This window comes from Podarcis raffonei, chromosome 16 (assembly GCF_027172205.1).
Source record: "Podarcis raffonei isolate rPodRaf1 chromosome 16, rPodRaf1.pri, whole genome shotgun sequence".
NCBI classification, from domain to species: Eukaryota; Metazoa; Chordata; class Lepidosauria; order Squamata; family Lacertidae; genus Podarcis; species Podarcis raffonei.
In genome coordinates this window covers 14822249-15390105 of record NC_070617.1, presented here as the reverse complement: position 1 = coordinate 15390105, position 567857 = coordinate 14822249, and the positions used below count along the sequence as shown (strand labels likewise).

General features: G+C 49.3%; 5 protein-coding genes, 1 long non-coding RNA gene and 1 other non-coding gene across 43 annotated transcripts; 1 reads left to right on the top strand and 6 right to left on the bottom strand.

Moving 5' to 3' along the window:
- Positions 1-9277: 9277 nt before the first annotated feature.
- Positions 9278-14155, bottom strand: LOC128403819 (uncharacterized). Its single transcript, XR_008328009.1, has 2 exons — positions 13746-14155; positions 9278-12546 (listed from the first exon to the last, which is right to left on the bottom strand). It is a non-coding gene; the product is annotated as an uncharacterized LOC128403819 (long non-coding RNA).
- An 11653-nt stretch (positions 14156-25808) lies between these two features.
- On the bottom strand, positions 25809-48024 carry FRMD8 (FERM domain containing 8). Of its 2 annotated transcripts, none has more exons than XM_053368911.1 (11): positions 47704-48024; positions 40746-40827; positions 38982-39149; positions 37175-37276; positions 36602-36660; positions 35671-35837; positions 33007-33231; positions 32293-32416; positions 31087-31230; positions 29740-29944; positions 25809-27662 (listed from the first exon to the last, which is right to left on the bottom strand). In XM_053368911.1, exons 1-11 carry the CDS (start codon positions 47815-47817, stop codon positions 27544-27546), a joined length of 1509 nt encoding a protein of 502 aa, XP_053224886.1. In that variant the 5' UTR covers positions 47818-48024; the 3' UTR covers positions 25809-27543. The 2 variants fall into 2 exon arrangements, with proteins under 2 accessions (XP_053224886.1, XP_053224887.1); XM_053368912.1 differs by lacking the exon at positions 47704-48024 and adding an exon at positions 41661-41750.
- On the top strand, positions 41879-54888 carry SLC25A45 (solute carrier family 25 member 45). 2 transcript variants are annotated; one of them, XM_053368914.1, is made up of 7 exons: positions 41881-41936; positions 44541-44634; positions 45960-46003; positions 46798-46869; positions 49304-49489; positions 52233-52500; positions 53948-54888. In XM_053368914.1, the coding sequence occupies exons 2-7, from the start codon at positions 44598-44600 to the stop codon at positions 54214-54216; spliced, it is 876 nt and encodes a 291-aa protein (XP_053224889.1). In that variant the 5' UTR covers positions 41881-41936; positions 44541-44597; the 3' UTR covers positions 54217-54888. The 2 variants fall into 2 exon arrangements, with proteins under 2 accessions (XP_053224890.1, XP_053224889.1); XM_053368915.1 differs by lacking the exon at positions 45960-46003 and having other exon boundaries at positions 41879-41936.
- A 41108-nt stretch (positions 54889-95996) lies between these two features.
- NRXN2 (neurexin 2) lies at positions 95997-437739 on the bottom strand. Of its 35 annotated transcripts, none has more exons than XM_053369667.1 (23): positions 437373-437739; positions 385322-386513; positions 367904-367921; positions 330915-330944; positions 316318-316386; positions 288315-288616; positions 284678-284722; positions 264402-264563; positions 262481-262919; positions 260878-261261; positions 259385-259588; positions 254254-254280; positions 249260-249379; positions 248164-248548; positions 246516-246706; positions 245664-245837; positions 242915-243034; positions 175395-175576; positions 145521-145692; positions 135289-135378; positions 126006-126328; positions 118064-118142; positions 95997-97559 (listed from the first exon to the last, which is right to left on the bottom strand). In XM_053369667.1, exons 2-23 carry the CDS (start codon positions 386031-386033, stop codon positions 97255-97257), a joined length of 4533 nt encoding a protein of 1510 aa, XP_053225642.1. In that variant the 5' UTR covers positions 386034-386513; positions 437373-437739; the 3' UTR covers positions 95997-97254. The 35 variants fall into 35 exon arrangements, with proteins under 35 accessions (XP_053225642.1, XP_053225643.1, XP_053225644.1 ...); XM_053369668.1 differs by having other exon boundaries at positions 248164-248545; XM_053369669.1 differs by having other exon boundaries at positions 248164-248545; positions 284699-284722.
- Positions 437740-482995: 45256 nt separating this feature from the next.
- Positions 482996-524652, bottom strand: RASGRP2 (RAS guanyl releasing protein 2). The gene is made up of 17 exons (XM_053368865.1): positions 524401-524652; positions 517143-517298; positions 515201-515303; positions 513961-514023; positions 513148-513279; positions 512507-512657; positions 511248-511421; positions 509113-509229; positions 507958-508239; positions 505768-505845; positions 498709-498831; positions 497212-497327; positions 491804-491945; positions 490893-490929; positions 490019-490180; positions 484489-484589; positions 482996-483283 (listed from the first exon to the last, which is right to left on the bottom strand). Exons 2-16 carry the CDS (start codon positions 517213-517215, stop codon positions 484531-484533), a joined length of 1812 nt encoding a protein of 603 aa, XP_053224840.1. The 5' UTR covers positions 517216-517298; positions 524401-524652; the 3' UTR covers positions 482996-483283; positions 484489-484530.
- A 12318-nt stretch (positions 524653-536970) lies between these two features.
- PYGM (glycogen phosphorylase, muscle associated) lies at positions 536971-565518 on the bottom strand. The gene is made up of 19 exons (XM_053368851.1): positions 565156-565518; positions 558031-558132; positions 557791-557869; positions 556583-556818; positions 555543-555654; positions 554239-554321; positions 552610-552753; positions 551728-551820; positions 550239-550385; positions 549031-549194; positions 548741-548855; positions 547471-547572; positions 544156-544303; positions 542892-542950; positions 542328-542469; positions 541485-541692; positions 540510-540644; positions 538417-538483; positions 536971-537660 (listed from the first exon to the last, which is right to left on the bottom strand). The coding sequence occupies exons 1-19, from the start codon at positions 565396-565398 to the stop codon at positions 537508-537510; spliced, it is 2532 nt and encodes an 843-aa protein (XP_053224826.1). The 5' UTR covers positions 565399-565518; the 3' UTR covers positions 536971-537507.
- Positions 538920-538993, bottom strand: TRNAN-AUU (transfer RNA asparagine (anticodon AUU)). The gene has a single exon. It is a non-coding gene; the product is annotated as a tRNA-Asn (tRNA).
- Positions 565519-567857: the final 2339 nt, after the last annotated feature.

Sequence of the window (567857 nt, the reverse complement as noted above, 5' to 3'; positions counted from 1 at the left end):
CTCCCTTGGCCTATAAAGCGAGATGAGTGCCGCAACCCCAGAGTCGGTCACGACTGGACCCAATGGTCAGGGGTCCCTTTACCTTTCACCCAAAATAGTGCTTTTAAACTTTTGGAGCTGTTTCCACTGTTTCCACTGTTTTTTCCAACGCGTTGCCATACATGTGGATTCCCCCCCCCCCGACTTTTAAGTGATTTCCGCCCGGACACTGTTTCCAACGGCCGATTGCCGGCTGTGTCCGGGAAATTCCAGACTTACGGCAACCCTAGACTTGACTTGCCTGCAGAATACAGTAGGGTGTTTCTGGCAGATGGCATAAATCCCTGTTTAAAAAGAACACTACACTAAAATGTGGACTAGAATAAATAGCACTGTATGCACTTAACCTGAGACTAAAGCCCACTTAACTCAGTGTTAACCACTTGTTTTTAGGTCGTATATATAGGATGGCACTGTTAAAATCCTTCAAAAGGCTGGCAAAGAGGCTTTAGTGCTGCCTTCTAAATGGGCCTTGAAGCTCCATTTGTTTTGAGTTTGTTTTACTTAACTACAGTGTAATAAAGCTTCCTCCAGCTTGATGCCCTTCAGATCTTTTGGACTACAGCTTGCATCAACATAGCATTCTGGTTGGGGCAGGTGAAAATTGTAGTCCAGATATCTGAGGTGCACCAGGTTGGGAAAGACCGGAATATTCATTCACAAGCTTCACCCAAAAAATCCTAGTTTCTTAAGGGTGCTGGGAATTGTAGCTCTGTGAGCAGCAAACAAAAGCTCCTAGGGCACTTTGAAGGAAGTTGTGTGCTTTAAATATGCAGTGTGCACACAGCCGCTGTGGTAAGTTCCACCGACTGAGTTCAGTGGGGCTTACCCCCTGGTAACTGAGTAATGGGATCACACTGTATTTTTTTTATTTATGATATTTAATATATGCTGTTCAATAATGCAAGTTCTGTTACCATTTTACAATAACGGTTTAAAAAACAAACATTTGCATTGTTCTGCATTATTGAGAGCATAAACATGAAATCTAAAAACAATCAAGAATAAAATGAGCAACAGGATATAACAGCAAGACCCATGGCAACACCAAAACAGTTTCCAGAGCTGCAAGACTCCCCCAAAATCCAAATACAGTGGTACCTCGGTTCTTGAACGTAATATCTGTTCCGGAAGACTTCGAGTTCCGAAATGTTTGAAAACCGAGGTGCAAAGGGTTGTCAGCAAATTCAAATGAGAAAATGGAAAAACACACAGCGGAAGCCATTCGACTTTTGAGGCGCATTCGAAAATGGAAGCATTTACTTCCAGGTTTTCAGTGTTCGGGTTCCAAAACATTCATTGACGGAGACGTTCAGAAACCAAGGCACCGCTGTATTTTATGTAAATCTGGGGGAGAGGGAGCAAAAAATTCTGCAACAGAGGCACCAGCAGGGCCTTCTCTGGAGATCTGTGTTTAACTTCTTAACCTACCTCACAGGGTTGTTGGGATTAAATGAGGGGGAGAACCATATAAGCCACTTAGAGCTCCATAGAGAAAGTGGGATATAAATTCAATAAAATAATCACAATCATAATGTTAAGATTGGAGCCCTTGAAGCTACTCAAGTAAATAAATAAGAAAGACTGACCCCTCTGGACAGCATGGGGGGGCAGGAATTGGGGCATGAAGGAAGGACAGGCCAGCACGCAAGTGGGCAGACAGGTAGCTGGCTGTTCATGCAAGTGTTCCCAGCATAATCTTGCTTATTCGCATGTGCTATCTGGGATGCTGCTGACTTGCCTGCGCTGTCCTACTGAGTGTTGTAGCTGTGGGGACTGGCCCAAATATGGTCAGTGGGTGGGTTGGTTGGCTGGTTGCCAGCAGGACTGCAGATACTGACTCCTTGCTCAGATGCTAAGCATGCATGCAGACAGCTGGTGCCCAATAACCCAAGCAGGATCCCAGAATGTTGGAAGCACTTGATGCCAGTTAATTGGTTTGGTTTTATTACTCACTTGCTTCATGGGGTCCGAATGACTTATTTTTCAAAAAACCAAAAAGTTAGGCACCAGGTGAAAATGTTTCTCTTCCACCAGGCCTTGGGCTGATCAACATTCTATGGCCTTCTAAATATGGCTTTGAGAACAGGGTTATTGGTTTGTTTTGCTTTCATTTTTGTTTTAGTATGCATTTTGTGTTTTCATGTTATATTTTTATGTTGTGAACCACCCAGTGATCTTCAGATGAATGGCAGTTAACAAAGAAAAAAGAAAAAAATCAAAAGAAAAAAATGTATTACTATAAAAACCACACACAAAAACCCACAGAATGTGCTTGCACTGCCTGAATATTTTTCAGATGCCCTAAATGTTTCCCACCTCAGAAAAAGACATTTATTGAACTGAGCCAATACACACATTTAGGACATTATAAATTCTATTTTTGTAGGTTACGACTAAAATGTTGTGATGTTCTTTGGTGGTTATATGGTTATGTTGACCTAAGCATTAATAAAAACATTTAAAATATAAAAGATTTATGGGATAGATTTAACTTGGTTTAGGACTACTCACAAGCAATAGATAGGGCATGGTTGGCAAACAGCCTATAAAAGGTGTGGGTAGGGGCCAACAGTTGCCCCACCCTCCTCACATCTCACATCTGGTGGGCCTAAATCAGTGCTTCCCAATCTTTTCCCTCACAGACTGCTTGAAAATTGCTGGGGGTCTTGGCCAACCATGTAAATATTTGCATGCCTGTTGCAGTTATGGTGTGCCAGATCTGCATGGTTTTAAACTATTTCCATTGTCTCTATTTCTTCTAAATCTTATTTTATTGCATTACTGTTCAAATGTCATAGAAGCCAAACTCTTACTACAACAAAATGAAATAAAAGCTATTTTAAAATTAATGCATTTACTGCGATGGATGTGCTCTCCCCCCCCCCCATCTTCAATCTCACAACTTCAAACATGCCACAGAGCACCTGAATGAGCTAGAGTTCAGGAACCCATGGCCTAAAAGGGTTTATGCTACTTAGCCTCCTTCCCATTTTCTGTACCTATTAAGAGTTGGTTATGGTTTGATCTCAAGACTTTTTGATCTGGCTGTTGGACTCTTCCCAGCAAAGGAAGGTAGGGAGGTTTGGGATGGTGATGTGGGAAGAACAATTAGCATTTTTGTTGGCAACGTGTGAATACTCTATCCCACTCCAAAACATGAAATCTAAACAGTACAATTTCTAGAGGGAACCATGCTGGGCCAAGGCTCTTCTAAATTATGGGGATATGGAGCTGGAACTATTCAGAGTCCCAAACAGAACATAGGACTGAACAGAGCACATGAATCAATTAAAAGGAAAATTTGTTGTATAACACTAGGTGATGCATTTCATCACAAAAATGACAAGACGATTTTAAGAATTTATTCCAATTTTATTTCAAAGCGGTAACACACATTATGTCACAGGCACGTACACACAAGGCACATAAGATTTCAAATGTGTGGTGAAAACTAAAGGACAGCCTGAAGCAGATACTTGGACACCAACCCCCAATTTTCATCTGGCCCACTGTAACCAAAGCAACCAAAGACACTAAATTTTCCTCCCACACCAAACAATGCAAAGACATTAACAGGTCTGCATAGCACAGTTGGTTAGAGCATAGTACTAATAATGATAAGGTTGAAAGTTTGATCCCTGTATGGGACAGCTGCATATTCCTGCATGGGGGGTGCGAGTTGGACTAGATGATCCTTAGGGTTGCTTCCAACTCTAGCATTCATTTTGTCTGCTGTAAGGCCACTCATCTTATTTGTCATTTGCAGCTGGAACACCCATGCTGGCCTGTTAGGATAAATGAGTTAGCAGTTACTCTGGAAGCCTATGTTCATGGCTATTCCTCAATAACCTTATGCCACCTTATCCTCTCTGCAAGCTAAACATCCCAAACTCCCATAAGGTTTGGTTTCAAGATCATCTTGGTCACCCTCCTCTGCACATGTTCCAGCTTGCCAATATTGATCTTAAACTGTGGTATCCAGAACTGGACACAAGACTCCAGGTAGGGTCTGACTAAGGTAGAATAGAATCCCTTGATCTAGACACTAGGTTTGTTGATGCAGTCAAGAACTGCATTAGCTTTTTGTTGCTACATCACACTGTTGACTCATGTTAAGCACATGGTCTATTAAGACACAGATCCTTTTCATGTGTACTCCCTGTCAAGCCAGTTGTATCCCATACTGTATTCCAGCCTAATTATAGAACCCTAAAATTTTGTAATTACTGAAATTATTTCAGTTGAAATTGTTTATGTTAAGTTTTGGTCCTGTTGCTCAATCTGTTATGAATAAGGATTCAATTTTCTCTTATCTTCTGAGATATTAGCTACCCCTACTTTGGTGTCATCTTCAAATTTGATAGGCATCCCCTATATTGCTTCATCCAAGTCATTTATAAAGATGTTGAACATCAGCCCACAAAAGAACCCTGCAGCACCCTACTTGTCATTTTCTTCCAGGATAAGGAACCATTTGGTGAGCACACTTTGGGTATGCTCAGTCAACCCAGCTACAAAACCACCTAACAGTAACATTTTCTAGCCCACGTTACCAGTTTCTCCGCAAGAATATTGTGGGGGACTGGTAAACTATTATTCAGGCACTGTTAGAATCAGTGTTTTTTTCTGGGGGTACTTAAGGGTATACTGTACTGGCACCTCCTTTTTCTAGAGAAGTACTGTTTAAAACTGTGGCATATAACAACTTCATGGCGAGTACAGACACTTTTTCTTAAAGAAAAGCACAGGTTAGAACTGCATACCAATCTCTGCATAATTTCCCATTTGAGGAAAGTTTGCTGTTACCTCTACAGAAAAATTGCCACTCCCAGTAGCATCTGGAATTCAGATAGACCAGATGCATGTGGAATCTTCTTAAACAGAATCAGTCTTCATCTTACCAGTGGATGGAAAGTTAGGTTGAGAACGGTCCACATGATACAGCCTACCAAGACATTAGGGAAGCAGCTTCACAGCAAAAGCCAAGCTGCATCAGTTGTTAGGTTTCAAATCCTAGTTATCACTGATCAAACCTCAGTAAAATCATACAACATTTAGGCTTTAGAGGATGGAATGCAATTAAGGCAGTGAAGGAAAAGAAAGAGATGAAACATATAGGAGTTGGAAATCTATCAGTAAAATCACACTCTATAATCTTTGCTAAATTCACAAAAGCACAGAAAGGACAGCAAGAGTTGAAAAATATAGGAGTTGCATTGGAAGCAAGCAAGGACACCGCAGGGACTTGAACCCCATCCTGGAAACCAGGAGTGCCGACCACCAGTGTCTTTTGCTTTTTTTTTTTTGTAATGCAGCAAGGTGAAAAGCAAAACCTGAGAAAACACAAGATTGTTCTCTCAGGAAAAGAAAAACCTTAAGAGAGATTTGGAGATTTGAAGGAATCTGCTTCATAAAGCTTCCACTTCTGACTACTCCCTGATTGCGACCTGAAAGAGTCTTAGCACAAGAGTTGCAACACCCTCCCCAATGCCACTCTGTGGATCACAACTGGAAATCTGCTGCCTAGCCAAGCACATGGTACCCACCCATTATGTCTCACGATCACAACACGTACAAGCGCTGGTTACTGCTTTTATCATACAGCATTTAGATGTTTACTTGTTCAGAGTCTGTGCCTGTCATATCATCAGTATTTTGCTCTCGGATAACGTCAAGGGTTTCAGTAGTTACCTTCCTTCAACTGCGATGTTAGCTTTGGAGTGAGAGGTTACTGGCCAAACAAGCCGATTGCTAGCTCTGGTTTTGAAATTGGTATTTTAAGGGATTACCTTGAGAACAGAAGTACTGGAGAGGATCCAAGCTTTAGTATGGAGTCAACGCTTTGTGTTGGCTGAGTTATGTGCGCAATAGCTGTTCCTGGAAGATTCTTAGCAGAAAAGCGGGTTGCGGCATAATCCCACCCCCCACAAAACCTCTTAAAGCACTTGTCAAGTCAATGACTTAAAAAACTCCAAGATGGCCATGATTCAGTGTTAGCACCACCATGGCCACAGACACCTTATAGTCTGGTGGCAATTCTGCCAGCCCATTGCAGAGTTATCACAAAGGGCCCCATCCTGCCAATGACACTGGGCAAGCCAGTCTTCTCAGGAGGTTCTTCAATTCTTTGCCATTAGTTCTGCCTCCACTCCAACTATGCATTACAAGCTGTCTGGAGAGGCTTTGGAGCATGAAGCTCCTCTTTCAGTGGGGATCCCTTTCGGCTGTTAAAGCTTATCGGGTCTCAACCCACCATTGCCTCAAGCATGCATCCGTTAAGGATGGAATTTACATACAGTATTTACTCCCATTGTGATTGGTGTTTCAGCATGAAGCTGAACCTACAGAGGCAGAACGGGAAGATGCATTAAAAACTTCCCAGTCTCTTAACATTCTGGCTTCATGATTCCTGCTGTGAAAAGAGAGAAAATGTGGTTCACCTGTTCTTTTGTCCATTGAAGTGTGAATTCTTGTGTCTGGCAGTTCCTTCTACTGGTCTGTGAAAAGCAATCTAGAGACACTGGTTTGTCACCAGCCCCCTCCCACTCATCCCATACAAAAGTGCTTTGACCACAACTGTTTCTTACTGCCATGACTTCTGTGGCTCCTCGAGGAGAGCTGGCTTTATTGGGGTGTTGTGTGCTGTTGCTCAAAACTGTGAGGAAACTGAAAAAGGAGAGACCCACACAAAAGCATTGCACAGAAAATACGACCACTAACTGGTGGAATGTGATGTTCGCTTCTTGATGGTTTGTTGGGTTGGAAGGGTTTTATTTCTGGTGTCTGTGAGATGTGAAGATGCATCTGGAAGAGACTTAAAGGCTTCAGTACCCTCGCCCCCTCCCCCAGCAGCCAAAGAAGAACAAAACAGCAGGTTACCTAAAGCAGCACAGTCAAAATGCACGTGTCTCTCAGTCATACAACGAGCGTTTACACGGCAGGGTTTTTACTGGACATCGGATTCAAGAGCTCCTTTCAAACCACAGGCATTTTGTCACTCAGCGATTTATTTCTCCTTCAACAATCACTACTCCACACAAGGGAAAGGAGGCAGATTCATATTCTCTACGCAAGCAGATCAAGCACACTGCCATCATTTATTACTTGCCAACTGAACAGATCTGCTTCAGACACGCTTCTCTCTGTGAAGTCTGCAAAAAAGAAGAGCTGGGACAATGTGAGCCCCTCCCGCCACCCCCAAGGTGATCAAGTCAGAACAGCTGTTAAGTGTACAAGAGCGTCAGTCAACTCACTGCAAAGGCCTTCACATGCGCACAGAGAATGTGGCAACAGGAGAGAGTCATCATCCTGAGCAGCTTCACAAATGGTGCGTTAGGGTCTAGGCATTATGAGATGAAGCCTCTGAAACAAGACACTGAAACAGTTGCCCCCATATCACCCCCCTCAGCCCAGCCCTGCATGTTGTTAACTGGAAAGAGATGAGAGCGCTAGCACTACAGGAGATGGATGGCAAGCATATCAAAGGGGCATGCAAGTTTCTACATAGGCAATGCTAGGCAAGACCAACAAGTGTTAATCTTTGGTTTAAAGTACACAGACGTACACACTTGTACTAATTCTGTCCTCCTCCTGTGTCTGGATTTTTGCCTGGTAAAATTGCCAAGGCTCAAGTTCTGGGAAGAACACAGCTTCTTCAGCTGCAAGATGTGAACTTAGGCATTTACTTACCCCAAACCGCTAAGTGTTTTTCCCCACTGGTCTAGTTTTAAGCATTTTAGAACTCCTCCCTTGGTCAGATCATATTCCTTAGTTACAAGACCTCTGTATGCCAAGTGCCTGGATCTACCATCTGCCTCAGTGGAATGGGGAAAGGAGGAAAAATAGGCTGCAAAGATTTCCTGCCTGATTTACAGAACCAGTCTTCCGTTCAATTTCTGTGCTTGTCCAATAAAGACGGGGGTGTTCACGGAGAAAGAGTCTGAAAGAACAACAAGAATGCCCCCCTACCCCCACCAAACAACCCGAGAGCGATTCACAAACAACAGCAACATCAACAGCAGCATGGTTTATTTAAGAACAAAGACGAGAACTTCCTATTCTTGGAGTACTTTGGTCATTTTACTGCAAGTGTATTAATGTGCCACCTCTAGGAGGTCTTGCACAAGTGCTTTGAATGCTACCATTACTTTGCTCTCTGCTGCATGCTTCTGCGATTGGACTGGCATTGAATACACCCTCTAAAGGGCAGGGATGCGCCACCTATAGCGGTCTGCTCCTATCAAGTGGGCAAGGCGAGGCCCAGACACCCAGCAAATAACAGAAAGCATGATCATCAGATTAGTAGAGCTGTAGCTCCCCCTTTGAGGGCAACTGGGGGCCATAGGCAACCCAGCAAGAAGCGTGGTTAGCAAGCAGCCAGTAGGGCTGATCCAAATGACTCCGGCACCTACCACAACTTGGAAAGATTAAGCCACCCACCTTTCTGACATGCAATTCTGGCAGAATAGGTAAAACTTATCTGTAACAGATGCCTGCTCGCTTATACAGCTCCCCGATGGAACGAAGCACATTTCCTCTCCTTAGGAGTGCTGAGCACCTGTCTGAGGTAAAGAAGGACAACAGCACAAGGCGCCTCCTCTCCTCTCCAACACACGTTTGATCCAACACTAGCGTGGCTTTGCATTATTCTCTCTTCGTTTCCATTTAGATTTAGGAATATTTCAACATCGCATTATTCTCTCTTCCAATTCCATTAAGATTTAGCAATATTGCGTATCAAATAATGGGTATCACACTTTGGTAGAAAGCTTATTTGCCGCTCCCCTGAAGATTCTTTTTCAATTTTGCTCCCACACTGAAGAAATGGGATCTCTCTCACTGCTTTAATGCCAACTCCTCCTCCTCCTCCTCATTGCATTGATTTTGGGAATTTCACAGAATATCATCATGGCATTTCACACTCAATCCACACACTTCAAATCTGCCTGCTTCATTGCTTATGACCTTGTGGGTTTTCCCCCCTTGGTTGGCACTGGACTTTCACTTGTTTAACATCTGGGACTTTTTCCATCAATCAAAGGAGTAATAGCATAGGATGGTTCTGCCTTTACTTATCCTCCACCAAGAAGCTGCTCCCTCTGCTTATGAGGCCTTGTATTTCTCAGGCTCCTTGAGGCTAGTATTCTGAAGACGGATCTGAAAAAGGGCTAGACAAGAAATGTTTCCCTACCAAGCCCCCCCACCGCCCGTAGAAGACAAGACACATATCGAACTATGAGCATTAGACAATCTTTTTTTCCGTTTTAATGGTAGGACTTAATCATTAATCTGCTTACATGAGCTGTTTAAGTCTTGTCATTGTTAACGTTGAATTGTTTTCAGTATGTTACAGGATTCATTACGCAAGAATGTTCATCAATGCAAATAATTCCTAGACTTGGAACTCATACACAAGACAAAGCAATCAAAAGCAGAATCTTACTTGGAAAAATTATACAAGCTACCATCAGAAGGAATCCCACACCAGGATCATTAAGCTCCTCCTTTCTCCCTGAAGCCTCTACAGTGGCATTAAGACATATTAAGCACCTGCAAAAAATGCCAAAAGAAAACCACAAACCACTAAAGGCATGAAGAGTTCAACCCCACCCCTGCCAACTCTTAGCTAAGCAGGTCTCCCCCGCAAAGACCCTCCAGATCTGCAAGTTGTTTTCTGCTCCTGCCCTTTAGAGGGAATGCAAGAGAAGCAGCTCTGTTCATTTTGGACCCAAGGGATTCACAGAGACCTTTCCATGAGTATTGGCCATTACTTGGAAGGAAAGTCTTTTCTGAATATTTCAAGTAGTACTTGCCAGTCTAGAAGCTTAATAATCTTATTTTTTTTCCAGGCCTAACGTTACGATTATCCTGGGAAAAGAATCCGAGAACAAGTTATCATCCCCCGTGCCCTCCCTAAAACCCGCCCCGCCCCCGTCCAACCAGACAGCCCCTTCCACATGATACACTGACGCTGGAGAATTCTCTGCTTTTTAGCCCCCTAAGGAAAACTTAGCTTTCAAGTTCCCAGCTCTTCCGAAAGGAGTGGCTGAACGACCAGGGCTCCAGCACAAACGCCAACTTTAAGCACTGTCCTTTCTTCCTAGGCAAAGAGAGCTCCAGCCTCTGGGGTGGTGACCTTGCCACAATACTGCAGGACTACCGTTCTAAACCAAGCCACCTGGGGACGCTACAGTACCTGCAAAGAGGCTAGAATGAAGCGGGTGTTTATCCCTCTCCCCAGTGCATTCCCCACTCCCCCCATCAAGGCTAGCATGATTGATTGTCAAGGAGGTTGTATACTTAGCACTTTCCAAAGAGAAAACATGCAATTTGACCCCGGCAGGATCCTCGACTGGACATTGCTCTAAGCAAAAGCTCCTCTCCAGTGGCTGCTGCTCCTTCCCAGGTGCCAAGAGGCGGCCACCTCTTTTTCTAAGCGCTGCCATCAGCAGGATGTTCCTCCTCAAAAAGGCTCCTGTTTTTCCCCACACTGGAATCATTCTCAACAGGCTTCCTTCCTTTTTTTGCTTTAAGTTAATTATCAAGACTGGAACATTGGGAATCCTCTAGATCTACATTCACAAACACACCTGAAGGGACAAAAACTAAACAAGATTTGGGTGCCTACCCTCCTCCCTCGACGGGAGGCCCGCAACAGGAGTCCAACAGGCTGGTTTCTCTCACCCCTTTTTCTGTGGGTGTTTTTGCTGCTGCTACCTGCAGTGTTCTGTCTGTCCACCAGGTTCTCGACTCGCTCATTCTGGGGAGGGTTGCAGATGCTAGCTAACCATTCTCGGGGCTGGATGGAAAAAACGCTAACCTCAGGAACCGGTGGGACGGAAACGAAGCACGTGCAGACTGCCTGTTAGCTTCTCAGCAATAGCTTCTCGGCAACAGACAACGGGCGCAATTATGCCTGCAAAGAGAGAAACCTACAACACCAACACCCCTGCTCCCCGCACCCCACAAAACAGCCCTTGACAAGGAAAACTAAGATTACAGAGCCTTCCCATTAGGTTACCAACTACCGAGAAGTTCACCGTCTTCACCGCATATTTGCTCCTTCATTCTTGATCTAAAGCTAAGTAAGGCTCTTCCCTCAGGAGTTTTCTTGCTTTTTTTCTCAATGCTTTCAGTATCTTTTCTAGCTTCACCAATTTGCACTGGCTGCTGGAACGACTCTTCCTAACTTCAGAATTAGGTGTCAGATGCCAACCCATTTTAAGGCTGGTGTATCAGATGCTTATTTTAGTCCTTGACACCTTATATTTTAAGGAAATCCTTCCCACTGCATCCCTTTGAAAAAGAACATCTTTCACAAAGTCCTTGAGGAGAAGCCGCCACAAAATGGCTGCAAACAATTACAAATCTCTGTCCTTTTCATCTCCTCCTTCCTCTTTGCTATCCTTTTCAGACACAGTTGTTACAGATTTTGCTCCTTTTCCTTCCCTCCCTTTTCTCTCTTCCTGGATCCTCTTCTAAGTTGCCTTCTACCCTTCTATCTTCTATGGCTCCTTCCTCTCTTCCAAGTCTTCCCAGTCTTGGTTTTTCTACCTTCAGCAACAAAAGCCTAACCCTTTCTTCAGATGGAAAGGCCTCTCTCTAGTTGCCTTTTAAAACAAAAGCCTGCCATCTTCTCTTCATTTTGCACTCTGCTTGAAGCAGACTTCAGAGCCATCTACTTTTACATTCAAAACTAGTCCTCAATTAGTTTGAAATGTAAATATAGCTCCCCCCTCTATCTTCTTTTATTTCTATCTTCAAATATTTTCTTTTTCTTGATTTTCTTTAAAATCTTCATCTTTATATTTTTCTTAGTTTTCAGTTAAGTTTTGTTTACCTGCCTTTTCTTTTGGGACTTTTAGAAGCCCATAATCTGCCAACAATTAACCGTTTCCCCTGTTTTTTAAAGGTTTAGTTCTTCTTCAGTCTTCTATTTTCCATTCTCTTTTTCATTAAATTATTGCCTGTCCTAATGATTTTTAGGATCAGATGCCTTATTAACTCCAATCTTTTTAATAAAAAATATAAACTATAGTTAATATTTTAGTAGCTTAAAATTCTCATTTTACTATGAAAAATATTAGTTATAGTTTAAAAAGCAACTCATCTATGTTATTATTTTCCTTTTTAAACCCATTTTCTCTTCTCCTCCCAATCACCAGAATAAGTCCTATCTGCCTGGCGCTCCCTACACCTCTGACAAGAGAGGGGCGGAGACCTCTATTTATAGCCAGGTACAGTCTCACTCACTTGTGTTGGCTGCTCCTTCCGCTGGCCAACAGTCATAATAAGCACAAAACATAGTTCCTGGCACCATTAAACAGAATGGATATAATGTGCTCGTTTTAAATGTGTGTTCTCTGCAAAGCTGTGGTGTTAAATTAGCATTTCCTTGCAAAATTAATACTTTCCAGAAATAATTAATTACACTTCTTACTGCTCCTTTCTTCATCCTTTTGTTAAGGTGGCCTTCCTGTCAGTGCCAGCTCAACCCAGGTGATTCTGTAAATTAAGAAACTAGGGTTGCCCAAGTTGGCCTGTTCCCATGTACGTACAGTAATTGTATACTGGAGAAGCAGTCCCATTGCCTTTCTGCATTCATCCCTAACCTAGCTACAAAATGTCAAACTGACTTCCTCTCTGCAACAAGTTTGCAAGACTATATTAACCTTTTTGAATTAGTTTTCACAACCTAGCTTTGCTGGGTTTTCTCTATCTAGCCTTTGTTTCCTTTGTTTCAAGAGCACAAGCCAGGCTGCATGGCCACATCCATGTTTCGAGACCCAAAACAACCCTGTGGAGCTGGGCCAAGATGCAATATCGGTTTTGTGGAGTGGTGATTTGAACCCAGGTCTCCCTGAGTCTTAGACTGGTGCTCACAACCACTGCATCACTAAAGTGCCTAACACAAAGATGTAATGAGATGTTATAAATATATATAATAAATGAGTATTAAGATACAGGAAAGGCAGGATGCCCACATATATAGGCCTCCACCACCAGAGAATTTTCCATGGTATGCACAACATATGGAGGGCAGACTTTAAAACTCTCCTCCTCCTCTTGGCATTTGACGCCTCATGAATCCTAAGTGTGTTTACTTGGCTGTAGGTACAGTTGCCTTCTATGGGGCAGAGGCCCATGGCAAATAAGGTCAACAGAAGAGACTGTTGGATTGGGCTAAGGGCCGATCTGAGCATAAATGTACATAAAATGGAGAGGCTTTGTTGTGCAGTGGTTAGAGTGTCAGGGAGACCTGGTTCAAATCTGCATTTGGCCATGAGGAAGTCCATAATGTCAAGTTTTAATCTACCTCACAGGGTTGCTGTGAGGAAAATGGAGAGGGGGAGAAGCATTTTTTCTCTTTTTAATGTAAAATTAAAAGTCAGTGTGGTGTGGTGTGGTTAAAGAGTGTCATCGGCTAAGTCCTGGGAGACCAGAGTTCATATACAGCTTTGGCCATGAAGCTGTGTGTGTGTGATCCTTGGCGCCAGTCACTCTCAGCCTCACCTACCTCACAGGGTTGTTGTGAGGATAAAATAGGCTTGGAGGTGAGATTATAAAAGTCAAAACAAAGACATAAAAAGGGAAGAACCGCATACACCTTGCTTTGCTCCTAATAAACGTGCTTAATGCGTGTGGCCACACCAACAGGTTTTATCTCTCAGCTCCTGTTACAGATTTATAGAATGATTTTAAACCTCAGTTCACTAAGAGGAGGGTGTAAAAGGTGGGCTGAGGGCATCAAACCAGGGAAGAGTCGACATGGTTGTTTCGGCTCCATATTGCTGTAATGAGGATTCAGTATCAGTGTCGACGAGGAGCAAGAAAACAAACGAAAAATAACGACGAGCAACGTTATCACGCCCTCAAAATGGCCGCCGTGTTGACATTCAGCTTCGCTGAGGCGAATTCAGAGGAGTGGGGGCGGGGCCGGGACACACGCAGCGCGGAGGGATACCAAACGTGAGGCAACGAGGCGGTGGAAAAACACCGTCCGGCTGTGTCGCAGCAACCTCCGCTCTTACTGTCGATGGGAGGGGGAGTTTCGCAGGCCGGCTCCATCTGGTTCAAACCGGTTTCAGGCGGTCTACGTGACGTCTGCTGTGTGCCGCAGTGACTCACTGCGCGTGTGCGAAGCTGAGGCGCCCTTCTCCCCCCTCCCCCCCCGTCTTTTTCCTTTTTTTGGTTTTCCAAACTTGCAGAAGTGACACTGAGATTGGGGGATTTGTTTGTTAAAGAGATTATCATTCAATCAGGAACACTAGTTAGTGGGGTGCATTTCTTATTCGTTTATATCCCACTTCCTCAGCTTTATCCTTTCTCTGCCTAAACTACCTCAGGGTAGTTTTGAACCTGACATCTCCTTCTGGTCCTACAAAATCCCACATCAACGGGAAAATATTCCATCACCCATCCTGTGCAATATACACATTGACTACCTCAATGAGAAGAACAGAGGCAATGTGAAATAGTGGTTAGAGCATTGGGCTAGGCTGGGTTCAAAATCTGCACTCAGCTATGAAACTCTGTAGGTGACCAGTCACCTTTCCATCTACAACAACCATGAAAGGTAGTTTTAAGTAAAAAGCAGATGATGGGGATACCACACCTAGCTGGCATATTGAACTCCTTAGACAAAAGGTAGTAACCACATTAATATCCAGGTACATGCAATATGCAGTCACCAAAACAAGTTTTAAGATCAACACCCAAACACATAAGGAAGAGGGCAGAACTAGCAATATAAGGCACTGTTGTTGATTCAAAGGGAATCTAGACACACACACACCCCAACTGTCCTGGAAAGTAGCATTGGAAGGCTGAGGTGAATTTTGCTGCGGTGTTTCATAAAGCTGAGTGGAGATTGAATCTGGGCCTCTCCTGTTTCAACACACTAACCATTGCCCCATACTGCCTCTCGAGTAAGAAGGATCAAATAAAACATATGAGAGCTGCCTTCCACCAGGTCAAGGTATGGCCCATCTAGCTCAGTGCTCCTCTTGACTGGTATCAGTTCTCCAGGGTTTTAGACAGAGCTGATCCTTTTAACTGGAAAGGGGCAGGGATTGAGCCTGGAGCCCTCTGCCTGCAAAGTGGGCTCTGAGGCCTAACTCTGAGGCTTTTTGTATAAAATACTCAATTTTTTTTTACTTGCCTTCATGGAAGGGTTTTCCATTTTTACTGTAAGCTTGTTGGATCATTTTCACTGCATTGCAGCAGCAAATGAAACAAAAGGGCTGTGTCATCTGCCACCTTAGTAGTTTTTTTTAATCTTTAGGCTGGAAGTTCTCTGCTAGGTTTAAAAATCAAAACAACTAATATGGTGTGTTCTGGTGTGTTTTTTTAACAACTTCTATTATTTTATAAGGAAGGAAAATACAGTTGTGCCTTCTGATACCAAACGCACGGTTCAGTGCCTGTCAGTTTGGAAACAAAAGAGGCCGACACAAAAATGGGCAATGGTTTCTGCATACTCAGCGGAGTTCCTTAATAATTCAGGAGAGTAGTGGTTTGTAATTTTTAATAAAAAGAAAATGAGTGTGTGTGAGGGGGTACTCTCAACATGACCCAAAGACTCGTGAACTTGGGCCCAGCCTTTGCTTCTGGTAAGGACAGAAAATATTGAAACACTTGGATGTGCCTCAACTTGTCTTCACAAAGGGACCCTCTCCAGCCCCCTGTTGTCCTTCCTGATTAGAAACTTGTGCCTTATGCCAGTTTCATACCCCAATTGAACTATAACAATAACACATCTCAAAAGTAACATGTGGGATCTTTAGCTTGAGTCTTTTGAATGCAGTGGTACCTCGGGTTACATATGCTTCAGGTTACATACGCTTCAGGTTACAGACTCCGCTAACCCAGAAATAGTACCTTGGGTTAAGAACTTTGCTTCAGGATGAGAACAGAAATTGTGCTCTGGTGGCGTGGCAGCAGCGGGAGGCCCCATTAGCTAAAGTGGTGCTTCAGGTTAAGAACAGTTTCAGGTTAAGAACGGACCTCCGGAACGAATTAAGTACTTAACCTGAGGTACCACTGTACAGAGTTGGAGAGACCTGGATTCACGTTGCAACTCTTCCTAAGACCCGGGATTTCTAGCCTAGGAACAATTGCCTTTTGCTATGGATACTTCTGTAACTGAGTAAACTTTACACAATTACCTATGATATCAATTGGAGCAAGTATATTAAAAAGGAACAATTATACTGTATTAAAAAGGAACAATATTTTGCTGAATCAAATGTTTGGAAATGATACTAAGCAAATCAAATAAAAATATGTTAATAAACCTAACCTTAGTTAAGTAACCTTTTATTTATTTATTTCATGGATTTATGAAATTCCTGCCTGAAACCTGGAGAGCCTTTGCCAGTCAGGGTAGACAGTACTGCTTTAGATCGACCAGTGGTCTGACTCAGGGCAAGGCAACTTTATTTGTTTCTATGTTTCCAAAATGGTGGCAACTGCAAATGTCTGTAGCGACATTTTTTGTGGAGGGCGGGGAGCATTGTTTCAGGCTGCTCTAACTGAAAACCAAAACCTGACAAGAGTGTTGTTGTTGTTTCTGTTCTCTGAGCCAGAATGGGGGTGTTGGCTTTGCAAGGCCCAAGCTGAATGGCTGCCTGCCTTCAACAGAGCAGTTGCATCAAGTTATGCAACCTTATTTGGAGCTTCTCTTGGCCCCATCCTGCTTCTTCCTTATTGCAGTCAGCACAAAGCTCCCTTTGGAAGGGCAGGGAGAATGACACCGCCTCCCCCCTCCACCACTTTCTTCCTCCAGAGCTCAGTGGAATTTTCCCAGAGCAGAGCTGGGAGGGGGGCGGATGCCACTCTTTTGTTCTCTTTTCGTGTGTTTTTTCCTGACTCACTCCTCTTTGGATTGGATCAGACCCTGTGCATGTTGCCATGCCAACCAGCTGCTGCCAGGATTGGCCAGCACTCTGTTGCAAGGCCAATAAATGTACTTTCCTCCCCTCATTTTATTCTTGGTGATGGTGTGTCATGGTGCTGGCTGCCAGGGGGATCTGCGCATAGCAGGAAGTTATGCAACTTCTTGCCTTTTTTCGCTTCTAGAAAGGCCTCTTCATGCAGAGTTTCCCGGTGGGGAGCTGAGCTCGTCTCTTTCACCAAAGGAGCTTTGTGACGCCTTTATGGTGGCACATGGGTAGTCTGCGAAAGCTGATGCCGCAAGCAGTTTGCTCGTCCTGAATATGGCACATGCTAGCTTTTATAAACATACATGGGTATTGCCTCAATCCAGGGATGCCACATGTTTGCAAATGGGAGGGGAAATGTTGTGGGCACACACACCACAAACACACACATGCTTGCAGCACAACCACACAAACATGCACTCATTGTCCTGTCCGCTGACCAACAATAAGACTTAAAAAAAAAGGTTTTCTCTTATCACAGCTTTGACACCGCTGCAATCATATTTGCATAGCTTTGACACCCTTTCATTGCAATCATATTGCAGCACTGGAGCTCCACCCCACCTCCACAAAAATTGCCACCTGCACTGAAAGTAAGTCTGGCCATCTTTCAAGGCTAATTTCATCAAGGCTCCAGGACCCTTTGAGTATCAGATAAGACCTTTGTAATTCCATGTGTATCCATGAGCTGCAGAATAGTCCTCTGTCTTCTGGCTGTATGTGTTGCAAAGGGACTGGAGGCATATTCAAAATTATTTGTGGCATGGCAAACCACCATCCTGGTTGGGGGCAATGACAGCCTTGGAAAAGAGAGAAAACCAGCAGCAAGAACCCACTCTCTAGCACCTAAACTTAATCTCCCACTAACAAATGCAAAAAAAAATAATAAAAAATTAGAAGAGATTGATAGCAAACGGGCCGAGGAGAAATAACCAAGGACAACATAAAGGAAGAAAAATAAAATAAAAGCGTTTTCTACCATGCAGACTATGGATGCAGGGCTCAAAATGCAGGCATACTTTTCAGTAATGCTGCCTGCACAGGCTGTTTGCAAAGGGACTAAGGAGGGTGACATCTAGTGGTTGGATTGCATTGCTGTTTCAAGAAGGCAAGCAGCCCAAGGCTGAGGGACTCTGCTTGTCAACAGGCGTGATAAAGAGGTCAATGCAAGAGGAGGAGGAACAGGACACTTCTCAATCTCATGCCAAAGGAGGAAGAGGAAGGCACTTCCAGCAGCGAAGTGCCTGAAAGATGAGTCACTGTGCCTAAAATGGTTCCTCCTCTTCCTCAGGAGGTAAACTTGCTCTTGCGGCAGTGAGTCAGATGCCTGCCCAGGGACAGGAAGAGAGCCTGTTTTGTTAGATGACACAGGCAATCCAAGTTTACCAACAGATCTTTACTTTGAGGAGGAAGAATATTCATATTTTCAATCTTGCAGATAGCCATGTTTAAGGCAGTGGTGGCCAGCCTTTTGGGGATTCAAGGCCACACTCCCTTTGGAGAAAGAGGTAGAGGGTGCTGATGGGTGGGGCGCAAAGCAAAAAGCGAGTGAGAAACCCCTTTTCTCTCCCACCCCTTCATTCATCACCCCTTCATTCATCACCCTTTCATATTATCTCTCTCATGCAGACATGCCCATTCACACAAACACCCATCCTCTCTCCCCTTCAGCTACTATTGATTTATTTCCTCTTTCCCTCTCTGGGCCAAATGAAAGAAGGCAGCTGGCCAAATGGGGTGTTCCAGGCTGTGGTTGAAGGGGTATTTTTGTTCAGTTCATTACATGTATAATCCCACCTTCCCTCCATAAAGCTGAAGGTGGCATACATAGCGCTCACCCCTCACAAAAACCTTGTGAGGTAGGTTAGACTCAGAGACTATGCTTGAGCCAAAGTCACCCAAGGAATTTCATGGCTGAGGAGGGATTTGAACCCTAGTTGCAGGGGTCCTAATCCAGCACTCTTAACCGCTACACCACACTGACCACCTCCAGAGTAGCTGTGAGCCCTGTAATCTCAGCATCAATTTATGCAACAATTATTATCACTATTAATTCCACCTTAATCCCGATCTTGCTCCCAGGGAGTTCAAGGCAGTGTACATGAGGCAGTGTTCTATGAGCAGAGCTACAATTCCCAGAGTTCCCTGGGGAGGAGGATTGAATGTTAAAATGCTCTGGGAATTGTAGATCTGTGAGCGAATTAGGGGCCTCCTAACAACTCTCAGCAAAGGACGCGGGTGGCGCTGTGGGTTAAACCACAGAGCCTAGGGCTTGCTGATCAGAAGGTCGGCGGTTCGAATCCCCGTGACGGGGTGAGCTCCCTGCTCCTGCCAACCTAGCAGTTCGAAAGCACATCAAAGTGCAAGTAGATAAATAGGTACCGCTCCAGCGGGAAGGTAAACAGCATTTCCGTGTGCCGCTCTGGTTCGCCAGAAGCGGCTTAGTCATGCTGGCCACATGACCCGGAAGCTGTACGCCGGCTCCCTCGGCCAATAAAGTGAGATGAGCGCCGCAACCCCAGAGTCGGCCACGACTGGACCTAATGGTCAGGGGTCCCTTTACCTTTTAACAACTCTCAGCACCCTGAACAAACTGCACTACCTAGGATTATTTGGGTGGGGGGAGGCATGCTTTTTAAAAAGTGGTATGACACTGCTTTAAACATATAGTGTGGACTAGCTTGGCCCACCAAGCCCTACCCTGTTGGCACACCCCACAGTGGGGATATTTTCATCCCAATTTCTGGATCACAAATTGCATTTGTATATATGCTTATAGAATAGTGGCTTTTGCTGTTAAGTTTTATGGAAAGTGATTCATACAAGAAATTAAAAGAAGAGAAAAAACTCAGAGTAAGTATTGGGAGCAAGAGCCACTGCTGAGTTTTTCTTCCATTAAAATAAAACTAAATGGCCATAAAACTAAATGTGTCTATCTTCATATAAATTTGCCAATGCTTATTTGAGCCATGGGCCTGCGCTTGGAGGAAATGCCTCCTGGGGCGGGTATGGGGGAGAGGAACAGCTTGGGATCTGACATCTGCTTCCTCTCCCCATAAGCCAGGAGGTCACATGTGGAGAGGTGAGGCTGTAGGCCATCATTAGCAGAGAGGCAGAGTGTCCAAATGAGGCACTTCCCACTGAGACATCCTTGTGAGAGTGTCGTCAGGGAGGTAATGGAGGGCTGTCTGCTCTTGTCATCTTGATGATTCAGCACAGCAGTGTCTGCAGGAAGACAGAAGCAGAGCATCATCCCTCCCCACGCAAAGACTATTTGCTGCAGCCAAGTGAGCTAATAGCAGCCAACGACACCAACCTCAGAAGACAAGCAGGAAGAAAACCAAGTTGTGAGGAGATGCAAAGTTTACAAAATAAAACACAATGCAACTTGCGATTTGGCTCTTTCCTCTTGTGTGCTTGTTTTTGCTAGCTATCTAGCTAGACAGGAATATAACCAAAACAAAACATGTATGTATGTAACAAATGAACATCAGTGTATTTAACAGACAAAAGCAGGTGTTTGCATTTTGCCAATTCAAGCATTTCAGTGTCTTTAATGAGATGTAGAGTTTGAGGGTATTTTTAGAAAAGCAAATCTCTGTATAAGTTCCAATGCGTTTGGGTGGCTTTCTCATCCATTCTTCACAGCACATAAAGGAAATGAATAGACGCCAAAAACATATAAAAAGATGGTGGATTATTGTTTCTGGCCACTTTTACTTGGCAGGTTAGTTTTTCAGCTAAGCCACTGACTGCACTTCAACATACCAGGAGCTGATTGACAATCTTCTGGCTATTCACCAGTGCCTGGAATTTTCCATTCGTGTTGCCACTGACAATAACAAAACCAATTATTTATGACATATCTGGCTATTCACTCCTCAATAATGCTAATGAAAGGGATTACTCAATTGTCATATTACATATTTTTCCTATTTCCTTGAAAGGTGTACTTGTTTCTTAAAGGTATGAAAACATTGGCTCATGGAGGAAGAAAAGGGGCAGGCAGTTTTCCAACCAAAGGGGCTAAACTCTTTGCACCACCAACTCCTCCATGCAAACTGGCAACCTCCTCTTACAAACTTGAGCAGAGGAGACCAGTGCCAGGAGCATGCACAGTGTACCTGCCTCACCTGTGAAGAACCTCTGTATTTGATAAGGTGCTATTTAATAAGGTGTTCTCTGGCCAGTGAAACATGTTTGTGAGTGTGGGCAGCTGCCGACTGAGTCCCTAATTCCTAGAATGGCAGGAATCGAAACCAAGAGGGATGTTCCTACATTCTTCCCTTTCACCCACTTTCTCTTCCCCCTGAAGGGCTCCTGTGCTTTTAATAGGAGGAAGTTGTACGGGTGCAGCCTTCAACATTCCTTAATCCCCATGCTAGGAAAAGCTTCACCTGCTGACTTTATGGCTGTCACACAGCTGTCAAGAGCAATGATAGATGATGACGTGGTAAATGAGAAATAGTTTCTGCAATGCTAAGAGCTCCCATTGCAGATCAACAGTGTCTGAAACTCAAGTCTGATAGTAATTTGTAGAAGGGCCCAGTAAGATGTGGAAGGGAATATTTCGGTATTTTTTCCACACAAATGGTGTGTATTGTACACCCGGAACCTTCGTAAGGGCAGAGCTATTACACAATTGGCACAATTCTCTTCCACAGCATTTGGGTGAAGTCAGACATAGCATGAAACAATTTGCTATTTTAATAGCGTGCAAGTAGCTTCTGGCCCAGTCATTTTATTATTATCAGAAGCAGATTTATTGCAAGACCTTTGAAGGTTGACCTTTCAGACACAAGTAGTACTTTTGCCAAGGGGAAAGGCCGTGGCTCAGTGGGAGAGCATTGGCTTTGCATGCAGAAGGCCTCAAGTTCAATCCCTGGCATCTACAGGTGGGACTGGAAGAGAACCCTGTCTGAAATCCTGGAGAGCTGCTGCCAGTCAGTGTAGGTAATACTTAGCTAGATGAACCAATGGTCTGACTAACTTCCTGTGTTCGTATTGGTGAAAACCACAGCACTGTCCACTCACTCCCAATCCATGGCTTATGCGAAATGATTCTGCCAACTCTTCTTTTCTCACCCGCCTCCTGGGCCATTTCCTTCTCTATAGCTCAATGAATCTCAGACACCCAAATAGAACAAGAAGATTCTGAGACATACAGGGATGTCACAAGTGCATTTATGATTCATGAAGCCATGGGCTAAATATACCCCACACAGTTTATTTATGTCTTGAAAGCATTTATTAGCCAGCTGTCAGCAAAAGATTTCAAGGTGGTGTACAAAACAAAGGTGTTAACAAAATAACTTGCAGCATAAAAATAGAACGTGAAACTAACAAGCAAGAATATGGTGAATTAAAGAGTCAGGCTATAAACATGTCTGGGCAGATAGGAAGGTGCTTCTTTGGGGTGAGGCAAAGCTGGGGTGCCACCACAGGAAATGCCTATTCATTAAGCATACATCTGCTAAAGAGGGTATTTGGAGAAGGGACTCTACAGAACATCTAAAAAGACACAGGCAAGCTGATATTGGGAATAGGGCCCCCCTCAGGTATTTGGGTCCCAAGCCTTTCAAAGTAAGCACCAGCATTTTAAGTTGTTTTCGGAAAGCTATCCAAGCCTGCTGGAGTCGTTAAATATAACAGCAACCCATTTGAGACCAGAGCTCTGTTTTTTCAATTGGGAGATTCTCACTTGCCACTGCAGCAACTGCCCTCGATTTATTGACAGTGATCTATGGGGTTACATCTTAGCAGTCTGAAAAATATATTTTATGCTTGATGACACAGTGCTATATGAGATCCCCACACTGCTTTAAGAAGTAGCTCCCATAACCATCCGGATTATAACCAACATTCAAATATACCTTGACCACCACTATGTTTGATTCGCTTTAAAAAGTCCCCTAAAATCAGGAATGAAAAAACCTTATTCAGTCAATGTTACACTTTTAATTTTATCGTAGAAATAAATAAAGGTTGAGAAAAATGTTCTTTTTAAAAAGAAGACAGAATATTTATATACAGTATAAATAACAAGATTAGAGAACAAGTAGATTTTTGCTGTGGTAAAGATTTTCACTTGGAATGGTTAATGCCATAAAATATACTCTATGGTGCAGGTGCCACTATTTATTGGCTGATCAGGACAGTGTACTAGGCTCCTCCCTTTCGTCCTCACAACAATCCTGTGAGGTAGGTGGGGGGGGCAGAGAGAGAGAGACTGGTTCAGCATCACCGAAAGAGCTGCAATTGTTGGGGTGTGGGTTTGAGCTCATAGCAACCCTGTGAGGTAGGCTAGGCTGAGAGTGTTTGGGCCAAAGCTCTCATAAGAATGTAAGCACATGAGAAAAGCCTGCTGGACCAGACCAATGGCCCACCTAGTCCAACATTCTCTTTTCACAGTGGCCAACCAGATGCCTCTTCTGGGAAACCCGCAAGCAGAATTCCTTTGCAAGATCCCTCCCCCCTCCTGCAGTTTCCAGCGGCTGGTATTCAGAAGCATCACCGCCACCAACCGTGGAGGCAGAGCTGCAGGGCTGATTGGAGATTTGAGCCTGTTCCTCCCTCTAAAATCGCTGCATCGCTCATTTCTCCAGAATGTGTCCTGTACACGGTGCGGCCTTTACGAGAATTCTTTTTTTTTAAAAAAGATATTTATTAAAGTTTTCAATTTTTTATGCAAACAAAAAACAAACAAAAAAATTAAAAAGACATATAGTTCATAATACATAGTTTTCAATACCATATTTCTCTGACCTCCTCATACCTCTCCTTCTTGTATTCCATTTCAAATTATTTGTTCAGCAAATCCTTAACTTAAAGCATTACCATTACAGCTAGAAACCACTCAATTTCAATCCAGCATCATTCGACATTCCTTAATTTTACAATATTTCTGTAAGTAGTCCTTAAATTTTTTCCAATCTTCTTCTGCTGACTCTTCTCCCTGGTCACGGATTCTGCCAGTCATTTCTGCCAATCCCATACAGTCAATCAGTTTCATCTGCCATTCTTCCAGAGTGAGTAATGAATTCTTGCCAAACATAATGCAGTTGTCATTTGTCCATCACCTCTCTCCTGCTAACCAACACACACATACAGACACACCCTTGCCTCTGTGCAAGGTCAACATCTAAGCTCTGCATTGCAAACACAGCGGGGTGTGGTGAGGGGGCTGAGCAAAGGCCAGCCTGAGATTTTCCATCGCCTCTTCCCAAGCAGCAGACCAGCAGGGCAAACAACACCCAAAACCAGTAATGAACTCATGTGCTGACTAGGAATTCTTTCAAAGGTGCTGAAGTGTATCTAATAATAATGAAAACAGATTTCTTAGACGGGGTGAACTAATCAGAGCTCTTTCCCCCTAATTTTATACTCCCCCATCATTTTATACCTAGAATCATAGTTGACACTCCAGGGGTCATCTAGTCCAACTCCCTGCAATGCAGGAATCTCAACTAACACATCCATGACAGGTGGCTATCCAACCTACTTGCAATCTGTTGTATTTGGAAAAACCAATAAAATACGTTTAACGTACAGTGGTACCTCAGGTTAAGTACTTAATTCATTCCGGAGGTCCGTTCTTAACCTGAAACTGTTCTTAACCTGAAGCACCACTTTAGCTAATGGGGCCTCCCGCTGCTGCCGCGCCACTGCAGCACAATTTCTGTTCTCATCCTGAAGTAAAGTTCTTAACCCGAGGTACTATTTCTGGCTTAGCGGAGTCTGTAACCTGAAGCGTCTGTAACAATAGGTACCACTGTAATAATAATTGTAGTTGATAATAATAATGCTGTTGCTGAGGATATTAGTGGTTAGGATGCCAGACTAGGAGCTGGGAGAGACTAAGGTTCAAATCCTCACTCAGCTATGAAGCTCACTTGGGCCAGTCTAACCTACATCACAGGGCTACGGTTGCAGGAACTAAATGAGGAGCGAGAGCAATGTGTGCCACTTTGAGTTCCTTGGGAGAGGAATGTGGGAGACAACTGTAAGCGTAAGAAACTGTGGTGGAGCAGAAGAGGGGAAAGTCTTCGTTCGAATCCCTTCACCCTCATCAGGGATGCCTGTGCTCAAATGCACACACACAAGACAGACACTTGCACCTCGCCCCCTGTTCAGTTGCCCTCCACTTCCTCTGGCCTCAGTATTAGGAAAATGGTTACGAAAAGGAAATACAAGGAGCTTCCTAGGTTTAAAGTAGGCCTGGCACTAAATGCTTAAATATAAACCTTTGCTCGAATGCCAGGAAGACGTGAGCCCCATGTAGGGCAAGAAAGGAGAAGGCAAGAAAAATGTGGGAACCCTGAGAATAGCCTGGGCTGGAGAGTTATTTTAGAGGGCGTACAACTTCTAGGAAGAACATGGAGGATAGGAATGTGCAGCTGTTGGGAATGCGGAGCAGTGGCGGCCCCTGGCGGGGCTGGAACATGAGCAGTAAATTATACAAATGGCATTCCTGGCCAAGCGTTTGGGAGCATGCTGAGCACGCCCAGTAGGAGCAACTGAAGCCTCGCTTCTGCCTTCTCTTGGAGTAGTTTTCCTCCCCTCCCTACCCCACCATGTGGACAAGGGAGAAGCAGATTATTTAGGGGATGAGAGGCTTGCAGAATCATGCAAAGTTTGTTGTCACATGTGGATGCTTGAAACGCATAGAGAGAAAAAGGCCAGAGCATCTTTTATTGTGATATGTTTGATGCAAGCACTGCAACACTGCAGTTTTAGCAGGAACAGAGCATGCTCAGCCTATCCCCTGATACTTTGGACATGCTCAGAATAATAAAAAGTGATGTTTTAAAACAATGCAGCGCATACTCAGATCCACCATCTTTATTGCAACAAACAAATGATCCTTTATACAAAGTTAGTGAGTTAACACACACTGAAAATAAAGATTAGTGTAAAACACGTTGCATAGTATTTCTTTGGAAGTTAAAAAAAGGCACTCTCCCCAAACTTTGTTTGCAAGATGAGGTTTCTCCTACCGTGCTTTCTGTGGCTAGGTCAATGCCCAGGTCCCTACGAGCAAGTTACAAAGAGCAGCGGTGGCCTTAGAGGCACAGCATGGGGAGAGATGCTGGCAGAGGGGGGAACAATCACAGGACAGGACAGGACACAGCTGCAAAGACATCCCTCATGGATGCTCTGCAGGCTTAGGGAGAAGGAAAATGGTGAGAACATCTGTGCAACACCAGCTCCCATCAGCACTGACCACTGGCTCAACATCTGCAGGGCCACAAGTTTCCCAGTCCCTGAACTGGCAAAGCTAGGGCTTTTCTAGATGTAATGACATCTACCCTCTGCCCACCACACAAAAAGTTCTTTGGGTTCAAAGTTGCTTGCAGCAGTTCAACATAGTTTTTTTCTCCCAAGTGCAGAAGTGAATGTACAACCTCAAACGGGGTACGTATATTTAAAGTTAATAGATGCACTAAACACCACTCATTTCTCGCCCAATTCTGGGAGGCTTCCAGACGTGTCGATGGGGTATGTGTACACACATCACGATCCAGCTGTGCCCTAGCTGCAAATGCAATTGTGCCTTTCTAAACACCCAAATATAAAATGGAAAGATGGCACATTTCTCCCCTAGAGTTCACATCTCTCAGGGCACACCTTTGTTTTGAATACCCCCAGCCTGCTAAGGTAAAATGCTTAATAACATTCCCTGTTACAATTCTGGAGTGAAATTAAATTTTCTGCAAAAGGCAAAAAGAAATAAAATGTGTGGAGCCCTTCTGTTGCATAAATCCTTCCTTGCTGCAGTACCAACATGTGGCTATGTTCAGGCTACTTCAAGGGAATTGGAACCTAATTTTTTTTTTGGGGGGGGAGGGCATTTACGATGAATGCAGAAGTTGTTCAGATGTGCAGACAAAAAACCCCTTCAGAATGCCAACATTGGGGGCTGTAGCTGGGTGTGGGGAGGTGCAGCTAGGACAGAGCTCACCCACCAGAGCTGCATCTCAGGCAGACAAACTGTTCTGCAAATAAACATGCTCTGACTTGCATCTGAAATGGTGTCTCCCAGCTCTGCTTCCTTCAAATGTTTTCCCCCTATAGCTCCCCAGTCGCCAGGCTCTCTGTAAGGAACAGGAGAAATGAAGTGGGGCTTGAAGTAAATGAATGAAGCCAGTATCTGGTCTGCAAAAAGAGAGTTTCTGAAGATGCAACTGCTGGAATAAGAGGCAAATCAAGGCAAGCAAACATCTAATGCAAGATTAGAGCTCAGCTTTCCCGCTGACAGTGGCCCCCAATGTTCTTCCTCCTTGCCCTGAACCTCATATGCTCAGCAGAACCAAATTTGGAGAGAAAGCAGTGCAGGATGCAGGACTCAGCCATCAAAGGGCAAACAGCTGCCAGGATCCCCTGCTGCACACTGAGAACAAACTCAGAAATTGGGAGAAAAGTTACTTGAGATGTATTGGTGTGTGTGTGTGATTTTGGAGGGGGGAGGGTTTGGCTCCAATCCCAGAAGGTGGTTAGAATGCCGACAGCTCAGCTGCCCCCCAAGTCGATTGGTCCCTATAATGCCACCCGCTGAAGGCAGTCAGCCCTGCTCCAGGTTCTCTGCCCCCCGGACAGCCGAGTAGGAGGTGGGGGCGTTGGACAACTGGCGGCCAAAGAACGAGGTAGTCCGGCGGGGTTTCACCCTCTTGATTTCTTTCCCTGGGGAGAGAAGCAGAAACTGCTCAACAACGGCAAGGCAGTCCAGTCCAGGTCCAGCAGTGCAGAGATAACAATGGTTCCTACCCCAAGAGGAGCCTTGCCGGGGGGGCGGGGGGTCTTTAAAAATATATATGTCCCTCTAGTCCAGCATTGCGTTTTCCTCAAGCAGAGCAGTGAGGCGACAACCCTCTTCAGTGTTCCTTATCCCAAGGACTCAGCAATCTGAGATAGACTGTCCCTAGGCTTGGAGGCTCCGTTTCTCTGGTACGGCCAACAGTCATCAAATCAGGGGTTTACTCTGACAATTGAATAGATCAGGGGTGGGGAACTGGTACACCTAGCCCAGCACCCTGACCATGGGAAGCCCAAGAAGCAGGACATGAGTCCAACAGGCCCCCCCTCTCCTGCTCTTTGCAATTCCAAGCCACTGGCACCTAGGGGCGGCAGCAGTGGCAGGGAGGGCTCAGGTCCTGGAGGCTGTCTACAGCTCCATAAATTGGCCTCATCCCTGTTTAAAGCCATCCGAGTTGGTGGGCTGTCGCTGCTTCTTGTGGGAGTGAGTTCCATAGTTTAACAATGAACTTTGGTTTTTATTTTATTTATTTCCATGCCATATTGTGTTACGGACTATGAACTTTGTGTAGAAGTGCTGGGTCCCTTGGTACAGGCAGTCTCCTACCCCTCCCTTACTTTTCACAGTACTAATAGAATGAGAAAGAAGAAGAAAAACCCGCTCTAGTCACCTCTTCCATATCGTGCATGGTTTTAAACACGTCTTATCATGTTCCAACCTGACTTTTTTCCTAAGCTAAAGAGCCCCAAGCGCTGTCCACCTGAGCCCCTGTGGTCTTGTCTTGTCAAACTAGGACCAGAGTCTTGTCAAACTAGGACCAGAGCTCAAATCCCCACCTGGGCATGCAGCTTACAGGGTGACCTTGAAGGCCAGTCCCTGCCTCTCTGTTTAGCCTACCTTACTGGGTTGTGGTGGGGATTAGATGAGAAGGGGAGAACCCTCTGTGCCACCTTGAGCTTCTTGAAGACTAAGGTGGGATATAAATGCAACAAAATAAAATTGCAACAGCAGCTGCTCCAGCTGTTCAATCAATTTTGTCACCCCTTTCCCCCTCAGTTCTTTGTGATGAGGCAACCGGAACTCCACACAGAGCTCCAAAAGGGTCACAACAGAGGCTTGTCTGTAAGCATTGTGATACAGTGGTAGCTCAGGTTAAGTACTTAATTCGTTCCGGAGGTCCATTCTTAACCTGAAACTGTTCTTAACCTGAAGCACCACTTTAGCTAATGGGGCCTCCTGCTGCCGCTGTGCCGCCGCTGCATGATTTCTGTTCTCATCCTGAAGCAAAGTTCTTAACCCAAGATACTATTTCTGGGTTAGCGGAGTCTGTAACCTGAAGCGTATGTAACCTGAAGCATATGTAACCTGAGGTACCACTGTATTTGCCAGTTTTGTTTTTCCGATCCTTTTCATATTGCTGTTGTTGGGCTCCAACTTCCAGCACCCCCAGTCAGTGGGGCAATCGGTGAGGGATGCTGGAAGCTGTGGTTCTGCAACATCTGCCCCCTGAGATATGTTTGTGAGACGCCTGGGGAGGGGGCTTTTGGGGGCAGTCAAAAGACGGCATCAAAATAACATGGTACAGTTGTACCTTGGAAGTCGAATGGAATCCATTCCAGAAGTCTATTCGACTTCCAAAACCAAACTATGGCTCCTGCAGCCAATCAGAAGTCGCGGAAGCCCCGTCGGACATTCGGGTTCCAAAAGAACGTTCGCAAACAGGAACAATCACTTCCAGGTTTGTGGCGTTCGAGAGCCAAATTGTCTGAGTTCCAGGGCGTTCGACAACCAAGGTATGTCTGTACCTGGAAGGCCACAGGCTCTCTCTGCAGCTGTTTCCCAGAGTGGTCAACCGCAATCTACCTCTGGGAAGCCAAAAGACCTCACAAAAAATAACTTAACATCCCCCCACCCCTGGCATAGGCTGCATTGCCTCCCACCCTATCAACCACACAAACTTCCGCAACTGGCACCCACCCCAGCTCCCCGCTTTTGCCAACTTACCATCCTCAACATAGTCTATGGTCGAAAGATGCTGGATGCGGCTGCAGAGTACGCTGTTCTGCCGCTGGAGCTTGGGGTGCCGCCTGTCAGTTGGGGGGCTCTGGGACGCAGAGGAGGAGGATGCGGCGCTGGGGTCCAGGGTTCCCCCCTCGGCAGCCGTGTTCAGCTCAATGCAATACTCTATCAGGCCGCTCATAAGTTCAGCCTGGAGGGAAGGAAGGAGCATCTAACTGCAGCGGTTAAGAGTGCTGGGCTAGGGCCTGGGAGACCTGAGTTCAAATTCCCACTTGGTCATTATTGTTAGCATTGAATTATATAGTGCCATCAATGTGCATGGCTCTGCGCACAATTAAAACAAGAAGTCCTACCCGCAAAGCTCACATGAAGCTCACTGGATGACTTTGGGCCAGTCACTATTTGAAGTTCGTAATATTACATACCGGTAATTATTTCTATTCCCTCTTGGCTTGATCTTCCTCGCAGGGTTGCTGTGAGGAGGACAAGCTGGGGGCTATGCCACCTTGAACTCCTTGCAGGAAAGGCAGAATAAAAAGTAAAAAATGTAAAGGGACCCCTGACCATTAGGTCCAGTCGTGGCCGACTCTGGGGTTGCAGCGCTCATCTCGCTTTATTGGCTGAGGGAGCCGGCGTACAGCTTCCAGGTCATGTGGTCAGCATGACTAAGCTGCTTCTGGTGAACCAGAGCAGCGCACGGAAAAACCATTTACCTTCCCGCTGGAGCGGTACCTGTTTATCTACTTGCACTTTGACGTGCTTTCGAACTGCTAGGTGGGCAGAAGCAGGGACTGAACAACGGGAGCTCACGGGGATTCGAACCGCCGACCTTCTGATCGGTAAGTCCTAGGCTCTGTGGTTTAACCCACAGCACCACCCAATACATTTAAAAACACAGCTGCTTTTCTTATGACAGTCTTGGGGCACCTTATATTCTTACAAGCTGGGCCTCAAGACGAGGCATCTTTTAGGCCGGAAGAGATGGGCTGAGTTCTCCATGCAAAGTGAGAATTGTTTCTGTGTCCAGACATTTTGTGGAAGATCATTGCCGAACAGCCAGCATGTCATTTATTTTGTTTCGTTGTGTTAAATGCTAAGAAGATTAAAAAAAGTGCTGCTCTTCCAAATAAGGGTTTGGTGCTTGCCAGTTATTTATGCATGCATGAGCACAGCAATGCTTCTGAATACCAGCTGCTGGGAAGCACAGGAGGGGAGAGGGCTCTTGTGTTCGAATCACGCTTGCAGGTTTCCCAGAAGAGGCATCTGATTGGCCACTGTGAGAAGAGGATGTGAGCCTGGACCTGGACCTGCAGGCCCTTCTTAGGTTCTTACCTGCTTGGAGTAGACCTTCAGGAGTTTGTTGACCGGCGTGCCCTCGTTCTCCCCATCAAACTCCAGCCAAAGGATGTGCTCTTCCTCGTTGGGGAAAGTGTGGTCCCAGGACAGCTCCTGGAAGGCCAGGCCAAGCAAGATGTGCTGCCGGGAAACAGGGGGTGGGTGTACAGAAAAGACGGTTAGTGTGCAAGGGGTGCAAGAATGTGTGTGTGTGTGTGTGTCTCCCTGTGGAACACCCTCCCTTCAGATGTCAAGTAGATAAAGAATTACACAACTTTTAGAAGACATCTGAAGGCAGCCCTGTATTGGGAGTTTTTTTAATGCTTGATGTTTTCATTATCTTTTTAGACATGCTATAAGGCACCCAGAGTGCTTGGGGAAACCCATCCAGATAGGTGGGGTATAAATAATAAAAATAGTATTAATTAGCATTATTATTGGCTCATAAGCACATGCTGCCCCAAGACTGGGCACCTGGACTCTTTCAGAACTGGAAAAAGACCCCCCAACATACCACTTATTGAAAAGGTATTTCTTTAAACTGAAAGTATCTAAAGTATTTTATTTTCTTATACAAATATTGAGGCACCTCACATCTGCTCAGTGATACCAGCACATGCAAACTTCTGGCTCCTTTAAGATTTTGCAGAATCTTTTATTTCAATGGCAATGGAATTCAGAGGATGGAGAATACTTAAAAAACCCCAAAACAACCCCAAGTCTTCTGTTTTTTGTAAAGGAACTTTTGTATGAGTTAATACTATATGATTCCTTTGGGAAGAAGTGCTGGACCTTTGTGCTTTTGACCTTCCAGGCTGTGATGCTTCATGGTTTAGATCTCCAAATTTTTGCTTTATTTCTTTTCATTTGCCCTCCCCCTTTTTTTGTTAATAAATAAATAAGAAAAGAAAGGGAAGGGAAGGGCCCCAAGGCACCACTTCTTCCTCTGCCGCCAAGTCTCTCACCCCTTCTCCATATTGCAAATTCTGCAAAACAGCCCAGGCCACGAGGCAGGAAGGGACTCTGGGGCTTAGCCCACAAAGTCAGCCCAGGTCCTGAGAGAAAGAGGCCCCAGTGAGAGGAGGGCTGGCTCACCCCTAGAATCACAGAATTGTAAAGTTCACAGAATCATAGAGCTGGAAGAGACCCCCTCAAGGGTCATCTAGCCTAACCTACTGCAATGCAGGAATCTTTTGAGTTTACCTTCTCCTTGCTGTCGATGATGGAGACACCCTCCAGGCTGATGGCAACTACCACGGACTTGCGCCCTCCCCGATGCAGCAGGCCCTGGGCGGGCTTGTCAATTTCCCCATAGAAAAAGGCACACCTGGAAGGGAGGGGAAGAAACACAAGGAGAGAATTGCAAGTGGGGAATCTCAAGCGCAGACAGGAGGGCGTATGTGATAAGGTCCTGCTTGCTCAAGAACTTCCCACTGGGACATCTGGGTTACCCACTATGGGAACGGGATGCTAGACTAGACGGGCCTCCCTTGACGTGATCCAGCAGCCAGGCTCTTCTTACGCCCTCGTGGAACCTCCAGGTCCAAAAGCAGTCTATCTGGATTCATTGGTTCTTAGGGGTACAGCGATACCTCGGGATAAGAACTTAATTCGTTCTGGCTGCGCGATTTCTGTTCTCAACCTGAAGCAAAGTTCTTAACCTGAGGTACTATTTCTGGGTTAGCAGAGTCTGTAACCTGAAGCTTCTATAACCTGAAGAGTCTGTAACCTGAGGTACCACTGTATTTGGATGCTGTTCAGCAGGCAGAGAGCGCGCAGACAGCCCATGAACATTGCAGCCAGCAAGGCCAGGGCACCCTGACAGAAACCACCCTGTGGTTTGCCATGCTGGCCATCCAGGTTGCCCATTCTGCATCCCCACTCCCGTTCCCACAACCACCAAGCCACCAGACTCACCCATAATGAGGCAGTTCGTGGCACTTCTGCAGGTAGGAGTAGTAAAGCTTGCGCAGGGCAGCCCGGTCCTCGCAGGCCTCCTCCTCTTCAGGCAACTCCCGGAAAGCTCGCAGCAGGCCCTGTTCGTCCGCAGGCGAGTGGGCACTGCCTCGCTTCCACAGGGCTGAGAGGAGTCTGTGGCCTCTTCGGCAAAGGTGGGAAGGCAGGAAAGAGTCCAGCCTCTCTCTGAGGGGGGAGGAAAAAGCTCATTCAGCACAGGGTAAGGTACAGCTCCCTCTGCCCCCCACAGCTCTGTGGGGTGCAGGTTACAGCCCTACAGGGTTTTCCTCATGAGGGGCCACTCTAAACCAGTGGTTCTATAAACTATTCCCAGTGCCCCCCCACATAATAATTAATTAATTCTGACTGGCTCGCCCAAGCCACTCTAGGCTGATTCCAACACATATAAAAGCATAACAAAACACCAAGCATTAAAACCCCTTTTTAATACAGGGCTGCCTATAAGCATTGTTCACAATAGCAGTTTGCATGACCCACTAAGGAAGTTGTAGTCCACGGGGAATGGAGGGCACTTTACCAGCTAACCCTGTTCTAGGCTGCCAGGTCAACAAGGATGGTCCACATAGCTTCGCTATGAAATTACAAACGAGCAGCTACTTCAAAAGGTGCTGGAGAAAGTCACATTTTCTTCAGACACACATGCTAAGATTTTTGGTCATGTTAGGCGACAGACAAAAAGAGGTTCCTGCCTCCCAAAGGATTTGTGTTTGAATCAGCCAACGGGGGACGCAATTCATTAGGCAATGAAAATGTCCCTTAAATGATGGGCCGGAGGCAAAAATTCTTGAGACACGTTTCTTTTGAATTAACAGCCTGTTCTGATCAAGAAATCACCGGCTTCTTAATTAGATTTTTACCCTTTTGGGACCTACAGAACAGCGTGAAAAAAACGAAAGGATCAGAGCAAGCCAGCAGAGGGGACTTCTAAGCAGACAACAGATCTTTTTAGACAAGTATAATTAGGGATTTTAATTAAAAATGGATTAAATTTTTAATTATGATTATTTTGTTCTCAATTGCACCTTGCGTAATGAAGATTATATAGTGGAATAGTTTCACCTGGAAGTTGCCAAGGCCACTAGGGCTAGCTCACTAAAGCTGACGACCGACCTCTTCTTCTCAGAAAAGTGTGACTGCATACACAACATACATTTAAACCACATGACTCCCCCCAAAGAATCCTGGGAATTGTAGTTTGTCAAGCATGCTGAGAACTGAAGCTCTGAGGGGGGCAAACTACAGTTCCCATTCTTCTCCTCTTTTGGGGGGGAGGGGGGAATGTGCATAAATGTGCTTTCAACATATGGTGTGCATGCAGTCTTTTGCGTGCTATTGGATCCTTAACTGGCCCCCTTTCACCTACTCCCAGCCCCCCAGCTTGATCTCCCTCCACTTGGGGACAGGGCGTGAGCTGTCTTCCTTCAACTTGCATTTGGTTCCATCTAACTCTAGGATTCCATTCTGTGGTTGGAAAGTCTCCCCACACCTTTCCTCTTCCCTCCACACAATTGATGATTGCCACTTTTCCCTGAAGGAATGGGTTTCCCAAACCCAAAACTGACTGTGAAGACAGTTTGAAACTGCACCAAAATCCCTATTTTTCCTTAGCTAAAATCCATTAACTTGAGCTCTGAGTCAATGTATAAACAGAAACCCGGCCGTGCTCAGAGCCCTCTCCTTTATCAGCTTGTGACGGCAGGGATGACCCTGACTGCACCAGTAGAACAGAAAAGACACATTTGTACCTTATCTTATGTGCTGACCACAAAAGACGCACAGACCTAAGTCCGGAACAAGGCCAAAGTGTGTTCTCGGAGATGACAACCTGTTCCTCCCCGATAAGAGTGGGAAGAGGAAGATCCTTTTATGGTCAGAAGTACAGGAAGGAATTCCCTTTTATGCTTAAGAATACCAGAGCAAGAACATATGTGATGTCAACCTGCGTACATAGGCTGACGTGGTTGGATTTATATGGGAAGGAGGGAGAGGGTGCCTGGAGGAAATATATACTGCATGAAACTTGTCATTTCTTTGGACTTGTTGTGGACTTGATCACACAAGTGCCTTCTGCTATCTGGAGAGCAGAATGAACTCTTTCTTTGAATCCACCTCGGTGTCATTTGACTTCCTTCCTCCTGTCCAGGAGCAACGCAGACCCAATCAGTGAACTCCAGTAAGGCTACACTGCCTTTTCTCGCCAAACCATTTTTTTTGATTCTCCAAATTCTACCAGATCAGCCACAAATTAAGACAAATTTAATACTTTCCCCCCAAAATTGTTTTCCAATTCTTGATGTGCCCAAAGTTTCCTCTAGTTGCTGCTATGTTTTTTCTAGTTGTTCACATTCCATTCCTTACAAGTAACCTTCTATTACAATAGTTTTTTGTTGTTGTTTTAAAACTTATTATCCTTAACCATCAGCTATCCACTTGCCAATTCATGCACATACAACATTTTAGCATTTGCAAATATTACCACTTGCTTTTATATCTGGGCCATTTTTGATGCCTCAAGAGCTTTCAGAGCCCTTCTTATTTGCCTTCCCCAGCCCCACCTTGCACAGGCACCCCACAGATCTCAGCCCCACAGCTGTGTCCACTTACTTCAAGAAACAGGCTGTGTGCTGCTCCGGATCGTAGCGCCCCAAGTTCACCCGGCAAACCAAGGCTCCCAGCACCTCGCAGTCCGCCAGGTCACAAGGGTACCGCCCTTCCAGGATGTTGTACTTGGCTTCTTCGTACAAGAGCCGCAGGACATCTTCATCCTGGATCTTGGGACGAGGAGATGAGAAATGAGGATGGGCACACAGGCAGCAAGCAGATTCAAAAGCCAAACAGGGGAAGAGGCAGAGAATGTAAGAAGAGGCTGCTGGATCAGGCCCATCTGGTCCAACATCCTGTTCTCACAGTGGCCAAGCAAATGCCTCAAAGGGGAAATCCTCAAGAGGACTCGAGAACACTGAGCAACACTCCCCCCTCCTGGGGTTTCTAGCAACTGGTATTCAGTGTTGAGGATTCCATTCCACCTTTTTGCTGCAGACATGGGATTGTTGCGTGTCGCGTGTCTGTTTACATTCCAGCACAGACTGCTGACGTAAGCGGAACTTCCGCTCTGTGTAGCTGTTTGTTCTCTCTCTCCAAGAAGACGGCAAGGAAAGACAACATGTTTCTTTGTCCTGATTTATGTTTAATAAATGCATAGCTTAGTATGTATCTACAGCCTCAAGCCTCTTCTGTTGCGCAGTATACACTGCTGAGCAAAGTGTGCTCAAGTCTGCAAGCTGATGTATGTCGGAGCAGAGGTCGATGAATCTTCGCAGTGGCAAGGCTGAGAGGGAGACGTTCCAGCTGGGGCCGAGCCAGCTGGCCTTTCAACCCCTAGATGCTAACATTCAGAAGCATTGCTGCTTCCAATTGTAGAGGCCATAACAGAGTCAACAGACCTCTCCTTCATGAATCTGTTGTACTGTGCAATGGCACTACCTAGAGAGTAAAGAAAACTATGCAATTAGAGGATACCATTGGGAGAACTCACCTGGGCCTCCTTCCTCTTTGGGAAAAAGATGTTCCTTCGGAATTGCAGTGATGGCTCATCTGATGAGGAGAAAGAGAACCTAAGAACTGTCCTGCGGGATGAGGCCAGTGGCAACAGCAGCAACTCTCCCCCTCCCACGGTTTCCAGAAACCTGGGATTCAAAAGCACTGCTGCCTCCAGCTGTAGAAGGCAGAGCATAATCCTGCCCTCCACAAATTTGTCTAATAAAAAGAAGCAGGGGACCAGTTGCAGCTCAAGAACTTGGCTATATGGGGCATGTCAAAAGCAAAACAGCCTCTCCTGCAGGCACCGATGCACAACCAGCAGCCCCAGAAAGCTGTGAGTCGCGAGAACCCTGCAGGCAGCCTCAGAAGGGACCCCATCCCACATCCCCAACAGCTCCATAACTACTGTGCAGATTGGTGCCGGCTTGCGCACTAGGCATCCCTCCCCCTCTAGAAAGGGAGGCTGCAACCAGCAGGCCCCCAAACTCTCTGCCCAGTTGTAGCAGAAGGCGAGGAGGAGGCCAGCAGCTTGGGGGGCTGGAGGAGGGAACTTTGCTCACATCCACACCTTCGAAGATCTCATCCTTGGAGCAGCTGGTGAAGCGGAAGAGGAGGTCCTGCCACTGGCGGCAGACCTTGTAGGGCTGGTGTTTGGGCTTCAGCTGCAGTTCTGCCAAGATGAGAGAGAGAGAGAAAGATGGCAGAGAGTGAGGGCTCTCAGCAGGCTCCTGACTTCTCCAGCCAAATGGAAGGTTAAAGGCTAAAGCATTAATTTCCAAAGCCCTGAACAACTTCGGTTCAGGGTGCCTCAGAGACAGCTTGGAGCCATCAATCTCAGCTCACTGAGATCATTTGCAAGCACAGCACTGGATCGCTCCCAGAGCTGGCAAAGCTCACTCGATAACAAGAGGAAACACAAGTGTCATCAGCCCATTCCACATTCCATTACCCACATTTGGATAAAGTGTTTCATGCGCTTCCTATTTTGTCTCAGTGTGTTGGGCCCAATTCTATGGAACTCCCTGCCACTAGAAATCAAGTCAGGCACAATCCCTGCTAAGTTTAAGACACCTGGCTAAAACAACTGAACATTCCAGCAAGCCTTTTGCACCGTATATGCTGCTCAGATGTTTTCATCTCTGTTGCTTAAGCTGAGTTCTAAATTTTGTATATTGTGTGTTTTTATTTTGTAAACTATTCTGAGGCACCAATGCAGTTAGCTGTGACTCCTACACTGCAGGGAACTGCAGAAACTCAGCTATATAATTTAATCACCAAATGGTTACACCAATGGAATGTTTAGACGCCATTTCCACCTTGGTGGAGCTTATGATGATGATGGATGATTTTCTTTTCATTTCTATACCGCTTTATATTTTAAACAATGAATCTGAAAGCAGTTGCAACACATTAAAACATCAAATAAAACAATCCAAAATAAAACAAATGCAAGCTCCAAGGAAAATATTTTAGATCCTTCTCTAAGTGACATTTGCTTTCCCAGTTGCCAGCCTGGCATCTACAGAGATCCATTTGCTCGCAATTGGACCCGCACCTGTTGCAAGAATGCGCCTGGTGCCTGGCTAATTTCTAACACTGGGGGTTGGACTGGATGACCCTTTGGGGTCCCTTCCAACTCTGCAATTCTATGATTCTAGGAAGAGGAGAGCTATATTTTTTAGAAAAATAATCAAACATGAGAAGAGCCCTTCTGCAGCTAGATCAGGCCGAAGGGGGCCCATCTAGCCCAGCGTCCTGTTCTCACAGTGGACAACCAGATGCCCCGATAGGGAGCCCCAAAGCAGGACCTGGAATTTTATTTGTATGGTGCTCATTACGCTAGCAACACATTTTACACAGCAATGCATTTGAAACAAGGGAAAGGGTGTGCGGGTTTTTGGAGGGAAGTTCCAAAGAAAAATATGCATCAAGGGTTGCCACATCGCTGACGTTAGGTCAGCAAGTTTATCACCTAAGTCTAGATGTGGGCTTAGGCGGAGAGAATGCTAGATTGCTCAAAGCAACCTCAAGGGCTCCTGCCACAAGCAACTTTCAAACCTGGGACTTGCTTGACTCACACCTTAGTCATCGACTCAGGTTGCTTGCATGAGCTCTCAAAAGCAGATTTGCAGCTTACATCCCACAATCAGTTTGTGAAGTGCCAGGAATCAGCACATCACCCATGGGAAAGGCACTCTGCACATGCTCAGGTGCACTTCTGGGGTTAAGGAACATGAGATGGGTGCGAGAGGAAGGCACTTTGCACATGCTCAGGCACCCCTCACCGCTAGCTGGCATAACAACAGATTCTCCAGGGGTGCTAGGAGCAGCGACAGAGTTAAGGGCTCATTTAGAAAGGAGCCGCGGAGCCTTACCAAGAAATGGGGAGACCAGCCACAGAGAAAATAGCTCCAGGGCCCCCTCAGGCAACCTCAGGCTTTCCAAGACAATCCGATGGAGCTCGTGGGCCGTGATTGAGGGCAGGTTGTCCACCGTTAGCCGGACCACTGTGTCATCGATCAGGTACACCAGGACGTCCAGATCTGGGACAAGAGAAGGAGGAGGATTGGGACACCAGCACATTTCTTGCAACTGAGCAGAGGTCACAGGAGATCCAGATTCCTGCTAAACTCCCACCCCGTTTTGCGTGAAAATGACGCAGGGGCCCCCAAAACCAACAATCTCCTTCACTTTTCAGATGAAGGAACCAGACGCAGTCAGGTCTCAAAGTATTCTGTGCTGGCATCTAAACCAGACTGCTTTACCACACTTGGTCGCTTTTTTTTTTTAAATAAAATGTTTATTAAAAGATTTTTTTAAATTATACAAAAGAAAAAACAGAAAAAAAGACAAAACAGAAAAATAAGAAGAAAAAATACATCCATCCTTCTCAAATTTTTAACTTTCACTTGGTCGCTTTGATTTGTCACATAATACCTGCTCTGTATTTGTTAAGAGATATTTTAGTGTGGCAGCACCTGAACTTTGGAACTCCCTGCCGAATTACATCATTGTATTCTTTTCGGCACCTGCTGAGAACATTTTAAGTAAATGAGGAGAGCCTGCTGGATCAGGCCAAAGGGGGCCCATCTAGTACAGCATCCGCTTCTTACAGCGGCGAACCAGGTGCCCCAATGGGAAACCGGCAAGCAGGACTTGAGTGCAAGAGCCCCCCTCCCCAGCAACTGCTTTTCAGAAGCATTACTGTCTCCATTTTAATTTTTTTTAGGCAAACCTACCCAGGTATGTAGTAGCTTGACATGTAATGTTTTTAGCTTATTGCCAATTTTAATTATTATTTGAGTGTTTCAAATAGCTGTCTTTTAAAATGTCAGGTAATGCCAAATAAGAATAAAAAAACAATATTGGCAAGTACTTGCCAATCATTTTTAATGATTTCTGTGCAATTTACACACATTTTAACTACCAAGCAAAACTAAATTATATTACTTTAACCAAAATATCTTTTGAATTCCCAAGTCAAAGTGTTGGTGCTGACCTTTAAAGCCCTAAACGGCTTTGGTCCAGTATACCTGAAGGAGTGTCTCCACCCCCATCATTCTGCCCAGACACTGAGGTCCAGTGCTGTGAGCCTTCTGGTGGTTCCCTCGCTGCAAGAAGCCAAGTTGCAGGGAACCATGCAGAGGGCCTTCTTGGTAGTGGCACCTGCCCTGTGGAACGCCTTCCCACCAGATGTCAAAGAGAGAAACAACTACCAGACTTTTAGAAGACATCTGAAGGCAGCCCTGTTTAGGGAAGCTTTTAATGTTTAATAGGTTATTGTATTTTAATCTGTTGGAAGCCGCCCAGAGTGGCTGGGGAGACCCAGCCAGATGGGCGGGGTATAAATAATAAATTATTATTATTATAAGTCATGTTACAACTTTTTAGGTCCCCTCATTTTTGGAATTTGAAAGCTGAAGAATTTGACATGCCCTACTCCCTACCACCCACGGAATGTGGCCTGTCAGGCAAAAGGCAGGACCTTGAAGATCTTGAGGGCTTATCCCATAACCACAAACCCCAACCCTGCTCAGGCCTGTTCCCTTCCAGTACCAGTATGAGGGTCGAGAACCCCCCTGAGGTGCCCACCCCCCCTTTCCAGGCCCTTTCTTCTGCCTCTCCCTCTTCTCACTCACTTCGGGGTCCTGCGGAAGAGATGCTGCTCCTCTGGGAGTGGTCCTCCGTGCTTTGGGGTATGCCGAGCCGGTCCCCCTCCATCTGCAGAGACAAAGCAGGTGCACATCTGAAATGTGAGGAATTGGGTGCGGGTTCAAATCCCAGCTGCAGGATATACTTGAAGAGAGGAAGTTGACTCGTAGTGGGTTGAAGGTGCCTTAGACTGTGTGTGGTAAACCACCCAGCAAGTTTGCAGTTGCTATGCTACACTGACTGGCTTCCAGGGTTTCAGGCTGGGGACATTTCCAGCTCCACCCACTCACCTGTGCCTTATACTGGTCCATTTAGCTCAATGCTGTTTGCACTGACAGGCAGCAGTGGTTCTTCAGCATTTCAGGCTGGAATTAGCGCAGTTAAAAAGACACCGCCTCTCCCCGACTTTGGATGCAGCACAGGTTTTGATGTCCTGCGGCCTCTCAGGATGGTCCTGCTACCTGTGCAGGGGGGGGGGGATCAGAAGGGTGCATGCCCCGCCCCCGTTTTTTCTAGTGCTACTGCTAAACACTTTCCCTCCTCCCCGTCCCCAGCCGCAATCGGAAGGAAGGGCTTTGCACCCACCTCCGCTCCCTTCCCCTTTGTTTCTCCATCCCGACCAACTTTCTTCCGTCTCCAGCAAGTGAGATTGCACTCCTCTCGGGGCAGAGCCCTAGGAAATTCCTCGCCCTGCTCCGCTGGACCCAGAGGGCGGAGGGGCGTGGCTAGGCGCTGCGCTACCCAGGTGAGCCGGGGAGGGGGTGCTGGAGCCTTGCCCAGGTGGGTGGGGGTCAAGTGAGATGGGGAGGGGGCGCACTCAGAGCAGAGGGGGGAGAGAAAGTCCCTAGGAAGCGGCAGCCGGGGCGGGGGAAGCGCGCTGCCTACCTGGCCGCCAGTCTCACCTGTGTCCTCCTTTTCCTTCCTGCTTTCGTTGCAAGGAGGAAAGTTCTGCAGTTCTAACAGGGGACCCACCCCCGTTGCGTCTGCCGTCACTCCTTCCGAGCTCGCCTATTGGCTGCTCCTGCCAGCCCAGGAATTTCACCGGGCGGGGAGGAGGAGAGGGAAACTGCGCACGCGCAAGAGCGCGCGGCGGGGTTTCCCCACCCCCAATTGTGGGGACGTCACGGCGGGAGGCTGGCGCGGGTGATTTGTGACGCGCTTGTAATCGGGAGATTACGGTAGGTAACTGGGGAACGGGCAGCCGCTTGAGCGCCGCGTGGAGAGAAGAGCTTTCCAAGACGGGGCTCCGGCTGCAGCAGCATTTGCCCTCTCTTTAAGAGTCTCTGCCCATCGAGCTCAACGGATTTTTTTCGTTCCTTGGCTTCCACACACCCCGCCCGTTTATCATTGAACGTGTGAAGCGAGGAACACTTCCGATTTTGCGCGTGTGTGTATCTCCTGCTTCAGATATTCCATAAGGCTCTTCCCTAGAATGGAGCACGTGGGCAAGCAGGATTCGAACACAATCCCCTCCTGTGATTTCCAGCAGAGCATAGCCACTCCATGAATTTGACCAGTCCTCTTTTAAAGCCATCTAAGTTGGTGGCCATCACTGCCTCATGCGGCAGCGAGTTCCACACTTCAACTATGTGCTACATAAATAAGTCATTTCTTTTATCTATCCTGATCCTTCCAACATTCAGCTTCGTTGCATTCTCACGAATTCCAGTGTTATGAGAGACGAGGCAAAACTGTACAGTATCCACTTTCCGCAGCCCATGCATGATATTATAAACTTCTAGCTCTTTACTCGCCTTGTCTCTGAACTAAAAATGCCCAAACGCTGCATCCTTTCTTCATGGGGGTTATTCCATCTCCTTTATCACTTTGGTTTCCCTTTCCTGGGCCTTTTTCAACTCCACAATATCCTTTTGGAGGTGAGGTGACCAGGACTGGACGCAGGATTCAAAATTTGGGTCACACCAGAGATTTGTATAATCACATCTTTATGTCTGCAGTTTTGTTTTCCGTTCCTATCCTCATGATTGGATTGAACTGACCTTCAAAACACACTGAGTGCACAGTTAATTTTTATTTTTCCTTTTAAAAAAAAGTATTTCAATTCAACTTCTCTTGGCTACCGGCAAAACTTTCAGACGTTTTTACTGCCTGTAAAATTAACACAGCGTAGCCTTTTCTCAAAAGCTCAATTTACTGAATGTAAGTCAAGCGCGCTAGATCAGATCTCTCGTCGATCTCGGGGCAAAGGTGTGTTCCTCGTTATGATAGTGCTTGGAAGATTGGAAGCATCCAGCGAAAAGAGTGGCAGACTTAGCGAGTCAGATCCGATTCTGGTCTAAAGGTTAACAGCAGTGAATATTTAATCCTGGCAAGGAAGAGAAGCCACAAGGAGACAAGGGATTCTTTCTTTGCTGGGGTGGGGGGCGGGTTTTCAGCCTCTGCAAGGGGGATCTGGCCTTTGGAGCTGAGAGCAGCAACTGCGGGGGCGGGGCGGGGCGGGGGGGAGACAGGACCCCAGCGCCCAGGTGAGTCAAAGGACAGAAGGTGTAGACGGAAAAGAATAAGGATTCCTGGAGAATGCAGGAGGGGGGGGGCTCTTGTACTCACGTCCTGCTTGCAGGTTTCCCCACAGGCATTTATTTGGCCACTGTGAGAACAGGATTGCTGGGTCATTGGCCCTGATCCAGCAGGCTCTTCTTGTGTCCTAGAGGTAAGAGCTAGTGAGAAACCTATTGCGTAACATGCAAGAGTTAATAAGGCAACTGGTTTATTTATCAGGATTCTTACTCTTCAGTTTTTATCCTATCCTTCCTCCATAGAGATTCCCCTCCCCAAAAATGATTTAAAAAATAACAGTGCAACAACCCTGTAAGGTAGTTAGGCTACAAGACAGCAGTTTCCAGCAACTGGTATCGGGAAGTACAGTGGTACCTCAGGTTAAGTACCACTTAATTTGTTCCGGAGGTCCGTTCTTAACCTGAAACTGTTCTTAACCTGAAGCACCACTTTAGCTAATGGAGCCTCCTGCTGCTGCCGCGCCGCCGGAGCACAATTTCTGTTCTCATCCTGAATCAAAGTTCTTAATCCGAGGTACTATTTCTGGGTTAGTGGAGTCTGTAACCTGAAGCATCTGTAACCTGAAGTGTATGTAACCCGAGGTACCACTGTATTTCTGTCTCCAACTGCAGAGGCAGAGCATAGCCATGGTGGCCAGGAGCCCTCTCCTCTTCCATGAATTTGTCCCATCCTCTTTGGAAGTGGCCGTCTTGTGGGAGTGAGTTCCACAGATTAACTATGCTCTGTGTGAAGGAAGGCTCTATTTTATCTGTCCCCGAACCTCCCAACATTCATTGGATGCCCACAAGTTTCAGTGTTATGAGAAAGGGAGAAAACCTTTTCTCTGCCCCCTTTTCTACATGCTGTGAATCATTTTACAAACTTACAAAGCCATCTCCTGCTTGCCTTTTCCCCAAACAAGAGAGTCCCAAATGCTGCAGCATTATCTCGTAGTAGAATGGCTCCATCCCCTTGATGGTTTGGGCTGCCTTTTTCTGATCTCTCCCCGCCCCCCCAGCTCTACGATATCCTTCTTGGGGTGGGGTGACCGAAAGAGTGTGAAGAGGTTGTCCTCCCCACTTCTGTTGCTGTTGTGGGGCTGTTGCAGGAGCCATGCCTCTGGGTCCCAGCACAGCACCCTGGTTAGTTCAGCCCAGATTGCATGGTTAATGGTCCATCTCAAGTGGGTGGGAGAACATGTGTCCCTGTGGTGTGCATTTGGTTAAAGATTAAGGCAACTCAACCAGTTCATTCCCTTTGACCAGATTTTGGACCCCACCCCATCCCTCTGCGATGCACCCAGACTTCCAGAAGCTTTTCCGATGTCCGGTGCAGAATTTGCTGCAGGATGGATTTCTGGTAAGATCTGAACTCCTTCTTCCCTTTACACACACACACACACACACACACACACACACACACGTGGGGGGCTTTGTTGTAGGGACACATCCCTATTCCAGCATGGAAGACCCTATGATCCAGCAGGGCAGGGTCTGTGTGTGTAGAAGAATAGAATCATAGAGTTAATAGGGTTGGAAGGGGTCCTATGGGTCATCTAGTCTAATCCGCTGCAATGCCGGAATATGCGGGTGGCCCATATGGGGATCAAACCCGTGTCCTTGGCGTTATCAGCGCCACGCTTTAACAGACGGAGCTGTTGCAGAAGCGGCTGGAATGTCAGACGAAGGACCCAGGAGAGGCAGCATTGATCCAACCCCACAACGCTCCCAGGCTGGCCTTGATCCAGTCCCCCTCTCAGCCTGAGACGCCTCACAGGTCTAGGAGGATAAAAGGAGGGGAACCCCCCCCCCATATACACATGTTGCCCTAAACTCACTTAGAAAAAGAGTGGGGTAAAAATGCAATGACTTAAGTGAAAGAAATCCTGCCAACCTAGCAGTTCGAAAGCACGTCAAAGTGCAAGTAGATAAATAGGTAGAAATAGAAATAACCCTTTCTTTTCTCTTTCCCCGATTCTTCCAACATTCAGTTTCATGAGATGCCCATGAGTTTTAGCATTATGAGGGAGAAATATTTCTCCTCTATCTGCTTTCTCCATGCCAGGTGTAATTTTATAAACTGCGGGTGGCGCTGTGGGTTAAACCACAGAGCCTAGGACTTGCTGATCAGAAGGTCGGTGGTTCGAATCCCCGCGACCGAAAGCACATCAAAGTACAAGTAGATAAATAGGTACCGCTCCAGCGGGAAGGTAAACAGCGTTTCCGTGCGCTACTCTGGTTCGCCAGAAGCGGCTTAGTCATGCTGGCCACATGACCTGGAAGCTGTACACCGGCTCCTTCGGCCAATAAAGCGAGATGAGCGCCGCAACCCCAGAGTCGGTCACAACTGGACCTAATGGTCAGGGGTCCCTTTACCTTTAAGTGAAAGAAAATAGGATTGGGTTGGAGGAGGACAAGAGAAGTTGTCTTTTGCTGCTCCAGCTTCTCACAACTTAGTCCTTGTTTCCTCACAAGAACCCTTTGGAGCAGGCCATTTTTCATTTCTGGTTTACAGACAAGGGAAATGAAACCGAGAGTGACTTAGCTTTCCACGGCTGCTTAGAGACGTTTTTTCAGAAGCAACACGTCAACCCTGCCCCTCTCTCTCCCCAAGCCAGCCTAGCGCCTCTTCGCCCTAACACAGACCCCACTAATTCCCCCTTTCTAATTTTTATTTTGCTACAGGGGCAGCAGGGCTGGTTCTGGGGCACCCAATCGACACGGTGAAGGTGATTTCTTTGGGGGGAGGGGGCTGGAAATGCTTCAGGCAGGGGTGGGGTGGGAGGACTTCCAGCCCTGGGGGAGGCCTGAAGGAGATGGGTCTCAGATGGGAGGGAGGGAGATGGATGCCAGAAGTGTTGGGGAGGTGCATGCCCAAAGAGGTCAGCTGCTTTTGAGGCTCTGTGCTAGCTGCAACTGTTGCATAGCATGCAATGAGCACTGAATCCATACGGGGCTCTGGACAGAGCAGCATGCTGGGTTGCGGCAGCGAACCTCATCCCCAACAAAGTTCTTTTCTCCCCAGTGGGATTGGTGGCCAGTGGAGTTTTGTGGGGAAGCAGAAACTGGCGTGTTCACTGGGGTTTTGGGACCCTGGCTTAGTCGTCGAGCCCATGAGTCGCATGGACAAGGTCCCAAACTCAGCCTCTCCAGTTACGAGTGGATGGGAAAGAGCCTTCCAGGGCTGCCTTATACTGAGCCAGACCATTGGTTCCTCTAGTTCAGGGCTACTTTTAAAATGGGGCTGCTTTTTAAAATTGCATTTTAACCTGTATTTTAAATTGGTCCCCCCCCATTATTTTTTTACTGTAATTTTACTGATGCTAGCCGCCCTGGCTGGGGAGGGTGAGGTATAAATAAAATTTTTTATTATTATTATTATTATTATTATTATTATTATTATTATTATTATTGCCTGCACTGACTGGCAGCAGTGGCTGCCCAGGGTTTCAGGTAGCAGACATTCCCAGAGACTCTGGGGCTGTAATTTGGCCCTGAGTCGGGGGCTTTTCTTCCGTTCCAGGTGCGGTTGCAGACACAGGCCAGATACCAGAACGTTTTGGACTGTGTGGTCAGGACGTACCGTGAGGAAACGGTGAGCCTCTTTCTGTTGTGTGTGCAGTACAGACTTCACCTCTGAGCTTTCACCTCCTTTTAAAACCCAGCCTAATCTTAAACCGCTAGATTTAGACCAAGGTCTTTTGTAACAGCATAATTTTAGAATGCAAATTTAACCCAAAAAAATCACTTATTACGAAGAAGGAAATATGATCTGCCCAGTTCTGTGGAACTCTCTGCCACTAGAGATTTAGCAGGCGCCTTCCGTGCCAACTTTTAAATGTGTGCTGAAAACATTTCTATTTCTCCGGGCCTATCCAGGCAATTAAGAACACATTATTCTACAATGATTATTTGATGTATCTTTTTAACTTTTTAATGCTTTTTTCTTGCATGGTTTTATGTTTGTATTGCTGTAAACTGCTTTGATATATTTTTATGACACAGAGGCATATGACTATTTTTATAGACAAGTACATATAACTATTTTGCTTTTTAATATTAATATTCAATATTTTCCCCAAATGCCCAATTTGGGAATAATCTCCGCCCCCCCCCCACCAGAAATAAATTCCTAAGCTGGTGTGTTTCTTTGCAGTTCTAGTGCTGCCTCTTGACTCTACAGCCACATTCCTGATCCTTGCCTATCTAATTTCTTGGGAGAGTTGACATCATCACAGGGGCCTGCCCCACAGATCGCTTGGGAGGGGTGACTTTGCCAGAAGAGAGGGTGGGAGGCAAGGCATCACCGGAAGAGAAAGACAAGAGAGGACACAGGCTTTTACAAAATTTGCAGCTGCTAATTGATATGTATAGATGCAGATTGAGAAATAATTGCTATAATTTTGAATACAAGTGCAGCATATCTCACCATAATGGAGGGGAATCTGCTGCCACCAGGAGACCTCCGTGCCTGGAAACTTTGCCCTTGAAACTGATTTGGACTGGACGACCTTTGCATTAGAAGAAAAGGAAAGTAGGGCATATGTGATTGTACTCAGCTAAATTCCAATACTAGCAGACCCATGGAAATCACTGCACCTGTGTTAGTGATGCCCATTCATTTAAGTAGGTCTAGTCTTGTGTGCGACTAACATTAGGTGCAACCTCTAGGTACCTCAAACATTGCTACTCCCCATGAGTTGCAGGCAAGGGCAGAGGAAGGGGTGTGTGGTGGGTGCGGGCTGCCCCAGGTGTCACCACTGAGGGTGGTGAGAAAATGCTGGGCAGGACTCACCACAGAGCCTGCAGCGCCCCCGAGCCATGCATCTCTCCCAGGAGACACGCGGTGGCTTGGGCGCGTGCAGGCTCCGCATTGCCCAAACGGTCTGCCTGCTGCCTCACCCCCAGCTGTAGGGCAGCTGAGTGGGAGGAGGAAGGCAGACTCCAAAGGCCCTGTGGGTTCGTCCCGCTCCTGGGTGTGCCACCCCAGGTCCCCGAGCGGCTTCCTCCGCTGCTGGTTGCAGGCTTCCTTTAGGGTGTTCATACCCTACAAAATGTCCCTGATGAAAATGGGGATGTTCTACCATACCCTCCAATGCTTCTCCTATGAAAAATGGGGCATCCGACTCCTAAGGAGAAGCGGGACATTCTGGTATGAAATCAGAAACCACAAGGGCTTCTGTAAATCCGGGACTGTCACTGGAAAATAGGGACACCTGGAGGGTCTGGATGTTGGAGATTTGGAGGAGAACCTGACAGTGTGTCCTGACTCACTTTGACCAAAGGCTCAAGCTGGGACTGACTGCTGACCTCCTCCTCCTCCAGTGAGAGCCCCTCCAACCAGGGCTAGTTGGATCCCAGTTGCCATAAGCTACTCAGCCCTTGCTGATAAATTCACCCAAAAGAGGAGAGGTTTGATTGGGGAGTGGGGAGTCAGAAGGAACCACTGTGCAGGGCTTTTTACCCTCTGCTCTCTGGGGACGCAGGTGGCGCTGTGGGTTAAACCACAGAGCCTAGGACTTGCCGATCAGAAGGTCGGCAGTTCGAATCCCCACGACTGGGTGAGCTGCCGTTGCTTGGTCCCTGCTCCTGCCAACCTAGCAGTTCGAAAGCACGCCAAAGTACAAGTAGATAAATAAGTACCGCTCCAGCGGGAAGGTAAACAGCATTTCTGTGTGCTGCTCTGGTTCGCCAGAAGCAGCTTAGTCATGCTGGCCACATGACCCGGAAGCTGTACGCCGGCTCCCTCGGCCAATAAAGCGAGATGAGCGCCGCAACCTCAGAGTTGGTCACAACTGGACCTAATGGTCCCTTTACCTTTTTTTACTCTGGCTAAATCCCCAGTTTATTTATCTGTAGCCCACCTTTTTCTCTCCAAGGTGGCATACATGGTCGTCGTCCCCCTGCAGCCAGCCTCCGGGGCCACCCCCAGCTCATAGAAGCATAGGGCTGTGGGGTTGGAAGGGACCCTAAGCATCATCTAGACCAGCCCCCCTTGCAGGGCTCACCTGCCTGCTTCTCCCTTGCAGATCCTTGGCTTCTTCAAAGGCATGAGCTTCCCGCTGCTCAGCGTGGCCATGGTGAACTCTGTTGCGTTTGGGGCCTACAGCAACTTCCTGCTCTACCTGTGCGGCACCCACCACCGCGATCGCAGTGCCAACCCCCCCAGCTACACCCATGTCTATGCGGCTGGATGCTTCTCAGGACTGGTGCAGGTAAGGAGCAGGTAGCCCCACCTGACTTGAGCGTATGAGCGTGTCTGTGATTCTGCTCAGTTTGCATGGTTTCGGGATCTGCATGACTTCATGCCCAAGTCCCAATCAAGGGAAGTCATAGCGCTGCTCTGTTCTGCCTTGGTCGGACCCCACCTGGAGCCCTGTGTCCAGTTCTGGGCACCACAGTTTTAACAAGGATATTGGCAAGCTGGAAGGTGTGCAGCAAAAATGATCCAGGGTCTGCAAACCAAGCCTCAGGAGGAACGGTGGAGGGAGTTGAAGATCTTTAGCCTGGAGAAGAGGAGATTGAGAGGAGATATTATTTCCATCTTGAAGTATCATGCAGAAGTTGGGTTCAAATTGCAAGAAAGGAGAACCTGACGAAACATCAGGGAGAACTTTCAGATAGCGAGAGCCGTTCGAGAGTGGAACGGACTCCATCAGAAGGTGTTATAGATGCAAATTGAGAAATAATTGCTATAATTTTGAATACAAGTGCAACATACCTGTCAGGGAACTGCCATCGGAACTAGAGGAGGAGGCGAGGCTCCACAGCGATGCTGGAGAGGGGCCAAGCAGGGAGAGAGGCAGGTCTCCGGTTGGGGAAGAAAATCAGCGCAACACCAGGGATAGAGGGGGGCCAATGGGGGAAGCAGAGAGCAGGCTCCGGGACTCTTCACTGGACACCAGCGGGGAGAGCACAGGTCCTCCGCTACCCACGCCCTCCCTGCGCAGAAGACTTCCGCGCAGGGAGAGTAGGAGGAGACTGGGCGTCAAACAACTTTTATGTTGGAAAAGGTTTAAGAAACGCCCACTGACGGATTCTGCCAGCGACTGAACAGCCACGGAGTGGATGGCTGTCCAGCAACAAATGGTTTAACCAGCCAACCTAGCCCAGAGCGGCGGTAACTTACGCACAAGCAACCCCTAAAGCCATTACAGCACCTCACCGTAATGGAGGGGAATCTGCTGCCACCAGGAGACCTCCGTGCCTGGAAACTTTGCTCTTGAAACTGATTTGGACTGGACAACCTTTGCATTAGAAGGAAAGTAGGGCATATCAGCTAAATTCTACTACTAGTAGACCCATGGAAATCACTGGACCTGTGTTAGTGATGCCCATTCATTTAAGTGTGTCTACTCTTGAGTGTGACTAACATTAGGACTCTCCTTTATTGGAGGCTTTTAAACAGAGGTTGGGTGGCCTTCTGTTAGCTATTCTTTAGCTGGGATTCCTGCACTGCAGGGGGCTGGACTAAATGCCCCCTTAGGGTTCCAGCTCTACAGGCCTATGATTCTAAAACACCCTCCTTCCATGTTTTTCCCTGTTCAGCTCTTGAAACAGCCGCACAATTTCCCCATTATGATGCTGTTCAGTTGGTTATGAGCTGTATCAATTGCTCAAGCCATTTCCTTCTCTAGAGGTTGCCCCTCCTCTCTTAAGAATTAATCTTTTTTTCTTTATTTCATTCTAATTTTACACATTTTATTTGATGCATGTATCAAGCCATATGAAAGCTGAAGCATATGGTCCACATAAAAGCCACCTTTCTGTAAGATAAAATACGTTGTGCGATAGGCAGAATATTAACCTCCTTGTGGGAATTTACTCTTCAAATTGGTCATAACCCAAGACAAAGAGTTCTTTCTTAAAACGACTACTGGGCTCCATGTCTAACTGACATGCTCAGGTGCATTTAAAGTTTTAGAGAAGGCCATAAATATAAGAGATAAAATAGCACCCCATAATTTCCCCAGACATTCTTGTTCACTGAGGTATCTGCTTACAGGTCCAGTGACAAGTATAAACTGGATCCATCTGGCAATCTGGGGCTACAAAACCATATCGGAGACTAAATCTGGAACAGAATTAAAAAGACAAGGGTTCTTAGGGTTTGGAGAACCGTTTCCCAAAATGCTTGAGCTCTGAATCACATCTGCTACCAACCCTCTTCCATTTTTGGCACAGGATCAGCAGTTACTATTTCTGACTTCATAGATCTTATCTAATTTCAGAGGTGTTAAAGAGGCCACTGCAGTGCTGTTTTTATACAATTCTCTTTAAGCACTTCCAAATCCAAAAGAGAAAGGACAAACTTAAGGAGAAACTTATCTTTGTAGATCCTCGATAATATTTTGCACCTTGTGGTGTCACACAACAATGTGTACTAAGATTATTATTTTTTACACACTCACATACCATTTTGTCAGTTGGTTAATTTTGCTTCCTTTTCTCATTATACATATTTAATAGGAATCAAAGAACTTTAACAACACATTCATATAACAATAGGATCTTAGAATGGTAGAGTTGGAAGGGACTCCAAGGGCCATCTAGTCCAACCCCCTGCAACGCAAGAATCTCAACGTGTTGTCCCCCATCCAATTTGAAGCCATACTGGACCCTGCTTAGCTTTGCAAACGTACTAGCAGTTGTATTCCTGCACCATGATAATGAGCCTTTCATAGTTTCCCGTGGGATGTGTGGATGGGGGTGGAAGTGTGTGCCTTGGACCAGCCTTGGACTAAATTTTGTGGAAAGTGGCCCCCCCTTCCTGTTCCACTGCAGCCCATTTCCTTTCTCCCCCCTGTTCATTCATTCATAATTTTATTTGTATGCCACCTTTCCGTAGCTCAAGCCATGCCCAGATGTAAAAAATACAAATAATTGCAAACATAACAAAAGTAGTGATAGTCAGTAAATAAACTGTTCTCTCCCCCTCCATTCCCTGTGTTGACGCAGGCTATGGTCCTGGCCCCCGTGGATCTCGTCAAAGTCCGGCTGCAGAACCAGACCCACCCGTACGGACGCAGAGACCGGCCAGGGGGCCCCCAGCCACAGTATAGGGGTCCAGTGCACTGCGCTGCCAGCTTACTGCGGGAGGAAGGCCCCCGTGGCCTGTTCCGTGGGGTTACGGCGCTGGTGCTTCGCGACACCCCCAACATGGGCATGTACTTCCTGATTTACGCAATGTTCTGCAGGGCGTTGACTGCAGAAGCACAGGAGCCAGGTGAGATACAAAGAGCGCTGGGGGGACCCGGTGGGTGGGCCACCTCTGCACATCCCCTAAGGCTCTCAGGGAACCTGTTCCTCTGGAATATCGGAGAAAGCTGGAGCCGGAGGGGAACAAGGAGTGTTTGTGAGTGTGTTTTAGTCTGGCGAAAAGGCAAGTAAAAGGCGCCATGACTGTTGGGATGTGTCCAAGGGAACGGGGGCAATTCGCAGGCCCCCAGCTGGCTCTAGCCCACCGGCCGGCAGCCGGGTGAACTCCGGTCCTTTGGAACAGCATCAAACAGCGACTCACAGCTTCAGAAGCCTTCAAAAACTTGAGCATGCCTTAACTAGCAGAGTGAATAACATCCAACAGAAGTGGCGGACAGAGGCATATGTAAAGCATATTTACAAGCAGTTTATTCAGCATAGTTCAGGACAAAGAAAACATGTCTGCTCTCTTTCATGTCCAAGAGCAGGAAGCTTAAGGCAAAAGCTATACACAAACGGAAGTTCCCAGCAAACTGTGCTGGAACGTAAACAGACATGTGACATACAACAATCATGTCTGTTCCTTTTAAGGTGGAATGGAACACCAATATCCTAACAATGATAGAAAATTATAAAATTATGTATGGCATGGAGAAAGCTGGGAGAGAAAACTTTTCCTCCCTCTCTCATAACAACCAGGAACATCCAGCAAAGCTGAATGTTGGACAGTTCAGGACAGAATGAAAGGGACAACGTCTTCACGCAGTGCATAGTTGAACTACGGAACTCCCTGCCACAGGAGGCAGTGATGGCTACCAACTTGGGTGGCTTCATAGGAGGATTAGAAAGAAATCGTGGAGGAAGGGGAGGCTATTGATGGCTACTAGCCGGGATGGCTCTGCTCTGCCGCCACAGTCGGAGGCAGAAATGCTTCTGAATACCAGTTGCTGGAAGCCTCAGGGAGGGAGGGAGAGGGCTCTTGTGCCCAGGTCCTGTTTGGGGCATTCCCTTTGGGGCATCTGGCTGGCCGCTTTGAGAACAGGACACTGGACTAGATGGACCCAACATCCAGGCTTTTCTTATGTTCTTATGGAACCTCCAGGTCCAGAGGCAGTCTATATCTAGATTCCTAGATTCTCAGGGGTATTTGGCCCACTGTGGACTAGAGGGGCTAGCAGGTTTGTCTTATGTGTGTTAGGACTGTTATCTCAGTTCAGCTCCAGGGCTCCCACAAACTGCTGAGCTCTCCAAATCCCTTAATTGCAAGTCCGCATCTTGACTGCCTGGCTACATGCAGTGGATCTCGGGATTTTCATACAAAACAAAATAGTTCCTTCCAGCCTGACATCTGCTGCCCTCCCTGTTTTAGGGGGCATTATCCATCCCTCCTTCTTGCTCCTCCACAAGAGAGGCCCCCCAACCCATGCTGTGCTCTTTGCCTGCCTTCCTGCCTCCCCCCACCCCACCCCTTGCAGGCTCTGCCACGGTTCTGCTTGCCGGTGGCTGCGCCGGGACGGTTTCCTGGGCTTTGGCGACCCCGATGGATGTGGTGAAGGCTCGTTTGCAAATGGACGGGGTGAAGCGAGTGGCGTATCGAGGCATCCTGGACTGCATCCTCACCAGTGCCCGGCAGGAGGGCCCGCGGGTGTTCCTAAAAGGGCTGGCCCTGAACAGCCTCCGCGCTTTCCCAGTCAACGCCATCACCTTCCTGAGCTACGAGACTCTCCTGAAGGTTCTCTGCTGAACCCCAGTTGCATCCTCAGGAGGGGCTGGCATTGCCGCCCTTCCTCATCTTATTCAGGGCTTTCGCACCAGCATCTTGCAGCCCAGAGACTCAGGGCAGAGGTGGCGCCTAGCAGGCTGGGTGGGTCCTGGTCCCAAAGAAAGCTCAGAGACATTGACCACCTCTGGGCAAACCATATAGCAATTTAGACTCTTGGGCACATCTGGCACATTTGAGCAAGTGCTGTGGGCACCGCTGCCTCTGCTCACTGCTATTCCCCCTCCTCTGGAAAAACAGAAAGAGAGGAAGTGGGTGCACTCGGAGTCAGAGAATGGTAGAGTTGGAAGGGACCGCCAAGGGGCATCTAGTCCACACACACACCCCCCGCAATGCACGAATCGCAGCTAAAGAAGGCCATCCAACCTCTGTTTAAAAACCTCCAGGGAAGGAGAGTCCACCACCTTCTGAGGGAGTCTGCCCCGTTTTTGGACAGCTCTTCCAGTCAGAAAGTTCTTCCCAGTGTTTAGATGGAATCTCCCTTCTTGTCGTTTTGAATCCATTGGTTCGGACCCCACCCTCTGGAGCGGCATAAAACAGTCTTGCCCCATCTTCCATGGGACAGCCCTTTAGATAGTTGGAGATGGTTCTCATACCATCTCCTAGTCTCCTCCTGGCTTCACATCCTCAACTCCCTCAACGGTTCCTCATAAGGATCCTGTAGCACCACTCTTGAACCTTGAAAAGCACATAGAGCTGAAAGGGGAAGTGGGAAGGAGAGCCACTCTTCCCCACTTCCTCCTTCAACTCTATGTACTTTTCAGGGAGAAAAACACATGAGGGTGGGGGCTCAGTCTCAACCTTGCCAACCCACTGCCCCCTCAAATCTGTCGCACTAGGTTATTAATGGGCGGTCTACCTGCCTGGATTTTTTTTTAAAGATCGCAGCAATCATGTAGCCAGCAGCCTTATCCAGTATGGTGTAGGTTCAGACTAGGACTTGGGAGACGAGGGTTCAAATCCCCACTCGGCTACTAAGCTCACTGGGTGCTGACCTTGGGCCAGTCACTGCCTCTCGGCCTAACCTACCTCACAGGGTGGTTGTTGTTGTTGAGGAAGAGGAGAACCATGTATGCCACCTTGAGCTCCTTGGAGAAACCGGAAGGATATAATTGCAATGAAATAAACAAATAAAATATCCCAGAGTGGCCCGTTCTGCCTTGCTAAAACATAGGAATTCCTTCATCACCGGAAAAGAGGACACAGCTTTGCCATAACATTTGGATAGATGTGAATGAATGAATGAACGAACAAACAAAAACAAACAAACAAATAACCACTCTAAATTCAGATGGAAAGACAACCCATCTCACCAATAGTGGGCAACAAGACTAGGTGGCCAGGTAGCCTGGGGTTGCCTCTGTTTGGTCTGTTTATATTGACTGGCAGTGGCTCTGTAGGATTTTGGACAGCATTTCATAGGAAACAACAGGATGGGTCAGGGTTTGGGCTGACGCCACGCGTGCCTCACTTCCTAAACCTGGATGTGGAGTGGGAAGGGGTGTGTGGATGCAGCTAGTGATTATTTGCCACTGCCGGCTTCCTACTGAAACCGGGAGAAAGCTCAGTGGGAGCGGAAGGACTGAGGGCAAAGGTCCAATGCCATAAATTCGAACACAATGCACCTCCTCAAATCGTTCTTAAATCCCACCAGGCACCTTGTTGCTGCATCACCAGAGGTATTTGAAAGCTTAGGAAATGCTGAGCAGAGCAAAAAGCCTGTGGAAAAGAAGCCAATTTTCTTTACAGGAAAAAAAAAAAGTTTTTAGGCTACATTCAGATGGGCAGCTATAGCTACAAAATCATTTCTCTTCTGCTGTCAGCCACAAGTTGAATTGCAATTGATTTCCCACACTATTGGGGTCTACTCCATACTCTTTCTTGGGGTACATCCTTGTCATGTTTCTTCCATCCTTACCGGTGGACATGATAAGGAAGCGTGTTGGCTCAGAGGTAGTGGTTAAGAGCGGTAGACTTGTAATCTTGTGAACTGGGTTCGATTCCCTGCTCCTCCACATGCAGCTGCTGGGTGACCTTGGGCTAGTCACACTTCTCTGAAGTCTCTCAGCCCCTCTCACCTCACAGAGTGTTTGTTGTGGGGGAGGAAGGGAAAGGAGAATGTTAGCCGCTTTGAGACTCCTTCGGGTAGTGATAAAGCGGGATATCAAATCCAAACTCTTCTTCTTCTTTGCATGCAGAAGGCCCCAGGTTCAAACCCTGCTGGCATCTTCAGATAGGGCTGAGAGAGACCCTGTCTGAAATCCCAGAAAGCAGCTGCAAGTCAGTGCAGACAGTACTGAGCTAGATGGACCAAGAGCCTGACTCTGGCTCAGGCAGCTTAGCAGCTGTGGGCTAAGAAGGAGACAATCCAGTTTACCTGAGCAGCAGCCTTTAAAAACAAAAAACCTTTTTAGAAAATTCAATTATTTAATTAGCAGTAATGCACTTGTTTTAAGTTTGATTGCTCAATTACCACTCCTGAAATGATGTGGGGAGAGGGGGAAAGTGTGAACATTTGCTTTTGTACTGAAAGTGTAGATCAGAAGCATTTAATGAGGCAGTGAAAATCCACAGTGTTAAAATGGCGGTGACTGGAATGGCAGCAGGGCTGTGTTTTTGCAAAATGACTTTTAAGTAGTGTTACAGTGCTATAACACTCATTTAGGAATTATTTTGCTACTTGAAAACAACAACACATCTCTGAAAATTTTTTCTTAGTACAAATTAAAAGATTGTGGTTTTTTTATGGGCATGATAAAATTGGCCCGCACCAACAAGGTGTGCTGACGCGCCCACCCCATCCCCCAGAAACAGTATTTCTGTCTTGTTAAGATTCAACCTCGAACTGTTAGCCAGCCATCCTCCAACCACCTCCAGAAATTCACACAGACATTCACTGCCTTCACTGGTTCCGATTTAAATGAGAGGTAGAGCTGGGTATCGTCTGCAAACTGGTGAGCACCTGTGTTAACAGGTGTATCCAGAAGTCTCTTTGCTAACCTTGTAGGATCAGCTGCCATCTCCACAACACTGATCTTTTTTTTAAAAAAAATTTATATTTATTGAGGTTTTGACAATAAACTCAACAATAACAATAACAACAAAAACCACTACACACTACACAAATACAAAAAAGAAAAAATACGAAACAAGAAAGAAAGATGAATAATCAAACACGTAAAAGGAAAAAAAAACAGCACATAAAATTAAACTTTCCAAAATGTCCTTTCATTAACTTGTTCCTTTGACTTCCTCTCGCCACAACACTGATCAATGAGTTTGAAAGACTCTGGTTCTCAGAAATGACATGCTTAGCAACTGCTTTCCGCTTTCCTTTGGTCAAATTTTCAGGTGTGTGGTTTCTAAAACATGCTTAGGTCAGTTGTAGTTTTAGCTATGTATTGGATACAACTTTTTGGATATAGCTTGCATGGTGAAATGCTGTAGCAGGAGGCTTGCTGACAGCAAACTTGGTTTTTAAGGGTAATTAAAGGTTTTCGTAACATAGATGGACATATGACAAGCTGCTTTTAATGTTCAGAATGTTATTAAAATGTGACACCAGAGGGCTCTGCAAAGCAGCCAGCAACCAGCAGTAGGAAGACAGCCGTTTTGACAGAAAAAAAAAGGGGTAAGAAGTGCTTAAAAAAAATATACAAGTACTGTATGTCCTGTGATGTTTTAGAACGATATATCTAATATTGTTCTAATAGAGGGGTCAGCAAACTTACCACGCCTCGGGCTGGTGTCTCCAGCGCCGATCGTGCGGCGGGTGGAGGAGTGCATGCCCATACGCCTGCGCATACGCTATTTCCGGCACACTTCTGGGTCGGAGGAGCACCGGAAATAGCTTGTGCGCATGTACATAGGCCTCCTCCGACCCGGATGTGCACTGGAAATAACGCGCATGCGTAAATAACACTTGCGCATGCGCACAAGCTATTTCTGGTGCTCCTCCGACCCGGAAGTGGGCAGCCGCGCAGTGCCGGTAAGAGCGGGTGGCAGCAGCGGGTGGCGGGGGTTGCCACGGTTCGGATAAATGAGTCCCTCGGGCCTTATCCGGCCCGCGGTCCTTAGTTTGGGGATCCCTGTTCTAATAGCATTAAACAGCTCAGTGTAGATCCAGCCATGGAGTTTCTTGCTAAAGGTAACAATGGGTCGCTTTCTTCGACTGCCTGGTGAAAGTTAGGAGATGCTGGGTGGAAGTCTACCACAAATGAAACACGCCTGTCCTTTGTTTAACGATGCCTTGATGACGGAGGTTTTATCTAGGTAGGGTGGAAGCCCAGTGGATGTTGCAATCGATGCGATGCGCTGGATGTCCTCTGTGAGGTGTTCTTTAAGTGCAGAGATTTTTCTTTGGCATTTTTCTTTGTTGTTCCAAGTATGATTGATTCTGAGAGCCAAGCTGTAGGATGCTCGTATTTAAGGTCCCAATTACAGACTCCGAGGTAATCCCCTGCACAGGCTGAAATCTTGAGAGATGGGCTGCTCAGAAATCCCAGGGTGCCTTCGGTGTGCGGCAATCAGTGAAAGCAGACAAGACTCACATCAATTCAGCTGCTGGAAGCAAAACACCCCAGTTGCGCTCAGGTGAGGAGTGCATGGAAACAGGGGTGCAATTATAGGGGACACCTGCTGGAACAGGTGCGCACGTGACAAACTGCCCCCCACTCCAAATGTGCTTCCACATCAAGGGGGACTGTTAATGGATACAGCGGGTTATTTTTACTTCATGGTCTTACTGTAGTCAGAGGAAATGCACACTAAATGTAAACCAAGTACATATGGGTCGCCTCACCGTGAATGTTGTAGGCTTGGAAAAGGTTCAGAAATGATCAAGGGAGATGGAGCAATTCTCTTACATGGTTGCAGCGTTTGGAACTTCATCATGTAGAGAAAAGGTAAGTAAACAATGAGTTAATAGAAGTTTTATAACATTATGCATGTCAGGGAAAGGTTTTTCTTGTAATGCTAGAACTCATGAGCATTCAATGAAGCTGAATGCTGGAAGATTCAGGACAGGTATGTGCTTCTTCACACAGTGCATAGTTAGCCTCTGGAACTCACCCCCACAGGAAGCGGCAATGGCCACCAACTCAGATTGCTTCAAAAGAGGATTGGACAAATTCATGGCTACTACTAGGCATGATGGCTCTGTTCTTCCTCTACAGTGGGAGGCAGCAATGCTTCTGAACAACCAGTTTCTGGAACCTGCAGAATGAGAGAGGGATCTTGGGCTTGAATCCTGCTATCCAGCCAATGCCAAAGTTTTGTACTATTTCACGCCACAGGTGTCTCTTGCATTAGTTCTGGTGTTTGAGCAAGAGTTTGCTCAGTTATGATTTTAATCTCCTGTGTCAGGTGTTTGTTTTTTTAAAAAACTTTTGAAAGTTGGGAACCCTGTGACATCATTCAGTTTGGCCTTATGGTATCGCTGTGCCGCACGTCTTGGGTCTTAGGCACAAGAATGCAGGGGCACAAATGCCTTCACACTGTGGGCATGAAGATTCAAAAAAAGGTTCTGCTTTCATTTCCACTACTGGAGGGTTGCTGCTGATTCCCTCGGGCACTGTTCAGTACTGAAGGAAAGCTTCCCTGTAAGACAGCAAGGGGTGTGTGTGTGTGTGTGTGTGTGTGTTTGTTTGGGGTGCCTTTCATTTCCTCAGCTCTTACACACAGGCGTTTGCCAATCTCTCAAGATTTCTGCGAGGAGGGTGTCTGGGTGAGAAATTAGTTTTTCTGTTTACACAGGCCCTTGGCGGTGCCCTGGAAAGCACAACAGACAGACGTTCAAAATGAAATGAGAAAGCATCTCTGTGCTAAACACGTTTTTGTTTTTTAAAATGTCCTTAAACCAGATTAACCTTTACTCCTATTGATGCGGTTCCAAGGCCAGACTTTGAAAAGAAGGAAATAATTTCACCCTCGCCTCTCTGCCTATGCCTACCTGCTCACAACAGAGAAGGATTACCAGAGCCCAGGAGATCCAGTTTTGAAACCCACCCACCCCCACTACACAAACCTCCCAACAAATTTCTTCTTTGCTAGGAGGCACCAATCATTTGGAGGACAAAAGAAAAACACCCAGGAACCACCCAAAGACCTCCCTGGTGTGCAATTTGCCTTTAGTCTGCCTCTCACCTAGTTTCTCAGGCTGGGAGCAAACTTACACTGCAATTCTCTACTCAGCAGTAAACTCACTGGTACTTGTAGGAGGTGGACCAGTTAACACTTTGGGTTCTTTCCTACTCTACAATCCTATGATTTTAAGTGTGCATAAGATTGCCGCCTTAGAATGGTATATTTTTTTTAAGGCTGCAGGTGGCTGCTCTTGTGAAGTGTACCATTGCTATTACTGTATTGGCCTGAACATAAGCCTCACTCCCCCCCCCCCCCAATTCTGACCATGAAAAGTTTAAAGTGCAGCTTATATTTGTGACTTTACGGTATGCAGCCAGGAGCGTGGAACAACCAGCGCCATGAGCGCGGCAGAGTGGCACTTGTGGCTCCCCCTCGCCCAGTATGCAGCCAGGAGCATGGAACAACCAGCGCCACTTCCGGGTTAGCGCCAGCGCTTAATGGCGGATTTCTCCCGGAGCTCCGGGAGAGATCTGCTTCGCGGGTTCGGGTCCCGTAGCTCACGGCGGAGCGAGGACCCTCAAAAATCACAGGCGCGTAGCCTGTGAACTGGAGACTCGGCGGGCACCTTTGCGCCCCCCCCCGACGTTGTGAAATAGCCTTTTTAAAGGCTACGGATCAGCGGAGGGTGTGTGGAGCGGTGCTGAGAGTCGCTTTCACCCAGCCTGCGAAGCGAAGCCGCGTCGCCATTAGCGGAGAGCGCTGACTTCTTCCGGAGAATTCGGATTAAAAAAGAGCAACTTTCCGTGAGTAGGACTGAGCTTATATTAAAATTGGACGCTAAAATTAAAGAAATTGGGCACCGAGACGGACAAGCACTAAAAAGGAAGTCTGCTTTCCGTTCTGCAGCAAGATTAAAGCGAAAGGCATTTAAGCTGTAACTTTTGACAGGAGAGTTTGCGAGCTAAGAAATCCAACACCAAGTAAAGAACTCCCTCCCCAGAAGGCAGGAGGGGGGGGGGGAAGAAGACTTTAAAGGGATTTCCTGCCTGTTTTACAAGAAACTGAACTGTTTACCGCTGCTCCTCTACCTGGGGGTCGGACTGCCGGAGGAAAGGAACCGGCTAAGGACGGTCGCTACAAAAAGGTTAGAAAGTAACTGTAATATTGACTTTGGCTACTCTCAACTTGAAACATTCTATTTTGCTACATAGTAAGTTATCTGCAGGATACTATTGATTTGGATCTTTTACAAAGAAAGGGACTAGGAGGGCTTTTGCCTTTTGGAAGGTGTGGGAACAACTTGAAGTTTAAGAACTGACTTTACGCCCTCTAGAGGATTTGTGAACAGTTTCAGCAACAAGTGGAATTTAAAACCTGAGAACTTTTTTCTTCTGACAGCTTAAGAGTGTGGGAATGACCTTGAGTGAAAGACTTTGTTATGACAGATGGTAAACAGAAAGAAGACTCACAAGAAACAACTTTGAGATCTGGTAGACAATACAAAGTCGATCTTTCTATGCAAAGAAGGGCCTCTGTATCAGGGGCCTCGGGAACTGCAGCTGTCACAAAGGCAAAAGTGAAAACAATGTCTTCTGAAGAAGCGTTTGCAAAGGCATTGGGGAAAATAAATGACTCTTTAGAGGAACTAAAGAAGCAAGGTGCTGAAACAAATAAGAAAATTGAAGAAATCTCTGGGAAAATTGATTTAAATACTAAAAGTATAACTGACCTCGGGAACAAAGTGAACTCCAATGCAGAAGCAATTGGGAAATTACTGGAAGATTCATCCACAACACGAAAGATAGCTGAGGAAGCTAAGGAAATTGCTACTGCTGCTGAGGAAAAATTTCCACCGGTGTACAGGAAACTAGATGAGTATGAACTGGCACTTTCTATGCAAGATATGCAACGCAAGGAGAAGAACTTAAGGATCAGACTTGTGCCGGAAAAGGAAGGAGATAACTTGGTGGATTACCTGACAAAAGAGTTTTCTGACTTTTGGAAGCAGGAGCTGAAAGAAGAAGAGTTCAAGATAGAGAGTGCATTTAGGCTGGGAATAAGGCAGAGGAAGAATAGACCCAGAGATTGCCTGATAACTTTAAGATCCAAGGAAGAGAGAGATAAAATATTGAACCTGCACTACCAAACAACCCTTCGAATTGAAGATTTCTATATTGAGATCTTTAAAGACATTCCCAAAAGTATTTTGGATGCAAGAGGTCCTTACAAGGATTTGGTGACACTGCTGAAAAGGAACTACATACTATTCAGGTGGGAGTTTCCCCAAGGCCTGTCTTTTAAATACAAGGGGAAGAAAAGAAGAATAAAAACAGTGAGTGATAAAGACAAGTTCCTGGGAGAACACGAAGAAGACCTACAGAAAGAGACCTATCCAGGAGAAGGACACCCTTCAAGTAAGGGATCACTAGATACGGACACAGAACCACCGACAAAAGACGAACAACAACTGGGAGCTGTAGGAGGAAGCAAGTAACCCCATCATGGCTTTGCAACTTCTAACCTGGAATTGTAACGGTCTAAACAATCCCCGAAAAAGGAAAAATATATTTCATGCTCTAAAGAAAGACCAATTGGACTTGATTTGCCTACAAGAGACTCATGTGACAAGAGCACACAGAAAATTATTAATAAATAAGAGACTGGGACAAGAATTTATATCTTCAGACAGAGTAAAAAAGAGAGGAGTGGTGATCTACGCAAAGGAAAATCTGCAACCGAAACAAATCTTTAAAGATGACCAAGGAAGATATTTGGCAATTGAAATTCAATTCCAAGGAGAAAAATTTTTGATAGTGGGAATATATGCACCAAATGAAGGGAAAGCAGAATTTTTTAAGAAGTTGCATGAGACTTTAATGGACTATATGGATTATAAATTAATCATGATGGGGGACATGAATGGAGTAGTTTCAACAAATATGGATAAAGCACAAAGACAGGTAGTTACAAAAGATGGAAGACTACCAAAAACCTTTTTTGAAATGACTGACAATATGGACTTGATTGACATCTGGAGAACAAAACACCCATTAGAGAGAGAGGGAACCTTCTTTTCTGAAGCCAAAATGACATGGACTCGGATTGACCAAATTTGGGTGACTAGCAGTATGGCGTCGAACATAAAGAAAGTGGAAATCTGCCCAAAAACTCTCTCCGACCATAACGCAGTAAAGATGGTGATGAAGCAAACAACAACTGGTTCCTTCAGATGGAGAATGAATGACACCTTATTTAGAGACGAGGAGATCTGTAAAAAGGCCCAAAAAACTCTGAAAGATTACTTCGAAATCAATTTAAGGACTAAAGTAGAAAAAAGAATAGTATGGGACGCAAGTAAAGCCGTGATGAGAGGGTTTTTGATACAACAAAATACATTAAAGAAAAGAAAGCAAAACGAGAGGAAAGAGAAAATTTTGGAAAAGATAAAAGAAGGGGAAAGGAAATTAAGACTGAAGCCAAAATCGCAAGAGATTTTAAGAGAAATTAAACTGTACCAAACACAATATATGGAACTGATGAATCAAGAAATAGAATGGAAAATTAAACAAATGAGACAAAAGACTTTTGAATCTGCAGATAAATGTGGCAAGTTATTGGCTTGGCAAATAAAGAAGAGACAAAAACTCAACACGGTAACAAACTTAGAAGTGGAGGGAAAGAACATATGCAACCCAGTGGAAATTAGGAACTGTTTTCAGAGCTACTTTAGACAACTGTATACACAAGGGCCGCAGAAAGAAACAGATATACAACAATTCCTCGAGAAAAATGGGCTGAAAAAGATTTCGCAGGAAAGTAAGACAATTTTGAACCAGGAGATATCAGCACAGGAAATAGAAGATGCCATTCAAAACACGACGTTGGGCAAATCACCTGGACCGGATGGATTGACTTCCAAATATTACAAAGTTTTGAAGGAAGGGCTCATACAACCTTTGAAGGAAGTCTGCAATGAGATCATTGAGGGGAGAAGGGCACCAGACACGTGGAGGGAGGCCTACATTACACTTATACCAAAGACAGAGACTGAAAAGACCCAACTTAAGAACTACCGACCCATCTCGTTACTAAATGTGGATTACAAAATCTTTGCTGATGTTTTAGCAAAGAGACTGAAAAGAGTTTTGATGGAGGAGATTCATGGGGACCAAGCGGGCTTTCTCCCGAAAAGGCATTTGTCGGATAATGTAAGGAATATAATTGACATTTTGGAGAAGCTGGAAGTGAATATAAACACTAAGGCTGTTTTGATATTTGTGGACGCCGAGAAAGCCTTTGACAATATATCTTGGAGTTTCATGTTGAAGAACCTCCGGGGGATGGGGGTAGGCCAAGGGTTTGAAAATGGTATAGGTGCAATATACTCTGAACAGAAAGCAAAATTAATTGTAAATAATGTGGTAACAGAAGAGTTCAAGATTGAAAAAGGGACACGTCAGGGGTGCCCTATCTCCCCATTACTTTTTATATCGGTCCTGGAGGTTTTGCTTAATATGATTAGGAAGGACCAGTTGGTCAAAGGGGTTCAGGTCGGAGCTAAACAATACAAATTGAGAGCATTTGCAGATGACCTAGTACTTACTTTACAAGAGCCAGAAGCTAGTACGAAAAGAGTTTTGGAATTAATTCAAGAGTTTGGTCAAATGGCAGGATTTAAATTGAATAAGTTAAAGACTAAGGTATTGGAGAAAAATCTAACACAGATTGAAAAAGAAAGGTTTCAGAATGAGACGGGGTTGACTGTGGTTAAAAAAGTGAAATACCTGGGTGTGAATATGACAGCTAAGAATGTGAATTTATTTAAAGACAATTATGAAAAAACTTGGACAGAAGTGAAAAAAGATCTGGAGATTTGGTCAAACTTGAAGCTTTCCTTGTTAGGTCGAATTGCAGTTATAAAAATGAATGTATTGCCAAGAATGTTGTTTTTGTTCCAAGCATTACAAATAATGGATAAAATGGATTGTTTCAAGAAGTGGCAGAAAGATATATCTAAATTTGTCTGGCAGGGCAAGAAGCCCAGAATAAAATTTAAGATATTAACGGATTCAAAGGAAAGAGGGGGGTTTGCCCTGCCAGACTTTAAATTGTACTATGAAGCGGCAGCTTTCTGCTGGCTAAAAGATTGGCTGCTTCTTGAAAACACAGACATTTTGGATTTGGAAGGTTTTAACAATATTTTTGGGTGGCATGCATATCTGTGGTATGACAAGGTTAAAGCGCACAAAAGTTTTAAAAACCATATTGTCAGAAAAGCACTATTAAATGTCTGGGTTAGATATAAAGATTTGCTGGAAAATAAAACTCCAAGGTGGCTGTCGCCAATGGAAGCTAAGGCAGTTAAAAAGTTAAATATGGAGTCGAAATGGCCAAGATATTGGGAAATTCTGGAAAAGGAAGGGGACAAACTGAGATTGCAGAGTTTTGAGAAATTAAAAGGGAAGGTGAGAGATTGGTTGCACTATCATCAAATAAACGAAGTGTTTAAATTGGACAGTAAAATTGGCTTCCAGGTGGAAAAATCAAAATTAGAGACTGAACTGTTAGAATCCAGTACTAAGAATTTGTCAAAAATGTATAATTTGCTGCTGAAATGGAATACACAAGATGAAACAGTTAAATCAACTATGATTAAATGGGCTCAGGACATTGGTCATAATATTTTGTTCGCTGACTGGGAAAAGTTGTGGACCACCGGGATGAAATTCACGGCATGTAATGCCTTAAGAGAAAATATAATGAAAATGATTTATAGGTGGTACATAACCCCAGTCAAGCTTGCAAAGATCTACCACTTGCCTGACAATAAATGTTGGAAATGTAAGGAAAAGGAAGGTACATTTTTTCACCTCTGGTGGACGTGCCCGAAGATTAAGGCATTCTGGGAAATGATTTATAATGAACTGAAAAAGGTATTTAAATATACCTTCACTAAGAAACCAGAGGCCTTTCTCTTGGGCATTGTCGGCCAAGGGGTGTTAAAGACAGATATAACTTTTTTTATGTATGCTACAACAGCAGCTAGAATACTCATTGCAAAGTACTGGAAGACACAGGATCTACCCACACTGGAAGAATGGCAGATGAAGGTGATGGACTACATGGGCTTGGCAGAAATGACGAGCAGAATCCGAAACCAGGGAAAAGAAGCGGCGGAAGAAGAATGGAAAAAGTTTAAGGACTATTTAAAGAAATACTACAAAATTAATGACAGTTAGAATGATGTTGGACTAAAGTAAATGGTTACTATTAGTAATGGTTAAGACAAGGAGAATAAGGATGATTAGCTTAAATTTATAGCAAAATAAGGGAAGATTTGCTGAACAATTGATTAGAATTTGGAATACAGAAACGGGAGGCATGAGGAAGTCGAAGAAGAAAGGTTTAAGAAATTAGGACATGAAATGGTACTTGTTTCTTGTTTTGTTTTTGTCTTCTGTTTGTTTATGTATGTTTTGTTTGTATGAATATAAAAATTGTTTAATAAAAATATTATATATAAAAAAAGGAACAACCAGCGCCATGAGCGCGGCAGAGTGGCACTTGTGGCTCCCCCTCGCCCAGTATGCAGCCAGGAGCAGCGAGGAATGGAGCGGCTTATATTTCGGTATTTCCCCCTCCTCCCCCTCCTCCAATTTTAAAGGTGCAGCTTATATTCAGGGCAATACAGTATTACCCCAGCACTGCGCAGAGTACTGCCCAGCATTAATTTCACAAAAAGTATATACTGTAGACAGAACTTCAGGGTAGTTCACAAAAAATAAAACAGATATAAAAATTGTCAATAAAAGCCAGATTTTAAAAGAGGTGGGGAACAAACCCAATAATTAAAATGTACAATAAAGTAAAACTACATGTTGACTCCTAGATGTAGTGTTTTAAGCAGATATCAAAATGAGTACAGTGAAGACACCTGTCTGATGTCCATAGGCAGGGAGTTCCAAAGTGTAGGCGCTGCCACACTAAAATATTGTTTTCTTGAAGGTGTTGAATGAATGTTATGTGGTCAAGTGGGCACATATGGAGTAAGGTCATGCCACAAGTAAACTGATCCCAAGCTGTTCGGGGCTTTGTATATTAATACTGTAGTAACATTTTGAACTTTGCCCAGTAACAGATCAGCAACTGGGGCAGCCGTGCTGACACTAAAGGTCACCTAGTTCAAGCCCCCAACAATGTGGGAAAACCACCCCTGTCAGCCCAACCTTGGCTTATAAATCTCTCATGGAAGAGGTCCCACTCATTCCATGGTTCAAACTGCTCAGACCACCAGGAAGTGCTTACTATATGTTTCACCCCAATCCCTTTTTTCATAATTTAGACCCCTTGGTAGCATCTGGAGCAGCAGGAAACAAATTTGCCCCATGATCTCTCTGTAACAGCTGTGCAAATCTTTTTCGGATCAGAACATTTTGGAGAGAATCCCACAGTTTAGCTGTATGCTGTGTGAACAAGGCCTTGTTTTATTTCAAATCCAATATTTGATCAATGTCTCTTTGACTGAGGGAGAAAACACCCCCTTTTCTACTTACTCCGTACCAGGCAGAACCACCTCTTGCCTTTACTCTAAACTATGAAGCAAGGAACTGAAGAAGAGCCCTGCTGGATCCGTCCAAGTCCTGCCTCCTGTTTTTGCAGTGGCCACCCAGAAGCTGATGAGAAGTCCACAAGCAGAACCTGAGAGTGCTCTCTCCCCAATTAAAAATCCCAGCAAAAGGCATTCAAAAGCATCCTTTCTCCAATGCTGCAGACAGAGCACAGCCACCCTGACCAGCAGCCAGTGATAGCTTTTTCCTCCACGAATTTGTCTAAACCAAGGGTCAGCAACCTTTTCCAGCTGTGGGCCAGTCCACCGTCCCTCAGACCATGTGGGGGGCCAGACTATATTTTTTGGGGGAAAAGTGAACGAATTCCTATGCCCCACAAATAACCCAGAGATGCATTTTAAATAAAAGGACACATTCTACTCATATAAAAACATGCTGATTCCCAGACCGTCCAGGGCGGTAGCTCAGTGTCTGCTTTTGCATGCAGAAGGTCCCAGGTTCAATGGCATTTCCAGGTAGGTCTGGGGATCTCCTGAAGAGCTGCTGCCAGCCCATAATACAATAGTGAGCCAGGTGGACTCTTAGTATAAGGCAGCTTCCTGCATCAACACTGAGGTTCATTGGGCAGCTTGTCCGGATGTGCTTCTTGCAGCTCTGACGACTCTGTGGACCCCAAACTACTTGCTGGACATGTCTTGCTTTGAATGGAATAGGCAAAACGCTTTGGGATTTAGTGGCTCCAATGAAGCATACTGTAGGGTGTTGTGCCTGCATCACCAGAGGCGCTTCTTCCCCATCAGATGGCGCTAGAGGACTGCTGCTGGAACTGTTTATGGGCTAAACCCCAGCCTTGCAGGGGCTGCTGGGAGTTGTAGTCCAACAACCTCTGAGGGGAACCAGGTCGGCGAAGCCTGCTCTAGGGTCTCTGCCTTTCCCCACATCTGCCACCAGGAGGTGCTTTCAGGTGCAAAGCAGGTGCTCTGCTGCTGAGCACTGGCCCCTCCCTCCTCCCCAGTGGTGTTAGAAGCTGCCTTAGTTCAGGCCAGTCTCATTGTTCTCACTAAGCTCAGTACTGTCTACTCTGACTGGCAGCACCTCTCCAGGGTCTCAGGCAGTCGACTCCTTATCCATCACCTGCTCCCTGTTCTAGAGATGCTGCCTGGGAGTGAATTGTGGCATGCTGAATTTTTCAACTTTCAAATTCCAAAAAGGAGGGCTGCTAAAAAGCTGTAACATGACTTGGGAATTCAAAATATATTTTGATTAAATTGATATACAGTGGTACCTCTAATTACGAACTTAATTCGTTCCAGAAATCCGTTCTGTAATTCAGTTTTGCTTGGTAGGTAAGATGTTGGTGAAAACTGCATGGAAATAATGAAATATGATGGCCAAGTACTTGCTGTTATGTTGTAGATTATATATTATTTTTCATTTTTATTATTTAGCATTGACCAACATTGTCAGAAGTTAAAATTAAAATTCTTTGGTTTTCCGAAAGCAGTTTTATGTGCTTATTCATCAAACATAGACTTACCAAGCTAAACGTTGTCCAATCACAAAAATAATGGCAGGTTTGAATTCCTCACATCCGAAAGCATATTTTAAAGACTCCTCACTGAAGAAATTCCCAAAAATTAAGTTTCACCCCCTAAACTGACATGCAAAGTGAGTGCTTGACCCCTCAGCCACCACAAGCCTGTGTCCTCATCCCCACATTATTCCCACTTCTGGCAAATGCAGAAGACTCACCTCTTTATCCTGGATGCTGACACACTGAGGTGTATATATTTTTTAGGACTCACCTTATTTTTGTAAGTTGCTTGAAACTGTTTTTTATATTGTGTTTTAATATTGATGTTGTGCTTTAACTATAAGGACCTTGGGCTGAAGGGTGGATAATAAATTGTAATCATCATCATCACCATCTTGGGAGGGACTTCTAAGCCAGCTCCCCACCCCCTAAGGCTCCCAGGCTTCCACATGAGGGGGGCGGTGGGAATTCTACGCTTTTACAAAGAAACAAGACCTGCCTGTGAAATATTATTTCATTTCCATTTTACCCAGCCCTTCATTTCAAGGTGGGTCTAAAAGGCTTCAGGCAGTGGTGCGGTGAGGGAATCAGAGTTACAGAGTTGGAAGGGGCCCAAGGGTCATCTAGTTCAACCCCCTGAAGTTCTGGCTCTCGACTTAATGGTCTTACTCTCTGTGTGCAGGGTGGGTGGAGCTCTTTAGAGAGTGACCTGTGTATTGCTTCAGTGACCTTAAAACGTGGTGAACCCAGCCCTGTGCTGCCCTTGCTGCCGTTTGGGGAGGCTTCCTGCTCATTCTTCCCCAACCTTTGCCTGAAAGTCCTGCCTTGATGGTACCTCTGGCTTCAGAGGCTCCCCTCTTCGAAGTCCAGAATTTGCTGGTAAGAATTGGCAGGTAAGGCAATAATCTTAGACTTTTTGTCCAATTCAAGGCTTCACCCCACAACTGCTTTTGACATGCCCTCCAACATTTCTCTGATGAAAATAGGGACATCCTAAACAACAACAACAACAACAACAACAACAACAACAACAACAACAACAATTTTACTATTTATACCCCACCAATCTGAATGGGGTGCCCCAGCCACTCTGGGCAGCTTCCAACGTATATAAAAACATAATAAAACATATACAAGGCTGCCTTCAGATGGCTCAGTGGTCGGATAACTCCACACCCTCTAGCATTTGTCTGATAAAAATAGGGGCATCCTATTTTTCTGGGATCAAATGAGAAACCAGGACGGCTTCTGTAAATCCAGGACTGTCCGTGGAAAATAGGGGCGCTTGGAGGATCTGTTCTGAGAGGCTAAGCCGCTGCCTGACAGTCCTTCAACCCACAAGGCAAGATTATGCAGCGGGTTCAGAGTGCCCTTTATGGAGAGCCCAGGAAGTTCTTCTGAGCTGAAATCTCCCCTATTCAAGGAGAGATGGGGGCTGGTGGGCTTTGCAAGATGAGGGCCGTCTTGGGAGACCAGGAGAGAAAGATGCAGTCAAAGCCTCAGTGGCTCCAGGATCCAAGTCAGGGCCTCAACTACTTCCATTTCCGTTCTGACTGAAGGTAAAAATGCATCAAAGTCCCGTCAAGAGAGAAAGTGGGTCAAATGCTGGAGTGCTGCAGTGAGAGAGAAGCCGTTCAGTTCAGTTGAATTCCCCACAACTCTCTCTTGGCTGCGCAAGAAGGAAAACCCGAGAGGCAGCCCCCTCGCCTCACTAACACCCTTCCGGTGGAACCATGGAATTGGGGAGTTGCAAGGGACCCCGATATGTGTTTTGACGCTGCTTTAATTTGATCGCTTTTCAACTATAAAATTTTAATGTGTTTTTTAGCTGTTTTATCTTCTATTGTGTTTTAATTTTTCTGAGCCACCTCGAGCCCCGGTTCTGTGGGTGGGAATAAATAAACAATACATAAATAAAAATGCCTCGTCTGGCTGCAGTCGGGCTCTCCTGGTGGGCTTCTTGTCTAGTCCAGCTCAAGGCATTTTGCCGCCTGAGGTGGAGCAGCAAATGCCCCCAGTCTAGAAGGTCCCAGGCTCAATCTCCGGCAGCATCTCCAGGCTGGCCTGGGAAAGGCCTCTTGTCTGAAATCCCAGAGAGCTGCTGCCAGTCAGTGTAGACAATACTGAGCTAGAAGGAGCAATGGCTTGACTTGGTATAAGGCAGCCCCATGTGTCCTTAAGCAAGAGGATGGGTCCCAGGGTGGGTCCAATTGTTTTGCACCTGCGGCAGAAAATCCCTCAGCTTGCCCTCACTAACAACCTGTTGTCCATTAAAGATGTGCAGAACCAGCTGCTAAGGCGGTTTCCCCACTTGGTCCAATGGTAGGGCTGGCTCTGATCGATTGGCAGTGCCTCCGCAGTGGAGAGAAGGGTCATTTCCCGCCGCCTGCAACTATCCAACCTTTTAAAGTGGTGATGCCCTCTAGGATGGCGTCCTGCCTCAGAGCTGGTCCCCCTCCCTTTGAGACACAGGTTGTTTGGCAGTGAGCCAAAGCAGAGCTCCCACAAACTGTTGCCACACTCAAAAATCAGCCACTGCTGCAGCTGCTCGTCTGAATAGATCTTGAAGTAGCGAAGCAAGTGTATGCTTTTTGCCCAGCTGCCACGACAGGCACAGGCTGGCAGCTCCAGAGAAAGGCCTTGGATGGGCATGGCTGTGGCATCTCCATGGCGGTGGATTACGAACAGCCCCTCTGCCATGCCTGCCTTCCTCCCCCCACCCCAACTTCATGACGGAGGCTGCCGAGTGCCTGTCAGCCATTTAATTATAAACCTCCCCTCGGATCTGTTGCATGAGGGTGTTGTTTAAACACTGTTGACAGCTTGGCAGATCTTTTACTTCTGAAGCTCAAGAGGGGGAAGGGAGGGAGTGGGGAAGCAGGCATCAAAGGGGAATCTCGAAAATGCCTTGAGACACATTATTGCTCCCCCAGCCAAGAGGATCCCTCTGCAATGGAAACAGAAGAAGATCAAATGGTTCCCTTCCTTCAGATTCAAGCCCCATTCCTGCTGAAGGGGAAACTGAGGCACAAGGAAGAAGAAGATGGCGTTTGAGGCGGGGGGGGGGCACACCTGACACAGCATGTCACCAGTTAATTTGCTACCAGGTCTCTGAACTCTTCTTTGCAAACAAGCCCCCCAACTCCCACAGATGCCTCTCCCCCCCTTGAAGAATCACATTCAATCACTACATGGCAAGAGAAGCAAACAGACATCGCTGCCTGGAGAATTGTTATTTGCAAAGGGGTGGGGTGGGGCGCACTCAAACGGTCTGACAGCTCACGAAAACTGAGCCTCCAGAAGACACGGCCTACTTGAAAAGCTTCCTGCTCAGTCCTGAGGTCTAGTAACTTACTTGGCTTGGTTCTCAGTGAAAGCTGAGGGCCTTTGGAGTCTGCAAAAGGAGAGGGTAAAAAAAGCCACCCTGGAGACAGCCTACTTCCTCAGCCATCATCCAGCTGTTTTGGACCGCAACTCCCAACGGCCCTGGCCAGCTGTAGTCCAAAACATCTGGAGAGCACTGGGTTGGGGGGAGAGTGGGGACCATGGGGTTGGACTAGATTACACTCAGGGTCACTTCCAACTCTATAGTTCTATGATTCCAGACCCTCCAAGTATCCCTATTTTCCAGGGACATCCCTGATTTAGAGAAGCCATCCCGATTTCTCATTTGATCCTGAAATGTCCCACTTTTCCTTAGACATGGCGTTATCTGACCCTCAAGCTGTCTGAAGGTGGTTCATAGGGAAGTTTAAACAAAAAAGTTTAATGGTTTATTACGTTTTTTATATATGTTTTTTAAAATATATTTTTTATTCATTTTCAAATACAAATTTAAACAACCAAATCTCATTTCATCACAAATTTTCCTTTTTTTTGACTTCCCTCAGTTTCTCTGCCAATCTTCCGTTTAATTTATATTTTATATATATATATGTTGGAAGCTGCCTAGAGTGAGTGGGGCAACCCAGTAAGATGTGTGGGGTATAAATAAATAAAATAATAAAAATAATAAAAATAGAATGGGATGTCCCTATTTTCATCAGAGAAATGTTGGAGGGTATGTGATTCTATGATTCTTTCCCGGGACAGTTGGGCTTTTGGTCTGACTCATCCAGGGGCTCCCATCTGTAGCACAAAAATGTCGTTTCCCTCAGTCCAGAATTATTCCTGCTCTTCCTCAACAGGCTACTTTCCATCTGGTTTGATTACAGAACCTGCCACCCACAAGGGTGATCTTGTGTGATTTCATGCCAAGATCATGCCCTGAAAAAACTGCTTCTCCCCTTGAAAAAAGAGCTTTTTCAGGGACACAATCTTGCTCAGTGCCACAAAACACACATCTTTGGGCGCTGTGCGAACACAGCTCTGAAAAAGTGCATTTTTTGGGCCCCATGATCTTGTACAGGTTATGTGACTTGCGTAGGAGCACAGTGGGAAGTTGCTTATCCCGGTTTGGGGGCACAAGATGTTGGAGGGCATGAGATGGGCCACTGGCTTGTTCTTAGTCCAATCCAGCTCTCCAACCATGATGCCACGTTGGCACTCTGCTGGGCACCGAGTCTTTCTGTGGGCACCCATTCTTGCGAGCTGCATGCTAACCGGTCCTACCTTCCTTTGTCTCTCGCCACCACGCCTCAGACCCCGCTCAGCATTGATCCTCAGCCAGACGCCTCACGAGTGCTGGCGCCCGGCCTTGGCCCCTGCTGCTCAATCGCAGAATGGCACCTCCTCGCGCTCCAAGCGGCTTCATCCCAGAGCCGTCCCCTCTGCCAAGGAGCAGCCGCCAAGACCAGGGAGCTGCATTTCACACTCTTTATTAGGCCAAGTGCTTGTTCAGCCGCATCATTCCACAGGCCTGGTGCAGACGAAGGCATGGACGCCATTTGCCACTCATCCCAGTGCACCAGGGGCCTTGCGGAGCCTTGGCCGTGGGGCTGAGCCCCGTCCTTTGCCAAGCTCAGGGTCATGTCAGCCAGTGGGAGAGTGGGGGTCTTGGGGCTCAAGCCCAAGGGTTCATGTGTTGGGCTATGACCTGGGAGAGCAGGGTTTGAATTGCCACTCAGCCATGAGGCTGGGCCAGTCACTGCCTCTCAGCCTAGCCTACCTCGCAGGGTTCTTGTTGTGGCAATTAAATGAGGAGGGGGAGAACCATGTATGCCACCTGGAGGGTCCTTGGAGAAAAAGGTGGGCTTTAAATGTAAGGCGCTGTGGGTTAAACCACAGAGCCTAGGATTTACTGATCAGAAGGTCGGTGGTTCGAATCCCCATGACGGGGTGAGCTCCCATTGCTTGGTCCCTGCTCCTGCCAACCTAGCAGTTCGAAAGCACATCAAAGTGCAAGTAGATAAATAGGTACCGTTCCGGCGGGAAGGTAAACGGCCTTTCTGTGTGCTGCTCTGGCTCGCCAGAAGCGGCTTCGTCATGATGGCCACATGACCTGGAAACTGTATGCCGGCTCCCTCGGCCAATAAAGCAAGATTAGCGCCGCAACCCCAGAGTCGGTCACGACTGGACCTAATGGTCAGGGGTACCTTTACCTTTATTATCTGGCTGAAGGCTGATGGGTGGGTGGGTGACAGATGGCAGACCCCAGCTCCAGCTATGTCCCAGCCCTGCCCTCTCTGGTAGACAGTGGCAGCTCTAACTCTTGTCTCTTCCTCCAGGGCTAAGGCTGGCACCCAACCTTCATGGGCCGTTGCCAGGGCCCCACTGCCCCAGCAAGCTGCCTCTGGGCCCACCTGTGAAGGGATGTATTTTTTTTCTGGCCCATGGCGCTTGGCCACTGCTTCATTTCCCACAATGCCTCAGGGTGATGCTGCATCACGAAGTTTTAAATGGCGAGGGAACCTGACTGCTCAGGTCACAAAATTATCCCTGCAGTGAATGAGGGAAACCACGAAGGGGCACTTTGCCCTGGCAACCCTTCCTGCCCCAGGGAAAAAATATCATTTCATTTGATAAAATTTATATACCACTTGATTGTAGACCTCGAAGAGGTTTGCAAAAAGAAAATGAAATCGGCAGCTCCTTCACTTGCCCCCCACACCGCATAGAGCCCTGCGCCTTCTCAATGTTTTAATCTTCACAACAACTCTGTGAGGCAGGTCACCATGAGCTTCATGCCCTAGTGGGGATTAGAACTCAGGTCTTCCCTAGGCCAGCACAGACTCCTATCCCAGTGTGGTGTAGCGGTTAAGAGCGGTGGACTCGTAATCTGGGGAACCGGGTTCACATCTCCGCTCCTCCACATGCAGCTGCTGGGTGACCTTGGGCTAGTCACACTTCTCTGAAGTCTCTCAGCCCCACTCACCTCACAGAGTGTTTGTTATGGGGGAGGAAGGGAAAGGAGAATGTTAGCCGCTTTGAGACTCCTTCAGGTAGTGATAAAGCGGGATATCAAATCCAAACTCTTCTTCTTCTTCCCCACAGAGGTGTGTCTGGCACCTTCACTATACAGCAAATGCTGAAGCTGTCCTTTTTTACCCCGGCCTTTGACCCCTGAGATGTATGTTTTCAGGACCCACTTCATTCCTGGGGCTGCAGTTGGTTTAAACTGTGTTTAATTCGGAATTTCATATAGTTGTAAGCTGCCTTGGGACCTCCTGGTGAAGGGAAGGCAATAAATTTAACAATAATAAATAATGCTCCAACCACTTCACCATACTGCCTCACATTGGTTGGTGGTGCCACAGTCTAGCATCCATTCAGCTTCATGCTGGAGACAGATCTGAACACCCCCTCACTATGAGTTGATTTGCATGCTAATGGCTTCCTGGGTGTCTGCTTTTAATTCCCCCCTCACCTCAGAGTATTTTTGGGTGGGCTGATGACTGCATTTTCAAGGACCAATTCCCCCCCCCCCCAGCCAGTCTGATAGATTTCTCTAAATGCTGCTGTTTGGTCTCAGATTACCCTCCCCAGCGCTGCCCCCCCCTTGCTGCAGTTTCCCCCGTCTCCATGAATACCTAATGCTGGTGGAATTCTATGCAAAGCACCAGAATAAATAGAAAATTAATTTACATAATAAATCCTGCTCCCTTTTTTTTTATTTTATTCTCTTCTTTTGGCCTACTCCTGACTGAGAGCCGCCCCCCCCAGAAGACGGATGCATGTTTATTTTGTTTGGGGAGGAGGCAAATGGGGATGCTTTTTATTTTTGTTTTGCTGAGACATGCAGAAGATCCCCCCACCCCAAAAAAAATTGCACTGCAGAAAGGAAGCACACATACCATGGCAATGTGCAGAAGGGAAGCAGCCCAGACAACTGGGTTAAAATTGGCTTCCTGAGATCACAGCTGGGGCTGCACAGACATCTCTTACCTGAGGGCAGAAGGGAGGGGGCAGGAGAAGAGAGAGGGAAGAGGCCAAGCCTGGCTGTGAGGACTCCCCCTGCCCCCCCCACCCCAGAAGGATGCCCACCTGACCCTTTTAGGTCTCATGGGAGCCTGCCTTTTTTATCTGGATATTTTCCTCTGCGTGTCTGTAAAAGCAGCTCTCTCTGTGTGTGATTTTCAGCAGAAAAAATACTACAGAATCATAGAAGTGTAGCATTGGAACAGACCCCCAAGGGTCATCTAGGCCAACCCCCCTGCACTGCAAGAATCACAACTAAAGGGTCCCTGACAGATGGCCGTCCAACCTCTGTTTAAGGAGAGTCCTCCACCTTCCCTAAGGGGAAGGATTAAAAAGCCAGTCTTTCTCTTCAAACTGCAGCTACCGTGGCTACATTTTCAAACCTAAGCACCTCGGAAGCTGCCTTATGCTGAGTGAGACTCTTGGTCTCAGCATAAGGCAGTGAAGACAACTCAGTGTTGTCTACACTGACTGGCAGCAGCTCTCTGGGATGGTTCAAGTCAGAGTTTGGGGATTGAATCTGGGACTTTCTGGACACTGTAGCCCTCCTGTTAAAAACAAGAACGGTTCTCTCTGAAAAAGGATCCTGGAACACGTTAATCCTCACCCCGGCCTCAGAATTTGCATTTAGTGTGCTTCTGAGTCGCAGGTGTGCTTTTGAGCATGTGAAGAGTGTTCCCCCTCCTACCTTTAAGTAATCTAATCTCCCCACTCAGAAAGCGAGGTTTCATTGCAGGCTTGAGTGGCACTGCCATTTCCGCATAGAAGGCACCCAGGAGATTTGCCAACCCCCCCCCCCAGTGCCAGGGGAGAGTGTGAGGAAGAAGGAACCCAGGAGTCTGGGCTCCCTCTCCTCCCCCTCCGAGGTCTCAGCCAAGCTGGAGGCAGAATCCCTGGAAATCAGGCAGGATTTACAACTGGCCCCATCAGATGTCAGGAAGATGATGGCATGTTGACAGCTTCCGTCACCATCTTGCCTGATTGACAGCAGATGGCAGCTTCTCAGTCAGCTGTATTTACACATGGAGGTCGCTTTGTGCAACCCGAACATCTGGGCTCCCGACTGCCCCAGCCTCCACTGCTTTGCAGGTCATTAAGGCGCAGAGATGTTTGAGGCCTGTGTTTTCGCAAGGCGCCCCGGTTGCCCCCTCCCTGATGCAACGGGGACAGCTGCTGGTCCCCAATGGCTGATCTGGGGGGTCCTGAACAAACCTCCACCTTGCGGGGTACGTGTGTGTGCCTTCCCTTCATTTGAGGTTTCCAAGGAAAGGCAGGATGTCCGTCACATGTCAGGGATGCTCTTAAACAGCAGCATGTCTGTGTGGGGTAGATTTATTATTAAGTATTATTATTAAACCCCCTTTTCCCTTCCACCTCTGAGCTCCTATGATTTTACTCCTGTGCAGCAGCTCCAAAGGGTCAGGGAGAAATGCAACCCCCCCCTTAACAGCTACTTCCCGGCCCCCCGCCAGACTGCTGGGTGCTTTGCCACCTTCCCTCATTCTGCGCACATCTAAATTAATTAATGTTTGCAAATGAGCAGAGGCTGTTTTGTCTCTTTTCAAGGGGGGTGGGGAAAAGCATACCAAGGCCCTGTTAACCCAGCTGGGCAAATGGATTCCAGCTTTTAAGGAAAGAGTTGAGAGGCAGAAGGGAGGGCTGCTATCCTACAGGGCCAAACCCCGTTTCTCCCCCATTTCAGAGGAGTGACATTTTATTAATGTGCCTTGCTGCAGATGGAAGCGCAGCATTTAGCACCCCCTGCTGGCAGTGCAAGGAAATAATAATAATAATAATAATAATAATAATAATAATAATAATATCATACCACATTCATTGTATTTCTACCCCACCTTTCCCTCCAAGGAGCTCCAGGTGGCATACATGGTTCTCTTTCTCCCCATTTAATCCCCACAACAACCCTGTGAGGTAGGACAGGCTCAAGGTCACCCAGTGAGTTTCATGGCCAAGTGAGGGATTTGAACTCTAGTCTCCCAGGGCCTAGGCTGGCACTCTAACCAAACTACACTACCACTGGCTTTCACAATGTGCCTTAAAACTTGAGCAGTCTCGCTCTTGGTGATGTGTAATTGCCCCCCCAGGCCAGGGGGATTGTTTTTTTGGCCTCATTAATTGCATGGAACAGACCATGAGGTTTGCTTGCAATGGAAATGGGTGGAGGTCAATCACACCTTTCTGCCCCAATTTTAAAGGCCCCCTCAATGGCCTAGCAAACTCCTACCCCCTTATGGTCTCTTTGTAATAAAAAGGCTTTTGAGCCCAGCACAACCCTTCTCCAGTGACACAGAGACAGAGGGACCCTCAGACCACCAATTCGTCCAGCTCAGTTGTCACACTCTTATGTTTCGGACAACACCTTCCTTAGAGACGCTGAACCTGTGAATGCAAAGCAGTTGCTCTGCCTAGGAACTACAGTCCCTTCTCTTATTCGCAAGAGGTGCTCTTTGCACATGGTCAGAGGCCCTCCATTGCCATGCCACATCTATGGCTGAAAAAGGCGATGTGGGCCCTGGGGTTGAGTAACTGACTTTCCCCTGCACACTCCTTTCCTCTTCTGATATTTCTTCCCACCACCACCAACTTGCCCATCTCTCTCTGTAAGCACAAGCCGCCAGGCCCAGAAACCTCTCCTGGGGAAATTAGAATTCCAGGCTGCCGGAGCCCTTGTTAATTCTGGTGTCGCACTTGGATCCAGACAGCTGGTTCCAGGAGAGCTTATTCTTCAGCCAGCCCTGAATTGCCTGCGTGCCGTTATCTGAAGCGCCTTCTGGGGCTTCTGCACGCACCGGCGTCATTGCTCTCTTCCCGCGGGAGCCCCCAAGGGCTGCAAAAAAACACAAAAAACAAAAAAAAAAACTTGGGGGAGGAACCTGGAGCGGAAGGAGCCCAATGCCCCACCCAAAAGAACTTGCCTGGGGTGGACTCCTCTGTTCTGGTGCAGCCAGGCAGGAGACATGCCCCACTGCTGTGGGTCAGCTCCATTTTAAATCTGCCCAGGTGAGAAGGAAGAGGCCATTTTGCATGGAAAGGCAGCAGTGCAGTGGCAGAGCACAGGATTTGCACTCAGAAGGCGTAAGGATCTGTCTCTGGTCCGGGAAAGATCCTACAACTGTTCTCTATTGAGAACTGTTAAGACTGGGATAACATTTAGGGGGAGGGCTCAGCTCAGCAGTAGAGTCCAGGCCAACAGTCCTGAGTTCAATCCCCAACAACATCTCCACACAGGACTGAAAGAGGCTCAGGCGCTGTTTCCAACTTTGTTGGCTCTCCCATACCCTCCAACAGTTCTCCAGTGAAAATAGGAATGTCCTACTCCTTAATGATAATTTTACTATTTATACCCCACACATCTTACTGGGTAGCCCCAGCCACTCTGGGTAGCTCCCAACATATATGAAAACATAATAAAACATTAAAAAACCTTCCCTATACAGGATTGCCTTCTGACGGCTTGGGGGAGGTGTCGAATAACTCCATACCATCCAACATTTCTCCAATGAAAATAGAAGAGTTTGGATTTGATATCCCGCTTTATCACTATCCTAAGGAGTCTCAAAGCGGCTAACAATCTCCTTTCCCTTCCTCCCCCACAACAAACACTCTGTGAGGTGAGTGGGGCTGAGAGACTTCAGAGAAGTGTGACTGGCCCAAGGTCACCCAGCAGCTGCATGTGGAGGAGCGGAGGCGCGAACCCGGTTCACCAGATTACGAGTTCACCGCTCTTATCCACTACACCACACTGGCTTCCTTAGCGACATCCTAAGGAAAAGCAGGACATTCCAGGATCAAATCAGAAACTGGGATGGCTTCTCTAAATCAGGGATGTCCCTGGAAAATAGGGACACTTGGAGGGTCTGCTCTCACCATTGCAGCACCCCCATTTAGGGCTAGGAAAGAGCCCTGACTGAGAGGCTGCTGGTCAGCAAAGCCAATAATGATCCAGATGGATCAAGAGGTCTGATCTGATAGCCAATGCTGGATTACCAAACAGGCAGAATAGGCACTGTCCTATGGGCCCCATGCCTTTGAGGGACCCTGTGACCATGGATCAAAATAATATTGATTTGATCTTGAAAGAAAATTACATAAACGCATTAGGAGATAATTTGAGAGGACCTCCTTCCAAGATTTTGACTGCCTAGGGGCCTCCACAGGGTTTAATCCGGCACTGCTGATAGCTTCCAGGACCCCACCTCATTCTGAGCTTGAGAAGCCCCCTGCTAGAAGATCAGGTGCAGCAGCAGGAGTTCAACTGCATGAGAGTGTTTCTGTCTCCTGCCCATACCAGCTGGAAGCCCCAGGTGAACAGCAGGGCCAGGAAGACACCCCCATCCCCGACCTCCAGTGCAGTTCTGCCAGAGGCTGGCACCCAGGGGTCACCAGCTTCTGGGCTCCCCTTGGTCTAGTGAGACCTCCACCTCGTGGCTGGGAAAGGGCCTCCAGACAGAGGCCTTTGCGTTCCTTTGCTGGAGCTGACTTGGGTGTGGGGGGGGGGTGCAGAGGCCTGGGCGATAGAGGCACCACCACCAGGTGCATAATCACTTCATTACATTGTCAGATGTTTGCAGCTACTCACGTCTTTCTTCTTAGGGAAAAAATTAATGCATTTCAAAACAATCAAATTACTCCCATTAGGAAATTAAAAAGCGGGGAGTGGGGGAGAGGAAGGCAGGAGTGTTTTAAAGGTAAAGGAAGAGAACGTAATCAAACGAGGCTCAGCAAAGACGGAGCTTAGAGAAGTTTTCCCTCCACAAGTGAGCGGCTTCCAAGCTGCCTTTATCCTCTGCGCCTCTTTGATGTGGGAATTAATGACCATTGTTTCTGCGGTGTGCGGATGTATGCTTGCTCTCTCTCTCTCTCTCTCTTTCTCTGTGTGCACACTGCTGCCTGAGCATTGCATCCTGTTAACTGGAAATGTTTTAACCCTTTTTGGTGGAAAAAAATATTCAGGGTGGGAGACCCAGTCTTTTTGGAGTGTTCCATCCTGCAAAGGTGCCAAAACCAAGAAGCACTTCAGAGCTAAGCCCTGGGATTGTTTCCACCGTCAGATGTCGGCTCCTGGATTTATGGTGCAATTGCAGTACCTCTGAGCATCATCATCATGGCCAAGGCCACCCAGCGAGTCCCACAGCTGGCTGGGGAATTGAGCCATCTCAGCCTCACAACTCCTGGCACTTAGTCTGTTTCTATGGCACTCCAAAAACCAAGGATGAAGAGTGGCTCATAAATGTTTATTGAATAAATAAAATGAACCATTAAGTCGAATCCACCCTGAGGTTTGGGGCCCCCTCCCCATGGACCCATTTCTTAAGGCAACATAGTTTTCCATTGGCAAGGTCTTTTCTTGGAGGGTCTCCTTGTGGCCTCGTTCCACTGGTGGGTCCTTCGTTGACACCGGAAACATAACTGTGGCGTAAGCTGCCTTGCTGGTGCCTCTTCTTACCCATCCAGTAAGCATCGCTCCAGCAATGCAGCCTTGAGCCTTGCTTTTTTGCTTGCAGAAGAGTCCTGTGTTAGTCAAAAGCTTGCTTCCCTCCTTTCAAGTGACCAGACACCAAAGAAAAACAAGGCTGAATGCCAGCAAGTGCTGTTTCCCCCACCCCTGGCAGGACAAGTTGCAGTGCCTGCTTTTCTGCAACATCTGGGCAGATGGAGGCCGCTTGTGTCTTGTTCTGTGGGGTCAGCACAGCTCCTGCAAGGGCCTGGCAGTCTTGGGCACAACCTGTTGCTGTTACTGTATTTCTACACAGAAGCACAACTGCACCTGGTGATCCAGATGAGCTGCCCAGCCGTTGCTCTTTCAGGAGGAGCCATTAGCTCTCCGCAATGTTGGGAATATCGAGCGTCTCCTGCGTCTTCCTCCTGGCAGATGCTCTACACAACATCAGGTGTGTTGTAGCTGCTGGGGAGGGGAACCATTTGAAGCTCAAGACAGCTGCACACAGCCCCCCTCGCTCTGGTGGTGTGTGGGTCCAGAGGGAAACAACAGGAGCATTTTCTGTGAGGACGGGGCCAGAGGCAGCGAGCACTCCCGCATGCTCTCCTCTGGCATAATACTGGAGCTTCTTCCAGAGGGAGGCTCTGAGCACTAAGACATCCTGGTTCTCCCACTGGAAGCTCCAAGCAGAATTGTGGATGCCTTTCCAGGCTGCAAGGGGAGGGGGGTGGGGGTGGAGTGGCTTTTCCTGTATGATCATCCTGCTCTCTTCCATCCACACCAGTGCAAGATGAAAGGAAGTGTTTTAACTAGTGGGAGAAATCACGTTGCTGAAATGGGGATGTTGGAAAGGCTTCCCCACCAATCGAAATTTTTAAAATGGCATTATAGCATTGTAGCACTGCACACTCTTTCGTTTAAGCAGCAGCATTTTTTTAAAAAAAGCATAGCCAGAAAAGTGTTTTATCATTAATTAAAAGATTATTTTTTAAAAAATAATAATAATAAAGGCATCCAAAAAATGTTCCCCACTATAACGTTAAAGTGATTCTGCGCTGAGGCTGCGATAGGTTTAGTTGCTGGATAGTAGAGATGGGTGAGGAAGTCAATTCAGTTGAAGCTGAATTGATCAAATCTGCACTTTCCGAAGCTATATGAGAACCAGAGAAAGAGTCAACCTTTGACATTTACACTTAACCAAATTCTGCAATGAAGTTTCTCCAAGTAATTGTTACAAAAATGCCTGTACCAGGTAAACAGTGTGCATTCAAATGAATATATTGGTGAAAATAGCATACAAAAAACCATTGATGGACTCTCTTTCATTGGAGGTTTCTGAACAGAGGTTGGATGGCCACCTGTCAGGGATTCTGTAGCTGTGATTCCTGCATTGCAGGGGGTTGGACTAGATGACCCTTGGAGGTCCCTTCCAACTCTACACTTGTCTGATTCTATGATTGTAGTAGGAGAAAGTGCTTGCAAACCTGTGTCTATTACTCACTGTATTAATTAGGATAAATTTGCTCTAAAACGCTAAAGAATTTAAAAAAGAAATTCCTCAAATGGCTACAGAAATGTGGAGAACTGAATTTAAGACTGGAAAACTGAAACTGAGGGAAGCAAAATTGCCAGGTCTTCCCACCCTGACTCGCTAGTTCACTGCTCACCTCAAAGGCTCCCCCGCTTTTGAAAGGACACAGAACAGTCATGCAAAGGCCTTCAGCCCCTGTGGAAAACCCATATTTCTGAAAGAAAAAAGCAGACAGACTTTCTGCAGTAAGAATAAAAGATGTTCTAGACACCTTGGGGAAACAATGGAAGGTTACAGGTGGATGACAAAGCTGCAAGGGCACCCTCCCCCCGGGGTGAAATAAGAGTGAATGAGGTCTGGTGGTTCCACCCTGAATGTCTTTTGTGAAGACAAGGCAGAGGAAACGAAGTTAAACATGGAGCAAAATGAAAGGAAATTAAGCACAGTGCCAAAGTGCAAGGCTGCTCCCTTACTGCGGTCCAATTGGCCTCAAGGCCAAAGTTTGGAATCAACTGTCTCCCATGACAATCAGCGGGCTCATTTGTCTGTCCCTTGTGCTGTGTATTTTAATGGGTGCAGGGGTCTTTGGGAGGTACCCCTCCCCAGCTAGTGCAGCTCCCTCCTTGCCCATCACTCTCCCGCTTTGTCTTCAGCAATGGCTTATGCTCTGCCTTCCAAGTTAGAGGCAGCAATGCTGGAAACCACAGGAGGGGAGAGGGCTGCTCTTGTGCTCAAATCCTGCTGTCCTGCTTGAATATTGCTTCAGCAGGGGCCATTGCCTTCATCCCGCAGGCTCTTCTGATCATCCTTTGAATCACACCCCCCTCCCCGATTTCAGAAAGCGGCAGGGATTATGAGGTCTGATGCCATCTAAAGATGGCCTTCAGCATCAGTGGCCACAGGTGGGCCTGAGAATGGCAGTCCAACCATCGACCCTTTCCTACATCCCCTTGCCTTGCTGAGGGAACCTTGCAGAGAAGTCCACGGAGGGGGGCAACCTGTAGGGTAAACCTAGATCAGGCATCCCCTAGCTGCGGCCCTCCAGATGTTTTGGACTACAACTCCCATGATCCCTAGCTAACAGGACCAGTGGTCAGGGATGATGGGAATTGTAGTCCAAAACATCTGGAGGGCCGAAGATTGGGGATGTCTGACCTAGATGTTCTGGCACGTGAGGATGGGGTGATTGGCAGCTGGAGGGAGGGCGAAGCGTCTCTTTGACTCGCTCTTGTTCAACACAACAACCCCCAAACTGCCCCCCCTCTATCTTCCTTTACAGATGCCCGTCCTATTTTAAGGCACCCTCTCTTTGAAAACGAAACGCAGGTAAGGCAGCAAGTGAGCAGCACCTGACAGCCAGCTGACTGAGCAGATGCACAGAGCCCACCTTAGAGTGAGATGTCTTGCATTGCTATTTATAGCCCCGCAGTTATTTATACATTTGCATCTATGCATATAAATGAGCAGATATACATTTTTCAATTGCAGCTCTGTGCTCCCTTTGTCCTCCTTTTTCTGGGGCAGGGGAGGGAGGAGGGAGCCTTCCTGAATAAGCCCCCTACCGCCCCAGCTCTGACACTGGAAGGGAGCTGGCTAGTGGGGAGGGTGGGGCAACAGAGGGGGAGCTTCCCTCCCATTCTTCATTTCCAGATAAAAAGGGGCCTTCCCACTGCTCGCCTTTCTAGCCTAACTCACAGGCCTGTGTGGAATGGGGACCATGACATGGTGCTAGCTGAAGAATACACTTCCATCAGCAAATCACAAAGCCCCTGGTTTGAATCTTGCCTCTACCATGAACTCACAAGATGGCCTTTAGGCAAGGCACTAGCCTCTCGGCCTCAGTCACCCCATTATTGGGGGATAATATTCCTGACCTTTAGTGATGTATGGAAGTGAGAGCTGGACCATAAAGAAGGCTGATCGCTGAAGAATTGATGCTTTTGAATTATGGTGCTGGGGGAGACTCTTGAGAGTCCCATGGCCTGCAAGAAGATCAAACCTATCCATTCTTACGGAAATCAGCCCTGAGTGCTCACTGGAAGGACAGATCCTGAAGCTGAGGCTCCAGTACTTTGGCCACCTCATGAGAAGAGAAGACTCCCTGGAAAAGACCCTGATGCTGGGAAAGATGGAGGGCACAAGGAGAAGGGGATGACAGAGGACGAGATGGTTGGACAGTGTTCTCGAAGCTACAAACATGAGTCTGACCAAACTGCGGGAGGCAGTGGAAGACAGGAGTGCCTGGCGTGCTCTGGTCCATGGGGTCCCGAAGAGTCAGACACGACTAAACGACTAAACAACAATTCCTGACTTTACCCTCAGAGCTGTTTATTATTACTATTTATTACATTTGTACTCCACCCTTCTTCCTCCAAAGAGCTCATGGCAGTATTCATAGTTCTCCTCTCTGCATTATCCTCACAACATCCCTGAGAGGGAGGTGAGGCTGAGAGTGAGAGTCAAGGTCACCCAGTGAGAGCTTCTCTGCCAACAGGGTCCTGATCCAAATTGCTACACTTTTCCTTTTTGTAAAAAAAAACCAAAAACCCACCCACACAGTTGCTAATAGTTCATTTGATCTCCAGGCCACCTTTGGCCAGTAGGGACCCTGTCACTCAAACATCCCTCTCCCTCTTATTCTGCAGCTGCCCTTTAAAATGAAGGACTGGGCCATCCATCAGTTTCTCCTTGTGGATGCTGCCTGTCTGAACAATAGCGAGCGGGCTGGGCTGGGGTCTACTCTAGCTTCCAGCATCCTCTGGGATCTCGACTTTGCCTAGGGAAGAAGAGGTTGGGGGGGGGCTCCTTGGATGCAGGAGGTGCTCATCTGCCCCCCCCCAGTTGCCATCTGGATGGAAGCCGTTCTGATCAGAAACCTGGAAAGGACTGAGGCTGACATCAGATATTTGCGGTTCAAAATAATTCAGGCTGAAAGGCTCAGGAGGAGCTGCTCCAGTTTGATTTAATCAGAAGGACAGCAGGAAGGAGCACAGCCGCAGCAGAGGCCTCTGGCTCCAAGCATCTCTCTCTTTCTCTCTTCTTCCATTTTGATCCCACCCTTCCTCTCGTAGATGCATGCAGGGTTCTCCCCATACCTATTTTATCCTCGCAATAACCCCGCAAAGACACCGGTGCCCTCTGTGTCTGCGTATGGCGAACTGGGCTAGAAAAATCCAAGGCACCTCTTTGTACAATTCAGGGCCAATGCCAGATTTGAGGTGGCCAAGTGCCCTGGGGGCAGTGCCCTCTGGTGCCCCCTCCTCCCTCAGAGGGTTTCCTCCCTCCTCTGTCACAATTGAGGGCCTGGGGCATGTATGCTAATTGCTGCCACCTGGGGCAACTGCCAGTTTGCCACATGGAAGTGCCATCCCCAAATGCAACCCCATAGCCATTTACCCCTCTGCACTCTATAGGACAGGGGTCAGCAAACTTTTTCAGCAGGGGGCCAGTCCACTGTCCCTCAGACCTTGTGGGGGGCCAGACTATATTTTGGAGGAAAAAAATGAATGAATTCCTATGCCCCACAAAAACCCAGAGATGCATTTTAAATAAAAGCACACATTCTACTCATGTAAAAACACCAGGCAGGCCCCCAAAATAACCCAGAGATGCATTTTAAATAAAAGGGCACATTCTACTCATGTAAAAATATGCTGATTCCCAGACTGTCCGCGGGCTGGATTTAGAAGGCGACTGGGCCATATCTGGCCCCTGGGCCTTACCGTAGTTTGCCTACCTCCTATAGGACTTCCTTCTAAGGATGGGCAGATCTGTCAGTCTTGGCCAATGTTAATCTATTATTTTTCTAATCTGAAATTCAGTTATCCACATTTCCACGTCAGTTTGCGATTAAAAAAAAAAAGAAGTAATCGTGAACATTCACCAGAATTTTAGTGTGAATTTATCCCAATATACTTTTTTTTGACTGCAATTCTGCCAAATAATACACATTATTATTATTTTGCAAAGCATATGTTCCCTAAAATATTTTCCTTGATATAATGCATTTTTGTATGATATTTTCACTAATGTATGCATTTCTTTGCAGGCTTTACACACCCTTTTGTGCAAGACTTGGCTGAAGAACTGCATGGCAATTCAGAGAAGAGCACATTTTGAGGGAGGGCTGCTGCGCTTCACTTTACATATGGCTTCAGAAAGTGCAGATTGGGTAGATTCAACTTTCAGTGCCGACTGAATCAAATTCTTCCCCCTTCCTTCAGTTACTTCTGAGTACACACCTGCATCAGGTTGCCATGTGAGGCAGTATTTTCCAGGAAGCCTTCCATGAAGGAGGGGTAGGAATGCGGAGCCTGGCAGGGCATTGATGGGCGCTGCCACCCAGTTGACCTCCTCTTTCCACCCACGATCCTCTCCTTGTCTTTTCCCCGACAGGAAACAGGAAATAGATAATGGCTAGAACAACACAATCTCAACAGGTGCTGATGGCCTTCAGGGTTCGCTTCCATTTTCTTAAAGAGGCATAGTGATGACTGGTGGATTGAGCTTTAATACCAACACATCTCCTTCAGCAGACTCTCATATCAGTTCCATATTCTCATCAATGTTTTATGTCTTTTAATTTTTTTTAACCAATGCTTTTAATAACCTCTTTGTGCAACAGAGCTAAAAAAGAAAAGGAAGTAATTAAGGACAAATGTAAACATTGAAAAAACAAACCCAACTGTGGTCTTTCCTGGTGGGTGCCATTTTAGCAACTGCCTTTGTTTCCCCTGATCTTTCATAAAAAACACTTTTAATATCATGGAGGTAATTGTGAAAGAGGGACGCGGGTGGCGCTGTAGTCTAAACCACTGAGCTTTGGGCTTGCTGATCAAAAGGTCAGCGGTTCGAATCCCTGCAACGGGGTGAGCTCCCATTGCTCAGTCCCAGCTCCTGCCAACCTAGCAGTTCAAAAGCATGCCAAAAAAAAGTGCAAGTAGATTAATAGTAGATTTACGGGAAGGTAAATGGTGTTTCCATGTGCTGCTCTGGTGTTTTAGTCATGCTGGCCACATGACCTGGAAAAACTGTCTGAGGAGCAGACAAACGCCGGCTCCCTCGGCCTGTAAAGCGAGATGAGCGCTGCAACCCCAAAGTCGTTCGTGACTGGACTTAACTGTCAGGGGTTCCTTTACGTTTTAATTGTGCAAGAGCGCTTAGATTGGATGTCTGCTTTAGTGCAAACTTAAAAGTATTTAGGCTTCAGTCCTAAGGTGCGGGAGTTCCAAAGGCTGCCTCATCCAAAGCCTTATTGGGCTCCATCGTTTTTTTGACGGCGTAGATATTGGAGCATTGTGGGAGCCACACAGATACACCAAGCGCCTCATTCCAAGTGTGTAAAGCCCATTGGAATTCTACACATGGCTTTCAGCAGGAGAGCAATGACATCTGGATAATGCTATGCATTTAGAAAGACTCGTTAGACCCATAAATCTCGAGAGAGAGATGGGTGTGGTGCCCCAAAGATGCTCGTCCGGCTCTTCTGGAGTGAAGAGCTTGCGTGGAAACCCCCTGGCATTTATTCTGCCCCTTCAGTAGTCAAATACAACCAAGTTCTGGAAAAGATGGGGACACTGCATGCAAACAACACCTTCAAAACAATGTTTTTCTCCAGTTAAATATTTACCATTGTATAGGGATAGTTACACAGCACGAACAGGAGTCTGTGTGACGTCTGTCTGGTGGTGGAACCATTTTGGAAAGTCAGTGCTTGACGCAGAGGTAGGAAATAGGCATACACCCAATTATTTTAATGGTTCGTCTCATGGGAAACTCTGATAAACTTCAATCTGAGGGGAAGTCCAGAGCCCTCTCATGCAACACCGTCCCCAGCCGTACAAAAGAAAGACTAGAACAAAGTATACGAAGTATAGAATCAACTGTATTCCCCTTTGTGCTAAATGTACATGGGTTGGACTTTTTCGTTTGTTTGTTCATAATCATCTTTTATCAGTAACACTTTACAATAACATTGAAGAATACAGGAATTTTACAGGGTAAATATGCAGAATCACAGTTTATCCCCCCCAACCCCACCCCAGAAAAACCAAACAAACAGGAAAGGTAATTTTTCCCCCTTTGTCGTTTAAAAAAAGTCATCAATTACAAAATAAATCAAGTCAAATTAAAACTGATTTCCACCCCAAATGGAATGCCATTAAAAAAATGGGGAAAAAATGTCAGGAATTTCATTGCCAAAAGGAACTGATCTCCCCCACCCCACCCCAAATTCTTTTTATTATCACCATTATTAGTATTTTTTATTTATTTAAAAAAGAGGGTTTTGAATCTGAGGGTGTTTTTGCCTATGGAGTTTCTGACCTTCTGCATGTTCCCCTCCCCAGATAAAAATAAAATATTAATAATGTACAAATAAATTTACATTTGGTAATAATGCTCATTACACTCTCGTAGAAGTGGGCAGGTGGGCCCCGCCTGAGAAACAGCTGAGGATTGTGGGGAGGGAAAAAATTAAAAATAAAACAAAAACAAATGGCTGATTCTCCCCCCCCCGACACACAGAACACCCCTCCCCCGCCAATCCCCAGATGGGTTCAGTTGGCTTTGGATTGGGGGTGGGGTCCAGAGATGGCCAGCTAGAATAACCACAAAAGGAACACAACTCCCCTCCCAATCAGTCGGAAGCAATTCAAATGGACAAACGGAGGCCAGTGTCTCCCCAACAACCTGCAGGAGCCCAAAGGTATCTTAGGATCAAGGAGTGGCAAACACCGCTCAAGAACTATGAGTGGGCACATGTCCGTGTGTGGCTGGGGAGCCCCCAGTTTCTGACTGAGCAGGCAAGCGCTGAACCAAGAGAGCAGCTGGGGAGGGGGCCGTTTTGCTTTGCTTTGCTGGCCCTACAGAGCAAATAGGTTGCCCTATTATCTGGACCCACTAAAAAGACCGGATGCAGGCTTTTTTTTTTTTGCGTTACACAGAAATCTTCCTCAGATTCTGGACATACAGGTGGCAGCTTCACCGACTCCGGAAATGAAGACAGAGGGTTGCATGCAATGCACCCACACACAGTGGCAGATTTATGGTCCACAGGACCCTTTTGGAGGGCCCTACATTTTGCCTAAATCAATGTGCCTGTGTCTGAAAATAAGACAGAGCTACATGCATAAGAGCGAGCTTGCAAACAATGAAATAAACATTAAAGAATCAACAAGGCTGGTCACAGGAAGCTGGGTGTGGAGCTTTGTTACTGTAGTGTAGCCTTTAAGGAAACAGTTCTGAGCATGCTCTGAGCAGAAAGAGCTCTGAGCTCTGGGACAACCAGGCTGGACTGCTATCAGGACAAGAGGGATGAAGGGGGAACTACACAAGCAGGTCTCAGAGCCAGTAGCGCCACTGATACACATTTAATATCAATTTGTTTTTCTGCCTAGAGACAGATGGGTGGGACTTATTTGCCACAGTGCTACTTCTGGACTGAGATTGTCTGAGTGGTGCAGAGAACTGTTTGGCCAGAGAACAAATGATGATATTTGGGTGAAATATTTTTCTGAAAAATGCTTGATATTTTGTGTGGTCAGGCTAAGACCTGGTTGTCCTAATGGACCAGCCAACACTGACATTAATAGGGAGTAGAAACAGCACAACAAACTAAAAAACTAGAGTCACTGATGTCACATTTCAAAGGTTTCCCCTCAGTTAACAATATCTACTGATAACTTGGGGAGTCCCCTCAGCCTTGTGGGGCCATAATTCTGCACATACCTATAAATCTGCCACTGGTTATACCTTTGTCATATTCAAGAGCAAACCCATGGAAATTAATGGACATGACTAACAGAGGTCCATGAATTTAAGCTGGTTGACTCTTGGACTTTAGTTGGATACAGCCCATAAAGAGGGGAGAACTCCAGGTTTTGTCCCAGGACGCTGTGTTCCCCACCCTCACACGAGGAAGAGTTCTGTATAGTTCAAAAATTTCCATCCTGGGTTATTTGACAAAATTAGAAGTTGCTTTGCATGTGGCACACTCTCTGTATTCATGGAAACATCCAGCCAAGAAGCCCCGAGTCACCCCTGGAAGCTTTGCAAAGTCCTCCAATTTTTTAAGGGAACCACCCAGTGCTACCATCTCCCTCTTCAAGCCTCTCCCACCATTCTCTCTTCCACACCCTCTCAGCTTCACTGCCGGAAAGGTGCCTCTAGAACCTGCATCTTTTAAGCTGGACACATGTATGGCGTTCGTGGTCCCTGGCCCAACAGTTGGGGGTTGTGACTCACCAGCTGAATGTTGAATGGCCATCTGTCAGGGATCCTTTAGCTGCAATTCCTGCATTGCAGGGGGGTTGGACTAGACGACCCTTGGGAACCCTTCCAACTCTACAATTCTACGGCCAATAGCCTCTCCCCAAATTATCCCTCACTTTCCTTAAACACTCTTCATACTGTCTGCAAAGGGGAGACCTCAGGGCTCTTGCCCTAACACGCTTGCCGGCTTGAGGATGTCCTCTGCCACCCCACATTCAGAACCTGACCAGATCTGACTCCCAGTGTTGGCAATGGGGTCACTCTCTCTTCTATGGCACTGGAGGGCAGCAGGCTACCTTAGCGAGTGCAGGCCAGGCCTCATGGCTCACAGGCACCTCCACCCTCTGGCACAGAACAAGGTTTCTGCTGCCCCCTTGATACAGCCCAGCAGAAAACTCTGTATGGGGAAGTGGGAAAGGTCCGTCCACTATAAGACTGGGTTCAATTTGGCTAATAAGCTACATTCAAGGACAGGATTACTGAACAATTTTTATAGCACCAAGAGACCGCCAGGCACTGGACACCCACTCTCTCACGAACACACACACACACACACACACACACACACACACACACCCCAAGGAGAGGATCTGCTACCTCAAGAAGTTGTCCCCCCCCCCCAGCAAGGGCAGGAGCTGAGAGGTGAAGGGCTGTTGCTCCAGCCTGTGGAAGATCACTAGCCCAGGGCCAGCCCAAGTTGCCCCCTCCCCACGTCACCTACAGAGGTCAACTGGACCGGCAGCTGAATTTTCCTTCAACACTGGCAATGGGGCAATGCCCTCTATGACACCAGGGTAGTTTTAGGGGTGCCAAACTAGTTGTGTGAGGCGCACAGAGTTCTGACCTCTGATGGGATGGGGTGTTGCCCCCTGCCAGCATCAGTTGCCTGAGGCAGTTGCTCCACTCCTGGTGTCCACAGCCGCAGTACCCTGACCTGGGTGGCGCGGGGTGCCTGGCATTGCTGATTGTCCCAAAGGGAAAGGCCTTTGCTTGATGCCAGTTGTAAGAGGCTGAGGGACCCTTTCCTGCATTAACTAGCCCAGCCAACACTCATAAAGCAGCAGCTCTTGTGGTGCCTTTCCTTTGCAGGTTAAGGGGCCCGCATTTAATGATGCCTGTAAACTCACTGAAAGCAAGTTATGTCATAACTAGGCCTCAAATAAATGTGGAAGGGGTGGGAAATCCCCAGAGTTGAATTTGCTTGCAACGCTTTTAATTAACAGCCTCTGCATTTATTTCCTCAGCTCCGACCACAGGTGACATGGCATTTAGGGTTTTTAAAGCATCACTGGGAAGAGCAAACTTTTTAACCCACTTGCATTAAAATCCATTGGCAAGATGGAAAAATTTGAAAAGCATCCTACTGAGCTGGACTTGGAGAAGTGAAATTTCAAAATATTTTAAAACGTTAAGATTAATCCGGATCTAAAATGCTGCCAAATTGTTTGAGATTAATGCAGGTTCTCCTTTCGAATCTCAGCATCTCTTTTTATACACACCAGAGGTTAAAGCACAACTATTCCCAGTTGCTTACAGTACAAGCCTGCGCATGCCTACTCAGAATTAAGTTCCATTGAGTTCAATGGACTTACTCCCAGTTAAGTGAGTATAGTATTTATTGCAGCTGTAACAAAGCCTCCTGGATACCTCACAGGGCAGCTCTCCTTGCCCCTCAATGGGTCATGCAGCAGGGAGAGCTGCCTCCAAGCTCCCCCCCCCCCGACCTCCTGCTGTTTTGCAGTGGTGCAAAACTGCATTGCAAAATGGCAAAGATCTGCATTGGTGGAAAATCCTCCCTTCCATCCATCCCAGGCCCCAATTAAGTTCTGCAAACTCATGCCTAACAGTTGTTTAAAGGCTGTTAAAGCCTCACCCCCAAATACTTTTCACTGAACTGGGCTGTCACCTAAGCCCGGATGGTGACAAAACAATTGTATGAAGGGAGGGGGCAAACCAATCCATTTCAGTGCTTCTCGCTTCCTCATTTTTCCATTTGCGATTTCCCCCTAAGTCCTCACAAAAACCCACCATTTCAGTGAGGATTTCCCCTACCTTTTCATCCGCAATTTTTCCTAGTAAACATTTTGAGAAGCAATTCCCCCCTTATGTGTTTTTGTGTGCTATTTCCACCAATATATCCATTTTTTTCACACATCGCCTGGCTAGAGAACTCAATTGCAAAGTTCGGAGAAGTGAGAATTTCGAAGGAGGGCTGCCGTCCATTGGTTCAAATTGTTTCAGAAAAGTGCAAACTGAGGAAGGGCTCGCCTTTAAATGCAAACTCTGTAGAATTTCTCCCCTATCCCAAATTTCAGGGGGCCGGCTGTGGCAGCAGGAGTGGCAGGCCAGGAAGAGGGGTGAGGAGCAAGGTGATGGTTCTGCTCTGATCAGGCTGCATTGGGGGCCCTGGGTCCAGTTCTGGGTCTGTTTTAAGGAGGGCACTGACCAACTGGAGGGTGGCCAGGACCACAAGTGGCCTGGAAACCTGAGCCCTGTGAGATAACAGATGGACATAACTGATCCCTTCCACAGACCCTTCTCTGACTTACATTATTCCAGATTCAATTTTGGGAGCAGTTTGAGCTTGGAGCTCCTTTATCAGGGACAAAGAGTCTCAGTTGCTATGTAAGGCAGCAGGGAGGCAAATGTCACAGTAAGTCCTGGCTCTTCCTGCAAAGGTAAATCAGTGAAGATTCATGCAAAACTTGTTACAAACTTTTAATGTTTTGGGCTGGGGGAGGGACTGCCCTTTTTGGTGTTGAAAGAAAGGCTTGTGAGAAGAGGATGTATTTGAAAGAGGCAATGCTTCCTGCAGTTGGGGCAGCAACAAGGCCACTTGTCTGTTTCCATGCCCTGGGCCGCAGCAGAGAGCCCAGTCTATGAGCTGAGCCACAGACAAGGAGGCGCAGAGTCAACTCAAGTCTAGTTTTGCCCTCCTCTCCCTCTTCCCTGCTAAGTCCCTGCAAGGGCAACACTGAGACTTAAGAGGAGGAAGCAGCCGACAGCCAGGACCACCCCACACAGACTGGTTGCTGTAATGAAGAAGGCAGGTGGGGCGGCTGCCCCACTCACCCTAATGGACCTTGCCCTGGGCCATCCTCATGGGAAAGCAGATGGGTGGTGAGGACACTGTTGAGGTGTCCCCTCCACTCCCCTGGAGCTGACCTGGCTTGCCTCTCTGCCCCTTAAACGCCCTCAATGGTCACCCCAAACTCTCCCTCTCAAAGGGCCACTCGGCACCCAACGCACCCAGAGGAAAGACCAAAGGGCTATTCTTGCCAACTTGGAATAAGCCATCACCCCTCATCTATACCCTCAAAACTCACCTGGGGAGGAAAGGTCCATCCCCTCAACGCCCCTAGGATCTGAATGGTGGAGCTCCCCAGCCCTGACCTTGGGCAAATGTAGGAACTGGCCATTTGCTGCCATCGCAGACCCTTCCATCTGACTCCTGGAGCCAAGAGCCTTTTCCTGACCCTTCCTTCAAATGGCCGCCTTTAAACTCTCCATATATTATGTATACTTTTTATATCTTATATATCTCTATATATATCTTTATATATCTTTATATCTTTGTGTATTTATAGATAGACAGATAGATCGAACTCTGCACAGAGTTATCTATGGCTTCCTCTTGACTTGTCTCCCTCCTTTTTTTTTTTTGGAAGAACCGGGAAGGCAGCCGGAGGTCGGGGAGGGAAGAGACACTGGAGCCCCAGCTGCGCCCATGCGCTCTGCACGCACTCACCACTTGCACCACACACGGACACGTCCTCGCCCTCCTCCCACTGGCCATTGCGCCCTTTGGAGAAACTGCCAGGGTCTGTTTGCGGCTTTGATGCAAAGGGATGTCCTTGCTGCTGTTGCTGCTGCATCTGGCTCCACACACACTTTTTTTCTCGACACCCGGCCCCGACAAACGACATAAAACTAAAAGTCAGCCCAAGTTTCACATGCTTGTAACACAGTTTAAAGAAAGACCACAATATAGTAGCACCTTGATCCAAGGGAGAGTGAAAAGGGGCGGGGAAGGGATGGAAGGTATTGAAGGTTGGTTCATTTGGACCCCTGCAAAACAAAACCCCCGGGAGATACTTGATCCACCCCCCCTCCACACGCAAACACACACACACACACAATGCAGCTGCACCCCAAAGCTGCGCTCCACTGCATTGATTTATGGGTGTCAAACACCACCTCAATTTTACTCCCTCTTTTTATTACAAGACAGGCTAGGTGTTGGCTGTTGGGGAAGGAGGGAGTCCTCAGCCCAACAGCGCAAGCAAAATCCACGTCACCTGCTTCTTTTATTATAATTAGTAGTTTTTCTTTTTAAAAATCTTTTTGTTTTATTCCACACATTTCCAAGACTCTGACACATTAACGAAGAGAGAGAGAGAGAGAGAAATGATAGAAAGGACAGACCCCTTTGCTTGAGATAATTCCGAGAGAGAGGAGGAGGTGGAGTAGGGGTTGTTTTTGGCTGCTGTGGGTCCTCTCTGCCCCCTAGTTCAGTTATAGGGTTCTGTAGAGTTGTGAGCTCCAGCTAGGCATCTCTGTTTCAGAGCGTGGTGCTGGGGTGGGGTGGGGTGAGGAAAGACGGGTGGACCCCAGTTTTTTGTTTTCCACACCAAAAGCCCCTCAACAAAGAGAGGGGCAAAGACTCTCTTGCAGACAGATCACAAAGCAGCATTCTGGCTCCAACCTCACCTGGGAAGCTTGAAATCCCCCCCCCCTTTTAATTCTCCTCCTTCCCAGCGTCCCTCTCTTCAGGCCAACGCTGCCTCCCTTCACCTCGGCCACTGTGGCTTCCCTTCCCCCTCCGTTTGCCTAAGGGGAAAAAACAGCAACCCTGCAGGGTTGGATGGCCAGGGTGGAAAAGGAGGTGGGGAGGGAGGGAGACCCTGCAACCTTCTTGCTGTGGTTCCTTTGTGTGTTTTGTGTTTTCGTTTTTTTTGCGAGGAGGGAAGGGCTTAAAGTAAACGAGGGATGAGCTAACCCAAGAGGAGCGGGTGGAGGTGGCCACTGGAGGGCGCCATCAGCTGGCCTCTCGGATGCGGAAGAAGGGGAAGGATGCGCTTGGGTGGTCTCCTCTCCAGAAAGTTTGGGTGCGTGTAGGTCTGGGTGGCTCCACTGCGTGCGCCGGCTGGTGTCGGTCTCTCTGGCGCACGCAGGGGCTGGGGGGGCTGGGAGGGGGGGCTCAGACATAATATTCCTTGTCTTTGTTCTTCTTGCTCTTGCTGGGCGTTTTGGCAGCAGCGGCTGGCTTCTCCTTGACCACCGTGCCGTTGCTCTGGGCCGAGTTACTGATGTAGTTCCGGCTTTGGTCCACCTGGTAGGAGCCTTCGTCCCGGTTGCGGTATTTGTACATGGCGTAGAGGAGGATGAGGATGCAGAGGGCCGCGGCCGCCACGATCCCGACCACCATGCCGGTGGTGCTGCTGGACTCCCGGATGACCTCCACGGCACCGGGGGGCCCCCTCTCCCCGGGGCCGGTGGGGTTAGCTGTGGGCAGATTGTGGAAATTGGGGGAAGAGGTTATACCTGGGTACTTAAGCCTGTTTAGCTTGTCGGGCTCAAAGGAGGTGGAGAGTGGGGGGTACTGTTTTGGCTGGGGGTTGAGGGGCTCCCGGTTGTTCATTTTGCCGGCGGGAATGTTACGGACCAGATTGGGAGAGGTTGTGGAGGTCAGGAGGTCGGGGACGGAGGGCGAAGCCGGCAGTCCTGTCCTAAGGTTGGGGCGGTATCCTTGGGCCTTTTTGGAAGCTCCTTCCGGCCGGCCTATTAGGGTCCTATCCGTGACCAGGGGGAAGGTGGTATAAAAATCTTCGTCGTCAGTAGGGGGCAGGCTGGAGTCGAAAACCTCGCCCGAGGCATAGCCGGAGGCCTCGATCCCTTCTTCGCAGTCGCTGTCGTCTTGGTCGGCCAGACAGGGGGGCCTTGGATGGGATGGCGGGGAAAGGGTGTCTTTGGTGGTCTCGACTACGGTTAGGAAGGGGCCAAAGGTGGGAGGCGGGGGGATGAATGGAGACCGGGTGGCAATTGGAGGGGTGTCTAGGGAGTCTTCTGTTATTATGGGCAATACTAATTCACCTCCTAGAACAGAGAGAAAAGGGGGAGAGACAGAAGAGGGGAGAGCGGGTTAGTGACCTCGCAGGCGCCCTGCCCCCTTGACACAAGACAACTCAAGCCACGAGAGTTATAGCTAGCCAAACCCCTCCGTCTCCATCCCTGGCCACTAAACTGTCCTCTTTCTTTCCTCCTCTCTCTCTCCTTTGCAACACATTAGTCTAGAGAAATCATAATCAAAGGAAGAAGGAAAAAAAAAGAATTAAAAAAGTCATTTAATGCGCAAAAAATTAAACAGATAAAACAGCAGAATTAAGAGCAATAAAACCCTCGGCTGTCTGGCTGGCTTCCCATCCTCTCCTGCTAAAACACTAATATTGCCTTTTCTTGCCTCTTCCTCTTTTCCCTTTCTGTTTGTTTTTAAAAATAAGAGAGCAAACCACGGAATTCAGTCAACTTACATCAACAAATAGGCCGTGTGATATTAGCATGAAGAAAAAAAATTACAAAAAAGAAAACTAGGTAAGAATGTTTTTTGGAGAAAAAACAACTTTTTTTTTCTTTTCTTTTCTTTAAACATCTTTCTCTGCATCTTGCTTTTTTTTTATAATGTCTCTTTCTCGCTAGATTCATTTCTGTTCTTTTCTTTCCATGACTGCATCATTTCAAATCTTCCCTTCCCCACCCACATCCCCATCCCGAAACAGTAGCCCCTTTGCCCCTTTCTTGGGGTGTCCCAATTGCCCCCTTCCCCACCAGCAGTACTCAGAACCAATGGTCCATTCTGAATTCACCAGGGAGCCTGAAACTCTAGCTCATCGGCTCTTTCCAAATTGGGAGTGCAGAGAGGGTACCTATTTAGTCATAAATCAAAATGGCTTGTGGTATCATGCAGAAGGGAGTTTTCTGCCACTGGGATTGGGTAAGAGACAAATCTCTGAATAGGCATCCTTCAAAGCCCCAGGAATCCTGTCTGCCTGCCCCCCCCATCACTGTTTTTACCCTGCTCCCCTCTCAGAACTGATCCCCAACCCCCCTCTCCCAGGCCTGACTTGAATGCGGGCACCACCTGTCTGGAATGCTTGGGAGACAAAAGCACCTCTGATCATGTGGAAAATATGTCAGCTGGGGAGCAGGGAGAAAGGGTGACAAAAAGAAGTGTCAAGTTCCACCCTATCTGAACACCCAGGACCCTGATGCATGGGGAGACGATTTCTCAGGTGAGCTGGGGGAAAGAGAAGAGTCCAGGGTCGGGGAGCATGGTCCCTGCACAAGTACCGAGTGCCCTAGGCAGGGAAAGGTTGGCAGCATGGATGGAGGGTGTGCAGAAGGAGCTTCTTCAAAGATGCAGGTAAAAAACACAAAAAACACCCCCACACCCCTGAACGGAATTGTGGGAGATACATGTAGTGTCAACTGTGTGTGTGTGTGTGTGTGTGTGTGTGTGTGTGTGAGAGAGAGAGAGAGAGAGAGAGAGAGAGAGAGAGAGAGAGGAGAAACTCAGGCAGACATGACCAAGTGTATAGCAGGTAGAGATTTGGTCCCCCCACCCCTTTCCATCTGCACACAGGAACACTGCCTTATGCTTGCATTGGGGTGGTTATATGCAATTCTGCTTTCAATACTGCTCATGTCTGAGAAGGTTTTGGAGCAGGCTCACTGCTTTGTTTCCAGGGCCCCTCCAGGATGGGCTGTGTTTGTGTGTGTGTTCTGCAACATCAACACAATAATAGTACATTAGCAGTGGATTCATACAGGACCATCCACATACTGTTCTGCTTTATTAGTTGTTCTGTGATGTTTCCCCAGTGCTTTGGCTTTATTGCGGTCTGGAGGGGGAACCCTGGTGCTAAAGCTGAACAGCAGCAGCAAAACCCAGAGCATTTTGTGGTATGACTAGTTGCAGGATTTCAGCAGGACAGTTCAAGATGTGCATCCATTGCAAACAAAGCAGGATGATCCGAAATGTTTGCATTTTGGGTAGGTACAAAGTGCGGAAACGGTTGTGAGAATATGCTGTGAGACGGTTGTGAGAATATCCCAGCGGATTTTATGTGTTTTTGGGAGAAGGAGCTTGTGACTCTGAATCCCAGGTTTGGTCACGACTAACTTTTAATTCCTCATCTGCAAAATGGGTCTATTAAGGAGTTCCTTCACATGGTTGCTGGAAGAAGACCAAGGTATGGCAGGCCAGAGGTCAACATGAAAGTGTTGAACAGCAGATTGGTTTCAGGAAACCCCTTTTCCCCCCGTGTGGGTGTGCTATCATGATTTTTCAATGCAATATTTTTCTCTCCGCCCCTCCCAACCTCAAATTACTCATATGGAATTCCAATTACGCGGCCATCCTTTGCATACTTAGCTGAGATTGAGCCCCACCAAACTCAGTGGGGCTTACACGTGAGTAAATGTGCATGAGATTGCACTAACTTAAGGCAGCTTTTCAATACAAAAATGAAATACCCCGCCCTGCTTTGGTAAGGAGGGACCTGCTTGGGCTTGGAAGGGGAGAGCAGGGAAACTTGGGAGCTCTTATGGCAAGCAAGTGAGCTATTAATTCTATCCTCTTCCTCCTCCTGGCCTATGGTGGTGCCCCCCTGCGTAGGAGAAATGGGAAACGGAGGAGGTGAGCTGGGGATGCCAGGCAGGTGGGGGGCAGTGGCAATCTGTAGGAAGGGGAGGGTTGCCAAGGACCCCAGAGAGTGAGAGGGGGCAGAGGCTGAGCGAGGAAGAAAGGCAGGCTAAGCTGGGTGGCTGCGTTAATAGCTGCTGGCGATGGAGAAGCATGTCGGGAAGGGCAGGGATGTGCTCCTGGGAGATAAACCTGGCTATCTAAATGCTAATTCCACCAGGAGACAGCAGAGCTGCTCTGGCTGAGGATGGAGGGATGTTCCCAGCCTACCAAAAGGATGCTGTTGCACTACAGGCTGATGAGGGCAACATGGGCTGGGGAGAAAGAGAGAGAAAAAGGGGCTCCACGCAGTTCTCTGTGCTCACTCACTGGAGGTTTCTCCAGGCAGGAGGCGCCCGAGACCCTAAAGGGCACCTGGTTCAAAGCATGGAGGACTCATCCCATCGTGCCGCCTATTGTAGGATCTGTGCTGCCAATGCAAGCACCCCCACCATTCTGCACCCCTAACAATCCAGGCTGACAGAGGGAGTAGAACTGGAATGAACAAACGAATGGCAGGTATGCAAAATAAAGCAAAGGAAAATACACGGGAGCCCCATTGGGAGGGAGGGGCCAGATGAAAGGCATCTCTGGCCCCACAGCTCCTTCCCTTTGCCCTGCTCCAGTGTGAGCCAGAGGCACCTGAGCTGCTCCCTGTCAACAGTATAGCACAATTTCTTGGTGTGATTCTAGATGGAGATGAATAATAAAATTATACAAGTGTAGAGTTGGAAGGGAGGACCCTGAGGATCATCTAGTCCAACCCCCTGCAATGCAGGAATATGCAGCTGTCCCATACAGGGATCAAACCTGCAACCTTGGTGTTATCAGCAACACGCTCTACCAACTGAGCTATCCAAGCTGACACCTTCAACAGAGAAAATGAAGGCCGATGGCTGGCTATGATGGTCCGCAGAGGGCATCTTATGGAGGATCTGTTCTGGGTTGAGAGTGGTGAGGTGGGCTGTGCCCAGTATGGCACATGGCTTCCTTGCTGATGCCACCCCTCACACAGGACCTTCTGCCTGAGAAGGCTGGCCTGGGGCCAACACAGCTGTCTTTTTAGCCCTTTCAGAGGCCTTTTCAGTTGCTTCTTCTTTTAATAGCACTTCTAATCTTGAAATAAAATTGGTTTTATGCGCTTTTAATGTCTCATTATGAACTGTGCATTTTGTACCCAACTGGGGTAAGCTGTCCTGTAAAATCTTTTATTTGAAGGGTGGGCATAGACACTGTAGTGTAGCCTCGTCTCTGAGTAGGAGCGGTCCTGTTTAGTGTGCCTGCCTGCCCATTCCATTCCCTTCTCCCCATTTTTAAATTTCCAACCAAGTGCCATAAATTCTGTGGCTACTAATCTAAGCTCAGTCCTTTCTCAGTTGCTCATTGGGTCTTTCCCAGTTTTTATTTATTTTATTTGCACTTTGGCAAATCTCAGGCCTCCCCCGAGAACGCTGATACGCCTCTCTTTTTTCTGGGTGGCCCCAGTTTGGCTCCAATCCTATTGGCACTCACCCACCTAAGTTTGTTACTGGAAGAAGGGATAAATATGCAGAGATGAAGGGATGCCAGGCTGTACATACACCTATTTCTGAGCTCATACCACCTTTTTCTGGTTACTGGCCTTCCAGAAGGCTAAAGAAACATCTCTAATTCCACTGACACAGGAGTGTTGGGTACAAAGTAGACATTATGTTAATTGTGCGTCTACTATTAATGTGCACATTAAAAATAACAATAGCCACCATGGTGAAGGAGGATGGGAGGTGGTGGTCTAACCTGCCCTTTTAAAATAAGCCCACAAAAGTTACTAGCCTGCATTCCCCCTAGTAGGCCAGATTTCCATGCTGGCCATAAGAGGAGAGAAAGCCCCATTACAGAAATAGAGATGACTAGATTATTCTATGCACTCGCCTGCGTGGAATTTCTAGTCACCTCTGGCAACCAAGTGAGTTGTTAACTACAGAGCTGACCGACAATCCCAGAGCACAGGGAAGAGGGTTGAAGCCTTTCCACATGCTATGCGACAGCCGCAAAGGCCTCTTGCAGAGATGCCTCCTCCTTGGGCATAGTTGGGAGAGTCAGGCCATGCACTGTTGCTTTTTGGGGATGCTTGGGTGGAAGGATACCTGCAAGGGGCAGAGAAGAAGTTGTTTGACTTCATGCCCTGCTCTTGAGCTTCCAAAAATGGGCTGCTGCACAGATGAGCTCTTGCAAGCTTCCAGACCTCCATGGTTGGGCACAGAGACAAGATGGTTGGTTTCAAGAGGCCTTTATTCTAACCTAGAACACTTTGCGGGCTCTGCAGTGATTTTCTGGAAAGCTCAGCAGCCCAAGCTCAGGGAGAGGAGTAAATGGGCAATTTTCAAGACGTAGCAATACAAAGGGGGAAGGGTGCTGTGCCCCTCACAAAATGGGGACTTCCCATTTTGTGAGGGGCTTTTGGTCTGATCCAGCTGCAGACAGAAGCTTCTGATCTTATCTAGTGGGCAACTGAGCTAAGCTCAGTCTTGCCCACCCTGACTGTCAGGACCTCACCAGGGCTTCAGACATGACCCTTTCCCACCTGGTAGAAGCCAGGGATTGAACCTGGGGCTGTTTGCATTTAAAGTAGACACTCAGCCCCTAAGCTGTGATCATTCCACCCAAAACAAAGTAGAAATTCAGTCTGTGGTTTTGAATAAAGGGCTGATTCAAACAGGAATGTAGGAGTTAAGCCCTGAGGTGGTCAGAACTGATTGGGACAGGAAGACGACCTTTGGGTTCCCTCTCAGCATCCAACAGCTATGATTTTTAAAAGTGTTGGAGGCGTGGGTGGCAGAGGCGGCAGCGATAGTGGTGGCATCCTGCTGATGGAGGTGCTCCTGACCCAGGGAGGCCCACCTGGCACTGGTATCAATGCCCCTTTTGACCTTGCTGTTTCAAAATATATGCGGAAGAGAGGAAGCTGCCTGTGATTACTTCCTCCCAGGAAGCAGTTCTCTAGGGCTTCGGGCAGGAGCCTGCACAAGTCCTACCTGAAGAAGCTGCTAGGATTGAAGCTGGGACTTCTGCATGCCAAGCAGGGGCTCTTCCCCTGAGCTGTAGCCCTTCCCCAAGTCATCTCGTTTTATTGTGTTTTGAAATGTTACAAGCCATCCAAGGAGTTTTATGGAACAGGATACAGAGACAGAGCCTTGTTGGCTGAGGAGCATTCTCCCAAGGGACTTCTGCCTGCTCCCATTGTGGTTTAGGTTTAGAAAGGCAGCGAGGACCTTGGCAAGTTTTTGTGGAGCCTTAAAACTTCATCTGTTTGTAGGTTTTTGTTGACTTTTAGATAGCCAAGTTGCCAAGTGGTTCTCTCTGATATTGCTGGTATCATTTGGCTGCGGTAGCTGCTGCTTATGAATAATATTTTATCTTGCTTGAAAGCTGCATTAGATATTTTAAAGAAAGATGGGGCATAAATCTCAACAAACCAACAAGCATTTACAGAGCAGCAGAGAGAATCCCTCTTTTTGCTACCAAATGATTAAAATGGGTCACCAGGGACAAAAGGACTCATGGGCCCAACTGCGCATTTCAGGAAGGCTTTTCTGCCCTGGCACTTGGAGCTCTGAGAGGGCTGCCTGCTTAGCATAAGAACAGAAGAAGAGCCCTGCAGTAGCAGCATGATCAGGATCATGCCAAAGGGGCCTGTCTAGTCCAGTATCCTGTTCTCACAATGGCCACCCAGTTGCTTGCAGGAAATCTGCAAGCAGGACCTGAGTGCGGCATGTGGTCTTCTCTCTGAGATGGTACCCCCATAGTCAACTGTGGCAGTATTTGGACTTGGCCACCAAAAGTGCTAAAAAGCTGTGGTGTGTGTGTATGGGGGGGGGGGCTGCTGGATTTCACACATAGAGTACTCAACTAGGCAGTCCTAAAGCAGTGGCCTTGTCACTTCAGAAGGCTGCAGGGCTTCACCCAGGCCCTGAGTGGCATTGGCACGAGGGGATGGCCTAGCTGGGAAAAAGAAATGTGCCTCTCTGTGGAAAAGTGGGACATGTGGAATAGCACCAGCCTCCCCAATCCCGCAGAAGAGGAGGAAGTGGGAGTGGTCTCTGTCCTCCCTTTCCCCTCCGTTCTACCACTGCATCCTCCTCCTCCATTAATTAAAACCCCATCCAAATATGCTTTTTAATGAGTGGATTCTATCTTGCTTTGCCGACTCCTTGGGTGGGACCCCCCTCTCCCCAAGCCTTTAGAAACAGTTGGCACCCGCTCACAAAGGAGCCTGTCTCTGCTTTTGATCATCCAGAAGGGAGGGGAGGAGGGATCAACAAGGCTCCCATCAAAGAGGAGCCGTTTTTGGGGGGTGGGGAGACAGGAGGCTGCAGCGGCTGCTCAGCAATTCCCCAGGGAGGGATGGGGGGGGGAGAGGAGGCTGTGGGTGGGTGGGTGGAGGGGGGGAGCAGCCTAAAAATGATTATGCTCCTTTGGCTCAGGGGAGAGGAAAATGCAGCAGGATGGGTGCCTTCGTGTTGGCAGAAGCCATGCTTGTGCCAGAGATGGGTTGGCCTGGCCCCTTCTGTGGCTCAGACATGCCTGGGAGTTCCACCGTTCCCCACCCACGCTACTCCTGTAAGCTGAGCAAAGGCACTCTGTATGTGTGCAGAGGCACTCTGGACTTCAACATGGCTTTTGGGGCTTAGAGGCTTGAGGTTAAGGGTCATGGCCAAGTGACTCCCCAGAGGTGAGTGGAGGTCACCCTGCCCAGGTAAGGAGAGCAGGTGCGGGACAAGTGAGACAACCTTTTTCACTTGAGTCTTTTTTCCTGACTGACTGACTGATTAATTACCTACCCTTTAACCAGACAGCATTTCTTTGTGTCTTGCTAAAATCTCAATATACCTGCTAAGGGTGCTGAACAAAGTGTAAGATAATTTATAGTTCAGTAAAGGAAGGTGGCTGCCGCTGCTTGTTGCTCAAAATGAAAGCAAACCCGCCTTGAAAATGGTCTTCATATCTCATTGCAGTGATACATGAAATGGACAAAATGGCCTCAGGAAATTAAATTAAAACTGTCCAGGACTCCAATCTCATGTCTGCCTCCATGGGCCCAAATCTGTCCCTCCACCAGCCCCAGCTGACAAGATGGCTTAGAGGCTATCATGTGCAGGATACTGGCATGAAGTTCACCACCCACAGATGGTCTGGGGGTGGACAGGCAGCCACCCCAGGAGATAAGCAAGCACCAGGGAGGCCATTCTGCACCCAGGAGTGCAAGCTCCTTGAGGGCTGCCCTTCATGGGGGCCTAAGCCCAGAGGGAGAACATGAAGGCAGGTGGGGGGGTCATGAGGATGCAGGGCTGGGCTGAACTGGGGCCTGCTGCTCTCCCAGGGCTACTCGGAGGGCCTGTAGGTCTGTGGAAGAGGTTCAACTTTGCAAGGGAAGATCCCAGGCTCAGTCTCTGACTTCTCCAGGCACTGCTGAAAAAGACTCTGGTTTCAATGGTTTCACTGGTATCCCTAGGAAGTCTCTTTCCCAGGAGTCATAAAAACCTGAACCCTAACCATAACCCTGCCCTCTACAGGAGGCAGTGAGTGGCCTTGCTAGTTTTTATGTTTCCCTAAACTGTGCAAATGTGACTTATCTGAGGAAGTTAATGTCTGGTATAGAGAGCTGAGCTGTTTGCCAAATGGACTGCTTCCAATGAAACTGTCAGTTTAGGAGGGGAGGGGGGGAAGGCCCTGCTAATCAATGGCCCCGCTGAGTTATTTTGAATTAAGCTTTTGCTGGTTAATCAACTGACTTTAAGATATGTGACCTAATTATAATGGGTGGTGAACTGATTCCTGGGTAGGCAGGAACATCTGTCCATTCATCTTCAGAAAATTTTGGGTCTGGTGTGTGTGGGGGAAACCACCCACAGAACTGGCAAGCTTAGGAGTGTGTTTTATTCTCAGAAGCATTCATGCCATATTCCTGTTGCTGAGGCTACTCTGAAGCCAACTGTCCTCTCCTCAAGGCTCCAGTGCCATCTTGGGTGGAGGAGTTCCCACTGGGAAGACGGGAGAGCCCTAGTGCCCAGTATCCCTTAAGCAAGGGCAGGCCTGTATTCTGCATCACGAGATGCCCTTGGAGCGAGTGACTCTGGCTACCTCCCTTTTGTGCTACAAAGCCTGTTCCCCAGGCTTCCCTTTTAGGTGGGCCAGTCTGTGCTGGGCACATCCTCTGTCTGGCACATCAATGGTCAGAAGCAGGGAGAAATCTGGACAAAACTGGCCGAGGCAAGCATGGCTAGATCAGCGCTGAGCTCAAGACTACCAGAGAACCAAAGGGAGCAGCCACGACAGAAGTAAAGCGATTAATTTTGAGTGGGTCTTTGGCTGTGGAAGGTTATCAAGTAGTCGCATATGGGAAGGGGCTGCCTCCCATTGCATGTGACCCATGGGCTGCCCACATGAACTCTAGAGCTGGTGAGCAAGTTGGGTCAACAGGGGTGCTACACTGGGGCTAGGGGTAGCCAGATAAGGCGCCCACAAGTGGGGACAGGGTTGCCCTGTGGGTTAGACCCCAACAGCAAGTGTAGCAGGTGTTGCTTGCAGGTGCTCATGCTCATTTGAGCAAAAGGCGCATGCCACCACTGGTGAAACAAGGCAGCAAAAAAGCTCTGAGTGACACAGGCAGCTGCCCTCCCCCTGAGCCACTGTCTGTTCCTTAAAGCTAACCAGGACAGCGCTGGCTCTGGGATTTTTGTCGTGTGTGTGTGTGTGTGTGTGTGTTTTTGGGGAAAGATACCACAATGCTGCTCTCCAGAGGAACCAGCCCTAAACAGAGCTTTTAAGATTGCAAAATGGGCCAGGGAAGGAACTGAGGGGTCAAGAAGACTTGGAACCCATAACCTCTGAAGTGAAGGCAGAGTTCAGTTCCTAGCGGGAGAGTTCAGGAGCAGAAAAATCTCAGCTTTCATTTTTAATTGTGGGGGAACGACATTGCAAGTGCCCAACCCTTATGTCTTCAGAGCTATTCTATAAATCAATGTGGCCAAATGCAGGAGGGAATAAACAGCTTCAGTGCTCCCCCCCTCCCAATTTCCCCCCCCTCTTCCTGAAAGCCACAACAATTCCCTCCTCTCCTCTCCTTTCCTCTCTCTTTCGTCCTCCATCTAATCACCAGAATGCTTAAATTATTTGAAAACCTTGAAAGGGAGCTAAATTGATGAAATGGTGCAGAAGTCCCTTTTGTTCCTCACAGCCACAGAGCAGCTTGGCCATTTCAACATCCTCCGGTGATGAATTCTGCAGGTTGTCTGGGGAGGAAAATCTTTCTTTTGCTTGGGCCACTCCAGTGACCCTCTCAACAACAGGTCAAGGCTCTGTTGCTCAGTGGCATAAGGCAACTCCTTCTGCCCCAATTTAAATCAACCCTATGTTCAGAACCGGAAATGAGGACTGGAAACTTGTTTTGGTTTTACAGGAAGGGCCAGAGTTCAGTGGGAGGGCAGCTGCTTGCCTAGCTTAATGTCTGGCATTTCCAGGTAGGGCAGAGAGAATTCCCTGTCTGAAACCCTGATGAGCCACTGCTGATCAGTGCAGGTGATACTAGCAAAATGGAACAGCGGTCTGACGCTGTATAAGGCAGCTTCTTTTGCCCCTATTTAAAGGCTTCCAGGATCCACATCTGGGATTTCCAGGTACGGCTGAGAAAGAGCTGTATGAGGCCTTGGAAAGAGACTGTCAGCTGGCTTGGCAATGCTGACATGGATGGATTTCAGTGTCAGCCAGCCTCCTCCCAGCCTGAGGTCCTTCAGATGAGCATGTGGTCTTCAGCATACAAGGCATGCGGTTCTCCTTAATTGCTCAGGGCTGTTTCGACGGACTAATTCCAGGTTTGAATGCTTGGAAATAATCTCTCTCTCTCTCTCTGGTTTCATAAGCCTCTCTTGCAGGCAGGCATAGCCCAAAGTTCTCCAGGCAGGCTCAAGGAAAAAGGCCCTGCAGAGGCGGAGGCGGCTGAGCTGCTGCAGAGGCCGGCGTGGAGCAGCAGCGCTGAGCTGTGGATGTGATGCAGGCAGGCAGGCTGCAGGCAGAGGGGGCTCTCGCAACAGAGAGTGAGACAGACCAACGCACACACATTGCACACAGCCCAGATGAGCCCCTGGTGGGGTGGGCAGGCAACGCTGTGCCCCAGAGGCGGGAGAGAGGGCTATTGATGGCTACTAGCCAGGATGGCTCTGCTCTGCTGCCAAAGTTGGAGGCAGCGATGCTTCTGAATACTAGTTGCTGGAAGCCACAGGAGAGAGGACTTTTGTGCTCAAGCCCTGCCTCTGATTTGCCCTGTGAGAACAGGATGCTGGACTAGAAGGGCAACTGGCCTGATCCAGCAGGCTCTTCTGATGTTCTTATGTTATATGAGAGATATTATCAGGGGTTTTGGCCTCTGTGCCCAGCCTGGATCACAGATCTGGGCTTCTTCACCTGCTGTGTCTCCACCCTCTCCTTTTTTTGGTGTTTGTGTGGAGTTTACAAAGGCGGCTTGGCAAGCAAATGAGAGGAAGCCCCACTGGGATGGCCATGGGACTCCCCTCTGCAGGAAGGCCAGCACCACCAGCTCCCTCCCTCCAGAGTCGTTCCAAGAGAGGGAGAAATGGGCAGCAGGTCCTTTCCATCAGTTCAGCCAATAAATCACCAACTTCTGGGTCCTTGGATGCTGCCTCTTCCAGAACACTGTAAATAAGAACTAGTGCCTGAGTTTGCTTTCTTCTCTCCTGCTCCTCTTCCATCCCCATCCCCATTCCTTTTCCTTTTGTGTTGTGTCTTCTTAGTCTGAGGGCATGGACTGCCTTACAGTCGTGACTATCCTGGGAGCCTTTCCTTTTCTGGTTGAAGAGGACAGAAATGCTTCAAATAAACCAAAGAAAGCATCTCCTTGCCTGGTGGGTGGCGTGAGGGGTGCCTCTGCAGGTGGCCTTTGGTAGGTCTCCCCACTTAAAGAAAGTTTACAGCTCATGATGGGTGTTTGGAAGGTCTGCTCCATTTGGGGTAGGAAGTGGGGTGGAAAACAATGCCTCCCTCCAATATATTCTGAGGGGATGGGATGCCTGGGATCCTTGCAAGCTGAGAGGCATCCTGGTAAGGTCAAGGAAGGGGAGGCAGATGCCTGCCAGGGCAGTGGAATTGCCCCTTTGAGGGCAGCCCTTCTGGGTGAAATGAGAGTTGGCATGAATTGTGTCAATGCAATTGATGTGCACCTTTTAAAAAAAATGTAAATAACAGTTGCCAGCAAGGGGGGCAGTAAGAGACGGATGATAGTTTAACCCTTTGCTTCCTGCCATAGTCCTGATGGAAACTGACCTCCAGAAGCTTCTCTTTGCCTCTTCCATTGGGGTCACCAAACAGCACCTTCAGTGGTGTGGTTTTTGTCGGGACCATGGCTAGTTGCCCAATTAACACCACTTCTATAGTTTGGTCCTGCATAGTGTTGCAAGACGTTGGGATGTGTGTCAATTCTGATCAGGGATGCTTCTGTCGCTCTAGTTTCATTCAGTGGATAAGAGACATTCTTCACATGCTTAAAGGCAGTTTTCCATAATGCCAAGTTAGGAAGGTTCCATAGAAGAAATATAGTTGGAGCAACAATGCAATCTGTTGCACAGGATCAAGCCATTCTGGAACCTGGTGGCCCCCAGCTTCCATCCTCCTTGGCCAGGGTGATGCCAGCTGGGCTGATGGGAGTTGTAGTCCAAAAGGTCTAGAGGGCATCAGGCTGCAGAAGGCCAATCTACTCTAACTGGCAGACACTCTCTGGGGTTTCGGGGAGAGAATAACTTTTCCCATTGGTGCCAAGGATTGGAACTGTGAGAGGCAAAGCTCGTACTCCATTAGGCAAATCCATGGAGGAAGATGCTGGCCACAATGGCTATGCTCTGCCTCTATAGATGGAGGCAGCAATGCTCCTGAATACAAGTTTAGAAGCCTCAGGAGGAGAGTGCACTCTTGTGCTTGAATCCTGCTTGTGGGTTTCCCACTGCAGCATCTGGTTAGCCACTGCAAGAACAGGATGCGGGACTAGATAGGCCATTGGTCTGATCCTGCGGGCTCTTCTTATATTCTCCACCACTGAGCTCTCCTATTCCTCTGAAAAGCCAAGTGTGCTCCCAGCCCTCCTGCTTCTGTGCTAAGGGATGATTTAAACACAGATAAGCATCGGGAAGGGCCTTACACAGAAGCAAGCTCAGCATCACCTATGCTAACTGGCAGTGGCTCCCTGGTGTTCCAGAAGCCCAGACATGCCACTGGGGATCAAACTTGTGTCCTTCTGCATGCAGAGCAGGTCCTCTGCCCCAGGCGCGAGCCAGCAACAGACACCAAGGGAGAGATATTCAGGCTTGAGATGCGTTGAAATGCTTCTAGATGTTTCTGTCTTGGCTGTTTAAAGAGGCAGATCCAGATAGCAGCCCCCCCCAAACATTTCAGCACTAAACTGGAAATATTGGTGACCAGAGCTGCAGAACTAAAAGAGGAGCTGAGTCGTGTGCACACACTGCATTCATTTCTCTGGGCTGCACAAACTGGCTCTTTTGAGGCGCTTGGATCTGCAGGGGGTCCAGCACATTTGCTGTGTGGCTGGCACAGCCTGTGGAATGCAAGTCCGCACCGTGACGTGTCACCAGCAGCCACAGCTCTCAACCATGGTGGTACTGCAAGAAGTGGAGGTAAAGGGGCTGGTTTGATGCTGACCTCCCTGCCTCTCTCTCCTACCAGTTTCTCCATGACATGCCAGCCATCGCCCACAAAATGTAGGCCTCAGCACAAAGCCCCTGCGCCTATCAGGCGACACACTCTCTTTCTCTCGCCTTGCCATCGCCACCTTTTTCCTTCCTTCCTCCCTTCCGCAAGCTGCCTCCTGTCTCATCCATGACAGGGCAGCCCCTGCTTAGCTGGTGGGAATGGCAGCTTCTGATTCGAGGCGTTTTTTCCTCCTCTCACTAATCCCAGGAGCCACCAAATGCTAAGATCTGAGGAGATCACAGCCAGAGCTGATATTGCTGCAGGCACAAAACAGATAGCAAGGAGAGAAGCGGAAGGGAGGGAGGCTGTGTCAGGCGTCTTCTGAAGAAAAGGACCTTCTCAGCCGCCGTGATCTTTGGGGCATGGAGGTGCGAGGAAGAGCACTTTGGCCTCCTGAGGAGGGAAACTGGGCAGTGGAACCTGCCTTTGAAGTGAGCCAGGCCCGGCACTGTCTGAGGCACCCCCAGCCCACAAGTGCCTCCACTTCACAAAGCAAGCTGGAACAGGCCCAGTGGTGTGTGTGTGCGTGTGTCCCTGCCTGCGAGTAATTCCTTGGGGGACTGGCTCTCAGCTGTGTCTCCCACTGCTTGGGGAATGCCTGAAGGTGCTGGTCAGGAACCAGGAGGACGAGAAGGCTCATTTCCAAGCACAGAGCTGGGGGTGGGTATGCCCAACCCAGAGATTGAGAAGCACCTGGAAGAGATTGCCTCCAACCTCAGGTAGAACAGAAAGAGAGGAAGTGGGGTTTCATTCCAGGCTCCTCTGCTGATGCTGCTAGCTGGGTGCACCCATTTCCCATTCTGCTCAGATTTGAGAGTAACCCCCCTCCCATATATAATGACTACAGAGTGAAAAGGCTCGCGCTTTGTGTTGCTGATGGGACCAGATGGCAGAGCGGATCCCCTGGTGAAATGCCAAGAGCTTTTCCTTGGAATCTGGGGAAAGTCCCCTGGCACAGGGGTGAGTGGGTCCAGGTGGGCCTGTCAGTTAGTAGGTCATCTCCCCATATTCCTACGTGGCGTGTCCTGCACTGCTCATTCCCCTTCCCTATAAACATCAGAAGCGCATTAAGAGCTGTTTGACAGTGGAACAGACTCCCGTGGAAGGTGGCGGACTCTCCTGCACTGGAGGTTTTTAAGCAGAGGTTGGATGGTCATCTGTCACAGATGCTTTAGTTGAGATTCCTGCATTGCAGGGGGTTGGATAAGATGACCACCGGTATCCCTTCTAGCTCTGCAGTTCTATGATCCTAGGACTGCTGGATCCTTCCTCCTCCATGAAGACAAGGAGAAATTCAGTGACCAGGCATAGAGGATGCCTCGCCTTGCATGCCTCCCCTGCCAAGAACAGCCCTGCTGGATCAGGCCCAAGGGGGACAAATAGTCTAGCATCCTGATCTCACAGTGGCCCACCAGATGCTCATTAGGGGAAGCCCACAAGCAGGACCTGAGCGCAAACGCAGCAACTTTCCTCTCCTGCAGTTTCCAGCAACTGGTATTCAGAGGCACTTAATGCTTCTGAGTGTGAAGGTAGAAGAGTCATCCTGGCCAGTAGCCCCCAAACCATCTGCAGCCTATAATAATATCAACAATAATTTTATTATTTATACCCTACCCAACTGGCTGGGTTTTCCCAGACATTCTAGGTGGCTATGGAGCCTCCCCCGACCTGTGGGTCAGTAATGCTTGACAGAAAAAGGGGTTATGTCCCTCCTAGTTGGTCTCATTGAACAGCTGTTCTCAGCCCTACCTAGAGATGCTGGGGATATTGCTGGGGCGTTCTGCATGCCAAGCAGCTGCTCTGCCACTGAGTCACAGCTCCTCCCTGATTCACACCCATGGTACTGTAATATTTACCACACGTGGGCTGTGTGAAGAAGAAGGCAAACTGAAGACGCCCTGGGCTCATGGAGAAAGATGATCCCTTGGGGGGGGGAAAGCACTTTCTCTTGTAAAGCCATGACCCCCATGGTTGGACTTTCCACTGTGCTGCCTTAACTCCAGGCTATCCTGCTCCCTCTCAATACCACCATTGCCTAATTCAAACCCAGCCTTGTTGTTTGGGAATGAGAAGTTCGCCCTTTTGCCAGGAAACAAACTAGTCTAGAAGCCTCACACCCTCTGCCTTGGACCTCTGGCCTGCCTCTGCCCTGTTCCCAGGTGTCTTATCCTCACTGCAACCAAGGCAGGCCAGGCTGAGAAAGGGTGACTAATCCAAGGCCACCCAGAGAGCTTCATTGCTGAGTGGGGATTTAAACTTGGGGCCCTCCCAGCCTAACCCTGGCAGGCTCATCTGTCTGGGCGCAGGTGTGGGAGATGTGTGGCAGGACGTTCATGTTTCTGTGCTGGCCTTTGCAAGGCTGGGGGGCGGGGGGAGGTTGAGGCCCATGTCAGAACCACTTCACTTGAAGAGAGAGAGAGAGAGCCTGTCATGGGGAGAGGCCGGCATTTGTCCAGGGTGATCTGAGCTGACAGCTGGGGCCAGCAGGACCCTCAACGCTGAGGGAACAGGGAGCAAGATCAGCCCAAGTGAATCACAGATGTCCACTGAGATCAAGACAGCAGCTGAAGGACTCAGAGAGCAGAGGCCACAACTACATCTTCAAGTCACTAAGACTATGTGGACAAGCATACAGTGGTACCTTGGGTTAAGTACTTAATTTGTTCCGGAGGTCTGTTCTTAACACTTTAGCTAATGGGGCCTCCTGCTGCTGCTGCACCGGCTGAGCACAATTTCTGTTCTTATCCTGAAGGAAAGTTCTTAACCTGAAGCACTATTTCTGGGTTAGTGGAGTCTGTAACTTGAAGTGTATGTAACCTGAAGCGTATGTAACCCAAGGTATCACTGTATTAAGAACTGCAACATGCCTTCCACATGGTGGTAGGAAGGTGGCTCAAGGGTTGGATCTGAAAGGGGAGAGGATATCGCATGGGGGCTTGTCCCCTGGTCTGCTGCCAGACTGCTAATGGCCACATCAGGGAAGGGCTGCAGTGCAGGTGGCTGCCAGGTTCAGCCTTGCTGGCATCTCCAAAAGGGGCTAGGAAAGTCTCTTGCTGGAGACTCAAGAGTCACAGAAAAAACTGGTCCAGATTAACAGATGGTGGGATTCAGAGGAAGTCAGCTTCCAGCAACACCTTTCTGCAGACCTTTTTTTTTGGGGGGGGGTGGAGGGGTGGGGACATGCTGATCAAAGCTGTGGGTTCTCGGGCTGGTCAATGGGTCCACACCACAGCAGCCACCAGGTGGCTTTCTCTTCCCCTTCAGTTAACACCTGATCTTGTGAAGGCTCCCCATTGACCTTGACCTGCTTCTTCTCCTCTGCCACCAAGCATGTTCACCTCCCAAACCCCAAACCGGACCCCATCTGGGAGCAGCAGCTCTGAGAGGGGACCCTGAACCGAAGGGGCCTCTTTCCTCCCTCATTCTCTCTCCCGGCCTCCCCATTGTGGGCAATGAGCTTGGGGCAATATGACACGAATAGACAGCCCTTTTGTAACAAGCTCTAGGAGTCTGTTTTCTGGGGCATTGCAGAAAGATCGCTCAAACTTCAGAAGCTTTTAGGGTTTGCGTTTGATGTTGTTCTTATCACTGCTGAGGGTTGCTCTGTTCCTCCCATCCTACCCTGCAGGAGTGGGGAGATTATCTCTTTCCCTTTTACACTGAGAGGTGTGATTTAGCTGCAACCAGAAAAAATATGCAAACTTGGCTGACCTGCAGAACTCCCTGTTATTTTGCATACAGTGGTACCTCGGGTTAAGTACTTAATTCGTTCTGGAGGTCCGTACTTAACCTGAAACTGTTCTTAACCTGAAGCACCACTTTAGCTAATGAGGCCTCCCGCTGCCGGAGCACGATTTCTGTTCTCATCCTGAAGCAAAGTTCTTAACCTGAAGCACTATTTCTGGGTTAGCGAAGTCTGTAACCTGAAGCGTATGTAACCTGAAGCGTATGTAACCCGAGGTACCACTGTTTATGACTGGGGTTATATTTATGTATTTAGTTATGTCACAAAATGTATACACCACTTGATGGTAAAAAATATATCAAAGCGGTTTACAAAAGTCTTCCTCCTTGGTATATTTTGCTCTGGTTTCATAGTCATGGGAGCTGCATAAGACAGCCCCCTCTCACACACTTCCAAGCATATCTTCACAGCCACAAGGCTAGGAACTTGCTTTGCAAAACAGCAGCTGACAGCAAAGATTCTCACAAAGCTAAGGAAGGCACCAAGAACCATCCTTCTTTGATTCACCAGAATCGTGGCATACCCACGACCCTGCTGCTCAGTTCCATCAAGCTCTACAACCAAGAAAACACCTCTCCCAATGGCTTGATGCTGTAGACAAAGCAGATGCCACAAGGGGAGCTTAAAGGGGCAGACACTCAGAAGCCCCAGCCCCAGTGGGGGCATGCTGGAAGAAAGGCCCATTCAGCCACCCCCAACCTGGGGCCCTCCAGGTATTTTGGGCTACAGCTTTCCACCAGCCAACTCCAACCAACTCTGCTGGGTTTGGGGTGGTTGACGTTTTGGTACAAAACTTTCAGAAGGCCCCAAGTTATGGAAGGACGGGCCAGTTCAAACTGCATTAAGTTCTATGGATGTTATATTAACATTGTGATGTAAAACCACTTTGGGAGTCTGCACACCTGAAAGCAGTTTTGGAATGCTTACAATAAATACATATATACAAATATGTTCCTGGCCACATTTTTTGGGGGGGAGTGGGTGGTGATCCAAACAGGGCACGTGCAAAGTGCTGGATATGCCTGTCACCTAACTGCTGCTCTGCCCTGCACCCCAATCACATCTGGCTATGGTTTGCAGCAGCAGCAGCAGCAGCAGCAGCAGCAGCTGGGGCATCATTTGGATGGTATGTGTGTCAAAGATGGCTTTGTCTATCTGTCCACACATGGCGGGGACACACACAGGTGCAGTGATGTCGCGCGTGTCTGCTTCCATTGTGGATTAGTCCAGACAAGACAAGGCATGGAAGCTTCCAACTGAGCACCAAGAACAATCTCTGACCCAAATCCAATGTGCAAAGTAAAGGTGCCTTACCCCAAACCCGCCCATCTGTCCATCTGGTTTGGCACAGTCTCCCATGCCATGAGCTCTCCAGGGCTTCAGGCAGGAATCTTTCCCCAGCCCTACCTGGGGATGCTGAAGACTCAACCTGGAAACTTTTGTGTGCAAAAGATGTGCTACAGACCCTACTTCCTGTAGCAGGCAGGCAGGTCCTTTTCATGGTTTGCTTTTGGAAGTTTTGGCACAGCAGTCCAAAGGAGGCATGCCAGGGGACAAGCCTGATTGCCAATGGTGGGTGGGTGTAAAGCCCGTATTTTTAGCACCTGAGCAGGTCTTGGCGACCATGGCTGGGTTTTTACATTGGTCCCAAATAAACGTGTTGCAAGGGTAGAGTTCAGTGGTCCATTTTGAATCTTGTCTCTGACATGAAACTAAGTAGGTGGCCTTAGGCAAGCTGCTCCCTCTCTGCTCCCTCTCAACCCCGGTCTTTCCCCCCATAACAATATTCTGCTTTCTTGTAAAGGTCATATATGTGAAGCTCCATTCCTTGGCCCTTCTGTCTGCAACCGGAGAATAAGACTGCCCTTTTTTCTAAGAAAGGTAAATACAAGGTGTGTAAGGTGCAGCCACCCTATGAGCAAACTCAGTTGGTGCTGAGTGCCAACAGGAAGGGGAGCTAAAGCAAGGCCACTGAGGAAGCAGGAAGCAGGCACTGTTATGCCTTGGGGACTCTTGCCCCCCCCCCGCCACAGATTTGCACAAGTACAGAAGGTATTTTTTTTAAAAAAACACTCAGGGGGCAAATCCCCTCCTCCCAACAAGCTGAATGAGGACTGAGCACTCCTACTTTAACTGGCAGGTACTTGGGGGAGGGGCTCCACAAGTGCAAAATTCTCTCCTGGGGAAAGTCTGTCAAGCACTCTCCATTTTTAGGTGTCAGTTGAAAAGGCCTTTTATGACTGATAGTTTCTCTTCTTTTCCTTATTTCGGGGAGTGTTTTTAAATGCTGCTGTGTATTCTCAGTGCTTTGCTTGACTTTTAATTTTGTATTCTGCCGTTTTTAAGCGGCCATGGAAAATCACCTTGGAAATCAGGGTATAAAGACACAAACACTGGTATTTTGAGGATGCCGAGTGCCTCACTTGTGCAATGCCGTCGCGGAAGCACAGAAGCACCCAGCTCTGAGGAGGCTCCCGTGTGCAGAGCAGAGAATGGAGAAGGCAGCATGTGTGTGTGTGTGTGTGTGAGAGAGAGAGAGAGAGAGAGAGAAAGAAAGAAAGAAAGAGAAGAGAATGGATGATGTCTTGCTACTGTGTTGTGTTGGTTTCAGCAAGTCAGTTGCTCAAGGACCCCTGGATCGATCCCCCTGTCATGAGGGCACTACCTGTGCATGCTGCACAGAGATGGGCCCGTGAATGAGAACCTGTGCGCTCCCCTCCCCCTCCTGGCTGTGGGTGTGCCCCGGGGCTGAGAGGATGGAAAAGGACCCACCAGTACTAGGCTCGCACTCCTCCAGGTCTTCGTCGTCGCTGGGGCACTCGGCCGAAGCAACCAAGAGGTCGTCTGTGTTCTGCAGAGAGAGGAAGACGAGAGGCGTAGGAAAGGTCAGTGGAGGAAAGGCCTTCCCGTGGCAGCCACTCCCAGTGGAGCAACCCCCTTCCCCTCATTGCCACCTCTGGTTCCTGCTTCAGGAGTATCTGGGTAAACTTGCCAACTGCAGCTGCTGCCATTCCTCTCATCCTTACATGTTTGGAAATGCCTCCATGTGGTTTTAAGGCAGGCCCCTAAACTCCAGGGACTGAGCTCCTGTTTTGCAGGCAGGTTTAAAACCGCAGCCTGTGAGTGCAAGATGAACTGACACAGCGGAAGGCAGCTTCTGTATGTGGTTTTCTGGGATGAGAGAAGGGGATGTTTGTGGGGTCCACGCCAGCCTGGAGTGGCAGAGGGTGTCTAACTGAAAATCCCAGTTGTGCCACTGGCTGCACTCACCCCAACTTCCCTACCTCCAAGGGCAATGTGGTGGGCCACACAGAAGAGCTCCTTTGAGGAAGGGGAAGACATAAATTTCAGAAGAGGAGGGGCCTCCTTGCTCTCCCCCCACCCTCCGCCATCAATATTCCGGAGCCAGCGCCACCATCCGTATCAACCTCCTTGTGTCAGAATTAGCATAACAAAGGCTTGGACAGGAACCTGGGGCACAGAATCAATCAGCAGGACCCTGTTCTTACAGGGGAATATAAATGAGGCGCTTTTGGAGACAAACGATGGCAGGAGAGACGCCCCTGCCTCTTTGCCTCCTCCTGCTGTAGCACCCGCCTGCTCTTGGGAGGCGCATCCTGCTCCTGCCTGGTGCCAAGAGACGTGGGAAAGCAGCAGAAATCTGTTCCCGCTTCTGCACTCCTTCACTGCCACGCGGGGTCTTGCCTTACAGGCAGCTGGAGGAGGGCTTGGTCTTGCAGGAGGCTTCCTTTGCTACAACCCCCCACCACAACTCGATTCTGCTGCATCCAGGTCTTAAGCTCAGTTGTGGCTCACCTGAACCAAGCCCGTTCTCCACCCTGGATTACACAGAATAACAGGAATAAAGACGTGGCTATAAGCATGTGCAGAGTGCTTTCCTTTCACTACCGTGTCACCAACCCTCACATACCAGGGTTTCCAACCAGGGGATGCTGATGGTATCCAAGCAGCCCTGAGTACCTTGCCCTGGGCTTTTTTCAGAAGGTGAGAGTCTTGGAAGGGTATGCCAGAATCCCAGGGGTGTGGAGCCCAACTGTGGTCAGTGGGGGTGAAAAATGCACTCTGCACATGCTCCATTTTCCCAGGGGGAGCTCTTTTTAATCATTTCTCTTTTCAAAGTCCTTAGGATCTGGCGCTATCCTTGAGCTCCACGCTCAGGCTTAACCCCCCCTCAACTCCACATGAGGTGCCCATCTCCAAGCTGAATTCCTCGCTGCCTGAAACTGAGCATTCATTGGGGGTATGGGAGGCCAGGACTGCCCCCTTGGCATGCTACGTTCCCTCTCTTGCGAATGTGTCTGGAAATTGGTGCCTTTAAAAAAAAAGAAGAAGAAGAAAGAGGACAAATCCTTCTGTTGGGAACCCAGATTCTGTTCGGAATAAGTGAAATGCAGCAGGCCAGAAATGGATGGTTTCTCATGGGGGGATAAACCCCTTTATGAGGCAAACTCATGATGAAGACGCTTACTGGAAGCCAGGCAGTTGCACAGCACAGGGAAAGGGGAGAGACAAATGACCAGGCCCACCAGGGTCCTTGGCCTGCTCCCTCCCTCCACCCACTCATCTGGCTGGCTGTTGTGCCAAGTGGCCAACGGGGATGACAGAGGGTGGCTGGAGTATCATGGAGGGCCCTTGGGAAGCGAAGAAGTGCTCTCACTGGAGAGGCCCTTGAGGTAGATGGCTAGGGGAGAGAGAGAGATAGAGAGAGCAGATCACCAGAGCATTTTGGGCTGCCCTGTTCTTCCCAGGAGATGCTCTGGAAAAAGAGCAGAGAGACCTGTAAGCAGCAGAGGAAGCTGGTTTTGGAGAACCGAGACTTTTTTTTTGGTTGGGGGGATGGTAGACCTCTGGGGGGGCCCTCCCAGACAACACAGCCTCCTCATGCTACCCAGTCATTGCTATGAGTGGACCTTGTTTCTATGCTCTTAAGAGATATTGTGCTTTTTCTGCTGACACCCTGCCATGTTCCATCTACTCAGGTGAGCGCAACATCGCTGCATCAGAGCAGAGGGGACGATTCGCCCGAACAGCCATTTGTAAACAATTTGAAATTGGTCCTTAAAAATAAAAAAATCTATTACGCTAAAGAGCTTATTTATTTAAGTGATTACTTTCAGGATTGTGATAGCACCTATTCATTTAAATTTTGCAGTGCAAATGTTTTAATTTTAAAAAATCCATCCGAAAAGTGCTTTAGTGCTCATCAAAAGCAGGATTAAAAATAAAACAAAACGATAAAATGCTGCTGACCAGGAAGGTAATAGTCAAGGTGTGCTGAGTGGAGGAAGGTTCAAAAGCAATGCTTTTTGGAAAAGTCAGAAAAGGAGTGCAAAGGAGATCTAAATTTACAAAAATAGAAACAGCTCCTCCATTCCCCAACACCATTGCCAAAAAAGATCGGCTTTCTTTGTGGTCTGAAAAAAGATGGAAGGAGATGGAAAAAGACAGGAGGAGGATTCTGTGACGGGGTCATGTAGCCCCTCTGGGGTCCCTGAGACATTCTCCCCCTGGGAAAATGGAGGGTGATTTTCTGCCACATTTCTGAGGGATATAAATTTCTCCAAAATTTTCAGGAGGGGATTGCCACTCCCTGTCCTCTGGTACTGTGGCTGGCTAGTGGGAAGCTTTGGAAAGAGCCTCTTGAGGCTTCTTGCTGGCCATGCTCTGGGATGTCATTTGGGGACATTGCTATCAAGGCATTCTGGGAAGCGTGGCTGGCCGAAAACAAAGGAATGAGCCTTGTGCAGCTGTGAGTGGTACAGAACTCCCCCTTTTTAGTCTAATAACCAACCCCCACCTACAAAAGCATAGGCTACCTTATAAGGGTCAGCAAGGTGAGCTGCAAACCGATGAAAATACTGGGGGCGGGGGGGAATTCCCTCCCCACGATCTTTCAAGAGAGCTTTATTTCATTCCCCACCCGCAACACCTGGTTGGAAAAGGAATTTTTGGCAGAGCTCTACTACAAATTGTGGCAGCTCCACCTTGCATGCCTGTTGTGGAAGGACCCTGGAAATTCTGTGTTTGCTGCTCAACTCGGACCCCACTAAGGAGGCCATGCTCATCTGTCTCCAAACATCCAAATGCCTTCTCCCATGGCGGTGTGTGTGCTTCTCCCATGGCGGTGTGTGTGTTTTCAGGATCAGGTAACATCCCCACCAACACCTATCCATTGATCTCCCCTCTGCCCCCCACCCACTGAGCTTCTGGAAATAGATGGGGAAGAGGGTGATGGTGGCTCTGAGCTGAATTGTTCCTTGCAAGGACTGCGTTGGAGCAGAGGTGGGGATTCCAGATGAATTAACGCACAGTTGCAAGGGGACAATTTCAGCACCAAAACTGCCCCCCTGCTGCTGTCCCCAGTGCAAATTCCTCTGTATCTTCACACCACCTGCCTCTTTCCTGTGTCCCCCCCCCACCCCACACTTTCAAGGCACGAGAAACCAGGCCAACCTAATTACTGCCACAGTTGCCATAGCAACCGGAAGACTTTGTCAGCGGTTTTTTTTTTTTTAAAGGAACATCATCTGTGCCATCAGAGGCAGAAAGGCCCAAGCGCGGCTGAGGGAGATAGGTGGAGGGGGGAGACATTCATGAGGGCTCCTTTTTTGCATGTATTGCAAAGTGTGGTGGAAGGGGGGAGGAGTATTGATAACCAGCCCTGTCCCACAGCTCTGTGGCTCCCAAAATAAGACTGAGCCCAGGAGGAGGAGGAGAATGACCACCATCCTTGTTCACCCACCCCAGAATAAGTGGCCCTTATGAAAGGGGCACCCATGTGCCTTCCACACAGGTGGTCTTGGGTTCAATTGCCAACTCCCTCAGGGAGCAAAAAGGTGCCTTTCTGAAACCCTCAGGCAATACTGATGCCCCAAATGGTCTGAAAGGTGCCTTTCTGAAACCCTCAGGCAATATTGATGCCCCAAATGGTCTGAGGCAGTTGGTGATGCTCTTCTTTAAAGCGGTGCTTTGCTCAACCAAGATTGGCATCACCAGCAGGACAGGGTGCTAAGTTCCATCTCTGGCATCTCCAGTCAGGAAAGGCCCCAGAGGCTCAATTCCAGAAAGCTGCTGCCGCACAGTGCAGACAGCACTGGGCTGGGTGGATCAACTCTCTGAATCAGAGTAAGAAGGTGGCTCCTGACACTCCTATCAAAGTCACCCTTTAATGGCAAGCATGATGACTAAGAAAAGGGTTATAAAGCGGGGGTGAAGCCTGGGGTCAATCTCTGGGAACAACCCCTCTAGGAAGCCCCGGAGAGTTGCTGCCGGCCAGTGCAAACGATACAGAGCTAGATTGACCAAGAGATTGACTTGGCAAAAGGCAGCTTCCTGTGTTTGTAAGATGCTCCTGTGAGACTTCCAAACCAAAATGTGCTCTTTGAAAGTGGGCGCCACAAATCTCTATGTGTAGTTTATTATCACTTGGCAGCAGAGTAGGAAAGCTGTGGTTCCTGCATTGCAGGAGGGGTTGGACATGACCCTTTGGGTCCTTTCCAACTCTACAATTTTATGATTCTATGAAAGATGGGATCCCAGGAGCCAAGCACATCTGTTCTTAGAGGAGGGAGAGTGCCAGCAACAGGGACAAAGGAAAGGCATGCGTTGGGCAGGGGCTGAAGAGCTGGTCTTATGAGAGCACGGGACTGAAGCTGTGGGCAAGCTCCTCTCAGATTAGATAGGACTAAAAGCTGCCTACCTTGCAGGGACGTTATGTGGACAAGCATGCTGCAAATTTTAAAATGGCTTAATACAGTTGCTCTCTAACAGCAGCTGAGAAAACAGGTGCTGTGGCTTTGAAGTTGCTTCCACCTACAAAGGCCTGAATGGCCAAGGTCCAGAGTAACTTACGAAGTCCATCTCTGCATGAATCTGGCTGCCTTGCCCCAACGTTCTCCTTTGCTGATGGCAAGTGGAGATAAGGAAAGAGGGCAGACAACCAGAAGTAAAGGGATCAAGGCATGGAGGTGTGTGTAAAATTAGGAATAGGAGATACCGTATTTTTCGCTCTATAAGATGCACCAGACCACAAGACGCACCTAGTTTTTGGAGGAGGAAAACAAGAAAAAAAATATTCTGAATCTCAGAAGCCAGAACAGCAAGAGGGATTGCTACGCAGTGAAAGCAGCAATCTCTCTTGCTGTTCTGGCTTCTGGGATAGCTGCGCAGCCTGCATTCGCTCCATAAGACGCACACACATTCCCCCTTACTTTTTAGGAGGGAAAAAGTGAGTCTTATAGAGCAAAAAATACGGTACTTCAACACCAGCATGGAGGTCCTCTTCATCCCTGGACCAGCCTGCCATGCTGAAGGGGAGGGCAAGTGTTTGAGTCTCACACAACTCTTCATCTGGATGAAGAAGCCTGTGTCAGACATGGTTGTCAATAACTGGAAACCAGCAATCTCCTTTATCCACCGGAGGCTTCTGGGTGATCCACTCCCCGCCTGCCCTTTGCATGTGTGTGGTTTTCTCGTTTGGGCTTTTTATTTCCAACCTTTTAAGGCGTTCTAATATTTTAATGTGATTTCATTACCTTTTATGATATTGCGTTTGTGGCCTGACTGCTAATGGCATTTTTATGTTGCTTTACGATGCTTTGCCCCAATCGGTGCAAGGTGTGTGTGAGGAGAGGGGGTGCTTACATCAATACACCTGGGGTCTGACCCCAAGCTAAGTCCAAAGAGCTGAGCCCTCCTTGTCTCTTCCTCCTCTCCCCCCACTGCTGCCCATCAGGTCTCCTCTAGCAAGAAAAGCAAGGAGCTGAAGCAGGGGTGGAGGGAGTTCAGCACAATTTGGCAGGAACAGAAACAAGCCTCACTCAGGGGCTGACTTCAGGCTTTCCTGCCAAGCCAGCGGCATGTGTTAGGATACAGGATTTTGTTTTGTTAAATGCACCCAGGGTTTGGGCTTCGGCCCCAAACCCTCAGCCGGGTTCTGAGCATAGACACACAGAATTGCAGAATTGGAAGAAACCACATGGGTCATCTAGTCCAACCCCTGCAATGCAGGGATCTTTTGGTGATGTGGGGCTCGAACCCACAACCCTGAGATGAAGAGTCTCAGTTGCAGGAAGTTTTAAGGGGAGCCTAAACAGAAGCAGGTCTTGTAGCAGGAGCAGACAGACAAGGTAGGTTGAAGGGAAGGAAAGGGACATGATAGTTGTGATTCCTGCATTGCAGGGGGTTGGACTAGATGACCCTTGGAGTCCCTTCCAACTCTACAGTTCTATGATTCAATGACGTTGGGCCTTACCAGAGTCTTGCTCATTTCCAGGTGCAGCCTGGTGTGTGTGGGTGTGCATCCAACAGCTAGGCTATTAGTAAGTGGGGACTTGAGATGCAAAATATGGGATACGTAAGAGTGGCCTGATTATTTTTACAGGCATTTAAAAATAAATTGCTGCTTCTAAGACTGAGGTTTCCATAGGGGGAGAGGGACTTCTCAGCATAAAATTACTCCATCAAGCTCCTTTGATGATTGTGAGAGGCACAATTTTTAGCTGGAAAATGGCATTATGGGAAGGGGTTAAGAAATCTCCTTCCTCCTGCCCCCCCCCATTACTTTCTTCCTTCAAATTGCAGCCTCAGTGGCTGGATTTTGAAAAATCAAAATCTATCCCTAAAAGGAACTGCAGGACACCATGAACATGGTGTTCCACCTCGAGAACGGCAGGGCTGGAAGGAAGTGCAGGCAACGCCAAACAGACTAGGATGGCAAGTTTCCAGGCTTGCTTTCTTGAAAAGCAAAGGCAGCACAGGGAGAGAGAGGAAAGGAAGCGGGGCTTGTTCTGACTTGCTGACCCTTCCTCCCTTGTCCATCTGCTTCTGCAGACATGCAGAAATGGGTTTCGGTGCTGGAATGCTGGAGCCAGGCTCCTCGAGTGCTTCTAAGCTCTCAAATCAGCTGTCCAACATGCCTAGCTCTGATTTCTCAAAGACGGATGTGCTATAACCAGGGAAGCACCTTTGCTTATTACGCGCCAATATAGACCATTTTTGAAGATGCTCTGATTTTTAAGAGCAGATAAGTCTAGTGCCAAAACCAACCCCTACTCCCCGCTTCTCCCATTTTGCTTCACCATTCAGAGATGGTGAAATGGGAGGCTAACATTTTTTTGGGGGGGGGGGGAATTCAAGGCTTGGCAAAACTTACTGCTGGTAACCAGAGCCCCTTGTAACAGCTGCCATTCAATATCTATCCCTCCCTGCCCCGCTTGAAGGCTCTGAGAATGATGATGTATTGTTGTTCTTGACGAGGGCTTCTGAAGAAAAGAATGATGGTGACAGTGGGGGCACCGCCCCTTTCAAGCCCTTGTCAAAAAGAAGCCGGGATCATCAGGCTCTATTGTTTTGGGGCGAGGGGTGGGGTGGATGTTGACCACGAGCTGACAACCGATGAACTCAGGCAGTAGTGGATAATCTCAGGGGCTGCAAACGTCTCTCCTTGGTTAGGTGGTCCCATCCCCCAAGCAAAATGTGAGCTAAAACTTTTCTCGGGGGGGGGGGGCGGGCTTTGGCTCAGCACCCTGAAGAGGACACACAGCCCCAACCACCCCTGAGGCCCATTCCCAGGTTGCCCTCCTGTAGCCCGGCTCCTCCTCTGCCCATCGCCTCCGCCCAGTTAGACCCTCCCTGGCTAGACCTCTCCCTCCCTGCCCTCCCTGCCCCTGAGGCCCTCCTCCCTCCCACTGACCTGGGTGATGCTGTCCCGCATGGTGGGTGAGCGGCCACGCCGCGTTGTGGTGGTAGCCATGGTGGTGGTGGTTTCCATGATGGTGGTGGACATGTCTGCCAGCAAGGTGGTGGCTGTGGTCTCCGTGGTCATGACGGAGGGCACCTCGCCCACCAGCCGCAGGTTCCCCTCCACCTTCACATTGGGGTCGCTCTCGGCTGCCAAGGAGAGGACCTTGAGCCCGTTGTAGTACAGCCCCGAAATCTGGCCCTGGAAGGGGCGGCCTTGGTCCCGGCCTCCAATCTTGATGGCGGCCTGGCTGTTAAATATCGTCAGCTGGCGACCTGGCGGGGGAGAGGGAGGGGGGCAGGGAGCCACGGGGGGAGGAGGGGGCAGGCGGAAAGAGAAGGTGGACAATATATGAACTGGGGGTTCGGCGGTTGGGTGGTGGGGCTCAGCAGCACACAGTACACAAGAGCTGTCAAACCAGGCTGGCTGGAACTTCAGGAAGGGCAGCCCAAGCACTTCTCCCTTCACCCTCTGAGGAGGCCTGTGTTTTCCTCTTCTGGTCTTTCAATGGTTCTCTGCACCACCATGAGACCTTCTGCTCCCACCACCGACCCTGTGGAGCAGCTCTGTCCTCATGTGTCCCTCATCTGCTCATTTATCCATCTGCCCGTTCATCTATCCATCTATCTCTACCCACCCACCTTGCTCTTCCAAGCCTTCTTGAGTTTGATTAGTCTATACCCCTGGGAACCATCCATCTTCGCCTCCTATGTTGGTTAGAGGGTGCCTTTGTGGCTTGTGCAGCCCTGCCTCCCTCCCTGCCCAAGACAGACACTTCTTGGTTGGGCAGGCGGGGAAAGCGGGGGGTCAGGCAGGTGCAGGAGCACCAAAGGCTGGATTTTGCCCACCCACTCACTGCCGCTGGGGCTCCCCTGACTGACCCACAAAGTCTGACTCAATCAAATGCAATCGAGCCACTCTACATTCCTCTCTAATCTATTTTCTTCGTCTTTATGGCAGTTGGATAGCAGCGTGTGTGGAATAAGAGACAGATAGGAGAGAGACCTTTCTTATCTCATCTGTCTTCCTTGACTCTTATTCCCTCTTTACCCATCTGCCTCTCCATCCATCCATCATGGAAACGGGTTCATTTTCTAGCTTCTTGCCCTGGCCATCCTTCAGCTCTGTGCTTTGTGTTGCCCCTCCCAGAACCTTCTGTGGGACGTACTCCGATCCCTTCCCTGCCCACCCCTCATAAGCTTTCCAACCAGCTCCCCTGCACCCTGGCTTGCACTTCAGGCCCCCTAAGCAGGACAAAGAGTGAGCGAGAACGGAGGGGGCCCAGTCAGCCGCTGGAACCCCGGTGGAGATTGGGGAAGTGAGGCTGACAAGCAGAAGGACTTGTGGGGGCGCAGGAGGGCAAATGTGGGCACCTTGGCTTCACCCTCTCGCCTTACTCTTCCTGGATGGGGGAGTCCTTCAACTTCACTAGGCCTGGGTCATGAGGAACACCTATTCTATGCTCCAGTCCTTATTTGAGGGGTGGGCATGGCTGCCTCCTGTAAATCAGCCCACTGGCATCACAGGCAGCTTCAGGCAGTCTTGCCCCAGCCCAACTCCCCTCAGGCCCCTGGGGGTCTTCTCCTTGCTTTGGTGGAGCAGCCTTGTGAGAAGGCAGCAGGTTTGGAGCACAGGCAAGACCCTGTGCTCTACCCGCTTTAGAGGAAGTGGGCCCAGAGGGGAAGGACCCTTCATGGCACCTAACAGATAGAGGTGGGTGGAAAAATAGCCCCTGACAGCCATTTGGGGGAGAGTCTGTGATGGGTCGCATCCGTGTCGGGAACAGGGGAAGCAGGAAAAAATGCCCTCTGGAGCAATTTGCACCGGGGGGGGGCACACATTGTCAAGTGGGGCAGGATGTGCATGAATGGAAACTGAAGGTGGGGGCCAGCTTGACGGGGGTCAGAAGGTGAGTGAGATCCAGGCAGGGGTTAGGGAAACCTGTGGCAGAAGAGGGACCACATGAGGTGGAATTGATGAAAGGGCCCCAATGGCTCTATGTGTGGGGGAAATGCAAGGGAAAAATTGGTGCTTGTTCAGTTAAGCCAGCAGAATTGCAGAGTGAGCCATTTGGTGTAAGGGCCAAAATAGATGCATGTGTATACAGCACGATCACATTTTGTCTGTGTGTGTTGGTAGAGGAGGTGTTTTATGTTTTTTGGGATGGTGCATATATGGAAAAAAATGTGTGTACTCAAACTACCCCCTTGGAACTGCCCCCCATGTGAGCAATCTTACCTTCTGGAACTGGTACGCCAAGCGGGCCCTCCAAGCAAGGTGGTGAACTTGAAAGCTCTTTCTGCACTAGGAAAACCAGGTGCAAAAAAGAGCTTTTAAGCTCTCCGCCTTGCGTGCAGTTAATTTGTGCAATTTCAACCAGACATCTTTCAACCGAGCAAGATCAGTTGATTGTGAGCAAGGATGTGATCCTGCTGTATAGGCATCTATTATGTAAATGAATAGCAGCCGTGTGGGGGTGAGTGGGGTTGGCCCTTCCCTCCCATTTCCCCCACTGAAAATGGCTCCCTTCAAAGCAGCAGGGGGTGGGAGGGGGGGGGGAACAGGGTGTCTAGGGGCTTATACAGAGGTTTCCACCCAGTCTGTGGCGTCAGTGGCATTCTGCTCCTGGGTACCAGTAATGGGGAGCTCTCAAACTAGTTCCCAGTTGGGCACTGGAGGAAAGAGGAGCCACCCAGCAAGGGTCTTCTCATGTATTGAGGACTCAACAGCAAGGTGGGCAGGACCTCAGGAATGTGGTTCATGGGACTCAGGTCCCTTGGCTTGCTTGGATGGAGAGATCTGCGCTGATCTCCTTATGGCTGGAATATAGCCTAATGCCTAAAGGTAGGTCACATCCACCCGCTTTTTGCTTTTGGCTGCACCCACCACTGTCAGCCCAGCCCCCAAGGCTGCCCACAAAAGAAGGTCCCTTCCCTCTGCCCTAGGGAATCTCACTACTTTTCACTACTGCCCAGCTGAGGTGGTGGTGGGTCTCTTCGGTCAAATTGGGGGAAAGGGGCAGTCAGCTTTGGACATGTGGAAGGCCCCCTGACAAGAAAGAAGAGCATTTGAAGAGGGAAACACATGCACCTGAGTGAGCTAGTGCAGAGGGACTTTGGAAAAGCAGCCTGCCAAGGGCTGAGAATACAGAGCAGCTCCCCCTCCCCGCGCCCACCCCCGCCACCCGCTCATTAGCTGATGCCCCTGCCAGCTGCAGAGCTTCAAACTCCAGCCTGGCTGGGAGAGTCCCTCCCCCCTCGCTCACTCTTCGTTCAAACGGTTTTTCTGGGGGTTTTTTTGTGTGCAGGGGGGAAAAAAGATGGGGAAATGTTAAAGGGACCGTCTGTTGCAACCTAAAAAAGCATCTCCAGATGGAGCCGACTGAACTTTCCTAATCTGTTATGGAAAAAAATAATAATTATAAAAAAACCAAAAACCCCAAACAAAACCCTGACTTTAAAATAAACAGCTCTTGCTTTTTGTCCCCCCTGGAGAAGTTTGCAAGTGGATATTTTTAACCCTCTGAGTCCCGTTTTGCCCCCCTTCGTTTTAGAAACAAGATTATTGTCAGTATTATTGTTATTTTTAATGTTTGGTTTTTGTTCAGGGTTAGAATCAGGCTCAAAATAAATGGATTCCTGACAATGTTCTCCACCCTACATACCCCCACCCACCTGCTTATTGGTTTAGTGCCTTAATTAGTTTTGGTTTTCAGGAACCACTCCCCCCATTTAATGCTATTTCCTGTTTATTCCCCACCTGGCTTTTCTTTTTTCTTGTGTGAAAATGAGCCTATACGTCTGCCCAGAGGCACCTGTGGGCCCTGGTGTGCCTCTTGCACTGGGCCTGCCCAAATTCCCTGGCCCAGAGGCATTGATGCTATATGGACATAAATGCTTGTGAGCAAAAGCCAGGAGAGCATCAAGCCTGTTTTGCTGAAATCCTGCAGCTCAACAGCAAACAAAAGAGGTAGGCTGTGTGTGTGTGTGTGTGTGAGAGAGAGAGAGAGAGAGGGGGGGGGGAGACAGAGACGGTGGTGGGGAGGAAACAGGACTAGCGCCAAATGAAACATCTGTGGAAGCCAAGACGGCTTAGCAACCTCCAGGGAGGCATAATTCAGAAGTAAATCCGCCTGAGTAGCCGATATTCCCTGTGTGTACTTCTTTCCCTCCGCCATCATTGCTGAAGCCTGCTAGAGCAGGCAGAAACGCTCATCTCCAGACCCAGGATTCTTCCTGCTCCACTGCCAGTCCTGCAAGGTTGGGCAGTGAGCCACAAGGAAGCAGAATCTGGAGGCAGTGGGGTGCAGGCAAGGTTTCCAGCCCTACATAGTTCAAGGGGAGGTGCTGAGGACTAGGGAGGAACTGCATGAGAAAGGAAGGAAGGAAAAGAAAGAGGCGGGGAGAGAGATGAGGGCTTAGAGTGTGTTTTCAAAGTCCAGGGTGCAGCCCCAAGTGTGTGCAATAGAGTGCCTCTGGCTACGTACAGAGTGCCCAGCTCTGGGTCCCTACTTCTGGCAACCACACCAGGGAGAAAGGGTGCCTCCGCAGGCTCTGCCTTTTCCTTGACTCTGCTCTCATTTTCCAGAAGTGTAAAAGCTGCCAGGAAGCACTTCAAAGCTGAGGAGGCTGCCATGGCTCAGCTGCAGACCTTGCATTCCCTAGCCCTGAAAAGCAGAAGGGAGGGAGGGAGGGAGGGAGTGGGGGCTCACTTGAGCCTCTTGGCCCCTGCCCAGGACCGGCTTCTCTCAGCACCAGCAAGCTGGCTGGGCAGGTGCCAACAGGCCAGGCTTGCAATCTGGCTTGGGTGCCCATGAAAAACAGCCCCTGCCCATCAAGAGACACAGTGGGCTGTAAACGGAAATAATTAAGGGAGTAAATAATAATGCAGGTTCAAATGAGGCTCTGGGCTGTTATCTTAAGCCAAGCTGGGTGACAGGCTTTCCCATTTATTTATTTTGGAGAGGCAAATTTACAACCCAGTAGTTTTGTGTGTGTGTTTTTTGGATGGGTGGAAATTGAAAACATTTTTTTCCTGGTGGATTTTTTTTGTTTGTCTAGTATCAAAAGTGAGCTTATATTTTATTTTATTTTAAGTAGAAATGTGTCAGGCACATCTCAGGATGCCCCCCCTCCAGTCATTGCCAGGCTAAAGGGAGATTTGCAAGTCTAATGATGCCACTCCTGGAGGCATTCAGAGGCTGCCCCCCCCCCAATCTGGCCAAGAAGGAACTGCTGGAATCAAATTTTGTGGCAACTAAATAGCAGCCCCCTCCTCTGCCATTTCATGCTAAAAACCCGAGATGCCAACCAACCTTAGCAGACAATCCCCCTAATAGAGATTTTATTCTGAAATCAGGCAGTGCAGACGAGTGTGTGTGTGTGTGTGTGTGTGTGTGTGTGTGTGTGTGTGTAAAACAGATGTACCTGTCCAAATGTTACCTTTCCTTGAGGGGTGCCAAGGAAAGAAACAAGCTCCCCCCCCCCCGGTCTATTCCACGTCCTGCTTTAAGAGCTGCTTCCCAAAATGAAGCAGGACTGACGCCAGGGGCTGTCCCTGTGGGGCTATTTTCAACAACTACTTTCCAAATTCTGAACCCCAACAAGACACTCAATGCCATCCTGAGCTCTCGCTCAAAATGGGAGGGTATGGCTTTGGGTTTTCGGGGTTCTCCAGTCATAGGAACCATACATATCAGCTCAAAGTAAAACAAACAAACAGCAGAACTCAACTTTTTGAATTATTTTTTATCCCTTCTGGTTAGAATGCATTTAAGATTTGGGGGTGGGGAATAATCAACTAATGACAAATCAACTCATCAGGACCGAAACTGATTTTGGGGATTAGTGGGACCTGTTTCGCTCCTCGGTCCAGAGGGTGTGTGCATTGATGCCACAATGCAAAGGGGTGTGTGTGTGTGTTTCTGGAGATGGTCTACTGCAAATTCAGCTCAGCCAGACAGAATCCAGCCACTGCAGTTGCACAAAAGCAGCTTGGTACCTCACCCAATCTCTCCCTCCAAAGAAGAAAATGCTCCCTTCCCCACCCACTGGGGTTGGGAGGGGTGTCCAGAAAATGCCTTGGGAGTCCTTTTGATCCACCCCCCAACCCAATTCAAAAACGCCATCCCCAAAATTCTCTTGGAAGTGGTGTGTGAGAAGTGACACAAAGCAGTTCAAGTGGCTGAAATGTGTAGGGCAACTGCACTCTGGAGCTTGCTTGCGGCCGTGCCATCATAGATCTTCTGAATGGGGGTTGACAAGTAAGGTAAAGCCCAAACGGAGGGAAGGAAGGGGCTTTAGGGCTGGAAAGCAACGGAGTCCCTTCTTGGGGCTGCAACGTGGACTCTCCTGCTCCCAACAGAAGAGCTGTGTATATAGCCTAAGAACTCAGTACCCACAAAGGAGGGTCCAAAGCTCTGTACTTCACTCTAGTTCCTATAGCTAAAAGATGCAGGGCACACCTCAGCCTGGCTTGTGAGAGTATGTGTTCAGGTACGTGTGTGAAAGATGAAAGAGAAGAGGAGAAGGAAGAGAGAAATAGTGTGAGCATGAAAGTATTGTGGATTTAAAGACACTCCACTGTTACTCACATGGATTTATCCCAATGTCGCATTTCCAGTGCTCTTCATCAAGCCAGTCCTTCAAACTCGCCCTGCACCCAAAGGCTTAAAGTGGGATGGTCTCTCGCCCACGTTTACAGCTTCCCCCCTGCTAACCCTCTGAGTTTCTCCTGTTTTTTTCTTCTTTTAAAAAAACCTCATTAAACGTCCCTTTAACTTCCTTTGTTTGTTTGTTTTTGGTGATTTTGTGGCTGTTTGTTTAAACCATCATGTTATAGACATTAAAAGATACATTTAGATGCTTAATCCCCCTTTAGAAATGCAACGCCAGCGAAGACGGTTATTAAGACATTTGGAATTTATCGGTTAAAAAAACTGTTTAGCACTTGGTTTGAGTTAAAAGCATGTTAGTGTTATTAGCTGGTTAATAAATTAAGATTTAAAGCGACCTCGTCCTTTCCTTTCTTTCCTTTCTTTTTGGTCTTGTTGCTGCTACGCTTCTTCCTTCCCCACGGAGTTTAAAGTGTTAAAGGTGCAGCTCTCGGTTTGGCACAGAGCAGGGGTCACTCCTTGCCCAACACACTTCCCGGGACCTTCACAAGCAGAGGCCGTGGCAAAGCTGGTGAGAAGAAGCAGCCCTGAAACTGGTGTGTGTGTATGGGGGTGTGTGTCCTGATTCCAGCTGTGGAGCAGATCAAATGCACTGACCCCCAAAAGTGGGGATGGGTAGGCAGATATGGCATCCACCAGGGGCTTTCAAGCAGGGCTGGCAACAGCTGTGGCAGGGCTAGTGAACAACGTGTCAAGAGGCCTGAAGAGACAGCAGATGCTGTGGCCCTCCAGATGCTGCCAGACCACAAATCCCACCACCCCTTTAGGGGAAGAGCCACAGTTCAGTGGCAGAACACCCACCCTGCATGCAGAAGGCACCAGGTTCAGTCCCCCGCTGGCAGCATCCCCAGGCAAGGATCCTGCAGCTGCCAGTCAGTGTAGGCAGTACTGAACTAGATGGACCAATGATCTGACTCAGTATAAGGCAGCTGCCTATGTACCTGGTCCCCATTAACCCTTCCCTGTAAGGCGTCTGCTCCTCCTCCTCTGCACATGCTTATTGACTTTGCACATTTTAAGGCCACAGGACTTCTCATGCTCCCTTTCAAGGCGGAAAAGGCAGCCCTAGAAACTGCTAGGCACTGGAGCGGCTGCTGCAGAGCATCTAAAAGGATCCTGGGAACCCTCTCCCAGTCCCTTACAAGCACAACCGTGTGAATATAGGGAAAGTTGGCAGGAAGCCCAGATGAGTTTTTGGTCTTAACTCAGGGAGAATGCTTTGTATCTCAAGCCCAGGAGAGGACTCTCCATTTCCTGTTCTCCCAAGTCAGATCCTTGGTCCATCAAGTGGTGCCCCCTGATGTTGGACTACAATTCCCATCAGCCCCTGCCATCATGGTCAATGATCAGGTATGATGGAGGTTAAGAGTGCATTGACACTGGTCACTGCTGCTATCCCTTTACACGACCTAGGTATTGAATCTGAGGCCTTCTGCAGGCATAGCAGGTGCTCTACCGCCGAGTTACGGTCCTGAAGATGGGGAGGGAGGAGACGTAGGGACACCAAAACCTTGGGGCTTAAAGGCAGAACGAGACATGACGAGAGGTAGGGCTGCTTGCTGTTGCCCCACCATTTCTCTCTCGCCCCACCCCATTCCCCTGGGACAACGCAGTGACAGCATCCTGCTTTGCATCCTCCAGACTCCTCTGGCAGCAACCTCAGGTGAGGCAATGATGTCACAGCACAATGATGTCACAGATTGGACAGTCATACTCAACGGGGTGAGGAAGAGAGGGGCGCCAACGTTGACATCTCATGGAATGTCTCCAATTCATCCCCAAGCTAGGCTCAGACTGAGCCCCAACCCTTTGGCTGGGAGGGTTCGGCCCCTGAACATGCAATGAGAACGAAGACAGTGTCCCTGAGCACGTGCAGAGTGCCATCCAGAAGCACCACTCCTGGCACATTGGGGTTTCAAGGGAAAGGGTCCCAAAGCAGGCTACACCTTCTCAGAGGCCTTCTAAGGACAGTTATGCCCCACCCCTCATCTTACTCCCTTCCACCTTTAGAAGATCCATCCTCACCACTCATCACAGCTCTCTGACCTTGTCACATCAGAAGAGCATGGCTGTAACTGGGTCAGGCCAAAGGGGCCTGCTCCTTCTTCTCAGATGGCCCAAAGGGAAGTCTTTAAGCAAGCAGGGCACCAGCAACACTCCTCTGCACCACCCAGAAATATATGCAAGAGCTACGTGCAGCTAGAGACAATCTATCTACTGCCCATGGAGTCTCTTTCCGGATGTGGCAATGCGCAGCAGGAAGCCTGTGCCTTGGAATAAGGTGTGTGTTTGGGGAGAGGGACGGAGGGGTCCCACCCTGTGCAGTGAGCCCCAATTCCTTCTGAGAAATGCTACCCCGCCCCTATCTTCAGTCACCAGCCTTGAGCCATGGCCCTGCATGAAATATTCTGCTGGGGTGGGGGGCAGGAAGAGGAAGGGAGGAAGGAGAGTGAAGGACGGGTCAAGGGGCTGAAAGGGGAGAGGACTGCACCTTTAAACCTTTATTTTTTGTGCTTTGCTTGCTTGCTTGTTAATTAACCGGAATTAATTATTGTTAATTACCTTTGTCGAGTAGCCACTCATCTACTACTCGACCGAGCCGATACGGAATTCTCTGTCTAGCAATCGCCAGCCGCTCATTATCACTGTTCCCTTCAAAGAGTTTAGAGAGAGATTTGCAGATGGTTAAAAGAAAAAGAAGGAAAAAAAGAGTAGAGAGAGAGACATAACACGCCATCTGGAAGGTCAAAGGTCAGAGGTTAGCACGTTTAGAGAGGTCAGACTAAGCTCAGGCAAACAGCAGGTTAAGCGCTGGCTCGAAATTAGCTGTTAGTTTTCCATTAGTTAGTTTGCTTTTTTTTGTTTTTGTTTTGAGGGGAAGCGGGGGTCAGTGGGGGTTTGGTTGGAGGTTTAGCGGTTTTAGCCAGCAACGGAGAAAGCTCTAGTTACACGGTTTAGTCAGGTTTAAGTGTTAGGATGAGTAGATGGAGGTTAGAAGGATTTATGCTGCACCAGGGAGGGAGAAAAGCCTCCCTGGGTGCATTATTTTTGTTTATTAAATTCACTTTATTAGCAGACTTTAATCCCTAGTCACAAAATGGGAAGGGAGGGGAGGAAAGCATCACACAGTCAAACTCTCTTTAAAAAGTCCCTTTCCCAAACTCTCAGCCATTGTTCCCCCACCCCACCTTATTTCTTCAGCCATCATCCCCCACCCTGCCATTCCCTTCAAACCACTCCCACCTCCCCCCCCGCCCCAACAGCCCACAAATCTGCCCTGCATTTGTATCTGGACAAAGGCAAAGAAGTTCAGCCATCTGCATCGCAGAAGAATTTGGGTCAGGACCAGTCCTCTTTTTTCCTTTTCTTTCGCAGGACACTGATCAATGACTAATGAAGCCATACTGGATCCCATAATGTCACCTAGAAGGTGTGACACACCAGTGGGACTCTGCTGAGGAGGCACTTGGGCTTGGTCCTCAGAGCCTTCTCTCTGCTCCCGAACGCCCTTCGCTATATTTTTAGCAACACAAGGTTGGAATCACACACAATGAGCCATTGAAATGCAAGTGGGGAACCTCCCTCGGCCAGGCAATATGGACAACCCTTTTTCAAATGCCCTCTCCCCATTTGCTGTCTTCCCATCATGAAACGACCCGAAGTGAAACGAAGTGGTAAATCTTCCACTTCGGGCCAAAAGGTGCCTGGCAGGTTTAAGCCAATCAAAGATTTAGGGCTGGAGACAGGGATGTCCCTAATACCTGTTGGTGGGAATCGCAGGTGGGGAGAGCTCTGCTGCTCTGTCACTCAGGTCCTTTTGCTTAAAGGGGCTTCCCTTTGGGGTACCTGGTTGGCCATTCTGAGAACATGATTCTGAGCTAGATGGACCCCTTTGGCCTGATCCAGCAGGCTCTTCTGAAGTTCTTGTGCAACCTCCAGCCCCAGAGGCAGTCTAGCTTCCTAGCTACTTAGGGTTGTTTGGCCACTGTGAAAACAGGGTGATGGGGTAAATGGGCCCCCTTTGGTCCAGTCCAGCTGCAGGGCTCTTACATGTCACCATTGCTAAACCAAAGGGGATTTGGGAACTAGAGTGTCCAACAGAATACTTGAGAACACCACAAAACTATAATTGCCTGGGGATCTTTGCAGCAATCTTGCAGTGGGGTTTGGCAAATGCCCCACAACCGGAACTCCTTGACGCTTTGCAGGAAGCCAAGGAAGTTAAATGAGCTTCAGAAGTGTCCTGAGATGCCTCCCAGTGGTCCTTCAGGCCCAAAGAAAACACATCTGAGAAGGACACAAACAGTTCTGTGAAAGAGGACATGAAGCCCCAACCTGAATGGCAGAGGCAAGGCTCTCAGCCTGACCTACCTGCCGGGGGTGGGAGCCTTTGCACTACCCTGAGTATGAGGAAAGGCATGCTAAAGGAGATGACAGCTTCTGGAAGAACTGGATGCTTGGCATGTGCTCTGGGGCCTGGCAACCATTAAGTCTGTGGACCAGGGGTACCCCAAAAGCTGGAAGCAAACTGTGGCAATTGTGATGGGTGCCACCTGCAACATCATCCGCCAACAGGATTCCTTTCCCAAAGAAGAAAAGTGGAGACAATCTGACTGAGAAAGTCCAAGAAATAAGGGTGGATCCAGGGCCCGGTCCTCACTCACGCCAGGGTGGAGGAAACTCTTCTCCAGCATCTGGAACCCTGGATGCAATCATAATGCAGGGAACGCCTGAGCATGCACAGAGCGCCTTTCACTCAGCAGCACTGGGATAAACACAGCTTGTCTCCAGATGTCAGGGGCCACAGATGCCTGGGGAGTGAGGCTGGCTCCTCTCCTTAAACTGAGTCTCATCAACCCAGCCTTTTGTCACTGTGCACAGATGCAGAGGAAAGTGGCTGTTGCAAGGAGGCAGTTGGCATCTCTCAGTGCCAGGTGGGAAATTGATCAACCATCAACTAGCATGGCAAAGGTAGCAGGGTCAAGGCAGCCATGTGGAGGCAGGCAACATTCAGTGGGAACGGGGAGCAGGGCGACTCTTGCAGAGGATCATCTGGCAGGTGCTGGCTCTGCAACTTCTCGGCCTTGGTAAAAGGGGCCAGCAAGACTGGTTCTCCTCTGTCTCTCAGTTTTCCAGATGGCAGAAAGTGCTCCCCACTGAGGCTACAACAGACTGCGCCCTTTGGGTGGGCCCAGGAGGATGCACAGAGGAAAGGACGAGATGTACAAGTTCCGGGACGGGGAGGGATCCTTTTGTTTCACTTCAGGGATTTGGCCAAAATGTTGAAGTGGAACAGTAGGAGAATGGAGGAACTGTTCAAGCAGGTAGCTTTAAGAAGTGGTTTTTTTTTTAAAGGGAAACAGCATTTTGAAAAAAGATCCACCCCCCCAAGACTGTGCCCTCCATTTGGGGAGCTTGACTCAAGCTCCCCCAAACAAAAACTGGCACGCTCAGTTCACCACCTGCAAACAGGGTGTCCCACCCTCAAGTTCTTTAGGGGGACTCCCGCTGTCGTGAAATGTGGCAAGGTGAGAGCTCCCCCCCCCACCATTCAGTACCAGTGGCTGAGAATTTGACCCTGTTCCTCATCTTCATTTTGTAATCCAAAGTGTATATGACCACCCTTTGCAGGGGGTTGGAGTAGATGACCCTTGGGGTCCCTTCCAACTCCACAATTCTATGATGTAAAACCACTGAAGAATCTAAATAACTGAAGGGTGTTAGTAAACAAACAAAACTCCTTGGAACCATTTCAGAACGGGGGATTTCTAAGCCTCTGTGAATGCAAGGCTGGTTTTCCAAGGAGTGGCTGGATTTGCAATTGCCGGGTGTGTGTGTGTGGGGGGGGGTGCTGCTCCACTGGGGCAGCGGCCCCTCCCCCCTCCCCATTTTTGCTCCTCATTCCATTCTGCAATTCAGCCCCTAATTAGAGGCGGTCAGGGACTTTTCATGCTCTCATTAGCTTCTGTATTAACGAGGCGATTAACATCTTTTAATTAAAAATACGCCATCCTCAGAAAGTGACCCGAGTCTCTAATCAGGATCCGGCTTGGGAGGGATTCCTGCTGCACAACCCTCGCTCCGTGAGCTGGACTGTGCGCTAAACACACGTCAAAGCCCCCTTGCCACCTCCCACTGTATACCCATGGGAAGAGCAGAAGGGGGAAAAGCAACAACAACAAAATCCGCACACACCACATTTGTTTCAGCAAGAGGCTCTGCTGTAAGGAAGGGTGATGTTGGTGAAAACGAAGCTGCAGACCAGGCAACAAAGACCCTTCAGTGCATTGTGGGTTATTTAAATGCTTGGCATGGCGTAATTCTGCACATTTGCTAGACGGAAGGTAAATGACCAGGCACCAGCTTGCAACGCAAGGGGCCAGAAGCTAGTCAGTCTTGTCCCCCCCGCCCCACCTCCGGTATCCCAGCAAAAGCTTTGAACAGGGGCAGATCGCTTCAGCAGCTGGATCTTAGGGTGTCAGGAGCAGGAGCTCCACCTCTGTCAAGGTGCTGGGTCTTGAGGAGGGATCTGCGGAAATGGTGAGTTGCAGCACCGGGCATGAAGCAGGGGAGGGGAATAGAGGAACTGGACAATAACACCCACCCACCCACCCACACCGGACACTTGGGTGTTTTAAGGGGAGAAGGCACACTGAGACTAAGCACTGCAGCTGGTTTGAAATGGATTCAATTGGCAGGGCCAGACCCTGTGTGTTGGCAGTGCTCTAATCTGGGGGGGTGTGGGGGGCAGATCTAAAAGCCAGTGGTGGTGCAGGGGATAGAGTGTCAGACAAGGACCTGGGAGGGAGCAGGGTTCAAATCCCAACTTGGCCACAAAGCTCAGTGGGTGACCTTGAGCTCACCACTCGTTTTCAGCTTGTTGTGGTGAATAAAGGAAAGGAAGAACCATGTGTGCCACACCTTGAGCTCCTTGGGAGAAAAAGGTGGGACAGAAATGAAATGAAATAAATAAATCTCTGGCTGATGTGCAGTAGAGACACAAGGGCTCCTGACTGTTTTAACAGAAAAGGCTCCTGCTCTCCCACCACCCACCGCAATTACGCTGCTGAAATGAAAATTTGGAGTGGGGAATGACGGCATCCAGGAGATTTTTGTGAAAAGGGACTGTAAGCTCCGTTCTGATGCTGAAAATAAATTCTTAGGATGAAGACCTGCCCAGTTTCTGAATTTAAAGTAATTGGCTCCCCCTTCCCTGGGTTACTACATTGCACCAGGCTCCTGCTGGTAGATCTTTTGGTTCTATTTAAAAAGCAAATCAGATCCCAGAAGACTGACGTCTGCTTTCCTCTGCTCTAACGCCAGATGTGTGAAGACTGGTTGTAGTTACTCAAAAGGTAAATGCACTCTGCAGGTACTCAGAGGCTGACATAAAAATCAGCGTTCAGGATTGAGCCCCGTGGGTCACCCTTCTACAGCTGTCGTGTGGGGCTGAATTTCACAGAAACGTTAAACCGCAGATCAGAAATTCAGATTTCCAACTAACGTGCAGCACCCTCTGCATGAAAAGGGAGCTCAGAATCAACAGGAATATTTGGTGCCATCGCTTGATTTTGGAGCTCCTGAGTGCCACAGGATTTTCCTCCCAACGCTTTTAAGCGAATTGCCTCGGTGGTATTTTGTCAAGAGGGATTATTAGCTTCGTTTAAAAAGAGTCTCAAAATACCACCTGGATTTTGATAACAGTAATATTTATTTTAATTGGTTAATTAACCAATCAATCGTTTAAGGGCAAGGCAGTTAATCGACTGAGAGCCTTAAAAGCCATCCCCGGCCTTGGATGAGCTGTCTGTCATTAGGAGAGCGCAGGCGAAGTGGGTTTCTTTTATGTACAAGGAAGGAAGGAAAAAGCCAAACCGCTGAAGAGGAGGAAAACCCTGGTGGCAGAGGAGAGAGGCAGCCAGGAGGAACAGGCAAAGAAAAAGGAGATACTGCTGCCACCTCCAGCAAATGTGGGGCAATAAAATAAAGAAAGCAAATGGCACACATATGTGCCCTCGCCCTGGGGACTTCTGGAATGTGGCTAGCAGGTTCTGCCCTCCACTTAATCCTACCTCTGTTTGGTTATGAACTCATGGGCCTCAGTTTCTATCATCTGTAAAATGGGTACAATATTTGAGGACAACAGCTTTATATATATATATTTATATGTATCTGAGTTCCTTTTGAGGTGAAAGCAGGAATGAATGTAGCTATCCCTTGCCCTCTCCACACTGTCTGGAATGAGGGACCCTGGTCTCCTTTTGGAGGTTGCCCTGGAGTTTTCAAAGGCCCTGAAAAACCTGGGGAGCCTCTGTGAGTGGAGGAGGGCTCCTCATTCCAGACAGCTGCCCCTTAACTCATGGGCCCAAGCGTCCTTGCTCCCTTTTCCTGGATCAAGAAGCACCTGCAGAAGGCTAGGTGTACTCTTCCTAATGAAGAGGAGAAGGCCAACTCCCAGGTGGATGGGTGTATTTTGTTTTTAGGAGACTCTCACAAGAAACAGAAGGTTGAAACCTGATTCATGGAGAGTCCAAGGTACCCTGCTTAATCTTTTGAAATCAAGGTTAATTTAAATAATGGTTTCTATATTACATACACACACCTGGATCAAAACAGACAGAAAGAAAACCTGCAGCTTTTAAAAATGAATTTTCCCACCTGACCCTTTGCTTATTTTCCAAGAAAAGGAGCTATCAGAGACATGGAAATGCCCACTGAATATGTTGTTTACAGCAAATAGGGCCTCCATGCCAGATTTAGTACTTTTTTCTCCCTCAGAAGGCTGAACCTCATTCACTGGTTTGATTATTACTTTGTTTTTCACAAAACTGCAAAAGATTCCCCCAAGGAAACCTCAGGGATTGATCCTGATTGTGTCCCTGAGTGGGGATTCTGTAACTCAACTGCTGGTTATTAAAGCCTGGGCTTCCTTTTCCAGTTTCTGCATCCCAAGACATGGGCCCAGATCCTCCCTCCTCCTATTGCACCCTACACCCAACCAGAAATTCAAAGGTTTGGGAGCCTCTCTTTTTAGATAATCCAAAGGACCCCACAGCAAACACTCCGTAAGTAAAGCGCTATTATTTTTTTTAAACAGGTACATTATCTTCAGCTGAGGTTCTTTACTGTTTAAAAAACAGGTTGCCTTTTCAACACTCTTCATTCTGAAGCCATCAAGAAACTAGAATGGTAAAGCATTTGGGACATGGAAAAAAAATGCCAAAAGGAGAGAGAGCTGGGTTTCTATATTTAACTGGGGGAGGGAGAGTCATGCAGCCCACCCACTCCAGAGCCCATGGATGCCTAGCAGCTGCCACTCCTGCTTTTCTTCCAGACAATGGTGGCAAAAGAGACCTGTGCCCGCTGCTTGGCACCCTCCAAGGTAACACAAGGCATGCCTGTGGAGAGCAAGTCCTGGGGAGAGAGAGAACAGGGCTTCTCCCCATTTGCAGCATCCCTTCCTGCCTCTGAAGGCAGAGGGTGGGACCCTTCCTTCTCCATAAAGGGCTTCCAAGATGGGGTTTGGGTTGTCTCTCTGGCTGGGTCAGAGTGAGCGGCAGAGAGAGCTGTCAGGCTCCTTGTTGCGTTGGGTTTCTTAATGGCCTAGAGAGCCAGGTTGTCAGTCAGCGTGTCCACTGGCGCAGGCGGATGAAGGTGTGCTTCTTGGGAGGGCTGGCACCTTTCACTTCGGTCTCACCAAGTCTGCAGACTAACCAAAGTGGCCCATGGAGGCTGCAATCCTCTGGCAGAACAAATAATTCCACCAGGCTCAAAGTTCTGTAAGTTTCACCACCTCCCTTACTACTTCTGAGGGCTGACTTGCATGATGCCTTCTCATGCCCGCAGGTTCGGATTCCTGAACGACGATATAAATGTTTTGCAAAGCAAGAACCTCATGTGTCCTTTCCTCTTCAGAAAAAGCTGGTCTTCTGGGCTTGATTCAAAAACGCAGGATGGCCACTTTGAAATGCACCCTTGCAGAATGTATATGACAGTGCATGAGGGCAGCTCCCAGGTTTTCACAGGGGAACAGCGAAGACAGTCCAGTGGCATTGCGTGGCCTCCCGGCTGAGTTAGCACCAGGCAAAAGGTGACCTCCATGCCGGAGAGTGTGGCCCTGAGTACCCAAGGGTGGGAAGCCAAAGCAGCTTAATAAGGGGTATTGCAGGAAGTGGCCCCAGATGCAAAGGAGGCCCCTAAAAAGCAGTGAGGGATGATGATCTGCCGAAAGCCCAACTGCAGCTTGTCTCGGGGTGCCTGTGGAGCCTGAGAAAGGCGTGGGTGCCAGCAACATCTGAGCTGCAGAGCTCCCTGCAATGGGTGCCAAAGCACAGGTGTGGGGGCAGTGCAAAGACCCACAAAGTGTGTGCCTTGCTGCTTTCTCAAGACCTGTAACAGCTTCATGGCTACTTGTGCAGCGGGCAGAGGATTCACAGCACAGTGGGGAGGAAGGGCCGGGGCTCAGTGGTCGAGGATCTGTTTTCCATGCAAAAGATCCCGGGTTCAGTCCCCAGCGGGATCTCCAGATGTGGTTGGGAAAGCTTTCCCACCTGAAACCCGAGATTCTGCTGCCAGTCAGTGCTAGATGGACCCTTGGCCAGACTCAGTAGAACATAGCTTCTACCTCCGTAAGGCTGGTGTGCGGCCCCTGGTGTGCAGTTTGGTGCATGCCTGAGCTGTGGCGGCAGCTCCTGGCTAGCAGAGGCTGCGCTCCACTCTCTGCAGCAGCGCTGGGCATCAAAGAGACTGCACAATCAGGCCAGCGGGACGACAGGCTGGGGAGAGGTACTTTGTCGAGGGGGGGCAATGGAGGGGAGCTGGATCAAAGTGGCTGGCAAATCCCAGGCGGGCAGGAGCTCTCCCTGCCTTGCCTGCCTGCGGCACTAATGACCTTGATTAGGTTTCGCCCTCCCCTCACTCCCCCCGCCCCGCTGTTCTATGGTTCCTGCTGGCTCCTGGCGGGAAGGGAGAAGCCGCCGCACTTGTGTGTGATTCAGCCACCAAACGATGGGAGGAAATGGATCCTGAACGAAGGCCCTTCCAGGCTGGTTGCACTGCCAGGCACAAATGCAGCCATGAAAACCCCAACTCCCCCGGTCTCCCAGGCACCCCACCCCACACTTTGAGACACCCCCACCCTGGCTCAATGGAGGTCGGAACCTGCCTGCATCTCTGCTCATGCGCCAAGATCCAGTCTGCTCATGCTGCCCCTCCCAGCCTCGGAGGCAGAGCACTGGGCTGCTGTGGCTGTGACAGGCAAGAAGGGAGGTTTTCATCATGGGAAGGCGGGTGTCTGCTGGGGCTCCCCTCTCTGCCCCTCACGCTCTCCCCACCTCTCCCCTCTAGTCTTCACCCTGTTGCTGCACCCCCCGTTATTGACTCCCCCCTCCCTGCTCCGGTGTCCTCTTTCATTTCCTGGCATCTACATTGTGTGCAAAGGACCCGGACCTCTTCTGCAATTGCCAACCTTTTCAAAGAATAAAGGAGATTAGAATAAGATACGCTCAAAGCACTTCTCTCTTGCTGAAAAGGACTGTAAAAATTATTTGATAGCAGAAAAATGCCAGCGGCTAACAGAATGTCAAGGGCCCAGGGGGGCGGGTGGAAGGGTGGTTTTTTTTTTTTAAAAAAAGAGGGAAAATTATAGACTTAGGATCCAGTTTCAAATCCTAGTCCAACTCCGAGACATCGCTCTCTCACCCAACCCCCCCCGCCTCAGTTTTCCACCTGCAAAAATATGAGTGAGCGGCCCACCTCCCAGGCTTCAGAACAAAGGAGACAGCACAAATGAAAGAAAATGGCTGCTGTACTGACAGCCAGACAGGGCAGCTGGGCTGGGGCCTAGACTGCTACAAAGAGTGAAAGAGAAGATGGAGGAAGAAGCGCAAGGGGACTTCCACCCTGGCTCTTGGCTGAAACCCCTTCTTGGTTTTCTCAAGCTCTCTCTCCACCCCTCTTCAGTTGTGCCCAGAGGAAGCTGGCTGGCTAGCTATGTGGCAGACTGGCAAGGACAGCTGGACCCTGGCAGAGAACTGGGCATCACCAGCCTTTTCTTCCACATGTGGAGAGGGGGCTCCAGAGCTCAACTGATATTTAGATTTTTCTGCTTGCCTTTTGAAAATAAGCAAACTTGCGACAAATTCCCCTATCTATCCCCTCCTGGCACACACTTCTTCATTCCTGCAGTGACCCACCCATTTTCCTGGCTACTTTTCCTCACGACCCCCGTGAATGGCTACCCCCACTTGTCCCGAGAGGATCTAGGGCTCGCTGGTTCAGGGGAAAGAGTTTTACTTAAGGTGTGAGGGGCCCTGGGTTCAAATTCTGAACAAGTCCTGGGCAAAGGAAAGCCTGTACCTGAGAGACTTCCCTGTGGGGAGGGACCCCGGCTCAGTGGCAGAGAACCCCCTTTGAAGACAAAAGTCCCACCGCGGCAGCATATCCAATTAAACAGAGCAAGCAACAAGTGATGGAAGGGAGAGTGCTCTGCTTCAGCTCCTGGGGAGACACTGCTGGGCCAGATGAACAGACAGCCTGACCTGGCAGTAGCTTCGTAAGAACCCCAGCCCTGACATTCTTTTCTTCTTGGTCTTCCTGGTCCCGGGTAAGTGCTAATGGAAATGGCCAAAGACTCTGCTGACCAGGAGCTGGCAAAAAGTATCCCGCCCATCCGCCCCAAATCCGCCCACCTCACTGCTTGGTGGAAATGCTCAGAGGGCCAGGGTGGTTCCGACCTCCATGGTGTGGGGGAGACAGGATGAGGGGCACGGCAGGCATTGCCTCCCAGTCCCTACCTGCGGGGTATCGCTCATTGATAGGCCAATTGTCCACCTGCAGCGTTGCGTTGCCACCGCTCCGGGTGAAGCGCACCACGTGGTACTTGCCGTCGTTCACCATGGCGTTGCTCTCCTCGATGGTGATGTCGTCCGTGCCCACGTTGAAAATGACCCCAACTGTTCCCTGGTCCTGTGAGGAGGCAACAGAGGGGAGAGAAGGACAACAGAGTCAGAGCAGGGGTTAGCTGGGAGGTCAGAGGGGCAAATTCCAGCAGAGGCTGGGGAGGAAGGAGCAGGGGTCAAGGGGACTTTGTTGCAGCCAGGCATCTGTGGTGATGAGCACATCTCTGGCCCCCTGGCCCTGCCTCCCACCATTTTTAAAAAGGTAAGACTTCCGAGACACATGAAGCCTGCAAAGTAAGAACTGTGCCTATAGCAGCTGACAGCCATGTCTCCTGTGCCTTATCTCAGTTTTTCCCACAGTTAACAAGGCTGTGCCACTGACAGCAGCCAGACAAGCCCTGCTGAGAAAGAGAAACCCAACTCTTTTCACTCCTGTTGAGTTTGCAATGGACATGTTAATAATCAGTGTTACTAGGAAGGGGGAGCAGTGGCCTGTTCCCTGTGGCACAGGTCTTCCCATTTGGCCGGTTGGTGGTGGGAAATAGGAGGTCTGATCTGGTTTACCCAGTTGGAGTGTTCTGAGGTTTGAAAAGGAACAAGTTAGGGCATTCTAAAATGCAATCTTGGGTTGTGGGTGCTCTGCCAGCCCAGGAACCCAGTGGTGAACCACCTCTTGAGAGGAGCCTGCCTGCCACTTTAGTTATCTTTGGGGGGGGCCACCCCCACCCCCACCCCCACCCAACTACAGTGAGGCAGGCGGTGTCTGGGAGAGAGACTTCTCGGTGGGGTTCCCAATTTGCAGAATGCTCTCCCCAAGGACATTTGCTGTCTCTTTTGCACAATGAAATACTGCTTTATTTCCACAAGATTGAATCTATAATGGAAATTGTTCAAGTTCTGATGTTTTATAATATTTTTTCACTAGTCTTCCTTAAAAATTTTATTTATTTTTGTATTTGTGCCAGATAAAGAAGTTACAGACACCCGCAACACAGGATGTATTTTTTAAAAATTAAGAAATAAATTGTCAACTTGTGTAACTTATAAACAATTTAAGAAACACGAAATGATCCATGAAAAATAATAAACAGGAATGCTTTAGTGACCAAGCGGCCATCATTTGGCCCAAGGAAGGAGAATAGCAGCAGAAGCGAAGTCACTGCATCACCAATGGGAAAAGGCTTTTATTTGATATTGGAGGAGACGCTGGCTGCTACCTCAGTCAATGGAAAGCCTGAGAGTGTGTTTTAGTTTATTAGCATGATATAAGTGGACTATAAGAGAATACAGTGTAGGAAAATATAGTATTCCCTGACCATTCTCTTCCTGTGGGATGCTTCTGCCTACCTGGTCTCCCTTGCTTTTGTTTTGAAATTTATGCTGTAAGCCACCTTGGAAATATTTTTGCACGCTGAAGGGTAGGGCAGAACCCAATTAGAAACCAACCAACACATCTTGACCTGGGTTTTTCCTAATCCTGCTTGGCAGCCAAGAGAGAGTAAGAGACCAGGCCTCAGGGCCAAGCAGATGGAGTCCTGTCCTTGCGCTCCTGACTACTTCTTTTTAAAACCATAGAGCTGTTGTAGTGTGGGAGTGGGGAAAGCTGGGCCAGGTGGGTCATGGGGCTGGGAGGGTTTTTTAAAAGCATTTGCCCCCCCAACCTGCAATGGCCACAATTGGAGACACCCCTCCAACACCTTCACCCCTATTGACTGCTATTCACAAGGGGGGGGGGAAGCCTACTGATGTCCCATTGTGACTAACTGGGGAGAGCAGAGTCCTGTTTTGCACAGGAGGTGCCAGACGCTGAACGTGGAACCTTCCGGATATGCTCTCCCACAGAGCTGTGGCCTCTTCCCCAAGCAGAGAGGCGCCATCAGGAACCAAGAACACCCTTGGGCTGAGTGGCTTTTCTCCCGAGAGTCCTCCAGAGGGTGTTTCGCAGTGGCAGAAGCCTTTTCTGAGTCGCAGAGAGCCCCATCCGCTTCCTTCATGGGAAGTGGTCCAACTGGTAGGGCCAAAGCATCCCCTCACTCCTTTGGCACCCACTCCACTCATTTCCTCCCTCTTTATGGAGCTGGGGGGGCAATGACTTCAACCCGGCTTTCTGCACGGGTCAGCCAAGTTGTCTGTGGGTTACCCACGTGGCTCCCAAACACCCTACAACCAGCTGGCTGTCAGGTGCTTAGGACTAAGCAGGATGTGGCTGGCAAACAGGGCCACCTCTCCATGAGATGGTAGCAGCAGCGGAAAGACCGTCTTTCCCGCACGATCTTCCTGCTAGATTTCTGTTGTCCTGGCTTGGCTTGGAGGTCTGCTTCCGGGTTTGGTGCAAAACGGGCCAACTCTTGCAGGCGATTCTAGACCAGGGGAGGGGATGGAAGATGGATGTTGCCCCAGAGGGTCCCGAGAAGGCTCACTCCACTGCCTCCCCCCTCCTCTGTGATGCTTTCAGGTATCCCTGCTTCAGCTTGGGGTCCCCACCTCTCGCCCTCCTTGCTCCGCTCTCACCAGCTTGCTTGCTGCAGCTCTGAGTAATCAGAGCTCCCTTAATCCAGTTCCTGGTGCAGCCCGGATTGACAGCGCGCTGCCTAATCTCGTTTGCCTCATCAATAAGCTAACGATCAGGGCTGCTTAATTTCATTTGCAGCAGAGCGGTAATTAATCCACTTCTGCAGCCGCCTCTCTGGAAAGGAGCAGAAGAGCTGCAGGGCGAGAAACAACCTGTGTAGGAGTTGGGCTGTGGAGTAGAATTTTTTTTTTTTGGTGGGGTGGGGTGGCGTGGCAGAGGGCTGTGTGTGTGTGAGAGAGAGCTACACCTCTCCCTTTCCCACATTCACAGTTGCCAGACACAGCCTAACATGCCAGAGAGTCACAGGAATACAGGAAGCTGCCTTGAGCCAGACATTTGATCCCTCTAGATCAGTACTGCCTGCCCTGATGGACACTGGCTCTCCAGAGTTTCAGGCAGAGGACAATTACCAACCCTACCTGCAGATGCCAACACGGATCAAGCCTGGGACCTTCTTCATGCAAAACAGAAACTCTACCACCGCATTCTCCAGTTTCAGGTACCAAAGGTGCCGTCCTTTGCCTGGCTACAGAGAAGTACAGCCCCATTGACTTTGATGGGCTTTGCTTCGGATTGCAGCCCAAATCCCTTCCCTATTATCTCAAGAGCACTTGTCCCCCACATGCCCCCGCCTCTCAGAGTCTAGTTTAATAACCTGGCAATGCAAGAGCCGAAGAAAGCACACACTTCGTATGCAAGACAAGCTCAGTGGCCTGTTCAGAGAAAAGCCATTCAGCGGAAACCTTGGAACTGGGGTCCACTTTGGTCCAGCTGTATGCATCCCTCCTGCCTATGCATAATATGCACGAGCTTCCTCTTTGGGAGCATTTTTTCATCAGTCCATAACTCATCGTGGGCTGTTCCTTCTGAGCAAGGGTGCTTATGTGGTTATAAAGAGCTCGAGATGAGTTATGGGCGCCCAGAGCACACACGGTCACAATTCAAGCTGGCTGTCACCCTAAGTAACAACCGGCTCCCAGTGGAGCAACTGAGTACTGGCAGAGGTTCTTTCCCTTAGCCAGGCAGGGGAATTCACACCACCCATTTCCCCATCCCTGTCCCCACCTTAACTAGCGGCTGTCTACACCAGAAATTTTTAGATTTTTCCAGTTTCCTGCCACAGGGCCCAGGTGGTGCTTCATGTCCAATCATTTCTACACAAAACCTATTTCCCAAAGTCAATCTTCATATTCAGAATACAAACATTACAGTGACATAGAGCATGTGCAGACTGCCTTTCTTGCATCACTTAGTGAATATCAGCCAGTCTCCACACATGTGGCCTTGGGGAATCTGGCTTCCCAGGAACACCTCACTCTTTTAACTAAAAGAAATCTTAGCTGATTAATTCTTAGGAATGTTAATTAATGCCGCATTAATCAATTAAATAGGCACAAATCTCTATATGAATATTAATTCTGAAGATAAAGAGTGAATGCTTTGTTTCAAATTAAGTACACCCAACACGTCACATGGGTACATCATTCCAAATCTAAGGGAAATGTTATGGCTTTGTAAGAAGAGGCATCTTGGCTGTGGGAGACAACTGGGGGTGGGGGCAGGGGGGAAGCCCTCTTCTACGGTGGCAAAAACCACCTGAATACTGTGTAGGTGTACACAGAGCAGCTGTATTAAGAACAATGTAAAACATTTCAAACCTGTTGCCCAATGAATCAGGGAAACCTTTTAAAACAAATCAGTCTAACCAATTCATCACCTAAGTATGGCAGCCCTGTTTTTATAGAAATTAGCAAGATAGAATCTGGACTTTTCACTCTACATTCTGACAACACACTCCTACCTTCCTCCAAAAGCCAGCTCCTTGCACCTTGCAACCTTGCACTGTGCCATGAATAGAGCCAGCCAAGTCATGAGGCAGGTGAGGCTGCTGCTTCAGGCGGCATAAGTGCTCCAGGCGGCACACCGATGGATGCCTTGCTGTCTCTGCCATCGGCAGAAAAGTGTTGCTGCCATCAGCATTGATTTTGGGCAGTGTTGCAGCAGTTTTGGGGGTGAACTCATCCAAGATTGGCCCGATCTTACTCCAAATTGGCCCTGATGGCACTGCCACTTCTCCGCTAGAGGCAGATGGGGCAAGGCTCAACAGTAGCAGTGGCAGGAGTCGCAGCAGCGGCAGGGCATTTGCTGTTCCTGGCCTTGGAGGGCCTCCCAAAAGGGATGTGCTCCTCCTTCCTGTCCCCCTTGGCTGCTCCTTTCCTCTCTTACTCACAACCCAGGATATCTTAGCAGAACACCTGAAAGGATATTTTTATGGGGCCAGTTTTGCCAGTGCAGGAGTGCACCATGTTTTTTAGTATCACAGAACAGAGTCCCACAGCCAGCAGGATAAAAGATGCTCTTTTTTATGGGCATCCTAACCTTGTAGCATCAGCACAGCACCTACCATTTACTGAAAATCCCAGAAATGCAGTGCATTTCTTTGCAGCTGGGAGGTGGGGAAAAGTGAAGGGGGGGACACACACATTATTAAGGGCTTATTATGCTAAGCAGTGATTAATACCACACGGTGGGAGCGGCTGGCTGGCTGGCTGGCTGTGTGTGCTCACGCTGCTTATTAGAGCCATGCATGTAATTATTGCATTAAGCCCAGATTATTAGAGCGCTGGGGCATGTGCGTTTTATTAATGCCCACCCTCAACCCCTGTAGTTCAAGGAGGGGAAGGCTGGTGAGCCCTACCTGGAGAGGTGAGCAATATGTAGCAGTCCTTGTCACAGAGAGAGCCATGTGCTGGCACTGCTGACTCATTGGGATGGGGGCTCGACAACTTCTAACACCACCTTGGCTGCAGGGCTCCTGGGTGCCGGAAAACCCACAGGCAGCAAATGGCAGCTCAGGCCGTTAAAAATGACCTGTGAGCCACTGGCAAGACACCCACTTTCATTTCAGATCAAAGCGAAGTTCCTAATCTGCATTTCCCGGCGATGTCATGACACACAGGAGCATCCCACTGAACTGCAGAGGCTTCCCAATGCAAGCAGGAAATGTTGGGGTGGAAGGAGGAAACGAGACAGGATTGAGGCACTTCCAAGATGCTACACTGACTCCTTAGACAAGCCGTTGTCTGAAGGCTGAGCTGGCCTTAAAGGTGCCATGTGCACACAACCCACACACTCCAGATGGTCACGTGTGTGTACTTCAGCCAAGTAAAAATGTGGTATATGCCAGCCCTGCTGTGTTGGAGAGCCTTCCTGCTCACTCTGATGAGTGGGGCACCTGGATGTCTGCCCCCAAAACTGAGCTGGTTCGCTCTATGATGATGAGACCAGACCAGGGTCTTGAAAGCTCCAAGTGCAGAATGCTTTCAGGGGGGGGGAAATTGAGTAAGGAGCCCTTGCCTTGGGGCAAGAGGAGGGGTGCCCAGGGATGGCAGCAACAGCAGCTAGCTTCAAGGGTGGCCTTGGGTCACCAGCCAGCACCTTCCGCTCTCTGATGGGCAACGATTCCAGAACAATCCATCTCCGCCAGGTCACAGCTGCTGAAGGGGCCAGGCCACTTGAGGTGACAAGTTGCTGCAGCTCCTGGCACCTCCTAAAAAAAAATAACCATCACCCAGCCCTCTGCCGACCCTTTGTTCAACCGACAGGCCCTTGCTGCCTTCCAGGGACATGAATTCCAGCAGCCAATTCCACCTCTGTCAGAAAGAAAGAAATATCTTCTGAGGCTGGGTCCTCAGTGCCACCCTACCTCACCTATTCCGCTTGCCACCAAGGCACTTTCCTGTGGCCACTGTCAGGGGTTGCAGAGGACCACTTCCCTGCAGACCCCCAGAGCCTCCTTGCTCTCCTCTTTTCAGTCTCTGCTTGCTTACTTGCCCCCCACTTCCAGACACACAAGCCGGGAAAGAGGAGGGGGAAGGGGAAGGAGCAGCAGCCCCCACGGGCCCCACACTCTCCCCTCTGGGCGACAGGGGTGGGCATACTCAGAGGGGGGCATCCCTGGAGCAGATGCTGTGGGGGTGGCCCTTGCAGCTTTCTGCTCCTATATGGCTTTGTTTGGGGGTTGGGTTCACACACCCCACTGCAGATCAGGCAATGTTGGGGGGGGGGGCGACAAAGAATCCAAGCAAGCATGGCAAGTGACAGGAAGCAGGGGAGCTAGGTGGAACAATTTAGGCACAACTGACTTCTCCCAGTTTCACAGACACACACTATGGGAAGTGGAAAGAGGAGAGACAAAGCGATGGCAGAAAGCAGTGTCTTAAGATGGGTGGCACAGCACGACATGGAAGGCTGAGACCAGAGGGGGAGAAAGAGAGACTGCCTCCACCCCCTGCTTGACTTGATGCCTTCACTGGCATGAGGTGGCTGCTGCCTTGTAGCTCTCGCTAAGCCCTGTCGAGGCCTGCTGGCACGCCGGAGTTACTTAAGGGAGAGATTTATGTCACTCACAGAGGCTGGAAATTAAAAGAGGGGGGGGGGAAGGGAGGAGGAGGAAGCGAAGGAGAAATGGATTTACGAGGCTAGAAGTAAGCCCAGACCCCAGGATACAGGGAGGCAGCGGTGGCAGCAGCCGCAGCAGCAGCACGCGGGCCTTGGCGGCTGGCTGGCACAATAACTCCTGTATGCGAGTGAGCGAGAGAGCAGCCACGGCTGGCTGGCCTGAGGGCCCCCACAGCCAAGCGCTTAATGGACCGTGCAAGGCCAGAGAGAGAGAGAGAGAGAGAGAGAGAGAGAGAGAGAGAGAAAGGCAGGCCTCTTGTCTGCTCCAAGATGGCTGCCAAGGCACCAAAATGGCTGCCCCCTCTAATGGCTTGCAAGTCCTGCCCGTTGCATGCCAGCACCCTGGAAAACAGTTTCAGGCTGCCCAACTTCCAAACCAGGCCCTGCAGCTGATGCTCTGAACAGGTTTTTTGAGGTGCATCTATCACCAGGTTTAGCTTCACTTGTGATATTTATCAAATCTCAAAAGCAGAGAAGCAGGTCTGCCTGCAGGTTTTTGTTTTTTTATCTCCTGGCGAAGGGACCAGGACTAGTCACTTGGGGACCCCAAACCCAACAGCAATAAGACTCTGAGCAATTAGCTTGTCTCAAGATGGCTGCCGTCTTCTGTGGGCAGCAGCAAGGCAACAAAATGGCCCCTCACTCGACAAGGTTTTCTTCCGCCCTCCTGTGTGACAATGAAAGGCCAGAGATGGTGAATGCTGTGACAGCCTTTCCTCAGCTAAGTGACTTGTGCCTGTACTGACACCCCAACAGTTGGAGTGCAAGGGTGGGGAGAATGGATGCTACCTCAGCACAGCGAGGGAACTTTATTTCCTGCCTGCCTTGCCTGTCCTGTGTCAGAAAACTTGTCAAGTCTAATGTCCTCACTTCCTAAGCAGAGAAATGGGAGTGACAACCAGCAGGCCTCAACCTGTGTTAAAAAAGCCCAACAAAATAGCTGCAGTTTTGTTGAGGGCCAATTCATGCAACTCCTGCTTTTCTGACTCAAGACTACAAGCAATGTGATATCATGATGCCTTCCAGGGATAAGGAGGATTTTCAGCTTGGGGCTAGATTTCTAGCTCCAAGGCAACTTTTGCATCCAGAAATCTCCTCAGCCACAGAAAGGCCTCCAGTAGGGTTGGCAGCAGTTTCTTTAGGGTCATTTATGACGGGAGAGGCATCCCTTCAGGCTTCCCAAAAGCATCCCCTGCCAGCCATACCCACAACACTCACAACATGTTATTTTCACTGTGGAAAGGTGGGATATAAATACTGTTTGCTAAAACAGATGTTACAAAATCATCCCCAGTTTACATGTGGAAGAAGACAGACATCTTCCTTGCCTGTCAATGGCCAAGCTGGGCATCCAGTCATGGATCTTCCAGACCTGTTTTTACATTTTTACATACATTCTGTCATTTCCAAAGAAAGAGCAGTTAGCGTTTATGCCTACTTGAAAACCACAAGCGGCAGAAGTGGAACTCTGAACCTAGATTATCTGGGACACATTTCAGTTCCTACACAGTAAGGAAAATGCACTCGGCACATGGTCTGATTCCCCCTCCCTCAGATATAGCCTTCTAAGACTGAGCCTGGCAGACCACTGGCTACTCTCTGTCTTCAGAGTTAGATAACAGTCAGAATTAATGGTCATTAATTCTAATAATATGAACACACCAAGAATTCTCCCCTCCAACGAGAAAAGGCAGAACTTTTTAATGATATTTCTTGGGTTTCCACCCTGTACAATCCTGTGAGGTGGGCTGCTATTACAGGGGCCAACCTAGACAAGATGTTAATTGTGTGAATGCAATTAGCATGCACTTTTTTGTTACTTAAGTAGCACCATAGAGAGGTGGGGAGGGAGTTTAACTCTTTATCCCCCTGTCCCACAAAACCCCCTCGTCCACAGCTTTGATTTGCATTTCAAGGGAAAGCCTCATTAGTTCCAAACAGTGTCTTCCCTTGAAATGCAAATTGGCATTTCAGAGAGGGGATTTTCATCAGCCCATGGCAGGGAAGACAAGAGTTAAAAACCCCATGAGGCTGCTCAACCTTCCCCACCAGCTGATATTTACACAGGGAAAAAAAGTAGGTGTTAATTTTATTCACACAATTAATGTCATCACTTCCAAGCTGGCCCTGCAGCTGAGAGTGAGAACCCACAGGAAGAGAACCTGGCCCTCCCCACTCCCACCCAGTGGGAAGGGTGCAGGGGACGGCTTGAGGTACTCAGGTGAAAAGCCCACATGCAGCTGCCAAACCTCTCCCCATGTGACTCTCTCTCATGCCCATTGCTTGGGGGTTCTCTGCTGAAGCCCCACCACCGCTCACGAGTGACCAGGGCAGCAAACAACCATGAAACCTCAGTCACCCAGTTGACATTTATGGGCTTTTCTGTTTCACTCACAGCAACCCAAATGAAGTGGATGGTTATTTGTAGCTACCACAGGGATTGGGATGACACCTGCCCCACCTCAGTGACAATGTGCTTGCTTCCAGGGGGTGCTAGCCCAGCCGCCAATACCAGGAGCTCCCCACCGCCCACCCATATACACCAGGGACTTGAGAAGGGAAGATCTTGCAGGCTTTAGTGTGTCCTCCCCCCAATAACCTCAAGATCTACCCACTAGAGCAAAAGACATCTAGTTAAAGAACAGAGAACCTCCCTTGCAAATTATAGGCTGTAGTTAATGACTGCAGGAGGCAAATGCTCTCTGCACATGCTTAGGCACAGCAGCTTCTCTTCTCCCACATTCCAGGCTTGCATCCTGGTGCTGAAAGTCAGCTCTGATGGGCAGGTGCCACAGGCTGCAGGGCACTGCAGTGTGTCCTGCATAAATCCAAGCAGACTGGTGGAGTGTCAGGTGAAGCCCTTTGGCACAACAGAATTCACCCTAGGCTGGCAAAACAAAACGCGCACACTGCAGCCAGGTGACCTTAAAAGGGAGAAAAGGCCGATTAAGCCCTTCTTCAAAAGGGAGATGCAACTGATTCCATGGGGTGGGACTCAGAACCTATTCACAATTAGACCAATGCAGTTGCATTGGAAGGAGTAAGTTTGCTGAAAAACTCTCTCACACACATGCAAGCGCACACGCGCGCGCACACACACACACACACTCTGTTGGGATGTGGATGGCCACAAGAGGGGAGGTCTGCCATCCCGGGGTCTCAGCCTCTGCCAGCCTCTGCAGTCCGCTCTATCTCTCCTGACAACTCTGCTTGCCGCTCTTGGTTACCTGGCAACGGGGCGGGATCAATCTCATGGCGGAGCCCTTCCATCCACCTGTCAGCCTGCATCAACACCTCATCACTCACCCCAGGGCTGCTGAGGATGCTCCGGTAATAGAGATATATGCAACGGGCCATGGTGCGTCATGGGGCAGACCTGCCAGGGGAGAGAATGCACCAGAAAAGCACTCTAGCCCCTCCCCCCAAATCCAGAGCTTTGCAGAGCACCTACAGAAACCTCTCTGGTCTCCAGGGGTCCTGCAATGCTTTGAACCAGGAGGGATAAGACCCCTGCACAGGGCCAGTTCGGGAGTGGCAGTGCGTTGCTACAATCATGTATTCAAGAGATCAAAAGGGAGGGAGGCATTTGCAGAGGCCGATGCAGAACGCACTCCCCAAATGGAAATAGGTCACCCACAGAGCTTTCTCTGAGCTAGCTGGCCTCAGGCCTGCAACCCTGCCTGAATGCCAGGGGTAGTAGAGACAAGCCAAGGGTAAAACACAGGGACTAGCCCCAGGACTTATTTTTAAGCCGCTGCTGGATTTTGAATTGCGCAGTAAGAAACCAGAACGCTGCAAAGCATGTTCAGAGTTCATTTTGCTAACCACATCTGTAGCTAACAAATAGGGCTTACTTCTGAGTAGACACACATAAGACTGCACAGTGAAACAGCAACAGGCTTTCTATAGGTAGAAGGGCCTATGTCCAGTACAGCCCCTTGGCAGTCCTCAGTGACAGTCAGGATCACATGGTCAGTTGCAATCCTCAGGAGAGCCCTATGGCTGCAGCTGGATCAGCCCAGAGAAAGCCCCCGAGTCTAGCATTCAAATCTCACGGTGGCCAACCATTATAGGAAGCCCCCAAGCGGGAAAGGAGCCCCCTTTCCACACTCAATCCTGTTCCCCAGCTGCCATTAGACTCCAGAGACACCTCGCCAGTCCAGAGGCATCTCCACAAAGCACCGCTAACCACCTTTCCCCTTCCCTTCTCCTACCTGAGCCCTTGCTAAGAAGACACACCTTGATGCTCTGAAAACTCATCCAATATATGCACCAATTGGATGTGTGCATGTCTGACAATGTAGGGCTGCCACCCTTTTATGAAGTCTCCAGAGGGTGGGTCACGGATAAGTGCAACCCTCAACCAAAAATAATAAAAGGTTTGTGCCCCACCCCCAGTAGTTTTCTGATGCTTCAAAAGAAGCTGAGATAAGGGTGTGGGGGAAGAAAAAGGCAAGGGAGGGACCTCTCTAAAACACCATCTCCTCCCACCCCAAATCCTGTTCTATGCAAACATCTTTCCACTGTTCAAAAAACCACTCCTCTCCAGAAACAGAAAATGCTCTTCCAAGAGGCTGAAACTAGTGGTAGAGTCCTGTCTCTTGGCGCTAAGAGACAGATTACAATAAGGAGTTTGTGTGTGTGTGTGTGTGTGTGTGTGTGTGTGTGTGTATAGGACCATTCCTTCAACCCTCCACCCCCCCCCAATGCCGACGTCCCGCTCCATGTCTAAAAATATGAGCCCGTCGGCGTTGGCGAACAGGTCAGTGCCGGAGGAGAAACCAATTACGCGCCTTGCGCAGCCTTTATCTGCCTTTTGGGCGCCGGGGCCTCTCAAAGACGGGGAGAGCCGCAGGTTCGCTTTTAAAGTGGAACATAATTATGACAGTCAGTGTCATCTCCGTTGCTGCCTGTCCTGGGTAACAATTGAATTACATTTGCCACTTGACTAAGCAAGGCGGTTTGTCTTTTTCTGGCGCTAATTCCCTTATTGGGGGGTGGGGGAGAAGGAGAAAAACATTGCAGATGGATATGGAGATGTGCGGGGTAGGAGGAGGAGGAGGAAGGCAGCTTAGGGCATTCTCTCCCCCCCCACTCCCCCCTTGCCACTGTGTGTGTGTGTGTGCGCGCGCGCATACACACACAGGCAGGCAGATAGGAAAGGTAAAACAGAAGAGGGATAAATAGCGGGGAGAAGGGTGGATGGATGGATGAAGAGTGGACAGGAGGTGGATCTCAGATGGAAAGGATAAAAGATCGATGGAAAACAGATGGAGGCCAGATAAGCTCAACGAAGAACAGGCAGAGATTAGACAGATGAAGAACGATTAGAAAGTGATAGGAAAGCAGGGGCAGAACAAGGAGGGCAGCAAAGATGGCTGGCAGGTGGGACAGTGGGGTGGTGGCACTAAAAGGGTGAATACAAGGTCCTGGCTCCCCTTTCCTAGAGATCCAATCCAGAAGGGAGCTTTTACCAGAGGCTGCAGGTTCCAAGGCTCTCCTAGGTAAAGGGGAATATTTGGGGGTGGTGGTCAGGAGGAAAATAGGGATTGCGGAACCTGCAGTGAGTCCATGGGAGAGGCTGAGATCTCGACCCCCACTTGGCCATTTGCCCCAGTGTTTGGGCTGAATCACTCAGAGATGCTTCTGACTGCAGACACTCCTTGGCGCCCAGGAGCAAATCTGGACCAGGGAGGCCAAACTTGATGGGATGCTAAATGCATCTTTGCATTAAATGCACATCGTTTGTTTTTTTAAACTCCAAACGTCAGGCACTGTTGCTGCTGGTTACTCTCAGGATTGCAGGAGGGAGGGGGGGAGGGAAGTGTTTCACCCTTTTCTTCTCTGCATTGGTGTTGAATAAAATCCTTTAATGCTACTTTGCCTTGGGAGGAATCCCTCCACGGGGAGCCGCCCTCCATAGAAGGAGGCTCCCCCTCCTTACTGGCTGCAAGCTAAGCCTGCTATTTCCCTTTTAAAAACAGGTTCACATTCAAGGCAAAGGCCCATTCAACAGCCGCCCCCTAGTCTGGGTCTTGATTATTCCAGGGCATTCTGTCAAAAAAGAGGTTAAAATCCTATATGCAATCAGCTGCCTTCCCAGTCAAGAGCATTTCTCCTGGGTCTGGGTTAAATTTTCAGGTGTTAGTTCACATCCGGTCAGTCCACTTCTCATTTCAAGATTCTGGCTAAGGATGTTTACTGGCTTGAAGATGAGAAGAGCAGGAAGAGCTGTGGGCCACTAACGTCCTGGATGCGCAACCCTTTCTGCATACAGAACACCCTCTGATTTGTTCGTTCTCTCTCTCTCTCTCTCTCTCTCTCTCTCTCTCTCTCTCTCTCTCACACACACACACACACACACACACACACTCTGCAGACCAAAGCAGCCACACACCCAAGAGCACTTCGGAAGGGGAGCTGTTGCCATGCCTGCTTCCTCCCTTCCCAGCACTGTCCTGACCTTACAAGGCAGCCACCAGCTTCAAGCCGCCCCCCACTCATGGTTTGACCATGTATCCCCCTTCCCCTCCACTCCACCCTCTCCCTGCATCTGGAGCAGGGGGACAGGTTGGCCAGTGGAAAAGAGGACCTTGGCCGGGGGAGGGAAGAAGTGGGGCTGGTGCACCTAGTCACGTGAGCTGCATCCTACTGAAATTCCACCTTCCACATAACTATTAAAGGCACTGGAGCCGCAGACAAAGTCATCTTCTTGTATCTGCTACCCTAGACAGAGATGCGGTAGCATCTGGGGGGGCGGGCGGGGAGGAACCGGAGTGGGATCACTTTGGGCTAGGAGCACCAAATGTGCGGCAGCCGGCTTGTGGCGGCAGCAACTCCACAGTGAGGTCCCTCTGCACATGCTTCCAAAGCACTGCGCATGTCTGAACAATGGGTGGGCTGGAGCACTAAAAACAATCTCCTAGAGGAGGGATGGGGCGCATATGTCCAGCCCCCCAGGTGTTTCTGGTCTAATATTCCCATCATCAACCCTGACCACTGGAACTGCTGGCTGGTGCTGATAGAAGAGTTGGGAATCCAGCCACATCTGGAGGGCCCTGCAGAGATGCCCCATCCATGGGAGTAGCCAGGATTTGGGGGGGCAGGCCTTATGTTGGGGGGCAGAACCAACTTATCTGCAATACAGTTGGTCAGCTAGTTAAGTTTATTTATTTACTTGATTGGTAGGGAACCCCCAGGTCCCATCCCTGATCTAGAGTTCAGGGCTACTGAAGGGTAGCTCAAAACACCGATGCGTCTTCCCTGCCACATCTCTGGTTTTTACTCTCTGTTCTACTGATATTCCAGTGTATTATACTGTGATATTACCCACCTGAAGCAAAAAATTGGCAGATACCGATCTATGCAAGTAGTGAGGGGCAAATGCTCTGTGCAAGGCAAACGTTCTGTGCATGCTCAGAGACACAGTGACAGCTCTTCCTCCTGGGATCTGGGGCTAGCACTGTGGCTCAATCAGAGACCCTGCTGGGGTGTGTGTGTTGTGCTCTCTGGCTGACATGTCCCCCGCCTCCGCAGAGAGCGTCAGCATGCTGCTCACGGCTGCTGCTGCTGCTGCCTAACGTTGTCGAGATCCTCCTCTCCTGGCTGTCTTTGTTGGGGCGCCTGTGGCAGCGCGCCAAGGTGGGTGTTAGCACTGCCAGCGAGTGACATCCAGCTGAGTTCTTGCCTTGATGCAACAGCCCTTTGCAAAGGGGGGGGAGGAGAAGGAAGCCTGCAGTGCCAGCCCCACCCCACCCCAGACAAACAAACAAACAGCAGCTTTGTTTTGCTCCAAGGCTGGGAGGGAAAGGCAAGCCCTAGAACCTCCTTAGGAATGCCTTAGCATAGCCCCTGGGATATACAATGCAATAATAAAGAGGGCAGCGACTATTGAGCATGCACAAAATTCAGTTCCTTTGCTCCTCCTTAGCGTCCCAGCAGGCAGCAAAAAAGGAACTGCACGACAACACCCTACATTAGATATATGAAGATTACACTTCCTCCAGCAGAGCCTGGGACAACCCCGTCATTGCAGATGACACCAAACTGGGAGGGGGAGCTCACACATCTGGCAGATATCTGACGTGTCAGCACTACATGCGGAACAAACCATGGGACTGTAGCTGATTGCAGGATAAGCATGAGTCAGCCATGTGATGCAGCTGCAAACAAGGCCAATGCAATTCTAAACTGAATTAATAGACCCATGGTTTCTAAGCTGTGAGAAGCAACAGCCATACCCTGCTGGTGTTGCTGATGTGAGTGCTAGTTCAAAACGCCTGGAGGGCAGCAGGTTGGCAAAGGCCAAGTGATGCTTTATTCAGCCTCATCTGCTGCACTTTTAAGAAGGATGCAGACCAGCGGTTTGGCACCTCCTGCCCTTGAGACTAATCAGTATCGCCAGGCCTTTGCTCTTGGCCTACAAGGCCACCTGGGCCGGGCACGTCTGTCAGATCTTGTCGACAAGCTGTGTCAAGTTTAAAGTGCTGTACATCAGGAGGAATACTGACAAATTAGAAGAGGTTCAGAGGAGGGCAAGGAAGACGAGCGGCAAAATGGAAAAGCCTGTCTGATGAGGACAGGCTGAAGGAGCTGTGCCCTGAGTAGAGGGGATTGCAGAGATGGGGTGGGGGGAGACCTAACAGCCTTTTTCAAACACCTGAGGGGCTGCCAAGTGGAAGGAGGAAAGGGAGGGCAGGAAGGCAGGAGAAAATTTAATGGGCTTGTTGCAGAAGGGGAGATTGCAACCCATTTCCTCTTTGTGCAAACAGCACCTTCCAAGAAGCAGATTTCATCAGGACCAGACCTTGGGGAGAAACGGGTAGCCCCCCTCCCTTCCCACCTGCTGTGATCCTGGTAATTCTCAGTCCTCCCTCCTTCCCTTGCATCTGAAGCTATTTGCATCTAAAAAAAAACCACCCCTGGGCTAGGAATGCAAATGGCACATTGAATGCCTTGCACAGCCAATCTGGAAATCCTGCACAACAGGTATTTTGAACTACAAATCCCATCAGCTGTGTGGGCTGGTGGGAGATAAAGAGTCCAAAACAGACATGCTGAAAGGCACATTTCAATTTTCCTTCCTCCTTCCAGTTTATTCTAAAGCAGCAGAACTCCAGTATTAAGGAGATGCATCCATTCCCAACAGACCTAGCAAATTGGGCAGAGTCCAAACTGAAGGCTGGACCTCCTGCACACCCTCCTTTAGGACCTGGGAGAACAGGAGCTCAGGGTGGCTTTGCACGGAACCCCCACCCCACACTCAAAGCCAGCAGGCTATAAAGGCCTGACCCCCAGGCATGAATCCTCTGGAAACTCCCGGCTTAGCTTCAGAAGAAGAGCGCCTCTGAGTGCCTGCAGAGTGCCTTTCTCCACAAGATGGCGAAGAAGGGCTCCCTCAGAAGGACCCGCTTCCTGGGCAAGCTTCCAAGGCACCTGTTGGGTGGCTCTCTTTTCGGGGATTAAGCTCTGCCAAGCAGACGCACTTTAGTCAGCTGCCCACCGCAGCGTGGCCAGGCAAACAGAGGTGTCGGTGGCACGGATGGATTAGCAGGTGAGAGACTGCCAGCCAGCCCTGCATGGCAGCCCACGCTCCCACCACTGACAGCTGGGGGAGGAGCTTTGCAAGCACTGTTCTCTGCTACCGTCCTTCGCTCCAGGGGCCAAGTAAAGCAGGGAGAGGGGCTAAGCTGCTTATGCGCCACAGTGAGTGCACGGATTGGGCATGGATGGGCTACCCCTGCCACCTTCTGCAAGGCAGAAGAAGCTCTTCTGTGAGGGGGATGGGAGATCTGGGGATACCAGGGCAAATGCCATTTTAGCTCCCTTCCCCTGGAGCTCTGCTTGCAACCGCCCTCCCTTCCAGCCCTCAATCTGAAACCACTGCTTCGGGGAGAGGAAGAAGAGCAAAATTCACAGAGGAAACTGAGGCACAGAGTATGAGGAGGGCTCCATTTTCAGAGACACAGGAGCCTCTGAAACACCCACCAGCCCAGCATTCTGATTTTGCAGGGGCCGCGCAGATGCCTTAAAAGGGAAGCTCACAAGCAGGGGACGACTTCCAAGGTCTTATTCCTGGTCAGCCACTGGCAGTACAGACCCTATGAGCACACAGTGGTACCTCTGGATGCAAATGGGATCCGTTCCTGAGCCATGTTCGCATCCTGAAGCGAACGCAACCCGTGTCCGCGCATCTGCGGGTTGCGATTTGCCGCTTCTGCGCATGCGCGTGACGTCATTACATTCCGGGCAAAAACCCGAAAGTAACACACTCCGTTATTCATCCCAAAGCTGCTTCAACCCAAGGTATGACTGTATATGTGAAATATTTCCCCCCCTGCCCCAACTTTACACTTGTTCACACTGAATTGCTTTTGCCATTTTACCGCCCACTCGTTCGGTTTGGAGAGGTCCTTTCGGAGGTCTTCATAATCAATTTTTGTTGTGATGACCCAGAACATTTTTGTATCATCAGCAAGCTTGGCCACCTCACTGCTCTCCCCTAACTCTAGATTGTTTATGAACAAGTTGAGGATCAAAGGTTGCCCCCCAAGTCTGCCTCTGGAGCCAGTGATCTGTGACTCCTTGCAAGGCTGGGGTGGACGCTGCAGCACAATTCTTTGGAGCCTCCATAACTGTTGGAACCCCTGGAAGTTGCTCACGAGACGTCACAATCCAGAATCTCTCTAAATAAAACTAAAAACCCACGTTTTGCAGTTATGATTGATAGTGAGCTGGTAAGCACCACTAATTAATCAAAAGCTGCTCCCATTGTTTGTTGGACATAAGAAGGATCCCAAATGCAGGCCCTGAGCAAGACATGTTTTGCAGCAAAAGAAAACCACCGTTTGCAAAAGCTGGTGTGTTTTTTTGTAAAAAAGGTACGACTGAAGTGTTAAGTGCATTCATTCTTAGAACAAAGAGGGGAAAATATTCTAATAGAAATACATGCCCCCCCCCTTAACCAACACTCCTCTTCCCGCAACAAAAGAGAGAATGTCACTCAGTTGCCAGTTATTAATTCCTAATGCCACAATTACTTCATTACGTGGCAGCTGCAGGAATGAATAGTTGGAGGTTTGCAAAGGCAAAGAATTATCTGAGTCAAAATTAATTTACTAAGTGGAGCGATTCCACCTCATCTTCCCCCCACCCGCCTCCCGTGGAAGTGTCAATTTGTTCTTTTATGAACTTTCAAGCCTTCTATGACCAAGTTTGTGGTGAGAATCAGGATTAGTGCGTGCCATCACACACACACATACATGGAATAAACAACACTGAGGAAGACATGCAGGATTTGCCCAGAGCAGAGGACCCACAAAACCCCCTGCACTTTAGTCCTATAAGCAGGATTAAAAGGTTTTAATTTGCACCCAGGACAAATTCATACATGCTTACTTGCAAGGAAGTCCCACATAGTTCTACAGGTTTTCTGCAAGGTAAGTCTGAACACGCAGCTTCCAGGGCTAGCTGCTCACATTAAAGTGCTTCTTGTAAGTAATATTTTGGAAGATACGATATGAAGTCCCTGGAGCCTTGCCTAACTTCTTAATCCACCATTTATTTTAAATCAGGGCTCAGTTGACCTGGAACCAGTTTTCATTGTCAGGATGAGGGAGGTTGGGGAATTCTACCAAAAAGAGAAACAAGATGGAAATAGCAATGTTTGCTTAACCATCCCATGTGCAGAACGGAAATGGATCCTGCGAATATGATCATTGTTGCTTCAGTCCACAAATTATATGTAAATGATGCCGATGCTGATTAATTTACCCACCCTTCACCCTAAGGTGCTAAGGAGGGTTACAACATTAAAAAACAGTTTAAAACAATTTACAACCACAGAAATCAGGTATGTCCTAAAATACACATCTTGGGTGTTAAAGGCCGTAGAGTAAAGAGAAGCATCTTCAGCATTTGTAGAAAGCTGTGTAGTGAAAATGCAAGGCCCACCTCTGTGGGGAAGGAGTTCCGCAATGTAGCCCCACTCTGCAAATTTGCATGCTGTTTCATTTGCATTGCAATGAATGGGGTGGAATAACATAATGACAACGTGAGCTACACAACTAGTTCTGTAAGTTACTTAATTTTACCACAGCAGACAGCGAGACAAATATTGTAGTTTTTGGTGGAAGACAAACTGCAGCAGAATAGAAACAGCACTGCATGTGACAAGCGCAGGGTGGAAAATGAGGCCTTCTTACACACCTAGTCTGGACTAACAGCTACAATATGAAGGCGAATTAAAGAAAGGGTGGAATCCTTGTCTTTTCCTCACCATGGATGCTACTCTAATTTTCTGTTGTCCCCCCCCCCCAGACCCCATTGATTTTGGCTATGGTAGCAAAAAAATAAAAGTAAATCAAAGTATAAGCACATGATATGGTTGCATTTTAACCTAGATGTTTTAAATATGTTTTTATTTTTCATGGTATTGTTTCATCACAAGAGTGCTTGCTGCACTGGGCTCTTTGGGGAGGAAGAGGGGTTTGAAGATCTCCACCCATCTCAGTGGCCCTGATAGGGATGCAAACCACCCCTTTGCTGGTCTTCAGACTGATCATTAGAGGAGCAGGCATGGGAAGGCACCCTTTCTCAGCTGACCTGCATGGATCAGATGAGTGCCCGTTGAGCGCCTGGCATAAGAACATGAGTTTGAAGCCCGTGGTGGCTGGTATGTCACCCCAGAGGGTTGGCAGGGGCAAAAAACAGTTATGGCCACCCCTGCCCTGGGCAAACAGAACACCCGCTTTCTCTCCTCTCCTTATATTACATATAGCTGGGAGGCTGAGGGGCAGTGGCTGCATTGGCAACTTCAGTTCTATGTGACAGTGATGTGGACCATATAGCTGGGCCAATCACATTCCCACAGCACAGAAAGAGGAGGCGCTGCGCAGGGACTTGGCAGAGAGAGCTGCAGAACTGACCCCTGACCCCAATACTGGCACTGCTTCAATCCATCCCTGAATCTAGGGCTGGTGGAGAGGAGGTGACGGTTCTCGGCAGGATTCCCTTCTTTGTGACCAAGAAGAGAAAGGAGTTGCCTTTGGGGTGAAGGTGTCGTGGTCCCACATTGCCTTGTCTTCAGCCCACAAACCCTTGTGGTGGTCGGGATGGAGGCATTGCTAAACCTCACTTGGGGCAAGCTCTGCATTGCAAGGATCCGATCCCAACTGCCTCGGGGGGGGGGGGCAGGAGACGCCATGATGAGCCCAGAAGCCCAACCACTGGCTGCCCATCAGCGGGCATGATAAACGGTCTGCCTTTGTGCATGACAAGGGCCTGTGGATGCTTTCGCTGCTGCTGCTCTCTTGCGATGGACTGTTCTCCTTCCTCGTGGTGACCCCCATCCATCTCCCTGGCGTGCAAGGCTAGGCTCCGCCGTCCTGGACACGGCTGGGCTCCCTCGCTAGGAATTGACGTAGAGGAAGGAGTGAAAGAAGGGTAGTTGGGAGGTGGGGGCAGCTGAAGAAAGCCAATGCAGGGGGTGGAGGCTTTAATGGACAGCTGCCGGGGGCAAGTTATAGAATTGGAGGGGACCAAAGGGTCATATAGTCCAACGCCCTGCAGTGCAGGAATCATAGCTAACAGGAGCTCACAAAGGCTCCATCTGCTGCTGCTCTGATTAGGGAAAGGGTGCACACATCCCTCCTATCCAGGATCTCAGTTTACACCTGGCTTGATGGAGGCAGGGCACGTGTTTACTGTAATATGAGAAGCAACAAGAGAGAGAGGAGTACTCTGAGCATGTGCAGACTGCCAGAGGCAGGAAGGATCCATGCAATAGGACAGGGATGTCCAACCAGTAGATTATGATCTACTGGTAGATCCCCTGCTGATCCTTGTAGATTGCGGGATCTTTATCACGTACAAAAGTTGCGGGGGGAAAGCTAAAACTCTGTGCAATCCTCCCCCCAAAAAGCTTAACAACTCTGGGCAATCCACCCACCCCACACATGCTCCTCCTCCCTCCAATGACAATGGGTAGATCACTGCCAGTTTTTTTAATACTGGGAGTAGATCACAGTCTCTTGGGAGTTGGACATGCCTGCAATAGGAGATCCAGAATGTGTGTGTGTGAGAGAGAGATGAAGTGTATGTGTGTGTGTGTGTGTGTGTGTGTGTGTGTGTGTGTGTGTTACACTAAACCTCTACAGTCGCTCCCTATTTTCTCGGTCTCTTCTGTCCCTAGATACCCTGACTCAGTCTGGTTGGGGCACAGCTACTGAAGAGCTTTATGGGTTAAAAGGGCTCCTAGGAGAGCCTGGCAGCATCCATGCTTCCATCCACATGCTCAAGAGATGGCCTTTGAACAGAACCTCTCTCCAAGTCCCCCCCCCCCACTGCACTACAGACCAAGGCGCTCAATGCTCACTTAAGCTGTAATCATTGCCCAGAACTTTATGCTCTGCATGTGGTCAGAGGCTCTACTGTCACCGCTGAGCTATAGGATCCAAAACAGGTGCTGGGGCTAAGTGTGGGCGCAAATGACACCTTCTCCACCCACACTGCCAAAGGGCCTGCTGTGCTGTTGACTGTGCCCAGGGCAGGGAAGTGGCTCCAGTTAAGCCAGGAGTTCAGGAGCCTGTGGATGGGCTGATAAGCTGAAGCAATTTGTGGCAGAACCTCCCTTGGCGCTTCGGAGTAATGAGATGACAGATATAATCACAATGATCACAGGCACCAAAGGGCTGGTTCCTGACCCCCCGCCCAGCTGGGAACCTACCCCCTGCTGGGCTTCTTGCTGTGCAAGGGGGCAGGCAAGCGGGGTGGGGGCTGCCAATCGCAAATGAAGCTCTCCTTGCACCTGTCAGGCATGGCAAACTGGCAGGAGCCGTGCTTTTGGCTTTGATGGGTGGGGGTCAAAGAGGCTGGCAGTTAAAAAGAGAAGGGTCCAGTCCACTGTCTGAGGGGCAGGGCAGGCAGCACAGAGGGCAGAAGGTGGGCCTCATAGGGGATGCTCAATGAAGCTCCTGACCCTGAGGGTCTGCAGTGCAGGAGTCCTAACATTTTCAACAGGACAATGTTCAGTTTCTGCACAGATGTACAAGTGTGTTCACACCCCCACAGCTGGAGGGAGGAGGCCAGCATGCACACAGACACAGCAGCAGCATTAACGCACCACATCCCATTAGCACATCACACCTCATGTCCTCCTTATTCGTTAAAATACAGGCAGGATTAGACCCTTCGCCAACAATGAAAAAGCGAGAAAAGCAGAGAAGTTGCAAAGGGGGGCAGATCAGGGGAGGGCAATTCAGCTCAGTGGAAAGTGTGGCTGCCTTGCATGAAGAAGGCCCCAGGCCCAATCCCTCCAGGTAGGGTTGGGGAAAAGACTCCCTGCCCCAAACCCTGGAGAGCTGCTGCCAGCCAGAGTAGACAATACTAAGCTTGAGGGTACAGTGGTCTGGCTCAGCAAAAGGCAGCTTCCTGTGTCCCCTGACGCTTGTAATTCCCTCTCCCCCTCCCAAACTGTGTTAAAAGAATTAACTCTGTGCACCATATACAGATAGCGCCACAATGCTCTTCTCTTTGTGTGCAGAACAAAACAGGTGCATGCCAACTCCGGCACGCTGTACGCGTTACCATGCGCTGGAGAGGCAGAAATGCTGCTCTGGTGGCTGATGACACAGATGGACATTCACATGCAGACACACACACAAACCCGCACACACCCATGGGCTCAGCGCCCCCTGCCAATCAGCCGCACTGGCTGTCTCCCCTCCAAAGCCGCAGAGGGGTGCCTTGGCAGCCGCCATTGTGCAAGTGTCACGGCTCAAGCGCATCGCCCAGGCTCTGAGGGCTCCTGCAGAGAGGGGCTTTGTCTGCTGTGGCAGCTGCAAGCAGCTCAGAGAGAGGAAGGGGGGAGGAAGAGACGGAGGGACATCCTTGCCTCTCCCTGCCTCCCTGCGAGAACCCCAAATATGCAGGCGGTGACTTGGCACCCGGGCTGAAGTGGCACCTCTGTCTGAAAGTCCCCACCCTTCCTTCCAAGGACCCTAAGAAGTGGGGTTACTTAGCGGTGGGAAGGGAAGCCGAAGGGCGATGTTTGCATCTCAATATTCTGCAGAGGCAGACCTGGCATGCAGGGACAGATTCCCACCTATAGGGTGCAATCCAGCCACACAAACCCCCTGCCCAAGAACCCACTGAAATGAACTGGGGCTGTGTGAGAGCACAAGGGGTGGTTAGAAAAAGAGGGCCAGAGAAATTCAGGAAGAAGTAACCAGCAGAGTAACCAAATGAAGCCTCCACAGAGGGAGGGAAGGTAGACCTTGGAACACCAGACCCTGGAAACAGAACAAGGCTTGGTGGTCCCTGCAAAAGACCCCTCACAGGAAAGGCCGTGCAAGAGAAACCTGGCTGAAGACCCACCCCCCCCGCCCAAAGGCATCCCCTTGCTCACACCTGCACCATTCCTCAGATGGACTGCTCCCTGCGTGGCAGAGATGCTGTGTGTGTGTGTGTAGCTGGGGGACAGGGGAGGGGCAAAGACTAATGCAATGTGAGTTAGGAGGAGGAGTGGGAGGGAAGCCCCAAGGAAGGGAGGGAGGGAGGGAGGGAGGGAGGGAGGGAGGGAGAGAGAGAGAGAGAGAGAGAGAGAGAGAAAGAGAGAATATGAAATCCTGTTCACAGGGGGTATAACAGGCGATCCTGGGATCATAGAATTGTAGAGATGGAAGGGACCCTGAGGGTCATTTAGCCCAACCCCCTGCAATGCAGTAATGTCAATGCGCGGTCCCACTCCTAATTTGAAACCATACCGGACCCTGCTTAGCTTTGCAAATGTGATGGCAGTTTTATGGCTACACCTGGGAGGATAGGCAGGCCTCTCTCTCTCTCTCTCTTGCTGTGTGTGTGTGTGAGAGAGAGGGGGGGAGGGAGGGGAGAGGGGGGGAGAAAGGGAGAGGGAGAGGAGAGAAGACATGATCGTTCCAATCCAGGTCCATCTTAGAATATTCTTAGCTTGCTTCTCTTTGGACAGATAATACATGGACATCATCACCCCAAATACACACATCCAGACCTCTTTGTAGGGGAACAGCAACAGGGAATGACAACTGGGTAATTAACAGGGAACCCAGCTTCCCGGTGCCCCTGGGCTTTGGAACACTCTATAGATTCCAAATCATCTGATGAAGCCTGGGGTAAAACCCCAGGAGTCTTGGCTCCCTTCCTCTGGAACACCAGTAAGTGCCACTTCCCTCTGAGTCCTGCCTCAGAGTACCCACTTTCTCGCTCTAACCCATGGGGGATAAAGCTATCAATGGCTGCTATCCAAAGCGGCTGTGCTCTCCCGCCAGCATGAGAGGCAGCAAACCTCTGAAGACCAGTTGCTGGGGATTACAGGTGGGGAGAGCCTGTAGGCATCTGGTTAGCCGACGAGACTCAATGGGCCAAACCCCTTTGGCCAGATCCAGCTGCAGGGCTCTTGCTGCCACCCCTTTCCCAACTGCCTGGCTACCCACTGGGCACCCCCTGGGAGGACCTTGGACCCGAGGAGCCTGGCAGTGTGAGGAACAGACACCAGCATGTCTGCACCAGTAGGTTACGCTGTCAGCCCACGTTAGCCTGGCAAGGCCGTGACGAAGATGAGGATGTGAGGCGAAGGCGCCGGAGTGTAGCGGAGGCCGCCCCAGGGGCCTGCTTGACACGTTGGGCACTCTCTGCGCCAGCCTGCTTGCTCTCCTGCCAGACAGGATTAGTGGCAGCACCCTCGCTCGGCACATGCCACAGGGCAGCTGGGAAGATGTGGGTGCCCTTGTGAGGGCACCAACCTGTAGGCCACCTTGATGCTACATGCCCTGCTTCCCTGACTGGATAAAGGGCCAAAGCGCTCGTGCTGGCCACATGTTGGAGGACCCAGGAGTCCTAGTGCCTCTCCCCCTCCCCCTGCAGCTCTAAGTCCTTAGTGCTGCCCAGCAGAGAAAGGGTTGGACCTAAAGCTGGCCCCCAGGCAAGTCCCACTTGACAGCTGCAGTTCAGCAGAGCGGCCTAGTGGTTAGAGCAGTGGACAAAATGGGGGAGGCGCAGGTTCAAATCTCTACCCAGCCATGAAACTCACTTTCTGACTCTGTACCAGCCCCTCTCTCTGTATTTCTGCCTACCAAACTTGGGAGGACGAGGAGGGGATAACACCTCGGGAAAGAGGAATACAGTCATACTGTTCTTTCAGGATACGTCCTGCGGCGACCCAGAAGTAACGGAACAGGTTACTTCTGGGTTTCACCGCTCGAGCATGCGCAGACGCTCAAAATGACGCCACACGCATGCGCAGAAGTGGCGAATTGCAACCCGTGCACGCGCAGACGCGGGTTGTGTTCTGCTCATGTTGCGAATGGGGCTCCGGAATGGATCCCATTTGCAACCAGAGGTACCACTGTAGAATTCAAAAATCACCTGGATAACTTGGAAAGCTGGGGTGAAATTCATAGCATGAAATCCATCCGGGCCAAATCCAAAGTTCTACCTCTAAGCAGAAACAGCTACGAACAAATAAAATGCAAAGAGTCTTGTGGCATCTTCAGGACCAATCATTTTACTTAGGCAGAAGGTTTTATGAGTTCATAATAAATGTGTTGTGTCTTTAAAGTGCCAAAAGTCTTTTTGCTGCTTTTGCTGAAGGAGACTTAACACCTCCACACCTCCAGAGAAAGGCACAGGATGGCGGATCTCAGTGAAAAGCAGCTTGGGACTGTAACTGGTCTGAAGCTGAACACGAGTCAGCCGTGTGACGCAGCCACAAACAAGGCTAATGCAATCTTAGGCTGAACTAACAGAGCTGTAACTTCTAAGTAAGTCATGAGAAGTAACAGGTATGGTTTATTCTGCACAGAGTTCTGGCCCTGCTTTTGGGTGTAGACCAATAATGGGGAATGCCAGGCCCAATTTGGCTTGCTCCTGAATTTGGCCCACAAGGAGTTGCAGACAGTGGGGTGGGGTGGCGCTGCTTACTGACCTGTGGCTGGCCACGTCTCTGCCGGTTACTAGAAGAGGGAGCAGGCGGCAAGACCAGCATGGTGCAAATGCACCAGCAGAGTCAACATGGAGCTCCTGGCCAATGAGCTTGCACTGCACTGACCAACCAACCAACCAGAGGAGCAGCATCACCCCACCATGCTGCTGTTTGCAAGGCTGTCTGGCCAAGCCACACCCACCTACCTGTCACCTGACACTAGGCAAAGGGCAAGTGTAGCCCCGGTTGCTGAGGCTTAAGAGTGTGCTGAGCCTGATTGCTCTCCTGAAGCCATGGCTTCAATTTGGTGCTGCGGGAATATGGTGCCTGTTCCTGTGGAAAGCTCTAAGCCTTGGCATCCATAGCTTCACTTGTTCCATGCCTGGTGTCAGGTGATTGACAGGTGGGAGGGGGCAAATACAGAAGGGATTCAGCTCAAGCGATTGCCTCTGGCCAAGAGAGGCATGCAAAAGAAATGCAACCAGGGCTTTTTTTTCAGCCAAACTCACCAGAATTCAGTTCCGGCACCTCTGAGGTGGGCGCCATTGCCATTCTAAGAGAACAAGGGAGGCCCCTGCCTTACGGCTCGCTTTAAATGTTCCAATAAGCCAGGGTTTCTGGCTTACCGTGGTTTACACTGCTCAGTTGCTCCCATTTCTCTCTTTCTCTGATGCAGAGAAACAAGCTTGGAAGCTGCCATTCAGCTTGGTTTCCCACAATGCCCAAACTCTAGCCAGGCTTCAGCTATGGCAGATTTGTAACTTGTTGAGGTTGTCGCAAACAACCCCCTGGATTTGGATACCATGGCTAGCTAAGCTTCATGGCAGTTTTGTTCTTCCTGGCTGAGCCAAGGGAGGGGTGAAGGACAGCTGATGGGGCAGCCTCCACCCAAATGCTGCTTGTTCGCCCCCCAAAAAAACACACACCAGCCCTGGCTCATGGTGACCGGCAGCCAAAAACCTTACATAAAAGGGAAGTGTGTGAGGAGGAGGCCGCCAATTGGCTGCGTCTCAGGCCATCGGCTTGAATTCTCCCAAATCCAGGATCTGTGCAGAATGCCTGTCCTGCTGAAACAAAATGCAGACTTCATCCAGGCATGTTGTCTCCTCAAGGGGGGGGGGGGATGGACTCCCACTCCACAGGAGAAAAGAGAGGCTGCCACCATATACCTGAAGACATACCCAAACCTAATCAACGAAACGTCGATTTGCATCCATGGCAGCTCAGAGAAGGAGCAAGAGAGATGACTCTGCACTCCGCCATCCAGGGCGCCCGACCACAGCCATGCACACGAGGGAGAAATTAGCCTCCTGCATCCTGCTCCCCCCTCCGGGCAATGAGTATTTCATTAAGTAACGAGCTCTCTTCCTCCTCCTCTCCCAATATCATGCACAGCCATTAATGCATAAATATTAATAGGAACGACACAGAGATGGACTGGGTGCCTGCGGCCTGTTTTGAGACGCTGCGTTCACACAGGGCGAGGAATTAATCAGTTTGCCCTGCTTGGAGAGATCGGGAGAGGCAGAAGGGAAAAGCGGAAGGGGTCCAGCCTCCATCACCCGGGAGCAGAAGAGGGAGGGAGGCAGGCCACCCCCGCTGCAACGTGCAGGCCCACTCAAATACACCCCATCAACGTCTCCCCATTATTATTTTTAAAGAATAATGTATTTTAAACAACAGCAGCAACACATAACATGGGGGTGGGAATCCTGTCCTAACAGCCCCTCTTTGTTTCTTGCCTGAAGTCAGGGACTTGAAAGGAATGCTCAGTGCCAAAAGCAAAGATGGTATCTGAGTGTATGCAGAGTGTATGCAGGGCCTATTTGTCCAGTGTGCAAATTGGGCCGGTCTTGTTTCGAGCTGAGCACAACCCAGGGCTACAGAAGTGGCAGGAGAGGATGCTGTGTCTGAGCGCATGCAGAGTTCCAGGCAGGACCACAGCAAACGCCCACATCTCTGGAGCAGAAACGAAAAAGGGCAAACTTTGACTCCAGGACATCACTTTTTAAGAGCCTGGGGTCTGTTGTGCCCCACTCTGGTGATGTGGGAAAGGCACATCGATTGTCAGCACACAACCCCAGAACACAGGAAAAAACTGGGACTGAAGGGGTGAGCTCTAAGGGAGCTCATGCAAAGACTGGTTTGGATACAGGTCTGGACAGAAACAATCAAGGGCTGAACCTGTGGAGGGGTATGTATGCACAAACACCAGCCATCGTCTGTTGACAGAGAATAGCTTGGAAGGGCCCAATTCAAGTCCCTTGGAAGGGCCCATTCAAGTCTCTGCTTGAATTGTTCCATCCTACTCGAGTCCAATGTGCAAGGCAACGCAGTTCAGCAACTGAAGTTCCAAGCCCCCCACTCACTCCTGCCAAAGCGAAGGTGGCAAGAGCAGCATGGTCCACACTTTCAGACACCATCTAGAACTGCCCATCAAGAAGGTGAAAGTTGAAGATGTATAATGGGGCAGCGGGGGTGGGGTAATTTTCACAAGCCCCAGAAGTGGCAACCCACCCTCAGGCCTCGGCCGCTGGCCAAATCTCCCCATGAAATAGGCCCAACTGGGTGAGGAGTGTATTTAAACAGCTAGTGACCTACAAATCAAACCTCTCAACTAGAAAAAGACCTGCTAAATAATCAAAAAGTAATGTCTAAAATGCTATCAGAATGGCAAACAAAGGATGAATCATCAATTATTCTGGGCAATGGATATAGGACATAATATTGAAATGGCAGCATTGGAAAGATTGTGGAATGTGGATTTGAGATTTACAGTGTGCTATGCGATAAAAGAAAATCATATGAAAATGATGTATAAGTGGTATCTGATTCCTAGTAAATTAGCAAAAATTTATAAGTCAGAACCAGATATCTGTCGGAAATGTAAAGAGAAGAAGGGTACGTTTTTCCATATGTGATGGTCACGTCAGGTAGCAGAATCTTTCTGGGAAATGATTTATAATGAGTTGGGGGGGAAATGTTGTAGATAACTTTCGTAAAAAATCAGAAGCTTTTCTTTTAGGTATAACTGGTGGAGAGGTACCCAAAGAACAGAAAAAAATATATATGTACGCTCCTGTGGCTGCCCAAATGATTTATGTCCAGAGATGGAAAGAAGAAATAGTTCCAACCAAGGAGGACCAGCAATTAAAATTGATGAAAAATGCAGAAATGGTGAAACTTACCGGAAGAATAAGAAACCAAGAAAAGAGACTTTTTAAAACAGAATGGGGAAAATTTATTGACTATTTGAAGATGTATTGTAAACAACTTAAAACATTAGCAGAATTGACATAAACACGTGCAGAAAGAAATAATAAAAAGGGGAAATTAGAAAATAGGCTTGAATTGGATATGCAGTAACAACAGACATAAAATAAGTAACCGCAGAAAGGAAGGGAGGGAAGTCGAGGGAAATGCAGATTGATTACGTAAAGATTTTGGGTTTTTTGTTAAAACATTTGTAAAAAGAGAAAATGATATATATATTTTGCTGGCAAAATATATATATATTGCCAGCAGCCATTCATGAGCTGGCAGGGGTGGGCGTGGGGAGATGTGTTCTGTTTGGCCCCCTGTGAGTGTCTGGGAAAACATACATCTGAAACTGGTCACCCCCCCCCTTCTCACCTCACAACCCAGTTCCCCAGGATTAGTGTCATTTGCACCAGTTTTGAACCCAGAGCTTATCTGAAAAATCAGGCCCCCCACCACCTGGATCCCCTCCCCACCAACCTGCTCCCTCCCTCCCCCAGCCCAGCCCCTCTGCCATCCTTACTATGTGGAGTTGCAGGTAGTCCCCGAGGCCAGAGGCACTGTCCACCCGCACCAGGATGGCGTTCTTCTGGTGCGTGCTGAAACCCACGGCCAGGCGGTCGGCCCGTGTGCTGGGGCGGTCATTGGGAGGCCACGTGTAGGTGATCAGCGCCCCGCCCTTCCCAAAAATGTATGTCGTCCCAGCTGGAAAGAGGAAGAAAGAGAAAAGTCAGAGAGGAAGGTCCACTGCAGCCTTTGGGATCCTTCACCTGCCGGTGTGAAAGGCAGAGCTTCAGGGACAAAACTGGAGGTCCCTTGGACTGCTCACAAGCTGCTCTGGGCAGGGCTCAATTTGGCTCGCTTTCACCAGAGCACAGCTGCTTAACACGTAGCACAAAAGGAATGGTGATGAGTGTGCGGGAACATGTGCAGAGTGCTTCTGCCATCATCCAGCTCTCTCACACCTGGGAGTGAAGGATCTTTATTGGCTTTTAACCCAGGGGGACACCTTTGATGGCAGTCTGGAGGAACAAAAACATCAATTTGGAATATAGGGAGCCATCCATGCTCAGGGACTCTATCTGTCATATTTTGGGTCTTATCTGCGCCCTCCGCTGAAGTTATCAATATCTGGGGAATGGAAATCTCAGGAACATATGGGGAGAAGCATAGCTCAGACCTTGTGCACATAACTGCTGGGTATAGACCTTGGAAGCCCCCATTCTGGCACCCTCCTGTAACCTCCACCTCAACCTGCAATGCCCAAGTGCCCCACCTGGATAGCCCCTTCATGTCCCCTGCCCGTCTCTGCCGCAAAAACAAGGTTGGGGGTGGGAGGGAGCGGGTTAGGGATGATGGACAGGGAGGGATAAGGGCTGAGACAGGCCATTCGTTTCCTGACCACCCAGCCCTCCCCTCAGCCCTCCTTGAGGCATGGGCTCCAGCAGGGCCATCCATCACCCCTCAAGCCTGGCTCCTCCTCACATACAAACACTCAGGCTGCCTTTCTGGTTCTCCTGGCCAGGAACCCCCAGTGCCTCTCCATCAAGCTGACACCTTTGTCTGTTCTGGAATAACAGCTGCCTTTACCAACATCCCTGAGTGTCTCATGGGGAGGAAGGAGCGAGCCCCCAAAGCAGGCAGGGGGAACATGGGAAGCCCCTCAGATGCTGGTGGATGGACTCCCAACTCCCAGTAGCCAGTCTGGCCCATGTTCAAGGATGATGGTGGGAGCTGGAAGGCCTCAAGAGGCTCTTCAGAGCTGCCTGAAGATGCACCAGGCACACGCCTCTGCCATTCCAGGAATTCTGCCAAGCTAACGGAATGGCTGGCTTCCACTGGCCTCCTCAGCACCTCACATCCTCTGGAACAAGAGGTGACAGAGGTGGGTTGTTTGACCAGGCAGGCAGAAGGACTACAACAAGTGAGTTGGGTGGTGGGGTCTGAAGCTGAAAACCTAAACAGGCGGTAGGACCCTACTTCAACTAGCCAGCCTCATTTGGTCCTCAGAGCAGCTCAGGACATGGCCTTGACAGGCATCATGTTGTAACCTCTAGCCTGGCAGACCAGTGTAGGCTGGAAGCTTGCCCCACTGCCTCGGCTTCCAACAACCAGCTAGTCAGGCAACAGAAACAGGAACTGTGTTTATGTGTGGAGTTCCTCCCTAAAGAAGTGGCTCAAGGCTATCATGCTCCCAGGATTGGGGGGGGATGGGGGCTACTTCTCAAAGACAGGCCTGGGAGGGTAGGCCCCAGGGATCCAAATTTTGGTACCCAGAGGTGTGACAGATGAGGTGGCGGGTGGCAAATGTAAAACCCTTTTTACCCCCCTGCCCCCGCCCATCATCTGATCATTATCTTAGCATCATGGCTTATATTGTTTGTAACCAATGTGCTTTAGGTTTTTGCTGGAAATACTGAAAACAAGAAATTAATTATGGTTATACAGCTCTCCCCCCCTCCTGCATGCAGCAGGGCTGCTTCCAGCCCCATGATTATGCGCGTATCAACTGCGCATTCACAATGGCTTCTGAAAGGTTTGTGATCAACAGCCACCTAAAGCAGCCTTCACCAACACGGTGCCCTCCTGATGTTTCAGACTACAGCGCCTATCAGTCCCGGCCAACCTGTGAGCTAAAGTCACATTCAAGCAATGCAAGTAGAACAGCAGCAGCTAAAGAATGTGTAGGCAAACTAAGGCTCGGGGGCCGGATCCGGACCAATCGCCTTCTAAATCCAGCCTGCGAACGGTCTGGGAATCAGCGTGTTTTTACATGAGTAGAATGTGTCCTTTTATTTAAAATGCATCTCTGGGTTATTTGTGGGCATAGGAATTTGTTCATCCCCCCCCAAAATATAGTCTGGCCCCCCACAAGGTCTGAGGGACAGTGGACCAGCCCCCTGTTGAAAAAAGTTTGCTGACCCCTGAGCTAAAGGAAACTGAGGAACATGCAGACACCTCAGCTTAGAGAGCCAGGTCTTTGGAGGGGAGGGGCCTTCTAGAGGAGCACAGCCGATGGCAGATGGGTGAGGTGTAGGGGAAATTCCTCAGGTGCCAGGTGTGTTTTGCTACTGGTGCATATCTAACTGTGTGGAGAACTCTGGATACCAGGTTGGCAACTGACCTGGTTGGCCCCTCCTGTTTTCTTAAGCAGGCAAGCAGAAGATCTTATTTATTGCATTTATATCCCACTTTTTCTCCAAGGAATATATAGCTAACCTCCCCCACCCCAATCCCCCTACAACAACCCTGTGAGGAAGGTTAAGAGGCTGTGACTAGTCACCCAGTGAGCTTTATGACTGGACAGGGATTTTAACCCTCATCTCCCAGGTCTCAAACCGACACTCTAACCACTACACCACACTAGCTTCCTAGATTACTTCTGCTATGGGGCAGTTCCATAAATTAAGTGGGTGAATAAATATGGGGAAAGCAAATGTCACTTAGAGAAGGATCTGAAATATTTCCTATGAAGCCTGAATTTGTTTTATTCTGGATTGTTTTATTTGATGTTTTAATGTATTATAAATCATTTTTTTCTTTAAAATATAAACCAGTATATAAATGAAATGAATAATAATAATAATATCACACTGCAAAAAAAGGCACCTAGACATTCCATTGTGGTGACCGTAACCCAAATTTAAGGTGCCATTTGGCAAGTAGCTTACAGTGGTACCTCTGGTTGCGAACGGGATCCATTCTGGAGGCCCGTTTGCAACATGAGCAGAACGCAACCCGCGTCTGCGCATGCGTGACATCATTTTGCGCATCTGCACATGCGGCGAAAGCCGGAAATAACTCTTTCCGGTACTTCTGGGGCGCCGCGGGGCGCAACCTGAAAACGCTCAACCTGTAGCAAACGTAACATGAGATATGACTGTATATATCTGAGTTTCTAACATTGGGCAACACTGTGAAGTCCTCATCCCATTGCCCTAGTCCAGCTGCCCTTGAAGAAAAGATTCCAGGGAGACCTTCAGTAAGAGGACCTGGCGGATGCGTGCAATTTCTGGGGAAATTATGAAATTAGTCTTAAATTACACAGGGCAATCTGCACCAGAAAATTCCCTGGTGCCCTGGAGAGTGATCTAACCTTGCAAGTTTGTTTCGCTTGTATTTAGTAAACAAAGCTAAAAAAACCCTTGAAAATGCCAAGATTTCCTAACATTGTATTTGCGGCTGGCATCCTATTGGAATAGACTTACAGAGCTGGAAATCTTCCACAGGAAAAAAAAAGCACTGGAAGAGATTTGGACTCCCATTGCTGCACCTGGGATTGAGTCCAGCCTTGTACTTCCTAACTTGCACAAAAGCCACAGGTGACCAGGCCTTCCACCTTGATTCCCGCTCTCCCTCCTCCAGCCCATACCAGTTGCAGAGCCAAAGAAGTCCCTCCCTCCATGACTAGCCTGGAAACCATGCAGGTCAGTGGAGGCGAGGCGAGTCGCTCTGCCTGACCTCTGTCAGTCCACTGTGACCCTCGACCGTGGGGCCTTGGGAGCGGGAATCATCATCAGTAGCCAATTTGGGGGTCCTAGCTGCCAGGACGCAGACCTGCCACCATCAACGCTCCTGCACTGGCCTCTGTATTTCCAGCCTCACAGGCATCAAGGACCATAAAGTCTGGCAACGTCCCATCTGCAGTCCATCCAGGTCCTCAGAGGAGACGGCGCCAACCCCATCACAGGCCTGGCCAATTGGCTCCTGCTGCCTGCAAGAGCGGAATCTTCTTCCTGCCAGCAGGGCTCACTGGGAGCTCTCCAAGGTCCTGATTTCCTCTGCCCTCTGCGTAAGACAACTTCTATGACCTCAATCGTGAGCTGACTTCCCCTGAAACAACCTGCTTCCTCCATTAGCCTGAAGTGCCTACAGAACAGGAAAGAGAGGAGAGCTTTCAGTTTATTGTTTAAAATGCCTGCAAAGAGGCGAGTGGTTGTGGAGAAAGGGCTTCCATTCATCTGCAGCAAGCACAGAAGTAACTCGCCTGGGCTTATTTGCAAGGCTGATTGCCTCCCCCGCATCCTCTGGGCCAGTGGTTCCCAGTTAGCTAAGTAATGCAGACCCCCTGTTTTTCAAAAGCCAAGCCATGGATCCCCTACTTTTGAAAATTATGGTATATATATGGGAGTGGTCCACAGACCACCACTTGGGAACCACTGCCCTAGACTAACTAGGGAGACTTTGGTCTCTCTTCTCAACTCCAGAAATGAGTAAAATGGAATAGGGGCTTTCCTCTCCCTCAGCTACAGAGAACAACTTCTTTTGTACTTAGGAAACCAAAGCAACCAAGTAAAGAAAACAGTAATAAAAGGAGGCATAAAAGCAGAGACACTTGGGTTAAAGGGAGGCAGAAGTCCCTTGCTCTTCCCCATCAAAAAACAATAACAAAAAGACTAAAAATGTTCAAAAACCAAAGTCCTGACAGTTCACCCAATTCCCAACTGATGTGAAATTTCACTTCAGTTCCAGAGTGTGCTGCAAGCAGCAAACTGGGAAGGAGATGGAGGTGATGGAGGCAGGAAGAGGTGCAAGGCCTTCCCCTTTTCTGGGCCTGCAGGAGGTTGGGAAGAGGCCTGGCAAGGTGGGGGGCGACAGAGGGCTGCTTTTGAGCACCTCTGAAGTCAACAACGGCTGCAAAACTCTCTGTGTATGCCTGAGGTTCATTAAGACTGTTAGGGAAAGGACCCTCCTTGAGAAACCTACTCCCCACATATCGGTCACTGTGCCCTCCCGTGAGCTGGCAGGAGAAGGGCATTGTGCAGGGGCCATGGCCTGCCAGCCTCTCCACTGAGCTGTTCCTCTGAGCGACAAAGGCGGCCTTCAAGGCCAACTGTCCCCCTCTGCTTCGCCACCCATCCATCTCTGTCAGCCTCCTTGATTAGCTCAGAAATTGTCAGCAACCAAACCTGGAGGGGAAGAAGAAGGCGAACTGGGAGGGGCAACCGAGATGCCAGCGGGCAGGGAAGGATGGAGGTGGCGAAGGCTCATCTCCGCACTGCCCTCCCCAAACCAAACAGCACCCATCCTTTTCCATGCTGGGGGGTCTTGGCACCAGCCTCTCCTTTCTAAAGGGCTGGATGAGTTCCTGAGGTCTCAAGGAATGCCAGTCCTGGCACCTTCCCCATCCCTGAGAACCCAGGAACCTGTTAGTTCTCACCCCACCTCTACCAGCTACCTCCTCTGCAGTTTCCTCTGCTAATGGGCTGACTCACGCAGCAGGTGAGGTGGCAGCATGTGTGCATTGGCTATCTTACAGGGCCAAACACTGCTCCTGTGGCTGTTCACACAGCTGCTTTGGCCCTGCAAAGGCAAAGGCTGCTATATGAGCGATGGAACTCAGTGGGACTGGCTGACTAGTAAACACATGCAGGGGGGCACCATTAACTCATGCCATACAAGGAGAAGGCAGAAGTGGTGGAAGGTACCATTTCAGAGTTTAGATGAGGTATACCCATTTTGAAAGTACCCTTGTCTGGGGGCTTCTAGACAGGGGTGGCTCCTGGCAGCACAATCCAACTTTTGCTACAGGCCATAAGTTGAGTTGCAGGAACACAACTGACAGCACTGCGCTCTCCCTCCCTGCACATCCTGCCATGTTTTGTATGCACAAGTGAGCATTTCCTCTCAGCTAATCTTCTTTTTTTAAATCCATTGTTAAATTTGGTATGGTGCTTATTTGTGATTCCCTGATTGTGCTCATGCCTCTTTTATGTTAAAAGAATGGAGATTCGATTTCTGTATAAAAAGGCCAATTTGTTGTCTGCCCCCTCTTACTCTGACCACATTGGTGCAATTGACCACACAAGCTCAGTTCCATATCTTCACGAGCCATTTCTCAATCTTGGGTGGGTTTTTAATCTTTCTCCACCTCCAACCAATCCAGCTGCTGTTAATAAATGCATGACCTGGAGTATTTAATTATTTATATTTAAAGCTATTTATATACCGCTTAATTACTATAGTTTTTAAGCAGTGTACATAAAAACTTAAAAGCATGCAATGGAGAAGATCAATTAGGATGAATAATAAAAACAGAAAGCGTCCTTAAAATGCCTGCTGAAATAGGAAAGGTCCTGTGGCCAAGGGCCTTCCAACCACAGGCTGTGGGCTTGTCTCCTCTCAGCCAGGAGTTCCACAGAATCAGGCCTGCAACACTGAGCACCTGGGTGCGAGACGTGCGTCTGAGCTGCAGGGGACCCCACGAACAAAGACTCCCCCTAAAGATCTCAGATATTTTGTCCATTACATATCCATTTTACAGAAGGCTGACAAACAGATCTATGGGCAACTTGTAGCCACATATTTTTTTTCTAATGTCACTTGCTGTAGAGATCCAATAAATTTGTGAGGTCTGCACAAGTCCAAAAGGCATAAAAAAATGCTAGGATGATGACCAGAGTTGCAGCTCTAGCACTGGTATACCATTATATAATTATATCTGACTTGCTCTTCAGGAAGTAAAATACCACCCAAGTATTAGTTTATAACGCATCCCTTTAAAATTCAAACATACTGGAAATGAGGAACAGGTAGCCAGTGATGTAAGTTTGGAATTTCTGCCCTTGGCAAATGAGGATAATTTACACGGGGTAATTTGCATCAGAAAGTTTCTTAGCTTGCTTTGGAAAACTTCCTGCTGCCATAGCAGAACAATCTAATGCAGCATTTTTGTTTTATCTGTGTTTAGTAAACAAAGCTAAAAATTTTGAAACTGCCAAGCTTGTATTTGCAACTGACATCCATTCACAGTGCTGTTTATGAACTTTCGAAACGGAAGATTTTCTGTGGAAAAATGAAGCACTGGGAAATGTTCTGTTTCGGAAGATTTTCTGTGGAAGTTTTCGCACTCGACATCACTGCTGGCGCCCTCCAAACACTGTCAGACTCCCGGCAGCCAGCAGGCCCAACAACCGTGATGATGGTGATGCTGATGGGAGTCTAACAACATCACCGGTCCCCACAGGCTGGCTACCCCCGAGGGAAGCTGCTATTTCCAAGTCCAAATTTATTGTGGAATAGTCTTTCTTCAAAGTCATCAATCCATTTGATCTGAAAGAAATGTTTCCTGGCATCTCGATTGGCTTTTTAAAAAAATGCTAGCTGAAAATTTTATAGATTTGATACATAATTCATTTAGCTAACTTACTTGACACCTCAAGTTCTGCAGCTGACTCTGTGAGGTGGACCTTCCTCCTTAGACCGTTTTATGTTTGACTTGCAGAGACTGGAAGCCTCCCTTTCAGCTTTTGATTAGCTCACATTTTACCTGCCTTTTCCCCCTCAGATCACATTTGTCTTCTGGCTCTCTCTGATAGCAGACGGTTGCAAGAGGTGACTGCGCAGAACAGCTTGCTTTTAAAAATACTTTTTGCCATTTTGAGCAAATATGAAGAGTAACATAGCAGAGCTCTGGGCGAATTTTTTAAACAAGAAGTACTTCAATCGGGGGAGGAGGCAAGTTGCTAAAATGCTATGTGATCGGAAAAAGGCAAGATTTTTTCTTTAAAAATTCGCATTAGTACCATGCCACCCTTTCATTTTAAGCGTTATTACGTGCATATTTTTTTAATATATAAATGGCGGTTTTAGAAAGCACTTTAGCACAAATTAAAAGATCAATAAAAATTAATGGGGCAATAAAACGCTGCCAACCAGTAAAGGTAACAGAGAAGGGGCTCCAAGGAATGAGCAGTTCCCCTTCCCAACATGGCCCTGAACACTTCTGGGAAAAAGTGTGGGATGTAAACACAGGAGCAGTCAATGACAACATTCCTAGAGTGTACATGTTAGAACATGGGGAGGGATGTCTGTCTAGCAAGCAGGTAAACTTCCTGGGGACGGACTTCCTCCGCATGTGACCAGAGGTGGATGTGGCCTCACCTGTGCAGGTAATGACAAAAGCACAGGGCAGGCAGTCACTCTCTCTCTCTGCCATCTCTCTCTGCCATCTTCCTTCCATGAGGAAACATCTAAGGATGCTCTCTTGGCTCCCAGCCAAGAGAGGAGATAAGGACTATCTTGCTACAAGATAGATTCTAAATGTATTTTACCTTTTTAACCCTGTCTGCCTTCTGGGATCATATTGTGAACAGAACATGAGTAAACTCTTTTATACTTTTATAAAGTGTTGTGTCTTGTATTTTAAGAGGGAACAAAGGGGAAATTACCAGAGTAATTATTATAGAGGTTCTAGCAAACCTGTGCAAGCGTTACCGTTGCGAACTTAAAGGGGAATGTCTATAAACTCTGCTGATATTTTGGGAACTTGTTAGCACAAGTTGGATAAGGATATAATTAGTCAATATATCCTCTCCTGCACCCCAGAACATTCCCACAAAAAGGGGATAGGGAGGCACTTCAGAGCACCCACACCTGGAAAAGAGGGTATGGCTGTCCCCTTCTTTGCAACAACAGCAACAATTATTTTATTTACAAAAATATTTATATACCACAATTCAGGAAAAATATCAGATTTGTTTACAACCAAATACAGTGGTACCTAGGGTTACAGATGCTTCAGGTTACAGACTCTGCTAACCCAGAAATAGTACCTCGGGTTAAGAACTTTGCTTCAGGATAATAACAGAAATTGCGTGGCAGCATTAGCTAAAGTGGTACCTCAGGTTAAGAACAGTTTCAGGTTAAGAACAGACCTCCAGAACGAATTAAGTTCTTAACCCGAGGTACCATTGTATATGATAAAAACATACAAAATAAAATTAAAATGTCATGGTGTTTTTTCCCCTTCCAGACAAACAAAAGGTGGAGGGAGCTTGGAAGAAACATGGGACATTGACATTCTATAGATGCTCCAAAATGAACACCTACCATGGAAGTAGAAAGTGAGCGTATCAGGGAGAATTGCCCTGATCCGGCCCTCTCCATGCTGTGCTGGATTTCAACCTATGGAACGTTTTTTTAAATAGGAAGGAGGACAACTCCTCAAATGACTGCCTCCCCCCACAGACCTGAAGAGAGGCATTTTGCAGCTTGGAAAATGGCACAGCCCCTTCCTTGCTGCCACCCCCCCAACCCAACAATTTGGCCATACCATTCAGGCCTTCTCCGCTCCTAGGGCACCTCCTGGGCCTGACTGTTTGCACCCTTGTTGAGTGCCCTGTGTCCCCCCCACCCAATCCTGCTGCAAGCACAGAATAGGCCCCAGCTAGGAGAGAAAACAAAACGTGCCATGCACGGAGCAGGCCGCTCAGCTGGGGCGGGGGAGATTCATGCATATTTCATGGCTGTGCAGCTCTGCAGATGGCTCCTGGCAGCTGCCCGCCTAAGCCTGCTCAGCCAATCTCCCCCCCTCCAATCACAGCCCGCTTGTTCCAAGTATTGATCAGTGGACAGAGCCCTGACCCCTTCCAGAGAAGCCTGGCATGGCTCAGGATTGGAGAGAGCCTCCTTGAAGACTCCTCGCCACCTCCTGCCATGCTGGGTTCCTCTGTTCTCATAGCTGGAGACAAAAACCCACGAGTCCAGGCTCCCAGAGGCCCTTCCTTTGCCCCGGCTCAGCCACAACCTACTGGCTGAGTCCTAAGCAAAGTTGCATGACGTGCAGGCAGGGAGGCCTTAACAGACTACAGGCAATGCGCTCTCCTTGCCTCCCTCACTCAGCAGCCAACCCACAGACATGCTGGCTTCCTCCTTCAGCAAACTCTCACTAGCCCCCCCTTTATTGCACCTCGAAAGGTACCCCCAATCACCACTCTTCCTCCCCATCTCTCAGACAACCAGCTTCTCCAACTCAGCACCCTCCACATGTTTTTGACTGCGGTCTCAGTTGGCATGGCTGGCCAACGGTCAGGGCTGGTGGATGGGGTTTGCAACCCAAAACACCAGACTGAGGACGGCTGAGATAGGCTGTAAGCCCTGTGGAGGCAGAGGCCACCCATTTTGTTCCTGCATTCCACAGAGCACCCACAGCACAGCTAGCAAACAAGAAGGGCGAATGGTTCACCATAATAAAGGGACAGGAAGAAACCGGGGTCCCTTTGGGTAACACCCCATCTGTCTTCTTTATCCCTGGATTTTGGCATGGCTGGAGTTGGTCCCTTCCTGGTTTCCAGTTCCTCCTTGGAAAGCCAGTGTGGTGGTGTGGATAGAGTAGTGCCTCCCAAGCTTGGGTGTCCAGCTGCTTTTGGACTACAATTCCCATCATCCTTTACCAGTGGTCTTGATAGCTAGGGATGATGGGAGTTGTAGTCCAAAAGCAGCTGGCTTCCCATCATGGAGGTCCTGCAAAGGAGGCTCTAACCATGTGCCAGGCCCAAAAATATGTGCTACACGATGTGCTCTTAAGCTGTGGGGTATTGAACATTGGACGTGGGGGGCGCTGTGGGTAAAACCTCAGCGCCTAGGACTTGCCGATCGTATGGTCAGCGGTTCAAATCCCTGTGGCAGGGTGAGCTCCCGTCGTTCAGTCCCAGCTCCTGCCCACCTAGCAGTTCGAAAGCACCCTTAAGTGCAAGTAGATAAATAGGTACCGCTTTATAGCGGGAAGGTAAACGGTGTTTCCGTGCGCTGCACTGGTGCTGGCTCACCAGAGCAGCTTCGTCACGCTGGCCACGTGACCCGGAAGTGTCTTCGGACAGCGCTGGCCCCGGCCTCTTAAGCGAGATGGGCGCGCAACCCCAGAGTCGGTCACGACTGGCCCGTACGGGCAGGGGTACCTTTACCTTTATTGAACATCACCCAGTCTCTAGGCCAACTGGAGAAGATGCAGGGGTACCTTGAAGGTGGCAGCGGGGGGGATGGGGACAGGCCCCCAGTGGGAGGTATGAGCCACTGTAGCAGCACAGACATTTCAGGTCTTTGCTCAGGCTCCTTTTTCACTAGGAGCTCGGAAGCAAGGGCCCGTGGCAGCCCTGCCCTTCTTTGGAGGCGCAGCCATTCACCCCCGGGGCCTTCTTCCCCAGCACAATGTTGCACAGGGAGTGGCTGGGTGGGCCTGAAGTGAATTCCCCAATCTCCCCCCCCCCGTCTTGGTTGCTCACCCTCTGTAAAGGGAGAGTTGGAGAGAGATGCAGAAAGAAAATCAAAATGTAGGTCATCGCTGAGATGCGAAGATCCTACCCCCCCCCCTTTTCCCAGGGAGACTTTGCGGGAAAAGGGGCAGCAATGAATAATTCATCACCCATTAAGGCCTGGGAAAATGGGGATGAAACTGGAAGCGGGAGGGAACCAGAGCATGGCCAGAATAAGAAGAGGGATTGGTCATCAAGGGACTTGTCGCTTCACCACGTGGGGCAGGAAGCTGGATGGGGTCCAATTGCCAACAGCAAAATCTTGTCCTCCCAGGACTGCTCAGGGGCATCTGTAAAGTGATCGCCTGAGCATGTGCAGACTGCCAGCCACACCATACTCCTCTGGGATCAAGAGGGGAACTTGTAGGGTGGAAGGTGATTTTTCCCCCCAGACCCCTTTGCGGATGAGAAAAGTCCCTGGGCAAACCGTGCAGCCCCACAACCCTGCAGCCACAAAGGGGAGAAGCTGGAATGCATCTTTGCCGGGGGTTCAAAGGGGAATTCTTAAACTGCCAGGGGAGGGAGTCAGCTCTCAAGGGCACTCTGCTATTAAGGGAGCTCTTAGCTGCAAAGAGGCACTTTGCTTCCTCCGCTGTTTGCAGAGGGGCCTGAAGACCTGCCAGCTGGACCGGAGGCATCCTCTCCACACCCCTGTGGCACGAGAAACCACAATGAGCATGTGGAGAGTACCTTTGCCTATCAAAGGGTGCAAATGGCAAATGACTAGAGAGGGAACGTAGCTGAGCAGAAGCCCCCCTGTTCAGCTGGCAAGGCCCCAGGATGACTTTGAATCGGGAGTAGAAATGGAGCAGGAGCCAGAGAGGTTGTCTCTGAACTGGCTGGTCCAGTCAGTCATATTTTGGGCTCACAGGCATTTCCGAGCGGTCTTCAAAAGCAGTCCTGTGATATTGCGGGAGCAGGTTTCATGCACTAGGTGACCTCTGATTCTAACCTAGTCTGGAGGTTAACTGAGCTGTGAGAACTAATGCCAAGCGACTCCTGCCCAGGAGGAGGTCGCCAATGGCACAACAACTGCCAAGTGATGAACAGCATGGTCAATGCTATGGATGCTCTTTGGCGCTCTGGTGGCCAAAGCTGGATCTACAAACACACCCATGGGAAAGGCAACCCTTTGGGGAGAGGGCAGACCCTCTCACTTGGCACCATCTCTCTGAACAAACAATCCACAACCACCCAGGGTCAGTGTTGAGAAGTGGTAAAGAGTGTTGGGCTATGACTTGGAAGAGCAGGGTTCGAATCCCCACTTGACCACAAAGGTCGTTGGGCGATCTCGGGCCAGTCACTGCCTCCCAGCCCAACCCTACCTCCCAAGGTTGTTGTGGGGATTAAATGAGGAGGGAGAGAGGGATATAAACCCAATCAATCAATCAATCAATCAATCAATATAAAACCAGTTATTGGGCCCTCTGTCAATGCATGACTGGCTCTAGCCATCACCTCAGTGCTTCCTCTGCCTCACCTGAATCTGAGGCAGAGACAGGAGTCCTAAGTGAAGTGACAGCATTTGACTTCTAATCTTGATGTGGATATTTCACGAAGACCAGGGCAGGGGCAGTCCCCAAGGGCTTCCCCCTCTAGCCCACCAGGTTCTCTGCAGCTGTGTGTAAGAGAGAGATCACAAGGAAGGAAGGTTGAACCATTGCAGACATTGAACCTCCCAAGAGACAAGACTGACCCCAGAAGAGTTCCATAGGATCAGAGCCTCCAGGCCAGGCAAAAAATGAGTAGTGTGCAGTGTCCAGAGCGTCAAAAGTGGGAAACCCGGGTCTAAATCGCCACTTAAATTAGGAAGCTGCACTCTCTTTGCCAAGCCTACCTCATAGGGTTACTACAGAAAAAATTGAGGGTGAGGGAAAACCACGCAAGTACCTTGAGCAGCGGGCAAAAAGGTAATAAATAAAAAATAATGATGGTGAAATGCAGCCCCATCCCCCTGCAGATGCCTTTGCTGCTGCTCAAAGCCCAGTGGAAAAGCTCAGGAAAAATCCCAAATGGCCGGTTACCCAGGCAACCAAGGTTGGTCGCTGGAAATTAGGGATACCACAAAAGCTGGAGTTTTCTGGATTTTGGTGAGGGGTTTTCAAGTCCTGGGCATGCAGGCATTTTTGGGGGATTCCTGAGAGGAATTTTATTGGACTCCAGTGAACCTCCACCAAATATTTAGAAAGCCCCTCACCCAATAACACACTGGGCCTGGTTAAGCCTGGCCCCTAAGCACAAGCCCACTCACCTGCACTGTGGGCTCTGCAAGAAAGGTTCGGCTCAGAAATTATCAGAACTGACTAGGTTGTTTCCAGCAACCTGGTGGACACCAGGCAAAACCACACAGGAGGCCCAGGTCATTTCCAGGTCAGTGGTCTGCCCCTCCCTGACTTGTGCAAGCTGGGCTGCTGGACCGACGACTCCTGTGGTCCACAAGTATGAAAAGGGTTTTGTGGCCTGCATGTAGTAAACAGGAAGCTTCCTTGTACTGACAACTGAATCTGCCTAGCCCAGAAGTGTCAGCACTGACTGGCAGTGGCTCTCTGGGGTTTCAGAAGGGAAACATTCCCAGCCTTCCCTGGAGATGCTACCAGCAGGGAATGGACCTCGTGGGGCCTTCTGCATGCAATGCAAAGTTTCTAAACACTGGAGCTCCCCATGAAACAACTGAGCCAAAAGACAAAGACAAAGAATATAGATTAATATGGCATAGTTCCAATTACTTTTTCTATACTCTTCAAACCAGAAGGAAGGAGAGATGGCTCTGATCCACCAGCTGACAGCTGCTGATAGTGACAGAAAGGGCTGTAGTTCAGTGCTAGAGTTTCTTCTTTGCAGGCACAAGTCCCAGGTTCAATCCCTGATCTCCAGGTAGGCTGGGGAGACCCCGCCTCCTCCGCCGGAAATGCTGGAGAGGTTATGCCAGTCAGTGTGGACAATACTGAACCAGGTGGACCTGAATAGGTTTGACTGGGGGGAAAGGAGCCTCCTGTGTTCCTAGAATAAGTGCAGATGAAGGTATCCAAAGGTGACCAAGGCTGCCCCCATCCTCACCCCAAAGCGTCAGGGTGTCACAGGGTGTAGCACATGAAGCTCCAACAAACCTCTGCACAGAACTGGAAACTGATGGGTATTTTAAGAAGATTCAGGTTTTGAAAAGGCCACCAGCTAGCCGTGCAGTGCAATTCTTTGTGTACCTACTCAGAAATAAGCTCCATCAAGTTTGGTGCAGCTTACTCCTAGGTCAGTAAGTGCCTATAGGATTGTAGCCTAAACCTTACATCTTGCCGATAGAAAAATTAAGTGAGGGTTATGATGACGTGCTAACATGTAAAATCCAGCATTTTACATGCTGCTTTTGCTCAGAAACTTCCAACCAACCTAAATTACGGTGATCATTGTTGAATCCTCATCACACATTTCGAGTTCTTGGAATTGGAAGATGCGGTTGACATCCAGCCCTCCCCTCCTCCCCAATGCATTTCAACAAGCCGCAAGAAAAGAGACGGGCCCAGGATCCTCAGAGCAACGAGTCTGCACCTTGCATAGTGCCACCTAGGCCCACTGCCTTCCACAAGTGCCCATCTCCATGGCAGAAGAGGGTAAGCTGACCTGGCAAGCTGGTAATGGGTGCTGCTTCCCCCAAAAGCTGCCACTTGGGTGGACTAACAGCCCTTAGTCAAGCAGTCAAGGTGTGAAGGCAGACAGGCGTGTTGCTAGGTAGTGGCAGATGGAGAGAGACTGAGCAGGGAGTTGGGCAAGGAACAAGGGGGCTGTGGTGAAAAGGCAGACAGCCTATAGCCTTCCATCTACAAGAACTGACTAAGAGGAGGAGGAGGAGGAGGAGGAGGAGGAGGAGGAGGAGGAGGAGGAGGAGGAGGAGAGTCTCCACTAAAGTGGCCATCACCATCAGAGGACAGGGGTCTGGCTAAATAAAGGGGAGGAATGCAGAAGGGCTGTCCTCCTGCCAGCTGATGCTGGTGTTCCACTGAGGCCAGCGTGATTTTTCTAGGATCCTTCCTATCCCCTAGAGATACTGCCAGGTACTTAACCTGAGACCTTCTGCATGCCAAGCACCTGCTCTCTCACAGTGCACCAGCCCCAAGGCAGCGAGAGGGGGAGGAAGTCCCAGACACCTCCTCAACTTGCAGTCCCGGGTACCTGGGATTCCCAAGGGCTGCTTTCAGCTCTAGGGGCTGCCCAGGTAAACACTGGGATTTGACTCCGTGTCGAGGAACCTCCTCTCTGGCTGCCCACAATGCAGAGGCAGGAAACTGGGCAACTTGTGCCAATCTCCCCAGCCAGCAAGGAGGTTCTGACACCTGACACAGGAGCTCTGTGGATCCCTGGAGGGCTCTCCCCTTTCCACTGCGGCAGCCCAGAAAGCAGCAAGGCAGCTGCCTCCAAGGTTGGATCTGCTGGAGAGAGTCGGGCTGTCTCTGTCACTTCTTCTTTTCCCCCGGTCCCCCCCACCCACCCACTTCGCACTCGCCCCCATCCAGGTGTACTAATAACGAATGCCACAACGCCATTCTCATCCCATTAATTCCCTGCTTTTATAAAATAAATATTGATACCGGCACTGGCGCACCATGAATGGCACTGTTATGGCATGAATAATGGGATCTAATGGGGGTTTATTTTTAAACCAAGGAAACTGACAAAGATCATTAGAAACTTAATAGAAATTTCATCATTAGCATAAGTATCCAAGATTAAAGGCAGAGATTTCTCTATTTCTCCTGCAAGCCTTTCCCCACTTCCTTCTGACAGCATCAACAAGGAAGAGGGAAGACAGCGCTGGGGGTGGCGGCTGCTCTGGCTCCCCCCTCCTGTTGCAGCACATGAGGCACTTCCGCCTTCAAGGCAACAGGGGCTGAGCGTGGGGGCTTCAATCAGCCCCTGGCTTTCAGGGGGGTGAAGAGGGCTCCAAGAGGAGACCCCAGGCACTGAGCCCCCACTCCAGCTGCCAGTCACGGGAGGCTGCTCTATTCCAGACTCCCTCCTTCATCTACAATTCCAAGGGGTGGGGAGTCTCTGCGGTGGCAGCCTGCCATTTCCCTCATCGCTCCACCCGCTGCCCTGCCCAAGCCACCAGGGAGAGGAAAAGCCAGAACCGGGTTTGCTTTGTGTGTGAAGCTACTCCTGAGTCTCAGCAAGAGCTGGAATCTTTGACGCTGGGCAGCTGTGGAGGGAGACCCCTTCCCTTCCAAGGCAACTCCAACAGCTTTCTCCAACCCAGTGCCCTGCAAGATGTTTTAACCAGGGATGGAGAGCCCATGCTCATTCAGTAACATTGGTTAGAATGTGGTGCTGATAATTCCGAGGTTGCAGGTTCAATCCCCATAAGAGACGGCTGGCTGCATATTGCAGGGGGTTGGACTAGATGATTCTCAGGGCCTCTTCCAACTCCACAATTCTATGACTACCATCTCCCATTATCATCAGGATCCTGACTACACTGGTAATCCAACATCATCTTTGGCATTTGATGCTTTAAGCACCTGCCTCATCCTTAGGCAGTAGGGTCACAGAATTATCAGGTCAGACAGAAGTGATGGCTATGCAGATTACTGGGCCCCAGCACCTCTTTTTTTTTTTTAGAAAAGCAAATCTAGGTTTGGGTTTTAAATAGGCTTCTTTTACTATCACACAGTGAACACTGTAGTAATATTTCATTGTATACAACTAACATAAACATAAGCGGCGTTAGACCAGCTGTTTTGACTTTCACTGAAAATCATTCCCAAAAAAGGCAATATTTTCAAAGGCTTCCTCCCTTCCTGGAACCTGACAAGAAAAGTTAGATCCTGGACAAGGTATTCTGTAAATTGTTCCAGGGTCATTCTCTCACTTTTCCATCTGTACCACAACTGAGTTCTTGGAAGTTCAACAAGAGGGCTATCCACCTACCTCAACACTTGCCACAGAAGTGATGGCTACGCAGATGACTGGGCCCCAGCACCTCTTTTTTAGAAAAGCAAATCTAGGTTTGACTAGCAGTGCTTCTCCAGAGTCTCAGATCAGAGACACCCTAGTCCAGGGGTCAGCAACCTTTTTCAGCCGTGGGCTGGTCCACCGTCCCTCAGACCATGTGGTGGGCCGGACTATATTGGGGGGGGGGGAATGAACGAATTCTTATGCCCCACAAATAACCCAGAGATGCATTTTAAATAAAAGGACACATTACTCATGTAAAAACACACTGATTCCCGGACCATCTGTGGGCCGGACTGAGGTGGCGATTGGGCCGCATCCGGCCCACAGGCCTCAGGTTGCCTACCCCTGCCCTAGTCCTACCTGAAGACACCAGCAGGTATTGAACCTGGGACCTTCGGCATGCAAAGTGGGTGCTCTGTCACTGAGCGCACGACACCTCAAAAACCGCACATGCGTTTCAGCAACAGAAAGAGAGGGATTCCGGCTAAGCCCACACCTGGATTTGGCTGTGGACAATCCAGCCCTCCCAGAGAGCAGCTGCATTAAGAGCGCTAGAGCAAAGATCTGTATCCCAAGGATGGTTACCTCCTAGGAAGGCAGAGCCACGCTGCTCCCTCCTCAAACTGATGGATCTGGGCCTCTTTCCTCTTCCTCCTCCCCCTGCCACGGAGCAACCCAGCTCACTTCTCAGCCTGTCAGCTGCAATTATCTCTCCACATCATCGCGATGGATGATCTCACTCCGTGCCCCGCGGCGGAGGCAGCGGCGAGCTGCCCGTGGCAGGCCAGGCCGGTGTGCCTGCAAATTAGCGCCACGCGCACGAGGCCGCTGTGGCTGCAGCCATCTGCTTGGCTGCCGCTCTTCACACGCAGGCGGCCCAGAGCTGCAGGCGGGCAAAGGCGGGAGCCGTCACTCTGAGAAGGCACCACGGCTGTGTCAGGTCAAGGGGGCGGGGGCTGAGTAATAGCGCCACCCCTGCTGGGCAGGAGAAGGGAAGGGTGGTGTGTGCCTCAGCTGAGAAGAAGAGCTGGCCTGGGGTCAGAGCTCAGGGGGGAGCCCTGTACCGTTCACCCCACACAGTGGAGGCCTGGCTCTGACAGAGCGGGAGTGAAAAAAGAGACAGGCAGAGACCTCTGCTCCTGCTGGTTGCTTGGCCTGTGCCAAAACTTTGCTCTGGCACTGAATGTGAGCTCTGGAATTAAGACAGGCTGGTACAGCGGACTGAGTGCCAGAGACAGACTGAAGAGACTTCCCTGCGCAGTCTGAGATTCAGAGTGCTTGGTCAGCCACTCCCTCTCAAACCAATCTACCTTGCAGGGTTCTTGGGGATAAAACACTCCACATGCCACCCGGAGCTCCTCGGGGAAAGGTGGGGTATATTTGCAGTAAATTTATGAAGTCATGGTCGGTTGCCTTCCCTCGATCCTCCAGTTTCAACCATTAGGACCCCTTCCACCTTTGTGGATCTTTGCATGCTGCCCTCGGGCCCTAGGGCTGGGGTGGAGGTTGGGGGGACGACAGAAAAGCATCCCATTTGAATGCGCCAAGAATCATAACCTGCCACACCCGGGGTGGGGAACCTCTGACACATGGGCCAACCCAGAGGTCCCCTTCCCCCAAACCACACCCACATAACCCTAGCCCAGGCTTAATCCCTAATATCTACAGGTAGAGGTTGTGGAGATCCCTGCCTGCAAAACCAGACTGCTACTGCTAGTTAACCTGGGCAACACTGATCCAGATGGACGGATGTTCTGAGGCAGTATTTAGCATGTTCCCAAGTGGTTTTTCAGAAGAGACAGCTCATCCCGTCAAGTTTTGTGGTGACTGGGTGTGTGGAAAACAACAGCCCTCCGAAAATCTCCTCTTGTGCATAGAAAGCTGCCTTCCAGAGAGATCAGTACTGCTTACACTGACTGGCAGCCACTCCAGAGTTCTTCCCCAGACCTACCTGGAGAGGCCAGAGGAGACTGAACCTGGGGCTTCTGGCATGCAAGGCAGGCACTAGTCTGCCAGTGAGCTACATGGCCTTTCCTCAGGGCCACCCAAATTCTGCGGCCCATCATCTGCATCAGGAAGGAATTGGCAGGGGCCTTTTCTCTTTACATGCCATCCCCTTCTGACTTAGGGAAGAAGCAAAACCAAACAAACCGCAAGTCTGGGAAGCCACCACCTGAACTCTTGACTCTAGTGAAGACAGCAGTTGCTGTGCTACTCCAGGGAACATGATATATAAAAAAATAGCTGGGCCTCATTCTGCACAAGTGCGGGAGAGGGCAGGTACTTTGGGGTTGTGGGATCTTTTTTTTTTTTAAAAAAAAAAGAAAAATAGTGAAATCCCAGAGATTTACTCACAGGAGACTTGGGGGGGGGGGGGATAGTGGCCTAGCAGGCAGTTGTCAGCCTAAGAATTTATTTTCATTACTGAAACCAAGCTCACAGTCCATTCGCACACAAAAAGACCACTCCTTGTCCCCTGTATTTTCTTCCATTTTAGCATAATGGGGGGAGGTTGAGAGGCCCTTTTGTTATTGCCAAGGTTAAACCAACTGGGAGTCAGAAGCTCTTGTGGATCTACTGCAAAACCACCCAGAGACCTATCTGTAAGAGCTGGAGGTAACTTCTGAGAACTCCTGCTATAGAGGGGTCTCAGAGGAGACTTCCAGGTGACGCAGAGTTTACTTTTCATGTAATACAAAAATGTGTAGAACCCAAAAGCAAACAGCAGAAGGGTCACTAACAAATGCTGCCTCATCCCTATCCCCAGGTTCTCTTTCCTCTCCAGCCCTCTGCAGATGGACCCCAGCCAATGACAGCAACTTAATGGCAAGCTAGGAAGGTTCCATTAAACAATTAGCAGGTAAAATAGCTACTGCCATGCCATCATTAATGAATGCTTTTGGGGGAAAGCTTCACGTCACCAAGGCTGGTACCGTGGCAAGGAGTCCACCCTGAATGCTTTAGCTGAACTCTGAGATGCATGAAGCCATGATAAAAAAAGAGCGCCTTTGAGCATAACCCTTTCAGTCGCAAGAACAATGGGTTCACAGCTTCCAGATCAGAAGGTGAGCTTTAGCCCCAGCACCTGAAACTAAAAAGCACTGAGGAAATAAACGCCAGGCTGGAATATCCATTTCTACTCCCAGACCCCCATCCCCAGCTGAAAAATGCATCCATAAAACCCAGCCACAGTGGCTCACACGCCAAAGCAGCTCCCCAATCCTACCCCAGGTCCCCACACCCCTCACCGCCACAGACATGAAGGGAGTCTCTTGGAAGCCAGGCTCCTCTCATACGCCATAGATTTTGTTCCCTTTCCGCGCTGACAGAAAGGGCCCCTGTAAAGTCTAAAGCTGGCATCCTCCTACACCTACCAAATTTAACTCAAGAAGAAAACATTTTTTCAAAAACAACCCTCATGCGCTTTCCCTGTCTATGCCAAGACATGTCTCTCGATGTGATGCACAGAATGCCAGTGGTGGGGGAAAGGGTTCTGGGAACCAGGCGGAAGGCATTGAAAGCTCAGAGCACAACACGCCTCCCTCCTGCCCGACAGGAGCCCCCCCCCCCGCAGAGCCCCTGAAGAAAGGGGGTGAAGGGAAAAGCCTGAAACATACAGCCTGCCCTGGATCACGACCACCACCTCTTTCCTTGCCGCCCCCCCATCTCTTCCTATTATTCATTTGTTTATCGCATTGTTACAATGTAGGGACTCAGTATGAACATCACAACGCAAAAACACGATAAATAATAAATAAATAAATCCATTACAGCAATATCAGCATTAAAAGTGCTCATTCACATCAATCAATTAAGAAGGGAAAATCTTCTTCCCCACCCAACCACAAGATGAACAACAAATGTCATCATGGCCAGGACAACCAGATCACATCAAACCCCAGATGCCCGAGAGAACAGGAATGCCTTTGCTTGGTGCTGAGCAAATGGCAAAGGTGGTACCAGGCAAACCTCCCCACAGAGGGCATTCCGGGGGGGGGGCGGCACCAGGGAGAACAGGCCTTTTCAGTGGTACACCCCCTCCCCATTTGCGGAAAGCTCTCTTCAGGGAAGTTCTCCTGCCTCCAATATTCTCATCCTTTTAGCACCAGGCATTCTTGTTCTCCTGGACAGAGCTCCGGCTACTCCCAGGTGTCAATGAGGAAGCCCTGATCCTTGGTCTGTTCATGACCAGTCTTTGGGATGAGAGCACTACAGGGCCAGGACAATCACGTGGCACAAGCATGGGGGGTGTCTTTGGCTGATTGGCAGAGCATCTGCCTCATATGCAGCGTTAGCAGCAGAAAACAAAGGCATCTGTCCACACATCTGCTAACCTTGCTAAGGATTAACTCCCAACTTGCAGAGGCCAAATATCTTTGAAAAAAGCAATGCAGGTAGCTCAAGTGAGTGAGCTACAATGAGAAAAAAAGATGCATGTAGTTCAAAAGGTCCCATCCTTTGGGAGATACACCAAAAGGTTGTATAGTTTGACCCCAAACTCACTAATAAAATCCTCCCCCAAAGCCACAACACTCTGCTCTGCTTGGTTATAACTGACAGCTCTGGGTGTTCTACTCTGTTCCTGTTGCCATTTTTAATCTCTTAGACTGCAGACCATTAACACATTCCGGCAGCAGTGAGTCCCAAAGATGGGTTGAATGACTAAGGCATTACTTGTCAAACATGTTGATGCGTCCAGTGCTCGCATCCTAACATTCCATTGCAGAGAGAGGACAAATGTGTCAGGGAGGCTGTAACCTTCCCTTCCTGTTCTTGTACCACACCTGCTCAGGATGCTTTTGGCTGCTAGGGGGGCAAGGAGTCAGACTATGCAACCTGTTGGCGTTTCTACCAAAGGATGGGAGCTTTATAGAAATGCAGGAGTCATTGGTGGGCACTGAGACCCATCTGTTGGAATCAGGGCAAGGAGTGAAAATGGCCACAAATCCCACAACACAAGCAAGAGGGAGAGGGAGGAGACTTTGTCCTGGGAGTATGGAGGCACAGTCTGTCCCCCCCCTTCAGTATGGCCAGTCCCTCCTGTCTGGGCTTGGCTGAGCTCAGCACTTTCCAGAGAGCTGTCAGGGTGGGTGGGGGCAAATCATTACTGTCTGGCCCAGAGCGAAGAGCAGCAACGCTGCACCCAGCCAGGAGCAGCTGGCTTGGCCTGGAAGTGGGCGAGGGGGCGGAGAGTCCGTGTGACTTCCTGCATTAAGGACTTGGCTGGCCAAAGTGGTTGAGGGGAGAGCAGGAAGACAGGCCACCGTCCCCGCTCCAGAAAGGAAGTCGTTCCCCGAAGTGCTTTCTTCAAACCCATTTGTGGGACATGCCAACCCACAGAAAGAAGATTAGGTGCACAGCATAAGGCGGGGGGCAGGGCTGTGGCCGGAAACACTCCCCCCACTGGACCAGCCTTGGAGCCTCTTCCTGTCACAGCTTCATTAACCATTCCGGAGCAGCTGCCTGTTTACGGGAAGGAGGCCCTGTGCAAAGAGAAAAGTTCTACACACTCGCCATGGTGCAAGATGTGGTCCAGATCAACAGCCCACTGCAAAATACGAACTGGGACAAGCAGGGGAACTTGATGCCAGTCTCTGGCAGGGACTGGGGCTCCTTTTCTAGATAAGCAGCCCAGCATCATCTAAGTGAGACAGGTCCTGACCCAAGGAAGCCACACCCAAGGTGGGCGCATGGTGCCTCTGCTGGATCAGGCCACAAACAGCTGCCCCATGAACTGCCTGGTGCCACAGAGTCCCTTCGGAACATGGGGAGCTGCTTCCTACCAGGTGAGGCTACCCGCCCACCTACCTGCAATGCTGCCCACTCTGACAGGGGCTATGCAGGGGGCAGGTCTGCTCTTTGAGATCCTTTTCATTGGAAGCGCCTCCAGCAGGGATTGAACCGGGGACCTTCTTGCATGCAAAGCAGGGGCTCTGCCAGACGCCAGATGAGCTATGGTCTCTCCTGAGGGGCATTTGCTTTCTTGCTTTGGTTCAGGAAGACAAAATGGAAGCAGTCTGTTGCCTTGTCAGGCTCAGCAGAATGGGCTGGGCAGTGGCAGGGGGGCATTTAATGGTTATCAGTGTGTGTGTGTGTGTGTGTGTGCATGCGTGTGCAAGCAAGACACACACAGTAGCACATATAGATCCTGCCAGAGATCACCCACTGCTGGAGTCCAGAAGGCAGGATCTGGTTGGACCAGGGACCCCTTTTCCCAAGCAAGATGAAAGTTGTGATGAACCAGAAAAAGGTCAGCGCATGATGGATTTCCTGGGGGAGCAAGAAAAGGGTGGCAGGACCCATATCATCCCCTCTCCAGGAATCTGAGAGCCACAGATATAGCCACTGCCTGGCATGTCTCTTTAAATCGAAACCAAAAGAAGGGATTAAGGAGGGGAGAATCCGCCAAGGCGGTCCTGCAGATCTCTTAATCTGCTGGATTCTGCTAAGGAGCTTAAATTCCCTTCAGTGTCTGACCCTGAATATCATCCATCTCAGGGGCTGGGCCAAAGGAGCTCCTCCTTGTAGCAGGGGGAAAGCCAGGAAGGGAAAACAAGGTTCACGTCCACACACAGAATGGCAGAAGATTCCACTCCAGTTATTATTCTCAAGTTTGTATTTATGCATATAAATTAGCGCATGCAAATCTGTGCCCTTTCTATTGGTGATGGATGAGCAGGCACCCTAACAAACATACATCACTCCACCCTTAAGAGCTTCCTTCAGGCAGGGTGGCCCAGAGTTTCAAGGCAACATTACATGGGGAGGGGCGGACTTTTGGCATGAAGGGCGGTGGTGGTGGGGGCCCTGCTTTTTGACAAAACTTTGGCCACAGGATGTTTCAGTTTCAGAACCCATTTTAGGACTATAGGAAGCTGTTTACAGAGTTGAGATCATTGGTCCATGCTGACCAGTCCCAGGATGACTGGCATAAACTCTCCAGGATTTCAGACAGGAGACATTTCCAGCCTGACCTAGAGACTGAATCTGGGACCTTCTGCATGCAACTCTGATACTTTTATCACAGCATACTTCGGGAAGGGCGGGGTCGCGGAAGAGGTTGAGTGAAATTAGATGGGATGATGGGATGGGGAGCCAAAGACAGCTGGTGTAGAAAAAAGAGGGCAGGGACAACCTTCATTCTACAATGGTACCTCGGGTTACATACGCTTCAGGTCACATATGCTTCAGGTTACAGACTCCGCTAACCCAGAAATAGTGCTTCAGGTTAAGAACTTTGCTTCAGGATGAGAACAGAAATCGTGCTCCGGCGGCACAGTGGCAGCGGGAGGCCCCATTAGCTAAAGTGGTCTTCAGGTTAAGAACAGTTTCAGGTTAAGTACGGACCTCCGGAATGGATTAAGTACTTAACCCGAGGTACCACTGTACAGTTATGTGGAGCAACTAAAAAATACAAGTTAGCAAACTTTCAAGTCCTCCAGAGCTCTTCATCAGGAAGGATGTTGCACTGCTTTGATTAGAAATGCTGGATAACTCAAATGTTTGCCATGTTTTGAAGAATTTTTGGTTGGTCCTAATAAAGGCATTAATCAGCCACATAAGGAAGGTTACGCTTGCAAAGTCATATCCATGAACATAAACCAAAAGGCCGATGTCCTCAGCATTGCTTATTTTCAATCCAAGCATGGATGGCAGGTTTGTCCAATTCTCAGTGCAATTATCGGTTTCCCAGGGACATTTCCTTTTCAACATTGCTAACTTAACAATTTTCAACCTAGTTTACAATCTATATTTGAAGGGGTGGCTGTTGTTGCTGCTGTCTCAGTTTGCTGCTTTAATTTGATGCTTTATAGGGAATTAATTAATTATATTGATTTTGGTTTTGTTTCTTACTACTCTTTCTTTAACAGGAACAGGAATGCATGCCGAAGTCATGGAATGTCCATTTGCAAACCTACCAACGTCTACCTGGAATGGTTTTTCCCAGGCGTATCTGGAGATTCCAGAGACTAAACCAACCAGGGACTGTCTTCTGCCTACCAAGCAGAGGCTTCCCCACTCAGTCAGGGCCCAGTCAAGCTCAGACCATGTGCAGAGTTCCTCTTTGTTCTTGCATCATTATTACAGACCACCTTAGCGCATTGCTAGGTCAGTTCAGGTGCCACAGTTCTGCCCAGCCACTCAAAAATTACCTTCTGACCCATGCCCGCTCCTGTTTCCATCATGATCGCCAATATTAGCTGAAACAGCTACAGAGACACCTATCACACTACAGCATGGGCTGGCAAACTAAGGCATGCGGGCCGGATAAGGCCCAATTACCTTCGAAATCCGGCCCGCGGACAGTCTGGGAATCGCCAGCTCACGTGTTCTTTCTCTCCCTCCCTCGGCGGTGGTGGCGGCTCCTCCCTCCCTCCTCCTGGCTTCTCCCCACCCTGCGTAGAGGAGGAAGGGGGCTGCGCATTGTTGGTGCCAGCCCCTCTCTGGAGCCCTTTCAGTGCCACTCATCTCCTCTTGCCGCTACCAGCCCCTGCCGCTCGCAAGACACAGGAGCAGCGGTTGGCTGAGCGCCCCTCTTGAGCAGCCACCATTTAAAGCAGCCCCTCTCCGGAGCCCTTTCGCGCGCCACTCATCATCCCTCGTTCATTGCCCCCCCCCAATAGTCCTGCCCCCCACAAATTCTGAGGGACAGTGGACCACCTGAACCCTGCTGAAAAAGTCTGAGGACCCCTGCACTACAGACATGGAGGACGGGGAGCAGGGGAGCGTCCTAAGAGCTGTGGAACATTGCAGGCTATGTGGGTGGGTGCTAAGCATTTTTTGAGGAAATCTGTAAAACGTTTTAATGCAGACAATAAATTTTATGGGAGTCCAGCATTAGAAAATCAGAGAGAGAGAGAGAGAGAGAGAGAGAGAGAGAGAGAGAGAAGACGGGGGGGGGGGATGATGATGGCTCTAGAACCTTATTTTTCAAATTATGGACTGACTGTGATTGGTTACAAGGTAAACATCTGATAACTAATAGAATTCTACAAGATGTGAAAACAGTCCAGATCCATTGATCCCTAGACATGCACCTCCAGATGGTGGAGATGTCAGGCGTCATCCTGGAGCATGCATCTTCACTTGGTCACAAGTGGCAGACAATCAGGTGGAAAATGCACCAGGCTAATTTCGAACACTGTTAAAGGGACAAGCAAATATTGGTTGGGAGATAATCTTAGAATGAAAAGACTGGTCTGTTTTCACTGGAATTGAGGTTTCGAATATTACTACGTGTGCCATGCTCTTTGCAGAATGAGGGTAAAGGGAAAGAATACTCACTGAGTATTCTCTAATCCCAAATGTGCAAAGAGGGTTGGTTGGGCCCGTTTTCTGATGAAAATGATACAGGAGTCCCAGACTTAGGCTGGCACTGGACTGGGATGGGCATGTGCTAAGCTAGCAGAGCCCAAGTGCCAATAGTCCTGTCACCTGTACTTTTCATTCAAGATGGGAGACCCCAGAAAAATAAACAGAAAGAAAAGAACCTTTTTTTCAAATCTGCCCAGTAGGAAAAAATGGAAATTTTGGCAAACTTTGAAGAACTTGGGGTCAGAATGGATAGCTCAATGAGATCAACCCAGTATGCAGCAGCTGTGAAAAAGACAAATTCCATGCTAGAGATCATTAGGAAAGGAACTGAAAATAAAACTGCTGATATTATACTGTCATTATACAAATCTATGGTGCGACCACATTTGGAATACTGTGTACCCTTCTGGTTCCCTCACCTCAAAAAAAAAGGATATTCTAGAGCTGGAAAAGGTTCAGAAAAGGGCAACCCAAATGACCAAGAGGATGGAACGACTCTTCCATGAAGAAAGGTTTGGGACTTTTTAGTTTAGAGAAAAGGCAAATAAGAGGTGACATGATGGAAGTTTATAAAATGCTGCATGGAGTGGGGAATGCAGGTAAAGAAAAGCTGTTCTCCCTCTTTCATAACACCAAAAGTCATTGACATCTAACAAAGCTGATTGTTGGAAGATTCAGGACAGATAATAGGAAGTACAGTGGTACCTCAGGTTACATACGCTTCAGGTTGCATACGCTTCAGGTTACAGACTCAGATAACCCAGAAATGGTGCTTCAGATTAAGAACTATGCTTCAGGTTGAGAACAGAAATCGTGCTCCGGCGTCGTGGCGGCAGCGGGAGGCCCCATTAGCTAAAGTGGTGCTTCAGGTTAAGAACAGTTTCAGGTTAAGTACAGACCTCCGGAACGAATTAAGTACTTAACCCGAGGTACCACTGTACTTCTTTATGCAGTGCATAGCTCAACTCTGGAACTCTTTCCCACAGGAAGCAGGGATGGTCAGCCACCTAGAGAGCTTTAAAGAGGATTAGACAAATTCATGGAGGAAAGGGCTACTAACAGCTATGATCAACAGTGGCTATGCTCTGTCTCCATGGTCTTGTAGACAGGTCCTGCTTGCGAGCTTCCTTTCAGGGCCTCTGGCTGGCCACTATGAGAACAGGATGTTGGATCAGGGTTCAAAATTCCCCAGGCGCCAGTCGTGTTTTGCTCCTTGAGCAGGTCCAATCATGACTACGTGGAGATTTCGGGGTGCAAAGTTTGGCGACCACAGTTTAAAAACCTCTGCCTTAATCCATAGTTAATACAATTCCCATTTCCCCATGTGTTTCCCCTTCTTGCGTACTGGGACAAGTAAACTGTTGTAAGAGCAAACTACAGTCAAGCAATGCACCTGAAATCACAAGGTCATAGAATTGTAGCCTTGGAAGGGATCCCAGGGATCATCCATTCCAACCCCCTGGGGAATAGACATTCCGTTGTGGCGACTGCAACTTAGGTTTAAGGTGCCATTTGGTGCCTAGCTTATATACCTTAGCTTCTAATAGTGCTTATGATGTTCTTTAAAAGAAAGAACAGCCTTCCTATGAACCCTTTCTCTCACTTTTTGAATCAGTGAAATGCTTTTTAAGACAGGGTTCTACACACTCAAAATGTGAGTTTAGGGAAGTTTTTAATGTCTGACGCTGTATTGTTTTTGATATTTGGTTGGAAACCGCCCAGAGTGGCTGGGGAGACCCAGTCAGATGGGTGGGGTATAAATAATAAATTATTATTATTATACTATTATTATATTATGTGCAGAAGATTTTTACAGAAGACAGTCTACAGCATTAAGAGAATTATAATTCCTGTCTCTACTGGGTGAATTTCTGCACCAAGAGGGTGTTGCCACCTACAGGAGAGGAGCAGAGAGAAGTTTAGTGACTTGTGAATTGTTGCTTGTCTTCTCCAAAGGACCTATAGCCCAGCTGGAAGAGTCTAGAAGTCAGTATCCTGCACCACTCTCCTACTGTCCTTCTAAACTGGCCCCTGTTTCCCTTGAAGTCAACCTTTTCCTCTCCCCACTAACAGAGAGTGACACAGACACCCTGCCTCTAAACAAACAGTGCAGCCCTATGAATGTCTGCTCAGATAGTCCTATTAGCTTCAATGAGACACCCAGGTTAAGTGTGATGGGGCTGCACTTTTGAGGCTGCAGAACCCTCTGTGTGCTTACCTGGGAGTAAGGCTCCAATCACCAATGTATTTATTTCTGAGCAGATTTGCATTAAGATTGCCCTGTGAATTTTGTAAATATGCCAAACAGTTCAATTTGATATTCTAAACTAATCCAGAAATTATGCATTTTATGTCATTAATGCAGCAACAAAGGCTTAATAAGGAATTAAATATTGCATACATATTTCTATTTCCCCTAAGATTTCTGGTTCCCCACCCCATGAAGCCCTTCCATGGCTTCAAAATCTCCAGAAAATTTAGATCTGATGCAGCTGCAGCAACAATCAGTAAAATGTCACCCAGTCAGTGCTGGTGAAGGAAGAAGCAGTAGCCACAACCTGAGCTGACGCTTATGCCAGGCCCTCCAATCAGTTCTCTTGGTGAGCCTTGAAGGGTTTTTTTTGTTCTAGAGCAGCACTGGGGGTGTGTGTGGCACAGGTAGGGGCCCTTCAGACATTGTTGGATGCCATCTCCCACCATCACCTTAGACCATTAGCCAGGCTGGCTAGTTGCTGGAGTTGGGAGTCCAACGACTTCTGGAACGCCCCAGATGCCCCCCATCCCCAAGATAAACAAAAACACCCAATCACCACCAAGTAACAAAGACTGAAATGCAGTCCTCAGAGAGGGGTGTGTGAAGCTTGGAGAAGACACATCTACCTATCCCTGAGTTGTTCTTTCAGTTTGGCACCATTGTACAGTCTTGCCTGTACAGTGGTACCTCGGGTTAAGAACTTAATTTGTTCTGGAGGTCCGTTCTTAACCTGAAACTGTTCTTAACCTGAGGTACCACTTTAGCTAATGGAGCCTCCCGCTGCCGCCGCACCACCGGAGCACAATTTCTGTTCTCATCCTGAAGCAAAGTTCTTAACCCGAGGTACTATTTCTGGGTTAGCAGAGTCTGTAACCTGAAGCGTATGTAACCCAAGGTACCACTGTATAGATTTAGGATGGGGTTGGGGCAGATAAGACAGTTACCTTCCCTCTTCTGGGCAAGGCTTTCGTCTGAACCACAGCTCAGGCCCAGAGTTTGCTTTCAGTACAAAGGGTCAACCACAGAAGGTAAGCAATGGTAAGAGTTCCTCTGAGCACATCCAGAAAGGCCCTCTCACACTGCCAAGTAGCCACCACCAGCTATTGTGTATCGCAGACTGGGCTGTGTTTGAAATCCCCAGGTACCAGGCACTTTTCGCACTGGCCTATCAGCGACTTGCAACCAAGTGAAGAGGCCTGGGCACCAGGATGACGCCTGACATCTCCACCATCTGGAGGTGCATACCTTGGGATCCTTGGATCTTGACTTTTTTCGCACACCAATACCACATCCGGTAAAATTCTGTTATATTTTACCTTCACAATCAAGAGTGAATTTCAAGAACCAAAATGTTTTTTTCTGTGCAGTTGGAGCAGGAGCAGTGAACTACCCTGCTCACAGTTGTGAATAATATTCTTACGTTATGAATGGTCTGCGTCACCATTAAGAAAAAGAGGTAGGGATTGGCCAGTATATATGTGGATCAAGCGACTTTTCTTCTTTAAGTTCTCAAAGTTCTTAATCTAGCTCAAGGTTGAAATCTGAACTGGAGTCAGATGTTTAACTGATCATCAATCACAGTCAGCCCATCATTTAAAAAATAAGATTCTAGAGCTGTCTTGCCCCCCAAAAGGCAACTAGACATACAGTGGTACCTTGGGTTACATATGCTTCAGGTTACATACACTTCAGGTTACAGACTCCGCTAACCCAGAAATAGTGCTTCAGGTTAAGAACTTTGCTTCAGGATGAAAACAGAAATCGTGCTCCGGTGGTGCGGCGGCAGCAGGAGGCCCCATTAGCTAAAGTGGTGCTTCAAGTTAAGAACAGTTTCAGGTTAAGAACGGACCTCTGGAACGAATTAAGTACTTAACCTGAGGTACCACTGTATTCCATTTTGGTTACTGCAACCTTGGTTTAAGGTGCCATTTAGCACCTAGCTTCTATATCTGAGTTTCTATCACTGAGACTAAGAAAAGGACTTCCAAGGGCCAATGCCTAGAGTCCCAGACCAGCGGTGGGGAACAGCCAGAGTGCAGGCTAAATCTGCCCCCCGCAGCCCCTCAAACTACCCCCGCACCAGCAATCTCTGTAGGCCACACCTCTTCTGCCTAGGCCACACCCCTTCTTTATACCAACTCTCTTCTCCCTCATAAGACTCCGATGTCTCTGCTGTGTGGGGCCTCTGGGAGATGACGGAGGGTTCAAGCGAGTGTATTTAAACAAAAGTAAGACCATCAATAAAAAGGACCACTTCAGGCTGTGGCCCTGCCCACTTGGAATATGCCCCCCAACAGGCTTCTATATCCCTGTTCTATATCATTATTAATATTTATTATACTTTTAGAGTGCCCTTCAACCTAAATTCTCCAGGCAGTATACAGAGAATACTGGAAAATGCATTCAAGGTCTGTTCACATACCTTAGAACCGGCAGTTTGCCCTGACAGCAGCCCAGTGGTCAGCACTGTCTGAACCTTAAGTTTCCAAAGGCCTGTCTGAACAGGAAGGTCTTAGCCTGTTGGGGCCACTGCCTTTGCTAGAAAGCTGGCAGAATCTCTGCATGCTCAGAAGCACACTCCAACAGCCTGTTCTAGAGCAGAGCAATAGGACTGCCCTCGCAGATTGAGTGGCTCACCCACCATGCCCACCCAGCTGTCAGCCACCAGCAGAGGCAAATACTAAGATGGCTCCATGTGGCTCAGAAACATCCATTTGGGCAGGCAAGGGATCTCCAGGGTCTCTGGGAGAAGGACAGCCAGTCCTGCTGCCTTTTGAGGAGAGATACTGATGATTCAAATTCTGCATGCAATCAATGGCCTTGCCTTCAATCCCTACAAAATTGGCTACAGTGGTATCTCGGGTTACAGACGCTTCAGGTTACAGTCTCCTCTAACCCAGAATTAGTACCTCAGGTTAAGAACTTTGCTTCAGGATAAGAACAGAAATCGTGCGGCGGTGGTGTGGAGGCCCCATTAGCTAAAGTAGTACCTCAGGTTAAGAACAGTTTCAGGTTAAGAACGGACCTCCAGAATGAATTAAGTTCTTAACCTGAGGTACCACTGTATTCACCTTATAAATAGTTGCCCTCCCTCAACTTGCGACAAACCGCTTCCTTGCACCAGCTGGGCAGTTGAGGGTAGTTCTAGGCTGAAAGTATCCGGAGATGGGATTCCCAGGTGTGTAGGGGAGGAGATGATGCCGGCTGCCTCCACAGTTGCACCTGTGAAAGTGTGAAGCCAAGCAGGTGCCCCAACTGTGCACAAGAGGCAGCCTGCGCAGGTGGGGGCTGCGCCGAACACAAAGGGAGAGGAAGGGGGAAGGAGAAGCCATGAGATGGGGAGGAGGGGGGATTCTGGTAGTGTGTGCTGCAATGTATAGAAATTGCAGGGACTACTCAGAAACCACACCCTCTCATCTGTTTTCCTTTTTTTAAATATCTGCTTTCGCTAATGTTAGTGTTCCATGACATTAGCCTTTCATTAATTTATTACCTATATTGCTGTCTGCCACCCTGCAATCTGGTTTGATGAAGGGTGATACAGAAATGCTTTTGAATCGATCAACCTAGAATGGTTTCCACTCAGCGTCAGCGTGTGTGTACGTTGGGAGTGGGACAGAAAGGGAGGGTGATCAAAGCCCCCCCCCATGCTTCACAAGTTCTGGGAAACAGCTCTGTCAAAGGAGAGAGTGCATGTAAATCTGTCAACACCGGCCCAATTTCTGGGAGGCGTCCAAAAATGGGAACCAAAAAGTCTCCAAAGGTCACTGCAAAGCAACTGCTCAAACAGGGAGTCATCTGGCAAAGCACAATTCCAAATTCCTGCAACAAACTCACTCCTCCCTCCCCACAGGGCCCATGGCCCACTGACCTACCACTTTCCGTTTTGCCAGATGCCTCATTGAAGGAAAGAAGGCCCTAGGGTCACTTGGGGATAGATGGGGCAGGTAAAGGAGACTTCCAGCAAAAATAGCAGCAGCAGAGGAAGAACAGCTGGATGAAGAGATCCCACCACCTTCCTCATTCAAGAGCCCCCCTCCACATCCCCCCTTTTCTGCTCCCCACAATCCACAAGTCCCTCCCCACCCCCACCTGGGTACCTGTGGAGAAGACCCTGATGACTGACACTTTCGGTATTTTTATTGCAGTTTCTACTAAGGCATCTCCTGCAAAGGTATTTCCACGAATATTCCCTGTACGATGCTTTGGAAGGAGCAGAATCCTGCAAATGGCAGGCTTTAACTAGCTGGAATAAATAAAGGTCTGGGACACATTGGTCCTTTTGTTGTGTTTTAATGCAAAACTGGAAATGAAATCTGTCACAGGTTGGATTCTGCGCTCAGGGTTCAGCTGCTCCGGCAGGCAAATGTGCGCAGGCACACACACACACACACACACAAAACACCAACATCCATACCTGGGGAAGGAGCCCCCCCCCCCCGCCTTCTGTGACCATCTCCTGCAGGGAGGCTGCCTCTCCCTGCCTTGGAAGCCGGGGTGATGGATAGAGGCAGAAAGGGGGGGGGCAGGCAGTATAGTTAATGAGCCCCTGAGCTCCCATCTCTGCAGCTCTCCTGAATCTCAGCTGTTTCCACGGCAACGCAGACCTGAAGCCCTCCCTCTTCTCCTTCCCCAGCCAAGCCACTCAGAGACCCAATGGGAGGGAAGGAGAGAAGGGAGGAGAAGACTCTTAACTCCTCCAGCGCCATCCAGAGTTGGGGGGGGGGAGAGAGAATTCTCCCCAGGGCACAAAAAGTCTTTCATTGACTGATCATGATGTGGGAGGAGAGCAGCCCCCCTGCCTCATTGCCCTCCCCCCACACCTCATCAAAACAAACAAACAATTATGCAAATAGAGCTGCTTGTCCCTCCACCTGGCACCCCAGGAGTGAGGCAGAATCAGTACCTCCCCAGAGAGAAAGGCCTTCTCCAAAATCCCAGGGTTAGGCAAGAGGCCCCACCCTTCCTGTTCACCTGCCGCCCACACCAGACCTTCAAGAAAAGCAAGAGTACCTCTGGGCACATGCAAATGCGTTTTCTATCCTGCACACCTGGATTTAAGAAGCAGGGATTCTAGGGCACAAACCATGGACCCTTGAATCCTAATTCCTCTGTCTTTTAAAAAGAAATTGGCTACACTTACACGAAGGAAGCTCAAATTCTGGCCCCTGACGCCAGAGCACCATCACCTCCAAAGTAAAGGAGGCCAGGGTGTCTAAACATAGCCTGCCCACCACATCCAGAGTTTCCAGGTGAGACAAACTGGCTGCCATAGAAGCTTCAATGCAGAGATGCCTCTCTTTAAGAAAGCAAATTAACCACTGTTTATTTCCCCACAGAAATCCCCTCTGTGGGTGGATCCCAGCACAAACACAAACACACACACACAAATTTCTACTCCTGCAGGAATTCCTTCACCAGAGAAAACATGGCTGTCTCCAGCAAGTAAGCTCTTTACAATGAACCATATTTCCTCCGCAGAAAGCCAGGAACCGCTCCTGAATAAAGGCGTATTATGCATATTCCAGCCAGGCTGGTCAATTCTCGCCCCCACAAAGAAAAGAGGATTGCAACACTCCCTCCTTTCCTCCATGAGGCCAGCCTTGAATTCAAAAGTGCCAGGCGTAGGATATCCCTCCCCTGCACGGCACACAGCCCCCAACCCACTTTTCACAGCATCACTCTGTTCGGGGCTGCCCTCCCTCCCAAACTGAGTTGTGCACTTGGGGTTCCAAGTATGGGATTGAAGTATTGGAGGCAGTGTTAGAAACTTAGATATATATAAGCTAGGCACCAAATGACTCCTTAAACCAGGGTTGCAGTCGCTGAAACAGAATGCCTAGTTGCAATTTTGGGGCCAAATGGCTTGAAAGTCATATTTTTCAACATGAGTTTTGCACCTGAAATGCATTCTGATTGTGCAGATTAAATAGAATTCTACAGATGTGTTGCAAGTGTGTGAAAACAGTCAAGATCCAAGGATCCCCAAGCGTGCACCTCCAGATGGTGGAGGTGTCTGGCGCCAACCTGGCACCCAGGCACTTCACTTGGTCGCAAGTAGCCAATAGCTTACCTGCAAAATGTGCCTGGTGGAAACAACCCTGGGAGGTAATTTAGGCAGGGAGAGAAAGAGAAACTAGCCCAACCCCAGTTCTTTGGCCACTGAGCATGCTCAGTCCTCATTCAGTTTTTTCCAGTTCTTCCCATCACCATGAAAACCACACAGGCCGCCCGAACTGTTTTTCAGCATACCAGCAAATCTTACCCCTCAACACACCGAATGATCTCTTCCCGTCTTGGCCATGGGGTGTGTATGCTAATTTGATCCCGTAAGGATTGGTTGGATAGGAATAAGATGGGGAGAGTGAAATGGGTGGTCAGGGTGACACCCCCACCCCACTCCACCCAAGGCACCAACAAAAGCCATCTAGGGCTCAGGCGGCATCTTCAGCTGCAGAAGCCACGTATCATGCCACCCTCACCCACTTGTAGGCAAGACCCTACGTGACCCCAAAGGGCCACCACAGCCTGACATTTTTTGTAACAGTGTCCATTGCTAGGCACTCCTTCTCCAGAAGTTCCCAAGGACGCTGGATGGGAACCATTCAGGAAGGCCTGAGCAGCTGGATTCTGGGAAAGAGGTGTAGCTCCGCAACAGCGTTCCTTCTCTGCATGCTAAAGCCCCAGGTTCAGTCCCTGCTGGCAGCATCTCTAGGTGGTGCTAAGAGCATCCCCTGCCTGAGACCATGGAGAGCTGCTGCCAGTCAGTGCTGAACTGCAAGAGAGCTTCCCGTCTTCCCAGAGGGTAGGAATGAGGAGCTGGGCAGGGAGCTTTGTCCAGGCTGTGCGTCACTCAGCAGTGACTTTTCTGGTGGTGGCGGCAGGCAAGGGGCAGCAGCTTTAGCCCCAGACATTAACCCCTCCCTGCTCGCAGAACGACTGCTGTGGGGAGCAGTAATTAATTAACAAAGCCATCTGTGTGCGAGACTCATAATTCCCGGGCCTGCCGTAACCCGGAGCAGGACGCCCCATAAATAGTGGCGGCGTAATAAATGTGGGGTCCAAACAGGGGTTGCCTCGATTACCATATTAAACTGCAGGCGGGAGTAATAATTAATGACTGGGTAATGCCATAAATTGAAGGAGGGAGGAACTAATGGAGGGACGAGGGAGAGGAACTCGTCAAACCCAGAGATGCTGTTTTTGAAGAGCCCAGGCAGGAGGCTCACCCCTAAACTACCCCTCTCCTGACAAGCTGGATGTCCGCCTGACTTCCCAGGTGGGTCAAGATCAGAACTCTGAAGTGCGCACACACACACACACACACACACACACACACACACACACTTCAAGCCTGCCCTTGTTGTCCTAGCATCTGCAACACACACACACAGGCCTACAGATCCTGCCATTTCAGCACATACCTGCTCACTGCAGGGCGGACGGAGCTACAGGCAGCAAATGACAGATGGTTGGGCAGACCAGGGATGGGGGTGGGCCTTCCTCTGCAGGGGGGCTGGGAGGGGCAGAGATGAGTGCAACGGAATGGGTGGTGGGTGGTTAAGTTGGGGGGAAGGGGAGATGGGTGGGCAAAGGTGGTCAGGGAAGCAGAAGGTTGTTGTTAGAGTGGCCTAATTCCTTGTTCTCTCCCCCCCCCCCGGTTTTTGGGGCATTTGGTGCCTCATGAATAATCAACAGCTCAGGATGAATCATCAGCTCGCAGGGCCACACTTGTGAGCACAGCAAGAAGAACATCGGCTCTCTCCTGCTTCCCCCTCTCTATCACACACAGACAGCCACTTCCCACCACAAAAGCTGGCAGGAACTGGAAGGTCTCGGCACAATCTGCCCACTCCCCAAGCATGCGTTAAGCTGAGCAGCCAACTGGTATGAACCAGGAGCAGGGTGGAGCAGGAGAGGCCACCCCCAACCCAAAAAGACAACCCAACAACATCTCCTTCCCTGTCTCTCTCAGATACACACACACACACACACACACACACACACACACACCCTGAATACCTGCAAAGGCTGGAAGACCCAACTGGAAGGCTCAACCACAGTGACTCACCCTCCCTATGCCTCAGTTTCTCCCCTTCCCAAAATGCAAGTGTGGACAGCCTACTGGGTAGGGTGGCTGTGAGGGCGAAGCTTACAGCTCCAGCTCTGACATGGTATTAGAGATGGGAACAGTCAGCACCATGGACAGCACCTGTCTGCAGTGCTGAGAACAGCTCCTCCAGCCTGTTGGGCTGCCTTGCTCAGGGTTCCCTGATCTGTCAGGACCTCTACTTAGCTGGAGGGGCTTTCCTGGCTCAAGACAGAGCTGCAGGCAAGGCCTCCAGCAAGGAAATGAGCCAGGAGATGCTGTCCTCCCCTCTGTAGAAAACCTAGCAGGCACAAAGAGAAGGAAATGTGGGGTCTGGATGAAGAAGCCCCAGCTGGAAGAGGACCCCAAACCTACAGAGCAGCTGACAACATGTGCCACCCTGCCAGCCCATTTGTGTGTTTGTGGTTTTGCTTCCACATACTCTCCAAAGAACCCAAGAAAGAAAATACTTCCAGGAATTTTGCAGAATGTTTGGTGCTTGTTATGATCTTTACCTTGCCCATCCCATAACACCCATTTTACAGATGAGGGAACTGAGGTTAAGAGGCTACACCCTGGCTGATTTCCATTCTGAGCCCACTCTGTTGTTCTGCACTGACAGTGAGTTGGTGGAATCTCAAAGCAGCCCATTAAAGAAACACAGAAAAGATGAAGTTCAAAAAAGAAAAGAAAAAAATGCAGCTACAGTGTGTAGAGAAATTTTAGCCTGGCAAAAGCTTAAGAACAGAAGCTGCCTTATACCAGGGTCAATCCATGAGTGTCTGTTTGCTCCTGTTTTGTAGATGCAGTTATCTGTATTTGCTTCCTTTTCTTTGAAACAAATTTTGTTTCTAAAGCCCTGTACTGCCCACTCTGTTTGGTGGCAGCAGCTCTCCAGGCTTTCAGACACACAGTAGGTTTTCCTATCATCAGCTATCCAATTCTTCTAACAGAAGTTGCTCATGGAAATTAAACCCAGGGCTATCTGTGTGCAAAACCATTTCCTACCACTGAGTTAGGATCCCTCCCTCAAACCCAACTGAACAGGTGACCAAGGGCCAAACTCAGACACTGATCTGTGCGTGCTTAACTCTCCCATTGAAAGGAAGCAGGCCCCAGGAAGGTTTGACTCTGGCTAGATCATGAACACAGGTACCTGATGGATTCCAAAGTTCATCCCAGCCCACTGTTGATAGGTGCTTGAGGAGGCAAGGCAAAAGAGAGACAGCAGAACTCAACCCTCCCTTGAAGTCATTGTTAGAAACTTAGGTATACAAGCTAAGAGCCAAATGGCACCCTAAACCTGGGTTATAGTATCCACCTCTACATAGCTCCATCTTTATTTCAGACATCATGATATATCAATATTTTGCAATGTTTAGCTGGCGATATATAGTGGTACCTCAGGTTACGAACTTAATTCGTTCTGGAGATCCATTCTTAACCTGAAACTGTTCTTAACCTGAAGCACCACTTTAGCTAATGGGGCCTCCTGCGGCTGCTGCTGTGCCACCCCTGCACGATTTCTGTTCTCATCCTGAAGCAAAGTTCTTAACCCGAGGTACTATTTCTGGGTTAGTGGAGTCTGTAACCTGAAGTGTCTGTAACCTGAAGCGTCTGTAACCCGAGGTACCACTGTATTGCAATATTGAAAACCAGTTATCGCCCTGTCCTAGTCGCCACAATGGAATGTCTATTCACTAGATGACCCTAGAGTTCCTTCTGTGATCTCAAGTACACTGCTTGACTGTAGCTTACTCTTACAACAATTCACTTTTTCCAGTATGCAAGAAGGAGAAACACACACAAGGGGAAGGGAAATGGCTTTAACGAGAGACTTAGACAGAAGCATTCAAACTGTGGTTGCCAACCGGGCACCCAGAAATCTCCACGTAGTTGCAACTGGACCACGTAAAGTAAAACGTGCCTGGCTAGTTTTGACCACTGCTTGAAGTCCCTATTGGCAGCCAGGCAGAATAATCAACGCAGGGCCCAAAGGTGCTACTACTAGAAACCCTGGTGGGGAAGCAGGCTCTGCTCTCCAGAACACAAAGCTCCAGGCTGCTGGAGCCTTTGCAGCAACTCTAAAGGAGCACCTTGCCTCAAGCCCAGAAGGCAGGGAGCCTGTACAAGGGCTGTTGGTGGGAACCTGCTCCAAGGGCCTCAGCTCCATCAGGATAAGTGACTCTGCCAAGGCTGGTGGCTAGGGTGAAACTGCCACAAGAACTCTCTCCATAAAAATGTTTAAAAATGGTTCTGTGGGATTGGAACAGAGGCTCATCCAGCCCAGAATCCTGCCTCTGATGGTGGACAGCCTGATGCCTGGAAGCTGAGCTGACCAGCAGGGAAGAAAAACAAAGGCCTTCCTATGCCTGGCACCTGGGGTTCAGAGGAGACTATGCCCAAACAGGATGTCTCACCTCTGCCTAAGCAGTCTCAAACGGATCTGTTCCCCCAGAAACTCATATAGCCCTTCTAAAAGCTGCACCGGCCATGACAGGTTTTCCATTGGAGACCACCCCTCAGTTACCTCCTAAACTTTCTCCTCCTGAAATCCACAAGCTAGACAGAAGTTCATGGGAACATCTTAGACATGGGGAGCAATATACAGCATTGGACATGGGAAGGTGGCCTAATACTAGCCTCCCACAACCCTTAACTCCCATCCACTCTAATCAGTGTGGCCATCTTTGCTGAGGCTGATAGCTGTAGGCCAAGCTGACCTGGAGGGCGCCATGTTGGAGAAGGCTGAGATCCAACTAATAAAAATCTCCATCCTTTCACAGAATTGAATGTAAGACCAAATAAAAGGGTCCCCAAGAGCCCCTCGTCCCATGCTGTCCTCAAGCCTGATTTCTAACACAGTAGGCTCAGATGTGCTGGGGCAATGAAGCCTCTTCCCATGAACTCATGTGTCCAGGCTCCTTGCTGCAGCCTACATGGGCCAGTGTTGTGCTTTGCACATTGACAAGAACACACCAGGGATTAATGCAAGACAAAGGTCAGAGGCAAAACTAATTTTTCTATGCCAGGGCTCAATCCTAGAAGGCGCAAAGAAAAATGAATTATTCACTTTTTTTTTTGTAACAGCAACTCAAAGCGACTTAGAATATTTTAAGGCAAAAAGCAGAGAACCCCCACCTAAAGACCCGTCCTCATGTTGCCACCCTCTGGACCTCCTGTGGAAGGGGCACAAGAATAAGGATATCAGATGATGATCACAGGTCGGTTCATATGGGGAGAGGTGGTGCTTGAGGTGTTTGGGTCCTGATCTGCATAAGGCTTTATAGATAGAGACCAGCACTTTGAATTGTGTCTGGGAACTAAAACGTGCAAATTCTCCACTCAGTCACGAAGCTGACTTGGTGAACTTAGGCCAGCGATTCTCATAGGATTTGTTGTGAGGATAAAATGCCAAGGTATGGCAGGGCCACTGAAGGATGCCTTCAGTTTCTTGGAGACAGGAAATTGGCCGGATGCAGCAGGCTCCTCTGATGTACTTAAAGGGTAAAGCAATAATAATAATAAATTCACCAGCCAGCTCTTACATATCCAAAATGAAAAGGCACAGAATGTATTTCCAGGAAAATTTGAGCCCTGACCATTCACTTTTCAGAAGTTAAAAAAAATTGAAATGGCACTGATAAGCTGATGGTCCGCAAGATCTTTTCATCTATCCCACTGCCACCCGCCCTTCCCCTTCATGTCAACTTGGAAGAGAAGTCAACAGTCCACACCAACAAGACCTGGCTATTCTTTATTATACCTTGACCTAACATGAAAGCCAATCTGTAGCCCACCACCCGCCCGCCCAGTCACATCCTGCAACATCAGTGGCACAAAACAGCTCTCAAGCAATGCACAACACAAACACACAGCAATCTGCTTTCCTGCACACACCCAACAAAATACAACACATGTCACGCGCAACATGACAACCTGATGTACCCCAAACTTTGTACATTGTGTCTAGTTACAAACACAAATGTTGGTGCCCAACATCAACCACACACAAAGCAAAATCCGGGTGGAAATTCACATTAATGAAACTGCAATTTTGACTGGGATATTCCTAAGCAAGAGGCCACATTGTGGCACAATTCCCAGTTATTGACAAGCAGGGCCACAAAATCTCAGCAGCCATGTGAGGTTTTTATTATTAAGTTCTGGCCTCCCCCCCCCCCAAGAAAGCCATTCTTGGCAGGTTCTGCTATCAGTGACTCTAAAGCAGCAAATGTTCCCAGGAAGAGAACATCCCCATGTTTGGAACAGCTGCCTTTGACTTTTCTGTGCTTTTGGAATTATTTGTAAAGGATTCCAAAATTCTGATGGGAGCCGAAATAATTTGGGAGGAGCGTGGGTGGCGGGGAGAATACAGAGGTATAAAATCCATAGGGGTAGCGGTCTTAAATCTGCTGCACAAAGAGCAACAGGGAGTTTTATGGCTCAATAAGGCAGGCTGTTGTTTTTGTCAAACTACCATCCAAGCATCATGAAATCAAGAGACAACCCCACTCCATCTCTTCAGCATGATAAATTCAGGGCAAACAGGTCTGCACCACATCCCCAGATTCCACCAGCACCAGGTCTAAAAGTTCAAGACCCGGGGCCAGTGGCTGGTGAGGAAGCCTCAAGAGTTGCAAATGTCGCTCGTGGCGCCACAAGGATCCTCAGTTTGTAAAGTTCACCCACATCACAGCCAGTCACTTCCTGCTGCCTGGAATTCCTTTGAAAGGCTGAGGGATGAGACATGGCTTACAGCATGTCAGAAAGTCTGGTCCCCGTTTCCCTGGACCCAGGATCACCTTTTACTATTTAGCCTTCTCACACTATTTTATGTGAACAGGAAGCCTCTTGTTTCCAGTGTTTGTGAATAATATGTGAATGCTTATTGCTTACATGAGCAAATAACCACACCAAGATGTTTCACATACCTGCACAACACAACCAGCAGCAGAAACCCACTACAGACGTGCCCTGCTAAGAACACACACAAAGGCCAGCACCTGAATGAGGCACACAAGTGGCAGGCAACACGCTTAACCTTCTGCTGTGAGCAGGCATGCCAAGTTGGACATGCAACGCCATCCCCCCAGCTGGCGCAGGGATCACAGGACTGGATGCTTTATGCCAACGTACGTGGACAACGTCCTCTTTGTAGACCCTCACATGCCATTAGCACGCCAGGCACAAAGAACCCATCCTGGCAGACCCCTCGGGTGTCCCACAAGCTGCCCAAGGGGGCATCTGGGTGCCCCCACCGGTGACTGAACCTCTCCCATCCCTGCATACAGAGAGCACTTAAGGCCAAATAACCAGAGAGTACCAACATCCAGTTCACCTGCCACCCCATTTGCCTCCCCACAGAAATTCAGCCCCAGGCTTCCTTTGCCACCCTTTAAACACAGAATCCACCCCTGCCCCTACAAGGAGGCCCTTGATGTTCACACCAGAGCTGAGGAGGGATGGGTTATAAACTGGAACCAACCCACAAAAGAGATTAAGAGAAGCTGACCCAGGTGAGTCAACACTATGTGTTGTGAGGGGAGCAACTGAGCACCAATCAGGTTGCTGTGGCGGCCTGGCTATTACATAATGCCAGGGAGGGAGGGGAGAGTTACCTACTTCAGCCCAGGTAGGGAGAGAGAGGAAGCCAAGCACAGCTACATCCTCCCCTTCAACATACAAAATTTAAAATAGATAAATAAATATATATTGTATATATACAGAGAGAGAGAAGTGAGGGAGTTCAAGCTTGCTTGGAAACCTTACTCCAGACCTCAGATGAAAAAAGGGGATGGGGAAGAGTGCAAGCTGGACAAACAGCTCAAGTCAAAGGGAAAAGCACTCAGCACATGCCTCTGAACTACCTCTTCCTGCCAGCCGGCATCTGCCTGGGCTGTCATATTTCACCTGCACTATCTGGGGCTGAGCTTTGAAGGGAGGTTCTGGGTTGTGCCTGGATACAAATCAAGTCCGGCCACCAGGTGAGCAGAGTTGTGCACCCCCTCCCTCCCCGAGCAAGGAGGCAAGAAGGAAGCAGGCGAAGAAACTAAAGCCTTAGCCCGAGCCCCGGGAGAGAGAAGGCTTCTGCTCCAATAATCCCCACGCCCTGTCCCAGCAGAAACGGGCCCCTTCGCAGCCCTTCAACCCACCCAGCTCACTTGGAGCTGGCTGCCAGATTGCTGAGGGCCGGAGGCCTCCTGGGTCCCAATCCTCGGGCTTGAATCGCCTTTCCCCGACGGAATGAGAAGCAGAGCCCCGGTGAGAGGGCGAGGCGATTGGCCACCATCGCAGCGAGGGAGGGACGGAACAAGCCTTTGGCCACTGATCGTCTGGAAAGCAAATGCGCCCAAGATCGCGCGCGCGGAAAGGGCCCCCGGGGGCGCCTCCCCGGGTGTCCACCGGCCGCCCCACCTCCCCCTGCCTCAACATGGCTGCACCTAGGCTGCGAGCGAACCTTCCCCCGGGGACTTACCGTGCCCGCCGCGGGTGAGGAAGGGCGTGCGGTTGATGGCGATGGGCACGGTGCCGTGCTTGTTGTGGAAGTGGTGCACGTGGTGCGTGGTGCTCAGGCTGGAGGAGACGCGCGCCGCCCCCGCGGGCCCGGCCACGGCCGCCAGCACCAGCAGCAGCGCGGCGCCGGACGCCACCACGTCGGAGCCCCTCCGCGGCCCGGGGGGCGCCATCCGGCCCACCGCCGCCGCCGCCCCGACTAGGGCGCTCCGCTTAAATCCTCGGTGCGGCGGCGGCGCCAGCAGCGGGAGCGGCGTCCATGCCACCCCGCCGACGGTCCCCGCCCGCCCCGACGACAGAGCGGGAGGCAGGGAGGGGTCGGGATCCGGGCGGGGGGCAAACAGCACAAGGAAATTCCGCGGGGCGTGTGGCGGTGGGGGGGATGAACCCCCCAAGTCGGCGAAGGGAAACTCCGCGCTCCCAAAACGGGGGCGAGGGCGGCTCCAGGCAGCTCCGGCTGTCGGCGGCGAGCAATTCCAGCGGGGAGACGAAGAAGGCCGGGCTGGGCTCCCTCGACGGGGCGGGACGCCCCCTCCTCCCCTGCTCACGGCCGCCCCCCCGGCCCGGCAGCCATCAGGAGGTGCAGCGGCGGCATCCCGGCGGGGGCAGCGAAGGGCCGGGGGCCCCCCCGGGAGGAAAAGGAGGCGCCGCTGGCGGGAAAAGAGGCACCATCCAGGGCGGGGGAGGGGGCGAGGGCGAGAGATTTACCGGGGGGAGGAAAAGGAAAGAGGGTTGGGGGAACAGGCAGGAGGGAAAGCGGGGCTACGGGTCGGGGGCGGGCATCGTGGCGCGGGGGGTGGAAAAGCGAGGAAAAATGAACCCGGGAAGGAGGGAGGGGCGGCTAGGCAGGCGGCAGCGGCAAAACCCAGCAATCCGGGGCGGGAGGGCTGTAATCCTTGCGGGGGGGTCTCCGAGCGGCGCCTCAACCGAAGCGATGCGATCCGTCCCTTCCCTGGCTCCAAAAAACACCAAGCCCCCCCAAGCCCCCGTTCCTCGGCTCCGCGGCGCGTCTCTGCTGCAGAGCGGAGGGAAGGCTGGGAGGGGGGAGGGAGGGAGAAGGAGGGAGGGAGGGAGGGGCGGAGGAAGCGCCCAATCGCCGGCCAGGGAGCCCCCGCCCCGAAAGGGAAACAAATGCGCGCGCGCGCCCCCCCTCCTCTCGGCGTGCATATTTCGGCACCGGCGCCCCCCCCCAAAGATATAAAGGACGGGGGGGGAGAGAGAGAGAGAGAGAGAGAGAGAGAGAGAGAGAGAGAGAAAGGAAAAGATCGTCGGCTAGCTACTCCCTCCCCCTGCAGGCAGGGGCGGCGCCCCCCCGCCAAACCCGCACAAAAACAGCAACACGAGTTCTTCCCTCCACCGCTCCCCACCCTGTCGGCGGCCACCTTTGGAGGCGCCCGACCTCCTCGCCCCAGCGATTCGAAGCGCTCCGGGAAAGGATAGCGCGCAGGGCGCGCAGCGAGGATGGATCGAAAGGTTCGCATCGGGAAGCGGCGGCAGTAGCGCTGTTAACCTCTTCCCTGCCGGTGGTCGGAAGAGGCGACCCTTCCGCGAATAATTTAGCCCAGATGGTCCTTTAAATGGTGCAAGAGGGTGAAGGGGGACCCCCGAGTGGGGAAAAGCTAAGCTGAGCCACGCACGCGAGACCCCAGCCACCCACCCCGCTACTTTGCAGCCCAGAGTTGTCCCCACACACTCTGTGCGAGGGGGGGGGGAAGGCTACCCTGCTAGAGCCCCCCCGCCCCGCCAGGCCATCGCCGGCTTAGAAACTCGCGTGCCCGGCTGCCAAATGTGTCCGGGAATTGTCTCCGTTTCCAAGCCAGCCGGCGGGGAAGCTTGGGAGACCCGGAAGGGAGCGGGAGGCGGTATAATTGGTCCCAGGCGCGGAAGAACGAATGCCCCTCCTGACCAAAACCTGCGTGGAAGCTGGTGGCGAAGCCCAACCTCCTTGGTCTCAGGCGTGGGGAGGAAGAAGCCACTCTGCACATGCTCATGTAACTCTTGCGTTTGGGAAAGGGCACTCTGACTATGATTCCAGCAGAGTTGCACCCTAAAGAAAGGGCTGGGCAGGGGTGAGCTGACTGACAAGTAATCCTTGCCAACCAGAGCAACCCTTGCATCCCTATGGGTGGCTTAGTCTGTCTACACACTCCACACCTGGCTTTCACTACCTCTGACCTGCCAAGTATGTTCACCTAAGGTGGCCTAGCAGGGTCCTTATTAACTTGGTTTTTGTTTCTGCCCAGCACTTGGGGGGGGGGGCGACGCCGCCGCCGCACGATAGTTGGCAAGACCCTGGCAAACTTCAGCACCTTGTTCTCACAGTAGTCTGCCTCAGCCAAGTGCCCATTACTGGAAGCCAGCAAGCTGGATAGCTCAGTTGGCTAGAGCATGGTGCTGATAACGCCAAGGTTGCAGGTTTGATCCCTATAATGGGCAGCTCCATATTCCTGCATTGCAGAGGGTTGGGCTGGATGATGCTCAGGGTCCCTTCCAACCCTTCTAAGTCAGCCTTCTAAGCAGGTCCTGAGCACCTGAGCAGCACTGACTCTTCCTGGGATTCTGAGCAACATGCATTGAGAGCCCAGGCTCCTTCCTTACAGACCCTCTCAGGTACAAGATTAGCAAAAGGGGGTTTCTTGAGAACTCCACCACCCTCTGAAGTTTGCCAGGTGGCAGCCTGTGCAAGGACATTTTCTGGGCACCAGGTTGTGAAATTCCTTCATTGTGTAGTTTTTGTCGTGGACTGAAGATAAACCTCTTATATCTTGATATGGATATACCATACTTTTCAGTGTATAATACTAGGTTTTTTTTACTTTATACTAAGGTTAAAAATCTGGGGGCGTCTTATACATAGATAGTGCATATGCCAACTTTCTAAATTTGGGGTCCCCAAAAGTAAGGGGCATACATGGGGGCGTCTTATACATGGAAAAATACGGTATTTTGGTACTTACTTGACTTTACTGTTTTAAACTACTGTACGCTGGTATGTGATCTGGTGGTAAAGGGTTGGTAAGCAATAAATGACTAACAACAATTGTTGCTAGCAGAGCCCTTGTGCTATATAGGGTTGGAATACACATCTCGGATGAGGCCAGGGAAGAATCCCAGCTCCCACCCACATAAACTGCTGTTCTTAACTTCAACCCTGCCTGCCTGGAAAATTGCCTCTCCCTGCTTCTGAACCTGTGGGGTCACTCTGTGATGAAGAAAAGACATTTTGCAAATGCCCAGAGGCATTTTTAAAGCACATTTCAGCCTTACACACAAATTGGGCTATGCCTTAGTTCATATTCAGCCCTGCCCACATTAGGGAGAAAGTTCCAGCAACTCCTGGCATGCAGAGAATAGAAAGTCTACGCAGAGGAGAGGAAATCTAGGGTTGGGATGAAAAAGATGGAGCAGGGAAAGAGCAGGGTCAGGGAACAAGAAAAGGGAAGGAAGAAGTGTAATTTCTAGGACTGGGCCCCCTAGAACTACTTCTAATTGCTTCAACTGTTTTTGGTCAATGAACTTTTAGGAGCTGGGGGAGGATAAATATGGGGAAATAAATTTAAGAGGAGTAGGGACGCAGGTGGCGCTGTGGGTTAAACCACAGAGCCTAGGACTTGCCGATCAGAAGGTCGGTGTTTCAAATCCCCGCAACGGGGTGAGCTCCCGTTGCTTAGTCCCTGCTCCTGCCAACCTAACAGTTTGAAAGCACGTCAAAGTGCAAGTAGATAAATAGGTACCGCTCCGGCGGGAAGGTAAACGGTGTTTCCGTGCGCTGCTCTGGTTTGCCAGAAGCGGCTTAGTCATGCTGGCCACATGACTCGGAAGCTGTACACCGGCTCCCTCGGCCAATAAAGCGAGATGAGCACCGCAACCCCAGAGTCAGTCACGACGGGACCTAATGGCCAGGGGTCCCTTTACCTTTACTAATAGTACCACTATGGGAAGTAAGAGAACCATTCTATTCTGCCTTGGTCAGACCATACCTGGAATACTGTGTCCAGTTCTGGGTAAAACCATTTAAGAAAGATATTGACAAGTTGGAATGTGTGCAGAGGAGGGCCAAGATGATCAAGGGTCTGGAAAGCAAGCCTTATGAGGAACAGTTGAGGGAGCGTGGTATGTTTGACCTGGGAAAAAGGAGACATGACAGCCATCTTCAGATATCTAAAGGATTGTCACATGGAAGAGGGAGTAAGTTTCCTTTCTCCTGCTCTGGAGGGTGGGGCTTGATCCAATGGCTTCAAGTTACAAGAAAGGAGATTCTGACTCAACATCAGGATGAACTTTCTGACACTAAGAGCTGTTTCACAGTGGAAGAGACTCCCTCGGGAGGTGGTGGACTCTCCTTCCTTGGAGGTTTCTAAGCAGAGGTTGGATGGCCATCTGTCATGGATGCTTTAGTTAAGATTCTTGCATTGAAGGGGGTTGTAATAGGTGGCTCTTGGGGTCCCTTCCAACTCTACAATTCTATTACTTCCTTTAGAGATGATTTGGGGTTGGGTTCATGACTGGGGTAATTGAAAGAGAGATGAATGGATCTGGAGCAGAATCTCTTTGGAAATTAACAGGAAAGGGGGAGTAAACAAATAAAAGAGGAACTGATTTTTGAGTGATCCAGGGGTGGAGTGATCTGGGGGTGTGGGTGTGTGCACTTAAAAATTCATCTGTGGATATTTGGATGGGGAATGAGTTGGTGTGCCTACTGTGACCTTTACATTCTACATTTGCATCTATACATATAAATTAGCATAAGCAAATTTTAGCCTATGAGCCCAATGCATTGAATCTTTTGACTATCTAGAATCAGAGAATCATAGAGTTGGAAGAGACCACAAGGGCCATCGAGTCCAACCCCCTCCCAAGCAGGAAACACCATCAGAGCACTCCTGACATATGGTTGTCAAGCCTCTGCTTAAAGACCTCCAAAGAAGGAGACTCCACCACACTCCTTGGCAGCAAATTCCACTGTCGAACAGCTCTTACTGTCAGGAAGTTCTTCCTAATGTTTAGGTGGAATCTTCTTTCTTGTAGTTTGGAACCATTGCTCCGTGTCCGCTTCTCTGGAGCAGCAGAAAACAACCTTTCTCCCTCCTCTATGTGACATCCTTTTATATATTTGAACATGGCTATCATATCACCCCTTAACCTCCTCTTCTCCAGGCTAAACATGCCCAGCTCCCTTAGCCGTTCCTCATAAGGCATCGTTTCCAGGCCTTTGACCATTTTGGTTGCCCTCCTCTGGACACGTTCCAGTTTGTCAGTGTCCTTCTTGAACTGTGGTGCCCAGAACTGGACACAGTACTCCAGGTGAGGTCTGACCAGAGCAGAATACAGTGGCACTATTACTTCCCTTGATCTAGATGCTATACTCCTATTGATGCAGCCCAGAATTGCATTGGCTTTTTTAGCTGCCGCGTCACACTGTTGGCTCATGTCAAGTTTGTGGTCAACCAAGACTCCTAGATCCTTTTCACATGTAGTGCTCTCAAGCCAGGTGTCACCCATCTTGTATTTGTGCCTCTCATTTTTTTTTGCCCAAGTGCAAAAACAAGGCCTCTGTAGGGAAGGTCTGTCATATGGCAAGACAAGGCCTCTGTAGGGAAGGTCTGTCATATGGCACCAGCACCATTCTATTCTGGCACTGATTTGATTTTTGCACCAGAAATGATGTACCTGAAGCCACTTTGAGCCACCACTGAACTGCAAAACCGTTGCACCTCTGAGCTCGGGAGGGGCAATGCTTGTTTTGCTGTGATGTCTCTCACGCACACCTGCCAGGCCTTGCATGAATACAGAGCATTCACCCCACAACCCATGGCTGGCACAACTGGGTGTGGGGAGGCTGGAAGTTGCAACTGGCAGCCTGTATCTGCTGAGACACCTCTGCCCCACCTCAAAGGGCCACCCTCTGAGGACAGTGATGCAGTAGGACTCAATCTGAAAAATTACTGGTGTGCTCTTGCCTCTGTTTGCTTCTGTAGGCAGGGGGAGAGGCTTGGGAAAGCCCCCTGCAGCAACAGTCACAGCTTGGTGGATCTGCTCAGGTCCTGGGAGCAAAGCCATTGCTGTGACTGGCCATTGTACCAACCCAAACAGATCTGCACAAAAGAGGCTCTTTCGCCTCCAGGTTTGCTTGCTCTCCTGCAAAGGACCTGCAGTTCAGATGAAGTGGGTCTTGGATTTCCCAGGGAGTGGCAGGTAGCCATTTCCCCTGCTCACAGCCACCTGTGGGGCCTTCCCAGGACTAACCCTCATCTCTTTTCACAGCCTAGCCTTGGGATTTCTGCCCCCTTTGCATTCAGCAAAATCCAGAGGTGGAGGGGGGCTGGAGAAAGGGATGCCTGGCAGTTCTGGGATGGACATTCTCCCTAATGGATCTGCCTCTGAGCTCACTTTCCCTTGGGGCTGTAAATCTCCCTCCATGAGCTCATACAGTATGATGTCATTGGCACAAGTGTGCAGGGAAGGGAGCCAAAGGAAGAGAGGGTCTCCGTATGAGGGTCGTGGCCATAAAGCACCATTTCCCATCCTGCCCTACACACCAGGATGATGAGCAAGTCCTGTATGTCTCTGAGCGCATGCAAAACCTCTCATCGCTGCTAGCCAGAGCTTGCTCTCCAGAACTTAGGGATCAGAGGTCAAGCTTTTCAGACCTGGCAGCAAAAGCCTTTCAGCTTAAGCACCTCCTTCATTTCTTCCTCCTGAGAACTAAGAGCCCAAGTCAGGATCCCTTGGTTCTTGGCAGTTTGGGGAATGAATCAGGATTTGGAAGGGGGGAAGCGGGGGTGGGGGCTCTTTCCTATCTCTCCCTGCTGCCTTCCTCTCTACCAAGCACACACTCACCCTCCCAGTACCATGCAATGTTTGGAAGATGCAGCACCAAAGCCTGGATTGCAACCTGTTTGTGAGCTATAAATACAAGCGGGTGGGAGACGGATGGAATGACAGACTGGGTGGGTGTCTGTGTGGGGGCGAGGAAGGAGCTAAAGTGGAAACCAGCTAAAAGGAGAAAACCACCTCCTAGCAGCAGCCAAAGCTCAGGCAGCAATGGCAAAGACGACTAATTTTGGCACAGGCCTCTTTTCTGCCAAAGATCTCTGGGCAGGTGTGTGTGTGTGGGGGGGGTCCTAACACACCACCTTTTGCAAGCCCTGCTCCATGGGTGGCTCTCCTGGGGAGGGTGTGTGTGCCATAGTTCTGAGCATAGGTATTGCAGTCAGGTATCAGGTTCAATCCCTGGTACCTCCACCAATATTTTTTTTAAAACCCCCAAAACAAATGATAGAAAAGACCTTTCTCTGCCTGAGACCCTGCCTGGAGAGCAGATGTCAGCCAGAGCAGGCAATGCTCGTCTAGACTGCGGCACAAAACCTTTTTTTTATTCCTGCCACATTTTGTTGGGGACCACAGGCCAGTGGTGGGCAGTTTGCCCCCTTTTCTTTCCCCACTCCCTCCTAAGCACTCATACAAACTACCCCCCTGAGCCACTGGATGCCTCTCCTCCTGCACAGATGAACAAAGAGTTTGAGCTAGTTGGAAGCAGCTTCTTATACTCCAGGTTACTGATCAGTGTGGAAAGGTTGTGCTCCTGGGCACGTGGAGGAGGACCCATATGAGCTGACCTCCAACCCTTTAATGCAAATCCCTGAGTGCTTCTTGCCCATCTCTCCTTCATTTGAACAGTTCAGGTTGCTTTCCTCCTTTTTCCTCCTCCCTCCCCCAAATCTCTCTTTGTGTATGTGGGGGTGGATCTCTACTAGTTTTGGAATATGTTACAACTGCCCTTGATGAGACTCAGCTACCCTTCATGAACAGGTCACTCACTGTCTCCTGGCTTCAGTTCTACTGTCTGCAAAACTGGGTAGGAACACCTTTTCTCTCTTGGTGTGGTTGCAAAACCATCAAAATACTCTGTACATTTGAAAGGTGAAGGCCCCTGTCCTCAAACTACACTTAAAGAGGTACAATACCACTTTAAACAGTCATGGCTTCCCTTAAAGGTTCCTAGGAAATGTAGATTGTTACGGGTGCTGAGAATTGCTAGGAGACCCCTGCTCCCCTTCCAGAGTGGTTTAACAATGCATTCCTCTTCTCAGGGAGTTCTGGGAATTGTAGCCCTGTGAGGGGAATAGGGGTCTCCTAGCAATCTGTTCTGCCTCCATGGACCATGGAGGATATACTCTGCCCCTGTGGTCAGAGGCAGCAATGCTTTTGAATGCCAGTTGCTGGAAACTACTGGAGGGGAGAATGTGCTTGTGCCTGGGTCCTGTTTGTAGGTTTCCCATAGTAGGCGTCTGGTTGGTCACTGCAAGAACAGGATGATAGGCTAGATGGACCCCTTAGGCCTGGACCAGCCTCAGGTCACTTCTAATATTCTTCTAATAGCCCTGTGTGAATGCAGGAGCTGCTGTTTGTAGGAGCACAAAAACACAGGAGTGTGAGTTACTCCCTGACAAAGTAGCTCCTCCTCCCTGCACTGCCTGCCTGTGACTGGGTTTGTTTTTACCCATGGCTGCTCAAAGAGCTCAGACGCAGGTCACTTTCAGGCTTGGGCAGGGAGTCTTCTTTGTTTTTTAATAGAACCCCCAGATCCACCAAAAGTAGCCAGGTGTGAAGTAATGTCTTGGGAATGGGAATACTTACAAATTCCACATGCTTGGGCTGGGCACAGCTCAACTAAGCATTTCTTCTCAGCACCAGAACTGAGTTCACAATGCTTCAACACAAAAACCCATTCCTAACCACTACCACCCAGTTTTGCTTCAGCAGCCTGATTTTTGTGGGGTGTTTTCGTTAAACGATTGAGAGTCAGAAGCTACCTCATGCAGAGTCTCAGAACGATGGTCCATCTAGCTCAATATTGACTACACTGACGGGCAGCAGCTCTGCAGGGTTTCAGATAGGGGATATTCCCAGTCCTACCAGGAGATTCCAGTGCAGACTAAACCTGGGTGCTTCACCCATAAGCTATGGCTCTTCTACTCCACCCCCTCCATGCAAACAAAAAAAAAAGCAGTATTTGAGGACAAGGTGGAAGAAGTTGCGGCGGGCGTTGAAAAAGGTGATGGGAAGTGTTTGGGCAGAGTTCTTTGGGGGAAATGGCTGAGCAGGGAGAAGAGGCTACATCTCAAAACCTCTGCTGTGCTGTTGTGGAAGAGGATGAGGAAGGCAACTACAACAGAAGGGGGTGAAAGGGTTTAGGTTTTTTTTAATGCTGAGCTGAAATTAGAAGAACAGAGTTGTCAACACTCAGCCTCTCCCGTTCCTTGAACAGTTGAACAGCAGAGATCAGCAAGCAAAGCTTCTCACCATATGGAGATCAGCAAGCGATTAGCCACTAACATCTGATGCGTGGCACGGCTGTGGTGGCTTCTAATGGTTAACAACCCCGGCTGAGAACACACCTGCCCTCAACCCCATCCAGCCTCTCCACAGACCCACTAACTGGGGCACTCAGGCCTCCTGCTCCCGCCCCACCGGCCTGACCCATAGCTAGAGCCCTTCTGTAGAGATGGAGAAGGTTTAGATGCCAGGGGCTGCCCTTTGGATAAAACAGACAAAGACGTCCAGCCCCTTATTGTGATTCAACACTCACCCCCCGCCTCCAGGCTCAGTTTGAACTACCAAGGATTGTCCTGAATGCTAGGACTTGGCCCTGGATTAAGAATAAGTAATATATGAGGCATTCTGAGCATGTGAAGTGTGCCTCTACACAGACAACCCTCCCCACAGCACTGAGGAAGGGGTGGAGGGCAGGCCATCCAAGCAGGTCTAAAACAACCTATGGCCCAGTGCAATTAACAAGGTGAGGGTGGGGAACCTCCAACTTGCACCCCAGCCTCATGTCTGGAAAGGGCAAAGCAGGCCCACAGCAGAATCCAAGGAGCTCTTTCAGAAGAGACTCTCTCTCACCATCTCACTTTTGCTGTGATCCTCTGAAGGAAGAACTGACAGAAGAGAGGAAGAGAGAAGCAAGAGACAAAAGCCTCGCAGGGAAGTTCAAGTGCCCAGGCAAGAGAGTCCCAGAAGGCAGAGGGCCCTGCCTGAGACAGAAGGGGAGCTCTGGAACAGGGGTGGTGGGAATGGAAAGGACAGGTGCCACCCTGGCAATGGAGCCAGGTGGGTGTCAGATGTCAATGGAGGTGGGTGTCAGATGTCAGCCCCCCACCCACTCCCCACTGCACTGTTCTGCCACTAAGAGATGGAAGAGGAGCCTTGGCTAGCAGGCAGGGCATCTGGGTTGCCTCCCTATCAGTGCTGTGTTCAAGATATGAAGTACTGACAGTGCTCTGGAACATGTGCAGAGTTCTTTCCCCTCACCACTGAAATATAACTACAGGGGGAAGAGGGGGGGCTACTTTGTTCATGTTTAGAACCCAAGTTTTTGGTTTTTTAGTGTCAAGACTTAACATCCAGCGCACACAAATTATCGACAGATGCCAGAGTTTTCTTGAGCATATGCAGAGTGCCTTTCCCTTGCTGCCACTAAGGTGCGGAACTGCCTCTCAAATCTGGGTTATCTTCTCTCCAGGTCATGGGGCATGACTTGTGCCCTAGAAACTTCATTCCACAGATTAAGCCCTGCCCGCCCCCCCAGCTTTGAGAGGGGAGTGGGGGCCAAGATACCCAGGAGGGCAGGAGGTGGCGATGATGCCAGGAGTGCCCTTCCCTGGCTATGGCAAAGCTGCCTTCCTCCGACTCCTTTGCCACTCAAACAAATCTTTCCGGTTTATTAGGCTCATGAAAGCTTTCTATGGACGTGGCTGCATCCGTTTATTGGGGGGGGGGGGCCAAGAAGCAGCTACATGAAGTGACATTTCATTAGAATACAAACCAGGACGAGGAGCCCTCAAGCCAGTGCCCCCCTCTCACAGACGCCCATATCAGCCAAGAAAACCCAGTGCTTAATGAAATTCTAATATCCCCTAATGGGTTCCTAATCTCCAACCCCAGTGCCCCCCCTTCTGTGTCCCATCCCTGCGCCTGACATTTCTCTGGCCTGGCGTGGGAAGATAATAGAGAGACGGAGCTGGCAAGTGGATGGCAGCAGTGATGGGGCGTGTGTGCGTATGTGAGCATCCAAGTGTGGGCACCACGCTGCCCTTGCCCAGAGTCTGGGGCTGGCTGCGGGGCCCTGCCAAGACTGGGGTTGCCCAGCTGCCAGAATTCTGTCTCCAGGGAAACCTGCACGGAGGTTGGTTCTCACCATGTCACTCCGCGCATGGGCAGGTGCTCTTTTTTCCCCTTCCCCGCCCCAACCGCATTGTGCAAATCAGCCATTGGCCCATGTGCCACTCGGGCAGACAAGCATCATGGGTTGGCCCCCAATGAGGACTAGTTAGTTAGTTTTGGGGACTCGCTCGCTCATGCAGGATTGAAAGCGGGGAGAACGATACTACTGCTGCTGCTGCTGCCACCCTAGGGGGTCCCTTCCTACCATGTCTTTGGTCTTGGATGCACCAAGATTGCAAACCGTGTCCAGGTGCCATGTGTGCACCCTACTGCCGCCTCCTCCAAAGGCAGCACCCGCAATTTTGTCAGCGGGGACCTGCAAAGCGACTTTCACACCAGCACCTCCGCAGGGAGACTCACTCCACCAGCCGCACTCCTGTGCCACACAAAAGGAGGGTGAGAGCAACACCTCACCCACAGACTGTGCAGAGTGCCAGGCAGAGCTGAGAGCAGGCCGCTGTCAAGGGAGGAGGGACACCTGAAGGGTCCAGTGGAGTTGGGGGGAGGGACACACAAGGGGATACAGAAGGAGTCATAACTACTGGGATCTGTCATTGTCTGAAGGAGCTGGTAGGGGGTAAATCTGCTCTCTCTCCCCCATGCCACAAAATCTGCAAAGCCCCCTCCCCTCTTCCTTTCTCCCTGCATGTGGCCAGCATATAAAGGAGCAGCCAAAGCCATTCAGTGGGTACCAGCTGCTTCCTGCCAGATGTTATCACAGCCCCCTCCGGTGCCCATCTTGAGCCCTGCGTTCTGCTGGGACAAGAGGAGGCAGGGAGCGGACACACACACCTGCCGTGTGGCTCCATGAATCGAGTACTGAGTTTGGATCTGGGCTTGCTGTGTTACCTTCGAACCTCAGTTCCCCACCTGTAAAACAGGAGCAGTGGCTGTGTCATCCAGAAGGTGATCACAGCGAAAATGTAAAGAAGATGAGTCACTTTTTTTCTGCAAGTGTACATACAAATTGCTATCTGTCCTAACTGAGAACTAGAATCAACCCACAGAACTTGTTGCAGGAGGGAAAATGTAGGCCAGAGGCTTTAACACCCGGAGGGGGCTCCTTCACACTTCCATTTGCCCCACTGCTTTCCCCCAGAAAAATCGGGTTTTCTGCAGATTGCCATTTGTTCCAATTCAGTCCTAAAAAGTGGGATTTGCTGGGGGAAAGCAGTGGGGTGAATGAAAGTGTGGATGAGCCCCCTCCTTAGACTCTCCCGGATGTCAAGGCTTGTGGCCTCCATTTTCCCTCTTGGAAGCAGTTCTGCGGGTGAAAGAACATCAGGGCAAAGGCAAAACGACTCAGACAATTGCCTAGAAAGTACAGGATAAGCGGCAAACATAAACACCAGGAAGATCCAACAGTGAGGAAATATTGGTTAAAACAGTGGCAATAAAACAGCCGTAAACACTATCTTACACTGCAACTGTGTGCCTCAAACTAAAGCCTTCTGGGGTTTTTTTATTTTGCTGTCTTGCCTCAAAGAGGGCATCACAGAGCAGGAGAAGATCCAAAAACTAGGGCAACTCAGTGGGACCATCACAGTAGGTGTTTGGGGCAGGAGGTGCCTAAGACTCCCTCAAGAGAACAAGCAGAAGGGGGCCCCAAAGACAGCAAGGCTGGCTTGGCACATTTTGAAATAAATGAATCAATAAAGTCATCATTGCCTAAAAAAACCCCTTCCCACATAAGATCACTAAGTCCAGAGTCCAAAATGACCTAAGAGCACCACCCCTAAGGTAACTGAGCACAATGGAATGGGAGAGGAATGACACAAGAGGTTTTCTGGAGTATGGACAGCATATTTTCTTTTTCTCCAAACACTAGAACTTGGGGTTAATTGGCTAAGCAGGTTTGGTGGTCAGTTTAGGGGAGAAATAAAGAAATATTTCACGTGGCACGTGACTTGACTTGGGGATCTGAAGCGGGTTTGGACTACTAACTCAAATGGTTAAAAAAAAGTCCATTGGGGAAGTTCCCAGAGAATGGCTCCCCAAGAAGGAGAAGGGATGTCCCTTGCTGGCACAGCAGCTGCTTGGTTTGCAGAAGCCCTCCTCCCACCCACAATCCCCGGCAGCATCTCCTAGAAGTGCTGGAGGTTTCCTGTCTGAAACCCTGGAGAGCCAGGCCCAAGGATTGAGCCGGCTTGCTTGTAACGTAAACCACAAGCAAGATGGGTCCCATTTGACTACCGCCTGTCAGTAAGAGAGTGCTGGGGTAGATGAATCTGTGGGCTTGACCCAACACAGGGACTCTTATGCTCTGTTGAAATGTTTGCTCCGTGACCTCCGCAGACTCCCACCCACCACATGCCCCCAGCAGAAAGACTATATGGCGCCTGCAGTAGCCGTTGATCCATTTGGGCAGATGGGGTACTGTCCCACTAACCTCAGCCTGCCTGGTAGAGCATGAGACTCTTAATCTCAGGGTTGTGGGTTCGAGCCCCACATTGGACAAAAAGATTCCTGCATTGCAGGAGGTTGGACATGGTCTCTTCTGACTCTACAATTCTACGAGCCACTTCAGGGGGGTGGCACTGCCTTCCTCCTCCATGCCACCTTTGTAGAGTTCAAAGTGGGGCAGCTAGAAGGAGTTGGCTCCGCCTTTCATTGGCTCTGGCCCCACCACCTGTTTGGGCTCCCTGCCTTTTCCCACATAAGCATCTGTCACCACTGGGTGCTGGGTTCCAGGAATGTCACCCTTCTTTTGCCGTGGCACCCACACCCACAAGATCTTTGTGTTTCCGCTCACGCGATCAAACTGGGGGCAGCTTCCTCATCCCGGCCGCCCAGCCTTCAAGACGGCTTATTTTGAGAATGTGTCCTTGTAGACAACTGGGTGGTCCTTGTCTGGCTTGTGCAGTGAGGGTGAAGGGGAGGGCAGAGCTGGACTTCCCCTTGTACCCGCATCCTCGACGCAACACACAGAGGAATGCAAGGAAGGTGAGCGTAATTAAGGGTGACACCTTTACTATTTCGCTTTGTTTTCCATCTCCCAGCTCCCGTACACAATTTCATTATGCCAACGTAATTTTAATTTTATGTCAGATTTTAATATTGCCTGCAAAATGTTTTTCCCCTTACCCCCCCCAATTCTCTCTGCTTCCTTGCTTGCTTTCAGACCCCACCCCCTGCCCGCTTTTCTGCTGGAATCTGCCAGGCCAGGCAAAGGCCTTAATAACAGCCTCAAGACACTTTAATTTGCAGCTTTTAAAAGCCATGTCATCTCTCCTTTAATTTTAGCACCAGGGGTTGCAAATCAACTACTCTGTCCTGCCTGATTCCCACCCACAGTCTCAGCCCCCTCCCCCCCCACATAAGCAGAGGCGCGCGCGCACACACACACACACACACACACACACACACTCCCCCAACCCCAGGCCCCTAGGCAGAACGAGCTCCATGTGCCCCAAATCTAGAGAACTTTCCATCTTGCAAGTCACACCTTTTTCAATCTGAGGGCCACATTCTCAAGGGCAACCTTCTGGGGGGCACATGGTGAAGTGGAACCAGAAGCAAAAATGGGTGGAGCAAGGGACTCTTTGCTTTGTCCATTCCAGCCACGCAAAAATCAAGTTTCTTCACACACACACACACACACACACACACCCTCTCTGTCCTTCCTCCACCCAGGGAAGCAAGCTGCATTATCACAGTTCAAGGACACCAGTCGGGCAGGCAAAAGCACTGGAGGATGGGGCAGAGCAGGGTGTCCGGCTTGGAGGAGTCCTGAGAACCAGACTGAGGGGGCTTCAGCGCCTCAATATAGTTGCTGGACATCAGCAGGCTCCCCACCCCTGAATTATATTCCCACCCCATAAAATTAAAACTCAGTCGTTCAATCTGGGAACACTGAGGCTCAACCCTGGAACCTGACAAAGGAGAGTTCCTCTGAGCGTGTACCGAGTGCCTGTATGAGATAAAAGGGTTCATCTATGGGGCTTCCTCCCTTTAGAAACAAACCACAAACACATTGTTCGTGCAGGTTGCGTTGGCACCCACCTCTCCCTGAATCAGAGAAAAGCCTGGTTCATTAAGTGGGCTGTGATTGCTATGCAGAGAGCCTTCCAACCTGCCTTGATTATTCAGGCTGAAGGGGTGTCAGAAGGTTTCCCCTGAAGTGAGTCACACCCAGCGCTGCACGGGGGCGGGGCGGGGAAGGTGAGCCTAGTGGGCTGAGAGGCACGTTCTGGAAGGGGGGGAGCACCCCAAAGAACCCTGAGGTTGCTTGCCTTTGATCCTGCCTTTGGCCCAGTCCTGCTAGCTTGGCTGCTACACACACACACACAACACACACACACTTGTCATTCCTCCAGACTGACAAGGACGCTGGAGGTCTCCAGTGCAATGTTTCTGTTCAAAAGGAAACGGGTTTCTGCAAAAGCCACCCTTTGCTTTTCATACAAAGCACCATAGATTCATGAGAAAGGAGCCAGAGAAAAGAGCCCCATTTTCAAATGCCAAGGGCAGGCTGGAAAGGTTGACGGTAAACAAAGAGGAGGGGATGTGCAGTGCATGTTTAGGTAGAAAGGGGGGGGGCTCAGTGTGTGCATGCGCACACACACACACACACACACACGCACACTGACACCAGGCCTCTTTGGAAAGGAGGGAGACCATCATGCACCCTAGAGATGGGAGCCGCCCCCTGCATGCTGCAGCCACCCTGCTCACAGCAGTCTCTACCCACTCGGACGCCCTGCAGGGACCTGCTCCTGCTCCAGCCTCAGCTAATGGCTCTGAAGCACAAGGCAGGCGCATCACCGATGCTGAAGTTGTGCGCTTCGGGTGCCCCCTTTTACTGAGGGGCCAGAACCCTGCCTGGCCTCTCTAATCAGAAGACCATTAACAATCTGACTAATGGGAGGAAGAAGCCCCCCCCCATGTCCTAATTGGCCTGGACACACAAACTCACAAGACCAAACACGCACACACACGTTCTTCCACTTCCCATCAACCTTTTTAATCAGGGCTTTGGAGAACACATTCTCTTATGTGCCTCAGTCAAGTGTTGAATTCCTCCTCCTCCTCCTCCAAATTGGATAGCTCAGTTGGTTAGAGCGTGGTACTGATAACGCCAAGGTTGCAGGTTCGATACCCACATGGGACTGCTGCATACTCCTGTGTTGCAGGGATTTGGGCTAGATGAACCTCAGGGTCCCTTCCAACTCTACAATTCTAACATTCTATGACTGGGAGTGGGCTGAGAGTGAGAAAGGAAGTCACATTTGCTCTAAAGTAACGCAGGTGGCGCTGTGGGTAAAACCTCAATGCCTAGGGACTTGCCGATCGTAAGGTCGGCGGTTCGAATCCCCGCGGCGGGCTGAGCTCCCGCCGTTCGGTCCCAGCTCCTGCCCACCTAGCAGTTCGAAAGCACCCTTAAGTGCAAGTAGATAAATAGGGACCGCTTACCTAGCGGGAAGGTAAACGGCGTTTCCGTGCGTGGCGCTGGTGCTGGCTCGCCAGCGCAGCTTAGTCACACTGGCCACGTGACCCGGAAGTGTCTCCGGACAGCGCCGGCTCCTGGCCTATAGAGCGAGATGAGCGCGCAACTCCAGAGTCGGACACGACTGGCCCGTACGGGCAGGAGTACCTTTACCTTTACAGCCATTTGCACATCGTCCCCAAAGAAGGGAGATGCATCAACAGCAGAAATATTTAGCTTGCACCACACAGAGGTGCGGGAGGAGAAGCTTTGGTGCCCCCTGTCTGCTCGGTCTGCTGCTACCTGGTGCTCACAGGCAATTTCAAGCCCCCCCCCCCACTCCCTTTAGGGTTGTCTTTCAACCAGACTTGGACTGGACAGTCCTTCAAACAGAGGGCTGCCCTCTGTAAAGCAGGGTGCTTGGCCACCCTGGCAAGTGGGGAAGCTCATCCTGAAATCACCAACCACAAAGGGTGCTGGGAGGTCCAGGGCCAGTCATTCTCACACACACTTTCTCTCTGCATCTTACCTACCTCACAGGACCATGGAGAGGATGAAATGGCTCAAGTCCCTACTAAGCCACTCCTTGTCTTTCTGCCTACCCTACCTCACAGGGTCATTGTGAGTATGTAAGAGGGGAAAAGAGAGCCCTGCATGCTGCCTTGAGCTCCTAGGAGGAAAAGTGGACTACAGATGTAATACGTGGCAAAACTAATACCATGCACTTTAATATTTACCACACGGTCAGCTCCCAAGCCTGGGGGGCTGATGGTCTGATCCTCCAAGCCAATTTTTCTCCTCACATGCCCCCCCAACCAAAAACTTAGTGCAACACTGAGAGCATAGGGGGTTGATAGAGAGGTCGAAGGCCCCTCCCCCAAACCCAGGGTCCTACGGGGTGTGTGTGCAAATTGTGCTGCCTTCCCCCAAGGCCCTCATTTGATGATGAGAATGGGCATGGCTGTGTGTGAGAGTGTAAGGAAACCACAGCCACTGCTGCCCCCTGAGGACTGGCCAAAGCTGGGTGCTGCACTCAGGTCAAGTAACAAGAGCCACCCCCAACTGACAGCCATGTTCCTATTTAGAACAAACTTGCCCAACTTTGCTTGGACAGAATCCAGCTTTTTAGCTGGGCTTTGACAGATGGCCATGCACAAGGGGCTGGGGAAGCAGTTCAGGGACTGGAGGAGACAGGGATGTTCTTTGAAGCAAATGAGGCATCTAGACTGGGGGGACTCAGAGAGTCTCCCACCCCCAGACTCAGAGAGGCTGACCAGTGCCGGCTGCAGCCACTGGCATGTTTGGGGGGGGGAGGGGGAGAATGCATTCTGCACATGGCCAGAGGCACACCCTTGTCCTGTTCTAGGCCAGGTTGCAGACACTGGGCATCGCTGCCTCCAGTTAAATCCTGCTTTTCTGAAGCCTAGTGGGAGAAGCCCAGGTTGGAGACATGAGCCACCTCTGGAGTGCCGTTGGAGAAGGGAAGGACGCTGGGACGATGATGACTGATTCACAGTCAGCCAAGAAAGGAGGAGGAGGAGAGGCTTCTGCTGCAAGCAGGCGGTCTGCAAATAGTCTGCCTTAACTTGTGAACAGGGTTTCTTGCCACGTTGGGCCGTATTTCTCAGCTCGCTGTGTAAATCTACCAGCCCTGGCTATTTATGGCCTCCCTTCTGATTTATAATAAGACTGGCCTTCATGTTGCGACAGCCAGGAGCTTAGCAAACGGGCGGAAGCAGGAAGAGGGAAGAAGCGGTGGGGGGGAGGGATGTGCTGCTGGACTCCGGTGCCAGGTGTGGAAATAAATGGCTCTTCTGATATCAGGGTGCCCAGGTGCCCTGCTTTAGGAAGGGCAGTCCTTGCTCGGCCCAAGTCTGGTTTAAAGAGAAATCACCTTATGAAATGGGGGGGGGGGGAGGGAGAGCTTGAATGCCTATCAAAGGTGAGTACCACCTGTACAGCGGGGGCAGGCACATAGCTCACCTGGCCGTTGTCTGCCCCATTGTGATATGTATTCATCTTTCTGTTTCGAACACAGCAATCATTCTGTATTTGCATCCTGGTTCAGTTCCGTGGGGCAGATGTGGCCCTCTGGGCCTCCCCCCCCAAGCGCTCCTCAAGTGCCTTTTTCATGGATAGAATGATGTTCTGAAACTGGGACAAGGCCTTTGACCAGAGGGGTGTGTGTATGCCAGAGATGGGCAGGGTCAGGGCAGCTTCCTGGCTCTCTGGCTCATCAGTACAGCACTGTCACCCTGCACATGCTCAGAGGCACTTCAGATGACCCCCTGGTGTTGTAACCAGGAAAAAGTATTCTGGACACTCACTATCCAGCCACAGGGCCCTGAACCCATCACAGCAACTTCTTTAAATACAGGGCAACAGTGTTTGTGGTTGGAGGGGGGGAGAGGAGAATGACCCTTGTCCCCTTCCTCTCTGGCACGCTTCAGGGGACTGGCTTAATAGAGCCTTGTTAGAGACTCCCTGGACCTCGTTAGCCAGCCCCTTGCCTCATTAAAATGGATTGGGCTGTCAGCCCCAATATGCAAGTGGTTTCATCAACTCCAGGGCGCAGAGGTGGTGGGTGGGGGGAAGGAGGGCTCAGCGGGGAGGGGGGACAGAAACACGCACCCAAGGGACTCCTGAGATAGTAAGGAAAAAACCCCAACCTTGCTTCCTGGGATTTGGAGAGAGTGTCCTCCACACCCATTATCTCCTGATTTGTCCCAGTCCATGTTTGCAATGAGACCTCTTCTGGGGCTCAGGCAGGGTCCCTAAAACTGAAATGCAGCCTGCACATGGAGAAGAACACCCCCGCCCCCCCCCAGAGAGGAGCATGTAGCGCCTTTCTCTTGACAGGTGCTCTGTGCTTCAGCAGGAAGACATTCAAAAGGTAAAGTGTTGGCTAGCATGGGGGAACATCGCAACTGGGGGTGTGTTCCTGTTGAACGGCTGGTTGCCAAATTGGGTGTGAGAAATGCAGAACCTCTGCCCACGAGCAGTGACAGAGCAGAGCTCATCCCACCCCTTTCCTGCCTCTGACCATTTTGGAAAACTGAGCAGGCAGCTCAAGTAGGAGCTTCAGAGGTGGGGGAATGAACAGAGAAAGACTGACCCCAAGATAAGAAGACTCAGTGGGTTGGGGGGCTCTGGACTCTGAGCAACATCAGTACCACCCGAGTCCTTTCTCTGGCCTGCTCCTCCCTTCTGAAGTGCAGCAGAGAAGACAGAGCCTTTCCTGTGGTGGCTCCTTGCATTTTGGAATGCCTTCCCCTTAGAAGGCCCACCTGGAGCCCTCCTTACTTTAACATTTAGGCACCAGGCCTAGGCATTTCTACATTCCCAGTCTTTTTAAAGAACTGCTAATACAGTATGAGTTTGACTTTACTGCCTCTTTAAACTAGACATGACATCTTTCAATTTGCTGCTTTGATTTGATGTACTGTATTAGTTTGTATGCTTTTAAAAGCACTATTATAATTTTATATTGTGCTTTTGCTTCTTACCATTGTGTTAGCCACCCTGGGAAAAGACAACCTATACTGAAGGTGCAAGATGTAAATTTCAGATGTGGATAAGGTAAGATAGAAAACTATTCCAACCTCATATCCACGGAATCTAACCAAAAGCAACAAAAAATTCCTTCCATTTCCAATGTTCAGGCTGTCGCGCTGTTCCTTGTGTATGCACATGTGTGCGTTTGTGTATCACAAGTCTCAAGGGAACCCAAAGCTCTCCAGTGAGGACTGAGCATGTTCTCTGCCCACAGAATGCTAAGTAAATGTTGTGGTGTGTGTGCAGCTTCTGTGGGTAGAGAAGTTGAGGGCTCTGTCAAAAATGCCAAGGTGGGAAGACCTCCTACCCGGGGCCTGGGAGGGAAATGTGTGGCATGGTGCTTAGAGTGATTGAACTAAGACTGGGTAGATTCAACTCCCCACTCAGCCATGAAGCTCAATAGGTGCCCTTTGGGCCTGTGACTGGCTCACAGTTTCTAAAGTATGACACCTTGAGCTCCTTGGACAGAAGATGCATATATTCTCCACCCTATTTTCCGGCAGAGAAATATGCTGGAGGCGGTGGCAGGGGGATTTTGCAGAGTTATTGTGGTGGGGGATTTCTCCTAATCATTTCTTGGGAGGGGCTGGCAATTAGCAGCGGCAACAGCACAACTTTTGTTCTGCGAATCCAGAAGCCATTTTGCATCCCCCACGATGCCCAGGACCAAGTGTCATTACAGGGCATCATGGGAGATGCAAAATCCCAACCACCAGGCCTGCATGCGCAAATAAGGTGGGAAGTATTCTGGTGAATATTTGACTAAATGACCCTTTTCTTTCAGGCAGGGAGGAGAGGCAGAGGCTTGCCAAAGGATATTCTCAGAGCATTTAACTAAAATGGGTCTCCTGACAAATTGCAGCCCAGCTCTAGCCTGGGAAGTTTCGCGGGTGGCCAAGGCGAGGTTGTTTGCCAGGTGGCTTGAATGCATTTAACAAGGACGACAGGATGCCCCCCACATCTACCAGCACATCATCTCTGGCACCAGTAATAGTATATGCTAGGCTGGGGGTGGCGTGGGGAGCTGGGTGCCAGACTCCGGGTGGGCAATGGTATGACCTTGGGGTGCTCAGCACAGTCTTGGCAGGTGAAAAGAGGTTGGCTGCTGATTTTTTATGTTGTTTGCAATGCTACTCTTGTTAGTTCTAGACTTTTTAAAAAATCTCTGATTTGTGTGAGACTTCAGCAATGGGACTTAAGATGATGTTCGTGTTTTACTGCAGACTTCCTCAACCTGGTGCCTTCCAGATGTTTTGGATGATAACTCCCATCAGCCCCAGTCACTACCGAGAAATAGACCAAAATGTCTGGGGCACCAGGCTGCAGTGCTCAGCAGCAGCAGCAGCAGCAGCAGCAGTGAAGGAAAGGCACTCTGCACATGCAAGGCATTCTGTTTCCTGGAGAGACGCACCTAGCACAGAAAACAGGTTCCAGATTAAGCCTTGGCCTGATGTGCTCTGGCTCTGTTGAATTCGCCAAGAGTTCTTGAGGCAGCAGCCCCTGGCCTCTCCCCCCGGGAAGCTCTCAGAAGGGCCAGGAGAGGTTCCCATAAACCCACACACAACCCTCCTTCCCCATCTTTCACTTCCATGGCATGGCACGGAGGCAATTGTTTGTTAAAAACTGAGCAAGGGAACTGTCAAGATGAAAACTCTGCAGAAGAAATATGGTTCTCTCAGTGCTGGAGAGGGAGCTGTTCCCTTGCCCTTCCTTCCCACTCCTCCCTTAAGGCCTGCACTGCTGCAGAGATACCAGCCAAGTTAAGTACCTTCCGCTGCAAGCACCACCACAAGGAGGAAAACCCCCAGGGTAGAACTGGAATGGACCCCAGCTCATCCAGCCAACAGGGCAGTTACTCCCCAAGGCCTCCTTGCCAGGTGCCCACCAGAAAAGCCCACCCTCATCCCCCCCCGGCAGAGAGACAAACCCCCTCCCACTGCTCAGCAGCTCTCTTGAGTACAGATACTCCCCTGCCCCAGATTGAAACCTCTCATTCTCCAGTCATCTCAGCCCTTTTGGCCTTCCACAGAACAGGGAGGGGGCGGCTGGGGTGGGGGGTAGGATGATCTGCCCTAGACTACCAGCACCTTGTTTTTTATAGCAAATTTTTCAAAGATGAAAATCTGCCGTGCATCACATACAGAGATAATGTAACAAAGTGAGATTAATTATAGTGCATGGTGACTGCCAAGTAGCAGCAGGGTTTGCAGAGGGGCTACTCTGAGAAGGGGGGAGGGGGAGAAGAGATGCTATGCCCCCACCAGGGGACTCGTCCTCCCTCAACCTGGGAGGGCCCTTACTTTGCCCTGCCCACCCAGACCCCTTTTCTTCCCACCTTTGGAGTTCAAGCTCAAACCTTAGTCCTCCATGAATTTTTGTGCCATTATGTTCCTTGCTCCTGGCAGATATGATAACTTGGGGACACCCACTCACCCTCCCTCCCAATTCCCCTACGTATCCCACTCTGAGACACTGCTTTTCTGGAGCATCTGGTTGCAGACTCCACCCTCATGAGCCAAAGGCAAACCTGGGACAGGCGGCAGCAAAACAGATCAATCTCACCTACAGATATTGGTGCAAATTCTCAGGAGGACGAGACGTTCCACCCAACCCAATACAAGACCAGCCGCAATTGTTTGAGAAGCTCAGCAATAAAACGTGCTGGGGTGTCAGGGTGTGTGTATGTGGTTTGTGCAATTCAGTCATAGTGGTGCAGAGTTCACCTTCTGGCTGCCATCTGTTCAGTGGGGCAGAGGGGGCTTCACTGAGTGGGGCGTAGGCATTGCCATCTTCATACAGTTCTCAATGCTGAATCCCCCCCTTTCCTCATAGTCCCCTTTGCCGTTTGGAAGGTTCTTGCAGCAGGGAAGACCCTTGGACCCCCAATTCCCCCATTTGCCCTTCAGACAGCTCCCCTGCCCCATAAGTGCCCTAGTGCTGCCCTCTGCTGCGGCAAGAGGTACAGTCTCCCTCTGTTGTAGGGCAGTGAAGGTTGTTCCAACTCCTTCCCACTTTTCCGCAGGGGTGTTTGTGAGGGTTCGCGTGTGCAGGGAGGGTTGTTCTCTACTGTGTACCATGAGACTTTCTCCTTCTTGCCCCCCCTTCAGATTATCTATATAGTGTGAACTTTAACTCTGGAGACAAAGAGATGACTTGTTTTCCACTGATACGCATTTGTGGAACGCACAAGGCAACAGCCTTTTAATAATAACCTGACAGTGTCGCTCCTAATAGTGAACCTCATGTGGTTTCGCCAACTGCATGCTTGCTTTTATTCCTTCGTTTTGTTTGGTCTCATCTAGCCATGGGTACCATGGACCTTGAGAAGCTTCCTGGGTGCCCCCAGGTGACAAGGCCGCCAATAGACACACAAACACACACCCCGTTGCTTCCCTGGGGACTTGACTGCCCTCTGTTTCCTATCCCTCACAGCACAAGGTCTTGAGGAAGCAGGCTGCCAGAGGGAGGGAAGGCAGGCAGCACTGGGCTCACTCCCCAAAGGGAGGGGAAGGGCTCCAGTCTGCAAAACGCCAGCCCCAGTCCAAGCGGCGCTATTAGTTCATTGCCTTGCTCAGTGTCCAGGGTGTGTCCACCTCTTGGGGTTAATAAGCTCCACCTTTTGCCCCTGCCCTCCCTCCCTCCCTCCCTCCCTCCCTGCCACTCCCATCTCCCCCCTCCTACTCACGGTCATTGCACACGGGGCCACCATATGAGGTCATGGTGCAATCGCAGGTGTAGCCGTCCCATTGCTGAAGGCAGACGCCCTGGTTGGCGCAGGAGTCCTCCGTGCAGGTGGTGCTGGGACCTAGCGGGAGGGGCCAAAGAGAGAGAAAGCAAGAGGGGGAGACTTCAGGGCTTTCAGGGGTTCCCTAGTCCTCCCTTGTCTTGCCTGCCTTTGCCTACCACGTGGCAGGCCCCGGAAAGCATCATCGCCACCATCACAGCTTGTCTAATCAGCTGCACCTCTTCCTTGATTGGCTCACAGTTGTTACGTGGGCTGCTGGCCTCCTCTCCGTGTGGGGCTGCCCTTGAAGATGGCTCAGGCAGCAGCTGAGGCACAGTTCTGCATCCCCACGGCTGACTGGGGGTTCCTTCAGACTGGGTGGGGGTTTTTTTGTGTGGGGTGGGGATATATTCTGCATTAGCAGTGGATTTATACTGGGCCTTCCACACACTTTTCCACTTTATTAGTTGTTCTGAACTGCTTGCCTATTCATTAACTTAGAGGCATTTATAAACAGCTTAGTATTTTTTAAAATATCTATATGGCAAAAAATTTTATTTTGTTAAAACAAAAAGAAAACCAATACCATTAAAAACCAAGAAAAGCAGCAGAATAGAAACATGTGAGTGCTTATAAAAGGCAATAAAGCAGAACTCAATGGGATTCAAACCAATGCAAAAAGGCTCCAGCCTTGTGGGTCAGGAAAAGCCAGGAGGTAAAGTCGTGTCTTTATAAGTCTCCCGAAGCCAGTGGAAAGGGAGTTTGCTTCACGCAGGGCAGAGAGCATCATGGCATCATGCCACGTGCGGGGGCAATGGCGGGAAAGGTCACTACCCTGTGATGTTCTCCAGACTTCTCCAGACAATCTAAGTGATCTAACAGGTCTGTTCAGGGACAGGCAGCCTTTCGGGTAATCTAGTCTGTAGATGCTCAGGGCTCCAGCTGTTAACAACAAGGCCTTAAATGCTGGTCTGGTAGCTGATCGGCTCCGTCAGAACAGGTGTAATAGGTGCACACCCAGGTGCTCCACTCAGCAGCCTGGCCACAGCAGCAGCCTGCACTAGCAAACAGGAGTCCACTGGTGCAGCTGCCAAGGCAGGGCTCCTGTCCACATTCCTTCCTCCATGTTCTGCTGCTGCATGATTGCCGTATGGAAGGGCACCTTTTGCACTGCAGCGCAACGAAAGCAGGACCGAAACAAACCAGAGCCTGGGTGGTGTAAGAAGTTACGGGATTTCAGCAGGACTTTCTGGGACATGCACTCATCAGAAACAAAGCAGCCTCTCTGCTCCCCCACCCCCCAAAAATTGCAGGCAGGTATCACAACAAATTGCCCCAGGACCATCATGAGCACAAATCATCCCGAATGCACAAGGGAAAAGGACGTCTGGAGGGGCCTGAAGACAAATGAGGAAAGGTTACACTATCTGGGACATTTTAGTTTAGGAGAGAGGTGAACGAGGGGTTGTGAACATGGGAGGGAGTTTATTGTTAAGTACAGCATGGGGAAAGTGGCCAGAGAAAAGTTTCTCTCCCTCTTGCCTAACACTAGAACAGGCATAGGCAAACTCGGCCCTCCAGATGTTTTGAGACTACAACTTCCATCATCCCTAGCTAACAGGACCAGTGGTCAGAGATGATGGGAACTGTAGTCTCAAAACATCTGGAGGGCCGAGTTTGGGATTGCCTGCACTAAAACTTGGGGACAGGCAATAAAGCTGAACATCAGAAGAGTCAGGACAGACAGAAGAAAGTCCTTCCCCACGCAGCTCAGAGCTGAACTATGGAACTCCCTCCTGCAAGATAGACACTAAAAGAGGATTAGACAATTTCATGGAGGATGAGGCTATCCGTGGCTACTAGCCATGATTGCTATGTTCTAGCTTCTAAGAACACAAGAGGAGTTCTGGTGGACCAGCTCTCTGCCCTAGAGTGCTAGCTGGTATCCTGAGTGGGGAGAGCTCTGTTTCTGTCCTGCTTGTGGACTTCCCTCTGGCTTGCCACTGTGAGAAACATAAAGTGGGACTGCATGAGCTCCCTTTCATCTGATCCAGGAGGACTCTGGGGAACGTCAGCAGCCACCTCTCAGCTCTGGTGCACCAAAGGCCAGTTCAAGGTGAATGTGAATGTGATTCTCTTCAAAGCTCTCAGCAACACAAGGATGTTCCAGCTAAACATATTTAGAAAGGAGGAAATACTGTATTTGTGCATTCTTGCTTTACTGCAAAAATGAAATGAGGGTGTTGTGTGTTCTTTTAATGCAAAACCCCAGGCTTGGGGGTGGGTGGGAGCGGAGGCAAGGGACCCCAGAACAAGGCCTCACAAGAGCAGCCCACTAGGAATGCAAATAAGGCTTCGCTGCCTCCCAGACGCTATCCCCTGCCTCGTGGCCTTGTCGCCAGTCTGCACGGGGCTGGCCAGCGCTGCAATTACATCTAAAGTCAGAAAAATTGCTACTCAAGCCTTGAAAATTTGGGAGGACAAGAAGGGAGAGCCATTGCTCTGGATGACAAAATTAATGGAAGAATGCAAATTCCAGAGGAAACAGCCTCTTGACTTACAGGAAATGAGCACATTTTTTTAAGAAAGAAAAGCTGGGTCAGGTTTGAGGGGAAGGGATTTGGAAGAGAGAAGCAGCAGAGGAGGGGAGTGTGTGCTTAACCCATTCCCTGTCCAAATCAGACCTGGCCCACCCTGCACCCCCCCTTACCATCACAGCCCCTCTCAACGTGCCCGATCCGGTGCAGGGCGTCGGCGATGAGGTCCGGGAGTCGGCCATTGAGGTCCACGGAGGCCAGGCAGCCCTGGAAGCCGTCCCGCGAGGCCACTAGCTTGGGCAGGTTGTTGAACATGTTTTTGCTCAGGCCTCCAATGTACAGCTCCCCTGCAAGGTGGAACGAACACATGAGGGGCCCTGAGACCCCAGGCTGCACCTCCCGGTTCACCCCCCGCCCCACAGCAAATGCCCAAAGGCCTGCGTGGCTGTGTGTGTTTTGGTGGTGGGGGAGGTATGACCATGGTTGTGGTTGGAGAAAAGGGAAGCTGGTCAGATCCCGTCAACTTAAGAACTATCAAATCAACTCTTGAGCATAAAAAGATGTCACTGCCACAATGGAAAACAAGCCCACCAAGTCCAAAGAAAGATGAGAGGCAGCAGCAAATCTGCACAGGCCAAGGGAGGGGAAGGTGTGTCTGCTGGACTGTCCTGGGGGGCAGATGCACTTGGTTTGGGGCATCACTGCTGCTGTTTTGTTTCATTTCTGAGCAGCCACCCACCACCCACCCACATAAAATCAGACCAACAAAACAGGGCACCTGCCTAAAACAACAATAACGGGGTGCTATAAATGTAGGCAGATTAAAACTGTCCCCCACCCAACTTGGCAGCACAGTGCCCCCTAGTGCCACATAGAGGAGCTGCGAAACGTGTGTCCATTTTGACAGGGCACAGGGGACTGGACCTCCACTCCAAACGCACCAGCGCATTCCCATAAACTGCAAGGAGGCTGCCCTCTAGTGCCAAGAGAGGATATTGCAAGCCAGGCCAGCCTGGTAAGCTTACCCTTGAGGTCCAGGTTGCGGGCACCGTTGGAGTGCTGTGTGACGGTGCGAGAGTCAATCTTGAGCGTGTGCACGTTGTTTGTGTCGCGGGACACGATGACGTTGTGCCACTGGTTGTCGTTCACTGGCTTGTCCGAGTTCCCCTTCATGAGCGAGGGCCCGTTGCCCAGGTCAAAGACGTAGTGGATGTACCTGCAGGAAAGAGCGGGATGAGGAAGGCAGGGGATCAAAAGGGTTGTCCAGCCTGACCTCACCCCCTGGCAGGCAGGAGAGCCTTCCCAGCACCAGCCACACGATAAGCCCAGAGTCAAGCACAGTCCACCAAGCACATGGGGTCGTCCACCAATGGCTCCTGCATTTCCTGAATGCCTGGGATTGAATAAAGGAGCCTCTCCCCAGACACACAGCAAGGAGGGTGTTGGTTTTTCAAGATTTCCTGGGTGTGTGTTTGTGTGTGTGTTCCCAGCTTAATTGGCACAGCTCCCCCTTCACCCCCTGCCGCCCCCCTCTGGCAAATGAGCAGCAGACATGGTTGTAGGTAAACTGCGAAATAATGAAGAAGTGGCAGCCTCTTTTCTCTATGCTGGCTGGGAGGGGCTCTCCAAAGTCTCACCTCCTACCTGGTCCTTCTAAGTGCAAGCAGCAGGGACTGAATCCGGGACCTTCTGTATGCAAAGCATCTGTCCCTCCCCCCAAATATTCAGAGTGGCTTGTAACTGGAACTTTGCCAGTCCCAGGAGACCCCAAATATGAGGGTCCAATCAGGGCCTGGAGAAAATGAAAGCAACTAGCGTGCTGTGAAGGTAGAGGGTGTCGGACCAGGTAAAGGTAAAGGGACCCCTGACCATTAGGTCCAGTTGTGGCTGACTCTGGGATTGCAACGCTCATCTCGCTTTCTTGGCCGAGGGAGCCAGCGTACAGCTTCCGGGTCATGTGGCCAGCATGACCAAGCCGCTTCTGGCGAACCAGAGCAGCGCATGGAAACGCCGTTTACCTTCCCACCGGAGCGGTACCTATTTATCTACTTGCACTTTGACGTGGTTTCGAACTGCTAGGTTGGCAGGAGCAGGGACTGAGCAACGGGAGCTCACCCCACTGCAGGGATTCAAACTGCCGACCTTCTGATCGGCAAGTCCTAGGCTCTGTGGTTTAACCCACAGTGCCACCCGTGTCTCTACCCGTGATGGTAGAGAGTGTCGGACCAGGACTAGGGTTCAAATTCCCCGCTTGGCCAGTCACTGCCTCTTTCAGCCTAGCCACCTCGCAGGTTGTTGTGGGGATAAAGTGGGGAGAGGGAGAACCCTGTACACAACCTGGAGCTGCTCAGAGGAAAAGTGGGCTAGAAAAGTACATCATCCATCAGTGAAGTGGGTGAGGCAGGGAAGGCGATCCTGAGGCACCAGGCAGGACCTTTATGCAGGCATCTTGGCTGTGCTGCTTGAGGCAGCAGGCGGGAGGGGGCAGCACTCTGGCTGACAGGTGGGATTTGTAGGGAAGGTGTACATAGATCTTGCTCATGTCGCTGGGGTGTGGGTGGGGCTCCTGGGCCAGGAGGCGGGGCTTACAGGTGTGTGTACGGGAGGTCATTCTGGCTAGGTCTGGCAGGATGTGGACAGGGGCCCCCCAGCGCCCCCTTGTGGACCCCTCACCCCTTGACAAGCTCCACCACGATGAAGTCGTTCCCGTTGCCGCTGTTGAAGAGGATGAGCCCGTCGGTGGCCGTGGTCTTGAACTGGAAGAAGAGGTGCATCGAGGCGTAGGCCTGCAGCATGGCCAGCGCCAGGTAGCTGGCTTTGCTCTTGAACGTGACGGGGTCGGCGATGATGCTGCGCAGGCCAAAGCGGGCGTTCAGCTCACAGTAGCTGATGTCCCCGTTCTTGCAGAGGTCCATGTAGGGCATCCCGTTGAAGACCAGGCTGCTGAGGTGGCCGATGAAGTTGGAGGGCACCACCGAGATGAAGCGCCGCTCGGTCATGATGCCCGTCTCGATGTTGTGGAACTCCAGGCGGGTGTGGGCGCCGGCCATTTGCCCTGCTTGGGCCAAGCACAGTAGGAGGGGGAGCACACTGTTAAAATGGAGCCAGGAGGGGATGCTGGGCAATAGGCAGGGGGGACAGGACACACAGTTGCGACAAGATCTCAGGCCAAAACGGGAGGGCACTCCCCTGATCAGGCTGGGCAGAGCTCCTTCCTGCTCACTATCTCTCTTGAAGCAAGGAAGAGCCTCTCCTTTCCTATTGGCAAGTGGTGAGAACTGGACCAAGGAGAGAAGGGAAGCACATGGACAGCGTTTGCTCCCCACCATACACTCAGTGGCTCTCTGCCCCCCCCCCAAGGGGATACTTAGCCAGACGTGGAATCCTGCCCCTTTGCAGGCTGGCAAGGTTCCTGCTCCTTGCTATGGATTCCCCACAGCGCCTCCATACACTCCCAGTCCAGACCTGCCCACTCAGATACTGCTAGCAGTCCCTCTCTCTGTGTCAACATTGGCAACCCCTAATTTGGATCACCAGCCCAATGTGCCCCCTAGTGGTCAAACTCAGGCATGGTCCCTCCTAGCCAGCTGCCAGTCACTCAGTGAGAACCGACAGCAACAATTCTGGAAAAACTGCTTGGAGTGTGCGGGAGAACACACCCGCCCGCAATGATGCCAGGATGTTGGCTTTTTGCGGTCCCAAGGACTACCTTCTTTCTCCCCGAGTGCTGAAGCCCCTTAGCTTGGGCCAGCGACCTTCCTCGGCTTACCTTCCACAGTGACGTTGTCCACAGAGAGCTGCAGGTTCTTTCCGCGCCGGACCACGCGGACCGTGTGCCACTCATTGTCGTTGAGTTTGTGACCGGCAAAAAGGGTCTCGGGGCCTTTACCTGCAATGGGGCAGGCAGGGTGGCAGAGTCAGGGCAGGCCCGCTGCGTGAGTAACAGCCCCACCCCTGCAGAGGTGAACCCCTCAAAGCCTCGCACAGGGACCCAGCCCAAGAATTAAAGACCCTCTCCCCCCGCCAGTTCACCGTATCTTTTCACCATTGCAGGCACATGCACACTCCCAGCACACAAGCCCAGCCATCTGCGTGGCTGCCCCTTTCCTGTCTCACACACTCGGTCGCCACTCCTGAATCGTACACCCCATAGGGCCTCCATCCTATCCCTGGTAGAGGGAAGCTGAGAGGGTCAGAAGGCAGCCAGACCCATAGAACAGGGCGCTTCTTCACTGTCTGGGGTGCCCTTCTTGGAATCCATGGGCAGTATGTGAGCTCCAGGTGTGTAGAAGGGGAATAATCACGCCCAGTTGTCTTTTGGCATGAGAGCCTGAGCAAAGGACCATGGCTCAATCCTAAAGTTCAACCCTGCTGGCATCACCAGGTAGAGCAGGGAAAGAGCCCCGAATGCGAAACTCTGGAGAGCCACTGCTGCCGTGAGTGCACACAATACTGAGCAAGATGGACCAGCTCACTTTTAAGGCAGCTTCCTCCATCCCTTTATACTGAACGATGAGGACTAGAATCTTTATTTTAAGCGGAGATGACAGCTCCACAGTAGAGCACCTGCTCTGTACACAAAGGATCTGGGGTTCAATAACTGGCATCTCTAGGGAAGACCACAGTCTGAAACCTGGACGGCTGCTGCCAGCTTGTAAAACAGGGAGGAGATGTCAGGCTTGCTGGATCTACCTCGTTTTTCACTTGAACCCCAAGTCCTTCCAACCAGGCCAAGGCACACACAAGAAACAGTCAGAAGCCAGGGGCTTCTCTGAGCCGAGAGATTCATTTTCCAAACCAGAACTGAATCAGTGGAGTGTGAGGTTTTTTTTGTTGGTCCTGCTGTTGTAAAATATTTTGGAGTCAGAGTCCCTTGGTGACCTGTTGTAAATCATCCAGAAATCTGCCAGAAGATCCTGATCTACCTTCTGCCCATCCCAGCTGCGTTGGCAACAGCAGAAGGCCACTTCCTGCCATGAGAAGGCCAAAGGACTGATTCTGGGACAAGGAGAGAGGGCTGAATCCCAGGACCTCCTGGCTGCCAAGCTTAGGCTACAGGAACTCATTCAGAGGCACAACGTCCACCCTCTAAGGCAAGCATGCTGCCCTGGCAAACAGCTGAAGCCTCAGGGGCTGTGCACCTTTCATGGTTGTCCCAGCCTGCAATGTTCCTCCTCAAACTGAGAAGGCTGCCCTTTACAATAACATTGATAAATGCTGCTCTGCAAGCCATTATTAATTGCAGAGAGGCAGAAGCAAACTCCCTCCGCCCAGAAGCTTAAGAACAAACACAAACAGTGGAGTCTTGCAAGGACTAAAAGACCTCCAGGGCTGCCTGTCCACTGCCTCTCTCTGTTTACCTGGTAATGGACACCACCTGTTGGCCAAAGTGAGCACTGCTAGCGGGTGCTGCCACCTGGTGGCTAATCCAGCTACAGCAGCAGCAGCAGCTTCTAAAAGCTCATGCTGCCATCAAGGGGAAGAAGATGAGCACTGCAGCGACCAGGGAAGGCCTGTGAAGCTCTCAGGTACTGAAAGGAAACCAGAGACTTCTTGGGTGCTGCCACCTCTTGGAGGGATTCAGGAACAGTACCTCCAACCCACCCCAACTGCTTCCCCTCCAGACTGCAGTTGACTCTGGCGTTTTTCTTCTGCATATGTTTATACATGCGGATACTTTTGCAGCATGTATGTTAATACATGCAAATAACATTCCAGGCTCCGAACCTTTAAGGCACGGAGCAGTGGGCCAAGCAGACCCCCACCCAACCCCACCTGCTCCAAGACAATTCCGTGCTGGCTATGAAGCGGGGGTCATCTTAGCTCTCCTGACCCCAAATATACCAGTTCCTGGGAGCTCTCCTGCTAAGGAAACCCTCTCCCAACCCCCAGGATTGAAGTCTTTTCTGGGTGCAGTTAATTAACCCTTTCCTCCCCGCTGCACAGAGTGTACTCACATCTCTTCTTCTCCAAGCCATAAACCCCAAGGCAATACAAAATTTTCCTGCCCCTCTGGCCACTAGATAGACCAGCCCTTGTGAATGCTGCAGTCAGCCAGGATCCTCGACTTCTCTCCTCAGCTCTCAGAAGGAACCAGAACCTTCTGGACCGAAGGGGTGTGTGTGGTTCTGTGGTGCTTGACTCCAGCGAGGAATCAAGGAGCTTAGGCCTGTGATCTGTTCCCATGCCAGAGCTTGAGGCTGTGTGAAGGAGCAATTAATGAACCCCTCTGGACATGAGCAGTGATTTTTACCACCATCAGCCCCCTCCCCCAATTCTGGCTCATCCATAGTTCCAGTGTTTGTTCCGGGCACAAAGATGAAATCCTCGTCTCCAAATGGAGAGGGCAGAGGCTGAGGTTCAGGATGCCTGGGTTCTCTCCCCAGCCTTTTTAAAAAAACACTTTTAAAAAAAGTATTTTGATTCTGCTTATGTAGACAACACAAATGTAGATGCATTGCTGTTGGCACCCGAAGATGGACCCATTTCAAAAAATAAACACGAGGATCATCTGCCCTCTTACTGGACCTTTCTCCCCACTTCCGTATGCCTCAGTTTCCTTTCCCTCTCATTTCCAGCCCTCCTTTGCAAACTGGAAGCCTGGGTTGATTTACGTGGTAGCCCTGAGAATCTGCAGGACCAGAAACTCGCCTGCCTCTGAGTCACGATCCTGGAAGTTGTCAGAGGAAGCAAGACAAGGAGCCAGTGTGGTATGAGAGCCAGTGTGCCATAGCGGTAGAGCATTGGGCTTGGGCCTGGAAGAACAGAGTTCAAATCCCCACTCAGCTATGAAACTCACTGGTTGTTGTGAGCGAAAAAAATATTCTGCAAATTTTCACTGCCCTGCAACATCCAGCCCCTCACAAGTCCCAGAGCTTGGAATTTTGTTGTTGTGAATCCCAGGACCTCCTGCATTAAGGCCTGCACCGACTTTGGCATACCCCAGCTGTCCCAGCACAGCTCTTGACTATCAAAGTGCATTTAAATGTGTGTGCTTCGTGAAGATTATGATTAGACTGAACAAGCTGACAAGTGACACAGAGCAGATATGGAGAGGCTGGTTTTGTCCCTTTCATTTGGATCCCCACTAGAGCCTCTTGCCCGGTTCCAGGGGGCTGCTGATTTGTGACATCCTTTTGCCCCAATGACCCATCTCCCCTCCTCCAATGCTGCACAAAATGTAGAATGGAGGGAGATTTCCAAGTTGTAAAATCATCGTTCTGCACCGTGAGCAGTTAAAGTGTTTGGAAACAAGAGTTGCACAAACAGCAGGTGAGTGTCCATGACTGTCTTTCCTTAGCTGCCTGTGTGGAGTGCTGGGGGTGCAAAGGGAATCCCCCCCCCTGGCCCGACCCCTTCCCTAGACCTGATCGCTGCTCAGATTGAGACACACCCCTTTAGCACCCCCACATCGCTGTCATGAACCAGGCTAGAAAAAGCTGGTTTGCTAAACTGGGAGTGCCTGGGGGCTTCTTCCCATTACTTGAAGTGTGCAGGAGATATTACTCTGGGGGTCCCTGCATGCCTCCTTCTCCAACAGCAACTTATCGACTCCACTTTTGTTTCTGTAAATTTTCACTACCCTACAAAGTCCCCGCCTCCCCCTCAGCCATGCTGAACTCTTTCTCCTCTCTTTTAAACCAGTCCTCAAATTACAGAAGAAAGAGGGGAGAATTAATGAAATCCACAAGTTCCCACCCTTTGATGATTGCCTTCGGTTTTAGGAAAATCACCCAACCCTGTAGGTAAGCAGAGACATCCAAAAATGGAATACCCCCTCCCCCCTCCTCCATGTAATCTGAGCACTGCCCGAAATCCCAGGTACATTTCTTCCATAGGAAATTCTCTCACAAGTTCCAGGAATGGCATTAGGGGAAAACCTCACCCTTCCACAAAAACTCAGTGCCACTCACCTCAAAAGGTGTGGTTAAGAGAACCCAGGCATCCTGGCTGTCAGCAGATCCTCTGATACTCATCAGAGGGGTAAAAGGTAAAGGTACCCCTGACCATTAGGTCCAGTCGTGGATGACTCTGGGGTTGCGTACTCATCTCACTCTATAGGCTGAGGGAGCTGGCGTTTGTACGCAGACAGCTTCTGGGTCATGTGGCCAGCATGACCAAGCCACTTCTGGAGAACCAGAGCAGCGCACAGAAACACCGTTTACCTTCCCGTCGGAGTGGTACCTATTTATCTACTTGCACTTGACGTGCTTTTGAACTGCTACGTTGCCAGGAGCAGGGACTGAGCAATGAGAGCTCACCCCGTCGTGAGGATTCGAACTGCCGACCTTCTGATCGGCAAGCCCTAGGCTCTGTGGTTTAGAGCACAGCGCCACCCGCATCAGAGGGGAGGAAGGGGCTATTGTTGCATGTTACAGAGGGGAGAAGGTATTGGGGTAGGTGGGCTCATCCCTATGTGAAGTGACTGTGGAGGAAGAGGAACATGAGCACATTTGGCTTCTGCTACTGACCAACTCCTACAGGCTTTAGCAGATGCTCATCCTGAGTGTCTACAAGAAGGAAGACGTTTCATGGGCTTGTTCTGTCCTGGGGACTGAGGAGAGAACCCTTTGGAGCACCCCTGTGTCCTGTTCGCTCACACACACACACACACACACACACACACACACACACAGAGCCTACCACCACGACCACCTTTTTCCTTTAGAAAAGCAAAATAAAACAGAAACTGCAGGATTAAAAAGAATGAGTCGAAGAAGAAAAAAAGGGAAAAAAGAAATATATATATATATGGCAACTTACTGGGGTTACAGCCTATCCTGACACAGTCTGAGACGGGGGGCCGGGGTGGGGGTGGGGAGAGAGAAGAGAACGAGACAGTTTTATATCCTTCAAGGTAACGTCTGCAACCAAACACCCAAAAAAGAAAACCAATTCAGCCCACCATCTGGGGACAAACGCACGACAAGGAGGACACTTGCCTCGGCACTGGGGAGGGGTCTGGGTGGGTCTGCCTGTCCTCCTGATCTGGCCCAGTGCTGCCTCCCTATTCCACACCCCCCACCTCCTCCACCAGCACCAACAGGATGCAGTTGCAAATATACCTGGGTCTTTCTGTCTATGCACAAACCAGCCGCTGGTCGTTCTCCTGGGGGTGGGTTTTCTGAGAGGGAGGCCTGGGTTGGTGGCCCTGGCCCCCACTCCCTACAATGCCTTGATCCACAGGAGAGGGGGGGAACCTCAGAGCTGGTCCTCCAGGCCTTTCTCCTCAGCCCTCCGGGCTCCTCCAGGCCACTGCCTGCTTCAAAGTGCTTTTGCGTGGCTGTGATCCTGCCTCCTGCTTGCAAGGATGGAGAACAGCTGAAATATAACCTACTCCACCAAGGTAAGAGTTACATCTGTGGCCCTGCCCACTTTTTTTGTCTCTGGCCCACTACTGGGATGCGGCCCCCGGGATGTCAAGCACAAGGGAATGTGGCCCTCGGGCTAGATAAGTTCTCCACCTGTGATCTGGGAGGTCTCTCTCCCCCCCCCCCATTTTTCAGTTGACAGTTCTGTAGCTCAGGTGAGGGTGATCTACAAATCACCTGAGCCTCTTTTAAGTTTTTATTATCTGCAGTTCTCCTGCACCTGGCTGGTGTGTGCATGTTAAATATGAGTCTGGCCCCTCCTCTTTCATTCTGTGGTCTGCACCCCACCCCCAGGTCTGCTACTGAGTCACATTTGGGCTTCAAACCACAGAGCCTGCCTGCCACTTGGTCTGATGGCCACCCAACCCGTCTTTGCAATATTTGCTTCATTTCTCAAGGCAGAAGACTGCCTTGTATTAGAACCACTTTGGGGTTTTAAAAAAATCTTGTTTAAAATCTTAGAACCAAACAATATGGGATCCAGGAGATCTGTGAACAATCCCTTTTATTTATCTATTTTCATTTATTTTTAAGATGCTGCTGTCTTCAGTCAGGGACCACTGCTAACTTCAATGTAGAAACAGGATCTAATGGGTGTTTGTTTTGTTTTTTTAAGTCGCCTGTATAATGAGATATAATTATTTTGGTTAAAAAATAAAACCTGAAACTGAACCCTAGAATTGTAGAGTTGGAAGGGACCCAAAAGGTTAACAAGTCCAATCCCTGCAGTGCAGGAAACGTGTGTTTTTTTCTACACTCAAGTGGTATATAAATTTTATGAACTAACTCAGGCTTCCTTAAACTCCACCCTCCAGATGTTCTGAGACTACAATTCCCATCATCCCTGACCACTAGTCCTGCTAGCTAAGGATCATGGGAGTTGTAGGCCAAAACATCTGGAGGGCCGAGGCTGAGGAAGCCTGAACTAACTAAATATAAAATTACGTATTTCACTTTTTTGGGTAAGCCACCCTGTGGTCTCTTGATGAGTGGTATATAAATTTGATCAATAATCAATCATCATCATAGCTAATGAACCACAGACTTCTCGGGTATATATTATATACATCTTAGTGGGGAGGATGGGGCAGTGGAACTAGCAGCCAGATTGCTAAAGGCCCCCCTCCATTTGTCTAACTGAAACCACATCAGCAACCTGAAGCTGCTATGAAAAGGAGGCCAGGGACTGTATTGCCCGTATCAGACAATTGTGAGCAAGAGGAGAGGGGAGTTATCTCTGAGTTTCTGCACACAAGGTAGTATTCAACTAAGTTTTACTCAGAGCAATGAACGTAACTAAGTTGAACAGAACTGAGCTGAATATCACCACCCACTATTTGTGGCCTGGGACTGATGACATTCACTGAATTGTAGACCTTTACCCATATGCCTGGTCCTGGGGCTTCCCCACCAACAGACATTAACAAACACCTTCCCAGCATGCAGCTGGTGTCCTGGCCCCCACCCCCACTGCCCCCAGGCCTTTTGCTACCCACAGCGCTCAGAAAGGGGAAAGGGCTGGTTTGTGCGTAGACACTTGTGCTTCCATTTTTTGCTTCTCAGTTGCCCGTCCTGTCCATAGGGCTCCTTCCCAGCCTCCCCTGCTTGCCCTTTGGGATTCCTCCTCAGTGCTGGCAAGTGGCTACCTTGTGAAGACCAGCTGTGCAGTAGGAAGTGGGGCAGCCCTTCCTTCCTCTCAAGCCTGAAGCTGTCGACTGAGAGGGAGGGGAAGGGCTGACCCCACAGTGGCCCTCCTCCTCTCCCCTTTCCCCAAAGGTACTTCCCAGCACACAACACCTGGACAGGTCTTGCCCCTGGCACCATCGCCAGCTCCTCTCCGAGTCAGACCCTCTCAGGACCTCCAGAAACAGGAAGAGCAGCTCCCACAGTCGTTCTGACTGGGGGAAGGGTGTGCCTGGCAATTCCTGGGCAGCAGGGTCATGGCGCGGGCGCTGCCCCGCTCTCGGTGCTGAGGGCGGGGCTAGCAGCACTGCCCTCCTCCCCAAGAATCGCCGGAGCACCCTTCATGGATCAGTGCCTCAGGGAGAAGTAGGTGGGGGAGCCCTGTGAGGGGGAGTGTCCTTTTGGTGGGGGCAGAGGGTGCACCTGAGTCCTCTGCAGACTCCAGGGCATGTCTGCCAGTGGGGGGAGAGGGGCTCTCCTCCTAGAGTGGGGGGCATGTGGGTGGGGAGTCCCCATTCCCACAGGCTGCACAGCTGGGCTTGGCGTGCGTCGTCAACCGCAACAGAACAGTGGATGCAAACAGTCACAGGACCAAAAGCCCCTCTCATGGGCGGTGGGTAAATTTCGTGGAACAAAAGCAGCCCCCCACACCCCAGGCAGGAGGAGGGATAAAGGGAAGGGAGGCCCAGGGAACAAAGAGAGGAGTGGGCACCATGTAAGCGGTTGGGGGCACGCATGGAAGGTGGGAAGAGGGTCATGTTGGAGGGGAAGGGGGGCATTTGTGGGGCCTTTGGTCACCATGGCTGTTTGCTCTGGGCTGGCCATTTATGTCTCAATGAAGGGTTGAAAACCAAGTTGGGCAGGGAGGAGAAAATTACTGTGCTTGGGTCTTTAGAAAGATGAATGGGGCTTTCTTCAACCCATTTTTCACCTGGACACCGAAGAGGACAAGGTGGGGCAGGCATGAGGGAGGGAGGAAAGCTCCTGCCCCTCTCAGTCTCCATGGCTGGCTAAGTCAGGCAGGGAAAGCAGGTCCTGGTTTTAACAAAGAGGACCAGCCTCACCACCATCTCTGGTCCTCCAAGGCTGCTCCAGGGAAAAGGAGGGGACCCATCTTCCTCTTCTCCCCAGGCTGGGAAGGGGCATCTTTCCAAAGACCCAGCAACAAAAGGGGAGAAACAGAGAAAAAGCCCCAGGCTTGGCTTCCATGTAATGTCCCCACCTTCGCCTCACCCTCTGTGGAGAAATAGGCTGCGGGTGAAAGAAACCCTGTGTTTTGGAAAGCAAAATCCACACAATTGTGTGTGAGAAATCTGCATGCAGAACTTGATAGCGCTGCAGCTGAGCGCCCGTGAGGATGAGCTAGTGTACAGTGATACCTTGGTTGCCCAATGGCTTGGCTCCTGAACACCACAAACCCGGAAGCACCGTATTTTTCGCTCTATAAGACGCACCCAACCATAAGACGCACCTAGTTTTAGAGAGCAAGAAAAAAAATATTCTCTCCCTCTCTGCGCAGCGCCTCTCCAGCGAAGCAAAGTCAGAACAGCAAGAGGGTTCGCTGCACAGTGAAAGCAGCAATCCCTCTTGCTGTTCTGGCTTCTGGGATAGCTGCGCAGCCTGCATTCGCGCCATAAGATGCACACACATTTCCCCTTACTTTATAGGAGGGGGAAAGTGTCTTATAGAGAGAAAAATACGGTAAGTGTTCTGGTTTCCTTACCTTTTTGAAAGCCGAACATCCGACGCAGCTTCTGAATGACTACAGGAAGCTCCTGCAGTCAATCGGAAACTGCACCTTGGTTTTTGTACGGTTCTGGGAGTCGAACGGACTCCCGGAACGGATTACGTTCGACAACCAAGGTTCCACTGTATTTCATTTCTGGCTACCAATTCTACATTTAAAGCTGCAGTTGTATGCCTATGGAGACAGGCACGCAGGGAGACCCAATGAAGAAAGTAAAGCCCACCAGGGTTGGTATGGCTGCTCCTCAGTAAAGCTGCAGAGTTTTATAGTCCATGAGGCCCATCAAACGCTGGACAGCCTTGAAACACACCCTTCCAAATAATCTTTGCTGTGCAGCCCAGACAAAATCCATGATGGGCAGCCTTGTTTTCGCAGGCATCACCCACGATATCGTTGACATCCCCATCAAGTATAGCACAACCTCCCTCTGCCACGTTCATCCTCAGGAGGTTGGGTGAATGGGAAAAAAGCCACTCTTTGGGACGGGTTCTGCTAGTATCTCCATGGGAACCCAGCCTTCCCCAACCTTCTGCCCTCCGATGTTTCAGACTACTGTATAACTCCCATGAGACCCAGCCAGCAGGACAGGGGTTGATGGAAGTCGTAGAGCAGAACTTGTAGAGGACACCTGGTTGGTGAAGTCCAGGCTAGCCTGCCCAGCACAGATTGGTCAGAGGGAGGCTTTTGAGAAATGCCTGTTGCATTTGATGGATCTTTCGCCACAGAGGGATAACTATACAAATTTACTCAGGTGTAGCTCAGCCAACTACCCCTGTCGTGCGTCTGTCTGTGTGAAAGGCATATGAATGATGAGAAATTGGTAGCCAAATGAAACAGTTTCACATTTTGCTCCAGCACGATGCGAGAGTTCCCAAAAGTCATGTGGATTTTGCATTTCAATTGCACGCAGATTCCTCCCTGAGAAGGACCCCCTGCGGAAAAACGTGTAATGGAGCCTGCCCGCCCCCACCAGAGCACCGTTGCTGCGTCTGACCACCCTCTAAGGTGTTGCCTGCACCCCAGCACTGCCTCAGGGGGCTCTCTGGGCAGATGGAGAGGAACAGATCCTGCCGGGTTCTGACCAGCTGGTTACCTAGGTTGACTGTGAGCTTCATCTGGCCCCCATCGAGCTCCAGGCGGAGAGTGTCGGCCGACTCCTTGGAGGTGGTGGCCATCATGAAGCCATAAGCTCGCTGCGACATGAAGCGGAGGGAGACGTCTTCAGCCTCGGTGTGCATGACCGTCGGCAGCATGATCTTCATGTACATGCTCCCGTCATAGCTCAGCACTGTGGCCTCTGTTGGTGGGGAGGGGAGATGCAGAGAGAGAAGGGAGGGGACAGAGGAGCCAAGAAAGGGAAGAGTGATTAGGAACAGGCCAGGCTACGTGCCCCTCTCACCCACTCCAGGGGGAGCTGACATGGGGTCCTCAAGAGACTCTCAGACTACAACTCCCAGCAGCCTCAGCAGCCAGCACGGCCAATGGCCAGGGATGATGGTAGCTGTAGCCCATAGAAGCCCACACGGGCTACCCCCTGGTCTGGAGGAGGCTCTGCTGAAGAGCCCGCCCATCCCCATCACCTGATCACCCCTGATTCTTTTACAATGGGATATTCAGCCAGAGATTAAACCAGGGGCTCTTTGCCTGCAAAGCAAGGGCTGCACAAGGGGAAGCAGGCCTGGAAGAACCCCAAGAAGAAGAAAATAAAATCTTTGGGGAGGGAAGGAAATATTCAAGAGCCCTCAAAATGGCCCAGTGAGGACAGTGCATGCTCTTTGTGCAGAGAATGCTGAATTGCAATTCATGGGGCAGGAGCCTAGAAAACCAAAGGTGGCATGGGGGGCAGTTTGGAATATTCTGGAAGAGTGCATAGCTGGCTGGCTGGAAGCCTGAAGAGGGGCACACACTCCTCTGCAATGCAACATTTTCTCGCAGGTCCCCCTGCAGAGCGGTCATTTTTCATGTGGGTGGTTCTTGTAAAAAGGCAGATGGCAAGAAGGAGCATCCCCTGAAAAGATGCACTACAATTTCTCTGGCACATATGGAGGAAAGTGCCCTTTTCACATCATGCCAGGGCCAAGTGTGAAGCATCAAAAATGCTGCTTGTTTCAGAATGGCAGCATTAAATAATAATAACAACACAACCCACTGGTTAAGAATTCTTTACAAGCCCCCCAGCCACTCAAAGACCTTTCCAGTTTTGCAGTTTGATGAGTGCTTTGCACATGGACCAATTCAGGTTGCACCATGAAAGTGGAGGGGGCAGACCCCTCGGGCAACAAAACCAAGAGGTGGGGAAATGACCTGGAAGTCAGGGGATGACTTCAGGCAACATTATGTAACCTCTCTTCAAACAGGATGAATGCTCAACGAACGGGTTGTCTGAAAGAGGCTCCGGTTACTGCTTGGGCCAGGCTTTGCCCACCTGGTACCCTCTGGGTGTTTTGGCCAATTCTGGGCAAGCATGGCTTCCCTTCACCCCTCTTGCACAGGGTCAAAGATTTGGCTCGTGCTGAAGCTCAGCAAAAGGAAGCTCAGCTGGTTCTGGCACTCCTTCTGCCTCCTCTGGGCCCTGGGCCCCCTCACCTCTCTCGCACAGCCGGCCCAGGTAGCCGGTGCCCACGCAGTCGCAGATGAAGCGGTTCCAGCCCTCCCGGCAGAGGCCTCCGTTGCGGCACGGGGAGCTGCTGCACTGCTTGAGGGTCTCTCGGGAGCAGAAGCTGGAGACGCCAGCTACGCTCTGCACCTCGGCCAGGCGCCGCACGTCACGGCTCTTCCCATCAATGAAGAGGTCCCTCACACAGCCCACGTAGCCATAGTTCAAGAAGGCTGTCCACACCTCAGGGGGCAGGATGAGGTCCAGGCGGTTCTCAGGAAGCCCCCCGAGGTACATCTCGCTGTCTAGGTCCAGGATCTCACTCTCCCCGCTGGCCAGGAAGGGCGTGCTACGGCTGTTCACAGAGATGGAGCCTGCAAGGAGGGAAAGCAGGAGAGGTCACCCCACAAAGTCTGGCTCACTGACCACCCCCCCCCAACTGACACTTGCATCTCTCTTCCTCTGGGCCTGCATGGCCCAATAGTTTACCCCAATCAGAAAAACTATGGGGACATCCCTCTCCTTATGCTATGAAAAGCAGCAAGTTGGTGCCCCCCTACCAAGCCTGCCTGCTGCTCACCTACACCTCCCCACCACCCCAATGCATCAAGGAAAGGATAAGAAATCCAGCTTAAATAAGAGGGGCAAGCAGGAAGCAACCCACAGGTGGCTTTAGTGCCACAAGACCCCTCTTCTTCCTTGAGAGGCGGCTTGGGGAGTCCCTTGCAAAAGGAAGGCTGGGGCTTAGTTCATCATTAGGCCCTCCTCTCTCGTTGAAGGGAGCACGCCCCACTTTCTCCCAGTGCCCCCTCCTCAGTTTTTCCTTCCTTGCTTCCCACTCGCTTCTCTCTTCCTTTTTGTCAAATGTTTATTAAATTTTTAAATCTCTACATATATATTTGATTCCAAATTTGTCATACATTTCTCTTTAAACTTTGACTTCCCATCTTTCCCTCCATGACTTTCTTCATCCCATGCAATTTACATACTGCATTCTAATAAACATTTCACCTAAGACACATTCTTCCGTTTCATATATTATCAGTTTTCCACCACTGCTCATATTTGGAATCCTGCTCACGATTTCATCTATTTTTTTTCCAGATATTCCAAAAGGGGATTCTCTTTCTTGTAGGTTCCCAGCAATAAGAAGGCATCACTGTGCTGCAGCAAAGGGAAGTGCTGCCCCCATCCCTCTGGGGACTGCCTATTTCTCTGACCCTGCGCATAACTCCCCTCCCACTTTATATGCCAATGAGGGAAGGGCGATTGTTGCTGGCAAGCTCCCACCACTGTGTGACACCCCAGTGGCCAAGGAGTCACAGGCAGCCTATGGGGTCAGAGGCGGCAAGGTGCCTCGGAAGACCAGCTGCTGCTAGTAATGGGGTGCTGCGGTTTTCAGATCCTCCTTGGGGGCTTCCCAGAAGAAGCACCTGGGCAGCTGGTGTGAGAAGAGGGTGTTGAACCAGATGGGCCCCCTTTGCTCTCATCTGGCAGCCAAGCCCTTCCGATGCCCCCACCCGGCTCCAAACTGGACCAAGATCAGGCACAAGTGCGCCCCTGGCACCTGAGGTGGCAACAGAGCCCACTCACCCTTGCGCCCGTCGCGCTGGAAGTCCACATGGCACCACTCGCCGTCATTCACCTTCTTGCTGCTGGCCCGCATCTTGATGCCCCCAGAGCCCATGTCCAGCAGCAGGTAGAGGTAGCCGTCGAGGAGCTCCATGGCAAAGTAGTCAGCCTTGTGCAGGCGCTCGGAGCGGCCCTCCTTGGGCGGCTGCAGCCGGCCATGGCTGAAAAGCAGCAGCCCGTTTGGCTCTGTGGTGCGGAAGTCAAAGGAGATGGAGCCCGTCTTCTTGGTGTTCCACTTGGGCAGTGAGATGTAGGCCTCGGGGGACTCAAAGGTGACCGGGTCGAGGGCCGCCACATTTTCACAGCGGAAGACCAGGTCCCCATTGATCTTCATCTTGGGGTCCCCTTCCTTGGCCAAGCGAGACAGTTCCAGCTTGAAGTCATTGTTCTTATAGACAACCTGCAAAGGGATCGGAGAAGCAGGCGGGGTCAACAGGACACGGTGAGCTTTGTCACACCTTGACGTGAGCCAGCTCTCCACCATCTTGGGGTTTGACAGAGAGAGAGAGAGAGGTGAGGAGGGAAGGAAGATGGGGAGCAACCAGAGGATGTTGCCTGTGGATTTGCTCGACATGACCTGTGGAGTCCTGTGGTTCCGCGATGCCAAAGGTTCTTTGTTTGGCTCTCAAATTTGACCATGAATATTTTTTTAACCCTAATTTTAAACAATGGGGAATTTAACAATGAATAATGGTCACACATACTTTAGAACAATGCAGAACAGCTGTCGGCAAAGCCGTTGAGAGGCAATCTAGAGGGCTGTAGTTTGGCCACTTTGACGTGCTCTCCCAGCTCTCAGGAGGGTTGACTAGGGGATCACTTTGAGCCTTGGTGCAGGGTCAGACTGGGGAAAACTCAGCAGGGCTCAGGTCCCCATGCAGAGACAAAGCACACTGGGTTTTACCTTGGGCCAGTGATTCTTCCTCTCAGCCTAAGCTACCTCACAGGGTTGGTGTGAATGCAGAAGGGGAGAGAGAGGATTCTGTCTGCTACCATGAGCTTCTTGTGGAGTGAGTGAAGCCATAATGCAATCCCACAGTTTCTGAAGAGAAGACCCTCTCCACTGAGAATATAAGGGTTGGTCCACACTTACCTTTCCTCCGTGCTTTCCAGCCACAAGTCTGCGCTCCATGTTTGAGCGCTCTTTTTTTAATTATTCCTCTGGAGCTTTCCCTGCACAAACCTGCTCTTTACTACTGCATTAGAGCAAATGGCAATCCATGGAAAACCAAATGGCTGTTTATTGTGCTTCAGCTTTAAGGAGCAGGTTTTGTGGAGGAAGTTCTGAGGCTAAATAATGAGCACTTGGACACAGCGCTTCAAAGCATGGACCTGTGCCTGGAAAGCGCGGGGCAAAAGGTAAATGTGAATAAGCCCTGAGTACACACACTGGGGATGATTGAAATCACCCAAGTTAAATATGCGTAAGATGTGGCTGCACAGTATTTCATTTGCAGCCCCAGGAGATGCTCTGTTCCACAGGCCAGCGGTGGGAAACCTAAAGGGGTCGTCCTGGTGCTGTAGGATTCCAGTTCCCATCTGTCCTGACCATGTGGCCAATAGCCAGGGATGCTGCTGCCGCTGCTAGGAGCTGGAGTCCACCAATGTTTAAGGACCAAAGGCTCCCTTCGGTTCTACAGCATCAACTTTGCACCTGTGCAAGAGACCAAGGGACACACAGAGCCCTTCAATCCTTTCCCCCTCTTCCCAAGGTCCCCACCACATCCTCTCCGAGGGTCCCCAAGATGGAAAGGCAGCCTCTTTCAGTTCCCAGCAAGGAGGCTCCTTACGTCAAAAGCAATCTACATACGCTCAATGGGGATTAACCCTCCAACCCTGAGCCACCCCAACCCACCAGTCCCAATCCCACCCCACGACTCACATCCTTGAGACATCCCATGAAATTGTTGCTGACGGGGGACCCGGGCAGGTCGGCCGTATTGGGGCTCCCCCCAATGTAGAAAAAGTCGTCCGAGCCCAGCATGGTGTAGTCTTCCTGGGTGTAGCCGGTGGTGGTGAGGATCCCATCCACAGAGATGGTCACCTGTCCGTCGTGAGCGCAGGGGTTGGGGGGAGGGGTTGGGGTTGGGGAGACAAGGAGACAACAGAGTGTTAACCAACGAGGGATCTGGCGGGGAGAAGAAGGGAGACTTGGCAGGGCAGGGGAGAGGAGGAGCTGCTGACTCATTTTTATGTCTGATTGTCTTTCTGGAGAAATACCGCACTTTCGTTCTGATGGAGGGTGGGAGGAGAGAGAGGGAGGAGGAGGAGGAGGAGGAGGAAGAGTGAGGCAGGCAGAAGGGTGAAAGGGGAGAAGAATCTGCACAAGGTTTGATGGTCCAGTTGGGGACAGGGCAGGGGCAGTCTTGCAGCCACTGCTGCTTTGCCCCCATTGAGTCAATTGATGGCAGCTTCTGAGTCCATGTTTTGGCTGTGTAGTCCCTCCCCCTCTTGCCCCAATCATCATGCCACCACCCAGTGCCATGACGGTTCCGCCAACCAGGAGCACCCGTTTCAGCTGGCTGTTCAGGAAAGGACTCCAGAGTTACCTGGGAGAAGAAAAGAATTACATGGGGCATTTTTTGAAAGAAGAGAGTGTGAAGCAGGTTGCAATTTAAACTAGTTTTGAAGGTTGATTGAGCGGCTCTCCTTGAGGAACTGTTGCTTTGAATTCTGCCAAGAATGAGCTGCTACAGATTTCTGGGTCTTTCTTGGTTCCTCACAGCCTCTTGCTTGGAGAAGTAGCTCAAAAACTGATTTGGAAGTGCAGCCTGAACCCCGCTAAAGCCATTTGCAGTTGTTTTGGGCTGAGGTTTTCAACCTTTTTGAGTCTATGGCTCCCTTGACCAACTACATACTGCGGCACCCCTGTGGGGCTTAGGAGCCCAGTTATGTCACCCTTGCCTGCAGAGCTGGCAGCTTCTCACCCTTTTTGAACACCCTCCCTTGAGGAGTGTTCCCTCAGCCTCATTTCCTCTCCCCTCTCCTTCGGAGTCCTCCAGGAAGCTGCTGTTGCCACCCTTGGTCTCTGAGCTGCCCCCCCTGCACCCCACAGGGCCTGAGAAGCACCCCCTGCCCAGCCCCAGAGGCATCATTCGCCTGGGGAGCTTGTAGCCATGGCTGCTGCAACAAACAGCCATGCAAGCCTTTGGGAGGCAGAGACGTGAGAGGGCATCAGAGGGAGGGAGGAAAGGAAAGAAGGACAGAAGCCAGTGTTGCCCGAGGCACCCTTGACTATCACTCTAGGCACCCCAGGGTGGCAGGGCACACTGGTTGAAAACCACTGGTTTAGGGGGTTCCTCGGTCACAGGCATGGCAACATCTGCCTATACCCTCCCATCGCACCCTGAACTGCTCCCAAGACTGTTGTGTGTGTCCTGCTGACCTTCTTTTGGGACGTCAGCCTGGCCATGAACAAGGAGCAAGGACCTTCATCCTCAACAACAGCCACAGCACTATGCAGCTGCAGCCACAGCTGATGTGGTGTCAGAGTTGCAGCTTCGGACTAGGACCTGCAAGGCCAGGGTGCAAATCCCTACTTGGTCATGAAGCTCACTGGGTCACCTTGGACCAGCCACCATCTCTCAGCCTAAGCTACCTCACAGGGTTGTTGTGAGGGTAAAACAGGGTGGGGGAGAATTATGTGACCACTTCCAGCTCCTTAAAGAAATGACAGAATACCTATATATAATAAATAATACATTAAAAACACCCCAGTGGCTCATGGGAATCCCATCTGCTGTTGAACACACATTCAGGGCCAGTGGAAAAAGTCAAGGGTCTTCCTTATGCAGGATGCTACCGTATCCTCTGTCAGACCTGTGGTTCATCTAGCTCAGCATTGTCTACACACCACAATGGCAGCAATGATTCGCCAAGGTTGCAGGCAGGTAATCTTTCTTGCCAGCCTTACCTGCACCTGCTACCGGGACTTGAACCTGGGACCTTCTGCATGCCAAGCAGATGCTCTGTGGGCCCCTCCAGAAGTCCTTTTTTGTGTGTGAATTCCTCATTTGTGTTTGCGATGGTATCGGGGTGATGATACCATCAGTACCATTTCAGTACCATTTGCGCCTGCAAAAGTACCATTTGCGCCTGCAAAAGTTTTGGGGTGGCCACAATGCCTCATCTTCCCATCAAAACATATCCTGTAACTTCCTGCTAAAATCCTCCAACTTGTTATATCAAACGTATCCCGGGGTTTGTGGGTGTGTCCCATTATTGTGGCACTTGTAGCAAACTGCTTTGAGGTTTTGTTTTGTTTTTACAATCAAGCTGGCTGTAAAATTTATACACTTTTTGTGCATAAATAAGTTGGAACAACAACAACCTTCAAAGCAGTTTATTGAATTGGGGAATTGAATGGAGCGCCCTGGAAGAAGGTCTTGGTGGGCTAGCTGGGACCCTCAACAGGAGCACTGTAATGTTTTGTTGCAGCCCCCTCCCTACTTGTTGCTGAACACCTGCCTTGAACAAAAGCTGACCTAAACAAAGGGCTGGAACTGCTCCAAACCCTGCCCTAACTCAGGTTTCAAAGAGGCATCTCCTCCAAATGTGTATTCACTTTGTTAGCTTCCTTTGGAGCACAGAACTGGCAGCTTCTTTGCATGGGGATAGAACATCCCTGGCAGCCACTGATATTTTTTTCCACACTGGAAGAAGATTTCAGTTTAGCCATTTATTCCATTCCTCTTAAGAACTACAGATTTCGAAGCAGCTCCATTAAGGAAGTCTCTGCTGAAGACTTGCAGATCTGGGCAGCTGGAATTTGTAAACTGGGAATGAATGTTGCAGCAGCAGCAGCACCTCAGGCTGCTTTGGGTACCTTTTCTAACAGCTTCTAAAGGAGGCAAATATGTCCAAAATGACTCATCTGCTTATCTTACAAGACTGGGTGTCAGGGTTCCCCTCAGAGGAGGAACAAGGGAACAGGACCTTACAGGCGAATTCCACACTGCCAAGGAACTTTTAAAAGCTTTTGGGTCTGGACATCCCAGACCCAAGACTGAAGGTGGTCTCACCAGTGACATAGGTTACTGGTCAGTTCGCAAGCCACTACCCTCATCTCCCCCAGGATCCGAGGAAATGGTGAACCAGGAAGGAGCTTCAGAGCAGCTGTCAAGTGCTCCATTAGCTTCCTGTGAGGAGACTTGGAAGGAGAAGCATGGAAGCACCTGTCCAGATCTAAGCCTGGCTGGGATCCTCCAGTTCCTATGCAAGTCCCCCTTCTGGGCTGCTTCATTGCTGAAGCTCCAGCCTTCCAGACTTGAGGAAATTGACACCAGGAAGGTGCAGGGATTGGGGTTTTCTGTAGGCACCATTAGCATCCTTAGCCATGCAGGACTTCCCATGTTTGCTTGAACACATAAAGAACAATGACCCTAGGTGTCCTACCTTGCAATTGGCATTGATAAACATACTGCCTCCAACAGTGGAAGCAGAACAGGGTTAGTAGCCACCAATAGCCTCATTCTCCACGAATCAATCTGTCCAATCCCCTTTTAAAGCCAAGTTGGTGGCCATCACTGCCTCTTGCGAGAGCACATCCCATAATTTAACTACATGCTACGTGAAGGACTTCCATTTACCTGTCCGTAATCTTCCAACATTCAGCTTCATTGAGTCCATGAATACTAGTGCTACGTGAGAAAGGAAGAAAAAACTTTTCTCTGTCCCTTTCTCCACACCATGCAGAATTTCGTACACTTCTATCATGTCTCCTCTCACTTGCTGTACCCGTAAACTAAAAAGCTCCAAATACTACAGTCTTTCCTCATCAGCTCCCTTCATAATTTTAGTTGCCCTTTTCTGAACATTTTTTTCCACAACTCAACAATATCCTTTCTGAGGAGCGGTGACCAGAATTGTCACAGTACTCCAGATGTGGCTGCACCATAATTTGTGTAACAGCATGATGACATCGGCAGTTTTATTTTCAGTTCCATCCCTAATGATCCCTAGCATGGAATTTGCCTTTTTCACAGCTGCCTCACACTGGGTTGACATCTCCATTGAACTATCCACTACAACCTCAACAGTCTTGTTCCCGGACAGTCACAGCCAATTCAGACCCCATGAGTGTGCATGTGAAATTAAGATTTTTTGCCCTGACATGCATCACTTTACACTGCATTTGGAGTTATTCACAATCTTTTTTTGTTTCAACAACCCTGAACAATTTACTATAATCAACAAGCTTGTCCACCTTACAGCTCACCCTTAACTCCTGATTTATGAATAAAAGTGTATGTACTCCCTATATCTCTCCATTTGGAGAATTGTCCATATATTCCAGTAACAATTTCCTGTTACTTAACCAGTTCTTGATCCACAAGAGGCTCTCTCTTCTTGCTCCATGACTGCTAAGCTTTCTCCGAAGTCTTTGGTAAGCTACTTTATTGAAAGCCTTTTGAAAGTCCAGGTACACTATGTCAACTGCATAGCCTCTATCTGTATGGTAGTTGACACTCTCAAATAACTCCAATAGGTTAGTGAGACAGGGCTTGTCCTTGCATATGCCATGCTGGTTTTGCTTCAGCAAGGCTTGTTCTTCTACCAGTATTACCAGACCAGATGTCAAGTTAAGCGGCTTGTAATTTCCAGGATTCCCATGGACTGAAGAGGGCTACAGTCTGGTGCTCAGCTAAGGCCTCTCCCCACCCTAAGCTTCTTGCAGGAGGGTCTTAAAGGGGCAATCCTCCAGCCAGGAGCCTAGGGTTCCATTGCCGTTCCACTGACTCCTGCCTTGTACATTGCCTGGAGTAGCACACAGGCAATGGGAAGACTGATGCCCTGGTATAAAGGAGGCTGATAACTCAGGGCAATGTGACTCAGAGGCTGCTGCTTCCAAGGGTCCCAGTTGGGAGGTCTCTTGCTCAAGGAGTTCCTGGCTTAAAGGTGCCGAGGCTCAATATCTGTGCTGGGCCCAGGCTCAGCACCTCCGCGGCACGTATCCCTGAGTCCTACTCATTACTCAGAGAACAGGCCCAAAGGCAAATCAATGCCACAAGCCTGTTATTTATTTACTCACTGCTAAAGCTAAGCAGGTTTAGTTGCAACAAAGCGCCTGGGAATCAGAAGCAGATTTTGAATCCTTCCTAGGAAGAGCAACTTATAAATGCAACAAATAAAAGCAGCCACTCTTAGGAGCCTAAATCCCAGTTAGACTCATTTGTAAGCCCCTTTTGTTCTGGGGAAATTTTCAGACAAGAGGCCCTCTGAAAACAGCTGAGAGATAACTTGCCTCTTGTTTGTTATGTGGCAATTGTTGCCTTTTTATTTATAGTAACAAGATTGGCTTTATTCCTTTGGCTGCAGACCACAAACCATTTAGGAGCTTTGCTGAAATTCCACGGAAATACACAGCAATGTTAATGGATTGTGGGTTGCAGCCTCCTCCTCCTCCTCCTCAGAGAGCTCAGCTGCAGGTAGCTTCCTCTCCTGTGTTTCATTATTATTTGCTTGGTTTTGAAGAAACTGAGAACATTACTGGGTGGGTTCCCAAGTGATTTTCCCCCACTAATGCATTTGCCCTACGGACCCTCTAAGCCTTAATGAACCCCCAAAGAAACTTTGAAAGCATCAGCCAATTTCATCCCACTGGGGAGGGGAAGTGGGCAGGCTGGTTATTACAAGAAGTAAGCCTTGCCTCTCCATTCTGGATCTAGCCCAAGGTCTATCTCACTCAGAGTGTATCTGATAAAGCAGCCTTCGCCAGATGTTGTTGGACTACAGCTCCCATCACTTCCAGTCAGTTGGTGAAGGCTGTGACAAAGCCTGAAAGACTGCTGGATTCGGCTAGCGAAGAGTTGATACTGTGGCTGGGGTTGGGGTGAGGGGGATATAGGACTATGGATGCTATAAGGGTCTAAACACTGCCTGCCTGCCTGCTTGCTATTCCACCTCCGTAATACCTGCTCCACCCACATACTTGTAAATCAATAGATTATTGGCGTCTCCAGCACTTTCTTCTGCAAAGCAAAGGTTGCCTTCAACCTTCCACAACTTGTGGAAGCTGTAAGCAAGAAGCATCTAAACCTTCTGTCTGAGTACATCTGATGAGGATAAATAGAAGTTCTGTTCATTTGGTTCTTCTACGATGAGGGACTTGTCACAAAATGCCAAAATGGCTTATCATGGGTTGTTGTGGATGCTGCCTGGTGACTCTGACCCCAGAAACAGACTGATTAACCTTGGTTTCTCATGATGCCCAAACCTGGAGTCACAATTGGCTTGTTGCTCCCTAAGAAGCCGAACTGCAAGCCAACCTTAAACCATGGCTGGTTGCTGGCCTGCAAGTTCTGGTTTGTAAGGGAGAAGCCAGCATCTCCAGAGTTCAGATACCATGGGCAGCCAGGATGAACTACAATGTCCTGCCTTGTTCCTCTGGCTGAGACCAGTGAAGAGTTGGAGTGTGGGCAACCAGGCAAAATACACCAGCACCATTATTGTGAAGTGTGCATCCAGCCACTGCCTCTTGATTCTTTCTTACAGAAAGCACTGGTTTGCAACATGGATCAATCCCTAATGATGCTCTGCTATTGATTAGGTAAATGTAAAGGGACCCCTGACCGTTGGGTTCAGTCGTGACCGACTCTGGGGTTGCGGTGCTCATCTCGCTTTATTGGCCGAGGGAGCCGGTGTACAGCTTCTGGGTCATGTAGCCAGCATGACTAAGCCACTTCTGGCAAACCAGAGCAGCGCACGGAAACACAGTTTACCTTACCGCCAGAGCGGTACCTATTTATCTACTTGCACTCTGAAGTGCTTTCGAACTGCTAGGTTGGCAGGAGCAGGGACCGAGCAACAGGAGCTCACCCCGTGGTGGGGATTTGAACCGCCGACCTTCTGATTGGCAAGTCCTAGGCTCTGTGGTTTAACCCACAGCGCCACCCGCGTCCCTGCTATTGATTACCTGGGCCAAATTACCAAGAAGGCTATTGCTAATATCCAACAGGGCTGAGTGTCACAAGTAAGAGCACTTGCAGAAATGGTTAGCACATGAATGGACCATTTGGTTCTTGTGCCTCTGCACAAAGCAAAGGTCTCATGGGCTGGTGGTAGCATTCCTAGGCCAGGAAAGGCAATGGCCCATGGTGCAGGTTTCAGCAGGTGCAAATGTATTGGCTGAGTGGTCCATGATGTATGGAGCAGGGCAGAAGGGGCTAGCCAAACTGTAAGCCACATTAAAGGTTATCAAGACAGTGCAGAATAAAGACCTGCAGGCCGTCTCTCACCCACAGGGCAGTGGGAGAGCGCCTGCTCTGTATGGAGAAGGTCCCAGGTCCAAGCAGGATCAAGCAGGAAAAGCCCTTCTCTGCCTGAGATTCTGGAGATCAGAGAGACAATACTGGGCCAGATAAACCTGGCAGGAGAGCAGCTTTCTATATTCCGCCTCAACTGGTGCGATATGAACTTGCTTAGATTACCAGACTCGCCATCTCTCAGGTAACAGCAGGTTAGATAAATAAAAATTTGGAACCTGATGAAGTGAAAGAGAGGAGAACAAACAGCTCACCCTAACAGCTGCAGTCTTAATGTCCCTCCACAATACCCTGGTCTGCTAGGAATGCTTCTGGAGCTACATAACTTGATTAGGAGGTAATCTTTGTGTTTAGAAGGATTACAACCACATCAGAAAAGCCGTGCAGCAGCTGGATCAGGCCAAAGGGGGCCCATCTAGCCCTGCACTCTCGCTACACAGGGACTAACCAGATGCCCATTATGGGAAGCCACACATGAGCAGGACACAAGTGCAACAGCACCATGCTCTGTCCAATGGCACAGCTTCCCTGGGGCTGAATGACATCAGTGGCTGGACATTCTGACTTGTAGAAGCTCCCACATAAAAAATAGCAAGTCAGCTTAGCTCAATCCTTCAGCAGCCCCTGTTTGGGTGAGCTTCAGCCAGCCCAAAAAAGCCTCATGCCCCAAGTGAACTCCTCTCAGGCTTTTACCAGCCGAGGAAAAATGTCACACTGTTCTCCCAAAACCCAGATCCCTTGAGGGTCTGTGAGAAGGAACAGCAGAGGGGCACCAATTTCAGTTATGAAAATCTGACTAGCGCTCAGGTCAACTCTTCAACCCTTAAACTCTCCCAAACTTCAGGCCAATTATGATGAATCCGAACAGCATTTAGCTAGAAGAACTGACAGCTGCAGAGAAGGAAGAGCCAGGCAGCAGGGCTAAACAGGGAAAGAAAAGCCAAGGTGTTGCTGTTCCTGACACTCCTTGGCTGGACATATTGACCAATGGTACCATCCAGCCCATTAGTAATGGTGTGAATTATGGAGCTAAGTGGGGGTCCTCATCTGTACCAGGATCCTGATGGGGACTTTGCCCATTTGCCCTCTGCTGTGGTCCCAACCAAGATCAGGCCCTGCACCCAAATGCCTATTTGCCCTGGTGCAAAAAGGACCTTCCTTTTCAACATACACCATAGGCACAGAGCTTCACAATTTAAGCTCCAGGTGCAAAGATGTTGCTGTTAACTGTAATAGTTTTTAAAAACTGTTTTTTAAATTGATTTTATTTTAAAAAATGCTTAGAGGTTTCACTGCTATCTAAGTAGCTTTTAAATTTTGTTAAACAAATAAAATAAACTGTGACCTTAGTGGGGGGGGGGCTTAGGGTCTCCTTATGCCTGCTGTTTTCTTCTTTAAACCCCCCCCCCCCCAATTCTCCCAGCTAATGGCAAAAATGGTGTGCTCTGTGCTGACTGGGGGGGTGATGGGAACTTGCATTCCAAAACATCTGAAGGGGCACCAGGTGTCTGTGCTGCTTTAAGGTGCCACAGTTCTTTTCTGCTTTTGATGGACTGACTCCCTTTCTAGTAGAGTCAGACATCTGGTGAGGTGGATTTGACTGAAAAGAGCTTGTCCTGAAATGCTGGAAAAGAGCAGGAAACTGAAAGCTCAGGCAGTGAGGAGGCGAGCAAAGAGTTTAATTGAGGGGGACGGGGTCAGTGCTTAACCACTTAAAACAATAACTCCTCCTGCTGCTGACACTTAAAACAACCAGGCAAGAAGCATTTACAGGCAGTTCCAGGAGCACTAAGGCCCTCTAAATGGAGGCAGGGAGACTGCCTGGGGCTGAGCTAATGAGGTGTTAATGACTCCAGAGGAGGTCTAAATGGATGCCAAAGGGGGCACTTGAAAAGGCAAAGGAGAGGGGCATAGGCAGATCCCTCTTTCAATCAGGACAAGGCAGCTGCTGCAGCCTTTCCTCCAGTCTTCTAGGACTGACCTGCATCATGGATGTCGTGCACACTCTCTCACAGAATGCTGTGTTATGTGGGAGGCAAAAGGTGGCCCAGCTGAAAGCGGCTGCAAAAGTTTCTGCCATAATAAATTTGTCAGTCTTTTAGGTGCAACAGGACTCATTATTTTGCAGGAAGTTGGATAGTAAATTAATGATATAATAACAAGACACCTCATAATGCACCTCCAACATCCTTCTCACTAGTGACCATCTCCAGTTGCCAGTTGCCAAGGGCTACCAACAGGGAATAGTTCTCCACTTTGCATTCTGCTTGGGGGCTTCCCAGATGTATATCTGGATTTCCCATTGCTAGAGACAGGATACTGGAGTAGAACTTTGTGGTCTGATCCACCAAGGCACTCCCTTGAACATTTAGGTCTGTAAGAAAGCTTTCCACTTAAACAGTTCCACAGCCTTAATGCCACAGAGCATTAAGCACTATCTACAACCTGCAGAATGTTTTTAAAATTTCAGCACTGGATGGGTTGGTGGGGGCTTTTGTTTGGAGACGACTCTTCTCTTCATCTCCATAGAAACTGACTATGCTTGTTGCTGTTTAAAGGGAAACTGTCTTGTTCAAATGCCATTTCTACAAGGGTTCCAACAGGGCAAAAGTCAAAGTGGAGCAGGCAGAAAAGCTGTGGGCCACCCTTGTGACTGAGGCTCATGTGGAACTCTTGACTGATCAATGTGGACTTGTGTGAAATGTAGATGTTTCTTCTATCTGGAGCACTGAGGTGATCTCAGGGCTAAATTGCACTTGACCCTGAGTGTGTCTTTGCATCTCAAGTGCAGGTACTTAAAATGCAAAGGGTTATCAGCAGGGTGGGGAGCTGTAAACCCCAGAATATGTGCAGAGGAAGGCAACCAACATGATGAAGGGTCTGGAAACCAAGCATTCTGAAGAACAGCTGAGGGAGTTGGGGATGTTTAGCCTGGAGAAGAGAAGACTGACAAGGTGATAGGATAGCCATATTCAGATATCTGAAGGGCTGCCACATAGAAGACGGAGCAAGCTTTTTTTCTGCTACTCCAGAAGGAAAGACCTGAGCCAATGGAATCAAATGACACGAAAGTCTATTCTGACTAAACATTACTCGGCTACGAGTGATCGCCAAAGAAGAAAGAAGAACACTAGGTAAGAGCTAGAGGTAAGTAGAATGGACTCCCTCAGAAGGTGGTAGACTCTCCTTCATTGGAGATTTTTGAACAGAGGTTCGATGGTCATCGGTCAGGGATTTTGTAGCTATGATTCTTGCACTGCTCTAGATGTCCCTTTGGGTCCCTTTCAACTCCACAATTCTATGTTTCTGGTAATCCAGAATACTATGCCAAGGGCAAAGCACAGGATTACATAGAACAGCCTATCCATGCCCACTGAGCCTGAGGGGAATGGTAGTCCAAAACATCTGGAGAGCACAAAGCTGGGGGAAACCAGAGCCTGGAAGCAGATTCAAGCTGTGTCTTACATCCACTTTCTTGCAAAATTTGCAAGTTCCATAGTGCTCCACAATTTTTTGATTGGGTGCTTTGGTAATTGTTTTAAAATTGCCACTGCCCTTTAGTTTTTCATGTATTTTGTTTTATATTTGTTGTAAACCATCTACAAGTCTCTATAAGGATTGATAGCTTAATATTCAAATCAACTCACCTCCAGAGTTCAAGTCAATTCATCTCTGTGGTCTTTAAGTAATTTAATTGACCAATTTGTTGATTAAATTAAAATAAATCTACATATTGCAAAACATAAAGTTTCAAGGAAAAGAACAGTTCTTCTTGAGAAATCGCACAAAAAGTTTCTATCATATGTGGTGATTTAGTCATTTACAAAAAAAGCAAATTATATAAAAGAAAGCTGGAAAAAGAAAGAATTTATTTTGGGATGTTGTATTTTCTTTGTTGATCTATATGTTGGTGCTTCTTGCTTGTTTGTTGCAAGTATAATTGTGCTAAATGTAATTTTATTTCTCAGAAAGAAATGAAGGAAGAGGATTGCAGTCTTTAACATAAGTATGCTGAGATGTAGGCAGGGGGACTGCAGCATTAAGCCATCCTGGCTATGAAGTCTGAGTTCCATCCAACAGAAAAAGCAGGATGCTGAGAGGCAGTTCTCCATCGTGTCTGCCTTTATGTTTTCCAAAACACCAAACCTCACAGTATCGGCAGCACATAGAATACAGGCGTATCAAAAGAACGTAACGTGTGAACGGTCCTCAGTCACCAGCCATCCTCAGTCACGAGCTGTCAAAGGGTTGCATATGCCGCTTGCCTGCAGTGACAACCTGACCCTGCAGAGGGCAATGCCGAGCAACAAATACCTCCCCTGAACTGTAATCCAGGAGGAATGACAGACCTACAGGCAAAAACAGCAAACTGCTTCTGATGAAAAACCAAATACCTGGATGTAGTACAGCTGGGAGGGACATCTGACTGCCCACCGGGTCCTTCGGCTCCAGATTGGCACCAGAATTGCAACCCCAGCAGATAAGGCGGCTTCCCTGGGGTCCAGTGCTGATGGAACCTCAGAGCCCAGTCCAGCCCCTGTTGCAATACGCCCAACTGAACTGGGCTGAGGCTGAGTGGGTGCATGCAGCTGGTGGAGGGGGCAATGGGCTCCCCTTCATCCTTTTATGATTCCACTTGAACCATCAAGCCTTGTGTAGTAGAAAGGGCAAGAGTGAGAGGAGGCTGAGCTGGAGAGGCCGCAGAGATGTCTCTTGGCAAGCTCAGGAGCATGTGTGTGCATGTGGTAGAGGGTTGCATTTGGGGAGGGGTGGGTGAGCGTGAGCATCAAGGGCGGCCAGTCTGGAGACCCCCTTCCTGCATAGGACATTTCTCCTTCCCAGTGAGACAAGTGAGGAAGAGAGAGGGGAGAGGGTGGAGCAGGGAGGGGAGAGGGGAGGAGGAGCTCATTAGTAATTAGTCAGTACAACAACATGCAAACGAGGTTAGAATGTGGACGGGGTGGGGGTGGGGGAGAAGGGAGCGACTGGGTGGCGGCTGGATCAGATGCAAACTCCCCCCTTTTTTGAAACAGGCAAAGCCCATAGCCCTGTCAAACTCCCACAAACTCTGTAAGTAAGACCTCCACCCAGCGCTGGCCTCCCCTCAAAACAAGCCCAAGATGCCAGTGCTGTAGCTCCTCCAAGCTCTCTACCTTCCTTCATTGCACACTAAAAACACAGGAAGGCTAAAGAATTGGGGCCTGATGGGCGCCTGTGCACAATTACGAGAGAGGCAGGCATGAGAGCTGGAGGCCTCCTTTGTGCGTGACATGTTCTCTACACAGATGCAGGACTGAGGATCGTCACCCCACCATCATGTGCGAAAGACCACACACATACATGTTCATTTTGCCATGTGTTATGTGCATGAGGAAGCAGGCTCCCCCTGTGTGGACACTGCAACCCATCTTGGGACACAGGCGGCAGGCACTGGACAAGAAGGGCCAATCAGTTCCGGCCTTTCCAAGGGTCCCCAAGGTCAGGCTCACTGAGCAGGATCTTCCTAGGCAAGTCAGGGGTCAGGCACAGGGCCCAGCAGCACTTTTGAGGTCCTGGAGGGATAGGATCTGCCCCAGCGAACAGCCTCTGGGTTGATTGGGCCTAGGATAAGTACCAGAAGGAAGGCTGGGCTCCAGAGGAGCTGAGCTTTGGAGGGTGTCTCCTTCTGGGAAGCAGGCGATGTTTCTGTCTGAGCAGGATCATGTCTTGAGGGAGCCGAGTGTCCAAGTGGGAGGATTTTGGGGTGTGCAGAGTGCTCTTGTACACCCCAGAGACAAACTACAACCCTACCCCAGGGTCTTTGGCTGTCTATGATGCCTCGAACCTTTTCTGTTTCCAGAAAAGTAAACCTGGTCACTGCAATCTGTGCCCTCTTCTGCCTTCCTTGCCCACAAAAGCCTACAAAGCTGGGCATAGAGGACCCATGAGCCCTGGTTCCCACACATGGGGCCTAACCCACTCTCATCTGAAGCAAATATATTTCATACTCCTTCGCTTTCCTGAGCAAGTGCCACCCCCAGAAAGAGAGATGATTTGATGCAAAGTTCTAACTTGCCTGTTTTGTGAGCCCCAGTTAAGAGCCTGTTACCTGCACCTCACCCACCCCTTTTAGCAGAGCAACCCTGGAGAGAACGAGGGAAGCCTAACCAGGCTGGGATGGGGTGGGGGTGGGAGGCAGCAAAGGTGGGGGGGGAGAGGGGAGGATGTTCGAGTAAAAAAATTTGGGGCAGTCTCCTCGGACAAACTTAAAAGTTCAGACACAAAAATGGCAGTTAGTAGGAACAATCAACACAGTCTTTAATTAGTACACTATTAGTACAACAGGAGTTAATTATCAGCTAGCATTAATCATGACTCTCAATTAATTAAATAATTAATCATCAGAAAGAGAGAGAAAGAGAAGAGAAGAGAGAGATTGGCTGAGAAGAGACTCAGATGGAGACAGAAGCCGTGCAAAGCAGGGATCAGGCCCCAAAGCGGCCTCCATGCGTGTTAGATGGGGTGGGTGGGCAGGTGGGAGAGCGGCGGCGGATGATGGAGACAGAGAGAGGAGAAGCAGGCAAAAGCCGGCATGCAAGAGAGAGAAGAGAAAGAATGGAGAAGGCCAGGTAGAGGAATCAGAGCGACAGAGAGAGCAGGATGAGGCCTGCTTGGCCATTTCTAACAAGAGCACCTGGCACGGCCCCCAGCACACACTGAAAGCACACTTAAGGAGAGTCGGGCATGGGCGCCCACCCTGAATGGATGCCAGGCCCAGCAATTAGAGGAGGTTTTCCGGGGAGAAGGGTTTCGCCATTTCATACCCAGGTGCAAGCACCCCGAAAAGCAGGCCTTCCACCCATCTGTCCTCCACACTATTATAGGCCCACATGCACAAAGCTCTCCTAAGGCCCTGCCCTGTGTGGCTTCCCAAGGCAGGGAGGCTTCAGAAAGGCAGCAGGCTGACACCAGGAATGGATGATCCAGCCACACAGAGAAAAAAGTGGCATGATGCTTACCCCCCACCCCCCTCACAGGACCAATCTCTGTCCCAGATGACTCACATGTTCCAGATAACTGGATCTTCCACATACACACACACACACACACACACACTCCTGCCATACTCACAACTGTGCCCAGGGTAGGTGCTAAATGGAAGAGAATTCTCAATGGGCAGTGTGTGACTTCCTGCCTTCTTCACAGAGAAGATTTTTGATTTGATTGGTTTGCCTCTTTATTAATTGTTCCATTTCTATGCCACCTTCCTGCCAAGGCAGTTCACAATTTAAAATGGTAGAATAAACAAACAATACAAAAATATTCACAGGAGCTTCCTGGCCTCCTCAGATTCTTCTTGTTGGCTCCCACCTTCCCCCAGGATACAAAAGGCCACTTTAAAGTAGTCCCAGGAAATGGGGGGGGTTGCCCCCCAGTTCTATCTCTGCTTACTGCTGCCCACGAGGGCAAGAGACTTCGTATGCATTCCTACTCTCACAGGGTGCATCAATGGATTGCATTCAAAATGGGACTTTACACACACACAGGCCTTTGTCTCTTTATCACTCAGACCCTCCTGCAGCCCCACACTGGCCTTTGCTGAAACAAGGGGTGGGGGGGCTAGTACAATGAAAGAGCACCTGCCTTGCATGCGGAAGTTGCCAGGTCCAATCCCAGCTAGCTTCTCCAGTTTAAAAAGAACCAGGGCAGACCTACTGCTGCTTGAGAGCCACTAAAGCTGCCAGGCAAAAATTTGAATCATGTTCAGAGCTGAAGGCAGGCAACTCCTCTGCATCAGCCTTGGGGCAGGGTCCTGGGAATGTCAGTGGGGAGCTTCTCACCAGCAGAGTCCTTGGAAAGAGAGTGACGGTGGGGGGAAATTATAGGGGTCTCTAAGCAGAAACTGGCCAGGGGATGCTCCAGCTCTGGGCTCCCCACAACAAGCAGGGAGTGCTGGACTTGATGGCCTCCAATTCTATGATATGTTACCAATGTTTGGAACTGGGAGTTGAGAACATGAGACCATAAGAAGGATCCTGAAGCAGCAGGATCAGGCCAAAGGGAGTTTCTCTAGTCCACCATCCTTTTTCCCACAGCGCCCAAGCAGATGCCCTCATGGGGAGGCGCCCACAGTGACAACATGAGCACCGCAGGCTTCTCATGCTCTTCCTTCCCCAGCAAAAGGAAGTTAGGGAGGTGCTAGCTCTCCTACTGGAGGTGATATACAGCCATCATGACTACTAGGCAACGTTCTTAGATGGCGACCCTAGAGGAGGCTAGTGATGGGGATGGTTGGGACTAGGGTGTGTAAAAAATCTTGTGCAAGGTGAATCAGCTGAAACTGGGAATGTGCAAAGCAAGGGATTGCTGAAAGAATGCACATAGTCACCCACACAGAGGAAATACATCTCTGCGCAGAGACAACTCCTCCAGTTTCTCATGCCCACCTGGTCTGACTCCGCAAGCTTGCTTCTGGAAGAAATCCATGCAGATTTATAAAGCCAGAGGCAACCTTTCTTTCCACCAAAGTCCCATGGACAGAAAGAGGACAGACGAGGGATTCTCCCAGACTCTGAGGCAACCATGTTCTATTTCCCACGGGGCAACTGTGCCTGCCTCATGTGAGGCAGGATGGGAGAACTGTGTTTGTGTGTGTGTTCCCAGCGCCAGCTTTGGCGGCACAGATCAGTCATAGGAAGGGCACATCAGAGAAACAGCAGGAAGAGCAACCACCTCTTGGGTCTTCAGGCACCACTTCTCATTTTTTCAGTTTGGCACCAAAGAACCAAACCAGCAGGTGAGGGAAAACCTCTTGTCTTGCCACTCATCTAATTTGTGCCTCCCAGCAAACCAAGATGTTCACTGCAGGAAGGTAAGGGATGTTGTCAGCCAGGAGGGGTTCCAGAGCTCCATCGTGGCAGCCTCAGGATTTAGGTCCCAGATGTAGCCCTGAGCATGCAATGGCACCTAAAGTAGTTCCCATGCTTCCCAGTGTCTCTAGATGCACCAGGATGACAGGAACCATGGGAGCTACATTTCTCATATGCCCCAAATTCTCTCTAACCCAGAGCTAGGCTAGCTGATTAGGGCCTGATTAGCACTTGAACTAATACATGACCCAGATTGTTGTGCCAAGTGCCTAGCGGGCATTTTGGCATAATCTCCCCCTCTCCTAAAGCTGAAATTTGTACTGCGATGAAAGCCTCCATAGGCACATGTTCCTCCTGACACAAACAGCAACTTCATGGTACTGATGGTGGCAGTGTTGATTTTTCACCGGTCCAAAGCAGGAGGGAAACTTCCCCCATCCCAACACTACCACCAGCCAGCTGCTATTCACATTTTTAAAACATGCATGTTAATTGCATTGAGACCTTCACACCTTGCAGGAGCATGCAACTTCCAAGTATTGCTGGATTCCAATTCCCATCAGCCTCGGACAGCATGGCCTGGGATGATGGGAGTTGTAGTCCAGGAACATGTGGAGGGCCACAAGATCCATCCACGCCTGCACTAAGGCTTATTCCCCTCAGCCCTACTGAGCCACCCTGAACAAAATATTCAACCTACACACTATCATTCTCTCCCATCAGCAGGACCCAAAGAAGAGCCTGCAATTCTCACATAGGACATACACATGTCCTTACTACAAACACAGATGATTTTCAAATGGCTTTAACCAGCTTCGCTTCAAACATCCTTAGATGCTGCATTTCTGTAGGAGTGCTTGGACAGATGGACTAAGGGATCGAAGATCCCTTCACAGACCCACAAGCTCTTTTAGTCATCAATGAGCTGGACTACTCCAAAAAATGTGACAGTGGTATACAATTTGTAGTGCTTGGGTACACAAAAACACAGAGAGAAACATCCTCAGGGCCACGTTCACAGGAATTGCACTCCTAAGACCTTCTGATGTGTGAAATACCAAACGCAAACGAGAGCGCAATAACAAGTGCCCGGCTGGTCCAGCATTTGGTGTGCGCATCTTCCCAGCTGAACAGGCCTGAAGTTATATCCATCTGTAAATTATACAGAGAGCAGACTCGCTGGAATTAATGGATCTCAGTCACTGGCCATTGTTTTCAATGGGTCTACTCTGGGTAGAACGATCACTGGATACAACCCTTCTTCAGAAGCACCTTTTACACAGCCACAGCTCTACAGAGTGGGATACTGGTGGACTAAAATTCCCATCAGCCTCTGCAGCCAGCATGGCCAGTGCTCAGGAATGATGGGAAATGTAGTCTAGCAACATCTGGAGGGGCCTCGTGCTCATAGGATTCCGCACAGGATAAATTGTGCGGCCTTTTCTCCATCTCCAACTTCAAAATGCTTTTGTGCCAGGAAAAATATTTTTCAAAGGGGAGGCGGGAATGTGTGAGGTGAGAGAACTTCCACATTTAAAGACAGTCTACACCTCAGTGCCAGTAGCTGGGAAGCAACAGCAGGAGCGGGTTATGAACTTCAAGCCCTGCTTGTGGACACCCCCAGAGGCACCTGGCTGCCACTGAAGCAGGATGCTGGACTAGTAAGGCCTTTGGTCTGATCCAGCAGCATAATAAGTTGCTCTGATGTTCTTAAGCCTGCATCCAGGATTCAAGACAAACTGGGTGGGGCAGGGGGACAGTTAATGCCTAGACTGTGGGGTTGATGCACACAAGACTCACACACCCTAAACCCTAAGCAGGAAGAGACTGTCTCAGATGCCTGCCTGCTCATAGTCCCTCTCACCATGCACACACATGTCCACACCTATGCGCCTGCATTCAGCACAGCTTCTCCCCCAGCAACCCCATTGTAACCTTACAGTGCTCCTGTTTGAAATGGCCAAGTTGTGAAGTTGGCACGCCATGCAGGGCAGAAAGAGGGGTGGGACTGGTAGAGTGTGGGAGAAGGGCAGGAGGAGGTGGAGGAGGAGGAGGAAGGGTAAAGGAAAGGGGTGGGTGGACAGTGTGCGACACAGAGTGTTAGTTTCAGCCCCAGAGAAATGCTCTGAAAATAAAAACTGGACACAGAAGCTACATGCCCAAAGCAATCCTAGCATGCCATGCAGTATGGAGGGCCGGCAGCAGGACCCCAGGGGAGGGGAACAAGATCCAGGGCAGCCAGTGTGGTCAAGCACTACCTTGACAGGCCCAAGCCCATCACAGGGCAGACCCTTTCAAGCCACCCAAAGGGAGGGTACTCAAAGGGGGAAGCAATTGTAGTCCAATTACCCACGGGCAGGGTTCTCCTAACTCAGGAGGGGAACTTCAGCCCTCCAACCTCTGCCCCCGTGCCATGCCACAGCACAAGGGAAACTCCTTTTGTATTTCCCTATAAGCTCACCTTCCTGTTCCTCCACCCCATATCAAAGTGTCCCTCCCCTCCAATACTCCCACCTCCACCCTGCTGGCTGCCCATTGCTGTCCTTCCCTGGGGGGCAGCTGGGGTCACAGCACAGGTGTAACAGCGCACAGAAGTTGCTTCATGGGATGGTGTTTTCCATGGATTTTTTTTGGGGGGGTGGGGATAGGGAGGGGAAGGGTAAAAAGTAAAGTCATAAAATAAAATGTTTTTAAAGTGCTCACAAATTTTTTTTTTGTTCATTTGTTTTGAGTTGGTAATGGCAGAGGGGGGGTGTTAAGAGAGCAAGTTTCCTGCACATCTGCAAATTTGAGGGGTGGGAGGAATGCTCAAAGTACTTACAGAGGAGGAAGGCTGGAGAGAGACATCTAGCCCTCCATGAAGACGCCACTCTGGGGGGTGGACCTGGTGGCCTCCACTTGCTGTTTTGTTGGGCTGCAACTCACAGCAGCCCCAGGAGCTGGCATGGAAGCTGGAGCCTAGTAACATCTGGATCCCACCCCCCGCAGGTTGGGGAAGAGCGCTGCTCGAGGCCTGTACTTATACCCGAGATGGCAAGCCGACATCATTGACTGGGGATGTTTTCCCCGCCTTTTTGGAGGCTCTGAGATTTTTTGCCCAGTGGGGAAGTGGAACTTTCCTTCTCTTGCTAGCCAGTGGCTTTGTACACCCCCCACCCCACTCTAGACTTTTTCTTTTATGCCTATCTTGCACTACCCTGTCTGGCAGTGGTGGCGACAGGCAAGCAGGAACTGTTTGTAACTCTGTGAGTGGCAAAGGGCTCTCTGGCTGGCAGAGCAGGTGGAGGGGAGGAGCAGAGGAGCATCTTCTTATCCCGCTCCTTCGTGCCCAGAACAGAGAGCAAGCAGGCTGGGAAATGCCTGACACCTTCCCCTGCCAGTCCCCGGCTGGCTAGTTAACAGAAAGGGAGGCTAGTAACTTTTACAGGCATATTTGCAAGGCAGGGGATTGCACTCTGAGACAGGGCAGGGCTTCTCTCAAACAAGGCTTTCTGACAATTCAGTTTGGATATGTTAAGAGTGTTGAACAAGAACCAATGAAACCCAAGTTCAAATCCCTTAAAAAATAAAAATCTTGCCATGAAGCAAGATTATCTATCAGCCTAACCTACTTCACAGGCATCTTGTGAGGATAAAATGTGGGTTGGAGGGCCATGTACAGTGCCTTAACCTGCATGGAGGAAAGGCAGCATGTATTAGAAAATGGGATAAATAAATAATTTTGATTACAGGCAATTTGAAGCTTCTTTTGGCCACCTAGCATTATGTGCCAACCTTTGGGCCTGAAGCGACTTCCAGACTCCAAGTCAGCCAGTGGCTCTTTGGTTGCTTGTTAAATTCATACCAATGCAAGTCACCTTCTTTGGGGGAAATAATTTCTAAAATTAAACTCTCTCTGTGTGTGCATGTTCTAGTGTGTTTTAATTTTTTTCCAAAACAACAATAATTTTCAAAACCCAATTAATGAATTAAAAAAATAAGGAAGGGAGGGAGAGAGGTAAAACCCACGGCAAACCAAATGATTAGACAATTAGACTGATATCTACCAGGTAATGCAGTTTGTTTACCATAGCGTGTCCAATTCCTGCGTGCTGTATGCATTAAAAAAAAACAACAACGAAAAAACGAAAAACCAAAACAACGAGAGGGGGAGGGGGATAAACAGGGAAAAAAATGACCAACCATGAAACTTCAAGGGAGATTTTTTTTTTAATAAAGAAAGAGAAATAAATCCCCCCAGTTCCTGTGACCAACAAAATAAAAGACACTAAACCACACAACCCTTCCCCGCCGCTCGAGAGCACCAGCCTCACCACCCCACACTCACCCCCAAACCCCCAGAACTTCCTAGGCCTTGGTTAGTAAGGAAAAAACAGAACAAAATGAAAGACTGGAAAAGGAAAAGAAACAACTGACATTCCGTGGATGGCACAAAGGTTAGTTCTGGTTTCTCCGGCTGAGAAGTCGAATCTCCCCCCACCCCGCTCTGTCCCGCCACCCCAGAAGCGTGTTAGTAACACACAACAACGAAAGTTGCCAAGGCAATCTCTAACAAGGTGGTTTGGGGGGTGGGAGGGTGAGGGTGAGGGGGAGTGGAAGGATGGAGGAACACAGCACGGCCCATGTTAGCAGTATTAGTAGTTCCTAGGCGGCCAGTTTGGAGAGGGGAGAAGGGGCAGGAGGGGAAGAAGAGGGCGGTGGGCCCAGCTGGATGTGACCCACTCATGATGGCCTTTGTGTCTGTGGTGTGGTGGTGATGGGGGCGTCTGGGGGGCCTAAGGGTCCAAGTGCTTCTTAGGAAAGAGAGCAGCCAGAGATGCCATGGGGGAGACAGAATGCCCTTCCCCAGGCATAAACCAAGGCTGAGTCGATGCTTTCTTTGCAAAAAAAAGGAGACAAGAAATCCATCAAGAGGATTAGCAGACAGATAGAGAGAAAGACAGAGAGAGCAGGAGCTGTCAAAGAATGAGGGAGGGGTCCCTGTTCTGTGAATCCAAAGACAGCAAAGGGGGCAGATTCAAAGCCCTCCTGTAGCCCCTGTGCATTGGCTTATTGCTCCAAAGCCAGGAACCCCATGGACAACCTTCGTCAGTTCTTTCCCGACCAGCTGGGAAGCAGGCATGCCCTCGCAGGCAGCCTACAGAGCAGTGGAAAGGCCCCTACCCCTGTTCAGAAGCACTCTTCTTCTCCCCCCTGCTCAGACAGGACACCCCCGGCTTTCAGGTTGCTTTAACAGCTCCACCAAAGAAAAGCCCCCCCCCCCTCCCACCCCATTAGGTCTCCACTGCCACCACCATCCAGTCTCTCCCACATCTTGATTTCCACAGCCTGGCTTGAGCTGGAGTTCACTCTGTTTTCCAGCACCACCACTCTGGAACATGTGAAATGATTGAGAGTGTTTCTGAGCCCACTACAGGGTGTCCTTCACTCACCACTGAGTGGCCATAATACATGTTGAAATGAGGTGGGTGTTTTTGTGTGTGTTTGCAACTTGGACATTTGCATGAGTATTGCATTCACTCCCCCCCCCCCAGTTTCAGAAATCAAGAAGTCCGCTTGTACTCACATCCAGACACACCGTGTCCCCTTCACCGTTTCTCCACATTCATCCAAATCCCAACATTTCTTTTTAGCTGCTAGCTTGTCCCCGCCTCTTCCCACCCTTCTCCAGGCTAAAGGGTGGAGAACAAGAGGCGGGGACAGGACCCCTTATAACTTGTTGCCCCTTAGGATTCACAGAACAAGACTCCGCTTTCTCCTTCCCGCACCAGTCTTCCAGCCCAAACAGAACCCTCCATATTCAACATACTGTCCAGTCATGGGAAACACCAAAAATCCAGCCAGCAAAGCAACACCCTGTAAATAGAACAATGCCAAGATGGGGAATGGGAACACCATCCTGTGGTCCAGACACCAAGCAGAGGAGGGGGCGGGGGGAGAAGCAGATTCATTTTTGCCCTTTCATAAATCAGCTCTGCAGCGCAACCAAAGATGGCTCAACTACACTGACTTGTTCTCCCCTTAAGGTACTGCACAGCCACCAACTTGTTCTAACAGGGCTGGGGATCTTCAGGCCCAAGGGTCAAATGTGGCCCTCCAAGCCTCATAATCTGGACCTCAAGATTCTCTCCAGGCCACACCCCTCATTGCCCTAATTCACCTTCTCTGAGTGCTTTTGCCTGGTTGAAATATTTCCTTTGATACTGCCTCTTGCTTGACTGGGTGGAAGAAAGGAGGGAATAAAGGGGGGCTCTGACTTTTTCATGGCTGGAACATGGCCTAATGTACAAAGGTAAAGGTCACCATCTGTTGCTCTACCCTTTTTTGCTTCTGGGGGCCACATGCCAGTGGTGGGCATGGTGCAGTCCTTGGCCTGAAACTGGTTCCCCCTCCATGCATTAGAGTGTTTTAAATCAAGAACATGTTGTCACATACCAGGCTATGGCTCCATGCAAAGGAACCCATTGCTGGCAGCAGAGAGCTGAATGGGAGGTGTGGTTTGGATCCACTCAAGACAGCTCATAACAGAGGCACAGGGCAAGGGGGCAAGGCTTTCCTCATATCCCTTTGGGGTCAACTATGCCACAGCAGCAGGCACCACACTGCTCCAGAGGTGAAAAAGGTAGTGAGTTGGGAGTTGCCAGACTGAGTGAAGGTTGTAGCCGTAGCAATGGAGGGAAGTCACCAAGTTTTCCCCTTCACCCACCAGAAGTTCCTTGCTGCAAAGGAAGGTGGCCAGAAGGGGGAACAGCTGTGCAGAGAGGGGCAAGATAGAAGAAGAGGAGTGGTTTTGGGAAGGACAACCTCCTAAAAATGAGAGATGTCCCTGGTACTGGGCAGCCAAGGGAAGCACAGAGGGTGGAAGAGCAGGTTGGGTGCCACTGGCTTGGCCTGGAAAAGGAGGTGAGGGGGAGGGCTCTGTTGGGCTGCAGAAGAAGAATGGCATACCCTTAGCTGAGCAAAGCCCACACACCCTGCTTTTGGCACCAGACTCCAGCTTTGGCACGTGAAGAGGAACAGGAATGGCTTTTGAACCAAAACAGTGTGCTCAGACTCATACAGAACTGGGTGAGGGGGCTATCTGGTCCATTTGGTCCTTTAGAGGAAGGGAGAAGCAGTTCTGGGCCCAGCTCAGCCCAGCCCTCCTGGCTCCACTCTGCTTATCCTAAGCCATGACCCTGCAGAGCTGAAGGACACTACCCTCTGCCATCAGCCAAGGGGCTGCTCTCCCCACCTCCCAGGAAGACCACCATGGCAAGGAGGAGGCCAAGCTGGCCCCAGAGAGCAGCCAGAGAAGCTCTGTAAACTAAGAAACAGTGCCTGAATTTGCTCCCCACCCTTCCAGACCCCTTTCCTTCCATGTCTTATCTTTTAAATTGTACACCTGATGGGAGTTGTCTTTATTATTATTAATCTGTGAACCACCCTTGTGAGCCCCTCCTCTGCACAATTCCCACTCCCTCCCCAAAAGAAGGGATAACTCAATCTCTTGCGGAAAGGAGGGATTAGACTCCAGACCCGTCCTCTTGCTGGTGTCTGGCTTATGGTGTCTTGGCTAGAACAACCCAAAGTGCTGTTCTCACCCCAGAGAGTGTGCTGCAACTTAGAGCCCAGGGCCTCTATCCCATGCACACACCTGCCCACCTCCCTCAGCATGAAGCCATGCAGGTAGCAGCAGCTCACCTGGCGCAGGTTCCTGGTTACGCGGATGTCGTGCCAATTGTTGTCGTTGAACTTGCCATTGACGGGCTCCACCAGTGCCTCAAACGCCCCCGAGCCCAGGTTGATGACCAGCCAGACAGCGCCGCTCTTGAGCGACAGGTTGACGTAGTCCGCCGACTTGCCAGTGTGGAGCATCAGGCCGTTGCGCTGCAGGGTGCGGAAGGAGAGGGTGATCTCGTCGGTGCTGCTCTGGATGGGGTTGTGGGACAGGTCGTAGCAGAAGAACTCGTTCCCCTTGAACGTCGCCACAAACTCTTCTTTCCCTGCAGGGGAGGAGGAGGAGAGACCGAGAGAGAGGGTGCCAGGGGCAGAGAGTGAGTGGCACTGTGCACACGATGGATGCGAGAACAGCCTCCCGCAGCTCACCCTCAGGGCTTCCTGCTATAGCAACAGCTCCTCTCCTTGCACATGCAGCCCTTTCAGTGCACTGCACAGAATGCAACAGTGAAACCGCTGGGCCACTGGCATTAGGAGACTGATGGACAGCGGGAGGCCTGTGCAGACGATGCTTGCAGATTAAAAAACCCGGCAGATGCTGTGGCTTTTCCTGCATACTTCAAGCCTGAGCGTGATTTATTCTTAAAATTCAGTTGGAAAAGCTGATGGTTAGCAGCAAACCCAAACGCTTTTAGGATCATGCAAGTTACTCCTGGTGCATTTACATCCCATCTTTCCTCCAATGAGCTGAAAGTGGCATATACATGGTTCTTTCCTTGCCTCCATTTTATTCGCAGAACAACCCTGAGAGGTAGGCTGGGCTGAGGGAATGAGTGACTGGCCCAAGGTCACCCAATGAGCTTCATGGATGAGTGAGGACTTAAGCTCTGGTCCTACTCCTATTTGCCATTACTGTACACCATTACATCGTGTGTGTGTGTGTGTGTGTGTGTGTGTGTGTGTGTGTGTGTGTGTTTTAAATAAAATAACAGTCGTAGGAGAGCCCCACCACCACCTTTTGTACTGAGACCACAGCAAGGGCATTGGAATAACTTCCCTCTTCCCCCTGCAGCACCCACAACTTCAAAAACAAAAACAACGCAACAATTTTCTTCTTGGTATGTTCGTCTGGATTTTTACCAAGGGCTCTCTCCCTGCTCCTGACCAAATATTTTGATTTAGGGTAGCTACTTACATACCCACCACCATAAAGTATGACACATATTTGGATATGCTAATCTATAGGCATAGATGCAAATGTAGAAATAATTGCGGTAAATTTAAACAGAAATGCAATCTGTGCCATTGTAGTGGGGAACAAGATTTAGTGAGGGGGCCTTTCTAGCCTTCCCTCACTCTAAGGGCTCATTATCTTTAATCTGGGTGGATAGGGGGTGCCTTCAAGTGTTCCCACTTTAGCCACAGGGCATCCAACAGCAACCAGAATAAAATTCGGATGAGGATGACAGTAGCAGGTATAACTGAGTTACCAGAGTTTTACAGAGCTCCCCGCTCCCATGCTCAAAATAAACCCTTCTTTGCATCTTTGGAGAGTCAAGCAGCCCCTGCCCCACCCTTCCTGAAGCCAGCTGTGCCCACAGCTAAGGCTTGCGCTCCGGATGCCTCTTCTCTCCCCCCCCCCCGAAAAAAACACTTACTCAGTTCTGACTGGGGTGTGCGCATGAGAAAGCTGCGATTTCACTGCCTTCCAACTGAAATTAGTAACACCCCCCACTTCATGCTTTCTCACCCCCACCCCATATGCACAGAGTAAATGTCCCTCTTCTCCCCATGACACCTGCCAATTAACTTGCCATCCTTTGGCGCCTGGGAAACAATTTCTGCTGTCTTTCCCGCTCCCTTCAGCCCCACAATCATTGTGTCACTGAAAGTCATTTGCTCCTGAAGCCCAGGCGGGTTTATTTAAGAAGGAAGAAGGGAAAGAGAAAATGGAGGGGTGGGGGGGGTGGAGACAGAGACAGGAGATGGGTGTGTGTCAAGGTTTCTCTTTTTTTATCTTATCCCTCAAATTGTTACTGCATTAAAAATGGCCCAAGCTGCGAGCCTGCAGCACTTGAGGGCTGTGCCTGAAACAAGGAAGGACAGCTGAGCCCTTGGTGGGTTGGACATGAAGAGAAAGAAAGAAAAAAAAGAGAATGAGAGAGAGAACGGGTACATATATGAGTGTACAAACACCAATGTGGGGTCCAAGGCACTGCTTTGCCACCTTTACCGAGTACATGGATCTCAGTAGCAATATTTCAAAGTGGGGGATTAATACTCCAAATAAGGAAATACACCCATGTAACTAGTATCTACCATTTTGTGTTACTCTAAGAGAAGCCAGATAGCTCAGTCGGTAGAGGATGAGACTCTTAATCTCAGGATCGAGGGTTTGAGCCCCAGGTGGGGCAAAGCAGTCCTGCATTGCAGGGGGTTGGACTAGATAACCCTCAGGACCCCTTCCAACTCTACAATTCTATGATTCTATGGTGACTGAGGAGTCACAAAGCCTGGGTTGACATGCACTTTGGGGGCACATTCATATCCCCCTCCCCCACAGCGAAGTTTCAAGCCAGTGTGGTTCACATCTATGCCACAAAAGCACTGCCTTGGGAAGTTGACACAGGAATTCTCAGGTGTGTGGGGGGACTCTGTAATATCTTCTTCAATTTTGTAAGAAACATTTTTGGACAAGGAGGTAAAATAGAGGACAGCCCCCCATCAGCTTTCCCCACATTTTGAATACTGAACTAGAATAACAGAATCATAGAATCATAGAATTTAAAGGGATTCCAAGGGTCATCTAGCCCAATCCCCTGCAATGCAGGAAAATGTAAGAAAACTAGAAAATTGTTTAAGAGATCAGCCTTAAAAATGTTAAGGGAGGAAATGGACAACAGCCATGAGATGAATCACCGATTAAAACTTTAAAAAAACAACAACCAATGTGTTTTTTTAACTAGATAAAACCTGATTTATTGATACACAAACTTCATCTGCATCATTACTGCTGTTTTTCAGTCTGGTGAAACAGAAATCTGTTTTTAAAATTCAAATAATACTCTTGCAGCAGAATCATGGTGGTGTTGGATTTCACAGATTAGTTTCCAAATCGAATCAAGTTTATAATGCTTAGCCAAAGGGCTTGGACAGGCATTCAGCAGCACCATAAAAATCAAGTGGAACGTATTCCCTGGAATTCTTAAAACATCACCTATAGCTGACTAATAGAAAAGAAAAGTTGGCTACCAAGGTCTGCCACAGTTTGTGGGCTTCTGCACATCCACAGACCAAAGCACACGAACAGAAAGCAGCCTTGAACTTCCTGAGTTAGCACATTCTTTTCTTTTAAATGTCTTTCTTTTCTTAATACCTTTAACACGGCAACATTTATCTATTACTACCCATAATCATGCTTCTACATTAGTGTTATTGCAGCAACAGTAAAATACAACAAAGTTTTGCAGATTGTTAACTGCTACCTGTAAAATTCTGCAGGGACTTGGGAAAATGCAGAGAAGTGGTCGCTGCAGAGGATGGTTTTATCACAACAACTTTAGTATGAAAGAAGTACTCAAGCGGAGGGCTGCCAGACCCTTTCAAGGCTGCCAGAGCACGTCTGGCTTGTGCGGAGCTTTGAGAGAGGGAGAGGGAAGTATCGCTTGAGCTGCAAATAAAACCTGGGTCAGAACTGCTGCAGATTCTAGCACAGCCTTCACCAACCTGATGCTCTCCATATGTTTTGCACTACAGTTCCCATCAGTGCTGGCTGGAGTTGTAGCCTAAGATATCTTGAGGGCAACAGGTTGATGAATGAAGGCTGTTCTACTAAGTATGCTAAATACATACTCAGAAAATGAGTGCTGTTCTCAGTATTGCATGACAAACTGCAGAACAGCAAAATTTAGCAATGAACTCCGTATCACATAATTTGCCCCTACTTGACCCGTTTAATCCCTGTAAGAAAGTCAAAATGAATTTAGCTTTATGTATGATGCATAAAATAGAAATACAGTGGTACCTCTAGTTGCGGACATGATCTGTTCCGGGGTGCCGTTCGCATCCTGAAAAGTCCGCAACTAGAGAGGCGCTTCTGCGCATGTGTGGAGTGCGCAGAATGCTTCTGTGCATGCACAAAGTGCGCAGAACTCTTCTGCGCGTGCATGCATGGCAAAACCCGTAAATATACACTTCCGGGTTTGCCGCATTCGCAAGCCGAAAAGACGCAACATGAACCTAACGCAACACGAGGTACGACTGTATAGGAAGCAATCTTATACTGAGTTGGATCATTGGTCCATCTAGCTCAGCACTGTCTACACTGACTGGCAGCAACTCTCCAGGGTTTCAAGTAGGGAACAACTCCCAGTCCTACCTGGAGATGCCAGCAGGGATTGAACCTGGGACCTTCAGCATGCAAAGCAAATGCTCTACCTACTGAGCTACAGCCCTTCTCCTTAACCTTTGTAGAGTCTATGCATAGGGGGAGGAAGTTTTGAACTGGGCTGCACATATAACTTGGGAAACAGAAAAAAATATGCAGGGACTTAGCATTATATCTGTAAGATCTACTATGTGGCCTGTGTTGAAGAAGCAGGGGTGGTCAAGAGAAGCTGTTATGCTTACATGGTCTAAATAGCCACTCTGCCTTTGATCCTACAGACCAGGATGCTCCTCATTCCCAGATGCAATATCTTTGGTCATGGCTCTTTTGTGGAGAGAGGGAGGATCTTGGTATATTCCCAGAGGCACTCTCCTCTTTAAAGTAGGGCTCCGACACCCTGTTAAATGCCCCTTTGTCTCTATCCCACAACTGCCTTGAGTTCTTTGTGGTGGGGTGGCCTTTCAGAAGCCCCTTCCAATAAAAAAGGCCCCTGAACAAAGGGGTCCTGCCAGTCCCTTTGGTGTATCAGAAGAGGAAACAGATCCCTGCCCTTCCCTTCCCTTCTCTCCTGCCCAATAGAGGAGCTTCAAAACTGCTGGGGCAGGGGGGCTGTCCTGGCGTGAGATAAACTGTCGCCAGGTCCGTTCCAGCCCGGCTGGAGTTGGGGATGCTATTAATTTGCTGCTAACCCGAGGCGGCAGCCCTTACTCCGGCTGGCTCCCAACTCGCTACCGTAAGCACTTTTCTCTTCCCCAGCTCAGTGACCTTGGGTTGCCGCCATCCCTCTAAATCCCATCCGCGCCCCAAATGCTGACCTTCCTGGCTCAATTCAAAAGACACAGACACACAAACCCCAGGACGGGCTGCAGGAGGAGGAGGAGAAGGAGGGAAGCAACAGACAGGAGGAAAAAAACAAGATGGGCTGGGGAGGAAGACAGCAGAGGCAGCGGAGCTGGGTGTGTAAAAATGAATGGCCTGATGACTGGTTTAAGAGGAACAACCTGAGATCTCCCACAATGAGGGGCTGGAGGCATGCATGTTTGTTTGTTTGTTTGTTTGTTTACCTACTTTACTTACTTATGAAGACTGAAGTTTTTGTGTGACACAAACAAGCAAGGAAGGGTACATATAGTGTCTCCTCTTTCAATTCATAGAGTCTTTTTCACAGTTCGTGTACATTTGGTATGAGACACTATTGGGGGATTGCACCTCCCACACAAGCTCCGCTCCATTGCAAAGCACCTGGATTTGTGAGGCTAACCTCTCTGATCCTATACTATGCAGGATTTGTGCCCTCTGAAAGTATTTGCTATGGGTGTTGTTTGTACAGGTAAGTTGGACATTAAGGAAAGAGAAGATTGCAGAAGAAATCTGGAAGGCACGGAGAAGGCCAAGGTGAGGTCTACTTGGAAGTAAACACCATAGAAAAAGACAGTGCCTCTGAACATATGCAGAATACAATCTGTCTCCACAGTTCCACAATGAGGGTGATGCATGCAGGCTTTAGCCCTGGGGTCTCTTGCTACGAAATGAAACTTTGCCAAGATCTTAATTTTAGCTCAGAACCTGATGTGGCATTATTTGTATTGACTTGGGGGTCATCCCACTTGTGCCATGCCTAGAAAGCATAGGTCAGAGCAGTTTTCCCCTTGCCCTGCTCCTTTCCAAGGGAAACCTGCTCTTCAGCAAAACAAAATGGTAATCTGGGGAAAACCTGACTTGTCCGATTACTCGCCAAAGAATGGTTTGTTTTTTTAAGGAGGGAAGCAGAATTAGTGGGACAAGATGAAGTGAGGATAAGTCCTTATTGAGTAGCCTGGTTTGTAGCCTCTTACATCCTAATAATTCAGATTGCTGTGTGGGAAGTGGGTGTGTCACACCAGTGTGAAAGAGATCCTTCCATCTACCAAGCAGGAAATGAGCAAGGAAGGCAGACCCTGGGCCTGTCAGTAAATTAATATTCATAGATTCCAAGATGGGTTTATTGGGGGAAGTCTGAGCAGCCTTGGAGCTATGGGGGGCGATTTTAACTTTTTCTCTTTCTGTCATCATTGCTCGGACAAAAGAATTCCTCTCTGAGGTTGCTACTTGCTTTTCAAGACAAGCGTCTGCAGGTGACAGAGGGAGCTTCTTTTGAAACGCAAGTAGCAGCTTCAGAGAGGATTTGGGAGGGGCAAGGATGTTCTCCCCAGGGAGCTCCACCTGCTGCCAACATTAACATCATTTCTGCAACATACGAAGATGTACTTCTTCTCTTAGGCATTAAAGGGAATATGACAATCAAATATTTTACTTCTGTTTTTGTGTTCTATTTATTGGGGTAGGGGAGCGGTATTTGTTGCTGTTTATGTGTTCTACCTACCTGCCTGGGACATCCCTTTCAATGCCCCACAAGAAAGGGGAAGAGGACAAATGGTTAGGGAGGAGGATCAGGTGTCAACTTTCTGAGAGAACATAAATGGTCCATTGCCCTTTGACATATACAGTAGTAATTAATTCTCAAGTCATTTGTTTGGAATAAGGGTAGCATTCAGGACTTACTCTGAGCCAAGGTTCATGAACTATGTGACATAATGATCATGAAGGTGCCTCTGAGCATCCTCTCCCTCACTGAATAACTACAGTTCATCCATCCACATACATTTGGGGAATTTCCACAGGTAAGATCTTAAGGGGTTGGGGGTGTTTATAAAAGGCAGCCCTGCTGTAAAAAGGGGAAAGAAAGGATCCATAGGTGCTCCCTGCCTCAAACCCTGGAGAGCCACTGCCAGCCAGTGAGGGCAATACTGGGCTGAATGGACCAGTGGCCTGGCTCTTGGTATACAGGACAGCTTCCTATGATCCAAGCACAGGCCAAATGTCCCCTCTCTCTCTTTCTCTCTTCCTGACACGGATGCCTGGCAGCTCCAAACACGTTTCCTGCTCTGAGCTTCATGCTTTTACCGTAAGAATATGTTTTTGTCTCTGCAGAGCAATGCAAACCGTCTCTGGCCCAGGCACGAGTCTTGTACCTCAAGGCGGACGTGTGGAGCAGAACATTTTAAATGGAACAAATTTGCTGTTTCTCTCTCCCTCTCCTCAGTGCCTGCAGCAGTGAATGAGCAAAATATTCAGCCCAGCCATCAATTCCGCCCTCTTCTTCCCTGCTTTCCTCCAAACAGCCCTGCGAGCAAGAAAGCCGCTCCACCAGAGCAAGAAGCACTGTCTTCAAGTTGGCTGGGGAGTTCACAAGACGGTCTCCCCACACCTACTGGCAGGTCTGTGCAGCAGAGCCCTGTCCAATACAGGCTCTCTGGGGCCTGAACTGACCTCCTGCAACTCCCGGCAGCCCCACCACCCACCCACCCAGTGCACAGGCAAGCCCAGCTAGGGTGGTGGGCACTCAGGCTCTGCTGGCAGCCCCAGGCAAAGGGCTGCCTCCCTCCAGGTTCCCCCTTTGCCTCTGGGCATCGCTTTGGAGGAAAAGGCCTTCCCTTAATTATTCATTGCAACATTATGAGATCATCCTTATTCAACTATTCCAGTGCAATTTACAAAATAACAACAACAATAATGCAATATTATTAAGCAAGAAACACACTTAAACAAGACTACAGTACCAGTAAGAACAGCAATAGGAAAAATCACAAGGGCTTTTCAAAACCACCATTTAAAAATGCTGAGAGATATTCAAAAGGCCTGGGGGAAAGCTTGATTTCTAAAGGGATAGCAGAGCAGGCATGGGGTGAGCTTTGCTTGGCGCCAAGGAAAGCATAGATAGAGAACCTCTAATCAAGTCAAGAAACTCCAAGAGGAAAAGGAGATGCAGGGAACTTCTGCCCTCCAGGTACAACCAAGTCAAGTGGATCTTGAAACCAGACCACCTAATGATGCTAGTAGCCACACACACACCACCATTAAGTTAAAACAAAAAAAACACACCCTGCAATTAAAGAAATCCATACGGTTGACATGACCCCAGAGCCTAGCAGTGACCAGGCAAGAGTCCAGAAAGCTACATGTCTGCCATTGAAGGAGCCAGACTGAGCTCCTGACTCTGAGCCAGATGCAGTTTGTTGGGCAGGTGCCCACCAAGCCCTGAGGCTAGTAGGTAAGCAGGAAGGATGCCAGAGTGGTAGGGTTTGGAGAACCAGAGCCGGGACCACCGTCATGGGTGCCTCCTTCCTCTGAGACTCAGAAGGGAAGCCTGCCAAACTACATAGGATGGAGCTGTCATTTTCACTGAACTCAATAGAACATACTTTTGGATAAAGCATGCACAACTGAAGTCAGATAGGTTGGGCTTGTGCCCACACGACTGACCCCCTAACGTCAAGCAGGATGATTTAGGGTGTCATGGAAGGGCAGCAAATTGGTAATTTAATGTATATTTATTGCTGGAGGGGAAGATTGTGGGATTTTCTGCCTCAGGTACCAAAATGTCCTTGCCTGATGGTGGGGGGAAGAGACCATTTATTGTTCTTACTTCAGGCAGCAAACTATCTTGGGATGGCCCTGATTACCCGTTGGATTGTTTGACCTTAAACCAATGCCCACAGAAGACATCCCCTGGTGTGAAATGTCCCCACAATATTTCTTCCGTGTTTCTCTCACCATTTTCAATAACCCCATCAGGCCATCTGCTCCACAACTGAGATTAGCCAGAGAGCTTGATGGTATGACAAAACATCCATGAAAGTGTTGGGGGCTCACACCCCACCTTTGGGTGCATATAGCAGTTTCTGCCTTATGCAGACCATGGGGTAGAAGTGTGTGGAATCCTCTGCGGATTCCCTCCAAAACAACTGTGACAGCCGCTCCTGAATCCATTTTGAAATTGACAGTTGCCTCACATATAGCTGCTCTCTGGGGAAGGTCAGAGTCTTTTACAAAACATGAAGTCTAAGGAAAAAAACTGGCTGAATTGGCTATCTAATGCTGTGGTCACTTTTTGCACCTTCAGGGCACGACATGCAACAGCAAAATGCCCTGGGTTTGTTTTTTCTTCTTCTTTTAAATAGCCCTTGCATTGGGTCCCCCCAGGTGATCAAATTCTTCAGATGCCATAAATGTTCCCAGGTCTTCTGCAGGCAGTCTGACAGAGTAGGCCTTTTTAGCTGCTTCAGAAATAGCTGCCCTGACCTCTCCTTCCATGCTGCTCTTGCAGAGACAGGAGGACTGAACTTCCCCTTTCCAAAATGGCTGCTGCAACAGCTTCTGGGTTTTTGCGCAGTAGAGGTTGCATCTTCTAAGTCCAAAGTTGTCCCTGTTCTGGGTTTTGATCAGTTCAGGTGGCTTTGTATCATCTCTGTAGCACTGCAGTTAAAGTCACTTGTTAGCGTCATTCCCCCCAAAAGCCCCTGGTCGAGAATTACAAGCACCCATCTACTCCTAAAGTAATTCTCCCAGTTTTTATCAGCAGCCTCACAGTATACAGCCTGTTCACTCAAGGCGCTAGCAGATGACTGAACAATTTCTCCAGGCTTCTGAGTACTTTGACAGAAGCAGCCCCGCTCACAAGAAACCACGTTCCTCTTGGGGATGAAACAGGCATCATCCGTCGCAAGGAGAGTTTCATACTTGCCCTTCTGGTCCTCTTCAGCAAAGGCCAGGCTGGATTTACCTGCTGGGTTGTTTTCCTTCTTCCTTGTGCTGCATTTTTTGTTGTTGTTGTTTTGTGGCCAGGTGAAAGCAAGCAAACTTTTCTTTTCTCTGGTGAAGCTGCAAGGCCCTGAACATGCTTAGACTACTGAAACTGCTTGGCAGCCTAGGAATTTACCTCCACAAGGTCTATCTGGGGATCTCTCACCCAATTCCACAGCTGTGCAGGAATTCAAAGAATGAAGAACAAGTGGCACTCCTGGCAAGTGAGCTGAGAATGGGCATTTAGTGGCCACACTATGGGAAGCAGACCACACACAGCCTCATAACGGCCTCTGCTGAGGGGTTAGGAACATGAGAAAGTCCAAGTGGTGAAAAAAGGCAGATCTGCTATGAGGAGAGAAAGGGAGCAACCAAACTGCAAGCAGACTGACAAGGGGGAATGTATGGCCGCCAAATTCTTAAAAAGCAGCTGTTTTCCTGCAAGGTCAACAAGCACAGGAGAGGAAATGGTGTCCTCGCCAAAGGCCCACCAGGCATGCTCTTCCCCTCACTCGCACCACAGCACTGCCAACAAAATGGGGAGAGAAGCAGGCCATCTTGACTAGCAGCCCATTTAACTAGGCCAGCAGAAAGACAAGCAACCAAACCACTTGAGGAAGGATTAACTGGTTTACGGAGATGGACCAGGGGCAACAAAGAGGGCCGAACCATTAGGCCTAAGGTCCAAGATGTGTGCAGAGTGGGAGGGCAGGACTGCTACAAAATGGCGCTCCTGACCAGCCAGTCTGTTGGCAGGACGTGCCAACGCTGTCTCACTCCCACTGAGGAAAAGCAGAGGGGGAAATAACGCTGGCCAAAGAACCATGGGGGGGGGCGGCGTTAATCTTCCCCTCCAGTGCCCAATACATACATACACACGGAGGAAAGAGAGAAGGCACTGAGGAGGAAAAACTGGAGGAGAAACCACAAAGAAGAAAGAGCGGGAAAGCACAGAAGACACTCGAAAACTTCCCAGTGCTTGGGAAGAAACAAATTAACCAGGAAGGAGAAGGAAGAAAACACCCCAAAGGCCACACCCTCAAGCCTGAGGCAAAATATGGAAACAAAAAGCCGCCAGGAAGAGAAGACTCAGAGGAATGTCTTCAGGACTGATCCAGCAAACAGGGCAGAGTTGATATTTCCCTACCAGACTTCCCCACCCGCTTTCTTGAAGGGTGTGGACACTTCTAGCAGCTTCCCCTCAGGTGCATTAAGGAGGCAGCTGTTAATTTTTGGCATTCCACCCCCCCCCCCCCGCAAAAGCTTGATGCCAGGTAATTTTAAGGGCCACTGGGCAAAGGTGTCCAAGCCTCTTCCCAAGGGAAGTCTGCCAAGCTCCCTCTCTTCCCGCTTCCTCCTTCAGGCATTTTCTGATAGTGTTTTGTTTTTGTTTTTTTAACTGTCTTTTATGGCCGCCTCCTTTGGTTTCCAACAACCCGCTGTGTTTTGGTCTTTGATTTGATTTATTTTTAATCTGCATTGTATCATTGTGATACTGGCGATTCCTCCCCCCCCCCCCTTTGTAAGCTGCTTCAGGGAGTAATTATTCTTAAAAGCGGGTCATAAAGAATGAAAGCTAAAATAAACACACAGAGGCAACATCCCATTCATAATTCTCCACATGCACTTTGAGTGGGTCTAGGTTTGGGGGATGACACATCCACAGTCTTCCAGAGAGAAGCCATGAGTCTCAAAGCATGAGTCTCAAAGTCGGGGCTGACTCATCCAGTGCTAGTGTGTGTGTGTGTGTGTGTGTGTGTGTGTGTGTGTGTGTGTGTTTCTTGGGAGTGAGAGCTAAGAGGGTCACCTGGACTTGAACTGCTAAAGGGCCCTTATTTAAGGAAAGAAATATACTTTCCCCCCCCTATCTGTAACAGAGGGGAGGGAGGAAATGGTATGGGAGGATGCCATACATAGCTAATCTTGAAATATCAAAACAACGAAGGGCTTTCACTTTGGCCCATTCTTGGGCCCTCCCTTCAGCAGTCCAGGAAGGCCGTTATAGGAAGATACCATATGACGAGAGGAAATGTCCATGTGGCTCTGGGCAGCAGGAAACAGCGGAGCATGCCCTTCTTCATTGCCAGTATTACACAGACATTCGAGCCAGGTTTTTCCAGCCTATCTTATAGAAGTTCCCTAGGCATTCAGAACAACACCACATCTCTCTATTACTACAGGACGAAAGCCCAGAAGTCACATATTTAGTCGCCAGATTTTGCGCTGCCATGATAGATATTCGTCGAAGGATGATCTATGCTACAGATCAGTCCTAAATTGAAGGCTCATATTGCTAGATCCGCACTTCTGAAGCCCCACCCCATATAGCTGTTTTAAACTGATCTCTTCTAATTTCTCTTATCAGTTTTTACTCATCCATTACCTATGTTTAATCAAGCATTCTGTGTATATGTTTTAATCTACATTTGGTTCTTGCTCCCATGTATTTTAATAACCATCCGCTTAGAGATACTGTTATGCTATTTATTTAGATGTTTTGCTTATGCTTGTCTGTGACTGTAATAAAGTAAATTCAATTCAGGATAGGAGGGGGGGGCATAAAGCCAGTGACCTCCAGACGCAACTGCTTATTTACAATTATCAAAATTCTGTTTTCGACAGGAATTCCCCTGGGCAGGAAAGCAGGAGGTCCCTTTCACATCCTGTCACTTTAACCGCTTGTTCCAGGTCTGCAAGGTGTAATCGAAGGTGATGTTTGCAAGCGAAAAGTTCTCGTGCATGTACTAGACAGATCTTGTTTCCATTATCACCTGCCTCAGGTTCAACCACGGAGCCTCCTTTTGGTGCCACAACTCTGCAAAACATTCAAGTACTTCTGAACATGAGCAGAGTGCCGCTCACTCTCATCTGGGATGGGGGAGTAGGGCTTCTATCATGTCCACATAGCTCAGTAGCCAAGCACTTGCTTTGCAAGCAGAGAAGGTCCTGGGTTCAAATGCTGGCATCTTCAAAAAGTCAGGGAGCAGGTGGCAGGGAAGGCCCTTCTTTCTAACTGAAACCCTGTTAGGACAGGCATTACTGAGCTCAGATGGACAAACAGTCTGAGTAAGCCTGAGGAAGGGACCGTAGCTCAGCAGGTAGAGCACCTGCTTTGCATACATTACTTATCTTAATAATTTATATACTACTTAGTACCACAGTTTCTAAGCAGTGTACAAGAGGATTGCAGTATATATCACAAAACCCATTAAAATGAACTGTAAAATCAGAAGAGCTCGCTTAAAATGCCTGTTGAAATAAAAAAAAAATCTGGAGATTCAGAGGGTGGGGGGGGGACTGTCTTATCTCAGCTGGGAGGGAGTTCCACAAAATTGGCCCACGATACTGGTGGATAGGACCCAGCTGCCTGAGTCATGGGGAACTACTAATATAGAGAGTACTCAAAGATGTCAGTGAGCCAGCAGGGATTGTATAAAAGTATCAGGTATGCCTTAAGCATGGGTCAGCAAACTAAAGCCCTGGGGCTGAATCTGGCCCAAATGCCTTCTGGATCCGGCCCACGGACAGTCCGGGAATTGCCACGTGGATCTGATTCTGATCATTCGGGCTGCGCCATTCCCCCCCCCCAACCCGGTGGCGCCTCCTCCCTCCCTCCTCCTGGCTTCTCCCCGCCCTGCCTAGAGGAGGAAGGGGGCTGGGCTTTGCTGGTGCCAGCCCCTTTCCAGAGCCCTTTCGCGTGCTGCTCATTGTCCCGCCACCCCCACCCCCAGCCCCTGCCACTCGCAAGACACAGGAGATTTGCTGACCCCTGCCTTAAAGTATCAGGATGCAGAGAGGCTTGTAATTTAACTCAGTCCAGGTAATGGTTCCTCTCCAGTCCTGGTGGTGAGTGAGGCAAACATCTACCTTGAAATGATGTGAAATAACCTGGATTGGATCTGAGTGTCGTACTCAGGACTGGAGGGGTTTCAGTGGTGAGAGAAAGGGAAAGGAGTAAGGTAAGACCCCCATAAACCTCTGAGGGTATTTACAGTGGCTGGCCTGCAGTATTAGGTTGCTATTGTGATATAAGTTTATTTTGTACTGAATTATATTTTAAATGCTTGTGTTGTGTGTGTGTGTGTTTTACTTATTTATTAAACGTGCATCCCATACCTCCCCCAAAGGAGCCCAGGGCAGCCAACAAGTGATAAAACGACGAAAAAACATCTTCAAAACAATTCCCACACAGATGCAGATTGGGAAAGATCTCCAGTTAAAAGGCTTGTTGAAAGAGGAAAGTCTTCGGTAGGTGCCAGAAAGCCAACAGAGATGGCACCTGTCTAATGTTCAAACAATATTCAATTTGTCACAAGGCTCTCTCTGTATTTCTGTTCTGGCTGCTTTCCAGAACAGACAACGGTCCCCTTAAATTCCCCACCACAAAATTTCTTGCAATAAGCTCAAAGCCGTGCCTGGCCCCCCACCCTCCAAGCTTCCTTAACCCTCTGAAGGCACTAAAAGCTGTCAGGCTAGAGGCAGCTTCTAGGAGCTTATAAGGAAAGGATTTCTTCACAGAATCCCCCTGGACTCTGTTCCTTACCACCACAAGGTGCAGCCCACCCAGACTGCAGGCACACTATTCTCTTCCCCATTTCCCAGTCACTATTGGGTTATTTTGCAAAAATGACCTATTTAACACATATTTACATGTTTATATGGCAATGTTTCGAATACTATACTGTACCTTAAACTCTCTGTTTTGTTAATCACAGCTACATGTCCTGTATTATTTTAGTAATTAACCAAATCCTAAAAGGGGCTCCAGAGGAAGCTTGCTATGTGAAGTGCTGTTTGGTGCTTTTACAACCATCTATTTTTTATTTTTTTTAAAAAAAAAGCACAAGGAAAGGCAGAAGAGTGATAATTTGCCTCCCTGCTCCCTTGAAGAGGGAATGGGGGCATCCTTGCATATTTTTAGTCCAGAGAGTTGGCAATGTCAGGTCAACTTCCCCTTGAAAAATGCAAGCCAAGTGAAGGCTCTGTTTGAGAGAGAATGTCTATGTTTCTTGTGGGGCAGGGGGGCAATCTTTATCACAATCCTTACAAATGCTATCTTTTTTTCCTATTCTGTTCAAAGTGGCAAACACACACACACAAATGCACACTCCCATCTGGGTCTGCCAGAGACAATGTGCCAGGCCTTGGGGCACCCTCTGCCTTCTGTCCCCCCATCACCCCTGAGGACATCGCAAGCTGACACAGCCACCTCCATGATCAACATTGCCTAGTCTCTGGCATTCTGCCTCCCCACCCCATTACACTGTCCTTCAGTCTTCGGTTCCGGGGACGGACGGACAGGACATGTTGCTAGCTGGAGGGGGCGGGGGGCTGATGAAATTGAGAGAAGTGCAGAGAAATACCATACTGGCTGTGGCACAATCAGGGCCAGAGGACAGGCATAGAACACAAATGGCAGGGAGGGGGCCCTTTAGAGAAAAGGCAAGCAAGAGGCAACATGATAGAGGTTTATAAAATTATGCACGGCATGTGAAAGCAGAGAGAGAGAGAGAGAGGTTTTCCTCTCTTGTAACACTAGAACACATGGACACCCTATGAAGCTGAATGAGTCAAGGCAGATAAAAGAAAGTACTTCTTCAGGCAGCACATAGTTCAACTATGGAACTCACTCCCACAGGAAGCAGCAATGGCCACCAACGCAGATGGCTTTTAAAGATGATTGGACCGATTCATAGAGGGGAGGGCTATCAGTGGCTACCAGCCATGATGGCTTATGCTCTGCCTCCAGCAATGCTTCTGAATCCCAGTATCTGGAAACCACAGGAGGAGAAAGGGCTCTTGTGTTTAGGTGCTGCTTGTAGGCTTCCTATTGGGGCATCAGGCCAGCAACTGAGAGAACAAGATGCTAGACTAGATCCGTGGGACTGATCCAGCAGCAGCAGGCAGGCTCTCAGGATGAGGGCTATATTCTGCATATGCTTGGCAGTTCTTCTAATGCCTTGCATGTTGTAGAGCTGAGAGCCCCCCTCAGAGTCCTTTTTGGCTCAAGCTGACGGAGTTGTTCTAGCCCCCAAACTCCCCACATTATCAGAATTTGGCAGAGTCAAGATGGGAGCTGTAGTCCAAAACATCAGGCAGGCACCACTTTGGGGAAGGCTGATCTACATCTGCTTTTTAGTTTTATTTATTTTAAAAGAAAAGAACTCAGATATGAAATTGCACTAGTAGTTCATGCTTTTCCGTAAACAAGAATTCATATTCTTCATCCCACCATATTCCAGCGGGTATATAAGACTTATTTATCCATCTTCCCTGTCCAACATGTAAATATTCCTTGTGAAAGGGGCCCAAGAGACTCTATCTAGCAGCTCTTGAAATTCACAGTACACACCACTTGAAGCCTTAGGTGGAATAAAGATGCATCCTATGATGCCTGGAAGCTTGCCACTTCAATCATAAGTGCTGGTGAGTTTTGCTTTGCTTTTTTTTCTTTAAGTGACTACTGTATTCAGAACCATTTTGGATTTGCAGAAAGACTGGCTCACATGCAGGCAGGGCTCTTTGCATCAAACAAGTGCAACACTCTCTCCTCCTCCCTCTGGTCGCCCACAATTAAGTTGTTTGGGTTATGGGATGGGGTGTAGCAAACATGGGTGTTCCTCAGACAAGTGAAGGGAGGCCCCCTGCTCCTCTGCCACCCCCGGCACTTCGCCCACTGTTTCTCAGGCTTCCTTGCCAACCCTATCATTCCCACACACCCCCATGTCAATCACAGCATGTCAGGTTCCATGAAGCCACCCACTTCTGTCATTGTGTCCCATTGCGGCTGCTGAGTGGGAACTCGAGGTGGGGGTGTTGCAGCACAACTCCCTGCTGCATCCTAACAAGGCAGGGGGGGCTGGTGGGTGACTTGGCTGATCTGGAATGTGGGTGTTTGCCTGCTCCGGGTGGGGTTGCATCTCCCCCAGGAATCAAGTCTCTGCAGTTTGAGAATGTTCAGTGGGGAGGGAGCCCAAGCAGCTTCCTGCAGCTTCAGGCTGGTATAGTTATGCCAGCCACTCCTGACCACAGTGATCCTTGCTCTGGGAACCTCTAGATTAGACTACTGCTGTAAGTGGTGCTTCCCTTGAAGACTGTTTGCAAATTTCCTGCAATTCAGAGCAAATGGGACCAGCAAGAAAACACTGCCATGTGGGTAGCTTCCTGTTCAAGACTTCAGTCACTCCACCCCTGTCCCTCAACAGTCAGTCTGCATTGCCACCCTGGACGCTTGGCAGTGATGAGGGTGGAACAGAGAGGAAGAGATGGGGGGAAGATTGCCAAAGCCAGGAAGGGCACCCTGGGGGAAAGGGCAAAGGCTATTCATGCTCTGGCCTGCCTCCCTGCACTTTCTGGAGCAGCCTCCTTTACTCCTGCTCACAGTCTCACTCCCCATTCCGCCCCCACTTGGGATCCCAGGCCCAACTCAGCTCAGGGGCAGCCCAGGGGCTGCTTTCCTCCTGAGCTGGTTCCCTTCCCGTGAAAGGCTCCCAGCCAGCCTCATCCATTTTCGAAAAGCCGGCTTTCCTCTTAAAAGCTGCCTTTCAAAAATAGCCCTTTGATGAAAGCTTTTGCAGATGACCTAGTTTTGACACTGCAGGAGCCAGAATCCAGTACAAAAAGAGTTCTCGAACTTATATCTGAATTTGGTCGGGTGGCGGGATTTAGGTTGAATAAACAAAAAACTAAGGTTCTGACCAAAAATTTAACAATTACAGAAACAGAGGGGTTTCAGAGAGAAACAGAACTGAATGTGGTTAAAAAAGTGAAATACCTTGGGATCTATTTGTCCTCCAAGAATTTGAATTTATTTAAGGATAATTATGAGAAATGTTGGTTGGAAGTTAAAAAGGATTTAGAAATTTGGTCAAGATTGAAACTTTCCTTGTTGGGAAGAATTGCAGCTATAAAAATGAATGTGTTGCCGAAAATGTTATTTTTGTTTCAAACCTTACAGATCGTGGACAGAGTGGATTGCTTTGGAAAATGGCAGAAGGATATATCTAGATTTATCTGGCAGGGCAAAAAGCCCCGAATAAAGTTTAAAATATTAACAGATTCGAAAGAAAGAGGGGGGTTTGCCCTGCCGGACTTGAGGTTGTATTATGAAGCTGCAGCCTTCTGCTGGCTGAAAGATTGGTTTTTGTTGGAAAACACCGATGTCCTAGATCTGGAAGGTTTTAATAATGCTTTTGGATGGCACGCATACCTATGGTACGACAAGGTTAAAGCACATAAATTGTTTAAAAGCCACATTGTCAGAAAAGCAATTTTTGCAGTCTGGATGAAATATAAAGACTTACTAGAGAGTAAAACTCCGAGGTGGCTATCACCAGTGGAGGCCAAGGCCCGAAAAAGACCCAATATGGAGGCCTATTGGCCGAAATATTGGGAATTGACTGAAAAAATTGGAGACAATTGGAAGTTGCAGAGCCAGGACAAACTAAAAAATAAGGTGCGAGACTGGCTACATTATGCTCAAATTCAAGAGGTTTTCAAAATGGACAAAAAAGTTGGTTTCCAGGTGGAAAAGTCGAAACTAGAGACAGAATTGTTAGAACCAAAGACAAAGCTGTTATCTAGAATGTATAACTTGCTGCTTATGTGGAATTTACAGGATGAGACAGTTAAATCTGCTATGATTAAATGGGCACAGGATGTTGGACACAACATTATGTTTGAAGACTGGGAAAGGTTATGGAACACCGGAATGAAATTCACGGCCAGTACGGCCTTGAAGGAAAACATTATGAAAATGATATACCGGTGGTACATGACCCCAGTCAAGTTAGCTAAGATACATCACCTGTCTGACAATAAATGTTGGAAGTGTAAGGAAGCAGAGGGGACTTTCTTTCACCTCTGGTGGACATGCCCAAAGGTTAAGGCTTTCTGGGAAATGATTTACAATGAGTTGAAAAAGGTATTTAGGTATACCTTTCCCAAGAAACCAGAGGCCTTCCTGTTGGGCATGGTAGACCAGAAAGTGTTAAAGAAGGACAGAACTTTGTTTATGTATGCTAGTACAGCAGCAAGAATACTCATCGCAAAGAACTGGAAGACACAAGATTTACCCACGCTGGAGGAATGGCAGACGCAGTTGATGGACTACATGGAGATAGCTGAACTGACCGGCAGAATCCGAGATTTGGATGTAGAAACAATTGAGGTGGACTGGAAAAAGTTTAAAGACTACTTGCAAAAGTATTACAAACTGTATGAATTTTAAGACGGTGCATGATTTGAAAATGATACGCTTTAGCAATTATGATTAAGTAAATAGTAAACTAAGTGATAAAAGAGAAAAGGAGATAATATGAAATTGAACATGTTACGTTTATTTTAAAGGTATAAAAATTCTGACATAATACATTGAATATAGATACATAACATGTAAAAGTTACAATAAGGTATGACATAAGGTAACAAATTGCTGACATTGTTAATACAAAGAACGCAGAATCGGAAGGGGTGGGGAAGTCCAATTTGGGATTTTTGTTAAAAAAAAAAAAAATGGTTTCTTGTAAACTCTTTGTTTGTAATGTATAAAATTTGGAAAGAAACGTAATAAAAAAATATTATAAAAAAAAAAAAAATAGCCCTTTGAAAACATCCCAGCTACCCCGCCCCCCAAATCTCTGTCAACCAACAGGAGCCGGTTTTGTCCAAGTCGGGGAACGGAACAGAGCCACATCTCTCTCTGAAGAAAAGGCTTCTCCCCTCCTGGGCTGCAAGCGGGTCTCTAGGCATAGAAATCATAGAATTATAGGGTTGGAAGGAACCCCAAGGAACACCTAGTCCAACCCCTTTGCAATGCAGGAATCCTGCCCACAGCCGTTGCTGGGTCTACCAGAGGGTCTGAGCTGAGCTAAGCGGGGAGGAGCCCCCCCCCCCCCGGAGAGCCAGCTGCTTTTTAAAAAGACTCAGAAAGGTGTAGGGAGGAGGTGGTTAAGGACCAAGGAGAGCTGGAGAGCAGAACAGCTGCTTGGCTTGCAGAATAGCTGCTTGGCTATTGGGGATGGTGTAGCACTCAAGAGTAATGGACCTGGGCCACATCTGCACTCAGCATTTGCAGCAGTATCATCCCACTTTGAGCTTCCCCAAATGAAGGCTGGGAAGCAGAGTTGGTTCAGGGTGCTGAGAGCTGTTAAGAGACCCCCTATTCCCCTCCAATACCTACAATTCCAAGAGTTCCCTGAGAACAGAGGTTGACTACTCTGAGAATTGCAGCTCTGGGAGGAGAATAGGGAGCCTCAGAACTAACAGCTCTCAGCAACCTCACAAACTACACTTCCCAAGGTCCTTTGAGGGAAGTCATGTCTGCTTATGAAGTGCTATGATATGGCTGCAAATGCAGAGTGCAGATGAGGCCAGGGAGAGCTCAGTTAGCACTGCTGTGCAGCCATGAAGCTTATGAGGTATGCCGTGCAGGGTTGTTTTTTGAAAACAAGAATCTTTACTTCAACCTTTCTTAAGCAGCTCAGAGTGACATCACCTGTAGTTCCCATTATGGTGGGGAAGGGGGGGAAAAGCAAATATGGAATTATTTATTTTTTAAAGGTGTAATGAATAAGGTGTAATGAATACAGAATGCGAACCCATCCCTTGCACCAGCTCTCACACCGACAAGCCTCCTTGCACACTCAGAGTCACATCCATGGCCCCCCTTCAGAGCTCCAGAGCCCACCCAAGCAGTGAGCAGGCCTCTAACAGGCAACTGGATCAGCTCAACATCTGCACCCATCGCTCACTTGCAGGAACGCCCCCTCTCCTCTGTGCCATGAGCGTTCACAACTGCCAGCATGGGAGGGGCCCGTCCTTCGCCCCCGCAGAATGAGGCCGTGACTGAGCCAAAAGCGTCCTGTGTTGGCGGCGGCAGGCCACAGCGCCGACTCTGAAGCCGCCCCTCCAGCGCACAGCCAGCTTCAGTCATTAGCTCATCAACTCAAGACTTCGGGACAATTAATCCTATTCCCCTTCCCTTGGGACGCAGCACGCCAACATCCCAGTGCACGGTCGGCATAGCAACCAAGCCAGCAGCCTGATCCAGGGATGTTTATGTCCTCTTGCTGCAATGGAGGAGGGGGATGGATGGGGAGGGGCTACTGCTGCTGCTGCAAGGGATGAAAGGCAAACAGGTAGATGCTGAATAAGAGGCTCAGCCAGGCTCTTTATAGTCTGCTTGTTCTCCTCGGAAGGGGTGCTCACCAAGGCACTGCAGAGGATTCGGGCCCTGCCAGTAAACTGGGAATCCCCAACACACCTGCTGTCCTCCTTCCCCCCCTCACACACACACCCTTCCAGGCAAATAAGCATCACAAATGGCACCTTGAGTTTACATCACAGACATTGCCCAAATTCTTCCTTGGGTACCAAGGAAGAGAAAGTAGGACTATCATACAGCTCTGGAGTCCTCTCCCACCTGAGTCCACAGGCCAGGCATCCACAGCCACAAGCAGCCCAGAGCACATTCGGGAAAAGGATTTGGCAGCCTGAGAATGACAGTGCCCATTAAAAGAAAATAAAGATGCTAGTCCTCAGGGCTGCTAAGACAAGTGCTCAAACACAAGCACAGTTATGCACAGTGCCTGGCAATTTCAGAGTGCGCCTGAGTGCTGCAGTCAAAGAAGGGCTTCGGTCCCCCCACCACCACACATGTCCTCTGCAGCAAAGCACACAAATGCATGCTGGGATAGCTCAGTTGGCAGAGCATGAGGCTCTTAATCTCATGGTTGTGGGTTCGAACCCCACATTGGGCATGTTTCTTGGATTGCAGAGGGTTGGGCTACATGATTCCTGTGATTCTATTCAAATGTGCCCAATCACACAGCAGGGCTCATCTTGCCAGGTATCCTCTTTAGCACAGCTGATTCCTGCTGTGCTGGAGTACAGAACACTTTGGCCTGCAGTCTCCTGCATTCTTAACTGGACCACCTGCCAGCAGAAAGGGCACATGCCCCCTCCTGGCTCAGAGAAGGGCCATAGCTAAGTGGTAGAGCACCCCCTCTGCATGCAGAAGGCCCCAGGTTCAAGCCCCAGGATCTCCTGCCAAATCCCTGGGATTTACAAGTGGGGCAACTCCATGCAATCAAGGGGGAAAGGCCTGCGTCTTCTAAAACAAAACTAGGGAGAGGCTACTTCTCAGTGGTGGGATACGATACGATACAATATGATACGATAATCTTTATTGTCATTGTCCCATACAGAACAACGAAATTGAAAAAATCTACATCAGACATTCAAAAACCAGCAAGCCTGCTATCCCAGCTATCACAGCCTGGTTAACCCCCTAAAAACTCTGGTACCCCATAATTAAATACAATATACTTCCACAGAGCCTACCTCACACTGCGTTTAAAACCAAAATCGCATTTGGATAGAAACTGTTTCTCATGCAGCTAGTCCTATTTATAACCCTGCTTTGCATCCAAAAGGTCCCGGGTTCAAGACATAGTATAATGCATGGCTGTTTGTGATAGCCATCCTGTCCCCAAGCTGATTTTTAAGGAGGCTACTGGGAGGTCATGACTGGGCTGAACTGGAGGTAGGCGGGTTAAGAGTGATGCTTGATAAGCCCTCAGAAGATTCAGGGCAGATAAAAGGAAGCATTTCTTCATGCAGCACATGGTTAAACCGTGGAACTCACTCCTGCCAGAGTTAGTGATGGCTTTAAAAGAGGACTGGACCAATTCCTGGAGAAGGACAAGTTTATTAATGGCTAACAGCCACCATGGCTCTGCTCTGCTCCTACATAGCCGGAGGCAGTGATGCTTCTGAATGCTGGAGACTGCAGAAATTTCAGGCGTCTCATCCAGCCCACCCCATCTACTACTCTGATGGGCAGAAACTCTGCAGGGTAACAAAGAAAGGTCTTCCCTGCCATCTGCTACCTGGGTCTCTAAAAGAAAACCCCAAAGGAAGCTAAGGGGTGAACTTGGGACCCTCTGCATGCAAAGCAGATGCTCTGCCCCTGATCTAAGGTCTTGCCTAAGAACTGAACTCCTCCAGGTATGAAGGTGGTTCATGCAGATTCCGGAGAGTCAGGAAAATGCGAAACCCTGTGCTGAAGGAGTGGCCTCCTTAGGGCTGCACCGAATTCCTCCCAAGGACTTTAAAAACACAGAGGGAAAAGTGACCAACAAAGATCTATTGGCCTCATCCTGAACTAAAAAACCCCAGAAAGAAACTGATCTCTGTGATGTGCACCGGCTGACACCAACCCACCTATCCCCTGATAAGAATCAGGCTCAGTGGACAGGCAACACCAGTCACCCCAGGGTTGGCTAGATGATGCCCCCAGGCAGCTCTTTGGCCTTTCCCAGGAAGTGTGGCGAGGTCTTCTGCCCTTGCCCAACAGTTCCCCGCTCTCCCATAAAAGCTGCCCTTTCCTTGGTCTCCTCTCCAGAACACCCTGATTAAAATCAATCACAGCCTTTTCTATATTAATGGCATCTTATTTGTATTGAATGCATCATTAATGTTAACGATCCCTGGGAGTCTTCCCCCACCCTCCCTGGACGGAGTGTATTAATTGCTCACTTTGTAATTAAATATTAAGGCTGGGAGTTTTCACGCTTCACACAGCTGGCATGTTTTTTTGGGGGGCGTGTGCCTGAGTGAGAGACGGGGCTGGCGGGCATCAGCCTCTCCAAAATGCGGGGAGAGGCAAGGTGGTTCAGCACGGATGCAAACGCCCCCACGCAATATCGGACACCGCTTCTGCAAGATGCACACACATGCTCAAAATATCTTGGCCAAAGAGGCGGGCCGCAGGTAGGCATGTGCCGTAAAGAGAGAGGACAGCCCTCTCTTTGAAGGGCAATCGCATGGATATCCTTTGGTGCTGGACTCTATTGGAAACGGGGGTGCAATCTAAAGGAGGGCCTTCTCAAGAGTTAGCAGTGCATGGACAGCAGGCACACACAGGTCACCTTCTGGCACTTCCAGACAGGGGCTGAATATTTCAAATGGGTTGCTGAAAATGGGCTGCCAGCAGCTGGGTCGGCACATGGCGTGTGTGTGGTTTTAAAAAACACACGCTGGAATTTTTCAAAAGGGCACATCTGGACTAAATGGGGGGAAGCCAATGACGTCATCATGTGGACACTATGAAAGGCTTAGCATGATCAGCATCCCACAATCACGGTCCTCCTACTAGGGTGAGATGCACTGGAATTCCATTTAAATCACAACAAAATTTGCACCTATGCATACGAATGAGCATGCCCTGTTATTCTTGCAACGTACAAGCAGCAACCCGAGCGTGCAAACACATAACAGAGAGGTGGACACTGAGCCCAAGACTTGCGCCACCACCCCCAGTTCTGAAGGAGAGGCAAAGGGGATGGACACCCGCAAAGTGCCAGGCTCAGAGCCCCAAGACACCTACATGGACAAACCTGATGACCGGAGACAATCATAGGGCAGGAGCCTACCTTTGCCTGGTTACATATATCTAACGACATCTAACAGACCACTGTATTTTAATATTTTGTTGGAAGCCGCCCAGAGTGGCTGGGGAAAACCACCAAATATCCAGGTTAAGAAGCACACCACAGGCACCTAGAGGTCACAGGCAAGCATGCTCAAGGAAGCTGAGTTGCAACACTTCCTGGAAAAGCCATGGTCTGCTGTCTCTGCCCAAACTCCCTTCAAATTTGCATTTCTAAAGTAAGCAAGTAAGGCACCAGGCTCCTTCTGGAAGGGTTCGGCCAAGATATGATCACTGAAAATGTCAGTCCTTCCTCTGCATTCGCCCCAGGCCAGATCAGGTGTCTCTTTCTTGGAGAGACCTCCGGCCCATCCTCTAGTCATGCTTCGAAAGTTTCCAATTGCATTTCTCAGAGATGGGGCCTCCTCCCTCTTCTTGACCAGTCATGAGAGCAGATGTGCCCTGTGCTTGCTAAACTGGAAGCATTTTACCTGCACGGTTTTTACTACTGCTGGAGCTGGAAACCAATGCAAGACTATTGAGTAGGTTAAATCATATTTCCAGTCTGTTGTCCGATTTCTTCGTTAAGCAGAATAAGAACGGGGGAAGCCAGCTTAATTCATAGCTGGACTTAATTAAAAGAAGGCTTCATGGCCTATTCCTACACGCTTCAATTTTGTTGCTAAGGGACTTTTAAAACTCTGTACAGCTCACACACATTGGGGCCTGGAGGGATAAAATGCAATTAATATATACTCCCCTACCTATTAAAACCCACCCCACACTCCGTCCTCCCCTTCTTTGTCTGACACATGTGACCCTCGTTGGTATCCAGTTTCCCTCTGACACCCCCTTTGTCTCTTCAGCCAAACCAATACCAACCAACCCCTCTTCCTCTTCTTCCCTTGAACCAGTCTCACTGCATATGCTGGTTTTCCTCTGTGTTCCCAGATAGACTTTCGAGAATATATTTAGCTCAAAAACCCAATACAGCTCTTTCAAACACAGCCTATCGTTAGCACGCTGGTTATTGATTTCGTTTAACGCCTTTGGTAAATATGCTGATTCCCTTTTTTTTTGCTACAACAAAATTGATTCTGGGTCTATCTCCGAGGGCCTTGTTAACCCTTGGGGTGCCAAACGATAAAGTGCACCCAGGTCTCAACATCAAAAGATCCTCCCCAAAAGGGGTGCCAGGACTGCACGTGAGAACAGCAGGCTTGCTGGCAACTGCAAACCTTGTTAACACCCACCACAAGCCCTCCACTCCTCTCCCCTGGCACACTCAGCTGTCTACAGTTCCACTAGAGGCATGTAGCCATCTGCACCCAGAGGAGGCCCCAGCAAAAAGATGCACCATACACAAACAGAGACTGTCACTTTTCTGCAGGGTTGTGGTTCTGCTGCAAGGGGGAGGGAGAAAGTTGTCCACGGTGTTTGGTGTCCGCATCACACAAAAACGGGAAACGCTATTCTGTGCCACAGAGGGGAAACACATGAGCCAAAATTTCATGCTCCTGCGAATGTTTCGAAATCAAGCAACCCAACAGCGAAAAGACAAAATGTTCACCACTCCAGTGAACTGCTCCCCCTTCCTGGACATCCCATGACACACACACACAGAGAGAGAGAGAGACACGGATTAAGGCTTTTGAAGCACACAAGGGTCCTTTCCTCGCAGGGCACTTTTGCAGATAGCAGTTTGCAATTGTACACACCTTCACCCAATAACATCACCTAAAGAAGCAGCTATATCCAAGTGATCCATACACACAGGTGGGCATTATTCAAATTAGTGTGTAACAGTGCTCTTTCCCCCCCTCCCCTTACATAGTGGTTCCACAGACCATATTTACACACACACACTATCTAATGTATCTGTCTTTCTATCTATCGATATATCTAGTTTTTCAGAAGAGAGGGACTAGAAATTGGTGTGTTAACACACCAATAAACAAGGGTATACAGAAGAACTGCTTCCACCTTTAGCCCATCTAGAAACATGGCAAGGGGGAGTGGCACAGCCATGCGAGGCCAGTAGGTCTGCCCCAATCGGAGGTGACCTGCGGAAGCACTATTTCTCTCTCTCTCTGCATACACATGTAGGCAGCAAGCTTTTAGGAAGGGCATACATGGAACAAAGCAGATTATAACCACTCTTGCAGAATGTGCCTTAGAGTCACACACAGCATGGGACAGGGAAGTCATGGGGATGGCATTGCATGTACAGCACCTGCCTCCAGCACTGAATGCACATTATCACTCAGCACGTATGGACCCTAAGTTAGCATGCCATGACCACTGAGCATGCTCAGGGGTCAATGGGCTTTTTTATTTTATTTTAAGTTATAATGCACACTAAGTGTTTTTTGTAAAACTTCTGCAAACCCCAGGAGTTCCCTCAAGCGGTGGGCCCTTCTCCAGCCACATTAGCAGTGGCAAATTTTAAAGAATTGCATCAATCTACATCAGTTTTAATAATAATAATAATATTAATAATAGGGACCTATAGCAAATTTTTCAGTGCTTGAAATTCTCTCCTCCCAGACTTTTGTAGGAAAGAGTGCCGAAGCTTAAGGCTGCAGTCCTGGGTGCAATTTCCTTGGAATAGGCTCCAATGCACACAGTGGGATTTACTTTCATTCTGATTGCCACCCACCATTTCGCAGTTCCAGCTAAAAGGGATCAGCACCACAATGTCATTTCATGGGCGACTTGGGCTGTGGGACTTGGGTGGTGTCAAACAAGCAATGTGGAAATCGAAAGTCCTGATCATCATGAAGCACATACAGTGGCTCCAACACTGCAGCTTTCTCTCACCTGGTGCCCCTCCAGATGTTATGGGTCGCTGATGGGGGTGGTAGTCCAAAACATCTGGAGGGGCAGCACATTGGCAAAGGCTTTAGCAGACAGTGGTGGATGCCTAGGTGCCAAAGGGCAGGCAGCAATAGAGCTGCTGAATGTGGGGCAACTTAAGTGGCTGTGGGCAAAAGCAAGCTTCTGGATTTCACCAGACTCTTCAGTCATGTTAAGGTAAAGATAAAGGGACCCCTGACCATTAGGTCCAGTTGCAGACGACTCTGGGGTTGTGGCACTCATCTCGCTTTATTGGCTGAGGGAGCCGGCGTACAGCTTCCGGGTCATGTGGCCAGCATGACTAAGGCGCTTCTGGCAAACCAGAGCAGCGCACGGAAACGCCGTTTACCTTCCCACCAGAGCGGTACCTATTTATCTACTTGCACTCTGACGTGCTTTCGAACTGCTAGGTTGGCAGGAGCAGGGACTGAGCAACTGGAGCTCACCCCATCACGGGGATTCGAACCGCCGACCTGCTGATTGGCAAGCCCATGTTACTAGGAAGCAAAGCCGCAATTAGCAATATTGGCCTTAAGGGAACAAGAAGTGCCACTGTTTCCCAGTCACTTCCACTTATGAGGATGCCAAAAGCCTGCATACTCTATGGCAACGTAAATAAGGTAAGCCAAGCAAAGAGGAGCCATTTAACCTAATTTGCACTCCTAATTCAGCTGCAGGCACACAGAGGCTTTGGGATTGGGGAAAGGAGGAAAGGGAGGGTTTACACTGACCTTTTGATGTCTGGTGCACCTCACTGGCTCCTCTCCCAGCCCCCCCTTCCGAGTACAGTAGGGACCCTACTGGAGAAGCAGAACCACAGCATTAGGGAAGATAGGCCAGAAGCCCCCCGACCCACCCCAGGCACAGCGCATCAGCCCCACACGTGCCTGGACACCAATGACCGGCTGAACCTCCCAGAGTGCAACAGAAGAACGATCCGTTCCAAAATAAGACTTCTGGGATAAGATGGTTGCAGGTCAACACACACTCACTCCCCACCCCCTCCAAATGTTTCAAATGGCTTAGTAGTAGGAGCAGGAACAGCATTTAAGAAGCAGCAGCCACCTGTCAGGAATGCTGTGCTGACATCCTGCACATTGACCAAGCAGCTGAACCAAATGACCTCCAAGGTCACACCCAACTCTTTATTCTATTATTTCGGCAGCAGTTAAGAACTTCCTGGTGGTAAGAACCGCTCAGTGGTGCAATGGGCTACCTTAGGAGGTAGTGGAGGCTTTTCAAAGGAGGTTGTCAGGGATTTATTTTGCTGTGATTCTTGCATTGCAGGGGGCTGGACTAGATGATCCTTGAGGGTCCCTTCCAACTCTACAGTTCTATGATTCTGTGACTTCTCCCCACCACCACCACCACCACTCACACACACACTTTGTATTTTGATAATATGAATGCTTGCCGCAAGTCGCTTTGGGCACAGCACACGCACCCTGGAAAGGGGCCATACAAATAAACACAATCAATATGCTTATGTGAGCCCAGAGGTCAAACTGGCTCTACTGGGGGAGCCGCCTGAGACCTTGCTTCCCTGCCCTGCCCTCCATTTCAGAGGTAATTCTGGTTATTGTTAAGTCATCCTGACTATGGTTTGCCCAACTCACCCTATGCAAACCCATTTAGGACTGGGGTTGCAAACCAGTTTGTGCTAACTGTGGCTATAGAAAATGCTGGCTCAAATGGAATGCCAGCTATAAATAGTGTTATGAGCTGGGATGCGTGCAGACATCCCTCAAAGTATTGGGTACCAGACTCCTCCCACCAGCCGCCCAATACCATATTTTTCATCCTATAGGACGCACTTTTCCCCCTCCAAAAATGAGGGGGAAATGTGTGTGCGTCCTATGGGGTGAATGTAGGCTTTCGCTGAAGCCTGGAGAGCGAGAGGGGTCGATGTGCACCGACCCCTCTCGCTCTCCAGGCTTCAGGAAGCTATCCGCAAGCCTGGGGAGCCCGCGGGAGTTCCCGCCGGGCTCCCTAGGCTTGCGGATAGCAGCCTGCATCCCGAAACCCGGGGCGCAAAGCGGAGCACGCCCCGGGCTTCGCGCAGCTCTCCGCAAGCCGTGGGAGCCCGGTGCGACTTCGCGCTGGGCTCCCACGGCTTGCGGAGAGCTGCCTGTTCTGGGGGCTGGGGTCAGGGGAAGCTCGGGCTTCCCCCGCCCCAGCCCCGTGCCTGGGGGAAAAAAAATAATTTCCCCCCCTTTATTCCCCCCCCAAAAAAACTAGGTGCGCCCTATGGGCCAGTGCACCCTATGGGGCGAAAAATACGGTAATTTATAGAGTTAGTGAATGTAGGAAATTACTAAATGCTTGAAAGTCTTTACCTGGGTGTGAGACAGCTCAGCAGTGTAAAACTGCAGGCTGAATCAGTTTCCTAGGAAGAAGAACCATAATGTAGTTCAAAGGAAGGGAATGGTCAACCGACACAAGCAGTTACCCTGTGCCAGGCAACAGAGGAGTGTGAGCCCTTCCTCCCATGAGGGGATGGTGAACAGAGACAAAGACCAGGCATAGGATTTTAGTGTAAGCTGGGAGCAGGAAGTTCCAAGTGGCCAGTGGGTGGTGATGTAAACTGAAGGAAATCTGTGGTGTTTTTAAAGAGAGGTTTGAAAATGGGGGCAGGGAGAGGCTGGGCTGGCTGGGAGAGGCTGCACACAGAGACCGGGGAGCATGCCTGGCTTCTGCTCTGGACCCAAGTTTGCTGAAGCTATCAGGAGGGCAACAAGAGACTCTCCTGGGGTGTAATATTCTGCAATCCCTCCACCAAAACTTAGGTGTAAATATGTGTAAATAAACCACAGACTCCACTGTGCCTAGGGTTGCCAACTTGGCTCTGGCAAAATACAGGATGGGGCTGGGCGGTTGGTGGACAATTTCACTTTCACACACACACACACGCATGCAATCTGGTGTTGAAGTGACTTCAAAGCAATCCATTACAATCTACTGCAGCCTGACAAGATTGCCCCTCTGGAATTTGTCACACATGCATGTGCATGCAGACATACACAAGAATTTGCAAATCTGTCTGTGCTTGGCTACCCAGAACTTAAATGCATGCCCTTTCACACACATGCATTTGGAGAGGATCCCTAACTTGGCAGAGAAAGAGAAAGAGAGAAAGATCTGAAATAAGAGGACAAAACTGTTATCAATATAGGACATAGCGTTTTATATTGAAATACGGGGCAATCTTGTATTACACAGGCCAGCTGGCAACCCTAAAGGAACACAAACCCCTGGAATCTTGGCACACTGCTTGGCAGAGATTAGGGTGGTCGATGACAATCTCAGAGCGGCCTGTGTAGTGGAGCCACAGAGCTGCCCTCTCAACACTGGCACTACCAGCTTACCTGGGTGAAGCTGAGGCAGTGAGGCAGGGGCACCAGATTGGCTCTGCCAGGCCCCCGATACCACCCCAAATGTGCCACCGCCCTGCCCCACTCAGGTAAGCTGTAGTGGCATCTGGTGCTGCAAGCTGGCTTCACCCTCCCCCCTTCTACAAACAAGAAGCTACAATAGTTATTATATTTATTTATAGTATATGTAACCAAAGGGATAGAGACTTAAAATCTCCCAAATGTTTGAAGCCATGGGGTGGGGGGGAAGGACTGTTGTTTCCCCACCAGGCGTTTTCAGGGGGGAACTGGGATTTGGGGGATTAAAAAATAATACATAATAATAATCAGTACCATTTTCTAGCACTCTCTAAATTATCAACAGTCACTAAATTCACATAAACCGCATTGTGCATAACTTGGTTTACCACAGAAGTATCGTGTCTGGTTTATCCAAAGTCCTGTACAGTTTCTACAGACAATAATTACAAACTGAATTTGTAAGTTTTTGTTGTAAATGGAGCAACAAGCTGCTGTACCATAAAGGAACTTCTTTGGCATCTCTTTGGTTTTGACAGTTTATGAGGAGCCAGCAAAAAACAGTAAAAGCAGAATCTGTCCACATTCTCACATTCTAGTAAAACAAAGTATTGAATATTCTGACAATGATTGTCTCCTTCAGTCCTCCACTGTGTCAAGTAGACATAAAGCACTCTCGTTTTTCCACAATTTATGGCGTTTTAAACTGGGGGCTATTGTTTTGTTTGGTACTATGACATGTATTTTTGTATGTTATTATATTGTGATTCTCGGATGAAGGGCAGTATGGAAAGTTAACAAATAAGTAAATAAATAAATAGAGCTGGAAAAAAGAGAGGAGAGGGAACAAAATTCTGTGAACTCTACAGGAAATTTATTCAGTCTCTTTCTCTTAGCTATCACTCACTCTCTATTTCAGTTTCTTCATATTTGTCACCATCACATTCTCAATGGACTTCTCAAAACTGAAGGTTTGCCCAGACTGAAACAAGCTTCTATCCTTTCGCATGCCGGCTTATTTATTCCTGCGATTGTACGTTTGTTTTCAACTTTTTCATCGTTGTGTTTTAATAGTTGTAACCAGCTCTGGAACATTAGGGTGCAGGGCGAGTAAATTATAATTTACTTGACTTGTTATATTTCCAAACTTGGACCAGTTTCTTTCAACATGACGCAGAAGATGGAGGAATCTGAAGTAGGTAAGAAGCAAAAGGAGATAGAGGCTGTGTTGTTGTGGAAAGGCTTTGCCCTTATGCTGCAAGAGGGATATGTTTGGCAGAATCCCAGGCTGCCCTCCTCAGCCTGAAGATATTCTGCTCTCTGCAACACTGGAATGTATCTGTCCAACATCAAGCCCAAAGTGTGCTGCTTGTTTTGTTATCGGGTCGGTGCTATCATCACGGACAACCCTTGCCTGTGAATCTTGGGCCCAACAGAATCTGCAACAGCGTGAATTGGATGGCAACACAATTGTGTTGCTCTGTGCCTTTCTGCCACCCTCAGACATTTGAGGCCTAGTCAAGAGGGCAGAAAGAGATCCACCAACCATGTTTACAAGAGGAAGGCCAAAACCAGAGAAGGCACCGGGTCCTTCTTCCTCCCCTTGCGACAACGGTCAAGAGGCAGAAATGCATCTTGCATTTGGGAGCTGAATTCTCAGCTACAGGCTTACATGACCTCAGTGCACATGAATTGTAACGAGCTGATACTGTACACAGTCTTACGTGAAAGTCTTCCCGTTAAAACAGTTTTAGAAATCATTTTGGGGGAACTAAATATATGAACACCTCATCTTAAAGGTTTTGTTCATCATTCTAAAAGAAAATATTTCATCATCCATCCATCCCCCCCCCCCCCCAGTTTTTCAGGAAAAAGCAAACAAAATGCTTTTTGGCGAGGAGGATGGAGCAAAACATCCCCCCCCCAAAAAAAATATTCAGGGCCTTCACATCTCTAGAAAGGGATGGAGAATGCAAGTATTTCTTTATTTATTATTTAATCACCTGCCACACATTCTCAAAGCAATGTACAAAATAGGTTAAAAACACAGAAAATAACAGCAGGTAAACACTGCAAAGTAGAAACCCGTGGCAGAGACCCTCCCCAACCAGCTGTGAAAGCTTGCTGGAACAAGAACATTTTCAATTGTTTCTGGAAAGTGCAGGTCGTGGGCGCCTGTCGTATCTCAGCAGGGATGCTCTTACCCAGAAAAGGGGCAGCCACACTAAAAGCCCTGCTCCAAGTCACTGGGGAATGGGCTTCTGATATTCTGGGGATTTGAAGGAGAAGCTCTCCAGCAGAAGGCAATGACTCACTGCGTGTATAAGGGGTAAGGTGGAACTTCCAGTAACCTGGTCCTAAGCTGTATTGAACCTTATATATTACTACCAACCCCTTGAACTTGGCCCTGCAGCAGTTTGGCAGCCAGTGCAAATCTCACAAGCAGGGTGTTGTATGCAAGTGACAATTTGCCCCCCAAATCAACCTAGCTGTTGTGTTCCACACCAGCTGCACCCTCCTCAACCGTAGCCCCAAACAGAGAAAACTGCAGCAATCCAACCTGCATAGGTCAAGCTATTGTCCAGACCCTGAGACTGATGAAAGTTTCTCCAAGAAGAAGCACTTTACTGGGGCCAGAGGGAAGCAACTTTATTTGACAGGGAGTGGAAGTTAATGCCCCCCTGGAGACCTAATGCCATGGGATGTCAGTGGTTCCTCATAGGACCCCCCTGGCGATGCTCCACCTCTGTCAAAGGAGCAATGGACACACTGTGCTTCCTTGGCAGGCAGAGGCTGCCTCTCCCTACCTGGGAGGAGGAACCAAGCACTATGACATTCTCTGGATCCAGACCTGCTGGGCTCCAGCAAAAGGCAGGGTTGGCAGGGGCTGCCATAGAATCTCTCAGCCTGTGCATCTTAATTGTTGGTGTCAGAGCTCAGGGCGGGAGGCAGGTGCCTCAGCAAGCGTTACAAAGGAACATAGAAAGCTGCCTTATGCTGAGTTAGACCATGAGGTCCCTCTAGCTCAATATTGTCTACACTGGCTGGCAGCAGCTCTCCAGCGTTTCAAACAGGGTTGGGTCGTGGGTTTGAGCCCCATGTTGGGCAAACAATGCCTGCATTGCAGAGGGTTAGACTAGATGACCCTTGTGGTACCTTACAATTCTATGATACTAGAGTGACCTTGGATAGCTGAAACATGGCTTCAGATGCAGATCTCTTCATCCCCAAGTGCAGGCATAGGCAAACTCGGCCGTCCAGATGTTTTGGGACTACAATTCCCATCATCCCTGACCACTGGTCCTGTTAGCTAGGGATCATGGGAGTTGTAGTCCCAAAACATCTGGAGGGCCGAGTTTGCCTATGCCTGCCCAAGTGGATAGTGCAGTTGGTTAGAGCATGGTGCTGATAATGCCAAGGTTGTAGGTTTGATCCCCGTATGGGACAGCTGCATATTCCTACATTGCAGAGGATTGGACTAGAATTCAGCGGTTCTCAACCTGTGGGTCCCCAGATGTTGTTGGACTACAACTCCCATCATCCCTGAGTTCTGGCCTTGGTAGCTAGGGATGATGGGAGTTGTAGTCCAACAACATCTGGGGGCCCACAGGTTGAGAACCGCTGGACTAGATTATCCTCAGGATGATCCTTCCAACTCTATGATTCTCTGCCAGTCCTACTTGAGAGATGCCAGCAGGGATTAAACGTGGGACCTTCCACATGCAAAGGAGATGCTCTACCTCTGAGCTACGGCCCCTCCCCAGCCAGGCCTCAGGGTAGCTGAGCTGTTCCCTTGCTGGGGTAGCAGGAGGATCACTGGCCCAGTCCCTGCTCTGGGCTGGCAGGAACAGACAGCAAGGGAAGAAGGAGCATGTGATTCCTGCACTGCAGGGGGTTGGACTCAATGACTCTTTGGTCCCCCTTCCAATTCTACAATTCTATGATCAGTGGGTTTTCTTGCTAAAGCACTGATATGCTGCCTTTGGGTTTCACCAAAGGGGAAAGGTGGCTCTCCGGCTATTGCTGGACCACAAGTCCCAGCATCCCTGACCATTGGCCATGATGGCCGCCTTTGAGAATGTGGTAGCCCACCTACACCCTGATGATACAAGCAACAACACCAATCAGAACTAAACACAAACAATGGCAGAAATGCAAACGATCATTCTAAAAGGCAGATTAGCCAAAACCACCCAACATTAGACCACAACATCAATATATCTGGGTTCTCCTGTCTGAGGCAAATCCTTAACAAAATGCCTGAAAGAGGTGTTTAAAAGATCAGTAGCACAGCTCTGTAATGAGAGGATAGCAACCATGTTGGTGAATTTTATGTTTCACTCCATGGAGTTTTGACAGCTGGGATAGATCAGTTGGTAGAGCACGAGTCTCTTAATGTCAGGGTTGTGGGTTCAAGCCCCACATTGGGCAAAGGAGTCCTACATTGCAGGGGTTGGACTAGATGACCCTTGTGCCCCCTTCTAACTCTATGATTCTATAAGTGTGCCCTTCTGCATACCAGACAGGTGACCTGCCATGGAGCTCCATCCCTCACCTGCTGGGTCCAGCACTGGGGCTAGAATACAGTGGTACCTCGGGTTAAGTACTTAATTCGTTCTGGAGGTCTGTACTTAACCTGAAACTGTTCTTAACCTGAAGCACCACTTTAGCTAATGAGGCCTCTTGCTGCTGCCGTGCCGCAAGAGCCCGATTTCTGTTCTCATCCTGAAGCAAAGCTCTTAACCTGGAGCACTATTTCTGGGTTAGCAGAGTCTTTAACCTGAAGCGTATGTAACCTGAAGCGTATGTAACCTGAGGTACCACTGTACTGAAATGCTTTTTAACAGATCCTGACACCTGTCTATCATTGTGGAGAATGGGCTGGGCTTGGAAGACCTGGATTCAAAATCTCACTTGGCCACAAAGGTCACATTGAGCTCTGGGGCAGTGGGGGGAGTGGGGCACAAATGCATTCAAATAAATTTGGAGGAGGGTGGCTGCTACTGTTTCTTTGTGAAACCAGCAACCATCATTCCTTCCTTCACAACCTTCAAGTTAGACTGCTGCAAAACAAGCATTCACGGGGCTGCCCTTGATGACAACCTGAGCTATCCAGATGGTAAAGAGGAGGGATGGACAATGTTTTTTCTCTTGAGAGCCACATCCCCTCCAAAACAGTCTGTTGAGGGCCTCTTGGCAGCAGTGGGCAGGGCTGAAGCCCCCTTTTTCTGCCATCCCTCTCCCAGTTCAGCAAACTGCAGGAAGAGGAACAGATCAATCTCGCCAGATGTCTGAACTCATGGCTTACAGGGGATTTTTTGAATTGGGCCCAAGGGCTGCTGCGTCATATGGCCCATCCCTGGAGTGGAAGAACATAGTGACACATGCACCCTCAGCAATCCAGGAACAGCTCGCAAATTCCCTGCCCCAGGAAATTCATTTGGCTTCCATTCTGGCAGTGTTTCAAAACCAGCAAAAATAAATACATAGTTCTGAAGGTCTGGCTACCTACCTGATCTGGTGTTTTGCTTTTTTATTATTATTTTTGGTCCTGCTCTTCTTCTTTGGGAACTTTTCATCGGCTGTGTTGTTGTTTGCGTTTTTAAATACATTGTCTGTTTCTAATTATTATTACTATTATCATTATTAATACCTAATTAAACCCTAAACACCAATCATTAGTATCAATTGTGAAGAGCATCCCCGACAAAATCAGGACCTGCTCCCGTCGGACTGTCCCTCCTTCTCCATTTTAAATGTTATTTATCATTTGCTGTGGTACTTTAAAATTGTAAACCATATTGGGTGGCTTTGCAGGAAGGCAGTATATAAATGCAATGGGGGGGGGATGAATAATATCTTCCTGCAAAGAATCCTGGGAGTTGTCGTTTCCCAGAGTTCCCTGTGAAGAAGGATTGACTGTTAAACCACTCTGGGAATTGTAGCTCTGTGAGGGAAATGAAGGGGGACTCCTAACAATTCTCAGCGCTCATAACAAACTACAGTTCCCATGATTCTTTGGGGGAAGAAGCCATTACTATTTAAAGTGGTATGATAGTGTTTTAAACACCTGGTGGCGGATGTGACCCTGACCCCCTGTACATGGAAGTGGCTCTTTCCCCCTCTATAATCACTTCATGCCAATCCTACAGCTCTGAACCTGGTTTACTGTCGTTTGCAAGGTCAAAGAGGGAACAAGTACCCCTAGCAAAAGAATATCCAACTCCAGGGACCCAGAATTTTGAGGTTCCTTGTGGGGTGGGGTAGGGACCTACTGGAGCCCCAGCCCCCTAGCCCTGGGCCCTCTTGCCCTGGGCCTCCCCTGCAATGCTGGTTGGACAAGTTTGGGCAGCTGCCATTTTAAATTTCCCACAATGCCCTTGAGCGACACTGGGGCATGGAACAAAACTTAAAATGGTGGCTCCTTGGCCGCTTGATGCTGCTCCCCGGAGAAGGCCCACCAGCAGAGGAAGCCCCAAGCCCTCCTGCAGCTGGTGCCCCTGGAAAGCCAGAACAGTTAAGAGGGGAGCCTCTGGCTTTGTTACATGACAAAAGAGGACCCCATTTATGTGTTTTCCGTCATGACGTATTTGGAAAACAAACAGGGAAACATTCAAACATAAAACTAAAGTTAATCCATCTAAAACAATTGCAACCATCTGCTAAGTCACGTGTGCCAGGGTGGCAGCTCACTCCTGAGGCCCCCATCCTTCAGGATCCCACAGATATCCTTCATTTATAGCTCCCTGGCTATGCAGGCTGGGGCTGAGAGTAGCTGGAGCCAGAACAACACCTGACCAAGGGGGTTCTCCTCCCCTGTCCTAGAGAGTCACCCAAAGCCACACCTGGTTATTATCCAGAGAAATATACGTTTCCTCCAGTAGGGCTGGCTTCCGGCATCAAGGGTGCTATCCATAACTCAATGTGGATGGTGAGCCCCTTGTGCCTCTTTTAATTCCCCCATGTCTGTGTGGGGTTCCCCTCCAACTGCTGCTGTCCCACGCTTTCTCTCCCCTAATTCTGAAGAGTCCCTGTGCCATTGTTTCCCAAACTTACAATAATCACGTACCCCTTTAGTTTTACCAACATCCCCCTTCTCGGGAAAAGATAATTTGGGGGTAGTTTTAATAATACTATTTTATCTTTGAATTGTTTTCTGCAGGTAAATATAAGTATGATGAAGTAAAATATATTTTTTAAAAATGCTGTGTAGCCTTTGAAACCTACACTTTGGAAAACAGTGCCCTATGCAATTGATGTAGCTCTCCAATTTGGATTTTCAGAGCAAAGGCTTTAGGGAGGAAAATATGTGGGGCACCAGTAGCTGGAGCAGACCACCACATGGATGAGGGGGAATTAAATGGGGCACTAGGGGGCACCATCCACATTAAGCCAAGATATGGATGGGCATGGCACCTGGTGGTATCCTACTTGTGGCAGAGGCCTTTGACCTTGCACCTTTGACCTGGTAGCACCAAGATGACCAGTGAGGCCTTACACACCATCCCATCTTCGGACTTAGGATTCTGCACCAAGTCTCAGTGGTATGTTTTCTGACAGCCTCAGTGCAGCCGTGTGTGTGTGTGTGTGTGTGTGTGTGTGTGTGTGTGTGTGCATGCATGCATATATGTATGTATGTATATCTAGCCATCATCTATCTATCTATCATACTAATAATAATTTATTATTTATATCCTGCCCATCTGGCAGGGTTTCCCCAGCCACTCTGGGCGGCTTCCAACAAAATATTAAAATACAATAGTCCATCAAACATTAAAAGCTTCCCTAAATAAAGCTGCCTTCAGATGTCTTCTAAAAATCTGGTAGTTGTTTTTCTCTTTGACATACCACAGGGTAGGTGTCACTACTGAGAAGGCCCTCTGCCTGGTTCCCTGTAACTTGGCTTCTCGCAGCGAGGGAATCGCCAGAAGGCCCTCGGCACTGGAGCTCAGTGTCAAGGCAGAATGATGTGGGTGGTGACGCTCCTTCAGGTATACTGGACCGAGGCCGTTTAGGGCTTTAAAGGTCAGCACCAACACTTTGAATTGTGCTCGGAAACCTACTGGGAGCCAATGTAGGTCTTTCAAGACCGGTGTTATGTGGTCTCGGCGGCCGCTCCCAGTCACCAGTCTAGCTGCTGCATTCAAGATTAGTTGTGGTTTCTGGTAGCCCCACGGAGAGCGCATTGCAGTAGTCCAAGCGAGAGATAACTAGAGCATGCACCACTCTGGTGAGACTTTCTGCGGGCAGATAGGGTCTCAGCCTGCGAACTAGATGGAGATGGTAAACAGCTGTCCTGAACAGAGAATTGACCTGCGCCTCCATGGACAGCTGTGAGTCCAAAATGACTCCTAGGCTGCGCATCTGGTCCTTCAGGGGCACAGTTACCCCATTCAGGACCAGGGAGTCTTCCACACTTGCCTGCCTCCTGCCCCCCAAAAACAGTACGTCTGTCTTGTCTGTCTGTCTGTCTATCTGTCTATCTATCTATGGGCACTTGGGCACTTAGCCTGAACTAGAAACTGGGAATCAATTACTAGGTGAAGTGAGGCAGGCACACAGCATGATGAAGTTTAGGCATCTACTGAAGACATTTTTGTTCAGGAAGGCTTTCCCTGTGGTATGACCTGATCATTTATGGAAGATCAATTTTATATTTGATTAAATGCTTTTGTTGTTTTAAGAGCTTGTTGAATTGACTCTACTGCTTTCAGAGCTTGTGTTTCAGTGTTTTATTCTGTTTTTACCCTGTACACCACTGTGATGGCTTTATGATTTGAAGCTGTCTATAAATTTAATAAAAAAACCAAACAAACAACAACAAAAAACTTGATACCTCCCCGCAAAATGGGTCATATCAAAGTCACACAATACAATAAATCAGGATTGCTGGTTTATCATGGATTATGGGGCATCTGAAGCATCATTCGGTGCAGGCGCCCCAACCCCTCATTTGCTGGTGTAAGCACAAGAGCAAATTGAGGGAGCCATTGTAAAACTTGGCTTGAGACAGCATCCACACCTGGGATCCTGTTTCTCTTCCAAGAAACCAGAATCTCTTGCCAGCCTGAAACATGGTTTGCTGCTGGCTGCTGGATCCTGGCTCACTGGGAAGAAAGAAGCCCTGATCCTGAATTGGGGCACCACAGGAAACCATGCTTAACTGACCCTCCCTAGCTTGTTCCTCCCCTTCAAACCCTGGGAGGGTAGGAACAGAAGAGATCCAGCCATGTGCACAGCTCATTCCCAAGCCACCATGATAAGCCAGCAACTCTGGTTTATCACTATGCCAAGGAGATGGGCATTGTGGTTCAACAGGACAGCCCAAGGGCAGCTAAAGGGTACTAAGAAGGAAACTATTTTTGGCAAGACTTTTCTGGCCCCTAATTCCCGTTACATTAGGGGTGTCCAGTTGATCCCTGCATCATCCAGATCCCCAAAGCGGACCAGAACATCACACCTCTCAGTCGAGTGTGGTTCAAAGGAGGGCATATGTGCCCAGGGATATGGTAGCAGCTTCCAGGGTCAGCTCCTGGTCTAAAGGTGGCCTTGGCCAAAGAAACCTCTAGTGGACCCCATTCTTCATCGGTACACCCTGCCAAGAGCAGCAGTTGCACACTGGGCGCAGCCACCACCCAAATTCTCCGCAATGCCCAAGAACAATGACAGACACCATGGAATTTGTGAGAAATTAAAATGGTGTCCAGGCTGAGGTGCTTAGTACTGCTTGGAGCCTCAAGCCAGGGCAAGCCGCGTCAGTCGTGGGCTCTGCCTAAGGATGACATGTGTCTGGGTGGCCCTGAGGTCGTTGAATCGCCTTCTCTAGAGACCTGGCCCAAGCCATGGTGCTTTTCAGACTTCACTCCTGGGGCTTGGCTGCTATTTATTTTAAACATTTACCAAAAGGAAAGGGGGTATGGGCTGTCCCTCGTTCCTAGCACACCTGCATTATGGTTAATTGATATTATGGTTAATGTTTTGGAGTGTGAAGCCCACCCTGAAGCTTAACAACATGGCTGGCTTTGATTCGGAGGCTCCCTGACTCCAAACCACACCGGGTCAACGTAAGAAGCAGAGCAAGAGATCAAGGGTAAAACTGGCATCGTGCCAGATTGGGAAAGAACAGAGTCTGAGAACTGAGAGGTCGTCTCACAAAAATGTGGCACCTCCTGGATGGACTGCAACTTGTCTCCTCATCGGTGCTACCCTCGTGTCTCTTTAAGAAGTCTAACCACCTCGGACCAACAAGCTTTTCCTCAGCCAGCAAAGAGTGCTTTAATCCGAGCACTATGGCTGGTTGACTGCTCAGATGCCCCTCTCTGGTATTCAACCTTGGGTCCCTAGATAGTCCAAACTACATTTCCCATTGAGCTAAGCTGGCTGTGCATGATGGGAATTGTAGTCCAACACCATCTAGAGTAGTCCAATACTGTTTCAGAGAGATAAATGTGGCTCTCCAGACGTTGCTGGACTCCAACTCCCATCAACCCCACGAACCAGCATGGTGTCCAAGATGATGGGAGTTGGGCTCCAGCCACATCTGGAGGGCAACTGTGGGTTTCTCACTCCCCATCCTTTTAGGGCAGTGGTTCTCAACCTGTGGGTCCCCAGATGTTGTTGGACTACAACTCCCATCATCCCTGAGCTCTGGCCTTGCTAGCTAGGGGTGATGGGAATTGTAGTTCAACATCATCTGGGGACCCACAGGTTGAGAAAGGCTGCTTTAGAGCATGCTGGTCACACAACAGCCTTGAGCTACTATTGGCCACCACTGATAAAAAAAATGGGAGTAAAGATGACAACTTCTAGAGCAGAGGAGGAGTTGGCCTTTTTGAAACCAGTCTCCTCCATGCACCCCTTGCGCATGGGGATATGAGCGTGGCCCATTCTTTTCTCATCAGAGAGGGGCACACAAAGAGAGAAGCCTCCTGGTTCCCCCAAAAGCAGCAAATGACAAGAAAAGCACTGCCCTGCTGGACTCCACCAGGCAGCCAACAAAGTTTAGGAGGTGCCAAGCCTGATTGGCACCTTTCAGCTGAGCAGAAGGAAGCCTCCTCTCTTTCAAACCAGGGTGACCCAACAAGGGGCTCCTCTCAGGCTCCCCCCCAAAATGCTTGAGGGGTGGCAGAGGAAGCCTCTCTGGCACCCAAGGTAGGGCGAACTGCCTGACTGCGCATGCGTGGCGCTCACACAGATGCCTCTCACGCGACAGCCCATACCCTCAGCTGCTCTACAGCTGGGGGGGAGGCAGCGGGCCATCTTGTCACCTCCCCCCCAGGGCGGCACCCGGGGCAGAACGCACCCCACCCCACCCTTCGTACGCCCCTGGCCCACCCCCTTCACCGGGTGGTTTCCAATGCACTTGTTCAGATAGCAGGGTGGAAGGGGTGGGGAGGGCTGGGTAAGGGCTGCAGCAAATTCCTGCCACACTTTAGCTGGCACATCCCAGACCCACTGCGCCTTGGGTGAGGGATGCCAGTTTGTGCCCCCCAGCAGATGAATCCCCAAGAAGGCATCAGAAGCAATCAGTGAAGCAAGCCCCACATGGGGCTTGTATTAATCAGATCACCAGATAAGTCACACAGTTCATCAAAGCTCTGTAGCAGCGACGCAAGATTAAAGGCAGTTTCTTTGGCTTCCTCTCCGAAACATGGTTTTTTTCTTTTCTTTTCTAATAAACATTCATGTATAAAACACAACCAAAACATTTTCTTTTCTTTTCCCAGCTGCATAAGCGAGAAATCGAGGCAATGTCAGAAACCAACACGGGATGATGAGATGGTTCAAGCAGATGATCGGAGGAGAAAAACCAGAGAGAGCGAGAGAAAGAGAGCAAAGGAGGGAGACGGAGAAAGAGATGGCAAAGGAGAGAGAGATGGAGAGAGGAGGAGGAGGAGGAAATCAAAAACTCATTTGTGGAAAGAAACTTAAGACCATACCTTGGCTGTTTAGCGTCAGGTGAGCTGGACCTTGAAGGGGAAGGAAAGAAAAAAAGAAAGAAAGAAAAAGACGAGTCATATAAACGCACGGAAAAAAGGAGGGTTTTCCCCTCTTTGCCACAATTTAAAAGCATTTTTTAACTTGTGACAGACATCCAGGCCCCCGGGAGATAGAGAAGGGGGAAGGTTTGAGGGTCGGATGCCGAAACAAACAGAAAGGAGAGAGGAGAAGAAACTCAAAATCCCGGACAGAGCCAGACAAAACCAAAGCAATAATAATAATCATAACAAGAGGGGAACAGGGGAAGAAAATAAAAGAAGTTTGGTTTCTTTGAGGATTAAAAAAAAAAGCATTTCGGGCAAACAGTCACATCGCCCAATGAGAGAAAATGCTTTTTTTTTCCTGGTTAAAAACAAGAAAAATGTGGGGGTGGGAGAGGGAGGGGGGGAGAACCACGCAAACCAAGGCAGCCTTGAGGGGGGCGTGTGGCGTTTGCGGCCGGCAAGAATCAGGCGTGAGCGGAAACTGCTCCAGGAAGGAAAAGGGTTAGTGAAGCAAAACCAAGAGTCAACGGCTGGCCTCTCCTCCAACCGACCAGATTCCCAAAGCAGGTCAGTGGGTATGAGTGGGTGCCTGGGGGCCCAACAGGAATACCCCCCTCCTTTCCCATTGTCCCAGGTGTCAATGAGACTGGGAGGAATTTCCCTCCAATAAAAAGCTTGCCCCACCATCCTGAAATTGCAGCACATTTGATTGAGAGGAACTCTGCATGGAAAACACCAAGACCAGCACCCAGCCCAGAGGAAGACAGAAGACGGGCCCAGGATATTTGGGTGGAAATCTGTCAAGGAAGAACCACCAAAGCATGGGAAGCTCCTCTGAAGGGAGCCAGGTCACTCGTCCATGTACCTCAATATTATCTACTCTGACTGGCAGCATCGGCCCTCTCGGTCTTCAAGCTTGGGACATTCCCAGCCCTACCTGGAGATGCTTCCATTGTGGACTGAACCCTTGAGACCTTCCGCATTGCAAAGCACACGCTCTGCCACAGAGCTACGATGCTCCTCCCCAATCAGAGCAGAGCAGAATCCATACTTTACTGCCCTGGGAACACTCCCAGTGGTCAAAGGTGTGGGATGCACGTTTGTTCAATAAGTAAGTAAGGCGTGCACTGAGAAGCTGAGAATGTTTCCCCGACTGTAAGTTAGACGGAAAGGCTAAGGCAGGCCTGTCAACAGCCACTCATCTGGTTGCTTGTGGTGATTAAGCAATTGCCTCCAGGCGATCAGGCAGGGAAGTTTGTAGCAGCTTAGCACTGGTCTGTGTGCACAGGCAGGTTGCGCAGAATGACTGAAGTCCAGTAGCTGCTGAAGACTCCTTTGTAAGGCTGGGCTAAAGGAGGCTCTTAGGGGGCAAATTCATTGGCTGCGAGCAATTGTGAAAAGGCCCCTTTCTGCCCACAGGCACGCATCCAGTGCAGATCAGAGTGCTGAACCCAGTGTGCATTGACTTTGCCTGCAAGCAACCACCGCTGTCACCCTTGTGTGACAGATCAGAGTTACACACACACACACACACACACACACACACACACACACACACACGGCTGAGCGACCCAGAACTGACAATGAAGAAAGCAGAGTGGCAGGATCCAGCCCTGGGGCTTTCTCTTGCAATGACCCTTGCAATGAACTTCCTGGTCCCTAGGACTGGCCCCTCATGTCCCCTGGGTCAAAGGACACAGCCCCACCTCTTTCCCTGGCCCTAGGCTGCAAGCAGAGCTCCCTTGATGTCAGAGTGCCCTTGTTCCACAGGGCATGGGCAAGGACACAGACATACACACCAGCACCTATTCAGCAAGGCAAAGCAAGTATCCTCCCTCCCCAAATGGCATGAGCAACAAGGCCCCAACATGCAGAGTGACAAGGAGAAGGCAGGGCGGTTGCATGCCTTTCCCTGCATGGCCGAAGGCTGCAGGTGGCATCAGAGTGAGGCAGCATTCCTATTCCTCCCATGCCACCCCTCTGCCGCCATTCATCACCACGTCAGCTCCAGACCCTGCGCTGGCAGCTGCTTCCGGAAAAAGCTCCCAATTTCATGCAAATGAGGAGTTCTCGCTCCCACCTCCAATGCAGACACACATCTGAGTCTTAATCAATCTGTCAAGCAGCTACAGGCCTAAAAGTGGCTGGCACATTTGCCCCTTCCAGCATCTCAAAGGCAAACATACAGGCAAGGATACAGGCAGTTGCAAAAACGTAGGTCCATCTAACTCAGTACCACCTGCACTGACAAGCAGGGTCTCTCCAGGGTTTCAGACAGCCCCAGAATCACAGAGGTGGAAGGAATCCCAAAAGTCATCTAGTCCAACCCCGCTGCAATGGCAGAATCACAGCTCATCTGATCACTGTTTAAAACCCTCCCATGAGTCGGCCACCTTCCAAGGGAGTCCATTCCACTGCTGAACAGATCTTACTGTCAGAAAGCTCATTCAGAATCTCCTTTCTCGATGTTTGAATCCACTGGTTTGGGTCCTACCATCTGAAGCAGTAGAAAGCACACACTGGAGGTTTCACCAGCTATGGCTGGTATGCCAGCTATGACCGTTCTTCACCATGGTGGTTCAAGCCCTGGTAACCTCAGTTATTTCAATGTGCTCCATGTGGAGCTGCCCATGCCCCAAACTCCAGTTGGGGCAAGCTGCTGCAGCCAGACTGCCGATGGGGACAGACCTCTCACCACAACATGTGTCCGAGGCTGCTTAAAAGCTTGCCCTCCCTGCCCAGATGCAACCAGAACACATTTAAGGGTCCATTATTCATTGAGAAGGCCTTTGTGAACTTGGTTCCGCTGGATCCCTTTATACTGCAGCCTGATCACTGAGGTCTTGCGGGGAGTCCGTGTTTATTAAAAAAAACACACCAAATCGGTTTACAAGAATAGTACACAAAGCCACATGATAAATGCCACATACAAAGTTTTTAAAAAGACATCCATTAACCACTGTGGAAATAAGTATTCTTCTTTGCATGCATAGGAATGGAAAAGCTTTCAAAGTTTGGCACCCAAGGGTCCTGTTGAGGCTGTCTCTCTTTGGGTGCCGCCATGGTTCAGACACACAGCTCACATCTGCCAGGAGCCGTGCCTTCAGTACTGTGAACCTAGTTCTGTGGAACTCCCTCCCACTTCTAATAACACTCCCCTGTTGGACTTCAGGCTCTAGGTGAAGTTTTAATAAAAAAAAAAATCCATAAGGAAGTTTCCCCCAGATTTTATTGTTAGTTTCAGCTGAATACATGCTGGACCCCTCTTGGACACCACTTAGAAAGTAGCACTATTCAGCAAATAATCAAACTACAAAAATTAGAATTCAAAGCAGCCCTCCGCCTGCTCTCTCGGGAATCAGGCATGCTGGCTCAAAAGCTCCTCTGCAGAGTTGGGGACTGGTGTCTCTCCAGATCTTATGGGACTCCAACTCCCATCAGCCACAGCCAGCATGACCAATGGTCAGTGCCTGTGGAAGTTGTGGTTCGACAATATCTGAAGGGACCCACAGGTTCTTCCACACCTCAACCCACTCCTTGGACGAGAAGTGTCTGGGCCTGAAACCAGATGTGCAGAGGGTGGCAGTGGTTGGGGGGGGCACTCTGTTCAGAAGCAGTGTTTTGAACTTTCTGACATTAAAGTGCTATGCAGGTTAAAAGACAAGCCCTGCTGGATGAAGATGATGTGAACTGTAGTCTAATAGTATCTGGAGGACCACAGCTCACCCCCCTCATAGGCCTCCAAATTTACTTACTGTATTCCTTATTTAAATAGTCCTTCCTCCCAAAAGAGCTCAGAGTGGGAAACAACAAGCAATAAAACAGCAAAATCATAAAAAACCCAATACCAACACAGGCTGGGACCAAAATTACCAGCTAATGGTTAAGGATGTTGGGAGATGCAGCCCAGAAACACCTGGGAGACCCTCCCAGATCCCTCACCTCTGATCCAAACTATTTGACCACAACTCCAAAGGGTATACAAAGGACCCAGGCTTCCTGGGAGTTCCCTGACCATCTCCACTCATCCATAGCAAGATATCTGTTTCCTCCCAAAAATTTGAGACTGGACTCAGGAGTCTTGAATCCTGCTCTCAGATCCCTGAGACCCTTCAAAAGCTGGGGCTCAAGCACCAAGTCTGAAGGCCTCTGAGCAGTGAACTCTCACAAGAACATAAGCATATAAGATGAGCCTGCTATATCCAGCCAATGGCCCATCCAGTCCAGCATTCTGTTCTCCCAGGGGCCAGTGGGAAACCCTCAAGGAGGATTCAAGCACAGTGACAATACAGTGGGAAGAGTCACCCACAGGGGAAAAGCCTTCTGATTTGATGTTATGGTTTTATTATATTATTAATTATTATTATTATTTATTGAATTTATATACCGCCCTATACCCAGGGGTCTCAGAGCAGTTCACAGAATAAAATCAAGATATAAAACCACAAAATACCTAATAAAAATAAAAACAGCAACCCAATACCCCCCCCAAAAAACCACATTTTAAAAGGGCATAGGATGTAAATTGGATCAAACAAATGCCTGTTAAAGAGGAACATTTTTGCCTGGCGCCTAAAGGTGTATAATGAAGGTGCCAGGCGAACTTCCCTGGGGAGAGCATTCAACAGATGAGGAGCTAATGTAGAGAAGGCCCTTTCTCGTGTTGCCACCCTCCTGACTTCTCGAGGAGGATGCACATGAAGGAGGGCCTCAGAAGATGAACTCAGGTAGGTTCATATGGAAAGAGGCGGTCCGTGAGGTATTGGGCCCAGAAACTAATTGGTAGCCAGTGCAATCATACCAGGATCAGTGTAATATGCTCAAACTTTCTTACTCCGGTGAGCAACCTGGCCGCTGAATTCTGCACCAGCTGAAGTTTCTGAACCGTCTTCAGAGGCAGCCCTACGTATAACGCATTGCCTGGCCGGCCGGCCGGCCTGCCTACATATAACACATCTAACCTTGAGGTTACCAGAGCGTAGACAACAGTAGTTAGGCTATCCCTGTCCAGATAGGGGCATAGCTGTGCTGGAAGCTGCCCAGACAGAGTTGCTGGAGCAACCCAGCCAGACTGGCGGGGTATAAATAATAAAATCATTATGAATTTGTCTGATCCTTGTTTATAGTCATCCAATTTGGTGGCCATCACTGCGAGAGAGAGTTCCATTGTTTAACTCTCTGGTGGGCTTCGGGAGGGGGTGTTTCATGCAAGTCCAGAAAACCCGCTTAGGCCATCTTTTAAGAGCTTAGCTGCCAAGATCTATTAGTCATCATTTGCAGCCTAAATAAGGAGAGGCAAATTTTGTGTGCCATTCCCTGGCAGTGGGTAGATGCTTCTCCAGTCACAAGCAACTAGTCCTGGGTTTGGGGGAAAGAGAAAGGATTTGGATCGTTCTCTCCCTCCCCACTTTCATGTGCACAAGGAAGGAAAGGGTGCAAATGCAATATCCAGGCTAGTGATTCAGGCTACATCATTCCCGCATCCTTCTTTCCACATCCAAAGGTGGAAGATGCCATACTCCAGACAAGATACGAAGAGGAGAGCTTCCTTCCTGCTTCCTTCCTCCCACCCACCCATTGGCGGCTGGTGCCACCTCCACACCATGACCTGAGAGCACGGGCATCAAGAATGGCACTGGCCCAGCAGAGGACCTGGCGCAGGTGGTCCCACAGGGTGAGGTGGGGGGCAAGGAGAAGGCAGGAACTGGTGCTTGGAAGGTGCAGCAAAGGTTATAAACTGTGGGCACTAGCCGGGCAGAGGGAGTGTTGTGCCATGTGGATGGACTCCACTTCAGGCAGCCAAGCACAGATTAACTCCAGAATAATCTGGAGGGCACAAGGGCAAGTAAAGATGTATATAAGCAGAAACATGACTGCAGAAGGCATCACTTGCTGGGACTCCCTGCCTCTCCTGCCTCCCCAAAGCAGAGGGTGGCTACATGAACTTGTGAGCATGTTGATGGGTGGGTGGCTAGTTTAGGGAGGGGGCAGTATTCCCAGCTCTTGCTAGAGGAGGTTTGGAAGGCAAGTTTGCCTTATCTGGAGTTGGGGGGGGCACTGGGTGAGGCCCTGGCCTTTTCCCTTCTTCTGCTTCTTCTTCTCCTCCTCCCAAGCCCTGTCAAGCGCCTGAGAGCTGCAAAGAGAAGGGGAGAAGGAGGCTAGGCACATTAGGATGCTGCTCTCTCCTCCCGTTGCCATGGAGACCACTCCAATGATCCCTCAGGCATGACGGAGGCAGCCATATTGTTCTGACTGCTGCAGCCCGCCCCCCACTTCTTTCCTGGATCCCATTAACAAACTAGAATGGTCTCTGGGCAGTTTGTCGGAAGGAGGTGGGGTCCTTGTAGCTGGATAAAAATGGAAGAGAGGTGCTCTCTGATTCAGCTTGCAGTAAAGGATACATGAATGCATGCACCTGTTCTCTCACCTTTCTCTCCCCATCCTCTCTTTCTCCCTTCCTTCCTTCCTTCCTCCCTCCCTCCCCCACACACTGCTAGTGTTGCACTACCTGCCCCACAGGCCCTACACAATCTTCCCTTCTTTCCCCACACACATATCTTTGTGCAATGCACAATCACACGTGCATACCCACCTACATGTGGGTGGGAAGACTAAATCCCAGAGGGAAAGCTGTGAAGTCTGGCAGGCATACCTCATCCTATTCCTCCAAGCTGGGGAAAGAGAGGAGACAACCCAGGAAGACGAACAGTCTAGTTCAGGGGTAGGCAACCTAAGGTCCGTGGGCCGGATCCGGCCCAATTGCCTTCTCAATAAGGCCCACGGACAGTCCGGGAATCAGTGTGTTTTTACATGAGTAGAATGTGTCCTTTTATTTAAAATGCACCTCTGGGTTATTTGTGGGGCATAGGAATTTGTTCATCCCCCCCCCCTTCAAAATATAGTCCACATGGTCTGAGGGACAGTGGACCAGCCCACGGCTGAAAAAGGTTGCTGACCCCTGGTCTAGCTCCCTTGAGCAGAGACACCCCTGCACACAAGGCACCTTTTGGGTGCTCACGGTCCATCCTTCGCAAGGCCCTTCAGCACACACAAGGATGCAAAGCAGGAGAAGGCGCACAGCACACAGCACAAACCTTTCCCTTGCACACCTGCCGAGCAGTATTTCAGGACAGAAACCCATCGCACGCATGCACATGCGTATCTTTCCTAACCGCAAACCCAGCCCATGTACCAGCTTTGATACAGCCCTGCTTGCACAGAGTGCTTCACTCTAGTCCGATGAGGAAGGTGTACACCCACACCCCACGTGAAATACCTTCCTCAAGGTGTGACATTTCACACAGGTGTACATAATAATGGACACATCATAAGCACGGGGAACCTTGTGGGCAGGTGCCGGGTCACACCCAACACAGAGGGGATTTGGACTCGCAGGGTGGGGGCTCCTTCCTCCTCTTCCCGGATGCCTTAAATGCACCCCCCCATCCTGCACTACAAACCATCTCTACCACTGCCTTCTCCAGACACCACCAGGGTACTCAAAAACTCTGCCACAGTTCCAACAACACAGATTCACCCATACATGCTTCTCTGGCCCTTCCTTAGTTCCAAAGTCACTGTTGCTCAAGCTATGGCATAGACCTCTACAGAGCACACAATTCCAGGGCGAGGCAGGATCCTGAAGCAGGTTCAGCCTTCCCCTTCAGTCGCTACAAACTGAATACCTCCACTCCGGCATAGGAGCTCACAAAAGAGGTTTTATGGAGGGGGCATGGGTGTAGCAAGGGGGCAGACAGCTGCCCTCCCCATCAAGTAAATCAATAAAAATACTTATCTAATTGCAGATAGCTTGGTTCTGCCCTGCAACATAAACCCTCCCCCCAACATAAACACCCATGTGGGGGTAACTATATTCCTGCCACCTCATTCTTGCAAACTTTCCTAAACAAGCCCTGCACACCGATTATGGTTTTTTAAAAAACCCACCATGGCAAAAAAACCACTACCAGCCACCCCAAATCACAAGAGTAATGAATATGCTGATCAGCTGGCCCAAGATGTCCCGCCCAATACTCCTTGCTGAGCTGCCTTATCTGGGGGTGTTGTCATAAGGACAGGGTGTGAAACAGGAGGCAGCCCCTGCCCAGGTGACACTGGACACATGTAAATCACATCCCAGAAAACTCTTGCCATTGGCTGCAGTCTGCCTCTATCTGCTTATCACTGATCCATTGGCTACGATGCACAGAAGAGTGCCCTTTATTTGCATACTAATGTTTCCTTGGACTGGAGGCAACACTGGGGTTGTGGGTGGGGGAGAAAGCAGAAGGACGTGTGGATGTGGAGTTATGCCCCCCACTCAGCATCAAACCCATCTAACCAGTTCCTTAACCACAAACCCATTAACCTGGCTTAGCATTCCAAATACATGGAAAAAGAGAGAGCGGAAACACCACAAAGGCCAGCTGCCCAGGACAAAGTCACACCCATCTGATGCATAGTTTTCTGCAATAACAGCCTCCTAACTGCACAATCCTCACCGTTGCTGTCTGGACTCCATCCCTTCATATGCACCCAGAAACATACACTGAAGCAGGGACATGGGGGCCCAGGAATAATCAATTTGTGCTCCTCATCAGGGCTGCTCTGAATTAAAGCAGATTTTCCAATGACACCAATTCCCCATCAGACACCATCAGACACCCTACGCTGAAAAATAAGGCAGAAGAACACAAAGGGTGCTTTGCTCCTTGCTTACAACCCCGTATCTAAGGCAGTTTCTCCACAGAAAACCTTGTCTACTATACAGGGCCTGGCAGGACAATCCAGAGGCCCATGCAAATCCAACTCAGTGACTCTTACACCAGTGCCACCAGGATTATCCTGGAAGCTCCCTTTCTATTCAGCATGGATTTCTGAAAAATAGTCAGCATGGATTTCTGAAAAATAAGTCATGTCAGACTAACCTGATCTCGTTTTTTGATAGAATTACAAGCCTGGTAGATGAAGGGAACGCAGTGGATGTAGTCTACCTTGATTTCAGCAAGGCATTTGACAAGGTGCCCCATGATATTCTTGTAAAGAAGCTGGTAAAATGCGGTCTTGACTATGCTACCACTCAGTGGATTTGTAACTGGCTGGCTGACCGAACCCAAAGGGTGCTCATCAATGGTTCCTCTTCATCCTGGAGAAGAGTGATTAGTGGGGTGCCACAGGGTTCTGTCTTGGGCCCGGTCTTATTCAACATCTTTATCAACGACTTGGATGATGGACTCAAGGGCATCCTGATCAAATTTGCAGATGACACCAAACTGGGAGGGGTGGCTAACACCCCAGAGGACAGGATCACACTTCAAAACGACCTTGACAGATTAGAGAACTGGGCCAAAACAAACAAGATGAATTTTAACAGGGAGAAATGTAAAGTATTGCACTTGGGCAAAAAAAAATAATGAGAGGCACAAATACAAGATGGGTGACACCTGGCTTGAGAGCACTACATGTGAAAAGGATCTAGGAGTCTTGGTTGACCACAAACTAGACATGAGCCAACAGTGTGACGCGGCAGCTAAAAAAGCCAATGCAATTCTGGGCTGCATCAATAGGAGTATAGCCTCTAGATCAAGGGAAGTAATAGTGCCACTGTATTCTGCTCTGGTCAGACCTCACCTGGAGTACTGTGTCCAGTTCTGGGCACCACAGTTCAAGAAGGACACTGACAAACTGGAATGTGTCCAGAGGAGGGCAACCAAAATGGTCAAAGGCCTGGAAACGATGCCTTATGAGGAACGGCTAAGGGAGCTGGGCATGTTTAGCCTGGAGAAGAGGAGGTTAAGGGGTGATATGATAGCCATGTTCAAATATATAAAAGGATGTCACATAGAGGAGGGAGAAAGGTTGTTTTCTGCTGCTCCAGAGAAGTGGACACGGAGCAATGGATCCAAACTACAAGAAAGAAGATTCCACCTAAACATTAGGAAGAACTTCCTGACAGTAAGAGCTGTTCGACAGTGGAATTTGCTGCCAAGGAGTGTGGTGGAGTCTCCTTCTTTGGAGGTCTTTAAGCAAAGGCTTGACAACCATATGTCAGGAGTGCTCTGATGGTGTTTCCTGCTTGGCAGGGGGTTGGACTCGATGGCCCTTGTGGTCTCTTCCAACTCTATGATTCTATGATTCTATTCCAGCTGCCTTATTAAGACTTGCGCTCTCAGAATTGGGACCTCTCGAACCCAGCCCTGCAGGGCAGGCTTTCAGGATTGACAGCTGTTAACTCCAGTGGAAACAGGACAACTGCATGGGATTATTGCTTGGGTGCTTCTGGGTTTAGGGGGGCGGGGCCTACACTCTCCACATCCCAATTCTTCACTAAATATTAGGAAGAACTTTTTGATGGTAGGAGCTGTCAGACTGGGAAATGGACATTCTCAGGAGGCGACAGACTCTCCTTCATTGGAGGTTTCTAAGCAGAGATAGTATGGCCATCTGCCAGAGATACTTTAGTTGAGATTCCTGCATTGCAGGGTCAGGCTAGATGACTCTTGGGGATCCCTTCCAACTCTACAATTCTAGGATTGCACAGTGTGTTGGGCACAGGCCATGGGTCATGCTTGTCCTTACCAGCGACAGACTCCAAAAACTGTCTCTGGAGGCTGCAGCCCTCCTCTGCCCCTGAGCGTTGTCTTCTTGCTCAGCCCTTCAGTTCTGCTCAGTCCTTGCAGGGACGGTGATTCACTGCTCGTTCTCTCTCGGTTTACAAAAACATCAGCACACAGGCCCCAACTCCCTTCTTCAGAGCCTGCAGCTTCCTCTTCACCCTTCCGTCTCCAAATAGTCTTCCTTCAGTCTGTAGCAGCTGCAGCACAAGTTCGGAGAGACCCCTGAAACCGACAGCTGCAAGGTCCAACAGACTGAACTACCGTATTTTTCGCTCCATAAGACGCACCAGACCACAAGACGCACCTAATTTTTGGAGGAGGAAAACAAGAAAAAAAAATATTCTGAATCTCAGAAGCCAGAACAGCAAGAGGGATCGCTGTGCAGTGAAAGCAGCAATCCCTCTTGCTGTTCTGGCTTCTGGGATAGCTGCACAGCCTGCATTTGCTCCATAAGACGCACACACATTTCCCCTTACTTTTTAGGAGGGGAAAAAGTGAGTCTAATAGAGCAAAAAATACGGTAGTTAGGCTAAAGGGGCACCCGAGACACCCAAACAAACCAGAGGGCAGCGAGATATAAGATCGCGCCCTGAACCTATTCAGATATTGCTAGGCCTACTGAAATCTCAATATTATTGTTTATCTATTGAACAGATTTATAGGCTGTTTCATTGGCGTAGCCACTGAAGCAGTGTAGAGGGTAAAAACAGAACAAAATGCAGAAGTGCTGAGGACAACAAAATTGATTTAACCATCTCTAAAGCAAGAAAATCATCCACACAAACTCTTAAAAAATGAAAAAAAATGAAAACATATAATCAGATAAAAAAGTTTCTACATTGCAGGGGGTTGGACTAGATGACCCTTGTGGTCCCTCCCAACTCTACAATTCTATGATTCTATGAAAAGTGATATTCTGCAAATGACTGGGTTACATCACAGGGAAAGCCTTCCTAAACCAAAGTGTCTTCTGTAGATGCCCAAACATCATCGCACCTGGCACCTATCTGACTTTGGCTGGCAGACGGAACACTAAAAGCCCCGTTTCCAGTACAGGTTAAGCATACCTCTGGGGCATATGCTACTCTCAGCCATGCCCCTTCTGAGGAGTGCATTTGCCAGGAAGGGATATACAGTGGGCAAGGCACTGCCTTAGATAACCTGGTCGCAATTTGCCTGGAACTTTAAATGCTAAAAGTAGCACCTTGAACTGCTCTTGCAGCAGATGTGTTATATGGAGTTGATGGGGTACAGTCAACCTAGCTGCTGCATTCAGCACCAACTGCAGCTTCTGGGCGAAGCCCTACATAGAGCACACTGCAGTAATCCAGACATGAGGTTAGCAACGACCAAGATCACTGTGGCCAAGCTATCTCAGCCTATGTATGGCCGTAGCTGTCTCACCAACGGAAGCTGGGGAAAGGCACTGCTAGCCCCCCCAGGACACCTGTGCCTCAAGTGACAAAGGTGGATTGAGAGCATCCCCCTGGCTATGTACCAGTTCCTTCGGAGGGAGCGCAGCCCCATTCGGAACAGGTAACTGACCTATCTCTGGGACACAAGAACTACTCACCTGCAGGGCCTCCGTCTTGCCAGGGTTTACCAACTCAGAAGTTATGGAGAAACAGAGGTATCTGTCACCAGCATACTGATGACACATTGCTCCACATCGCCTGATGACCACTCTCAATGGCTTGATACAGATGCTAAATAGATCTTCATAAACCCCGCTGTGAGGTTTGTTTTACAATCAAGCTGTGTATACATTTTATGAGGACTAGGAAGATCTGCTGAAAAGTATGTTGATCACTTCCCTGCCTGGAAAATAGTGTAGAATGAGACAAACCTACTGGCCTTTGGCCTTATGTGGTTAAAAAATGAATAAATAAATCCACAGCAAAGCAGCAAAAAACTCTGCACAAGCTGCTCCTTCAGCTGGGCAACTCAGTGGAGTCAAAGCAGAGCCAGGCTCAGATTGGCAGTTGTGTTCATTGCTATAGTGTCAAACTGGAGACGTGTACTTGAAAGCAAGTGTGTGTCTGCTGGAATCAGCAGGATGGCCTGCTCCGTTCCCTCTGCCACAGGATTCTGTAGTGTCTGCAGAATCAAGCTGCCAACCCTTTTTGAAGAGAGAGTTTCTCAGTGGTCTCTCTCGGACTTAGGGTTTGTCCATGCTTCTGCTTGTCCTGTACCCAGAAAGCATCAGTCAGAGTGGCTTTGCCTTTGCCCCGTTGCTTTCCCCAGGAAAACCTGCGGTATAGCGTTAAATCAGAACAAACAGTAATCTGCAGAAAACCCAAATGCCACTTGTTCAGTGATAAACCACAGGTTTCTGGGAAGCAGGGAAATGGTGGGGCAAGTGGAAGTGAGGCTGAGCCTTCAGTCCAGGCGTAAGGATTGGACTGGTCAATCGGAAAGGCCTGACTAGGAGAGATGGAGTTTAGTGAGCAAAGCCAAAAGGAATCAATAAATTAGTTGCAGTTCTCTGGACCGGACTCACTAACTGGATCCTCTCATACCCGGCTGACGTTCTCTCTCTGCAGCTCACGGGTAGGCAAGGGGGCAGAGGGGGCTGGGGGAGAAGAAAATGGCGAGTGTAGCACTCTTCCAAGAAAGCAAAAAATTAAAACAGACCTGTTTTCATTGGTGAAAGATTGGACCCTGAGTGCCTTGAGAGTGTGTGCACCACAGCATCAAGGAACAAGGTCAAATTGTTCGCAGAGGCCCCAAATTAAAAGAACACTCCTACCACCCTCGCTTCTAAGTCCTAAAATGCCAGTGTCGAGAGGCTCATGAGTGCAATTGTAGCGCTCAGAAGTAAAAGCAGAACCAGACTGTCTGTGGAGACAGAGAACTGCAACGTTTGCATCCATTGTCATGTGCCACCACTGCCTGGGTGGCACTCCGGCGGCTGGAGGAGGAGGAATCGGGGAGGGGGCAGAGATAGAATCATAGAATGGTAGGGCTGGAAAGGACCCCGAGGGTCATCTAGTCCCGACCCCCTGCAATGCAGAAATCTCAAGTAAAGCATCCAGATAGGCCTGAGGCCCCAAAACAGAAGCACTTTAAAGGTTATTTGCCCAGATGCGATACAGCATTACCTGTACAAAGATGACCGTGGAAGAAACTGAGGCCTTCTGCCCTTCATTAAGCATTTAAGTGCTTAATGAATATACACACCTTAATGCCACTCATTCCCCCGTCCCATTTTTGCAACTGCACAACTTCCCCCACTAAAACACACACGCACACCGCCCCCCTGCTCTTCAACCAATTTGTCTGTGGGTATCAAATGGTCAGAACAGTTAAGGAAATCGTTAATCTGCTGCACTGGATGCTCTTGAGGATATAATCCAATTGTAAGCATAACCAGATGGCCCAGACATATTGCTGGGGCTCCCAAATTGGCTATTATTATTATTATTTTATGAATTGTCTTTTACATACAGCTCAAGTGCATAATTTTGAAAACACCTAAAAATGGTTTTTAAAACAATGAGAGATAGGTGTAACCATCTGCATATCCAAGTAAGCCGGGGGGGGGGGGAATGCTACCTGAAGCCCCAGAGGACAAATGACTTCTGCCAGTCCATGCTGTGTCAGATGATGGATTGGTGGCCAAGCTGGGGCTAAGGCAGCTTCCTGCGTTTCCTAACATGGAATCACCACGAATGACCACCCCAGACCTTGGAGAGACCTTTCTGGAGGGAGAACCCTACTGAAGACCCAGAGGCAGCCTGGAAAAGAGCCTACACCTTGGGTAGCCAGTCACGGGCACCCTGCCAGGAGCTGCAAGAGGTCCAGTAGGCACTTTCTTCCTGGTCGGCTTGGAAGAAGCTTTGCTGGGGGGTCGGGGAGTGCAAATACCCGGTCCCCTTCCACAGTGGATTACCAGCTACTCACTTCTGTGGTGGTGGTGGTGGTGGAGGGGAGTTGTCATAATTTTTGCGCAGGCGGGGTTTGCTCAGGATAGTGCTTCTCATACTTTATAAGCTTGGGTCTTTCCCAAATCTATTTGTGGCATTGTGGCAGCAGGAATACAGTTATCCCAAAAAACAGGGGAGGGGGATAATTAGAAGGGACCCCAGGGATCATCTAATCCAGTGTTTCCAAACTTGGGTCTCCAGCTGTTGTTGGACTACAACTCCCATCATACCTATCAGTGTTCAGGGATGATGGGAATTGTAGTTCAAAAACAGCTGGAGACCCAAGTTTGGGAAACACTGATTCTAGTCCAATCCCCAATTCCTTATTTGATTTTAAATTGTACTCTTTATTTCTTTGCTGCTTGCCACCCTGAATTCTCTGGAAGGAAAGGTGTGATTCACACTTTATTCTGACAACTTTTTGCCCATTTTCCTGGTCCTGAGCTCTTCCTTGATCCCTTGCTCTCCCTCATTGTACTTGGGGCTTCAGGAGCAAGGGTGGCAGAAAGTGAGATGCAAAGCCCAGAGCAGGACCCACTGGGTTTCCCAGGCAGTTCTTTCTCCAAGGTCTACTCAGGAGAAAGGGAATCAGGTAGAGGAGGAGCTGGCAGTGACTATATAAGAACTCTCAAGTCTCCTCTGTAGAGTCAAACATCAGCGATGGACAATAATAACAACTGGGTCCCAGTGATAGTCCACATGTGGGTATGGCTATGGGGTGGGCCCCCTATGTAGATCCAGCACTGGATCTGGCTCAGGCTGACAATGGGAGCTCCATTTCTGCTTCCATCTTCCACGGGACAGCAGCTCCTGGGCCTGGACATTTGATAAACCCCCCAACAGCCTGGGTGGAGATGATTTATACCAATCCTAGTAAGCCTGAGACTCAGAACATTTTTATTTGAGAAGAGGCACTAGACAAGGTTCTCCTTTATCACCCCCATCATTTGCCTTCTCCACAGAGCCCTGGCTGAGGCCATTAGATCTTGGGAAGCACGAGAAATGGTTAAGACAGAGAGAGGAGGATGTAAAATTTACTTGACAATACGCTGACAATGTAGCCATCCTTTTACAAGACCCAATGAAGTCTGATGGGCAGCTTTTAAATCTGATATATGAATGCAACTGCATCTCAGCATACAGATTACATAGGATTGAGACACGTTTAATGGCCTATAATCACAACAAAGGCCAAAGTGAGAGAAGATCTAACTTGATGTACAAGTTTAAAAATGACATGGATGCCCTACAATTGACAATTCTCCCTAAAATTTTATTTCTGTTTCTGAATGTACCACTGAGAGTGCTACCAAATATATCTGAAGAGTGGCAAATATGTTTCTAAATTTTGCATGGAATGGAAATAAAAGTTTTTAGCTGTATTATTAGGATATTAACTTTCAACACATGGCAGGGAGGGGGAGCTATTGTAGTCTGCCTTGGACACCCTGTTAGGTGGGGAAAGGTGAGATATAAAACCCACAAATAATTTTAATAGTGTTTTAAAATTTTGTATTTTAATAATAGTTGCCTACCTTTTCATAGAGTGCTGTGCTTGCAGAGCTTGATTCGCTGGAGAACTGCATCGGGGTGAGCAGCAATTTTAACATTCTAATGTTGGGGGCAACTTCCTGATCTGTGAATGTTTTGGGGAAAACTTGGGGAGTTCCCACCCTGAGAGTTCACTGGTCAATGCAGGTGCAAACTGTTATGAAGCATAATATTGCCCCCTTGAATGACACCCTCTGGTTCCCACCCACTGCCTCAAGCTCCCACTGGCTCCCCCTTGCAGCAAAGTCAAAGGCCAGAGGAAGAAGAGGACGGCGGGGGGGGGGGGGGCGCCAAACCTCCACCAGGCTGAACTACTCCAGCTGGCTTAGTCTGCCCAAACTCTGCCTGTCCGTCTAGGGGTGGAAGCTGAAGGACACAAGTGGCAGATCAGAAATACGGCAGAGGCCTTGCACTCAGCATTCGTCTCTCAAGAGATTCTCAGTGCACATTCACACGTGGAACCCCCCCAGAGGAGGAGGAATGCGCCTGAAAGCCCACCCACCCCCAATTCCAGCCCCTATTCCTTGCACACAATACACCAGGGGGCAGAAGTCAGAATCAGTACCCAGGCATGGACTACTCCATCCATCCACCCATGCGCACACATGCATCCACACAAATGCGCATCCACATTGCTTATTGCAAGCAAATAGGCAGACTGCATTTCCTCTAAGGGGGGGGGCGCACCCTCTTTCCATCTCAGGGGACAGGAAAGCTGAGCAGCTGGTCAAACTCCTCCTGGCTCTCTCCTTCTCCCCCCGCCCCACAGGCCCACCTTATACCCCTTTTCCTTTTTCCTCTACTTTTGTTCCAGGAAGTCACGACGTCAAGAGCAAGTCAAAGTCACCGCAGTGCCAGGCACCAAATCTTATCTTCCTGGTGCAGACGCTGCCTCTTGTCGCACGCAGAAGTGCTGGAAGGCACAGGGACAGCCAGCCAAGCACACGTACACACACACACACACACACACTTGCACTTCAGCTGGCATCACACACCACAAGGAGGACTCAGTGGCAAAAGCACACCCTCCCCCCCAAAAAAAAACAACAACCCCAGCCTGCCTCATTGGTGCACGGATTAAATCAGTCAGCAGCATGATCCCAAGGGAATGGAGTGATCAGAACTGTCACCTGGAAGAAGTTTGGGGTACAGCGCTTAATTTCTACTGCCAAGAGGTAGCATGCCCACCCTGACTGCAAAAGCCCTTTCAAGCAAGAGTGGAGTCTAAGTGCCATCAGAAACAATGGCAAGTAGGATGTGGGGGGGGGGATAATCCAGCTCAAGTTGAGTGATTCATTTTGGCCTGTAGAACGTAACGAGTCATGGACGTTAAGTAAGCCAGAAAACAACAGGCAGGAATAACAAGAGTGCCTCTAAGCATGTACAGAGTGCGGTTCCCCTTTACCTTTATACAGACAAAAAGCAATTACACTCTTCAGGCAGAGGGAAGCGACCCCTAGGAGTTGGCCCACTGGAGGTATGGCAGGTGAATAAACAGGGTGGGGGACCGTGTGCAGAGGAGGCCAGGAAATTAAGCCTTATGGAGCCTTATGGAGAACATCGAGGGAGCTGGAGATATTTAGCTTGGAGAAGAAGAATAGAATGGAGTCGTAGAATTGTAGAGTTGGAAGACAGCCAGGGGCTTATCTAGTCCAGTGTTTCCCATGCTGGGGCCATATCGCTCCCTGGGGGAACCAAGGCTATTCGAAGCGGGCCACAGTTGAAAATCGCGTAAATGGGGGGGGGGGCAGCACGAGGCCAGGGGGCTACAGAGGGAAGTGAGAAGTGAAAGAAAAACAAGTCATTTTAAAAATTATGATCGGCTGGCTATCAGCTTGGCCAATCACAAGCGGGTAAGGGAGCGGCCTAGTGCTCCTTGTTGCCACATGCCTTTTCTTGGAGCAGTCCTGGTTTATTTCCAGCAAGAGAGGGCAATTGCTGAGGATCCCGTTTTGACTAGTAGTGCTGGGCCTGGTGGCAGCCTGGGCCTGACTCTGCAATGGACGGGGTGAAATCTACCCCAGCGCCTAGCCAAGCAGGGTCGTCTGGTGCTACTGACTCTCATCTAGTAAATAACTAAGAGTCTACTCAGAAGAAAGCCACACTAAGTTCAGTGGGCTTTATTCCCAGGTAAGGGCGTGTGGGTCTATTATTGTTGTTAGCCACTCTGAGCCCGGCTTTGGCTGGGGAGGACGGGATATAAATAAAATGATGTTGTTGTTGTTGTTGTTGTTGTTGTTGTTGTTGTTGTTGTTGTTGTTGTTATCTAGGCAGCCAGGGCTCCTCCAGATAACAAGATCTTTTTGCACCAGGTCAGTGAGCACCACTTGCTTTTTAAAATTCTTCCATCTATACAGATGCCATATATATATAAAGGCGCTCCCTGTGCACCTTTTCGATTTTATCAGTAGGTTTCCCTCTCTGTGTCAAATAACTGGGGTCAAATAAGTGTTTACTTTTTATAATAGATGGAAGATGGATCTCCCTTGGGCCGTTCTGGACTCTCCTTCCTTGGAGATTTCTACAGAGACTGGATGGCCATCTGTCATGGATGCTTTAGCTGAGTTTCCTACATTGCAAGGGGTTGCACTAGAAAGATGGCCCTTAGGGTCCTTTCCAGCTCTGTGATTCTATGTTTTTCTGCTTCCACAATATTTCAATATGTTCCTATCATTTTATGTAATTGTATTTTGTGTGATGTATAAAAATTACAAATAAAGCATGCTCTGTTTACAAACAAAACATTTAAATAGCTACCTTTCTACTGGTAGGACAGGGAGGGGGGCGTGGGCATAGCCAGGATTTTTGTTGGGGGGGCAGGCTTTTGTTAAGGGGAGCAGATTTGTAATTTTTTTGATTGATTTTTACTTATTGGGGGGCAGCTTCCCCCCCTTGGCTACACCCATGGGGGGCCACAGGAAGGAAAGAAGGTCAGAAGGGGGCCACAGTCAGAAAAAGGTTGGGAAGCACTGATCTAATCCAACCCCCTTCAAAGCAGGAATTTCAACACTGGTCCACCATCCTGTATGAAACCATCCAGGACCCTGCTTAGCTTTGCAAACATGCCAGCAGTTTTATTGCTGCACCACTAGGAGTGGTCAGACTCTACCTGGAGTCCTGTGTCCAGTTCTGGTCACCACAGCTAAAGAAGGATATTGACTAGCCGGAAGGTGTGCAGAGAAGGCCAACCAAGATGATCAAGGACTCCGAAACCAGGCCTTATGAGGAATGGTTGAGGGAGCTAGGGATGTTTGGCCTGGAGAAGAGGAGACTGAGAGGAGACATGAGAGCCATCTTCAAATATCTGAAATATATGAAATTTACGGCATGTAATGCCTTAAGAGAAAATGTTATGAAAATGATATATAGGTGGTACATGACCCCAGTCAAGCTTGCAAAAATTTATCATTTGCCCAATTATAAATGTTGGAAATGCAAAGAAAATGAAGGTACATTCCTTCACCTTTGGTGGATGTGCCCTAGGATTAAGGCTTTCTGGGAAATGATCTATAATGAATTGAAAAAGGTATTTAAATATACCTTTCTGAAGAAACCAGAGGCCTTTCTCCTGGGCATGGTCGGCCAATTGGTGTCAAAGAAGGATAGAACTTTCTTTAGGTATGCTACAACAGCAGCAAGAATACTCATCGCAAAGTATTGGAAGACGCAAGATCTACCCACTCTGGAAGAATGGCAGATGAAGATGATTGACTGTATGGGATTGGCAGAAATGACTGGCAGAATCCGTGACCAGGGAGAAGAGTCGGCGGAAGAAGATTGGAAGAAATTCAAGGATTACTTACAGAAATATTGTAAAATTAATGAATGTTGAATGATGTCGGATAGAAATTAAGAGGTTTTTAGCTGCAATGTTGTGAGTGATATGGGGGGGGGGGAAAGGGTAAAGAAATAGGTTAATACTGATAAGGATTTGCTGAACTAACAACTTGAATTGGAATAGAATATGAGGAGGTCAGTGAAATATGTTATCGAAAAATAAGCATTGCGAACTTTATGTGTTTTTAAACTTTTTTGCTTTTTGCTTTTTGATTTTTTTATTGTATTAAATTGGAAAATGTTAATAAATATCTTTTAAAAAAAACAAACAAATATCTGAAGGGCTGTTGCATGGCCTCGGCCTAGTATACCTGAAGGAGCGTCTCCACCCCCATCGTTCTGCCCAGACGCTGAGATCCAGTGCCGAGGGCCTTCTGGTGGTTCCCTCACTACGAGAAGCAAACCTACAGGAGAACCAGGCAGAGGGCCTTCTCGGTAGTGGCACCCACCCTGTGGAACGCCCTCCCATCAGATGTCAAAGAGAAAAACAACTACCTGACATTTAGAAAACATCTGCTGTAAGGTGAAGGATTTGCTGAAATATATATATGAATTAGAATACAAAGAGGGGAGGTGTGAGGAGGTCAAGGAGACAAGTTAAGAAAGGGAGTTATATTAAGGTTTGATCTGTTTTTTGTCTTTCTTTTATGTTTTTTGGACTGTGTCTTTTTTATTTTTTATTTTTTCCTTTTTAGGTGTGTTGGCTTCTTTTATTTTTCTAGTTTTATTTTTTTTCTTGGATATGCTTTGTCTTTATATATTGTGTTTTCTTTTGTAACCTTTAAAATTTGAATAAATATTATTTAAAAAAAGAAAAAGAAAACATCTGCTGTTCAGGGAAGTTTTTAATGTGTGACATTTTGATGTATTTTTAATCAAAAAGCCGCCCAGAGTGACTGGGGAAACCCAGCCAGATGGGCTGGGTACAAATAAATTATTATTATTATTAATAAAGACGGAGCAAGTCTGCTTACTGCTGCTCCGGAGGGGAGGAACCGAACCAATGGATTCAAAAGGCAAGGAAGGATATTCCAGCTAACCATTACAAAGAGCCTTCTGACCGTAAGAGCCATTTGACAGTGAAGCGGAAGGGGGTAGACTCTCCTTCACTGGAGGCCTTCAAACAGACGTTGGTTGGCCATTTGTCAGGGATTCACAGCTAGATTCCTGCATTGGAGAGGGTTGGACTAGATGACCATGGGGGATCCCTTCCAATTCTACGATTCTATGACCCATTGTGCCCACCGCTGCCATGGCTGGGCCCAGCTCCTGATTAAAAAATCGCTCTGTCTGGGTGAACAAGGGAGCCGGCAGGTTCCTTGGCGAGAGGAGTCAAGATGCCACCCCCAAGACAAGGGAGGAAGGCGCAGTCTAGGAGATAAGCGGCGGGTGATGGAGTGCCAGACGCCGCCGTCGGCGGGTTTAATCTCAGGTCCCCTGCTCCAGGCAGCACGGAGGGTCATTTTTCTTGGAGATGGATGCTGGGCGCTGGCAGCAGCAATCTCCGCTCAGAGAGGCAAACAGGAGGCCTTTGCTGGAAGCCATGTGAAACCAGCAGCCTCTGGCCTCTCCAGAAAGGCTCCCACTAGCCACAAGGCCCCATTGTCCTTCCAGAGCTGTGGAGAGAACACAGGACTGCTGGTCCGCAAAGCTGAAACCAGGTTATGGGGCATCCTTCCAAAAGCTGCAGAGGCAGGGCAGCCCAGCAAAGAGGCAAAGTGAAGCAGTTGCCTCAGGGTGGGAGACTCAAGACAGATGAGGGGGCAGTGGATCTGACCCCTGAGGAACATGCCACTTGCTGCCTCCTCCACTGCCTGCCTGCTCCTCTCCAGCCTCCTTTTACACACACCTGGGCCGGCACATGGCAGAGGGTGTGCACACAGCACAGGCAGGTGGAGGCAGAGGAGGAAGCAGCATTTTCTGCCTTGCCTCTGGCGTCAAAACATCCTGGACAGGCAGGTATCTGGCATCCCCACCTTGTGCCAAACTCCTGAGAAACACCCACCTCTTCCACTCTTACCTGCCAGGCTGCAAATGGCAAGTTTCTCCCCAGCCCAACTGTTTGGGAGCAGGGGCAGAAACCAAGTCTGTGGTTGTGAGGCACATGAGGACAGGTGGATGGGAGAACGGGGGACCTTTTATTTTATTTGGGGAAGAATCTGATGTGCTCTGCACGCAGAAAGCCCCTGGATCAGTCCTCAGTAGCATCTCCAGGTGGAGCTCAGAAAGAGCACAGAGTGTGGCTGCCCATGGACCACTTGTTCTCAAGCAGACTTCTGTGGTCATTCTGAGTGCCCAGCCCAGAAGGGGATGATGCAACACAAAGGACCCTTCTGGAAGTGGCTGCTTTCCTGGAGGGCAGGGGGCTCCCCTCCAGAAATGGGGAGCAGGGGTCATTCCAAAGACTGCCTCTAAATCACCCCATCCCTGTGAGCCGATGAAGAGGAGTGGGGAGTGTCCTATAGTGAGCTGAAACCAGCTGTCAGTGCTAGAGTCAGACGCAGGTCAGCAACTCAGGGAGCAGATATCTGTTGTCAATGAAGTTAACTCTCTTTATTCAAGGCAACAAACACACAACTCGGCCTAGCGGTCTCTGCAACACTCCCCAATGGGTCTTTCCCCTACGCAGCAGTTGCCAGGACTGAATGTCCCTGCCTTCCACCGTTCCTAAGGCTCCTCCTCTCCCAGATGTTTCCCAACCAGTCTCAAATTGTGTGCACCTCTGAACTCTGTTCCGCTGTTCTCATTACTCTGTGAGTTTTCGGAGAAGTGGGTGGAAGGGAGGTTGTTGCGGCAGGAGAGGGAGAGTCTCCAGATTCTTGAGCAGTCTCTTGACACCCCCATCCTCTGCTTCAGCCTCAGAGTCTGGGCTGCTCCCTGTCACCAGCTCTTCCTGCTCACTAAACCCTGTTGCCCCTTTGGCACCCAGCCCCTGCTCCCAATCTCCTCCCTCTGATCTCTCCTTGGTGTCCCACCAATCCCCTGGCTCTGACTCTTCCTCCTCCGGGGTTTCCCTTGGGGGTTCCCCGGCTGGTGTCCAGCCAGACCCTGGCACCAGCACCCTGATGGAGCAGAGGACTCAGGAGAAGTTAACCCTTTTCTATGTGTGCATAGTGCAGAGAGAGATGTTGTACCACTTACACACATCGCCATAAGGAAGGAAACACATCAATAAAGAAGAGGAGGAGGTGAGAGATTTGCACAAAGTTTACATGTGCTAATGTATAGTTATAGATGCGATTTTGGAAATAAAGACTATAATTTAAATTGGAATACAGTGCATCTCACTGTAGTGGAGGAATTTAAAACTGTGACCAGGTGAGTGCTGTGTCCAGGTGGTCCTTTCAAAGATTTAGATTTAGACAGTCCTTCAAAAAGAGAACATTCCTCTGTAAAGCAGGACTGAAAGGAAAAGCAGTCAAGGGGCACTTCTAGACCTGTCTACTGAGCATTTTTTCAACACATAATGAAACCTGATAGATTGTTTCTGATAAAGTCAAGAAGGTTTGTGGCAAATACTTAGGGCATGTGGGAGCTGCAGCAAAATATTGAAGTGTGAAGTTCTCCGGCCATCCGCCCCACCCCATACCACTGCCACCTTTCCTACCCCCTCAGCAATCAGTCCAAATCTTTATATTTTTTAGGCCATCAAATGGTTAGGTTAAAATGTAATAACCACCTCTCACAATTCCACAGCATTGCAAAATACAGAATAATAATTAATATTTTTATGATATTATGTAACATGTAATAAAAGAGGCAAAGCCCTACCCTGTATAATTCAGCCCCCCACCCGTGTCACTGCCCCCTTATTATCTGGCACATTCTTCCTCCGCTTTCATTGCTCCAGATCCAGATAGCTGCCAGCCAGGTGGGACTCAGCCCATCCCTTTATGCACAAGAAGATTCCCACACCCCGAGGGGCAGCTCAGCCACCCAGGCAACAGCAACTGTACTCTGCAATTCTATGATTCCATGATATCCACAGAAATCATTTCGACAATTTGTAAAAGTGGTTTTATTGGTTTTACAGTCCATTGAGATTACCTGTTTTTAGAACAGGCTTTTTTGTGTGTTTTTGTTCGGACCTGCTTTAATCTTGTGCAATGCTTTGATGGCTTCATGTTATGAAGCGACCGACCTAGAAGTTTGTGAAACCATGAGAGAAACTAGCATCAAACGTGGTTCCTCTGGGTTTGCCTTGCCAGCCAAAAGGCCAACACCCACCCACACCAGGCCTCCAGATACTCTGCTACATGTTTCTGCTGAGGGACATCCAACTCAGAGTAGACCCCAATTTATCCAACAATCAATTTATCCCACAGACATGCCCTACCAATCAAGTCCAAAGCAGCCTTCGGATCAAGAAATGCACGCTTTCGTACTCTTAATACCCTTATGAAACAACTGAGAAATTGCAAAACATTTATCAACTGTTGGATCTCTTTCCTGAAATCCTGTTTGCTCCTGGGATGGTATATTTGTCTCCTCATCCCAATCCCCCAAATCTCTGCAGCAGATGTTCCACATACAACTTGCTTACAATTTCTTCTTCATTCCAACCCTCGGACAATTATCTCTTCAGACCACCATCTCAGAAGCTTCAGAAACTCTGGAGGGATTCCCTGCACCAGGGGTGGGTTGTCCTATTTCACCACCTGAGGTGAAATGGGAAGGTGCTTGCCTTGTGTGCTGCATGCCACCTGCTGCCCCCCCGCAGCCCCCCCCGAAGCTTCACCTACTGGGATTGTGCAGCTACAGCTTCTTGGTTCCAGTGAGGTCTTGTGAGAGCCCCGCAATTAGCCAAACGTTTTGGAAACTCTCTAGCTCCGTTGCTGCATGCGTCAGATCTGCCCTATACTGTGCATCAGACAGCTTTACATTTCCCTGCTGCAATTATTTATATTTATTTATGTAGCAAAGTTTAGATACCGTTTACCAGAACAAAAGACCTCTAAACCTTTTAACAAGAGTTTATATCCTGTCCTTATTTCTGGGAAGTTTTCCCACATCTTGAGTGAAAATAACCCCTTGCTTTCTTCCTCAAAACCCTCCCAACCTTCTCAATTAAACCACGGCTTATTCCATTTTCTCCTTCTTGGAAACCCTGACTTACTCACCTGCCTTGATCTTAATAATTCAGTAATTTTTTGTTCAAAGCAGAATCTTTCCAGGATCCGTGCATGTCACGACTGTGGGTACTTACAGCCAACAATTACTTCCGGGTTAAAGAAAATCCCCAAATCTAATTCAACCGCAGGCAACCGCCGAACCCTCCTCTGTGACACCGCTCCTATGTTTCTCCCAAGATGGATACCTGGGCATCGGCCGGGTCCCTATATCCGCTGCACACACACACTCCACAATTTTAAAGAGAAAGGTTGATGGTCAATTTCTGGTACCGGGAAGACTTGGAAGTGGCCACACGATCCAGCATACCTGCTTCTTCTCTGGTAAAAATAAATTTAAAAAGCAAAATCTCCCCTCCCCATCCCCCTCATACAACAAGTTAATATAAAGCAAGGGTCAGCAAACTAAGGCCCGGGGGCTGAATGCGGCCCCCCAGCCTCGTAAATCCGGCCCACGCTGAGAAGCCAGAACCCACAACGAAGCCAAGATTCCTGGCGATGGGAGGAAGAGGCCAAGGGGTGGCGGCTCTGCCAATCAAACACTGTGCCTGGTTTACCTCAGCGTGGCGTGGGGACATCTCTGCCAATCAAACACTGTGCCTGGTTTGATTGGCAGAGCTGTCGCCGCTCAGCCTCTTCCTCCCGCTGCCACCACCACCATCCTGGTGCTCCTGTGGGCCAGAGAGAGGAGTGGACGAGCTTGCTCTGCTACCCGCTTCACAAGAAGCTGCAGCAGCGGTGGTGGTGGTGGTGGCAGCAGCCCCTGGGGAGGCAAGTGCAGCACCTTCTTTCTCTGGACAGGGAGAAAGCCCGTTTCGCGCCACTGCCGCCAGCCCTTCGGCGAATGAGGCAGGCGGCAAACCGAGAAGGCAGCTGGGGCTGGGGTGTATGTGCTGATATAAAGACATCAGAAGAGCTTGCTGGATCAGGCTGAAGGGGACCATGCAGTCCAGCATCTTGTTCTCACAATGGCCAATCAGATGCCTGTGCAAAACCGGCCAGCAGGACCCAAGCACAAGAGCCCTCCCCCCTGCTTTGGTTTGCAGGCATTTAGAAGCGTTGCTGCCTCTGGCTGTGGAGGCAGAGCATAGCCTTCCTGGCTAGTAGCCATTGACAACCCTCTCCTCCATGAATTTGTCCAATCCTCTTTGACAGCTATTTAAGTTGGGTGGCCATCACTGCCTCCTGCAAGAGCAAGCTCCACGGTTAACTATACCTGAAGGAGCGTCTCCACCTCCATCGTTCTACCCGGACGCTGAGGTCCAGTGCCAAGGGCCTTCTGGTGGTTCCCTCGCTGTGAGAAGCCAAGTTACAGGGAACCAGGCAGAGGGCCTTCTCTGTTGTGGCACCTGCCCTGTGGAATGCCCTCCCACCAGATGTCAAAAAGAAAAAAACAACTACCAGACTTTTAGAAGACATCTGAAGGCAGCCCTGTTTAGGGAAGCTTTTAATGTTTAATAGACTATTGTATTTTAATATTCTGTTGGAAGCCACCCAGCGTGGCTGGGGAAACCCAGCAAGATGGGCGGGGTATAAATAATAAATTATTACTGTATTATTATTATTATTATTATTATTTAGTTACAATATGTAAAAATTTGCTTTACTTAATAAACCCATCAGAGCTTCACCAGCATCTCAAGTTCCTGCAAATATTCTGCCCCTCACTGAGAGGGTCCCTCCCTCTCTTTCTCTCCCAATTCTTGCATGGGAATCTCCTGCAGCTAACACTGGACCCAACTTGTAATGGTTCTAGGGGTTGCTCGTGCGTAAGTTGCCGCCACTCCTGGCTAGGTTACCTGGTTGAACCCTTTCTGTCTGGACAGCCCTTCACTTCGTGACTGTCTCAGTCGCTGGCAGAATCCGTCAGTGGGCGTTTCTTGAACCTCTTCCAGCAAAGAAGTTCTTTGACGCCAAGTCTCCTCCTACTCTCCCTGCGCGGAAGTCTTCTGCGCAGGGAGGGCGTGGGCAGCGGCGTACCCGTGCTCTCCCCGCTGGTCTCCGGTGAAGAGTCCTGGAGCCTCCTCTCCGATTCCCCCATCTGCCCCCCTTCTCCACTGGTGTTACACTGATTTCCTTCCCCAGCAGATGGGCTGCCTCTCTCCCTACTGGGACCCTCTCCGGCATCCCTCTGGAGCCTTCCCTCCGCCTCTAGCTCTGATGGCAGTTCCCTGACATAACTGGTCCAAAAAATAAATAAATCTCAACTTTGGGCCTTGTGGTCAACGGAGAGTGATGCGGCCTTAACTGTCCAAGGGACATATTGCTATCCACTTTCCAAACCTGCAATATTTTTGCCCTTATTGATGTTGAAACTTAGTAAGTCTAATCCACCACTGGGGTCTCTTGTTTTTCCTTGATGCTGCTGGCACCAAAAAAAAGTAATATATCCAGGAAAATCAATATTATCTAGAGCCCAAGTTTCTTGCAATAGGATCAGTTCAAACTCCCTTAGGAAGTTCCCCTATCACTTCATCCACCCAGCTCTGCTCCATGACGCAGGCTCTTAATCTTATCCTCACTTAACCTCCCCTGTGATAAGGAAAACTCATCCACCCCCAAAGGCTCCAACCCATCCATGCTATGAGCAATGGCCCCACTCGACTCCTCGCAATTCTTCAGTTCTGTTCTTTAGCTTATTTCTGCTTACACCTGCTCAGCATCAGTCACTATAAAAGGGGACTCTACAAACCTGATCCAGAATGGGTATTTCTACTTTAACTCTATTCATCATTTCTGTTCTTGACAAGGAAGTGATCCAAGAGAGCCTAGTTCATTAGGAGCTTAGCTATCTGAAGATCTGCCATTCCTCAGGGCTTGGCTGTTTTCGTATTAACAAAGTAGGTGGAAGTTCCCTGGATACAGAATGATTGGGCATCCCCCAAGTCTATTACTACCCTAACAGAGATTAACCTACCTCTTGATATTGAACACTGGATGATTGACTTGATGGGTGCCTTTGCGAGGGCAGCTACCAAAACTAGGAGTTTATTCTCTAGTGTTGATAATCTAAACAAGAGTGTTTTTAGTTCAAAAATGTGGAAGAAGTAGGCATAATACATCAATAGCTTCTCCTCCAAGGGCTCCATGGCCTTGGACATTATATATCTGAGAGGTAGTGTGGTGTAGTGGGTAGAGTGTTGGACTAGGACTTGGGAGACGGGTTCAAATCCCCACTTGGCCATGAAGCTCACTGGGTGACCCTGCCTTTGCAGCCTAACCTCCCAGGGTTGTTGTGGGATTAAATTAGGAGGGAGAGAACCATGTCCACCACCTTGAGCTCCTTGGAGAAAAGAGATGGGATATAAATGCAATTAATAATAATATACATGTTTGTGTGCTTTGGACTTACCCTTTTCTCTTGACTGCAGTTTGTTTTAACTGATTTTAATATATTTTCAAATCATTGTAACCTAACCTGTTGCGACCTCATTGGGGTGGTCAAGTAAGAAATCCAGTAAGTATAGCAACCAGAAGCATCTGAACCTTAGCCTAACCTGAAACGGAACCTACAATAGACTTTGGAGAGCCCAGAGAACAGCTGGAATATCCCAGCAGATTTAATCCTCTGGGAACTCACTCTCTGTGTGGATAACTCTGGCTTTTCTCAGAGTTGGTCCCCAAAGAGAAGAATCCCTTCACATTTCAAAAAGGGCTCTTTATAGAATCATCCAATACTCAAGACGGAATAGGCCCTTATTTATATAATGTGTGTCTTCCCTCTAAAAAACAGAACTTTGATGTTTGAAAGGATAAATAACATCTCTTTGCCAGAGCTCTGCCTTGCAAACTCTTTATTTCAGTAAGATTTATTTTACTTTTGAGTATACCAAGAAGGTCACTTAGATGCTAAGCAGCCAACCACCTTGAGCCCCAATGGGGAATTCCCTTAAAAGCAATGGGGCTGCTAGGCCAATGAGTGGTCCCGGGCCAGGGGGCAGCTAAGTTGTTCTAGTTTTCTCCCCATCTCCCTCCTTGCAAAGCTTCTGTGGACACTTAAGCTCTGCAATTTTATGAAGAGCATGCAACTACTGTACACTGAGAAGAGTCTGACTTTTTCTTTGTATAAACAGCATACTTCATCTTATAACCCCCAGAGTGGGGCCTGCTGGATCAGGCTGAAGCCCCGTCTAAGCCAGCATCCTGTTCTCCCCAACCAACCAAAGACGCCTAAACAAAAACCTAAACAAAAAAACAGGAAGGCAAAACCTCCCTCCTGCTCTCAAACATAGACACACATATCCTACAGTTCCAATAATACACAAGTGTTGAAGCTTGAAATGAATACAGAAGCCACCCGCTGTTTATTCTCCCAATCCCCCCCTCTGTTCACAAAAATAACTGCAAATGATCAAGTTAAAAATAGATACTGTAGAAATATACTCACACACTCTGTCCACCATTGCTCTCTATGAATGAATGAATGAATGAATAAATAAATAACTCCAGCTGCTCAAACCAGCAACCACGCCCACCCGGGGCCAGCGAGAAAGAATGTGCATGGAGGAGTGGGCGTGGCTTTCAAGGAAGCAAGCTCCGACCATGCCCAGAGTACATTTTAAGGCAGCCTCTTTGCCTTGGATTAAGAGAGGCTGAGAGGGGCAGAGACCTGATTGGCCCGAAAACAGGAAAGGGACAGAAAGGTTTTACCAGCTTCTCTGTGTTCAAACAGAAGTATAAGATGTCATAAGATAGGAAAGTGTGTGTGGCTTTGAGATTTTTGTTTTGTTTTGGCCGGAGCCCACTTAGAAGGCAGTAACCCTAAACCACTCTGGGAGTTAACTTGCCCCCACCTGCTAAGGCTTCTCAAACTTGTGCAACTCTTTAAGGTCATCTATTACAATTTTAATTTCTTTTCTTTGGCTGGTTTCAGTGTCTTGTGTTGATGCATTTAGGATTGTGGCCAATTCTATCTACTACTCACAGAAGACCCATTGACGCTGATGGACATGATGAACTTTGGTTCATTAATTTCAATGGCCCAACTCTTGAGTAAAACCAGTGCTTTTTTTTCTTTAAAAAACTGTTTAGGGTAAGGTTACCAGATATTTTTCAATGAATCCTGGGACACTTTTCAACTTCAATGGATTTTGTATGGGGACTGATTTGTAAATCCAGGGACTGTCCCCGGGAAATGGGGACGTCTGGTAGCCTTAGTTTGGGGGTACTCTCATTTTCCTACTCATATTGAAATACTGCCCCCAATGAGGCTAAGCTTAGATTCACAAAATGTTTAGGGGTATGCATGACCCTGCGTCCCCCCAGAAAAACGCCCTGAGTAGGACTGAATTGGTTACAGCCTCTAGTTTGTATTATTTTATTCAGATAGTTTCAACAAGGCAACCAAGTTATTAAGCTTATCCTCTCTCCAAGTTAATTTTCAGTGAATCTACTGGGCAGTTCTAGCAGTTAATAAAGTTCTAAAAAGAGGGAACCCCCTGACCGTGCCATCTCAAGTGAAAAATTTGAGGTCAATATATAACACAGAGAGGGAGGAAACATCAGCAGAACACAGAAAGTCAACACTGATTACTTGTGGAAATATAACATGAGTCTACCTGTGGTCTAACAGTGAAAAAAGCAACTATCATTTTCAACTATAATGAAGATGGCAGTCTTCTGGACTGTGGACAGGTTTAGATTAAGAGCATGAGAAGCGTCTGCCACACAGTTGGTTAGAATGAAATTGCATAAAATGAACTGAATATATCAACTGGTAAAACACACATTAGAATGCAGTTGGTGAGGGGAAAACCCATTAAAACGGAATTATTACATCTTTCTGATAACCTATGGGACCCCAACCTCTCATAAACACTTTGACCATTGGGATTCTGGAACGCCAGTCACTAGCTGGGACCCATCCTGAGTGAACCCATGGTTTCAACTCACAGAACAGGTGGATAATCCATGCAGGTAGAGGTGACTTGCCCAGTCCCCCAGACACATTCCGAGCCCATTGAGCATGCTCTGTTCTGTTTATGCTATTTCGGCAGAGTCCTCCCCCACCCCTGCCGGCTTTTTGTTCTATTTTCTTGTTCATACTTCTACAGACCATTGGCTTCCTCCAGCACTTGGATGCCTCACTGGTACCATTCTGGGTACCTGGACTTTGGAAATAGAGGGAATTGTCAGAGGCAAATTTAGAAGAGTGCAACTGGTTTCCCTGCACTGGGCACTGAGCCGAGAGGCTGCCACAGGGGGCACCGCAACAGTGATGTAGAATACAAGGCGAGAGGGCTGGGGGGTACCAAAATTTGGTATCTGCACAGGGCGCCGCTGAAATTTGAAAGCCCTAAGTCCATCACTGGTATTGTTCCATGACAGGCTTTGGACATGCCTATGTTACAGATTTGCAACCACTCTGAAATGGGTTGACATTTGCAGCGCAACAGGGTTAGACAGACCATTTATCTGCCTGGGGATGGCTGTCCTGACATCTCTGTGCCTCTGCTCGTCTAGTGTGTCTTATGTCCCGTCCCCCCGCCCCCGCCTGCCCCAAAACATACCACTTCTACATCAAATGTGCCATTGCTTCTGCAAAAGAGGCTCTTGATCTGTCTCATAGTGAGCATAAAGGCTACCAACTTGCACATTAGAAAAGGGCTGCATTCAAATGAGCAGACCCATTTTCTGCCTCCAAGGAAAAACAAGCCTCAGCCCTGCAGGGCTTAGGTTAAGATCTCAGCTTCACAAAAGGGACGACACAGTCCCAGCTTCTTCATCATCATCATTATCTTCTTGGTCTTCATCATCTTCTTTTGGAGTTGGCAGGTGGTGGGCTCTGTGGCAGTTACGTTGCTTTAGCACTGCTGCCCACATGTGATGCAGCCAGATAAAAAGAATCTGGACTGAAGGAAAGTGTAATTGCCCTCCAGCATGCTTCAAGGATAAAATTATGTGGCAGAACAGAATAAAGGAACCAGAGCAAAGAAAACCCAATTGAGAACTTTCCTTTTGAACAATCTTCGCACAACCAAGACATGGTGGGAAGCAGACAGACAAGCACTTTGACCAGCGAGAGCCTGCCCGAGTTTGGGCATTGCACTACCAAGCGAGCACTGTGTGCTTCTGCAGGATTTCTGGGCACTGCTCTACAAAGGGGGCACCGTGTGCTGTTGCAGATTTTTTAGCAATGCGCCTGACTTGCTGGTTCTCACTTCTTCCCATGATCACCGAACCTTCCAGCTATCCATGTGGCAAATGCCAGATCTGATGACCAGCTTCACTCCTCAGAGAGTCATTTAGCCAGAGCGGTGAGCCTCTTTACGGCATGGGATTGCATTGTATCGGTTTCTGATTGTCTAGCCGCTCTCGGCCAGGGGAGAGGAGGTGGTGGTGGTGATGCTAATAATGGCGGACTGAGATACGGAGGAGATTTGTCTGTTTTGGTACAGGGGGCGTCAGAAGTGGAAAGTGCCATTTCTCAGAACAGAAGGCAGCCCTGTGAGCAGCGCCCGGATCAACCAGCCTGGGTGCTATTTTTGGAATTCCTGCCCCGAGGCTCATGTGAACGTCTTCCTGCACATCGGTGCCACTGGAGGGTTCCCTCTGGATGCAAATAGCAACTTTGAAGGGAGAGAAGGAGGGGGGCAATTTTCTTTGGGACCTTGAGAGGGTGGAAAGGATTGATATCCCCCCCCCCGACTTGTTCCCCTGTGTTCCTGGCACATTTAGTTTAGCCCACAGTGAGTGAATTTAATTTACTGGCAGCCAAGCACAAACTCTCTTTTGCGGGAACGTATCAAATCTCCCAGACTCTTGGGGTGAGACTTTCCACACATCTCCTTCCCTAAGAATCACCCCAAAAGCATTTGCACCACGCATGGAGTCTCCCACAAACAGGGGGTTACAAAAGAGGCAGCTTTGGAGGACAAGAGCAGCACTTCTAAGTGGCTCTGGGAAGAAATTAGCGCATGCCTTCTTGTCCTCGTTAACAATCTAGCCACCACATTCTGCCGAAGTTTCCAAGCCACCTTCAAGGGCAGTCCCAGAAACAACGCCTTGCCGTAATCTAACCTGAATGCTACCAGAGTGCAGACAACCAAAGCAAGGTTATCATCCAGCTAGGGTTGCAAATGAAGCTGCCAGAAGGCCCTCCATGCCACAAAAACCACTTGTGCCTTCAGTGAAAGTGCTGGATCTGAGAGTGCCCTCCAAGCCGCACACCTGCTCCATCAAGGGGAGTCCAGAGCAGGATGCATCACACTCATCCGTACGGAGGGGCCACCCACTAAGAGTGTCTCCATCTTATCTGGACTGAGCTTCAGTTTGTTGGCTCATATCCAGTCCATTACCAGGCACTGATCAAGCACATTCAGCGCCACACCTGCTTGAGCTGCAAAGGAGAAGCAGAGCTGCATGTCAACAGCATATTGATGACAGCACACTCCAGAGCTCCTTTCTCCATGGGTTTATGTAAATGTCAGGCAGCATGGGGAACCCTACTCTGAGACCCCACAGGGCCAAATCATGTCTCCCAAGCACCCACTTCTGGAGACAACCGTGCAAATACAATTGGAACCAAAAGGTGAATGCCACATCTAAGATTAACCACACATGCTGTGCAAGTCTATGCAAGTCTACTCTGAATCAAGCCACAGCGAAACTTTTTTGGGGGGTAGAACCCCGTGTCCCCTGTTGCCCAACACGACAACTTCGTGGGAAGGCAAACGCTACACATGAACATGCATCAGAACAGCCTGACTTCTGGATCTAGCCAAAGGAGGCCCATCTCATCAAATCTCCTGTTCTCACTGTGACCAACTGGATGCCCCAATGGAAAGCCCAGCACAGCACAACAGCAACACTCTTGCCACTTGTGATTCCCAACAACTGCTATTTAGAGTATGCTGAGTACTGACTCCACATGGAATTCTCCTTTTTCACACACTGGGTCAGCATCTTTGTCAAATCATCCACTGTGACCTCACTGTCTCATTCCTGGTTAGTCACTGCTAGTGCAGATCCCATGAGCATCTTGTTGGTGGCAAGGGAAAAAACAGGCATAAAAAGAAGAATTCCCTGGATGCCAAGATCCAGGTTTGGGGCAAGTACTCTTTGGTGAGATTTAAAATCACAAAATATGCAGCAAAGGAAAGCGTGGAAATATAGGGTGTTAGATCTTTAAAATATGCCTTTCATCAAACAGTAGAAGAAGAGTTTGGATTTGATATCCCACTTTATCACTATCCTAAGGAGTCTCAAAGTGGCTAACAATCTCCTTTCCCTTCGTCCCCCACAACAAACACTCTGTGAGGTGAGTGAGGCTGCGAGACTTCAGAGAAGTGTGATTAGTCTAAGGTCACCCAGCAGCTGCATGTGGAGGAGCGGGAAGCGAACCCGGTTCACCAGATTACGAGTCCACCCTCTTAACCACTACACCATGCTGGCTCTAGAGTTGGAAGGGACCTCAGGCTCATCTAGTCCAACCCCCTGCAATTCAGGATTCTCAACTAAATCATCCATGACAGATGGCCATCCAGTCTCTGCTTAAAAACCTCCAAGGAAGAAGAGTCTACAACTTCTTGTGGGTGTCTGCTCCACTGTCAAACAGCTCTTACTGTCAAAAAGTTCTTCCTGGTGTTTAGCTGGAATCTCCTTTTTTGCAACTTAAAGCTGTTCATTCAAGTTCTACCCTCCAGAGTAGGAGAAAACAAGTTTGCTCCATCTTTCATGTGACAGCCCTTTCTTTAGATATTTGAAGATGACTAGCATATCTCCTCTCAGTCACCTCTTTTCCAAGCTAAACATACTCAACTCCCTCAACCATTCCTAATAAGGCTTGGTTTCCAGACCTTTGATCATCTTGGTCACCCTTGTGAGTTCCAAAACTTCCCTCTTCCCTTATAATAGAAAGAGACCACACATTTGGTAAGTTAAAAATGGTTCACTAACAAACTCTCCAAATGTCAGATTCATATCCTTTCCCAGGCAGCATTCAGAAAAAAGGTACACAGGCAGTAAAACTTGGCTAAGTTACAGTTGTGAAAGTTCCTAAATTATTGGTATAGGAAAGAGAGCCAGTCACTTTCTTGATTGTCAGGGATTATGGGGGCGATGTGATATAGTTACTGGCTCACGTGTGTGCATGAAAGAGTTACCTGTGTCCTGAGCTCAAGTTACCATGGATGGGATTTAGCAGGCTTATAGCAGCATTTGCTTCTTCCCTCTTTCTCTGCTTCCTACAAGAAACTGCAGCCAAGCATGGCTCCCAAGTGCAAGGGAAACCACATGAATAGAAAATCTTTCTAAAATGAGATTTTTACAAAGACTGTGTGATTCTTTTATAAGGAAACCAAGTTCTTTCTTTTAAAGTCATTTGAGAACTTTTTTATTCTTTATTTCACTGCCAACAGCAGAGACTTATCTGCTGTGATTTCTGAAACTCTGTGAGTAAAATCTTCATTTATTTGCAAAGCTGAGTCTCTGTGACTTATTCCTGCCAAAGTATTTTTGTAGGGAACATTTGTTTAAAGGTGGATGAGGGCAGATGTAAATCTTACCAAGTTGTAATGGGCTTGGAGCAATCGTCATTGTGCTAAACCTACTATGGGAGAGTAAGAATCTCTCTTCCAAACCTCTGTCTCCAACAGGGGAAACCTAGCAGGTCTCCTGATACCATTGGACTAACCTATCCCATCATCAGTGGCCATCAGCTAGGTTGGCTGGGGATTGTGGGAGCTGGAACAACGCCTGGAGGGCCCCACAGATGTTCCCCTGTCCCTGCTCTATGGAGTTGGAAATTAAATATGAACATCACAAGGAGGGTTTGCCCCAGCTGGAGTAGAGGGCATATGTCAGCCCAGCCCACAGCCTCTGGTTGCAAATGTTGTATGGAGCATCATAAGTGTGCATGGTGTTTTCAGAGAGTACCAGTCCCTGTCCTACAAGGAACTTGCAAATTTGACAAAGAGGAGACAAGAGGGGAGAGGAGGCAGGTGGGGAAGAGAAACAATGGATCCAGGTGCTTCAGTTGCATGAGCTTAAGCCAACCTTCCCCCCAACCTGCTGCCATTCTAGCTGCTTTGGACTGCAACTCCCATCAAGCCTTGCAGACAACACAGCAGTGCTCCCAGCATCATACAGCTAGCTGTGCTGCTTGGTGCTGATGGGAGTTGCGGTCCAAAACAGCCAGCTTTAACTAAGTTACAGGCTGAGTTGCAGCTGGGCATGGGAATCATTCTTTTAGCACGATGCAATGCAACACACCCCGATTTTGGCACACCTAATGCAGATCAGAGGTGGGGGGATTGGAGACTGACATTCCCAGAGCTCCCACTTTAGTTTCTTAGCACACAACAGAAAGGGCTGGAAATGTTATCAAAGGGTAGAGGAGTACCATGTTTCTGGAAGCTGAATGCACACACCCAACAAGGAGGAGAACAGCTGGGATGCGCACAGTTGCCGTTTGAAATTCAAGGATAGAAATCGCCTAAGTGGAACTTCCATATCAAGAGAAAATGAGACCATGTAGACTCACGGTGTCCCAAAGAAAAGCACCTCTCCTACCCCAGCTCTGCCAAATGCCTTCACACAGATGCCTCCCCCAACCTACGCAAAAGCCTCTGCTGCCTCAGAGCAGGTCTCCCCTCCCAAATACTAGGAACAAAAGGAAAATGGTCTGTGTAACTCTTCCCCTACACCCCCAGCCAGCAACCCCATACAAGGAGAGCCCTGCCCTTTGCACTTTATGGAGCACAGATCAGATCCTAACAGGATTGCCAAACAGTACCCACCCCAACTCCACAAAACAAACACTTGTTTGGATCTCACAGCAACCATCTGATCAACACATAGCAATCCCCCTTCTCAACCCACCCCAAAATCCCTTTCCAAGCAGAGCATTAGGTATCAGAATGGCAAGGAAAGGCACCTCTACTCACCTTCCAACGTTAGCTCTTCTGTGGGGATCCAGCAAGGCAGGCAGAGAGTTGGGGAAGGAAAAAGGAGAAAGAAGAGAGTCAGGAGCAAGCAAGGAAAAGACCCAGCAACAGAACGACAGGCCAGCATCTGACATAGACCTAGACTCAGGCTGGAATCCTGGAGAGCCACTCCTGCCACTCAGCGAAGGCAATACTGAGCTATATACTGTTTGTCAATGTTTATGAATGCTCATTTACTGCTATTTGTTCACTTCTTGTGAGATAAAGAGATCCTGCTGCATTCCTTCGCTCCAGAGGAATCGCCAGCCTCAGCCTCATCAAAGAATCACAAAGCATCCCACCCAGCCAAGTCATATTCTAAAGCGTTGTTGTGCTTTTATTTTTGTTTGCATTTTCTGAATTTTAGGGGTTTTTACTACAATGCTGTATTATTGGCATGTTTTGCTTCTGTTGTTAGCATTTGTTGCCTTGAGAAGAGTTTGTCAAGAAAGGCAGCCTATAATTAGTAGAAAGAAAGAAAGAAAGAAAGAGGATGAGGTTTTGAATTCCCTGCTTGGAATTCTGCAGAAAGAAGTCGTGTTTAGGTGAGAGGAGGGAAGCCTCACCCCCAATGCACTGGTAAGAGACACCAGGTCCAAAAAGCATACCCAGAAGGCTGTTGCGAGAAGGAGATGAAACAGTTCTCTTATGAAGAAGCCAACCAACAAATTCACAGAGGACAACAGCTAGCAATGGCTGACTAGTCATGGCGGCCACTTTCAGGATAAGAGGCATAGGAACTGAGGAACCAGTCTTCAAGTGAGTCAGGCTATTGGTCATCAAGCTCAGTACTGTTTACACCGATGGACAATGGTTCTCTGAAGGGTCTTGGATATTCCTCATTCTCCCAGCGGATGCCATCAGGGATTGAACCTAAGAATTTCAGCATGCAGAGGTCGGGCTCCACTACTGAGCTCTGCCCCAGCCCCCTGCCCCAGCTGGAAGTCTTTTGTGCTCATGGCCTCCTTGTGGGCTTCCTGAAGGCATCTGGCTGGATCCTATAAGGGGTGGGAATCCTGGAACAGAGAGGCCCCCTTTGCCTGGCAAGACCCTCCAGCCAACTGCCCTACCAGTCCGGGTCTCTTTTTTCCCTCCCCTGCAAGCCGCTGTGCCCCCTCCCCTCTGCTGCTCCTATTCTGCATACAAAGCCTGAGCTCCACCACTCAGCTACAGCACACAGCCCCGCAATGGATTTTAATTATTTATTATGGGGGTTGATATCCCACCCATCAAATAGATTTCCCCAAGGCAGTTTGCAATAAATCAAAGTCCAATTGCTAAAAGCATTTAAAAGCATACAAAAAAAAACCCAACTACAGAGGAAAAACAGCAGCCATTGTAAGTGTTTTTTCATATATATATATATATATATATATATATATATATATACCTTACAGTGATAAAACAGTGTAGATTATAAAGTCTGGCCAGATAACAAAAGTCTTTGCCTGGCATTGCCACCATGAGAGCGTCAAGGGGAGAGCATTGCTCAAGCAGGAGCCACAGTGAAGAAGGCCCTTTTTCCAGGTTAACCAGGGGAGAGAAGAAGGCCTCTGATGAAGACCTGAACAGCAGGGATGGGGAACCTCTGGCCCTCCAGATATTGCTGGACTAGGTCTCCCAGCATGCCTGGACACTGGCTATGTTGGCTGAGGCTGACGTAAGAATATAAGAAGAGTCCTGTTGCTGGATCAGGCCAGTGGCCCATCTAGCCCAGGATCCTGTTGTCCTCACAGTGGCAAACCAGACGCTTCATTGGAAAACCAGCAAGCAAGCTTTGAGCACAACAGACTTCTCCCCTCCTTTGTTTTTCCAACTACTGACATTCAGAGAAGAATAGCCATCCTGACTAATATCCACCAATAGCCCTCTACTCCATGAATCATAAGAACCTAAGAAGAGCTGGCTGGATGAGGCCAATGACGCACCTAGTCCAGCATCAGCATCCAGAATCTTAGGTACATAGCAAAGAGGACAGGCTTAAGAACATAAGGGAAAGAGTACAGCTTGCTAGATCAGGCCAAAGGGGGCCCATGCAGTCCAGAATCCTGTTCTCTTTGTGGCCACCCAGATGCCAGTGGAAAACTGGCAGGCAGGATCCAAGCACCAGAGCTTCTCCTGCGGTTTGCAGCAACAGGCATCAGTAACCTTTCTGCCTCTGACCAGTGGCAAAGCATAGTCATCATGGCTAGTAGCCATCAATGGTCCTCTCCTCCATAACAATATTTGAGTCCAACAATGTACAGAGGGCCCCATCCCTGTCACAAAGGGTTAGGGTAACAAGGATGACCATTGGACAGCATTTTGACCAAGGCTCTGAGGGTCAGTGAACAGGATGGATCTATTTGCCAAGACCAAGATGCATTTGGAGGGCCACAGGTTCCCCATCATTGTCTTAAGAGCATGGACACACACCTGCGGAGACTGGTGATCACAGAATCATGGAATTTCAGGCATGGGTGCGACCCCAGGGTCAACTAGTCCAACCCCCCCATCAAATTATCAAACCATGAAGGGCCCTAAATGACCAAGCTAGTGTTCTGAACTGGTCCCAGGAACAGAAGAGAAGGCGACGCAGGTGGCAAAGCACCAGCGTGATATGATCCTGACACAGAGTCCTAGTTAGCAATTGCAGCTGCCAAACCATCTTCAAAGGCAGCCCTGTCTACAATGAATGGCAGTAGTCTAATCTGGTGATTACCAAAACATAGATAACTGCGACTAGGCTAAACCACTCCTGTGCCAGAGCTTAAAACCTTGGAAACTGCTTTATGATGTGGAAAGAGACTCAAGCTTCCCCCTAACAGCTGTTGGTTCTGTCTCTGCGCATATGCAGAGCACTAGGACAGCTGCTGGATGGGGCACTTTGAGAGATAGGCAAGAAGTTTCACTCTATCCAGGCGGCACTTGCATGGAAAAGGGGCCATACCCTGCCACCAGCTTTGGGGAAGCAGCAGATTGCACCAGAATGGCAATACTGGCATTTCCACCGGGGGTGGGGGGTGGAATTCCAAAATCAGCAAAAGGAAACTCAAAGAGGTGGCAAGGAAACTCCACCCCTCCCCAACCCCTACGCTACACTGGTGACAAAATAAACCCCTAAAATAATGAATGTAAATAATGAATGCAAGACAACAAACAATGTGGCAGTAATTAGCACAGATCTGGGTGAAAACTCTGAGCTCTTGCCATCTGCAGAGAAATATACCCACCCACCCAACAACAGGCTCATGCGTCAGGCCCAGGCAGAGACTCAGCAAGGGGCAGGCAGGGGCAGGGAACCAGAGAAAGGGCCTGCCTCCCTGCCCAGCTGGAACATCAAGAGCAGCCACAGTTAGAGGCAGGATGCTCGGAGGCCTGGATCCAAGCCTGGGTTAAGCTTCCCTTTCTTTCTAGATGTGGTGGGTTCTGCTTACCCTGTTTGGAGGAGAGGGACACTACTCAGTGGTTGGGTTTTTGTTATAATCAAGTGATTCATAAAAACATAAGAAGGGTCTGCTGGATCAGGCTAATGGCCCAACTAGTCCAGCATCCTGTTCTCCCAGTGGCCAACCAGATGCCTGCAGGAAACCCACTAGCAGGACCCAAGTGCAAGAGGCCCCTCCCCCACTGCCGTTTCCAGAAACTGGTATTCGGAAGCATAGCTGCCTCCAACTGTGGTCAAGCATAGCCATCAGAGTTAGGAGCCATCAGTAGCCCTCCACTCCCTCTGCAAGAATTTGCCTCATCCTCTTTTATAGCCATCCAAGTTGGTGCCTCTTGTGGAAGGGAGTTCCACAGTTTATCCATACACTGTGTGAAGAAGGATGTTCTTTTGCCCCTTCTCCTGAATCTTCCAACATTCAGCTTTGTTGAAAGTCCACAAGTTCCAGTGTTGTGAGAGAGGGAGGAAAACTTTTCTCCGCCCCCTTTCTCCATGCACGGTTCAACTAGGTTCTGCTCAAAGTAGGCCCACTGATATCAATGGACCTGTCTTGGTCATGTTAATTCGTTTCAATGGGTCTACTCTGAGTGGGAGTAACACTAGATACAACCGTCAGTCTGCTTTTAAATTCACCGAAAAACAAACGGAACAGATTTCTAAGGCAACATCGTTTTTGTTTTTCAAATAGCCTTTCTTTAATTAGCGCTGTCACACGCTTTCATTTAAACACCATTGCGCGGAGATATAAAATATAGCCTAGAAAGTGTTCAGCGCTAATTAAAAGATTGACTAAAAGAAGGAAACAGAAAATGATGCCCAGAGGAGAAGACGCAGCAAAGGCGTCCCGAAGAACAACAACAGGTCCACCTGCCCCAGACGTCACAGGACAAGTCTGAACCTCTTTGGAAAGAAGAACAAATTGCCCAGAGAGCCATTCCGACTTGCAGGCTTACGGGGGTAGGGGGGGGGACGACCCGATTTTCTGCAGGTTGGAATGGTGGAAGAGCCATAGGGAAATGTCAGTCATCTGGATGAGCCACAACAATGAAGCAAAAGAACATCAGAAGAGCCTTGCTGGATCAAGCCAATGACCCCATCTAGTCCAGCATCCTGTTCTCACAGTGGCCAACCAGATGCCCCAATGGGAAGCCAGTAAGAGCACAAGAGCCCTTTTGCCTCCTGTGGTTTCCACAAATGGCATTAGAAGCATGGCTGCCTCGAGCTGTGGAGGCACAGTATAGCCATCATGGCTAGTAGCCATCGATAGCCCACTCCTCCATGAACCATGGCATTTCCCCCAACTTAAATGCCTGGTGTGGAAGAGCCCAAAGTCTCGGTGGGAATGCACAACTGCCTTTATTTTGCACAATTTTCTCCTGGTGCAGAATTAGACCTTTACTGCGTGGCAGACTTTGGGCTTTCCCTCCTCAGTTCCACCACAGAGTCCCATCCCCCCCAAGCACAGACAATGACACAGTCACACCTCGGGGGCAATCAGAGAAGACAAAGAGATGCGATGTGGCCCCTTTGAGAGGGCAGCTTCCAAAGGCCGCCCTGGTTCATGGGCAGATACACACACACACATGCGGAAGATCCTCCCAGGTTCTATCCTCGCATGGGGAAAGGCACCTGTTTTACATGCAGAAAGTTCCAGTTCCAGTTCTAACAGCGTCTCCAGGTAGAACTGGGAGATAGCTTTGTCTGAAATCCTGGACAGCCCCTGCCAATCAGTCTAGACCAGCCTTTCTCAACCTGTGGGTCCCCAGATGTTGTTGAACTACAACTCCCATTACCCCTAGCTAGCAAGGCCAGAGCTCAGGGATGATGGGAGTTGTAGTCCAACAACATCTGGGGACCCACAGACTGAGAAACGCTGGTCTAGACACTAGTGAGCTGGATGGACCCAATGGCCAGACTCACTATAAGGCGGCATCCTATGATCCTATCTCCATGTGGTGCTGAGAAAGACCCGTCTGAACCTGAGAAACGGCTGCCAGTCCACGTATGGAGACAATACAGAGTGAGATGGTCTGACTCTGGATAAGGGACCCTCCTATGTGCCGGTGTGCAAGGCCTGGACTGAATGAGTGTGTGTTTGTGTGTGTAACCACCACCACCACCCCAAGCACAGAGGCTGTGTGCTCTGCCCTCACCCCCTCTCCCTTTCAGAAACAGTTCTGAACTGGCTCTGAACACAGCCGAACTCTCCAGCACATGCCAGGGGAGTCCTCCTGATGCCAACTGGCGGTGCCCAACGGGCACAGTAGCAGCAAGGAAGAGTCTGAAGCCGTGCCCAAGGAGATGATCCACAGAGAAGGGAAGGGGAACAGAAGCAGGAGGAAGAAGACGAAGAAGAGGAATGAGGAGGAAGGCTTGTCTCTCCACCCCATGCACATTCCCTCTCCTGGCAGCCTACTTGGCAGGCGACCTTGGGCTGACCTTGCAGGGAACAGCCAGGCTGCCTGGCCCCAGAGCGCCCTCTGCAATGATGGAAACAGCTCAGCCCCAAAGCAGCACCCATCACAGAGGGTGCAGCTAATGGGAGGGGGCAGGCGGGTGGGCACTGCTCAGGTCTTGCCCGTGAACAGGGAGAGCGAGGGGGAGAGAGACTGGTGCAAAAACACAAAGAGTGAGAAAGAGAAACAGAGGGAGGGAGGGACACACAAGCAGGTGCTGAAGCTGAGTTGGTCTGAACTGATGGAGCCCAGGTCAGGGAATACCTGACCCAGTTCTCAAGATGCTTGAGAAAAGGGGCAAAAGGCTCAGGTTTATTTGTTTGATTCCTATCCTGTCTTTCCTCTCAGGAGTTCAAAGCAGCAAACATAGTGTTGTTTCCCACACCCTGCCCAGCGCGCGCGCACACACACACACAATCTCACAACAACCCTTTCAAGTAGGTAAAGCTGAGCCAGCGGCCAACCCAAGGTCACCCTGGGACTCTCACGTGTTTTTAAACAATGCAGTTTCCCCCCATTCTTAGAAAGTGGCTTGGAGAGGCCCATGGACCGGTTGGGTTGCTGCAGCTCCCACCCCTTCTTTCCACATGCTGAATTCTTGTATTACATGGGGAGGGATTTGGATAGGCAGGCAACCCAGCAGAATTTCTGGCTTGTTCATCCTTTACGGGAACCCCGTTCACACCTCAGTATGTCACAAGATGTTGGGATGAAGCAATGGGGGCCCCAATTAGCAAGAGAGGAGCCCCCCTGACACCCTCCTAGCTATCTTACTAGAGCATGACGCCTACACACCCGTCCTTGACGAAGGCTTCTTCGTGGGCAAGGATGCAAATGACCTGACCCAAGGCTGTTGGTTTAAATATAGGCAGTGCCAGGGGAGCATCCGGCTGCCACTCGGAAAAACAGGAGAGAGACAGGGCAAAGGAGCCCTCAGAGGCAGGCCCAGTAGCTTCTGAAACATCCTCCCCTGTTTGCCACATGGCATGGGATGGGGGGCATGAGGAGGAGATAGCGGGAGGGTGGGGGGAGTCACAAAAGACCTACTTGGCAAGTTGCTCATATGGACTGGAGACACATGTGGCATAGTGGGTGAGGTGTCAGACTAAGAGCAGAGAAATCAGGGCTCAAATCCCGCCTTGACCACTAAATTCACCTTGAGCCAGTCACACACCTTCAGCTTGACCTACCTCACAAGGTTGTTGTGAGGATAATATGGAGAGGGAAGAACAAACCGCTATATGTTCCCTATAGTCATAGAATCAGCATTGCAGGATTGGAAGGGACCCAAAGACTCATCTAGTCCTACTCCCTGCAATGCTAAAGAATCCCTGGCAGATGGCTGTCGAACCTCTGTTTAAAAACCTCCAGCTTACGGAGTCCACCAGCACCTTAGTTAACATCAGCCAGACACCAAAAGCAGATCAAAGCACATGTCAGCATTCCACATGTCTAGGTAGTCTTGTCTAAGCAAAAATGTAGAGAGAAGGGTTCAGGCAATGAGTCCCAAAGAGGCTCAAGAAATTTCCTGCTCCTGAAACCTACCTGGGAACAGCAAAAAATGTTGTTCTACTTTTATTAAAATATTCATACTCTTCCCTAGTGGGACCTTAAAGGTGGCAAAAGGCCATAATTTAAAACATGGCAAATAAAACTGCATTTTAAAAGCACCAAGGAAACACTAAAATGAAGATAAGAAAACAGCAGCAATATAATATCAGCAAATGAGAAAAGGGGAGGGACAGAAGGAATAACGGAGCCAGAACCAACTTCAAGGAGTGCTGATCATAGAATTGGAAGGTAACCCTAAGGGTCATCCAGACCGACCCCCTGCAATGCAAGTGTCACAGTTAAAGAATCCCTGAGAGATGGCCATCTAACTTCTGTTTAAAAACCTCCAATGGAGGAGAGTCCAACACCTGCCAGGTCTGTTCCACTGTCAAAGAGCTCTTACCATCGGAAAGGTCTTCCAAATGTTTATTCCGCATCTCCTTTCTTGCCATTTGAGTCCATTGGTGTGGGTCCTACCCTCTGGAGCAGGAGAAAAGCTTGCTCCATCTTTCATGGAATACTCCTTCACATATTTGAAGATGCTATTCTATCACCTCTCAGTCTTCTCCTAGCTAAACATGCTCCTATAACCGTTCTTCATCCGGCTTGGTTTCCAGACCTTTTATCATCTTGGTTGCCCTCCTCTGCACACCTTCCAGCTTGTCAATAAATTGTGATCATATGGCTTTCAAAAGAGAAACCATTTTTAACTGGGCAAAGCAGAAGGTAGAGGAGGCTAGGGGAGTCTCCATGGACCTCATCTAGGCCAGCCCTACAGCTGCTTTGGATTACAGCTCCCATCGGACCCAGGACATTCAGCTGCACTGACTGGAGCCAATGGGGAAGGGAGGCTAGCCAATGCGCTATCACAAAGATGCCCCAAACTGGAGTCCCCACCTGCTGTGTGCCAGGCCTGCAATCAGAAACTTCTCATGGGTAGACTTAGAATGTATGAAAAGCCCTGCAGAAGGGGCCTTGTCTAGGCCAGCATCCTGTTTTCATAGTAGCTAGATGCAGCTAAGAACCTAGGAACCCAGGCAGACTTCCTTTGGACTGGGAGGTTCCATAAGAACCTAAGACAAGCCCTCCAGCTGGATAAGGCCCATTGGGGGCCTCATCTATTCCAGCATCCTGTTCCCACATGGCCATTGGGGGAAGCTTGCAAGCAGGACCACTCTGCCCACTTGCAATTCCCAGAGACAGGTACTCAGAAGGCAGGACACGGACAACGTTGTGGCTGGCAGTCCTTGACAGCCCCAACCTCTTCCATCAATTAGTCTATTCCTCTTTTTGAGCCACCCACGTTGATGGTGTTCCCATGCCTGAGGATTCCTGCCTGAGGATTCCTGGGAGGGGCTGCAAGTTGTACGGTCATGACCAAAATGTTCTGTCGCTCACAGATAGTTTGTGTCTCTGCACAGTTGGAGGCAGGGTCCGCCCCACAGTAGAAGCCCTTCTGAACATGTGCAGAGTGCCTTTCCCCTACCAAGAGAAAAACAACAACCAACTCCTTGCATGATCTGAAATTAGGGAAACAATTGCCCTGGCTCAAAAAACAGACTCGCAGGTGGGTTTTCCCACCCCTGCCCAAGGAGCCCTCCATTCCAGGGATTAACCTTTGACCTTCAAAACTACCTTTCCTCCCCTCGTGCAAAGGCCTCTCTGCCTGCTGCTCCCCAGCAACACACACCCTTCCTGCTCACACACTTTGAGAGGCTTCAAATCCATCTCCTTCCAAATCCATCAGCCAGCCTGGGCCAGCGTTTCCACGGCAACCGGCCTAGGCAACAGCCGCCCAGCCTGCCCGTCACGACAGCCTCCTTTGCGAGGGCCGACAACAGCCGTGGTGGCGGCGGCAGGAGTCAGGCGGCCCTGGTGTCTCCTCCGGCTGCACGAGAGGCTCCCCTGCCAAGCCCATCTCCACGGCAACCGGCCAAGTCGGTTGCCGCCACCGCCATCTGCTAGCCAGCCTCCCTCTCCAGACAACAGGCTTCCGGAGAGCAGGCGAGTGGGCGGGTGGGCTGAGCCCGAGTGCCGGCGGCATGTGGGTGTTGTGTTGTGTGTCTGCATGTAGAAGAGAAGCGGGAGAGTATTCTTGACGTAAGCGAGCACTATTTGGTGCCTTGTGCGAGACGAGGGGTTATGTAAACTCCCGTCGTCTGGTTGCGATGCAAGAGTCTGAAATTGTTGTCCTTGGCCCTGAGCTGGGAAGGGAAAAAAGGGGAACGGAGAACATAGGATGGCGCCTGGGCAGGCGAGCGCGTTCAAGGCTCCAAATCAGCAAACTGTCAGGAACCCCAATGCCCATGAAGACTCAGAGCAGGAACTCAAATTTCTTCCAGGTCGTGGGACCTCATAGTACCGCTTGGTCAGACCCCACCTGGAGTCCTGTGTCCAGTTCTGGGTGCCACAGTTTAAGAAGGATATTTTGCAGAGGTGTGCAGAGGAAGGTGGTCGAGATGATGAAAGGCCTGGAAACCCAGCCTTATGAGGAAGAAGAAGAGGTTTGGGGCATTTGGGTTTGGGGCAAGTACTCTTTGGTGAGAGAACACCAGCAGAGATTTAAAATCACAAAATATGCAGCAAGGGAAAGCGTGGAAATATATGGTGTTAGATCTTTAAAATATGCCCTTCATCAAACAGTAGAAGAAGAAGAAGAGTCTGGATTTGATATCCCGCTTTACCACTACCCTAAGGAGTCTCAAAGCAGCTAACAATCTCCTTTCCCTTCCTCCCCCACAACAAACACTCTGTGAGGTGAGTGGGGCTGAGAGACTTCAAAGAAATGTGACTAGCCCAAGGACTAGCCCAGCAGCTGCATGTGGAGGAGCGGAGACGCGAACCTGGTTCACCAGATTACGAGTCTACCGCTCTTAACCACTACACCACGCTGGATCTCACGGTTGAGGCCCTGGGGATGTTTAGTGTGGAGAAGAGGGGACGGAGAGGAGAGCCATATGTGAAGGGCTGCCCCATGGAAGATGGAGCAAGCTTGTTTTGTGCTGCTCCAGATGGCAGGACCCAAACCAACAGATTCAAATGACAAGAAAGGGGATCCCAAATAAACATTAGGGAGAACTTTCTGAGGGTAAGAGCTGTTTTGACAGTGGAACAGACTCCCTCAGAAGGCGGCAAACTCCTTCATTGGAGGTTGGATGGCCATCTGTCAGGGATCATTTAGCTGCGATTCCTGCATTGCAGGGGGTTGGACTAGTTGGCCCTTCCAACTCTATAATTCTGTGATTCTATGACTTCAGTTGCAGAGGGATGGAGGTAAAGCTAGCCTCTAGCTCCTATCAAGCCCAGCCAGCATGCCTAGCAGTTAGGGCTGCCAAAAATAGGAGCTGGACAACACCTGGAGGATGTTTCAGGTGCAGCAGCATCACCTGCTGCTCCCTGACCGCTTCGCCTGGAGGTGCCAATGGGGATTGTACCCGGGGCCTTCTGCATGCAAAGCAGCTGTCCTATGGTCCTTCCCCTGTACACAGCTCTGGGCAACTCACAGTAATGAAACATACCACAAGGGTGCTGGGGAAGGGCCAGAGAAAAGACCCAGGATGATGTGACCTTGGAGTTACTGGCAGGGGGTGGGCCCCTGTGTCAAACAGCATCCCTTTCCAGATATGACAGGCGCCCGCTATCTGCACTTCCCGGAAACAACGGAATGCATTTTTGTTCCAAGAAGCTTTCCCTGCTGGATGGTTGGATCTTGGCCAGGAATGTATATTTGGTATCACATTATGTTTGTTTTGGGGTTTTTTTAAGCATTTGTGCTTTTTAACTGTGTCTTGCAGTTTTTATTGCGCATCGCCTTGAGAAGATTGTGCAGAATGCGATTAATAAATTAATAATAGCAATAATAATCAGTTGTGATCACTTGGGCCTTAAGCAGGAAGACAGTCCTGCCCACCCCCAACTCCAACCTGCCCTCTGACAGGAATTCCCCCCCCCCAGAGGAAGTTCACCTCTGAGCCACCTCCCACCAGTGTCCCGTTTAAGTATCTTCAGGATGCCCCAAAGGGAACAAAGGGGAAACTGAGTCCTGAACCCTTCCTGACCCTGCCCAGTGGGCCGTGCTTACAAGGTGGGCTGAACATACCACATGCACCACCCTTCCCACAGCCTGCCACAGGGTAAGAGGCCATGTTCGCAGGGCGAAGGTGCAAAAGGGTTTCCCGCTTTTTATTCAATTATGAGACGGATTTCTCTCAGGGTGGCCTATTACTCATTGCCAGAAACTTAAACCAAAAACAAAAAACAAGGGCACAGATTTGCAAAAAAAAGAAGTACATATGCTAATTTACAAGTAATTTACATGCACATTTAGAAATAATTACTATAATTTAAATTGAAGGACAATACATATCCTCATACTGGGGAGCAAGACTATAACCAGGTGACTTGGGATCTTTCCTGCTGACTCTGCTGTCTTGGTGCTGCTGAGTGTAGAATGGGCAGCTTCAAGTCCCGTCCCCCCACCTACGCTCTCCCCTTTTCTGGGTTTTTGAATCTCTAAACTAGGATTGGACTGGGTAGCCCTTCAAACAGAGGACTGCCGTCCGTAAAGTGGGACAGTGACCTCCCTAACTTCACTAAACCGTATCCAGCACCGTCTGCTCTTAACCTTCAGTGGGGGGCTCTCACATTCCACCCCAGACCTCACCAGGGATTGATCCAGGTGCCTTCTGCATGCCAAGCAAGTGCTCTGCCACCACTGAGATAGGGAGGTGCCTCTCAGCTCTGGGGGAGGACAAAAGGCCCCAAATCACTGAGTCGGGGAGGAAGAAAGGAAGGGAGCCCACTTGCCTTCCTTGCCTACCTGCACGGGAGGGGAAATGACCTCAGCACCCAGCAATAATACAGAAAAGGATTGCTTTTGAGCATGCACAGAATGCAGCACGGAATAGCCACAGGAATCAGGAATCAGGGCCCCTCGCCCCGAAGGGGAACAGCTTCCAGATGCAGGACCTCTCTCCCCCCACTTTTTTGTAAGGGGCTCCAGCACTGGAGTCTGCCCAGGGAGGGGAGGGCCCCCCTGGACTTTCCATCCTTCCAGATCAGCTGCCCCAGAATTGGCTCCCTCGGCAGCCCATCCTGGCTGCTCGCCAGAGCAGCAGGCAGGGCCATAAACAGATAAGTAATAGCTGGATAAATTGCAATAGCTGGGGACCAGGTTTCCTCTGACGCACAAGCAGGGCTGGCCCAAGACATGTTGGCACCTGGAGCAAATGGCAAAATGGCTCCCCGCCGCCTGGCTAGGGAAGAAGGGGTGAGTGAAGATCTGTATCAGGAACAAGGGAGAGGGAAATCAAATCAACCTTAATCGATGGTTGAAGTGGGGCTCAAAGGCCATTGCTGGATGGCTGGGGACTGAGAATCATGCCGGGCAGGCACAGAGCCCAGGAGACCCCAGAGAGCTATTTTGTCCCTGAAGAAGGGCAGATGGGGTTGCCAGGCCAGTTGCACCCCAGGCTCAAGTCCATGGGACAGCCCCTGGTGATGCCCTAGAGGGCAAGACCCCAGTGCTGTCAGAAACCACAGAGTCTGACAGCAGGTCATTCACATAAAAACACAAAGTCTAGCAAATGGTTGGAAACAGAGACAGAAACCTTAGCTCAAGGGGGTATTTTCAAATCATTCTTTCTCACCTGCTCAGGGCACCCTGAGCCAACCTGGAGATTCAAGTCCTCCCCATGCGACACGGGGGTGGAGCTCAGGTGAACCTGAAGACTTCAGGTCAGCCCTGGAGGCCTGGCAACCCCCAGCAGAGGGAAGGCTGAGGCCTATGGGGTCTGGGAAGCCTCAATTCAGGAGGGAAGGAGTCCAAGGAAGGTCTGATCCCAGGCAAAGCGGGGGGCCCTGGTGGCTGCAGGGAGCAGCGCGCTGAGATTTAATTTCCCACAAGGCAGGATGCTCTGCCAGGAGTTTCATGGGAAATCAAGATGGCCGCTGGACCCAGCCAGCCAGTGCTGCTTAAGAATGCTTGGACTCAGGGCTTTTCTCTCAGCCAGTCACCTTCACAGGCATGTTTGGGGAGGACACACAAGAGGGCCTTCTCAGGGGCTGCTCCTAGATTGTGGAACTCCCTCCCATGGGAGGCTAGCCAACCCCTGCTCTGTTTCTTTCTTGTGCCAGCAAAGACTTTCTCTGGTTCTGACAGGCCTATGACCACTAACTGGCTGTTGTGACAAAGTATTCTGAGATGGGAACAGATTATATTCTCTCTCTGTGTGTGTGTGTGCGCGCGCGTTTACGCATTTAAATTATTTTGAGTGTTTTCAGTGCTGTTTTAATAGAGTTGCTTGTTTTTCATATTTATATTTATTGTGTGTTTCTCAAATGTGTTTTAATTTATGCTGTCAGCTGCCTGGGGTCCTGCCCTGGGAGAAAGGAAGGACATGAACAGAACAGAATAAAATACACAAAGAAGTGGAGGCAAAACTTAAGGATACTAGAAGGGACCCCCACCCTCGCCCTTCACAGAGACCGCCAGCAGACCTCAACATATCTGAGAGTTAACAAATCACCACCATCTTTCATTTATTTACTATTCTCATCATCACAAAGGGGCTCAACAAAATGATGATCTACTAATAAGATACAGAGATTTTCTTAAATCCTCAAACTGTTCACATACTTTACTTTTAGCCATCAGTATAACAGCCCTGCAGGATGGCCCTGTATCCCTTCCTCCTTATTACGGAAAAGATAGAGGAGGATCCTAGAACTATAGAACTGGAAGGGACTCAAAGGGTCGTCAATTTTCTGCAATGCAGAGAGAGGACCACATTGCATTTGGCTCACAAGACTACTGTTTCCTTTGCCTGAATCGACTATTAGGACCCCTTCCACCAGGCGACACTCTCCCTGATGTGCCAGGTGCTGTACAGGCCACGGAAGCATTCACACTCCCCACTCGCAAGCCCCATGCAGTGTTAGAAACTCAGATATATAAGTTGGTGCCAAATGGCTCCTTAAACCGGCTCGGGTGGCAAACCTATTTGGGCTCGTCCGCGAAAACTGATGGATCCTGATAGATTCCGACAAGCCTTGCGGAACCCTGCTCCTCCTGGCGACTCATTAGATGACCTTGTTGAGGACTGGAATAACCGGCTCTTGGCAGCCATTGATGAGATCATGCCTAAGTGCCCTCTGCGACCCCGTCGAAACCGGGCACCTTGGTTTACTGAGGAGCTCCGGAAAATGAAGCGGGATCTCAGACGGCTAGAGCGAGTATGGCGACGGACTCGTGACAGAGCCTCAAGAACATCTTATAGGACGCTTATGAAAGCCTATGAGATGGCTATGAAAGCTGCTAAGAAATCTTACTTTGCAGCTTCCATTGCATCCGCTAGCTCTCGCCCAGCACAACTTTTTAGAATAATTAGGTCAATAACGTCCTTAGAAGGACAACCAAATTTAAGCACAAATTCTACCCACAGCTGTGAGGCATTCGCGAGCTTTTTTGCGGAGAAAGTCCTGTTGCTCCGCCGTGACCTCCCTGCCAATTTAGATACAGTGACTGAACTGGAGGCCCCTCGACTGACTTCAGGTCCAGTGTTGGACCACTTCGATCAGATACTCCCTACTGATGTGGATAGATTCCTCCAAGTTGGTAGGCCCACCACCTGCCTCCTTGATCCGTGCCCGTCTTGGCTGATTAGGGAGTGTCCAGATGTTGCGCGGACCCCCCTGGTTGAAATTATCAATTTGTCCCTTGACACGGGGACATTCCCAGGGGAACTGAAGGAAGCAGTGGTGTGTCCACTCTTAAAGAAAACTTCATCAGATCCCTTAGACCTATCCAATTACCGCCCAGTTTCAAATCTTCCATACCTGGGTAAGGTAATTGAGAGAGCGGTTGCTGAACAGCTTGGTAGGTTTCTGGAGGAAACATCGGCACTAGATCCATTTCAGTCCGGTTTCCATCCTGGTTTTGGGACGGAGACGGCTCTGGTTGCCCTAACAGATGATCTCCGTAGACAAGTGGATCGAGGCGGGTCAGGACTGCTGATCCTTTTAGATTTGTCAGCAGCCTTTGACATGGTCGATCATGATCTTCTGGGCCACCGCCTCGCAGACGTGGGGATACAGGGCATAGCCCGTAACTGGTTGTGCTCTTTTATCTCTGGTCGGGGACAGAGGGTGGCACTAGGGAGGGAAATGTCGTCGTGCCACTCCTTGGTGTGTGGAGTGCCGCAGGGCGCAATTCTCTCCCCGATGCTTTTTAACATCTTTATGCGCCCCCTTGCCCAGATTATCCGGAGCTTTTGGCTGGGCTGTCACCAATATGCTGATGACACTCAGCTCTATCTGCTGATGGATGGCCACACCGACTCGGCCCCGAACACACTGACCAGATGCTTGGAAGCTGTGGCTGGATGGTTTCGTGGGAGCCGATTGAAACTAAATCCTTCGAAGACAGAGGTCCTATGGCTGGGTCAGGATGGCATGGGGATGAGGGACCAACTCCCTTCTCTTGCGGGGGCCCAATTAGTGCCATTGCCTTCCGTTAAGAGTTTGGGTGTAATCCTTGACTCCTCCCTTTCCATGGAGGCACAAGTTACAGCAACAGCCAAGGCGACATTTTTCCACCTTCGCCACATCAAGCAGTTGGTCCCTTACCCTCCCCTCCCCGACCTGGCCACAGTGATCCATGCAACGGTCATCTCCAGGCTTGACTACTGTAATTCGCTCTACGCGGGGCTGCCCTTGAAGCTGTCCCAGAAACTCCAGCGGGTACAGAATGCTGCAGCGAGGCTCCTCACGGGGTCTCTGCCATGGGAGCATATTCACCCAGTGCTTTTCAAGCTGCACTGGCTCCCGGTGGAGTACAGGGTCAGATTTAAGGTGCTGCTTTTGACCTTTAAAGCCCTTCACGGCCTAGGACCCTCATACCTACGGGACCGCCTCTCCTGGTATGCCCCACGGAGAGCCTCAAGGTCTCCTGTGGTCCCAGGCCCTAAGGAAGGTAGATTGGCTTCAACCAGAGCCAGGGCCTTTTCAACTCTGGCTCCGGCCTGGTGGAACGCTCTGCCTCATGAGACCAGGGCCCTGCAGGATCTGATTTCTTTCCGCAGGGCCTGTAAGACAGCCAATTTGATTCCCTCCCTCCCTCTCTTTCTTTTTTCTTTTCCTTCTCCTCCTGCGATGAGGCTACATTTTAATATTTTAATGTTCCATTATTTTAATGTTTTTTATTTTTGTTTTTAAGTTGTAATTATTCATCTTGTTTTTATTATTGCTTGTAAGCCGCTCTGAGCCCGGCCTTGGCTGGGGAGGGCGGGGTATAAATAAAAAATTATATTATTATTATTATTATTATTATTATTATTATTATTATTATTATTATTAAACCAGGGTTACAGTCGCCAAAATGGAATAACTAGTTGCCATTTTGGGGCCAGAAGGCTTGAAAGTCATATTTTTCAATGCAGTCGTACCTCGGAAGTTGAATGGAATCCATTCTGGAAGTTCATTCAACTTCCAAAACGTTCAGAAACCAAGGCACAGCTTCTGATTGGCTGCAGGAAGCTCCTGCAGCCAATCTGAAGCCGCAGAACCCATGTCGGATGTTCGGGTTCCAAAGAACGTTTGCAAACCAGAACACTCCTGGGTTTGCAGCGTTCGGGAGCCAAAACGTTCAACTCACAATGTGTTCGACTTCCGAGATACGACTGTACAACTATTTGATTCCTGAAATTGGTTCTGATGATGCAGATGAACTATAACGAATAGAATTCTACAGGGTATGTGAAAACAGTCAAGATCCAAGGATCCCCAGGCATGCACCGCAAGATGGTGGAGACTTCAAGTATCCTGGTGCTCAGCCATCACCACTTGGTTGCAAGTGGTCAACAGCCAGGTGCAAAATGCGCCTGGCAAATTTTAAACGCTGGCCTGGTCCCACAGGAACCCGCAGCTCCCAGCTCCCCGTCAGCCTCTTACCTTCACTGCAGAATTTGCCCTGGAATCCGGTCAGGCTGCAGTCGCACTGGACCTCGCTGTTGACCACGGTGCAGATCCCTCCGTTGACGCAGGGGTTCTGCTTGGTGCACAGGTATTCCGTGTCACTGCGGATGCCCTGGCTGCCCAGGAGGGCGGGGGGCGTGTCGCCCACTTTGAGATTGGCCACCATGCCGCGGAAGGGCATCTCGTACTTGACGGTGCTGAGGGTGAGGGCCGAGAGTCGGACGTCCGGCGGGATGCCCCCCACGAAGAGGTCGCTCTCCACCGTCATGTCGCGCCGCTTGGACTTGACCTCGGCCACGCGGGCCTCTCCGTCGACCACGAGCATGGTCTCGCGGTAGTTGCGCGTCAGCAGCAGCATGTGCCAGCGGTCGTCGTTGACGGGCGTCTCCAGGTGCAGGCTGGCCGGCTCGGCGCAGGAGATCGTGAAGCGCAGGCGGAAGCGCCCCTCCAGGATCAGCAGCTCCAGGAAGTCGCAGTTCCCGCCGTCGTCCAGGTACAGCACCAGGGCCCGCGAGACATTGGTCTTGAGGCTGAAGCTCAGCTCCCCTGAGGAGCTGGCATCCCACCGGGCGTAGCGAGCCCACTGGCCTGTTGCGCCCCCAAACTCCAAGGCCGCACCGCCTGCCCCGGGGCCCAGCGCCGAGGCCACCAGCAACGCCAAGGGCAGCAGGCGCAACGCTTTCGCCATGGCCGCCCCGCTCTGCACACCTCGAGGCGAGTGGCGCCCCCCCTCCTGCTGCACACCTTCAGATCCACATGAGACTGACCGGCGCCTCCTGCAGGCAGAAGAGGCCACAACCTGGCCGGGCAGAGAGAACCTCCTCTTGCTCCTCCTCAAAGAGCCACAGGGGCTCTCGCACAGGAAGGGGCCACGATGCACGTCTTCCGTGAAGGTCCTTGGGGCTCCCCTGTCCCCCCCTCCCCAAGAGCCAAGGCGACTCGGAAGCAGACCTGCCTACAGCATATTCATCCTCTCATGGACAGGGGCAGCAGAATCGCCCTCAGAACGAGGGTGGGGTGGGGGGCGGGGCACGGGCAGGAGGCTCCCGGGGGCCAACAACCCGTCCGTATCTGCCGCAGTTGGAAGCTTGGTCCTTCCTTCCCTTGATGGGATCCCTCCGAATCCGTTCTGCGTTCAGTCTGGAGTGCGCATTGTAGAAAGCTCAGCCTGGAGTGGAGCAGGAAGGGGGGTGGGGGAGAGGAAGAGAGGAAGAGAGGAGAAAAGGGAAAGTAATCAGCCACTGTGCTGGTTTTCCTTTTTTAAAGTCCCATTGCTGACCCTGTAAACAGACCCTTCCGCACATTTGGGGTCCCAATTTCCAACCCACCTGCATCACAATCCCTAGCTGGGTTCACAGCGTCTGCAAGTCACACTTCACACACAACCCAAACCGATACAGGTACATAGATATATACAGTGCTATTTTACTATAAAAAGAGGTGCCAGAACTCACCATGAACACCTCTCTTGTTTTCTTATTATGGCAATGGTGCTCACTTGAGAGGTGCCAGAACTGAGTTTCATTGAGTTCTGGCTGGGGGGGGGGGGAGCCTTAGATATATAAATATATATGTAGGGGTGGGTGTGTGGGTGTGCGCACACGCATATCTATATGGAACTCCCGTCATAACACCTCCTCTGCCATGTCCCAAGCAAGGCTCAGACATACCCAATGAACGGTCCCACCTGCCCAGGAAAAAAATTAATTCTGAATCCCCTCAGAAGTCCCCAGAGTTTTATTTTTGTCTTTGCATGCTCCCTAGAGTCCAGGACTATTTTCTGTCTCCCAGCCCACCTGCACCACACAGGCAGGATCCTCATGTGGTCTCTTTTCCTGAGGTCTTCAACGTCGGAGTCATGTAGACATCATGACACCTTGAGGTGTTCCTGTTGGCACCTGCCAAGAGCCCCTTGTCCTCCCTCGTCTTTTAAAATTCAGGGCTTTTAAAAAAAAATTATCCCCACCTTGGGTGAGGCTGGACTGGCTGGTAGATGAAGGGCAGGCATCATCCAGACCCCTCACCCACCCTCTTGCCATGCTTCCCCAGACTGTCTCTGGGCCCCATATGTGGGGGGGGGGCGCAGTAGCATACTATTTTGTGTGATAGATGTATCACCTGGGGGGGGGTTTGGTTTTGTTTTTTGTCTGTTTTGCATGCTTTGGCTACTTGTTTGGTTGCAGCATAAGGCTTGTCTGCTTTTATGTTTGGCTGTTAGGAGATCTCCTGCTTACTTTTTCAAAATATTTCATTAGAAGGTGCTGGTGCTTTTTGTCTGTGTTTTATTTATGGGGGGGCATTGTGAATGTGTTTTGCCTACTATTTGGGGGGGATTCCAAACATTGCCAGTTCTGCAGCTGTCCACAACACTTCATTAGATTTTCAAATGTGCCTCCTGAGCCCCAAAATGTTCCCCCTCCTACCCATTTTCTGTATGCAGAACTCCACATGCCTTTAAAAACAGAGGGAGGGGGGATGAGAAGAGCAGCAAAATTCAAGAAAGTTGGGCTTTGTTACTGGCATATATTAATACACAAGCTATCTATATATATCATAGATGTCCATATTGCATGTGGGTCCTGTAGGCGAGTCATGCCTGTGGATGTGGGGGCACTGAAGACCTGTCCCCCACAAGGAATCTTAATTGACCGTCCTTGTGGTTTAGGAGACGTTAACAGGCACTGCTCATACAGTTTCAAGCTGACCTGTTGAGCTATATAAGCTAGAAATTTGGGTATTTTAAAAAGAAAGGTTACGAACATGAGAAGGTGGCCTTTCAGGGATCTGAATTATAAACTGGAACAAGATAACAGGATTCTATCCTTCTTGACTCAGAGCAGAAAGCATACCTTCCGAGGTTTGAAAATAGGGACATCCTATTCCATTATTATTATTATTATTATTATTATTATTACCCCACCCATCTGACTGGGTTGCCCCAGCCACTTTAGGTGGCTTCCAACATACATAAAAACATAATAAAACATTAAACATTAATAAACTTTCCTATTCAGGGCTGCCTTCAGATGGCTATGGGTCATATAACTCCATACCCTCCAACATTTTGGGACGTCCTAAAGAAAAGCGGGACATTCCGGGATCAAATCAGAAACCAGGACGGCTTCTGTAAATCTGGGACTATCCTTGGAAAATAGGGAAACTTGGCAAGGCTGAGAAACTCTCCATTGTACACCACATGGAGAGAGGGGCCATATGTGCAGGAGCATCTCTGTGTGTTCCCCACGTGGCAGCACTCAAAGAAGTGCCCCTCTTTCTTCTCCTAACTTCATCCAAGCTCAGCAAAACCAGTTTATAGCCCCACATCCAGCTGCACCCCACAAGCCAGCTGCCTGCCCCCGCTGCCATTTTTGTGCTCTTTCCCCTAGGCAGGAAGAATCACATCTCCTCCCCACTCCATGCAGGATCAGGGCCCTGTGTCACTCAACCAGCTATTGCAATGCAAATTTCATTCCCATCAAATTGCCTTTTTGGAATGATTACCCTTGTAACTGACTGTCAGAGAAGCAATTTATCCCCCCCCCCCCCGCCTGCCGCTGCCGCTCAGGGTGGAGGGTGTATTTGCATCTTGTTACTGCATAAGAACATGATTATTTATAGCGGGGGGGGGGGTGTAGGAGAGGAAATGGGAATAGGATGGGGGGAAGAGCATAGATGGAAAGAAAGTGGAGGGGAAGAGGGAGTGGAGGGGGGTGGCGATGGTGGGCTGGCAGTCCAGGAGGCCAGGATTTCCAGCCAATTCTCTGCCACCCAGAGGGAGACTTTCTTCCTCCTTCTCCAGGCTCCTTGTGGGCAGAGATTCGAACTCAGAGTCCCCCATTTTTCCAGCAGAGTTTTTCCTCCCTTAAAATTCCTGTCTCATCTTTTAAGTGAAAAGGACCCTCAAAGCAACTTAGAAATGATCATTAAACAAAACACAATAAATCCGAAACAAACCCACTTAAAAAAAAAATGAATGCATTTCTGCCTAACCACTCTTCACAACTGGCATCTGATGGGAGACCAGATGCAAAAGTAGAGATGGGCTCTCAACCCAGAGAGAGCAGAGTACTCATTAAAACACACGTGCACCCCCCGTTCTAGCACCTCTTGCACACCGCGGAGCACAACTTAAATAAGCTGGGAGGGGGCACCACCAACGCACCCTGGATGTTGGGGAGGGGGCTGGTCTCCATGGCAATGGGAGGGATACGCCATCATGCAAATGAGCCGCGCGGCGGGGTTATTTATAAATTCTCCCTCGTCTGCAGCACCTCATTGGGTAATGGGCATAATTAACATTCGGCTTCTAATTAGCCAATCAAATTAAATTCCGCACCTGCAATGGGTGCTTGATTGAAGCTTCAGCGCGCTGCAGCCTCCCCCTCCCGCCCCCCCCAGCTTTGAAGGGCTGCAGAGGAGCCCGAGCTGAAGACAAGCCCCCACCATTTAAAAGAGATAGAGATTTCCCACCCTCCTATCTGCCTCACACAAGTGTTGCTCAGCTTAAATGTTTAATGCACCCCCAAAATGTGAATTGTGGGCCCGCAGGACTGCAAAGGCAGCCAGGAGCAGTTTCTGGGGTCCACACCTATTTCTACGGATGTTATTCCTACTACTACATCCAAAGGTTTTCAGTTCCCAGCCTAGCAATGGACCAAAGGGCGCAGCAGGTGACCAGACTCGCCCAGCAAAATAAAAATGTGGGGGCACCAAAGGGGCAAAGTTGGGCAAGAAAGAAAAAAGAACAGCATGTGTTAATGACAGGCATTCAGAAGCGAGGAGTGAGCGTCTTGTTTGGGGGGGCGCTGCTTTCCCCCTTTTCCTCCTTTGTCCCCACCTTAGGTCTCACCATCTGCAAAAGAGGCAGGATTTTACCTTTTCTTGCCTGAGGCAAATGACAAGACGGCCCTCCCCACCCCACCCCACCCCAGAAGAGCCCCCTCCATCCATTACCCGAAAGGCTACAGCAGCAGCAGTTTCACTTCGGGGTGGGGGGTCACGTGGCACTAAGCTGCCAAGGAAGCCCCCTCAGCTCACCGCCTCTCGGGAGGACGCAGACTTCCATCCTTCCCAAGAGCTTCCTTGATTGGTTGATTGCATTTATATTGCATTTTCCTCTCCAAGGAGCTCCAGGTGGGGTACGTGGCGCTCCTCTCCCTCCTTTACCCCCCCAAACAACAACAACCCTGTGAGGAAGGTCAGGCTGAGACAGAGAGTGACTGGCCCAAGGTCACCCCCCAGTGAGCTTCATGGCCGAGTGGGGACACTCTAACCATTACACACACACCCCTGGCTAGTGCCGGTTGGCTTTTACTTGAGTCCTGGCAAGGGCGAAGGCTGGCTTGCAGGGGGGGGTGTTTGTGCACATCTGTGTGTGCAGGACTGGCTGTGGGCTCTTCCTACTTCTCAGAATCTGAGTGAAGGTTACCTGCTGGGATGGGACCAGGACAGAAATGTGGAGCCGTAAGGGAAGGCTGTGAAGTGCGTGCCACTCTGTTGACACATGTGTCCTCCTCATACTTGACACAATACGATAATCTTTATTGTCATTGTCCCATACAGAACAACGAAATTGAAAAGATCTACATCAGACATTCAAAAACCAACAAGCCTGCTATCCCAGCTATCCCAGCCTGGTTAACCCCCTAATAACTCTGATACCCCATAAATAAATACAATATACTCCCATAGAGACTACCTTAAATGTAAAGGGACCCCTGACCATGAGGTCCAGTCGTGGCCGACTCTGGGGATGCGGCGCTCATCTTGCTTTATCGGCCAAGGGAGCCAGCGTACAGCTTCCGGGTCATGTGGCCAGCATGACTAAGCCGCTTCTGGCAAACCAGAACAGCGCACGGAAACGCCATTTACCTTCCCAGCGGAGCGGTACCTATTTATCTACTTGCACTTTGAGGTGCTTTCGAACCACTAGGTTGGCAGGAGCAGGGACCGAGCAATGGGAACTCACCCCGTTGCGGGGATTCGAACCGCCGACCTTCTGATCGGCAAGTCCTAGGCTCTGTGGTTTAACCCACAGCGCCACCCGCGTCCAGAAACTACCGGTACCTTACACTGCATATAAAACCAAAATCGCATTTGGATAGAAACTGTTTCACAGATGGCTAGTCCTAGTCTTTATAACCCTGTACCTTCTTCCAGAAGGCAGAAGCTGAAAGAGATCATTTCTGGGGTGCGCACTATCCTGCACTATCTCTGCAGCTTTCTTATGACACCTGGATACTTGATACTTGAGAAGCTCCTGGGAGAAAAGCCCATGAGGAGGAGGTCTGATTGGCATGACAGCAAGGCAGAGCCCCTTAGTAAAGAGCTAGCCTCCCTCAAATGACCAGTCGCTGGAAAAACCATAGGAGGGGAGAGGGCCCTTGCGCAAATCCCGCTTGCTGGTATCCCAGAAGAGCATCTGGTTGGCCACTTGGGGACTAGGATGCTGGACCAGAAGGGCTTTTTTGGGCCTGATCCTGCAGGGCTCTTCTTAGGTTCTTGTGAGCAGCTTGACCCAACCCTTATGCCTTTCTAGGGGACCTCTGAGGGTTGCCCTATGTTTGAGAAACCACAAATGCGGCCTGCTGTGTGACCTGTCCTTCCAAGCATGCCTTCTAGGGGACCTCTGAGGGTTGTCCTATGTGTGAGAAACCACAAATGCGGCCTGCTGTGTGACCTGTCCTTCCAAGCATGCCTTCTAGGGGACCTCTGAGGGTTGTCCTATGTGTGAGAAACCACAAATGCGGCCTGCTGTGTGACCTGTCCTTCCAAGCATGCCTTCTAGGGGACCTCTGAGGGTTGTCCTATGTGTGAGAAACCACAAATGCGGCCTGCTGTGTGACCTGTCCTTCCAAGCATGCCTTCTAGGGGACCTCTGAGGGTTGTCCTATGTGTGAGAAACCACAAATGCGGCCTGCTGTGTGACCTGTCCTTCCAAGCATGCCCCTTGTCTGTCCTGCCACAGAGAGTTGCACAGGTGAGCAGCGTAAGGTTCTCGGCACAAACAGCGCAGCAGGCTGCCTCTGGGAGCTGTGCGGTGGCAGCACTGGCTGCCTTTTTGCCAGCTGCCATCGCACCCTCCGCAGCAGCAGCGTGGTTTCCCTCCTGCTCCTGTGGCTGCAGCCCACCATGTCAGCCCCAGGGTGTCGCATCACATTAAGAGTGTCTGCAAGCATGTGAAGACAAGTGTGAACAGCTAGCCTCCCCCCCCCCCGCACTGCTCTGCTCTGCTCCTCTCTCCCACTCCCTGCATCCTGCATGCCAGAGAGCGAGTGGTGGAAGTTCAGGTATATATACCTCCTTCCTTGGAGAAAGTGGGAAGGGCCCCCCCGCTGCAATCCTCTCCACTTCACTCCACAAGGGCTCCCATTGCCACAGGGAAGGATAAGCAATGAAGCGCATGGGCAGCAGGAGAGCTGCGAGAGCGCCCACGGCCCTGGAGCAACGAGCCAACGCAACTGTGCAAGGGGCCCCCCAGACTCGCTGCACCGGAAGATGAGTGCAGCTTCTGCCTCTCTGCTTGCCTGCTTGCCAGGGGCAATCAGGAATCCCATGGAGGGGAGGGAACCGTTAGGGTTGCCATACGCCCAGAATTTCCCAGGCATAGCCAACAATCGGCCGTCGGAAACTGTCTGGGCAGGAATCGCTGAAACATCTGGGGAAAATTTGGACTACCCATGGCAACCCATGTCGGCAGTGTCACGGTTTCCTTTAAAAATAGCTCCGTTTTTAAAAGAGGATGAGATGAATTCACAGGGGAGAGGGCAGTCAATGGCTACAATCTGCCTCCCTGGCAAGAGGCAGCAATGCTTCTGAATACCAGTTGCTCAAAACCACAGGAGGGGAGAGTTGCTCTTGTGCTCCGGTCCTGCTTGCAGGTGTCCTATAATGGGCACTGCAAGAAAAGGATGCTGGACTAGATGGGCCGTTGGCGTGACTCCCCATCCTCCTCGGCCAGAATGGCTGGTTTCTGTGCCAGCTTTGGGGTGGGGGGTGAGGTAATCTCTTCCTCCTCCACCAGCACAGACTCACAGCAGGCTGGCAAATGGGCAGGCAGTGCAGGGTGGCAGATCACACAGCTTGGTAGGAGACAAGTCTCTTTACCAGCCTGCTAAGAGTCACGCTAAGGTCATGGAGCAGAGGGGAGCCCCCTCCTTCCTCCAGGCCACTTGCATCTGTGACCCTATCTACAGCACACCATCCCCACCACCACCACCATGACAGCAGTAGTAATAATAGTAATGATTTTCAGAGAACACTTGGGACGCTGCTTGGAACGTAATCATGTCGTTTGGAGTCACCAGCTGTTTTCCCTTTTCTTTTCTCAGCTGTCGAAGAAGTGTCTGCACCTCTTCCCAAAGGGTGTCCCTGCTTACGGGTTCCAAAACTGGGTTTTTGCCTTAGTCAAATTAGCACCTCGTTGGGAGAGAACAAACTTCCCTGCACTAAGCAAAGGTTTCCATTTATTTGCTGAGCCTTCCTTTTCACCCCATGGGCTCCCTCTCCTTCCAAGGAATTGTCTGAGCACACATTTTGTATTTTAATCCCCCCCACCCAAGTTTCACAGATTGATTTCAAATCGTCTAATCTCATTATTTTATATATTGACTTCCCACCCCCACTCCCCAGTGTTCTTGTGCAAACCCTTTTCTACTGCATTATATATCAAACTCTTACCTGTTACAAAAACCCCTCTGATACAATTACTTTATCATTTTTCTCCCGCTGCTCCTATCTTGAATCCTGCCCATGATTTCATCTGACTATGAGACTTTTTCAAATAGTCCAAAAAAGTCCTCCATTCTTCTACAAACATTCTTAATGTCGTTGTCAGCTTTTGAGCACACAATTCAGGCCAACCCGGGTGTCAGGCCAACCCAGCTCAAGGCCTGGAGGGACATAAGAACCCACTAGGAGCTTGCTGGATCAGGCCCACCTAATCTAGCATCCTGTTCTCACAGTGACCAGCAAGATGCTTCAATGGGAAACCTGCAAGCAGGACTCAAACACAAGAGCCCTCTCCTCTCTTGCTGTTTCCAGCAACTTGCATTCAGAAGCACTACTGCCTCCAACAGTGCAGGCAGAGTGTAAGCCCAGGGGTCAGCACTCTTTTTCAGCAGGGGGCCGGTCCACTGTCCCTCAGACCTTGTGAGGGGCCAGACTATATTTGGGGGGGGGGGAATGAACAAATTCCTATGCCCCACAAATAACCCAGAGATGCATTTTCAATAAAAGGGCACATTCTACTCATGTAAAAACACGCTGATTCCCAGACCGTCCGCGGGCCAGATTTAGAAGGCGATTGGGCCGGATCCGGCCCCCAGGCCTTAGTTTGCCTACCCATGGCATAAGTCATTGTAGCCTTCAATAGCCCTCTCCTCCATGAGACAGTCAATTAAATATCCCCAAGTAAATGATTATTATAGCAATTCCAAATATGCAAATGTGTAATGCTTCTTTGCTACACCTTGAGCAGGTCCTCAGGCTCCCATTTTACAGCTGTGGAACCAAGGCTGAAAGAAACGATCCATTTCATGCATGTGTAAGTGGCAAGCTACAGACGTACATATGATCTGACTCTTTTCTCCTGCTGAGGAATAAATGTGGACATCGGAAGAGGCTAGCTGCAGCTGGGTCAGGCCAAAGGGAAGCCATCCAGCTCGGCCTCCTCTTCTCACAGTGAATCATAGCACTGTGGAGCTGCAAGGGGCCACCAGCGCCATCTGTTTCAACCCCCTGCCAAGCAGAAATCTCAGGTAAGCATCCCTGACAGGTGGCCATCCAGCCCCTGCTTAAAAAGCTCCAAAGATGGAGAATCCAGCACCTTCCAAAAGAAAGAAAACCTCAGAAAGTTTTTTCAAAGGTTTAGTCAGAATCTCCTCTCTCATTGCTTGAATCAGTCGCTTCGGGTCTTATATTATTAATATTATCATTAATTAAATGTGCACCCCACCCTTCATCAAGAGACCACAGGGCAGGCTTCCCCTCTGGAGCATGAGAAAGCAAACTTTGGCCACCCTTCAGATACTTGAAGACGGCTATCTGTCCTTCGCTGATTTCCCCCGCTGCCTGTCTCCACAAGGCGATGCCCTTTCAAACCAATTACCGCAGCGCCCGGCATCCATCCCTGCCCTCCCCTCGGTGACCCCGTAGCACACTGATCTTGACCTGCTGTGTGTTTTCCAGCCGGCAGACCTGGGCACCGAGCGAGAGGCTCGCAGGAAGGAGGAGGGCAGGACCCTGGCCGCCGGCGCCTCGTGCCACCCTGTGCCCTGCGCAGGAAGCTCCCTCCCTCCCTGCACCGAAACACACAGCCCGGGGCCGGAGGAGGGCTGTGATAGCAACTCAGAGCGTTCCTGCAACCTGAGCAGCAGGAGCAGAGAGCGCCAGCAAAGCTCTCTCCACCCACAGCGCGCCGGCAGCTGGCCTGCAGCAGCCGCTGCTATTAATAAAGGCTTCCGTCATGCCCGGGCAGTGCTGGGACTGCCAGTGGCATCAGTGGAGCAAACAAGCTCACAGCAGCCTGGCAGAGGGAGGGAGAGGGAGAGAGGGAGGGATGTGTTGGGCAGTGCCCCACAGCCTCGGCCCTGCCCCACTGCCCAAACCCAACAGGACGTCGCCGGTGGCCACTTGGGCACCTTTGAGCAGAAGGTGTTTGCATATGCATAGGCACAGAGGCAAATGAGAAATAATTGTTGTCGTTTGGACAGGAATCCAAGGCACCTCGCGGTAGCAAGGAAGGAGAGCAGGTGGTCTGCGTGCCCCTGCCTGCTCAGCCTGGTTTCCAAGGGCATCTTTGAGTCCTGCTGCTCCCCTGTCTGAGATATTATCTCCAAAATAGTCTTGGTCCATAGAGTACTGTGCCCTGCACTGTGAAGGAGGCATGGCCATCAGGGAACCAGAATGAGTCTTAATTGCGATCATGTCTGTTCTGTGTAATTCCCCAGTCCTAAACCACTAGGCACTACTTCCCTCCCAGTGCTTTGGGGGGGGGAGGAATCCAGGATCCCAGATCCTTGGCTACAATATCTGGGAGTCATCCCCTGCCCCCTCTCTTTTATATGCCTCTTCTATGGCCTGAGCTTTGACCACATCAAGTCCTGCATTGCAAGGGTTGGACCCTTGTGATCCCTTCCAGCTCTACAGTTCTGTGATTCAAAGTCATCTAATCCCCTGAGAAAGATCCAGGAGTCCTGCCTCCAAGGACCTCCTCCCTCTCTGCAGGGGGGCAAAAACTCTGCTGAAGGATATGGTGGGATTTGAACTCAGCACTTCCAAAGCAGCCATAGTGGGTAGGCCAAAGAACCACAAGCAACCCCCCTACCGTCCTGCTCTCTCATTTCTTTCAGCCTGTCTGCTGCACAGCCTCGCATTTAAGGAGTGAGGAAACTCAGGCTCCTCCTGAGTCGAGCAGAGCATGACAGGTGGTCCAGGTAGGGAGCAAGGGGAGGGGGGCTTAGCAAATCTTAAGTGCTTAAAAAATAATAAACCAAAATAAATGTGTGGGGTGTTTTTTTGTCCCTCTTTTATCTTAGGGCTGTGCACACACATGCACAAACACACACACACACACACACAGAGAGAGAGAGAGAGAGAGAGAGAGAGAGAGAGAGAGAGAGAGAGAGATTTTGGCCCAAGACCATCCTGGCAAAATCTGCCCTCTGTCTCCCTGCCCCAGTCAACATATTAGATGGTCCTACAGGACAGGGGCCTGTCTCTTAGTTTATGGTGCTCTATAAAGCCCTAGGCCGCCTCTGGCAAGTCACAACGCATAAATAAGCAACACAAACAGCAATTCTGTGTTATTATTTATTTACTGCATTTATTTCCATCCATTCCTCCAAAAAGCTTGAGGCAACATACATTATTCTCTACACACGCTCTCTCTCTCTCTCTCTCTCATTTTATCCTCACAACTAGCCTGCGAGGCAGGCCAAGCGGAGATTGTAACTGAACCAAGTGAGCTTTCTGGTTGCATGGGGATTTGAGCCATTTTCCCCACAACAACTCTGTGTAGCAGGTTATGCTGATTGGCTCAAAGGTCACCCAGGGCACTTCATGGCCTGGTGGGAATTGGTAGCCATTTTATCCTCAGAACAACCCTATGAGGTAGGCCAGGTTAAGAGAGAAAGAGAACAACGGGAGAAATGTCACCCAGTGAACTTCATGCCTGAACGGGGATTTGAATCTGAGACACACACATGAGCCATGGCAGCCCCCACCCCGGCCCTCCTAGAGATAAGGCGATGTATTTAGCACTGGAACCAAAGAAAACTAAGCAGCACAGATGCGCGCGTGCACACACACACACACACACTTCATTTTTGACCTTGTAAATCTATTATCATCATGGCACCAGCTCTCCTCCTTGAATTGGAAACATTTAAAAAGGAAACAAAACAGCATTGTGCCCATTTTCCATTCTGGGTACCAGTTCCTGAGGAATAAGGTACTAATTCTGCCTAATTCCCACTGCAATCTTGTGCACACTTGCCTAGGAGGGAACCTCGTTGAGATCAGCAGGACTTACTTCTGAGTAGACAACACAGAATCAACTCTACAGGTTGGAAGGGACCCAGCCCCCTGCCATGCACTCTGTACAGAAGTGTGTGTGGCTGTTGGGAGCAGAACCAGAGCTTGATTTTGGACATCCGAAGTGCTGGAATCAAATCTCGCTGGGCATTGGGCTCCCTGACTGGCAGACTTTGTCCTCCAATCATGGGCATGAGCAGGACAGGAGGGGGGATTATGCAACAGTCAGGCAAGAGAGATGATGCACCCCCAGTGCACCCAGCCTGCTCTGTCTGGGGCTGATGGGAAGTGTGGCCCCAAACATCCGGAGGGCCCCAGCCTGGGGAGAACTGGTGGCCCATGATCTGTAGGCAGGAGAAGTGCAAGGTCATGGATAAAAGCCAGAGAGCCGGTCCTGATATTGGCATGGGGGGTGGGGAGAAACGAGAGCTCATTGCAACCTTTCTAGTACCTCTTCCTGTGGTTAGGATTAGAAGAAGTCTGCCAAGCTTTGCGCCAGGGTGCCTGGGTTCCTCCCAGGAGGCATTGTGAACAAGTTGGAGGCTTCAGGCTTTTTAAAAATAATCAAATAATCTGATATTTCCCAGAAATTTAAAGCATTTTTTTATGTTCGTTCTCTCTCTCTCTCTCTCTCTCTCTCTCTCTCTCTCTCTGTGTGTGTGTGTGTGTGTGTGTGTGTGTCTGGTTCCCCCGCCCAACTTCAAAAAGCTGCAATCCAAGGCCGGGTGCAGAAACGGAGGAGGCCGACCCAGCAGCCACGAAGGGGACGTGACCACGATGGAAAGTGCAGAGACAGGAGCAAAAAATAACTCATTAATACAATAAACAAAGTGATTAGGCAGCCGCACAATCGATCGACGTGCTCATTACCGCCACCCTGACAGCTCCTTAAGGGCAGAGCTGAAGGTTAAGCAAAAAGAGGGGGGCGGCAACAGGACTCTGGAGACGGCCAAGGCGGCGGGGGGCGGAGAAGAAGAGAGGAACAGAATCCTAGAACTGCAGAGCTGGACCAGGAGCAGGGGGTCCTGAAGGACATCTAGTCCAACCCCAGGGAATCCAGGGCCGGAGTGTGTCCAGCAGGTGGCAGCACCACCCCTGCTTCTTGACACCCAGCCAGGAGGAGAGTGTGACCCACCTCTCATGGTTTCCGTTGTCCTCCTGTGTCTCTTAAACCCATGAGATCTAGTCCTGCCTTCCCGGGCGGCAGCAGCAGAATTCAAGCCATGGTTCTCTTCTGCATGAGGAGGAGGAAGAGGAAGGGGAAGGGGAAGGGTAAGTGAGCCCCCTGAGATTTGTTTATTTCTTTGTTTAATTGCATTTATATCCCACTGTTTCTCCTCCAAGGAGCTCAAGGTGGTGTACATGTTTCTACCCCCTCCTCGTTTAAGCACCACCACAACAACCCTGCGAGGCGGGTTAGCCTGACAGGCAGTGACTGGCCCAAGGTCACCCCAGGAAACCTCTAGGCCAAGTGGGAATTTGAACCCTCGCCCGCTGCATCCCACAACCTACAGCACCCCCTCTTTTACATCCAGGGGGTATGGCAGGGTAAGGGCTTGCCATTATTTTGGGGCCCATGGGCACGTTTGCAAATCAGGGGGACTATTGTGGGCACTACTTGTGGGCCACAACTTCCCCCTTCCCAGCTATAACCCCCTTGTTTTCTGCTGTTCCAGAGGGTTGGTCCTGAACCAATGAATTTAAAAGATGAGATTTGGACAAAACCTTAAGAACAACTTCCTGACAGTAAGAGCCGTTTGACAGTGGAATAAAGTCCCTCGGAAGGTGGTGGACTTTGTAAAAAGCTGTTAGATGGCCATCTGTCAAGGATTCTTTAGCTGTGACTCCTGCATTGCAGGGGGTTGGACTAGATTACACTTGGGGTCCCTTCAAACTTTACAGTTCCATTATTGTATGACTTCTGCGCTTACGAAAAATGTTTGCTGCAATTAGCATGGAGTTACTCTGTTTGAGGAAAGAGGGAGCAGGATGGAGGAGCGAAGACCTGCCCTTCTTAAATACAGTTGTGATTACGCTGTCAGTCTACATGGTACATTTCAAAGAATGAGACAACAGGTCTCTGCCCCGATAGGCCTACAGTCTAGAAATCAACCCAAGGAAGGGGCAGCAGTGCCGGTGGGGACTGAACCTGCGACATTCTGCGTGCAAAGCAGGACTAGAGCCCCCACCCTGTGGCCCCCAGCCCTTGGCTTTGCATCCCCACAAAATGACTGTTATAGCCAGTGTTGCAGCGATGCTCTGAAGAGCCTTTCTCCATGGAGGCTACAAGCACTCCCAGCCCCTTACCCCTTCCTGATCTCCCACTCTTGAGCAAGAAGGTCTGGAGGGAGATTCTGAGCAGTTTGCTGTGTGACCCCAAATGCAAGGGCAGGCAGGAAGGGAAGCAGGTCTGTTTGCAAAGCCCTTTCACAGATTGAGGACAAGAACCCTTGAAGGGGACTCAGCTCTCATTGTCGTCTATAATGCAGCTTGATTACCATTTATAATACCCGGTTGCATTTTGATTTCTATCGGTATTTGATTGAAGAGATTGGTCTAAAAATGTTAAGGGGTATAGAAATCATCTCAACAAATAAGCACCCAGCTTCCATTCCTGCTGTTCGGCTGAGGCTCCCCTGGAGAGGAAGACAAGAGGAAAAGCCCAATGGGATGACGTCACCTCTGAGAAACCCCCAGAGCCTCCTTCGCCAAATATGGGGCCCTCCAGGTGTTCTGGACTAGGCTGGCGATGGGAGTTGTAGACTAATCCAACACATCTGGAGAGGCACAAGGCTGGCAGAGCTTGCCACTTAGGGCATCTCTGTACAGTAAACCAGGAGAACATCACCTGCACAGATGGGAGCCCGAGGTTTCAAATGTTGCTTTGAGCAGTCACTCTGTGCCTTTCCTGCAACTGCCTTCACCCTTCGTGCAAAGCTCAGGCAGATACATGCCTACTTGGAAGTCAGCCTCACTGAGCTCGGTGGATCTGGGGGCTGCAGCCTCCTTTTTCAATTTTCTTCTTCTTTTGCTTTTTCTTCCTCTTCCTCCTCTTCTATGCACCAGAACCAATGCCTCGGTTGAGCCAAGGCTCGTGCACAGAGCTGGTTTTCCAGTACCAAAGGTGTGTGAAATTACTATGACGATCCAGAGAGTTCATCAAGGGTTCATTCCTCACTCATCTTCCCAGGTGAGATATAAACGCCACCACCTGCTCTGAGCCGGGCCTGACTTCCACTTTCCACATAGGACAAACAGGCCTGAAGAATGATGTGGACACCTTTCTGCCACCCAAGACTGTTGAAAAACCAGTGCTGGCGGGGGTGGGGGCAGATTTCACCCTCCCAAGACTCTCTGCAACTGACCTTAAGATACTTACACTCAGGGGCAGGGGAGGGAGTGAAAATCGAAAGGGAGATTGCAGTGTGATATGATTGAACTACAATTTGTCAAGAGTTTCAATTCTATGTTGGGAAGAGGGGTTAATAAGCTGACCCAAGCCAGGATGTTTGTGCTGTCACCAGCACAGTTTGGATCACTGTTAATAACAAAGTTGTCAACATCCACAGACAGTGCCTTCCTCTCCCATTCCCTGTTTACAATCCCCCCCCCAACACTATATTCCACGGACTCAGCTATTCAGCTGCAAACATAATGTTTTACGTGTGCTTTAAGTGCATTATACAAATGTAACACTAGGTGGCGATGCTGAGCTAATGGGAAATTCCATATATATTTTACGTTGGGTTTTTTTAAAGTATTTTCGCAGCGTATTTTAATATCTGTGTAGATTCAGCCCATGTTTGCATGTATGTGTGAACTCTTTGGTGCAGAAGCCTGTTAGCTTACTGTAACACCATCAACCTCTCTGTCGCTTTACATAACTAGAAAACTTTTCATTTTTATGGTTCTGATATATGTATTTTATTAGTATTTTATACCTTGCCCTTTGGGAGCCCTTTGGGGTAATGGGGAGCTTAGAAATGCGATAGATATCTAAATACATAAAATTATGCATAGCATGGTGAAAGTGAGCAGGTGTCATGTCTCTCTCTGTGTGTGTGTGTCGTAACACTAACTTGGGGACGACCAATGAAACTGAATATCGGAAGATTCAGAAAGACAGATAAAAGAAAATACTTATTAATGCAGTGCATGGCTAAACTACAGAACTCATTCCCACACGAGGCAGTGATGGCCTTTATTATTTATATTCCACCCATCTGACTGGGTTGCCACAGCCACTCTGGGCACCTTCCAACATATATAAAAACATAATAAAACATGAAACATTTTTTAAAAAGCTTCTCTATGCAGGACTGCCTTCAGATGTCTTCTAATGATTGTACAGTGGTACCTCGGGTTAAGTACTTAATTAGTTCCGGAGTTCCGTTCTTAACCTGAAACTGTTCTTAGCCTGAAGCACCACTTTAGCTAATGGGGCCTCCTGCTGCTGCCACACCACCGGAGCACAATTTCTGTTCTCATCCTGAAGCAAAGTTCTTAACCCGAGGTAATATTTCTGGGTGAGCGGAGTCTGTAACCTGAAGCGTCTGTAACTTGAGGTACCACTGTAGAGTTACTTATCTCTTTGGCTTGGGGCTAGGGGTTTCACAGAACTCCATACCCTCCAACATTTCTCAGATGAAAATAGGGAGGTCCAAAGGAAAAGCGGGACATTCTGGGATCAAATCAGAAACTGGAACAGCTTCTGTAAATCCAGGGCTGCCCCTAGAAAACAGGGGCACAGGAGGGGATTTGTGCTCAAATCTTGCATGCCGATTTCTCATTGGAGCATCTGTTTGTCCACTGTGAGAACAGGATGCTGGACTTAGTTGGGCCATTGGCCTGATCCAGCAGGCTTTTCTTAGGTTCTTACATCTCAGCAGCTCAGAGGACCAGCGTGGCATAGTGGTTCAGAGTGTCGGACTTGGGCCTGGGAGACCAGGGTTCAAGTCCTCACTCAGCAATGAAGCCCTCTTGACTCTTAGCCTGGCCTATCTCCCCAAGGTTGTTTTGAAGATAAAATGGGCCCGGGGAAGAGCTGTGTGTAGATCACCTTGTGCTCCTCACAGGAAAGGTGGGATATAAATTTAAGAATGATTGCATAACTAAAGCACTTCCTGCCTCTGGGGGAATGGTCTGTGGTCTGCGGAAGCTTCTGCCCTCCTCCATTTGCTCATCTTCAAGGCAGCACAAGGCTCTTTGCCGGCTTTCGCTGCAAGAGACAAAGCTGGCTGATGCTGCTTTGGAAGCCATCCAAATAGTGTGGAGATGTAGGCACGCACACACAGAGAGAGACACCCTCTCTCTCAACACACACACATTTTCCCACTCCCCACGCATTGAGTTAGTTTGGGGATGCTCCAACCCCTCCCTCTGTCATTAATCATCATTTCCCACTCTATGTCAGGCACTGCAGTGCAAAGGAGCTGAGCAGCGGGCAGCAGAGGAGGGAGGGAGGGAGGGAGGGAAAGAAAGCAAGAAGGAGAGGAGGAAATCTGGAAGAGGGGAAGAGAGACCCAGACCCCCAGGTTGCATCACTGATGGAGCAAAGGCCCTGTAGCAGAAAAGCTTCCCGTTTTTGTTTTGTTTTGGGTCTCCTGAAACGCAGCAGCAGATTCCCGCTAGGAAAATTGCTCCAGGTTCCTAGGTGTGAAGCGTTGAGACAAAAAAGCCATTCTGTTTGGAAGAAAAGGTTTGATTTGAGCCCGGGGTGTTGCCGCCCAAAGGGGGACTTCAGGGCAGGCATCCATTCTCTTGGGAGAATGTGGAGGAGGCTCCCAACACAGCAGGGTGGCTGGCTGTTTTTGAAGGCCGACACAGGCACTGCCTGCCAAGGCCTCCCTGCCCCCTCACTCACCCACTGCAAGAAGGTCTGCACCAGGGGTCAGCAACCTTTTTCAGCCGTGGGCCGGTCCACCGTCCCTCAGACCATGTGGTGGGCCAGACTATATTTTGGGGGTGGGGTGGAAATGCACAAATTCTTATGCCCCACAAATTACTCAGAGATGCATTTTAAATAAAAGGACACATTCTACTCATGTGAAAACACGCTGATTCCTGGACCGTCCACAGGCCGGATTGAGAAGGCAATTGGGCCGCATCTGGCCCACGGGCCTTAGGTTGCCTACCCCTGGTCTGGATCAAATGAAGCAGAATTGGGAGGAGAGAATGAGCTAGTGGAGGGGCAGAGACAGAGTGAAAGGGAAGCAGCAGTGGGGGTCAGCTGAAGAGGAGGATGAAGGCCATCAGACTCTTCTCTCCCTCTATTGGGATGTCATGGGAACCTTATTTATTTACTGCATCTTTATCCCACCTTTCCTCCAAAGAGCTCAAGGTGGGATATACCTAGTTCTCCCCCTCCCCATTTTATCCTCACAACAGGATAAGCAGCTGGGATAGCTTGGCTGGTAGAGCACGAGACTCTTAATCTCAGGGGTTTGAACCCCACGTTGGGGAAAATGATTCCTGCATTGCAAGGGGTTGGACTAGATGACCGTCCAGGTCCCTTCAAACTCTGCAATTCTGTGATTCTATGATTCCAACAGCCCTGTGAGGTAGATGAGGCTGGGAGGCAGTGGCTGGCCCAAGGTCACCCAATGAGCTTCATGGCCAAGTAGAAGGGATTGGAACCCAGGTCTCCCAGCTCCTAGTCGGACACTCTAACCATTACACCACCACTGGCTCTCCAAACCTTATCTGGGATGCCCTTCCCAACAGGCCCCCATGGGAGAGGGTGGAGTGGCTGGGGAGCAGCTCTGCAGATCTCCTTCTCGCCACTCGTGTGGCTGAAGCACATCCCTCCTCACAGGGAGGCATGTTCAACTGATGATCACATTCTCAGCTGCCTCCATACCCTACCCATTTTAATTTGATAGTAGTGGTAGGGGTGGACGAGTGCCTTGTAAAAGCCCTGAAGCTCCATGCCTTGGCTCTATGTTTTTGTTCCATGGGGTGAGACCAGGCAAGTGCTGAATTTTTATAGCGTAATCCATGAATCTAAGGCATGAGTCTTCATGGGTTTCACAAGGCTTTCCTCACGGCCTACCAAGGCATTCCCCATCAGATTAAAGCTGACATGGTTTGTGCTGTAAGAATGATCACCTGCCCAGCATTTACCAGTGCCCCCACCCAACCGTGGCACAAAAACACGGGTCCTCGTAATTTCTGCAAGGCACAGCCTCCAAACCACTGTCAAATTAGAAGTAACATCCGTGTCCAAGGATTACACTGCAAAAGCCACCTCAACAGCACTTAACTTGGACAGACCAACCACAAACATTAAGGAACAGAAGATAAGCATCAACAAAAAGACCCGTAAGAAGAGAAAGAAGACTGGATAAGAGAGGGAGAAGGGCACCAGGCAGGGGAGCTCAACTCTATTATATGTAGGATGCCTTCTGACCCAACTGGCATGAGTGGCAGGGTTGCAGAGGCAGTGGTGCTCAGTCCTGCTATGCTGCCGCCTGGCTGGCCAGGGTTAGGATTGCATCTGCCTGAGGGAGAGTGGATGGGCCACATCCTGCCCTTACTGCAAATGCATGCCATAGAGGAATGGGAGGTGGCCAATGGGAGCCCTCCCTCGAAAACCACTTTGGGTTCCATGATTGGAGAAAAGTGGGATATAACATCAGAAGCATAAAATAAGACCAACAGCACAAGCAGAAGCATCAGTGTATTTTGAACTGTGGCAACGTATATTCAGGCAATCGTGATTTTCTAACAAATCTCCTATTGAAAGAACAAACACTGCCTTGGGTTGGAGAGATGGTGGAAGACAGATGATGGCAGAGGACACGGATGCCACACTCAGCGGGCAAAAGTGGCGCTCTCAGCAATGCCCAAAGAACCCTCTTCTCCACTGGGAGCCTGCCTGTGTGTGGAGATGCAACAATGCAGAATTCTGGAGCCCTTGGGACCAAGACCAAACCCCTGCCATGCACCCCTGAGAAGATGGGCACCCCTCTGCTGCTTCAATCCCTCCAGGGAGGAATGTGCCCTCTCTCCCAAGGGATTCTGTTCTGCAACTCTCAACCCTTAGAGCCTCTCCTCGTGTTCAGCTGATATCTGCTTCCCTGCAGCTCCCACCCACTGGAGCAACAGAGACAGAGTCTGCTCTGTCTACTGTATGACGGACAGTCCTTCAGATATTTGAAGAACACAGCTGTGAACCGGATATCATAAGGAGAGGCTGCTGGATCAGGCCAACCAGATACCCCCATGGAAAACTTGCAAGCAGGACCTGAGCAGAAGAGCCACAATAGTGTTCATCAGAGCCATGGAGGATGCGGTGGAAGATGTTCAGCTAGAAGTTCAGCAGAAGAGTCTGCCGTTCCTGGACTGGTACATTTATAAACATTTTAAATTTCTTCATAGGAGCAGGTACAGGAATGTGTATGGATACTAAGCAAAGATATATTTATTAGATATTATCCTTCCTTCCTCATGTTTTTGAATTCAGCAGAGTGCATCCCTTTGCAGATCCCTCTGCCCATGGAAGCAACCACACAGCCTCTTCCTGGAATATTCTACAGTTCATATGTGCCTTTGCCCAAGTGTTGCCTGTTCTCACGAACACAAACTCCCCTTCCGTGGCACTGAGCTACGACTACTTTATGCCCAACTCTTAAGATTGTCATCATAAATTGACGCTCCAACAGAAAGTGATGTCCAGCTTTTTGCGCATCCCAGTGGGCATCCCAGATGGCAAGGACACCCCAGTCCCATTGGGCACTGGTGTTGGCTGGCCCCCTGGAATAGACTGGCTAGATTTGACCTCCAAGGGAGAAGGAGAGAAAGGGGCCAAAGCTCAGTGGTGCAGCATCTGCTCTGCATGCAGACGGTCTCAGGTTCAGCCCCTGTCAACATCTCTGAGTAGGGCTAGGAAAGACCTCATCTGAGACCCCAGAGAGCTGCTGCCACTGGGTTGCTGGTTCCACTGTCAAATCGTTCTTACCCGCAAGAGTTTTCTCCTGCTGTTCAGCTGAAATCTTCCCTCCTGTAGCTGAAGCCTGCGAGGCCTCATCCTGCCTTTTGAAGCAGCCTTGGCCCTTTTCTGAGTGACAGCCCTCCATTGACCTGAAGAGGGCTATCGTGTCCTTCCTCAGACTTCTCCAGTTCTTTCAACCTTTCCTTGGATGACTTCTTTTCCAGCCCTCTGAGTACCATATTTGTGGTGCTCCTCTGAACCCTTTTCCAACCTGGCCTCCCTCGTAGGGAGATAGGATTGGGGAGAGGCTGTTGGGGCCCAGGGGATACCAGTCAGCAAGGCAGCAGGACTGCAGACATCTCCCTACTGAACTGATAGAGGCAGGTTTAGTTCAAGGCACCCAGGAGCAAGGAACATGCTCTAGCAATCTTCTGGAGTTTCCAGCTCTGGCCCTGCAGAGAAATGCTTTGGGGGCTCAAAAGAGGAATCTCGCCCCCGCCCCCACTTGGAGGTGATGTTGTCACAGGGAGCTATTCTTGTCAGGACAAATCCTCCACTCCGGGTTGGACATTCTCTCTGATAATTTGGTAGAAATGCTTAGGAAAGAGAATCGCAGTGACCATTTCTTTCCCATGGTGCACTGCTTCCCTTGTTCCTAAGAGTTTTAGATATTTCTGCTGCTGCCTGATTAAACTGAAGAGCTTTGCTAAGTGTCAAGGGGGGCGGAGAGATCCAATTTAAACAGACATCTTTAGTTAGACTCAGCTGCAACACTCACCTTTTCCGCTGCTAATAGTTTTCTCTTCTCTCTCTCTCTCTCTCTCGCCTAAGTTTTTATATTTTATGCAAACCACTTAGAGGTTTTGATGAGTCAGCGGTGTACAAATTCTGCTAAATAAATGTATTAATTAACTGAGCTGCAGCGGGTGGGGAGTTCTGCAGCGGGCAGGGCTGCTGCCTCCCTGTCTGGCTTTGGGGCTTATTGGGGGCTGACTTGTGGGTGGGTGACTCTGGGGGGAAAGGTAGTGTGCTTGGTGGGCCTTTGGTATGGTCCAGCAGAGCTTTGCTTTGTTCTTTAAAGGGCTACATCCACCCCACAATAGCATCTGGCGACTGAGTGGGGACCAGAAGAGGGTGTGGGATTGGGACCGGGTGGGAGGGCTCTTGGTCTGGGGTGTGGGGTTCTGCCAGCCAGCTGCCAGGTCTGTCCGCCATCTTCATCTAAGTCAGTGATTCCCAAACGTTTGGGGGCCACCGCCCCCTTGGTTCCACCAAGTGCTCATCCCCAGTGCTCTCTACCCTATAGAAAACATTCTTCATAACAGCAATTTGCACAACCCACTAAGGAAGATAATAGCACAATAAAATTCAAAACAGTAACAATTAATGGCACATTTACTCAAAATCCAATTAAAACCCTGTAGTTTAATAAATTAAATGAAACTGATGCAAAATTGATGTCAGTTTTTCCAAGTCGGATAGTCATTCCCACCTCCAGCACCACCCCTCGCCACCCACTTGCCTCTTTGTGCTCTTCTAGGTAATTCCACTGACCCCCCACTTTGTACCACCCACTTTGGGAACCACTGCTCTAAGCCATTATGGACTTTTATATTTTATGTTTTGCTGCTCCTGCTTTCACAGCTGTAGAACAAAAAGAGAAGCTGCACCAGGCTTGCTTCTCACTCCCACCCAGCTATTAAAGAGAAAAGGCACTCTGTGCACGCACAAGGGAATTCTTCTCCTATATTGCTACTTCAGCTCTTGATGGCAGTGTTCAAAATTAGCCAGGCGCATTTTCCACCTGGCTATTGGCCACTTGCAACCAAGTGAAGATGCCCGGGTGCCAGGATGGTGCCTGACGTCTCCACCTTCTGGAGATGCATGCCTGGGGATCAGTGGATCTGGACTGTTTTCACACACTAATACCACATCCTGTAGAATTCTATCAATTATACTTTATCTGCATGATCAGAATAAATTCCAGGAACCAAAATGCCTTTTCTGTGCAGCCTGAGCAGGAAGTAGTAGTAGTAGTAGTAGTAATTATTTTATTAATTATACTCCGCCCATCTGGCTGGGTTCCCCCCACCACTCTGAGCGGTTTACAGCATACAGTGGTGCCTCAGGTTACATTCGCTTCAGGTTACATACACTTCAGGTTACAGACTCCACTAACCCTGAAATAGTGCTTCAGGTTAAGAACTTTGCTTCAGGATGAGAACAGAAATTGTGCTCCGGCGGTGCAGCGGCAGCAGGAGGCCCCATTAGCTAAAGTGGTACCTCAGGTTAAGAACAGTTTCAGGTTAAGTACGGACCTCCGGAACAAATTAAGTACTTAACCTGAGGTACCACTGTATATAAAACATAGCAAAACATCAAACATTTAAAACTTTCAATAATAATAATTGTGAAGAATATTTTAACACTATTACAAAAAAGAGGTCAGAATAGGCCAATACGTATGTGAACTGTCCCTAGATCAAGTGACTTTTATTCTTTAACTTCTCAAAGCTCTTGACCTGTCATCTGAACTAGCCAGGTGTTTAGCTGATAACCAATCACAGCCCATCAATCCCTTGAAAAAATAAGACTTTGGAGCCATCTTGCCCCAAAATGGCAGCTAGACGTTCTGTTTTGGTGACTCTAACCTTGGTTTGGGGAGCTGTTTGGCACCTGGCTGATATATCTGAGTTTCTAACACTGATTCCAGGGCTGAGATCCCTTTGCAGGGCCTCCCCACAGCCTTTTGGCTCCCTCTTCCAAAATGTGTCGGCCACACAGGCGGGTGCTGGCCCATCTCCCTCCCTCCCTCCTTCCTACGCGAACACCCACCTCTCTTTCCCTTTGCTTTGCTGTGGTCTGTTCTCAATAATTCAAGCAGAAGTCTGTTCCGATTAGATCTGAGCTTGTCCTGACGGGATCGGGGATAAATAAAATATCGCCTGTTATTACCCGCCAACAGAAGCACAAGGGGGGGGGGGTTGGAGAGATAATAATAAGGAAAGGGAAGCAGTTTTAATAAAATGCTCCCGAGCTACGTGGGCAGCGGAAGTTGCTCCACACCCAAACAAGATTGCTGCGCTCCAAGGGACTGTCGCCTGCCAGCCTTGGACAGGAACTCTCCTGGGCTCTCCTTTGTTGAATCTGGCAGGGTGATAAGGAAAGCAAGGTGCAGAACTCACAGCTTTGTCGTTGCACCCCTAATGCTGCCTCAGTCACAGCCAGAGAGAGTGGGGCTGGGGGGTGGGAATGGCCAGCAGGCTTGGGGGGGTTCTTGGGGGCTGCTCCAGAAGGAGGTTACTCCTTTACACCAGAGAGAAATGAAGGAGTCTAACACGGACAGCCACTGGCCGAAAGAAATATGCCAGGGCTCTGCATGTAACCGTTAGGTGAGCCATCTGCACTCCACCTTATTAATTAAATTCGTATCACACCCCTCCTCCGAAAGGAGTCCAGGCCAGCAAACAACAAGTGCTAAAGCAATAAGTAGCTTGGTCAGAAAAGCATGAGACTCTTTACCTCAGGGTTGTGGGTTCGAGTCCCACGTTAGGCTAAAAGATTCCTGCATTGCAGGTGGTTGGACCAAGTGACGACTCTTGGTCCCTTTCAATTCTAGGATTCTAGTCTATGCAAGAAACAAATCCCAGTACAGTGGTAGGTACCCCTGCTCATCAGGGCCAGTCGTGTCCGACTCTAGGGTTGCGCGCTCATCTCACTCAAGAGGCCGGGAGCCGGCGCTGTCCGAAGACACTTCCGGGTCACGTGGCCAGCGTGACTAAGCTGCATCTGGCGAGCCAGCACCAGCGCCGCACACGGAAACGCCGTTTACCTTCTCACTAGAAAGCGGTCCCTATTTATCTACTTGCACTTAGGGGTGCTTTTGAACTGCTAGGTGGGCAGGAGCTGGGACCGAACGACAGGAGCTCACCCCACCGCTATAAATCACCATTTTATAGCTCCAATCGGGAAAAATAAAAACAGTAAATACAACGAAACTGACCAATCACCATGCTAGATTCCAACTCCTACTTCACACATTAAATGCTCGCTTCTGTCTGAGACTCAAGAAGCACCGTGACACGAAACGAGGCTGCCATTGAGGGTAACAACGGAAATGACGATTCACCGTGCTAGAGAAGAAACTAAAAAAAATTTAAAATTTAGTTTCTTCTCCCATTAGATTCACAAAATGTTTAGGAGTATGCGTACCCCTGCATCCCCCCAGAAAAAAAGGACTGATCAAAACTATCCTCACCTAGCAGAGTGGAAGGGTGTGTGGAAATGGACCTCCCACTGGAATGAGCCACGTAAGTGAGGCACAGGTTCTCATATGCCTGAATTTGCTCGTGCAACATCCTAGAAGTTTCCTACAAGGACTCTGAAGGTCACGAGGTTACTCAACTGCTCCCAGGAAGTCCAGACTTCCCTTCATGCTCCCCGCAAAAAAAACTGCTTCTGCCGCCAACAGAGTTCTAGAGATCAGGGGGGTCTCTCCTTTGACTGACGTGGCTGCCTTTTTATCTGCGCAGGCTCAACGGGAGGGAGACACTCCCCACCTCTCTCCCTCTTACTGCTGCTGCTGCCTCCGGCTGCAGAAGGGCAGGAAGACTCTCTGTGCCACAGACTGGCCACTTCCTCGGGCAGGGATCAGCAACCTAAGGCCCATGGGCCGGAAGTGGCCCGCAGAGGTTATTTGACCAGCCCATGAGCCGCCCCCAAACCGAGACACCCACTCACACGCTGCGCTAAAGCGGCACAGCGTGGCATGGGGACTTGCTTCTGCGGCACCGAAAATCACGTCTGCGCAGACACCAAAAATTGTGCACGCACCCGCAATCTGGCCCACAGAAGTATCTCCACGGGACCGATCCAGCCCAGGCAAGATAAACCTTGTTGACCCCTGTCCTAGGGCATACGTTAGCATTTGGTCAGAGGCCATCTGTGGAACACACCCACTGGCAAATACCAGAAGCTCCCAAATCCTGCTTATCAACATTGGGACGCTTATTTTTTGGGGTTCTGAGCTCTCGCAAGAGCAAGTTGACTTCCACCAAACAACCAGACCAAAAAAACAGGACATTCTGGGATCCAATCAGAAGCCCAAATGGCTTCTGTAATTCTGGGATGTCCTGCTCAAATCAGGGGTGTGAAATCCGGCACAGCAATCTTTCCCCCCTGCCGCCACCGCCACCCCACTTGGCAGGGTACTATGGGTGGCAAAAGGCAGGAGAGATGGGAAGCGAGTGCCTTCTCCTAGGCACCCTCCAATTGTCCAGGAAAAGCCAGGCCTGTCTACTCTGTCTGGCAGTTGCTCTCCTTCACACGACAGAGAAGGCTCTTCCCCATCATCTGATCTGTAGACACCAGGGATTGAAGCCAATATTGTCTGCATGCGAAGCAGGCCCTCTGCTAACTAAGCCAGCTGTGGGGAACCTTTGGCCTTCTGGATGTGGCTGAACTACAACTCCTGCCATGAGCCCTGACCATTGGCCACGTTGCCAGGGGTGCTGGGAGTTGTAGTTCCTCACGTCTGGAACTTCCTCCCTCCGTGCTCTTTCAGTGCTTGCATTTAGGAAGGCATTTTAAACTTTGCTCTTTCTCTTTAGGATCATAGACTTGGAAGGGGCCTTCTTTAGCCAGTCCTCTGAACATTAATGGCATTCACTCTCTACACCACCTTAGGAGCAGAGGCTCCACAGCGCCATCCCTTGAGGGAAAGGGGAGCTGCACCCAGAAGGAATCAGGTGACCCAGGGAACCAATAAGGGCACTCCTGGCCTTATACCGTGGTACCTCAGGTTAAGTACTTAATTCGTTCTGGAGGTCTGTACTTAACCTGAAACTGTTCTTAACCTGAAGTACCACTTTAGCTAATGGGCCTCCTGCTGCTGCCATGCCGCCAGAGCACGATTTCTGTTCTCATCCTGAAGCAAAGTTCTTAACCCGAGGGTTAGCAGAGTCTGTAACTTGAAGCGTATGTAACCCGAAGCGTATGTAACCCGAGGTACCACTGTATAAGATACACACACTCTCTCTCTCTCAGGGTTCAGTTCCCTAGCCTGAGCTGCTCTTCTATGAGCAAATATCCTGTCTCGTCCAGCTCCTTTTGGCCTTTGGCTTGCTCCATGGACGTCTCCAGGCCCATGGCTTCCCCACAACTTTCTACCCTTGCCTCCTCTCTCGTAAGGAGAAGCAGCTCATTGAGAATCCAGGCACTGCTACTGCCCTGCACGGCTGCAATTGTGCCTCACTTGGCACTTTTGTCAGCCTCAAATTTATCTGCCATGTTACTGCTCAGCCGTTTCATTTGCTTGCTGAAAACCCCCCCCCCCTTTTTTTGGAGGGTGGGGTCTGGCTCTTTGGCAGATTTTGCTACCTTGGATGGCTTTGCATCCTCGGCACATTTTGTACCCTCAGGCTGCCTTCGTACGGAGCATTCTTATTTTTTTTAAGCAAGGAGATGTGGCAATTTTTTGCCATTAACTGTTTTGATTCCATCTTCTCTGCATTTATGTGTGTGTGTCTGAATGTGTGTGTGGTTAATATAACAAGCTTGGCCAACCTGGTGTCCTCTACATGCTGTGGACCGCAATTCACATCTGCCCTTGCAGGCAGCACGTCCGTACAATACTGGGTCTGGTGGTGAGAGCACAGCCATGTTGGCTGCAAGGCTGATGGGAGTTGCATCCCATAACATCTGGAGGGCACCAGGTGGAGGGAGGGAAGGGGGTGTGGCTGCCTGCGTGTGCGTTGGGGGCGCGCACACAGTTCAGTACTGAATCTCACCTGCAGGTGTTTGCACCTGTTGTTGCAAGCAGCAAAAGTGTTTGGCTCGCATTGGGAAAGGGTTCTCGTTTTCTTCCTCAAGGATCCCCTGCCTCTCCCATTTTGCACACTGCTGCCCCTGCTGCTTCCTGGGTTCCTCTTTGCTTTGCCTCCGGGCCTTCCCAGAAGCCTTTGCAACAGAGGAGGACAAAAGACACGGCTTTCTAAAAGGGTATTTTCTGGGCAACTCTCTGCCTCGGAAGACGGAAGGAGGCGCATCTCGAACTCAGAACTACCCTCACTGTCCCAGGGGAGGGAGAGGCTGTGCAAAGCTCCCAGCACTAGTTCAGCACCCAGGCAAATCTAGCCTCAGTTCTAGCAGTCAACCAGTGGCACCTTGGCCTGAGACCAGGGTAGTTTTGTGCTGGCCCCCAAATCTCCTGCCAGATCTTGTGGCCTTGAAACTCCCCTCCCCATTGCAGGCCTGTTTCAAGTGCAGAGGCTGCAGCGGAGGCTGGTCCATTTGGACTGAAGACTCCGTCTGACCTCAGCCTACCCTAACCTACCTGGCTCTGCCTGGCCTTGGCGCTGGCTCCATGGGCTGTTTGGGTTTCCTGCCTTCTGCCCTAGCAGTCCCAGTGGGCCCCAGCCACCCCGGAGGGGCTGGTCTGGGCAGGATTGCCAAGCATGTAAAATCCCCAGTGCTTTCCCCTGGCAGGATGCTAGGCAATTCTAGGCTGCATCAACAAAAGTCTAGTGTCTAGATGAAAGGAAGTCATAGCAACACACTATTCTGCCTCAGTGAGACCCCCCACCTGGAGTCCTGTGTCCAGTTCCGGACACCACAGTTTAAGAAGGATATTGGCAAGCTGGAAGGTGTGCAGAGGAGGGAGACCAAGATGATAAAAGGTCTGGAAACCAAGCCTTACCAAGAACAGTGAAGGGAGTTGGGTATGTTTAACCTAGAGAAGACTGAGAGGTGACACAAAAGCCGTCTTAAAATATGTGAAGGGCTGTCACATGAAAGATGGAGCTTGTTTTGTGCTGCCCCAGAGGGAAGGACCCAAACCAATGGATTCAAATTTCAAGAAAGGAGATTCTGACTAAACATAAGGAAGAACTTCCTGATAGCAAGAGCTGCTCAGCGTGAAAAAGACTCTCCTTTGTTGCGGGTTATCAAGCACAGCTTGGATGGCCACCAGTCAGGGACTCTCTTGTTGCGATTCCTGCACTGCAAGGGGTTGGACTAGATGACCCTTGAAGGTCCCTTCCAACTCTACAGTTCTATGATTATAGGACTGTGAGATGTGATTCAAGCACAGGGCCTGTGTGCCACTCACTGCCTTCAGTTGCTCAGAGGCCTGCATATGAGTGCCTAGCAATGCCGCTGCAATAAGCCAAATGATAGAAGGGAACATGCAAGGTGTGGGGGGAGGATGATGTCCTCATTTCCCCAGTGGCTTAATGCCAATGTGCCCTCCTCTGATGAGGCAGGAAGGCTGCAACCCTTCAGTCCTGCCTGTAGGGGCATGTGGTGGGATAGTGCTTTTCTGTCAAGTGGCCCACATGTCAGGCCCAAAGCAGGGGGCCATAGAGCCCCCCTGCCATGTGGTGAACAGACCGATTCGAATAACCCACTGAAGCATTAATAAATATTTAAGGGAAGTGCTTCTGAATTGCCTTTGCAAGGGGCCACAAGGCAATCGAAAGGCATCACAAACAGCAACGCCAATTTAGAAAACACCAAGGAAAACAGAAGAAAACCAGAGAGGAGGATTTTAAAAACTGTCAAAAGCCAAATTGTCATTGTGAGGGCAGTTCCCTGCTCACTTGTGCAGCTTCTTCAAATAAAACATTTGAGATACACACACACACACACACACACAGAGAGAGAGAGAGAGAGAGAGAGAGAGAGAGAGAGTGCTTTTTTCTATAAAAAATGTTTAGGGGTACTCTCTTTTTCCTACTCATATTGCAATACTACCCCTCAATGAGGCCAAACTTAGATTCACAAAATGTTTAGGGGTATGCAAACCCCTGCGTCCCCCCCAGAAAAAAGCACTGCACATACATATGTCATTATACTGTTATGCCACTTCAAAGAGCTTGGGGCTCACCCCCCTTTTGTCTTCACAACGCCCCTGTCAGGTAAGCTAGAAGGAGAGGTAGCTCAGGCTCATGTCACCCGGGCTCTCCAGCCCTAGTCTGACACCCTCATCTTGATGCCTGGGGCACCTTTGGCCAGGGATGACAGGCATCTTGGGCCAGGAGCATCTGTGGAGCATGCACGCACACACATCCCGCCCCGCCACAATCAGTTCTCCAGGCCTGCCCTAGCCTGCTGCCTGCCCTTGTCACACAAGCTCTGTGTTTTATCCGCTCACTTCCTATCCTCCTAAATGGGGCAGAGGAGAATCCATGCCGGCTGGCTGGCCAGGAAGGTGGGGTTTCGGGGCGGCGGCGGGGGAGGGGGGCAAAGATTCTGCTGGGTTTCTCTGCAATTTGCGTACGGATCCCGTCCAACCTCTGTGACCAAACTGCTGTTTCATTTTATCAATTTGCTCCCGACGCTGCTCCTCCTGACATTATTTGAGACAGCTCTGCAGATTTATCAGCTGAAATTAATGGCTCGGGGGTGCGGGAGGGGGGCGAGGATGTGCGTGGTTGAAACTTCTCCTGCATGCTGTGCCCTTGAAGAAGCCATTGGACTTTTTTGCGGGTCAACGCACCCCCAAGGTTAGAAGAAGAAGAAGAGGACGAAGACCCCAAGGGCAGAATCCACCACCCCCCGCCTAAAAAAAACCCAACCCCCACAGACACCCTCTATAGGGATCAAAACCCCGTAGGAATCAAATTTTCTGCTCACAGATTCAAATTCATGCCGACCTCTGCTGTCGAAATGGACATTTAGGCTGCAGTCAGTGGCATGTCTCCCTGGAAGCAAGCCTCATTAAAGGCAGTGGGACTTACTCGTGAGTTAACATGTACAGGATCCTTGCAGGGATGGCTTCTGTAAATCCGGGACTGTCCCTGGAAAATAGGGACCACTTGGAGGGTGTCGTGGGGGTCGGGTATATTTTTACACCTTGCTAGGGCCCCCAGATGTTCCTTGCCTGAATCCCAGATGATGTTCCACGGAAGGAGGAAGAGGCAGATCAAAACGAAGTGGATTGGTTCGGATTCAACAGCCTTCCTAGCCCCTCCTCCTCCATCGGGATGAAGCGATGTCCTTTGCCCTGGCTCTGGTGTGGGCCATTAAGGAGCCATCAAAAGCCAATGTGAAAAAGGGAGTTTAGAAATATCTCACCACCACCACAAAAAAAAGGAAGGGGGGGTGGTGGAGGTCATTCAAGCGCCTAATGGCCCAGCAATCTGGAGACCCCCTGGGCGGAGAAGCACAAAGCAGAAAGCTTTGCTATAATCTTTCCCGGAGCAAGTAAGTGCCTGAGGAAGCCTTTGAGTGCCTGAAAAGGCAGGGAGAGATTTGTGAAAGCTCTAAAGTTTGGAAGAAGAAGCCGCCGCCGCCGCCGCCGCCTTCACAAGCCAGAGAGGCTCCGCTTTTGTTGCTGTGCTGGAGACACGACTGTCGTGATAACAAGGAGGAGAGCAAGGAAGAGAAGCAGCAGCAGCAGCCGCCCACATCTCTCTGCCTCTGCAATATATATTCTTGCTCCCTGTGCCCACCACTCCTGGATTTCCAAAGCTTTGTTTACTCCAGTGCGCGTTTGGAGTTGGCTTGAAAGGCTCGGGCTCTCCCTAAGGAACAGGAAATCAGAAGCCTTGCAGCTCCTTTCGAAACCAGGTGTTGTTTCTGGGGTTCAGGCCTGACTGCAAAACACCCTCCTCTGGGACCCGGAAGCTGCTAGAAACCCTGGTCCGGCTTCAGTCTGATACCCAGTGTTACGGAAATTACCGGGGGCGGCACATCTTTAAAGTTGTTAAATGTTACAAATATTATGCCTGAACGTATCCTTTCAGCTTGACAGCTCAGGGAAGTTACCTAGCTTTAAAAATAATATAAAGTCAACTCCTTTGCCAGTTTCCTCCATTCCAAAGCTATTTTTCCCTTGAGAAAAGGACTCCAGGAAGTGCCCAGAGGTGACAATTGCTGAGCTGATTGTTGGCCAAGGAAAGCCTAATCCCATCACCAGACTTGCCAAGGGGCCAGACATGCAAAGGAAGTTCTATTGTACTTTGGGTGGTGGGACTTCAGAGGTGTCTGCCTATGCTAATCTTATACCTGGGTCTTGAGCCCTGACATGTCTTCTTATGCTAATCTTGAACCAAGGACTTGTCTGGACATGTTAGTCAAGGTTGAACTAGTGTAACCCCTGTCTACCCCTCCCCTTTTGTGACATGTCAGTGATGTAAAGATGATGTATCAATGATGCTGTGCGAACTGTATCATGGGATGTGGTGGGAAGTTTTAAAAGTTCTTGTCACTCTATTCTCAGGGTTTAAACTTTCTTCTTTGAACCTGTTGCACAATAAACTTTGGTCTACAGCTATTTGCTCCAGTTGGTGGCTGGACTCCTTCCTTTATTCTGCAGGGACCCACGGGCTCTGCCCAACGAGCTGGGTGACTGAGCAGCCTTGCACCTAGATTTTTCCAGACAGGGGGAGTGCTTGGTGTAGATGGCAAGGGGAAAACGCTCAGTACTTTCTCAGGGACACTGTTATTTGCCTGCATAGCCCAGGACCATTTTTACATACTGTGGCACTAACAAAAATGGCACATTTTTCTTGTAAACCACTTTGCAGGTTGGTTTGTTTCTTGTTTTACAATCAAGCAGGCAACGGCATGCACAAGCCTGCAGGTGCCCGAGCCATTGCATCACTCCCAGGAGAGATGTGTGGCTCCGGTGCACTGCTGGCCCTGCAGGAAGTGCTGCCCCCAACAGTGTGGCACCTACTGTGTCCCCGCCCCCCTTAGCTACGCCTCTGCAAGCAGGATATAAATTATATGAAATGAATACGAAATAAATAAATACAGCATGCATACCCTCCAACATTTCTCTGATGAAAATAGGGATGTCCTATTCCACAACAACAATTAAAAAAAATTATTACTTATACCCAACCCATCCAGCTGGGTTGTCCCAGCCACTCTGGGTAGCTTCCAACATATATAAAAGTATAAGAAAATTATACAGGGCTGCCTTTAGACGTCTTCCAAAGGTTGTAAGGTTACTTATATCCTTGGCTCAGGAGGTCGCATAATTCCATACCCTCCAATATTTCGCTGATGAAAACAGGAACGTCCTAAGGAGAAGCAAGACATTCCAGCATCAAATCAGAAATTGGGACAGCTGTAAATCCAGGACTATCCCTGGAAAATAGGGACACTTGGGAGGGTCTGCAGTGGCTGCAATCAAGACAAAATGAGGCACCATGGAGTTCAGTCCATGCTTTCTTCTCCTGCCAAGATCACATTCGATGTCCCTGTGTATAGCTTTGGATCAACTGCACCCCTTCTTATTAAAAACAAAAAAGGCAGAAAAGTTACTAGTCCACATGACAGCAAACAAGGACTTAAAAAAACATGAAGGCTAGTGCCCACTTCTGCAAATTATCCTGTCCTGAAAAGACCCCTCTGCAGAAAATGGGGAGGCTTGCCTAATGATAATTGGATTGATCAAAGCACCATGGAGTTTTACTCAAGATAGCCAAAGTTGTTTAATAAAGGGGGAGGGGAGTCATTACTAAATGTCATTATAAAACAAGCAGCATCCAGTATGAACAACAGTAATAAAACATAAAGCAGACACAAACTTTCAGGCGCTCCAGGAATTTAGATATGCAGAGCTCAGGTGAAATTCAAAGAACATCACATAAATTCCACTCAAGGCACTTTTCAAAGGTGGGGGTGTCAGCTTTGGAGCAATATTTGAGAAAGATAATCCTATCAGGACCAGGAGACTCTCCTCCAAGACAATCCTGCTGTGCCCATTCCCCTCACATCCCTCTCTCTCCTGTTGCTCTTAAACAGCTGGGTTGAGGGTGCTGATGCCTGAAACATGCCCTTAGAGGGACAACCAAAGCAAAGATGCACCACACAACCAAAGAGGCACCCTCAGGATCTTTTGCAATTGGGACGGCAGCCCAGACATATTTTAAATAGAGTAAATAAATCAATCCATCTATGACAAGCTTGGGAGTCTTCGGTGAGGTATCGATCAAAAGCTTTTTGAAAGTCGGAGTACACAATGTCAAGCAGATCCCCTCTTTCTATAGGCTTGTGGACACTCTCAAAAAACTCTACTTGCTCATGCTGGTTCTGCTTCAGCAAGGCTTGTTCTTCTACATGCTTGGTTATCTTAGCTATAAGAACCCTTCCTGTCAATTTCTCATCAAGCTAATCTCCCCTGGATCCCTTTTTAAAAATTAGTGCTACACTGACTACTTTCCAGTCCTCAAGCACAGACCTTAGGGACATTTTTGTTAGAAGATCAGCACAGAGATCTGTCCTCCAAAGGTCCAACCACCTCGCTAGCCAGTCTCCTGCTGCTACTACTAACATATTTAAATAAAAAAGGTAAAGGACCCCTGACTGTTAGGTCCAGTTGTGGATGACTCTGGGGTTGTGGCGTTCATCTCGCTTTATTGGCCGAGGGAGCCGGCGCACAGCTTCCGGGTCATGTGGCCAGCATGACTAAGCCGCTTCTGGCAAACCAGAGCAGCGCACGGAAACACCGTTTACCTTCCCGCCGGAGCAGTACCTATTTATCTACTTGCACTTTGACGTGCTTTTGAACTGCTAGGTTGGCAGGAGCAGGGACCCAGCAACGGGAACTTGTGGGGATTTGAACTGCCAACCTTCTGATCAGCAAGCCCTAGGCTCTGTGGTTTAACCCACAGCGCCACCCACACATTTAAATAGTTCTCCTCAAATTCTTTTTTAAAGTATCCATTATTGCCTGCTTGCATTTTGTGTTGTCAGAGTTTGCGATCTTTTTTGTACCCGTCATTTGGACAAGATGTCTATTTTTGAAAGGAAATTCTCGGTGTAGAGGGACGTGGGAAGTGGAATCCACAAATGAACAGTGCTTTTTAACTTGATCAGAGTTAGGGGTGTGCAGTGAGGACATTTCAGGCAGGGTTCTTCCCTTGAGATGCCACAGGGGATCGATCCTGGAACCTCAGCATGCCAGGCTCTGCCAAGGAACTACGGCCATTAGTTGAGGCACCCCCACATAGCCACCCCACCCCACCTCATTGCCCCCAAGCAAGCTTGGCCCACACAGGGACCTGGCCAGAAACGAGAGTGCCCATGCAATCAGCCAAGCCAAATACTTCAGAGGAAATCAAAGCCAAACATTGGAAGGTGGCTGGGGCAACCCAGTCAGATAAGCAGGGTACAAATAAGAGAACTGTTGTTGTTGTAATTCCACAAGAACAACAGCCAGAAGGTCCACACCATACATTTAAAGTGACTCCCACCCAAGTATCCTGTTGTTTTCCCATCGGATTCCCAGCACCTTTCACAAACTACAATTCCCAGAATTCTTTGGAGGGTTTCAGGTGCTTTGAATGTATGTTAGGTGTTGGTGTGGATGTGGATGCGCAACTTCTGCTCACTTCACACCTGTTCTCCACCAGCCTCCACTGCTCATTCGCTACATTGCTCTGCATTCCGCGCAAACTCAGCCACGCTTCCAACCAGCTGATTGTCCCAGCCAGGCGCTGCTTGGCAGCAATTGGAGGGGTCTCTGTGGGTGTCCAGGACACGGGTGGCACTGTGGGTTAAACCACAGAGCCTAGGACTTGCCAATCAGAAGGTCGGCGGTTTGAATCCCAGCAACGGGGTGAGCTCCCATTGCTCGGTCCCTGCTCCTGCCAACCTAGCAGTTCGAAAGCACGTCAAGTGAAAGTAGATAAATAGGTACCACTCCGGCGGGAAGGTAGGTAAACGCCATTTCCGTGCGCTGCTCTTGTTCGCCAGAAGCAGCTTAGTCATGCTGGCCACATGACCAGGAAGCTGTATGCCGGCTCCCTCGGCCAGCAAAGCGAGATGAGCGCCGCAACCCCGGAGTCGGTCACGACTGGACCTAATGGTCAGGGGTCCTGTGGGTGTCCAGCTTTGCTCTCAAGCTCTTTGGAAGAGAAGTCCCACTTGCAGGCAAAGGCATCTCACCATCTTTGAATGCAAAGCTCCAGAGCTCTTTCATTGTGGAAGTCCTTTCAGAACACTTGGGGTTTTTACAAGGCTATTTGGACATCCAGCACAGTGGCTTTCAAAACTCTCCTGCCCCTGCCCAACGTCCACTGTGGGAGCCTCAGTGGACCACTTGATAAACTTTAAAATGTGTTACTGGAAGACGCAAGATTTACCCACACTGGAAGAATGGCAGATGAAGGTGATAGACTACATGGGTTTGGCAGAAATGACGAGCAGAATCCGAAACCAGGGAAGAGAAGCGGCGGAAGAAGAATGGAAAAAGTTTAAGGACTATTTAAAGAAATATTACAAAATCAATGACAGCTAGAATGATGTTGGACTAAAGTAAATGGTTACTATCAGTAATGGTTAAGACAAGGAGAACAAAGATGATTAGCTTAAATTTACAGTAAAATAAGGGAAGATTTGCTGAACAATTGATTAGAATTTGGAATACAGAAACGGGAGGCATGAGGAAGTCAAAGAAGAAAGGTTTAAGAAATTAGGACATGAAATGGTACTTGTTTTTTGTTTTGTTTTTTGTCTATTGTTTGTTTATGTATGTTTTGTATGTATGAATATAAAAATTGCTTAATAAAAATATTATAAAAAAAAAAAAAGATAAACTTTAAAATGTGCTGCCCACCCACCCACCTCAATAGGACTATATGGATTATTGGTTTGGGGGTTGTGAGTGGGTTTTGTCTTTTCCCACTGCTTGAATTATGCTTTTTTATCTGCAGTCACCTGCTCTGGGACCTTCTGTTGAAAAGAAAGCCAGGAAGACAATAAATCACAATGGCGATAAGTGTACTGTCAAATGAGCATAATATTATTTCCATACTGCATTAAATGAGAAGAAAAATAAAACAGCCCGCTCGTCAAAGCCAGCACCGCATTGAGAAAATCACTTTCTTTAGTCCAGAGAAAAGGCCTTTTAGTGGGTAAGTTTTCAGAGGAGGAATTGTAGATTGTACCAAGGCTGTGTGATACAAAAGCCACTGGCTGAGGACAGAACCTTCCCAACCTGTTTGATAATCCAACCCTGATGAAAACAGTCTCAGTTTCCATTATTAGGAAAATAGATCAAACAAACACGAGGCCAAGCACGGATATTATCTAGTCTTCCACAGCCTTCCACCAGACCACATGAATGGAACTCGGGGGCCACCGGCGGTCCATCATGCTTGGTGTTATAAGAATTTTAAGGATATATATATATAATATAAATGTTCATAACTGCATATATAAACCACATATCTGAAACCCCACAGAAAAAGTCCTGAAACCATTTTGTCCCTTCCAAATTGACCTCAAATATTTCTCTGCAAGGTCGAAGAAAAATGGAAAAGCCTCCCCATTGCCTTTTTGTTCACAAATCCTGTCTTAAGGGTATGTCTGTGTATGAATAGGGTGAGCCTGTGACCTGGCTCAGGAACTAAGTATTTATCATTACAAAAGACTGGCAATCCAATCAAGTGACCATTAACAGGTGACCTGCCAGACAGGAGATAAACAACGCACTCAGATTTCTGTAGTAGACCACCTTTTCTGTGATATAGGTATGATATATCCGGGGTGGTGGTCTTGGGCTACACCCCTTCTGTGATGTACGTATGATATTTCTGGGGGTGGTCTTGGACTCCAGGGCGGGCTTTATACGGGCTCTTGGATACCCCATAAGGGAAGGGAAGATTTTGTTTACAACATTGGACATAAGAGCAGAAAGAGCCTTCTGGATCAGGCCAAAGGGGACCCATCGAGGCCAGCATCCGATTCTCACAGTAGCCAACTGGATGCTCCAATGGGAAACTCACATGCAGGATCCAAGCACAAGAGCATTCTCCCCTCCTGTGGCCTCCAGCAACTGGAATTCAGAAGCTTTGCTGCCTCCAACTGTTTGAAAAATGTCTCTAGTCCACTCTGACTGAGAGCAGCTAGCCAGTGTCCTTCCTAATGGAAGGTGACAGGGATCTTCTGCATGCACCCCATGCGCAAGAATAGCATAGCTGCACTAGCTCTGTACTCGGGAGGCAGACCATAGCTCAGTGATAGAGCATCATACTCTCCAACATTTCTCTGATGAATATAAAGGTAACGATAAAGGGACTCCTGACCATTAGGTCCAGTTGTGACCGACTCTGGGGTTGCGGCGCTCATCTCGCTTTATCGGCCAAGGGAGCCGGCGTACAGCTTCCGGGTCATGTGGCCAGCATGACTAAGCCGCTTCTGGTGAACCAGAGCAGCGCATGGAAACACCATTTACCTTCCCACTGGAGTGGTACCTATTTATCTACTTGCACTTTGACATGCTTTTGAACTGCTAGGTTGGCAGGAGCAGGGACTGAGCAATGGGAGCTCACCCCGTTGCGGGGATTCGAACCACCAACCTTCTGATCAGCAAGTCCTAGGCTCTGTGGTTTAACCCACAGCACCACCCGTGTCCCCTGATGAGTATAGGGACATCCAAAATTATTATTATTATTATTATTATTATTATTATTATTATTATTATACCCCACCCATCTGTCTGGGTTTTCCCAGCCACTCTGGGTGGCTTCCAACATATATAAAAACATAATAGAACAGTAAACATTTTAAAACTTCCCTATAAAGGGCTACCTTCAGGTGTCTTCTAAAGGTTGTATACTTATCTCCTTGGCTCAGGGGTTGCAAAACTCTACACCCTCCAATATTTATCCAATGAAAATTCTAAGGAAAAGCAGGACATTCTGGGATCAAATCAGAAACCAGGATGGCTTCTGTAAATCTGGGACTGTCCCTGGAAAAAGGGGGGCACTTGGAGAGCCTGGAGCACCCACTCTGCATGCAGAAGGATCAGTTCTTGGCACCTTCTCCAGGTAGTGCTGGGAGAGACCTCCCCACCTGAGACCCCCAGTCAGTGCAGACAATACTGAGGTCGATGGACCAAGGATTTGACAGCTTCCTATGCACTGAGATCTGCCTCACTCTGCTGCCCTGAAATGACATTCAAAATCTGCCCCTGAGGCTGCCACTCGACTTAATCAGGCAGCTGGCGGGTTGGGGAGTTGTCTCAATCGAGAGCCTCTTCTTTTACAGTAAGAACTGGCCCCCACCAGTCTGTGCACATAGCAGCCAGAGCCGACAAAACCCAGATCCCTGTCTGTTCCCACACCCCACACACTGCAGAGAAGGACAGCAGAGCCTCTGCTCCTGGCAGGACTACAAGGTGGGTCAAAATTCAACAGGTATGGCCTTTTCAAGTAGGAAAACTCCATGGGGGTGGGAAGAAACGCCTCTCTGAATTTCTGCCTGTTAACATACCGTATATCATCTTAGAATCAGAATTGTAGAGTTGGATGAGGCCACAAGTGTCATCTAGTTCAAACCCCCTGCAATGCAGGAATCTTTTGCCCAACATGAGGCTCAAACCCACAATCCTGAGACTTAAGAGTCTCATGTTCTACTGACTGATGATTTATTTCTCCAATTTGTAGACCACCCTTCACCCCATCAGTGTGATCCCAAGATGTTATTGTTTCCAACAATAAGCACATACACAAAATTAATACATCAAATGTAACAGTTATTAATAACAGCCCAATTAATAAAAAAAGCAATAGAATAACAGCATGAAATCAATAAAGCTGAAGTGGTTGCACATTTCCCCTTTTCAAACGCCTACTCGTTTGAAATTTGAGTGAGCCACAGAGTTTGAGCCCCACCGGCTCCTGTTTTTCCAAAAAGGCAGCCCTGATTTTGTTGGGTACATTGGCATCAGAGGAAAGTGAGCCAGGGATATGTACTTGGAACAAGCTAGCAAGGGAGCCCCGCACCCAACCTTGCTCCATGTGCCAGAGGGGAGCCCCAGCTGAGGCAGAATCTCAGCCCCACTGATGGACACAGCAAGTGAGTTCAGCAGCCGAGTGAGTTCAACAGCAGGGCCAGGAAACCAGGACAGACTGCTCTTCCCTTCCCCTCTTTGTTCTAACACGTAGGTAAACTAATCTGATGAATTACAGATAATAGATATGCAGGTAGATCGCCAGCAGAGGTGGGGAGGGTTTCCAGTGTATTGCACAGAACACGTACAGCGATCTGCCTGCTGGACAGAATTTATGGCTGGCTGGGTGTGCCCCAAGTTGCAATGAGCTATTGGCCCTTGGGGGATGTGCGTGTTTCTTTGGGGCCAAGGTGGCTGACCTGCAGCAGCTGGGAGACAAGAGGTTGATGATGGGGACATGATCTCTGTTTTCTGCTCCCCAGACAAGAGAGTGTGCTTGGAGAAGGAGGGTCTCAGGGGAAAAGAGGGGTTCAGGCTGCGGAAGAGGGAACTGCTCCCGTAGAAGGAATACATTCCTTGGGGAATGAGCAGTTATCCTGCAGGTCACAGGGAAAATCTGGTGGTGGGTGATTCAGTCTTAGGGAAATAGATAAGATGGGTGTGTTATGGCCACAAGGTGCCTTGCTTGCTTAGTGCAAAAGTTACAGGTGTTGCCTGTCACCTAAGTAGCCTGGAAGTTAGTCCTGGGGAGGAGTCAGTGGTTGTGGTGCATGTTGGCATCAATGACAGGGGGAAATGTAGTCGCAAGGTTCTGGAAGCCAAAGTTAGGTAGGATGCTGAAAGCCAGGACCTCCTAGATGGGTTTCTCTGAAATGCTGCCAGTTCCACATGCATGTCCAGGCAGGTAGATGCAGCTCTGTGGCCTCAATGCATGCTTGAGGCCATGGTGTCAGGCAGAGGAGTTTGGATTTGTGAGGCACTAGGGAACATTCTGGGGCAAACTGGTCCTGTACAAAAGGGATGGGCTCCACTTGAACTGGGATGGAACTAGACTGTTGGAGCTTAATATACAAAGGTGGCAGAGAAGCTTTCAAAACACGGGTAGGCAAACTAAGGCCCAGGGGCTGGATCTGGCCCAATTGCCTTCTCAATCCAGCCCGTGGATGGTCCGGGAATCAGTGTGTTTTTACATAAGTAGAATGTGTGCTTTTATTTAAAATGCATCTCAGAGTTATTTGTGGGGCATAGGAGTTGTTCATTATTATTTTTTCAAAATATAGTCCGCCATCTCCCCACAAGGTCTGAGGGACAGTGGACCGGCCCCCTGCTGAAAAAGTTTGCTGACTCTTGTTTTAAAATGATTGACAGGGGGAAGCCAACAGGAGATGAGGATGGTCCAGTTGGGAACAAATCTCCCCCTGGTCCCTGCCTGGCTGGGGAAAAAATGATGAAAATGTAAGCGGTGAAATTTAAGCCTAGCGTTGTGAGTGCAGGGGCTCAAAGTGGCAGTTTAGAGAAGCCAAAACATTGCAGGCCAAAGCACAAGTGCCACTTGAAGAGAGAGATGGTAGCCAAGTGTTTATATGCTAAGGCTAGAGGCCACCAGACCAAGATGGTCGGAGTGCTTGAGGACAGCATCATTACAGTGGGCATGGTAGAAACCTGGTGGAATGGAGAGAACCAGTGGATCACAGCTATCTCTAGATATAAACTCTATATGAAGGACAGGGAGGACATGCCAGAGGTGGTGTCACCCTGTACGAGAAAGCACTAAGTCCAGCAAACTAGAAGTCCCAAAAGGGGCGAAGAATTACCAATGAAAGAGGAATGGCAGATGAAATTAATGGACTATGCAGAATTAGACAAGATGAGAGGAAGGATTCGAAACCTGCGGGATCAGAGATTCTCAGAGGACTGGATATGTGAATACGTATACGTGAACTATCTGAAAAGCAATTGTAATCAACAGATTACACCAGTAGGATTGCAAGAAGTTTTGTAAGGAGGACTATGTGAAATATTGCAGAGAAAAGTATGAAGAGAACTATTAGTGAAGGACTATTAAAAGTAATAGTGAAATTAATGAAATGGAGATTAAGTGATAAAGATTGAAAAATTTTCAGATGTGGTTGATGGAAGTCCAAAACACTGAATAAGATGAGAAAATATATTGTATGTTTTTTTGAAAATTTCATATATATATATATATATATATATATATATATATATATATATATATATGAAAGAAGTCCCGAAAGGGGCAGACTTCTCCACAGAATCGTTGTGGGGAGCAATACTGGGCCCCAAGAGTAATTTGGTACTGGGGTTGTTCTATTGTTCTCTGACCACAATGCCCAGTGTGATCTTGAGATGAAGAATGAAGGAAGCATCCAAGAGAGATGTTATAGTAGAGGGTGAATTCAATCACCCTCACATCAACTGGCTATATAAGTGTTACAATCACGACAAAGAGGTGAAATTTCATGATACCCCAAATTACTGTGCCCTAGAACGGTTAGTCATAGGGCAGAGGGGTTGCTGGGGGGTATGGCCCTGGAATTAAATTTAAGTGGCACCCAGAATCTGGTGTGAGATGCAAGTGATTGGGAACAGTGGCCACGGTGCCAAGAAAATGCAAAACATTCACATTTGACTTCAAAAGAGGAAGCTTCTCAAAAATGAAAGGATTGGTTAAAACAATGTTGAAGGGCAAAGTCTGGATGATCAAATATTTCCAGAACGCTTTGGGGGTTGTTCAAAACCACAATAACAGAAGCTTAGCTAGAATGTATAATGCATATCAAGGAAGGTACTGCCAAGGCCAAGAGGGTGTCAGAGGAGCAGAGTCAAAGAAGCTATTAGAGGCAAGAAGGCTCCTTCAGAAAATGGAAGTCTTGTTCAAATGAGGACAACGAAAAGGAACATAAACTTTGGCAAAGAAATGCAAGCAGACAATAAGGGTTGCTTACATCATGAATTTGATGAAAATATTGCTCAAAGCATAAAGACAAGCAACGGCAAAAGATTAGTAGCAAGAGACTAGTTAGAGAGGCATTTGGACCTTTGGATGACAAGAGAGAACATGATGTGCTAAAGGAAGACAAGGAGATTACACCTAGAAGCTGAATGAATGCTTTACATCTGTCTTCCCTGTGGAAGATATAGGGCAGATTTCTGTGCCAGAACTAACTTCCTAGGGAAGGAAGTTTGAGGGAATGGGGCAAATAATGGTGACGAGAGATGAAACACTAGGCCTCATTGTCAAATTAAAAACTGACAGATTAATCAAGTCTGGATGGCATCAACCTGAGAGTTCTTAACAAACTCAAATGTGGCACTTTGATTTTTTCAGAAACATATGTAAGTTCTCCCTAGGAACAGCCTCTGTATCTGGGGACTGGAAAGTAGCCGATATATAATAACTTTTTTTTAAAAAAAGCCCCAGGAAGGATCCTGGAAATTACAGACTGGTAAGCTTAATGTCTGTTTTTGGGAAATTGGTGCAAAGTACTGTTAAAGCTAGAATTACCTAGGTATAAAGAACAAGTTTGGTGCAGCATGGCTTCTGCAAGTCTCCCTAACCTATTAAGAGTTCTTTGAGAGTATATAGAGATGATCCAGTTGACACTGTGTGCTCAGAGACTTCCCAAATACTTTTCACAAAGTACCCCATGAAAGACTCTTGAATAAGAGGTGATGTTGTCTTTATGGAGCAGGAACTGGAAAAGTAACAGGAAGCAGTGAGTAGGAAAAATGGACAGTTCTCCCAAGGGAGGGCTGTAAAAAGTGGAGTCCCCCAAATATCAGTATTTGGACCCGTGCTTTTTCACTTGTTCATGAACAACCTAGAGTTAGTGGGGAGTAGTGAGGGAACCAAATCCACTTATGATACCAGGATGGTTGAAACAAAACAAAAAAAAAAGAGGTTCTGAGGAGCTCCAAAATTCTGCTCATTCTCTTCAGACTGCGTGGATGGGTAGTGAAATGGCAAATGCAATTCAATGCAAGCAATTGTAAAGTGATGCACAGTGGAGCAAAAACATTCCTAGCTTCCTATATGCGCTCATGGGGTCTGAGCTGGCAGTGACTGACCAGGAACAAGACCTTGGGGTCATAGTGGATAGCTGGATGGAGCTGTCAACCCAGTGTGCAGCAGCTGTGAAAAATGTGAATATCATCATGCTAGGGTTTAGGAAAAGGGATTGAAAATAAAGCTGCCAAGATCATGAGGTCATTATGCAGATCTATATGGTGCAACCACATTTGGAATAAAGCATTCAGTTCTGGTTGCCTCACCTCAAAAAGGATATTGCAGAGCTGGGTATAGTTTAGCGAAAAGGTGACTAAGAGAGGACATGGTAAGAGGTGCATAAAATTATTGATGGTGTGAAGAAAGTGGATAGAGAAACCTTCTCTCTCTCTCTCTCTCATAATACTAGAATTTGGGGACATCTGATGAAATGGAACGTTGGACGATTCAGGACAGACAAAGTACATTCTTCACACAGTGCATAGTTAAACTATGGAACTCCCTCCCACAAGAGGTAGTGAGGGCCACAAATTTAGATGGCTTTAAAAGAGGATTGGACAAATGTATGGAGGAAAAGGCTATTGGTGGTGACTTGCCATGACTCTGTTCTGCCTCCACTGGTGGAAGCAGTAGGCTCTTGTTATATGAATTCTAAGCTGTCATAAACAAAATGCACATGTGTAAGTGTGCAAGGTAAACAGACATATATATGTGTGTATAAACCACATGTCTGAAATAGTAGAGAGCAATACAGCATCCATGTTTCGCCCCTAGTCAAGCTCAGAGTCCCCCTAAAGTCACTAGCAGCAAATTCCTGATAGGTCGCCCCTCTGCAAACCATTTGAGACGTGTATGTGTTGAATGGCCTAGCTGACCTGTCAAAAGAGCAGATATCTATGCAGGAATGAAAAAGGCCCTTGACAATGAATTCTGGAATCTAGGTATTCACCATTTCAAAAGGATGCTTCAGACAGGCCAGGAGCAGCCATAATCAGGTGTTGTCAGGCATACAGATTGGCAGGCTTGTAAATAAATATGTTGGAGTAGCATGAAATCTGAGCATGATCTGATTCACACATGCAACCCATTTTGTTTGGGGTTTTTGTTTGGGGGGGTGTCTTTCCATTACAGAGGTGGTCACTATCTGAGGGTTTAAAAATTGTAACACGCTTTTGTTCTCTGCTCCTCACCTCCTTGCAAGGGGAAGAAGGAGACTCTGTTGCAACAGAGGAATAAAGATCAAAAGCATCAGCTTGCCTTGCTTCCTTGGAAATCTCTGTTTGCATCTCTGACTGATAGAGGACCTGAGAGACACAACATCTCTCAATGGGGAGTTGGGCTGTAAAAGCCAACCCCAATTTTCTTACACGCTCTGAATACCAGTTGCTGGGAAATGCACGAGGGGAGGGTGTAGCTGCTGTGCTGGTCCTGCTTCCAGGATTCCCACTGTGGCATCTGGTTGGCCACTGTGAGAACAGGATGGGTCCCCTTCATCCTGATTCAGCAGGGCTCTTCTAGTGTCCTTGCTCCAAATGCCTGGGAGAACAGAATAGCTTTTACTTGCCAGTGGAAAACCCATCAGGGTCTCTGCCATCTAAGCAGTGGCGTAGCGTGGGTTGTCAGCACCCGGGGCAAGGCAAGTAATTTGCGCCCCCTAGCCCATGGATTTGCGCCCCCTAACCTGTGGATTTGCGCCCCCTAACCCTAACCCCCAGATGTTGCGCCCGGTGCGGTCGGCCCCCCCTGCACCCCACACGCTACGCCACTGCATCTAAGCCTCTGGAGGAAGGGCATTCCAGAGTTGGTGGGACCACCACAGAGAAGGCCCTCTCACACTTCACCTCACAGCAGGGGATGGTGGGAAGGTCACAGGAGACCCAGAGAAAGAAAGAAAGAAAGAAAGAAAGAAAGAAAGAAAGAAAGAAAGAAAGAAAGAAAGAAAGAAAGAAAGAAATGATGGTGACCCAAGGTCCAATTGGTAGGTCAGCGGACACAGGGTTGCACCAGGAATTATGGGGTGCATTGTGTGCCTTCAGGCAAGTAATTCTCTGCCAGCCTCAGTCCTTCTGTATGTGAGATGGGAATAGCTCTAAATGCTAGCAAGAAGATTCCTCAGAGGGATGTTCTGTGAATAGGCAAAGTAAAAGATATCAAGCTTCTCTCACATTAAAAATGCTATATACAAGGAATAAAGAGGATTGCTCTCTTAATAGATTTACAAGGCCCTTTCGCCTGGTGGACACAGAAATATAAATTTAATCTTTGAGGCTGCAGAAAGACCCTCAGCTCTGCTCTTGGCACAGCCCAGAAGGCCTCTCTCTCTCTCTCTCTCTCTCTCTCTCTCTCTCTCTCTCTCTCATGACAAGATCAGCTTTTAAAGCCAGTTTGCAAGATTAGGTTCAAATCCACACCAGCAAAACACACACCCCAACCCTCCTCCAGCACAAATCACATTTCAGGTACCCAGGAAAAAAAATTCAATTATAGCCAGCCGAAGGGCTTGTTTTGTGTATTTTCTTGCTGCAGGGAGAGAAATTATTCATGTAAAATTTATCTGGGCCAACACTTTAAACCATTCAGTAAGAGGACAAAGCAGCCTGAGCCCACAGAATGACATGCCTTGGAGGGGGGGTAGGCAGTGGCTGCCCCATCCTGAGGTATCCATTTGTCACAGTGGAGGTTTTGTTTTATCATTGGGTGGGTGGGTAGGGAGAGAAGGGGCAAGGCAGGCTGCGAAGGAGGAAAAAGCAACATAGGGTGGGGAGTCCTTTTTTTATATAGGAAAAACCAGCATCTGCACACACACACACACACACACACACAAATCTGGAATGAATTAAAGGAAGTTGAACTCTAATGTGAACATTGCAAGTGGATGATAAGGAACTCCAGCAGAAAGAGGAATTCTCAAGAGCTTTGTGCTGCCGTTTCTTTTTTTTTAAAAAAAACCTGAAGTGATAACGCCTTCCTCCAGCGAAATATTCCAAAGGGAAGCTCTGTAAACTATACAGCAGAAAAGTGTGTGTGCATATATATGTGTGTGTGTGTTTGGAGAGAGAGTAAGAGCACACAAGAAAGAACCTTTTCAGAGAGATAGCTCCTCTGCCTGAACCCAAATTTTGCAAGTGGAATTGGCACACATTCTCAGGCTGGCTTGGGACATCCTGGTGTTCTGTGCAGGGACTCAACCACCCATTCATTAACACGGGGCCTGATCCGTCACAAACGTCTTCTGCATGCGCCTAAGTGAAGCCAAGCGTGAACTTGTGGGGCTTCCATTTATTGCTAAGGGGGCTTTGCAAGAGAACTCCTCATGCTTGGTGCCTGTTTGACCACTCTTAAGAGAGCCCAGAATGTGCTGCCTGGCCTTGCCCACATCCCAATAATCATTTCAGTCCATTTCCCTCATTGGTGGGGAGATGAAGGGGCCTGCCTTGTAATTCTATGCAGTCACCGCAAACAGGTGCTAACGCCATTTCTCTAGCAGCTATTTAATCCCCACCATCTGTAATTGGAATAACATGCAGAGTCCAGCCAGGGCTTTGGGGCAGAGGATCAGGGCTCCACTCAGCAGAAGGAGAATGACACTTCCACTCCATACAGCAGGCATGGCTGACCACATTTTGGAAAACTAACCTGCACATTGCTATCTAAAGTGGAGGGATGTCAGAGCATTAAGTCCTGATTCAAAAATTACTTTGCTCGACCATTGCAATGGACTAGATGGGCCATTGGCCTGATCCAGTAGGCTCTTCTTATGTTCTTAGGATTCCTGCATTGCAGGGGGAGTGGGTTGGACTAGAGACCCTTGGCGCCTCTTCCAACTCTTTGGAGACAGGCCACTGACACTCCCTTTTTCCCATGGAAGAAACAAAGCAAACATGCCTAGGAGTTATGTGAAAGTTCTTCTGATGGTCCAGGCTTGGGTAGAATAATCCCCTGGTCCAATTTCAGGTTGCCAAGAGCAAGCCCTGAGCAATGACTCCACATCCCTGGCCAAATTAATGTTGAATTGACTTAGTGCAAGAAGGCCCAATCCTGGCATAAGACATGGGAAGATGCCTTTGACCAAGTCAGACCAGTGGGCCATCGAGCTCATGAGGAGGCAAGTTTGTTGGACATCAACTCCCATTAGCTCCTGCAGCCAGCATGGCCAAGGGCAAGGGCTGATGGGAACTGTAGTCCAGTGACATCCCGAGGCCCAACCCTCTGGATCAAGTTTAATAATCTCTACAGTCAGTGGCTGGCATTGACTCTTACACAGGGGTATTTCCCAGCCCTGCCTGGAGATGCCAAGGACTGAGGCTGATCCCTTCTGCTTGCAGGACATGTGCCCCATCACAGGTCACCTCACCCCCAGGCAGCTGAGGATACCTTTTCAGTGCACTCCTTGAGAGCAGGTATTGGGCCTGTAAATAACACATAAAGTGGACTGATTTGAGGCATTTGTGTCCTGCTGCCTCTCCGGGTGGAGCTGCAGAGAGAAACATGGTGGGCACCAAACTCCCTTTGGAAGGCAGGCAGGCAGGCAGGCAGGCAGGCAGTCACCATCCCATAGCAGGCTGACATTCAGAAATAGCTCTCCTCTTCCTAGTGCATGACAAATTCCAAGTGGCCCTTGAAGAACGTTGTTGGATGAACCTTCTGGCCACATGCAGAAGATCCCACCAAGCTTAACACCTACCTGATAGCAACTAACAGCGTCAGCTTGGCTACCTTCTCCCACTCCATAATGCCTGCTGTGTGTCTTTGTGTGCTGCCCACACAAAAGCAGGTGGTATGCAGAGGGATAACTGTGCAGACCTCCAACAGGTTGCCGCCTCTCAGTTCCTCTGTTCCACAAAGTGGGGATAATAATCACTTCCTTCAAAGCCCAGCAAATTCTAAATAATAGACCAGGAGCCAGTGGCTTGCATGCTTTCTGTAGGGTGGGAATGGGGTATATCAGAGACCTGAGCAGCCTTAAGCAAGTCCTTCTGTCTGTCACTGAATAGTAGTGTGAGAAGGGAACCGAAGGCCATCTAGTCCAACCCGCTCTCTCAGCCACCCTCATAAAGATTCAAGACTATGATACAAGAATCGGAGAGCACCCTGTTATGCCGAAAACATTATTTGGGATGTTAAAGATTATTATTGACTGATCTGACCACTACAATGCTTGGCCGGCAGAGGGTCCCTTAGGCATGGTTGGTCCTAACAGGGTGCCCCAATTTCTCACAGCAACAGGAGATCCCCCTAAGCCAGGAGCAGTCCCCTCCCAGTGTGAACAAAGCGAACCTATCACACGGGAGGGAGGGAGCCCATCCTCTCTCTTCTTCAAGCCCAGTGGCATTGCACCCAGCAATGCATCCAAGGCTGTTCTCTCCCCTCCAGAAAGACTCCTGTCCTGGAGTCCCCCCTCCCTGCTGCCCAGGCACCACCTCCCCTCCCCAGTGCTTGAGCCTGGCCACCATCCCTGGGGCCAAAGCGCTGAGGCTGCAGCATCAGGTGTGCTCGAAGGAGAGCCCCACACCTGAGCCACTGTAAGTACCTGCCCTCCGCCCTCCTCCTCCTCCTGGTTGTGTCATTTTTCTTCCTGGTGCTCCTCTGGAAAACATATTTGTCATGCTTCTCTCCTCTCCTCTCTGACTGGAAGCTGGTGCAGCTCAAAGATTTTTCTTGGGCTAACAAATATCCCTTTGGTTTCTTAATAAAAATTAATTAGCACCATTGAATATGATGGCTTTCCCCTTTGGAGGGAGCTGATTTTCCCAGAGAGAGAATCATGTGGCGGTTTTATTTATTTGCAAGGAGGGAGGTGGGGATTTCTGAGCTTCTCCTTCTTCTTTTAATCCTAAAGAAAAGACCCTTGTGAATAAAAGCAAATCGCCAGCAGATTTTATAAAAAAAATGTGTGTATATGTGTGTGTGTTTATTCAAGGCAACTGTGACACTCTTTGCCAATCTCTCTCTCCTGAAATGTCCTCCCCCTTAAATTCGGACATGATATTGCCATTGATGTTGTGGTAGGATCTGATTGGGGGGCAGCAGCACACAAGAGAGAGGTAATCCACAATACCAAATTAATAATATAAATGTCTGCAACACGCCAAGGGAGAAGGACCAGCCAGACAATCCTCCTTTGGCGGGGGCTAAGATAGGACCTGTTCTCAAAGCCCCCGCTTCTCTCCCAACCCCAGCCCTTCCCAAAGGAGCCAATGACCCCCCTTCTTTGCAAGCAGCCCCCTTTCCCTCAAAACCCCCCTCGCCATAAGAGAGGGAGGGAGCTTCACGCCGCATGACAAAGGCTTGTGCAGGGGCTGTTTTGCAGGGATCCATTTCTGTGTGTGTTGGGGAAAGGATGGTTTCTGCACACAACGCCTCCTTTTAGCTTCCCACCCCACCGCCACGCAAGCCCCCCACCAACATTGCCTCGCGCACCCCCCCCCCGATAGAAGACCACTCCTGCAAAGCACAGATAGAGAGGGTGCCAGACATACGTGGAGCTGGGAATGGGGGTGGAAAGAGGGTTGTAAGCAGAGCAATCTGAGGGTGTTGAGATCCTTCCACACACAACACAACCCAGCGCCTTGAAGCCGGGGGATACTTCGGCAAGCACCACGAGAAGACCATTTTTCATTGATCCTCGGAGCCTTCCCTACCCCCCCGCACCCGCTAGACAGCACATTACACTCGTTTAGCAAGGCTCCTCTGCACACACACAACACGGTGGTGTCAGAAAGGGAGCCTTGTCGCCCTGCAGGGGAAAAGCGCCCACAAAATGCCTCTCGGCATCCTTTCCAAGGCAAAAGAAACGCCAAGATGCCAGCTCCCTCTGCCCCGGGGCGGGGGGCAAAGCTGATTTTCAACACCAAATATTAATACTTGCTAACAAAGGCTCTCCAGGCTGAGGCAGGCTCAGCTCACAGGCGGCGAGTAAATAATGAAGCAGAGCTAAACGGGGATTGCAGATTTGCTGCTGCCATCGAATAATACCGCCGCCGCCGCTGCCCAGATCTCAGAATTCGGAGTTTCGGTGGGAGGAGAGGAAGAGGAGGAGGCGGCATGCTGACAGTGCCCAAACCAACCTCCAGGCATCCGAGATCTGAGAATATTTTGTTTGCACCAACAGGATACAGCCCCAGACTTTGGAAGTGGAAAACCCGAATATCTGGGTGGAATTGGAGGGTGGGGAGAAGAGCGGCTTGCAGAGGAAGGACCGTCCAAAGGGCATCATCACCATACAACAACAACAACAACAACAACAACAACAACAACAAAAACCCCACCGGGGCATCTCAGATGTCAAGCCCCGCAAACTGGCGGCAGCCGACAGATAACCTCAACCTTGGGAGATAAGGAGGCGGCGTGATGGACAACAAGCACTCTTCCTCCCCACCTCCCAGGCAGCCGCCCTCCCTGGGGTTATCTATGGCGAGAGACGCGTGTCGAGGCGAGGTTTGGGGAAAGGGCGACACTCCGCGACCAGCGCCCCCTCCCCGCGGCCGCCCCAAGGTCCCCGGCTCGCCTCCTCTGCCCCTCCAACCCTCGTCTTAGCAAGATCATCCCCCCCGCACATACACGCAGCCCCACACCTCCAGTCCAAAGAGAAAGCTGGGCGAGGATCCCCCCCCATTGAGCTGGTACCGCAGCCCCACTCCCTTCCCCCAGACTTGGCACCAACGAGGTGTGTGTGTTTGTGGGGGGGGGTATCCTGGACACCGCCTTGGCCCCAGCCCACACCCTGTCCAAAGAGGGGGGCCTCTCCCTCCCCTCCCCACAGTGCCATAGGCTGCGAGGGAACCCCACCCCGCTTCTCCCTCCCTCCTCCCCCCACCGCAAGGGCGCAGCCTCGGGGTACCTGCTGGCGGGAGGGAGGGCGGGAGGCGATGCGGCGGCGGCGGCCAAAGACAATGGCCGGGGCTGGTCCTGCCTTCGCCCGCCTCCTCCTGGGGCCGAGGGATGCTCAGGAGGAGATGCCCGAGGAGGATGGAGAAGATGCCGGAGAAGATGCAGGAGAAGATGCGCGAGGCGGGGATGCAGGAGGGTCCGGGAGCGGCGGCGGCAGCGGCAGCAGCAGCAGCGGAGGCTCCGCCACCTCCTCCCGCCTCCGCCTCCGCCTCCTCCAAGCGCCGCCCCGGTTCGGCCCCTCCCTCGCGCCCTCCCTCTCTGCCAACCAAGCGGGGGACCAGGCCGGGGCCCCGGGTCTCCTGCACCCCACCCGGGAGGGACACCCGCGCAATTCAGCCTCCTCCTCTTCCTCCCCCGCCCACAGGGCTCCGCCTTTCAGATGGCGGGGGGCGGGAGGCGAAGGTGAACAATGAATGCAGCAGCCACCGAGGCTGCTGCTCCTTGGAAGGGGGGGGACGCTGGGTGGCTGGCTGAGAGCGAGACTGTTTTGGCTTCCCTGCCCAAGCTCTAGGGGTTCTCAAGTCCTGGCTGGGGGTCACGACCTTTCCCCCCCTAGAAGCCCCAGTGCGGGCGGGGGGACTCGACAGAAATAGGTCCATTTGTTTACTGAGTAGACTTTCGGACCCCTCCCTTTTCATCAGCCACAAAGCAGGTTCCAACATACCAATGCCATTATCGTCTGAAATTTAAAAGCATAAAGCACAACATCTGCTCAGAGGCATCCTTTGTTCGTTGTCAAAAACTCTTATTATTTATTTTTCCAATTTATCATACTGGTCACCTTGTTCCAAGGAGCAGCATGGGCAGCATACATGGTTTCTCCCCTCTCCCTGCCACCACCTACACACACACACACACACCAGTTTCATCTTCCCAAGAAGCCTGCAAGGTAGGCCAGAGAGACAGAGAAGGGAGCAGGAAGCTGCATTTTTTACTTCACAGCGTTAGTCGCACAGCTCAGTAATGCCCCCACCAACAGGCTGAGGTTCAGGGTGAGCGCTGGATTTGAGGAGTCCCTAGCTAGGCAGCGTGTCCTCTGGTGGGGTCCCCTCCTCCCCCGGCTTGCTGGTTCTGCTCCAAGTGATGTCACCCAGCTGAGTCTCTCCTGATCGCCTAGAGGACACTGTAACTCGCCTCGGGTGACTAGGCCAAGCATAGGAACTTGCTATCTTTAGAGTCAAGGCATTGTTCTGCCTAGCTCAGTAGGGTGATGAGCAGGGGGCATTTTCTGTCCTTCCTGGAAATGCCAGCAGGGATGGTACCTGGGGCAAGTGCTCCTCCACTGAGCAAGGGCTCTTCCTTTTTAAAGAGGGACTGGCCCAAGGTCACCCACGGCCACATGAACCTGGATCTCGCTGGTCCCAGCCCAACATGCTGACGAACACACTGCACTGACTTTCTTCCTGCCGTTTCCTTTTGGAACCATCCCTTGGCACAGATTAAACATTGGCTTCTCCATTTCCAGCCTGACAAGCTCTCTTGCAGTGGGATTTCCACAGAACAGGAGATCTTCACAGGCACAGCTCATAAATGTTTATTTGGCAGGACCAACCTCAGCCTGCCCTTAGCCATCCCCCACCTGCCTGCCTTCTTTCATACAACCAGCTCAAGGGGTGGGAAACCCAGCTAGCTGCTGCTTCCTCCTCCTCCTCCTCCTCGTCATAGAATCATAGAGTTGGAAGAGACTCCAAGGATCATCTAGTCCAGCCCCTTGCAATGCAGGAAAATCAATGAAACCATACATGACAAATGCTCATCCAACCTCTGCACAGTCTTAGTATTGTCCTTGCAGAACTCAGCAAGGGGGGAGGAGGAGGACAAAACTATAATGAGCTGGATCTGTCTGTCATTGCCTCTGGCTCCTCCCTCAGGAAGGAGCAAAGCATCCTTGGCTAATCCACAGGAGTCAAAGCTGCAATGATAAAGCTGCTGAGCACCCCAAAAGGGACAGGAGGACACCTCAATCAGGAATGGAGGAAGCTGCCTTAGACAGAATCATGGAGGACTCCCAGCTATGATGGTTGTGCTCTGCCTGCATGGTTGGAGTCAGCAATGCTTCTGAAGACCACTTGCTGGAAGCCACAGGAGGGGAGAGGGCTCTTGTGCTCGGGTCCTGCCTGGGGGCTTCCTATTGAGACAACTGGTTGGCCACTGGAGAACAAGATGATGGGCCATTGATGGGATCCATCAGGGCTCTCCTTGTGTCCACATTCTGGTCCCTATAGTTCATTGCATTGCCTACAATGACTGTCTTTTTTTTCCCCAGGCAGGGGACGTTCTCAACCATTCTTGGAGATTCCAGGGATTGAACCTGGGACCTTCTGCATGTGAAGCAGGTGTTCTGCCTCTGAGCAGCAGCCCCCTTCCCCAAGAAACAGTGCAGAATGTTGAGCTCTAGCTAGCCCCTTCACCAATACACAAGGTGGCCTTTGTCTCTTCTCTGATGGAAACTCAAGGGTGGCAGGGGCGGCGGCAGGGGGGTTCTTTTCCATTTACACCACCTCTCTTCCTCCTCCTTCCTCCAAGGGCAGACATCTCATACCCCCTTTTACTAGCTTCTGCCCCCTCCATTTCCCTGCTTATCAGTTTCCTGGTGCACCGCATAAATAAAGGGTGATTTTGAGCAAGCTTTGGCCTGGGGAAACTTTGCATGGTCCCTTCCAGAACAGAACCCTGGTACCTGGGAGGATGAAGGAAATTTCGCTCTTATGTAAGTTCCTGCAACTGATTTCAAGTTCTATTTCAAGTGTGAGGATTAGTTAGACAATACCACTTTATCTTTCATTTCAAAGCAAACTCATATTTATCTCCTTCATTTTACTCTTGAGTTATTGAATAAATACCTCAAATTAGAAAGCTGGATTTGAGCACCAAAGCTTTAGCTGCCTGGTGGATTTCATCCATGCCAGCTGTTTAACAAAACTTAGTTGCTGGAAGGAGCCTTGGCTTAGGTCTGTCTCTTTCCCTTTTAAAATGTCCTAAGTCTGAATGCCCATCATTGAATCATAGAGTTGGAAGGAACCCCAAAGGTCCTCTAGCCCAACCCCCGGCAACGCAGGAATCTCAGCTAAAGCATCCCTGACAGATGGCCATCCAGCCTCTCATTAAAAACCTCCAAGGAAGGAGAATTCACTATCTTTCAAGGTCGTCTATTGCAGTAAGGTATAAAAATGCGGGCTGGGGTGTGCTATGGGGTAGGGGTGCATAAATAACGGACATGTTTAAAAACACATTTAAAAAATACCTCCAGGAGGCAAAAGACAGAGTTTATTAATTCATTATGAGCCAGCATGGTGTACTGGTTAGAGCATGGGTAGGCAAACTAAGACCCGGGGGCCAGATCCCGCCCAATCACCTTCTCAATCCGGCCCAAACACGGTCTGGGAATCAGCGTGTTTTTACATGAGTAGAATGTGTCCTTTAATTTAAAATGCATCTCTCGGTTATTTGTGGGGCCTGCCTGGTGTTTTCACATGTGTAGAATGTGTGCTTTTATTTAAAATGCATCTCTGGATTATTTGTGGGGCATAGAAATTCGTTCATATATTTTTTTCAAAATATAGCCCGGCCCCCCACAAGGTCTGAGGGACAGTGGACCAGCCCCCTGCTGAAAAAGTTTGCTGACCCAGGGGTCAGCAAACTAAACGAGGGGCAGCTTTTCATCTCCTCCAGTCTTGAGTTCATACCATAAGAAGCACTGTTCCCCAAGGCAAGTTCCTTCTGCCTCTGGCCCAGCCCATGACTGGCATATAACACACGACCCAGAACCTCAGAACCTAAGAAGTGCCCAGATGAATCAGGCCACAGGAGGCCCCGTCTAGTCCAGCATCCTAGATGCATGCTCAACCCAAGCACGAGAGCAACTCTCCCATCTTGTAGCTTCCAACAACTGGGACTCAGAAGTATTGCTGCCTCTGACGATGGAGGATGAACCTCAGGAGAGCCTTAAAGCTGGATCAGGCCAGTGGCTCATCTAGTCCAGCACCCTGTTCTCACAGGGCCAATCAGATGCCCCAGGGGGAAGCATACACACAAGCAGGATTCGAGCACAAGAGCCCTTGGTGGTTTCCAGCAAGTGGCATTCAGAAGCATTGGAAGCACAGCATGGCCATCATGGCTACTAACCATCGATAGCCCTCTTCTCCACATTGCTCTTGCCTTGCTGCCGGGGTGCCCCCTCCCCGAAATCTCACCACAATCTGCTGCCTGCCTGGACAGGCTGACCAGCTCAGTTGTCATTTGCATGAATGCAGCATGGAGGGCTAATGCAATATTGATCCCTGGGAGCCCAGCCAACAGCTGACAGTGGCAGGAGATGATTGGAAAGGGGGGAGGGGGGAGCTGGTAGAGGAATGAAAGGGAAAGGACAATGGGAGCTGGAAGAAATTGCTTGTGTGTGTGTGCGCTCGCGTGTGTGTATAGAAGCTTGCTCTGTGCCAGGCTGATATAGCTGCATCTTTGAAGCAAGAAGCTGCCCCAGACCCGTTCAGTTCTCCCATCCTGCCACGGCCGAATCAAGGTTTGAGTAGCTTCCCCAGGTGGCATATCTTAAAGACTCGCTGAGCCCCTTGTCCAAATGGCAGGGCTGGCCACCTGTCCATCAGCTGCTCATCACACATCCTCAGCAAACAGGTGAGCCTCAGAATGGGGCCAGCAATATTGCAGGTGGCTCAAGGAAGTGAGCCAAGCCACTTGTTGCCAATGATGGTGTGGTGGGATTATTGGGGGTGGCTTTTGAGCTTTGAGTGTTGCGAGCCTGATGACCAGCCAAACATCCCCACCCAAAAGGAAGCTCTACTGGGTGTCAGTCCACACCAGCAAATTTCCTGTCTCAAGCTGCAAGAACGCCCCATGACAATCCTCCAAATTGGTGGGAAGAAGATATGTGGATGTCTTCTGGATGTTTTGGACTACAATTCCCATCAGCCCCAGCCAGCACTTCCAGAACCTTAGAATAGAATAGAATAGAATAGAATAGAATAGAGTTGGAAGGGACCCTGAAGTCCAACCCTTTGCAATGCAGAAATATGCAGCTGTCCCTTATGGGAATTGAACCTGCAACCTTGGCATTCCCAGCACCATGCTCTAACCAACTGAGCTATCCAGCAAAGACTCTGTTGAGACCCTCAGCCACAGGATATCCTGCACCTTCATAGATGTATCCCCAATTCTGCCTTGAAATTGGGGTGAGGGGTCTTTGCTCTGGGCAATGTTTCTCAGAGTACAGCCTCTGGTCCTATATCAAATGCTAGAATGGAGTTTTATTTCTTCCTAAGCCTGAACAGGATGGAGAGTGATATATGTTTATTAAAATGAGACTGGCAAAAGCCCAGTTGCTCAGTCATCCCAAGACTAAGAATACTCCCACATTATCCCAAGAGTTCCTTGCACACCTCTCTGAGGCTGCTCCAATCAAACATGCTTCAAAATTGGGAATCTTAAATATTTAAGCACTTCCTGGATTTGTATGATGGTCAGGGTGATGTCACAGTGAACCAACTACATGTCCAAAGCTTTCAGGACTTTCCTGCCAGAAAAATCCACCACTTTCTACTCCCTTGTCCCTGCAGGACTAGAAAGATCTCACCTAGAAGGTGGCATTTCACACCCAGACCAGGGACGAGGCCACATGCACAATTAGCAATTGCACAGATGGTGCTTGTTTTAAAAGTAAATGGCAGATTCAGAGCCCTCAATTTGGATCAAGTCCCTGACATGGGGTGAATGGGGGCTTTAATCTTTGGCTTCTGCTGTGGATTCCTCAGTGTCTGTCATTTGCTTTGAGAGGAGAATTCCTGTTGAGGGCAAAGGAAGATTTCCTTCTAATGCAAGTGAGAAGCATGAGGGGAATTCAGATTGGAGCCATAGCAGTAGCCATCTCTGCCACCCTAGCTATGGTCCTGATCCCCTTGCTCCACCTATTTACTTTTTAGAAATCCATTTTTGCTCAATGGCTAATTGTTTAAGCTACCCCCTGAACTGCACACACCTCAACAGACCATGCAAGCAAACCATCCATTCTTCCCAAGGCAATCTTTATCTAATTAAAATCTTTTATTTTGTTTATTTCCATTTTTTTATCATCTGGTTTTCAGGAGCAGAAAAACAGTTCTCAGAGCAGAAAACAATAAAATGATGATAAAAAACAAACCATCCTGAACACAACAAACAGGAAGGACACACAATTTATCCTGTAATCCAATCTGGACAGGAGCAGAAATGAGATATGTAATCCAGAGACTCTTCAAATGATTAAAGATCAAAGGCTCGACTAACCCAAAGGTTTGCCCTCCCCCCACATCATTGAATCATAGAACTGAAGAGTTGGAAGGGACCACAAGGGTCATTCAATTCAACCCCCTGCGGTGCAGGAATCACAGTTCGAGAATTGCTGACAGATCGCCATCTAACCTCTGCTTTACAACTTTCAATGGAGGAGAGTTCACCACCTTCCGATGGAGTCTGTTCCAGCGTTGAACAACTCTTACCACCAGATGTTTAGTTACAATCCCCTTGCTTGATATTTGAATCTATTGGTTCGAGTCCTACCCTCTGGAGCAGAAGAAAACAAGCTTGCTCCATCTTCCATGTGTCAGCCCTTTAGATACTAGAAGATGGCTATCATATCTCCTCCTTACCAGGCTGAACATCCCCAATGCCTCAACCATTCCTCATAAGGCTTGGTTTCCAGACCCTTGATCATCTTGGTCACCCCCTTCTGCACACCTCCCAGCTTGTCATTATCCTCCTTAAACTGCTGCACCCAGAGCTGGACACAGGACTCCAGGTGGGGTCTGAGCAAGGCAGAATAGAGTAGCGCTATGACTTCCCTTGATCTGAACAGCAGACGTCTCTTGATGCAGACCAGAATTGCATGAGCTTTTCTTGGACCAAGCTTCCATCCTCTTCCGTTCTCTTTGCCTCCTCCAGGCCCCTTTGGGCGGTTTTCCTGGAGGGGTCTTGCTGGCCAGTTCTGAAAACGGGTGACTGTGCCACTAGGAGGACACCACTGGGTCCAACTCCAGCAAGGCTCTGGTGCTCATAGGACAGCTCCGTGGAGAGCAGAGGGGAGATCCTACTCGGCATGCCCCAGGCAAGGAGTTATCAGGAAAGGCAAGATATAAATATATGTACAACCATAAAGTGGGCTGTTGATATTCAAAACCATGCTGGTGGGGGAGAGAATAGATCCCTGCAGGGCTCAGCTCCGCAGCACCACCACCGCCAGAGAGGAGCAGCAGGGATCCAGCGGCACCGTCCGTAGCTGTCCAGGGTCCTGACCCGACCGCAAGCCAAGGCACAATGGTGGGTGTCTGAGCGCGGCTGAATCAGTCCGTTGGCAGAAAGACCGCTCAGGCTGGAGTTACAGGACCCTGGAGAGCGCCAGAGGCGACTCGCTCCCAGCAAGGTTTGCAGTGTCTCTCCGGACGGGCTTCCAATGCCGGGGTCCGGGTTCTTTCGAAGAAGGAGGAGCCTGAAATAAAAGAGGTTGACTTTCCGCTCTTGTATTTCAGTTGCTGGTTCTAAATGTAACCTACATTTTAAATATTGTTTTTTAACAAGCTCGTTTTTACCTCCTTCGTATTTTATAATGTTGTTTTTAAATGCGGCAAGACCTCTTCAATCCCAAAGGTGGTATATACATCATCATCACCATTATTCTGTGCGGCAATTTGTGCCCAGCAAAAAAACGTGAATAGAAGTTTTTTGTTTTTATCCTGTCTGTTCCCCAAACGGGGAATCAAGGCGGCAAACAGAAATGGAAAGAAACATGAATAAAACCCAGAAAGCTAAAAAAAAGAACATAAAAGACAATAGTTAAAAAGTAAACTATAATAGAAGTAAAGCGATATTAAAAACAAATCTAGTAAAACGAAGGTAGTAAAAACATTGCAGCAATATTAAGCGCCAGATGGGCCTGGGAGGGTGGCATTCAGGGAGTGAAATCCTAAGAATGTTTGGGAAGGCAAACGAAATCTTACCCACCCCCAAAAATTCACTTCAAGCAGCTGCTTGACCACTTCTGTTCTGTGGGCACCAATTCCCAATGAAGAAGTGGGAGCACATTTCTAATTTTGCCTTTCCAGATTCTGCTTTTTTTGAATTTGGCGTCTTTCCCTGCCACCCAGCAAAGCAGGAAAAAAAAGGGGGGTGCCAAGTTTGACAAGGCTGCATAATCCAAACTGGCAAGGAAGCACCAGGAGCCCCCTCAGAGTACTCTGCTGTAGAGTCGAATCACCTGGTGGCAGATGGTGGCAGATGGCTGGCAGGTGGGTGGTCCTACAAACCTGCCAAAGTGGACCTTGGAGGACAGGTCAGTTCTGGACCCCAGGCTGGTCCAGCTGCAAGGCTCTGCCATGAAACGATTGTCTTTTTCTGAAGACAGGGAGGGATAGGCACAGTTTTCCATTGCAAGGGCCACATCCCCTCATCATGCACAATGCTAGGGGCCACAGGTGTGGCAAAAATATGTATGATCAGGCACACAAACCCCTTCTCCACCCTCCATCCATCACCAAAGTTCAAGGACACATTCTGGTCAAGTAAAAAAGCACAGGAGGAGGAGGAAGAAGAAGAACAGGGCCAAGGAACGACCTAGCCCATGCCAGATTCCACCAGGGTCCAGGGAAAGAGACCTGGAGGGCCACCTGAGGTTCTTCTAAGACCAGCTGCTGTGGGGTGTGCAAAAGTGGCTTTGCTGCTTTTAGCACCGCACCCCAAAATGAGGAGCTCTTCTGGGGGGGGGGGTGAGGCTTTCCCCAACCTGCCTACAAGGTGTCCTTTCTTGGCTCAGAGGTGGTGTCTCTTTCTGTCGTGAGTGTGTGCCCTGAAGGGTGCTGTCGTTCTCAGGCTTTTCTTTTGGGGTCGCAAAGAGTGCTGTGTGCGTCCCATCTAGATGAAAGTGGGGCTTTTACTTAGACATTTTAGCTGTGTTCATATAGAGTGGCTTGTGTGGAATTTGGCTGGAGAGTGCAGCCAGGAGGAGCTCAGTTTGTGCTGTGAGGTTGCTGTGGGCAAAAGCTGTGTTGTGGCAGGGTCCCTTAACTTGGGCTGCAAAATGGATGGCTCCACGTGGGTGTAATGTGGGCGTGATGGGCACTGGCTGACCTCTTGGCATGTTTCACGCTCACTGAAGTTTCTGATGCGCTTTCAATGAATTGAGATGGTTGAAATGTCAATAGCAGATTATTGCAGTTCATTATACTTATCCATAATGGCTGCTCTGCTTCAGCTGTCTGTCCTGTGAACCGCTTTGAGCACAGTACTACAAACAATGTAAAGCAACTTACAGTCATAAAATATAAGGTGAGTCCTAAAAAGACATACCTTGTGTCAAAAGCTCAGGTAAAGAGGTATGGCTTCAGAATTTTCTGGATGTTGTATAATGAAGGTGCTAGATGCTATATATATATATATATATATATATATATATATATATATATATATACACACACACACACACACACACACACACACACACACACACTGTATATATATTACACATACATACAACAAACAATTCAAAATCCAAATACTGAGATTACTCTGAATCTTCTGACTTCCCCCATCCCTTCCATGCATCCCAATGAAAATAATTACAGCTGCATATCAATATTTATCCAAATATTTATCCTTCTGAATTGTCCATAGTTTCCGTTACATTACAAGTGTGATTAAAATCCTGCCAATGTTTTAACCTGCTTGCAGTGGTCCCGTATATAGATTGTAAACTTTTCCCATTCTTGTCTTCTTGGTTTCTGAGCTTCCCAGTTAATTTTGCCATTTCAGCATAGTCCATCATCTTGATTTGCCATTCTTCTCTGGTTGGGGTTGACTCTTCCTTCCATCTCTGGGCCGTGAGAATCCGTGTGGCTGTTGTCGCTTACATAAATAATCTCAGCACCCAAACCTGTTGGTTCCATCAGGCTGATGCCACAGGTCCTCTTATCTTCTTGGGACAACTGAAGGGGTTGGGAACAGGTGTGCACCCTTTGGCAGGGGTCCCACTGGATGTCTTGACCCTGATCCTGAATTGCCAGGATGTGAGCTTCTGACGTGGAAGGTAGAGGAACTGGCGGGATCTGGAGGGTCAACAGTGCAAGCCAGGAAGGTGCTGGACTCAGACCCAGGTCCAGTAACTGAGCTAGACCCAAATTCATTAAGCCAGGTCTCCTTTGTGTTAACTCAGAGACCGCCAAACTAGAGGACCCCAGAGGCAGCATCCCTTGAGTCAGATTTCCCAAGGAACCAGCCTACCATATCCTGGGAGGCTTGCACACTCCACACAAAAGCTGCACGCAGACACAGCCTCGGGGAGAAACCCTGGAGAGGAGGAGACATAGGCAGCTGTGGGGAGGCAGGGACCTTCAATCTCAGCTTCATGGGGGCAAGACCTACCGGAAATGAGCTGCTGTGCACGCTAGGCCTGACACTCTGCCGAGTCTGTGCAAATTGTGTGTTTGCTAATAAAGGGTTAACGCCAACTTGCACGGTGTGATTTACTGCTGGCTCACTCCTGACATGGTAACACAGAGGTGGGCTTTTTCACTGGAAGGGCCAGTGCTGTGGAATGCCCTCCCTGCTGAAATACCAGAGGCCCCATCAGAGGCATTCTGACACCAGTTCCTGAAGAAACGCTCCTTCAGGCAAGCATTCCTCTGAACTGGTGGTCTTATTGCTTCAGCTGCTTTTGAACTGTTTTAATTGCTGTGCTTTGTAACTGTTTGCTTTCTTGTATATTTTCATTAAGGATGTTTTAACGTTATTGTGTATTTTAATTATGGGTTGATGTTATCGTTTTAAACCACTTAGCAGCTGTTTTGGCACATAAGCAGTATATAAGTTAAAATAGTAATAATAACACAGCGCCGTGGTCCAAGTTAGGACGCTGGCTAGAGATTCCCCACTACTAATATCGGCAGTCAGATGCACTGCTAGGCATCGTAGCCTCTGCGTTCTGCACTCGCTGCAGCTTCCAAGCAAACCTTAAGAGCACATTGCAGTAATCCAGTAAGGAGATATTTTTTCCCTTAAAAGCACTTTTAAAATGTTTATTAAAATGCATTTAGGGATTGCCTTTCTGCCCACAGAAAGAATTAAGAACAAATTGTTAATTATAGAAAACACCAATTAATAACAGACTAGAACCATTAATAACAGAATAAAACCAGGACAGCAGGCAGGGGAAACAGAGAAGTGGCACAAGCTTAACTGCCCCTAGGAAGAGTTTGCTCTTGCAGGGAGGCGAGGCTGGAGGGCAACCAGGGGAGATTTCCTGCCAACGCACCCTGGTCATTCTTAGACAGAAAACCAGGGCCAACCAAGGAGACATGCCATAGAAGACACAGTAAGTCTGTGGTAGAGACGCCTCTTTGAACCAGGTCACCTTTCCATTCACATCATAGATCCAATTTCCCCCATTCAGGATAGAGAGCGCCCCCTGGTGAGCTGTGGGGTGGATGTTGCGCATTTACTTTTAGCAAACTGCCCTGGCAGCTACCTTGATAAAGGGTGGCATATAGCGATATGGCAAATAAACGAAATAAACATATAGCTTTCTCCTGCCGCCCAAACACAATTATCTCTTCTTTTTCTACTGATGCCCCAAGTCAGACACATTCCTCCGTATACCCTCACTTTGTAATATTTCCACACCGACACACAGCCTTAAAAACCTGAGTTTCAGTTTCAAAAGCAGCCGAGGGCTTTTGAGCTGGCGAGTTCATAAATAAAAAGGCACAGGTAATGTATTACCCAGCTGCAGCCCAGAGGGACAGAACAGGGTCCTGAGTCTGAAACCTGAGCAGTAACCCTGCTCTCCAAGTCTGGGAAAGAAGCAAGAGGCAAACATCTCTCTCTGGCTGCTCTCACTCAGGCCTGGGGGTGGTCACCTTTCTCCAGTCTTCAGTTCCTCACATTTCTGCATCTGTATTTTTATTTTAAGCTCCCGTGAATTTATTTATTTAAAAAAAAAACACCATGAAAAATTATCTGCATTTTGTGTGCATTTTCCTTAAGATACACACATTTGCGTGCAATTTTCCCCTCAGTCCAAATGCATTTGCAAATGTCATTTCCAGCATTCTATGCATTTTCATAGACATTGGTTTGGTGAACTGCACTCCAACATTTGGAGAAGTGCAGATTTCAAAAGGATAGCTATTTCAATCCTTGGGGAAGTTAAGATGCAAACCAAACAAAGCCCCTTTGAGTGGACCCTCCTGTAGCCACGAGGTGCCAGCCCTGACTGTATAGGGCTGTATAGCGGAACAGGGTGTGTGTGTGTGTTTTATTAAAGATTTTCTTGTTTTACAGAAGTATGTGTAATGTCTCTCATATTTTTTCCATGTAACATTTTTACAAATCAGTTTCATTTGTTGAGACATTAGGGGGGAAGGGGGGGAAGATGGGTGGAGGTGGGGTGGGGTGGGGTGGCGATGTTTCTATTTTGCTTAATGTATGTAGGGTTTGGTGTCAGCGTTGCTTGTGCTGTTCATTTGTGTTCCTTTGGTGGTGAGAGAGGTTGGAGTTGGCCTAGGGTGTGGTTGTTTGTTTGTGATTGGCTATGGCGATTTTTGTTTTCATGTGTGAGTGGGGTGGGTGGGTGTTTTGGATCAGGTTAGCCATATTGATTTGTATGCTGTTGGTGGATTATTGTCATTGTCTTGTTGGGCTGTATACGTGATAAAGGGGAGCCATACCGGGGTAAAAGCGTCTTCTTCTGTTTGTCCCCGTGTCAGTTTCAGTTTATTGGTTAATTTTTCTAGTAAGGCTGTTTCCCATACTATTTGGTACCATTGGTCCATGCTTACTCCTGACAGGCCTCTCCAGTGTCTGGTTATGGTGTTTCTGGCTGCTGAAAGTAGCTGTGTGTGTGTGCGTTGATGCTTAAAACTGAACCCCTTAACAGAGAAGGTCAAGGCTCCCCATTTCAGTCTCTGGTGGGGTTGCCAATCAAGACAGGTCTACTCTGGCACAACAAGAAGAAAAAGTATTTTTACACATGAACTGAAGATCACTTTAATTTAGGAGTTGGAGCCTCATCACCCCTCCCCCCCATGCTTTTATTGCACCAGCAGAAGTTCCCTCACCACACTTTAAGGCTGATGCACAACCCATGGCTCAGATACCATAGCTCAGGTGGTAGAGCATGAGGTTCTTAATCTCAAGGTCGTGGGTTCAAGCCCCACATTGGGCACAAGATTCCTGCATTGCAGCAGGTCAGACCAGATGACCCTCGTGGTCCCTTTCCAACTCTACATTTCTATGAGTCTGTGATTCTATGAACCCTTTTGTTTCTGCCTCCCCTCCTCCCTGTGCAACTCAGCTCTGCTGGTTTCTAAACCGGCATGAGCAAACATCTCTTTGCCTGCCCTACCTTGCAGGATAATAATCAATAATAATTCATCCTACAGTGTCTGCAACTGAGCACTGGACTAATAAAGAAGGAGAAGTCCCCAAGTTTACAAATCCAGATCCGGCCTGCAGGCCAATAATTTGGAAGGAGCAAAACAGGCTTTTTCTGTCTAAGCCCATTGGCCACTTTTGCATCCCCCAGAAATCCATTTGAGAGCATAAGAAGAGTCTCATACCTGGATCAGGTCAATGCCCATTTAGTCCAACATCCTGTTCTCACGGTGGTCAAACAGATGCCTCAAAGAGAAACCCGCAAACAGGATTCAGGCACCAGAGCCTTCTCCTTTTTGGTGGCTTCCAGCAACTGCTGTCCAGCATTTGTCCAATTTCATCATTACTAAATAACTGTTAAAAGAATCAGTTGACACAAAAATTCACCTCTAAGCATGTGTGTTTGTGAGGAGGTCCCAGGGGAGTCAGTGTAGACCAGTTATCCTCCTGAGTCGTCCAGACCAGCCCCAAAGGGAGACTCAAACCCCCTGTTGGACAGCTCCAGGCTCACCAGTATCTCCTGAACTCTGACTCACTGGACAGCTCCTGGAGAAGCCAAAATGAAGCAAGAGAATCCCATTGGGTTTTGCAGGGGTCAGCAAACTTTTTCAGCAGGGGGCCAGTCCACTGTCCCTCAGACCTTGTGGGGGGCCGGACTAGATTTTGAAAAAAAATATGAACAAATTCCTATGTCCCACAAATAACCTAGAAATGCGTTTTAAATAAAAGGACACATTCTACTCATGTAAAAACACACTGATTCCCGGACCATCCATGGGCCGGATTCAGAAGGCGATTGGGCTGCATCCGGCCCCCGGGCCTTAGTTTGCCTACCCATGGTTTTGAACCTCTGCTATTTATTGCTTGTTGCTTATTATTATCCTTCTTGGAGCTGGAGGTTTTTTAAAAAATAAAAATAAATCGTGAAGGGCGTGTCCTCCTCTGAGCCACTGCCCCTCATTTAGTCCAGAAAAAGTGCAGTTCCATGGTAACCAAGGGCTCCTGAGACTCATTGGTCCCTCAGGTGACTCTGAACAGGTGTAAGAACCAGTCTCGGTGTCCTGGTGAGAGAGTGTCAGACTAAAGATGGAGGGGCCTTGGTCCTCTTCAGCTATGACGCTCACTTTGTGTCGGTCACTCCCTCTCAGTCTAACCTACTCCACAGATTAGGACAAAATGGATACAGGCTGACCCAAAGGGAAACCGGCCAACAGGATTTGAGTACAAGAGCCCTCTCCCCTCCTGCGGTTTCCATCAACTGGTATCTGGAAGCATTTCTGCCTCCATCTGTGGTGTCAGAGCATAAACATCATGACTAGCAGCCATCAATAGCTTTTCCTCCATGAATTTGCCTAACCCCCTTTTCCAGCCATCTAGATTGGTGGCCATTACTGCCTCCTGTGGCAGGCAGTTCCATAGTTTAACTACGTGCTGCGTGAATAAGTCCTTTCTTTTATCTTCCAGCCAGGGACGTCCTATCCATAGAGGCTAGTGGCGCAGGGCACCAGGGAAGAGGCGGAGGATGGACGCGGCGCCTCCTGGCATCAGCTCGCCCCCTCACCCTCCTCTGCCATGCCGTGCTGAAGCAGCGCTGTGCCTGGAGCCTCCACTGGCCATGGCCACCACGGCACAAAGTGGCCAGCTGAGCCAGGAGCCGCTGCCTCCAGCCTACACCTCTTCCCTGCCGGAGGAGCTGCCCTCCAGCCGCTGCCCGCCTCCTCCAGCCCCGCAAAGCCCATCACCAGCAGCGCCGTCCTCCCTAAAAACGGTTGGCAACTCTGGGAAACCGGGGGAGGGGCGCTGGAGGTATCCTTGCACCATGGCGCCAGATATGATTAAGACGGCCCTTCTTCCAGCTTTCAGCTTCATAGGATGTCCAAGTGTTCTAGTGCTATGGGGGGGGGGACTTTTCTCTCTGCAGGCCATGAATAATTTTATAAAATTCTAGCATGTCACTTTTTACTCGCCTCAGGGAGGAAACAGGAGGGGGGAGGAACCAGGCAAGGGCATCAATCAGCTTGGAGAAATGAGCATCAATGGGGTCCTGCTCTTAAGACCCTCTGCATATGCCCAGAGGGGCTCTTCTTTATTACTTGCTTCCTTCCCGTGTTCTCAGCCTGAACGCTCTCGCATCCTGGCAGAGGCGCCGGCATAGTCATGAGGTGGGACGTTGCCAACTGCAGGCCTCTGAAGGGAAATCCATAACATGATCTATAAAGGTCAGGCTGACCGTGGGGCCAGGAAGCTTCTCCCTCCTCCCAGAGGCTGCCACTGCTGCAAAGGACTTCCGGCCACAGCAAAACCCTCCGTGGGGCTCTTTGGCAGGCAAACCACAAAGTCTGCAACACTCACTGGTGGGGGCAGGTGTGACGGGGAGGAAAATGCAAAGATACCCACCTTCAGGCAATCCTCTGGAGCTCAGCCACTTCTCAACTTGGAGAGATCGCCCTGACCCAGATGAGATGTGCATATTGGACCACTTTGGCCTGCAGGCATTGCCTTTTTACAAGGTCCGTATCATTTGCAGGGAGTCATCGAGAAACATCGAAAGAGCCCAGCCACAGCTGGATTAAGCCCCAGGAGCCCATCTGGTCAACCAGATTATTCATTATTGCTTATGGCCTTGGTCCACTATACCTGAAGGAGCGTCTCCACCCCCATTGTTCTACCCGGACACTGAGGTCCAGCACCGAGGGCCTTCTGGCGGTGCCCTCACTGCGAGAAGCCAAGTTACAGGGAACCAGGCAGAGGACCTTCTCAGTAGATGTCAAAGAGCCGGAATCTAGCAGGAGCTGGAATCTAGTACAAAAAGAGTGTTAGAACTGATTCAAGAATTTGGTCATGTGGCAGGATTTAGGTTGAACAAATCTAAAACTAAAATTTTGGAGAAAAACTTAACACCATTTGAGAAAGAGAGGTTTCAGAAAGAGACAGGTTTGACAATAGTTAAGAAAGTAAAATACCTAGGGGTTAATATGACGGCTAAAAATGGGAACTTATTTAAAGACAATTATGAGAAATGTTGGACAGAAGTGAAAAAAGACTTAGAAATATGGTCAAATCTGAAGCTTTCCTTGTTGGGTCGAATAGCAGCTATTAAGATGAATGTATTGCCAAGAATGTTGTTTTTGTTTCAATCATTACAAATTGTGGACAAAATGGACTGTTTCAAGAAGTGGCAGAAGGACATTTCTAGATTCGTCTGGCAGGGCAAGAAGCCCAGAATAAAATTTAAAATACTAACTGATGCAAAGGAAAGAGGTGGATTTGCCCTGCCAGACCTTAAACTTTATTATGAATCAGCAGCTTTTTGCTGGCTGAAAGAGTGGCTACTTCTTGAGAACACAGACATTTTAGACTTAGAAGGTTTTAACAATGTTTTTGGTTGGCATGCATATTTGTGGTATGACAAGGTTAAAGCACATAAAGCATTCAAAAACCATATTGTCAGGAAGGCATTTTTTAATGTCTGGATAAGGTATAAAGACTTATTGGAAAACAAAACTCCAAGGTGGTTGTCACCAATGGAAGCAAAGGCTCTGAGAAGACCCAATATGGAGGCCAAATGGCCTAAATATTGGGAAATTTTGGAACAAGAGGGAGATAAGTTGAAATTGCAAAGCTTTGAGAAACTAAAAGGCAAAGTGCAAGATTGGCTCCATTATTATCAAATAAGAGAGGCTTTTAATTTCAATAAAAAAATTGGCTTCCAGGTGGAAAAATCAAAATTGGAAACAGAACTGTTATAGCCCAAAACTAAGATACTGTCAAGAATGTATAACTTGCTGTTAAAATGGAACACGCAGGATGAGACAGTCAAATCTGCTATGATTAAATGGGCACAGGATATAGGACATAACATTATGTTTGCTGACTGGGAACAGTTGTGGACCACAGGTATGAAATTTACGACATGTAATGCCTTAAGAGAAAATATTATGAAAATGATATATAGGTGGTACATGACACCAGTCAAGCTTGCAAAAATCTATCATTTGCCCGACAATAAGTGTTGGAAATGTAAGGAGACCGAAGGTACATTCTTTCACCTTTGGTGGACGTGCCCAAGGATTAAGGCTTTCTGGGAGATGATATATAATGAAATGAAAAAGGTACTTAGGTACACTTTTTTGAAGAAACCAGAGGCCCTTCTCCTGGGCATAGTCAGCCAATTGGTGTTAAAGAAGGATAGAACTTTCTTTATGTATGCAACAACAGCAGCAAGAATACTTATTGCAAAGTATTGGAAGACGCAAGAGCTACCCACTCTGGAAGAATGGCAGATGAAGTTGATGGATTGCATGGAACTGGCTAAAATGACTGGCAGAATCCATGACCTGGGAGAAGAGTCGGTGGAAGAAGAATGGAAGAAATTTAAGGACTATTTGCAGAAATATTGTAAAGTCATAGAATGTTAATTTGACGTTGGATTGAAAATAAGAGGTGTTAGCAACAAAGTTAAAAAGAATATGTTAAATATAGATTGACAAAGGATGAAAATATTCATTTATAAATATGTCAAGATAAAGAGTTAAGATAAAGAAAATAGGCCAAGGATTTGCTGAATTGATTAGCTAAATGGGAATATAAAAAGGGGAGGCGGGTGGAAGCCAAAGAAACTAGTAAATGAAGCAAAAGGCACAAGGATGGATCTATTTTTCTTTTCAATTTTTTTCTTTTCTTTTAAGTATGTGTTTTTACTTTTATGATTATTGTATTTTTCTTTTATGTATTTTTCTTTATTTTTCTTTGTAAACTTTTGTCTATTTTCTGTAAAATCTCAATAAATATCTTATAAAAAAACAAAACCAAAGAGAATAGCAACTACCAGACTTTTAGAAGACATCTGAAGGCAGCCCTGTTTAGGGAAGCTTTTAATGTTTGATGTATTACAGTATTTTAATTTTTTTTGGAAGCCGCCCAGATTGGCTGGGGAAGCCCAGCCAGATGGGTGGGGTATAAATAATAAATTATTATTATTATTATTATTATTATTATTATTATTATTATTATTGCATTCATAGCCCACCTTCTTCCTCCAAGGAGCTCAAGGGGGCATACATGGATCTAATGGTTATGGGGTTGCTCGTGCGTAAGTTGCCGCCACTCCTGGGTAGGTGGCCTGGTTAAACCTTTCCTGGCTGGACAGCCCCTCACTTCGTGGCTGCTCAGTCGCTGGCAGAATCCAACAGTGGGCGTTTCTTCAACCTTTTCCAACATAAAAGTTGTTTGACGCCCAGTCTCCTCCTAGCCTCCCTGCGCGGAAGCCTTCTGCGCAGGGTGGGCGTGGGTAGCGGAGGACCTGTGCTCTCTCCGCTGGTGTCCAGTGAAGAGTCTCTGAGCCTGCTCTCCGCTTCCCCCATTGGCCCCCCTCCATCCCTGGTGTCGCGCTGAATTTCTTCCCCAACAGGAGACCTGCCTCTCTCCCTGCTTGGCCCCTCTCCAGCATCGTCGTGGAGCCCCTCCTCCTCCTCTCGTTCCGATGGCAGTTCCCTGACAATGGATCTCCAGCCTCCTCATTTAATCCCCACAACAACCCTGCAAGTAGCTTAGACTGAGAGGCAGTGACTGGCCCAAGGTTCATAGCAGTGAGTGTGGGGATGTTCAGGGAGGCAGGAGAGGATATATTGTTTAATAATATCCTTCCTAACTTCCCCTTTTAAACACACAGCGGGTAGCTGGTTGCAACCTTGCTTAAGCTTCTCAATATAGATTCCTGGTAAGATCCCCTTTTCCCCCTCTTAAAAGAATAAACATGTCACAATCTTGTATAAGGTATATAAAAGTAGTTTACTCACATTCTGTTCACAGTTGGATCCCAGAAGGTAGACTTAGTTACAAAGATAGTCATTGAAAGGAAGATGGAGAAGAGAAGAAAGAGAGAGATGGCTGCATGCCTTGTCCTTTTGTTACCTGGACAGGTAAGGTCACACCCACCTCTAGTCACATGCAAGAGGAAGGATGCTCCAGCCCAGGAGGAAACAGGAAGAAGAAGAAGAGTAGTTTGGATTTGATATCCCGCTTTATCACTACCTGAAGGAGTCTCAAAGCGGCTAACATTCTCCTTTCCCTTCCTCCCCCACAACAAACACTCTGTGAGGTGAGTGGGGCTGAGAGACTTCAGAGAAGTGTGACTGGCCCAAGGTCACCCAGCAGCTGCATGTGGAGGAGCAGAGACACGAACCTGGTTCCCCAGATTACGAGTCCACCGCTCTTAACCACTACACCACACTGGAAGTTTTTGACTGGCTGGAACAAACATCCCCTTTGCATGTTCACTCTAGGCAAACTAGGAATATTTTACTTGACTGATACTTGCGTATCACATCCCACAGTGAGGGGGTGGGGATTGAACCCTGGTCTCTCCCAGGTCCTAGTCCAACACTCTAACCACTACACCACACTGAGTGCAGCAGCAGCAGCAGCAAGAGCAGCAGAGCTCTCTCTGCTTGAGATTCCCAACAACTGGCAATCTTTTATGGCTGCAACAATATGCTTCAGGAGTAGGGGGTCAATACTGGGGGGGGGGGGCATCTGCTTTGCATGCAGAAGATCCCCCCACCCCAGGGCTCCATCCCTGGAATCTTCAACGAAGAGGATCCAGTGGGGCAGGTGGTGATGATGGGAGCCTCTTTCTGATGGAGATCACAGAAAACCATGGCCGGTCCAAATAAATAATAGTGAGATGTGGACAAACCTGCCAAACATTTGTGTGTATTTAAGTCCATAAATGTGTAATTTCACTATACAGTGGTACCTCGGTTTAAGTACTTAATTCGTTCTGGAGGTCCGTTCTTAACCTGAAACTGTTCTTAACCTGAAGCACCACTTTAGCTAATGGGGCCTCCTGCTGCCGCTGTGCCGCCGTAGCACAATTTCTGTTCTTATCCTGAAGCAAAGTTCTTAACCTGAAGCACTATTTCTGGGTTAGCGGAGTGTGTAACCTGAAGCGTATGTAACCTGAAGCGTATGTAACCCGAGGTACCACTGTATGCATTTGTGGGGGTTTTTTTTAAAAAAAGCCCTCTTGATTTCATCTATATTATGATAATTTTTATTATGTCTACTGTAAAGGTCTGGCTTTATTTCTATTCTTAATTAATATTTTATGCCATTTTATGTAAACCACTTAAGAGTATTTTATTATTACTATTAAGCCATATAAAATTTTTGCTCAGGAAATTCAGAAAATAGACAGATAGTCTTCCTCCCTTTCTCTCTCTCTCATATATATATATATATATATATGTGTGTGTGTGTGTGTGTGTGTGTGTGTGTGTGTGTGTGAAGAAACACATGCAATATAGATAAAATAAAAAAATTTAGAGTGCACAAAATACATGTCACAGCTGGGCTGTTTTTGTCTGCTGGGAGAAGTTCCAAACAGTCTCTCCACAATGCATTCTCCAGGGCCAGGCAAAATGGACGCTTTTAGCAACATAAAGGATAAAGGAACATTGCCTGACCTGGTCCACGGCCACTTCCTAATAGCTCAGTGGGGGGAGAGACCGTTTGCCTGCAGAAGGTCTTGTGGCGCTCGGTTCCAAGCAACCTCCAACGTCCCTCTGGAAAACAACCTAAAAAAAGGAAAAGCTCTCAACCTTATTTTCCCAGAAAAATGCCTCGAAACCAATAGTTATGGACCCCCAAATTGCCTTACTCTCAATCTTTGCAGAAGAAGCACTGGGGACTTTAAAGATAAAGACCCAATAGTTCATCTGTTAACTGCAGCATGCTTGATGCTAGAGATCTTTGGATGTAAATCTACTTGGAACCTAATTTTGATGGGGAAATGGACTCACAAAAAGTGCAAAGGAAGACAACTAAAAAAACTCCAACAGCTTTAACAACACCTGGTTTGCCTTTATCCTCATGCCTTACAGAAAAAGAACATGTATACAGACCACCTAAGACGCGTGGGAATCTACAGAACGATGTTTCTATGGGATTTGGAAGTGACCATTGCTTTTTACATGTTCAAGAGTGGGTGCAGCTACCTCACCACCTAAGAGGGGCAGAAGTTCTCTGGGCCTTGGCTGCAGAACTGGACCCAGGAGCAGCACCCCTACCAGACTGCAGACTTGAGGCTGCAATGGAGGTGTAATCCTACCAGGCTGTGGGAAGCCATTCGGAGCGATATGCAACTTGCTGGGAACTGGGAGCGAGGAACAACGAGCAACCTAGAACAGAGCATGAGACTGGAGAACAAGCCGCAAAAAGCAATCTCCGGTAGACTGTGCTGCTCAAGGGAGGTTCTACTGAGACAGAAGGCCCTCTGGTACTCCTTGCTGCCCAGGATCAGCCTGTCTGGGTGGAGTCAGTGCAGGAGGTTCTGCCCTGAAAATGTACAGACATTGCTCGCTGCATTGGGCAGTGGTCATAGTCCCAGACCAGTTGGCTTCTTTTCTCTCCTGTGATATGGATGCCTGTCACCCCTGAAACTGTTGGGGAAATATTGGGGTACAATACCCAATACCCTGTGGGTTCAACGTGGATGGCCAATAAAATCCAGTCTTCAGTTGCAAGGCCAGTGGGGCACAACCTCAACCAGCAAATAGCTGAGAGGAAAACAGCACAAGCAATTAATATGGGCCTAGGATATGGTTAAGGGATGTGGGTGGCGCTGTGGGTTAAACCACAGAGCCTAGGACATGCCGATCAGAAGGTCGGCGGTTCGAATCCCCGCGACAGGGTGAGCTCCCGTTGCTTGGTCCCTGCTCCTGCCAACCTAGCAGTTCGAAAGCACATCAAGTGCAAGTAGATAAGTAGGTACCGCTCCAGCGGGAAGGTAACGGCATTTCCATGCACTGCTCTGGTTCGCCAGAAGCGGCTTAGTCATGCTGGTCACATGACCCGGAATCTGTACACCGGCTCCCTCGGCCAATAAAACGAGATGAGCGCCACAACCCCAGAGTCGGCCACGACTGGACCTAATGGTCAGGGGTCCCTTTGGTTATATGGTTATATTTAGTAGTGTTAGACTTTCAGCCTACATATCAGGAAATGGAGAGATCAAGAACAAGCCAAGGGGCAGTTATGTCCCTATATAGCAGTACTTCCTTCTACAGGTTTCCACTGGTTTAATCAAGAGGCACCGCAACTTTCTTATCTTTTTCTCCTTAGCAGTTGTAACAACAGTTTCTGCTCTTCTCCAGTGGTTCTCTTGCAAGCGCAATTCATCCTTCATGCACTCAGTCCTTCTCACACCCATTTCAACTTTTAATTTTTTTATGACCATAATCGCTGTAACAAAACTGCCAGTTTTCAATTGTTAATTGAGCAGTGCGGAAGTCCATTGAATGCTGTTGTGCAGCTGGTTCCCTGGGCTGACAGCAGGTGGCGATGGTGCTTTACTTGACTCTGGAGGGCTGGAGGCTGAGGCCCGAGGAATCCAGGGCTGGTATTTATTATATCCAGCCCCCAGGAGGGAACTAACAGCGCCTTCTTCCAGGAACAAGAGGTCTGTTAATTGTCAGTGACTTTTACCAGGCAAGCTACAAAAATCCCTCCGAAGCCAATAGGCTCACAGGCAGACTCAGGAGTGGCCATCCCCGCCCTGTCGTTGAGGTCACAGTTTCTATTAGCAGATTTTCCGCTCCTTTACCTTTATTGATAAGCTCTCCCATAATACTCTCAATATCCAATTAGAGAGAGTTCGCCTGGGGGTGGGGCTAGTGTCAAAAGTTGGGGAACAGCAGCCTAGGGGCAAATGGCTCCACAAAGAATACCCCTCCCCAAATACCTGCCCTGCAAGTGAATATTTCCCTCTGTTTTTGACATCCAGGGTGGGCATACTGCTCCACACATCTGGGCCCAAGAGGGAAGAACAACCAGGCTCAGAGAAACCTTGTCTTGCAGAAGTTTGTTGTTGTGGCCGCTGCTGCTGTTTTAAAGCAGGGTGGGAGAGAACTTAAGCCAGCCTCTGCCAACCTGGTGCCCTCCAGTTTAAGAAGGATATTGGCAAGCTGTGTGCAAATGAGGGCAACCAAGATGATCAAGGGTCTGGAAACCAAGCCTTATGAGGAACGGTTGAAGGAGCTGGGAATAGATAGCCTGGAAAAGAGGAGACTGAGAGATGATGCAATAGCCATCTTCAAATATCTGAAGGGTCGTCACATACATGGAAGATGGAGCAAGTTTGTTTTGTTCTGCTCCAGAGGGGAGGACCCAAACCAATGTATTCAAATGACAAGAAAGGAGATTCTGACTAAACATGAGGAAGAACTTCCTGAGGTTAGGAGAGGCTCCCATGGAAGGTGGTGGATTCTCCTTCATTGGAGGCTTTTAAACAGAGACTGGATGGCCACCTGTCAGGGATTCTGTGGCTGTGATTCCTGCAGTGCCACAGGTTAGACTCGATGACCCCTGGGGGTCCCTCCCACCTCTAAAACGCTATGATTCTATGATTCTCCAGATGTTTTGGACTACAAGTCCCATCAGCCCCCGGCAACACAGCAAAATTGAAAACACCTGGAAGGCACCACGTTGGCAGAGGCCGTTCAAAATTTATTTATCAAAATTTATTTATCAAAACAGACCACTTTTTATTTTAAACCACCAGGTTGCTTACAGCATAAAATCAGCACAAAAGACAACAACCCACAAATGCTCCAGCTATTCAAAATTTCTAATAGAATGAATATTTTTAAAAAACCAGCTCTCACAATCCATCCTTGGCAAATAGCCATTGCTTTAACCAGCTGGCAGGAAACCATTAACAGCAGGTGTCCACTGGATCTCTAAGGAAAGATTTGACATGGGGAGGGGGTCACTGAGGAGAAGCCCCCACCCAAATTGCCGCTGGACTGGAAGGGCCAGTGAGACCAGCTTTCGGGCTTGGGGGCTCCAGACTCATTGGGGTCAATCCTTCTGAGCAGTGGGGCAGTGAAGATGGACGTGAGACTGAGTGGGGCCAGCTCGGAGGGCACCACCAATCTTCTCTCCCTCTCATTCCAAGCCTAGCCTACCTCGCAGGGTCGTTCCCAGACCACCCCTGTACCTTTAACCTCTATGCTGACCTCCCTGTGCTTTGAAGTTTAGACTGACAGGTTGCATCCTGTTTGCAGCTCCCTTCTCCTCACGCTTCCCCCTCTCCAACCTCAAGATGAGAGGTCATATTTAACCACTCAAGGAGCCAACAGGGTTGCCTTGGCCTTCTCTAAGCTAGTTAGGAGAGAGCTAGAAAATTGTCTATTCAAGTAATGAATTTCCTGCAACAAACAACCTTTATTATTCGCTTACTTACAAGCATCTCTCTGCAAGTGTGACGGCAAACGGGAAAAGTCTTCTCTCTAACCAAGATGCTCTAGCTCAGCAGGTCTCAACCTGTGGGTCCCCAGATGTTATTGGACTATTACTCCCATCATCCCTGACCACTGGTCATGCTGGCTAGGAATGATGGGAGTTGTAGTCCAACAACATCTGGGGACCCACAGGTTGAGAAACACTGCTCTAGTTAAACCTTGCTCACTCTGCATACCAAAAAGAGGAAACTGAGCCTTGCTGGATCAAGCCCATGGCCCATCTAGTCCAGCATCCTGTTGCCACAGTGGCCGACCAGGTGCCCCAGGGGGAAGCCCAAAAGCAGGATCCGAGCACATTCCTACCTCCACCCATCAAAACATTGCAGGGGGGGTTGGACTAGATGACCCATGGTGTCCCTTCCAACTCTACAATTCTATAAGCAGAACATAGCCATTGTGGCTGGTAGCCATCAATAGCCCTCTCCTCCATTAACTTATCCAATCCTCCTGAAGCCAACTAGCTGGGTGGCCATCACTGCAGGAGGGAGTTCCATAGTTTAACTTATGAGATGATGCCCTGTCAGGTCTGGAGGTTGGCAGCAGCCTCTGAGGTGCCTCTCCCCATCCCCCCAGTTCCAGGGGTGAAAGGTGAATGGGTCCTCTCGTGTCTCCCACATGACCCAAATCTGGGGGGCAGGAGGAGGGTACTGATAACCCTTAGGGTGTCTTGCCCTCCTCAGGAAAGCTTGCTCATGCCAGGTCCGGGACCCCACAGCCCCCAACTCTGGGCCGGCAGTGCAAGGCCAGTTTGGGACCCTCTTTTGGACTCTACCATCGAGGGCGAGGAGCCAGGACTGCCGGCCTGGGATGGCCTGCCCCGAGCTACGTTCCAACTTCTCCGGAAGCAGCCAAACGAGGGCTAGATGGAGGCAATCCAGAGGAAGGTGGCAGCTGGCCCACTGCACTGCCCAGAGGGGCACACGAAGGGGAGCATCCCTGGCAGGAGCGGAGGAGAAGGGGCACCACTCTTGTGTGAGCTCCGAGAGAGCAGGGGAAGAGAGGGGCTATTGCCTGGCCTTCGAGGGCGTCCGTGCTCCCCCCCCCACCCTGCTCTTTCACACACGCCATGCAGTGGTGGTGGACGGGGCACAGCCGTGCCAGCCTCGCCCGCCTACCCCCCCCCCCGCGTTGCCTAGCAGCCTGGAAGCTGCCAGGGGAGCCCCCGCGGAGCAGGCAACGACCTTTCCTGCCCTTGACTGGCAGAAGCAATTAAAGTCAAGCACGGCGGGGAGGGGGGGTGCAAGCAGCGCTGCAAGGAGGCCAGCAGTGGGCAATGGGGGGAGGTTTAGCAGGGAGGGGGGAAGCAGGACTCGAGGGGGGAGAGACTGACCAGGCACATGAAGGGGAGGGCGGAGGCCAGCAGAGACCCCGCCCAACCTCGTGCCAAGTCCTGAGGAGGGAGGGAGGCAGGAGATGGACTAGCTGTAGCCCTCCCTCCCGGGCAGAGACGCGTGGGGTCGGGATCTGCCGGAGCCCCCGAGGCTCCCCGTTGCTTCGACCCACGGAATTAGGCTACAAGGTGCCAGCCCTGCATTGAGAGAGGGTCTTCCTCGTGCGAGCGGGCTTCTACAGGGCCTGAGGGTGGCTGCCGTCGAAGCCCAGAGCCCCCGCCCTCTCTATCCCTAACCCCCTTCCGGCCTCGAGGGCCGCCCCCCGGGGCTGGCTTGACCGCAATCTGGAGCCCAGGACGAGCAGAGTGTCGTGCCTTTGACAAAGGTGCGTCTCTGAGCATGTGCAGAATATTTTCTCCTTCAGAACTGGGATGGAGTCGCAACCTCTTCTGTGGGAGAGGGGGGAACGGTGGGTTCCTTGTCCCTCAACATCCCCCACCCCCGGGGGCAAGCAAGACCCCCCCCCGCTCCGTCGCACCTGCAGTTCCCCTCATTCTATGGGAGGGAGTCTCTCGCAAGTCATGCCAGTGGAACAGCGCCCCCCGTGGGCTAGCTGTAGAGGGGGCGGACAGGCCCTCCCTCCCGCGGAACAGGGTGGGGGACATCTCCCCTCCGGATGACGGATGGCCTGCCCTGGCTGGCCGCCTCCTTCACCGGCCGAGGCTGAGCCCAGCAGGGCGACGTGGCTGGCCCTGGCAGGGCCATTTATCACTAGAAAGGTTGCGTCGTGCTGCTTGATCACAGAACGGTAGAGTTGGAAGGGACTTCCAAGGGCCATCTAGTCCAGCCCCCTGCAATGCAGGAATCACAGCTAAAGCTCCCGGAGGGAGGAGCACCCTCTCGTCGTGTGCTTGTGCCAACCTGGTGCCCTTCAGAGGCCTCCTCTGTCCCAGCCAGCTGCACCAGCTCTTTTGGAGGACTATGCTACTGGGGACTAAGCTTGGAAGGACCTCCACCAGAGGAGGAAATGCGGCCCCCTCCCAAAAGCAGGGCAGACTCTTCATCCAGCTAGCCAGACTGGGCTCTTATCCTTTGCCTAGGAAGTTCTGCAGGGGCTCCCACTGAAATGGATGGACAGGACTCCCTTGGGTCCCTTACTTTTCATGGGTCTACCCTGAGTAGAATTTGGCTGGCAGTGTGGCACAGTAGTTAAAGCATTGGACCTGGGAGACCAGGGTTCAGTTCTCCATTCAGCCATGAAGCTGACTGGGTGGCCTTGGCCCAGGCACAGTCTCTCGGCCTCACCTGTTGTGAGAATGAAAGGGGGAAAGCTATGTACACCACCTTGAGCACCTTGAGAGAGAAAAGGATGGGATATAAATGCAACAAACAAACAAACAGCCTTCCCTACTATGGGTTATAGTATATTTCTGCTTAAAGCATGGCAATGACTTGAGCATCTCTACATGTGCAAATCTGCCTCCTCCTTGGGCCTCTCTTGTGGCAGGGAGTCCATGTCCCTGCCTTGCCTTGAGCATCAGGCCCTTTTGCAGAGAAGAAGCTCCATACGCCATTTCCTTTGCCCCACAAAAGACCCCAGATCAATTTGTTCTCCTCCTGCATACAATCCATGCAGCCCAAATGGCAAGCAGGAGGAGGCAGGCTGGGCTGTTGTTTGCTTGTGTGCAGAGACCCCTCACGCTACCTGCCAGCGAGGTCAGGGAGGTCACCGAGAAGACCTCGTTAGGAATCCAAACCCAGGCACTGCGGGGAGAGACCCTGGCCTGACCTTGCCCACTGCCTTCCCAGACATGGGAAGGAGAGAGAGAGAAGGAAAGAACTGGAATGGGGACGACGCCCCACACCACACACCAAGGCCAGAGGGAGCCCTTGCACAAGACACATTTCAGGGCACCTCGGTGGGAGACAAACCACTCCAACTCATAGCCAGGGTCCAATCCACCAGCAAATTATCCCCTGCAAAAACTCCCTTCATTTCAGCGAGGCTTGTGCAACAAAATCCCTGCTGGACTCAGGCCCTGAGTTTGGGTGGGGGTGGAGAAGCATCCTTTGGGTTTTCTGCCACTGGCTGCCTACACACAATGCAATGAAAGCACATGATTCTCCCCCCCCCCCGCAGAGAATCCTGGGAATGGCCGTTTACCCATCACAGCACTACAATTCCCAGCACCCTTAGCAAACCTCAGTTCCCAGGTTTCTTTGAGGGAGGCCATGTGCTTTGCATAGTGTGCATGCAGCCCAAGAAACATGTTTAGTGTGTGTGTGTGTGTGTGTGTGTAATTTTTATATATATAATTTTTATATTGCTGTTCATAGCAATGTCCCAGGACGGTTCACAAAATGAAATTCGAAATATCGCAGAACTAGATACAACATACTCAAATCATTAAAACTGACAATGCCACAGAAATAGCTCTGATAGACAAGAGTTCATTCCGTCAGAGTCTTTACATCCTCTCCAGGTCCCCAAATGCCCAAGCGGACCCCTGCAGGGCTTCTGAATGCAAATCTAAGAAAATGAACTAAGCAGAAATATGAGGTATAAGAACATATAAGAAGAGCCTGCTGGATCTGGCCAGTGGGGGACCGACCATCTATCCCATCATCCTGTTCTCCCAGTGGCCATCCAGTTGCCTCAATGGGAAACTCACAAGTAAGACTGGTGCGCAAGAGCCTTCTCTCTTCCTGCAGTTCCCAGCAAGTGAAATTTAGAAGCCTTCCTGCCTCTGACTATGGAGGCAGAACATAAGCCATCCAGGCTAGTAGCCATCAATAGCTTTCTCCTCCATGAATTTGTATGAATTTTTGCCTTGAATGTTTTCCTGCTTGACATTTTGGGGGGGGGGGAGGGGAAAGGAACTGAAAAATCTTATGCCTCGAGAACATTCATACATGATATTATCTCTACTGTCACACGGCATATGCAGAAGCCATTAGATCTCCTCGCTCTGGTTGCGAGGAAACAAGATCTTAACAGCAAGATTAGGTGGGTGGGGAGGTGAATTCAAATTCAGACAGGAGTCCAAGAGACCAAGCAGGTGAGAAGCCTTTCCTCCTGACTCAGAGGAGGCAGAGATCCCATGGTCCTATACACCATTCTAGACATATCTACTCAGAAGCAACCCTCTGTCCTTTCAGTGGGGCTTACCCCCAGGTAAGTGCTGGCAGGACAACATTATGAGAACTTGGGTATGCCCAGGAATTTGCACCCCTTTTGCTCCTCTTCTTCTCCTGCTGGCCTAATCCTGTCGCAGCATCAGGTCAGGAGGACTAAAGGAAAGGCAGTCCCAAGACAGCTGTGCCATCAGCATCAGGCCCTGCCAGCTTCCCAAGGATGCCAGCTGCTGCTCTGACGGGGACTGATTAGTTGGTCTCTCAGGAGGGGAGGAAAAACGAGTTTTTAATGAGGAATTAAAAGCTGTGCTGGTGAGCAGCAGGCCAGGCCTGGGGTGTGGGCAGGCCACAACAGAGCCGTGGGCAAGGGGTGGGCAAGGGCTCAGGGTCTTTTCCAGCTACAGGGGCGCAGCTCTCTCTCTTTCCACTTTTTTTCAAATGCATAAAGAAAACCTCCTCTTAGTGGCTGGGTGCCTTGCAAAGTGGTGAGACCCCAGCTAACAACAGAGCCTAAGAAGAGCCTGCTGGATCAGGCCAATGGTCCATCTAGTCCAGTATCCTGTTCTCACAGCCCAAGAAGATGCCCCAAAGGGAAACCCACAAGCAGGAGCGTAAGAGCCCTCTTCCATCCTGTGGCTTCCAGCAACTGGAGTTCAGAAGCATTGTTAGGCAGAACAGGGCCGTCTTGGCCAACAGCCATCAATAGCCCTTTCCTCCATGTCCCCTGCCTTCCTTTCTCAGAGGCTTCCACACACAAAAAGTATCCCGTGCCATGGGGTGTTCTCTTTTTCCTCGGCTGCTCCCGTTCAGTCTGGGGACAAGGGCCTGGGCTTGGCCCCCTGAATGACACCCTCAGTGCTGCCCCCTCTGCCTGCCTGCTTGCATACCCTCCAACATTCACCCCCCCCATGGAAATAGGGACGTTCTAAGGAAAAGTGGGACATCCTGGGATCAAAACAGAAACCGGGATGGCTTCTGTAAATCTGGGACTTCCCTGGACAATCGGGACACTTGGAGGGTCTATGCCTGGCAACCATAACCCACCCCCTGTCCTGCTTCTAGACCTTTTGCATGGGGCCAGAAGAAAGGAGGAGAAAGGAGGGCCTGTAAGGTCACCATACGTCCGGGGTTTCCCAGACATGTCCTCTTTTCAATGGCCAATATCTCCTTCTCGGTGGATTTTTACAGTTTACAATAATTGTCCAGGGGTTTGGGGGGGGCATGCGTGCACTTGGGAGGCTCCCAAACCTCAGCTGAGCCAGCCGTGTGTGTGTGTGTGTCCTCTTTTTTGCTCTTCCAAATATGGCAGCCCTAAGGGCCTTCATTTCACAGGGATCAGTGGACATGGGTGGGCTCTTTGCCCACCTAGCTGGGTACCTGCCCTGGTTGGCAGCAGCAGCAGGGGTTGCAGGCAAATGTCAGAAGGAGCTCTTCCTCCCATGCCAACTTGCCTTCATGTGAGGACCTTCAGGTGAGGACCTTCTCGAAGGACTGTCCGTTTGTGCCTCATGTATGCATAAGGAAAGGGTCTTTCCTTTGGTGCCTACCCCCCTCCCTTGACTTTGGAATACCCTAAGAAAGTTTGATGGGCGCCAGCATTCCACCATTTCCATCAGCACCAGGTCAAAATGTTTTTATCTGCTTATCATCATCTTAAACACATCTGATGGCCTGTCTCCATCTCTCTCTCTCTCTCTGCTTTTCAGTATTATAAATCGTCCCCTCTCGGTCTTCCTTGAAGAATGTTGTTGTTGCCTTATTGCAGACTGACCTGGAACCCGTCAAAAGGAATATATACTGTATTTAGAGCGCGCTGTAATATAAATAATTGCAGGGTTCTTGGCGTACAACAACACTGAAATAACAGCAAACCACAAAAACATTAAATTAATGCAACACTGGAAACTCCAACAGCAGAGAGTAAGATCGACAGGGCCAAGCCTTTCAAACAGCACAGGAGAAATACATCTGACTGGGATCTCATTCAGAAGACTAGGAGCTTAAACGTTTGAGCAGTTTTAAGTGGTTTTAAAAGGCCCAGGGGAAATATAAATGTCTTCATCAAACACCGGAAAGATGGCAACAGGGGAGCCTCTCTGGGGAGAGCAGTTCATAAATTTGGGGCACCACCACCAAACATGCCCTCTCCCCAGTGGCCATCCATCACCCCACCCTCAGCAGAGGGCCCTCTTGAGTTGGGTCTCCCATGATGATTTTCCAAGCCGTGAAAGATCAAAAGCAGCCTTTTGAATCGGGTTCAGAAGCCGACTGGAAGCCCATGCAGACAGCAAAGCAATGGAGGAACAGGATCAAAATGATTCAGTCCTGATTAATAATAATAATCCAGCCGCATTTTGGACTAACGGAAGTTTCTGCTGGAAGTGCTGAGATGCAGCTCAGCTTGTACTGAAGATTTGAGGGGGAACCTCCATGCTCCCTAGACTGTCTTTGACCTAACCTGGGCTGACCTTCCCTCACTTGCTAGACTGATATGCTTTGTGTTGACCTCATTTCCTACTCCCTTCTCCATCCTTACCTTGGGAGAGGAGACATCCGTGCGTGTGTGTGTGTGTGTGTGTGTGTGTGTGTGTCCTGTGTGGGAATGTTGAGGGTGGCAGGAGAGAATCTATTGTTTATTAATATCCTTCCTAACTAGCGCTAGCAAGTTTGTTCACTTAGCAGAGTGCATTCCCCTTTACACAGCAGAAAACTAGTTGCAAACTTGTGTGAGTTTCTTAAGACAATAAGCAATTCAATCTGGCTTGTCCAGATTGAAATGTGTTTTAATATTTTCCTGATAAGACCCCTTGAATCCCTCCTAAAAAAATAAAGACATCACAGTCTTATTCATAAGCAATAAATGTAAAGTTTACTCATGATCAGGCAGAGCACAGTGTAATCCCTGAAGGCAGGCTTTAGGCTTAAAGTTACAAACATATACAAACAGGTTTACCCCATAAGGGAGGTGACCTGGCAGCCAGCAGTTCAGCCCAGGAAGTTTGCAGGACGAAAGGAAGATGGAAAAGGGAGAGAGTGGCAGCATGCCTTGGCCTTTTACCAGGTCTGGAAATGTCACGCCCACCCACTAATCACATGCAAGGAAGGATGCTCCAGGCCAGGAGGAACAGGAAGTTCAACTGGCTGGACCAACATCCCCTTGCATGTTCACTCTAGGAAAACAAGGAATGTTGTCTTTGACTGCTCCCAGTGGATCACATCCCACATCCTGCGGAGATGAAAGGGGCCTCTCCACCTTAGTTAGACAGAGCCATTATCTTTCCTCTCAAGCATAGTTAAACTATGAAGCTCACTTCCAAAGAGGCAGTGATGGCCACCAACTTGGATGGCTTTAAAAGAGGGTTGAACAAACTCATGTTCTGATATTCTTCGTCAACATATAGCTTTCTTCCTTTCCTAACTCAGAGTCACGGTTGTGGTGACATCCATGTGCTCCTCCAACAGCGATTCAGTGCTCAGCTCAGCTTCCAAGCTGTTGTGCCACCTCCTAGCATCCAGCAGCTTCTGGACCACTTTCAGATGCTGCCCTCCTCAGCATCCTTCTAGCTCAGCTTTCACCAATCTGGTGCCCCCCAGATGTTTTGAACTTTGATGGGAGTCCAAAACAGTTGTGGGAGTTGGACTTTCGAGTATCAGGAGGCTGCTGGGATGGCAAAAGCCTGGGTCCTGAGCCTGGGACCTTTCACAGGCACAGTAGGCCATTCTCCTGAGTGTTGAAGCCAGTGTGGTGTAGTGGTTAAGAGCGGTGGACTCGTAATCTGGTGAACCGGGTTCGCTTCCCTGCTCCTCCACATGCAGCTGCTGGGTGACCTTGGGCTAGTCACACTTCTCTGAAGTCTCTCAGCCTCACTCACCTCACAGAGTGTTTGTTGTGGGGGAGGAAGGGAAAGGAGAATGTTAGCCACTTTGAGACTCCTTAGGGCAATGATAAAGTGGAATATCAAATCCAAACTCTTCTTCTTCTTCTCCCCTGAACCCCCAGAAGCTGCCTTTGACCAGGTCATCCCATTTCCCCAGCCAGCTTGGTATCATCCCCCCTGACTGGCAAGAGTTCCCCTAGGGGGGGTGGGGATTGAACCTGGGCCCCTTCTGTTTGCAAAGCTTGAGCTATCTCTGCCCACCCCCACATACCCTCCTCCTCCTGCCCCCACTTTCATTCCCTGTGGCCCTCTAGAGAAAGAGATTGCTGCTGTCCTTTGCAAACTATTCCTGGTTAGACCCTGCTGGACTCCTCCATCGTGCCCCAGACCAAGATAGAATGGGCACAGGTCGGGGGTCTGCATTTCTGACAGTGGCGTAGCGTGGGTTGTCAGCACCAGGGGCAAGGCAAGTAATTTGCCCCCCCTAACCCGGTAGGGGCAGAGAGCTGCGAGTGCGAGCGCCCCCCCCAGATGTTGCGCCCGGTGCGGCTGGCTCCCCCTGCACCCCCCACGCTACGCCACTGATTTCTGAAGTGGTCCTGCTCAGGTGGAAATTAAGGGGCAGCAGCATGCCCAGTCCCAAGAGCCAGCCACTCCACTGCGGCTGGAGACGGATTCTCAAACGGAAAACCCAAGACACTGTAAAAACAGCATGCCACCCCTCACCCCTGGCTGCCGCCAAAGTATCAGGAGAGGCACCAACCAACTCCCCATTAGCCACCCCAAGACCTCCGTCTTAATGGGCCCGAGAGCCTCTGAGAGGCCGTCAAATCACTCCAGGAACGAAGCCGCAGAGCACTCTCAGGCAGCCGCAGAAAAACCACTAATTAGACGCAGCCTCTGATGGCATCAGGAGGACTGAGCTGAGCTCTCTTTTCAGGGGCATTGGGGTGGGGAGGGGGCTCAGGCTTGGCCGTCTGCTGCTTACAGCCTTGCCAACAGGGCAGGACTTAGGGGCACAAGTCCAGCCCCCCTGCCCTTAGCGGGGTTGGCCACATTTCCAAGGAATCCTCCGCAAGCTGACTTGGGAATAGGCTTCGTTTGGTTTTGTGGAAATTACATCTGACGATGCTCCTCGGATGATTGCGCTCTAGGTGAACTGAGGGCCAATATGGCATGTCATTGATGCACCTGTGCCTTTAATAGGTGGGGAGTGACATAAATTGCCCAGGATAGGGAGCCTGATCCAGGCCAGGACACTAATGCATGGCGGGGAGGGGGCTTTAACCTTTTGCCTCTCACTACACTTCTCATCAGGACCACCACAGATTTGTGGTGGGTCTACACCAGCCTCACTTATTTCACCGTTATATAAGAGTATAAAACCGGGCCGGAATGGAGGAGAAGGAGGGGTCTGTCTAGGCAGGCAAAGCAGACTTTCTATACCAGAGCAGACCAACTCCTTGCATTTGATTTCAATTCCTCTCTCCTTGACAAAGATGCAGCTTCATTAAGCCCGATTAGCAGCACGACATGGTGTCAGAAGTGCTGAACGAAGGAGGAAGGCTTTCAGCAGAAGATGTGCACCCACCTCCGAGAGATGGGGCTTGCCATGGAGCCAGCCAGTGTGTGCAGTGAAAGGTGGAGGAGAGCTCCGAAGGATCACTGGCCTGGGGGAGAGCAGGGGTAGACCACAGACCCCAACCTAGCCTGAAGGATGCTGCAAAATAATAATAATAAATAAATCTGGCACATTTAGGCAAAGTTTTGCCTCCTGTTGATGGGTTCTTCAATCTATACACCTGATTGTGCTATGCAGGAGGAGGAGGGAAAGTGGCAGAATTAGAATTGTTATTTTGCTCCTTGTGGGTGTTTATTACATTTTACGCCACCTTTTCTTCCAAGGGTCTCAAAGCGGCATACGTTGTTCTCTCTCCCCCCCCCCCATTTCATCCTCACAACAGCCCTGTGAGGTAGGTTAGGCTGAGAGGCGGTGGTGCCTCTGGCCCAAGGTCACCCAGTGAGCTTCATGGCTGAGCAGGGATTCAAAGCCTGGTCTCCCAGTTCATAGCCGAATACTCAAACCACTACACTATACTGCCAACTAAGTTCCGCTCAAGAGTAGACCCATGGAAGTTGAGGGGCCCAGGGGCATCTGGTTGGCCACTGTGACGACAAGAGGCTGGGCTAGATCCAGCAGGCTCTTCTCATGTTCCTATATAACGGTTTCTGCAGTTTAAAAACGTGCCCCAATGATTGAGCCCTGTGTTCCTCGATCAGCCCAGGGTGGGGAGGAGGACAAGGTGCCAAATTACAAAACATAATCCCCGGTTCTGCTGACACGTAGATTGTGCAGATTTAAGGAAGCGCCTGGTTTCTGTTCCACTTCCAGTAACTTCATATTTTCTCCAGGTTAACAGGAAACCTTGCTATAGATACCAGGCATGGCGCCAGCACAGCAGGCATCCGTAAGCAGCTGCCTGGGTGCCAACAGGACTCCCTGCCGCTGCCTTGCTCTGAGCCACCCCAGTAATTGGCATAATGGTTAGAAGTAGTAGTGGTTGTGGTATTTATTAAATTTGTTCTTTGTTTTGTCTTGTCCAGGACAATCCAAAGCAGCTTGCATCCAATCTGTCCAGGGCATTGTCTTGTGTGAGGAGCCCCTTGGCTCTATTACAGTGGTACCTTGGGTTACATACGCTTCAGGTTACATACGCTTCAGGTTACAGACTCCGCTAACCCAGAAATAGTACCTCGGGTTAAGAACTTTGCTTCAGGATGAGAACAGAAATCATGCTCCAGTGGTGCGGCAGCAGCAGGAGGCCCCATTAGCTAAAGTGGTGCTTCAGGTTAAGAACAGTTTCAGGTTAAGTACAGACCTCAAGAACGAATTAAGTACTTAACCCGAGGTACCATTGTACTTTAATTGGTTGCAGAACCTGGTCAAATAAATGAACCCAACAGGTGCAGCTGCAAACATACACATGTGGAGAGACCTGCTGAATCTTTGCTTGCTGCTAAATCGGAGCCATAAGAACAGCAGCGTTTGCTGGAAAGGGTCATGATCCGGTCACCCTGTGGCCAGGCCTCGTTAATGCCACCTTTCGGCGAGGCTTAATTGCCAATCAAAGGCTCTTTGCCATCCCTCGAGGCCACGTGCAACAAGGTGGACTAGGAAGCCTATAAATAAGTAACTATGATCTGTATGTGATTTGATATTTTATTTATTTCGGTAGTTGAGGAAGGAAAAACAGTAATTCTGGATTGAGGTAGTTCCTGCATGATCGTTTGTAATTAGGAGGGAGGAAGCCGACAGGAACTCAAGAAGAATGTGAAATGAGATAGATTTTATTGTCTTGCGTTTGGTTTTTTTTTTTATCTGCTGCTTGTTTTACGGGTAGGCTCTAATTATTTTAATTTGGTTACTGTCGACGTTTACTCTGTGTTATGCTTGTTTTTGGAAACTTGTGTTTAAAATGTTAGAGAATGCTTTGCAAACAAACAGTTTACAAGTCCTGTAACTAGATCAGGGGCCTGTCAAATCCAACATCCTGTTCTCAGAGTAAGCAAATGCCCCTGAGGATCTAGAAATCCAGATAGAGTGCCTCTGGACCTGGAGGATCCACAAGAACCTATTAGCTTTCACCTTCCGTATGAATTTGTCCAATCCTCTTTTAAAGCCATCCAAGTGGCAGGGAGTTCCATACTTAACTAGCTTCGCTGGGGAAAAGGTTTTAAGAAACAGAAGACCACTAAGCTGGAAAGTAAGATGCAAACATTATTCCTCCTTCTCCTCCTCTCTCATATGTTCCCAGACTCACTCATTTCCTTATATTATTCTAGCATTTGTTCAGTTTTAGACACCAATTGAAAATGTATCTTTTCCGCCCGGCTTTTTAGTATAAGTGATGCTTGGACTATAGAAATTTGATATACTAGTATGATGTCTGGATTGTGTTTTTTTTATTTTAGATTGGTTTTAATATTTTATTGTTGGCTTTTTTGGTACACTTTATTGCTGTAACCTGCCCTGAGAGGGGATAGAAGTTTTAAAAATAAACCGTTAAGTGAACAACAAGCTCTTGCACATGAGAAATTGGGAGGGGGTTATACATACATAACCCTCTTTAAAGAGAAGTCATCCACCTCCCTTCTCTTTCTTTTGTCACTACAGTGAGAACATTGAAGTGCCTTCCTGTTAAAAGACAAGTTTTGCAAGAAACCTTAGTTTTCCCCATCTGTGAAAAAGGCAAAGCCATCCTGTGCTCTGTCCCCTGAGCTATTCAAAGCAGATAAGCAAGGGCAGCAGAGAGCTAGTGCCATGTAGTGGTTAGAATGCTGCATTAGGACATGGGAGAGACCAGGGTTCAAATCCTTCATCCCTCCCTCTCGGCCTAACCTACCTCACAGGGTTGTTGTGCTGCTCAAATGAGGATGAGGACCTGGGAGGTTTGAATTCCCACTTGGACACAAAGGACTTAGCTACACTAGCCCATTTACGATGCTATAACTGCGTTATAAACACGTAACACCAGGTGGTGCTGTAGAGCATAAAACTTTGTCTATGTGAGACTTCCGGGTTGGCGCCTCCGGCAATGGCGGAGCTCCTCCGATTGGGAGGAACTTGCTCCATGAAAAGCAGGGTCTGACCGCCATAGCAAAGGCGGAGACCCATTGAAATCACAAGCGGGAGAAGCTTGTGAACCTGGGATTCAGCTGGCACCTTTTGTGCCTCCCCTACTTGCGGGGAAACCCGGTTTCGGGGATCCGGAGCGACGTGGGGTGAGTGGCGCGGTGCTTTGAATCGACTGCTTCTTTCACGGAGTGAAGCCGCATTGCTGTTGCCGGAGAGCGCTGACTTTTTCCTGTGGACAATTGGATTTTAAACAACTACCCGTGAGTAGAACGGAAAATTGGATCTTTAAATACCTTAATTTGGCACCGAACGGGAAGGTCTTAAACAGTAAGTCCGCCTTCCTTTTTTGTAAATAGATTGAAGCAAAGACGTTACAAGCTAAAGTCTTTGAAAGCTTTTGGCAAAGGATTAAATCTCCATTGGTTAAAACTACAAAACCCCCCTTGGAAGCAGGAGAAGAGGGGGGGAATTTTGGACTTAGCGAGCCTGCAGGAGAGAGTGAAAAACCAAATTACCACTGCTCTGAACCTGGAAAAGGGCTGCCAGAAAGAGTGAAGTTTTGGGAGAGTTCATTGACTGAGAACAGAACGTTTTTGACAGCTAGTTAAATAAGAGAAAGATACTGTTTCCATTGTCCTCTTCTGCATTTAAAAAGGAGGAAAAGTAACTGAAAATTGAAACTATCTTTATGGCTTGAGTTGTGTTTGAAAGGATTGATACAAGTGGAGACTGTTTCCCTCTAGAGGGAGCTTTGGAAACTGTTACAGGAGTGTAACTGGGGAATCGCCAGCTGCAAGATAAAAAATTGTGAGAACCAGAGATTGACCTTGGACCATTTAAAATGTTGACAGGAGAAGCCATTGTGACGGTACTATGTAAGATAAGCTATTCGCTGGAACAGCTTCATAAGAAGACGGATGACATGTCTTTTAAAATTGACAACTTGGAACAAAAAGTGACTAATTGGAGACAAAAAGTGAGCATCAATACAGAAATAATTCAGGACTTGGTACAGGAATCTACTTTGGCAGGACAAATTGTGGAGGAGAAAGAGAAAGCTGTGGTTGTTGAACCTAAAGTAATACAAGCGGGATCCTCAGTTTTACAGAAGCAAATTGAGGACTACAAGTTGAGGCCTTCTATGATTGAATCTAGAAAAAGCCAGATTTTGAGGATCGGATCCCGGATTGGACGGAAGAAGAAAAGTTGGAAAGATCCCTCTATGCAGGGATTAACTGACTTTTGGGACATGGACTTGGGTCTGGAGGAGATTGGAGTTCTGGGGGCCTTTGGATTTGGAGGAATTTTGAAACCTGTCATGATACACCTTATAGACCTTAGTTTCAACTATGGAAATTTGGCTGACCTGTCCAGAAGGAACAAAAGCATTGTTAGGTTGGAGTCTTCCCGAGATCTGCTCTTTGGCATCAAAGAATATGAAGAAGACCTGCAGAAGGGACCTGGAAAAGAGTTAAGAGCCTCGGACATAAGATCTCCAGGTTGATGGACTATATGGAATTGACGGAAAGGACTGGCAGAATCCAAAACCAGGGAGAGGAGATGGTGGAAGAAGATTGGAAAATTTAAAGTTTATATATAGAAATACTGTAAATTATTGAGTGATAGAAAAATGGTGGAAAGAAATTTTATGGCCTTAGCAGAAATGTATAAGGAGTTAAGTATATATAAGCATTCTAGTTTTAATGAAAAATAAGGTTAAAAAATATGTTAAGATATTTATAATATGATAGAAAATAGAGAAAGATGGAAAGAGTTTGCTGAAACAATTAATAGAAGTGGAATACAAAAGGGGAGGTGAGAGGAGGTCGAGGAAACAAGGGAATGAAAGATAGAGTATGGAAAAGGTGTGATTTATGTTTTTAAATGGTTTTTGTTTTGTTTTGTTTAGGGTTAGGGTGGGTTAGGGTTTTGTTTAGCTTAGTTTAATGTGTTTAGTTTAAGGTGTTTAGGTTGTATTTTGTATTGTTTCTTGTATTGTTTCTTTTCTTTTTTGTTTTTTCTCTTCTGTCTTTTTTCCTTTCCTTTTCCTTTTCTGTAATCTTTAAAAGTAATAAATATTATTTTAAAAAAATAATAAAACTTTGTCTATGTGATTTTACATATAGCTTTTTTTCTTTTGTTATAACGATTTAATTTATGACTTATTTATAGCGTCCCGTCCCCGTCCCCTGTGTGTAGATCTAGCCAAAGCCCACCAAGTGGCCTTGGGCCAATCCCTGCATCTCAGCTTAACCTACCTCTCAGGGTTGCTGTGGGGGTTAAACGAGGAGGGCCAGATCCATGTGCGCCACACTTTGAGCTCCTTGGAGAAAAAGTTAGGAGATGGATGCAATCAAGAAACAACTCATGGGAGTTTTTCAGCCACACACCAGTTGAGAGGGCAGGGTAGAGGGGACTCCACCATCATTTGCAATACAGTGGTACCTCGGGTTAAGTACTTAATTCGTTCCGGAGGTCCATTCTTAACCTGAAACTGTTCTTAACCTGAAGCACCACTTTAGCTAATGGGGCCTCCCGCTGCTGCCGCACCACTGGAGCCTGATTTCTGTTCTCATCCTGAAGCAAAGTTCTGAACCTGAGGTACTATTTCTGGGTTAGCGGAGTCTGTAACCTGAAGCGTATGTAACCTGAAGCGTATGTAACCTGAGGTACCACTGTATAACAAAGTGTGTTGGGGGTCACAGGAGACACAACCCACAAAGGTTGCACAGCTGCCAAATGCCTCAGACTGGAACAGCCTGATGGACTCTGTTGAGAGTGCCACAAACCCAGACTGCAGTGCAATGCAGGTTCTTACACTGGAGTAAACCTCCCTAGGAGGAAAGGCTTAAGATGCCTACCAAATTGGTGGCTTATTGAACAAGGAGTAGTAAAAGCCACTTAAGGTTGCATTTAAATGATTAGCAGGAACTGTGGCAGTGACTTTTCTCTGGATTCCTTACTGAGGGTGGAGGGTAAGAGGGGGCCAGGAATTGCCCCCCCGAACCTTCCCTCCTATGCCCCTCTGTTCAAAGTGCCACAGCACCTCAAATGCCACCCATTGCCTGCAACCATGCAACCCGTCACCTAATGCACATGTTGTAGCCGATGGTTAAACCCTTATTTATTAATGCATAATTAATTTGCCACAAATGAATTATTCAGCGTAACCCTTCGTCCTTTTTCTTTTCATTTCCACCGATCTCGTGGCATTTTGTGGGAGTGAAAACGCCAGTGATGCCAGGCCAGATTGGGGGCAAACCTCCCATCTGCTCAGAAAAGTACAAAGTCAGAGTCTTTCTCTCTCTCTCTCTCTCTCTCTCTCTCTCTCTCTCTCTCTCTCACACACACACACACACACACACACACCATGCCAATACAGTGGTACCTCGGGTTAGATGTGCTTCAGGTTACAGACTCCGCTAACCCAGAAATAGTACCTCGGGTTAAGAACTTTGCTTCAGGATGAGAACAGAAATCATGCTCTGGCATCGCGGCGGCAGCAGGAGGCCCCATTAGCTAAAGTGGTGCGTCAGGTTAAGAACAGTTTCAGGTTAAGAACGGATCTCTGGAACGAATTAAGTTCTTAAGCCGAGGTACCACTGTAGTAGCCTCGAGGAAGAGTCTCCTACGAATGCACCCTTTAGATTGATTCCAGGGTTCAGGTCATTGGGGAGGGGGAAAGGCAACCCCTTAATTCAACTGGCATGACTGCAGGTGCCAAATCATACCTGTTCTGCGTCATTTAGTGTGGCAGCACCTGCACTTTGGAACTCCCTGCTTATTGATGTCAAGAAGGTGCTTTCACTGTATCCATTTCCTTGCCTGCTAAAAGCATTCTCACTTAGACAAGCCTACCAAGTCAACGTGAATTTCAATCTGTTTTAGGTTTTCATTGCTGTATTATTTTCCCCCTTGATTTTCTTGTTTGGCCTTTTTGTAAACCGCTTTGGGCTTTTCATTTAGAACCAAGCAGTGTCTAGAATTTATTCAATAAACAAATACATAAATTCACAACTGCTACAGGAGGAAGTCTGCTGGAACCATCAAGGGGGCACCAAATTCTCCACGTCCTTTACCCCCCCACCCCGCCTGTGGGGGAGGGCAGCGTATTGATTTTGCTGCTATTTGGATGTCTCATATTGCTAGGCATTGTTTCTGACTTTATTAACCTGAGATGTTTATTTGTCCTGTCAATATTAGGGTGACTTTTAGTTTAAACTGTGTTGTTTCTGATCTCGAAATGTTGTTCTGTTTTATTCTGTACGTTGCTGTGAGTCGCTTTGAGCATGGTTCCGAGGAAAAATAAAAATAAAAAATCACGAGGAGGAAGAGGAGAAACTTCCACACCCTGAACCCACCCCACTCCTCTCCAAATCTTGTCTCTACCTGTTGCCTTCTAGAAACAGAGGCTGAGGGAGCCATCTCAAAAGAGACCATGCTGAATCCCAAACCCAAACCATAGCTGTCAACTTACAGATTTGAAAATAAGGCACCAGCAGCCTCAAAAATAAGGGATCAGCAGCCAAAATAAGGGATTTTTCCGGGCACAGGTATGTTCAACTTCTGAGCCCCTCTGAGCCAAAGGCAGAAAGCCCAGCCAGCAGCCAAATGAAGCCTCATCAATAAGGGACAGCAGCAGGACATGGCGCTGGGATAAGGGACTGTACCGCCAAATAAGGGACACTTGGCAGCTATGCCCCAAACGGTATAGTTGCAGCTGATGCTGTTGATCCTGTAATGCTTCTGCATACCAGGTGCTGGAAACTGGGTGGTGGGTGGCAGAGGGCTCTTGCGCTCAGGTGCTGCTTGTGGGCCCCCCTTTGGGGGACCTGGCTGGCCACTGTGAGGTAAGTCACGATGCTGGACTAGATTGTGTTAGTTTCTGTTTGCCACAGAGCAGTGCTTTGGAGTCACAAGACTCTGTTTACATTCCAGAGACAGTCCAGGCTGTTGGAAGTCTCACGGGAGAGGAGACGGATGTGACGTTACTGGTTTCCTGTTCCTTTGTTCCTTTGTTTCAGTTGCTCTCTGCTTTCATAGAGAGAGGATGTATTTTTCTTTGCTGTCTGCGTAGAAGATACTAAAACTCTTTAGCCATGTAGCTCATACTGTCTCATCCTTCCGCTTGCTGCTGGAAACTCTGCTTAATGGGAATGTGCCTGAGGCCTCATCAAAGGCTCAGGCCGTTAATTATTTGTCGGGAGGGCGATTCCAGAGGAAGATGAGCTTTATCAGCTTGGCTGAGCGGAGATCCCAACATTTTTGACCATTGGCTTCATCCAGCAGGGTTCTCCATATGGACGTCTACTGTGATAGCCAAACCTCCATGGCCAGGGGCAGTCTAGCTGTGCATTCCAGATGTTGAGGAGCACAGCTGTAATGTCCTGGGCCTCCCATCTCACTGGCTGACCCCTGTGAGAGACTTAAGTGGGCTAGCAAATCTCTCCACGTGGATGTCTATTGTGATAGCAGAGCCTCCTCTGGGCCTGCCCTCAAATGTCCTGCAATGCCCCAGGGCATTGTGGGGAATGGCAGCTCATTGCCAGCTGCCCAGCACAAAGGCCCAAAGTGACCAAGACAAGCCGAGGGCATTTGGGGGGCACGGCTAGGACACGGCATCTCCCCAAGTTTGCCCAGTTGCCATACCAAAGTCTATGATGCCTGCATTGCAGGCGGTGGGAATAATGGCCTTTGGCGTCCCTCTTAAGTTTGACAATTCTATGCCTACCAGCACAATCCTGACCCCTCGCTAGTCTGAGGTGGCCACAGAAGCAAAGGGGAGGGGTCCAAGCGCTAATAGGGGACCCCCCCAACAACACACAAAATTGTCTCCAAGTCCCTCCCTGCCCCCTTTGCTTGGGAAACAGCGATTTGCCTTGGGCTTGGGGGGGGGGGCAAATCTTAAGGCACTCCAGCTGTTTCAGTTCAGAGCCGAGGTGCTGGGGGGGGGCGCAAAGTTGCTGTCAGCAGAGGAGGTTCTTTCCTGAAAAGGTCACGTCTCCCCCTCCCCTTTAATCCGCTTAGCCAGAGGGGAGCCGAGAGCCAGGCCATGTTTACCGGCCTGCTTAAGGCTGCCTGGAGCTTATCGCTCCTGCCATCCATGCGCCAATCAATACTTTTCATAATTCATTTCCCACTCCCACCCCACCCCGCTCTCCTGCTTAACTCTGAAAGGGGAGCAGAGCTCCTTCCCCTCCCCAAAGAATCTGTCTCTCTTCCACACAATCAGAAGCCTTGGAGGGATGCTGCCAGCCAGTGGGGGCAAAGCTGAATGGACTCATGGTCGGACTTAGTTTAAGGCAGGAGCCTCTGTTCCTAAGAGTATTCCCTGCCGGACAAGAACAAAGGAGATCTGTGCTGCTCCACCTCTGCTTCCCCACACCGGGCAGCCACAAGCCACAAAATCATAGACTTGTACAGGTAGAAGGGACACAAATCCAGGAATCACTGACAAAAGGGAGCCCCCTCCACTCCTGCTGTTTCCCCCAGCAACTGGTGTTCAGAGGTAGAGTGCCTCTGCAGGAGAAGTTCCACCTCCTCTATCCCGTCTCCTCATAGCTCTTAATAGACTTTCTCCTCTTGTAATTTGCCTTTGGGAAAGAAGAGCCCAGTTTCCCCCCCAAAAGCAAGCTTGACCATTGGAACATGTGAAGTGATGACAGTGCCCTTAAGCATGGGCAGAGTGCCTTTTGCTTGCCACGGAAAGGAAATGCAACCTGCCTCCCCCACTTGGTTATTTATACAGCGGTATAGAATATTTATTTTCAGCAGCCCCAAAGCAGTGAAAAGGGGGGCCCTTGAGAAAGAAGTGTATGTGTGTCTGTGTTAGGGGCCCCTTAACCCTGCGTGTGAGTTTGTGGGGCAGAGGGACATGTTGCTATATGGGGCAAGAGGCAGATTTGTGCAGCGTGTTAACACCTTGCCAGAAATTCCAGGCCCCTGCGAAGGCAGTGTTGACATGAGCCATATGGAATGATAAACAGAAGCTGTCACCCCAGAGGAGACGCAGGAGGGAGGGGGGCGGATAGGAATCAATACTGGGTTTTTTATTTTATTTTCCCCCCTCTCTTTTCTTCCCGTCTGATTTGACAAGAAATGAAGGGGGAGACCATATTGATATTCATCCAATCAACCGTGCCCCCCTCCCTCCCCTCCCCAGGACTGTTCTACATAGAAGATGCCAGGCCCCCCCACCCTACCTCCGCCACCACCCGCCTCCCCAAAAGGCAGCTGCATGGCAATTCCTGCCCAGCATTGCTGTGGGTCGGATTTCGGAGAATTTGCATCCACTCTGCGCATGCAAAGGCGGCAGTTTGCAACTGATTCTAAATAGGTTAGGTGACATGGAGGTACAGAGGTGGTAGGGCAGCTTCACCTGTTGGATATCCACCTGCTGCTGAAGCACTGGGAGGCGGCCTGGTCAAAGGAAAGAAGGAGGAAGTGGGGCTTAGTGGGACCTGGAGGGGAAACCAGCCAAGCACACAGAAGAGAGAGTGGGGAGTCTCAAAGAAAGAGAAAAAGGGAGGAGGAAAGAGAGAGACCCCCCTCAGGTCAACCTCGCAGCAGTAGGGCTGGGTGATATATCAATATATCATCCAAAACCAGTTTGAAATCTATATCGTGATAACAGTTTCATACTTTTTGACCTCGCAATACATTGTGAATCATGGTGTGTGTGTGTGTGTGTGTGTGTGTGTGTGTGTGTGTGTTGTGCAAAAATCACAATGTGGGAAAAACCGTGAAGCCAGCCAATACATAGCTCCATCCTTATTTCAGACATTGTGATATGTCGGTATTTTGCGATGTTTAACTGGTGATATATCGCGATGTTGAAAACCAGCCCTACCCAGGGGGCATTTTGAGAACGGAAGAGATGGACAGGCAGGAAGTGTCAAATTTATTATAATAATTATTACATCTTTGAGTCCAGTTCTTGATACAAATATACACACGTTTTGGGAAGGCCTGCGATCGGAGGAAGAGGCCCCAGCACCCCCCAGAAGGCGTGTCCAAGGAGAAGGAGGGGCTCCGGACGAAACCTCAGTGGACCGCCTCTCTTCATATCTCAAGCCCACCCCATGAAAACACACAGAATCCCACATGAGCTGGGGGGAGGTCACTGGAAGGCCACGGCTGAGGGCATGGGGGTGTCCACGGAGGAGATGGTTCTGCAAAGACAAAGACATGGGTTGGAGGCAAATTGGCAGAGCAATCCGTCCATCCATTTCACCCATGTTCGTTCATGAGATGGTGCCAACCACTTTCAGCTTTCATTTGTGCACCAATTTGCATTTCGTCTTGGCACAGGCACTTCGAAAGATATTGCTTTTTGGTGCATTTTGTTTTACAGTGGTACCTTGGTTCTCAAACACATTGGTACTCAAACAACTTGGAACCCAAATACTGCAAACCCAGAAGTAAGTGCTCCAGTTTGCGAACTTTTTATGGAAGCTGAACATGCTCCGTTTTGAGTGCCACACTTCTGTTTTGAGTGTTACACTGAGGTCTGTCTGTTTTTGCTATTTATTTTGTGCTTCTGTTTTTGCAGGGTTTTTTTCCTTTTTTTGTTTTTATGACTGTGTGGAACCCAGTTCAGCTACTGACTGATTGATTGTGTGGCTGCAGTACATTGTTTATTTTATGGATCAATGGTCTCGTTAGATAGTAAAATTCATGTTAAATTGCTGATTTAGGGGTTGTTTTAAAAAGTGGAACGGATTAATCCATTTTGCATTACTTTCTATGGGAAAGCGTGCCTTGGTTTTGGAAAGCTTTGGTTTTGGAACAGACTTCTGGAATGGATTAAGTTCGAGAACCAGACTTCTGGAATGGATTAAGTTCGAGAACCAGACTTCTGGAATGGATTAAGTTCGAGAACCAGACTTCTGGAATGGATTAAGTTCGAGAACCAAGGTACCACTGTACTTATTTAAAGAGTATTTTGTGTGTGTGTGTGTGTGTGTGTGTGTGTGTGTGTGTGTGTGTGTTTTTGCAAACATCAAGCATGCCATTGCCCCTGCCTCGCTTCTACGTTGCCCCACTCCCAGGAGGGGAGAGACCGCCTTTGCTATTGGAGCGATGCCCAAATCCTTCCAGGACCTTTTGGCCCCCGGTTCTCATCAGCACCAACTAGGATGGCCGATGCTGAAGGATCGTGCAAGGCGTATTGTCCAGAAATAGCTGGAAAGGGGGGTGCACGGTCCATATTCCTGGGCTCCACTTCCAAAGGTGGGCCATGCAATAGCCACAGCTCAGAGCAAGGAAGAGCCAGGACAAAGCACTGCGGGGCCCTTTTCCTCCTTAGCAGCCCCTCCCCTGCCCCTTTCACCCCCAGGACCAGAATGGGAAGCCAGGAACCCTCAGCCATCCTCACCTGACACACCAGCCCCACAGGCTGCCCCCTCTGGCATCGGCCTCATAGGTGGACGTCAAAGACCCCGTCCTCCACCGCTTGCGTGTCCTCTTCCTGGATTTCTGAAAGGAGACCCGAAGGAGGATGGGGGTTGAATTGAAAGGCACTTTCTCTGGCTTCCTTGAATTACACCCCCCAGCAATGAATGAAATTCATTATTTCGGTCACAGACCAGTTCCAGCCCACATACAATATCAAGGAAGTCATAAAACACGATAGGGATACATTTGAATTTGCCTTCGATTTAATATCACAAGATAGGCTTTGGGGAAAACTAAGCACCTCAAACATAGACAGACGTCTACTGTGTCTCATCCATGGTTTATACGAAAACACTCGGGTCCGGGTTAGGTGTGACCGACAGGGCCATTTATCCAAGGAAATCTAAACCTACCATTAAACAATTGTTAAACAAGGCTGCATCCTTGTGCCTACTTTATTCAACTTCTATATTAACTCCTTAGTAGAAACACAGAGAAAGAAAATGCCCAATCCCCTAAATTGGCTGGTAAACCCCTCCCGGTGTAGGCCTAGGAAAACTTCTAAGATCTCTCACTGTTTACAGTCATACCTTGGGTTGAAGTAGCTTTGGGATGAATATTTTCGGGTTGCGTTCTGTGGCGATCCGGAAGTAACGGAGCGTGTTACTTCCGGGTTTCGCCGCTCGCGCACGCGCAGATGCTCAAAATGACGTCACGCACACGCGCGGAAGTGGCAAAACGCGACCCGCACATGCGCAGACGCCAGTCGCGTGTTACGTTCGCTTCGGGATGCGAATGGGGCTCCGGTACAGATCCCATTTGCATCCAGAGCTACTACTGTATTGTCATGCCAGACAATTAACAATTAACTATAGCAAATCCAAAGTTATGGTGTTCTCTAAAAAAAGAATGAGACACAAATGGAGAATTGACAATCGAATACCTATTGAACAGGTATCATCTTTTAAATACCTGATTATAACCTTCCAGTAAAAGGGCTCATGGCATTATCAGGTTAAAAATACTATTGGAAATGCCCAAAGATCTACCAAAGCTATTATAAGGTTTTTCTATGGAAAAGGGGGCCAATATATTCCGGCAGCCTCCCAGGTCTTTGCTGCAAAAATATTAACCCCCCCCCCCAGCAATGTATACCCCATATATGGACCCACTTGACTGCTTTAGTTTTCAGAACTGGCTCTATGACAGGTGCCACGTAATACGCGTTCCGCATTTGCAAGGCTTTTAATGTGGCAGCAGCACCCACACACTGGAACTCCCTGCTGTCGTGGTTTGGCTGGATGCCAAGGAGCGCAGGGAGGCGCCAGCTGGGGAACCCCCAGAGAAGGCTCAGAGTCCAGGGAGTGGCGGTGGGACCATGATGAGTGGTCAGAGGGGGAAGGCCAGGGGGAGGAGGGGTCGGAAGCTGAAGAGGCAACAGGGTTTGGTGAGCAGGAAGAGAAGACTAGAGGCAGAGGCAGGAGAGGGTGGCCGGGAGACGAGGCCGGCTGCTGAAGAATCTAGGGAGTCTCCCCCTCCTGCTGTGACCAGCTCCCCTCCCCACAGAACCTGCAGAGGTATGAAGAGGGCAGAGCAATGAGAGACAAGGCAAAGGAGTCTGAGGCTGCTGGCGGAGGAACTGGGGGAGGAGTCTTAGAGAAGCGGCAGGAAGGCAGCGACCTTCAGTCCTCACAATGGCCTCATTGGGGCAAGAGTTACTGGGAAGAGTCGCTGTGATCACTAGGCCTGAACCGCTTCGGTTTCTTTGACTAAAGAGTTAACTTCACTGGCATCTGTGAGCTATTGCTGACTTTCTCCCGTCTCCAGCCTTGACAGCTGCCTATTGATATCCCCATACTCTTTTGGGCACCAGCTAGAAACACTTTTCTTTAGACAAGCCCATCCAGATATTTAGAAAACCGATGCAAGTTTTAATCTGTTTTTAGTCTACTGTTGCTTTAACTTTCCAAAAGTCTCAAATTTTTAATTTTTCCTTTAGATAACTTAAGCAATTTTATTTTATTTTATGTAAACTGATTCAATGACTTAAAATATATATATATCAAGGGGTGCCGTATATATTCATCGGCCATGAATTCAGCAGCTGCAAGAAGGGAAAGCCACCTTCCTCTTTCCCTTCTCCCCCTGGTTCAACGCAGAGCAGCCACTGCCAAACTAATCTCAAACTCCTGGGTTGCGAAGCAGGCAGAGGACGCCAGGGGGAGATGCTCCTCCACAATCCAGCCCCTGCAAGGTGCTACAGGGAGAAGCAGCTGATGTTTTGCAGGGTGGAAGGCGGTGATGGCGAGAGGAACAATGACATGAGGAGAGGATTCACACTCAGGTATTGCAAAGGGGCTTTTCAACCCAACTCATGAGATTGACATATTTCCTTTATTTTATTTCTCACAATTCACATGCTGCTCGATGGTAATGAAACCCCGGAAGTGGTTTACAAAAATGTTTGCACTGTGGTTCCTCCCTGCCACTGTCACTCCACCCGAAATGTGCTGCATTTTGCCATATCACACTGCTTCTGTTTTCTAAAGAAGTAGAAAATAGCAGCCCAGAGAAATGAAATCTCTCCCGCCCTGCACCCCAACCCACAGGAACGTAGGAAGCAGCTGTCTTGTACTGTAGTCAGGTCCACCTATCTCAGTACTGTCTACACTGACTGGCAGCTCCAGGGTCTCAGGTGAGAGCCTTTCCCCAGCCCTGACTGGAGATGCTGCTGCCACTGGGATCTTCCGTGCACAAAGTGAGTGCTTTGCTACTGAGCCACAAAGTCCCCCGAAGCCAGCCCTGACCTACAAAAGAAAGTCTTCCTTCATTCAGCGTGTAGCTAAACTATGGAACTCACTGCCACAGGAGGCAGTGATTACCACCAACATAAGACACCTTTAAAAGAGGATTAGGCAAACTGATGGGAGGATAAGGCTCTCAATGACTACCGGCCATGACGGCTATGCCCTGTCTCCATGGTCGGAGGAAGCAATGCTTCTGAATACCAGTTGGAATAACAGAATCATAGAGTTGGAAGGGATCCCAAGGGTCATCCAGTCCAACCTTCTGCAATAGAGGTGTGGTGGCCTGGGACTCGGAACCAGAGGAGACTCAGTCTGCATCGGATCCTTTGCCTCAGGCATCATCTGAACCAAGTCTGGGGCCTGATCCTGTAGAGCCCCAGTCTGCACAGGTTCCCCTGCAACAAGCACCAGCTGGGCCGAGTCAGGGGCCTGAGCCTGCCCTGGCTCCAAATGTGGGGATTACCTTGTTGCCTTCAGCTGGGCCATCACTTACAGCTGCTTACTTACTACTGGTTGGGTCAGGGGAGACTGAGGCGGCCCCTGGGTCTAGTAACCCACCGACATCTCCCAAGGTGCAGAGACTAAGGTCGGAGAAAAGGAGAGACCTGAGTACTCGCAGGAGGAGTGCTCGCCTTTGGGCAAAACAGGGAGGTGAGTTGCCGGGGGATCAGGACTGGCCGCTACCCCAACAAAGATAAAAGGCTGTCGGACCCTGTCCCAGGTTGCGGGAGCAACATTGCTGTATGCTAGATCCTGCCTGAGATCCTGCACCTGTCCTTGCCTGGTTTCCTGCCTGGTTTCCTGCCTTGGCCCTGTCGGACTGACTCCCAGCAGAACCTGCGGATTCTAGACCAGACCTGGACCGCGTTTCACGGGTTACGCCTGGGCCCAGCACAAGAGGAATAAGTTGCTGGAAACCGCAGGAGGGAGTAGGGCTCTTGTGCTGGGGTCCTGCTTATTGGTTTCCCATTGGGGCACCTGGTTAGCATTTCTTGATAACAGGGTGTTGGACTCAATGGGTCATTGGCTTGGCTCAGAAGGCTGCCCTTATGGTCTCACAACGATGGCGTCTTCCCAAAGTGAAAACACACAGAGTGAGCGAGGGGTGGATGTGACCCAGGCAGGAAGCCCGTCCGAGAGTTATTGTCAGCCAGAAGCAAACATGGCAGGAAGCCAGGCTGGGCTGAACCGTTATCAGAGAGGGAAGTGGGTTTCCGGTCCAGGGCGAGGCTCAGCGGGTGGGGAAGGAAGGAGGGGCAAGTGGGCTTGCGAGAAAAAGAACGAGGGATGCAAAGATAAAGAGAAAAATAAGAGGAGCTGGGGACAACAACAGATGCATGTTTCTGGGAGAGGAAGGAGGAAGGGCAAGCGGGTCCATCTAATGTGCTGACAATTGGAAACAAGCAGATTCAAGCTACAAACCCCTAAAAATTATTATTTATTATTATTATTATTATTATTATTATTATTATTATTATTATTAATGCCCATCTGGCTGGGTTTCCCCAGCCACTCTGGGCAAATCCCAGCAGAATATTAAGAACACGATAAAACATCAAACATTAAAAACTTCCCTAAACTTTCAAGTGTCTTCTAAAAGTCAGACAGTTGTTTATTTGCTTGTTATCAGATAGGAGGGCGTTCCACAGGGCGGGTGCCACTACCAAGAAGGCCCTCTGCCTGGTTCCCTGTAACCTCACTTCTCACAGTGAGGGAACCACCAGAAGGCCCTCGGAGGTGGACTTCAGTGTCCAGGCTGAACAATGGGGGTGGAGACGCTCCTTCAGGTATACTGTCTAGCGAATGACTGATCTGCATGTTAAGCTGCTGCCAGGCAGTATGGAAACTATACTGAGCTACGTGGACCAGCTGCAATATCCCAAGCCCTTCTAGCTCAAAACAGTTGGCAGCCCACACTGGCCGGCAGCATCTCTCCTCCTCCATCTCAGACAAGCGTCTTTCCCAGCCTGGCTTGGAGGTGACAGAGACTGAGCCTGGCTTGGACCTTCTGAAAGCAAAGCAGTCCCTCTGCTGTCGAGCTAGAGCCTCTCTCTGTCTCTCCCCTGCGTCAGCCATGGCAGCCAAAGGAGCCTCCATGCTTCAAGAGAGTCTACCCCTGTGTGCCAGATGTTGGAGACAGGCCTCAGTTTTCTAAATGTATGAGCTTTCTCTGGACAAGACAGATCCTGCCCGATGCAATTTGCGCCATGGCACAGCAAGAGGGTCTCCAAAAAGGAGGGTGGAAGGGTAATGTTCATTCATAGCCGCCGCCACCCCAACTGTGGAGGGGGGGGGGAGAGAGAAAGACTGTGCATAGGGGGCTCTCCCCTTAAGGACGCGGGTGGCGCTGTGGGTTAAACCACAGAGCTTAGGACTTGCCGATCGGAAGGTCGGCGGTTCGAATCCCCACGACAGGGTGAGCTCCCGTTGCTCGGTCCCTGCTCCTGCCAACCTAGCAGTTCGAAAACACGTCAAAGTGCAAGTAGATAAATAGGCACTGCTCCGGTGGGAAGGTAAACAGCATTTCCGTGCGCTGCTCTGGTTCACCAGAAGCAGCTTAGTCATGCTGGCCACATGACCCAGAAGCTGTATGCCGGCTACCTTGGCCAATAAAGCGAGATGAGCACCACAACCCCAGAATCAGTCACGACTGGACCTAATGGTCAGGGGTCCCTTTACCTTTACCTAGGTGGCTCTCCATACCTGTATGCCGCAGAGATGCTGCCCGCCCGGGCCGGGGCAAGGAGAAGCTGAAGGAGCGGGCAGGTAGAGAGGCAGGGCCGTCCAGGCTGACGCTTTTGGTGCGTTTGCGGCACTCGACGGAGAGAAGGTCCCGGCACTGCTTGTGGCAGCTCACCCCGCAGGCTGGAGGGCACACAAGGGAAGCCAGAGTGAGGACACAGACCCCTCTTGCTGGGCAAGGATGGCAGCTGCCTCTCCTCCACAGACATCAATGGTCAGTGCTTGCAGCCCTGTCCAGATTATGGACATGCAAGGACTAGATTTCTGCAAAACAAGCTCTCCAGGTGGAGGCAAAGGGGAGTGGCCCATTCCCTTGGAGAAGGGGGCAGGGCCAAGGCAAAAAAGTGGGTGGGGCACCCCTTCTCTCCACCCCTTATTCCATCCAGCAACACACACCTCTGGTTCTTCCTCTCATGCAAGCGCTACTTTACCTTCATTCATTCCTCTCTCCCTTTCACTCATTCATGCCCCATCCATCCAATTCCTCTGTCCCGCCTGGGGATGGTGACACACCTGGGGAGGCGAAGGGCCGCTTGTGCCCCCCCCAAAAGGCCACTGGTTGCTAGCCTGTCCTGCAAAAGTTCAGGTGACTAGAAAATATATTCTCAGGCAGGGAAGCTCTGGCTCCGATCCAGTGGAGAGCACTCTGTACATGCTCATTTTTTCCTACCTTGCCATCAAAAACAAGCTCTAGTGCTAAGCCTTGACTGAAATTTGGCCCTGCTTCACAAAGGTCTAGGGAAACTCCCCGCCCCCCAAGGATAGCCATGAAGTCTGTTAGCCGCCCCCCCCAACACTTTTCACCCATCTCTGAATCTCTCCTGCTGCAACTTACCCCGACATTTTAGTCCTTGCTTGTAGAGTCCAAGGATCTGGAGAGGGAGGAGGGAGAAAAAAAATTCCTGTTCAGGTCACTTAAGGTTCAGGTGGCCCAAAAGAAACCACACACACAGCCCTCCAATTCATTCCTCCTCTCGCCTTTCAATTCCTTAGAAGATAGATTAATCTGAGTGGCTGGCCCTAAAGAAAGGAAATTAGACCCAAAGTGGTTCCTAGGGTCTTTGCTTATGGTGCAAATGGTATTGGTAAAGGAATGCCGCAAGTTTCGGACTACACAGGTCACTTGGGCAGCAGTACAAGAGGTCTGTGCAATTCAAAAGCTTGCTAACATGCACGCCTGGGGGGAAAGAGAGAGAAGAAAACCCTGAAGGGTAGATGAAGGGCAGCAGAGCCTTTTGAACCCCAAGACGCTTCTTCTTCAGCCCTCAAACTAAAATATGCAGCCCGTATTACAAATCTGCATCAAGATGATGATAAAATCCTATCTCAGAACCTCAGATGCCTCAGAACAAGGCAATCACAGTCATAAAACGGCCACAACCTTTACAACGGGGAAGACTTAAAAACTGCCATGGCATGATAAGCGAATCCTGTTTCGCTTTGAGAGAGCCAGTGGTGTAGTGGTTAAAGTGTCTGCCAAAGACCTGAGAGAGACAAGGGTTCAAATCCCCACCTGGCCATGAAGTTCACTGGGTGATTTTGAGCTTGGTCCATTCCTCTCAGCCTAACCTCCCTTGCAGGGGGTTGTTGCTTGGGAGTGGGGGGTTAAATGAGGAAGGGGAGAAGCACGGGCACCACCTTGAGCTCTGTGGAGAATTCTTCAGCTGCGATTCCTGCACTCCAGGGGGCTGGACTAGACAACCTTTGGGGGTCCCTTTCTCCTGCAGAATCCTATGATTAGCTCACCAGGCCTTTGCAGTGGCGGCATGCCACGGGGCGCAGGAACGTGGTCTCGTGGAAGCTGTGGATGAAACCCATCTTGCCGTTGAGATCTGTGCTGGACTTCATGAAGTAGGAGATCATCTCTTCCCGACTGATGCAGCCGTCCCTGTGGGAAGAGAAGAAAGTGCATTTGATTGGGGCCAAGGCTCGTCTGCAGGACCCAAGCCCTACACCAAGAGGCGTCTCTGTGCTGGGGTGGGGGTGATGTTGCAGGAATCTATGTATAGGTTGGGGGGGTTTCCCCTCCAGCAGATATGCACATGCAGCCCACTACCAAAATCAGCACAATCACTTTTGTGATTTGTCCCCATAAAACACTTCATCACAGTTTCTTCCTATCTGTTCAAAGGGCCCTTGCTGCACTATACCAAATGTAACAATTCACTGATAAATGTATCTATGTACTGGCTCACTGGGAAACTTCAGAAATTCATATAGACATGCGAGCTCAGCTACTCAGCAGCTCCTCTGCCTCAGTGATAATTCCTGGCCTCCTGATACCTGATGAAGACAAAAGGGTGTGATTAACTTGGGTGGGAAACAGGGAAATGTAAATATCTCTTTTGTTACACTTGATGGGTGTTTGGTGGAGGGCAAGGAGAACCATGGGGCCAGGGGCCAGGATGCTCAGATTACTGTCACCAGACCTCCCCTTTCATGATGTAACCTCGATGTATTAGTGATGTACCGTATTTTTCGCTCTATAACACGCACCCGACCATAACACGCACATAGTTTTTAGAGGAGGAAAACAAGAAAAAAATATTCTAAACAAAATAGTGGATGTATGATTTTTGTGGTTCATGCTGTGGCCACAGACATGTGATCTGACAGTGAGTTTGGAGTAGCCCAATGCAAAAATCCTGAGGATCCATGTGGATCCATGCTTTGTAACCACGTTTTTGCACCACTGTGGCCCGAGCCAACAGTGGGTGTGTGCTTTTTTTGGTGCAAGCTGTAGCCATGGACATGCTATGTGATCTGACGGTGAATTTGGGGTGACCCAGTGCAAAAATCCTGAGGATCCATGTGGATCCGTGCTTTGTAACCATGTTTTAAGTGGGGAGGGAAGGAAAAGCACTCAAGGGACAAGGAGCACGCATGGGGTGTGTGGAGAAGGATGCTGCTAATAATGCAGAAGAGGGGTATAAGGGGAGAAGGCTCCTCTCCTCTCCCACTTTGCTCCTTTAAAGCAAGCAGGCTTAGCAAGCTGAAAAACTTTGCTGCTATTTAGCGAGCTGAGTGGGGAGGAGAGAGGAGAGAGGCTTTAAAGGAACCAGCCGGACACTCGTGTAAGCGGCTCCTCTCCCGCTTTGCTCCTTTAAAGAAGCAGGCTCTCTGTCCCTCTCTCCTCCCCATTCAGCGGCTCTTCTCCCGCTTTGCTGTTTCAAAGCAAGCCACGGAGGAGGGAAGGAAGGGGAACCATGGATCCTCTGCTCACGACTGCAGCAGATCCCCCCCCCCCGCCACCCGTAGGCATTTGCTCCATAACACGCACAGACATTTCCCCTTACTTTCTAGGAGGCAAAAAGTGAGTGTTATGGTGCAAAAAATACGGTAGTTTGGTGGTGGAGGTGTAACTTGGGGATTAGCAGCTAATAAAAGTTTGGGGGCTCTTTTGTTCGGGGCTTCCATCTTGTTCCACCTTGTGGCAGGTGGAATCCTGTTGCGACAGTCTTCAATAAAGACCAAGCCTACTGGCTGCTGTTTTGCTCTAGTATTCCTGGCTGGTGTCCTTGTTTTTTGTCCAAGGGAACCCTCAGATTTCTCCGTTAACAGTGAGATGCTACAAGCCGGCCAGCCGGCCCACTTCCAACACACCTGATCCAGCAGACTCTTCTTACACAATTTATTTTATTTCATAAAACCTATAAACGCCTCGATTGGTTTTAAACACCTCAAAATCAAGGGGTGCTCCTGGATTCCAAATTATTCACAAGAATCTCAAATGACTCCTGTAGCCAAGATTGCTGAGTCTGGTTCACTAGCGATGGCTATTCCAGGACGGGGACATCCTGGCTTCACTTGCCAGAGAGAGAGAAGGTGTAGGGCAGAACAAAAGGTGGGAGGGCTCTAGGCACTTTGTAGTCTAGACCCCCACCCACCCCCACAGACAAATTAATGTTGAGGGGATGCAGCCTTCAACTGAATAGAGGAGATCTCCACACCCTTAGATTAGGGCTCATCAACATTTCTGTTTGACCCATCGTTCCCCACCCCACCCCCGGGAAAACCTGTGCTTTAGTGCTAAATTGGAACAAAGGAGTTTTTCACGGATTGGTGTTTGTTCCGATTTAGCACTAAAGAGCAAGTTTTTCATGGGGAAAAGTGAGCCAAAGGCAAAAATGCTCGGACCCTTGCTTGAAAAGTACTTTAGAAAGCAGGGTTAGAACTAGGAGGGAGGACCAAAGTTCAATTCCCCATTCCAGCCAGCGATTCACCTAGCAGCCCATAGAAGCCAGTCACATTCTTTCAGCCTCGCCTACCTCGTAGGGTTGTTGTTGTGATAGGAATTTTATGGTCTTAGATATATGGCAATGTTCATAACCGCACATACATAGATCAACACAGGAAGGCCAACCTGGAACCATTTTGATTCCTAAACTGACCAAATGTTTTCTCTGCAAGGTCAAACTGGAAAAGTCTCCCCATTGTCTCTTTCCTCACAAATCCTGTCTTAAGGACACATTTAAGATATGAATAAGGTGTGTGCCTGTGACCTGGCCCAGGAAATAAGTATTTTACCACTACAAAAGAATGGCCAGGCTCCCCAGGAAATCCAATCAAGTAACCTGCCAGACAGGAGATAAACAAGGACAAGAGAAAAACAACATTTAAATTTCTGTGATGTAGGTGGTATCTGAGGGGTGGTCTTAGGTTACACCCCTTCTGTGATGTATGCATAATGTTTCTGGGGGTGGTCTTGATCTAGAGTATGGGAATTTCAAAAGTCTTTATAAGCCCTTGCACAGCATTTTTGGGAGTCCTCCTCCTCTCCTGCGTGTGAGGGGAGCACCCTGTTGCAACAGATCAATAAAGATCAAGCTTACTAGCTGCTTTGCTTCTCAATATTCTCTGGTTGGCCTCTGTTATTTTCTCCTACCAATAGGGAACCTATGTAAGGACTCTATATGGGCTCTTGGATACCCCATAAGGGAAAAGGGCATATTTTTATTTACAACATTGTGAGGACAAAAGGGAAGGGTGGGAGAGACCCACGCGCTTTGTTTCGAAAGGGAGGCCACTAAGGCAGCAAGCAGACAAATAAATGACCAAAGCGTTGCCCCGATTTAGCTCAGCTCTGTCACCGCCAAACCACCCTTAAACTACAGTGGTACCTTGGGTTAAGAACTTAATTCATTCTGGAGGTCCATTCTTAACCTGAAACTGTTCTTAACCTGAGGTACCACTTTAGCTAATGGGGCCTCCCGCTGCCACTGCACAATTTCTGTTCTCATCCTGAAGCAAAGTTCTTAATCTGAGGTACTATTTCTGGGTTAGTGGAGTCTGTAACCTGAAGCATCTGTAACCTGAAGTGTCTGTAAGCCAAGGTACCACTGTATTGCTTGTCTTAGCACAGAGGGCGGGGGGCGGAGTTATTTTCCCTCCCCAACCCTGAGAGCAGCCACAGTTCAGACCCACACCCCAGAAAGGGGGTGCCCCGCTCTGTTTGGAAAATAAGCCCCAGCTGCACAAGGGGGTGGGGTGGGTTCTCAGGTGGGGAGGTAGGGGAGGGCCATGTCTTTAGGTGTCCCTGAGAGCAAATATAGGGCAGCCTTTGAACACAATGTTTTGTGAAGAGGCAGCCACTATCGCTGCCACGCCTTGCCCCTCCCAGTTCCCACACACTGAGAGGCAGGGTGGAGGCAGCCCCGGAAACCACAGAGATTCAGAGAGTGAGTGAGGAAAGGTCCCCCATGTCACCCGCTCCTCTGCGCGCGCACACACACACACACACAGAGAGTGTTTTGGGGTGGAGGTGGCTGTAGGGAAGCAGAGCAGGCAAGAGAGGCAGGTCACCAAATAAGGAGCGTTGTTGGTGTTTGGGGCCTGCAAGGAGGACTCTGGGGCTGTCGTAGTTTTGAGTTGCTCAGTCCCAGAGGGAGCTCGCAGGGTGGGCTGAGAGCCAGGGTGCCCTGGTCCTCTCCCAAGGAAGGGAAGCAAACTCCAACTCTGCCAGAAGGAACATGCAATTCACCCCCATGTCTCTCTCTTCACTCCCTGCCCCGCAACACACACACACACACACAAAATTCAAGTGGTATCAAGATTCGTTTTGCAAAGTTGACTCTGATCACAAAGCAGAAAAGTGTGGGGGAGAGAGAGAAAGAGAGAGAGGTGTAAGAACAAACTTAAGGAAAAAACAGCTCAAGCTTTCAAGCAGTCCTCCTGCTTCTTCAAAACAATTTTGCAAGGATGAACTTCTGTGTTCATCCACGGCAGCAAAAACAAGAAAGAGGTTTGTGCAAAAGGCAAACAGGTTTATTTTGACAACCAGAGCTGAAGCGGGTTCCCAGTTCCTTATTTGCACAAAAGTTCAAGGCGCAACTTGGGTCAGAAAACTTTTTTTTTTCTTAAGAGAGCTAAAAGTTTATCTGCCCCTGAAACCTCAAAACCGGCTTCCTTCTATCCCTCTCTCTCTCTCCGTGACCAGGGGGGGACAATCTCCTGCAAGATCTACAGTCATTTTCTCCAATCAAAACTGTCACGTTTGCACAACTTGGAGAAAGGCGTGACCCAAACGGCAAAACCAAACCAGGAGTTTGAGATGTGCATCCCATAAGCAGCTTGGAGCCACCCTAACGATACACTGCATGGGGTTGGACTAAATGACCCTTAGTGTCCCTTCCAGCTATACGATTCTATGATACACCCCCACCCAAAAGCAGGTCTGGGTCAGGTGCCTTTTTACATAGGACACAAACCACAATAATTACGGCTACGAGCATATCTGATGGAGCAGACTGTGGTCCAACCGTCTGCGCAGCCAACCTGTTAATCTTTAAAGGTGACACACAAGCCTCTTAACTTGGCTGAGTTCATCTCTCGCTGTCCTCAAGACTTCAAAGTGGCTCCTTCTCAAACTCCACAGGCAGGAAAGTGGCAGGACAAGGAAATAAAACCACGACTTGAAATCACGGGAGAAATGGAAATGTGGGTGTACCATTGGAGGCCTGCCTCCATTTTTGAAAACTATTGTTTCTCAAACTGAGCTCAGCAACTCAAATGCCCAAAAGTCCCTTTACCTTTACCTAACCTAGTAATTAATATATAAGAAATGAACAAACAGGGCAGGTAGGGATGACATTTGGGGTAGAATGGAGGTTGTTTGAGCCTCAGACTGGTTTGAACCTCCCTGAGGGGCAACTCACTGATTCTCATCCAGGTCTCCAAATTTGCACAGGTACGGGAAGTTATTCCGGATGATCTTGAACTCTTCCTGGGAAATGTGCCCGTCTCCATCCACATCAAAGTTCCTGAAGACGGACTGAAAGAAAGATGGGGGTAAGTTGGAAGCAAGACATCACCGAAGTGTAGCCAATATGATCACCCACACTGCCCCCTGAAAATCCCTGGCTATGTTTCTGCCCCTCACCCCTCACCCTTGGATGACAAGGGAGTCTAAGGAGTGCTAAAGGAGGAGAAGGAGTTTGCAGAGAAGCCACATGTATTACCGCATTTTTCGCTCTATAAGACACACTTTTCCCTTCCTAAAAAGTAAGGGGAAATGTGTGTGCGTCTTATGGAGCGAATGCAGGCGGGAAGCTCTGCTCAGTGCTCCCTTTAAAGAGCTGTGTGGAGCTTGTGTGCGGCTCTTGGGGGCTTTTCCCCAGGGAAAGAGCGCTTCACAGGCTCTTTAAAGGGAGCATGGGTCTTGGGGGAGCCTTAGCCATGCGCAGGTTCTCCCGGGCAACAGGAGCCTTCATCCCGCTGCCGGGGGCTGCGTGTGGCTATCCCAGAAGCCAGGACAGCAAGCGGGATCACTGCGATCTCACTTGCTGTTCTGGCTTCTGGGATTCAGAATATTTTTTTTCTTGTTTCCTCCTCCAAAAACTAGGTGCGTTTTATGGTCTGGTGCGTCTTATAGAGCGAAAAATACGGTATTTGCATCTGTCTTCACAATGGAAGATAAGAGGGCAAATCCCTGTGCCCAAAATTGAATTGAATTTTATTATTTCGGTCACAGACCAGTTCTAGCCCACATACAATATCAAGGAAGTCATCCCTGTGTATCATAGGGATACATTTGAATTTGCAATTAGGTATAACAGGGACAATACAGATACAGCAAAAGTTAAAAAATATATAAATTAAAACTTAGTCACTAACATATAACCTAAAATTATCATTTAAAACCTTAATCATTATGATAGCACAGCTTGTTCCCTAAGTCTTATGTCCAAAATGATTTTCACAGGAAGGGAATGTGAAGAACTGAGGCAAATAACAATGGCATGAGACAAAGTTCAAGGCCTTGGGGACAAGATAAATAAAAATCACTGGTTCTGGGTAGCATCCCCACACAAGTCCTCAAAGAACTCAAATGTGAAATTGCTCAACTTTTAACAAAAAAAGTCACTTGTCCCTACTATGAGCCTCCAGACCTGAGGAGCCTCTAATGTATTATCTGGGACTCAGCAAACAAAACGTTTTAAGTGTGCTATAAAGTGCATTATACAAATGTGACACTAGATGGCGATGGTGAGCTATGGCAAAATATCTTTTTTTTCAAAACATTTTTTTAAAAAGCATTTTCACAATGCTTTTTTCATATGTGTCTAGATTCCTCCTGGATGTAACCATCACCGGGATCTTCCTCTGCACACCCTTCCCTCCCTCTGCTACTCCCCACCCACCCCATCTCTTACCTCAACCATCTTCTCAATGTGCTTCCGCACAATCGCCTGGTCCGGTTTGGGTTTGGGCACTGATGCCCACTCCTCAATGACCACAGGCTGGGGTGGGGGGGTGGAGGACGTGGGGCTGGAAGGCTGTGGGAGAAGGAGAAAGTGAAACTATTCATCCGTTCAAAATATTTCTCTGCTGCCTTTTATTCCCCCAAGATAGCTTACATACTTTAAAAAAACAACAACAACACCCTACAATATCCCATTCTCCAGAAATTTAGCCATTTTAAAAATAGCAGGTTCACAATCCAGAAACACACTTGTACAGAAGGAGTTTAAAAACAGTCAAGAAATGCCATTTGGAAAGACAGCAGCAAGGAGATAAACCACGAAAACTCAGGAATGCAGTCCAGCACAAAAAGCAGAACAAAATAAAAAGAGCCGCATGGCTGGATCAGGTCAGTGCCCGTCTAAGCCCAACATCCTGTTATCATAGTGGCCAACCAGATGCCTCTTCTGGGAAATCCACAAGCAGGATCTGAGCACAAGAGCCCTCTACTCTACTGGGGTTCCCAGCAGCTGGCATTCAGAAGCACTGCTACCTCCCACTGTGGCAGCAAAAGAATAGCCATCAAGGCTAGTAGCTGCAGATAGCTTCCTCGTCATCCACAAATCTGCCCAATCCTCTTTTAAAGCCAACCAAGTCGGTGGTCATCCCTGCTTCCTGTGGCAGTGAGTTCCGCAGTTTAACTGTGTGCTCTGTGAAGAAGTCCTTTCTTTTCTCTCTCTCCCAAACCTTCTAATATTCAGCTTCATTGGAAGCCCACGAGTTCTAGTATTACGCGATAAGGAGAAATAACTTCTCTCTATCCACTTTCTCCCTGCCATGCATGATTTTATAAACTTCTATTGTGCCCACCTCTTACCTGCCTTTTCACTAAACTAAAATCTGCAGGGGCCACATGTGCTGCATTAAGAGGCGGCTGGCACTGGGGTGGAGTGCAGAAGGGACACGACTCCCCCCATGTTTGCCTTCATTATATTTCATCCAAGGAGTTCAGAGAGAGAGAGAGACCTGTTTTTATCCTCATTACACACCTGGAAGAAGGTGAGATGGAGAGATGGAGGATGTTCATCCAACCACCCTCAGCCCACTTCAAGGAGCAGCCCTTGAACCCGCGTTCCCCACACCCTTCAGCAACTGCCAAACCCTGGCTCCCCTGCTGACCACCCAGCTCCTTGGGCCCTAGCACTCTTGTCTAGCAACACACACCCCTTGGGGCAGCCCCCTGACCACCCCTTCTGGGCAGCACCCCTGGGGCTGCCCCACCACCAATAGGGCAGTTAGGGGGAGGGAGGGACAGAGCAATCTGTTTCTGGCCTGTGACAATTTCTCACATGCTCCCCTTGTTTTCGCTTCTGCAGCATTCCGTGATTTTTAGGGCACAAACTTTTGTACTAGCGTCATTTTTTCACAAAATACACTCTTTTTTTTGCATTTCTCCCCCGAAATATTAACCATCTCCTGAAAGACCATAATTTGGATGAACTATAATATGCAGTTGATTAAGATTTTTAAAGGATCCACAGAGAGGAGGAGGGAAGTCCTAAGATTTGGAAAAATCTTGTTTCATTTCAAAATTTAACCGTGTTAATCGTGTGATTTATTTTGTAAAACAATAAAAAATATTTCCAAAAAAAGAAAAGAAAAACATTTCTCCTGCATTTTACCCTAAAATGCAGCACTTTGCGTCTTCTGAGCAAGAGCTATATTGCTCAATTTGGAGAAGTGCGGAAAAGCAAAGGGATAAACGGGTTCAAATCTGCATGTCAGTCCACAGGAAGTGCAAAGCCAGGTTTGCTTTGCTTAAAAGTGCAGATGGGACAATTTTTTTCAAGAGCTGTCGGTGGGAGTGGGGGGAGGTGGGGGCAGAAGGAGAAGCAGCCGCAGAGCTCGATCGCAAACATACAGTTGTATCCGGTGGCTTCTGTTCCCTGACCACAGGAAACGGGTCCCCGAGGGAGGAAGCCTGGGATAGGCTGGGAAGGATGGTTAAATTCAGGCCCCAACACCATCCCGGCATTAATGCACACAGATATACACGTACACAAACACACACACAATATACCCCAGGAGGCAGTGGTGGCCACCATAGAACTGCAGAGTTGGAAGGGACCACAAGAACCCATCTAGTCCAACCCCCTGCAATGCAGGAATATTTTACCCAACGTGATGCTCGAACTCACAGCCCTGAGCTTAAGAGTCTCGTGCTCTACCAACTGAGCTATCCCAGTTGCACTTGGGTGGCTTTAAAAACAGGATTAGATAAATTCATGGAAAGAGTTATTGATAGCTGCTAGCCATGACGGCTCTGCTTTGCCTCCATAGTTGGAGGCAGTGATGCCAATTGCTGGAAAGGGCAGGAGGGGAGAGGGCTCTTGTGCCCAAGTCCTGCTATGCCAGTTTCCCATTAGGGCATCTGGCTGGCTGCTGGGAGAACAGGCTGCTGGGCTACATGGGCCACTGGCCTCATCCAGCAGGACTCTTCTGATGTCCTGATGTTCTTACACTGCTCAGAACTGATCCTTATGGCCACTGGGTGGCCGGGTGTGTGTGTGGCATAAAGGTAAAGGGACCCCTGACCATTAGGTCCAGTTGTGGCCAACTCTGGGGTTGCGGCGCTCATCTCGCTTTACTGGCCAAGAGAGCTGGTGTACAGCTTCCGGGTCATGTGGCCAGCATGACTAAGCCATTTACCTTCCCGCTGGAGCGGTACCTATTTATCTACTTGCACTTTGATGTGCTTTCGAACTGCTAGGTTGGCAGGAGCTGGGACTGAGCAACGGGAGCTCACCCTGTCGTGGGGATTCAAACCGCCGACCTTCTGATTGGCAAGTCCTAGGCTCTGTGGTTTAACCCACAGCGCCACCCGCGTCCCTGTGTGTGTGTGTGGCACATCTGTGGCTAAAAAGCTGCCCAGGATGAGCGCCAACAATCTGAACACTATATAGAGGGTAGAGGAATTCCTTCTGGGTTGCTGTTGAGAAAGTGATGGGTGGTTGATGAAGGGCCCTATGCGAGAGGCAGGGAAGGGAACATCTTCTAGGGTGGAAGGCTGGGAGAAGAAAGGGAAGCTGCCAGGTGAGAGCTGGGGGAGTCCACCCCTTTTTGTGTGAGACAAGAGTTAAGATCGACCTGAAAACACCAAGGTTAGATGATCCTCAAGGCTCCTTCCAACTCTACAATTCTATGGTTCTATGACTTTGCATTTTCTTTTCTCTTTTTTTCTCATTTAGATCAGTTTGGGGTTTTTTATCCCACTGTATTATGACAAAGCTTCAATTTTAAAATATTATGGAAAAAAGGGAGGATAGAAGAATTCCTTTTGGGCAGATGGACAAAGAAGAAACCCAGGTTTCAAACCAGGGCTCAACTACATCAAACTTGCTTTCCAGGTCTGAGCATGTGTAGAGTCTGGCAACAGCCCAACACACCTGAGACTCCTCTGGGGAGTATAGCCTTGAACCTCCCCTACCCTCCCCACCCCAGAAGCAATCCTTTGCAAGACATTACCCGCCAGAGAAAGGAGGGCACAGATAGGATAGGGCAGTCGCAAAAGCTTTACCTGAATGTAACAGTGGCTGATCAGAGTTGGGCTTTGGGAAGAAATAATTCTAACAAGGCTGGAATGTTCAGCTGAGGTCTCTTAAGGGAAATTAAAGAGCAGGAATCTTGTGCAAAGTTAATTGTCTGGATGTGCTTAACATGCACAGGGTTTTGTTTTTTTAGGGGGCTGGATATGCAAATAGCCTTGGGATCGAGGAGTTTAACTCTCTGAAGGTGCTAGTTGCATCTCAAGGGAAAATACCCTGGGAGCTGCTGCAGCCTCCTTGGAAATGCAAAGGCAAGCTTTGGAGAGGCAGCTCTTGGCAGGGAGAGAATATGGTACCCACCCACCCCCTCAGCAAGGCTGCTCAGGTTTTCTTTTGCTTTTACACAGTAAAAAAAAAAAGAAGAAAAGCAAAAAAGCAGGCACCTGAATTTTAATTAACACCACCCTAGTTGGGCCCTCCTAGAGTTTGGAAGGTGACTCCCTCCGCCCCCCCCCCGACCTTAACAGAAGCAGAAAGACAGAAGCAGACCACCTAGCTCAGGCCTCCTCAACCCGGGGTTTTCCAGATGTTATGGACTACAACTTCCATCAACCCTCCAGACAGTGTGTTGTTGGGGGGGCTGGGGGGACTTATAGTCCAAAACGTCTGGAAAGCCGCAGGTTGGGGAAGACTGGAAGTTTGATTGACAGCTGCCCATCAGAGAACCCTAATTTCTTGGGCTGCCTATCAGATGCCAGTAATAAACAAGTGCCTTGTTGGATGCAAGAAAGCTGATGTGGGCAGGGGGGTGGATCAGTTACCTCCTAGAAGAGCTTAGTAATAATAATAATAATAATTCATTATTTATACCCTGCCCATCAGATGTCTTCTAAAAGTAAGATAGTTGCTTATTTCCTTGCCATCTGATGGGAGGGGGTTCCACAGGGTGGGCACCACTACCAAGAGGGCCCTCTGCCTGCTTAGGCCGTTTGTCTCCACTTGTATCTTTGTACGTAAAGTATTGCAAAAGTGCCCTGACTCTCCAGGTAAAAGGTAAAAGTAAAGGTACCCCTGACCATTAGGTCCAGTCATGGAAGACTCTGGGGTTGTGTGTTCATCTCGCTCTTTAGGCTAAGGGCGCCGGCGTTTGTCCGCAGACAGCTTCCGGGTCATGTGGCCACCATGACTAAGCTGCTTCTGGCAAAACCAGAGCAGCGCATGGAAACGCCGTTTACCTTCCCGCCAGAGCAGTACCTATTTATCTACTTGCACTCTGACGTGCTTTCAAACTGCTAGGTTGGCAACCAAACAACAGGAGCTCATCCCGTCGCGGGGATTCGAACCGCCGACCTTCTGATCGGCAAGCCCAAGGCTCAGGTGTTTAGACCACAGCACCACCCACTTCCCTTGACTCTCCAGGTGCCCCTCCTCAAAAAGAAAGCAGAACCCAACAAGCAGAACTGACCCTGGACCTTCTTGCCGTACAGCAGGGGTGTTGTTAGGAGGTTGGACCTGGACTTCTTGCAGCGAGCCCCAGATCTCCTCACCCACCCACCCTTTTCAGAACTTCAAAAACTATTATTTGCTTATAGGAGACTGCAAAGCACAGTGTGGATGTGATGCCGCCCACTTCAGGGCCTCCACCCTGTTCACATCTCAGTAGGTAGAGCATGTTAATCTCAGGGTTGTAGGTTCAAGCCCCAAGTGGAGCAAAAGATCCCTGCATTGCAGGGGGTTGGACTAGATGACCCTCTTGGCCCCTTCCAACTCCACAATTCTATGATTCTATATAAATTAAACATAGGCACTCTTCATGCAAGTGTGTGCCTGAGAGGGGATACGATAGCAGGCTTGAAATATCTGAAGAGCTGTTGCTGGGAAGAGAGAGCAAGCTTGTTTTCTGCTGCTCCAGAGGGAAAGACCCCAACCAACGGATTCAAATAACAAGAAAAGAAATTCTAAGTAAATATCAGGAATAGTTTTCGGAGGGCAAAAGCTGTTTGACAGTGGAAATGACAACCTGGGAAGGGGGTGGACTCTCCTTCACTGGCGGTTTTTAAGCAGCAGTCAGATGGGCATCTGTTAAGGACTTCTTAGCTGTGATTCCTGCATTGCAGGGGGTTGGGCTAGTCAGGGGTCAGTAAACTTTTTCAGCAGGGGGCCAGTCCACTGTCCCTCAGACCTTGTAGGGGGCCAGACTATATTTTTTTGGGGGGGGGAGAGAATGAATTCCTATGACTAAATGACTCTCGTGGTCCCGTCCAACTCTGCGATTCTATGATCCTGTCCCTTTAAGTGTTTTGTAACTCTCTCGCTGCCCCTGTTGCAGCAGTTTCTGCTCTTCCCCCTTCCTCTCTCCAGATGTCAAATCCATTTGCGATGCTCATATCATGCTCGGCTCCCAAGGAGGCCAGAGGGGGTCACTCAGGGTCACGCCAGGGATAGAAGGCTCTGCCTTGTCCTGAGCCATCGACCAATGACCTGCCCAGCCCAGCAATGATTCCCCTGCTCTTCCTCTTTTTCCGAACAGTCTTTATTTACGCATTCTCAGTAGTAAATACAGACTGATGGTCTAATTCAAAACAGCTCCCTCTTCCCCTCTGCCTCCTCCCCCATTCATTCCATATATACAGTGCTTTTTTCCGGGGAAATGCAGGGCTATGCATACCCCTAACCATTTTGTGAATCTAAGTTTGGGCTCATTGAAGGGCAGTATTTCAATATGAGTAGGAAAATGAGAGTACCCCTAAACATTTTTTAAGAAAAAAAGCACTGCATGTGTGTGTGTGTGTGTGTGTGTGTGTGTGTGTGTGTGTATGTATATATATTCCAAAATATATCCTGATCCTGAAACTGAGATCCTGGGGATTGAACCTGTGGCTGCCTGAATGCAATGGCAGGGGCTCCGCCATGGAGATATGAGGCCAAGGCCTCAAGCGGCAGGTCGAGGACTCAGACCCAAAGAAGGAAAGATTGTGGGGTTTCACAGGTTTCACAGATTGTGGGGTTTCTCACCTGGGCACGATCAACCTCTCTCTCTCTCTCTCTCTCTCTCTCACACACACACACACACACACTCACACCCATCCCTGATTGATTGATTGATTGATTGATTGATTGCAGTTATATACCACACCCTTTTCTCCAGACAGCTGAAGGTAGCAGCATACATGGTTCTCCCCCTCTCCTCATTTAATCCCCCAAACAACAACCCTGTGAGGTGGGGTTAGGCCAAGATGCAGGGACTGCCCCCCCAGGTCACCCAGTGAGCCTCATCGCCAAGTGGGGGATTTGAACCCTGGTCTCCCAGGTCCTGGTCTGACACTCTAACCACTGCACTGCATTGTCTCTCAGCTGGCAGTTACAAGGTGGCAAGGGGATGAGGAAATACACACACACTCCTCTTCCGCTGCCATTTCCCACACACACTAGGGCTGCTTTGATTCGGGCCCCGTCTCGATCCTGCCAGTATCATTAGGGGCTTACTGTGGATTTGTTCCGGGGCTCCCGCTGCAGAGAGAGCTGGTAGATCTCCTCTTCTGTCTGGTACTGATCCAGGGAGACCTGAGACACACACAAAGCAAAGTCAGAGCTTGAGACTTGCTGTTTCCAATATTAGAGTTGTCCCCGTTTTGTATAGAAAATGTTCTGTTTGCCGGCTGACCTCAGTCCAGTCCACAGCTAGCCTTGAAAGTGCCACAAGACTCTCTCTTCTCCCTTTCCTGCTAGATCTGTTGCAATCTTTCTCCAAAAACGTCTAACTGCAAGGATGGGATCCCCACTGCTCAATGCAGGGCCCCACCTCACTAAATGGGTATTTAAGTCCAGGGTGCTTCAGGGGCCACCTGAGTCCTTATATCCCAGCTCAGTCACTAAGATCATCTGCAGGAGTGTAATTGATTGTTTCCTGAGTTGGTGAGGCTCATCAGACAACAACGAGAAAAAGAGCCTTTTGTACCACCAGCCCAGACCAGTGGAACTCTCTGCCACTGGAGATTCAGCAGGTTCCTTCTGTTTCAACCTTTTAAATGCCAGCAGAAAACTTTTCTGGGCTTTTCTGGCCAGGTCCATGGAGGTAATAACTGTAAGAACATATTCTCCCACAATGGCTAACTGAAGTCTCTCTTTAAATTTCCTATGGTTGTATTGTATGGTCATCTAGCCCAACCCACTGCAATGCAGGAATCTTTCACTCAACATGGGACTCGAACCCGTGACTCTAAGAGTCTCATGCTCTACCAACTGAGCTAAAATAAATAAACAAACTTTGTCGAGGAAGTTTTGTAGGCCCCCATCCTGTTGCCTCAAATGCAACTGGGCTGCGTTGCAAAGGGAGACCCAGAGGTCACCGCAAGCAATCTGCACCCCCCAAAAAAAATAATTGTGGGATGTAACATCACAAAAGCAGTCAAATACAACATTTCCTGTTTGCCCAGAGTGGACACACAGGGGAATGTTGCTCCAGCCAGGTGACTTCCTGTCACACCTGGTCTGGAGCAATCCTCCCCCTGTGTGACCAGCTAGATATCTGGGCATGACCATGGCCTGGGAGACCCCATAAAAGGGCTGGTCACGCAGCCATCTTCCCTTCTCTCCTGATGCTCTCACTTTCTTGACTACCTTCCTTGATGCTTTTGCTGTGTGCTTGTTTCTCAGCCAGCAGCACAGGGGCTCATTCCTCACAAAAGGATGAATCCACACCTTTCTCTGTAACTGTAACTAAAAGCTAAAGCCTGGCTTCAGGATCATTCTGTGAACTGAATGTAAGTCAGGCTTCCTCAACCTCAGCCCTCCAGGTGTTTTGAGACTACAATTCCCATCATCCCTGACCACCGGCCCTGCTAGCTAGGGATCATGGGAGTTGTAGGCCAAAAACATCTGGAGGGCGGAGGTTGAGGAAGCCTGATGTAAGTAAACCTTATTATTACTTTTAAAGAAGACTGTTGTGTCATTATTGTTTTTAAGAGGGAACTAAAGGGGATGCAGGTGGCGCTGTGGGTTAAACCACAGAGCCTAGGGCTTGCTGATCAGAAGGTCGGTGGTTCGAATCCCCGTGACAGGGTGAGCTCCCGTTGCTCGGTCCCTGCTCCTGCCACCCTAGCAGTTTGAAAGCATGTCAAAGTGCAAGTAGATAAATAGGTACCGCTCCGGCGGGAAGGTAAACGGCATTTCCGTGCGCTGCTCTGGTTCGCCAGAAGCGGCTCAGTCATGCTGGCCGCATGACCTGGAAGTTGTACACCGGCTCTCTTGGCCAATAAAGTGAGATAAGTGCCGCAACCCCAGAGTCGGCCACGACTGGACCTAATGGTCAGGGGTCCCTTTACCTTTACCTTAAAATGGATTTACCAGGAACAATCCAATCTGGACAAGCCAGACTGGATTGCTTAACTCAAGAGATTCAAACGAATCTACCAACTAGCTTCCTGCTATGTAAAAGAGAATGTGCCCTGCTACTAGCTCACTAGCATGAGTGAGGAAGGATAATATTTAATCAATATATCCTCTCCTACGATCCTCAACATTCCCACAAAAATGACCAAGTGTCTTGAAATCTGAAGTGGGGCAGGGAAGAGATTGAGGGGAAGGAGGAACCTCTAAGCACTGGCATTCCAGGACCCCTCCAGGACTGGAAACTGGAGGGACACCCAAGGACAGGGGGGCAGAAGCAGAGCTTACCATGAGGAGGTTGAGGAGGTCAGGGTTGGCCTCAAAGGGCGGGCGGATGCTCTGGACCATGGCCAGCTCACTGAGGATGCTGAACAGCTGTTGCATCTTGTTCCCGTTGAGGCACTTGTGCGCCCGGTCCAGCCAGTCGGGGAGGGCCACGTGGACAGCCACCAGGTCCTTGAGGTGGACTCCCAGGATGGGGAACTTAAAGCCCACGCACTCGGCAAAGCGCCGCCGGTAGCGGCTGTAGTTCCCCACGGACGTCAGCAATTCCGTCAGTGACTCCCAGACCTGAGCAGGACAGGGGAAAGCAAAGAGTGGATAACAACAACAGCCCCTTGAAGGCAGGCGTGAAGGATGAGGAGGGGGCAGCCCTGCCTCCAGAGAAGCTCAGCTCTTCCCATGAGGGCTAGCTACTTGCTTCTTCCAAATGGTTGCTATTCAACCAACATATGGGCAAATGTAGATAAGGAGAGTCAGAGGAAATGCCAGAGGTGTGGAGCTCTGAGGTTGTACTACGGCAGGATCAGGTCCAACTTTTCCTACCAAGCAGACTGCAAGAGCACTTCAACATGGAACCCACACACTGTGGGGGTGGAGTGAGGCCAAAATTTGATTCTCCACCCCCCCCCCAGCTCATGTGCTACCTTTCCAAAGCCGGCCAAGCGATACTGTGGGCTTTGGGAAGGAGGCACCAGGCTCTGGCAGGGTCCTAGAGCCTTCCCACCTGCTCCTGACAGCTGGAAAAGCACTAACTAGGCTTTGGGAAGGAGACAGGATGATTCTAGGACCCTGCCAGAGCCCTCACGCCTCCTTCCCAAAGGCCAGCGGCTGGCTGACCCAGCCCCACAAATGAAAGATAAGGGTGTTTTTGGACCAGAGGGGTGGGAGGCAGAGTAGCAGGTCTTTAGGCAGCCCCACCCACAGAGAATCTAAAACCCGAAGCATCAATCTGCTCCACTCTCTCTCATCTCCCTTTAAGGATGGGGGGTGCAGACCCAGCCCAAGGAGGGGGGCAGGCAAGAGAATAAGCAGCAGCAAGAGAGGCAAGTGTGGAGCCTGCTGAGAGCCACTGGCCAACAGATTCTGCAACCCCTGTGAGCTCCTTACACAGCCTGCCTCTCCCCTCAATGCAGAAAAGACCCAACCACCGCTACCACCTACCTTGGTGGTCTCCTGGCTCACGAAACTGTGGGTCTCCTTGAGGCGGGAGATGGAGCTGTGGCTCAGCCCCCCCACCACGGCCATCAGGGTGTTGAAATTCTGCAGCTGGAGGAGCCTCTGAGAGCAGAAGTTGGGGGGGGTTGAAGGGCAAGGCAGGAGAGGAAGAAATACAGTGGTACCTCAGTCTACAGACACTTCAGGTTACAGACTCCACTAACCCAGAAACAGTACCTCAGGTTAAGAACTTTGCTTCAGGATGAGAACAGAAATCGTGCTCCAGCGGTGCGGCAGCAGCAGGAGGCCCCGTTAGCTAAAGGTGTTACGTACTGAAGTTCTCACCCTGGGCCAGCAGGAGGATACTGTAGATAGTTATGCAAATGCAGGATCGAAAAGTGACGTTCAGTGATTGGATAGTTTTAGAAAATGGCAACTGTTGCCATTTTCTAAAACTATCCAATCACTGAACGCCACTTTTCGATCCTGCATTTGCATACAAAACTATCCAATCACTAAACGTCACTTTTCGATCCTGCATTTGCATAACTATCTACAGTATCCCCCTGCTGGCCCAGGGTGAGAACTTCAGTACGTAACACCTTTAGCTAAGGGGGCCTCCTGCTGCTGCCGCACCGCTGGAGCACGATTTCTGGTTTACACAGTGCTTCTCCTCCTCCTCCCTCCTCATTTAACCCCCCACAACAACCCTGCGAGGTGGGTTGGGCTGAGAGGCAGAGACTGGCCCAAGTGGGGAATGTGAACCCTGGTCTCCCAGGTCCCAGCCTAACACTAACCACTACACCCTGCTGCCTCTGTTCTGGAGCAGGGAATCCCTGCTTCACCCCTACCTGAGGAACCTGATTTCCCAGCATCCTAAGACATGCAGGAAGTCTCCCCCTCCCCGCCATCCCTAATCTCCTTGGGCCCAGACCCCCCAAATCAGGGGAGGTCCAGGTGCAAAGTGCAGTAGCCCAAAGGCCGCTTGAGGGGATCCCCAGGTCCCCCGACTGCTCTTTGATGCCAGCTATAATCTGGAGCAGGCGGTTTTGTGCTGCTCCTGGATCACCTCCCGCCCCCTTCTCAATCTCTGAATGTATAAATAGATATTTAGAGAGTCTCCCATGTGTGCGCTTTCTCTCTCTCTCTCCTCTTCAAAGAAAAATGACCTAGAAAAAAAGGTTGCTCTGAACTTCACACTGTCCAGCAGGGAGAGGCAAAGGGCCAGCAGGTTTGATTAATTTAGCTGCCATCCCCACTAATTGAGGCTCCGGGCTCCAGGCGCTCACGCTTAGAAACCTTTGGGGAGGTTGCCGGGAGGCAAGCAGGCTGACAGGGCACTGCAGGAAAAACAGGGCAAGACCTGAATCAGAGAACTGTAGAGTCCAGTCCAACGCCTCGCAATGGAGGAATCACAGCTGGGCTGGTGTTTGTTTGTCTGTTTATGGGGGAGCTCGGATTTGGAATTGGAAGAAACCTGGGTGGTAAATGCATCAGCTCGCGTTTGGTGTATAAAAACCAAGACGTCTGTCCTAATCTGGACTTGTTTGCAAATTCACAGTTTGGGTCCCTGCTGGGTTATAGGGCTTTAGGAATCGGGGTTATAAAATACAGGATCCGGGCTCTAGAACCTCTTACATAGGATGCTCAGTGATAGCGCAGCACCTCAAGAAAAGAAGAGTTTGGATTTGATATCCCGCTTTATCACTACCCTAAGGAGTCTCAAAGCGGCTAACATTCTCCTTTCCCTTCCTCCCCCACAACAAACACTCTGTGAGGTGAGTGGGGCTGAGAGACTTCAAAGAAGTGTGACTGGCCCAAGGTCACCCAGCAGCTGCATGTGGAGGAGCGGAGATGCGAACCCGGTTCACCAGATTACGAGTCTACCGCTCTTAACCACTACACCAAGGACTGCCTCTCACCAAATAAAACATCCTGGACCCTGAGATCATCCTCTGAAGCCCTTCTTTGTGTGCTTCCTCCATGTGAGATCCAGAGGGTGGCAACATGAGAATGGCAGTCGGCTACGTTCAGGGGTTGGTTGGTTGGTTGGTTTGATTGATTGATTTGAGAGGCTCAAAATCAAAAGCAGGTGACAATCTCAAGAGGGTTGCAGAAGGCAAGGACGCGCGCTTTCTCACCTGGGCCACCATGACGAAGCGAGTGATGACCTGGGCTCGCTGCTGGGCGGTGGGCTTGCTGAGCACCATGAGCTGCACCCATTGGGAGACGCTGTTGAAGAGGGTGATGAAGCGCTCCAGGATGGGGTTGTCCACCGTGCAGCCATGCATGACGAAACTGTGGTAGTCTTGGAACTGGGGGGGGGGGGTGAGAGGGGAAAGCAGATCAGCTGAGGCCGAGGGAGGCCAGTTGTTTGAATGGTGCCCCGATAGGGCCCAGAAAACAGCACATCTGTTTTAAAAACACCAACACGAACCCAGTGAGGCAACTAAGATTTTGTACCTGAGCCTGCATATTTCCTCCTCCCTCCCCAATCCATTTTCCTTTCATGTTGTGTCTTTTCCTTTCATGTCGTGCCTCCACTCCTGGAGGCAGGAAGCTTCTGCGGAGAGTTGCTGCTGTTGACTCTCAGGTCCTTCTCTACGGCATTTGGTTGGCCGTTCTGAAAAAAAGGGGCTGGTCCTGCTCCCAAGGTCTGATGGGTGGGGAGGTAAGGACACTCCTGGCTCTGTGGAAAAGCCAAGCCTGGTCTCAGAGACCTGGATGGTCGTTGCAGGGAAAGGGAGGTGGGTTGAGAAGCAGAACACAGCCAGGCCGTGGTGGTCACCGGTCTCAATGGCAATAAAAGATGAGACAGATTCATGAAGGTTACTTGCCAGAGAACCTATGCTTTGCCTCCACGGTCAGAGGCAGCAATGCTTACGATTGCCAGTTGCCAGAAGCCACACAAGGAGAAAGGGCCACTGCCATTCTAAGAGCTGTTTGTGGTGAGTTCTGTCACCTCTTTTTCTAGAAAAATAGCACCGGGTTTGGGTCGTTTTAAGAGTGCTCATATTGTGTTTGGTGATGTTTGTGTGCCGCTTTCTCTCCTAAAAAGCAGGGCATACATCAGTTAAATACAGTGGTACCTCTGGTTGCAAATGGGATCCGTTCCGGAGGCCCATTCGCAACATGAGCAGAACGCAACCCGCGTCTGCGTGTTTGCAGGTCGCGATTCGCCGCTTCTGCACATGCACGTGACATCATTTTGCACGTCTGTGCATGCGCGAGCGGCGAAACCCGGAAGTAACCCTTTCCGGTCTGCGGAACGCAACCTGAAAACGTGCAACCTGAAGCAAACGTAACATGAGGTATGACTGTACCCGTGGCCCCACCCAGCAAGACCCACACACGGGATGGAGAGGAGGGACTCAGCCACCACCGCCTTCATGGATCTTACCAGGATCTTGCTGAAGGAGTGGTACTCCAGGTGGGTGAGGTGTTCGGCCAGCTCCCCCGACTCCAAGTGGTCAAAGAGAAGGGACGTCTTGCGCTTCTTCTGGGCCACCGGCTGGCGCTGTGTGACTTGCCTCTTCCACTTGTAGGTGGGGCTGGAAGGGGGACGCAAGAGTTCAGCCTCTACCTGGGATGTGCAAAAGCAGAGGTGGGGACCAGCTGGCTCCTAAAGGGTACTAAGGGCCCGTCTGCCAGCCTGGCTTCGAATCCCTGGCACTTGGCAGAGCTGCATGCCATTGCCAAGTTTTTCAGATCTCAGCCTTAAAGTCCCACCATGAGGCCAGCCCTGCAGCTTGCAGAAAGTTGACGCACAACAGAGCTAAATGCAAGGCGAGGTTTTCCTTGGCTTCCATGAATTGCATTCCAAGCCCCACAGAGGGAGCCACCACCAAGGAGGCCCTGCACTTACTCCCAACTTGCTGAGCTCAGGGCTCTGGGGTAGAACTCGGTGGATGCTGCACACCAGGAATGCAAGGCTCACAGCCTGAGGTTCGCACACCGGAATCAGATGCAACCTGCCAGAACTTAACCCAGGAAGGACAGGGGGCAGGGACTGTTGTGGGGGGCCCCATGCTGTTTACCTACACGCTCTCTATGTCAATGAGGCTGCTGTGACGTTGGTTCCCTTCCCGGCCCAGAAGCTCCTTCAGTTCCTTGATCTGCTCGGCCAGCTCTGGGTTTAGGTCAAATTCCGCTGGGAACGCCGAGATCCAGTATCTGCCGGAACCAGGAGTGACATGGTCAGTGGCAAAGTCAGAAGGGGGCAGCAGATTATCTCCAAGCAAGGAGGGCAGAAGATTTGCAGCCACCTCTCCACCACCCTGCCCCACACCCAGGCAGCCCCCAAAGTCCAGAAGTGCCGCAGCATCACATGATTTTCACTGTGAACACCTTGCTTTGGGATGGGCCCAGAGTGGCTAGGGAAACCCAGCCAGATGGGCAGGGTATAAATATATTATTATTATTATTATTATTATTATTATTATTATTATTATTACTATTATTCCCACAGAACATCCATCCCGTGGGAACCACACCAGTATTGATAGGTTTTATTCATAAGGGAATAGAAAAGAAGAAGTAAATTCAAAGTAAGTTGGTTGGTGAGTGCACTGTTTGGGTGCAATGTCATTTGCAGTGTGAATGGTTATTTTCTCAGTTACGGTACGCTTCAACTGTGAGGAACTTTCAAAACAGGAAGTCTCCGGGCCTGACGTCTAAACTAAGAATCCCACCTGCCCTTCCTGCTGGGTCCGAGGCCCACCAACGGCTTCCTGAAAAACCCCAAGTGTTACTTCCCCAACCTGCCACTCCCCAAACTGTCCAGACCATCCCCTCATTTTCTCTCCATAGCAGCCTTCCCACAAACCACTCCACCCTCCCTGCTCCAGCACCTACCGGACCAAGTGGCAAGTCTTGACTTGCAGGGAGCTGTTTTCTGACCCGCGAGACTCCTGATAAGTTCAGGGCAGAGTTAAGGAGCAAAAGGGAAAGAGGGAGGAACTGTGTGTGTGTTGTGGGGTATTTGGGGCAATGGGGGTGTTTTAAACTGCAAACTATCCAATAGGTAGAGCAAAGGTTTTGTGCTGCAGCTGCATCCAAGCTATTAAAATTATGATCGCTAAAAAAATAAATTCACTTCCTGCATGAAACTTGTACTTAATGTGAGGTTTCAGCCTTCATGCATGGAACTCTGTTTTGTCAGCAACCAGGCCCCAGGCTCTATTAAAAAGAGGTCTCCCATTCTGCCACTGTTGTGGTTTATAAGTGTGAAGAAGAAAGCACGAAAAATAATACGATGAAAAGGATCCAGGGCACAGAGAGAACAACTATGCACAAACGGAAGAAAAGCTGGTGCAAGAAGGGCCTGGCAATGTGTAACTCTGGAGAGATTCAGGTAAGGCTGTTAAAGGTGCTGGGAATTGTAGTTCTGTGAGAGGAAAACTACAACTCCCAGAATTCTTCGCTGGGAATCTAAAGGCGCTTTAGACGTATGGTATGTACACAGTCCCAGCTCCACTGCGGAGAGCGCAACTAACTACTTTTCTCATCCTTGGGAGGGCAGGGGCCAAAAGGCAGGTGCCCACTCATCCCACATTCCCCTTGTCCCCTTCACCACCCAGTTTGAAGACATGGGAAATAACAGCCTGGCTGTTATTTTCCAAGGAGCAGATATTGGCAGCTTCCAGAGAGGAGGCGCCAAACGCTCATAAATCATTCCTCTTCCACTGTGAGCTGCAAATGGAAGTGACTCTCCAAGCTTCAGGGGGCCGGTCACTTTTTCTGGATGGTCATCATCCCACAATGTTGCAGCCACAACAGGGCAGTGGGAAGAGAGGGAGGAAAGGTCCAGTATCCTCAAGCTGCCTGGGGTTTTTTTGGCGGTGGAGATTCTGAGTGATCCATATATCTTAAGTCCTTTGCTACCCCTGCACTAAGTGTCTTCTGGACATTATGGAACTGCAGCACCTATCACCCCCCAGGAAGCAGGACTATGCTTCCTGGAGCAGACAGGAGATGCAGTTCAAAGCACCTGGCGAGCACCAGGACAGGGAAACCTAGTGCAAGACATTTGCGGAAGGAAACGATGCTGGTGGCTGGGTGTGGAGATTGTGCCCGGCGGGCTAAGGAAGGATATATCTGAAGCAACTTGGCAGCCAGCTCTGAGGAAGGGATGTACCAGGGGTGCATCATGAGGAACATGCGGACCAGCTGGGGGTCTCGAACTTTGCCCTCATCGTCTGCAAAAAGAAAAAGAAATGCAAGTCAGAGCAAGTCCCTCCTGGGAAGTTAACAACAGCAACAACATCCTTCTTTGGAGGTTTTTAAGCATTGGTTGGATGGGGATTTTTTAGCTGTGACTGCTGCCTTGCGGGGGGTTGGACTGGATGACCTTGGGGGGTCTCTTCCAACTCTACAATTCTACGATTCTGTGATTTCCCACTCTGCCTCTTGCTCCACAGGGCCCACAGCCACAAAGTCCGCCCACTCCCACTCTCCCCCCCTCCATCACACCTTGCACACTGTAAGGATGGCCAACATGGTGACCTCCAAATCTTTCGGACTTCAACTCCCAGCAGCTCCAAACAGTATGGCTGATGGTCAGCGTTGATGGGAGTTGTAGTCCAAAGTGTAAGAACTTCGGAGGAGGCTGCTGGAGCTGGGCATTGGCTCATCGAGTCCAGTTTCCTCATCTCAGAGTGGCCAACCAGGTCCCCATCCCACCCCCATGGGAGACCCACAAGCAGGAACTGAGCATAACAGCCACTGGCAAAGACAATGCCTTTTGGGTACTTTGTGGGATGTTCCTCTGTCAAATGAGGTTTGCCGCACTGCCGCCACCCCACCCCACCCCCCGCACTGCTGCTTTAAGGTTTCAGGAGACAAGTGAAAAGGCCTTTGCCTAAATATATATTCCCCTGCTCAATTTGAAAGCTTTTGAAAGCTTTTACTGCTGTCTCCCCCACCCCAGAGTAATTTTGTTAATGTGATGGCCTTTTTAGGAGTGTTTTTATCTTTTGTTGGTGATGCCTGCTGCCTTGGGTCCCTTTTGGAACAAAGGCAGCTTCTAGTAATGTTTACAGTCCTAGATAAACACACACCCTTCAGTTCAGACCACTCAGGAGCTCAGAAGTGGGATCAAAGACCATCCAAAGAGCCCTGGAGCAGGAGCAGGAGCAGCAGCTGCATCAGGTCAATGGAGATCTTCTGGTCCAGCATCCTCTTTCCCAGGAAGAGGGGAGGACATGATGAGCACAGTTGCCCTTTCCTGCTCATCCTCTTCTGAGGCTCTGGTGCTGGAGGGCTTGTGCAGCACAATCACATCTTACGCGCATATAACTTGAGCGATTTCAACCACACGCGATTGAGGCCTGGCCAGTTGAAACTACACAAATTAAATGCATGTACAGCAGAGAGCTTCAAAGCTCTTTTTTGTGCCAGGTTTTCCCAGTGTGGAAAGTGCTTTTCATTTTCTGATACAATTCTTACCAAATTTCCAAATTTTTACAAATTCAAATCCAATAGTTGCATCATTTCATGCATTGACTTCCCACCCCCACCCTCCACAGTGTTTTTACTCCTTTATACTGCATTCTCAAATTCTCTTCTATTACCAAAACCCCTGTAATATTTTATCTTTTTTCTTCTGCCGCTCCTATCTTGTACCCTGCCCGCAATTTCATTTGTTTGCAGTGCTTGTCCAAATAGGCCAAAAAAAGGGCCTCCACTCTTCTATAAAAAGCTTGTCATTTTGATCTCTTAATATTGCTGTCAGCTTTGCCATTTACGCATAGTTCATAACTTCTAAAAGCCATTCCTCTTTTTTCAACTCAGCCCTGCTTACCTGGCAAGGCCCACTCAGCACAGGGGCTCTGGGATACCCTCACGAGATCTCACGGGGCCGTCCGAGTTCCCGCGAGATCTCACGGGGCCATCCCCATACTTCCAGAGTCAGTACACCAATGCAATGCAGGACAGGAGCAGTTGCTTTAAAGCATCACCAGGCCAAGAAAACCACTGCCCCACCTCCTGAGACCTCAGTCATTTGTCCCTTCCCTGCCTCTCCCGCTCCTCCTCACCAAAGGCCTCGATGCAGCCCTGCAGAAGCTCATCCACTGTGCAGCCCTTTTCCAGGTCCAGAGTCTCAGACATTGTGGCTCCCGGATCCCCTTCGCTCACAAAAGACGCCCCACGGCTACCAGCAGGTTGCTATCCCCAGGGAGCAGGGCAAAAACCTGAAAAGAGAGAAGGAAAGAGGTTTCAGACATCTCTGAGGTTACAAAGGAGCGTGTGCTCTCCCTCCCTCGGGGCTCAGCCTGGGGGAAGTGGGTGCAGGAGCCCAGAGGGGGGTTTTCCCCAGATTAATAGCATGCCAGGGACGTGGGTGGTGCTGTGGGTTAAACCACAGAGCCTAGGACTTGCCGATCAGAAGGTCGGCGGTTCAAATCCCCGCGACGGGGTGAGCTCCCGTTGCTCAGTCCCTGCTCCTGCCAACCTAGCAGTTTGAAAGTATAGTGCAAGTAGATAAATAGGTACCGCTCCGGCCAGAAGGTAAACAGCGTTTCCGTGCGCTGCTCTAGTTCGCCAGAAGTGGCTTAGTCATGCTGGCCACATGACCCGAAAGCTGTACTACAGCTCCCTCGGCCAATAAAGCGAGATGAGCGCCGCAACCCCAGAGTCGGTCATGACTGGACGTAATGGTCAGGGGTCCCTTTACCTTTACCTAATAGCATGCTGGGTTACTGGGTCACTATTAGCACATCAGCCAAGTGGCTTGAAATCAGCTTGCCTGATGGCCAGTCTGCCCAAGGCTTACAACTGGCCGCAAGGAAGAGGAGGAGGCCCTGCTCCCAGATCTGACATAAAGACCCAGCAGACTGGCAGACATGATAGGCAGGGCCTTTCTAGTTCTGGCCCCTGTACGTAGAACCCTCTCCCCCAAGAAGTGCTAGGTTAGGTTTTGAACAAACCCTTAAAATGTTACTTTCTTCCAACTGCATTCTATTAAAAGGTGGCATTTTAAACTGCCTTTGTCTCCACCTCTTTCGGGGTCTGTTTGTTCGTTTTTGTAACCAAATTGCTTTATTTGTATTTTAATTTTCATTTTATGATTTCCGTTCTCCTTTGCCACCTGCTTTGAGTACACTTTGCCCTGCAAGGTGGGATCTCCATACTTTCAGACTGACCAATGAATCAATAAAATGGCAGGCCAGCCGGTGTGATAAGAAGCTGGAGGGTGCAAAAGAGGCAGTGGTCACCATTGTGGTTTGGTTGTGGGAATGTCAGCCAGCTGGGAATGGCACTTTCTGCCTTTGCTCTGGGATGCCAACATTTCCTTAGCTCCCAACCTACCTTGTGTCTCCTAGTCATGGCATCTCTCTCTCTTTTCCCCCACCACCCAAATGCCGTGAGGACAGTCTTACTGGATCAAACCATGCACACCTACCCCAGCATACTGCCTCCAACAGTGGAAAGCCTATTGCTCCAGAAAGCTCTGCAAGTCGGGCCCTGAAGGCAACACGGACCCCCCTGAAGCATTCAAAACAGCCTCCTGAGGACTAGCTGCTTTGGGGGGACACACACCCCCCCCAGAAGTGCTCAGCGTCATCTCAGAACAGCAACGGGGGAGAGGAAACGGCGTTTGAGGGCAGGCGAGAGGATGAAGAAAGCCACTGGGTTGAGCCTCTTCCACCCACAGAAGATGTCAGAATCGTACTCCACGACTTTTAAGTGGGGGCTGCTCTTGCTGGGGCAGATTATATAATAATTGTTTCTTTGAAGAAGGGAACTGGGTGACTTGTCATTTGCTTCATCCTCATCCTTAACGATACACTGAACTCAAATGCTATCTCCGGCATGTTGCAGTGGCTCGCTGCTGAACTTCCCCAGGCTCAGGGTTCATATTTGGTTCTGCAACAGGGGTGGGGAACTGAGGTGGGGGCTGGGCTCCAGCTTTTGTGGTACTAGAACTCCTGTCGCCCTATGCTGGCTTCTGGGCAAGGCTGGATTAACGATTAAGCAAAATAAGCATGTGCTTAAGGTGGGCACGACAGAGAGTTTCCATTGCCAGACTTGCTACGGACCATATGGTGGAGCTGAACAAAAATAAACATTATTTCTACAAATATAGAAAAATAAACATTATTTTCCCTCTTATGGTAGGTTTCATTTCATTTTGAAAAATGAAATTTCATTTGATGGTTTATTCTTGTTTAAAATTTGAATCAGATATATATGGGGGCACCAAAATCTTTCAGGGGCTTCCGACAGTGTTTCCCAAACTTGGCTCTCCAGTTGTTTTGGGACTACAATTCCCATCATCCCTGACCACTGGTTCTGCTAGCTAGGGATGATGGGAGTTGTAGTCCAGAAACAGCTGGAGACCCAAGTTTGGGAAACGCTGACTTAGGGCCTCTAAAGGTCTTAAAATCTGACCCTGCCGATGGGAGTTGGAGCCTGGAAGCATCCGGAAGACAGCAGGTTTCCAATCCTTGTTCTAGGGAGACCACAAGCAATAAATTTGGGATTTAAACATTCCCCCTATGATGCCCTTCTTATTGCACATTCATTTGTGCTCGCAATGCTATCACGGCAGTCACATACCATCCCACTTTTGACACTTTGGGACGCGGGTGGCACTGTGGTCTAAACCACTGAGCCTCTTGGGCTTACCGATCAGAAGGTCGGCAGTTCAAATCCCCATGACGGGGGAGCTCCCATTGCTCTGCCCCAGCTCCTGCCAACCTAGCAGTCTGAAAGCACACCAGCGCAAGTAGATAAATAGGTACCGCTGCGGCGGGAAGATAAACGGTGTTTCTGTGCACTCTGGTTTCCGTGGGGTGTCCCATTGCATCAGAAGCAGTTTAATCATGCTGGTCACGTGACCCAGAAAGCACCGCAATCCCAAAGTCACCTTTGACTGGACTTAACTGTCCAGGGGTCCCTTACCCTTTTTTTTTTTTTTTAGCTTTTACTTATTGCACCTGCAAAGGTTTTGGGGTGGTCACACTGCCTCACTTCCAGGTGGTGCACACCCCAAACCTTCCTGCTGAAAGACCGTAACTTTTTACAACACAAATTGTTCTGCTTTATTTTTGTCCTACTTGTGTTGTGCTACACACACGCATCTCCAACTCCAAGAGCAGAAATAAAGATCCAGTACTCCTGGCTCTGAGCAGGGCCTCTCTGCCTCCTTTTGGACATCTGAACCCAAGCCAAGAAATCTTCAGTCCCCTGGAGAAATGTTGGACCACAATCCCTGCTTGCTGCTGCCTCTCTATTCAGGAGGAAACAGGGCGACGCACAGCTGGGGTGGGGAATTCATTTCTTCAGCCCTCCTCTTCCTCCTGCTGCTGCAAATGGGCAGGAGCAGAAAAGGACGGGGTCTCCTTGGGGGACGATGGCGCTAAGTCACTACTGCCCCCCTCCCCAAGCAGATTCTCTCGCCTGTCCATCCTGCCACCCTCCTCCTCCTCGTCGTCCCAAGCAAGGGAAAGAATCAAGGAATGTTGGAAAGGCACACTGGGCTCCAGAGCTTCTGCCAAGGGATGACTCAGGGCTGGCAGCTGATTTTAGACAGGCCCCTCCACTGCCTGGGAATTCCAACTGGCCTCTCTCAGCGGCTCTTGTCCCTGGAAACGCCAGGCCTAAACAGAGAGACTGCAGCTCATGGCCGCCCAGAGAAAAGAGCTCAATTGTAGGCTGCAAAACTTAAGAACCTAAAAAGAGCCTGACGGATCGGGCCAGCGGCCTATCTAACCCAGCCTCCTGTTTTCACAGTGGACCACCAGATGCTTGTAGGGAGCCCGCAAGCACCAGACCACTCTCCCGCCCTGTGTTTTGCAGCAACTGGCAAACAGAAGCATCGCTGCCTCCAACTGCAGAGGGCGTGCATAGCCATTGACAGCCTGTCCCTCCATGAACTTGCCCAGTCCTCTTTTAAAGCCAAGTTGGTGCCCATCACTGCCTCTGGTGGCAGGGAGTTCCACTGTCTAAGAAGCTTCACCTGCCGCAGGCAACAGTCCGTCACACCAACACATCCAAACACAATGCACTCATCCCTCTCAATGTGGTGTGATGGTCAGAATGTCCGGCTAAGGGCCCGGGAGACCAGGGTTCAAAGCCACATTCGGCCATGAAATTCAAGGGGTGACCTTGGGCCAGTCGCTGTCTCCTACCCTAACCTACCTCACAGGGCTGATTATAGAGGATAAAATGGAGAGAGGGAGAACCATGCCTTGAGTTCCTTAAAGGAAAATAAGGAGAGGTGGAAATGTAATGAATAGATAAACATGGTTAATACAAGAAAAAAAAGAGAGACTTTTACGTATTTAAAACAGAGCCTGGATAGCTCAGCTGGTTAGAGTGTGGTGCTGATAATTAATGCCAAGGTTGCGGGGAGCTGACACAGCTGCACACATACACCCCAAGACAAGAACTAGGAAACTTCCCTCGCCGTCTTAGCTCAGTTCTGTATCTATACAGACTGGCAGCAGCTTAGACAAGGAGTCTCTCCCAGCCCTGCCTGAAGATGGCGGGACTTGAACCTGGGACCTTCTGCACGCAGAACAGGTGCTCAGCCACCAAGCTACAGCCTGACTTTGGCTGCATTCTGAAAGCACACGCTGCTCCCTTTCTCTTGCTAATCTATTGAGCTGTATCACTAAGGCCTTAGGAGCTCAGAAAGTTGCCCTATACTGAATCAGGAACCCCCCCCCCCCAGCTATCCGTCTAGCTCAGTATGGTCCACACTGGCTGGCAGGAGCTCTCCAAGGTTTCAGGCAGATGCCTGCAGATGCCAGCAGAGACTGAACTCTGGCCACAGGGATTTGTTGTTTTGAGTACCAGAACTGAAGTGTGCTCACACAAAATGTGCTCTCGTTTCCACAAGTGATCTTCATTTCGGCAGGATAATTGAGGGCGGCATCGTTTTACTGTTGCTTTGTTTAAACCACCAGGAGTCAGAAATACTTGCAAATCACAGAGAGCAGGCAATAGATCCAATAGATCTTTCTCCTTCTGACAACCCCTGGTGTAGTGCTTGGAAAGGGTGGAAGCCTGTTTAACCTGGGTAAAGGAAGTCTTTGGGCGAAGGGATGCACAGAAGCCCCCTACAAATCCCAGAAGGGCTTTCCTCATCATCACCATGCAGAAGAGCGGGCTCCCAACAAAATATTTTTTAAAAAAACAGTAAAACATCACCCATTAAAAACTTCCCTGAAGAGGGCTGCCTTCTAAAAGTCAAATAGTTGTTTATCTGTTCGACATCTGATGGGAGGGTGTTCCACAGGGTGGGTGCCACTGTCAAGAAGGCCCTCTAGATTTCTGTTGAATGTTAGGGGACACTTCTCAGTGGAAAAAAGCAGTTCGGCAGTGGAACTAACAACCTTGGTGCAGAGAGAGGGATGGAAGGCCAGCTCTCCCTCCCTGAGGATTTCAAGCTGTTTCTGCACAACCACCTGTCAGAGATGCTCAGACTCTGGATTACCTCCATGGACCAGCCAGAGGGCTGGCCTGGATGGCCTTGAAGACCCCCATCTCCAAACTCTCTGCTTGCACGATGCTGTGAGACCCAGGTTCAAATCCCCACTCAGCCACGTCCCTCTCTAGGATAGTCATTGTCTTTCGGCCCAGCCTACCCCGCAGGGTTGTTGTGCGTGGGGAAGAGGCCCCCAGGCCTGTGAGCTGGAAGGTGCTCAAGCAGAGAGGCGGGCAAGCATCTGCTGCTCCTTCCCCCAGCAGGGAGTTCTCCAGCGCAGCGCCCAGAATCCCGGCGTGGAGTAAGGAATGTCTTTATGTCGTAGAAGGAGATTATTATTAATCTTTTGAGACAGGCCTTTGTGCTCGGAAATGGTGGGTTGGCGTTTTTTGCTGGCGGAGTTATTTTTAGGCAAGTTTTGCTCAAAAGCCAGGCAGGAGCGCCAGGAGCTGAGAGATGGCAGGCCAGGTCGGTTGGCTACAGGAGAGGCGCCGCTTCGAGAGAGGCACAGCCCTTCAGACCCCACATCTCAGGGTCTCCCGTCCCCTCCTGATTCCTGCAAACTGATTTCATTTTCTCTTCCCATCCCGCACCCCCCCATCCATTCACCGCACCTCCAACGCAATGCATACCCAAAGGCCTCCTTGCAAAATTGCATGTTGCAAAATGCCATTTCCCAACAGCCGCCCTCGAGAGCAGGGTAAATATATTGACAGCAGATTGTCTGAGTGGCACAAACATTTATCAACATAAAGCTGTTGCTGATTTTGCACACACACAAAAGGCGAATGGGGAAAGATAGACAGCGCAAGCCCCGGTGCTGCAGAGGGGGCGCGCACAAAGGCAAGCCCCCCGCCCCGCGCTCTACAATCCAAAGCCTCCGCGCAGGGCGGGGGTGGGAGGTGGGGGTGAAATGCAAGTTTGCCCTCTGCACACAACCTGCGCATCACCTCCCACAGGGCTCCTGCCACCGCAAACCCGCACACACAAAGACACACATACACACACACGCTGCCGAGACGCACAGGCGAGGCGCCACCGTTTCGCTGCTGCTTTGCATGCACGGCGGGCGCCCACGGCAGGTGCAGCCCCGCTGCCACGCAAGGGCCACACACCAGGCGGCACCCCCCCCAAATCGTGATGCACCGAGGGGCCACGGCGCCCTTCCCCAAGCACCACTGAGCCCAAAGCACTGGTGGATCCACATGTCCGGTCTTCTGCCCTCCCCATGGAAGGCTGAAGCGGGCTGCGACAGCTGCCCTGCAAGAGCAGGGGAAATGCTGCGCGGTGTCGTGGGGGGGGGCGTGCGGGGAGCGCAAAGCTGCACTTTGCATGGCCCTCAAATCGAGCAAAGGCACCCAGGCGGCGGAATGGGCGCTGCAAGGCAGGTGATCTCCCTCTTTCATTTGGGCAACGGGGTGGGGGGAGGTGACCCCAAACCTCTCCCCTCCCACCCCCCACTTCCATGCGGCAAGGGGGTCAGAGAGGCTTAACTTATTTCTAAAACCTGCCTACCTGGACACCGCCCCTTCTGGGAAGCGCAGGTGCTGCGGATGGGCTGCCAAGGGAAAGGCACTCTGCACGCAGCCAGAGGCACTCTTTCCGCCTGGGCAGGTGCCTCCTCGGGGCTCTCGCGTCTCACCCTTCCCAAGAATAGCGCTGGGGCAAAAGCAATGCCTTCCCCCGCCACCTTCCCAGGAGGCGCGCACTCGGTACATGCCCAGAGGTGCTCTCGCCGCGGGGCTGCAACGAAGGCTCCGCGCTGACCTCTAGCAGAATGGCCCAGGGAACGACTCCCTCGGCGGGAGCGACTCTCGCGCTCTCCCGGCCAGACTGGCGGCGGCGGCGGCGGCACTCACCGTGGCTTCGGGGCGGCTCCAGCCCGCTGGCGCTGCGCTCCGACGGCCGCTCGGTCTGGCTGCGGCGGCGCTGCCTTTGCCTTTGCCTCGGCGTACGCAAAACGCAGCCGCGTCTCGCCACCGGAGGGAGGGCGGGGACGGAAGGAGGGAGGGAGGGAGGGGAGAGCGAGGCAGCGGGGAGAGGACCAGCCCAGCACCCTCCCGCCTCGGACGCCCCCTCGCCCCGCTCGCCTCTCCGACCGAGAGCGCACGGAGGAAGAGGTCAGGTCTGCTCCGACAGAGACGGAGGAAGGGGGGGGGCGAGGAAGAGGACCCCCCGCAAGCTCCGCGCGCGCCCCCGCCCGGTGGTCGTCGTGGCTTTTTGGACCCCCAATCGGCTTCTCACCTGCCCGGCCTTCGTCCCAGGGTGCCTCTGAGAATGTGCAGAGTCTCTTCCCTCTTCGGGATGGCCCGCCTGAGAGAAGGTGAGGGGGCCGCCCTCTTTCAGCGCCTGAACTCGCCCCCAGCCCTCAATGCAACAACGCACCGAGAGCAATCGGAAAGAACAGGGTGTCCCAGAGCACGTGCAGAGTGTGTTTCCCGAAACACACAGAGGCAAAGTAAGTAAAAGTGCCCCAGTGTTTCCGAATCAGTGAAAGGGAAAATGACAGAAGCATGTGTAGAGAACAGCTCTCAGAACATCGGAGAGCAAATAAGAGGACGCCGCAGAGCATGTGCAGAGTGCGTGCCCCCCAAATAACAGAGGACATGAGCAGAGTCTTCTTTATAGGAGTGTGTATGTGAGAGAGGGGGAGGGAGGGGCGCCGTCAGAGCGGATCCCGACTGATGGGTTAACTCCTGTAGTTCTGCAAAGAAGCGAGATTTGCTCAAAGCTTCGGTTTTTAAAAAAATAAATTATTCTGCTTCTGCTGCAGAGCAGCATATAAAAGTAGCACACTGAAAACGCAAAACAATTTCATTAACAAAGCAATTACTAATTGGCGAGGGGGTAGCATTCCCCCTCCCACCAGACACTAAATAGTGCCCCCCCACCTTCCCGAGAATTTACACAGGATAACTCCCCCCCCCTCGGATTCTGCTCTATTTCAATATGTGGGGAATAAATTAAGAACCTTCCCACTGGGGGTGGAGGGGGAGAGACTGTATTGAGGAGGGGATTGTGTCATGAATGAAGTGTGTGCTTGTGTGTGTGTAGGCACTCCCCAGAAAGTGCTGCCACTACTGGGGTGCCTTTTGGGGTGTCGCGGAGGCAGGGGGTGCAAAGAGGAGGCCTGAAGCGCCACTGCAGCCCTCCAGGGGTCCAGAGATTGCCTGCATTTTGGCAGCGCAGCATCCCCCAGTTGCCATAGCAACTGGCTCTGCAGGGCTCTGATTGAAGAGGGCTGGAGGGCCTGGCACTACTCAACTCCCCCTCCCCAGTCCACCTCCCCCCCCCAACCAGGTTGAGTGCACATGAGAAGCTGACTCAAGGAGGCATTGGCCTTTGTTTCCGCCTTGCCATATCCTGATGAGCAGTCAGCCCTCTGCACATGCCAAGGGGCACCCTTTCATTTCTTGCAATAGACACGGGTGAATTTTCTCAGAGGCATGCGCTCTTTTCCCTGCACAAAGCTTGGCCCCTGACCATGAGCAACTGGTGCTTCCTCCAAGATGAAGAAGCAACAGAATGCCTCTGAGCACATACAGAGTTCCTTCCCCACACATCTGCAAAAAAGGGGCTTTTGAGAAAGAGATTGTGGCTTCCAACAGGTTCAAATCCTAGAGCCTTTCCTCTTGAGATATTAAGCACCGCTGCTGACCAGACCTGGTTTTAGCTTTATCTGTGGACAGGATATGACCCAAACATGAGTTGATGCTGGCCCTGGAAGCGTTTAAAGAGTTGTACCAATTTTAATTTGTTTCAGTCTGATTTATTGCTGCTTTAATCTTCTGCATGCTTAAATCACGGCTGTAAAAATTTTAGTGATAATTTTATTGTTTTATCATTTTTATAAAACTGCTTTGCATTTTTTCCTACAATCAAGCAGTATATAAATTTTATGAAATAAATAAAATAAATAACAGAGGGCTGGTGTTTCAGTCCTTGGCTGTAACCATTCCATGTTCTTGCCTGAGAGGCTTTGGGAAGCGAGAGGCTTTGGGGGCCACAAGAGGCATGGCTTTTGGACCACCCTGAGAGGAGGTCCTCCTCTCCCACCTCCTGCCCAGCCAGGCTGAACGCAACCCATAGAGTCAGGTCTGTAGAGTTGCAAGGGACCCCCAGAGTCATCTAGTCCAACCCCCTGTGGGGCAAGAATGACAGCTTAAGCATCCCTGACAGATGGCTGCCCAACCCGTGCTGCTGGAAGTGGTCCCTGCAGCTGAGCCTTTATGCCAGGAGCTTTCCCAGGTGGGAGTTTCCCACTGCAGCTGCCCTCCGCACATGGCTTAGGATGCCACATGGAGCACAGCAGAACTCGCTTCCAAATTCCAAGTAAGCCCGGTCAGAATCATGACTGTAAAACTCACAAGAACCTGAGAACATGGGTAGGCAAGCTAAGGCCCGGGGGCCAGATCCAGCCCAATCACCTTCTATTTCTTTTCTTAGAAATTTTATTTACAACATAATATAAACCCCCCACCCCCCAATACAGAAATCCACCCTCATTAAATGTGAACATAACATACAATAAGCATAACATACAACAATACAAACAACCAAATAAAAGACTTCCTTTATCCTGTATCTGGCCTCCTTATTTACTTCTTATAAGCTGTTTCCTTTATGAATGATTATTAAGATTTTTCTAATTATAACTTAAATATCTACAAAGTCTCCTGCAGACATTAATCAAAACAAGTCCAGGTATGTATTTTAGGGCACTGTTTTGTAAAGTATTCTCTGCATTTCCCCCATGCTTTTTGAAACTCTTGTCTAGTGTGATCTCTAATTGCCTCTGTTAATCTAGCCAGTTCAATATACTCTAACAGTGCCACAGGAGCGGCAAGGATCCTAATTGCTAAAAACTGGAAAAAAGAAATTGTGCCAACAAAAAAGGAATGGCCCAATCACCTTCTAAATCCGGCCCGCAGACGGTCCGGGAATCAGCGTGTTTTTACATGAGTAGAATGTGTCCTTTTATTTAAAATGCATCTCTGGGTTACTTGTGGGGCATAGGAATTCATTCTCCCCCCCCCCAATATATATATATATAGTCCTGCCCCCCACAAGGTCTGAGGGACAGTGGCCCCCTGCTGAAAAAGTTTGCTGACCCCTGGCCTAAGAAACACCTGCAGGGTCAGGTCAACCTGTTCTCACAGTGGCCAGCCTAAGGGAAACCCACAAGCAGGATTCAAGCCCAAGAGCCCTTTCCCCTCCTGAGATTTCCAGTAAGTAACTGATATTTCCTGCCTCCAACTATGGAGATAGAACAGAGCCAACATGGCCAGGAGGCACTGATAGTCTTCTCTTCCAGGGGTTTGTCCCACCCTCTTTTAAAGCTGTGCAGATTGGTAGCGACCCCTGCCTCCTGTGGCAGTGAGTTCCATAGTTTAACTGTGTGCTGCAACAATAAGGAACTTCCTTTTATGTGTCCCGTATCTCCCAAATCTTGCAGGGGAAACCTTCAGGGGGTCCGAGGTCAGGCCCACCCAGCCCACCCACCCAGGTCTTGGCAATACAGGCCAAGGCAGCTGCTTCATCGCCGTTCAGTTCCACCACCTACAGCACCCTCTTTTCAGGATCAGGCAGTCTAAGGTCCCCCCCACCCCACCCCACCTACTGGACAGCAGAGTGAGGATGCAGTGGAAAAACAACAGCCAGGTGCTTCTCTTTCAATCACTGTTTTTCCAACCTGAGCTTTTGGGGAAGCCCAGAGTGGGAAGAACTGAGAGTTCTGGGCCAATTCATAGAGGGCCTAAGCTCCAGAACCCAGCACCAAGGCTAAAACCTGGAATACGCCTAGGACAGTACGAAAGAAAACACCTTTGAGCATGTACAGACTGCTCCTTTCCTCACCCTCTGGACACGTATCTTGAGTCCCACCCAACTGAGATTCAGCAGGCAGACCTAAAGAGCCAAGCGGTTTCCTTTGGGTTTGATGGTGACTTTTAGCTGCGTTGTCATACTCGGCCATGATGCTCTCACTTTGGGTGCCACCCAGATTTGTAGGCACAGATCATCCTCTAGAATAAAATAGCTTACTAGGGAAATGCTGAAGTTGCCTTTTGGGGTGCCTCAGGGTCAATTTTTTATGGTAGCCCAAATCTCAGTTGTATGGGTGTATGTATATATCTCAATTTTAACTCATGAGCTATTGCTGCAATCTGCTCCTATTGTATATTTTATCTTTATGAACGCTGTTTTTATTGTGTTATGTTATGTGAGCTGGTCTTTGACCGTAATAAATTATCCATCTATCTACCTTGGGTGCCATACGCCGCCTCTCGACCTAACCTACCTCACAGGGTTGCTGTGGGGATTAAACAAGGAGTGGGGGGAAACTATGTGAGTCACCTTGAGCTTCTTGGAAGCAACGGTGTGATGTAAATGCAAAACAATGAGTGCATTTTTTAAAAAAAAAAAGGCTGATGTTTTGCTTCATTATGATTGCTGGCTCTAATCGTTTAATGAATTGCGATGGTGGTTGGAAGGACCTTAGTTGATTCCTTTTGCTGCCTTGAGAGGATTTCACCCTTGAAGGTGGCTTTAAATGTTTTTAATAACACAAAGTGAAGAGTGGGAGGTACAGATTGTGAATCAGATTACTCAGATTGGCCAGGAAAGGGAGAACTACTACATGAGGTTGCAGACCCTCCAAGGGTCCCTATTTTCAAAGGACGGTCTCAGATTTACAGAAGCCATCCCAGTTTCTGATTTGATCCTGGAATGTCCTGCTTTTCCTTAGGACATTCCTATTTTCATTGGAGAAATGTTGGAGAGTATGGAGTCATGCGACCCCCCGAGCCAAAAAGATAAGTAACTATACAACCTTTAGAATACACTGGTATCTAGGGTTACAAACGCTTCAGGTTACAGACTCCGCTAACCCAGAAGTAGTACCTCTGGTTAAGAACGTTACCTCAGGATGAGAACAGAAATCGCGCGGCAGCAGTGGGAGGCCCCACTAGCTAAAGTGGTACCTCAGGTTAAGAACAGTTTCAGGTTAAGAACGGACCTCCAGAATGAATTAAGTTCTTAACCAGAGGTACCACTGCACATCTGAAGGCTGGGAAGGGGTTTTTTTGTTTAATGTTTTATTATGTTTTTAATCTATGTTGGAAGCCGCCCAGAGTGGCTGAAGCAACCCAGTTTGATGGGTGGGGTATAAATAAAATTTATTATTATTATTATTATTATTATTATTATTATTATTAGTTTTAAGGAATAGGATTTCCCTGTTTTCATAGGAGAAAAGTTGGAGGGTATGAGGTCATGACCATGGGGCAGGCCTCACCCCCCGGCTGCCTCCCCACCCACAGAAAAATGACTTGAATAAGGCACTCTCCTTTTCTGATGGGTTCAATTCAAATATCTGTTCCCATTACTTTCCCTTGGAAGGATATGGAAGAACAGCATCACGCCATCCCTGTTGCCTTGTCTGTCACAGCTCTAAGGCTGCCAGGTGCCAACTTTGCTCTGGGAGTTACACCTGGGTCCCCCTGAAGCAAGGAGACACAGGTGCACCGGCTGCAGATTTGCCCACACTCTCTCCTCAGAGAGGGTGCTATTTTAAAGCAGCGTCCGGGAATAAAGAGGGAGTTTCAGGCTGGCGGTACTGGCAAAGCCCAGCGCATGATGCATTTCTTTATTTAAAGCGATTTTCTCCTGATCGTCAGCTCCGGAGGCTCAGCTTACATGCAATCAAGTAAAAACAAAAAAACAAAAACAAGGCAGTCCGTCCCATCAGCCTTAAAAAATCAAGACACAAAAGGAAAAAGGCATGGGGAGGGCAGAGGAAAAACAAGCTCCAATTGCTGAATGTGGCAACGGAGGAAGAGGATGCGGTGTCCCCTAGAAGTTTTTGACTACAGCTCCCATTATCCATGACTATGGCCACACTGGCTATGGCTGATGGGAGTTGGAGTCTTGACTAGGCCTGCTCCCTGTTGGCTGGAGGTCACGTCAGGGCAAGTTGGCATTTCTGAAAGCAGCCGGAGGTGGTGATGGAAAAGACTCTCCCTGCTGGATATTCTGAAGAGCCGCTGCCAGCCTGTGTTGACCAGCTGTAGCTCAGTAGCAGAGCATCTACTTTGCAGGCAGAAACACCTCGGTTCAGCTCAAAGGCCGGCTCCAGCGTCAGTCCTGAAACTTGCCTGTTGTGTCTCCCTAAAGCTCCAGTGAGTTTTCCCTTAGGAGTCAGCTGCTTCTGTTGGTGCAGGAAGAGCAAAGGTGGGAACAAGCAAGCACACAACCAAAAACCCCACAGCCATTCCTGCTTTCTACAGACAGTGCCATTATTGGTACTATTTTTATGCCCTTGAGATTTTAGGGTGAAAGGCAGTCTACAAATTTAATTCATAAAATAATAATAATTTCCCACTGGCCTCTCCAGGAAGGGCCGAGGCCCCGGAGAGTCACTGCCAGTCAGTGTAGACAGTCCTGATTTGGTAGAATAAGGCAGCTTCCTAGAATCATGGAATTATAGAATTGGGAGGGATCCCAGGGGTCATCTAGTCCAACCCCCTTCAGTGCAGGAATCTCAGCTAAAGCATCCTTGACAGATGAACATCCAACCTCTGCTTAAAAACCTGTGGTGCCCTCCAGATGCTGGACTACGACTCCCATCAGCCACAGCCCCCTGGTTGGGGTTGCTGGGAGTTGTAGTTCAAAATGCCTGGAGGGAAAGCTGGAAGAGGTTTCCTCCAGCCAGAGGTAGCAGGAGGATACGTGATTTGAGGGGGGGGGGCGTGTGCATGGTGGACGGTGTGCAGGTATGTGCCCAGCTCCCAGCCCTGTGATGGTACAGCTCAGTGTGTGGCACAGCAGCCGCCCGACCGCGCAGCCAATTATGTCTTGCGGCTCCCCTACCAGCTGCGGATCCAATTATGGGCCTTGCAGCGCCAGCCTGACCCAGAGGATGAGCCCTGGAGGGGGTCCCAGCCCACTGCTCTCCTGCAGGAGGAGGTGGGGGAGCTGGGATCAGAGGAAATCGCCTCCAGGCAGGGCTTCAAAGCTCAGAAGAGCCGCCCCCATCCTCCCACTTGCCAGCCCATGCCTGCTCAAACCCCTGCTTAGGAATATACAGTATGCCAAGTCAGGCCATTGGTCCATCTAGTTCAGTATTGCCTGCACTGGCCAGCAGCAGCTCTCTATGGTTTCATCCCAGTCCTAACTGGAGATGCTGGGGATTGAACCGGGGACCTTCTGCTTGCAAGGCAGGTGCTCTGCCACTGAGCTACCTCCCTCCCTCCCAGGCTTCACTGATGCCAGCACTTACATCCCTGGATTTGTGTTGGTTTTTTTCTTAAGGAAACTGGGACTCAGGCTCTGGCACACTAGGAGGAATAATAAGCAGAGAGAGCCTTGGGAGCAGCTGAAGAATGCTTTCCCTTCAACACAGATCACAAACCCGTTTTGAACATCGGTCCTGCAAGGAGTAACGTGCACTCTGATCATGCACAGAGTGCCTCTCTCTCACCACTGGGCAACCCCCTCCCATGCCCACATCCTAGGGTGGAGCTCACCCTGTTTTAGAAATGTCGTTTTCCTGCCCTCCATCCCATATTTGTGCTGTGCTTCTCCAGCGGAGAGGACACACACACAAGTGGTTTTGCTCAGCCAAGAGGGCAGAACGCAGAGGACCCATGGGGAAGGAGGAATGCCTGCTCTTGGCAATGCTCAAGATCAGTTCTTCGCAGCCCCCGTGTGCTCAAGGGTTCGCAATACAGTACTAGCACTGTTTTTACCTAGGAAAGCCCTGCTCAAGATTAAGTTGCAAACACAAAACTCCGAATCTCAAATATTCTAAGATGATCTAGTGTAATTACTTTTCTTACTAGTAATAGTTTTTGAGATCAAGATTTAATATATATTTTTAACTAAATTGTCTCTGTTATACCCAATTGCAATTCAGTGTATTCCTGCTGTGTTTTATGATTTCCCTGATATTGTAAGTGAGCTGGAACTGGTCTGTGACCGTAATAATAAAATTCATTCATTCATAGTTTTTGGAATTGTTTCTGGAAGACAAGTTGAAATTTGGAGAAAATGGCTGTGTGAAAATAGCACCCCTGAATCCACATTCTTTTTCCTCTGCTGGTCTGCATTTATTTGAAGCATTTTAACCTTACTGTTCAGAAGGGGGGAAATGCTTGAGTGCCGAGCACCTCTCAGACATCTATAGGAAGACAGTCCCTGCCTTCAGACAGGCAACACACAAAAGGAAAAAAAGATCAGGAGGGAGAAGGAATTGAGCAAACTCACTTGCTTATTTCATTGTTCTGTTGTGTTTTTGTATATTCTGTTGGAAGCAGCCCAGAGTGGCTGGGGCAACCCAGCCAGATAGGCAAGGTACAATAAATAAATAAACAAATAATTATTATTATATTATATTGAACTGGCAACAGTTCAGTAAGAGAAATTGCTCAAAAGTCTCTCAGCAGAGCCAATGGCGAAACTTTAGGGTGAAAGGCAGTCTACAAATTTAATACATAAAATAATAATAATTTTCCACTGGCCTCTCCAGGAAGGGCTGAGACCCCGGAGAGCCACTGCCAGTCAGTGTAGACAGTCCTGATTTGGTAGAATAAGGCAGCTTCATAGAATCATGGAATTGTAGAATTGGAAGGGAACCCAGGGGTCATCTAGTCCAACCCCCTGCTGTGCAGGAATCTCAGCTAAAGCATCTCAGAGTGGCTGGGGAAACCCAGCCAGATGGGCGGGGTACAAATAAGAAATTATTATTACTACTACTACTACTACTACTACTACTACTACTACTACTTGTACAGTTCTGCAGACAGAGTACCTCGTTTGTTTTCCTGGCTCTCCCAGCAACCCCACAAGGTAAAACTCTGCAACTCTTAAGGAAAGTGAGAAGAAAGTTGTGGCAAAGGTGGCTTTTAAGTCATCCCTCCCAGGTTCCCTTCTCTTGACCAAATGAGGAGCTCCTCCTTGGACCCCAAACACTATGAGGGCACACCAGGACTGATACAAAGCTCATCACCCTCTTGCAAGAAAACATACAGAGAAACACCCCAGGTCTGCTAAAGAAGACAAGCAGGTGTGGCTGTGGGGCAGGGACTATTTTTAGGGATGACTCTCTGGGTGTGAAGGAGCAGCTGTTGAGGCTGACTGGAAGGGCTGGCGGGGAGGAGAATGGCACATTCTCAATTCCCTGCCTGACGCCTTAGGGACCATCACTGACCCCTGGGGACCAAGGAAGGGATTTGCTCAAGGTCATGGGGGAAATGGGATCTTTAGCAAAGAACGGATCTAGTATTTAGGATGGAGGCTCAGACTGGCTCTCACCTGCCCCTGCTTTTTGCCATTAAGATTTTTATTGAAGTTTTTTCGTGATACAATAGGATGCAGAAAATTAATGTAAACAAAAACAGCTACAAAAAAGAAAAAAAATTGAGCATGGAGTCCTATCTTAAATGTAGTTCTGAACCCTTAAAGGTAAAGGTAAAGGTACCCCTGCCCGTACGGGCCAGTCTTGACAGACTCTAGGGTTGTGCGCCCATCTCACTTAAGAGGCCGGGGGCCAGCGCTGTCCGGAGACACTTCCGGGTCACGTGGCCAGCGTGACAAGCTGCATCTGGCGAGCCAGAGCCGCACACGGAAACGCCGTTTACCTTCCCGCTAGTAAGCGGTCCCTATTTATCTACTTGCACCCGGGAGTGCTTTCGAACTGCTAGGTTGGCAGGCGCTGGGACCGAACAACGGGAGCGCACCCCGCCGCTGGGATTCGAACCGCCGACCTTTCGATCGGCAAGCCCTAGGCGCTGAGGCTTTACCACCCCCACAAATGGTAGTAGCCCCTTCCAGCTGTCACCTGGGATCTTCCCCCAGCCTCTCACTCTGGGAGACCAACCCCACGGAGGGACCCTCCATCAAGCATCTACCTGCCCCATGAATGTGCAATCTCTGGACCCTAAGAGAGGCCCCCAGCAGAGGACACCAAAGAAGAAAGAAAAGGAAAAGAAGAAGAGATAAAAAGAAATGAAATGAAAAAGGGATACAAGAGAAGGGGGGGTGGGGAGAAAGAAGCAAGACCACCTGCTCCCCATATATATATATATATATATATATATATATATATATATATATATATATATGAGAAATGTTTAAGAGGAGGAGAGCCTGAATGGCAAAGATCTAGTATTCACAATCTATTATAAAAGGGGGAAAAGGAAAAGGACATTCTCCATCAAGGGGTAGAATGGGAAGGATAAAATTAAACATTGTACTGACTCAAAGCTGCTGTAAGGTTTGACTGCAACATCTTACTGGGTTAGCACCTGCCACTTTTTATCACTTGTTGATTCCAGCACATGCAGAAATATGCGTCATGGATTGTGCAGCAAAAAGTGTTCTGACTGTCCAATGTCACCTCAACAGAGAATGCTGCTATGCTCTCGCACACACCCTGGACTGAACAGTGAGAAGGTCCAGGGGTAGTTTCCTTTGGTTTTGTAATATTTGCATTTATTTATATATGTGTAGGCTGAACACTCCAACAGGCACCTGAAGGTCCAGTGTTCCCACATCCAGTTTCTGGAGAATATCTTCCCACCAGCCAGCACCCTAATGTGCTCACAGATCACCCACTCTGGATGTGTGTGTGTGTGTGTGTGTGTGTGTGTCTCAAACTGCAGCTTGTCATTTGTTTCCTTCACACATAGCAGCTTCCCCAGTTTGAGCTCTGTGTGTGTGTGTGTGTGTGTGTGTGACACCTTTTGACCTTGTTCAAGCTCCCAGGCTGGACCAGGAGAAATACAGCCCTAGTGGCTTCTCTTCATTTCCTTTCCAGAGAGACCCAGGGCACCCCCTTCTCGCTAACATCTGCACATGACATCTACAAACTGGACAGCTTGGAGCCAAAGAAGATGTCCTCATGTGACTCTGGCCCAGAGTGTCTGGAGCAGCAGCCACAATGGAGACTCTTCTGGCGCTGGAACAACTTTGGAGATAGATGGACGCAGAAACTTTTGCGGATTAGAGTCCAACCAAGTGTTCATCTCAGTTGGGCAGGTGCATATGGGGTTTTGTAAACTGTGGGACCAAAGAGCAGGTCTGCTCTGTGATCTTTCTATCAAAGCTCAGGTGTCTACAAGGTCAGCGCAACCATTCACCGCTGTCGTCGCTGTTGATGTCACAAAACTTCCTCCTTTTGCCCATTTTATGTCTCCCCGGTTTTGATCCAAGACCAAAATGAATTGGATCAAATTTGCTGATCCGTTCCAACTCCCCAGTTCCCCACAGAAACTTCCCTGTCAAAGGCGTTTTCTTGACAACCGGGGAGTGGCTGAGGTCAGCAGCAACCAGGGAGTTATGCTGCCATTTTAATTTTTTTATTTTATTCAGGTCTCATGTAGACAGCGGAAGGGGCACCGTGGGCAAGCGATGGCCCTAGATCATGTGGGAGGATGAACAGGTGAACATGAACCCCTGGTCAGTTGCTTAGAACGTAGTGCTGGTAACACCAAGGTTGCAGGTTCGATCCACATATAGAACAGCTGCATATTCCTGCATTGTGGGGGGGGGGTTGAACTAGATGATCCTCAGGGTTCCCTTCCAACTCTACAACTTTATAATTTTCATAGTGGCCAACCAGTTGCCCCAATGAGCACAACACAACACTCTCCCCTCCTGCTGTTTCCAGGAACTAAGAACCATTTACTGCCTCCAGCTATGGAGAGTGAGCGCAGCCATCAAGGGTAATAGCCGCAAAACTACTGCTTTGTGTAAGAGGGCTTTTGGGTTGTCAGGTGTGAGAATGAAAGAACGCTGTAGATATGGGGGAGGCAGGATTAGGAACACAAAATGCAGCCCCCACCCCCAATGGACGGACACATACAGCCTCTCCCAGCTGCAGGACAGATTTGTCTGATTTTCTGAGGATAGGCAAATCCTCAGGGCTTCCTTTAATAATTCCCCTCTCCCTCCATCCCAACCCACCCCGCTCATTTCCAGATCAACCCTGAATCTTCGGAGTCTAATCCATGGGTAGGCAAACTAAGGCCCGGGGGCTGTATCCGGCCCAATCGCCTTCTAAATTTGGCCCATGGACGGTCTGGGAATCAGCGTGTTATTACATGACTAGAATGTGCCCTTTTATTTAAAATGCATCTCTGGGTTATTCGTGGGGCATAGGAATTTGTTCATGTTGTTTTTTCCCCAAAATATAGTCCAGCCCCCCACAAGGTCTGAGGGACCGTGGACTGGCCCCCTGCTGAAAAAGTTTGCTGACCCCTGGTCTAATCCCACCTTGCTTAGAGTGACCCTGGTGGTTCTGCATCTTAAAATAATAAAAGATTTAACAGTGGGGATCCATCGCACTCCACATTACACCCTGCTCAGAGGAAGACGCTCCAGGAATGCACAAGTATCCGCCCCCCGTAAAAATACATTCCTGCGGCTGACAGTAGTTTTAAAAACCTTTATTATTATTTTCATCCGGTATGGCGCCCTCTCCCCTCCAGGAGCCACGTTGCTCCATTTTGACGAAACAGGCCAAGTGCTGCTTTAAAAGTGAGGAGATAAAATCCTCCCTCCCTACCCAGCAATACATCCCTTGAAGATAAAAATGGGACAGAGAAGCCCCCTTAAAAAGGGGGGAAGCCATAGACACCCCTTTGAACAAAAGAAGGGCTTCAGAAGCAGAGATGGGTTGTAAAATCAAGGTGTGGACCCCCCCCCTTAAAATAAATAGCAGAGCATGGCAGGAAGGGGGGAGAAGGGGGACTGGGCCGAATTGCCTGCCCACAGCTCCTATGGGGCAGATTCTAAAATGGGGAGAGGGGGAACCTAGACAGAAAAACAATCTCCTCCTTTGACCTCCTTCCCCCTGCAAGAAAAAGTGATTGTACATTTGGAGCCAGATGAAAAAGGGGGGTGGGGGACCCATTGATTTTGAGCTGCCCCATTGAAGTTGCTGATGGCACATGGGGGGGGGGGGTCCTTCACTCCCGAGGCTCGTCAGGGGCGGGGATCTTTTGGCGGCTGGGCTCAACACCCCAGATTTCACGGGCGTACTGGGCGATGGTGCGGTCGCTGGAGAACTTTCCGGAACAAGCAATGTTCCTGATCACCTTCTTGGTCCACTCCTTGGTGTTCTGAGGATAGAGACCAAAGCAGCGAATCATGAGAGGGAAGAAGGGAGCCTCCCCCCCACATTTCAGTGTGTGGGCACCTGGACACCCCTGCTCAACCTGTTCCCAAACCATTGGAGAGGACCAGCTCTAGGGCCTCCTGTGGCCAGAGGTTCAGCTATGAGGATTTCCTTTTAAAGCTGGGATTCTTATTGTTATGAGTTTGTGGGTGTGAGACACCCTAAAGCCCTGGGTATAATAGGTGAAAGAATTTAATCATCTCTGCCTCCTCCCACTCATCTGCTTCAGCTTCTGCCTCTGATTCTGGACTTCTCTCTGACACCAACTCTCCCAGCTCACTAAGCCCTGTTGCCTCTTTGCAGTCTTCTCCCTCTGACCTCTTGCTGTCCCATCACCACTCCCTGGGCTCTGAGCCTTCTTCCCTTGGGGGTTCCCTCCACCATTCCTCTTGTGTCCAACCAGGGCATGACACTCCCTTCCTCCACCAAGAGTCAATTTGAAAGACAACGCCAGTATTTTAGGTTAGGGTTTTAGAACTGGAGTTAAGAGTTATGCAAGGGAGATACTAAGCAGCAGACTGGGGTGACAGTCAGAGAGCAAGGGTTGAGGTCTGCTGGAGACTGCTTGGCTTCCCTGTCATTCAGCACATCTGGCATTGACACCTGATCTATGAAACATACATGCACACAGCAACGGTCCTTTTTCACCAACGCCATCTCCATCCCACTACCATTGGGCATGTGGGGGGCACTGCCTCACCTTATAAAGAGCATTGACCTTTTCTTGACATTTGATGTAGGACTCGTAATCGGCAAAGACTTTGAACCTACAGGGAGGGGAGAGAAGCATAACAACGCAATTCAAAGCGGTGGCGATGGGTTGCGCATTTATTCAAAATCCAGTTAAAACTCTTTCATTTAATTAATCTGACATAATTGATGGACTTGATCCAGTGGTACCAGCTTTTCAAAGTCCGATAGTCATTTAATACCTCCAGTGCTATCCCTGCTGCCCTCTTGCCTCTAAGCGCAAGCGTACACACACACACACAGTCACTGCCCCCCCAGCCACTAGGGTAACAGGAGCAGCCACAAAACAACTCCTCTGCACGCACGCACACACACAGAGAAGTATCCAAAGTACAACCTGCAAGCTGACAAATCACACCCAGCAAATCCCAGCAAAGCCTGTGGAATCATAGAATTGTAGAATTGCAAGGGCTCACAAGGGTTGCCTATCTGTGATGCAAGGCAGGACTCTTTTGCCCAAGGTGGGGCTCGAACCCACAACCCTGAGATTAATAGTCTAAGGCTCTACCAACTGAGCTGTCCCAGGAGTTACAACTACAGGCTATCACAACATTTGGGAAAGTGTAAGCCATGAACTTTGAGAACTTTGACCAAACTGCAGGAGGCAGTGGAAGACAGGAGTGCCTGGCATGCTCTGGTCCATGGGGTCACGAAGAGTCAGACACGACTAAACGACTAAACAACAACCAGCCATGAACAGTTTCCACAATCATTGGAGGGCCAGTTCGGGGAGAGATGAAACATCAGCTCAGGAACCGGATTTGGAGGGGATTGCTCTTTCCCACCTCCCTCGGCCAGCCAGTGCCACTTTAGGCTGCCACCTGCTGGGCAAATAGCGGCCCTAACAGAAGACCATGGGGAGATGGGAGTTTTTCCACTTTTCTTTAATTAACTATAGGTGCATTGGGGGGGGGCACTGTTATTCAGACCAGAAAATAGAGGGAGAGGAAGCTTCTCTCTTCCCAGCCATGCCAGGGACCAAACTCCACCCCTACCCAACATGAGCTTAGAAAAACAGGTTTCATAGCCACTTTTTTGGGTGGGGGGAGGATAATCTTTGTCCTGATAAGGAGCCCCCTCCCCTCTCCACGTGCCACAACCCATGCCTGCAATTAAAACAAAAGGTGAAAGGTTTTCCCCAAAAGGCACAGTGGAATTGAACAAAAAGAGGATTAAACAAATTCACTGGCCTCTGGGTGCCAGCTGGGCATCACAAGTGAGGAGAGGGGGCTGTGGCACTCGGGTTCTGATGGGGGGCATCTGCTGGGTTACTGGGCAAAACAGGATGCTGGACTAGATGGGCAAAAGAACAACCCAACACAGACTTTGGTTCTAAGCATTAAGCCCAGGAGTGAGGAGCTCTGGCTATTCCACACACACCCCTGCCCCCCAAAAAGTTACAGGGAATGGCAGGTGTGGAGCAGGCAGAGACACAGCCCACAACTCTTAGCCCACAGCCAGTCCCTGCAGGAAGCCAGCTGGCTGGCCGGACTTCAAAGGAGCACCCAGGACTCCTGGCAACCCCTCCCACACCACCACTGCTTTGAAGTCTGACCTCATTGCTACATCAGGTGATTGGCAGGTGGGTGGTCCTTCCAGGATAGCTGAGTTGGTTGAGCACGAGGCTCTTAATCTCAGGGTGATGGGTTCCAGTCCCAGGTTGGGCAAAAATATTCCTGTACTGCAGCGGGTTGGACTCGATGACCCTCGTGGCCCCTTCCAAATTTACAAGTCCACACCTGTTGAATCTGGCCCATGAAGGGGCAGGGGAGATTGAGATCTTGCCCACCCCTGAGTGAGCATCGGGTGTGCTTGGTCCTGAAGCTTCCCTCTCTCAAAAGGTGGGAAAGGATGCCTTGTGATCAGTGCCCAGGCCAGGTTCGTTTCATTTGTTTGCGGGGTGGACAGGGCGAGACGCACCTTGAGCAGCAGAGGCACCGCAAAAAGAGATGGAAAGGAAGAATTTGGCAGCGCTGAGGCCTCCAGAGGGTTCTGGCAAGCAAGGCAGCAGCACTCCCCCACCCCAATGCCCAGCCGTCTCACCTGTCGTGATACATGAGCATGTTGACAATGTCCTTAAAGAGGTCCGGCTGCTTGGGAGAAAAGAAGCCGCTGCTCAGCTGGTCGATAACTTGCTTCAGCTCAGGGATGTGGTCATAGTAGTCCTTGGCACAGTAGCTGCGGGGCAGGGGGCGAGGAGAAAGGGCAGAATTTAACTCAGAGCATGTGTAGTATCCACACCCTCCCAGGCCTTCCATACGTTCTTAGGTAAGGATAATGATTTCAGTGATGGCTGTGGTACCTCTAGCAGCAGTGGCAGTCTAGCCCTGAAGAGTGCTCACTCATGAACAACATCGGGAGAGGCCTACTGTGCTCATCTCCCACATACCCTTCCCAGGAACAACAACAACAACAACAATTTATTTATATATACCCCAGCCACTCTGGGCGGCTCCCAATCGAGTGTTAAAAACAATACAGCATTAAATATTAAAAACTTCCCTAAACAGGGCTGCCTTCAGATGTCTTTTAAAGATAAGATAGCTGCCTATTTCCTTCACATCTGAAGGGAGGGTGTTCCACAGGGCGGGCGCCACTACCGAGAAGGCCCTCTGCCTGGTTCCCTGTAACCTCACTTCTCGCAATGAGGGAACCGCCAGAAGGCCCTCAGCGCTGGATCTCAGTGTCTGGGCAGAACGATGGGGGTGGAGACTCTCCTTCAGGTATACAGGACCGAGGCCATTTAGGGCTTTAAAGGTCAGCACCAACACTTTGAATTGTGCTCGGAAACTAGTGGGTTGCTGTGAGAAAGAGGGGAGCTGGACTAAGATGGGTCTGAAACTATATAGGCATTTAAATCTCCAACAACAGGGCTGGCCTTTGCCTCCTTGCCTTCATGGTACGCCCCTTTGAGCACTTTGAAATCGCAGCAAAGGCCAGAAGGGCGGGCAGAAGAAGCCCAGGAGCCAAGGAAGGTCAATGGGGCCCAGAATGAGCAACCCCAACTGGCACACTCACCCCTTCCTGTCCAGCTCGTCCACGTCCTCCACCCGCATGCCGAAAATGAAGAAGTTCTCCTCGCCAGCCTCCTCGGCCATCTCCACGTTAGCACCATCCATGGTGCCAATCGTCAGTGCCCCGTTCAGCATGAACTTCATGTTCCCGGTGCCAGAGGCCTCTGTGCCAGCTGTGGAGATCTGTTCCGAGAGGTCGGAGGCAGGGACCACTGCAGGGAAAGCAGGGGGGGGGGCTCAGTGGGGAGGCCTGGGGTTGTCACACAAAGGGACAGGAGAAGCCCACCCAAGAGATAGGGAGATCGTCCTCCTTTCCAGCCTATGTCAATCACAGACAGGCTCATTTATCACAGACTCCATCCCGTCGCGTTTGCATATCCATCTGCAAATTTCGTTTGTGTGTGTGGTGGTTGTTTTCAATCCCCATGATTTTTTAGAAAGTCAATGCAGATTTTAATCTGTTTCATTACTTTAACTTTCTGAAAGCTTTAAAGACTTGTTTTTAATTTTTCTTATTGATAATTTCAATCCTTTTCATCTGAAACAACTTTGAGGTTTCTTTGTTTTAAAAAAAACCATCAAGCAGCGTACAAATTTTACGAAATAAAAAATTTGTGCTAAAATATATTATCACAAAATATACTGAATTTTTTTTTTATCTTGATGAATGCATTTCTAAACACATTCTAAAATATGCATTGCGATGCGTCTTGCTGCGCATTTCAGGCAGAAGCCTTCATCTCAAATGTCGAAGGATAATGACATCCCAAGCTCCAGGTGAGCCCAGGTGGGGTGAAGCTGGTCAGCTGAGAGAATCCCACAAGCCCACCCTGGCCCCTTGAGTTACCTTTCTCAGCCAGCGAGACACGGTAGTTCTCTAAGAAGATGACCTTGAGCCGATCTCCGATGACAGGGTCGTGATTGACAATGTCCCCAATGGACGTGATGAGTTTGATGATCATCTTGGCCATGTGGTAGCCAGGGGCAGCCTATGGAGAAGAGAAGATTTAAGATGGCCCTAACAGGTGGGAGAAATGGGCCAAAACTTCTTGTTGCCATCCATCTGCCTCGAGAGACAATGGAGTGTGCCTCCGTGGGTGAAGTCAAACCGCTGCCTTATCTATGCCAAAGTGACCTCCCTGGGGCGCAAGCCTGGGCAGGGTGTATGGAGGTCCTGGGCTGCCCAGACAACAAGGCCCCCCTCTTGGTCTCGCTGATGTGGTCCAAAGGAAGGCAGAGCAAGGCATTTGGCACCAGCTTGGCTGCAGGAATTGCAGGAAGGGGGCATATAAGGCGCCAACCAACCCTTTCCTTCCTATCTGCCCCACCCCTCTCCAGACTTGCCACCCTCACCCATACAACAGCCCCCCAGAACTTGTCACCCCCACCCTGCACCGCTCATGGCTCTCACTTTGCCTCCAATCATGATCGTCCGTGGCACAAATTGCTTGTTTGGCTCCCTCTTGATCCCTGCAGGGAGGAGAAAAAGGTGAAACAAACAGCGACACTCTGGGACCTCCTGCCCCAGATTCAGGGAGCTGCAATGCCCCCACCCCTGCAATGTCCCCACACCAGATTTCACCAGGTTGCCCAAACTCTTCCTCTAATGCTTGGCAGCAGAAAGGAGGTAAAGGAGGTTCTCTCTGGCACTACCCCATCCCAGCTTTGGGGTAGGAGAGGCCTAGGGCCACAGAAGGGGGAGAGGGGAAACCAGCCTTCCCACAACCCCCATTAATTAACATGACAGCATTAATTAACTTCACAGGCACCAAAGCACTGGTGGAAGTCTTCCTAGCCAGTTCGCCTGAACCCACTGGCTGTAGCCAGTGTTGGAGGACAGTATCAGTGTGTATGTGTCCATGTGTGCTTCCCAGACAATGCAGAGCCGACTTCTGCACATGAAACTGTGCAGGCATCAAAATGCCTTGGGCAAGCCCTCATCAGCCCCCGCTCCAGCTGATTCTTCCCACATTTTTAAAAACAATAAAACACTGCACATTATTTTAAAAAGGTAAAGGACTCCTGGACGGTTAAGTCCAGTCAAAGGTGACTATGGGCTTGCGGCGCTCATCTCGCTTTTCAGGCCGAGGGAGCCAGCGTTTGTCCACAGTCAGCCATTGCCATTACAGTCATACCTTGGTTCTCAAACGCCTTGGTACTCAGACGTTTTGGCTCCCAAATGGAAGTGAGTCAGTTTGCGAACATTTTTGGGAAGCCGAATGTCTGATGCAACTTAGGCAGCTTCCAATGGAGTGCAGGAAGCTCCTACAGCCAATTGGAAGTCGCGCCTTCATTTTCGAACAGTTCCAGGAGTCGAACGGACTCCCGGAATGGATTAAGTTCAACAACCAAGGTACAACTGTATAAGAGAACAAGGGAGGTGTTCATAGTGAATTCTGGCACCTCTTTTTCTAGAAAAATAGCACTGCTCCTGCCTCTCCTTATCTCTACAGCACCGCCCCCCTTCTCAGCCCTTCCAGGAGAGGAGGGGGCTGCTGACCACTCAACTCAGCCCCCTCCCTGGTGGCTGGAATCAACGTGGAGCCGCCAGTTCCCAACCCTAATCCCAACCAGTCCCAAAATGCGGAAATTAGGAGTTTGTGGGTGGGTGTCCCCACTTCCCCCAGGGGAAGGGGACATCAAGGGGATCAGAATAGCCCGAGCCCCCTACTCACGGTTGTAGAGTGTGATGATGTGGAGGCAGTTGAGCAGCTGCCTCTTGTACTCGTGAATCCTCTTCACCTGGATATCGAAGAGCGAGTTGGGGTTGATCTTCACTTTGTACTCCTTCTCCAGGTAGGCAGAAAACTTCAGCTTGTTCTCCTGATGTGGGGGGGGGGGAGGCAGAGGGGTGTGAGTTTTCCCAGAGCACACCCCCAAAAATACAACTGCGGACGCAAGAGAAACCCCACGGGACCCAACTAACAAAAGGGATATTGCTGCTTACTAGAGCAAGACTTTTGTTTTTTTAAATGATATTTATTGAAATTTTTTTAAAATTACAGAAAAAAGACAAAACAGAAAAAGAAAAAGAAAAAAATAAATCCATCATTCTCAAGTTCACAGTTTTCTTTACCTTCTTCCTTTGACCTCCTCCTCCTCCCCTTTCTTGTATCCTGGTTAATAATTATCGCAGCAAATCCTTTCCATGATTCATAATATTCTGTCATTACCTTACCTTAATCTATTTTCATCTTGTCTTATAGCAAACCTTAAAACTTAAAACTTAAATCTTATTTTTACCAACTTCTCATAACCATATCATTATTACTTAATTCTTTAAACATTTTTACTAGAGCCAAGTAATTTCATTTCAACATTTTCCTAAACATTCATCAATTTTTTAAAACAATCCTAGTGATAAAAAAAAGAAATAAAACAATCCAATCTTCATCCAGCGTCCCTTCCTCCTGGTCCCGGGTTTTGTCAGTCCTTTTTATCCCATTGGTCTAGCGCATTAACCTGATGTCCTTATATCCAAGGCCCTCAAGTCTCTTCCATGTCCCTTCCGCAGCTCTTCTTCATATTTTCCTTTCGCTCGTGGGAACTCCAGCTTGGTAATGTTTTTGACCCTTTTCAACATATCAGCCCCATTTCCATAGTCCAGACTAAACTCCATGTGGTATTCAAAAACATGTTTCAGATTCCCTCCAAAATTAAGAGCCCCCACAACTCCAAACATGTGACAGCCCATTGCCAGACTCGGAAAGTCCAAACATCCCTGCATGGGGGGGTCAATCCAACCCCCCATTTCCAAGCCCATCCAAACTTTATCTTTCCAAATCTGGTTTTTCCCAAGTTCATTTGTCAAATCCAAAGGCTCATATTCCTGCAGGGCCGCAACTTCCTCCATTTCTGGCGCCCAAGGTTCAGCAGCATCCTCTTCTCTCATCTGTACTGTCATGGCACACTCCTGTTTTAATTCCTGGGTGGGCTCCATATAATTTCCCACTACCTGTTCAAAAGTTCTGGCCGCATTAATCATCAAATCCGTCTTCTGACTTAACTGATCCAAAAGGGCATTTGTTTTACAAAGAGCACACAACAGAGCTTCTGAAAACATTGTCCTGCAAGGTCACAAGTTCTTTCCCACGATCTGTAACAGCTGCAAGCTCCCTGGAATTAGTTACAGTTTCACAGTCTCCCTCTAGGGGGAAAACTTCTGTTTGTTCTTTCTTTTAAGGACAATAGCAACAAAGTTTCTTTTTTGAGATATTCTGTCAATATTTATTCCTTTAAAATGCAAAAGGAAACAGTGGAATCACTATGTTACTCTTCTTTTAACTGTCTGTCAAAAACATTTGTCTCTGGTCAATGAGCTTCAAACGTCAGTCTTGACACCCCGCTCCAGGATCAGAACGGTGGAAAGTTTACTTTAAACTCACTTCTGCAGGTTAAAACAGTCCAAAAAAGATCCCCCTTCTTCTCCTGCTACCGAAGGGGGGGTTCAACAATCTTAAATGATGAAAGCCAATCCTTTGAAAGTGATTCCTAAGCTCTAGTTTACGTTGTCTTTGCTTTGTTCTGACTACAAAGAAACGGAAGGCTGACTTCCTGTTTAGACCTTCCCGTTTCAGTACCAAATTGAAATAAATTTTTAAGTCCAATTCCTCTCTACTCGCCAGTCCTTATTTAAAATCCAATTGTTCAAGGTTAAAGTACTCACGGGTGATTCTTTTAGATGCCAAATTGTCCCAGAAAGAAGGCAGCGCTCTCCGGCAACGACTATGCGGCTTCGCTCCACGGAAAAAGCAATTGACTCACAGCACCGCGCTACTTCCCCCTCTTCGCTTCGGAGCCCGTTACTGGGTTCCTTTGCGGGTTGGGGGGGCGCTAAGGGTGCCCGCCGAGTCCCATGGTCACAGGCTTCATCCGACTGTGATTTCTAAAAGGGTCCCCGCTTCGCCGCAGCGGAAAAGACCCGTTTCACGCGGAGCTAGTCCCTCCAGTTCAGAGGGAGTCCGCCATTGCCGATGGCGCCACCCCGGAAGTCTAGAGCAAGACTTTTGATTCCAGATTCTCAAACTGCATTACATCCCCCCCAACCCCGATCCGGTGACTCTCTTCTGCCAAAGAGGGGGGCACATTATCGGGGGGCACCAAATACAGAACAGGACAGAGTGGGGGATTGCATAGCCTGCAAGTGTCCTGGACCGGGACATCCCATTTTTTTTATCAAAAGAGCACAGAGGTCATTTGGGTTGACATGATCTCATGTGATTTTGCAGGGCAATTCTCTCCCCCCCCCCAAAAAAGTGCTTTTGTTCCAGGCCTGCAATTCTGTGCACTGCCTCCAAATGTGCATTTGTAGGCAGTGTGTGTGAAAAAAGTACTTTTGGGGGTGGTGGCAGTGCAGTGCGAAATCACACAACCAAAACAGCCGCCATTCTCTTGCAATAGAAAAGAGAGAGAGAATATGAATCAGCAAAACAGAAATATGTGACGAACTACGTCCTGTATAGAATCAATACAGGACACAGCATTTTACATTGAAATACAGGACAATCCTATATTATACAGGATGGGTGGCAACCCTTCTGTAACCTCTGAGCATCAGCAAGATTCCCACTGAATTCCAGTGAAGGATCTGAAAAGAAAGGAGGCAGTCCGCCAAACAGGCAGGAGGGGGGTCTTCTGGGTGCCAGCATGGCACAAGAGGCTTGTTACAGTTTACACACAAGCGCTCACAGAGTGTCAGGGTACTGCTGACCACAGCCCCTTGTGGTGGGTTGCATATAACTGCAGCTTCTTCCCAGGGAAGGAATCTCCAGAGCGGCTCCCCCCACCCCAGCTGCCCATTGGTTCGTCCTGGGCAGGAAGGAGGATAAAAGGACTTCCTTACTTGGCAGTTGAGCCTCCCTTGGGCAACACAGTCTACCAGAGCTCTTGTGTGTGCCTTGAATGTTTGGCCTTTCAGCTCCCAGGTCCCAGCTGTTTTTCAAACTCCTGCCACCAGCCCAGCCCTAGCCCATGGACCCCTTATTCCTCACCTGTTTGACTTTTGCCACGTCCCGGATGAAACCTTCATCTTCCACAAAGTTCAGGAGTTTCTTCAGCTGATCCAAGTCGGAGATGTAGTCTTCCCCAATGCGCTGGAGGAGGAAATGGGAAGAAAAAAACTCACCACAAGCCCCCCAGGAAGTGGGGAGTGTGGGGCACGCACCCTCTGCAACAGCAACCAGGAGAGAAGAAGAAGACGAGTTTGGATTTGATATCCCGCCTTTCACTCCCTTTAAGGAGTCTCAAAGCGGCTAACATTCTCCTTTCCCTTCCTCCCCCACAACAAACACTCTGTGAGGTGAGTGGGGCTGAGAGATTTCAGAGAAGTGTGACTGGCCCAAGGTCACCCAGCAGCTGCATGTGGAGGAGCGGAGACGCGAACCCAGTTCCCCAGATTACGAGACTACCGCTCTTAACCACTACACCACACTGGCTCTCCCCCTCCTCTCCCCTCTGTGCTGGCCGCTTTCCCTCACCCTTCCTGTCCGAACAGTAAGATTTACAAGTGTCCCGAGGCTTCACACAAGGCCAAACCTATCCCTGGTTTTCAACACTCTGATCAGGGAAGGTGTGAAATAATAATTGAAAGCACCACCAAGCCACATGCAGAGGGTCTTTCTGATGTGCCATGTAAGAGCCACAGCCAGCTCATCTCAGGACCAAATGGGATGTGACAGTTAGTTGCAGGAGTGCCACTGATGGGCACGTGTTTTGTTATGGAAACCTGCAAAGTGAGAGGAATCTTCCCTTAAAATGCAAATAGCAGTCTTTGGGGAGGCAGAGAGAGAAAGGGTTAAATTCCACACACACATATACTTTGAATGCAGCAATTAATGGCAGGCCCAGTTTGGCCATCTGATCTGCCATTTGGAGGAGGGGTCCCTTAAACCAGAAGAAAACTAGCATACAAACTCAAAGGTATGGATGCAAAAATTAATTTGATTCTATAATGCCAAGTGGAGGGGTAGTTAAGAAGAAATACAATGGCATTTTAGATCCAACAGATTTCAAAAAATCAATACTTCCACCTTTGCACACACACACACACACACACACACACACAGCCTTAATCCAACTGTAATTGAGAATGTTGCATTAAAATGCCATTGAAGAGACTAAACGTCCATATTTTGTGAATCAAATGTGGGAGCCGACCGGCCCAAAATTCTTTGTTTGTTTTTCAAGTGAAACCTCCAAGACTTTGCATTTGGCCAAATGGGGAAAAGCCAGCAGGGAGGGCCTCATCCTGCTCATCTTCACCTCGGCAATGATTTCAGCCAGCCCTGGGTTGCACAAGACCAGCCAGCGACGGGGGGTGATGCCGTTGGTTTTGTTCTGGAATTTGTGTGGCTCAAACTCATAGAAGTCTTTAAACCTGGAAGAGGAGTAAGAGGAGAACTGCAATTAGAGGCACTTGTGGAATTTGATGGACCAACACTCTGGCGGTTTCATATGTTCATACCAGCCACCCAACAATGTGTCATGGGACCAGAAGAGGGCAGGAAAGGGAAGGGGGGTGAAGCCTGCCTGTCGTGGGGCAGAGTACCTACACGGTGGCCTTCAGGATCTCGGAGTGGATGCGAGCCACGCCATTGACAGCATGGGAGCCCACGATGCAGAGGTGGGCCATGTTGATGCGCTTGACGCTGCCTTCCTCCACCATAGACATGCGGCGCATGCGGTCGAGGTCCCCGGGAAACTTGGCATAGACTTTCTGCAGGGACAGAAGGGTGCCCCAAAGAAGACATTAACACCCATTCCCATTTATAGGGCCCACCCCCTCCCTGCCATCTCTGCTCCAAGCCCAAAATTTCAAGCACAGAACCAGGGTTTGAATTAGAGCAGGGTTTCCCAAACTTGGGTCTCCAGCTGTTGTTGGACTACAACTCCCATCATCTCTAGCTAGCAGGACCAGTGGTCAGGGATGATGGGAATTGTAGTCAGCTGGAGACCCAAGTTTGGGAAGCACTGAATTCGAGGAAGTGGAACCAAACCCCCCGACCAATTTGCTTTTAAAATGCCACCGGAGAGAGAGATGATTTAGCAAAAAGAGTGGGGATAGGAGTGTGTTCATTCAGCACCCCCCAGTTTTCTGTTGCCCAACAATTCAGGCACTGACTCGAAGTGTCCTGAGCGGTGCCTTCCTTACTCAGCCCTTGAGCTCCTTCCCCAGAGGTAAATGAAGGGCCAGGGCCAGATTAAGACCTTTAGAGGCCCTACGCACCTGAAAGATTTTGGTGCCCCCATACATACCTATTTCAAAATATGAACAATATTAACACGCAAAATATAATTTTTATTTTTCAAAATGAAATGGAACCCACAGTAAGATGGAAAATAATGTTTGTGTACCTGCACTTTTATATATTTGAAAATAATTATTTTTTCCATTTGCAAAACCTTTGATCAAATCTTCAAAAACAAATCTTACGTCACATATCTGCTTCTATACATAGTGGAGATAAGGCATCACCCAACCTGCTTTGTTGCAATAGTTGTTCTGTTGGGATTTTTTACTATACTTCAGCGGAGATAGTGAATGCTCAGATGAGCAAATTTGTGGCCATTCATGTTAAAAATCCGGCAACGAGGAATTTCTGCAGTGCCCTCCTTCTCGATGCCCTAAGCACGTGCTTATTTTGCTTAATAGTTCATCCAGTCCTGGGGAGGGTGCTGGGAAGGGTCCTCCCAACTCCCCACCCCCCCCACCCGCCCCCAGGGGCCTCCCTTCTCTCCCACCCGGGGCTATTGAACTCACATCGAGGAAGCGCTGGTTGATCTCATAAATGATCTCCAGGTGGCGGGGCAGAAGGGCCTCAAGGAGGTGGACAGGCCAACGCTCCAGAGCCTCTGGCAGCACGGTGTGGTTGGTATAGGCACAAGTTCGCACTGTGACATCCCAGGCCTAGAAGGGACACAGAGAGAGAGACTGAGAGAGAGAAGCAGCAGCAGCAGCCCTTGAGCCAAGCTGGACCAGCTCAGGAGGATCCTGCTGCCTGATCGATTGATGATGGCTCTGCAGAGTCTTCAAAAGGGACTGGAAAACAGTGATGGAGAAAGCAGATAAGAGAACCCCACCCCACAATGCAACCCCTGGGGTATCCCTGGTGAGGAGGAGCACAACCATGAAAAGGAGACCCGGTTAAAAGCTTGTTTCTAACAGGACTGCCTCCTGTTTCCTTGACATGCACCTGGAACAGGAGGACATAGGCACAGGCCAATATACCCTTTCAATACCGCTACTACCAACAATGCTTTTTAGAAAGGCTGTTGGGAAAGGAGCCCAAAGTAAAGCCGCCCTCCCACCACACCCCTTTCTGCCCAGCTGGTCCAGGCCTGACCAGGCTTTTGATTTCGTGGTTTCTCTGCCCACCTGGTAGGATTGCAGGACCTGAGCCTTTCCCAGGGTTTCATTTCAGCCAAAGCTACCAAGGGGAAGGGTCTGTGTTGGATCCTAGGGTTTGTTTTTGGAAGGGGTAAGCAGAGGCACTCTTTGAGCACCCCCAAAGAGCCTGTCCCTCACATCGGAGCAGTTGCAAGGAGCCCCCAGGAGCTGTCCTGGGATTATGTGGAAAGAGCCAATTCTCCGGGCATCCCTCCTATGGGAAACCTGCCTGGATCCCTCTCTCTGCCTGCCTGCCAGCGAGCCTCACTTGCCGAGCACAGGGGTCCTTTAGAGAATGGGTCCTGGAGCAAGAGAGTGCTCAAGCCACCAGCTTTCCCCCTGCCTTGCCTGACCCCTGCCTGGGACCTTCACAAGATGAAGATGCTTCTTAAATATTCTTGCATTCTCTGAATGTTTATTTTTGTAGGGAATGTTCTTTGGCTTTTTAGCAGGAACACTGATGTGCTGGGTTTTTATACTGCTGAAAGGTTTTGAATTTGCATCGTTTGTAGCATTTGCATTTGCATGATTGTATTTTTGTGTGTATCTGTATTTGTGTGTATCTGGGAGGGTTTTGGCCTGACAGGCAGCATATAAATAAACAAGAACATTAACATAACATTCCTCTTCCTGCTGTCAGAGTTTCCTTTGGCTGTTGGGTCTCGTTTCATTTAGCGCTGGGGTCATATAAATGCATTTTATGATTGTGACTTCATTGTCGTTTTAAATAGTCATAAGCTGCCTCCTCATGAAAAGGCGGGCTAGACATTATTTACATAAATAAGCTCCGTGGGGAAGGATTTCTGCATCCGTCCACCCTGCTCTGGCACCGACCGTTGCTTAGAGTCCAGCAGCTCCTCACCTTGTCCCAGTCCAGCTTCTCAATGTCCACTAAAACCCTCATGAGTTCTGGGATGGCCAGAGAGGGGTGGGTGTCATTGAGCTGAATAGCAACCTGGAGGAGGCAAGGAAAGAGAATCAGGTAGAGAGGTCAGACTGGAGAAATCAAGGCCGCCCTGTGGCTCCCTTCCCTTGGGGCCCTAAGCACATGATTATGTTGCCTTAACGGTTAATCCAAGGGACGCGGGTGGCGCTGTGGGTTAAACCACAGAGCCTCGGACTTGCCGATCAGAAGGTCGGCGGTTCGAATCCCCATGACAGGGTGAGCTCCTGTTGCTCGGTCCCTGCTCCTGCCAACCTAGCAGTTCGAAAGCACATCAGAGTGCAAGTAGATAAATAGGTACCGCTCCGGCGGGAAGGTAAACGGCATTTCCGTGCGCTGCTCTGGTTCGCCAGAAGCGGCTTAGTCATGCTGGCCATATGACCCGGAAGCTGTACGCCAATAAAGCGAGTTGAGCGCCGCAACCCCAGAGTCAGCCACGACCGGACCTAATGGTCAGGGGTCCCTTTACCTTTTAATGGTTAATGCAGCCCTGCTCCCACCCCATTGCAGAGTCCCCACAGGAGGGAGGGAGTGTAACTGCCAGGAGCCCCCCATTTCCAGATGAACCTGGCTCTCCCTCTGGCCTCTGCACACTGTTGAGTGAAAACAGGCAGGCAAGGGAGCAAGGGAGGCCAGCTGCCGATCCTTGTCACCGGCTACCACTTCTGCTGAGTCCAAGTGACAGAGAGAAGCAGCAACAGGCACGGAGGAGAAATTGGCAGGCGACTGACAACAACACTGGCCCCAAACACCAAGCCAGCTTGCACTCCAAGCCCCTGTCAGAGAAACCAGCCCCGCTACCTTGTCTGGGAAGGCGTCGAAAGAGGTGCGGACGGGATCGCGGCTGCCAAACTTGGAGGACTTGAAGCGGCGGATGATGTCTTGCAGCGTGGCAGCCACAACAAAGTACTCCTGCTTCAGGCGCAGCTCCTTGCCCTCAAAGAACTGCAGAGGATGGAGGCAAGGGGAACCCAAAGGTCAGCACAAGGAAGGCAGGGGAGGAAGGAAGCGTAACTGCTGGGAGCCCCCCTCCCCCATTCCCATAAGCAAAAAGATGAGCATTGTGGCAACTTAAGAGCAAAAGCCACATTTGTTTTTAAGACACCACAAGATGACTGCCCAGCCCCGCAACCTACTCAGTTGCCATATTTTGAAGAGCAAAAAAGAGGACACATTTGCCGACTTCTGCTTTTAACTACAGAATGCTATGATGGCTCTCATTTAAATACCCCTACTGGATGTAGGCTATAGACATTTTGCCAAATTTTAAAAATCCGCCCGGACAGATTTTACTCCTGAAAAAGAGGACATGTTCAGGAAAAAGGGGACATATGGCAACCAGACCTGGAAAAGAGATGTATCCTAGAAAAGGAGGACGTATGGCAACCCTAATCTGAAGTTTGTCCACGTCTCTCAAGAAATTGACAGGTGCTGCCCAGGATCCCATTGGGAGCCAGAAGTCCTGGGTTCTAATCACTCCCACTCTACCAAGAGGCAAAACAGAAGCAACAGAGGTGGAAAAGAGAAAGACCTTTGGAAGTAAGGCTCCCAGTGTGTACCATTTCACAATGCATTTATTCCGTCTTTCAGCAATGTGATTTCTCACTATAACGTTTACAACGTGTTTTCCTGAAACATTTTTTTGCTGTGTCTAGATCCAGCCTCAGAGGCAGGACAGAAAGCTGGAGGAGGGGCAAGAGGCAGGCTGCTAAAGATTCCAGGGAGTCTCCCCCCTTCTTCTGCAACCAGCTCCCCTCCCAGAGAAATGAAGAGGGCGGAGCGAAGAGAGACAAGGTGAACAAGTCTCAGATTGCTGGGAGTGGTGGGAAGGCAGGGTCCTTCAATCCTTGCAACTGCCTCATTGGGACAAGACCTACCGGGAAGGGTTGCTGTGATCACAAGGCCTGCGCTGTTTTGGTTTCTTTGAATAAAGAGGTAACTTCACTGACACCAAGTGTTTTCTAATGTTCACCTGCTCCTGACTCCAGCTCCTGACACCAGGTGGCACAAGAGAAGACTGGCTGGGGGCTCAAGAACAAGAGGGGGGAGCTCTGCTGCCGTGCCTGCTGCCTGGGGAGGTTGCCCCATGCTGTCCAATGGTGGGGCTGGTCCCTGTCTCCTTCTCCCCCTCCTCTCACTCACACTGCTGCTCTGGAAAGTAACGCCTGGGGGGAGGCACACCACTTTTATGCTGGGCCGTCCCAGAGAATACTGGAGACCACAAACTGGGAGCACCTGGGCTTGGTCCTTCAGCCAGCATAGGTAAGAGAAGAGAGCTCAGAAACCTCCTCAGACTTTTATTTTCTTCTGCTTGCTCTCATCATGTGTGGTATCAGATGCAAGTCTAGCCTCTACATTAGTCTCCCCACAACTCCCTGAATTTCTGGAACATTTTCTCACACATCAGGAAACTGAAATTACAGAACTTACGTTGTCGTTGGGGTACAGGACCCGGGAAATGTTCTCAGCCAGGTTTCTGTCCAGCACTGCCTGGATGTAGCCACCGACATTAACTGGGAGAGAAAGGGAGAGATGCAATCTATTCAAATGGGGCAAAAGTTATACAGAAGCTGCCTTGGAGGGGGCTGGACTAGATGACCACCTGTGTCCCTTCCAACTCTATAGTTCTATGGTTATAAGTCAGCCTGTTTCTCTAGCCAGCTCAGTGCTGCCTGCGCTAACCAGCAGGGGCTTTCCCAGCCTGACCTGGTGGTGGGAACTGAACCTGGGACCTTCTGCATGCCAAGCAGGTAAGCTCACTAAGAGATGGGAAGCCACCTTAGAGCAGGTCACCCAGCCCAGAGCATGGCGCCTGGGTTCTCCAGGGTGGTCTCGGGCAGGAAGAAGGGGGGCCTTTCCCATTACCTGCTGGCACCTGGCTCTTTTCTTAAGCGGAGAGATGCCAGCAGAGGTTCTGCATGCCAAGCAGGTGCTCTGCCAAAGAGCTATGATGGTCCCTCCCCTAAGTGAGGTGCAAGAAAACCTCTAAGGATGTCCTGCACCCACAAACGCTGCAGAGTTCTTGTCAGTAGCCAAACACACACTGAGAGACAGACATATGGAGTGACCGAAGAAGGAGCTTCCTTTCTAGCAGGCATCGATAGGCTTCTCCTCCATTAATTTGTCCAGTCCTCTTTTAAAGCCACCCAAGATGGTGGCCATCGCTGCTTCCTGTGGCAGGGAGTTCCACAGTTTAGCTATGCACTGCATGGAGAAGGACTTTCTTTTATCTGTCCTGAATCCAACATTCAGCTTCTTCGGATGTCCAAAGTGTAAGGAAGAGGAAGAACTTTTCTCTATTGACTTTCTCCAGATCTGAAAGGCAAGAAGCTGCCCCACACTGAGTCCACTGTCTACACTTACAGGCCCCGGCTCTCTAGGGTTTCAGGCAGGGGGTGTTCCCCATCCCATGTGGAGACGCCAGTGGGGATTGAACCCAGGGGACCTTCTGCATGCCAAGCAAACGCTCTGCCTGCTGAGCCACACAAGGCCTTCTCGGTAGTGGCGCCCACCCTGTGAAACACCCTCCCTTCAGATGTAAAGGAAATAAGCAGCTATCCTTTCTTTAAAAGACATCTGAAAGCAGCCCTGTTCAGGGAAGTTTTAAATATTTAACGCTGTACTGTTTTTAACACTTGATTGGGAGCCGCCCAGAGTGGCTGGGGAAACTCAGCCAGATGGGCGGGGTATAAATAATAAATTATTATTATTATTATTATTATTAATCCACTTACAGTCCTTCAGGTTGAACTCGTTGGGCGCCCGAGCAGACCACAGCCGCATGGTGTTGACGACGTTGTTGCGATAGCCGGGGACGGGGGTGTCGTAGGGGAGGGCAAGGACCACCTGCAAGGCAAGGAGGAGGGTTCTGAACTGCCTTGGGGCTGCCTGCTGAGCACCCACCAGCAGACAGCAATCCTGGTCAGGCTGCCTGGGATGAAGAGAGGCACAGCAGCAAGACCCCCACTCCTGCAAGAGACTAGGAGGGCCTAGGAGCAGGGAGGGCGGACCTTGAGGTTGCCTTGGTTGGCCACTGCCAAGGGCACAGGCCCAAGGGGTGCGTACAAAAATTGCACCTCTCCACTCTGGCTCGAAGTGACCAGGAGCTCACCCACTCGGCTGCACACTGCCCAGGCTGCTCTGGGCACAGGAATCTGGCCACTGGTGTGGGCCATCAGAGCAGCCCTGGAGAGCCCCCTCCCCAGTTGGCTGGTGGTGCTATTTAAAGTGTGGGCAGAGCACCAGCAGAGCTTGGAGGGAAGAAAGAGCAGGAGGCGTTGCAGGAAGGGGGGGACGCAAGGAAGGAGGCAGAAGGGAAAGGAAGGAGGCAGGCAAGAAGGCAGGCAGACCGATGGAGGAGGAAGTGGAGGAAGAGAGCAGAGCAAACCCAACCTTGATGGGTGTGGAGGAAGACATTGGCAGAGCGCAGAACGCAACAAAAAGCAAACCTATTGAGTTTTTGGTCCATGGTCTCTCCAGGCTTCAGAGGCACCAATTCAGCTCCTTGCCAAGGGCCCAAAGAAGCCTTGGCCCCCCTAGCTATGGGTTCAGCACCATTTCTGGCCCCTGCAAGCCACACCAGGGCACATCTGTGCACATCTGAGCACACCCCATATTTGGACTGGGGAGGCAGAATCCTTATTATCATTGTTGATTAAATTTCTATGCCACCCTTCATCCGAAGGTCACAGGACGGTTAAGCCACATAAGAACACAAGAATACAAAGCAAATCTACCCCCCGCCTTCCGGTACCCTCCTCTCATTCTTACTGACCTGGGTGTCTACCCATTTCACGCCATCATGGTCATGCTGGACGCGGCCGTAGAAGTGCACAGGGATCATGTACTCTGGACGGGCCTTCTCCCAGGGGTTCCCATAGCGCAGCCAGTCGTCAGCCTCCTCCACCTGCCAGCCCCCACAGATCTTCTGGTTGAAGATCCCGAACTCGTAGCGGATGCCATAGCCATAGGCTGCCAGGCCAAGGGTGGCCATGGAGTCCAGGAAGCAGGCTAGTTGGAGAAGGAAGGGAAAGGGTTAGCGGAGCCAAGGGGGGCTTGGGCTGCATTCCTCTAGGGCTTCCACAGGAATGGATGGATTGGTTGAGTTCAAAATTATGCCACTTGCCCACAACGGGCTGCTGGGCCTATAGCGGCTTACAGCAAACATTAAAAGTGTCCAAATACAGAGCATTGGAAATACCATTACAGGATATGTCAGTATAGGACTAATTTAGCCAGCCAGCCCTGGTGATCATCTAATGTTTATTGGATGGATTTCCCCCCAAATTGATTTTTGAATTCTGAATTTATTGTTATTCATGTTTTATGCTGTATTTTATGCTGTTTTTTGTTGCATGAATTAAGTGTTTTAAATTTGTCGTTAGCCGCCCTGAGCCCGGTTTTCTGAACTGGGAAGGGCGGGGTATAAATAAATAAAAATTATTATTATTATTATTATTATTATTATTATTATTATTATTAAATTTTAAAATGGCAAAAAACATCAATTTGGCAAATGCAAGGGAAAAGGAGCAAGCTTGTTTTCTGTTGCTCTGGAGGGGAGGACCTGAATCAGTGGACTCTTGTGACAAGGAAGGAGATCCCGACTAAACATTAGGAAGAACTTTCTGGCAGTAAGAGCTGTTTGACAGTGGAACGGACTCCATCAGGAGCTGGCGGACTCCCCTTCACTGCCAGGGGTTCTTTAACTCTGATTCCTGCCCTGCAGGGGTTGGAATAGATGGCTCTAGGGGTCCCTTCCCATTCTATGATTCCATGAGACAGCTGTGTTGGGAGGAGGAGGAAGACTGTCAACACAGGAGTGCACTCCCCCCCCCCGATCCTCGGCAGCAACAGGAAGGCCACGGTCATCCTAGGTCATCCTAGCCCCACCTGGAGATGCTGCCAGGGAGAGAGAGGTGAGAGGTGCTTGCAAAGCAGGGGCTCAGCCACCGAGTGGCAGCCCCTCCTCTGGTGGCTCACCTGCCAGGCGCCCGAGCCCTCCGTTACCCAGGCCAGCATCTTCCTCGATCTCCTGCAGCTCTTCCATGTCCAGGCCGAGCTGTTGGACAAAAGGAGGGTGCGGAGGGGAGAGGGGGTTGAATTAGCTCAGGTGGGGGTGGGGGGAAGCCCCCAGCCCCAGGAATCTCCCAAGCCTCCTTGGCCCATCACCACCAACCACCTTATCCACTCACACCCCAGGCCCCTTGACAGGCCCCAAACCTGGTAGGTGGCTTCATCGCAGGCATTCTGCAAGGCCAGGTTGACCATGGTGTTCTGCAAAGTGCGCCCCATGTAGAACTCCAGAGACAGGTAATAGATGCGCTGCAGGAGGAAGAAGATTGAGGAGGAGTTTGGGAGGAGCAAAGGTGGACCTGTGAGCTTGTGTTGTGCTTATGGGAAGAAACTGTGCGCTGCCGTCTTCCATGGAGAGGATTAGATTTGGATTGTTGTTCTTATCACCATTGCGTTGCTTTTATTGAACAAGATGTTGCGCCTTGGTCACCTTTGACTGTTGTTGTTTCGAAACACAATAGATTTTCTTTAGTTCCGCAGATATAAATATGGCACTGAGAACAATACTTTTAACTCTTTTTGAAATAAGTATTATAGTAAACTAGAGCTTAGTACCAGAAAAAGGTGGCTGGCAGATTTAAGAACTTAATTCGTTCTGGAGGTCCTTTCTTAACCTGAAACTGTTCTTAACCTGAGGTTCTGTTCTCATCCTGAAGCAAAGTTCCTAACCCGAGGTACTATTTCTGGGTTAGCAGAGTCTGTAACCTGAAGCGTCTGTAACCTGAAGCATCTGTAACCTGAGGTACCACTGTATATAACTGGACATATATAATAGTCCCATAATAGTTTACATCATCCCCAGTAACGTATCCGGGTGACCATTTTCTTGTATCTTATTTCACCAAGTCATAACAAACATGCCCCACTTTTCCAGAGGGGCTGTTGCGAACTAAAGCCTAAACCACCATTGCTCAATTTACTGTGCCTCATTCGTGGCAGTGAGACTTTGCCATGCAGGAGGGAAGAAGCAAATTCCTTGAGGGTCTGAGTGGTCAAGACTGGAGGCAGGACCCCGCTCCCTACTGGCTGAGGGGCTCTGGGGAGCAGCAGAAGAGCCCCACTGCTTTGGGGGCACTCAAGACATGCCCCTGGCATGAACTAAACACTGGTAGAACTCCCTGATGCACCAGCAGAATGCCACATGGGTGCAGCTGGTCCACCTGCCAGTGGAGAAAGGAAGTCATGGGCAAGCAAGGGCACAATCACTTATCTTTAAAACGCTTTGTTCATTATTGGCATAATGACGAGCCCTCTTCTTCAGCGGATATGGCCCATTTGTTTTATAGCTCATCAATACCAGATTGACTGTATCATTCCACACATGTCAGCTCCGAAATAAAGACTCAGTGTGATCAACACAGCTAATCCCAGGTAAGTACGTCTAGAACTGCAGCCTTATTTCACAATTTGCATTTCTGTTTCATGATTTGGAATTTGTAATATATAAAGCCTGCCTGAGCCACTGGCTGAAAGCAGCAGATGTGAGCCACACAGCCCCTATTAAACTGCCTTATACCAAATCAGGCTATTGGCTGATCTAGCTAAAAAAAAAAAAAGGAGGCTCCAGTCCTCACAGTTTTGGATAAAAGGCTGATTTACATAGGGACACAGTGAGTCATGCTGTTGACCCATATAACCTCCAGGTGTTATTGGACTACAGCCCCCATCAGAGGCGGACTTAGGGCACTTTCGCACTGGACACTGAGCCTAGGGGGCGCTGCAGCTACAACATAGTGAATTGAGCAGAACAGAAGGCGAGAGGTTGGCGGGACCAAATTTTGGCCTTGCACAGGGTGCTGCGGGAATTTGAAAGACCCAAGTCTGCTGCTGCTTCCATCACCCTGGCCATTGGCTGTGCTGCCTGCAGGGGCTGATGACAGGTACCACATTGCTTACCTCTGGTCTACACAAACTTGCAGCAGCTCTCCAGCCTTACAAAAAGAAGTCTTTTCCAGCCCTACCCAGGGGCTGAACCCAGCCTCTGCTGTGTGCCAGTGGTCTCTCCTGGGAGCACAGGAAGCTGCCTTGTATCAGAACAGGCAGCTTGTCCATCTCGGCCTCCAGGGGTGACACACAGACCTTTTATCTACTCACCCCTGGAGATGCCAGGGATCAAGCGTGGCCCTTTCTGCCCGCCTGCCTGCCTGCCAAGCAGGGGCTACAGGTCCCTCTCCTGACAGTTCCCCTCTATTCTACCAGGATCTTAGGTGGTAGCTGTGTGGCCACCTCTGCATTGCAAAAAGGGAGATAAAGGCAACATCTCTTTTTGGATGTTATAGGTGCAAATTTAGAAATATTATAAGTTAGATAGAAAAGTAATGCATCTCACCCACGACAGACCAGCCAGCCTATGTGCCTGCTCGGTTGCTCTCTATATTGCATTCAGTGCTATTTTAATAATAATAATAATAATAATAATGAGGAGGAGGAGGAGGAGGAGGTGCTGGAACTCACCATGAACACCCCACTTATAATGGCAATGGCACCCACCTGAGAGGTGCCGGAACTGAGTTCTGGCTGGGGAAAAAAAGCCCTGATTGCATTTCTCAAGGTGACATACATGGTTCTTCGTCTCCTCATTTAACTCCCACAACAACAACCCTGTAAGGTAGGTTAGACTGAGAAGCAGTGACCGAGCTCAAGGTCACTCCCCACAGAGCTTCAGGCAGAGGGCCTTCTCGGTAGTGGCACCCGCCCTGTGGAACTCCCTCCCACTAGATGTCAAAGAAATAAACAACTACAGTACCAGACTTTCATAAGACATCTGAAGGCAGCCCTGTTTAGGGAAGCTTTAAATATTTGATGGATTACTGTATTTTAATATTTTGTTGGAAGCTTCCCAGAGTGGCTGGGAAAAGCCAGCCAGATGGGCAGGGAATAAATTTATTATTATTATTATTATTATTATTATTATTATTATTATTATTACTTCATGGCTGAGTGGGGATTTGAGCATTGGTCCTCCAGGTCCCAATCAGACATTCTAACCACTAGGCCACACTGGGTTCAAGGCTTCCACCCACTTTCTGCCCAGCTGCTCGCCTTTCTTGCAGTTCTTTTAGATTTAAACAGAACTTGGAAGAGGACTGTCCTCTGTGAGGTAGGACACTCGGCCACATGGTACTTGGGGGGCCAACCAGCCATGGCTGGGTTCAGCCCACATGCAGGGGAACCAGAGGGGTGGACTGGGAAAGGGTGTTATAAGGATGGAGATAATGTAAGCAAAGCTCTCTGAAATTTTAGAAAACACCACATCAATATATTATCTTTATGTAGTATTGTGTCAGCATTGTTAGAGGGGATTCAATTTGGCAAGCAGATCCCACCTCCTGATAAGCCCAGCCTCTCCTCATCTGGATCAGCCTGTGTCCAGTAAGGAATGCCTCTGAGATATTCAAAAAGCAATGCGAGATAGATAGAGATAGAGATATGAGAGAGAGAGAGAGAGAGAGAGAGAGAGAGAGAGAGAGAGAGAGAGAGAGAGAGAGGGAGAACAGGCAGCAAAACTTTACAAAAGTTTGTTCTGTTTTAGGGCACATTTTCTTTGGGGGCAAAAATAGTGTTAGTTTGTTTCTCAATGGCTGGCTGACACAGGCCGGTGGCAGAGAAGCAGGCAATGCTAATAAATGTGAGTTTATTTGCAATGCTATCCTAATCTCGATTCCTGGATATTTTGGGAATTGGGTAGAGTTACTCAGGCTGCAGCCCTAGGCACATGCGCTTAGCACGTAAGCCCTGGTTGAGGAATGAACGCAGGAGGACTTTGCTTCTGAGTGAAGATGCACTAGATGGTGCTGTTAGGGGGGAGACAGGCACTCTGTACATCCTCAGAGGCACCCTGCTTTCCTACTCCTACATATATTCTGTCGCTCCACTTAAAGTGCTCATTGCAGATCATTTCCCCGCACTAAATGTGCGACCAGAAACATTTCTGAACAACAGGATTCCCAGTGTGGTCAATGCCTGGGATAGGACATCCTGCCACCAGCCAAACTCTTGGCATTCTCCAGCTGAGTGATGGCAAAATACTCATCCCCTCAAGAAGAAGCTCCATCTAAGGGACCTTTGTTGGTGCCCAGGCTTACTACCATGACTTACTAATCATTAGCAGCACTAATATATTTATTTATACATGTGATCTACAGCCTACCATTCCTCCAGTGAGTCCAGCCCTGCTTGAATGCACACGCGTACCGCAGATACCATTAGCTAGCTTGATTTCTCTGGGTATGGACCCTTACATAATCAAAAGGTCATCAACCATTCAAACTAAGTATCTGCAGGGTTGGGGAAATGCAAAGTTTGCAGAAGTACAGAAAACATTTATTAGAGACCCCACTCTGCAAAAACAAAGAAACAAACATAACCACAGCCAAATAAGAACTGTGCATGATATAATCAGAATGCTATTGGGGGGCGGGGACCCAGAGGAAGGAAAGAGAAGGTGCTGGAAAATGGCAGAGTTGATCGGCTGGAACCCTGAAGTGCAGCACATGCCACACTGCAATATTTTGTTGCAGGCTCCCTACTACTACTACTACTACTACTAATAATAATAATAATAATAATAATTTATATTCTGCCTTTTCTCCATTGAGCTTAAAGCAGTTTGCAGGGTTCTCCCTCAATTTATCTTCACAACAGCCCTATGAGGGAGATTAGGCTAAAAGAGAGACGAAGGTTGCCCAGTGGGCAGAGTGACTGAATAGAGCATGGGTGGGCAAACTAAGGCCCGGGGGCCAGATCCAGCCCAGTCGCCTTCTCAATCCGGCCTGTGGACGGTCCAGGAATCAGCGTGTTTTTACATGAGTAGAATGTGTGCTTTTATTTAAAATGCATCTCTGGGTTATTTGTGGGGCATAGGAATTTGTTCATTATTATTTTTTTCAAAATATAGGTCTGAGGGACAGTGGACCAGCCCCCTGCTGAAAAAGTTTGCTCACCCCTGGAGTAGAGGTTTGGAGCAAAATCTTTCCTGTCCTCTGACCACTCTGGTCCTCAACTTAAAGTAAATTTACTGCAGCAGTGGCAGCATCATGGCTCCGTGAGAATGACTTCCCAGCAGTGACAGATGAGACCCAGCCTCCTCCACACAGCTGGAATGAGCAGAGCCGGAGTCCAGGGCTCTGGGTGGGATTGAGCCCATTGACATTTCTCACTCCATGAATCCATGTCCTCAGGAATGACTGGGACACTCTGAGCATTCTCAGAGGCACTCCTATGGTTTGTTGTTTCATACGTCTCTAATTATTAAACCCCTCTCTGTAAATGGGGGGGGGAGCACAATCTGGGTTTATTTGGAGAGCTAGCAGATGTGAACCAAAGAGTGGAGATTGCAGGGAAAGAGCAGATTTTGGCTAAACATCAAGGGAACTTTCCTAAAAGTTCTCGGCCAGTGGGGCAGCCTTGCCTCAGGGGGGTCGTGTGTGCTCCCTCTCCCTTCCTCTCCTTTGCTAGAGCTACTTAAGCAGAAACTGGGCAACCAGCCATCAGGGATACCAAAGTCCAGCTTGCACCCTGTGCTGAGGTGGGGGTTGGGCTGGATGACCTCCCAGACCCCCCTTCAGACTCTCACATGATTCTATGTTCTGGGACTCAGCCACAGCACAGGTGTGGTTGCCAGCACAGACTAAGCCCCTTTTTGAGATACTGGGAATGAGCAGCAGGCAAGGAGGCATCGCAAAGGAAAGGTGTTTCCTCTGGCAGAAGGTGTTTCCTCTCCAGAACCAGAACGCAAGGCCCACCACCACTGCTGCTGTTCCTCCACCGGCCGGCTGACCTTTCCAAGCTCGCAAGCCGAGACCGGCCCATCTTGGGTTTGCTTCTGCCAGCTGTATCTGGTGTCCTTCCCCCGGAGCCCTGGTGCTGCTGACACAGGCCTATCCCGAAATTAAATGGCAAAAGTTCACAGCAAATGTCAGGCTGGGCTAAATTTAAAGAGGACGGGAAGAGCTGCCTCCCCTGGTTGGGCCCATCCCTTTGTGATGCAGAGAGAGGGAGGCAGCTACCTGGAGACCCCACCCCCACCCCAGCCTCTGGAAGGCAGAAATTGGGGTGGGTGGGGCAGATCTCCTGGATCTTCACATGCACCTGGATGTGCGGAATGAAAGTTAGTGGGGGGGCTGCTTTGCCTGGTCTTTGAACCTGAAGCCAGGTCAGCTTAGTTATCCACACAGAATATAAACTATGGAACTCCCTGCTGCAGGAGGCCACCCACGTGGATGACTTTAACAGAGGAGTAGACATATTAATTGAGTGGGGGGCTGTTGATGGTTGCTAGCCATGATGGCGGAAGGCAGCAATGCTTCTGAATACCACTGGATGGAAAATGGGAGAGGGGGGGTTGTATTCCTTTCCCTCACCTGCCACCTGAGGACTTTCTTCCTGCAAAGGGCTGGAACCTTTGGGTGGAACACCTGCTTGGCATGCAGAAGTTCTCCCCCTAACAGACCCCCCAAACAGAAGGGGTTTTGCCCTCCAAGCTTCAGGTGGGCGTCTTAGGGCTTTTTGGCCCTCCATCCCGACCCGCGGACGGGAGCAGGTGGCCTCTCTCTCCCGCAGGCGGCGGGGAAGTGTCTTAAGCAGCTATTAATACCCCCGACCGAAGACTGGCTTGGATACCCCGCCTCCCCTGTCGCCCCACCCTCCGGAGGGGCAGCTTCGACACCTGGAGCCACGGGGAACGAGAGGCCGGAGCTTGCTGGAACCCAGACATGCAAAGGGCACGCGGGGGGGGGGGTCCGGAATAAGACACCGGGAGGAGTGCGGGGGGGGGCGGGGAGGCTGACACCAGTTCGAAGAAGGCACGGAGTGCGAAAGGTCAGGCAGAAGGCAGACGCTCCACAGACAGTACTTGAAAGAGCACCCCCCCCCCAAAAAAAAAAAAGTATTCCCCCTCCCCAATCCTTCCTCCCAGGTCACCGTCTAGTCTCATTGAAGGAACGGAGTAAACTCCTTGCTCCCTCCCCCAGCCGACTTTGGAGGTGGGGGCAACCCTGAGCGGACACCCACACCCCTCCACCGGCCCAGGTAGGGGCGCCAACTTAAATAAAATATGGGGGGGGCAAGTAAGCACCGCCCCGTATATTGATCACATGACGGAGCTCACCCATACTATTTGAATGTCACTACCCATCAACTTGTGGGGGGACTCAAATATTTGGGGGGGCGCCTATGGGCCCAGGGTCCTCCCTCGGCTGGGGGCCACCAGCCCATCCCTCCTCCGGACCTCTCCCCCCTCCCGCGCTCCTTTGATCGCCTCCTCCTTCCCACCTTGGGGTCCTTCTCGTAGTAGTACTGCTGGGTGCGGATCCATCGCCCGACGAGGTGGTCGCGGACGGTGTGGGCGAGGGCGAAGTAGTAGTCGCGCGGGGTGGCGACGTTGCGGTCCTTGACGAGGGTGAAGTGCAGGTGCCGGTTGAAGTTCTTCTTCAGGTCCGTCACGTTCTCCACGCCCGCCAAGCCCCGCACGCTGATCTGCTTGCGCTTCTCGTGGTCGGACAGTGGCCGAGACATCCTGGCGGCACGGAGAGTGGCGCGGAGCGGGCGGCTAGGTAGACGGCAGGAGGAGGACTCGACGGGGCGGGCTCCGGGGGCGCTGCGCTCTCCGCTTCGGCACCAGCAAATGCGCCCCAAGCCCCTCCCCTGGGGCGCTATTAAACCCCCGGCCCCTGCTGCATTATTCAGGAGGGGGGGAAGGACCGCCCCCTCGCGCCTTCGACCCCGCCCACACGCCCAGGGAATCCCTCGCGCCTCCTACGCCTCCTGGGGAGAGAGAGCCCAGAGGCTGCAGCTCTGAATCGGGAACCACAGTGGTACCTTGGTTCTCGAACTTAATCCGTTCCAAAACCAAAGCTTTCCAATACCAAGGCACGCATTCCCATAGAAAGTAATGCAAAATGGATTAATCCGTTCCAGACTTTTAAAAACGTCCCCTAAATCAGCAATTTAACATGAATTTTACTAACGAGACCATTGTTCCATCAAATGAAAGCAATAAACAATGTACTGCAGCCACACAATCAATCAATCAGTAGCTGAACTGGGTTCCACACAGTCACAAAAACAAAACAAAAAGAACCACAAAAACAAAAACGCAAAATAAATAGCAAAAACAGACAGACCTCAGCATAACAGTCAACACAGAAGTGTGGCACTCAAAACGGAACATGTTCAGCTTCCGGAAAAAGTTCGCAAACTGGAGCACTTACTTCTGGGTTTGCAGTGTTGGGTTCCAAGTTGTTGGAGTACCAAGGCATTTGAGAACCAAGGTACCACTGTATTGCAGTCACAGAAGAGTTGGAAGGGTCTCTGGGAGCTAGGATCTCTTTGACACACACACACCCCAATAAAATATTTGAGGGGACCAGGTCATGGGCGTAGCCAGGATTTATTTTAGAGGGGGCAGGCTTCATGTGGGGGGGGGCAGAACCGAGTTATCTGCGACGCAACTGGTCAGTTAGTCAAGTATTTTTATTTTATTTTTTTACTTGCTGGGAGGCAGCTGACCCCTGCAACCCCTGGCTGTGCCCATGGGCCAGCCTCACCCTACCCCAAGTTGATGGACATTGTCATTCAAATAGTGTGCCTGTGCTGTGTAAAGTGATTGATTATGCAGGGAGGGACTTACCTGCACTCCCCCCCCCCAATATTTTATTCAAGTTGGAAACCCTGGAAGAGTCCCAAAGGGTCATCTAGTACTTGAGTTTCAAATAACCTCCCTTGCTAGATATCGATAAATAGGGATGGGATCAATAGCTAAATATATAAAGGTTTTTTATCCCACACTGCTTGCTCGTTCAGTCTGCTATATTAAGGGTTAATAATTTCCCCCAAATGCCTCCAAATAGCAGATACAAATTTATTTTCCCTTGCACTTTCTGATGTGGGTAGAATACAACCAAGTTCCATTTTTTTCAATCAAGATGCCTTCCACTCTCCTGCCTTCTCTAACTCTCTTCACCAACCTTGTGAGTTTAGGCGCCTCCCAGAGCCGATAATTTCCCTGTGGAGGATGAGGAATTTCCCCCATTTTTGCAGATTACCATTTTGCTGCTGCCTGTACATCGGCTGTCATTTCCTGGTTGGAAGGTACTCAAATATTAATATTACAAATGGAGCTCTGGAGAGATCCTGGCCAAGATTTGTTTTACAGTGGTACCTCGGGTTACAGACGCTTCAGGTTACAGACTCCGCTAACCCAGATATATTACCTCGGGTTAAGAACTTTGCTTCAGGATGAGAACAGAAATCGCGTAGCGGCGGCGCAGCGGCAGCGGGAGGCCCCATTAGTTAAAGTGGTACCTCAGGTTAAGAACAGTTTCAGGTTAAGAACAGACCTCCAGAATGAATTGTTCTTAACCCAAGGTACCTCTGTACTTTGCTTCTGTTAATATAAGCACCCAAAACGTTTCCATTAGTGGGCATTCCCAAATGATGCGGAGGATGTTTGCCTTTGCAGGGTTTTGCATCTACGGTGTGGGCTGTTTATTATTGCACATATCATGTTCACTCCAGTTGGTGGGGGTTAAAATACCAGTAGGCCATGATTTTATATATGAAAAAATATTTAAGCATCATGCAAATTTATAAGTGTTTTTCCAAGCCCAAATATCCACTTTTATCAATATATATTGCTGTGCATATCCACATTGCACTTTAATTGGAATTTGTGCTGAGATGTTTCCAATTATGTGATTATATTATATTATACATTTGTCCCTGAGGTTCCTTTCAGCTTATTGTTTCTAAAAGCCAGTGATTCAAAATTAGTACTATCCATCAGTGCCCCAAACATTCTCAATAAGTTGCTTACTATATGCCGTACCTGAAAGTTACTGAATGAAATGCAGTTTTATATTTTGTAATGTTTTGCAAGTGATAGCCAAACTACTTTGATTTATAGCGTGAGATTTGTCCGAATTTGTCTAGTGTCTTTAAAAGAGGTTCAAATTATTCTTCTCATCTTTTGAGAT

Excerpts from the sequence above, each read along its gene's own strand:
- FRMD8 (XM_053368911.1), bottom strand. The coding sequence starts at position 47,817 with ATGCCCTACTTTCCTTTTCTTCTAATGCAAAGGTCGTCCAGTCCAAAT. Across the intron at positions 37,277-38,981 it reads GCTGGTCTCCCCATTTCTTG|AACTGCAGCTGAAGCCCAAA; the intron begins GTAAGGCTCCGC and ends TCATCTTGGCAG. Across the intron at positions 36,661-37,174 it reads CAAGGATGAGATCTTCGAAG|ATGAGCCATCACTGCAATTC; the intron begins GTGTGGATGTGA and ends TCTCCTCATCAG.
- SLC25A45 (XM_053368914.1), top strand. The coding sequence starts at position 44,598 with ATGTCCGGTGCAGAATTTGCTGCAGGATGGATTTCTG. Across the intron at positions 44,635-45,959 it reads TGCTGCAGGATGGATTTCTG|GGGCAGCAGGGCTGGTTCTG; the intron begins GTAAGATCTGAA and ends ATTTTGCTACAG. Across the intron at positions 46,870-49,303 it reads GGACGTACCGTGAGGAAACG|ATCCTTGGCTTCTTCAAAGG; the intron begins GTGAGCCTCTTT and ends TCTCCCTTGCAG.
- RASGRP2 (XM_053368865.1), bottom strand. The coding sequence starts at position 517,215 with ATGTCTGAGACTCTGGACCTGGAAAAGGGCTGCACAGTGGATGAGCTT. Across the intron at positions 511,422-512,506 it reads ACTCCTTCAGCAAGATCCTG|TTCCAAGACTACCACAGTTT; the intron begins GTAAGATCCATG and ends CCCCCCCCCCAG. Across the intron at positions 484,590-490,018 it reads AGCATCTCTGCGGCATACAG|AAATCCAGGAAGAGGACACG; the intron begins GTATGGAGAGCC and ends GTCTCCTTTCAG.
- NRXN2 (XM_053369648.1), bottom strand. The coding sequence starts at position 386,033 with ATGGCGAAAGCGTTGCGCCTGCTGCCCTTGGCGTTGCTGGTGGCCTCG. Across the intron at positions 245,838-246,515 it reads CCGCAACCTGGACCTCAAGG|GGGAGCTGTACATTGGAGGC; the intron begins GTAAGCTTACCA and ends TCCACCTTGCAG. Across the intron at positions 145,693-175,394 it reads ACTACCTGCAACTCCACATA|GACCAGGGAACAGTTGGGGT; the intron begins GTAAGGATGGCA and ends GCCTCCTCACAG.
- PYGM (XM_053368851.1), bottom strand. The coding sequence starts at position 565,398 with ATGTCTCGGCCACTGTCCGACCACGAGAAGCGCAAGCAGATCAGCGTG. Across the intron at positions 555,655-556,582 it reads TGAAATGGGTAGACACCCAG|GTGGTCCTTGCCCTCCCCTA; the intron begins GTCAGTAAGAAT and ends CTTGCCTTGCAG. Across the intron at positions 538,484-540,509 it reads ATGCTCATGTATCACGACAG|GTTCAAAGTCTTTGCCGATT; the intron begins GTGAGACGGCTG and ends CCCTCCCTGTAG.